We start from the raw sequence: 455,155 nt of genomic DNA, 5'->3' as shown, positions 1-455,155 counted from the left end.
TCTTGACTATTTAAAAATACTTTGGAACGAAACAAACACACATGTTTTGGACTTTGAATCTGTTTCAGGTAGTCATTTTTTGATTTAGTTTTACTTGAAATAAGGGCTTAAAGCAACAGCAGAGGTAGTAGTTGTAGGCATGCTATTGTTATTATCAGTGTGCCAGTAACATCTAGATGTTGATTTAATTATAAATCTGTACTCCCCTACCCATTAGTCTAGATAGATCATCCTCAGACCCTCTTAATTTAAACACGTTTGGATTTCCTTTTTCTAAATCTCTTAAAGTATTTTCTTGTTATAGAATGTGGGGTGCCTTCACTTGTAGGTCCTGATTTCTATAATAAATACCCAAAATGCATTTAAATGGATACATACAATGTGGAGGAATACAGAGGCTTGACATGGAAATATACACTTACCATATGTAGCACACACTTTGATTCCCTGATTTAGCTGTGGCATCCATTGCATGTGTTCTGTAATATATGAAAGATGCATCTCCCTGTTACAAGAGAGCTTCAGTTCCAGTGGGATAGCAGGCCAGCTGATCTGATGGACAGATGATGCGAGTAGGATCCCAGGTGATGGGCGTCTCTATTCAAGGAACAAAAGTGACGACGGTCAGCTAGAGAAGTGTGACATTTTAGACCTTAGTATACACTGAAACTCTTTGTTGGAGAGTCCTAGTATTTAGACTGCAAGCTGATTTTGGGCAATATTTTCAAAGCTAATTTTACTCTAGTCTGTAATAAACCCCTATTTTTTTTTTTTTTTTTGGAGAAGAAAAAAAATCTGCTGATTTTTTTTTTTTTAAAAACTAGAACCGAATAACTTCTATACTACTATGGATGGCCTTTCATATGCATTAAAGCTGTTTGCTTCTCGGTTTAATATGATTTACATGGTATTTCCTCCTCTGAAAAATGGGAATTCATTAAAGACTGCAGTGAGCGCTTTCAGAATATTTAGGTTTAGCCATTAAAGAAAATACTGACTTTATCCATCACTTTGTAAATGTTAACAATACTGATTAATTTACACAACTGGAGCACTAGCTGTGAGACTTTTTACTGTGAGAAATCGAGAATACACTGGTTTTGTTCACTTAAGAAAGGTTTACTTAAACAAAGTAGTTTCGTGAATCAATAAATCATGTAGAAAAACAACAGCATGAAATGACAAAAGGGATATATTATTACATTGCATAATTTCATAAGCAATTTTTAAAAAAAATGCAAAGTGCGATTGTATTTCTGTATCCCATCTTTTCAAAAGGACCCTCCTCGTTTTAAACATACTTTACTGTTTGCTATAATTTATCATGCTGATTTTTTCCTACATGACGATGACAGTGATTTATTCTGGTAAGATTATCACTGCTTTGATGAGCTGTGCATACATGAATTGCATCAGGCCTCAGGATGATGTCAAATGTATAAATCATTGCAGTTTGAGTATCAGAAGAAGCCAACTTATTTTTGTCTCAGTAATGCAGACAGATTTGAAGATGAAGCCAAGAAAGCAAGAGACGGTGGTGGTGAGCCTCTCCAAGTACTTTTACAGTAGAACTGTCCTCTCCTCCATATTGGTCTGCATCTTTCATAGTACCCACCCCCTTATGCTTTCCTTTATAAACTATCGCAACGTATCATAGTGCTTTCCTGAAACTGTGGGACAGTTAAATAACACAGTTATGTTTGCAAAATTATCAAAATATTGATTTTCAATTCCTAGGCTTCTGTACAGACACTATCACATCCTGTGGAAAAACAAAGTCTGTGATAACTTGTTGGATAATATCAGGGGGATTTTCAAGCAGTTATGCATGCATGTAGGGGTTGGCATGATCTAGGGAACTAACAGTGTGAATTTTGAATTGTAACCTGCAGTAAATCATGTTAAAAACCAAGCTGCTGAAGTAAAGAATGTAACAGTGCTATATAGAGAACAGAGTAACAGTGAGTGGCCAATGCAAAACGCTGCTGCAGTTGTTTGTTGAAATGACAGTTCCCAGTTAGCTGTGGAAAGGTGTGATGAAACCAAGGTCTCTGAGAGTTTCAATTGTTTTTCAGTACAGGGAAGGAACCTGCTGTGTTTTCCTGGAGTGATGACGCAGTTGTGGAAAAATCTACCAAATTCTTCAAATGAAAAGAAGATGTTTGAGGAGATGCACCTCTGCTGACAGTAAACAGCTCGCCTGGCTGTTAATATTATTATATTGTCTTAAAGCACTATAGCTAGGAAACAGTAATGGTTAATTATGCATTCTATTAATACTTTCAGTATTTATTTGACATACAATTAACCATTTGTTCATGTCCGCCACCCGTCTGCTCCAGCTCATCCAGAACTCCGCTGCTCGCCCTGTGTTCTCTCTGCCTCGCTTCTCCCACGCTACTCCACTGCTCGATCACTGCTTGCATCCCGTTTAAGACTCTTGTACTCGCCTACTGATGCCTTGACCAGACTGCACCCAGCTGCCTCCAGACCCTCATCTCTCCCTACACCCCCACTCGACCTCTCCGCTCTGCCTGCAGTAGAAGACTGGCTGTACCTCCTCTACGCTCCCCTGCTTCCAGAGCCCGCTCCTTCTCCACCCTCGTCCCACAGTCGTGGAACGACCTTCCTACGGATGTCAGGACTGCCCAGTACCTGACCACCTTCCGGCGCCTCCTCAAGACACACCTTTTCAGACAACACCTGTAAAACTCAACTCTTCCCTTCTGGAGAATATAGCACACTGCCTTTAATGCACTTTAACTTGCACTTATCTGCTCCCTATTTTACTGTATTTAATCCTGCACTTAATCCAATCTGTAGTATTTTGTATTTCACCTGCACTCTCATCTAACCCTGATGTAACTATCAACACTGTTATCTGCTCTTGAACTGCCCTGATATCAAATCATACTGTGTTTTGTATTTGCTCTTATTAGGACTGAAGTCATTGTATTTTGTATCTTGCTCTTAATTGTACTGAAATTCTTTTAATATGTGTTTTTTTGTATACAACTTTAAATTGCCCTGGCGTCTTTAGGCGTCTGCTAATGAATTATAAGAATAATGTTAATAAGCAGTCAACAGATTTGTATTCGGGATGCATGTGTGATTCCATGTTTCAACTGCTATTGCAATTTTCATCTCGTTCCATATGTATCTGAGCGTTTTTATTCAGACTTGTTTAGCAGTTTTTATTTTAATGGTTAAACCCAACGAAGCATGATTTAAAGTAAGAGTTATTAACCTAATAGATATCTTCATTAATGTTGAATAGCTATTGTAAATGAAGGATACTTTATTAAAATTGATCAAGATCAACAAATGTACCTGATTTCACCCTACTCTTTTCATTTCTTTTGTGCTGAAGATGGTTTCACATTTTATTAGATTTGCTTGCCAAGTTCACTGGACCAAACATAATGAGAAATCGCTATTATGAAGATTCTATATCTAAATATAGAATCTTCATAATAGAAATCACTGGATTTCTATTATGAAGATTCTATATTTAGATCTATCACATATTTATATATATATATATATATATATATATATATATATATTTATTTGTAACCGATTAGAAGGCAACGTTGAAATCTTGTACCAGCTGCTGTTTGAATTGAAAAGGAGGATTTTCAAGCAATTGTGCATCCTGGTAGGGCTTGACAAGAGCTGGGGATTACCTGCATGGCCATTCGGTGTCTTGGAATAAACTACATAATTCAATTAAGCTTGTTATATTTTAATTCTATAGAATTAAAATATTAAAAAAGCTTCAAAATAAAATGAACATCTGACCAAAATACAGAGAAAACACTGATTAATTAAATAAATGGCACATTGTTATAAAAATATATATATATTTTTTTTTTACTATACATCCAAAACAAACCCTACCACATTATTTTAATCATTTTAGTTACAGTAACTTGCATGTTCATTAAGCCTGATTTGATTCATTAAATAAAGCGTGACTTTCATAAAACTGTTTAAAATTGCAATTGATTTATTTGAAAACTGTCTAGTACAGATATACACATATTTCAATTTTGTTACTAAACATTCTATTAAAAATCTTTTAAACTAATTAGTTAAAGGAGTTAGGCAGCTAATGATTATTCCCACATTATGCCTTTTGGGTTTAGCTCCTCAAGGAGTACCATTTACTTGAACTGAACTGCTGTAAAAAAACTAATGGTCAATACAGTTGGTCAAAAAACAATATTAAATAAAAATTGGTGCATTTTAAATGTTTTTCTTTCTATAGTTCCGTAATCTTTTTACACCATTTAAGGTATGTTTTAGTGATTATCCGTCATTGAATTGCCAATGCAAGTAATCAACACAGCAATGTAGACACAAGGGAACAGCTTTTTGGATCATACTGAGTTTGTGACTGTATAAAGCCTCTTCCCCTGCCTTGGTGTTCCAGCCCCTTCCCCCCTCCCAATCAGAACCTGTCTCAGTGGCAGCCTCACACCTTCTTTGTGTATTGGTGTAGTCTGTCCTCAGCAAGGGAACCATTGTTTCTTGTGACAGAAAAAAGAATGTTAACATTTCAAAACCCGTACCCAATTACTCCGGCACACATATGTACCCTTCAAATAATTTTATTTAGCTTTTACCAAGAAATTCATAGTAAAGTGAGGATTTGTTCAGAGTGAATCAAGAATGAATTCCCGAAAATGAATTATGCTTGGCATATATAAGTATTTTAAATTAGAGTCTGATAAAAATAAATCAAGTAATAACTCATTATTCATGAGAGCAGTGTTGTGGTGTATCACTCAAAAAGACCCCTTCCTTTATTTGAACTTGGAAAGGGAACACAAAAATAAAGGAGCCTGTTTGACTGTTGCACCCTATCGGTATGTTTTATTCAAAAGCAACATTTTAAATGCAAATTAAAGTTTAATAAAGAAATAAAGCAAACCTGAATATATTGACTTCATTTCTTAATTCTGTTTACTAGGATAACATGCCTGAAAGCACTTTCCTGCTGTACACCATATACCATGTGCTCACACTTTGCTTTTACTATGGCAAATATGTACAGTGCCTTGCATAAGTATTCACCTCCTTTGCTGTGACACCCCTAAATAAGCTCTGGTGCAACCAATTGCCTTCAGAAGTCACATAATTAGTTGAATAGAGTCCACCTGTGTGCAATTGAAGTGTCACATGATCTCCTACACCTGTTTCTGGAAGGCCCCAGAGTTTGTTAGAGAGCATATCTAAACAAACAGCATCATGAAGACCAAGGAGCTATCAAAACAAGTCTGGGATAAAGTTCTGGAGAAGCACCAATCAGGGTTGGGATATAAAAAAATATCCCAAACTTTGAACATCCCCCGGAGCACCGTTAAATCCATTATTAAAAAATGGAACAAATATGGCACAACCGCGACTCTGCCTAGAGAAAGCCGTCCACCAAAACTCAGTGACCAGGTAAGGAGGGCATTAGTCAGAGAAGCAACCACAAGAGGCCAATGGTAACTCTGAAGGAGCTGGAGAGATCCACAGCTGAGATGGGAGAAACTGTCCATGGGACAACTATAACCCGGACGCTCCACAAAGCTGGGCTTTATGGAAGAGTGGCGAGAAGAAAGCCATTGCTGAAAAAATCTCATATCAAATCCCATTTGGATTTTGCCAAAAGGCATGTGGGAGACACAGCAAACATGTGGAAAAAGGTTCTCTGGTCTGATGAGACCAAAATTGAACTTTTTGGCTTTAGTGCAAAATGCTCTGTGTGGTGCAAAGCCAACACTGCTCATCACCCTGAGAACACCATCCCCATGGGGAAGCATGGTGGTGGCAGCATCGTGTTATGGGGATGCTTTTCATTGGCAGGGACTGGGAAACTGGTCAGGATTGAGGGCAAGATGGATGGAGCCAAATACAGGGAAATTGTAGAGGAAAACCTGTTTCAGTCTGCAAGAGACCTGCGACTGGGGCGGAGGTTCACCTTCTAGCAGGACAATGACCCTAAACACACAGCCAAAGCTACACTGGAGTGGTTTAAAAACAAGAACCTGAATGTCTTAGAATGGCCCAGTCAAAGCCCAGACCTCAATCCGATTGAGAATCTGTGGCAAGACTTGAAAATTGCTGTTCACCAACGGTCCCCATCCAACTTGACAGAGCTTGAGCAATTTTGCCAAGAAGAATGGGCAAAAATTGCAGGATCCAGATTTGCAAAGCTGGTAGAGACTTACCCAGAAAGACTCACAGCTGTAATTGCTGCCAAAGGTGCTTCTACCAAGTATTGACTCAGGGGGGTGAATACTTATGCAACCAACAAATGTCTTTTTTTTGTTTAATTAATTTTGTGTCACAATAAAAAATATTTTGCACCTTCAAAGTGTTAAGTATGTTGTGTAAATCAAATGGTAAAAATCCCAATTAAATCAATTTTAATTCCAGGTTGTAACACTACAAAATGTGGAATACTTATGCAAGGCACTGTATAAGGGTAATAGTGTGTTCAAATAAAATTAGATATATTTCAAAAATGCAATTCACATTTACTAAATATACAATTCTACGATTGGGAAATTAATGTTGTTAATGTGTAGAGTCTGCTTGCAAATACTTGTATTAAATATTATAACACAAGTGTAGGTACAGTGTTGCTGATGTTCCTGCAGTTTGAAGTGTATCGGATTATCTTTCAATACTCTACTCATCCCTGCTTTTTTGTGCAGCGCATGGGATGCTTCCACAGGATAAATTGTTAACTGGCTGTCAAGGGGATACGGCACAGGATTCAGAGCTCGGCTAGCACTTGGGTAGTCAAAATACACATAAACTGTCAGAACTCGAATTGGCAAAGCACTAACAGGAACACGTTAGCCCGGTTTTGAGAGCAGGTGTTGAACTTTCAGTTCCTAAAAGCCTTTAGCGACTCGACACCTTTGAGAATCAGTGGCCAGCTATGCTAACTACATTCCCTCCTCCTCTTTGTCTTTTTTTGTATCTAGCAAGTTTCAAACCGCATTAGAGAGCTGTCGGAATCGTTTTATTGGGTTACCCGCGGTTGCTAAAAAATGTAGCACATTGGAGGAAAAAATATAACAAGACAGTTTTGTAGGATTTCTGTAATCCCACAATACAGTTGTGGAAGATCCCCTTGTTTTTTATAGCTAGCTTGTTGTTGCCAGGCTAGTTGTTGGTCCATGCTAAATCTGGTTATTCATTCAGTTTCAGATTGGAGGTACAGATTTGATTACAACCAGGTAGCATCAGTTACTAAAGCCCCTTTCACAATGGCATGATCTACCCGGGTCAGAACCTACCCTGGCAGGACCTGGTGTCATGCGGGTCAGTACGCGATTTCACACTGCTTTTGATAAAGCAGGGTTGACCTGGGTGACAGACGCAAGTAAAAAAAATGTGTGTATCAATGCCCCGGAAGCAGCTTGTTACTGATGCTTCAATCCAAGCGTCTCTGGATTGAACCATTGGCCCCAAATGTTGATTTGAGCAAATGTTTCTACATCCCTGCTGCAATCTGACTCATGCTGCGTCTCAAGCAACAAAAATATGGCTAAACAGAATAAACAGAAACGTTCCTTGCAGGAGTGAAACCTTCACGCAGGCGTGGCTGTTTGTTATTGCGTCGGCTCACGAACGGTCGTCAAGCATTTTGTCTCGCTCAACCCGGGTCAAAGCGTGTCAACCCACATCCTGAGATGGGTCGCTGGGACCCAGGTTAACCCAAGGTACGTGGTTTAAGACTACGTGGGATTGTGACCCGGGTAGCCAGCACCCAGGTCCGGACCCGGGTAGGAGTGCCAATGTGAAAGGGGCTTAAGACTGTGGCACTCTACAGAGATGACATTTTTCTCAGGGTATTGACATGACAATATACTACAGTTCCAGATTAGTTATTTTCATCTTTCTGTATAAAGACCCTTGTTGAAGCAAAACATACATCACTTGCTACTCATCCCCCTGGGAGGCCTGGGTTCATATTGAGCAAAAGGAAAATTGCATTGGGGTTCTCAGCTTAGCAGTGCACACCACTGAACCAGCACACAAGTCACAATTATGCTTGAGAATGACCTGGGAGTGAATGGCAGGGTGTTCAAGTCAGGACTGAGGCTGAGCTGGGAAGGAAATCTCTTGAGATTCCTGTCAGCACCTTTAGACAGTGTTATCGCTCTCTCTTCATAAGCACTAAATTCAGCTAAAATTATAGTAAAATGAAATAAAAATACAACTTGTGCTCCATCGGTTTTAATAATAATATTTTTTACATAGTAGGGTTACATATTATCTCTGTTGGTGTTTCCTGTGAAACTAACCTTTATTATATCAGCTTTTAAGTGAGGATTGTTACATCACCACTGTGTTAGTAAAACACACCTGGTTTCTCTGGTTTGCATAGCAGTTAAAGAATGATTGGTAAACTCATCTTTCAAATCTATTTTCTGGCACAGGTACCCCTTTTATTGTGTTGTTATTAGACTTTAAGTCAGGGGTGTGCAGCTATTTCAAATACAGTGCTTTAGGTTAAAAGTGTCCATTGCTTCCTGTTGCTGTAGGTCAATTTTACTCCACTGGTCTAGCTGCAATCAGACCACATGACCTACAGCAAAGGAAGTGATTACGCTCCGGGAATCTTTTTTCAACTTAACATATCCTTATATCCTGGATTTAGGTAAAAAAAAAAAAAAAAAGAAGTTGACAATGTCATCAATAGCTTCCACTTTGGAAAATAAATATAGCGTGAAACTAAACCCCTTTTGAGTGATGGGCGTCAGAAGATAGTTGCTTGTTCCAGCGAAGGCTGGTTTATTTTCCATGCCTAGTGTGGGCGATGTTTCCTTTAGACCTCTATTTAGTTTTACTATCCCAGTTTTAGTTATAATATGTGCTGGGGTTTAAGGGATTTGCTGCATCAAAGGAAATGTATTAATAGCAACCAGATGATAAAGGTAGGGATGGAAAGACCTGGTGGAATAATGTTTGAATCACAGCCAATTTGTCAAAAGCATCCTGTAAATGTACTTGTTGGACTTTTGTAATGTTAATACCGCACCTTTCCTAGAACAACCTTGGGCTAGGGTTAAAATGTCACTTTTAACAAAGGCATATCAAACTTAATCAAAACTGTAAGCTACTTTTCCAATTTTCGTTTTGTATTTAAAGGAAGATGCCCTTTGTCTATGAAATTATATTTGTTTCTTTTGAGACTGTTTTCCAAAACCTTGGTTACAAGGAGTCAATTTTCTAGTATCTTGTTACCCTAAGCTCTACAGCAATGGCCAAAAGTATTGCACCACTCTATAGAATTAACTAATTTTGCTTCATAAAGTGGAATGAAACCCGCTGAATAATGTTACGTTAACATACTGAATTACATACCGCTTTGTAGTTATCCATATACTTAACGGAAAACTGACAAAAATTGAAAATTGTGACGTTTTGAAATCTAACGTGAAATACTGGTCTACTATTATGGCTTCTGGTAGACTTTTGCGATATCATTTTGTAGTTTCTTTGATTTGATGTTAAATAAAAGATAAATGTTTATATATATATATATATATATATATATATATATATATATATATATATATATATATATATATATTATTATTATATATATATATATATATATATATATATATATATATATATATATATATATATTATATTTATTATTATGTCTCAACCCTATAATTCTAGGTGATTCAAATCTTTTGACCTCAACAATGCTATTTATTTTTTTTGATTGCTGGGACTACAGGGGTATCAGTAGTTCACAGATTGACAGGGGGTGCTTTTGTTCTAGTTTAGATGTGTATTTTAATAGTGAAGTGGTCCAACACAGTTCTGTCTTCAGACTTCAGGATCAAGACTGAGGCAAGAGATGCACAGAAGAAAACAGGACTGGAACTCAGCAGCAAGCACTTACCAACATTGCAGAGACTGGATGAGAATGTTCTTTATAAACTTCTCTATGCACCTGCATTTAAAATGACACAAACACATGCAAACTACAAAAATATCTGTTTTATTGCACATGGAAATACTACCCCAGTCAGTCAACTCTGCAATCAATTCTAGCTGTCCACTCCGGCCAATTAAAAAATATCAAAGAGTTTGTAATGGGGTGCAAACAGGGAGAAAGCCTACACTTTACAGAAAGTTCTCTCCAGTTTACTGTGCCAAGCTGGGATCTGTCACCTGTATAGCATCAAAATCAATGACGGTAGCGGCTTACTGTTTGAACACATGGAGCCTGGCCCCAAACTTAAATGTTTTGTTTTGTTTTAGACACCCCTGGCGAAGGGTTAAGAATTGTGTAGACAAAGACCCTTAGAAAAACAAAACCTATGAAAATAATTCAACCATGCTACATCTGAAACACTTTTTGTTTTGTCGCAAGACGCAAAGAAGGAAAGTATTTCTGGTTTCAATGGGGAAAAAGATTATTTACACTAATAGTAGAATTTCATTTGAACCAAATACATCCATGAGAAGAAAACTGACTGTTTTCTTTTGGGGCAGCTGCTGGGTTGTACAGTATGTTTAAATCAATTTCTAGACAAGACGCGCCACAGGGGAAAAGACAAAACTATTCAAAATTTTCTAAGCCAATGTCAAATAAGTTCTACAAAGAAAACATTTTTTTTTTCCATCAAAGATAAATAAGTTGCGCTCTTTAAGAGATGTATGTTTTTATTAAATTATTCAGACATTTTACCCAAATGTATGAGTCTTGCTTGACATCCATCTTGTTGTTTCACCAAAACATATGAAAGTAATTTGTATAAAAAATGTTAGTTTTAGACAGTATTCCTTGATGTTGATAGTTTCTCCTGAGCAGATGGATTCATTCATCACAGTTTAATGCAAAGCAAATAAATAAATTAACACTATGTTTAAAATGTATAGCCAAGGTAATCACGGAGTGAAATTGAACACCATTACCTACATTCAAATGTATTTGTCGGCACCCTGTAATACCGTCTGACTATATATCTGACCCTGAATGAGAGGACCGCCTGCATGAAAGAAGAGAAACTTCATGTTATGTCTTTGTTATGGAGTACGATAACATAACACCAACTCTGCAAATATTTCCCAGAACAGGTCATTTTCTACTTCAAGAAGGTGTAATAAGAACAGATGATATCATCCTCTGACTGATCTTTGTATGAGACGAGCAGTTAGTTCAGTTATGGCCCCTGCCATAGCTTATGTTCAGCCATATTGTATATTGATTAAAGACCCCTTGTAAATTGGTCATTTGACAGTTTTCCAATGCTTTTCCCAAAGCTATATTAGGCATTTACCATAGTTTTTTTAATCTTTAATTTGATAGCTAAGGGTTGTCCAGAAAGCCTATGGGTATCTACTTGAGCTCACAGGACACCTGACCAATAGGGAGGGTTGTTGTCCAATGAAGAGAAATATTCATGATTTTTTGTATCCCTAACCCACTGTTACTGCATTAAAATCACAGTTTTTTTGTGATGCATTACTGTATGCATGGTTAAAAGCTCCTTAACTGCTTGTGGAAAATGAGTCTGGCTTTCAATCTTTTAGATGCATCCTCCCCTCCCAAAACACACTATTGTGTAAAATGTATATATATATATATATATATATATATATATATATATATATATATATATATATATATATATATATATATATAATTTTCAGTTGGTTTCCTTCACTTCAATATGAACCTCTACTGACACATGCTGCTTGACCACCTTGGCCTGTGCCTTGTTCAAAACCTGGTCCTGGATTTCTGGTCCCCATATGCTGAACAGAAGGATTTTAGTCTTTGTCTCTGCTAGGAGAGTATTTCACATCAAACCTGTTAAGGGTTAATTCCTAGTTTCTGGTAAGCAGCCAAAGCACCTGGTAATACAGAATTAAATACAAAACCCAGATGAAAGAAGGGATCAGGGAGACTGTAGATTTTAGCTCAGTTTCTGACAAAAAATGCTTTGATTTAACTGACGGTGAACCAGGAAAATGAAAAATGAGCTTTAAGGTTTGACAGAATAGATACATTAGCACAGCGCTGGATGCAACACGAACACACGCTGGGAGTTCTAAGTGCAAGCCAGCAGCCAAAAAAAAAATATATTTAAACAGTGTTGCTGTTTAAATATCCACAAATTGGTTTATTAATTTGCTTCATCCACCATTTATTGCAATAGAATACTGAAGTGATGATTTGAAGGTCAGAGTTCATTTAATTCTGTCGTTTCACGATTAGCATCGACTGCGCAGAATGTATGCACGCCCATGATCTGACACAATTAGAAAACACTTGAGTGAGAGCGAGATTAAGAGTCGACCCTAAAACAGATGTTGGGAGCCCTATTTTAGTGCTTTATGGAGCGGTGCCCAGTTCTTTACCTATCTTCACAACTATTTACATGGCTCTGATTCTCCAGCTGTGCTCTAATTCCCAGTCTTTTTGAGCAGGATTGTCAAACAATAGATGCAACCCTTTTGAGTGTAAAGACATTGAGTTCCTCTACAGAACCCCCAGGGGTGCAGATTTGGCACTATGGCGCTAGATTCTAGCGCCAGGGTACCTCATATAACTCCAGCAACATTACATTCAGGCGCCAGTAGACATGCTTAATTGTATTTATTTATGTATTTGTATTCCTTAGCAACTGTAGGTGATGATAGTTTCTCATTGGGTATGGACTACTCACATGACCCAAACACACTCAACCACATACACAGGAGACAAGGAGACTCGTTCATTAGTAATGTTAAAAGAAATGTTTCGAGCATGTGTCTGTGAATTTACTGCACATATCAAATGGTAAAAAGTTCCCAAAGGTCAAGGAAACAACCTAACTGAACTTTAGAAAGCCTTAAACTGCATACCTGAATTCGTTTTGTAACTTTAGCAGGGCCTTTTCTCATATTTTGGAAAAATGGAATGGAAACCACCAAGGAAAAGCACAACGGTCTTGAAAGCAGAATGGTAGAGTGGGCCAAATCATAGCAACCTTCAGCATTATTTTGGCCAGTCAGTGTATACCTGAGATGAACTGGTTCAACGTGCCCGGTCTGAAAGATGTGCATCCGTTGTTCTGAAGGGCTATGTGATCCTCCTCAATGATTATCGTTAATCCATTAACGAAAGGCTGGATATCTGCAGCACATGTTCTCCAAGTCCTGTCAATCGAGACAGTTCCTCTTGAACATAACAAAAAACTGAAACATCAGCCAACCCAGCGCCTACTGTCAGCCCTCAAATGCAGAGATGCAGTTTTTATATATTACAGAAATAACGGCAGCGGATTCATTTGCATAAATGAATGATTCATGTTAAGGCACCTCCCAGTCACCAGGTGACACATTTGTTCTTCATTTAACCCAGTACAAATAAACAGAATGTGTGTTTCTGCAATGGTGATTCCATGGGATTTTTTATATAATAAGATTGTAAATGCTTTTACAACATTAAATGTACCCATGTGTGACAGGGCACTCTTACCCTGCACAGATCATCTCTTGGCGTCCTCTAATCCAGGGTTTCCCAATCCTGGTCCTGGGGACCCACTGTGCCTTCTGCTTTTCATTCTCAGTTCTCAGTTACTTAATTGAACTAATAATGTGCTTAATTAGACCTTTTTAATTGTTCTGAGCTCCTAAAAAGTTGCCGAATTCAAGTTACTTATAACATTGTATAGTTAACTTGAAATCTCCAACTGTTTAAATGCTGAAAACAATTAAAAAGGTCTTATTAAGCTAATGAAGAGTTCAGTTGATGGTTCAATTAAGTAATTAAGAACTCAGTTGAAATCAAAATCAGAAGACACAGTTGGTCCTCAGGACCAGGATTGGGAAACCCTGCTCTAAAGAATACCGCTATGTGACTTGTGTGTAAATGATACAATGTTGGACTGTGTATAGTTTTTGTTTGTATTCATATTTCATATCCAGCAGATATAGTGTTAATTTGCTGTGTATCAACATTGTTCATCGTTTCACTAAGATTAGAATGGGAACAATCAATGAGCTGATTAGGCAGTGACAACAGGCTGGTTTAGTTGGCAGTAAAATGGCCAGGCCTTATCAAGTGCTTGATTACCTCATTGATCTAGTCCAGCTGTATATTAAGGGAAGCTCTCACTAGTGCAACACCGTGCTCTCCTCTCCCCAAGTCCTGTGAATGCTCTGAGTGGTTTGGTTGTTTATGAAAATGTATCCAGACATCCTGGTAAGAGGTGTATGATTTGGTTACCAGCTAGGCATCTTTTTTTCTTTTGTGTTTTTTTTAATTTTTTTTTAGCTCTTAATAAAAGTGTGTCAAAACTGCTAAACTACAGTGCTGGTGTCAAAGACATTTTCTATTTGTTTTTGCACTCACCACCCACTCTCAGACCCGTGATAACCCATTCTTCCACACCATGTTTTTAAAAATCCTCATTGCAGAAGATGTGTTCTGTAGGTTATTTAAATTCAGTGCAGATCTTCCATAAGCCATTACAGTTTAGCAGCATCTTGAACGTTTTGGTTTGTATTTTGAATTATTTAGAATTTGAATGTTGTGCCCATGGCTGACTCTTATTTACATAAATCCTCAACTTTTTAGATTTCAAAAGAAAATTCTTTAGTTCTCAATATTTCTTGGGACAGTGACCCTTTGATGTGACACACCAGGTTGTATGATATGTGTGTGTGTGTGTATCGTACGCATGTCACAACCTCGAAGCATATATAATGTTCTCTGAAGTGAAAGTGTATGGACTCATTACGTGAAGCATATGGGTCACAGATGTGGCCAGATGTTACATGACAATTCAGTTTAATGTACTAGACCTTGAGTTCAAACATTTATGAGCGCTTGTAAATTTAGTCTTCACATAGTTCTGTTTACATGTAGTGCCCTCTTTAGTCTGCTAGCCTCTGAAAGATGACTGCAGTTCCCCAGAAATGTTCTTCACAAGGGCAGCTCTTTCCTACATTTAAATCTAAAAAAGAACATTTAAGAACTGTTTGATCTGGGTCTTAAGATCCAAGTGATTCTGTCTCAACAGCATGACTAGGTAGCCCATTCTATCTCTTCCACACTCTCTGTGTGAAAAAGTGTCTTTCCTCTGTCCTAAGTTGATCTCCACTTAATTTCCTGGTCCTGGTTTCTGTGCTTAAAGTATTTAAGTATTTAAAGGTTTTAAAGACTTCAATCATGTTCCCCCTAATTATTCTTTATTCCAGGTTAAACACATTACATTCTTTCAGGCTATCTTTAGATGTTCCATTCTTGTTTGAGGGTTGTATATGTGTTTTAAATTAAAAGCTTATTAAATGTTTGGGTTTTTTTTGCCAGACCACACAGGAAAGTATTACTAGAGACAGTTGTGGTACAGTGCTAATGCTTTATACAGGAGTTTGAGCATTAAGGGAGAGATTAAAATACAAAGCACATCTATACTTACTGCCCAGTTCTATGCCAGTATTTATCAGACTTCATAACATACACACCATTGCATAAACAAGAGTCAAAGACCTGTGTTAACAGTCTATCAGCCTTTAATTAAGAAATCTAGTATATTCTAACAGGTGTGACCTATTGTAAAGTTTTATATTAAATGTTTTTAAGAGATGCTTTCACCATAGATTAAAGCTACAATATTTTGGTAGCAGGAGATAACTATGGCTTTTAAAATGTCCTCCACCATTTAACCTGGATTAAATCAAGTAAACGGCAGCTCATGACCCACTCGTCACCATCCGCAGCATATTCTGAGTGAGCGTTTCTACCGCTATTCCTTTTCCTATTCCTATTGCTATCCCTGGGATGCACATCTGCTGGCTGGATGCTTGAGCTCTCGTCTCTGTGCCATCCTCCTTGTGTTGTTTGAAGCGCTCTTGTGCTGAGTGGAAAATGAATGGTGAGCCATGAGTTCAGTTCATAATGTCCAGTAATCTGTCTGTGTGTGCTAACAGCTGGGTGCTATTATAACACATAGTTTCATCATCATTGAAGTTGATGTACACTAAGCTTCTTTAACCATTTATATCCTTTATACTCTTACAACTTTCATAACTAACAATTTTTCAAAAATGACTACAGGTTGTCTTAATTCTTGTGATTTTGGGGGTTTGGAATGCACTGGACTGTTGTGTTAAAATGAGTTACAGAGGGTGTTCCCACAGTGGCTTACCTGTTAAAGAAACGATCCTATGGTGAGTCATGCAGTTAGGGGAGCGCATGGAAGAGTCCTGGCTGTGTGAAGTTGGTTCTCTTCACTGGGGAATCCACAGGGAGTATTGCAATGGGTTAAGGAGTCACCACACCACCCTACAGCACCCCCTAGAGGTCAGCTGCCCTGTGAGCTCATGCCAACACCTGCTGGGGGCCAGTGGTTCATTGACATTTGCTTTTATAGGTTACATTTATAATGCCACTGCTCCTGTGGAAAGTGTTTTTTATCTTTTGCCTATTTTTGATGAGGGGACAATTATCTATTTAAGGACACCAATATTTAGTATCAAGGGCAATAAATGTCCCACCCCCAAACACCACAAACCAAACTCTGTTGTTGAATCCCTTTTGAGTCACTGTATCTTTAAAACAATCCTCCTACTCATAGACATCCAGGCTGATGACATGCATGCTGAATAACTCACCTTCTTAACTGTTATCAGGTTGAAGTTGGTTGAGTCCCTGCATTTAGGTATTCCTACAAAACAGTACAGCTCTTCCACTCCCTACTTTGTGCTGGCTCTGCCTGTTTGAAAAGGGAACCCCAGATGGGAATGTGAAATAATGTGAAGGGCCAAAATAATGAAAACAATACAGGACCTCATGGCGCTCAAGGCTTGAAAACAATACAGGACCTCATCGCGCTCAAGGCTTGAAAACAATACAGGACCTCATCGCGCTCAAGACTTGTTTTGGTGGAATCGGTCCAGCTTTCAACACTTTACTGCTCTCATTTCTCTTCTTCGGCTGGTTAGAGGTAAAATAATCAAAGTACATGCTGAGCTTTATAAAACCATTCTCCAGTGAAGGTGAAAGAGATGTGGACACATAACGAAGGCCCCTGAGTCTTTCCATAAGGATTGCATGTACCAGACATAAATTAGCCAACCTCTTTCTATCATCTAAACTGAAAAGAGGGCAATTAACCTCTTTAATGAGAGTCAGAAATATAGAAAGGAAAGGGGGAGGGCTTTGTTTCCAAAAAGTTTAACACCAGCAGATGGTGCTACAATGTCCAATTTTTTTTTTTTTTTTAAACAAACATCTCGGATTGACTTAAAACCATAGTCTGTCAGGGCAAGATGAATTGAGACACATAAGCTAATTGCTGTGGAAAGTTCAAGCAGGGGTGATGTAAGTCATGTTTGTTTTTAATGATTTACTTTATTTTTAGATTTTCCAATAGACTTCAACTTAGAACACCTCTTTTTTCTCCCAAGTGGCTTTATTTTGTTTTCAAATTTGGAGGCAGTTTATCCAGCCAAGCAGTTTACATTTACAATCATTGTCATGGCAACTGACTGAAGCAGAGTCTTTACATACTATCAGCTTGGAGATACAGTTGGCTTCTAGGCCTGGCCTCCTCAAACACCTCCTCTTCAGAACTGTGTCTCTGCTGTAATGTAATTCCTCTGCAGTTAGACTAGAGTTACAAGTCCAAATCTTTTTTAGACAGGTAAGAGCACTCCTCCCGATATGAGCCAATAAACGTCAAGACTTTATTTGAATTGGAAACTTTGTAACTCCTTCAAAAAGGCTATATAACACTGTAACAGGGCGAGGTGCCCTGTACATTGTTTTGTTTATTTATTTTTAGAACGGGGTACCCCTCCGCCCCTGTGTTATTTTGTATTTGTTTATTATAATTTTGTATTGTATTTTATATGATGGCGAGCGCCGAGGGATTTATTATTTATGTATTTAGGACGGCGTAGCCGAATGTTTGTTTATTATTTAGTAGCGTGGATGGGAAGCCCCATCCACACAGTATTTAAAAACTCGTGCAGAAGGTGGCCATCTCCCGAATTAATTAAGTGATTAATTTTGTTGATAATCGGGAGATGGTCACCTGAATATAAAAAGCCTGCAGCTCTCCAGCTCGAGGGGGGAGTTCAGAGGAGGAACGAGAGCGGAGAGAAAACGAAACAAAACGAAACTTAATAAGAGACAATAGACGTGTTTTATTTATATTTTGTGTTCGGGATTTGTTTTGTTAAAATATTTTATTTATTTTTGTTTTGCAAATAAAAACGGCAGCCAGCCGATTCTTTCTTTTGAACTGCAGTACTTGCCTGGTGTCAGTTTATTTTCCCTTCCTGTTTCTGCCGTGACGTCAGACCACTCGTCCACCCTGTCACAAACACCCTAATAAAAGTTTACCATGGTAAATTCGCACCTCATTTTTCAGTTTTCCCATGCTTACCAATTTTAATAAAGGGATTAAACTGTGAATAATCCTTCGTAACCACTTTGAAAACCCACATAACAGGAAACATTCCTAACTATAATGTTAAAAAATGGTATCATAGATCTCAACGCACAGACGTGCACTTGAAATGTTACTTTAAAGATACAGTACGTTTAGTTACGAAGTGTTATGAATAATTATATGCACGCTGGTTTTCAAAGTGATTATGACAGCTTATGCACTGTAATGAATTGGCATCTCAGCCCATAACATCGGAAAGGCAAGGGCTGGAAGCTAACTGGGAACTTCACAGTTCAAAGATGAACATCTTACCATTCAACTAAAGAGCAAGCTCTGTAGAGGCACATAGGTGTCCAGTATTGTTAACTCATCAGCCACTAGTTCCATTACATTCTCCCCCAGCCTAATCAAAGCTCATGCTTGAGAGCAAACACCAGCGTGCGTCCACCGAGGCTCACAGAGTGTCAATGTCAGAGGTTGTAACCGCGCCCACTCGCAATCTTGGAGAGACTTCCGAGAATTACATGTCTCACAAGCCAGCACACATGCTACAGCTTAGAATGCAAACAACAGGAAATTAAATTACCTTTTTCAACCACAGGGATCAGTACTTTCCATTAGGGCGCCACTGTAATGGCTTGGCATTGAGAGGCAAGTGCGTGTCCTTGTCGTACAGCATTAAGAAACCTTTATGAAGGTGGTAAGAATGCTCCATAGTGTCCAATTCAAATAAAGGATTATAGAATAAACTTACTGTGAACAATATGGTTACTCAGTCATGTGTGATATACACAGGGTATGCGTGTCTAACAATAACAGGCATGTCAATGGCCTCACGTCACTGATTAAGTTAGTTTGAAGGCTGACTGCAGTCAAATGTGATGACTGTATAACAGATATCACTGTGAAATTCAACACCAAAAGAATGCATCAGTGAGGAGGGTCGACAGGAGACAAGCACTGAGGCCGGGATTAGAAGACAACGTTGGGAATTGAGTGGAGACCTTAGAACACGGGGTAGGAGGCGCTATTGTTTTACATAGAGTGCTGAGTGTATGGAATGGGTTAACAAGAATGTTGCTGAGTCATTGTGTTCTCTTAAGAACTGCCTTGACAAAGCTCTGGTATCAAGCAGTGACTAGGAACTGAAAGAGTACTGATAGGCTGACTGGCCTCCTCTAGTTCCTAACTTTTGTTATGTTCTGTATCCTTCAAGAACAATTTAAACATCTTACTGACAGGCCAAAAAAGTGCTGTGCTGGTTGCCAGTAGTGATCCCACACCCTAATGACAGCAGAAGTGTAGTATGGCGAGAGTTTCTGTACTAAAATGGTTAATAACCAAGAATTTGAAAAAAACATTTCTTACTGTTCATTAGCTTAGCAGCTTTCCGGCAACCCTTTATCATTTCTATGTAAATCGTGGGGTCATACTTTATTTTAAGGGATACTACATTTATGGTTTTATCCTGTTTATGAACTAATAAAAAGGGCAGCTTAAACTGTTCAGCAAACATCTGACCAACACTGAAGACACTGACATGACATTGGTCATCGAATGTTACAAAGTTTGTTATAGTACTTTAGCACAACTGAGATCGGGTTTTATTTGATTGTACATTTTGACTAGTGTTTTAATAGGTTAATATATACTATCAGGATCCCATTAGCATGTGTATGGATTGGTGACCTTCCTGTAACTACACTTGTTAACTGCATATTTAAGGGATGCTTTATACAGTATCATCTATATTTTCATGATATTTAATATATCACTTGTTTAATATCCTGCTATGTGTGTATCTAGTATTCCCTATTGTTTCTTCTTAGAACACAGAAAAAAAATATTCCACTTTCAACCACTGGATCTGCTTCTGAAAAGACTGGATTTCTGAGGTGAGATGTGCAGCTGTAATCTCTGTCATTTTTGTCCCCTCTGTAACTGTAATTTTTATGGGGATTGTCCATTGTCTAACTCACTGATGCTGACAGATTTAATGCACCCCTGGTCATTTCTAAAGCCACTTCACTTCAGAGATTTGGCTTTTAGGAGGCTTTTCAGAAGGTGTCCCTTCTAGTAAAACTAAACAAAATGCACATAATAGGATGGTAAGGTGTAAAAATAAAATGTGGATGGTATAAATATGTTGTATTTGGCCAAAAACCCATCCCTGAAAAAAACACGACGAATGTGGCCAGACGCAAATTGATAAATTGATTGTCAATTAGTGTCTGGCCACATGCTCTATTAATCCAAGAGGATGTAGTTCCCTTTGCCCATGAGAAATAGGTACAGATCACCATCTTGAGTAACAGAGTTATCACTTGGCTCTCTAAATGTCTCTCTTCTCTCACCAGACCCTCAGAGAGACACCCCCATTCCCCCTGAGGAGTGCTGCTGACGTACTGTGATTAGGGAATCCACGTCATCCTGTGCTCTGTAACGTCAATTAGTGCCCTCTGTAACAGTTTACAGTGAGCAAAGCTACCGAAACCCCTCAGCCAAGATGGACGTGGTGTTGGGGATGTGTTGGAGGATGAGGTTCTAGATGGGGCTTAGCTCTTTTAGCCCTTAACGACCATCCCCCCACTGATAGTATTCTACACTTGCACATTTCATTCCCTTACAGTATCACTGAGTATTTATTAGTGTGGCTACAGTCAACAACAGAACATTAGCATTAATACACGATCGTACTGGTTTATATCCTCCATTTATACTGCATTACGTCAAATGTAAAGCCACGGGCACACCAAAGTTCAGAGACTGACTGGCAGATGCGTTGGGTTTAGAAATTTTCATAATACAGTGTTCTAATTTGGGGGCTGTTGATTTGAACAAACTCTGCATGCCCAGATTACTGTACGTGTTGAAATCTTTTAATTGATAATTTCTTCGCCTCAGATTGCAAAGGGCTTGATTCCTGTTGTAGAGCCGTATTTGTGCCGAACGGCATGTTTACATACCTCGCAGTTTCAGATACAATCTGGAGGACCCATGTTTACCGAATGTCATACTTCTACCTCATTTTAAAGTTATTCAAATTTCAACGCAACCTTACTATAGTGGCTCTACTGCCCCTCTGTTGTTCAGGCTGTGAATTGACTGGACATTGTTAACATGTATGAGGTTAATATTAGGTTAGCTGAGAGTTCAAACCTATTCTTCGGATGCAGGTACTGCTTTAGATTTCAGCTTCTTTGACAATGTCGGTATAGCCTATAGTATGTAATGTTACCCACTATTTTACGATAATAATGGGTTAGAACTTAATTCTACCTGTGGTGAAATGTGAACTAGAGTTTACAGTGTTGCAGGAATTTGATGCATATGGAGCCCAATGAATGAATGTCACTGTTGTTCCTGAACCGATCCTTGGTTTTTGCTTCAAGTGCTTCCAGTAATTGTGATATTAAGGTCAGAAATTGCCTAATTAGATCATCTTTTTTATGGGTAACTTAAGTGCAAGTGGAATATGGAAAATGGAAAAAAGAAGTGAAATGAAGAACCGCCTGCTAACCGCAAAGAAACGCAGCTTAATCCATGGAAGAGAAAAATGGGGCCCAAAGTCCTTTCCCCTTCTTGGTTGCAATTATGTTCTCTTTAATTCTGTGAACTCTTATAGAATAAGGCACTAGTGTCTAGCTGAATAAATATTTTGAATTTCCCAGTATTTCACAGTTCAGTAGTCTTTACCGTTTGGACTGCTCTGTGTTGCAATGTCTTTTACCAGACATGTTTAAAATGGTCAAGATGTTTGTTTATGTTTGTTTAAAATAACACCAATTAATTTCAATTGTGTTCCTTGTGTTTGTGCAGATTGTTTTATTTTTTAATCATTTCAAAACTGTATGCTCAAAAATCCTAAGCACCACATTCAAATTGATGATAACGTCAATGCTGTCTTTTTGAAAACGCCAAGCATAAAAAAAATAGATGATGAGGTTAATGAGAGATTAAACAGGCTTCCATCCCAATAAGCCAATACATGTACAGTATTGACACTAACAAGATCTGAAATAACAGTGGACATATTATACAGTAGTCAGCGTAACAGACTTTGTGGAAATACAATTAACAATTACATGTAGACATTTCAGCACTGTGGCAAGGCTTCTGAATGGGACAGATCTCCTTGTGTAAAGTGCTCCAGTGGGCTGGGTAAAGAACCGGGTTATACAAACCTGTCAGAATGTCCAACAAGCTTTAGAAAATGGCAACAAAAAACAAAGGGAAAGGATTTACAATAAGCCCCCAGACAGGTTGTCAAAAAGACAGGAACATACACTTAATCCGTGGAAAGAATTTCTACAGTTCTTAAGAGTTTCACCCCATGTTTCTTTTTCTTTTATGTCTACTTGTATACACTAACCTCCAACACATAATTGGTATAGATGACTAAATACATTGCAAGTAACCAGTAACCAGGATAAAATAAAGAACAAATGCCCCACCCAGTAATTCTTCGCTGGCAGTAAATGGAATATTGCTCATAACAATCTTTTGCATGTATTTGAAGTTGGGATCATCATCTACACCAAGCTATTTAAAAAGGGTCAAGTGGAGCATGAATTCACCTTATTCTTCTTGACAATCGACACAGGAACAGTACATATTAGAGCAGCACAAGCTTTTTAATGCCCTGCTGTAAAGCTTGATACTGTTCACAAGCAGCTCAATGACAGTCTATGGAGATTTAGTTTAATGAAACTAGTGTTGCGGGTGTGGGACCTCCCTGTGTAGGGGGAGTAGCACACAGCCAACCGAGGCCTATGGGAGTTAAACAAGCAGCTACCCCTCTTTGCCACTGCAGTATTTTAAACTATGTGGGGTCAGAACATTTCAGGAATTGTTTCCAGCACCCCTGACTCAGTTCTATTTACTTTTCTTACTGTATAGCACACAAAATGGACCAATATCACAAACTGTTTCCTCATTACATTACTCAGACAATAAAAATCTATTGATTGATTGATCCGCCGAATACATCACCTATTATTTACACTTTGTAAGGTATAATAAAAAAAACAAGACTTAAAAAAGCTAGAGAAATTATTTTAGACACCTTGCTTATGTATGCAGTCAGCGCTGCTTTATCGGAAGGCCTCGGGAAACGTAAAAATATCCCGAATAAGCGGCTGTCCCAATTAAACGAGAGGCAGTTGAGACAACCTTAGTCACACTTTATTTTTATTCTTAATGAAAAGAATGAAATTAGCATTGGGAAGAACCGTCTCCCAGAGTTGTATCCCATTTCAGCAGCAATCCTGATTATCAGTATCCCGATTAGGCGACACCGACGGTAATCTAGTTTAGAAAAGTAGGATATTATATGCAATAAATAAAGTAAAAAGTGCTACAGTACCTTGTTGTCTATATTATCAGAGAGTCAGTCAGCACTCATTTTGGCCTAAATATCTTCTTAGATGATATGTACAATTCAATCGGGGATCATGTATTTTTTGGCAGAAAGCAAACTTGCAAAGGTGCCTATTAAGTTAGGAAGCCTGTTTATTTGACAGCATTTTACAGAAAAAAAATAGGGAGCTCCCCCATACAAAATGACCTATTTAGCTCTTAACCTGTGGGATTTACAGCACAGTGCAGTATAGTATCGTGCATCATTAAAGGTGAAGGGGTTGAATTACTGTATCTTTTTATTGATTGGGAAAGGGACAGTTTAAACAGTTAAATTCCACTACCTGGTCCCAATTTGTTTGGATACTACAGGTTTTTGTAATCTTGGGGCAAAGGACAACATTTCCATGATGTCAACCTCATTTGCAATGTCAGTCCATTGATGAATCGACGGTGAATCTGGGGCAAGCCACGTCCTGTTAATAGCTTTTGCCACTAAAAATAATTTCTAAAATGTACTTGTCTTTTTTCCCTTATTAGATCAAAGGCAAATCTCACAGAAATAACAAGGACAATGAATAGGGATCTTCTTTAGAGCCTGATATGTGGACTGCCTGTATTGCTGTATAAAAGCCTTTTGAACCCACAATACACCCAAGTCCTTACAAAAGCAGGACAGATTATGCTTTGTATTTGTAATGTATTACTGGCTTTGGTTTCTTCTTGAGTTGAGTGAATCTTGCCATGCTGTCGGTTATTCATCTATAGCTTCAAAACCAGCACAAGTGGAAATTGTTTTGACTTGTGCCCTCATCGTTGGTATTTAGTATTATCATTAATGTTATTGCGTCTGTAGGTGTATTTAATCTGGCAAGTATGCTGTACTGTATGAATGGCTTTTATGCTTTAATATTTGCTAGAGGGTGGTATTCAATTATCCATTATTATTTAGATATAGATTAATGTTGTAGTGAAAGATAATACATAAACCCACATATAGCTTAAACTGTACAAAAGTATGCCTTACAGTTTACAGTATGGCAGCGGACCAGAAGAGACTTCTACAAACGGCCATTTCATGGTCATGGTCACCACATGTTAAACCCAACAGGTTGAGCACCATTTCTGGAGGAGCCATATGTTGGCAAATAGCTTTATTTAAGAAATAGAACCCAAAGAAAAGGCTTTAAAATATGGGTATGTATTAAAGAATAAGCAATGTAATTAACTACTTTCTATATTTGATTATTGCATTATGTCTGTCCACAACACAGATCTATAAGTACAAAGAAACATAGTAATCATTCACAGCATGTCCTCCTACTTCCATCACATTCTATCTGACATGCATACTGTATGTCTGTATAACAAGCTTGGTCATTATCACACTAACATAATGACAGAAAAAAAAAACACTGTATAAAACAAACACAGAATTCATGGGTTTTTACAGTTTATTATTTATTATTATTTATTTCTTAGCAGACGCCCTTATCCAGGGCGACTTACAATTGTTACAAAATATCACATTATTTTTTATATACAATTACCCACTTATACAGTTGGGTTTTTACTGGAGCAATCTAGGTAAAGTACCTTGCTCAAGGGTACAGCAGCACTGTCTCCTACCAGGGATTGAACCCACGACCCTCCGGTCAAGAGTCCAGAGCCCTAACCACTACTCCTGCCCAGTTTATGCATGCATATAAGCATATTTCAAATGTTTAGAATATCACAAAATGTATTCTTTACATGTATTAGATGTTTTCGTTGCTCTTTGAAATTGAAAATACATATACAATTTTTGTTGGATGGAAAAGAAAAAAAAGAGCTGCAACACCAATCAAAGTGACTCTTCAAAACTATCAATCACGCTGTGTCCGGCAGGTGCCTGTCTATATATGAAGTTTGTTGCTGTTTAATGACGGAATGCCGTAGTTACTCAGCTAAGAAGGGACGCATAGCGAACAATCAAACATGGCCGATGGCGGCTATCCAAAGGGGAATGGAACACAGCCGAGGGAGGCTGCAGAGGGGTTAACTGTACAGCTGAAGAAGTCTTACAATAAGGACCTGCATTAGTTTAGCAAACCCCTTCTTTGACATTATGATCTGGAGCTGTATACAAGCCATGGATAAGGCACTTTTTGCTTAGTAGTTTAATATTTTCTTTATTATAAATTGCCTGATTTTCTCCCCAATTCAGAGTCCAAATACAGTACATTCACTCAGGAACCCACTTTGATAAGTAATAGGGCATGGATGTGTCTTGAATTATTCATTACTTTATTTTCTTATATTTAATCCAAGCCACTGGAAGGTTTAGCGGTGAGCCATGGAATATTTTATTAGCCGGCTTGCTATCTGAGGCGTGATGTCATTCCAGGCAGCTGGCTGGTTCATGCCATACCTTTCTGTTTACTGGGATAAAAATTAGGCAACTTGTAAAAGAAAAGAAAAAGAAAAAAAACCTGGCTGCCAGATGTTTTTGAGTAATGAAGAAAGTGTAGGGTGAAGTAAGCATTTGACAAGAACACTTAGAAAGAGGAGATTAATCATGGGCTCCCCTTTCCATGACCAAAGCTATTGTGTCTTTGTAAAACGTGTCTGATTTCTTGAAATGGGCAACCAGAATTCACATGAAAAATGCATTTTTAGGTTTTAAGGGCTAATACATTACTTATGTTCAAGCTGCAGCGTCCCACAATCACGTTCAGAGTCTGTTTATTACTTAATGCAACTCCATAGTTTAGTGTTTAGCTAACTACTTTATCAAAAAAAAAAAAACTCTCTCAGGACGAAAGCAGACCCTGGTGACCGGCTTGGTTAGTTTGTTTACATTCACTAGAGGCTGTTGTAGTTGGAAGCAGTTGCAGGGCAGCGATAAGCAGAAAAATCCGATGCTTGGGACCCAAGCAGCTCAAAAGGGACACAGGGATCACAAAAACAATAGAACTTCTCTAGGCCGAGTATCAATCTTACCAGTGTGTGCCATCTGATTGATGCGTGTTACTACGGAGAGGTTTTTTTTATCTGAGTAGGTGTATTTATGTGTTTTGTAATTGTAAAGTATTGTAGAGACAGACCCTGGTGGGTATTTATTTTTTTTACTTTTCAGTTTGTAGTAAACAGATAATAATAATAAAAAAAACATGTTTGTATTATACTTAATGGGTTTTAATGTTTAAACAAACATTTAAATATAGCAGTGTATAACTGCAGTTATTACAGTGGCACAATGAGGGGGTCTATTGTTCATTGACCATGAAAAAGGTTAATGCTTGGGGTAAGCATTTTGCGTACTGAGACAGAATTGTAGTACAGTATTCCTTTGCTTGAAGCAAAATCCTATGCAGTGTTTAAAACAATATTGTTTTGGTGATAAAAAATGTTATCAATATGACTAAAGAAATTATTTGTATTTGTTGCCATGAAACCAGGCATGGAGATTAAGGTCATTTGTATGGGATAAGCTGTATCAGTGAGTTGGCGTCCTTCAGTGTTAGTTGATACTAAGGCAGCTTGTCACATTGTGGGCCTATCACTCACAGGCAGTATTATGTATCTGTAGGAATCCTGACCAGCCCACTCCTGTTATACTTTGTGTGTTTCTTGTACTTTACACTACCTAAATATCAACTGATCAACTCATAATGAAAACGGGATTGGAATGGCAACCGGCCTATTATATCCACTCCCAGTGGAGTTCTCCAGTCAGTCTCACCTCAGGTTGACTGCAGTATTTCATCATCTTCTGGAAGAGATCCAGGCAGCCATCACTGCATGTTTTCATAAGTTCAGATTTCTGAAAAGTGCAGTTTTTCAGAAAAAAAATCTAATTATTAGTTTTCTGAAAACAGCACTTTCCCCCCCTTAACATGATTTGGATCCAGTATCCAGTAAGAATTCTGGTAAGTGCCGATGCACACATTTTTTCATACTGTACTCTAGGCTTGCCAGTGTATACTAGAACCTTGCGTTTGCGATCCCCAGTGACTCAGAAACACACGTGGGGTTCAGAGCGAGTCATGTGATTGAGAGAGCTCACTGGTTGCAATCTTGGTCATGCTAAGTTGCCAATCTTGGCTGAAGAACCAGAGAAAGGGCTTCATTGGTCTTTGCTGGGCTGTGTCTCCAGGATTCAGTAATTTAACAGCAATCCCTGTTTAGAATCGGCAGGGGATTTGGTTTGACAGAGGGAAAAGAGGTTGCCTGTTGGTCTTCTGGAATTTAAAACACAATTTGAATTGAAGAATGATTATTATTATTATTATTATTATTATTATTAATAATAGTAAAAGTAGTATTATTTAATTATTAACCATGTATATACTGGATACCCCTACAGTTCAAGCTGGTTTCATGTCTTTGTGTCGTCCACCACATTCCCCAGGACTCGAGTCTTCTGGAGGGATCAGTAACAAGGTTATTTTCCTTTTTCTTTAAACTTAATTATTCAAAAAATGAACTTTGTTCTTGAGGGAAAAAATTGAGAAAAGTCCTGAGCCAATGTGACAAAGAGCTAACTGACCCAGTCGAGACATTATTTGGAACATCCATTGCAGTCTAAACTGTGGCGTTTATGACTGTATTTTGTCAGTTTCAGAAACTGTCAAATTCTTATCCTTTACACATATATTGATAACCTATTTCATTGTTAATAGTCAACATATAACATTGATCTTTACCACCAACAATTGTTTTCTGCAACGTGCCATTCTGGAGACAACTATGAGGAAAACCCAGATGGTCCCTAAAAAATTCCCAGAATCTATAGTAACATCTCATCTCAACAAACACACTTTGAGCCTCCTACCAGCTGATATTTACTGTAGCCATCAATCCTTCAGATTACGCAATATTCCTTGTGACTGTGAAATATAACATGTTAGACGCTGGATCATTATTTAAACAAATCAACTGAATATGTATTTTTTTTTATTTAGTACTTGTATATATATAGTTTCTTGTATAAATTGGGAAGAATAAATCTAAAAGGAATTGGGATTCACCAGCCCTAAAGTGACGTGACTACAAGGATTCATTCTTCTCACAGATACAGATATGAGAGAAATTGGAAATATGTGGGCAGACTCTGCAACATCAGGAAAGAAAAGTAATTAAAGGAGGGAAGTGTCTTTCACTCCTGCCCTGAGCTGTGGGGTGTGACTGGGTTGTAGCTGGGGTGCTCAACCCTGGACTAGGAAAACCTTAATGTTTACGCATCCCTTTAAGAAAATATCTGCCTGTGACTAATGAGCGTGGGTAATCCAAGACCTTGCAAGTTCAGATCGCTGGATTCCGATGAATAATGTCTGATCACTAAAACTGTTTTGAGAACAAAACTGTGTTTTTTAAATCCCAAGGTAATAGTAAAGACTTGAACTTGCTTGATTAAGAAGTAGTTTAGATCTGATTTGCAGTATCGTCTATAAGTATGGTCCCAGGCTAGATTAAATATAACACTTTGACATTTGTACTGTAATGTGATTGTAGCTGATAAGATAATTACATGAATCTTACCTATCGTCCCAAACCATTCCGTATATAGGTCTTAAAAGTGCAGATCTGAAAGAAACACATGTTACAGCAAACATGGATTTCAATTTTAAAACATGATATCTGTTACTAGTTTAAAGAAAGTGTGTGGTTTGCTTGCCTGATTCTCAGTCTGGTACTGTTTCACTTAGATCCTTTCACCTCGACCAGCACTCCAGGTGTCCTCCTGAGCTCGCTAGGTGCCTGGCCAGTAAGGTTCGCTGTAGTGCGATGAGGAGAGGGTTCTTTCCGGTTTTACCTCCCTAACCTGTGGGCGCGCCAGAGCCAAAGTGATGCTCTCTTCAGAATCCCCAGCGAAGACCGGTGACTTCACAGAGCCAGGATGTGAACCTGCACTCCCCTGACTGTATGACTCATCCAGCACACCACGCGTCTCTGCCTTTACCAGATGAGCCACTCGGGGACCCCTATAAATGACATTTGAGGTCATTCATAAATTGTTTTAAAAAATTCCAAGCAGTTTTAAAATATAGTGCACCAACAGCAAAGTGTAATGAAATGGTACAGCCAGCACCAGACACAAAGAAATAATTTATTTGATAAAGTGACTATTTTTACCTCAACTATTGAACTCACCAGAAAAACAAATCAGGTGAGCTAGTGAGGGGAGCAATTTATCGTGCTTTTAGTGTGCGTTTATTAGCACTGCAGAACCTGCTGCTGTTTTGCCATCCAAATTCATCTCAATAATCTGTAAGGAGCAGAGAGGAGCTAACTTGTTAATGGCCAGGAATGTAAATTATTATTTTAAGCATTCACAAACTGCATACACTACACGGTAGTCATTTAAAGTGGTTGTAGCTTACATAATCAAGTCTTAACAGTACTGGACTTCCATTAACTTAAAGTACATGGTGCTAAAAAAAATGTCCAGTAAATGTTACATGTTATATGTTGCCAGAATTTCGTAGTTCTCAGATTTCCTTATACGAAAAACACAGATATTATGGTGGTGAATTTTATTTTTTAATGGTAATTTATTTGAAGCTGTTAGTGAAGAATATTTATGGAACGCGCCTTGCTTCAATGCTACACTTCCGGTCAACTTCATTATGTTGCATGAAGAAACTAAGTTGACATTGACACACTCTGGTGAACCAGATGCATTTGGAGGTTAGACATGATTATGTGAAATATATTGAGGCCACAGAGGTGTGATGAATGAAACAAAAGGTCCCTGAGTGGCTCACCTGGTAAAAGCACAGCCGCGTGGTGTACAGTCAGGGGAACTCGGGAGAATTGCTGTGGTGGGGGAATGTAATTGCACATTCTAAATTGAGGAGAAAATCAGGGGTACAAATTGGGGACTCTAAATAAAACAAACAAACAAAGTGAATCTGATCAAGAAGAACACATTATTTAAGATAGACTATTTTTCACACCCATATCAAGTTGTTACCAGTCCATGGAATCCCTGCACATTTCCATGCATGACATCTTCATGCTCGACCTGCTAACAGGTTTACTTATTTCTGCAACAAAAGATTTCCTTTCATCACTTCTCTTCTTTTTTTCTGTCCCCTTTTTGTTTTTTAAAGGAGTCCAACAACAGTCAAACAGTTTTATGAAGGCTGAAAGTACTTCCTGGCATATGGATTAGCAATCATTAATAAGGGTGAAACCCCTGTGACTTACTCCCATTTTATTTATTTCTTCTGTTTTACTGTGTTTGCTTTTAAACGGCAGCCTCTCTCTTGCACTAGAGGAACCAATTAACAGCTAAAGGGGAGCTTTGCTGGGGGGTCTTTAAATATTCAGCAGGTTGAACCTCAAACTACATGCATGTGTTATTGCAGCTCTATAAATATTTCCTTGCATAATTCTATCCTAATATGAGATTAACGTTACAAATTCCTGCTTAAAATCAGTAGGTCAACAGCTGGTAATAGTGTTTTCCTAAACTGTTGTGAAAGGCTTGTATGGAGCAGACATGTAAGAATGTAAAGCCTGTGCTGGTTTGTGGTGCCAGACATGGGACATTCGTTGCCCATTTAACCCCTAATCACACCCTTTGATACCTAAGCATCACAGCATCCCTCTTCCAATATAAGCACATGATTTTAATGAGCAAGCCATCTCACAGGGACAGCGGTACCCCCAAATGTATCAGCCTGATGAACAGCTGGAGGCAGGGAAACTGTTTCTTATTAATATATGTGTTCCTTTTTTCACTCCCAAAATGTGTTATTGTAAAAAGCCATTCTTTGGGGTACAATAGACCATCATTGTCAATGTTTGACTGTTATGGGAAATGTGTATATCCATGTATGTGTTCATCTATCTGTCTTATCTATCTATCAATCCTGTGTTAGCTTTTGTCTTGTTGACACATTATCGACAGGCATTTAAAACTCTTTGTAACAGTAAGGCTACTTTCTAGTTCAGAGATATGTAGATTAAGTTTTTTTTTTTTTAAATGGACGTGATTGTTTTGACGTCATGACAAATTACTGACATATAGTTTATAATAATAATAATAATACTTCATAGCATTATTATTATTAACAACAAGAACAATAATAATGTAATTATTATGATGGGTTTTAAACAGTGATGAAAATATTTAGTGTCATACTGCTTTCCATTCAGCTATCCACTGTATGTCCATGCATGTCTTCAGAGTTGATGCGGTCTGCATCTTTGAAAAAAGTGATTTGGGCTTGGTCATGGTAATAGTGATAAATAATGGGACACACAAAGCTTTTATTCGAAATGATTTGAAAGTCCAATTAGTCTAATGTTCTTTATCAGGGTAGAAAGATGAAAAATGCACTTCAAACCCAAATGCACTTTTCTTCATACTCACCAGTCATGGATTTCTATCATTAAGCAAACGACACAGGCATCATTGAAGAAAAGATGTTACATAAATAAACAGCTCCTCACATTCCTGTATAAAATGCAAGCTGTAAAAGCAATTCTCCATGCAGATTAGAGCAGTCTCTTGCTCTGCTCCCTTCTTGGCGTCTGTTTAAAGGCAGGCCTCATGTTTACAGAACCCAAGCTTCAGGTTAATAACTCGCTGGTAGCTTTGATGATATTGCCAAGTTAATACAGAAAGAGGGTAAGAGCCAGATTCAGCTTGTGTTTTCTACTGGTTTCCAACTTTTTCTGCACTATTTTTATTAAATTCACCAGCATATTTTACCTGTGGGGTAAATCTTGTGAAACAGTAACAAATGATGATTAAGAACACAAAATGAGATAATGTGATGAATATATTATTAAAAATATATTATCCAGATTCACTATTCCTTTACAGTGGTTAATGCAAACAAAGTAATTCCACAAACCTTCTATAAAATGTCTACTGACTGTACAGGTATATCTGATTCTGCACCAGGTTACATATATCTCTGTGTGAAAGCCTTGTCTGGCACTAATCAACCAGCTGCTTGTCCTGTTGACATGTTTTGTAGCCAGTAACCTGCTTTGACCCAGAAGACACTACTGAGATGGCCTAGGAAGTTAAGCAATAACTTAAAAAAGACAAACAAACATTAGAAATTAAAATCCATGTTTGCTGTAACACGTGTTTCTTTCAAAACTTCATATTTTAGACCAACAGCGAATGTAAATATGTGTCCAGTAAGATTTATGGCATTATTTTCTTAGCCTCGACTTTAACCCTAAACCTTGGTAACAAGGACTGTGTCCACATTTCGTTACTTCAGTGTATCGTCTCAAGTACAGAAACAGAAACGTAATTTAAAATAGACGAGACAATAAACAACAAAACAAGACCAGGATTCAAGTTATGATTTAAAATAGGTTCTCGTAGTTTCTCAGTTACCTATCAACTGGGCCCAGATCTCCTCAACAGTGTATTTCTCACACACTCTTTGCTGTCCCAGGTAGCCACTGAACACTTAAAAACACTCAGGCCATTACATCTAAATAAAAAAAAGCGGACAAAAAGCTGATATTAACCTGTTTAATCTTTTCATATAGAATGTGCTGTTTGTGAGTAGCTCCTGCTTATAGGTGCCTAATGGGGACGTGAAGGAAACTGAATAGGAGAGGAATGGGGGGGTGGCGAACACTATCTCCCCCTAATGTCACGGATAATATTGAAGAAAACGGTGCCGAAAGGTGAGAGACTGGGGTCTACTTTGATGATACAGTAGCAGATTTTAGTACCGCAGTCAAAAGACTTTTGCTCATGTCACTGTAGTTTTATTGTATGTAGTAATATTAGATCTGGCACATTTTAAATAATTAAAATCACTCCTAAAGAACACAAGGTCTATAGTACTTATCTAATCTATATTATTACTGCTGGTGGGAATTTTTAAATGCTTTTACTCACATCACTAAAAAGATTAAAGGACTAAGATCTGGCCCTGTTATATAATTAAATTACATACTCAAATAAAAAGTGTTACAGGACTATGGGGTGCCATGTGTAAACTTAAATCTTGTATTGTTTCCCCAGATCTATAAATGTTGTGAAAATAAATATTTTTTTAAATGTGTACATTATTATTTGTTTATTTAGCAGACGCCTTTATCCAAGGCGACTTACAGAGACTAGGGTGTGTGAACTATGCATCAGCTGCAGAGTCACTCACAATTACGTCTCACCCGAAAGACGGAGCACAAGGAGGTTGAATGAGTTGCTCAGCGTCACACAATGAGTCAGTGGCTGAGGTGGGATTTGAACTGGGGATCTCCTGGTTATAAGCCACAAGCCACCACACAGCCTCCTATTCCAATATAATTTATAAATCTAGTTACAAGATTTACCATTTAGCTAAATATTTAACAATCAAATCTCAACTAGATTTACCATTTAGCTAAATATTTAACTGGCCAGCTAAATCTGGAGTTTGTATGCAAATGAGCTCTGCCCACTTTGTGCTTTCACACGATTTGATTGGCTCTTCTAATGCTGAAATTTGCAATTTGCATATTTTCCGATTATCATTACAATAGTCAATCAAATCGCGTAAATTATATCTGAATGTACACATTTTTTGGCGTTTTTTTTCCATGGCGTTCAATCAGCTCTCATGAATAATTAATTGCCGTTAATGCCACCCTGTTTACAGGATAGTGGGGCTCTTCCCTTATTATCTCCTTGAAATAAATTGGCATGCCTAATACCTCCAGTTCAGCTGCCTGTAATCACATAGGGGTTATATAGCTTGCATTAAAAAAATCTTTTGCTAAAAAACATTCATGTTCTAATATACGTTTCTTAAATGAGTTGCTTATAAAAAAAAAAAACTAAAAAAAACATTTTCAGGTTGTATTTCTGTTACTTTCAAGCAACAGCAAATGTGAAACGTATTACATGCCATGTATGAGTGTCTGTGACTAATCATTTGCTTTGAGAGAGTAAAGTGTTGTTATTTCTTTCCTTACATGTTGAGGCACAGAGAAAACGTATAAGATATCACCATTCAAACTATCCCTGATTTAAAGCGATTACAATTTCACACTGCACATGTTTAGTTGTACTGAATGTATAAGAGTGTGGTCAATACACATTTTTTAAAAAGCTGACTTCTCCTAATTTTAATGTCGCTCAATTGAGAATGTGCTCTAAAGTGTCTTCCACCTTTGTAGATTGCACAGATCAGATAAATAACACGGGAACGCCCCAAATGTGTTCACAAAACTCTTAAGTCATCTAATTGCCACACATGCGATTAATTTAAAAGTTAGAGAAAACAGCCACAAATGGTAAAATGCAGAGACTTTAGAAGTTGTTTAAGATGCCTAATTAAAGCAAAGTGATTTAACATTCACACAAGAGTGCCTATTGTTTCTGTATCATTGACAGGGGTTTGTTTGTGTGACTTTACAGGCAAGCATATATATTTTTTATAATAAACTTCTCTTCTACACCCCCCAGGTTGTTTGGATCTCAGACTGATCTCCCCCTCCCCTCCCCTACCCTCCCGTTGACATTTCTTACACAAAGAAATGTCAACAAGAACACATATACCCCCTAAAACAATGGTTTTCCCAGCGATGCTATAATTAAACACACAGTAAGTATTCAGGTAAGTAAACAGTATAGTTCAGTTCCACCGGAGGATTTCAAGATGTTCCACACTGTTTAGAAGGTAGATTCATTATGTCCAGAATACCATTATAGTATCACCTGACCTTCAATGGCCGCAGAGTGTCTCGTTCCTCAAAGGACAAAAAGCAATGTTCTCCAAAGTGGTCTACACCATAATACAAGCACTTTAATTTGTCTATGAAAGTCCAACTGGCTCCTTGCCAATACACTGCATCCAGATCCCACGCCCACCTCCAGGGGTGCTTCCTCCCTCCCTCCGTGACGTCGATCCAGGAGAAACAATCCGTCCTTAATACTCGCTCTCCCCTCCCCGTCTCACTGTGAGCAGGGCTAGTTCACACACCCCGCATTCGACCCCTCCCTACAAGAGCATTGGTCTTCCGACCCGGCCACTGATACTTAACTCTAGTAGGTGAGAGCCTCGTTTATTGGAATGTCTGCAGATAATATAGCCTTCTGGAACTGAGGGAGAGAGGGCAAGCCCTGGAGACAGACAGAACTACAATGCCTCAGCACTCATAATACAATAAAGATATCTTCCAGTCCAACAGTGTACTTATTCCATTCACAGTCCCTATGTACTGGAGTCGTGTGACAGTTAACAATAACTAGGACACTAGCATCCATCAAACGGGACGCTTACATCAACAACACGAGTTATACTCGCAGTCTGTGAAACAGTATTCTCTTAATCTCAACAATGCAAAGAGTACTTAACTGTCTTTTCTGTGACGCAGAGTCTTCACTGCATTTAGTTGTGCTGGTTTATTTCCTTCTGCTTCTCTTCCTTCCATGTCATGGCCACAGCCCAGTTCCACTGGGTCCCGTTATATAGGGGAACTAATCAAGTAGTGCTGATGACTTGCACCTGACTACAATTAAGATCCCAAATCACTTGTGGCCATTCCTGTGGTAAAATAATTAAAAGGATAAAAACACATAAAACTCCTTATTGGGGTCTCCCTTTGAGTATAATAAATAATTAAAACACACAGTGTAAAAAATACAATAATCAGTGCAACTAAAACAGTGTACAATAAAACCACCAGTGAATAAAACAATTCAAATGTTGGTCATTTGTGACATAAATGCATAGAATTCTTTCACTTGAACCCTTTCTAGTTATGGATGCACCGCACAAAATATAGAATTTACAGAGATAAACAACCTCCGACACAATGTAAAACATTTTTCTTTTTAAATCTGTATGTGGAAATGTACTTTATTAATTTGATTTAATTCCATTTGCCAGAGAACATTTTCGAATTAGCTTAAATTCACCATTTGTTATGTACCCTTATAGCAGAGACTTACCATACCAAGAGCTTCAACAGATAAGAGGAGAAGCAGCTATAATATTGCAAGTGCTCATAAGAGGTCAATTTAAAAATACATTAAAACCTGTATAATCCGGCATCACTTTGGAACTGAAAATTGAGCTGGGTTATATAGTTTACATAAAATCAAATAGGTATAAATGACAAACTGTTTGAACACTTTAAAAAACAGTTTTCTACTGTATGTATTTCAGTACATACAGTAGAAGTACTATACAGGTATACCCTGTAATGCAAGGACTGTGCTGTAGGGGTGCCATACCCACGGGTAATATACTTTATTATACTGTACATTTGGAAATAGTGCATTGCTTTTAGGCAGACTTACAAATCATGCCAGAATAGACAGGCTCCAGATTATGTGAGGGTATCACACCATTCATTCCAAAAGGGATTTGGTCGGGACCAAAAAATGATGCCGATTTATACAGAATGCAGTTCATAGTGGGGGCTGGATTAGACTTGTTCTACTGTTTGGTTTTAACTAAAAGGTGTTTTTCAGATCTCAGAAAAACAGGCTGGATTAAAGCCTGGAGTATCTGTGTCACAAGTGCTGTCATGTAGGTGCATTTCTCTAGATAAAGGTTTGCGTTACTGAACATGGAGGTATGCATTGTGAGATTCTTTGGCAGAGAGGCGCACCTGCAGAGATTGTACAGTTACCACTGAGGTGCCTCGGCTACAGATCGCCTGGATTATTTGTAATTTGAGTAGCCGCTGACCTGCTCAGTGTAAACTCAGCTCAGGTTAAGGGTTGTGGCTACTCTGGATTGAACCACACAAAACACTCTTTCTTCTGTGTTCCTTCCAGCTTTTCTCATGTTCTCTCATCTCCCCCGCTACTCTAATCGCTCTGGATCTCAGCTTCCCTCTGCTCCAGTGTGAGATGCTTTCTTTAAAATTGATGAATCGGTTTGTTTTCCTTGCCAGTTGTGTACATACGGCAGCAGGCATAGCAATTAGCACTCTTGTTTGCAATTGATGGCGGTGTTTCTCAAGCACAAGTTGTGGGAGTGAAAACGAGTGAGAGGGGAAAGAAACAGGCCTGCCAATATCTGCTTTACACATAAAGCATTACTCAAGAGACAATGCAGCTGGAGATTTTACACATTTTTGCTACAGAAATGAAATACAGTTTTTAAAAGCTATTTTTTAGTCAGTCACTTCAAGCACTTTTCAGAACACTTCTTTCGAAAATGCTGCCAATTTTAAGATAATTGTCTCTAAATATGAAATTCCACTTATTTTTACTGCCAAGAAGTTGATTTAGAGTGTGGCTCAAGCACAAGGGCAAGGGAGCTCTGTCTTATTCCCCTATTTGCACTGGAAAACTACACTGTTGTATTATTCCTCTTGCAGAGAAAGTCCTGAATCATCGGACCCATATTCAGAAAGTTTTATAACAGTTCAAGAGGTTGTTTTAAGATGGAGTTGGCTTCTTTCACAAGCTTTTAGAATAGTTGCTTTAAAGTGGCTTTTCCATTTTGTTTTAAATGTCAGTGGTGAAATAATTTAATAAAAAAAAAAAAAAAATGATATCTGGTACTTTTAAAGAAATTTCTGTATGCAAACCTTACTGTGAAAATTAATTTCACAGTATAAATTGTCCCAACCCCTTCAATGTCATCCTTCCTGTCATTAACCAAAGAGCTGTAGTAAAGCCAGTAAAGCTGAGGGAACACAAAGCCACTTTTTCAGGAACAGTGGCTTGAAACCTGGTTCCAGGAGACCTTGTTTCAATTTTGCTGTATTAAATCCCAAGCTTTGTGTTCCCTCAGCTTAACATGCTTTGAACCCAAAGACCCCACTGATGAGACAGAATGGGTCATACATGTTCTAATGTTCTTACAGTCTGACTTGGGTCACAGAAACAAGCCTTGTAAACCAACGCTACTAATCCAGAGCCAGTTATGCATTTGCTACTAATCCACAACAAATTAAAAATGTATGTGTATGTATATACTGTATATATACTGTATATATGAATCAGTCATTGGAAATCCTCATCATAGGAGGAAAAATAGATTGAACTATTGCCCTAACATCCTTACACCACCAGTCAATAGTCTCTGTTATGTGATTGGTTCACATCACTGTCAGTCCCGCCCCTTTTCAAAGGAACACTTCTCCCCTCTACGCTTCACTAGAGAAAATGGCTGAACACCGATTCTATGAGTTAACAGAAAATGAATTACAAAACATACTACAAAAGAAAGATGCTCCAAACACTAAAATGGTGATTAAAACGTCACTGTCACTGTTTCCTGACTTTCTGAAATTCAAACAAATTCAACTCGACGAAAACAAATATGATGGGCGGGATATAAATTAGATTATGCAGCTGTCAGCAAACCAGAGACGGAGAAAAACGTTGCTATCTATATGGTATGAACTTCAAAAACATTTTCTGTTATTTCTGTTATTTATTTTTTTACTTATGCTGTATCAGCTATATTTAAACAAAATATATAATCGTATTTACTAAACAACCTTGCCTCACTTATTTCTTGACTGATTCATATATTAAATATGTACTGCAGACTCCACCATAGTGGAAAATTAAATGCCCCTGGGGAAGACTGTTGCTACCTCCAGGGTGCGGTTTCGGGCATTATAGCCCCCTGTCAGTAACAATAGTGTTCCCTCGGGTCAATAATTTTCTTCTATAGCCCTCCTCTCCAGTCCATATTTACTTCAAACTATGGAAAACTCATTCTTTTGTTTGTGTATTTTGATCTTGCACTGAGCGACTGTTTCTGTACCCAGCTGCAGACACTACGTGTTGAGTGCTGCTAGTTGAAACAGGTTTCCACATGCTACATTTTCCTCTTTAGCTCCGAGTACAAAGGGAAAGTCTTCAAAGCTGTCACTGAAATGGCGCACACCACATTTTAAATGCGTATTGGATTTGTTATTCTGTTTATTTGTGGATTTGACTGAACTATTAGTGACAAAAGACTTCCTGTATTTTTTTGTTGGAAAATAAAAATGCTTGTCAACACTGCTGCTGGTTATTTATATATAAAAAAGATGGTATCAGTGACATGGAAAAGTTCTGTATGTGTTTTAAATCAGTCTCTTAAATTAAACAGGCATGTGTTTCATAGTGGATATTTTTTCGTGATCCTAACGCACCCGCATTTGAATTAATAAACCTGGTCTACAGAGGACCACTTTCTTCTGGATTTGTATTTTAACGTGATTGTAGTTTACAAATATATTTATTCACTATATACTGTAGGTCTCAAATGTGCAGTTCTGACAGAAACACATATTTTAGCAAACGTACAGTATTTTCATTTTTAAACATGACATCTGGTACTACACTAGATTAAATAAATCTCTGTTTGCAAGACATGCTTTCACATTGTCTTGCACTTCCTGGGTCATTTCACTTAGAGAGTGAAATTGTCCCCTCCCCTTCAGGGCCTTCTTTCCTGTCCGCAACCAAACAGCTGCTTCCTCCACTTATTGACATGCAGCCAGTATGATGCTTTCACCCCGAAGACAATGCTGTGGTGACCAAGGATGTAACGCAGTAACAGACTTCGTGGAAGGTAAGGCAAATGTTTTAAAATAAAAATCGCTTTTACATGTTTCTTTCAAAATGGCACATTTGAACCCTATATGGTGAATTAAAGTGCTTGACTGGTCAGATTTGTGAAATCATTTTGTAAGGTCCAACCATTTTAAAAGAAGATTTAGTACTCTCTAAATACATTTCATATTTAATTTGTTTATCATATGATATTATTTCAGAAAGTAGGCCAATATAAAAATGTTCAGTATGCTGCATTAATCATTTCTCACAATGGAAAATATAAGACCAACTCACTGTCATTTTTACCATAAAGGTCAAATATGCTGTTTTGAATTGAATACCCCCCGCAGGTGATGAAAAAGCCTGCGACGGGATGTAATGGAGGTGGTTGTGAAAACCACTTATCCAATTGTGATCAAACTTAGTATTAACATTATTAAGCATTGTGATCAGGTGCAGTGGTGCAGTAAATAAATCCAGTCCACACAATCCTTTTCTCCCAAAACAGTCTGTGGACTTTAATAATAATAAAAATAATAACAACAAACACAAAATAAGTCCACCCCTTTACCAGCGATGGTATTGGGGGGGGTACACGGCAGCTTTTCTAAAAATAAACAAAAAACGGGACTTTGTCCGTCCCCGCGTTCTCTGTGCGCGCAGTGCTCTCGCTCCAGAGAAGCGTGGTGCCGTGAGTGGTGCTGTGCTGTGCTGTGCTGTGCAGTGCAAGGACGTGCTCTTTATCAATCGCCGGTCCGCGGCTCACTCCTCCTCTGCAACACAAAACACACGTAATCCAAACTCATAAAAACAATACAGGCTCCGGCCGTTTGCATTTCATTCTCAGCGCAAGGGGAGGTTTTGACATAGCTGCTTCCCCTTTGTACCCAGCAAACTCCTCCCTGCAGCCAACGCGTCGCCATGATTTCTCCAATAGAGGGCTGCCCCGCAGCTGACTGCAATGGAATCGTCCTGAGTACTTGCAGCTACGCGCCCCTCCTAATATGGTCACCTTCCGGTTTCCACCTACCACCGAGGTGGCAGATCTAGGCGGCAGCTTACCTTCCCCCTTACACAGCGCCCTTTCTAATCGGGAGGGAGATTTGCAGCATCGATCCTTTCTCTCTCTATCACATATCTCACCCCTCAGAGTGATGCCGAAGGAACACTCGGCCAACACTACATTCCCCAATGGTCCCCCCTCCCTTGAAAAAAAATCTGCATTTTGATGCTCCTTACCCGCACGATGTTTCACTGTATAGTGGAAGGGTTGCAGCGCCAGATACCACCGAGTTATCCGAGCGTTATTGTCCTTCATCGTGTGTAACCACCTTAAAGGAGCATGATCAGTGACAAGAGAGAAAGAACGCCCCAACAAGTAATAGCGAAGAGCATGAGTAGCCCATTTGATGGCTAAACACTCCTTCTCAATGACAGAGTAGTTAATTTCCCTAGGAGCCATTTTTTTGCTCAAATAAATGATAGGGTGTTCCACTCCGTCAACTTGTTGGGACAGGACCGCCCCCAGACCAATGTGGGAGGCATCAGTCTGAAGGATGAACTCTTTGCTGAAATCTGGTGAAATCAGAGCGGGAGCTTGACAGAGTCGCTTCTTAATCATATCAAATGCTTCCTGACACTGCCCTGTCCATTTAACTAATTTTGGAGCAGCCTTTCGGGTGAGATCGACCAGGGGGTTGACTATGGTGGCATACTCGGGGATAAAACGGCGATAATAGCCGGCTAACCCCAGTAGTGATCTCACCTGTGACTTGGTTCTCGGGATCGCCGTCTCCACCAGCGCCTGGACTTTGGAGGCGATAGGCTTTACCCGGCCATTACCCATAATATAGCCAAGATACTGGGTCTCCTGTTTGCCAAATGCACACTTGCCCAGCTTGGCTGTTAGCCCAGCCCCCCTTAGAGACTGTAGGACGGCTGAAAGCCTAATAATATGCTCCTTCCAGGTGGAGCTAAAAATCACTACATCATCGATGTATGCGGCTGCGTACTGATGATGAGGAGCCAAGACCTGGTCCATCAGTCTCTGAAAGGTGGCGGGAGCTCCATGCAACCCGAAGGGCATGGTCCGGAAATGGAACAAGCCATCTGGGGTAGAGAAAGCAGTTTTCTCTTTTGAGCTCTGAGTGAGTGGAATCTGCCAGTACCCCTTCGTCAGATCCAAAGTCGAAATTAACCGCGCCTTACCCAGTCGGTCGAGGAGCTCGTCCACTCGGGGCATTGGATACGCATCAAACTTAGAGATGGCATTGACCTTCCGGAAATCCACACAGAACCGAGTGGAGCCGTCCTTTTTGCCCACCATCACGATAGGACTGCACCACTCGCTCCGGGAAGGCTCAATGACTCCAAGCCTGAGCATATCCTCCACCTCCTCGTGAACGGGACCCCTGCGACTCTCCGGGATCCGGTACGGTCTCTCTCGGACCCTGACACCTGGCGGAGTAATAATAGCATGAGAAATAACATTAGTCCTGCCGGGCAAATCAGAAAAAACATCACTAAACCTTTCCACCAACTGGAAGAGCTCACGTTCCTGATCCGGAAGTAACTGTTCTCCCATCGGAATGTTAGTTGCAGCTAATGGATTGACAGTGGGACCAAAATCCTCTTCTAAACTGTCACCAGCTATAAACAGGGCCTCCCTTTCATTCCAGGGTTTTAGCAAGTTAATGTGATAAATTTCTGTCTTATTTCGGCGATTGGGTTGTCTAATTTCATAATTCACATTACCAATTCCCCGTATCACCTCATATGGCCCCTGCCATTTAGCATACAACTTAGACTCTGATGAAGGAAGTAGCAGCAGTACTTTATCACCTGGCCGAAAAGTCCGAATTCTTGCTTGTTTGTTGTACTGCTGCTCTTGGCGATGCTGAGCTAGTTTTAGGTTTTCTTGTGCCAAACGACCAACCAATTCCAGGCGGTCTCTTAACAGGATTACGTATTTGACTATGTTTTTGGAAGTTTTTGTTTGCTCCTCCCACCCTTCTTTCACAAGATCCAGAATGCCCCGTGGTTGCCTCCCATACAGCAGCTCAAAGGGAGAGAACCCAGTCGAGCTCTGAGGCACCTCTCTCACTGCAAACATCAGGTAGGGGAGGAGTTTAGCCCAATGTTTCTGCTCTTGGGTGACAAACCGCTTCAGCATCTGTTTTAAAGTCTGATTAAAACGTTCCACCAAACCGTCCGTCTGCGGGTGATAAACAGAGGTTCGAATGGACTTAATTTGCAACAATTTATACAATTCTTTCAAACACTGTGACATGAAGTTCGTTCCGTGATCAGTGAGGATTTCTTTTGGAATCCCTACTCTCGTTATAATCTGTACTAACTCTCGAGCAACTGCTGCGGCACTAGTAGATCTCAATGGTACTGCCTCTGGATATCTGGTCGCGTAGTCCACCACTACCAAAATGTGCGTGTATCCAGAGTCAGACTGGCTCAAGGGACCCACTATGTCCATAGCAATGCGTTCAAAGGGAACTGAGATCAGGGGCAGTGGGACCAGCGGGGCCGGGCGAACCCGCCCCGGCGCTACTTGCTGGCATTCCGGACACCCCGCTACATATCGCGTCACCTCACTATAGACTCCCATCCAATAAAATCGAGCCAATATTCGTTCCCGAGTCTTATCGCTACCTAAATGGCCCGAACATGGGACATCGTGAGCCAACCGCATGATCTCACGTCGAAAAGACTGAGGAACGAGTAATTGTGTTACAATCTGGCTTGTGCTCGTGGCTTGGGATACCCTATACAGCAAATGCCCGACAATAATGTGGTGAGGATATGTAAGCGGCCGGTTATCCTCTACATCCTTCCCCTCGATAGACCGAACCTGCCCCCAGATGTGTGCCAGCGAAGGATCATTCTTTTGTTCCAACGCTAGGTCCACATCTCGGTCCCAGAACTTCGGGATATCGAGCGGAGCTACAGTAGCTTCAGCACTGGGGGCCCCAGTAACCTGCCCCCGCAGGTCACACTGAGTCCCAATCCCCTTTCCCTTACATTTAACAGACTCTGAAGTTTCCCCCACCAAACCCCAGCCTTGTCTTATTGACATTCCTTCCCATTTTTCGACCCTTCGCTCTTTTTTTGTTTTTTTCGGGCGAAATCGGGAATAGAACAAATCAGCTTGCAGCGGGAATATTTTCCCAATAGTTTCCCCCGCTGCTCCCATGGTCTTACCGGAGACTGGCGTTACCGTTTTATTAATCATTGTTTCAAAATATGGCCAGTCTCGACCTAAAATAACTGGATATGGCAACTTTGCAGCCACTGCCACGATTACGCGGCGGGAATGACATCCAATCGTCACATCTAATTTAGTGAGGGGGTAGTCCTTGTTATCCCCGTGAATACAGGAAATGACCACGACCCCGCGTGACCACCAAGGTACCCCCGCCAACAGAGCTTCTTCAATTAAAGTCTGCCCACATCCTGAGTCCACTAACGCGTGGGTACTCACATCACCAACCCGTACATCAACAATGCAAGGCCCCTCCCAATCATTACCCCTGGACTTACCTGGTGCTGTTGGTAGGTAATGGGAGGCCGCACCACATTCCATCGCCGCCGGACAATTCCGCGCAAGGTGGCCGACCTCATGGCACCGGTAACACGTGGGGTGAAAGGGCGCCCACGGAGCTTGCGTGTCCCGCTGCCGGTTCGGCAGTGGGGAGGGGTTCTCTGCTCTCACCCCGCTGGGGGTCGACCTCGCCCTCCATTGGGGTGGAGGAAGGCCACCCGTGGGGTGCCGATGAGAAGTAGCCCCGTGGGGGGAGGGGGTGAAGTGCTGTGGGGGTCCTGTCCTTGGAGTCGGTCCTGTCCGGGGTCGGTTGGAGGGAGGAGCGGGGGTAACGACCACAGGAGCTGATGCCAAGGCATCCTCATACCCCTCAGCCAATCGGACTGCTGCCTCTAGCGTGGTGGGTCGATGCCTGGTGACCCAGTTCTGGGTGTCCGGCCCCAGCACCTTCACGAACTGCTCTATGGCAATCAGCTCGGTGATCTTTTCTGCATCGTTGGTGCCGGGGCAGAGCCACCGGGTCACATGATCCACTAGTTGCTGGGCCACCACGCGGGGTCGCAGTCCTGGGGGGCGCTGGTACTCCCGGAACCGGCGGCGATGTGTCTCCTCTGTGATGTCCAGCCGCTGGAGAATGGCCTGCTTCACCTGGTCGTACACCAGGGCTTGCTCATGTGTCAAGGCTTGGTAGGCTGCCTGGGCCTCTCCGATCAAATTGGGGCCCAACTGGGTAGCCCACCACTCCCGAGGCCACTGAGCTGCTGTTGCCTGCCTTTCAAAGGCAACTAAGTAAGCCTCAGGGTCATCCTCCAGCGACATCTTCACTACCCTTACCCTTGGTAGGGGTACTGCTGGTTGAACCGCCGGTTCCCTCCCCCGATTGGCCTCCAGGAACAAGCCATGCATCCTTTCCATCATGGCCGTCAATGATTCCTGATGCCTCCGCTCCTGCGCCTCCAACAGCGCTGCCAATGCGGTTGGGTCCATTTATAATCCCACTTCTTGACACCAAGTGTGATCAGGTGCAGTGGTGCAGTAAATAAATCCAGTCCACACAATCCTTTTCTCCCAAAACAGTCTGTGGACTTTAATAATAATAAAAATAATAACAACAAACACAAAATAAGTCCACCCCTTTACCAGCGATGGTATTGGGGGGGGTACACGGCAGCTTTTCTAAAAATAAACAAAAAACGGGACTTTGTCCGTCCCCGCGTTCTCTGTGCGCGCAGTGCTCTCGCTCCAGAGAAGCGTGGTGCCGTGAGTGGTGCTGTGCTGTGCTGTGCTGTGCAGTGCAAGGACGTGCTCTTTATCAATCGCCGGTCCGCGGCTCACTCCTCCTCTGCAACACAAAACACACGTAATCCAAACTCATAAAAACAATACAGGCTCCGGCCGTTTGCATTTCATTCTCAGCGCAAGGGGAGGTTTTGACATAGCTGCTTCCCCTTTGTACCCAGCAAACTCCTCCCTGCAGCCAACGCGTCGCCATGATTTCTCCAATAGAGGGCTGCCCCGCAGCTGACTGCAATGGAATCGTCCTGAGTACTTGCAGCTACGAGCCCCTCCTAATATGGACACCTTCCGGTTTCCACCTACCACCGAGGTGGCAGATCTAGGCGGCAGCTTACCTTCCCCCTTACACAGCGCCCTTTCTAATCGGGAGGGAGATTTGCAGCATCGATCCTTTCTCTCTCTATCACAAGCATACATTATAGGGCAGCAGTGTGGAGTAGTGGTTAGGGCTCTGGACTCTTGACCGGAGGGTTGTGGGTTCAATCCCCAGTGGGGGACACTGCTGTTGTACCCTTGAGCAAGGTACTTTACCTAGATTGCTCCAGTAAAAACCCAACTGTAAAAATTGGTAATTGTATGTAAAATAATGTGATATCTGTATAATGTGAAATAATGTATAATGTGATATCTTGTAACAATTGTAAGTCGCCCTGGATAAGGACGTCTGCTAAGAAATAAATAATAATAATAATAATTATTGAGGGCATTTCATTCTTGGGAATGTATATGGGGTGTCTGTATGCCACACTGACATGTGTACATATACACTATCTTGAGAACACTAGAAGTTATTCCCCATACTGTAATTCAATCATTTCAATATAGCCTACTTCACCATGATACTAACACCTAGTCTGCTTACCTATTGGCATCTAGGCAGTAAATATCAATTTTCTATTCATTGTGATTTATTATTGTGGTCTATTCTATTCTTCATACCACTTGTTAGCTAAAAAAAATCAAATGAACAAGAAGGAAAACCACGTCATAAAACACAGACTAGGTCACCACAAATTTTTTTTTTTAATGTTATTTATTCTCCATTTACAGTAAAACTGTAAACTTTGGGTGTAAACTTTGATTTGTATAACTGGTATGCTTTCACGCTTGCTCCTTCTTCTCTTAGGCCTACTTCCATGAAACTCCTGCCCAGCAATGAAAACATTTAGTGGTTGCTAAGTTACAGTTAATCATACTGGCCTTCTACAAAAAAGCTACAAATTAAATTAATTTTAAAAACTCTCCTGCTCACCTGCAATGCCCTTCATCACACAGGTCCCAAGTACCTCCTCAACCTACTGACCCGCTATGTCCCTGCCCGCAAGCTGAGGTCCTCTGACTCTGGCCAGCTTGTTATCCCCAAGCATAAGTGCACCACACTTTGAGAACACTCATTTAGCTTCATGGCTCTGGCTCTCTGGAACTCTCTCCCAGCTTTGGTGCATGATGCTCCCACAGTCACTTGCTTTAAATCAACCCTCAAGACCCACCTGTTCTCTCTTGCTTTCTATACTCTTTAAGCCTGATATTTGCTATTAGCTGCTGCATTGCTGCTACTATTTCATGTATTATGGTGCTATCATGTATTATGCACTTTCCACTGTATTTAATGTATTATGCATTATCGCTGGCATCCCCCTGCTTCGCATGTCGTAGGGTATTTGCGCTGACGTCACTTATTAGATAAATATCATACCTAATAGCCTGGCATCAGCAATCCTACACGAACATCTTGGTCATTAACTTTGTGGTCATGCTGATAGCTCTAATTTTGAATTGCCAGCCTTGGAGGGGGATGTTTGGTACTGACATGCTAATTAATCATGCCACATATCAATGACCGGAAAGATTTCTGTTCATTGGATTTCATTCCACTTTGAATTATTGATAACTAAGACCGAAGAGGATAAAATAATATGCACATTCAGAAGGTATAGTGTTTAATATGGAGGACAATAAACCTGGGCAGGGAGGAAACACCAGCAGGTTTATACATAGTTAAAGTGGTATTTAGACCCTGGTATGACAGGGGGTAGACAAAATATAAGAAACAAATGCAATATGTAGTTGAAGTGACATGTATTCTAAAGGCTGCTACCCACCAGACATGATTTGGCAAGTGACACTGTGCAGCGATGGGACACAATGAATAGAACCTATACTTTTAATAAGTATCTTTCACACCACAGGCGACGCGACAGGACACACGGGAGCAGCACCAGGGCGGCACTGGAGCGGCACTGGAGTGACTAAATAATTAGCATCAACCAGGGCATTGAGCAATCAGAGGACAGAGGAAACAACAATACTTGCCATTGAAAAAATACCTTTATGACAAAGGTCATCACAATTATAAAGATACAGATTTGAAAGACAATATATGGGAGTCCATTTCGAAGGAACTGGATAAGCCTAGTGTGTATGATTTATTGCCATATGTTATTATTATTATTTATTTCTTAGCAGATGCCCTTATCCAGGGTGACTTACAATTGTTACAAGATATCACATTATTTTTACATACAATTACCCATTTATACAGTTGGGTTTTTACTGGAACAATCTAGGTAAAGTACCTTGCTCAAGGGTACCGCAGCAGTGTCCTCCACCTGGGATTGAACCCACAATCCTCTGGTCAAGAGTCCAAAGCCCTAACCACTACTCCACACTGCTGTGGAGTGTCAGAGAAGACACTTATAATATCCACATCATGTTGACGAATATGTCCCAGTCTTGATCATAGTTTTGTCAATAGCAATTTTTAACAGTTGTATAGATCTGGCAGTTTTCAAACCTGTCGCATCGCCTCTGTGTCATAACAGTTGGATAAAACACTACTACGACTACTAGTAATAATAACAATAACCAGCATGTCAGAGACATTTGTCACACCACAGCTGTAAATGCAGAACTGAGCCTTCAGTAATATGAGAATGTTTATTACTGTTACCCAGATCTACTGCATGCACAGACAGATAGACTGCCTGTTAATGATTCTGTGTTTGTGAGATTTCTGTAAACACTGAACACTCTCAACTCGGTATTTTGTTGTTTGTTAGGGATGGCACTTCCTTTCTGTAGTTATTTAATTTGTTCAGTATGTATATTATTGGTTACTATTTGAACTATGACAAGCACTTTAGAGCAAGGGTTTTCCGGGGGGGGGGGGGGGGGGGGCTACAGAATTACTATTTGAACTATGACAAGCACTTTAGAGCAAGGGTTCTCCTGGGGGGGCCAGAGAATTACTATTTGAACTATGACAAGCACTTTAGAGCAAGGGTTCTCCTGGGGGGGCCACAGAATTACTATTTGAACTATGACAATCACTTTAGAGCAAGGGTTCTCCTGGGGAGCCACAGACAGGGTTCCTGGGGCCATGAAACAGCCACATCACATTTTATTGATGTATTTATTTTGTATATTTACAGTGAATATTTTGTAGATAGTTGTGTTATGAAAGTCTACTAAAGAATAACTCATTTTACTAATGTTAAAAATCTATGTACAGGTATAGATATATTAATAAGGGCATATATCAGGGGGGTTGCGGCAGACCCAAGCCACTTCAAAAGGGGAAAGAAAAAACCCTGCTTTAGAGCATAGATAAGACCTGTATGATGCTATAATGTAACAACTTCTACTGCATATGTAACACTTTAAATATCACATTGTAAATAGGAGGCTGTGTGGTCCAGTGGTTAACAAAAAGGGCTTGTAACCAGAAGAGCCCTGGTTCTAATCCCACCTCAGCCACTGACTCATTGGGTGACCCTGAGCAAGTCACTTAACCTCCTTGTGCTGTCTTTCGGGTGAGATGTAGTTGTTAGTGACTCTGCAGCTGATGCATAGTTCACACACCCTAGTCTCTGTAAGTTGTCTTGGATAATAATACATAATTATTTATGTTTGAACCAAAAGACAGTACAATGTAAAGTATATTTAAAAAAATGCAGTATACTGTATTAGTAACCATATAATCAAGAAGTATGCCTTTAGCTTGTTTTGCATCACGGGCATTCATTATCCAAGATCTTTGCCATGATATAGAATAGCTGTGGAAATTAATGATACCTGTCAGCAACTCTACAACTACAAAGAACACAAGGCATTAAGCTTGTTGAAAGAGTCACAGCAATGCTGATAGGAATTGGAGGTATTGTATGAAGGACACAAGACAGTCTCCTGTAGACTACATTAAATATAGCACCGCAGAGCACAATGAAGTGTTATTCAGCCCTAATTATAGTCTGTTTTTTCCAGTCTCTTTTTATCCTGTTGTGTATCTGTTTGCGCTGCACAGTAACAGAACCATTTGTTTCTATTTTGAATTCCTAATCACTCATTTGACAGATTTGTATCAAAGGTCCCGCTGTTAACAGTGCAGAGTCTCTGTATCAACGCAGTCGAGAAAGCACTGGCCTCGAACCAGTACAGAGGGATCTCTCATGGAACTGAAAGGGAATTTTCCATGCATGGAATCGAATAATTAGCTGTGCAAATAATTGAAAAGTTCATTGATCTCTCTCCAAGGACCCTTTTCAGCAGAATGGAATTGGAAATTACCCCACAGAATATGTTTGTGTTGTACAAAAAAATGTTTTAATAAAATAGTTGAAACGCTTTTAGAGCATATTGGAATAACCTTTTAATACCAGCATATTACACTGAATCTTGAAAGATTTTTTTACTCCTAGGCAGTTTATTAGATAACTGGTGACAGCTGTTGTTTTACCCCTAATACAATGGATGAAAAATGTACAAAATGTAGCTTCTAAGTTGTTTGGTATTGCACTACAATATCAAGAGTCTACAAACTAACAATGTAGTTCAATTTTTACATACTGTATAAATCACAGTCGGTTGATTGCAGCGGCCACAGTGCTCTTACAGAGAATGTCAGTAACTCCTATTGGATCAGGTATTTCTCTGCTACTGTACTCTCAGGGGTTCAGGTCCAGTGTGGTTCAGAAAAGTGATTTGTTCGGCCCATTTACAGGACTTGAAAATCCTAATCATATGGACAGGTCCAAATGCATTGGATTGTGCTCATTGCTTTGGGTTCTAGGACCACTTTTGAAACATAGCACCCTGCATATTTAATGGAAGTAAATTCTCTTCCTGTGTAGCAGGTAAACTGGCCCCAAAACAGTTGGCTTAGAACTGTAGGACACATGAAAGTCAAACCAAAGGTCTGTGCAGGGGGGATACAGTCTGACAGTTTGAGAGACTCCCAGTTGTATCAGACCTAACATGTCAGACGTGGACCAATCACTTGTCACCCAGGAAGTGAATATGTTCCCATCAAACTTATTATGTGGTGGCAGGGTAACCAGGGTAACCAGGTCTTGTGAGAATGTTGTTATGCTAATCAGAGGTATCTGTTAAAGCTTTGGGATAGGATGTTTAAACTAGAATGACTTGCTTGACACCTATACATTTATCCAAATGGTGCATACAAACACATATGTTTTCACATACAGCAACTGCAGATTTTGGCAGAAGTCGGAGCCAAAAAGTGAAATAATAGCCTTCTCCTAAAGCTTGTATTATTTTTCTACGGGCTCAATTTAATGTGAGTGATGTCGCATATTTTCAGATTAAATGCAATTTAAGATCATTTTCATGTGAAACCTGACTCTTTTTTTCTTGACTTGCTTTGGAACTTGGGAACAATGTATTGTCTTTGAAGTCTGTTAAAACAGGAAATCAGTCATCTCTAAAGTATATCAGTATTGCAATGATCTTTGAGGTAACAAAAGACAGTTGATAAGGCAATACAGAGGACATTAATAATTTAGCTGGGAGGTGACTCAAAATGGTAATAATCCAGATTTAATCAATGCCACAGTGAACAGGACAGTATTATTTTGATGGAATCCAGTTAAAACTACAGAAACTGTACTCAAGTAGAGCTGTGGCCTACAGGCTGCAGACCCTAAAATAATACCTAAATACTAAACCAAAATCCTCTATGTACGTGGAGCTGCTCTTCAGTTCAGTACCTGCTACACAAAAAGCGAACGTGGTTTTAAACTGTTTGTAAAACATGTAAACGAATAAAAGCAACTTTTTACTGTTACCGTTAGAAGTCTCAGAACTTTCATCCACTAATCAAGAAGCTGAACCTTCAGATATGGAGATCTGGTTTTAAAAAAAAGTGAAACATAAGGCATGTGAAATGTTGAAAAGGTAAATAGATATGTAAATTAGAGATTTGAAATGCTTAACAATACAGGCAATGTTTAGCGGATACTAATTGCAATGCAACTCTGATCATTGGTCATTACCTTTGGTAGCTGACGTTGTCTGTATGGTGCTTTCCAATGTCCTGAAATCAGGGTTCTTGGTAAAACACTTACTCTAACAGTCATTAACCAGCTGACAGTCAGCAAAATCTATTGCAAGACAATTTGTCTCGAACTGCGCTCTCAACTCTACAAATAAGAGGAGGACTGTTGTGTTGATAACTGTGCAGATTTTTTCAACCTGATAAGCCACAGCCTTTCTACAGCAAACCCTTAAATGAAGCCCCTAGTGCTCTCCAATGTATTTTGCAGCAATGCTTTCATGTAATACAGGCCTGGCTTGTTAAGACTTGTCTACTTTTGAACGCAAAGATTTTTTTTTTTTTAATGCCAAGTAAGTTAAGGAGATAATTGCTATTAATTGGTGCTTGTTTGTAGAGAGTATTTCTATCAGGGATACTGAATGGTAAGAATTTAGATGTGGGGCATGTGTTGTATAACACAGCATGTCAAACTCAATTACAGAGTTTCAGAGTGTTATGATACTGAGACCTATTGAGATTCACACGCCATTATAATCAGGCTTTCAGCTCTGTTTTTTTTTTCCAGGGACTCACAAAATGCCGTAAAAAAAATCACTCACCTTTTTGAGTATATGTAGTTAACTGGAGAGTATTTTTCAACAGGTTTTGCCACTTTCAGTTTGTGAGTTGTTTCTGAGCAGCTGAGCTGACAACACACCGTGATTGAGTGGGGCAGAGATACTGGTATGCAAACTAATAGAAAGCAGCAGGTATGATTGACAGCCATTCCATTTGCTGTGATTTTCTTTAACCGCCCAGGGCCGTATTTGGTAAGCTGCTGTTCAGAAGCAATTCAATAAAATGATCACATTAGGCAGCAAAGCCCCTGCAAACCATTGCACAGTTAACAAGTTTCATTATGTTTTAATAAAGAACCTGAGACCCGTCTCAAAAACAAATCTGTTTCTCTAAAAGGTGAGAGATTTATTATGGTATTTTATGAAAAATAAAAAAAAGAGCAATCCTGATTATAACACATCACAATAACGGAAGGCTTTGTACCAAAAAAAGTTCTAAATGTTAATTTTCTTAATAAGAATAAACGATTTAAAGTGTTATATTTTTCATTGTGCTGTTTTGAAGTTCTGCAGTTGTTTTGTCTTATGAAGATTAACAGGTTGATCCAATCAGTGTAGGGGTTACTGTAGGCTAAACTGTTAGTGCTATTGAATGGTGATGAAAGGCTATATAATAAAGTACATTCTTTAATATATTGTGTTGTTGGAAAAAAAAAGCTTTTTAAAAATATTTATTCATATTGATTTCATTAATTGCACATGGAAACTTATATTAGGTTTTAATTGATGAAAACCAAAAGCAACATGGTGTTTACAGAACAGACAATTTGTTGAAAATATGCTGCAGAATTGACAGCAATCCTGTTTGCAATCTAAATTTCCATTTGATTCATATATCGCTGAGTATTTTTAGCTTTCTTTGTAAGTGTTTATGGAAAATTTAAATAGAGCCAAAATTAGCAAGCAGCTACGGATTAGCATTTCAAATTCTTTTGCATCAGAGGCAATTTAAGGTAGCTCAATTACATTTTCCTTTCAGTTATTGAATCTGTCCCACAGGATTTCTGCGTTTGTTAATTTGATGTAACAGCAGCAGGCACATAACATTAAAATGCCCCTCAATACTAAAGGGAATGTAGTTTCTAACATTTTTTTTTTTTTTTTGCTATCTGTTATCTTTTATGACATTTGCAATTGTTGTCTGAGTGCCTAAAATATTGACCTAGAAAAGTGCTTTGAACTTTTTTATGTAAAGCCTAGCAGCAGGTCAGAGCTGTCAAGTTTCCACTGAGGGGGGGGGGGGTTCAAACTAAATCAATAATCCGCAGGAACTGGGCTTTTGTTTTTCAAATGCAGTTCTCACCCATCATTTTCCGTATATAACATGCAGCTGTGTGTAACATGAATCTTTTTTTTTTTTTGTGTCATCCCTGTAATGAAACCTTTAAATAACAGGCAGGGATGAATAATGCGCATTAAGATGAGGGGATAGTCTGGTGGTAAAAGGTGTGGATTGTAAAGTATCTCTTTCTCATGGTGATGCAGTGGCTGCGGAGGCTGTGTATCAGGAAAGCAGTCTGCAGCAGCTCTCACTCGGGTGTCATTTACCCTGTTTTCAAAGGATAGTGTATTTTACAGCCGCAGCCCTTAACATTGCTGTCAATGCAAATGAGCAGAGTGTCCTTTGTATGTAGTTGAAAAACATAAAAGATCTTTACACATGGTGTGAAAGTAATGGCAACTGCCCAGTTTAGCACCAATAAAAGGACAGCATGGAAATCCAATGTATTCACTATAAACTCTCTGGCAAATGACACACACACACACACACACACGTTAACTTTAGGTTTATAATTTCTGTTTTTAACATTTTATGTTTATTTTTGACTGACTCATACATAAGAAAAACACTGTCTCATACCAATCCATGGCTTTTGAAAAGTAACATTGAAATGCAGGCCTACATAAGATATGGGTTTAATGCTATAATATAGCAAACATCTGTTCCATGAATAATTGCAAAATATACTTGTGGATTAAACACTGCGTGAATATGAGAAGGCCATCTGGTGTATCTTTAGCACAAAATAACCAAATGCTAGATCAATAAACGTCACCCCTGTGCTGGTTTTAATTCAGAATACTCAGATATTCACATTAGAGAGAGAGAGAGAGAGAGAGAGAGAGAGAGAGAGAGAGAGAGAACCACTTGTCAAGTTGAAGCAAGACTTTTTCAGCACAAGTTGTAGGATGTGTAATACTCTTGGGGTATATGAAGGCTATCTGTCACTTTGACTGGATTTTTGCATATATCTAAAGAAATGCTTGTTCAATAGTTATTACACTTGATAAGGAGATTCATTAGAAGAAGTTATATAATGCATCACAATCTGGAGGTGTAGGGGGCTTTCTCACTACCTCACTGTCTGTATGTCTTTATAAATCCAGCTAGAGAACCACTCACATGGATATTGATCAACATGTCCATGTTATTGATAGCTCTTATTTTGAATTTACAGCTGTACAGTGGGGTCAGAGTGTGTCCTCTGTGTCTAAGCTTTCAAATCTGTTTTCTGATCTAGATTGATCACTTTGAAAACTATATACGACAAACTGATGACTGTGCACATAAAAACAAGCACAGTAGTCTCTGGCTAAGAGAGCAACCCTCGGGAAGCAAGCAAAGTGTTCTCTAACACAGAGTTGACCACCAGGCACGATATGACAAGGCCAACCACGATATGAATCAAAAAGTACTAATAATTTATTACTTATGTCATGACACACGTACATCAACACATGACATGAACAGAATAAGTAAGAGAAAAGTAACAGGCAAGCATATGTTAATAAACTATAATAATAATAAACTAAGACAAGCTAACATTAATAAACTAAGTGAGAAACAATTTAAAAAAAAAAACACTACAAGAATTAATTTGAACACAATGATTACAGATTACTCTTGCAATGACAAGTCAGTTTTTAAAAAATTGAATAAACCATTTGAATTGAGTTTGATGATGTTAAGTTATCAGGTTACAAAATAGTACTGTATCACTTCTGAATTGGTTAGCAACTAATCGCTATCGGTGCCTGTGACAAGGATGACAGAGGTCTGAGGCTCAGAGACAGTTAAAAAGGGCAAAATAACGATATTTATTAAACAAAAATACAAAATAAACAGGCACAAGGGCCAAACAAAAAGGTTTTAACCACAAAATAATAAACATAAAACAAAACTTACAAATAACGCTTCCAGGCTGGGCATTGCCTTCACTGGTTTTCAAAAGCTAACAAAACACAGCCCACACAAAACCACAATTGCTTCTTCTCTTCTAGAACTCTCTCCCCCAACTGGGAGGCTGAGGCCTCCTTTTATGCCAGGTGGCTGAGTCCTTAATTGAATAATTAATTTGTTAATTGCTCCCACCTGAAGCAATCAATCTGGGCAGGGAGGTGAATTTAACTCCTTCCCTGCCAGTATTTCTAAGGGCAGAGCCCTGCTCTGCCACAGTGCCAAAAAGGTGTTCTTCAAGCAAAATTCCTGTTCACCCCAAGGTTGTTCCGTAAGCCGAAGTGTTCTTTTAGGAGGTCTTCCTATATGCGGAGACTACTGTATCACAAATTAGCGATGATAAGGAATATTACATTCTCAAAGCCATGGTAAATAGAACTCTACTCCCCCTGCTGTACTTGGGAAAACATGGCAGCTGTTAGATTTAAGGCACGGCACATAATGCCTTTATGGGTGTGACTATCTCATGTTAATCACACCACCATGAGTTGCCTTATTGCTTTTTTTAAATATATACACAATAGAATGTTCAGTGGTGTTCCCTCACAACAGCAACTCCCCCACTGAAGGTCAGTGGAATCATCCTCCACGCCAAACACCAAACCATTCGCCTCTTTACACCCATGTGCTTGACAGCTGGTGTCAGCGAGCTACCAGCCCCTGGAGGACAAAGGCCAGCCCTGCTGGTGTCTGCCTGATATTACAAGGCTCCTGGCCAGTCGGGGCCCATGTAGCATGGTAAGGTGATTCAGTGCCTCCCTGTCGCGCTGAGGCTCCAGAGCCATGGCTCAGCCTCCAGCCAACCTTTCATGCCTTTACCAGGTGAGCCACTCCTACATAAATATGTATAGAAATGTTTTGCAATTACTTTTTGCACAACATGACCAATGGCAATAAAAAAAGTTGAGGGGTCTTTGTCTTACTAATAAATAAGACTGGAAGGGCAGCATTTTAACAATTTTTCCATACATTCTGTTTTAAAAATAAGAGTATTTCAACTAAATCTAAATGTAAAGTTCTTGCATCGGAGACAATGATCTATTCAGGGATACCAAGATATTTAGTTAAGTTAAGTTACAACAAACTCCCCATCCGCAGTGGAGAAAGGGTTAAAAAGAACATTTCAGGGGATCATTCTACATGTGAGATGTCTTGCTCATTAAAATATTAAGAATCATTTTTTAAAGAGGAGACGGTCATCTATTCAGAGGTATTTAGTAAGTAAGGGGTCTGAGGGAGCAAAAATGGGCAATACAATCCTCACCCCTAGTCTTGCTGTAAATCATTTGTTGTTTTTATACTTTGTACCAGTACTGTGTGTATATAAACCAGGCTTCTCTCTCTGCAGTTCGTTGCCTTTTAAAAATGACTAGAGTTATCAAAACGTTTACGCGCTATTTTTAATAAATAAGAATATAAACAAAATGAAAACAAACACCTAGCTCTAATCGAGCAATAACTAAAACACACTGGAACCTAGACTATAAACTGGACAGCTAAACTGTTTACCAATGTAAAACTAAACAAACACACAATTACACACAGAACCAAAGGTTTTTACACTGCCTTTCTTTTTTAACTACGGCTGCACACACACGCACAGTCAGGCTTCTTCACACAGCAGCCTCCCTGTGCAGACTGGCTGCTTTCTTTAAATACCCTGCACCTGGCTCTAATTTATAATAATAGCCAGGTGCAGATGATAATTAAATAATAAATACTAATTAAACAAATAAATGAATAAACAAATACACGTTTCTGGCAGGGAGGATATTACATGTTATATATATATATATATATATATATATATATATATATATATATATATATATATATATATATATATATATAATTTAGAGTTCTTAGTTATTTTACTCCCCTTTTTAGAATGTCCAGTTATGTTTCCTCACTGCAGTAAACCCTACAACAGCTCAGGAGATGGTCAGGGGTGTACTCCAGCTTCCAGCTGCTGGAGGACAGAGGCCAGCCCTGCAGGCACACCGGGTACCTGGGCAAGTAAGGGCCACTGTAGTGCGGTGACTCAGGCCCTGACATTTTTGCCTCAGTACTTCCTTGATACATTAAGATACTCGTTAAAGAGGTCAAACTTGAGAAATGTCTTTCCAGCTGATTTATGATCCATAATGCGTGAATAAAAATGTTGTAAAAAAAAAATCTTGACTGTTTAAAAAAAAAAAGTTTTCCCCCTGATTTAATTCCCATGTCCAATTATGTTCCATCACAGTAGACATGCACACAATGGCTCAATAGAAGAGTGGATCATTGTGAACTCTGACCCCAAGACCATTGCCTTTTTACACAGCGACGCCGGTAACTTACCGACCCCTGGATGACAAAGGCCAGCCCTGTCCACGTGAGCTGACCAAGTGCCTGGCTAGCAGGGTCTGGTGTGGGATGGGGAGGGCAAACAGTCCTTGATGATTTCAACAAAATCTCTTTTAAACTAAATCTTTGGAAACTATTCAGAATGTTAACAGGACTAAAAAAGTATGTATTTGTATTCAATGTTCTAAGCGTGTAGTTGGACATTTACTTGCTCGATTAAACAGAAAACGGAACCCAATGTAAAATGTACCTCGTGCAGTTCACAATTCTGTACATGAAATATGAGTGATGAGTGTAAATATCCCAACAAGCTCACACAGCTAGATTTGATTTAAAACAGCAAGTAGTTCAGAAAAGCAGAAACCAACATAATCAATTATAGGCAAGACAGTTGGGCTGCGTGTGAAGTCAACACACTTTGAAGGAGTAACAGCAAAGTTCAGAATACCTTCCAGCACGGTGATACCTCCAATGAAGGCCTCTGAGCAGAGATAAATCAACGCCTGTCAAAGCCCCCAGGGGGAGTGATGTATTCCAAAAACCTGGCATTGTTAGGCTCCTCCATCACAGCTTCCAAATCTCATGGGATCAAAGCATTTGGATTGCATGACAAGAAAAAAAGAAAACCTAATTGGTATCCATCTGTGCAAACCTAATATCTGGTTTCCACTGGAGGTCTTGCAGGTTTTCCAAATTGTGCAGCATCCATGTGGAACAACCGTTGGCTATTTCTACCTTTTCCCACACAAGTAAACAAAACGGTTCCCATCTCAGGAATGTGCACACTGCAGGATTCAGCAACAGAAGAAATCAATACAGAGACTGCAGATATCATAACTGTAAATAGCTCCCTTGATCTTGGGTCTATTAATGAAACTATGGAGGATTGTAACTCCCAGATTCCATAAATCATACAGTACCTGGTTTGCACTTCCATTAGTCAAATAGGTCTCAAATGTGCTGTTTTAAAAGAAACACATGTTATAGCAAGTGTGTATTTCCCTTTAATAAGGTGATATCTGGTACTACACCAGGTCAGTTCTCAGTTTCCATGCTGGAGCAGCTCTTCCTGCCCCTAACTATCTTTTTTTCCTGTCACCACATTGTTTTGAATGTGCCTTCTCTAGTCACTCCCCTGCCACTCCACCTGTTTTTATTTCTCCCAACCTAGTCTCTAAAACCTGTGACTGACATGATCCCAACCCAATCATGTCTGCCTCCTAATTAGCCACTCCCATATTCAACTGACAGTGAGAGAAACACAATGCAACAACACTGGGTCCTAACTGAGGACCCTTACCCAATGAATCCATAGGAATGGAGTGCCGTAGTTTCGTTGCAAACAACATTTTGAAAGAACGAAAGAAAATGAATTACACATGTCATTATGTTCAGTGTGAAAAATGTTCAGCTCCTTAATTACTGTACTCAGCTGTACACTGTCTGACTACAAAAGCAGCATAAACCTGCCTGAAACGATAAGAGGGAGCGCTATGGTTTATTTTATTCATGTAGGAGGAAGAAACTATATCAATAACTTTACAGAAAACACATACATTGGCAGAAATCCTGCATGTGTTTTTTTTTAATGATCATTTTTGAGGTTATAATTATAAAGTGCATTAATATAGTTGTCTAAGTTGTTTTCCTTACAATCACCCAATTTTGTTGTATAATTGTTACATTCAAAATAACCCCAAGCACCAAACTGCAGCTATGAGTAAAGAAATTGCTCACCCGGGCTGGGGAACATTGCTGTGTCAGGATCGTTCGGAAGAGAACATTGTTGTATGTGCTATGACCCCTTGAAACCAGTCTGGGATCCCCTGGACTAGATTCGTCTGACATGTATCTGACAGCTCTAATGAGGCCACGTTGAGGCTATACACTTCTTAGTTTAAAAAAGTCACCAAGATGTGATGACTGCAACAGAAAATGATATACAACATGGATTTAAAGAACAAGATGAATACACTAGTTAAGAGAGCTCTGAGATTTTATTCCCAGGCCAATTTGCTCTTCAAGGTGTAATTTCTAAACTGTCACACAGTATTCTGAGTGTTCCCACCACTGCTGTAACCCTGTAGTTTTAGCTGTATCTCTGGGCTTATTCATACCGCCATCTAGTGGTTACCTGGGAAAACCACAGTCTCTCTAAACACACTCATTGGCGCCCCCCATCTGCTTTAGCCGTCCCCATTTTCTCAAAGCAGTCATTTCCCAAAGACTCTACATATGCTGACGGATAGTTACCGAGCCAACTGAAACTTTAAGAATGACAGCTGCTATAATAACAATTATCATTTTACGAGATATAATTTCCAACATCTGTTTTTAATTTGCATTCAGTGCTCACAGTCCAATCCCACAGACATATCTATGGTTATTACTGCGACTTGATGTAACTGATGAGAACTGATGCAGCTCCTATTAAAGGGTTAGTTGGAATTGAAGTTTTAAAAGCCACAGTGCTCCGGTCTCTCAAACCAAACTAGGGGCTGTAATGTACACGTTTCATTTTGAAAGTGGCAGTCTCTCTCTGGCTATTCATATGAAAAGATGTGGAATTCATTATGGTGCATATTTCATCTCTCTTTTGACACCCTTTACCTTCTCTAACTGGTGGCTGACCTCCCATTGTTAATGAAGAATCATAATGAGAGATGAAAGCGCAATGTGCTGGAATAGTCTTGGCTCGTCTTCACCTGCCCTGGGCTTGTCTTGACTGACTTGGATGTCTTTTCAGCATCAAGAGTGTGTGTCGCTGTGGACAGGGCTCTGTGACACCTCAAAGAGAGATGCTACCCATTACCAATTGCTAGCAGATTGCTCTTCTAAGTGATGTCATGTTCGCTGGAGGCACATGGGGAGGTACGCATTCACAAACCAAGGCAGTTCAAGCTACTTAGACATCTTTGTTTGCTACCGTTAGTTCTTATGGGATTAGGGAAGGGTTGTCGTAATTATTTGAATACAATGCGCACTTCGTATAACACGCATCCCACCTATTGTATAGCAAAAATATCATTATATATTATACAGAATACTATTACCTGAGTATACTAGGCATTTATCACACTGCATGCATACAACAAACAAGAAATATCCTACCATTTATAGAAGAGTGCATGCTATAGTGTATAAATTACTGTAATTTCTTTGATCTAGTGTAAACTTGGTGACAATCCACAAAACACAGTTCAGCACAATTTGACAGCATCTGCTTGAAGAAATCCCAGGACTGAATGACAGACAGTGGGTATTTTGATTGAGGTGTGCTGGGAAGAGAGGTTCTCATGCTTCCTACCAGCACTGCAGCCAGTGCCCCTCACCTTTCATGGGAACTAGCTTCAGAAGCACCGCATTTAAAAAAAACAATGGTATTGGAATGATTCAAACAAGGCAATATGCCAACAAACAAGAACATTCGTCTTTAAATAAAAAGATAAATACAAATCTTATTGATGTGTCAGGACTGAAGATTACTTTTAACTCCCAAGCACAGTTTCTACTGGTGCGTGTGTGCATTGTATTATTGTGGCTTCTGTGGTGTTTATGCGTGTATCCAAAGCAAGACTGTGAACACGCTCACACGCAGGCCCTGCCCGACTGGAAGGACTCTACCTGTCACTGAGTCAGGGCACAGCCTGGGGCTAGCTTGAGCTGGAACAGAGCTTGAAGAGGAAGACTTCTGTTTCTGCTCAGTCTTCTCAAAGGGGTAGGTGCACACGCTCCAAACAAATTGCAGTTGGCAGTCTACACTGAGCACAAAATATCCTTCACCCATGGCAGACAGGCACAGTGCATTGCTGCTGAAGCATGTCCTCATGAATGAAAAAAAGAGTGGCCTTTTCCTTTTGTTGTTAAAAAACTAAACAAAACCCAAGATGCTTAAAGTGGACATGTTTAACCTTTTCAGTGCCTTCACAAGAGCTCATTTAATGTGCACTCCCAGTTACATTTTGATTTGTTGGATAGTAATGTCGTGAGTTAAGTAATCAAGCTCTACAGCAGCAGTAATGCCAGAGCAGAGCATGGCTTATTTTATCTTTTTTTTTTTGCTTCAGAAACATTGGTGTGGTTTACATGCTTAGAAACTCCACATTCTCTCTCCAGTGTCGTAAGAATGTGACGTAGCACACTTACATCATGCACATCCCTCGTGCTATAGGAAATGCATGGTCAAAACATAGTATGACTGTAAAGGGGGGGTACAACGCCTTCTCACGCTTGTTGTTGCATGGAAACAAGTACGAAAGCCATACCATATGTTCAGGAGAGTTCAGCAGTGAAGAGATGGTTTGTGACGTCACCTCGCGTAACTTTCTACTGTAACTAAAAGCCGTACCAAGCAACTCTTTATAACTCAAATCTGCTGAAAGTAGCCCTGGCAAGATTCTTTGACCAAAAAAGGTTTGTCTCGTTTCACGAGAACGAAAACATGAAAAAGAAGAATAACTGTTTGTTCCATGAATTTATTCAAAAAGACAAATATGGGGCTTAATATCAGCTTGCTGCCATCTGCTGAGGAATGTGTTAAACTTGTATAGGTGTTACGGGTAAACTGTATCCACAAAAATAAAAAAAACTGTAACAACATTCTACTGGAGAAAGCCATGCAGCGTCCCTGTGGGATTCGGATTCAGAGAAAGCCTTGCAGCGTCCCTGTGGGATTCGGATTCAGAGAAAGCCTTGCAGCGTCCCTGTGGGATTCGGATTCAGAGAAAGCCTTGCAGCGTCCCTGTGGGATTCGGATTCAGAGAAAGCCTTACAGCGTCCCTGTGGGATTCGGATTCAGAGAAAGCATTGCAGCGTCCCTGTGGGATTCGGATTCAGGTATTTATTATTATCATTAGTGGGGCTTGCGAAGCAAGAGTCCCCACTTTAAATCTTCGACATACTTCTTCTTCTTCTTCTTCTTCTTCTTCTTCTTCTTCTTCTTCTTCTTCTTCTTCTTCTTATTCTTTGGCATGCTACTCTTCTTACACCATTTAAGCTAAAACTTTAAAATGTGTAGACCGGACTGGAATAGTGTGCTTGTATACAACTTTTTGATATATTTTATACTTTTTTGACTATTAAGCTTTTTGTCCTTTTTTGTCCTTTTTTGTCCATCTTCATTCACTTTAATGGGACTTTTCTCAACATTCTAAAGCTCCCCATTGTTTAAAAACTCCCAGACTTCCAACATTCTATTCTAAGCCAGTGAAGAGTCTTGGGAGATGGTACGACGGGGATCTAAAGGACATAGTTCGTGTGGGAGAAGTTAGACAACAAGCAGTGGAAGGGTTGAAGAGCATAGACAGCTGCGCTCTACCAGGTAAACTAAAACTCTGGTGCTTTCAGTTTGGTCTACTGCCGAGGTTGCTGTGGCCACTGACTGTGTACGAGGTTTCTTTGACAACAGTAGAGAAGCTGGAAGCTTTAATCAGTTCATACATCAGGAAATGGTTGGGAGTTCCACGCTGCCTCAGCAGAGTGGGACTTTATGGTAAAGGAATACTGCAGCTACCAGTCTCTGCTCTAACCGAGGAGTTTAAGTGCGCCAAGGTCAGACTGGAAATGACATTAGTAGAGTCATGCGATAAATGCGTAAGGGAGGCAGCACCTGTGTTGAAAACTGGAAGAAAGTGGGCGGCAAAGAAAGCTGTGGAAGATGCAAAGGCTGCCCTTCGAATTGGTGATATCATGGGGCAAGTTCAGCATGGAAGAGGGGGTCTTGGTTTCAGTTCAGCTCCTCCTACATGGCACAAGGCAGCCCCAGCTCAAAGGAGGAAGCTGGTAGTCAACGAGGTGCAAAAGCAGGAGGAGAGGATGAGGTGTATAAAGGCCATTTCCCAGGCCAAGCAGGGAGAATGGATGAAATGGGAGAGTGTGGAACAACGCAAGATTGGCTGGCAAGACCTATGGTCAATGGAACAGAGCAGGATCATCATCAGGTCAACATATGATGTTCTCCCATCACCACAGAACCTAAACCTCTGGGTAGGAGAGGATCCCTCATGTCCTTTGTGTTCATCACCTGCAACATTAAGGCACATTTTGACAGGATGTAAGGTGGCTCTTAGCCAAGGACGGTTTACTTGGCGCAATGACCAGGTGCTGCGATGTTTGGCCTTAGCATTGGAAGACAAGCGTAACATGACCAATAAGTTGTCACCTGTTCCATCAAAACATTACACACAAAAGACAACATTCCTCCGCCCAGGAGAGCAACCACCAAGAAAAGGTGTTAAAACCAATCCTCGCCCAGGACAACTGGAAGCTGCTAGAGACTGGAAAATGCTGGCAGATGTTGGTCAACGGCTTATTTTTCCACCTGAGATTGCCACCACTAACCTTTGACCAGATATTGTCTTGTGGTCTGGATCAGCACGCCTTGTTCACCTGGTAGAGTTAACAGTGCCATGGGAGGATGCTGTAGATGAGGCGTATGAGAGGAAGAAACTGCGGTATGCTCAACTAGCCACTGAAGCGGAACAGCGAGGATGGAGAGTTCGGGTTTACCCAGTGGAAGTGGGTTGTCGAGGATTTGTGGCACATTCTACAACCCGGTTTCTCAGAGACGTCGGATTCAGTGGCCAAGAGTTGCGTCGCACAGTGAAGAACTTATCTGAAGCAGCAGAGAGGAGCAGCAACTGGCTGTGGTTGAGATGGAAAGATTCTGGCTGGGGATCTCAAGCACAATAGAAAGAAAGAAACGCTGATGTATAGGTAAGTAAGCTGGACTGAGTTGAGTGGGGGACGGAGGGGGGTGATGCTGGGACGCCAGAATCACCGTCGAGCCCTCTTGAGGTGTCGTGGGCTAGTCGACGAAACACTGAGGATGGAAGGTGCCCACTTGAAAACCCCAGAGATGTACCCTACTTAGCTCAATCCAGACGGTTGTCATGCTGATGCGCTGGGGAGGCCGCACTTTGGTTGATCCCCGGAGCCAGCATCGCAGCCGTTGTGTGTGCTGATGCGCCAGGGAGGCAAAATAAGCTGATCCCTGGAGCCAGCATTACACTTCAGCCATTAACACCAGACAGAAGGATATCTACATCATCATATGGAAGGAAACGTAAATGGATGGAGACACATATGGATCACATTAGTTTACTGTAAAGCTACGTCTTAGTTGGTGCTTATCTTGGCGAGAGCCGAGTTCAAATCAGCATGAAGTTTTAACATCTACTCTCGTGTAATGGAAATCATTTACTGTAAACTTTTGACACAAATCAGCTACTTTGACCACGTTCCCAAAAAGTAAGACAAAAAGAACATATGGAATCTTCCTCTGCTTCTCTGTTATTCAAATATGAAATCAAAACAGAAATAACTTTTACCAATCAAGAGGTACACCTGTTTTAGTAACCGCACCAACTACATTTTCTCGAACTTTTTATAAACAACTGAAATTTTGACCACTTTCCCTAAAGCAAGCCCTACAACTTTACTTGTAAAGTTGCCATCTAGTTATTATTATTATTATTATTATTATTATTATTATTATTATTATTATTATTATTATTATTATTATAAGAACATTATTAATGGGAAATGTGGTAGGGTAGCTGTGGCAATGCGCCCCGCCCCTGTGTGCATTTATGTGTTGTATGTTACGTGTGTAAATGTTGGTGTATAGATTGGTACACGGGATATAAACGGGTCTGTGTTTCACGTGTATTTAAAGTGTAGATTTGTATTTAGGCACGAGGAGAGCACAAATCACTTCACGTGCTGGTTAAATGTAATATGTGAGCACGGGGTTGCACAGAATTAATTCACGTGCTGGGATTCAAGTGAATAATTAATTAGTAATTGAATCCCAGCACAACAGTATAAATAGGCACATTTTTAGTCAGTCAGGGTTGGGTGTTCGGTGAGTGGAGAACGGGTTAGGAGACGGAGGGTATTATAAAGTAAAAGTAAAGTAAAATCGTAAAGATAAGTGTTTTCACTCACCGTGTTTGTTCGTCTGTCCTGCACCGTCTGTTTAGTGGTTAGTCGTTTTGTATGTCTGTTTATTTTGGCGCAAGTGCCGTGTCCTGTTTTGTGTACCGTTTAAAACCTTTTTATTTGTTAATAAACGCTGAGTGCAGCCATTGCACTCAGCTCATCATCACCACCGTCTCTGTCTGTGTATTCCTGTCTGGTCTGACGCCACCCACTCTGGCCGTCTTTGTGACACGTGGTGTCAGAAGTGGGATAACAGCGCCTCCAGGGCTCAGGCCAGAGCGGGAACCGCAGTTTTTTTTTTGTGGAAAAGTAAATAAAAAAAAAAAAAAAAAAATATCTAGAAGTGATTTGTGCTCTCCTCGTGCCTAAATACAAATCTACACTTTAAATACACGTGAAACACAGACCCGTTTATATCCCGTGTACCAATCTATACACCAACATTTACACACGTAACATACAACACATAAATGCACACAGGGGCGGGGCGCATTGCCACAGTAGCCTGTTGTAGATTTATTGCCAGTATTTTGAAAATGTAGTCTTCTATCTAAATACTGTTTCTGGAACTGAATACACACAAAGCCGACACATCTATGAACAATTCTCCAGAAGCTATGGTTTCTGATATAGTATCTGAAATCGAAACAAATACAAATATGTCAGCTTCTTCTACATCCCGGACAAAAAATGGAAAATAACCACCAGAAATAAATGTACTTTAATATGCTGAACTGGTAGGCATTAGTTAGTTTGAAAACCCATTCAATCAGACATTACTCTGGTATCTGTATTGGGGGACAGATACAGTTGCATGTGTTAAAGTACATAATCTTCTACATAGTCACAGCAAATATTTGCCCAGCGATAACTTGGTTCAAACCTATTGCCACTTAAATAAAAGTCAGATCTTGTGAATATACACATAGCCTGGATATGACACCCACTATAACCACTGGTGCAAATTGATTAAAAGAGTAAATAACCCGGGGCTCCCGAGTGGCGCATCCAGTAAAACCACTTGCGTAGAGTGCAGGATGCGCCCTATAGTCTGGACGTCGCGAGTTCGAGTCCAGGCTATTCCTTTGCCGACCGAGGACGGGAGCTCACAGGGGCCGAGCGTCGCCCTGGGGGTTAGGTCGGCCAGGGGATCCTCGGCTCACCACGCACTAGCGACCCCTGTAGTCTGGCTGGGCGCCTGCGGGCTTGCCTGTAAGCTGCCCTGGAGCTGCGTTGTCCTCCAACGCTGTAGCTCTTGGGTGGCTGCATGGTGAGTCCGCAGTGTGAAAAAAAGCGGTCGGCTGACGGCACGCGCTTCGGAGGACAGTAAATAACCCAGTGTGTAAACAGTTTTGTGCATAGGTACTTTGATTTTAATTTAGTGAAATGCTTAGACTAGTGCTAATAAGCTTCTCAACTGCCAAGACAGTGGTGCACCTGTAAGCCTTCGGCTGGAGAAAATGAATAATGAACCAAAAAAGACCAGCTAAGTGCACGCTGTTTCTCTTCAAGGGCTGTTTCTAATTATAACCCTTTAACAAAAAAACAAGGTCTTTAATACCAGGCTTTAAACTGTAATGTAGGATGCTGTGTTTTATTACCAGGACTGTTAACAGTTATACGATCACTTGTTCTCGTCATTAAAACGGTGGCCCAGGCTCTCACAGCTTACAGAACCTCAGCAGCTCCACTCTTAATCAAAAGATTTTATAGAAATGATGTCTGCTATAATAAGAGACATTCTCCATGTGCTAATAGGGATAAATAATCAGACTTATATTATTTGATCAATCTGATGTTCTATCCAGAGAAGAAAGATATTTGCGCATATATTTGAGTGTATATATATATACACACAGTATGTTTATTAAACCTTGGTTTTAAAATCTGTCTTGTGATTCGTTAAAACACCATCACATGACAGATTATAGTTTGCACTATAGCCCCTGTTCTATTGTCTCTATGATTTGATTGATAATACCCACAATCTGCTTCTTGAATGCTGCCTGATTATGTTGTTTTCTATGCAAGAAAGCATACTGAAGACTTGTGGGTAACACTTCACATTAAGTGTCTCTGATGACTGTGCATTTACATAGTAGTTACTTAGTAAACACATTACACATAATTACAGTGTTATTAGGCATAGTTACAATGTACTTAATGTGTCATTTTTTTGCATGATATAACCCTAATCCTAACCTTAGCCCAAACCTTAGCTTTAACCCTAGCCTTAGCTCTAAACCTAAATCTAAACCTAATCCTAACTCTAATTCTGACCCTAACCCTAACCTTTTCTGATATATATTGAGCAACACAATTTACACGTTAAATACATTGTAACTATGCATAATAACATTGTAGTTATGTGGACGTACACATGTATTTACTATGTAACTACTATGTAAATACACAGTAATTAGAGACGCTGAATGTAAAGTGCCAGCGACTTTTGTTATGGCAACCATTCAGTTGAGACAGCCTACACCTCACAGGTCTGAACCATAGCGTGCTTCCCATGGAGATGTTGTTTCAAAGTGTTTATAGTTACCCGCAGTTAGACCTAGGAGATATGTGAATTGAAACTTGCATACAGCTGATGACACACAGAGCTGAAGTATCGGCTTTCATGAAAATGACTTTATCAGCCAAGGGTGTGAATTGAATGTTTCTGTTTCAACCCAAGCTGCCCAAGAGGTTTATCTGTAGCCATGTAATTAAAACCACCTTTCTGTTTTTTATTTTTTTTAATGATTTCATTTTATTTTTTTGGGGGGTGTCGAAACACTAAAAACAGATGTGTTGCGAATGTAAGTTTAAAAAGTGTTGTGATTGATTTAATGAAGTTGTGCATGTGTGGGACTGTTTTAGACTGCTCTTAAAGAAGTCCACTCTCAGGGTTTCAGCAGACTTGCTTTGTGCATTCTAAGCCATTCAGGTTCCGCTATTTCATTGACTTACAAATCTAATCTGTGTACTGCTGCACTAACATTTTATTATTTGTTTTGTATGTAGTAATGTTAATAAAGGGGCCAATAAATCCCTCCTCAGGGAAAACCCAGCTAACATAATATGAAGTTCAAATGTGGTGGTATTTCCCTTATAAAAATGCAATTTGTAATAAAGCATGGTAAAGCATTGGTATGCATTATAAATCGCAGAGAGGTAAGGTAAAGTAGATTTAAAAACATTGTAGTAAATGCATAGCATAACCATGGGAAAAGCTTTTATAAGGGTTAGACCCCAGTGAGTCCTGTTTGAATGATCTAATCATTTCGAGTCTTTAATTGTTACTTGTTTAATATATTATTATGAGCGTTATGTATATTCTGCTGTTTCTGCTTAGATCATTGTTCAGTAGGCTTACTAACTAATGTCCATTGTCAACCATTGGGGAGGCTGCTTCTGTGAGTCGGCATTGGAAATGACCTCAGTGTTAGAGGGGCTGCACAAAACCAGGAGAGCTCAGCATTGGAAATGACCTCAGTGTTAGAGGGGCTTCACAAAACAAGGAGAGCTCAGCATTGGAAATGACCTCAGTGTTAGAGGGGTTACACAAAACAAGAATAGCTCAGCATTGGAAATGACCTCAGTGTTAGAGGGGCTTCACAAAACAAGGAGAGCTCAGCATTGGAAATGACCTCAGTGTTAGAGGGGCTGCACAAAACCAGGAGAGCTCAGCATTGGAAATGACCTCAGTGTTAGAGGGGCTTCACAAAACAAGGAGAGCTCAGCATTGGAAATGACCTCAGTGTTAGAGGGGTTACACAAAACAAGGAGAGCTCAGCATTGGAAATGACCTCAGTGTTAGAGGGGTTACACAAAACAAGGAGAGCTCAGCATTGGAAATGACCTCAGTGTTAGAGGGGTTACACAAAACAAGGAGAGCTCAGCATTGGAAATGACCTCAGTGTTAGAGGGGTTACACAAAACAAGGAGAGCTCAGCATTGGAAATGACCTCAGTGTTAGAGGGGTTACACAAAACAAGGAGAGCTCAGCATTGGAAATGACCTCAGTGTTAGAGGGGCTTCACAAAACAAGGAGAGCTCAGCATTGGAAATGACCTCAGTGTTAGAGGGGTTACACAAAACAAGGAGAGCTCAGCATTGGAAATGACCTCAGTGTTAGAGGGGTTACACAAAACAAGGAGAGCTCAGCATTGGAAATGACCTCAGTGTTAGAGGGGTTGCACAAAACAAGGAGAGCTCAGCATGCCACCCCAATCAGCACTTGAATATTGCCATTTGTATGTCTGCTTCTATATTCATATCGTATCATATTTTTTGTTAGATATATGTATTTTTTTAAAATCTCAAATTTAAATATATTTAAATATATATACATATATAAAATCAGAACACTCACCCATAATTAAACAGGTATAGAAATCTATAAAAACAGATGATGCATACATTTCAAACAGTTCAGACATTCATATTTCCATGATGGTGTGCTGGGTGAGCCATACAGGTTTGGGTTGATGAAGCTATTTACTACAGGTTTGGGTTGATGAAGCCATTTACTACAGGTGTGGGTTGATGAAGCCATTTACTCTGAAATTATCATCAGCATATTTTACTGAAAGGAGAGACACACCCATTGAAGTTACAACCCTTGAACTAACCGATGCAGAAATTCAATTCCAGTGGTCTTAGGTAATATTAAATTGGTTATATTTAGCTTTCTATCATTTAATAGACGGCTTTTATAATAATTATTACTATCTATTTGTTAATACAGTTGCTACAAAACAGTAATAAGTGCTATGGCAACTCCTTTGACAACAGTGTTATGAAAACTTACAATCGTGTGCAAATTTATTAGAACACCTCAAGTCATTTATATACCTACCTGCATACAAACCTCTGGGTGTGGGAATTTCAATTTTTGGTCAGTAGTCAGTGATATAGAAACAATAGGCACTCGTGTGAAAATGTTAGACCACTTTGTGCTTTAATTAGGCATCTTAAACAACTTCTAAAAAGTCTCAAGCACTTTACCATTTGTGGCTATGTGTTCCTCTTCTCTCACTATTTTAAACCATGAACCATGAACTTAAACTTAAACCATTCATGTCATCAATTAATTTAGACAATCACTAACTTGCCTATTTTGAAAATGTCCCAAGAGTTTCAGTTATTCTGTAGGATAATGCACAGTTACACGGTGTAAAGTAGCCTGTGTAAAGGTGTTACATCATGTCCAATTCAAATAGCTTTCTATCAAGCATTATCAGAATTTAACCAAAGAGAGAGAGAGAGAGAGAGAGAGAGAGAGAGAGAGAGAGAGAGAGAGAGAGAGAGAGAGAGAGAGAGAGAGAGAGAGAGACAGACAGCGCTCTCTACTGAGCCACCACTGCATACACTACACATTGGAGCTAACCCACACACCCACACAGAAACCAGACCCAGCCTTGCTTCTGGAAGCTGGCGGCATCAGGCTCCAAGCAATCCTACACCATAATAGCAAAAAACTGCTATTTTAGTGATTTAAATTGATGTTATTAATGTCACTATAATAGCAATAATAAGAGAGCAAGGAACAGGTGTCCTAAACTACCTGCCACCCTTAAAATTAAAAGTGTCAGCGATGTCACTCATGCACTTCGATGAGTGCCAGTTCAAGTTCCTGCTCGGTAATGTTTTCATTAAATCAGAGAGTAAGAGGGAAAGAGAACGACCCCGCTCTGCAGTATACATGTTAATATCCTGCAGTAATTCACAACGCAGGTGTTTTCCCAATGAAAGATTTCACACAGCATTGTTAACACCACTGAAAACAATGTCAAGCCTTTAATACTAAGCAGGTCTGTATTGTACTGGCTTTAGTGCACACATCTTCACTTGTGGGTTTCTGTGCACAGTGTAATGCTGGAGTAGTTTTGAGCATAGCAAACAAACTAATCAGAAACAGAAACAGGTAAGAAGTTAAAGATTAGTAATAGGTAGATTATACAAAGTCTTTTTATTTTACAGATCCATTTTACCCTGTTTTCTCCCCAATGTGTCCAATTGCATTCTCTCATCACAGCAGCTCCACAATAGATCAGGAGAATTGATGGTCAGTAGGCATCCTCCTATCCCTCCTTTCCCACAAAGCTAATTGTCTTTTTACACTCCGCCAGTAGGGGCTGCTGTAGCCTGGTGAGGTTTTACATTTCCCCAACCCTTTTGAATGCCAGGGCCAATGCAATGCCTTGACTGGCAACTTGGCACAGCATGGATGCAAAACACTGCTCCCTTGACTGCATGACTTCCCCCACACACCATGTCCTCTTATCAGGTTTTAATAATATACACCACAGTCTATACTTACAATACGCAGAGAGAGGGCAACAATGCGCCACAAAATAATAACAGCAGTAATAATCAACAACAGATTCTCTACTGCTTCTTGCAGAGGATCTTAAAATAGCAACCAGCTCAGTCTTAGCTCTTCATAGGGTTTGCATGTTTAACATCACCAGGTATAGAATATAACAAAGTAATGAATACCAATTGTACATCTTGAACTGAATGACAGATAAAAAAGAATATGTATTTGCTGAAATAAATGACCCATGCGTCTCTCCTTTGTTCTCCCCTGCCGGGTCATATGTATGCAGGTGTGTCACACTTCCCACATTTTTGCATCGCTGGAGAACCACTCATCCACTTGTCATTAAACTTGGCAGTAACAGATTCTGGGGATATAGGGGGAGTCTTATTGAATGTTTGTTCATCAATCCGCCTGTATGTCGCACTTACACTTTATTCTGGACAATTGCTTATCAAATTATGATAAAACATTTCATTGCTAATTCTTACTCTATACTATTGTGTGAAACCGTGGTGGGGGATGCATGGTACTGAATTTTGAAAGAATATTCAAGCATGAAAAAAAAGATGCTTCTGTCTTGTAAATGTAGTGTAGCAGCGGTTTAAAGTCTCTCTCTCTGTGAGTTCCAGTCCAGCATGTGTGATTAGTAAGAGACTCTGGGGCCTGTCATAACTGAAGCCCCTTACCTGAGCTCCTCCAGCAGTGCTGGCAGCAGAGTTTCTGTCTCCATGCCAAGCCACAAGCATGTCTCCAAAGTGGACCCTGGCCAGGTTCAATGTTCTGAATAAAGCATGGCTGAAAGTTGGATGGAATCCTCGAAATGTCAATTGCATTGCAGTCCTAGAAATCAGGTCTCGCTTTCTCCCTGTCTGAGGTCACAGCTCTGCTCAAGCGCAAATCCTGTGATTTTCTGCAGCAGCATCTTTGCTCCCTTTACTGTTTGCCTCTCAGTACATGCTAGAGAGTCTTTTCCTTGAAGCCAAGAAATTAGTAATTTAGTAGAGTGCCCAGTGGCTCACCCAGTAAAAGCACCGCAGCTCAGTCATGCATGAGTGAATGATGATTTTGGTTTTGGGTCCACGGGGAGCGATGTAATCAGGATCCAGGAAAAAACAGCAGCAACTTTTCATCTATAGAACTGTTTAAACATTCAGGCACCTAGCCTATTATATATTCTCTCTGCGAGGGGCGCTGTTTCTGCCATGTGGGTGAGAGAAGGGCTTCAGACAATTGCTCACCTATCAACACATATTGGTGTGAAAAAAAGAAGATTTATGTACAACTCAGTGATTCCAAACCACAGACTGGTCACAGTCAACTACCCATGCTCACATACCACACATGTCGACATTCCCCTGGCTAGGATACTCATTTTCAACGATGCCCTGATGAATGCAATAATGGAGCCAGCAGGACACATTTATCTGCCCTAATGATGCATTGCTGGCACCCCTTTATCCCCCAGAATGGACATGTGAAAATTCCAGATGCTCATCATTCTGCAATTCAAATGTGCTCATCCTTAGATACTGGGGTATTGCTTTCAGTCCTGAGTTCTGAAGAGTGGGAAAGCTATCCCAGTGGCTGGGACCACGCATTCCTGATAGAGGAAATATTTAGTAAATCCTTCAGACAGCGCAGAGTGATTCATGGGTTCAGCTGAGACAGCCCTGGCATTGTATGTCTATGAAAGTGTCCACTCAGGACTGAGAACAGTCTAGGTGGATAACATAGTCTCTGTTCTATACAGTGAGATATTACAGCCCCCTCCTCCCTACAATGTTTGGCCTCATACAGATGCACTGTAGCTGTCACACACAACGGGGTCTATTTTGTATTTAAACAGCATTTGATCTCAACAACGATGCCCTAAAATGTATAAACCTGATTGTCTAAAGACTTTATTTCACTGTCTGCTTATTGCGTGTAGTCATTGAAAATAAATATATATATATATATTTAGCGTGCCAAATTATTCCCCCCCCCCCCCCCCCCCCGCTCTGCACTGGCCGGGCCTGTTTGTGCAGTTTGTAATAGTGAAGGTGTGAGATGCCTTCATCCCTTTCAAGTGCTGACTATGACCAAGTTTACTGCTGTATACCATATGTCTCTCAGAGTAGAGTGTGACTCAAAAAGCAATTTTAATGCAATCTGTACACTATTATAATTTTTTTTAATGAATCGTATTTGGAGACATGCAAGATTTTCTTACAAATGCTAATATGAAAAAAAAGATGTTGCTCATTGTGTTTTTTAAATACTTTTCTAAGAGGTCCCCCAGTCACCCAGTTCTGTTGAGAACTGGGGACTGTGCTAGTTGGCTGTATTGTACATTATATGATGTTCTGCATTCACTCTGATGCACATTTTGCCCATTGTATGCATTCTTACCAGCCTGTGCCACCCAACACTGTAACAGAACACCCCCCCTCCACCACCTCCCTTGGCTTGGAACAAAACATTGAAGGGAGTAAACCACATTGGTGTATCTCCACAAACATACTGTACTCTGATTCAACTGATCACATAACCTTTTGCCATTGATCACCTGATCATGTTTTGTCTGCAATTCCCTGTGCTGAATGAAGTTGTTCTGTGATTTCCAGCTTTGTTCTTGTTTTTTTTTTTTTTGATTTCTTCTTCAGACCCCCTTGGTGGAATTACAGTGTTATAATACATTGCCTATATCTAGGCAAGTCATTTGTGTGCATCTCCAGTAGTTTTAAAAATAATACCTTCCTGCGAGGACTAGTTTTCCTAGACAGTTGCAGCGCAAACAGTTTCTGCTCATGAGTTCACTAAAGGTTGTATTATATTTTTGCTGTTTTCCAGATTCGAACTGTTTTCCAAAGGTCTGAGTTTATTTTTCGTAAATGTACAGAAACAAAAGTTTTTGCCTTTTTCTGCACACCTTATTTAGGTTTTAATGCTGGCAAAAAAAAAAAAGTTATTCTGCAACATGTTTGTGCCCATTATTGTTAGGTTACTATGGTAATTTCAGTTCTTCAGATTCAGTTCCTTGCCTTGAGTTTGACATTTTCTTTGACAGAAAGAAAGCATGACCTCAACTTTCGGTATGTGCAAATCATAGCATACCTGAGTTCTTAAAAAAATACTGTTGGGAATGCTGAGCAGCCACGGGAAATCTGAAATGAATCAACGTCAAAAACATGTACCTGCCTTGTAATGTGCTAGTGTAGCTCTACTGGAAGATATCCTTAAGTAGTATTTACTTTATTTCAATAATTTTCAATAGTGTAGTAAACCCTGCCCAGCCCTTTATTAGGACCTGTACCTAATATTGTGTTGGGTCACCGTTTGCCCCGATTACAGACTTGACATGGCATAGTGATGAAAGGTGGCTCAAGGGATCCATTCAGTCGTTACCATTTCACATAATTAGTGCAGACAGGTAGGCAGAGAATCGTGATGACAAATGCATAGTTCAAGTTCATCCTTACATGATCAGTTAGATTGAGATCCGGAGATTGTGCTCCTCAAGCTATTCTGGATGGGTGCATTATGGTCTTGAAAGCAGCCATAACAAACGTGCAGCCCTGTTGGGTGAACTTGATCTGTAGCAATGCTTAATAAACAATGGCATTTGTTGGGCCTGCCAGAGTAATGAAGGGACCTGTGGTATACCTGGGGAACATGCCCCGCACTGTAACAAGGAGGACCCGTGCTATACCAGGGGAGCATGCTATGGTCTCTAACTACAGTAGGATAGAGATGGGTCAGGATGCCCTGCATTGAACGTTTCTGTCATCTCTTGGCGACCGCTTTCATTTTGCCATTGCTTGGTGCAGTCTATCAATGTGACTGTTCTTGCTGCTGTAGCACCTGCTCAATGTACAAATTACCAAATGTGAAACTATATGAAACCCATTCCATAATGACGGTTTTATAGTATAAAAAGGTATTTCAATAAGCCTTGAGCTGTCACTGTTTCAAGTTTTCTGTACGGTATTCGTCAGTTTTACAGCTACTTTCATTTTGGCTCCTGGTGAACAAATAAAGTTAATATTAGACATATGGTAGCTGCTGTGATAAAAGTATTCATTCTGATCTAAGCGTACAATGAATTACTTCAAAAAGGATTTTTTACTTTGCTTTCAAAAGTTATGGTATTCAGACTTCAGAATAACATTAGTTTTCAAAAGGGTGAAGAACTCACCCTAATGATGCAATGTAAATATGAATAGCTTCTTAAGTGTCGTTTTTGTTTTTGCACATTGAGCAATACAAACCATTATATAATCCCTGCTATTTTACCCAGATGTCCCAATTCTTATTTATTGCTATTTACATTTTCATTATTAAGAAATTGATGAGTTAATAGTGGCATAACATTCCAATTTTACTTATCTAATAGTGGCCATCTGGATTTACAACAGGTAGATAAACAACTTTTAAAAGTCATAGTATAATAGCGTTACCGGCATTGCTGTGGCGTGTTCCTCGGTAACAACGGAACTCTGTTCTTTCAAATAATACCCTCAACCCCTGGCCTCCGGCTTTAGTGACTCCATTATTACATCATACCACGCCACAGCAGTTATCCCTTAATTATTGCATGATTTATATTAAAGTATAACCTCATTGCAGGCCATATGTAATATGTAATAAACTGTTGTACCTTGTTAATAACGTGTGAATGTGTGAATGTCATGTCTCACCCACAGCAACTTGATTTATAACCTCCCCACTGAGGCGTTCTTGAGGCCACAGAGAGGTGATTCTTCAGTACAGGTGGTCTTCAATACAGGCCTGCCTGGTCAGCGCACATGTTTTTATATTGGTCGTAGCTGACAAGGAATTCTGAGGACCTGACGTCAGAGCGTTGCATACCTGAAGCCTTACTGTGACCAGCCTTACCACACATGTGGTGTTGGGAACACTATGCTGTTCCCTGTAGATATGTGGGATGTCTGACAGCCTGGGGATTACAGGTGATTTAGTCTAGAAGGGGTTTCAAAGATGAGCTGTTGGGGTATGTATTGAGCAGCTTCAGAAACAAAGGAAAGCTACAATGTACTCATTGAAAGGGGTCTGTTGTTCTAAAATGACATCTAAGGCTGGAATACTGGGGGCATTATGAGCACTTCGTGAAAACAACAATTCCCTACTTTGTTACTCCAGGAGACTGTATAAACATGATGTGAGCGCAGCTGTAACATGACCAGTAGAGGGCTCCAGTTACATTTACCGTTGCAATAATCCTTGCAGTCCACTGAGTTAAATACTTGAGAGCAGGGCTATGGCATCCGTGTAAAGCGTTTAGTCAGGAAGCAGTGCTTTTATAACAGGTGTCGTTACTCGTTAAGAAGGGTCGACTTCTCAGCTGTGCTTTATTGAGTAATAACAGAACAACTGACCTCCATACAAAACAATGGGAGAGCATTGTTCTGTTACCGTATAATATAATGTATATTATATAATAATATGAAATATTATAACATTCGTATGACATCTAAACTGTTAATAGAATAATTAGTAACATGTTTACAAATCGTATCTATATAATGACTTATAACACGACCAAAGGGTTATTTTTTTTAACTTTTAACAGTAACAGAGACACACTGAGAATTCAAATAAAAAAGTTGGGAAAGTGACAAAATGTTAAATATTATTAATACATCTTATGCATTTTTTGTAACATTCATTTTACTGATATTGTACCAGTTTGAAGGACGCTAAGCATCAGTGATATAACATTCAGTATATTAATGTTAAGTGTCATTGATATAACTTCAGTATATTAATGTTTGTTTCATGAGAAACTATTTTTAAACTTTGTTATCTAATCATGTAATTGATTCCACAGTTTACATGTATTTTTTACTGGAATACTTACCTTGAAGTAAATACAGATAATGTAAAAAGAGTATAAAATAAGAGCGATGTTACTTTATTTCTGTAGATATCTAGTGAATAGATGTCTGTACTGAATGCCCTTTACTGAATGCCGAATTATTTTACCTCTGATTTGCTCCCCAATTTGTAATGTCCAATTATTTTCTCCCCTCACCGCAATTCCCCACACAGCTCAGGAGAAGCGAAGGTTCAGAGGGCATCCTCTGATCCCATGACCAAGCCAGCTTCCTCTTTTACACCCAGGAACTCGAGAGTGGATGTCAGCGAGCTACCGGCTTTTGGAGGACAAAGGCCAGCCCTACAGGTGTCCATTCTGAAATCACTGGCCACCTGGCCAGCAGGTTTCACTGTAGTGCAATGAGGAGAAACAGTCCCTGGCGGTTTTGCTACCCTAACCCAAGGTGGCAACGGACCACGCTTGCATCAAAGCGAGCGAGCATAGATAGGCCGAATGGCCTTTTCTCGTTGTAGAATTTCTTATGTTCTTAGTGCACATGCTTGTATGAGTGTCACTAGATTGTGGAACTCCAGACACAACCCATCTACAAGGCTGTGATATTGTAGCGTTGAATTTCACTATGCAACATATCATGCTGTTGTATGTAATGCTGTATTTCAGCATCTTAGCCATGTCTTCTAATTCCACTCTTTATCAGACATTGGAGCCAAGCATGCCCAGACTCAGTGGAATGAGACCATATTTGGGCCTGTGCATAATTTAAATATAGTTGAAATGATTGTAAATGAGGACAGCTTTTAAAGAAACCAAGAACATGAATATCACTTTATTTAAATGTTTAGTTAAATACTTGTGAATAGGGGTCCAGTATACCTCGAATCCCTGTGACCTTTTAAACTGCGGGTTCAAAGAAATGTTGAGCAGCAGTATTTTTTACAATCTGGATACCACCTGGAAGAGGCTTGTCTTTCCAAATACAACACAGGTGTGAGGAATGTGACCGCCGTGGGTTTGGACAGCACAAGTCTGGCGGGAGCACAACATTTCTGGAGTGGAGCACATTTCATTCCAGCTGGGAAATGGAGCCAATTTATGAAAGTATTTGAAAAACCTAAATGTAAAAAAATAAAGCAAACTGATCCTCATGAACATCACTAAAATATATATAAAAATACAAATGTCATTGTGCAAATTGATACAATTTCATAAGGAGCTAACACTGTAGGAATGAAAATTAAAAAAAAATAAAAAAAAACAAGAGGAGCCTAAAGATTCTTGGCACAGTAAAAGGAGAACCAGTAATAATATTCATGTGAATTGTATTTATATTTCACATCTGCACATCCTAATCCTGGAGAAATCAGCGTGGTAAGAGGTGGTGTAATTATTTACAAGATTACAGTACTCACTGCTAAAAGGCCATATCAAAGTCTTGTAGGTTTCCATTTTTCCATCTCTTCCACTCTCTACCTGATTGTCTTGCTTTTAAGCCCATGTGCTTATCTCTCCCACAACATTTAAACACTTGCAGTGTATCAGTTTTTATACACAGTGCCACATTATTGCACTTAGATCTGGAAGTGCCGCTGCATGGTCAGAAACATGGCCTGGGGTCCAATATCAATCATTGTCAGTCTCGTAACACCACACACTAAAGTATTATTTAACCATTTTATTCCATTGATTGGCGTTTAGGTGCCAAATGCTATTTGCATGCTGCATTAAGTATGGCACTATTGGCCATCCGTTTGGCATTATTTTGAGATATGTGCGTATGCGTCACCATTTCATTGCATTTTGTCCGTGTGATTACTTACACTGTTATTAATGTATTCATCATCGTAGTTAAAATGTGAACTTTCAGTATTATAAATGAGATGTACTTTTAAAACATCAAACCACATCTCAAAATAATGCAAAATTCGGCATGACAATGTACTTAATACTTTTAGAGGTGTCATTACGCAGAGTAGCTGAAGATTCAATTACTTCCGGAATGGCTAGAGGAGAAAACTCAGAAGTCTGTGTGCAGTGAAGTATAGAAATATTTCAGTTTTGAGGTGGCTGATGATGGAATATATATATATGAGTGAGGGAATGTAATTGGACATTGTAAATTGGAGAGAAATTAGGGGGTAACATAATATTATTATTATTATTATTATTTATTTCTTAGCAGACGCCCTTATCCAGGGCGACTTACAATTGTTACAAGATATCACATTATACATTATTTCACATTATTTTTACATACAATTACCCATTTATAAAGTTGGGTTTTTACTGAAGCAATCTAGGTAAAGTACCTTGCTCAAGGGTACAACAGCAGCGTCCCCCACTGGGGATTGAACCCACAACCCTCCGGTCAGGAGTCCAGAGTCCTAACCACTACTCCACACCGCTGCCCAAAATATGAAGACACAAAAGAAGCATGGCCTGGTCTAAGCAAGATCACAGCTAGTAGATGCATCTAAACCCATGCATTGGATTAAGCACTCGGAATAACTGAACCCCTCATCAGATGAGTGAAAGGAAAGATAGAGTATGATGAATATTCTTTTGAAGTCAGGTACAGAGTAGGAGAAATCCCCATACTAACACAGTTCTACCCCAATACTAAATAAGGAAGCATCAGAAACAGTGCCTGTTTTCACATGCATTATTTTGACAGATGAAGCAGTTTTCTGAATTCGTGCTCGTCAGGGTTGTCTAGCGTCTGCTGAAGTTCAGGAGAATCTGATGAGCTACGGGAGTGCAAATCATTTTGAAAATGGGTGCTAAACTACTTAGAAAGAGAGCGTGCTGGTGCTAACTTGTCAAACCCCATCCCAATCTAGCCCCCTCTGTGGCTCTTCAGTACGTGTTTAATGTTATAATTGGGTACAAGTGCACTGCGAAGACATGTTTTGCGACAAGTTTCTGCAGTTCAACTTCCCACACGACACAAACCTTCTCTCCTGTGTATGATGATGAGCGTGAGTGGTTCCTGTGAGTAGTCCAGACCCAATGAGAAACTATCAACATCTATGGTTGCTATGGAACAATAATTTTAAAAACTAATAACACTATGTAACACAATTTTTGTTCCTGGGTAAAAGTGTTATTTCCTAATTGCTTATGCCTCAAAAGTATAGGAAATGGCTATTATTCCCCACAAACTTTGCTTTTGTGACCAGGACAGTGATATTTTGAAATTTACCTATTTCCAATGAGAAAACGGGCGAATTTGTGTCTTTTCGTTCACATAAAGACAGAAAAAAACAACATATGAATCCAAATTAACATGTATTTATACTAAAGTAATACAAAAATGTCTACAAAAGATTTAGAAGTGAGTAGTTTTTCGAGATTTACGATTATACTGTAAATCACTTTCACGAATCAGCCCCCAAATGTAGTCTCCCATCATGTTCTCGTTATACTGTCCTTCATTGACAGCTCATCCAGAAGCCTCAAAGCCGTGCTGCTCCATAATGGTAACAAGTACCCGTCTCTTCCCCTGGCTCACTCGGTGCATCTCAAAGAGGATTACAACAGCATCAAGACCTTGCTGGACGCCTTGAAGTATGATGAGTACGGCTGGTACCCCCGGAAGGTGCTGATGCCACCACTGCACATCAAATTGGGCCTTATGAAACAATTTGTCAGAGCTCTAGATAAGGAGTCGGCAGCCTTCAAGTACCTTCAAGACTTCTTCCCTAAGCTGTCTGAGGCAAAAGTCAAAGCCGGTGTCTTCGTCGGACCACAGATAAAGAAGATCCTGGAGTGCAATGAATTCCCCAAGAAGCTCACTAGTAAGGAGAAAGCGGCTTGGAACAGTTTTGTCGCAGTGGTTCGGGGCTTCCTGGGCAATCACAAGGCCGAAAACTATGTGGAGCTGGTTGAGACTCTGGTGAAGAACTACAGCACAATGGGCTGTAGGATGTCCCTCAAAGTCCATATCCTTGATGCTCATCTTGATAAATTCAAGGAGAACTTGGGAGCGTACTCGGAGGAGCAAGGCGAGTGCTTCCACCAGGATATACTGGACTTTGAACGCCGCTACCAAGGACAGTATAACGAGAACATGATGGGAGACTACATTTGGGGGCTGATTCGTGAAAGTGATTTACAGTATAATCGTAAATCTCGAAAAACTACTCACTTCTAAATCTTTTGTAGTCATTTTTGTATTACTTTAGTATAAATGTATGTTAATTTGGATTCATATGTTGTTTTTTTCTGACTTTATGTGAACGAAAAGACACAAATTCGCCCGTTTTCTCATTGGAAATAGGTACATTTCAAAATATCACTGTCCTGGTCACAAAAGCAAAGTCTGTGGGAAATAATAGCCATTTTCTATACTTTTGAGGCATAGGAAATAACACTTACTACCCAGGAACCAAAAAAAAATAAAAATTTGTTACACGGTGTAATTAAACATGTTTACTGGCGCTATAAGAGGTACCATGGTGGGAGAATCTAGCGCCAAATTTGCACCCTAGCTGGCTAGTCCCAGTGCCAGCTCCTGTGAATGTCTTTCTGTTTGTAAACCTCCTGTTACCGCCAAAGGGTGTGGATTAATTAGACTTGTGGATAATTTAATGTTATGTATGATTTTATCAGACAGAGGACAAATTACCTTATGCAGTCTCATTAGGTTTTGTGGTTTCTGGCTGCAGAATAAAGCATTTCTATTTTAAATGAACAGACACTTATATTAACTTATTTTGGTGATCTTTATTATTATTATTTTTAGCAATGGCCTCAAAATATTTCAGAATGAATAACTGATTAAAGGAATAATTAAAAAAGCCTAGATGTTGGAGTGTCCTAAATACAATTACAGCATCATGTAAGGATTAAGGTATTAAAGAGAGGCTTGAGAGCAGAAAGAGAGAAATACTACCCAGCTGCAACCTTCCAGGATGACATCATTATACCAGTGCATTACCCTGATGAAACCCCAAACAGAGCCATTAACAGACCACTACAACAGAAACACAATGCCTGGGTGTAGCAGCTCACAAGTGCTCCTGATACAGTTGCACACTAGCACTGCAATATGGAACCACAATACAATACTGCAATGGATTACCAGTAATGTGTACGGTTCATACCATTCTTTGCCTGTATGAAATTAGAAACCTCGGAGCATTCATCCACTAATCAGGTAACTCCATGGCAGGGCACTACCACATAGTAGACGCCCACGAAACATTCAGATGAAATCTCTAGCTTTAGAAAAAGTGAAACGGAAAGCAACATTGAAAAGGTGAATAAACCTCTAAAGCAGAGAATTAAAATGTTTAAAATTCTAATATAGGCACCATTTACCTGGTTCTAATTGCATTAAATCCCTGATTACCTGTAAAGTAGCTAGCCTACAGCTCTTATTTTTCAGACATGGTCAACTGCTAGCTTTAATATTGCTTTAATCTTCCCAGTGTGGTAACATTCTGCTGAAAGTTTACCACTGTAGCTTTGCAGTTTTACCATGTTTTACTCATGTGCCCAGAACAACAGTGTATTTTCCCGTAACTAAGTTGCTACAGTAGTTTTGTACCGTTTTAATTATTTTATGCCTATCAGAAAATGTGCCTTTGCTTTTGCACTTGCTTCAAAATAAGGTTTTGTGTGTTTAACGGCTTGGCCAAAAAAAACTACAGTACCAAATAACAATTGAACAAGTGTAGAAACTTGCAAGGAGAAAGTAGGTCCATGCCAAGCAACGAGTACAAACGGATATTTGTGACGAGTATGGCCATTTTTCTGTGTATAAGTAATTTGGATTAAAAATATATATATAAAAAAAAATGTATTGAATCAGCTTCTGGCAATAGGCCAGTGACAACTGGCAATCTCAAGAAAAAGGGACCACTAGCACAGCAGTCTTTGAGCTTTACTTCAGTCCTTTCACTTCAAATTCCTACATACATCCACTTTGAAAGAGGCTATACTTTCCAAAAACACACATTATTTAAAAATAATAATAATAAAAAAAAATGTATGTTAGGTTTATTTGTGTGCACACGTCTGTGAAACTGATTTTAAACAAAGTTTAAAGTATTGTATGCAGAAACTTTTGTGGATGCATAAAGTCACATGCCCCCCCCCCAAAATAATACAGGACACATACTGGATCACAGTGAGTGTATGGTTTACAGCGTCCATTCACTTAATAGAGTCAACCCTGTTGAAATGTGTGTCGGAGAAGAACGTCCACTTGGCTCTCCCTCTGCTTCTGTTAACAAGTGTTTGCTGGATCCAAGTGTGTGTTCAGCTGCTTGACAGGATGTTTGCGTAGGAAATGATCACTTCTGGTCCCAGCGCACCCTCTCCGTTCTCACTTTGGATACAGCTTGCTTCATCGCTGTAACCACAAAATGCATGCGTGCTCCACAAGGCTTTCCCAGAGTCCCTGGCGGTTTAGCATTTAATATATTTCACACAGACAGAGTGACAGTGAGGACAGGCATTGAAGCTGCGATTGGTTTAGTTAACCATCTGGTAATGCACAGTGGAAAGTCCTGCTTTGGTGTAGGCAGCAAGTTCATAACATTTTAATTGGCTTCTGACAGCCAACTGTGACACCAGTTGTTAAAGTTTTAATTCCATTAGATCAGCACGGGTCAAACATTCATGTGGTTTAAAGGTGATTGGAAGTAACACAGGAGCAGGGTTTTTTATTATTGTAATCGGTCGACTTCTCTATCAGTTCTGACAGGGTATTGTTTTAAGAACTTGAAATATATTAGCACCGGCAAGACACACCTCACTCATTTATTTTACATATCTTATCTAATTTATCCACTCTCCTCTGCCTTCTTCCTCTTAAATCATCTAGAAAAGCACACATTTCCACAGAAATGCAGTCGCTGTAATCCCTGCCTTGAATTTTCATAGCCAAGTGTGGTAAAGTGGCTGCTGATTAAAACCAGATGCAGAGGTGATGCAGGGCAGAAACAATCACACGTGAAAACTGTAATCCAATTTGGAAAATGTTCTTTTTATTTTAACAGAAATCCTGGTCTGACGACCAAACAATAATCCTCCAGGCAATACACCCCTGGAAAATAATAACGATTTGTAAACACAAACAAATAATAACACGTTATCCGCTCCCACAATACTACTAACACAAATCACCGGTCCGGGTGCGTGCAGTAGTGCTCAAGGTGGGTGATAACAAATGACAGTGACTGTGGTGTTGTTGTTCCGGGTAGTGCTGGCCCAAGGCGACAGCTCCGGAGACGTGTTAGCTGTCTAGTGAATTCACAAAACAAAAGACAATTACTAACAGTGCTACAAACAAACAAAACACTCACGAATATTTATTATTTATTTTTGGGAACTCTCCCGGTCCTTCCAGTTCCGTGCGTCTCTGAAACCAAGCGAAGGAAAAGATTTACAATTCTCCAGCCCCTTTTATGCGATTATGCATGACCCCTTGGTAAACAATTGCAGCTGATTCTATTGCCTGCAGCTGCTACCTCGTTTACCTTCCAGGTCAATACATTCTCGTACTGGAGTCTCGTCTTTTTCCAGGCTGATTGACTTCCCGACCCAGGGAATGAACTGTCAGGACAACCTGTCCAAAGCCTTTCCCTTTCGCTACTTTGTATCCTCACAGGTCGAGAGGGAGATTTACAACCAGAGCTCATTATATTTCCGTCACACCAAGTAAGAGTGTTTAGAGGAGAGGGTGTCTAGTTACCAGTTGAAACATTGACTCTGTGGTGGTTGAGACCACCACACTCATTCCCCTTGTGACCTGAGCTGGATTTGAACTCTGCCCTTCAGTGGTGAAAGACATGAGAAGCTTGTGGTTTAGCCAACAGCACCACCTACCACATAGTCTCTGTATTAAGGGATAATCATAACAGTGGATGAGACTGCTTAGACTGTTGCTACAGCAGTAATGTTTTCATATTTCCACATACCAGTAGTACTACAATGGGATGAACCAATGCATACTGGTAATTCATATTAGTACCAGACATATGTGCTAACATATTATGACCATTGCATAATACCTATTCCAAATCCATTGTGTTACCAATACTGGTATTGCTGTGGTCTGCTTTCTTCAGTTATGATTGCCATTACATGAGAGTAGGTGTTAAAACTTCATGCTGATATTATTATTATTATTATTATTTATTTCTTAGCCGACGCCCTTATCCAGGGCGACTTACAATTATTACAAGATATCACATTATTTTTACATACAATTACCCATTTATACAGTTGGGTTTTTACTGGAGCAATCTAGGTAAAGTACCTTGCTCAAGGGTACAACAGCAGTGTCCCTGTCACAAAGACGGCCGGAGTGGGTGGCGTCAGACCAGAATCAGGAATTCAAACAAAGACAGTGGTTGTGATGATGAGCTGAGTGCAATGGCTACACTCAGCGTTTATTAACAAAATAAAAGGTTTGAACAGACAAAAACAGGACACGGCACTGGTAGCCAAAAGAAACATATAAACAAAACGGACTAAACACTTAAACGGTGCACGGAGACAAACAAACACGGTGAGTACAAACAACTATTATATTTACGATCTTTTCTCTTATTTTAACTCTCCTTCTCCACACCCGTTCTCCACTCCCGAACACCTAACCCTGACTGACTAAAAATGTGCCTATTTATACTGTTGTGCTGGGATTCAATTACTAATTAATTATTCACTTGAATCCCAGCACGTGAATTAATTCTGTGCAACCCCGTGCTCACATATTACATTTAACCAGCACGTGAAGTGATTTGTGCTCTCCTCGTGCCTAAATACAAATCTACACTTTAAATACACGTGAAACACAGACCCGTTTATATCCTGTGTACCAATCTATACACCAACATTTACACACGCAACATACAACACATAACACAAATGCACACAGGGGCGGGGCGCTTTGCCACATATACCCCCCCTTGTGCGCAGCACACATGGCCTCAACGGCCACCTCCCCCCTTAAAAATCCAGCAGTCCAGGACAAAGTCTCGGGCTGGGAAGGGAGGCTTCAGTGGGCCCATGGCTGGCCATGCTGTCAGCACCCCTGCCGGTAGTGGCACGGCTGACAGCCTGTTGGTCCCGTCCTGCAGCGAAAAAGCTGCGGGGGCAGGTGGTCCCCCCGACCTCCCCCTTCTTCGTAGCCGGCAGCTCCCTCCTGTGGGGCTCCGGCCACAAGAACTCCTGCAGCGAAACTGCTGCTGGGGAAAGTGGTCTCCAGACCTCGTCCCCCTTCTTTGTAGCCGGTAGCTCCCTTTGGTGGGGCTCCGACCACAGTACTGCCGGCAGCGAAGAAGCTGCAGTGGGAGCAGGTCTCCGGACCTCCCCCACGATCTCCGGCAGCGAAACTGCTGCAGTGGGAGCAGGTCTCCGGACCTCCCCCACGATCTCCGGCAGCGAAACTGCTGCAGTGGGAGCAGGTCTCCGGACCTCCCCCACGATCTCCGGCAGCGAAACTGCTGCAGTGGGAGCAGGTCTCCTGACCTCCCCCACGATCTCCGGCAGCGAAACTGCTGCTGGGGTTGGTGGTCTCCAGACCTCCTCCCCCTTCTTCGTGGCCGACAGCTCCCCTTTCTGGGGCTCCGGCCACCGTACTCCCCGTGGTGGAGGTATGGGAAGCAGAGACAGCTCCTGCTGTTCTGCTTCTGGCAGTGGCAGAGGCAGAGGCAGCTCCTCTGCTCCTGGAAGTGGCAGAGGCAGCTCCTGCTCCTCTGCTCCTGGAAGTGGCAGAGGCAGCTCCTGCTCCTTTGCTCCTGCCGGTGTAGGTGGCGGAGGCAGAGGCAGCTCCGGCTGCTCTGCTCCTGGAAGTGGCAGAGGCAGCTCCGGCTGCTCTGCTCCTGCCGGTGAAGGTGGGAGCAGCGTGTAGTCTCCTGCCGATGGAGGTGGGAGCAGCGTGTAGTCTCCCCCTTTTTCAGGGGACTGGTGCTGCTCTGCCTCTCTTGCAGCGGACTGGTGCGGCTCTGCTTCTGAAGGGGAAACCAGCAGGCATTCTTCCTCTGCTGGTTGTGCTGGGGATTGAACCCACGACCCTCTGGTCAAGAGTCCAGAGCCCTAACCACTACTCCACACTGCTGGACTCTGTTAAATGAATGAGTTGTTAAAATGATGGCAGAATGTATCACTGTACCATTGGGGGGCCAGAGTCTTAACCCATGGGACACAGGAACTGCTGGAAAAGATCAGCATCATTATATAGAGATAAGGACTGAGGACCAGACTAGAGACCAACACATTGTCTGCTGTGCCGAAATACCAAAACCCCTTTAGACCTTTTTTTAATTTGTTTAATTTCTTTTTTACTTTTCAGCTCAAACACAGCTTGAATACACAATTTGAAGCCACCATTGCAAATGCAGAGAAGCTACTGATTCTGAATCCTAGAGTTTGATTTCCTTAGCAAGTAATAGCTGGAGCATGTCTGTTTGTATCTAGCTCACATAGTGACATGGAAGGCAGGTTTATAGGAGGAAGGTAACATCGTAGCACACTTACATGTACCACACTTTCTGCAGTTGGAGTCCTACTGTTTTTCGCATGTGGTCTGGCGCAGCTGTTTAGTATCTAAGCTTCATGTATTTTTGTGGTAGCAAGCCAATTTCTTATGGGTGGAACTGTAACATACAATATCTCTGCCATAGCACTAATTGGCATACTGTATGAGAGAGCGTGTGAAGAAAGAAAGAACACAGACTGAAGCAGTTCTGTTCTGAAGTTGGAACTCAGTTGTACACACTGTCGCTGGCCTCCAAAGCTCTCCATTCTGAGATCATCAGCATTTCTGAACTGGACGGTAATCTACACAAAATAAACCAAGACTATGATCCCTACTTGTAAATCTCTGTATTAAACAGTCCTGTGTTGTAATTAAATCTAATTATGCGAGAGAGAGAGAGAGAGAGAGAGAGAGAGAGAGAGAAAGAGAGAGAGAGAGAGAGAGAGAGAGAGAGAGAGAGAGAGAGAGAGAGAGACAGAGAGAGAGAGAGAGAGAGAGAGGCAGACAGAAGGCTTCTCATTCTCCATCACAGGCTCTGGTGACAATTTTATTTATGAACAAGACAGTAACACTAACAGTAGTGATACAGAGACTGATGGATTGAGTTGCCAGCATCTGTGCATTTTCCACAAAGTTAAATGTGAGATCTACAAAGTAAAAGTAGAACACATTAGCATTTACTGTGCTATAGCTGTGTATACTTTCACATAAGCAATTCTGCATCTGCTGAGTGTAGACACTGAGTTTAGCTCTTGTAATACCACAGGCTAGGAGTGCTGCTTCGGTTCAGACTTGACATAAATAAACAGTGAAAGTTACTGGCCTGAGCAGGTGGGTTTTTGGTCGTCAGTCCCATCAAGTCATCAGTACATTGTATCTTAACTGTTTGCTCTTGAACAATTCAACAAAGTTTCCAATGTCAAGAGCAACTGTGGGAAAATATTAAGTAACTGCGACTTTTGCTGATTTGTTTTTTTACCCAGATTTATAAGAAGCCCTTGTTATAATAGAGCAGTTGGGGTTTGCAATGAAATCCAGATGACGGCCAGGCTTTAAGGTTGCTTAAGTATAATCTGGTACTGGGTTGAGATCACACTCGCTATAAAATGCTACAAAAAAGAAAAGTGGGCAGTGGAGATTTGGAGAGTTGGAGAATGGAGGCTTGTATTATGACCCCCAGATGGGACATTCACGTCGTCAATGTGAAGTCTAAAACACAATGATAAAGCTTTTATTAGGTTGTATTCATTTGTTTGTGTATGTAGTATTGTGTTTGTTTATTTATTAAATAATTCATTTCTTTAAATTATTCAACCAGCCTAAAGCTCTAAAAATATTCCTATTAGTTTGTTGGATTTGGAAATTTGGCATCCACATTATTAAATCTATAGACAGCTTCTCTGGGACAGGTTTACTTGCTTTTGTTCCTGAGTGAAGTTTGTAGATTTTCCTTCTAAAAAGCCAAACCATTAATATAACATGACTAGTAATAAACACACACATAGGAGTGCTGATGTTAAAGCTGCTCTGTAATATAGTCGGTATTGCAACCTTGCTGTACAATATTAAAATGGTTTCCTGATTTCAATGTACCCGTTGACTTTAGTATCAAAATCAATGTATTTATTCCAAACGTTGTTTGAATTTACAATGCCTGGACACTTTATTAGGACCTGTTCCTGCTATCGGGTTGGAACCCCCTGATCACAGCCCTGACACATGTGGCGTAGGCTCCAAAAGGTGCTGGAAGGTGTCTTGAGGGAAGCTAATCCATTCAGTAATAAATCTTTCATGCAATTGGTTCACTGAGGTGGGCAGAGGATCAGGATGATGAATACATAGTTCAAGTTCAGTCCAAATATGTTCGATTGGATTGGGATTGTGGGTGTCATGAAAGATGCCTGAAGTCTCTGGCACGGTGGCTTGTGTGCATTATGGTCTTGAAAGTAGCCAACACCACCTGCATACAAGTGCAGGATTACTGATCTGCAACAATGCATAACCGAATTACACCATTCATTTAGCCTACCAGAGTAATCAAGACATCCAGGGTATTCCAGGAGAACATGCCCCACACCAGGGCCATGCCCAATCCGATCAGGCAGACAGGTCCTCATGAAATGGCCAGTGAATGGGTCAGTACTGTAAAGTTTAGTGAAAGAATTTCAACAGTGATGAGTTATGTGTTTTTATTTGAAAATAAAGACTTTTCAAGGAAGATCATCTTACAGATTACTTATTATATGGTATTATTTTCTGGAGCAAAATCTGGGGCCGACAGACAAGTGGGTATTTTTAAAAGGCAAACGATTTATACAACCTGAAGAGAACAAGAAAATAGGTGGGTATTTGATTAGCCTTTGGTTGCCAAGACATCCTTGTCTTGGCGACAACAACAAAAAATGATCCTAAACAGTTCTTCCAGGTTACATTTTTTTTAATGTATTTATATTGTTTCAATTCTGACCAATAGAAATTGCCACCCATTTTCTTGTAATAAATGTGTCTTACATAAAGTCAGGTTTGAAAAAATGGGAGGCTGTGTGGTCCAGTGGTTAAAGAAAAGGGCTTATAACCAGGAGGTCCCCGGTTCAAATCCCACCTCAGCCAATGACTCATTGTGTGACCCTGAGCAAGTCACTTAACCTCCTTGTGCTCTGTCTTTCGGGTGAGACGTAATTGTAAGTGACTCTGCAGCTGATGCATAGTTCACACACCCTAGTCTCTGTAAGTCGCCTTGGATAAAGGCGTCACCTAAATAAACAAATAAAAAAAGGCCTTTGCCATATATAGACTGTTAACACAAATGAACTTACTGAACTGTAAGTCACTTCTCTTTTCTTCATTAACTGTGAATATTGAAGCAGTCCATTGCTAGGTGTTAACAAACCAATTATATAAGCTGTGGTTATGGATGAAGTGCTGTTACCACAACAACATCATTCATGTGGGCTTTAGGAACGTTTAAAGTGTGTGTGTGATTATTTATAGTGATGTCATAGCCCAAAGAGTAAAGAAATCCAATATTTTCAGCTGGGCCAAGGCATGTAGATTTATACAACGGTATCATTAATTAAGTGAGAGGGAGTAAAGACAGTTTAGGCACAAATGTTGTTTTAAAGGGCCCGACATCATCCAGGGCACACTAAAAGAAAATGAGGAACTAGGCAGGGACTTGGCAACCCTGAATTAGGCCAAAACCAAAATTAGGCACTTTTATGTTTTGCAGATTTCAGAATCGCATTTAAAAAAAAAGCTTTTATATTCAATGTGATTGGCGTTGCACTTTATAATTCATTATAAATTATAATTAACTTAATAATTATAATTTATAATAAATTGAACTATAATTATAATTCAAATATATACTCCCCATTGTTTAGCTGCCATATAACAATGTGAGAAACGTCATCAGTGTGGCCATCTGTCTGCGGTTATTACATAGCCTTCTTATACAAACATATTGTTCTTATACAAACAAACCCAGTATAAACTAATTTGATATGAATCATATGCAAAGTTATCAGCAGTGTGGAGTTAGGGCTCTGGACTCTTGACTGGAGGGTCGTGGGTTCAATCCCTTGTGGGGGACACTGCTGCTGTACCCTTGAGCAAGGTACTTTACCTAGATTGCTCCAGTAAAAAACAAACTGTATAAATGGGGAATTGTATGTAAAAATAATGTGATATCTTGTAACAATTGTAAGTCTCCCTGGATAAGGGCGTCTGCTAAGAAATAAATAAATCATTATAAAAACATATTGTTCTTATACAAACAAACCCAGTATAAAACTAATTTGATGCAAAGTTTTAAATATGTGAGACACCGTACACAACATCTTAGGGACCTATTAAAAACCTGTTAATTGCAAGATGATTTTTTACGAACTTTTACTTTATTTTCAATTTATGTATTTTTTCAGTGCCAATCAATAACTATGTGAATTATGTAGACTTTTTTCTTTGCTGATCATAGCTGGGCATGAGGCTTGTTAAACTGTGTTTGCTTTTATTGCCTTGCATCATACGACAGAAATCACATGCAAGTGATAATAATTAAATCTCACTGTTGTTAATGATCATTTTAATTAACATTCAAACGTCTGTGGGAACATAGAAGTCAAAGCCAGTAAAGTACAAAAGCATTAGCAAGTGCATAATATAACATTCACTGAGGTTAATGGGTCAGTGGTTTATTTAGTTTACCAGAAAGTCCAGTAGCTAATACATACAATAGCAGCAGAATTCTATATATAGCAAAAAAAACAGACAATGTATTTTTTCCAAAACTGTTTCCTTCTACGGACCAGTAGTAGCATTGCATTCAATAGAAAAAAAACAATGTAGTTTAACAAAAAAAGGGAATAACTTTTCTGTCCTTTACTTCTTTTGGAGTTTTTTTTGTAGTGAGAGAAACAAACACTATGGACTTAACCAGTTCTTGTCGGCTGCAGACATCCTCATTTGAATTTCCTTCAGCCTCCTTCATTGTACACATTGTTGCTCTTAGACTTCTGTATTTGTAAACCGGCAATATGTAGCTTTGTATGCATTTCTCTCCCATGCAGTAGTTCAGCAGGCGATCTCTGTGTTGTGGCATGGCGAGTAGCTCTGTAGTTTTGCAGGAACGCTATAGTGAACATTTTCCAAGATTTACCTTCTAACTTAGCTGTGTGAAGACTCTCTTTCAGACTTCTATTGAAACGTTCGATCTCCCCGTTCGCTCGAGGATAATAAACTGAAGACTTTCTGTGTGTGATATTTGTCTCTTGTAGGAAAGTTTCAAATTCCGGTGAAGTGAATTGTGATCCGTTGTCAGATATGAGTTCCCTCGAGTTTCTTTCTCTGCTGAAGACAGTAGACAAGAATGTAATCACTGTAGCAGAAGTGATTTGTGAAGTAAAAGCAACTTCTGGCCATTTGCTGTAGTAGTCGATCAAAGTAATGGCAAACGACAGTCCAGTGGAGCACCTTCAAATGGTCCTACAATGTCGATAACCAGTTTATCCCACGCTGAATTAGGGAAGGGCACTGGTTGTAAAGGCAGCACATGTGTCACCGCTGTCTTGTCATGTAACTGGCAAGTAACACAGGATTTGATAGCTGCTTCGACTTGAGCATCCATCCCGGGCCACCAGTACAGGTCACGCAGTCTTTGTTTCGTCCTGACGATCCCCTGGTGGGTATCGTGCGCAAGGTGAATGAGTTTAGGTTGCAGTTCAGCTGGAACAATAAGACGGTGAGTACCGCGAATCACACATCCAGCTTGCAAAGACAGTTCAGTTTGAATTCTGAAGTATGGCAGTAAAGCAGAATCTAAACATTTGGCATTCTTTGGCCATCTGGTAGTCAACCACGCACACAGTTGTGTTTGTATTGGACAGGCAAAACAAGCCGCTTTAAACTGCTCCTCTGTAACTGCAGCAAGCGTACCTGTAGTAAGTGCAACGACTTCTACGTCATCCTCTGTCGGAACATCCGCTGCGGGTAAGGGCATGCGAGACAAGCAATCAGCTGTCACGTTTTCAGCTCCCGGTTTGTACTCGATATCATAAGTAAATGACAGTAGTCTCGCTGACCATCTGGCGATGCGCAAACCCGCTCGTCCTAGTCCTTTTGTTGTGAGCAGTGTTGTCAATGGACTGTGGTCCGAGCGTAGTGTAAACTTTCTTCCCCAAAGATAAGTTCTCCATTTCTCAGCTGCCCACACACAAGCAAATGCTTCTTTTTCGACGGTAGAATATTTGCACTCCGTTTCAGTAAGTGTACGTGAAGCAAATGCAACCGTCTTTTCAATGTTGTCAGTGTGGTATTGGGTAAGTACCGCTCCCAGTCCATAGTCTGAGGCATCAGTAGTTAAAACAGTAGGTAGTTCAAGGTTAAACAAGGTAAGTGCTGGGCTATTTACGATCAGGTTTTTCACAGTGTCGAAACTGTGTTGAGCAGCAGCTGACCAGGACAGGCTTGAGGTTCCCCGTAGCAGTGCTCTCAGAGGTTCCACTACTGAAGCATAGTTTGGTATAAACTTTGCATACCAGGAGGTAAGTCCCAAGAACGAACGTAGAGTGTGCTTGTCTTCAGGCGGGGGTGCCTGTGTAACAGCAATGACATGTTCTGGATCAGGTTTCAGTCCCATCCGTGAAATGACATGTCCCAGGAAAGACAGTTCTGTTTGTCTGAAGTGACATTTCGCAAAGTTCAGTTTCAGCCCTGCCTTGTTGATGCGATGAAGTACAGCCTGGAGGTGTTTATCGTGTGCTTCTGGGGTATCTCCGAACACAATGACGTCATCTAGATAGCATTGTACTCCGGGCTGGTTGTTTAGAATGGTTGACATCATTCTTTGAAAACAACTGGGTGCTGATGCAAGTCCGTATGGCACACGTTTAAAACGGAACAGTCCATCATGAGTAATAAATGCCGTGAGGTCCCTGCTGTCCTCGTGTAGCATCACTTGGTGGTACGCACTTAATAAATCCAATGTAGAAAACATCTTTGCTCCGTGAAGTTCGGCAAACACTTCTTCCATGTGTGGAGGTGGATGGCTGTCAATCACCACTGCTTTATTGGGCTCTCTTAAGTCCACGCATAAGCGAATACTTCCGGTCTTCTTCATCGTTACCACAATCGGTGAAGCCCATTCAGAGGATTCAATGTGTTCAATCACATCATTCTGTACCAGCTTTTTAAGTTCCTGTGAGACTGTATCTCTCACTGAGAACGGTAGGCGTCGCAATTTCTGCTGTATTGGTGTCACATTAGGCCGAATTTTTATTTTATGTATAAATCCCTTAGCACAGCCCAATGTGTCCTTTGTATTGTCGTTTGCAATTGCTGAAACTGGCGTCTGCGTGGCAGTAATACATGGTGTAGTTAAAATGCGACCTTCGATCACTTGCATTTTTAATGCTGCAAACAAGTCTCTACCTAGGATAGGCGAGCCGCTATGCACAATGTAGAATTCAGCAAATACGCAGCATTTGTCAAAAGTCACATTTGCGTGTAAGCAACCAAGCACAGGTATTTGGTTCCTCAAGTAACTAACAAGACGTAGTTTCGGTTCAGTAAGTGGTACATTTCTGAAGTATAGCAAGTAGGTAGATTCGGGCAGTATGGAGACTGCTGAGCCAGTGTCCATTAATTCAATAGCCTGTGGCTGTACTCCCGATGTAACAGAAACATTAACTGTACACATTATTTTATCAACGATGCATTCGTAATTATTATTGTCCACGCTCAAAACAGTAACGTCAGGCACAGACACTTCATGTACTTGTTTGTGCGAGCACTCCGACATACCTTAGCAAAATGTCCTTTCTTTCTGCAGTCGTTGCATTGAGCATGTTTTGCTGGGCATCCGGTGTAGTTTGCAGTGTGCTGTGGAGATCCACATCTGTAGCAGGATTGTTCGTGTTTGTTTTGAGTTCGTTGAGTGTATTTCTCATGTGCGTTGCTTTTGTAGTGCTTCTTGTAGTGTCTTGGTTTTTCCCGCGTCTGCACATGGTGTACGGCTTGCACAGCAGTTGCAGTACCTTGGCCCATAGTTTTGGCTTCTGCCACGGCTGACTCGATCTGGGAGGCTAACGTTATGGCCTTCTGTAAAGTCAGGTCTGATTCCAGCAGCAAGCGTTCCCTGATGCGAGTAGAAGTAGTTTTCTCCACAAGCTGATCTTGGATCATTTCATCCGCCATGTCCCCAAATTCACATCTTACAATTAACTCCCGTAAAGAAGCAATGTACTGTTCTGTTGATTCGCCCTGTTTCTGTCCACGCTGGCGAAATTTGTAGCGTTCTGCTACCACATTTTTTTTAGGCACGAAAAAATTATTTAATGCCGTAAGAGCAGTATCGTAATTATCATCCGCCAAAGGAAGGGTGTAGAATATACGCTGGCCTTCTGCACCGAGGCAGTGTATTAGTAGAGCACGTTTTCGGGCCTCCGAAAGGTCCCTATCAGCAATTGCCAGGACGTAGTTTTCGAATCCTTTAATCCATGCCGTAAAAGAAATCGTAAGCTCATCCGGACTTTGAAGAAAGGCAGTAGGTGGATTCAGGGTAAGAAGATCCATCTTCGTCGCCAATATGTTGTGTTGTAGACCATCAAGACACGTTGGTAAAGTATAACTGATTTATTCAACAAGTCGATAACACTTGCGGTACCAGCTCTTACTCTGTACTGTCTATATCTTTTCACTTTTTCCCTACATCCCCTGCTTATATCACTACAGCACAAGCCTAGTCACAGCGACATCTATTGACGCTTTTAAGGTAGAACACCACACACGTTTACCTTTATCTATTTTTCTAAAATTCCAACCCCCAAATGAAAAAGGAAAATGTCTAAAATTTAAAGAGGCATACTGTGCACATTTGAGACAGGACAGGTTTTTTAAATTGGCCCTAAAACTGAAATAAATGAATGCGTAAATTGAGCCTGATTCATACATTTAGTCTTGCAAACTGATGCCTCTGATGTAAGACTAGGGACGGATCTCTCCCAGAAGGTAGAGGGCGTTTGGCATTGACATTGGCAGGAAGCTGCTTGCGTGAGAGTCTCAAAGATCTCTGCTGTAATCGAATAAGAAATGCCTAGCAGCCATAAAAGAACACAATTAACTGAAAGCAAGCTTCTGTGCACCTCTCTTCCTGTGTGTGTGGGCCTGTCCGCCCGCCCGCATGCAGCTTTTGTAAAATGTCCCAAACAAACGTCGACCTCTCAAGGGCCCTAATTCTGCTGGGGTCCCTACGCTATAGTGTAATTTGCGTATAGGTTAATCCGGCCCTGGATTCTCTGATGTTCTTTGGGTCAGTGTTTTTCAACATGTTTGCATCCAGGGATCAGCTCAGTGTATTCCTAAAACCTACTGCACCACTTGTAAGACAAGGACTGCTACAATGTAAACCAGATGGTTATTTATTTATTTATTTATTTATTTATTTATTTTTATCCCAATGCAAAGTTTGCAAAAAAAATGTAGGTTAATTTAAGTGGGCATAAATTGTTTCTTATTGTCCTTTGCTGGGGAACCACACATTTTTGCATATATCTGGAGAACCGCGTATCCCTTTTTTCATGAAATTTGTTATTAACATTATAAAGTTATTGAGAATATCAGAAGCTGGGCATATATGGGGGTGTCTGTCCATCTGTCCATGCATCCGGCCATCTGTATGTCACACTTAAATGAAAAAAGTAGAGTTACAATTCTTCAAGCTCTTTAACTCAACCCGAGTGTGAATTGCGGCTCACCAGCAGCACTGTTGAAGCAGGAAGGGCCCGTCTTCAGAGTGCAGTACAACCATAAAAACCTCCCTGATGTCGCAAGTGTCTACCAAACTTATGCATATGGCAAGTGAGCCAACTGCTCTGAGCAATCGCGTGCTGCATTTACCTTGGAATAAAACAGAATCAAGGACCTAGGAAATTGAAACCAGGGTTATACTTGAGGGATGGAGTAGCCAGATGCCATTACAAGACAGAGCAGCCTAAACATACTCAATGCTGCCCAAACATCCAGCGTTTATTATTGCCAGTGTGGCAGCCGAGGCTTTTAACAATGGGTAAGTGTGTGTGTGACATGCGGTTTGGTATTTAAGACACCGGCGGTATGTGTAACATTTAAGGAAGGCAAACTCAAATCGTAAACTTATTACGGGTTCTCATAATTTCTCAAATTAGCTGACGGCGTGTGGTTACTTTGTAGTGGCAGTATATGGGCAATCATGCAATAATATTTGTCATCCGTGACTAAACATGTTACAAAGACCTGATCAGTATACTAATTACTTAACATCAATTTTCTTCTCAGCTCTGTAAAGTGCCTCGCCCTAATTCGAACCAGATGAGGTATATCATGTCATACTTGGAGGCAAACCAATCAAACGAGACAAAAGTGGGTGGGTACCCTTTTCCTTTTGTGTTTAAAGAAACTCTAGGAAAACATTTCTAAGGGGATATTCTAGTAAAACACACAAAGGGTTTGGAACAGATGTTGCGTGCATTGAGGGACCCACTAAGCTCTGGTTATAGTGCAGCAAATATAATTAAGGTTTGTTTCCATATATTCATGGTGTTTATGTATTGCTTGTACTTTGAAAGAACATGTTCCAGAAATGCATTTTAATTAGAGGTGTTCTGAACTTTTTATGGCTAGCTGGAACTGATGAAATATCCACTCTTGTGAGAGGTCAGCCAGCAAGCAAAGTCATGTTATGAAATCTTTTTGAACAGGTACAGAGAACATTCGAGCTGTGGATTATGACAGTTAAGGCTCTCGGGCAGGGTTGGCACTCACCCCAAGCCAGTAGATTCCTTGAGTACCAACAGCCCAATAAACCCTTCTGTCATCATTGCCAAAGCAGTATATACAGCATATTAGGATTCCAGTCAGAAATATGACCCATATTGGCTTGGGCTTACGAAGCATGTCACGTCAACCACATTGCAACGTTATGTCAGTGTGGCAATGTGCCCTGCCCTTGTGTGAGTTTATGTTGCGTGTGGTGTGTTAAATGTTGGTGTATTGTAGTTGGTACACGGGATATAAATGGGTGTGTGCAGCACGAGTATTTAAATTGTATAATTGTATTTAGGCACGAGGATGGCACAAATCACTTCACGTGCATTTAAAGTAATATGTAATATGTGAGCACGGGGTTGCACGTAATTAATTCACGTGCTGGGATTCAAGTAAATAATTAATTAGTAATTGAATCCCAGCACAACAGTATATATAGACACATTTTCATTCACTCGTGGTTGGGTGTTCGAGAGTGGAGAACGGGTGAAGAGAAGGAGGAAAGTAGTAAAGGAAAGGAAAGGAAAGTAAATTAAACTAAACTAAAATAACCATTTATTTTACTCACCATGTTTGTTTGTCTCCGTGCACCGTTTGTCTGTGTAGTCCGTTTTGTTTGTCTATTTATTTTGGCGTAAAGTGCCGTGTCCTGTGTTTTGTTTGTACAACCTTTTTATTTTCTGTTCTGTTTATTAAATGCTGAGGGCGATCACGCGCTCAGCTTCACCAAAACCCCAAGTGTCTGTGTATTGCTTTTCTGGTCTGACGTGTCACCCACTACGGCTGTCTTTGTGACAGTCAGGTTGAAGGTTAAAGTCACGTCAACCACATTGCAACGTTATGGCAGGTTAAAAGTTAAGGTCACGTCAACCACATTGCAACGTTATGGCAGGTTAAAGGTTAAGGTCACGTCAACCACATTGCAACGTTATGTCAGGTTAAAGGTTAAGGTCACATCAACCACATTGCAACGTTATGTCAGGTTAAAGGTTAAGGTCACGTCAACCACATTGCAACGTTATGGCAGGTTAAAGGTTAAGGTCACGTCAACCACATTGCAACGTTATGGCAGGTTAAAGGTTAAGTTTACCTTTGCTTCTTGTGGCGTTTTCTGGCTTGTCTGCTTTTACAGCATTGTTATATCTCTGTCTATCGGTATACGACGAATAAAACACAACAGAAACTTACAGAAATAGCGAACAGACTGCAACCGCACCCAGATCCCTGCCTCGTATTGACATTTTACACAGACATGACATAGTTGATGAGGTATTTCAGCTTGTGATCCTGACATACACCTCCACCAAGTATTGAGACAGAGGAAAATTGCAGTGGATGTTTTACCCCACTCACTACAGTATCATGGTATACTTGAATAGATCACTGATGCTTTACCCCACTCACTACAGTATCATGGTATACTTGAATAGATCATTGATGCTTTACCCCACTCACTACAGTATCATGGTATACTTGAATAGATCATTGATGCTTTACCCCACTCCCCACTCACTGCGGTATCATGAATACCTGAAGAGATCACTGATGTTTTACCCCACTCACTACAGTATCATGGTATATCTGAATAGATCACTGATATTTTACCCCACTCACTGCGGTATCATGAATACCTGAAGAGATCACTGATGTTTTACCCCACTCACTGCGGTATCATGAATACCTGAAGAGATCACTGATGTTTTACCCCACTCACTACAGTATCATGGTATACCTGAAGAGATCACTGATGTTTTACCCCACTCACTGCAGTATCATGAATACCTGAATAGATCAATGTTTTACCCCACTCACTGCAGTATCATGAATACCTGAATCGATCATTGATGTTTTACCCCACTCACTACAGTATCATGGTATACTTGAATAGATCACTGATGTTTTACCCCACTCACTGCGGTATCATGAATACCTGAAGAGATCACTGATGTTTTACCCCACTCACTACAGTATCATGGTATATCTGAATAGATCACTGATGTTTTACCCCACTTGCTGTGGTATCATGAATACCTGAATCGATCACTGATGTTTTACCCCACTCACTACAGTATCATGGTATATCTGAATAGATCACTGATGTTTTACCCCACTCACTGCAGTATCATGAATACCTGAATCGATCAATGTTTTACCCCACTCACTGCAGTATCATGAATACCTGAATCGATCATTGATGTTTTACCCCACTCACTACAGTATCATGGTATACTTGAATAGATCACTGATGTTTTACCCCACTCACTACAGTATCATGGTATACTTGAATAGATCACTGATGCTTTACCCCACTCACTGCGGTATCATGAATACCTGAATCGATCAATGTTTTACCCCACTCACTGCAGTATCATGAATACCTGAATCGATCAATGTTTTACCCCACTCACTGCAGTATCATGAATACCTGAATCGATCATTGATGTTTTACCCCACTCACTGCAGTATCATGGTATATCTGAATAGATCACTGATGTTTTACCCCACTCACTGCAGTATCATGAATACCTGAATCGATCATTGATGTTTTACCCCACTCACTGCAGTATCATGAATACCTGAATCGATCATTGATGTTTTACCCCACTCACTACAGTATCATGGTATACCTGAATAGATCATTGATGTTTTACCCCACTCACTGCAGTATCATGGTATATCTGAATAGATCACTGATGTTTTACCCCACTCACTGCAGTATCATGAATACCTGAATCGATCATTGATGTTTTACCCCACTCACTACAGTATCATGGTATACCTGAATAGATCATTGATGTTTTACCCCACTTGCTGTGGTATCATGAATACCTGAATAGATCAATGTCCCCCTCTGTGGCCTATGCAAAATATGTGAATGTGCAGAAGGTGGTACTGTACTATACAACCTTGCTTGTGTAAGAGATTGTTCATTCAACAGTGATGTTATTAGTGCTAACCAGATATTTCATTAGCAAGGGGAGAAATGGGCAAAAAAGCCCCTTTCCTCAGTAACTCTACATCTTTTCATCTGTACCTGTTAGTGTAGAAGCTAGGCAGCCTTGACTGAGCTGCAGTGTCTCACATTCATGTTAAATTTTACACCAATGCAGTCCATTTATGGACGCATACTAAAGGATGAAGCGGATGGTTTTTAAAATGTAAAAGGACCGTTTCTAGGCTTTTGAGATCATCTAACGTGGGATAAGGACTGCTCTGCTCGTAACCTAATTGACTGAGACGAACCTTGAGGGCTATAATCTTCATGCTGAGATGAACCTTGAGGGTTATAATCTTCATGCTGAGATATTGAGGGTTATAATCTTCATGCTGAGATGAACCTTGAGGGCTATAATCTTCATGCTGAGATGAACCTTGAGGGCTATAATCTTCATGCTGAGATGAACCTTGAGGGTTATAATCTTCATGCTGAGACGAACCTTGAGGGCTATAATCTTCATGCTGAGATGAACCTTGAGGGTTATAATCTTCATTAGCCTGCTGGGACACATAGACCCAAGCTTCAGCTAGAAGCCTGCTTGTCACTATGACACCATGTCATACGTGTTATGCTTCAGTCCTGCTGTTATTTATGACTGTATTTATGACTGTATTTTCTCAAAAATGTTTTCAACCACATTGAAGTTTTTTCATATGAATTTAGAACCTCTCTTTCCTTCCATTTATGCCCAAAACCATATTCTGACCCATACTTACTCTATTTACATCTTTTGCACCTACCTACGTATGTATATGAAGATTACATGGATAGATTTTTTTTCAGTCTAGCATTCTGTTTCCATGGCAACAGAGAATATAGCCAAACTCAAATGTTGTTAGAAAATGGTTGTACATTACAATAAAGATGCACGTATTTTTCTACAAAGCCATTCTGGGTAAACAGTGATTTGTTAACAATTAGTAATCTGCATACAAGTATAACATAGAAGCACTGAGCCAGTAATGTTGCTAGTGGAATTGGAAGGTTGTCAGATTGATTTCAATACCTTGTCAGCACTACATACTTTAAAAAGTAAGCAGCTCCCACTGTCACTGCGATTGCCTTTTTCCTTCCCTTACTATGCTGTGGTGTTTGCAGTCAATCGGAGTGGTTCTGGGTTCTGTGGCTCCAATGCTGAGCTGTTACCCTTTTTCTCTATATCAATCCTTACCTGTTTTTGAACTTGCTTTGCGCTTGGGGAATCCTCAGTGCTGGGACTGATCAGACACTTCCAGAAGACATATTGTAGATTGTAGGTGGTGGCAGTAGAAGGTCACGTTGTCACATGACCTGAATGGAATGAGCAAAGCTGTTCAGCTCAAAGTCAGGTAAAGGCTGGTTTAGAGAAAACTGGTAATAACTTAACATGAGGACAACATAACCCAAGCCACTCAGACTAATTGCATGATAAAGTAGCAAGGGGAATGTAAAACATACAAATACAAAATTAAAATGTCATATTAAGTCAGTCTTTGGTGGTGGGAAAAACATAATTACTGTCGGTGCTTACATCTCAATAAAGTTATGGATCTCACAATAAGGCTGATGTTTTGTACTTGTTTTTTAAGAGATGATGACTAAATGGAAAAAAATAGGGTTTAAAAAAAATGATTTCCCAAAGGAACTGAACCAACTGAAATGAAACATCTAACTTCCTTTGACTTTTATAGCTGGGTGTGAAGGAGACACAGGGAGGTATGGGCCTGCCAAGGGCTGCACAGTAAGTGTGTGAGTCAGTCAGTGGCTGAGTTGAGCTTGGGTTCAACCCAGAACCTCCTGAGTGTTATTATATGCCCATCTAAAACCTCAAATGGCCTCACGATTGTGTTATAACATGTTCCTGGTCCTGTAAAAAGAATTGCAGAAAAAGAACCTGCTTGACAATCTGTTTCGAAATCTCCAGCATCATATTTTCAAATACAGTTTTTGCACCAGGTTTCAAGCCCTGTAGATAATGCCCAACAGTTCAGTTTCACACAACAAAACAACTTCTCCAAGTCTTTTTATATTATTCTATAGGCTTCTGCACTATAAAATATCAATGGCGTGTCTATGGGCCTTTTTAGTTTTTAGAGAATGTCTAGTGTAAGAAATCCCTGGCATTGCATCAGGTAGATATGTTTACAGTAACATTTCTGTGTATAACAGACATACTGTACACTTTGTATAACACGCACACTGTGTATAAACAAGACAAATGTGCAGCCTTTGGTTATATTCCTTGCAAAAACACCATGGAACACTATACAGAAAACTATAACGCTTAATTCTAATTAATTAGTGCAGGTAAATAATAAACTACCAGAGTAATGTTACCCTGCATTAGCGTGTGTAAACAAACAAAGTCAAATTAAAATTAATGCAACTTTCTTTTTTGATTTGCCATGTGTCATGTATGTAAAGATGTGCTTTACACATGAGCAGATCAAAGAACTGTAGAGTCAACTCCAGCTTTAGTGTGTCTACACCTTCTATACCTTTGTGAACTTCCCAGCTAACAATTGAGCTGTGATGGGCGAGTTGAGTTAATCAGTGCTGCAGACGACAGGCAAAGTGTCATTTATTTTTCATTAAAGGGATACTCGTACAGTTAGGCTTCAAATCTCACTCTCTTACAGTAAGTCACGTACTGGTGATGCAAAAAGCCCTTGTGTGGAACAAATATATAGGACCTGCTTAAAGGTAACAGAGTTTAAAAAACAGTTTCTCTTGGATAAAATATTACTTTTAAATGAGACTGCATTTCTAAACCTCTCTAAATCAGTTAAAATAGTCATAAACTTCAAACTTGGCTCACATAGGCTTTAAAAACAAATTTCATAAATCTTATCTGTTTTGCACTGTTTGCTACATTACTCTCAAATAACTCTCAAACTGGAAATAGGCCTATATGTTACAGAAAATATGTGTTTTCTGTTTAAAACATGATTACTTGAACTATTTAAGGTTAAAGGAAGACCCCAGTTGCTATGCCTTATTTTCAGTCCAATCACTACACTTCCTGGGCCATTTCACTGCAGCGGTTTTCTGGGTCAAAGCATGTTCCTGGCTGAAAGCATATCAGTCATTAGCAGAAGCAGCTGGTTGGTTTATGAAAGGAAATAAGTTATTGTTTACTCTAACATGTGTTTCTTTGCCCAATTGAGACATTATTTTATTAGCTACATTTGCTTAACAAAACATTCCTAAAGCAGTCCTTAAACTTTTATGAATAGAGCCCATTATCACAATATTGCACAAATGGCATTACCTTGGGTTCTGGCTCATTACTGCTGTTAATGCCCTTTTGTGGCAGCTACTATATTTAATTATAAAACTTGCAAGCTGAATTGAAGCCACGAGTGCATGGGTATTCAATTCCATTCTCTGGCAGGCCAGATAAGGCAATGCCCAAACCTTGGGGGGTCACAGGGTGCCATGATGTGCGTAACGGTGGAGGGTTGTTTAAATGGTCATGAAAATCTGACTTTTCAATCACACTTTACAGACAGGACCAGAACATTGCAACATATGCGCTTCTAAAGTTTTTCATTTATTTCTATAATAAAACCAAAATGTTTCTCATTTAAAAACATACAGCAGCCCCTCTCAACTTCCCAGGCCCTTCTACAATAAACTGGAGACAAAAATCTGGTGTTTCTCAAGATTTATTTGTAATTTTATTATTGCTCTGACAACAGGTCAGTCTTAATAGGTTAATCAATCATATAAATTGATATAACTTTATACAATACCTAAGCTAAAATATACCGAGCATCAAAAGAAACATCATTATTATAACACATTTATTTTTGGAAAAAAAAAAGGTATATAAATGATGGACATTGACATAATATTTTTGGTTTCTTTTTAATCACTCGATCATTCATCCTTGACCATGACACGCTTGAGTGACTATGGCTGAGGCATATGCACTTAATCACTTAATTAGTGAGACAGTTGATTGGAAACTGGATATGGAGTGATTTCAGCTGTTTGTCATTTTTCAATCACATCTAGTGAATTTTATCCAAATATAAGTGATAAGTTTCTTTTGATGCTCAAATATAGGCGATACGTTTCTTTTGATGCTCAAATATAAATGATACGTTTCTTTTGTAATGAAGGACAGCTGACGCTCAACAGGCCAAAAGGAAGGCTCTCGCAGGCCGGATTGGGCCCGCGGGTCGCCAGCTGAAGAACCCTGCACTAGTGCCTGTCACTAGCGCAACACAATGGAAGTTTCTGTTGATCTGTGTTGTAATAGGAGCAGGTTCCATGAATTCTGCTCAGAGGAGTTTGATATGCTTAAGATGTAGTCGTTTTACCCTTCAATCCCTGGTTTTTCAGTTATGCATGGTGTCACAGATGCCTGCAGTAGTACTTTTGTTTCACAATGTTGATGGCTAGAGAAGTTCATTGCGCTAGTAGGAACATGCTGACCCACTAAGTTGTAAATCCCAGATTATATATTCCGCCAGTCTTCTGACAAATGATGTCATGATTTCATATAGAAACCGACATAATGCGAAAAGAACACATCTGTCAAACAACCATTTATCATCCGCGCTGTTAACTGGCAGACTTTTTTTTTTTAACTCCAAATGTGTCAATAGGTCTATGCTGGAAAGAATGATGTGAAGTGATGTAAGCTATAAAGAGAAATTAGGAATCTAATTGCAGAAAGCTCAGCCCGATCGACCCCCTTACCCTCCCAACAGGCTAAAAGGTTTGAGAGTGCTAGTGATTGCGTTTTTCCAGCCTCTTCCCACCTCCCCACCATAGCTGGTGAATTCCTGGTGTAAGTCCTGGTGTAGCTCTCTTAGCATTTCTCTTTATTCCATCTTTACTGCATCTTGGTCAACTGCAGCTAATCAGTGCAATAGATGAGATTCTAGTGTTTCAGTCATCACCCTGAATCAGAAGTTAAAGCACCCTTGTGGCCTCAAAAGGGCTTCACTCAGCAGGTACACCATTAACCTGTACCCCTGCAACACTCTGCCCCCAGTGGATATAAGAAACACAGCAGTAAGAAATAGCACATAGATGTGAATTTGCTGTTTCTTACATCCACTAGGGCTGTTGCAGGGGGTTATACCAGTGTAATGGACAGTGTTGTGTGTTACATTGTCGTTGCAGATCCTCTTCCCTGTCGATGAGATGGGGTTGAAAACTCTAAAAAACGCGAATGCAGACGAGCCCGGATCTTCTGCATTGTGGTTAAGATGCTCGCTTGCGGTGTGCGGGGTCACAAGTTTGTGCTCAGCCTCCACCCTGTTACAATAGGGTGCACCATATTGTATATTAAATATATACTGATAACCCATCAGCACCAGTCTTCTCCAATGAAAAATAGAGATGCTAAGAGCGTAATGCAATAGCTCAAATCCATTGTACTGTATTATCAATGCTGGTATTGCAGTGATCAGCAAGTGAATGGATTGCAAAAGGGGACCAATTTGAAAAATACTGCATTTGAAAAACAGTACCCGCAAACCACCCAGAGTGACGCTAACTATGATAAAAGAGGAAGCTGGCTGTTAATCTCCATTCAAACGTCAGGTTAGTGATGCATACTCTTTAATCAATACAATGCTACAATTACAAAGGACTCCAGGCTGTTTCCATCCTTAGGGACTCTCACGTAGAAGCTCAGTTAAGTAGCACTTACTTTGTTGTTTCATTGCTAGCACTCACTAGTGAAGGCAACCTCCCTGTAAGTACTGCAGGTAATTCACGTCAAGTGGAGCTTGTGTTCAAAGCCATTAAAGAGAATCATATTTTCCAAGAGGTATAAACTAATCCCCATATTGTCACATTAAGTGCGAATGATTGCAAATGTCAAATGTATCTATACCAAGTGAAGCGGCATGTATGCATTGTTTCCATTTTATGCTCTTAGTTCGCTTTTAATTCTGCCAACTATAATGTATTGATCTGTTCATCTATCTAGATATTTGTTTCAAGGCGACGCCCATTGCCTTTCTCTACATCTCCAGACTGAAGACTGGCATTACTTGTCAAACAGTGAAAGTCTGTTGTTGGGGATAGAGTGGGCCTTCATTTTAAGAAGAAAACATACCCTTTGATAGGTGAGAAAACGGCTTTCTAGCTTCATTCGAGTCAGTTAGAAGAAGCCAGGCGCTCTGTTTGAGCCGGGGTGGCCAGCTGCCTGAGTATCTGGGGAAACGGCTGCTGTAGATTGGTGTAAACCCAATCATAAGAACATAAGAAAAGTTTGGGCGTGAGAAAAGGGCATTTGGCCCATCAAAGCTCATCCTCCCCTTAGTATAGGCTTTCCGTAGTTCTAGGGGCGGGGCTCAGCTCGCTACACTAATGCTATTGGTTCCCTAAGCTTTATAGTCCAGTCTAACCTTCCACTACTTGCTCTGCAAGTCTTTCTCCTCCACCTTCCCACCACCTCCTTTGCAACTGTATCTCCCTTCTAGAGGTTGGTGGTCCTCCATCACTCGGCCTTGATGACCTCTGACAGACGTCGGAGGTCTCACCTCAAACCAGGGCAGCTCCTATCAGTCCAGAAGGCCAAATAGTCAATCATCCCACACTACACTTTACATCTTACAATGCTGAGCTTTGATCTTTGAACTGGGGGAGGCTAATTTAAAAGCACATGATCTAGTACCTATGTTCCCAGTTTTCTAGATCCAACTATGTCACCTGGTAGGCTAGTCCATGCATTTATAACTCTGTGTAAAAAAGTGCTTCCTACCATCTGTTCTAAACTTTTCTTTACTCAGCTTCCAGTATATGCCCTCTTGTTCTTCTCTCTCTGCTAAATTTGAAGTTGTGTCTTGGGTTAACTCTATCAATACCATTCATCTAGGCTGAAGAGATTGAATTCTTTTAACCTGTCTTTATAGCTCATGTCATTAAGTCCAATCAGCTGGTGGGCACGGCTCAGCAGTGACGTTAGGGTTTTTAAGTGTGGGAAGCAATTAACGATTGCATGCTATGATTTGATTATATCACTAAAAACAAATTGCTGAAGGGTTGAAATCAGCTCTGAATCATGCCCCCTATTTGCATTGCTACAGTATGATTATATGGATCATTAGGTCCCACAGAACTCAACAGAAGGGGTAGGCAGAGAGTGAAAACAACAACCCACATGGCTCCTTCTGACTGCCAATGAAAATTAGCTCATGGCTAAATCTGGGTGCACTGCATGACATGTCATAAATGTTAAAAACTGTACGTTGTCCCTGTCAAATAAATATATAAATAAATAATAAATAAATACATAAATCTCTTCACCCAGATCCACACCTCCAGATCGGTTCCTCTCAAAGGCACCGGTAGAAACCCTGTTGAACCCTGGCTTCCAGAATGTGTCTATGCTAACAATGGAGTCATGACAACAATCGTTGCAGGTATTTATTTTTGTGGAATTTCACATTTGCGAATAATATGATTTTAGTCATGGCTCCTATTTGCCTCATAAAGCAATTCCACTAGCATAACGCAGTATGCAAATATAACGTTCTCTCAACTATGGCTATACAGTATAAATATAAACAAATATTTGCTTTCTTGCTGCCTCATAGGCAAAGATACTGTTCATAATTTAAATGACAGCTCTTCTGTTTTATGCCGCTACACTACTATCGTTCAATGCAGATCAACTTTCAATACCACAGTGATGTTGGGCCATTATAGCTTAATTAAACTTTCTTGAGAAATCCACCTTTATTTTCAACCTCTAAAGAGTATTGTCCTTGTACCAGAATCTGTTTCAAAGAGCATGCCATCAAAAAGCCAATATCATGCAATGTCCTTGTAATATCTATACAGCAAGATTTGAGGATGTTTCAGGTTTGACAAAATTTTAGAACTCCAGCTGTGAGATTTTTATATTGAATATTTTGCAGCTGATTTAAATCTGAAATGATATCAAGTCTAAAGCAGATTTACTTAGGTTTGTATTGGCACTGTATTGTTTGGTGAGTGATCTCTGTGCAGCTACGTATATAAATCCTGAAGCAAACTTTTGATCCAACATTTTTTGTATATTGTTAACAAAGATGCTCCTGAGATGTTTCAATAACATTATTTTGTTCTGATATTACATCAGCAGTTTACAAGATTCTCACTTCTTTAATAATTCTGTCTGGAAACTTTAAAAGACCTTGTAAAATAAAGTTAGAGGACTTTAAAGAACTACCTCAAGTGGAAACTTCTTATGCAAATGTGGTCAGAGTTGGTGAAATCTGCCAGACATTAGAGGCAGCTGCTGTGCTAAGCCCTCCCCTCCCTGTGTGCTTTGGCAGGAGCAATATGCACAGGAGCAAGGAGTGGAGAGCCCTGCTTTGAAGTCTGCCTGCTGATGTGATATTATTCTTGGCCATGGAGGTAGTGGAAAATACATTGTAACAAGTTCTCATCACTGCTGAAGTGCAACGTTGTTCTGAAGGCTGGGCGGTTTTAGCATGACATTGGTGTGTCTCTCTCTCTATTTCGTGTTAAAAGGTTGTGACAGGCTGGCTGCAGGGAGGAACTCAGACCAGAGAGAGAAACACACAGACAGACGGTGATGATGAGTAATGCTGAGTGCAATGGTGGCACTCAGCGTTTATTAAACGAAAATAAAAGGTTTAAACAGACAGAACACAAAACAGGACACGGCACTTGAGCCAAAATAAACAGACAAACAAAACACACTAACATTAACAAACGGTGGATGCACAGACAAACGAACAAACACGGTGAGTGAAAACACTTACTATTTTATTATTTTTTTCGTTTATTTTAACTCCTCTCCACACCCGTTCTCCACTCACCGAACACCCAACCCCGAGTGAGTGAAACATGCACCTATATATACTGTTGTGCTGGGATTCAATTACTAATTAATTATTCACTTCAATCCCAGCACGTGAATTAATTATGTGCAACCTTGTGCTCACATATTATATACTTTAAATGCACGTGAAGTGATGTGCAATCCCGTGCCTAAATACAATTACATCTTAAATAACTCGTGCTGCACACACCCATTTATATCCCGTGCAGCCATCTCTATACACCAACATTTACACACAACACGTAACATACAACATATAACACACAAATGCACACAGGGGCGGAGCACATTGCCACAAAGGTGTATGGGGTGGATCTGTCTGACCCACGGAGGAATCTGTTTATAATCCAATAAACCTACTCAGTAGACAATCGCTATATCACCTACAGTCTTGAATATTTAAAAAACAGATTGGGTAAATGAAATCATTATTTTAAACCATTTTTACCACTATACACAAGAGTCATTTTACATATTCAACACATCATTTTACATCTACATCGGTGGCCTTGATGAGTTGTGATAAATCCAATTTCAGAATAAAGACCATCCATAACTTCAGAATACTGCAAAAGTACATAACTGAGTCAAGTAGACAAATATTTTGGCTAGTGCCTTCTTAAGAACTGTCTGTGATGGTATTTTTTATAACAGTTTGGAAGGAGTAGCCTCTCCCTGTGAGACCGTGTGTAACCAGCACCAATCACTATGAATCATATGTTAATGTTGGGTGATCGACAGTGTCATATGCAGCCTTATGAAAATTGACTGTCACGTTTTACTATTTATGATGGTTTTACCAGCCTTTCCAATGGTTAACCATGCTCTACCCCAGTTACCTGTTACCATGCTTGTCTGTGCTAACATGACTTCACTTTGCTCTCCTACACTTTCTCTATGGTAAACTACATTGAACTTTTATAAGGGCACCAAGGTCCATTTCAAACTTACCAGCAACTTACACATGTCTTAAAAGTACAGTGTTTCCCCTGAATAATAGCTGTACCTAGAGGATACATCACATGCATACAAACTCAACCTCCTGCCCAAGATGACTATGTTTACATTCTCTTCGTCATCGTTTTTACATCTGGGCAATACTCTGTCACTTGTAGCTGAACAAAGACCTTCCCATGTCTATCACTGAGAGATGTGCGAAGTTTTGATTTGATAATCTCCATCGATGAAAATGCACTCACACAGACATAAGTTGATCCAAAGCTGGTCAGTACTTATGTTGCAATTCTATCAGTTCTTTTTGGAAGTTAGCTTTTGTTAACTGCAAAACTTTCTGCTGCGTTTGATACGGCTTTGACATCAGCATAAAATGGATTCTCGACGAGTGAAAGTACTGGTAGCAGTGGTTTCATGTCAGAAAATGGAGAGGCGAACTCTGTCGATAACTCAGTAACATACTACACATATGGTTGTGCCAAAAACGATGCTGCGCCATGCAATGTTGTCATCTGTAATTGCAAAGTTGGGAAATGTGTGAAAAAAAAATCCCAGTTTTGCTTTGAATGAAGAAACGTCGCGCAGTAAGGTTGGTAGGGTTTTGCCCTTTCATTGTAGCTTGAGGGTAAGTGTATTCATATGATGGGTGATATCGGTAAGAAATGTCACTTGCAGCGTTAATGTTTCATCATTCAGGTATGACAGTAGATCAAATCGGCTCTTCCAAAAAATCTCTGATGGCAGGAAGCAGATCCATGAAACAAGCCAACACCTGACCAAGATTAAGACATCTTACTTCTGCATACAGCACCAAATCACTGTCACGAGTTACTAAAATACTTGTCAACTAAAAGTTTTAACTGACTGTGCTTGAGTGAGTGTGTAACAGTAAAGTTCACTACTTTAACCACAACCTCCATTGTGGCATTCAGAGATCCTTTCCTTAACTTGCAACACAGGTCTTCAGATATAGTTTCCACACGTCTTGCAACGGTTGAGTCTGACACCTGTAACTTGGAGATCTGTTTAATAAAGTCATCCTTATTTTTACTAGTTGCCACTCAATTTTAAATATGGGTGTTGGCAGCTGAGTGGCCTGGCACTACTGTAGACCATTATAGCACAATACATAACAATAGCTGCAAGTTTTACCACATTGGGCAACCTTTAATTACCTGAACTTGGCTGTATGTGATCACAGAATGACATAGAACAAAGTGTAATTAATTACACAGAAGACAACCTGGGGGTCTCCTGTATCCCCTGCCCACCTACCAGCCTCTGTAACAGGTTCAGAAGAAAGAGACACACACTCTATTAAGCCTACACTTTTCTTTTAGTTCAGATATTTTATTCAATACCAACTAAGCATATGTTAGAATATTCTGGGCTTCTGCCAAGGAAAAATCTGTAAAATAAACCATTTGCAGCCAAAATATGAGGAAGGTCGATGTGCTAATAAGAGTTAAGACTTGTTTTAAATCTTTATCGACTGCAGGCTTAAAATCCTTTTCTGACCTTTCGGAAAAACTGATTGACATCTTGTTTTCATTTTTTAAGTCTGTTCAACATTTGCTGAATGTGCTTAAGATTTGCTGAACTGTTAAAAACAATATGTGGTGAATTAAATGCATTCAACATTTTCAAATCTGACAAATGCTGGCAGTCGCCACAGTTTGGATAGCCTCTGTTGAATAGGGCCGACACTAAAAACAGATTTTACAAACCCGGTTTACTGTAACATGCAACTTACTTAAATACAGATGAACCTTGCTATACAGGCCACTCAAGGGACCAACAAAATGGGGCTCTAATAGGGGAGTGGCCTTATTACTGAAGGGACATATAATTCCTTGTAACAAACTAAAACATTAATACAATTTTTCTCTGATTTCATATCTATTCCCCACACGTTTTACTTTTACTGTGGGAAACATTTATGAGTAAAGATAATAAAAGGTAAGAAAATGCTTAGTCTGTACACCTGTAACTGGAGAGATAGAGAAATCCACTCTGACTAGCATGTGTCTTCATTTGAAGTGACAGTGGTTTAGGTTTAAACCTGTAAGACAATCCATGAGAAACAATTCTCAGTTTAAATGACATGTTCCCTCTTTAGCTCTCCCTTCCACCAGTGAATCACACATATTTAATGTATTTTAAAGAGTGTTTTCCCAAGTGCTTCTCTGCTGTGACATCAGCACTGTAATTTATTAGCGTCCCTGAATGAGGAACACTTCTGCAGGGCTGAGGTTCTGAGCCTCTTACGCACTGAGCTGCAAGTCCAGGCTCTGTTTTGAGGTCTGGTGTGATGTGCGGGTCCCTTGAGGAGTCCAACCAAACCCAACTGGAGCAAAGTTCTTTCCAGGCCAGCTGTGTTAGACCATATGACCTAAATTAGGGAAAGAAAAAAGTCTGAACGCCTTTTGAATTGACACTGCAGGCAGGGAGTTTTCAGTTTTTTTCAGTAAAATGTTAAACTCCAACAGTAAATTTGGTCACAAGATATTATCTTTTAAGTATTTATAATTGTTTTATTTTGTTCCACTGCTCCAGTTTCTCTAGAATTCTTTATTGATGCATAACATCTTTTGACTGCCACACAGATTAGTGCTCCTGCTGTGACACGGCTAAACACTTTTACACAGTTAATATAATGTAAGAGAAAACACTGCAGTGATAACATACTGTATAGACTCACAGGGAGTTCAAGCTACATTGTACGAGAAAGTTACCTGGCACATCTCTATTTTAAACCCATCTGCATTAATCAACTGTTAGCTACAACATCTTACACCATATTTCAACTACCATCAAGAACAAATGTCAAATGGCCAGATAGTGGAAGTGTGTTTTGGGAACAGCCTGCACTTATTGTTTTTGTAGACTGCTAACAATACATTATCCTAAACAGGGGTGATGTTGCCCCACACAATTACACGCCCTAATACAATATAAAACTTACACAGAAATACATACAATTTAGTCTGTTTCAATGTGAAAAAGATTCCCCTCAACAACCATTATTTACAGTACAGATACAGAAATTATAAACAAACATTGAAAAGGTAAACATGATCCAAACCATTTCATTTAAATACAAACCTTGAAAACAAAAAATGGAGAAATTTCAACTGGATTATGTCATTTTATAATAAAATGTCATTTTATTTAAAATATTTAGAAAAGTAGAAAAAGGAACTCACCTTTATATGGTACCACTCCCAGTGCCCCTTTTATTTTAGTAACCCAGGCTATGTAAATACATTAGCATTTGAAAAGACTTTTCTAAGTGAGACGTGTGTGTTTAATGTGGTTTACAACTCCGCGGGCCAGACACCTCAGGTGTTTTTTTGCACCCAATACCATTTAGTTTTATGCTTGCTGGCAGCCCTTGCAGCCTCCAGCAAAACATAAGGCATGTCAATTTGCAATGCACTGGCCCCCACTGCTTAGCACTGGTGAACCCCTGTAGACTGTTGACGTATTCCTGCTCTGAGGGCATAGAGCCAGGGCAAGCGTGCCACAGATGAGCTCATTGCCTGTCTGTCACTCTGTTTCTTCTGCTCCCTCAGATTATTTAAAACTGCTTTATTCCACACTGCCTTTTGACATTGTCTACATTGATTTGAGGAGTGCCATGATAAAAAATAAATTACCCTCTGGTACAGAAATTAATATAGTTCTTTGTTGCCAGGCATTTTCACAACAAACATTGTGCGTAAAAGGAATAATGAAATACATTTAATAAAAATAGAAAACACAAGTTCCATTTTTAATATTGGATATGTTCCTCAACAACTTGTTAAACCTTTTTCAAGATTAAGCCACTTTGTTTTATATTGTCTTTGATAGCGCCTGAAATTCTTAAGGGAAATGCATGGAAAAGTAATTTGTTAGACATAATACATAAACTAAACAGGTCCAAGCAGGTTCTCCTGTTTAAACTCAGAATAGAATAACAGCAACCACAGCATACAGAACTCTAATATACTTGACAAATGTTTTGACTAGAAGTCTTTCTCAATGTTTCAACTAGAAGTTTTGCTCAATGTCTTCAAATGTTTGTCAACAACACTTACAGCCCATTGAATTGAATGTGCAGGCATGGGCCGGACACAAACAAAAAAAGAGCAAACTCCGTAGTCGAGAGGTAAGCACATGTCTTATGCTGATGTCAGTATTATTAACTCACTATCTTCTATTACAGTAGTGTCTTTCACTCCTTTTATTAGGCCGTCTTTTTGAGTCATTTCCAAGATTACACAGGCCTCTCTTCTCCTGGTGAGAAGTGCTTTGTTGTCATAATATGTGGATAAAGATAATATTTACAGTGATCAAAAACAGCCTAATTTTCTGTTCGGGTGCACCAGGCCTCTTCTGATGTACAGTTAATCAGAAACACAGAATCATAAAGTACGTATTTTTAAAAAAAAGTCAATTTAACATGTGTATGTTATATTTTGAATTTAGCTGTAGAGATTACGTCTTTCACTCCTTTATTAGGCTGACCTTTTGAGTAATTTTCAAGATCATGCAGGCCTCTCCTCCTGAAGATATGTTGTCATAATATGTTGATGTAGATAATAGAGGCTTAACAGCTGATTGAAAAGCATTCTCAGGCCTAAATCTCTGTCCGGTTGCGCTAAGCCCCCTTTGTTGTCGATGATGTAGTGTAACACTGAGTTCTGCTATTTAACTCTTTCAACACTAAGTAACTTTACAGAAACACTGCCATAGGATAACTAATTAAGTATTGTCAGTGTCTTCCCTTATAAAAAATGTACCATGGTATTTTTGAAGTTTACTTAGTACGGTTTGCCATGTTCTTTATATGCTTTCCCTTACACCTTTAGGCTTACAATGCCTACCTATGTATTTACTATGGAAAACTTTTTTAAGGGTTACACTGACAATGTTTATAAAATTAGGTTTACATATTGAGGTATTAGATTAGTTTACAAGGCAGTGTTTATTTCAAAATAGGGTAGAACATCATTTAGACAAAGTAAGTAAAATTACAATAAATTGAAAAAATCTTACCTTCAATGTATTACCAGTCCTAGATCTGGCTTTATGTTAAAGGTGTTTTTTATTTGTACTGGTATTTAAAAGAAAAATCTAATTCAACTTTACCATATGTGTCTGCATCTTTCATATCATATCTAAGACATATGGCAATACATATTAGGTAGGGTTGGTTTGCTTGTATTATTTAGTTAGCTCTGTGTACTTTAGGGTTTTTTTTAAACAGATCAAATGAAATGAAATGCCTCATCACACAGCTAAGCAATTGTGAAGTCTGCATCTTAGTTTCCGCAATGTTTAACAGACTATACTAGAGCTGTCTGTGGATACAGGTGGAGTTATAAATACAGTTCAATGTATAAGGCTGGTCAAAACCCATGGCATGCATTCATGGAGGTGGAATATGCAATATCTGCTCAAAGACCAACTTTGCCAAGCACCAAAATGGACTGGCTGCTCATGGCCCTTACCTAATGCTCTTCAATCGGCAATTAAAGGAACTGAAATAGCAATCTCTAAGGGCCATCTATAAATTGAATGTAATTACTGTATTTATTGCCCTGTGCTGGGAATTCACAGGAGACGGGTGTACATTTGGCTGTAGGTGTGTTACACTTTACAATTTATAGCTAGGACCTGCAAGTCCAATTCTTTAGCACAAGTCCCCACAACTATTTAAATGAATTATTTGATGGAAAATTGTTGAATATGACTAAATGTAATTGGATATAAAAGATAACCTTGGGATCTATCAGTATAGTACAATTAACAGTAGCTGAATCATTTAGCCCTCTTACTATTTGTTAGTGCAAGCAACGTCATTACTGTTGTGCTGTTGTGTATATAGGTCTCAGCTTCTGGTACCTAATCATCTTCTTGTGCAGTAGGGAAGTCTTGCTCCACTGGCATAGCTACAATTTTACCACATGACCCACAGCACAGGATGTGATGATTAGGAACCAGGAAGCAGCAGTTTAAAGGTTTTAAAAGTGTGAAAAATCCTGACTTCAAACTGAAACAAGTGCAGAACCGAAACATTGTCAGCACAACAATAAAGGGAATCAATTTAAGCTGAGAAAATGGATTTTAAAGCCTTGACTACCCGCTCCTTTAAAGTGTTGGTACAGTGTGTATGTGATTTACCTTGGTAACTTTGTACACAGTCCCTCATCATTCAACACAAATAATATGAATCAGTGATCCTGGATTATTAATGGAAACTTGATAATGCAATACAAGTAGCTGTTATTTATTCTCCCCCGTGGAGGAGAGATTATTCATACTTCATATTTTCCGGTTGTTATTCTCCATCATGAAGCTACAGTTAAGTGAGACTCCATCATAATTAAACGTTCCATTTATGAAAGAATTACAAAATTGACAGCTTTTGTATCGCCTGTTCTTTGAACATAGGCTGCATGTATTCTCTTGTTAAACATAATTTTACGAATTATTGTCTGTCTAACAGGGGCAAACCGGGTCACACCTTTCCAAAGTAAACACAGGTAATTGTATCCCCCATAGCATTTAGTACAATGAGAACAGCACGGCGACAGCAAAAGCAGACTTAAGAGCTCATTAAAGTGTATTTGTGTCTGCGAAACCAGCTACAAAATGAATTCCTTTCCATGGAAACAAATAATGACTCTCCCAGCATTCCAGGATGATTCACTGATACAGTTTTGTAAAGGATATGTGGGGTGATTCATAAACAACGCACTGTCTGAAACTTTATTACATGATGTTCATGTTGTACATTTGATACTATTATGATATTACAATACAATAACAAGATTTTAAAAAAACAACATAAAAAAACGGAAAATAATTTTCTTTCCACAAATGCAGCCTCAAGGGTGTCTTGTCTGCCCAGTTTGACAGCTGGGAAGACAGCGGCACAGAGAGGTCAAGTTGTTTGTTAAAGGTCACATTGTGATTCAGTGACATTTATTAATTAATTTTCCAAATAACACAGGAGAATCTCACAGGTCAAACTCTTTTACTGCCTTCTGAATCTGATTATGAGGCAGTCTGGCGTTGTCCATATTCACTGTTTTGCTTGAGTTTTCACAGATATTTCAGCCAACCACAGAGATTCCTGGTACGTGTACAGCCCCTTACTGGAAACAAGGAGCACTGGCAATTATCCTCATTTAAAATGGATTGTGTGTCACTATAAATTTGTAACAAAACAAAACATTTCAGGTTTTGTACTAGAGAATCTGGAAGGTACTTAGCATTACTGTAGAATATAAAAACAACATTTCTCTGCAGTTCAAAACAGAATATATTTTTGTTCACTGTTGGAATTACAAATAAATAGGAGCCTATTTTAAAGCAAAGGCAAAGGCACATTTCCTGAGAGGTTCACTCAACTGTACTGTACTTTTAACTTCCCTCTCACTTTATTGTTAAATATATGACTTTAATGTTGTGTTTTCATTGTTGCAGCATTATCGTGAATTTGAAATATGATAACAATCCATTTTCCATTTTGATCTGCTGATTTTGCCACTTGGTTTGTAATCCTAAATCTGTTATTTCACAGGGATTGCACAGCAACAGTAAATAATAATTCTCTAAACCTATGTAGTTCATACAGATGTAAACATGTACTACTAATTATAAATGTGTAGCTTCAACAACTAATAAATTAAACACAGTCATTTTAATAATTTAAAAGAGAAAATGGTTAAACAGCTCAATAAAGAGTGAATTACTTAAATAAACTTAATAAGCCAGCCCTCAAACATATCAAAGTTTCACTATAAAAAATAAAATAAAAATACATAAATATATATATTTTTAAATTGTCTAATTGCTTGTAAATGAATCCAGTCTGTGGTTGACAGTGTTAGCAGTAATTGTGTGATCACAGGAACATCTTTTATAACACATTGTACCCAACTGTTAAGGCTATACTTTTTATACTCACTAATTTTGATCAGCTCATTTTCGCAGTTGGGATTGTACAGCTGTTCTGAGGCGAATTTGGTGAAGACGTTTGTGTTTACTTTTATTAAGTACACGACGTACGTGCCGTCTTATTATTCTTTTCCGGGGGTTGTGAGACCCTGTAAATAATAGGATTAAAATAACGTCGTTTATACAGGGCTAGTAATAATTATAAATAAATAATGAAACCGCTTGGATCGCTTTTTAATACCCCTGGAGTGGGCTTTCTTATTTTATTTGCTTGACTGCCAGACTAGTTCAGTCAGACAGAAAATGAAGGTCTGGGAATGTAATCACTTAAAAAAAGATATCCAAACAGCAGGAATGGTTGAGACTTGTTGATAGTAAGTATTTATTAATAATGTTATGTTCACAAGTCGGTTACTATTTTTCTAGTCACAATCAATTAACATCAATCCGACTGCCACCCTCAAGTAATATCCCTACTCACCACAAGGTAAACAAAGGAAAAAAATACTTATTTTTAACTACAAAACCTATTAACTACAAAACCTAAAAAAGCACATTCCATATCTTCATTGTAATATAGTCCCAATAACACACCACACAACTGAAATTAGCACAGAATTACAGACCGGATCTGCCAAAGAAATTGTCTAGGAATTTCCTCTGTCACTGTGTTTGTAGGACTGACTGCTGTCAGTTACATTTAATGTGCATCAAAAATGATAAAATTGATCTTGAAAAGGTGTTTACATGCCTGTGGCAATGTGCCCCGCCCCTGTGTGCATTTGTGTGTTATATGTTGTATGTTGCGTGCGTGTGTTAATGTTGGTGTATAGAGATTGGTACACGGGATATAAACGGGTCTGTGTTTCACGTGTATTTAAAAATGTAGATTTATATTTAGGCACGAGGAGGGCACAAATCACTTCACGTGCTGGTTAAATGTAATATGTGAGCACGGGGTTGCACAGAATTAATTCACGTGCTGGGATTCAAGTGAGTAATTAATTAGTAATTGAATCCCAGCACAACAGTATATATAGATGCACATTTCTGTCACTCAGGGTTGGGTGTTCGGTGAGTGGAGAACGGGATTGGAGACGGAGGTAGTTGTAAATTATAAAAGCGAATAGTTAAAGTGTTTTCACTCACCGTGTTTGTTCGTCTGTCCGTTTAAGTGTTTAGTACGTTTTGTTTGTCTCTTTATTTTGGCGTGAAATGCCGTGTCCTGTTTTGTGTAAACCTTTTATTTTCTGTTCTGTCTGTTAATTATTAAATGCTGAGCACGATCACGCGCTCAGCCTCACCAAAACCCCAAGTCTGTGTGTTACTTCCTGGCTCTGGTCTGACACCACCCACTCCGGCCGTCTTTGTGACAATGCCACATTAAAAAATATTATGTTGGGCTTTACTACTAGATAAAATTCAACTTTTAAAATAGCATTGCCTTTGCAAGTCAAGCATACTACTAAGATTGAATTAAAAATGCTCTTTCCTCAGACATCACTGTCACTCTCCTCTTATTAAATCGCATGCCACATGCTGCCAGTGTTCTGAATGCGTGTTAAGCATGTCATTGTCAATCTGCACATGTGCAGATTATTTGGCTTTCTCAAGTTCATATGCTGGTTATGATACAAGATTATCTTTACTACTATTGGCATTGAATGGAACGTTCATTTTCTAGAACTGTGATGTCATTGTACCATTATCTTACTAGATTTTTCTAGATTTTGGAAATGTGCTTTAAAACCGTGGACCGCCATTGTGGAATATTAAAAATTTGTCACTTTCCAGAAGAGTTTGAAAAGTCATCCTCTTACAGAGATGATAACTACACTTCTCTATCTTATGTAACCTTGTTGCAAATATGTAAGTAAGTTTGTTGCTAACAGTTAATAGACTAAAAAGTGCCCCTTATACAGTATGTAGCTACACATGTAATTTCTTTTTTAACTGTCCCCTTGCTGTTTTATGGTGTTTGTCATCATTTTGCACATTACTTATTGCAATTACTCAAATATTTCATTCTTATCTTTTGATAAGTCAGTGTTAAGGTGCTTTGACTCAGAGTTCAGGAGCTGCTTTTTATTGGTTCCAGTTGCCTGCCATGGACATATGCTAGATCAGCCAGAGTACATATCAGTGTATTGCCAGCATAACAAATTGAATCTTGATCCAACGTGGCAGATCACTAGTTGGTGCTGGCTCTTAGTTCTATAAAGACACAGTGCTTGGGGGGGCAACCGGAAATTGTGTCACGGGCCCGTTACAGCTGAGAGGAAAAATGAATGCCAGCATTCCTACCACGAGCAAAGCTATTATAGTTAATTACCCCTCGCGTTCCCAGAATGTGCGGTTGTTGTGCGCAAGCGATGACATTAAAATAAGCTCTCTCTCAGGGCCTCACTTAAAAGTTTGCCCTGGGCTTGAAAATGTGTGTGGGCAGCACTGTAAAGACACTTTGACTGCTCTAGCCTCAGTTAACTTACAAGTATTCATGGCGGGCAAGTAGAACTGATTAAAACAAAAACATATCTGTGCGTGTAATAGGGACCCCTTAGAATCATAAACAGGGGCCAGTTAAAAGAATGAAAATGAAATCTGAAGCAACTTTCTCTTTCAAATAAAGCTTGGTGGGTGCAGTCATTACAGCCACCTGAACTGACCTGTGGTTACTGGTCAGCAAACCCTGAAAACTGAATGGAACTGAGCGTCAAGCAGCCTCAAATGGACATTCCCTTGACCGGTTAATTCATTTTGCCCTCAATTAGTTCTTGGAACAAATTTCATCCCTGATAACATTCCTAAAGTAGGGAGTTCCTCCACATTACAGAAGCACTTTAAAGGACAGTGTGTCCAAGTGTCTTTCAGTTAATTTAATATGGACTCCTAAAGCATACTGTAATCCAAGACCAAGCTGCAAACCTATAGATGAAATAACACCCCTGGAATAGTCTTCATCGTGGAGGGAAATGTCATTGTGTGGAGGACAGTGCCCACTGCAGGTTTATCTTTAAAACTACAGGTGCCTGTAGCAACACAATATTAGACTAAATACATAGACTAAATACAGGCACATAGTGGCTGTATCTTTAGTGTCCCATAGTGTTTAAAATGTTTGGTTTTTGTACACAATTAAGATGGTTGTTAACATTTATTGTCGTTTCCATGGGTGATAATTATAACGAGAGCTTCATAAAGAAAATATATTTTCCTGCGATTCTTAAACTTGAATACAGTATGTAACAGCTACATGCTAACAGCAAGCAGATATCAATGGGAAAGGGAGCTGTCCCTACCACTAAAGCCAACTGAACTGTCAACAAGGTCCACTTTCAGATAAAGTAGAGTGCACAGAAGGGTCAGTCCAGCTCATGTGGACCTGTGGGGTTACTCAACCTCTTAATGTCCATGACCTATGCCAATTAATTTTTTTTGTTGTTGTTGGAAAGCCCTTGGAACATGTTTTAAAATGATGTCAAAGGTTGCTTAAAATAGCAATGTCTCACCATGTGTCTTCCGCATACACACAGCACTCACCCTGCACAGTTACCTCATCATATGTGGGTTATGTACCATCAGCCACACATTGACCATCCCTTTGTTGCTGCAGTCCAGTTTGGATGCATGCAAATTAGTTTCATGACATGATGAGTATATGGCCATATTTTCAAAGCATACGTTATTATCACAAAATGAAAAACAAACTTCAGAATGCTTAAAGTCATTGTAGCTAACACATTAGTTCCTTTCATTTTCTTAGGCATGCGCATCCATTATTATGTACAGTAAGTCTCAAATGTGCAGTTTTGAAAGAAACCCATGTTATAGCGAGCGTGTATTTTCATCTGAAACATGACCTTTGGTACTACACTAGATTAAAGGCACCTCTGTTTGCATGCCATCCCTTTTTACACTGTCTTGCATTTCCTGGGTCATTTCACCTAGAGCTTGAAATTGTCCATTTCCCTACATTGGCTTCTTTCCTGGCAACAGCTTTAGTGTTACATAGGAGGGAAACTGACTAAATAAACAAATAATAATAATAATAATAATAATAATAATAATAATAATAATAATAATAATAATAATTTATGTTTATCATTCTTTTTAATAAACAAAAATTACAAAATACCTGCCATAACTGCCTGTCATAATTTTTCAAATTACAATTTCACCAGCTGAAGAGACCTAATTGGACTTTAAAGCTGGTCATTAACTGTGTTTGTCCAATAAAAGGTATCAACATTTTTTTATTTATTTTTTCATCTCTGGACCAGTTCGGCTGATAGACCAATTTTCAGGTGGGGGTGATATTCTGCAACAACTCTGTTCTGCACAAAGACATCATTTTGAAACTGCTAATACAGACTTACTTGCATTGTGATTAAACTGTGATATACAAGAGGCCCTTCACCTCACAGTCGTTAGGGGCAGCACCGTCACCGTATGCGACTGTGCAGTCTCATCGACGTTTGCTCTTTCTAGATTGCCTTTGTTGTTGCCTTTATCAGTCCTGTCAGTCTGTCAAGTCAAACTCAGAGGATCCGATGTGAATTTGTTGTCGGCAGGCAGGCTCTCTAATCTAGCGCAGAGAGGATGCACTGTGGTGGCGCTGAAGATGGCCCTATCGAGAGGGTTGCGGTGCTGCCAGCGTATTTTCTCTTGGATCCCAGTGATTATTATTACTATGGTGATGTTGTGGTCCTATTATGCGTATGTTTTTGAACTCTGTCTGTGTAAGTATTTTTTCAAGCATGTACGTCACTGCTTTATTTTATTTGATTAACAGATGTGTAGAAAACCAGGAAGTGTTTGGAAAAAGATCAATAGTACAGCTAATTGCCAGCTACTGAAGTGGTCAGTGTTGCTAGCGTTCGGTACTGTACATGTACACCAGCTTGCCTGTAAGCATTTACTAATGTAAACGTCTTGCACTGTATGTAATTAGTATCAAAGATCCAGGTTTTATTAGGAAATGATTGTCATTTTATTTTTTTGTATTAATTGGATTATCACACGGCTGCATACGGTATTACTTCATTGTGTATTTATATGATAAGGTAGCAACATCAATTTTGTTAAAAAAAAAAAAAAAAAAAAAAAAAAAAAAAAACGTTGACAATGTTGGTTTTGTACGTACAGTACACAATGTTGTTGAAGCTGACACCCTGGGATCCTTCAAGAAGCTGCTTGATAAGATTCTGGCTTCAATAACCTACTAACAACCAAACGAGTAAGATGGGCTGAATGGCCACCTCTCGTTTGTAAACCTTCTTATGCTCTTATGTTCTTATGAGTCTATGAAAACACTTCGGGTTGCTGGTGTATTGTACTGGTTAGTTTAACAACAGGGTTGAGTAAAGGGAAATATTTTTACTTTATTGGCTGTAAGTGTATTAAACTGTTTTGTGTAGCTACAGGTAGCAGCGAAATCAACGACTTAGTGCCAGTAAAAATTCTACTCGTAATAACGTCTGCCAAAATGAAATAGTAATCTTTGGAATTAGAAATTGTTTTCACGTGTACACTAAATACAGTGCAAAACATAATCACCTAGTATTGGAGGCTGAGGGGGGCTGTTCCACCCTATAGGCTGATTATATACCTTAGGGAGAAATCATTGAATCAAATGTGGGTATGGTTTGACAGACTGTATAGAAAGAGCTCCTGCCAGTATTTTACTAACCACAGACCTCATGTAAGAAAGACTGGGCAGCTTTCCAAATAAGAAAAGTGCTTTAAAAAGTCAAGCGTTTTACTCCTTTCTGAATGCAGTTGTCGCCTATAAAAAGTTCTGTAATGTGGTACATCTTGTGCACTATTGAAATGTGGATTCTGCTGTGCACACCGGTTAATGTTGAAAACAAAGGGAATTTTCAAAAAGATGCGCATTGGGGCTGTGGTGAAGACTGGTGCAAAGTCAAGGCAGTGATCGTGTTTACCATGTAGAGAGTGAAAGACAGACGGATATGATCAGACCCTAAAAACACTGTCAGTAGTGTGTAGGAACGCCAGTCAGGCTGGCACCGATGCAAGAAGCCTGCCAGTGTTCTGAAAGGTTACGTCCGCACCCTCCTTCAGGGAAGTAGGGGGTCACAAATCGGCAGCAGTGTCTGTTCTACAGAAAGGTCTTTTGAGACGCTTCCTTGTGAAGCCTCAAAAAATTGTGTTGGGACAGGAAGCACCAGCCAACCGAGCACCTATTGTCAAAACTGCTTGCCTGTTGTTTCTGTAACTGACTTACAGGGAGATGCAGCTTTTTTTTAATATTATACACAATACTGCACACCCCAGGTGTGCTGTATGTGTTACATAACCAATAAATCAGTGGGGAAAGTGTGTGCTAGAGATGGCAGGTATTGCTACTTTTTCAATAATTGTAATAGTAAACCTGTATAGTACCACTTCTAAACAATTTTTTTTCTCTCTTTTTTTTTTTTTTTTTTTTTTTTTTTTTTACAGTTACTATCACCAACGGTTTTGAAAAAGGTAAGCAGTACATTACATTACAATTAATAGTAAAGCGACTCATTTTGAGTGTTCTGATTGGTGGATTTGTGTGACTGTACAGCAGATTTGGACAACTCCGGTCCTGCAGGATAGTTCCATTCCATGTATAACAGGTATCATTGATACAGGAGCTGATCAGAGGTTCAGTTGAATAATTAAGGACATGGTTGGAACAAAGACCTGGACTGGAAATACCAGTTGCCTACCCTGCTGTACAGGTTGGTTATAAAGCCATGTTGAAGTAAATGTATTAGTCCTGGAGCACATAAATATTGTGGGTAAGTTGCCACATGATGTGCCACACAACGTCTGCTGTAATATCATTTAAAGTTTTCCTGTTTTATTCACAGTGGCCTACCTTGCAGTTTTTCATGTCTGTTTTGTAATGTTTGCGTGGACATATTGGAAGTCTATTTTTACACCGCCTTCTCAGCCATCAAAACAGGTAACATAATATACTTGACAGTGTTGGTAGTTTTATTTATTTGATCATCCATAACTATTTAACACTCTGTGCTGAATTTAGAAATACTAAAAGAAACTAACATTCACTGACCAATGTTTCGAGTCTTTTTCAATGTCTTCAAATGTTGTGGTTTTGAGATTTACTATATATTATTTTTGGAGATAGATAGATGTGTGAATGGTTATTTATTTTTCAAGGTAATAGTTATAATAGATTATTTTATTAAGCTATGCATCTTTCAAATTATCATTGCAATGTACTTGCTAGGTAAAAGTTTATGTGCTGTATAGCTATCCTCTTACATTATTCTAATTTGTTAGGGCATATTTTTTTAGTCCAGTGAAATGCCAAAAAAATATATATTTTGAAAGTGTGTTAAATTAGACCTAAGTTTGAATTTTGAGCAAAGTTTTCACTCTTTTCTATTTATTTATTTATTTATTTATTTATTTGACACAAAGTATATTGCTGCAGTAGTTCTGTAGTAGTGTTTTTCTTTTTTCTTTTCAGAAAATCAGAGGCTTCAAACTAGGGCTGGGACTAAATCAAAACTTTGACAACCCGCTAATCACACTTAACAAAACTGTATTTAATAGTGTTTACTTTTTATGAGTAGAAGAAATAAGATACTTACAAAAAACAGAAAAAGTTATTAAATACAGTTTTGTTAAGTGCGATTAGCGGGTTGTCAAAGTTTTGATTTGTTCCCAGCCCAGGTCTTGTCTAGTTTTAATTTGTAATAAAAGCAGTACTGTATCAATGTTCTTGTCCAAATGAAATGAGATGAGAAGGATATGGTACCTATCTAAATGTAGCCCATGCACTGAAAATCCCCTCTGTATGTCAACACCCTCATATATGCTGTTTAAATGCAGATCAATTCCACGAGAGTAGCTGTTGTCAGCTCGAGGAACAGGAGCCCCAGTTACATCCGATTTGTTTCTTGTTCCAGTTTCATATGTCCTACTCTGACAAGGAGAGATATGAGAATGAGGAGCGGTCTGAAGTACAGAAGCAAATCCTGCTGGATATAGCCAAGAGGTTACCAGTCTACACCCGGGCAGCATCTGGAGGTCAGGAAGATACTCTCCATTCAGGATTATTGTGTAAACAGTAGTGCTATTTAAAACAGACCACACCTTTACAGAGTTCATTTGGTGTACTTGGTTTGCAGATGTGTCTGTGCTGAATAGAAATTTTAGGGCTGTATTTTATTTATTTATTTTTTTATCTGATGAATTTCAGCTTTTTTGCCTTTTAATAACCAAAGAGTTGAGTACCTGCTGATCCTCTGTATTGTGCCTCATTCCCTCATAATACAGCAGTACGTTACACTCAACCATACAATCCAGCGAGTTCAAACCCAGTGTAAAATCATCTGAGTTTTACAGTAGTAGCTTACCTTCAAGTTAACTTTCAAGTAAACACTTTATAGAACTTCATCTTTTCTGTGTGATTTGGTTTCCCATTTGGTATTTCCAGAAGAGTCGCATGGTTGTAGAATTAAGCAGGAATCTGCAGGATAAAAAAGGGTTAACTTACAGGGTGGTTCGTGCACTGTTAAAGGGATTGCAGCTAACAAAACAATTCTATAAATCTTACCCATTTTGCACTCCCATTAAATGTGCAGTTTTTAAAGAAACACATGTTATTGCAAACATGTAAATTCATTTTAAAACAGGCATACTACACTAGGTTAGGTTAAAAAAAAGTATTCAGTGTGCTTGCCTTGTCTTCCATGAAGTCTGTTACTGTTTTGCATCCTTGGTTACTTCTCCCGAGCAGTGTCTAGTGGGTCAAAGCATGTTGCTTGCTGAAAGCATGTCAGTCAATAGGGGAAACAGCTGATTGTTTATTCACAGGAGAGAAGCCAGTGAAGGGGAGGAGACATAAGGAGTGCAAGAGCGTCTAAAAACATGGCTTACAAACAGAGATTTCTTTAACCTAGTGTAGCGTTTTCTAAAACATGTTTTTTACTCAAAGTAGAAACCTATATAATGAATTGATGTGAAAATGTTATTTTGTTAGCTCCAATGAAGTTTAATCAAGTTTATTTGTATAGTAAAATATTTCTGTGCGACTGTTTACTGCAATATGTGCATCAGTGTTCAGGTTTATTTATGTTCTCTAAAAGTAGTTGTGCTGTAGTTGGAGCCTCTTCTATCAAGCCTTGTAGTTCTGTAATTGACTCCTACTCCCTATTTTCAGCTGTCAGGTTTTGCGATCGTTGTCAGGTGATTAAACCGGACCGCTGCCATCACTGTTCTCTCTGTGAAATGTAAGTCCCCTCATGTTTTGCAATATATTTATCATTTATGGCATTTGTGGGATTTGTTCTTTGTGGTTTACTGTTTTTACCTTTTAAATGCCATTGTTTGCTGTACTAATAATAACTTGGCATGCAAAACAGCAAAGATGTGTTCATTCAGAACTGTTGGGCTGAACAATAGCTTTCAATTGTATTAATTTAAATTGATATAGGGCTTTTCATGTATAAATCCGACTAGTTTGAGAGTTGAGACTACGTGTCTCATCTAAATGGATTGTAAGGTAAGTTCCTGCACCAGGAACCCTTTGTAGATGAGCTTTCCATTTAAAGTGATTGTCACTAGCAAAGTAAGTCTGTCCTGTTGTGCACTTTAATAAATGAAAATGTGCAGTTATGAAAGAAACACATGTCATAGCAAGCATTTTAAAATGTTAGGCCTCAAATGTGAAGTTTTAAAACAGAACATCTCGTACTATACAAGGTTAAAGAAAGTTCTCAGTTTGCTTGTCTTGCCTTCTAGGAAATGACTGCTGCAGTCGTACTGGTTGGTTACTTACAGGAAAGAAAGCCTGGATTGGTTGAAGTGGCCATCTGAAAGCAACTTGCAAACAGAGATGTATTTAACCTAGTGTTTTAAAACTTCACATTTGAGGGACTATATAGTGAATGGATGTGCATGTCTCTATTTTGTTAGCTACAGTCACTTTGACTGGATCTGGCTCCATGTTAATATTACTATACTTTTATTTCAACTGCAGGTGTGTGTTGAAAATGGATCATCACTGCCCTTGGTAGGTACACAATCACGCGATTATCTGAACTGTAGTGCTGGGATATAGTCAAACCTGCATTAATACCCATACAAATCAGCATCACAGTGGTGACATGAATTGTGACAGTTCACCCTACTTGGTAGCTGGTTCCAAACAATCAGATTGAAGGACAGAAAAAGCCTTGCATTCTTCCTGCTGTGTGTACGTGTTCGTGTTTTCTTCCTAGTAACTTTTAATTCATTTTACATTTCTGCCTTTTCGTAGGGTGAATAACTGCATTGGTTTTTCAAACTACAAGTTCTTTCTGCTGTTCCTGACGTATGCCATGGTGTACTGTGTGTTCATTGCCTCAACTGTTTTGCAGTACTTCATCAAGTTTTGGGCAGTAAGTCTCTCTCAAGCCTCCTTTCTAGATTTCACACTGTAGCTAACATAATAATTCCATAAACCTTACCCATGTGACCAGCACGGAATAAAGACCCACTGACTATTGCTATCTCTCTTTTAATGCAGAGACTGAAGATCTTTCTGTATTAAGACCATGTCAGTGCTTGATCTGTGCTTGCATTGCAAATCAGGGTTGAACAAAAAGACCTGGCACATGTAGTACATTATCTGTAGAGGAGCTTGCATATTTTTGTAAGTTTACCATCGCTGCAGCTTTTTCAACAGCTCAGAGCTCACAAACCATTTGAGGTACAGACTTCATATTGTCAGCGTGGAAACTCCAAAAATGTAACATTTTATTGTGCAAATATACCTCCAGGGCAGTCTCTCCAGATCCCCAGCTTGACAGCCACTGTTCTAGGGGAGTGGTTGTTTCTTAGCACTGATAATCAAGTACCTACCTCCTTGTTTATCAAACATTTTTATATGTACTTTTTCATCAGGGTGAGCTCCCAAATGGCCACGCCAAGTTCCATATCTTGTTCTTGCTCTTTGTGGCTCTCATGTTCTTTGTGAGTCTCATGTTCCTGTTTGGCTACCACTGTTGGCTCGTGGCTAAAAACAGATCCACGCTAGGTAAGGAGACACAGGCTTTTTTTTTTTTTTTTTTTGTAATATATGGATGTTACTGGCAATTCAAAAGCCAGTCCCAAAGAATGGCTTGATGTTCTCATTACAAGGCGGAACACAAATAGCACTGTCTTGTGACTGTGGCATCGGACTATAGCGTTATAAATGGGGAAACCCTCTGTAGGTAAAACTAAGTGTCACATATGAACGGAGAGACAAGCAGGGTGCCACTGTATAGTCAGAGGTTCCAATACTTTTAATAGCTTGTGTTAAAATGTTCCATTTCATACTTCGTCCTATTTGGATAAGTGATTCTCTAGGAATATGTACAAGTGTGACATGCATACTACAGCACGTCGATCAGATAGCCTCCATATACCCCCAAATTCTCACACACAAGTAACTTCAGCTCAAGAAGGATCTGAGGAAGTTTGCAGTTGGATAAGCAGTTCTTATGCTAAAATATAAGTGTGACATATAGATAGACTGTTGGACAGATATAATACCCAGATATTAGGATAAACTCAATAATTTGTGCTAAAGAAGTTTCATCACAATTTGGACAAGCTCTTCTCTAGCTACATGCAAAACTCTAATGTGTGACATATGCCTGCCTCCAATACAGCTCTGGCGCACAGCATCCGTAAGAGAGGATAATAAGGGAATTGCTAATCAGAAAGAAAATGAAGCTTTCCGCTAGAGTGTGGAGTTTGCAGTGTGCCATTTATCAAATGCATTCCACTCTCACTGCACAGTGCAAAGGCTTGTTGATGACTTGGGCATTGTGATTATGTTCTTTCTTTGGAGCTGTGCCACCGGAAGAGAAAGGTGATTAGGAGCGGGGGGATTCCTCTGCTTGACTACCTAATTAGATTGATGCTTGTGATATTTCAGTGGCTCGTGTGTAATAAATTATAGCCTGGGGTTCAAACGATGATCAGTCTGAACCTTTCATTCTAATTTGATTCTAGCGAGGATACTGCATATCCTCATTTTAATAACAGCAAGTATTTAAAATTAAATCATGCTTATTTCTGGTAATCTGAGTTAAAACCCCTGGTGGTAACACATTTTCTAATTATGTGCCTATTATGCCTGGGCCTGTGAGCTGCATTGAATCCTGTCTACAGCAGCTTTTCTCAAATGCAGCTACTAGGGTGATTTTGTGCGGCCACAGCAGCTCCCCAGCAACTCCTCTTTAAATCAGACAGCTTAATCAGCCCTGCAGTTCATAGCTGTTCTTGTTTTAGCTTGCATTCTGATTCCTCACACTCCTTCTGTTTCTGTTAGTTGCTACTGGCCAGCATTAACATCAGCATAATCAATGCATGCCGATTGGCTGAGCTTTCTTTCTGATCATATTTCGTTTTGGCATGCATCACAAAGCTGTGCTGGTTTCGTTTTGTGCCAGCTCATTGGTTGATCAACTGTCCGGGGATTGCCAATCACAGTGCTTGACCAAGTTGTCCTAGACACTGGCGTGAATAAGATGGACAAGAGAAGGCTTTAGTAAAGCAACATGAAAATAGTGGTATGGAATAATATTATTTTCTTTCGAGCTGGGACAAATACCTGAATATTTTGAACAAACATTGCTCCACATGTATTCGAAGGAAACTATCCATGTCTGTGTCTGCCATAAATGACATAGTTGATAGAAATTAGAAATATGCACCATAACGTATTTTGCCAAGCACCGATTTACCACCTTGCCAGAATTTGCGTGACAATTTCTAAAATGGCAAGTGGAAAAAAAAGCTCTGTCTGATGTGTGGGATTAATATATATATATATATATATATATACACACAGTATATATAATTTAAAACCAGCGGATCAACACAGCTATCCCTTGACCCCTTATTTACAAAGTTTTTGACCACAAGAAGTAAACAGTCCCGATTAGGACGTGAGCAACCCAAGCTGCCGAACAGCGATCTTTACCAGTAAAGTCAAAGTGCTGCTTCAGATTTGGGTAGCGAGACAGAATGGGGGGATATAGATGTTGTGATCCTATTTTCTGTTATGTGCAATGTAATAAACGAGAACCAAAGGGGAGTTTTGTTTTCGTTATACAACGCCCCCATTTATTTGAAGAATTTATCAAAGTTAAATTTGACATTTCACTTGGTTGTTAAGCTAAAAAAATAAATAAAAAGCTTCAGTAAACCTCAGTAATGCTGTTACTTTATGAAAATGTGGTCTTTTGCCACTTTGTTTAATGTGAAGAAAGACAAGGATTTTTTTGTACCGTTTGTCTAAAATACACTCAACCTATTTTTCTGAGATTTTTTTTTTTCTTTTTTTTTTTTTTTTTTTAATATCATTTTACATATAATGGCTTGACAATACCATGTTTACCGCGGCACTCATTTTCTTTGTGTTTTTTTCTCGATATTAATGTGCTTAAAGTTTATAATGTGTTGTCAAGGTCCAGTTTAAATTCTGATATGGGAGAGAGCAAGTCATTTTGGACTAGTCTGACGATTTCAATGCTGTGTGTTTATTTTATATTATTAACTATTATTTAACAAGGGTGATCTGGGGTGTATTTATAATAATTTGTTATGCACTTTTATGATTTAAAAGCATTGCCCACATTTGCTATATTTAGCTGGGTTGTACATCACTTGATTGGAACAGGAAAGTGAAAGTAGTGTTTGCATCCATTTGACTTTAATATGTTAGTAATGTACTTTAGCTTAGGTATTGTATTTATTTATCAATTTATATGATTGATTCTGGGCTCGTTATCTGCAGGCACAGACACTCAAGTTTGACCTGTTGTTGGAACAATAAAAATAACTAGCAAAATACTTGGTTTATGTCTCCAGTGTATCATTAAAAGGACCTGGGAATAAGATCCAGTGTAGAGTACGGAGGGGCTGCTGTATTTTTAATGAGAAACACTAGTCTCCTCCTGGGGCTGCAAATGACTGTGACTGAGTATACTGTTTGTCTGTGTATTAACTGAGTATAGTGTTTATGTCTGTGTATTAACTGGTTATCCATTTGTGATGACATTGCTATGGACATTCTCTTTGCATTTAGTGTATCAGTAGGGGGTGTATGGAGGCTGTCTGTGTTACATTATTGACAGTATTACAATTAGGAATATACAGTATACATCCACCTGTATATTTTGTTTCTGTTTCTACATATATCTGGAGAACCACATATCCAACTGTGATGAACCATGGTAAGGGAATTCTTTAGCACATGTTATTGACACGATCAGAATCTAGGGATGTCTATTTTCAACTGTACTTTTTTGAATTACCAATGAATGTTAACAGCAAAATTATTTTTTCTGTTGTGTTTCTTTTTTCACCTTTTTAGAAGCTTTTCAATACCCAACTTTCCATAACGGACCTGACAAAAATGGCTTCAATCTTGGGTTTTCGAAAAACCTGCAACAGGTGTTTGGGGAAGATAGAAAATATTGGTTTATACCAACGTTTACCAGGTATGACTCTGAGTGTGTGCTTAAACAATGCTGGTGTGTAGCACTGGAATTTACTAGATAACTTTCCTGATTAGTGGGTGGTAACATACATATAAACTATAAAAGGGTTTGTCAGTGTTTGTGTACTGTAAGCAAGCAATCACCTCCACCACTGAGCCTGTTAAAGCTGGTTAATAAAGGAAGAGATTCCTCTAAAAGAGGCTTCAACACAGTTTGGGCAATGTAATGAAATCTGAAAGGTGGGAACAATACTCAGTAAAGCTTGTGATTTAAATACTGGTTATACAACACATATCCCAACGGCACACAGTCCCTGAGCTCCACTGAACAGCTGATAACCAGAACTGGTGACATTCAGAGGTCTACCTGTCTCTCACATTTTAGTAAGTCACTGTCCTCATCACGTCCTTCAACGAAGTGCCAAGTAACAAAAGAAACACACAACAGATTGTGTGAATGATACGTTGTTGGCAACTTGTAGGTTGTAAGAATCGGCCCAGTGATATGTTTCTAATCCCCTGCATGTTTGTCTCGTTGCTCCAGCCTTGGCGATGGTCATTTCTTCCCCATGAGGTTTCTGAGCGAATCCCGAAATCCTCTGTTGGCCAGTGAAGAGCAGTGTGAGGATGGGGGATCGGATGAAGAAAACTACAGTAAGATCATCTCTCTGACACTGTAAAATGGGGGTGGGGAGAGTCATTACTTAAATAGAGAGCTTCATGTTTACCTGCTAATTAATATAATGCCTCTTCTCCACTGTATAAACGAGCCGCGTCAGGACCGTACCGAGCCCTCACAGTGCGGTTAAGGGCAGCCTGGGTTGTTTTTCCACTGCCGTGCTACTGACGTCACACGCAACGAAAGACAGTTATTAATTATGTTATTAATTAACTCAGTTTACCAAAAGATGCACAAACAAAACAAGCTGCGCGACCGCAAAGAGAGCCGTAGTTGTATGTGTGGTACAGCTGTACAGTATTTTGTTTGACTATTTTTGTAAATAAGTTCAAAGTTGTTTTATTTTCTGCAATTTTGTCTTTTATATTTATATAATAAAGGTCAAGGATGAGAAATTTGGCAGAGTTTTGTGTTTGAGTGTGTTGTTAAGTGAACCGTCCCTGTGGTTTATGTCCATTTGCTTCAAGTAGTCAGAAATTCAGACATAAACGTTCTCATTTCTGACGCATGATTCCAGATCTTCCTGAACACTTCTATCTGCCCACAGAGAAACTAGAGCCTGCACTTCCTCAGCGTCCCAAGGCTGTACTTTTCTCTCATCACACTGGCTGCCCGCCATGTTTGTTGTTTTTCTTTCTGGAGTGTACTGACTGATGCAACATAATGATGAAAATCATTAACCCTGCCCCTAGCTTAAAGAGTAAATATTTAGTTTTCACTACCCATTTACCTCAGAGCTGATTTGAAACACTGATCCAGTTGTGATGAAAGTATAAAAATGTAGTAGAATGAGAAGACTGCTTCTCAGTTACAATATCTAAAAATATAAAAGAAAACTGGGGGATGGATGACATTTTAAGCAGATGGAAGTAAGAGGCATGCCAGATGAAGCCTTTCAGTAGACCCACAAAGTGTAAATTTTATTTTAACGGACGCCTCTGCACCAGTGAACACATAGAGATGGGGCAGCCTGATTCGAGTTTAACAAGACCAGGCATCTGGCCAGCAGAGCTGTAAAGACCAGGGTGTCTGACTAATCAGAACAAAGTGGCATCAACTGGCACTGCGCCAAGAAGTGAAGTCACTGAGTGGGATCAATGGGGGATTGTCCTGAATGGGATCACCCTGGGGCAGTGCCAGTACATTCTGTATGAATAAGGAATCTGAAATCAGTGTTGTTACCTGGTCCCACTGCTTCAAGCAATAAATACTTGACTGGGCTGGATTTTAAAAGCCTTTTAATCCAAATTGCTATGGATACTAGTTAATAAATTATAAAATAAACTTAAATGAAATGTCTTGAGCTGTTTATTTCTTGTTTGGTAACTTTAATGGGTGTGTGTTTTCATTTCTGAAAAAATCATGCTTATGGAAATTCGAAACTTTCAGAATCTAATCCATTGGGCAAATAAACTGTATATTGACACGAAAGGCTTTGGTCAATTAAAACTCTCCATCACACAAAACCTTTTCAGTCCATCAATTATTAACTTGTCCTTTCTTCCGGGTTAATGTAGTTCATGTTTAAATCCTTTAATCAATTGTTAAGTTTCTTCCAAGTTTATTTAATTAATGGAGATGGTGTCTTCAGTTGTTGCTCGCTCTCTTCTCTCCTCCATCCTGATTGAGACAGCCTCACAGAAACAAAGACTGCACTTTCTCTTTTCGACCTTGAGCTTGTTTACAACTTACACACATGTTAGTATCTCATTGCTTCAATAAGAAAAATAATTGAGGCGCCCATTTAATTTAGGAACTCGAGTGAGTCACCCAGTTAAACAGAGGGCCTCAAGTTCTTCTCACCCGTTTCCATGGAGACAAGGACAGCCTATTACTTGCTTTTCATAAATTGCCCGGTTGAAGCACAGGGTTCGTTTTAGTTTTTTCCAAAATAGTCATTACTTACTATCCCTATGCATTTGTAAAGCCTTTAACTCATGAGGAATGTTTGTGTTATTCTGTGTTCTCCATAATAAGCACAGTCTCCCAGGTCTTCCTTCTACAACTCCAGTGAAAAATCAGTAGACGCTGGGGTAGACATGGGCTTTCTCTTTGAAACTGGAGGAGGTCTGCTTGGCTGGCTGGATGTTTTATTTGTATGGGACTCTCTTCAAAGTTTTCAGAAGTTGCTTCTGTATTTTAGTTCTGCGAAGAGGAGATCCGTCAGTCACCATAGAACTGGACACATAGCAAGCTGTGGGGTTTTCTGATTTCCTGCTACAGGTTAGTGATTCACCCAGCATCGGTCTAGAGATTGTAACTGCTGAAACTCTTCACTGTTTGTGTATAGAGTACAGCATATGTAGATGCTACTTTAGGTTCCTTAGTCCTTATATAATGCCCACAAATATGAAAATATTGCGACCATGATGTATGTTTTCGTATGTACCAATATCACACTTACTTACACGTGTACATATATCTGTAGCAGCACTTACACGTGTGTTCTGTGTTACCACTGCAGTAACTTCAGTACATTTTCACAGAACAACTTGAAATTTGGTACAAACTCAGATACAAGATTCAGAACCTTATTGTCATTCTCTGCTTGGTAAGTTTGATATGTGATCGCTTCATCACTCCAGTGGTCTGCAATCAAAATAAGTCCCAGTTCATCATCATTCCTGTGGTCTTATCTAACTACTTCAGCCTCTTTGTAATCTTTCACTCACATTTAGGGGCTAATGGAATGTAAATATGTTAAGAATGTTGTTTCTGTACAGGTGGCCTTCACTGTAGCTATGGTCCTAGCTTCAATAGATTCCCAGAATATAACCCTAAGCATCTACATGCGTTAACAGCAGCACGTTCTTAGTTTTGTCTTTTTTTTTTCAGGACTGCAGATTACTTAAGATGAGAGACCCCCCCCCCCCCCCCCCAAGGACCAAGAATCAAGTTACTGTTGTGTTTTATGGATAACCACATTCCGTTTTACTGGATTTGAAAACAGCAACGCTTCTTTTTTTAATATATATCAGATCTTGTTTTGTAATTAAACATTGATGATGGGAACATACCAGTTATTGCAGGGTAAGGGCTGTGTCCGACAGGAGCTGGGGATCTATCCCACTTTGAGAATTCCCGATATGCCTTTCAGGGACACAAAATGATTCCAATGTGTGACACAATACTGCTCAAGGTGATTTTAAATGAAACCAGGGAACATTTGTACAGTAGGCACTGGGTATCACACACTGGTTTGTTTACAGTGTATGCTTCACTTATTGAATGAATAGGGTTTTCTAAAAACAAACTCCCTCTAGTTTTGGTGAGTCCTTTTCTTTGTGTGCAGTGGGTTATTGGTGACACTGTTGCTGTTTTTTTTTTTTTTAGCTTGCAGTGTCTGTCTCAGTGCTGGTGACTTTTAGAACATACAAGGGACATTTTCTTGCATTCTGGTTAGAAATATGGATTCTTCTTCATTCCATTGTAAAATGAAATGTTTTTGTTAACAATGAGAAGGAGGATGGTGTGGTTGAGTCATAGGGGGCGTTGTTGAGCATTGTCTTAACTCTTAAGACACTGTTAGCTCCTGCCCAGTTCAATCTTTCCCCCCTGACTTATCTATGGGCTGGTCAAGTTATGAGACTGGTATTATTGACACTAATTTTAGAAATCCTAAAAGAAGACCAAGACGACTTGTTGAAATTGTCATGTTTTAAAGTTTCTTTTAGTATTTCTAAACTCAGCACTATTGATTATTTAACAGTTATGAATATGATGACAGAGTATCTTTGTATATCCTGATACCTTGTACTTGGTTATAAAATCTTAAAAAATGTGCAACGTTATTACTGCCCTTTGTGCTGTACTATAAAAAACAACTTGGCACAGGTATCAAATACCACAGTTACTTAGCTGTTGTGCTCTTCTTGTTTCTATTCATGCATATCCGTTTTTATTTCAGTATCCTGTCCCCCTGCAACACTGCCCCCAGTGGACATAAGATATATCACATTTGTTCTGTGTGGTATTTCTACGTGTCATTGTTATATCCACTAGGGGCAGGTGGAGCAGGTTAATGGGTACACTCTAAAGAGGCCTTTTAAAAATCTTGGTGATGTTCTTATGTACATCTGCATTAAAGTAAATAACCACGATATATTCAGCACAAAAAGAGGAGGCAGTGATAGTGTTGCTAGTGTAAGATTAGGAGATTTGACGTTACAGCTTTGCTAATCATTTGGTATTATGTTAAATGATTTTCAGTTCAGTACTAATGAAAGCTATGTTAAGAATCAATATAATTCTTACTGAATTTGATATGATGTATTTAAGGCACAGGACTCCGTATATTTATATGAACAGGACTGTGTTGTACTGATGTGTATGCAGTGAGGTGAGAAAGTTACACAACTTGTGTATCTATAGAATAGTTTCACCAGCTCTCGAATGTAAAGAATGTATTTTGCCGTTATTTTTTATATATTTAAGAAAGCTGTTAAGGTGTTGATAAAAATCAGCTGTGTCATTTTTCATTGTTTGGTTTTGTATGTAAATTATCATTATTACAAAAAATATATATATTTGGAGAGAAAAGCCTATTTCACTGAGCTCCCAATTCAAATTACTGTACAAGTTTAAAGCTGTTTTGTTAAATAGAAAGCAATGATCACATTCTGTAGCAAAGGCAACTAAAGTCATTAGCACTACTGGCAGGTGTCCTTGTAATTTAGAGTTTCCAAACAATTAAAAAAAAAAAAAAAAAAATAACTTAGAGGAGAGAGATTTATTTATTTCTGAATATACAGCAGGTATTCTCCTGCCTTGTTTTCATTGTTTACAGTATTGACTAATGTTGTTGCTCTTGAAGATGTTCTGATATCACGCAGTGGCTAAAGGACCAGTATTCTATGAACAAGTATTAGAAATTTTGCTTTCTACAAAAACCCTGCTTCTCATACTTGAAAGGTCTGATCCAAAAGAGTTGCTATCCCCTCCCCATTTTCTGATGGTTCTTTTTTATGAGTGCTTCTTTTTACATTTGCTTCAAGATGTTTTTATTTTAAGTCTGCGTTGACTATGAGTTCAGGTGCTCTTTCTCTAGTTGCCTGCCATAGACACATGTTAACACCAGCACCATCCAGTGCACAGCAATGTATTACCAGCAAAACCAAAGGAAACTTCATGCAAAGTGTTAGCTTACTAGATGGCACTGGATCTTGCTTCTGTAACCAGACTGGCTGATGTAGCCTATGTTGCATATATCTATGGCAGGCAGCTATGTCTGAAGATCTTGTGTGAGCGCACCTTATCACAGACATTTAAAAAATAAAAAACAGTATTTGAGTAATTGAACCACTCAGAATTATTGGGGAGGAAAAAACTAAGAAAATGAAATGTCAAACTGCTAAAGGCGTTATAACCAGGGATATATATATATATATATATATATATATATATATATATATATATATATATATATATATATATAACTGTTCTTAGCAGAATGTTAGATGGTTTGCTGTTTTATCTTTTTATTTGCTTGTTCACATCCTGTGCTACAAGAAATAGAAACTTACTGCACCCATGTGTCATACAGCCAGCTCAGATGGGGTCTATTACTTGAAGTGGAAGTGAACTAAGTCTAAATAAAAGATAAGTATTTGTTTCTGTCAATACACCATTAATGCAGTAAACAAGCACTTTAATGAATCACTGGTTCCTTGAATGCACTGCATATTTGTAATTGACCCAGAACAACACCATACAATGATATCAAGCAGGATTGTCCTTGTAATAAAAGCAGGATTTGACCATTCTAATATTGCATATACATTAGATGTTATAGTGGACAGTAAAGAAGTATCCAGTAATGTAGTAACTGCAGACAGGCAGTTTTAAATTGCTGCTGTCTACACTTGGCCATTCACACTGATCCTCCTTAGGATACTGTGTGCACAGACAGTTTTTAAAAATGACAAAGGTGAGCAAAGCACTGTGTTCAAGTTTGTTTGTATTTTGATGTTACCTGTGTGTTCTGCTCAGTTGTGTATGTGATTCTGTTTTTGTTTGTTTCTTCCTAAAGACAAGAAGTAAGGCCTTGTGAAACTGAAATTACAGAATATTGCATTATTATAATTAAAAAAACAAATAAAATAAAACTCATTACTTCCGGTTACCTACTGGAGTAGACTGTCTTACTGTTGATTTTTTTGTTTTTAAAAATGTTTTGAATGATATTTTCACATTTTATTAATGGTTAATTTATTTTCTGTTGTGGTATCATTTTCATTTTATTAATGGTTAATTTCTTTTCTGTTGTGGTATCATTTTCATTTTATTAATGGTTAATTTATTTTCTGTTGTGGTATCATTTTCATTTTATTAATGGTTAATTTCTATTCTGTTGTGGTATCATATTTTCTTCCTTTCCCTGTTGTTTTTTTTAATGCTTAGATTTTTTTTATTTTTTATTTTTTTACCAGGCTTACTAACTCAACGAAAAAGCAGAATTTCCGAATTAAGGTGGTTTAAAAAATGACCACTAGGAGTGTGCAGCGGTAATTTTCATCCTCTCTGAAACTGTTTTTATATATATACTTTCCATTTACAAATTCACAGTTGCAGGGGGACAAAAATGACCGTTGAACGCCCCTAGTGGTCATTTCTAACAACCACCTTATCAGAAATGATGCTTCTAGGAGTCTACAGAAATAGTGCCTGTGGTTGAATAAGGATTTTAGTAAGTAAGCCTGGTAAGTAATGATCTAAGCAGAAACAGCCATAGAAAATGATAGAGATCACATATATAGAGGACATCGATACATATTATTTACTGAGTAATTTGTTAGAAACACTTTGTTTCTTTTGAGTGGATATTTCAAAGCTGTCTGCAGCTCAACCAGTGCTTAAGTTGATATGGGTGTGCAAATTCAGTTATGTTACAGTGTGTGTTGCTTATAATCAAGTTTGGGTTTGCGTGCTCTCATTGTGGTGACTTTTAAAAAAATCTGAATTATTATTGTAATTATTAACCAGTGCCCCTGTTCCACTCTAGTAGATGCAAGAAGTACATGAAAAGTATATCATAGAAGAATGGTGTTTCTTTCATCCACTAGGGGCAGAGTTGCTGCATAACAGGCAATTGTTACAATCTAGTGTACCTGCTGTGCAGTTCAAACATGATTCTGAGTGAAACAGAAAATTATCCACAATGTAATTAACCACAATGTAAAAGAGCCAGGCTCGTCTGCAGTCCAGGTTATAGAGCTTTTAACATTGTTTCATCGACGGGACAGAATCCGTCATGGTAGTGCATCACACAGCACAGCCTGCTGTATAAGCAAGAAAAATACATTCGTTGATATAATTCAGGTTGCTCTTTTAAACACACTTTTTGGTACAAAACAAGAAAACAGCGTCCACGGTATATCAGTGTCTTTGAAGCAGTTGGTTGCTTAGCAGCCTATTTCTGTCATGTAAACTGTGTTACTTTCTCTTTTTTATGACTGTACAAGCTATATTTGTATCTATGTATAATGTGTACTTTTTCAGTTACTGTTACATGTAAAAAAAAAAAAAAAAAGCTTGTTTCTATTTGTATTGTGACGTGAGTTTTACAGGAGGAAACATTTTAAAATTTAAAGTTTTGCATTTTGTTTCACGTGTTATATAAAATGCTAAAGTGTCTTTTTCTTACTCAAGGAATAAGAAAAACAAACAATTAAAATGAAGCTTGTAAAAACTCTGTTTTCATGGCTCTTTTGGTTTATATTTGGCACTTTCAAACTAAGCTGCTGTTTGAGTTTCAGGATTCTTAAGCCCGGGTGTGTCTCCCCGAGATAACGCCGCTCAGTTCGGGACCTGATTGAGGGAGGCGATCTGGGACATTCATACGATTACGAAGTTTAACTTACGCAAATAACTGTTTGAATTTAGCAGCTGTTTATGGTATCTCCCCAGAGGGAGGGCCCAGCATTTTTGACAGCACGCTGGACACTGATTACAAGTGCTTCAATGATTATCCCCCTGCCAAGGGGATGCGCCCGTACGTACGTAAGGTCACACGTTTTTTTTTTTCCCATATATCTGAACCACTTATCCAGCAGTTGTCATGAAACGTATTATTATTTAGCTTACCTTATTGAGTCGAGCAGATTGTGAAGCTGTAGGGGTGGTCTGTCCCATTTCTTTGCTAATTCGTATTCTAATCTATACTGCTCTGTATGTTGTTGATATATATCGTCAACATTTTCATCATACTGATAACTCTCTAATGTGGCATTTAAAGTCTTGGCAGGGAATGTATGTTACTGACATATGCTTTTATTTTGTTAGGGTCACAGGGTATTTTCCGATTTCAAAATATTAGTTATTGTCCAGCCTGCTGAAGAGAACAGCTGGAAATCACCTGCAGTTTATCCAATTTTGTCATTTTTTTTTTTTTTTTCTTGTTAAAGATTTTAGGAGATCCTTTGGAGGCCTGGAATCAAACAGGGCTCAAATGTTGAAGCTGAATTGGCTTTGAGTTACTGTGCATCCTGTATGTAATGCAGACTCAATCAGCCAGAGTCATGCCAGCAACCTGCTGACCATGTGCTTGACCATAGCAACTTTTATTGTGGAGAAGAATATTCCATTACTTTTTTTCTGATTCAAGGCTGGCCATTGCTGCTTTGCTTGCTTATTACAACACCAGTATATATAGTTTGTCTACAGTGTGCAGGTCCCCCGTGGACCAGTTATTATGAAGCCTACAGTTTGCAATTCATTTTGGCTGAGGGTATGGTGTAATAAATACTGTTATTTAATAAAAGTATTACACACCAAACTGAGTCATCCACAGAGATGATGCAGTTCTCTATTCAATACTTGCCACAGATTTGTCCTTGCCAACAGTTGTCTTTACATTAGCCAGTATAATGTTTCTAATTGTTATTTCATTTGAAATACTGTGCTGGTACTGTGCATGCTGATGACTCCACAGTATGGTTGCTTTGATTTAGGGGGGAAGGCTTGATTAGCTTTATGTAACATGTTTTATGAGAGCAGAAACAATGGAGTGGAGTCTGGTTACTCATTAAGAACTCCCTGCTTATTGGTATGGCTCTTTTGCCAAAAAGGTTGGATAGCTGTGATGCAGGCAGGATTTCCTCACTGACTGGCAGTGATAAAGAGCAACATAATGGACTTGTTTTGAATCTGCAGAAGAAACACGCACTTCGTGGTTGTGATTTAAAAATAAAATTAAGTGACGATGTGAAACTGGCAAGGAAGTGTGTTGAATTCTAGTATAAAGGCACCTGGAGCTTTTCTTTAACAAACCCAGGAAAGACACATGTTCTTAAATATCTCATTGCCAGATACCTTCTTGGATTTCCACCAGACAAAACTGCCGTTTCAGCCAAGTTTAACTTGTACAAACAGCAGCGGTAATTGTCTAGTCACCCATATTTAAATCAACTGTCATGCCCCAAGTAACCACAATAACCCTTATCAGTTGTTTAGTTTAACTTTTCATTTCTAAGATAGTTTTCTCAACTTTAAAACATTATTAAAAGACAAAGCTTTGACCAGGGGGTCAATAAAAAAATTAAATAAATAAATAATAATAATAATTCAAAGTTAATTTTCATTTCTTAGGGCTACCTCTCATCATTTTAAGTTGAGGGCTTTTGTATGCAAGGCACGCAATGCTGAAAATGTTTGGAAAGCCCATTAAACCTGTAGGAATCTGAGTGAAAACTTTTTTTCTAACAGTTTTCTATGGCCTGCATTTTGGATGTCTCTATTTCAGACAAGCAACCTTAAGTGGATCTTGGTTGTAACTTGTCTGCTTACATTTTCCCGTGAGCATTTATGTGAACCGCAAAGGAAGGAATTGTATGTTTAGAATTGTACGTACCTGTTTGTGCACAAGACCCACACTTTTAACAGATTTAAGTGTAGTTTCCACTGCTGTAATGGGCAGTGACTTGTAATGAATTAAATACAGCGTGATATTCATGAAGCTTTTCCAAACTAACTTCTTTAACAACAGTCTATGGACTGTGTGGAGCAGCCATCTGCCAGCGTTTCAGAGGAGTCATAACCAAGGTTTTAAAAAACGAATTCTTACCACTCGTGCATTTTTCTTCAGATGGTTTTCCAAGAATGTATTATTACTGTGACTCTGATGAAGTTCATTTATCCACGCTGCAGGTAATCAGATCCCTCCTGCTGCCACCTGAAGTCCTAAGTGCAGCAAATGGCTTGAGAGCTCTAGCCTGGACCCTAATAACTGTGGCACAGGCAGTGAGTACACAGTGTGGAGGTGGCAGGTTTAAATGGTGATAACTGTAAATCAAACTTCCATTTGGCAATTACAAATGTACAACATAGCCGTGCTTGCCTTTACTCGTGAGCGCTGACTGCATGTCTGACTGCTGTGCTGCAGTGTGTTGTGCACAAAATAACATTGCAATGTCAGAGAAACCCAAAAAGATCCAGCGAAAAGACAGCAACAACATTTCTGTCGTTTCCTAAAACCTGTGTGGACGCCTGAACTGTGAGCAAACTAACTCCAAATGGGATTTTTAAATGTTTTCACTGTGACTGTGTGGATCCAATGCTTTTAAATGACCCATCTCACAACTGTAACTGACTGGTTTAATTTAGTTTAATCTCTCTCTGTCTCTCTCAATCAAATTTGTTTGGGCTACATATGCACATACAGGTGAACCGTCGACCTCTGGGAAGGAGTAGCAAGTGGCACTTGCACATAGCAGAGAGCAGGGATCATTAGGGGCAGTAAACACACTGAAAATGTGAGGGGCGTATCAAGATACCAGAAGTGCTCAGTTAACCAGGGAGCAGAATTCAGGTAAAGAAAATAAAGTCAACATAAGACTTCTTCCTACTGACTTACACTACAGAAGAATGCAGCTACATTCTGGCATGTATAGAGACAATAACACAAGGGGAGACAGGAGCATGCAGGACTCTTCACAATGACCCATATTGTCTGCAGACAGCAAGTTGGCACAGGATAAGAACTCAGTGCCAGCACTCAGTAGAAACACAGTAACCTGAGGCTGACAGAATAAATATTGAGGCTAGCTGGACCTGATAATACAAGGGTGTGTAGGAAGCTGTGAGTTGGCCTGCATGCAGTCAACAGCTGCCTGAAAAACTGGACTGGCAACCCTTCATGTTAGAGCTGAAGCAGTAGGCCTTGTAGCATACTGCTACTCAAACTGAATGTGACTTTCCTGACAGCTTTACCTTACTGGATGTGATGCAGTTTTATTTACTCAGTAGGGGAAAGGTATTGTAATGTGCAACTTGCCAATCAGCAGATGTTAATGCTTTTTTTGTTGCCAGGAGGCTTTTTTATTGGGATGACATGTGATCATGACCAGGGGGAATTCCAATAGATTAGACAAACAGATTAGAAATTAAAGCATGTCGCTTTTCATGTAGAGTAGGAGGTAAATTCTACTGTCAAAAGTCTGTGGGTTTGGTAGAAATGTAGGATAAGTTGCTACTGGAAAAGAAATCTCTGGGTTTTATCATAGTTCAGACAAAGGTGCAGAAGCCTATAATAAATGCATTTTAATAGCCGGTGTAAGATTTAGTTTTATATAAAAACATAATCATTAAATGACCTCTCCGAGTAGCTTTGTACACCAGGACTGGGATAGCACAATGAGATCTGGTCCCTTTGTAGTTCAAATGACCCTTTTGTTTTGCAAGTGTTGTTAACATGGGGTTTATCACATCCAACGAAAGACCGGTTCTCACAAGACAACTGGGGCTGGTGCCTACTTCTATCACATAGACAAGATAACAAACTGGTTTATATTATGGCATAGAGAGCGGTTGTCTCCTCGGGATGATGACCCTTGATTATGTATGAATTGCTTTGCTAATTAAAATACTGACTACGATCACAGGTACAAGTCTCAGAGACTTGGGCTGGGCGACTCCCAAGGGATCTATTGAAACCCATGTATTTCTGTACTCTTCACTCTTTCCTCAAGCTCACCTGACGACTCTGAAGGGTCCTGTAGGGTCAAACTGTAGGGTCAAACCTACAGTATTGTTTTGTTTGAAGATTTGTCTGTGCAGTTCGTATGTGGTTACGTTCTGTACAGTATATCATTGATTTTTCATCTGTTCCGGAATTAAACTGTTTCTATTGAAAATTACATGGAGCAGTGCGGCGTAGTGGTTAGGGCTCTGGACTCTTGACCGGAGGGTTGTGGGTTCAACCCCTGGTATGGGACACTGCTGCTGTACCCTTGAGCAAGGTACTTTACCTAAATTGCTCCAGTAAAAAACCCAACTGTATAAATGGGTAATTGTATGTAAAAATAATGTGATATCTTGTAACAATTGTAAGTTGCCCTGGATAAGGGCGTCTGCTAAGAAATAAAAATAATAATAATATTATTTTCGAGAAATAAGTTAACCTAGTCAATCTTATACCGGTGATATTCATGTCTGACATTTGCTGTACAGATCATAATGGCATGGTTAATTATTGTAAAGAGCTCTGTACAACTACGATTCTTATAAACCTCATTTGTTGGCTTGTACCCTTGTTATAACCGTAGTTTCCTGCTTTTATCTTGTCATGTCAAATAGCACATAAATAAATAAAACAACGCACAGAAAAACCCATAAGCAACATTTAAATAAAAAATATTTTTAATGTTTTTTTTTTTTTTTCTTTAACGTCAAGCAGCAGATTCTAAATGACTACCACAGAAATAAATAAAATTGTAGCACAGAGTGCTCAGCAATCCATGCAAGCACACCACTCCCTGTCAGATCGGTATGGAATGTGCTTTTTAAAAACACCTGGCTTTGTTCCAGAGGGAAAGACGGCAGATAAAGGCAGCGCAGTGCACATCCACAGATTGTTGCCAAAGCAGAGGTTCAAATAACGTTTCCAAAAAAAAACAAAAAAAAAAAACGTATACTATCAAAAACGCAGTTGAAATGGCGTCTGCATGTTTTTGAAGACTTTCTTTTTAGTCTGTTCCAAAGTATTTCTGTCCAAAATGCGTCGGGGCCACAGGGTGAACCTCAGTAGTCAGGATTGTGATGTCTGGAAATTCCTGGACAATTGATTTTGCACCTGAGTGAAAATAAAAGCAGCGTTACACAGCGAGAGGCAGGCCTCTGGCATCAGCGCAGATCTATCCAGACACTTCTTATTTTGTCATACTTCAATAACACATGCTTTAAAACAGACAATATCAACGGGATCTATGAAAACATCATTATTCCAGCATGTTAGTAACATATTGGGAATGTTTGTAACGAATCTGCAAAGCCATCATGTGATGGTGTGCATTAGGTTTTGTACCGTGCATTGTCTATAAGACTGTATAGACTACACCCCCACTCGACCTCTCCGCTCCGCCTGCACTAGAAGACTAGCTCTACCTCCGCTACGCTCCCCTGCCTCCAGAGCCCGCTCCTTCTCCACCCTTGCTCCGCAGTGGTGGAATGACCTTCCTACAGATGTCAGGACTGCCCAGTCCCTGACCACATTCCGGCGCCTCCTTAAGACTCACCTCTTCAAAGAGCACCTGTAGAACTCCTCTGTTTGTATCCTGGGACACTATCACCCTTCATGTAAATGTGCTTTATTTTGCTCTTATCTGCCCCCTATTGTACTGCATTTAATCCTGTACTTCAGAATACTGTAATCTGCCAAGTGTTTAACCTGTAGTACTTTGTATTTAATCACATCCTGATGTAACTATCACTATTTAATCATATCCTGATGTAACTATCACTATTATCTGCTGTATTATTTAATTGTGGTTTGTCACACTTGTACTTTGCTTGAACAAAAGTTATTGTATGTCTTGCTCTTATTGTATTACTTGTATTGTAACACTTGAAATGTATTTGCTTACGATTGTAAGTCACCCTGGATAAGGGCGTCTGCTAAGAAATAAATAATAATAAATAATAGTAATGTAATTTGATTTATTATTTTATTTTCTTTGCATGGCACTAAAAAAAAAAATAAAAAAAAAAACTCTAAATGAAATTTCAAAGACTGCATGGTTAGGAGACCATAGTGTCAATGAGAAGCAGCTTACCATGTGGAGTTGAGAAGAGACTAAGCAGTATGATGTGTTTGGGCTGAACCCCGTGCTCTATGAGAACTTTCACAGCCTCAATCACTGTATTCCCAGTGCCTGTGGAGGAAGCAAAAGAAACCTGGCACTCCAATATACACATGCTGCCCGCTTTACCCCACTACTCAGACCTCTTGCCTGTTAAATATCAATAAACAGATTTAGGATTAAATGACTGGTGTGGCTAATTACAGGGTTTGAGGCAGAGCTGTGGGGTTAGATTTCTGGCAATACACAATATGGATAAGGCCACTCTAAACTGCCAGTTTGCTGTAAACTGACTCATAATTTTGAAGTTAGGTTTGAGTAGATAGGAAGGTTTTTTGTTGCTGTTGGAAGGGAGGTTACTGCAAAGCAGTATGTAACTGGTTTATACTTAATCTAGATGAAAACTAGAAAACAAAGGGTACTAATGTTAATCAAGTGTTGAATGCAAATCTTGCTTTTACTGTTCAGCCATGGTCTTGGCATGTAAACCTTACTGTGTCCAATACATATAATGCCAATGTATTTATATATTGGTTCATTCTACCTTAAATTGACCAAGGGGAGTTGCTCTATCCCTTACGTGGATTCATTTTTTTGTTGCAGACCCTTGAAACAAGTAATAACTTCATCTGTCTAAGACATCCCCGCAAGGAGGTCTAAGTTCCAAATGGTCATTTTTAGCACCTTCTCACCATGTGAGGCAGGACTCGCACAGCTCTTCTTCTTTCAATACTCCTGTCAGTTTAGTTTATTTGGTCCATGTGAGCTGGAAAGACTGTACTGAATGGGTGTTATTTTCCAGAAACATACAGTATGTGTCGTTTTGTTATTTTGTGTTTAACACTGTCTGTCGTATGAGTGTTGAGTGTTTTAAACCTTGGCGAGCATGCCTTTGGTTCCTGGAATCAGATTGTTCACTGTCTAATTGCAGTGAATTTGCTTCGTGCTGGCCAGGCATACTCACTCAGTATGGGGTACATGAGGAGAACCTTCCTTCTGTAGATGTCCGGTGGGAACTTGGCGTAGAACACTTTGGCTTTCTGAGTCTCCTCGTCGCTCTGGATGAGGATCTTGCCGATGCGGATGGATCTGCAGCAGTCCCGCAGGCCCTGTTCCATCGCCTCTCCTGAGGGAAGCAGGTGCCAATCCGTCAGAGCCTTGCAGAACTCACACTGCAGCTTGCATTAAACTAACTGCCTACAATGAGCCATGCTTTGGCATATTTACAGACATTTGAAAAAGTACGTAAATGCATTCAAGATGTTCTCAATGCAAAAATGTTGGAAATCACTGAGTGATTCTTGAATGAAGGATAAGTGTGTTTTATAGTTAGTATGAATGCGTACTCTCCCTAACATATTTAATTTTTGTCTTTTAACAGAACAGTCCATCGTTCAATGATGATGCTGATGCTTTCAGGATCATCATATGTACTGTGATACATATCGTATCGGGACCAGCACATCACACACCAGTTTATTGTTACACCATGAAAGTGTCTCCCTTCAGAGCTCTGGACAGTTTCAGAAGTCACTGTCTACAACTGCTGGACAATAATGTTCAAGGGAACACACACACGCAATGTTGCTTACCGCTTCGCATGATGCTGACGCCACAGTTGCCCTTTTCAAACTTAACACCATCATACTTGTGCCCTGTGGGTAGAAAAGACATGACAGTGTAGCCAAGCTGGGCACTCAGTGTGACAAACAGTCAAATAACAGTTTGCTTGATAAAGCATTAAAGCCATCAGTGCAGGTAATTGATAAGTCCCACTTAACACAAGCCAGATTATAATACTGTCCTTACCAAGTTTCACCACAATTGGAAAAAGCAGTTCTACAGATGTATGATCCAATGCAAGTATAGGGCACCTCCGCTGCAGTACATACCAGTCACTGAGGATACACATCTACAGTAACGGGTACAACTACTACTTGCTGTACAGTCAAATAGTTCAGGTAAAAATAGTTTAATAGGTCGACTAGTCACCATTTAAAAAACTAGATAAATAGATAATGTATTTGATAATGTCTGGGGCTCTATTTGTAAACGTACTGTTTTGTCACTCTTTTAAACTGATTGGATTTTTTAAAAACTATTTATTAATGTTCTAAAATATCACGTATATGTTAATGGCTAACAACCTCCACTCCACTGAATAGATCAACTAGTTGCCACTTTAAAGTATATGAATAAATCCTGTATCTGATCGTACTGTTTTATAAAACTTGTGCACTACATTTTTAACTGCCTGGATTTTTAAAGAATTTTTTTTTTTTATGTTCTAAAATGTCATTTAAATGTTACCGGACTGCAAATGCAGCTCACAATCACGTGCCGTGCAATTACCGGTTTGTGAGGTTGACTGTCACTTTCCTATTTGACTAATCATCTAGTCGGTGACACCCCTAATCTAAAGTATAAATGAAACAGCACTGATATGAATCAGAGCCTCCGTCCAGCTCACCTGTAGGAGTGGTCACTGTGCACTCTGTGTACGGTAACTGATTGAGGCCTTCTTCCACAACCAGCCTGATCTGGGGAAGACAGGTCAACACCAAGGATGACAAGAAGACTTAACAAATGAGAATTTAAAAAAGGGCTGAGGATTCAGTATTCTGAAGTTGCATGCATATAAGGGTCACTCAGGGTAAGGGTGAACCCTGCCCGGACCTCCTCTGGGGGTATAGCAGATACACTGTTGGTAGAAGATGGTCTTTTCATGAGCACTGGGTAGGGCAAGAGGAGTGACATACAGGATCACAGTGTAAGTGTGGCAGGGCAGCAGCCCTGTCCTTGTAAATAATGTGTGTGTGGGGAATATTGGGTTGCCAAAATACATGTGAGACTGTGGCTGTAGCCTGAAGTAGGTAATTAATTAACTGATGATTAATTAGGCTCCAGCCACATGACATAAGGAAGGAGAAATCCTTCGTCTGGTAGAAGGGTTTTTGGGTGAGTTTGCATTGTGGTGCTGGTGATTTTAATGTATAGAGATAGCAGTATCAGTGCTCTGCTGTTTTGTTTAACCTTTTACTTTGGCCCTTGTGCCTTTTGATTATTGTTTTGTTAATTAAAAATGCACATTAGCGTTTAAACCAACTATTCCCTGTGTCTGAGTCTCCTTCCCTGCCGGTAACACCCGGGCCCACGGTGCCATCCCGTCGCAGTATGGGACAGGGTTAACTGAACATACTGGGCTTCATGTTTAAAGGTTCTTGGTTTAGAAGTACGTTGTTTCATTTAGGGCCAGCATCTCTTTATGTATGTGCAAATCAGTTGTCTACAGGAAGAGAGTGGAGCGACACATCTCGGTAGCAAAGACGCTGATTCTTTTAGCTTAAGACTCCAAAACAAGATTATTGATGATAACACGAAGAAATAATCAATACGCAATTATCCCAATAAGAGGCATATGGTTTTGTATTGTCAGGAAATGCCATACAAATTGCATGTTAGCAGCGCAGTTTATTTTATATTCAGCTTTCATAAAATGGGTCCTCCACATGTACACATAACCATGCAGCACCATCAAGAGCTCTCTACTTACCAAACGATCAGCACAAAATACAAAGTCTCCTCTGGTTGTTGTCCTGTGTATAAACAGAAACAAAAAATACAAATACTATTATTGTTGTATTGCTGTTATTCTTATCCTGTTAAAAAAAAAGGAGATTTCGGTGAATGTTGAAAAAATGTGATCAAAGAAAATGTCTTATAATGAAATCCCTTTAAGAATGTACGGTTTTGCTTTACCCATACATTTAATTCCTAACTATGAAACACACCATAGCAGCATACTACTACTAATAAAAGAAACCTGTTAGACGAACAGCTCCTCTATGGAGAAAGCACAGAATTCAGTCAAATGATTTACCCACATTGACCTCCTCAATTGTCCAGTACAGGTCCTGAATGGAATGCGGTTCCATTCCTCAATAATTCCAGAACTCTTACAGGTTGTGCACTACCATTCGTTACACAAGTCTCACATGTGCAGTTTTCAAAGAAACACTTCATAGTAAACCCAGAAGAAACTGCTGATATGAAATGACCCAGGAAGTGTAAACGAACCCCAATAAAAGCCATGTATACTTTAACCTAAATAGATGTCATGTTTTAAAAAGAAAATACATGTGGACGTTCAAGACCTATCTCATGGAAGTGCAAAACAAGTCAGATTTATGATTATTTTGTTACTTCATATTTCCTATTGGTCAGGCTCAGTCGTGGCCAATACGTGGATCACAAGAGTTGTTTGGTGGATCTTCAGGCAAATCTAAACAAACATCATCCTTATTCGTACTGTATAGCTACGAGTTTGTGGGTGGGTGGTTTCAATGGATCGCTTTGTGGTGCAAGTTTAAAAAAAACGTGGGCGTGCCTTCTAATAGTACCGAATCGGATTAAAATATCAAGTCAGTTTCAAAGGAGCGCGTCGCTAGAGAAAGGTGGGAACAGGAATATGCAGTTATATATAGAACTGAAAGACAAACCAGTTTGGTTATGTATGCTGGTAACGTAATGTACCATATCTCCACGAATCATGCTGGTTTTGTACATACATACCATAGGGGTCTGCTGAACAGGCTGTTCAAATCCCCAGCTTAAAACAGCTTATCACACAGCAAACAACACTAAACTGCCATGACTGAAACGGAAATGATCATGTTGGCTAGCTTTAAGGTCACTTGGCTGTTAGCTGAATTAGTGAAAGATTGCATTTTCCAATCCATGTAGATTTTTACAGCTGATGATGTAAGCATGAAGCAATCATGCAGCGAGTTTGAAATGTACAGCTCAGTCGTAACACAATGATGTGCAGGGTATGTAGAAACTCTGTCCAGTTCTGTAGATTGGAAAGCTTTCGCGTAACCGAAAGGAAGCTTCTGTAAGCAAAAATAATGTCCATTTTTGGTTACACATACGTGTGTGACTGCGTTTACAATAATGACATAAAGTCGGAAAAGTCAAAGGCTTTCTTATTAAAATCTTGAGGCTGAGCTTTGCTGTGTTGAAACCTCTTAAGCCTGAGGGAGAAAAACAAACGTCAAAAGCAAAGCATGTGAAAGTTCACTAGATGGCATACACAAGAGGCTTCCCTGAGGTTCCTTCTCTGTTCAATTTTCATTTCTGCTTTTGTTATACCTTCAGATTTTGTTTTTGAAGAATGCAAAAACAGGACACATCAGTCTACTTGACTACTTCTTTAAATGTAACTGTTATGGATTAATTTTGTCAAAATATACACCAGCTGTCAGGTCTTCCGTTTCCCCCCAGATAAAAAATTCTAGTAAGTTTCCATTTTATTTTAATGAGTAGTTCTGATCCTTGAATGAAGTTGAAAATGATGATGTGTTTCCATTCCATTTTGTTAATAATTTGTTGTCATTGCTACCTTAACGTACTGGCCACCACTGCCATAAAGCCAGATAATAATTGGTCAAAATGACTCACTTTATTGTACTCTTGTTCAACACATTGCTGGTGGATCCATCACAGAACTTGGTGTATTGGTCACCACTGGTCTGGCTTATCTCAATTCAATGGAAATTGCACAATTTCAAGTTATTCTGAGCAAGCTACCTCTTACCAGAGGAGCGAAAACATCACATTTGGAGATTAAAAATTAGAAAACAAGATCAAGGTTAAAAATGAGGGTTATAGGATGTTGCTTTTGTGTTTTAAAAGCCAAATTAGTTGCTGCCTTGGATATGGTTGGGAAGCTTTGCTGTAACTAAACCATGCCCAGTCATAGATGCCATTCCAAATGCCCCCTTCAAACATCCCTAAAGGTCAAAGGGAGGACCCTCTTCCACTCAAAAAAACAAACCATGCCTTGTACACGATGGTGATATACCTTGTATTCCCTATATTGTACAAGCAGAGTTAAAACACAACTTTGCTTTAATTCCTGCTACAAGTGTTTTCCTTCTGTGCTCTCGGTCTCATGGTCAAGACCATTGAATTGAGCCTGTCCTACAGCACAGGAAGGTAACTGAGAAGGAGCAAGAACTTTTAATCAAGAGTGCTATTGAAAAAATAATAATTTGAGGTTTTGTATTATAATTTTTAGCCCATCAATTCATTATCATCCCAAGACTGATGGTCTGTTTTTTCAATAAAGATAATTTATATTACACTCCCCTTCCAAATTCAATGACATATGGTATTTCTAATACTAATATTGAAGTCCTGATTCTGCACAACGTGGCACTGCAATTCAACTAGGATAACAACAAAGTCTCGACAGCTTCGTCCACACGCACCCTGGTATTTGTGTCACACTTCTAATCGCAGTACACTGCAGTGTGACTCACCTTCTGCAGTTCCCTACGCTTAGCCTCCAGCTATTCCAGGAGAAGGCTAAAGAGGTCGTTGTGAGGCGTGTCTGTGGTGTGTTTATTCTGCTATCTGACGCAGACCTGTTTAAACAGTGCCAGATTGTTTTCTTCAGCCATGGTTCGGTTGCCTGATTGAGATCTAGTTCAGATCCAGTCAGCTGTTTATCCAGAGGGGGTGATATACCCTTGCTGCAGCACTTCTTTATAGTTAATTTGTGATGGAAACCCAATACACAGAAAAACACTACATTAGTGCCCGGGAGAGTCAATGGTACTGTACTGGGAGCTGCAGCCCTTCAGTTTTGTGACTACACCACAATCCTGACTACAGGTGCAACGATACTCTGAGGTCACAATACAATTTGTATCACGATACATGGCATGGTCTTGATGGGGTACTTGTATGAAATCAAGTGATCATTTAATCATGGATCATTTAATCGTGCACTGCACCACCTCAAGTGCTTCTGTACATGTTAAGAAACAAGTCTTTTCAGTGTGGGCCACATTGAAAGTAAATGTTTATCCAGGCATGTACAAATGATTTCAGCTTGTCTGGATAAAAGCACTTTTGACATAATTCCAGCTGCAAGGCTGTTCATAAAACTCCTTAAAAAGATCGACCTCCTTCAGCTGTGTTAATGTAGTATTCAGTTCTTGCAAGCATGTGACAAAGCGCTGCAGAGCTATCAAAACTCAAACCAGCCCTACCCTTGTAATCTATTGCATGTGGTAAACCACATCTAGTTTAAAACAAATGTATGAGTATGGAACAAAGAATAACCACAGGAGTTAAGCATGGCTAAGATAAACATGCTCCCTTAACTCGTCCTTCCTGTCACTTTGTGTGCTACTGTATAAGTCACAACGGCAGACTATATCTCCCCCTTTCACACTGGCATGCTCTACCCAGGTCAGGTCCCGGTTTCAAGCGGGTCGGCTTCGCGATTTCACACTGCTTTTGATAAAGCAGGGTTGACCTGGGTGACAGACGCAAGTAAAAAATGTGTGTATCAATGCCCCGGAAGCAGCTTGTTACTGACACTTCCATCCAAGCTTCTCTGGATTGAAACATCTGCCCAAATGTTGATTAGAGCAAATGTTTCTTCATCCCTGCTGCAATTTGGCTCATAGTGCGTCTCAAGCAACAAAAATATGGCTAAACAGAACAGAAACATTGCTTGTGGAAGTGAAACCTTAACGCAGGCACAGCTGTTTGGTATTTAGTTGGCTCATGAACGGCCGTCATGCATTTTTGTATCGAGGAAAGAGAAGTTGCAGGCTTCTTCTTTTCGAGTCCAGATAAGTACAGTTTATTGAAGATAAAAGTTCTGAGTTGCAAAGTTGCAACCAGATATCTTAAAGGTTACATGGTGACAACAGTTTGCAGGTATCCTCTTTCCAAGCACGGATCACAGCAATACCAAGAACATTTCAGTATTCTCAGTTTAAATGCAGTCTCTCAATGACATCATGATGTTTACTTAAACCAATCAGAAAGAGACACAAATCTCTTATCACTTGGTTAATTGTCCATTTGTCTCAATGCATCTGGTTCAATCCAGTTTCTCTTTGAAGTATTTATAACCCTCATAAAATCAACTGTAATGTCCTAAGAAAACCTGTTTTATATAATTTGTAAAGATGTTTAACAATATGTTGGTACCTCTAACACAAAAACAATGATCCAACCTAAATGGCAAATGCCTTACGTTAGAACTGGACAACAAAGGAGAGGCCAAAACCTATTTCAAAATGTCTTGGATGTCAGCCTTGTCCTAGCAAGGACAAAGTGACCAGAAAGATCTTTATCAACTTACTGTCTAACTAGGAATTTAACCAGAATCCGACTTAATGTTTAACCCATTCTGCGAGTTGTATTCCAAGACTGAAAATTCATTTACATCTAAATAAAATGTTCCAACAAACCGGGTAAAACCCAGGTACGTGGTTTCACACTACACAGGATTGTGACCTGGGTAGCCAGAACCCGGGTAGGAGTGCCAGCGTGAAAGAGGCCTTTGTAAAGGTTAAATGAACTGGATACAGTACAAGTTACAAGTTACTGATTTGTTTGGTTTACACTAAAATAGTATTTACTAACTATTCCCTTGAAGATTACAAATGCAACTTTCTAAAATACCAGTATGTGTTAATCGTTAATTAAGGCATGCCAACGCTGCAGTATTCTGTGATCATGTTGTTTTACACTGTGATTCCTGGGGTTTGTTTACTCATTCTTCTCTGCATTCTACTTTAAACCAGCTGATTTACTTTGTTTACTATACATCTAAAGGCGTTGGCTGTGCAGGAACACAGGCTTCTCCAGCACTGAACTATACAAAGACACACATGCAGCAGTAGGATACGAGTAAGTATGGTCCACAGAGCCACTATAGTTCAGGGAACCACAACACAACTACAAACAAAGCAGGACACCATTATTTGTTTAACCAAAAGAGTAATTTTGACATACTGACAATATAACAGAAAACCCATTGTTCCACAACATGAGCTTATAAGGCATCACAATTTAGACTTCTTAAATAGCGGTATGTCAAAACTATTTTTAAAACCGCAAGGGCATCTGCAGCTTAAGAGGGTGGCGATAGTTAAGGTGCCCATATGGCTCCGTGTTTAGGAGACAGTTTGGGATAGTTCAGGCTTTTCAACTCACAACACAGTATATGAAAAACATTCAGGATTTATTGATACCGTTTCCCTTGACGTAACTTGTTTTTTCTATTATAAATATTTCAATATTTGTGTTCATGATGACGATTAACTTTACAGATAAAATTACCGATCTTAACAAATAAATAAATAAATAAATAAATAAATAAATAAATAAATAAATAAACGCAAGCACAATAAGGTACGTACTTATCCCTGATGATGGTCTGAAGCTCTCGGATTTGGTCGTTCAGCGGCAGCAGTTTCAGCTGTGGGCCGATCTGTTGTACAGTACTTATGATGTCAGTTTCGCTCCTTTTGTCTTCTTCGCGTGGGTCACTGCTTGCTGGTATCGTGGGGCTGCTGTTCGCAAACCGAACCTGCTTGGTGCTGCCCGTCGCAGCATGCTCTGGTTGGCTGGGGTTAGCATTATTCAAGTGTTGGTTGTGGCAAGGCATTGCTTTCTTCTTAGCACCGAAGTTGCTTTGTAAAGCGCTTTCCATATAACAGAACCGCTCCCCTTGTTTGGTATCTAACGGTACGCCACTAGTCTTATCTTTTAAAAAGGTAAACAAATAAATCAACGTGTTACCAGTTCCATGGATCCCCTCTGCCGCTCAGAGAGTGCGTGGGATAGCTCTAGGACAGGACATTGAACAGGATGTTTGCTCACTTCTGGTTGAGTGGGTGGGCGCCGCTCATCGCAGAGTGGCTGCATTTTACAGTCAATCATTTGTCAGCAGAACCCGGTCGATTATTTAACGTCAGAATTAAAGGGGAAAGAAACTGTTTGTTTTAATTAAACTTTTTGTTCTTTCTAACAACGTGGGCTTGCTTCGACTTTTATACCACGCTACTGTTTGCACATTACAAGTAAATATGTGCTCGATACATTTGTTAAAAAAAAAAGGTTTTCTATGTATTCTAGCAACTAGTTTCATGACGTGTATAATAAAACATAACGTATATGGATAACGTATAACGGTTTCTAACACTACATCGGTACAGTACACAAGGTCAGCAGTTTTATAAAGAGTTAATAATAACCTGGGCAGCTTCATTTGTACTATTGTATTTTCATAATCACTTGAGTTCAAAATGTCATTGTCCCATGTTCCCATGTTGGCTCTAACGCCCATATCAATGCATTCTGTGCACACACTGTTGGAGCCAAAATGGCGGCTAGCGCAAAAGTATAATACATTCCCACAATGCTTTACTCCTTCTCCTGCTGCCTTTTAAAGATGTCGCCGCTGCTACTTCCCCTGCAATGTGGATATCACTTCCAAAGAAGAAAACTAGCCGTGTTATTACAGCAGGCCAGCTGCTATCATCTCCTGAGGCACAACAATGACCAGAAAAGTAGAACATATTACAAGCAAAACACATTCCAGGTAACTAATACCCATACAGCATTACTAATGGACTTGGCGGTTTGAGTGCAGTCACAAGGGTAGTCGGTGACAAGTTTGTGAATTCAGAAACACTGCTGTGTTGTTGTTTTTTTTTTTTTTTTTTGGTTCGACAGCTATGTTACTTAACAAACAGGTCTCGTAATTGTAGTAAACAACGTATTGTGATTTTTTTAAATGTTAGATAAGAAGTAAAAGGAAGACATTCAGATGTCATTGTCAGACAAACTCAACTCTTATTTAAAAAAATAATTTTCTTTAGCAAGATTTAAACGCGTATCTATACTATATGAATGCATACACTATTGTCAAAATATGTACGGAACTGCTGTAGATTTTGCTGTGTTACTTTAATTAAATACTTCCCGTATTTAAGTTAGCAAACTCTTTTACGAGAGAGAGTTTCTGTAACTAAACATTATCCATGACATTGTAAACAAACGGGCATGGCATTGGGGGTAAACTAAGGAATAGGTCAGCCTACTAGGAATTTTTGCACAGTATATTATAAACCATAATGACTGAACTATGCATGCTTGTACAGTATGCCGGGTAAAACTATACTAGATACTACATAGGAGGCTTGGTGGCTCCAGGTTCAACCCCAGCCACTGACTCGCTGTTTGTGACTGACCATGGTTAAACCCTGGCGTAGCTTACGTAACTGGGTGTGTGAAGGCAACAATTGAGGGATATTTCTGGCATGTACTCCGAGAAATACCATTCATTCTTTAGTGACTGGTTTCACAGACCCCGATTAACACTTGTTTTACACTACATTACTTAAGGTTACATTAGGTCCAAGATTAATGTTAATCAGGGCGTGTGAAACCAGCTTTAATTGTATTTATAGTACATTAAGTCACACAAGTGAAAAATGTGTGAAGTTTGCAGTTTTAGAAAATGAACAGCAAACTGCTAATATTACATAACTGGCAAGGAACTTCTGAGGAACCCAGTGTTGGAGCTCTGAAATTAGCTTTATTATTCTTTATAAGAAATTAGAGTTATGTGAATTGTTTTAACATCAACCATTCATTTTCTTTTTTGATTAAAAAAATTAAATAAAAATGGTGTTTTAAATGCTTTGTGAATATGACCAAGAGGGTGCATATTTTGTAATGCTAAATGTTGTCAGTACTATAATAATGGACAAGGTAGAGATGCAAAGATTTTCAGTTCTGTAGTAAATGTGGACTGGTTCTTTCTTTCACTTTTTGTATTGTCTCTTCACTTTTTAAAGTGACTGTCAATCATTTACCCAGGTTTTGTACGTTTCAATCATATTATTCATTTGTATTTTTTTTTTTTTTAGGTTCTAAAGGTTTTTAAATATTCAGTAACAAACCACACATCTGGTGTTATTGTCACCTACTGCATATAGGCTACATAGTGAAGTGAATGGGAAAGAGTTGCATAGCAGTTTAAGCCATTCCCTGTACACTGTTTACCTGAATCTGAATTGCTGTAGATTGAACTGCAGTGCAGAGGGGTCTTATTTGTAGGTCATGTGATCTACTTTTTTCATAATACTGAAGGCTCTAATGTTGTATTTGGGTAATTCATATGAAATCAATCACCAAAAACCTCGACCTCCTTTGATTTGGATACAAATTTCCATGCATGTTTGCCTTTGGGAGAAGTGCTTCCAGTGTAAACTTCATCCCATTTGTGAGATACAGGTCATCAAAGTTTGACCTGACATGGACACCCACCCTTACCTTTTACATAGTCATAACTTCTTCCATAATTGACATAGAAAGCTGGTGTTGGTGTCGTTTTTAACACTAGAAACACCAAGCTGGTCAATTTGACCATTTTGGGTTTTAAAATTTAAATTACTGTGCGTTCCGGAATGTAATGCGTATGACCGTTCGTGACTTTTCCGAAATATATGTATTAGATGTACTGACGCCGTTTGAGCCACATATTCGCAAGAAATTGATAATTATAAGCATGTTTACTTAGAAGCGCCAAAACTGGTCATTTTAACAGGTTATTTCAATACATATTTATTTATCAAATATAGCCTATAACCCTGCCTGTCCTTTTCAATACAAGCACCTGTCCTTTTCAATACAACCAGTCCCATGATCAACCCCAATTTGGAATGCCCAATTTTTTTTTTTTTTCCGGTTCACCGCTGCAAACCCCCCGGTGACTCGGGAAACCAGAGGCTGAAACACGCGTCCTCCGAAACGTGTTCCTGCCAATCCGTCATTTTTCGCACTGCAGATCCACATCGAAACCACCAAACCTATAGTGCCGGAGGACAACACAGATCTGAATGGCTCCACTGCAGACCCGCAGGCACCCTATCAGCCACAGGGGTCACTGGTGCGTGGTGAACCGTGGTTTGCCCTGCTGACCTAAGCCTTCCCTACCTGGCGGTGCTCGGCCAATTGTGAGCCGCCCCCTGGGAACCCCCGGTCACGGTCGGCAATGACATAGCCTGGATTTGATGCTATAGGGCTCATCCTGCACTCCACGTGGAGCACCTTTACTGGATGTGCCACTCAGGAGCCCACAACAAATAAAATGTTTATACAGTTTTGTATGTACAGAGACCGGTTACAAAATAGTTACTAGTGAAATGTTTATTTATGTTTTATTTAAGTTTTTATTATTTTGTACTGTTCCTTTTGAAAATTTTTTTTTGTTTTCCATTTAAATATAGTGCTAACAATACAGGGCTTTTAATATGAGTAATGCACTGTACTATTAACATATTAATGTATTGGGTTCTCGAGTTCTCAAGAGGTGTTTTTTATGTTCTCTTCTTTCCAAGAGGGACACATCTCTTGAATGGATATCTGGACTAGCATATTGTATATCTTTGTATTTCAAACAGGGGAAAAAAAATACTAGGATCGAAGCACGTCTGCGAAATAGGCGCAGCTGGTTTTCTAAGTACATTGGTGGTGTTCTCGTAGCTGTGACCCCTGCAGATTGAGGTACTGTAGTTCTGTGCAGCTGAGCGTTCAAGGGGCCCAGCTGCGTGATGTCACCAAGTTGCTCAAGCAGCTGGCTGCGAAGACCTTGCAGCTGCAAACCAAGATATTCCCTAAATTAGGGCTGTATTTTTTTCACTGTAAAAATGTACTTATTTCATGGAATTTCTCTTGACCCAAAAATAGGTATTTTGCGATATAAACATAATATTTATTCTTTTTCATTGAAGACATTTTGAAGATATCGTGCAGTTTTATGCAATGTGTTCATTTACCTGAAGGAAACTGGCTGCCAGATTCCTAAATGCAGTGTAACAGGTAGTGCGTCAATAAGGCAAACATTTGCTGTATTTATTTTTAAGTGATAAATATGTCCATTTGCACTATTCTTTCAGAAATAGGAAATTTCAAGGGGACCTATATATTACAGGGCAATGGGTACATTTTACCGTAAATCGGTAAATTGCATTATGTTAGTATTAAACATTATGTTAATATTAAACATCTGCAAATTTATTCTAGGTGCAAGTAGTGTTTAATTTATGTAATTAGTTTTGTATAAGTATTGTACACAAATGTTATAATTGCAAGTTTTAATGTGTCTTGGGGTTCTTTGTCTAATGGGGTTCTAATCGCATTGATCTTTTCTGTGATTGAAAATGCAAGAACTTCATTGCTGGTTTATGTCTACATCTGCAATAGTCTACACTGACGCAAGGGGCAGCAAGTCGTTCTTCTGGCAGGTGCAGATGACGTTGGGCAGACTGCAGCTGAAGCAGCCAGCACAGCTAGAAAAAATAGGGGCAATGCCCTTCTCCTAATTGGCCAGGAATAAATGATATATATATATATATATATATATGAAGTACTTTGAACCCCTTTTAAATGACAGTTTAACTGGACGTTTGCTGTAGTTTTAATGTTCTATAGTGAACATAAAATTTTTTAAAAAAACCCCCTCTCCTTACAGGTTTCAGATCTCTTTCCCTGTTCCAAATAGATGCACATGATATTTTGATCCACAGATGTAGCTCTCATTATTATTATTATTATTATTATTATTATTATTATTATTATTATTATTATTTATTTCTTAGCAGACACCCTTGTCCAGGGCGACTTACAGTCGTAAACAAAAATACTTTTCAAGAATCACAGTACAAGTAATACAATTAAAAGCAAGATAAATACAATGACTTTGGTTCTAGCAAGTACAAGTATGACAAAATACGATTCAGTAACGGAGCAGATAACAGTGTCAGTGATAGTTACATCAGGATATAATTAAATACAAAATACTACAGATTAAATAACACTTGACAGATTACAGTACTGTAAAGTACAGGATTAAATGCAGTAAAATAGGGGGCAGATAAAAGCAAGTAAAGCGCATTTAAGGAAGAGTGTCCATAGGAGAAAAAGAGGAGTTCTACAGGTGCTGTCTGAAGAGGTGAGTCTTGAGGAGGCGTCGGAAGGTTGTCAGGGACTGGGCAGTCCTGACATCTGTAGGAAGGTCATTCCACCACTGCTGGGCGAGGGTGGAGAAGGAGCGGGCTCTGGAGGCCGGGGAGCGTAGAGGAGGTAGAGCCAGTCTTCTAGTGCAGGAGGAGCGGAGAGGTCGAGTGGGGGTGTAGGGAGAGATGAGGGTCTGGAGGTAGCTGGGTGCAGTCTGGTCAAGGCATCTGTAGGCTAGTACAAGAGCCTTGAACTGGATGCGAGCAGTGATCGGGAGCCAGTGGAGTGAGCGGAGCAGTGGAGTTGTGTGGGAGAAGCGAGGCAGAGAGAACACCAGGCGAGCAGCGGAGTTCTGGATGAGCTGGAGCGGACGGGTGGCGGACGCAGGAAGGCCAGCCAGGAGGGAGTTGTAGTAGTCTAGGCGGGAGAGTACCAGGTCCTGGACCAGGAGCTGGGTGGCGTAGCTGGTGAGGAAGGGTCGGATTCTTTGTATGTTGCTCAGGAAGAATCGGCAAGTGTGGAGATGTGCTGAGAATAAGAGAGGCAGGGGTCCAGGGTGACTCCAAGGTTCTTAGCTGAGGAGGAGGGAGAGAGTGTGGTAGATTTCAGAGGAACGGAGATAGAGAGATCAGAGGAGGGGGAGGAGGGAAAGAACAGGAGGTCAGATTTAGAGAGGTTGAGTTTGAGGTGATGTGAATGCATCCAGGAGGAGATAGCAGACAGACAAGTAGAGATACGGGAGGGGATGGTGGAGTCAAAGGTGGGGAAGGAGAGGAAAATCTGAGCATCATCAGCATAGAAATGGTATGAGAAACCATAGGATGCGATGAGGGGGCCCAGGGAGCGGGTGTAGAGAGAGAACAGAAGAGGACCCAAAACTGACCCTTGGGGGACTCCTGTTGAGAGAGGGGGAGGAGTGGAGGTTGCTCCACGCCGGGTTACCTGGTAAGTGCGGTAGGAGAGGTAGGAGGAGAACCAGGCCAGAGCAATGCCAGAGATTCCCAGGTCAGCGAGAGAGGATAGTAGAATAGCGATCGACAGTGTCAAAGGCAGCAGAGAGGTCGAGGAGAATTAAGACAGAGGAGAGAGAGGCAGGACGGGCAGAGTTTAGTGAGTTGGTGACAGATAGGACGGCGGTTTCAGTGGAGTGAGCAGCGCGGAAGCCAGATTGGAGAGGGTCGAGCAGAGAGTGGTTGGACAGGAAAGCATAGAGCTGGCGGTGTACAGACCGCTCGGGGGTTTTGGAGAGGAAGGGTAGGAGGGAGACAGGACAATAGCTCTGAAGTGAGGTGGGGTCAAGGGTAGGTTTTTTGAGGAGGGAAGTGATAGAGGCTTGTTTAAAGGCAGAGGGAAAGAGACCAGAAAGGAGAGAGGTGTTGAGAAGGGAGGAGATGAAGGGAAGTAGAGCAGGAGCAGCAGATTGAAAGAGGTGAGTGGGGAGGAGGTCCAGGGCACACGTGGTGGGTTTGTGACCCTGGAGCAGGGAGGAGAGGTCAGAGTCTGAGAGGGGAGAGAAGGTGGAGAAGGAGGGTGAGTTAGTAGGAGATGCAGTGGGTAAAGGGGTTGGAGCAGGAGGGGGTGCGGGGAGGGACAGGTGTTAAAGAGTTTGCGGATATCTGAGATTTTAGAAGAGAAGAAAGGCAAAGTCATCAGAGGAGATAGAGGAGGGAGGAGCAGGGGGGGAGGGTTTAGGAGGGAGGAGAAGGTAGAGAATAGTTTACGTGGCCCTGGAGAAGGTGAGGTCCAGTTGACGGCCAGCTTTGTGGGTAGGGGGGGATGGAGAGAGACAGAAGTCGAAGGAGTGAAGGAGAGGGATTGTCCCTCAAATAATACCCCACATGGCCCCTTACCCCTTTCACCCCTAGTCCTGAGGGGCTGTATCCCTGGGACCATTGGTAGTAAAGATATCCATTTCTCTGTTTCTCATGTACACTAATGGTTGATACTCCAGAATTCACATCCAGGAGGCTCAAGCCTCATGTTTTCACACTTGACATGGAATAACTCAAATGTGTGTTCTTAAAGTTTATCATTCAGGAAGTTAAACTTTCATCACCTCTGTCCAGTCAGTGATGTCATTCTAAGAGAGGTTCATTGAAAATACATGAATGGGTCTAAGTACAAAACATGCATGAATGGGTCTAATTATGCTCATGTGTGCCTAATTAAGCTCACAATAAACTCAAACTGTTTATTCGGTGGAAGTCTTAATACCTTGAATGAATATATATAAATAAATATATAAATAATGTCAGACAAAGGTATAATTAAACTCTCCATCCGGCCAAATTAACAATAATAATAATAATAATAATATTTATTTCTTAGCAGACGCCCTTATCCAGGGCGACTTACAATTGTTACAAGATATCACATTATACATTATTTCACATTATACAGATGTCACATTATTTTACATACAATTACCCATTTATACAGTTGGATTTTTACTGGAGCAATCTAGGTAAAGTACCTTGCTCAAGGGTACAGCAGCAGTGTCCCCCACTGGGGATTGAACCCACAAACCTCTGGTCAAGTGTCCAGAGCCCTAACCACTACTCCACACTGCTGCCCACACTGCTAACAAGCAGAAACACTGTTCTGTTCAGTAAAATGTGTTTTATTTATTTCAGACAGAATGTGTTCTCATCTTGGCACATTGCATAGATTGGCCTATTATGTGTTTTTATCTTTAAGGAAGCTATAATAAAGGAGAGTTTCACGCAGGTCATTGTGATTTCAATCCAAGTTAAACCACAGAAACCACTCTGTCTCTCAGCAGGTGTTGTGAAGAAGGAATGATACTTAATATGGCGTATTTTCTGCCAGTGTCAGAATAATAAGCTGTAACTAACTGATACATTTTCTTGTAGGTTCCACAGTCGTGTTTAAGGCAGGCTGCATGGCAAAATGCTGGAAGTGACAATTGCAAACAGTTGTTAGATGCTGCAAAGGTAAGTTGGTGGCCAAGTTTTGCTCAACAAATTTTGGGAAATGCTCTTCACATTCTTGTATGCTTTTTAGGGAAATTATAATTGAAGCTATCCATGAAAGTATCTGTTATCTTGGGATTGATTCAGAGAGCATTAAGTAGTCAGTGAATGTATTGCAGTTCCATGCTATTGACAGAAATGAAATTCTTCATGAACATGCTCCCTTGCCTCATTGGTAACAGCATTCATACTGTAGAACTAAAGTTTCACGTTTCAAAGTATCAGAACTCTCCGAGCAGTATGAAAAGCAGTGTACCTAGTCGGAGGAAGTCAAAAATTACAAACACTTTTTTCTTGGTTTGAAAACCGTTGCACAGATGGCTACACCATTTGGTGTGTAAGAGCAGTGTCCAGTCAGCTTGCTCCAGGCAACCTGACCCAGCTATAAATTACTACCGGCTGCAGAACTGTGCCATGTGTGCATTATCAATGCAGTATAATTGACTTTCTTTGAGTTGCATTGCTTCATGATGAAGAAGAATGGGCATACTGTAATACTCCCTTTGCACAGCACTTCACCATGTGTTTCTCCCTAAAATCAGGGCCTGCAGGGGTGGCAGATAGTAGACAAGCGGACATGCTGGCACGGGAACGCGGGTGGGCGTCTCCACTCGGATCCAAAAAACGTGGTAAGAACATAAAACACACCCAGTGCTGGCTTGTTTCCTGGTTTACGTAAACGGCTGCTTACGAAGTATTGTTATCGTTTGACACTTTTCAATATGCAAGTCATTTTAATGAGTAGACAATCTTGTAAGAGAAATTGTATCCCAAAATTGTATCCATTTTTTAGGGATAGCGACATGAACAGGCTCTATTGCCCATCAACCACACCCTTGATTATAAAATGTATTGTATCCCTGAATAGACAACTGTCCCCTCTCCAACAGTAAATGGTGGCACCTCAAATATCTAATTTTATTCCCTCAAATGGGGTTTCTGCAATTATGGCGTTCACCACACAGTTCCCAGAATTGAAAACTTGCCCTACCGGTTCTCATTTTACATTTTTATACCGAATGCTACCAAATGAAATCTGAATATTTTCACCAGGCTCAAAATTATAAGCATTTCCACACAGGATAACATAATGAGGGAGCACTGTGGTGCGAGGAGGGTCGTAACATGCATCTAATGCCGTTATTGCTGCCTTTTGTTTTAATGTTTTTTGTTTTAAAGATCATTTTAGTTTCTCTCTCTTCCTGAAAAGATTTAGTTTAGGAGTTTGTTTTCTAATCAGAAAAGAAACGTAGACCTCCTTTTAGAGTTAAATAAAATAATTTCAAGCCCAAAACATTTTCTGCAATACTTCTTGTTTTCGTTCTTCGTGAAATCTGTGAAAAAGTAATGAGCTATTATCCAGCCACCACAGGCATGCTGTGTTTAGCAATGCAGTATTTTAATTAAAGTTTATTAATGTCAGTGAATTGATTCGTAAAACAGAAATTTACATACATTGGGGAGGTGCACACACTTCTGCAGGCCACCAGGTGGTGCCATGTGTTTAACTTGGAATGCATTTAAAGTTGTTTAACTTGGATTAGTGAGCTTCTTGACCACTGACATCCACCTATAAAAAACAGCTGCACAGAAAAACAACTCCAGATAAGGTAAGCTATTGAACACTGCAAAATGCCTCTAAAGTTGAAATATAGAGAGGACTATTAGCTCTTTCAGCACTGCTGTACTTTATAGTCTAGGAAAAATGACTGCTTTTGTAGTGTGGGACAAATAAAACCACTTGAAACATTAGACCAATAAACTTATCTTGTCTTAGTTTATGTATATTCATGCCTATAGCAATTAATTTGTATCTCTTTCTATAAAGTTACTAAGGGGTTAATTTCATCAACTTATACCCTGCCTTAAGTCAAGTCACATCTGGATATTTATTTAGACATTTTACAGACATTTTAATTGGGAGTCCACCTGGATTGCATTAACCATTTTTGTAGTAATCCTAGTATAAGCACGGATAGGTGGCTGATACAATCTAGAGTGATTTCCCCATTACATTAAAAAGCAATAAAATCCGTCTTTGTGGGATAGAGGGTGATCAGTTCGACCCCTTAGTGCTGAAAGAGTAGAAGGCAGGAGCTGGTTGTGACAATGGCTGCCTGCCATTCACTTGTTGGAGCAGGTGACCCAGTGTTTGTCATGAATTCTTAAACTATCAAGCTGTTTTGTTCTGGTTCGGTATGAAGGAGGTATTCATTAACTGCGATGACTTGGGGGGGGGGGGGGGGGGGGGGAAACTGTGCAAGTGAAGCTGCCAACATTATCAAACACGATATTTTTAAGATCAAAATATTTCAATTAAGCACTGTACTGTACAGTGATGATGCAAGGCGTTTTGTGTGCTTGTAAAGTTTTGCCTGATTTTTAACTGTTAAACATACAGTATAAGAATCTTTTAGCTGCAGTTTGATGCAGCATGTCTATCACAGGCACTTACAAATCTAATGTTATTTGCTTTGGAAATCTGGATGAACATTAGCAGGTAATTCAGGCTCCAATTTACACTGACAAACAGGACTTTGTGTGCAAAATGGTGCAAAATTGATGAAATAGCTTAACCTGTAATCCCAGCTGTAATACGCAATCATTTGTCTGCCTGGGATCCAGTCCAAATCGTAATTTATAGTTTTTTTTACAAATCACACATTCTCTCCTAAATCTTAATGAAGCTTGTGCTCAAGCCTGGTGTCTGGCACTCCATGGGGACAGGACCTGCCATTTACCTGGTCTATTCATTTTTACTTTGATCAAGACTTCCAATGAAATATGGAAATTATCCTTTCTCTTCAACAGTCTGTTCTGTTACCTCTGTTTCTTCTACCTGCTGGCACATTTTACTAAGAAGACCCAAAAAGAGGCAATTCTTAACAGGGAAAGTCTGTCTAATGTATGTAATGTGCTTTGTAATTCTCTGTTTGTATCCCTTAAAAAAACATTATATTTGTGTTGATATTCTATATTCTGAATAATGTATCCAGCCATGCAAACATAATATTAAGGGTATATTTACTATTCTTTTATCGTTTTATAGACAGGCTATTTCCCCTAACATGATATGTAAACACAGTATTTTGAGCAAACAAACTGTGTTTTCACATCTCCGGACATTATGCAAATCAAGGGGTCTTGGGGTGCTTATTAATTCAATATTTGCCCTCTGCTGCTCTTTCACCAGCTCGTTCTTCAAAACCATTTGAGACACATTTCATATTTGTAATGTTCTAGAAACCTTGTCCTTTCAGATATTGGTGCAAATTTATTACACAGTTGAAATGCTTACTTTTTATAGATAAAGACTAGCACGGTATCTCGTGTGTTTGTGGGATCCCAGATTTATTCAATTTTAATTGCTAGTAAAATTATTAGATATTGTATATGATGCTCTTGATAGAAAGCGATTCCAAAGAGGCAGTTAATCACTCTGATAATACAGTAACTGGTAATTCATAACTACCCTTCACTTTCATAACCACCTTGCATTGCTACTGTTCCTACTATCCATGGCAGGGGATATGCTTTTGTGGCTGCTACTGTGATCTGTTCTTTTCTCTTCTTTGCTCAGCTCTTTTTTTTTTTTTTTTTTTTTTAATCAGTCCCACGAACACGGATGCTTTATTGTTTAAGACTTGCATGTCTTAATGATTTCACTTACAGGGTCATAATGCATGATTACACCATTTCAAAACCTCTGCTGCAAAGTAACATGGTGACATTCTACGCACAATTAAACTGGTAAGGACAGCCTTGTCCTTGGTGTGTAATTTGGTGCAGTTGCTGAAATGCTTTACTACTGCTTGTATAGAAGCACCACACCTTAATACTAACCATCCTCATGCACACAAAAAGACAGGTCTATCAAACCCATTACAAGAAAGTTATTTTTCAAATGTGTAAATACTGTATTAAAATAACATTACATCTTGGCAGTTGTGAAACATCTTGAAACTTTTGTGTTGTGTCTTTAATTTATTTATTTTTTTGAGTGACAAGAACAGGTCACTGTGCATTCAGCATGGTTGGTGGGTAGTTATTCAACAGCAGTTAATGTAATACTTAGATATCCAGCAATGAACTGCCAAGACACATCAGGAACATTAGCTTTTAATGTTAGTTTTCTTGATTTTTACAGTTAATATTTGAGTAGAAAAGTTAGTTTTATTGCTTAGTGGAACCTCTGGAGGCCTAGGTTAAAATCCCAATCTTGTGCTGAATAGTGGTCTGATGTCTACTTCGGACAATTGACTGTACCTGCTTGAGAGGAGGCTGTGAAGGGGGTTAGCTCTCACGGTGCCTGCTGGCACAGTACGCAACTGTAGATTGTGCCATTGTCTCATCTGTTAGGGACACTGATGTTGGTGCCACAGGTCAGACATTGATTCAGGTGTTGGGGTTGTTGTGAATCTGAAATCTATTCAGAGGCCATCTTTTGGACTCGCTCACAGTAAAGAGAATTTACACAAGCTGTTTGCAGCGCAGTCCCCACAGCAGGTGGCAGCTGACAGTGAAGAGGTGAGCAGCTACCCCTGTAACAGGCTGTCTGTCTTGACAGGCTGCTGTTACTGAAATGGGAGTCACCAGCAGCTCCATAGACACCGATGTTATTTTGAAGCTTGTCTGAATTTTCTCTCTTCATTGGATTTGTTAACATCCAAAGCCAAGGTCAAACACACCCCAATTAAATTTCCCATCTTGGCACTAATCTGCCTGAAACTTTATATATGTTTATCTATTTTTTTTCCACCATCATTTATAGGATTGTCTTACTCTTGTTGGGTACCATAATTCTTCAATGTAATTTTAGGATTATTTCTGTGAGCTGTACACACTGAGTTTTTTTTCATATTAGATGTGCAGTATAATCTGTCACAGCTGGGTTGGAATTCACAGCAGAGAAATGAAGCACTCACTAATTGATCTAGCCAATTACTTCTGTCTGTAATGGATAGTTGCACAAGCACATTTGGTGAATAACTATGGAATCTAACTTTACGTAAATAGGAAACATCATAGTAATAATAACATATCTAAATTACAGTAAAACGTTATATCCTCCAGAGCATTAACTTGAAATTTTTAATCTTCGAAAGGAGAGAATTCCATGTTAATGTTCCAAAGAAAGAACTTTGTTGGTTTTAATTTTGTAAAATTAACAAAGAAAGTAGACTGGTAAATGCTTTGAAAATAAGTCTGTGTTCTAGTCTGAAAAGATGGTACATTTGAAGAGCAACTTCGTATGGGTATGAAATATTAGAGGCATCTAAACTGGGAAATATCAGTCTGGACTGTGGGGCGTGCCCACTAGGAGTTGGTGAACTATACCAGTCTTTCTTCCCCAACCCATGGGAGAGCAAAGGTCAAGATCAGCTCTCCACAACCAGGATTCAAACCAGTATGTTCCTGATCGCATGACTCGCCCTGCACTAGATACTGGAACTGCCTTTACTGGAGTTCCTTTTAATGTACGGTAATCCGTGTTGGTTACACTTGGGTCTTTCTTTTGTAAGTAATGCCTTGTTTCACTTTTTCTTCCCCATTTAACAGTTGAAGGAGGTGCATGCTGGCAAGATTCTAGCAGCAATGTTGTCATATGTTTGGCCAAAGGACAGGCCGGACCTCCGTGCTCGAGTTGCCATCTCACTGGTGCTTCTTGCAAGTGCAAAGGTCAGTATTGGGTGTGGTTACAGGGATGGGGTCTGTCTTCTACTGTATAGCAGAGCTTTTTTTATGGGACACATTTAGAAATGTCATTACGGTAAAGACCAAATGCTTCTAGATATTGGCTTAAGATTTGTTACCCAACTGCATTCTATGATTTGCTAGGTTAAGTTAACTTATGGGTATTGTGCAATAAAAATTTACAGTCACCCTTTTGTGGCAGTCATTTTAGAAAATTAAAACCTAATATCTAAGAAACCTTTTAAGGTGCTGGCTTCATAATTGCAGGCTAAATGTGTTGGTGTCCTTGGCAGTATGAGTTGGTCTATAAAGCTTGTTTTGCTGTAAATAAATGGTGTCAGTGTTCAGGTTTGATCATGAACAAGACAATATATTCAATTCAGTTCAATTCTATTCACTTAACTAGGGTGGAGATTCACCACCTATTCAAAATAAGTGGCATTGCAGATCCATTAAGCAGTCAAAGGCAATGCAATAATGCTGGTATATAGGGTATACACTGCACAATTTAACTTCAGAATATCTTTATTCCTGAATAGATAATCATCTCTACATAAATAATGCAGTAAAGTATAAAACTGAAGGACGCATTTTGTACGAGGTGAATGAGTTGTTTGAAAAAGCGACTGCGTATCCAGAGAACAGTTTATTACCAATTATTACTGCTTATCCAACTCCATTTTTGAGAGTATAAGAATCAGGGTATATAAGGAGACTTGTGTGTGCGTGCGTCAATGTGTCAAAATAAGAAGTCGTCTTTGTTAGCGCTCCTTTTATTAACTCTGATGTTGGAATCTGTTGTTGCTGCATGTGAATAAAGTTGTCTTGCCTGATTAGTAGATGTTTGGTATTAGCCCCATCTCCTATGCCCTTTATTTGCCCTGATATTTGAGACAGGTTTTCACTGGTGCTTGATTTACATAATGCCACCCTGTGACTGCATTCATGACTGCACAGTTACCGAGTAATTCGATCTTCCGGCCTTTTGGAGTGAACCTCATTATTCAGCCCAGCGTGCTGCCCCTGTTTTACACATGGAAATTATCCTGTCGTGGTAAAACTCTGCGGTGGCCTTGTTAATTTCATTTTAATGTCCCTGTTAAATGTAGTTTTAAAGAAACTAATTTATTGATTCTTCAGAAAAATGATGCCTCTTCAGGAAGAGTGACATCCAATATTGGTAATTTCCAGGAGTTTAATTGCTAAATGAATGTGTTTAGAAAATGAACAATGTCAGAGCCGCGGTTCCCATCAACACAATGCTAACTGTAAGCTCTGCACATAATGTTGGCAACAAACAGATAAATCCCTGCATTGAAAACCATGAGATTGGGTATTTTATAGCAGTCATAACCAAGCCTTTAAACATTGGCATAGCAGCACAGGCCCTTTGCAGTTGATTTTTTCCTATTTGACTTGGGTGAAACCAACTTTTCCTGTAAACTATAAGATCACTTCCTGTGTTACAAATAATAGTACCTTTGCCTTACACTTGCATATAAGATACTATGTGGGGCCCTTCTGCCTTGAACACGGGAAAGGTGAATAGGAAGAGGAAGCCAAAAACCTTAGTGCTGTAGCAGGAAAAATTGACTTCTTATTTAAAGTTCTTGAAACTATAAGATTCTAGAGATATGCTGGGGGGGGGGGGGGGTCTCCTGTTTGTCCATCTGTATGTCACGCTTACATTTTCATAAATCTCTTGACAATTTGTTATTAACATTATCTATCCTAAATTATTGAGACTCGGATTCTGGGGAGATGGGGTGTGTGTCTGTCCGTTCATCCATCCGTCTGTATGGCATACTTGCATTCTTGCATACAGTGTCTCCCTTTTCAAATTGTGATTTTAAACATTTAATGACTGAATCTTATTCTGTACATACTGTTGATGCATGTCATGGTCATCAACTTTCTCATCATAATGACTCTTTGGGGGATGCATGTGACTGACGGTGGTTTTAAAAACAAACACATGCATTTCCTATATTGAGATCACTGCTGCAGAATGCTGCACATAAATACAATGGATTGTATTGGGCCCTGGCGCTGCAATAAGATACATGTAACTGTCTATTGTAGGGTGACCAACTGTCCTGCAAATCGTGGGACAGTCCTGCATTTGGACCCTTTGTCCCGCGTCCTGCAACATCTACAGTGTCCCGCAAAATACCCACAAAATGTGCTGCAATTGTTACAGACATGCCTGCTCCTGCTTCTGTCAGAGTGCATAGGCGATTTTAAATTCTAAAATGACCGAGAGCGACTTTAAAGTTGATACCAGGCCGTTCTTTTCTGTTGCTTCAGATGCCTCAAACCATGGCAATACAACACTGTTTTCTCTCGCACTTCGATTTTGGACACCCGAATGTGGTGTACAAAAAAAATTGCTGGACTTTTATGATGATCACGAAGAGACAGCTGATGCCATATTCACTCCGATTACTGCAAGGCTGCACGAACATGGCCTGAGTTTAGACAAGGTTTCTGCCTACACAGCCGACAATGCTAGTGTAAATTATGGGAAACATAACTCTGTTTTCCAAAAGCTCAGAGATCAGAATAGTGGCATCATAAAAGCGAACTGTGTGGCACACATAATACACAACTGTGCGCGCCATGCTGCTGACAAGCTGAGACTGGATATTGAGAGCACAATAATGAAAATTTACAGCCACTTCTCATCAACCGCCAAACGCGTCCACCAACTAAAAAGCATTTTTGATTTTGTGACGGAAGAGTACAAGACACTGTACAATAATGTGGCTGAGTTTGTTTCCTGCTGTTAAGAGATTACACGATTGCTGGCCAGCTGTTAAGAGTTACTTTTTGTCACTTGGGGAAGATCAATGCCCGAGATCACTGTAGAAATACTTCGAAAACGACAAGGATGGCAAGGGAATACCGTGTGAACTTGAAATCTACCTGACATTCCTACAGCATACACTGAAGATGTTCCATGAGTGTGTTCTCCTTGTTGAGGGAAATGAGGTGACAGCCTGTGAACTATATGAACTGCTGTCCAACCTCAGACTGAAAATTCAGCAAAGAAAAACTGATTATTCTTTTTAGATTTGAGACCAACTCTCTCCTGAAGAAATTCCCTGCTTCACAGGCTGCCTCGATCAAAGAAGTCTTTTTAGTGTTTTACCAACATGCTTTCATGTACCTGACAAAATGGTTTGATTTCTCTGATGAGAATCACTTGAAGCCTATCACTGAAGAAAGAGTTCAACTTTTCTGAGCTCTGTGAAGCAGTGGAAGCCCTTCAGATATCTACCAAACTCGACATGGATGCTCTGTATGATTCTTTTGTGTTTGTGGTGTTCTGCCATGTCTGAAAGAATTCACAACCTCAACAGATCCCTTTGGGAAAGGAATGGTGTACTTTTATTAAGGAGCACGAAAATGCCAAACATGACAGTACCTGGTCTCATTTGTTTTGAGCATTCCTGTCACCAACGCCTGCTTCGAGACAGTTTTCACTAATGACAGTTGCATGGACTGACCAGCGGAACCGCAGCAGTGTGGACCTCATCAAGAGTGAGATTCAGGTCAAAGAGAACTATGAGCCAGCAGTTTTACTCCTATGTACTAAAGGAGAAGGCTGTACTGGAAGCACTATTTTGCTAGGGGTTGAAAATGTGGTGCGCTCTTGGTTGTGTTAAAGTAAGGGATTTTTTTTTTTTTTTTTTAATTTCGCAGTGTCCCGCAATGTCGACAGGAATATTCATATTTATGATCCAGAATACCAAGCTTAACCTTTTCAGTGCCATTGGCAAGAGGTCTCATCAGAAATATGTTGTTAAGAGCAGTGTGGTGCCTTTTGATGTTTGTGGTAAAATCTCGTGAAATCTAGTTGTAACCAACAGAGTCTAATGTGATATCAATGTGCAAGGTACCTGCAGTGACTCATTGAGTGCTGGATTCTAAATGAACTGAGAGAACCTTGCTGATTGTTATTCCCTTAATGATTGTTTTCTATGTAAATGTCTAGCAGTTATTTACAAAATGATGACAAGTAAAACAATGAGTTTTATGCATTGGTGTCAGGAATATGGCTTTTATTATAAATATATCTATTTTCTTGGCAATTGCTGTTTGAGGGCTTTCATTGCCTTAGGTGTTCTCTGTTAACCCTTTAAGGACCAAGCATTTTTCTCTGGGATGCTCCCCCAGGACCAGGGCTTTTTTGGCTGTAGTTGACTCTCTTCCTATAAAAAGTATTAAAGTATCTGCTTATATTTCTTGATATTTATAAATGTTGTAAAAGCATATATATTAAACATGAGACAGAATAAATGTTATAATATAACTAAGTCAAATACATCAGATTTACAGTGTTTTTCCATTTTTTTCTTAGCTGTAGACAAGTTCTTGTCATGTTTTGTTTCTGCGTGCTTGCTGCAAATGTCTCTGCCCTTTAAAAATTAAATGCCTGTCTCAGTGACGTCACACAAAAAAAAAGCAAGCAGGCAGTGAAATTCAGTTCCTTCTTCTATTCAATGATATGTGTTAACAAGAGCTGTACTGTAAAGTATGGTGGCCCAGCAAGTCAAAGAAACGAAGTGTGTTTGTCATGTTTACCCGATCACGAGCCCAGAATGACACTTCAGTATGATTGTGTGTACACAGTCATGGTCCTTGATCAAATACATTAAAGGGTTCTACAGGTAAGGACCATCTAAGAAACACATTTTCTCCTCCATGGCATATGAAATTGTTTACTGTAGGACTGTAGGAGTTTCTAGTTAACCAGAAGCATTTTTCAATATGAATTTAACAGATTTTTACAGGACAGCCCATTGGGCTCTTGTATGAATGGCCCTATACAGCTGTTTTTGTGTATTTTATTGCATTGTATTGTACAGTGCACCATCTTTTTATTTTTCTATTTTGCATCAAACAATGTGAAATATTGAAGCGCCCTTGTACAGTTTACAGTCAACATGGCCCAACTGTAAAGTAACCAAATTAATGAATGATCAGATATCATGATATTTTGAGGGAGCACTGCATTGTATTTTATTGCGTTGTATTTCTGCTGTCATAATCAGTGTGTTGAATGCTTCTATTATTTACAACCCTGCATGCATTTCTGTGTGAACAGATTGGTATTGAAGCTTCCATTGGAGTCTTATGTGCTGAATTGTGTGTGTGTGTGTGTGTGTGTGTGTCCTTGAATGCATAGATTAGCTAGGCGTTCATTGAACTAGGCCAATTGCATTGTCCTGGGTTCTGCTAGCCAGGTTATAGACATGGCTGACTCATCCTCTGGGAATTTGTTTGGAGTTTAAGTCTCCAGTCTTATGCTGGGTTTTGTCCAATACATAATGTAAAGCGATAATACATTCTAGAAAGAAAGTATGATTACTCGCCTGTAGTTGGTCCTTTCTACGTTATTCTATTGTAAAAGGTATTCCTATTGGTTCACTTGGTGTCACTACAGCTTAAATTGGACTGTCAAAGTAGAGTGTACATGAGATGCATGCTGCAGCTTTAACTAATAGTAAGACTAATATTCCTGGGTGTCTGTTTGCTGCATTCTTGTATTGTTTAGCCCTCTGGGCAAAACTGGATCTGGTTGCCTCTCCAGTTAGTTTAGACATTTCAGTTGCAAGCTTCTCTCTTTGATACCTTCTTTCCATCTGATTTTAGTCTTAACTAAACAGCAATGAAGATAAATAAAAACATTATAAAAACATAAACGAAGGAATAAGGGGATCTCATAAAAAATGCCTATAGAAGTAATATTGTATGATTTATACTCAGTAGATTTAACTTCTTTTAGTTGAAAAAACATTACCAGATTGCAAAATGATACTGAATTGGGAGTTTATTGGAGGAAAAAAGTTAATGTTTTAATTTGGATTTATCTGCTGAAAACTTGAATACAAAATAATCTGTTAACCCTGAGGACTTTTAGATAGTTTAGCAGGTTGCCCACTCCCCAGTGCTAGCTTTTATCTTTTTAAGTCAATGTATTTCTGGTAGAGCATTCACATTTACAGTGGCCGTTCAGATATTTTTGTATTTTGATCCTGATGTCTGCAGGATTAAGATAAACATTGACATGCTAGCAGTGAGCCAACACAGATAAACAACATCGTTTTATCACAAAATCTTAATGCTGCCATCCCATCAAGCTGTGCGAAAATGAGCAAAACCTGATTTCTAAGAACTTAGGCACAACTCCTGCTTTATTGATCTGAACCAGACTGCATCTCTCTCTGGATATATGCTGTATATTTTATATACTGTACGCTGTGAGTAACACTAACCTGGACTGCAAGAAAAAATACTTAGTAAAGTGGAACCTGTTTACAGTGTTTGAAGTTCTTTGATTGCTGCTGATCTGCGTTGCCTCCCTTGCTGTAGCATGGTGGTCTTGTACACCTTCAGCTCCCAGTTTTATTTGAACAGTGAGATATAGATATACATTTTTGAGAAGTACTGCAGCTATTTTTTAATGTCTCCCAGACACAGAGTCTGCAGTATTCAGAGATGGATGCTGTCTCTTAGAGCTTTGACCCTTTATCTCAATACTCCCTAGAGCATGCAGTGATTTTGTGCTCTCAAGCAGGCTAGCAGACAAAGCTCCTTGTTCCATCTTAATAATGCCCTGTATTCTTGGAGGACCAATCTTCATCCTGGATCATGCATGTGGGTTTATTGCTGGATTTAGCAAGGGTGTCCCATGTCAGTATTCTCACCCGTCCAAAGATATTCTTATTTAATATAATGTTCAGCAAAATAGCGTTCAGTATTATAAAAAGAATATTTAATAAGCTGCTTTTTTTCGAGCTACAGTAACATTAAAAAAAAATCAAATGTTAATTTTAAAACAGGAATATTCATATTTATGGTCCACAATACCAAGCTTAATCTTTTCAGTGCCATTGGCAAGAGGTCTCATCAGAAATATGTTAAGAGCAGTGTGGTCCCTTTTGATGTTTGTGGTAAAATCTTGTGAAATCTAGTTGTAACCAACAGAGTCTAATGTGATATCAATGTGCAAGGTACCTGCAGTGACTCATTGAGTGCTGGATTCTAAATGAACTGAGAGAACCTTGCTGATTTGTTATTCCCTTAATGATTGTCTTGTATGTAAATGTCTAGCAGTTATTTACAAAATGATGACAAGTAAAACAATTGGGTATATATATATATATATATATATATATATATATAATGTAATTTTTTTTATTTATTTATTTTTATTTTTTCTTGTCTGTTGCTGTTTAAGGGCTTTCATTGCCTTGGGTGTTCTCTGTTAACCCTTCAAGGACCAAGCATTTTTCAGTGGGATGCTCCCCCAGGACCAGGGCTTTTTTGGCTGTAGTTGACTCTCTTCCTATAAAAATTATTTGTTTACAGTAGCATCTTGGAATTGGTGTCCTTTTTTCAGAGCGCTTTGGGGAACATTATAAAGTACTTCAGAAACCATGCAAAGTTTTCACTTTTTTTTTAATCCTTGATTTTTTTATTAACAATTGGATGTATGATTTGTAAAATGCTTTGCCAATTCTAAATTAACAGTACGTACTGTATAGATTCTCCTTGTTTATTCTGCCATATCACAGAAATCTTGCTATAATAACTGCATTTGTATTCACAGGAGGAGGAGGTGGTATACTGGGAGTAGACTGTGTGTGTTTCTCCTTGACTGTCAATTTTAACGTTTTGATTTTGCTTTCCAGATGTCCTCTTTGTTTCACAAAGTTTCATTTCTGCAATATCACCATTCCTGTGTAATTTTGAATTCATTTTCCTTTGTCTTGTATCCATTCCCGCAAACATGTGTACAGTATGTTTTATACAGTGTAGTGATAAATATAATTTCTTCACTCCATGATTTTTTTTTTTTCTTCTTCAGTTGAATATTCTGATATTTCACGATTTAATTAGCGTATCAAAATTGTAGAATTGACATGTATATACACTTTGAACATGTCAACAGTCATTTTTTACTTCATACATTTCTGGCAGATGCAAGTAAGCAAGTCTGATTTGGAAAACAGCTGTTATAATTCAAGAATATTCAAATGGCTCAGGCTTAGTGTTACTGTTCCCTTTCCCAAATCCATAATCAAGGCATTACATACTTTAGTAAACCCATGCAGTGTGTTTTAAAATATTGAATTTCATTTTTTGGGTGGGGTAAATTTGCTCGTAATGTTTGGCTGCAAGGAAGACGCGTCGTGATCTCAATGAGTGAATGAATGCATGTAAAGGAGCCAGTACAAAGACAGGCTAGCCTAGGTAATGAAAGACTCTATTATTAATGTAACACAATACCTCAATGCTTTTCATATGCAAGCCCACAGGCTACAAGGAAATGCTGCACTACCAAGCACCAGATTTCTTTTTCATTGTATTAGTGTTGCAACATAAATAGCTGTGTTGGTATACATATACATTCTTTAGAAATAAATCACAGCATGAATGTACAGTATATGTATTGATAAAATGGCTTGGATAAATTAAACGCTGTGATTGGCTGAACAAAATCACATGACCATGCATTAGGAATTGTCTTATGCGTGGCTTGGATTATTTTCATATGCATATACCATAGGTATACATGTATAATATAGGGATGTACATTTATGAATGTTTAAATGCTGTGCAGGTGTCGGCGTTTAAACCATATCTACATACATGCACTCTCTTTATATTACATTCTGATGTATACTGACAACCCTGGTTAGTATTTTCTAAGCAAAGAAATCCTATACAAAGACTTAACTACAAAGTAAAAAAAAAAAAAAAAACACCCACACACCAAATTATAGAGAAATTAGGGCTTAAATTTGATTTAAAAAATATTTGATTGGTTAATTTATGGGCATTAGTTGATTAATCGGTAGATAAATCCATGCACATTTTTAATAAAGGTAATTATCTTATAGCGGCTGTCCTGCATAGTAATACTAAAAAAATCAATAGAATAAAAAAAGAATAAGCCCAATGGGAATTTGGTCTTTTTTTTTTTTTTTTTAAAGCATTTTTATTATTATTTTTAATTTAGTAAATGTAGCACATTTTCACAGAACAGCTGTTCTTTCGGGCCACTGTCAGTCACATACCTGAAAACACAAGACAGCTGAGCTGCGTTTCCATCATCAGTTGTTTCATCTACCACAAGTACAACTACGTACTTGGCTTTGTGTGCTTTCTGGTTTTACTGGCAGAACCCGAGACACCGAAGAGATGAAGTTGTTCTGAATCTTGTTAGAGGTACCCGAGAATACTGTGACTATTGACAAGTGATTGCTTAACATGCTGTCGTATTCAGCAATCAGAGAAAGTAATTCCACATAATTACCTCTGTTTGAGGAATTGGTGCTTTCATCGTGCCCTCTGAATGCCAGTTCTTGCTTGCCAAGGTAAACGGAGTCGATCAAGCATTTAAGAACCTCACGATTTTTTCTTACTTGCTCATTGTGATGCATTGTATCCCTACGCTTCTGCTCACCCAGTTGAACATCAATCCAGGTTTGTCCAAAAGTTTTGAGTGTTACAGCGGCGTGCAAGTGACTTTGGGAATGCTCATGTTGTTGTGCTGACTTCGTTAGACATCCTAGATTGCTGTAGCCAGTGCTGTTGCATATCACCTGTACTGAACAAAAGACAGTTCCAGCTGTATAATTATTTGAATGGACAGCTACCGGTAAGCCACAGATACCTTTCATACTTAGAATTTTGTAAGTGGTGAGTATATCCCTTCCCTTCCCTTCCCGTGCCAGTTCGGGTATTTGTGGTGTATACCTCCCTTTTTTTAAAACAATCTTTCTTTTTTCTGAGAGAGGTTTTTCTGAGAAAGTTCTTCTTGAAAATTGATTCGTAACCAAATCGGACTACAATGTCTCCATTGTCTGACCATTTTTTTAAATTTGTAAAAAACAATTTGAAATATTCCTTCGAAGTTCTCAATATAATTCTCAATAACGGTCTCTATAATAAGCAATATTGTGTGAAATTCCATATTTGTGCCGCTTCTGCTCACTAATGATTGGACAGATGCAAAACAAGGGCAGATCTTTGACTTTCCCATTGGTTAAGCACCCGAGACCTTCAACTGAAAGGGACAATACATTCAACGGTGTATGTCCCTCCTCTGCTCACTCATGATTGGACACCTGCAGAACAAGGGGCAGATCTTTGACTCTCCCATTGGTTAAACCTACTCAAGACCTTTAACCAAGTCAGAATACCTTCAACTGTATGTCCTGCCTCTGCTCACTCATGATTGGACTGCTGCAAAGAAAATGCAGATCTTCTATTAGTTGATTTTATATTATATAAAAAAAATACAATTCTGCATGATTTAAATTGTTAAAACAATTAATCTGCAATTAACTCTAACAGGTTAATCGGACTGGTTAATCAACTAATCGGAATAGACCATATATATATATATATAATTTATTTATTTTAAATAATTGTCTATGGTATATACATTGTGGTGGGTAATTGTTAAATGAATTGTTTGACATTCTGCATAACAACTCCTCTGTATAGATAAACATCTAATACTCCTGTTCTGTTCGTATTCATACAGCAACAGTTCAGCATTATTGAGACCTGTTTCTCCGAGTCGTCTTTCATCTGACAAATGTTTAAAAAAAAACAAAAAAAAAAAACAAAGAGACAATGACATTCACACCCATTGCACACAAAACTATTAAACCAAAACCGTATGTAAAAGACATCCTTTATTACAGTTAGACTGCTGAAGCAAACCCTAAGGTTAAGTGAGTTTAAATGAAATGGACCATTATTTCTTTGAGTTTATTGGAAAAGATGTAATGCCTTCACCAATAAACATGCAACGCTCCATTATATAAAAACAGGGGGGGGGGGGGGGGGTCTTTGGTTTTAAACCTCCCGAAGATGAAGCAAAACCTCTGAGCAATAAGATCAAGCTGGCTTGCAGACATTTGATATTTACAGAACTGTCTGAAATTCTGTTTACTATGTAAAATTGGGAAGTAATATTTCAAACTAATTGTGCTGTATTTGCCACTGACCTCTTTCCCAAAGGCCTAAACCCTCAGTTACATATACATTCCACAAATATCCAACCCCCAAACATCATACTGGCACACTCATTTAAACACCACTTACATGGGTACAGTTCAAAATTGGTGACAGATATCCAAGTATAGAATGTATTATAGATTGCTGGGGATTTTTCAGCCAATTGATGTGCATGTTTTGCCTGTTGTTTCCATGACAAATCACAGTGAAACCCAATTAATGACATCAACCATACCATATTGAGCTTTTACCTTGCTTTATTCTTAACTAGCTGAAGTACTCGCCGCTGCCTGGAGAAATTCAATATTTCAGTATTTGATGCATGACAATTTGGGGAACAGTAGCCTTATGTTTTCCTATAAGTTATTGATCATGGGTGTCGCACAATGCTCTCTGACCCCCTTCGCTTTTTTTAACTTTTTTTTTGTTTTGTTTTGGTTTTTGTCATTTTAAATTATTTTTAAATTTGTGTTCTTTTTATTTATTTTTTGGTTTTGTGGGTTTCTTTAATTTGAGATACATGGCTACTGTAGTGATCCAGCAATGGGGTTACTAAATAAAGTACCCCGGGGGTCAAAATTTTGCATCCAAACACAGCCCTCGACCTTCCCCTGGATGAAAGAGGAGGCCATGCAAAGTGTGGTTGCACTGGCTCCTGCAGGGTCCAAATGCATAAAGGAACAGATAGACAGACAAACTTTCTTCTTTATATATTAAGATATTTGAATGGTTGTCATCTGATTTAAATAAATAAAAACAGGGCTGAGTAGTGCTGGGACAAATATCCGAATATTCGAACAAATATTTTTTGACATGTATTCGGATACAAAAATCAGATGTTCGTATTTGCTACAAATGACAAAAATAGCTTGCACTTATTTACCGTCTCACCAGAATTTGCATGACAGTTGTAAAAAATGGCAAATTTAAAAAGAGCTCAGTCTGATATGTGGATCCATTTCCACGTTTGTTTTATTTGAAGTATTTAAAGTTAAATTTTAGTTTTTTGTTTGCTTGTTCAGCTACAAAAAGGCACAAGTACACCTCATGTTATTACTTTATGAAAACGTGTCTATAGCCACTGTTTACTGTGAAGAAACGGCAAGGAATGAAAAAAATAAATAAAATCAGCTTTTATGCACTGTCAGCTTTTTATGCACTGTTTATTTCGGGAATAAACAAAACGTTTAACTTGAGCTGCTATTTGGCATCCTTTGTTTTGTAGTTAATATTCACTGGGGTAAAGTAAGTCCTACACAACTTATTCTTTACCCCTGGGATATTTTTCTATTTTAACGTGTTGCATATTAACATCTTGCTGTAAAATAAAGGCACACATCCTGCCCCTGCTGCAATGCTGTCTCTGCCTGCGTTCAGAGCAATATAATGGCTTTTATTACTTTTTGGATATTCGCTCATAATTTAAATATTCGGTTGGATATGCTTTCATTTTTCAAAAAGTAATAAAAGCCATTATACAAAAAATATATAATACATATAATCAATATAAAAATCACTACACAACATTTCCAGAAAGTTGAGCACTGTTTAAGCGAGGCATTTCAGAGTGACAAGGTTGCCTTATTTCTGTTTCATGAGATTTCTGACGTGCTGTAAGCAGCACAACAGTTTTTTGACCTAGATGGCTTTCCATAGAGATCACTATGCGTGCGCGCGCATAATCTGTTTACTTTTTGCTGTCTAAAACTTTTAAACAGAGTCTCAAGAGCTGCTGTGTTGATCCTGTGATTTTTAATTTTTTTTTTATATATGTTAAATCTCACATCACATGAGCTCTTTTTCGTTTACCATTTTTTTTTAAACTGTCGAGCAGCTTCTGGTGAGGCGGTAAATAAGTGCAAGATATTTTTGGCATTTCTATCGAATACGATATTTTTTGTATCCTAATGTAAAAAAATATCCGGTCGAATATTCGGCTGTTTGTCCCAGCACTAAAAGCAGTATATAAAAGATGTGTATGACTGCAACCGTTTGGGTAAAGCTTTCTCCCTCGGCCTGCTAACTTAATCTACTTCATGCCTACACTGAAAGTCTTACAACCTTATATTATGACATAGTCGGTTCAGCTGTGTAAAAGTTAAACTTTTACACAGAAGATTAGCCTTCTGCATTAAGGATGTCTAACTAATAAAAATAGAATTAAGAGATGATAACTTCTGCAGAAAGTCCAACGTAATAACGTCTTTAATGCAAAAGTATTTCTTTAAACTTAATTAGTTAGACCAACTGATTTCACAGTATGCACACAGCCTATCTGTAGGGTTCATCATGTGTGTTGTTCCCTATCCACTTGTTTTGTGTTCAAAATGAAAGAAATGAACTCTTCTAATGCTGCATTCTGGTGCATTTTTGTAAGCCCCCTGTGTGCTCAGGAATCAGCTGCTGTATTAACAGTGTACAAATTCAATTAATATGACTTTTTCTTTTTTTTTAATGCATTTGCATGAAATTAATTACTACTGCAGTTGATTTACAGGTATTAGTTTCTTAATTCCTCCTACAAGGAATTAACCATTTTAAGCGTCACTTTCTTGCTGCAGTTATTTAATTGACTCTAATTAATTTTAATTAGCGCAGTATGTCATCTCAACTGTCAGTATCATTTAAAATATTTTCTCCAAGCCAGAAGTGAATTGTTTAGATCAGTTCGATGTGGCAGAGGTAGAGCTGTGCTGTTTAAAGTGTTTACACGCATTTAACCATTTCAAAAGTATGTGTTTAATACACTAGGGTGTTTACAGTGTAATGTGATTTATTCAAAGTCTTTTTTCATATACACACAAATGTGCACAGATCTAGTCTCGTATACATTAATGATGTGGTGCACACAACAGTAACAGCACTTATGTAGATTTTGGAAATTACGGTAAACACATTTACATTTACTTTAATAAAAAGCACAAAGTGGTTCTGGAATTTTGGCAAATCAGTAATATTACCGATCCTCTTAACTATATTTTCCAGCTAACTGTCAATCATTTTTGGTACCTGTGCATATCTGTGCTCTTGACTCCTCAGATGTATCCTTTTACATAGTTTGGGTATAAGGCTTGATGTATTGATGACTTGAACAGTACTCATGGAATGAAAACGTTTTGTTTTATAGATGATGAATATAGTGGTTCCCTTCATGTTTAAATATGCAGTAGACGGTCTCAACCAGATGTCAGGAAACATGCTGAATCTGGATGACGCATCAAATACAGTTGCAACCATGGCAACGGCTGTTCTGATTGGCTGTAAGTACAATTCTGTTATCTCTTGGCAGGTGTTGACTTTTTCTGGAAGGTTACCTCGTATTCTTTAGCAGGTGACCTTTTTGAGAGAGTTAATTTGAATACAGCTCTTTAACTTCTTTTTGTTCATGGTTACAAATCGCGCTGCCGCTGTCTCTGAGATTTGACTGGTGTATTCTAATCGCAGACCACCTTTCCAGAAAACATTCATTTTGTGTGGAAACAGTATCAACTTTAAATGATAGATGGGAAGCCAACCCTATCTGCAGTGACTGCAACTACTGTAAAGCTGACCCTGTGTACATCTATGTGGCACCCACATTGGAACTAGCAGTTTCAGTTTCAACTAAGAAAAAAAAAAGTTCAATTGTGTAAAAAGCAAAAAAGAAGTTAGTAGCTAATTAACAAATTAATTCCTGCACATAATCTACACATAATGTCAGACAATTTGAATGGCACTCCTAACATTACATTAAGGATACCTATCGCTAGTAGAAAAATAAAAACAAGTCTATCGTCTATAGATGTTTATACAGTAAGGCATGATTCGAGAGTGTCCTTGTTGGCAAATGGTACAGGGGGTTATAATGCAGTAAAAGAAGTAGAAACACATGTATTTTTACAGAATTAAACCTATAACATACCTATATTGAATATTATATGAAGCAGTGGATATTGAAACTTGGTGTCACTGTATGTGTTTTATATTGTCTCAAACACAAAAGGAATGCACTGAAAAGGTTTTTTTGATCTTCAGTTGTCTCTCGATGCCACACTCCTGTACTTTTTCAGGGAAAAAACAAAACCCTTTGACTTGTCTGATTTATAGATGTGTAGCAGGGGATCTCAGCTGCAGCACCGTGTTTATTATTCTGAAATCAGTAGCCCTTTAATTTGGTGAAGCCACTGTGATTCTTTCTATTCTAACGTGTCTACAGTATGCCTCCTAACGCAGCCCTTGGGTGTCTTGGCGAGCGGAGGAGTCTTTTGTATGATGCCGATTTGCTCTTTTTTTGTATTTGTCATCTGTTGTAGGGGATGTATACTGTAGGTGTGTTTAAACCACAAATTAACAATGTAAGCATTGAAGTCAAAATAACTCGCTGGTAACATTTACACCACCTTCTTTTGGAAAGTCGTGTTGGTCTGACTACTGTAATTTGGTAGTCCTGATTTTATTTGACGTAATCCTGCTATAAAATGTTATTAAACATTTCCACGGGGCCTGTGCTTTTTGTGTTTTATAGTACAACTCAGTTGTTTCGTTTTCTTCTGAGTTTAATGTTATGGATTATATAAAACATTAGTAATTTGTTTATGTATTTATTTTTACTGTTGGAGTTGTGTACTGTTAACAGTTTCGATTGGTCTTTCTCAAAAAAATGATGCCCTCTGTAAAGGACATGGCCTAGCTGAATTTCTATGTGCTTTTAAAATGAAAACAAGATGCAAGCTCAGCTTACAATAATTAATGTCCGCTGCAAAGGCAGCAGTGTAGAGTAGTGGTTAGGGCTCTGGACTCTTGACCGGAGGGTTGTGGGTTCAATCCCTGGTGAGGGGACACTGCGGTTGTACCCTTGAGCAAGGTACTTTACCTAAATTGCTCCAGTAAAAACCCAACTGTATAAATGGGTAATTGTATGTGAAATAATGTATAATGTGATATCTTGTAACAATTGTAAGTCGCCCTGGATAAGGGCGTCTGCTAAGAAATAAATAATAATAAATAATAATAATAATAATTTGCCTGATAACTAGCAGTTGTCAAAGAGGTGGATACCATTGCATGCAGTATTGGTTGAGTTTTTCTGATGCAGCTCAGAATATTGAAAATGCAATGATCTCAAAATGTATAATAGTTACTAAACAAAACAAATTGTACTGCTTGGGGTTTCGCTGCAGTCTGACACGCTTTTTAATGAGGCTGCTTAAGCCCTTGACTAAAATACTCTACCTGAAATAAATTGGCAGAAAGGTTAAGCTTTTAACACAAATAATGAAACATAAATACATTTTTTTTCCCCCCTTCAAATTACAATCTCATCTCGCCACCTACGCTGAACGTCATCTAAGCTGATTGGTTTTCTTGACTGCATTAACATCCTGCAAAGCAATCAAAAGACTAAAAAGAATGGTTCATGTTATTGTGTTCGTATACCGTTCAAAAATACTGCTGGGTTACATTACCGCCAATGCTGCAGATTGCAATTCTTCAAGAATATCAAAACATACTTCTTCACAAATGTTATTTCTCGTCTATAGTTTGTTGAACAGAATTCATTCCTGAATATATATCTGTTTTTTAATCTGCATGGTTATGCACTGTTGTATTTTTTTCAGATGTATTCTCTTTTCTTGCTTTTCCTTTGTAACAACCTTCTCCTTTTTAAAAATAATACAAAAAAAGAGACCCGAGTTTCAGCTTATATTGTATTCTTAAAGGCAGCTATATTGCTTTATCAGTCAACCCCTACTCCCTTTGAAATGACTACAACAAAGGAAGAGCTGTCCCTTGGTAATAATAACGCATAAAGCTGCATAATAAAGATCCATCAATGCAGTCATTTTCATAGGCTTCTTTGTAGTGCTGTCTGAAGTCATAATTGAGAATTAATTTGCTGCGTATTAACCCCTGACTCTGTTGTCACTATGGCTAAAAGAAACTGGGTTGTCTTTCTTGGGCACGGTTTATTCAAGGCACTTACAGGGCGATGTAATGATAGGAAATAGATTTAAATAAAAATATGCGACACCCCAACACCATACAAGGGTAGTTCTTGTTTGGTGGTCTCAATTATTCTGCACAGTTTTCAGTCTGTGCTTGAGAGGCCCAAGACTGAATGGTAGGCAGGGGCTGTTCAGGTCAGGAGAGAGGGGCACTTGTATGCAGAGCTGTCCTGACACAAGGCGGCACAGTGACTGACTGAAGCCAGCGCCATTGCCCCTCCCCTTTCAGAAGCACTAAATTGACAAGCTGAAATGTCTTACAACCGAAAAACAAACACCAGTGTGTAAATGCATTCACTGCAATTGCTAACTGAATGCATTTACACGTCAGTTTGCTTGAAAGTATTGCCGGTAATAAACACTCCGATGTAGCAACTTATTTTCAAGTGGACATGAGGCAAAGTGCTTGGTTTCAACAATCAACCTTGTACACAGTGCTCACTCAAAATAGAAAAGTACAATGCAAAATACTCGTCAATAACAGTGGCAGATGCAATGTACATCAGATCAACTTAAATCTCATCTTGCAGATTTAACACCCGCGGGTAAAGTATCCCATAAACTGCAGGACTAGAATTGCATGAATACGAATATGAAGACGTGACGTGTTGCCTTACATGCCAAGTTACTCGCTTCCTCTCTTTCAGACGGAGTTTCACGTGCTTGTGCGTCTCTTTTCAATGAACTACGGAATGCCGTGTTTGGAAAGGTAGCTCAGAGCTCCATCAGGAGAATAGCCAAGAATGTCTTTCTGCACCTTCATAACCTGGATTTGGGATTCCACCTCAGCCGGCAGACGGGAGGACTGTCCAAAGCCATTGATCGGGGCACCAGAGGCATCAGTTTCGTGCTGAGCGCTTTAGTCTTCAACTTGGGGCCCACTCTGTTTGAAGTTGTACTCGTCAGTGGGATTTTAGTAAGTAATTAAATATGCTTGCAAATGTTCTTGGAGGAAGCTCATTCATATTAATCTGGTCCCAGCAGCACATAAAACATACATAGGGGGAAAAAGTCGTCTTATCTACAACTTCTTTTTTCTTCAAAATGTATCTCAGCACTTTCAGGTTTCTGTCTGATGCCAGGGTAATGCAAGGCTAATAGTGTCTCTCTGAAAGCTTTTGACATAAGAATTTATTCTAGGTCGTGGGGGGGGAATGCTGGGGAAATTGTTTAGTGAAGTAAAGGTGCCTTTCTAGTCATGAAAGGTGGTTAGAGAATATTGTTTTATAAACATATTGCCATTCTGAAGAAAATTGATACAGTTGTTTCTCTGAATTGGTGAATAGAATTTGATAACAGTGGGTCTTGTCTCGAACATGTATTTTAATGTGTTCTCTAGTGAATTCAGAGATGCATAAAGCTGCATCTTATTTGTGTAACTGCTGCTCAACTGGCCATTACTTGAATGATGTGTTAATTTGTTTCACCAAAGTGGAATAAATTCAAGGAAATTGTGGCCCTGTTTGTGTTGAGCTGTAGTGTGAGCGCAGAATTCCACTGCATTAACTGCGATTGCAATGCATCTTTATGTTTTGTTATTTTTTAAATTGGCAGATATCATTGGTAAGCTTGAACAGGAATGGTATTTCCAGGTTCTTTGACAATAAATCTGTTATTTAGAGTTCAGTGATTCCTCTCTTTTTAATGAGCTCAGATTTCATCACCAAAATCTAAGGAGAAAACAGTTGAATGGCTCCCTCTGTGCTTTTATATTCCATTAGAAACAGTACATTTAATAGAGAATTGTTCAGTGTATTAACTGTTCTGGCATTTAAACTGTGTTATACATTGCCTGCGATAAGGAGCCCGAAGGGTAGTTGGTTTCTTTTTCTCATACTCTTTCAGATTGGTTCCTGTTGCTAAATGTGTTTCACTCTAGTTTTTATCTATTTTTCACCATTTATAGAGTGTTGAGATTACATTTTTCTGTCTGAATTTAGTTTGGATGAAATAATCTGGTTTTCCCTGTAAGTGTTGATCCTAAACTTTATCCAGCACTAAAATGATGCAACATGTGAAAAGTACATTTTTTTGGCATTGCTTTCATTCCTGGATTTAAAAGCTAGCACAGTCACATAAGAGCTTTCTCAAAACCTACAGGAAGCCTTTCCTTCAGCAGGTTTCTTGTCAAGAGGCTTTAATTGGTAGTTACCCAGCTGGCAAATGTACAGCATACTAAGGTTTTAGTTTGACCTTGAGAGGAGTTTTAACCCTTTAACATTGCTCCAGTGTGCTTTCATTCACTACATTATCAAGCAGCTCTGTTAAATCTGTGTGTTTATGAATGCCTTTTGCTCTCTGGATTTGTACATGTGAGTGGGGTCAGTATTTGTCTATCCACAACTTCTCTACCATTGAAAATAGTAATAAAAAATGTTTTTAATAGTAAATTCATTTGAAACGGAAAATCTGTACACTGTTGACCAACAGTGACCAAGGTAAAAATCCAGTAAATTGGTGCAGTGCTGGGTATTAAACAAGATGTTATTGTTTGAGAAGGTAAATCCTTTATGTGTGATTTTGTATAACATTCTTAATGTCCTCTCCCCCTTTTCTTTCTTTCTCAATGTAGTATTTTAAATGTGGGGGTCAGTATGCATTAGTCACCCTGGGCACACTCTCAGCTTATGCAGCGTTCACAGTGGCAGTTACACAGTGGAGGTACAGTACTTAAATACAGTTGAATAACAATTAAAAGTGATTGTGTGAAAGTCTCAAGTAGTTCTCATGATGGTTTTCCCCCTTTTTTTAGGACTCGGTTCAGAATAGAAATGAACAAAGCCGATAATGAGGCAGGAAATGCTGCCATCGACTCGCTACTCAATTATGAGACTGTGAAGGTGAGATTGTGTGTGTATACTACTGTGTGTTTCTCTGTTGCATCTGTTGTAACATGAGCTCGGAAAAGTACGTTGGTCAGCAGGCAGTTTATGTTGGACCTGATTTTAAGTGTGATTGGAACTCAGATTGACAGATACCATGTAGCGCCATGTGGCAGGATGGCTTGCAGTGGTGAGGTGTGGTGACGTCACGGACCAGGAAGTAACTGAACCAAAACAATGAATGGGCTGGTGAAACTGAACGCAACGGCGTTCCGCTGAATTTTATTAACTAAATAAACAAAACAAAAGATTTAAACAAAACAGAAACCAAAGGGCACGAGGGCCAAACGAATAAACAAATACTGTTTCGCAGTCGTTTTTAAATGTCGTTATTTCTCCTCGCTCGCTCTCTCCGCTCCCCATACTCTCCTCTGTACACTCCACCCTGCAGCACGGACAGCTGCAGGTTCTTATACTCTGGCCGAGGGGTTAACTAGCTGTTAATTATCTTATTACCCCTCGGCCACAGTCTGCACGCGTTTGGTAAGGATGCGCGACTGTCACCTAGTTAAATAATCAGTAGCTAATCAGCCACGCATCCTCACAGGGTTTTTAAATTATAAATATAAAAAACTAACAAAAGACGCAGTGCTTTTATCCGCGCCGCAAACAAATACAAATAATAATAAATAGGGGAGGGACACTGCCACACGCCAGTTTCTGATTCTCTCAATAACAGCTAAATGATGTACAAACCATGCTTTACAATCGGATAAGCACTTCTCTAGATTTGTGTTAAATTTAAAATAAATAAAAGTGACATACATAGGACAGAGAGGCATACAGGTCTATATACCCCCAGATATACCCCCCCAAAACAGTGCTAAGAATGTCATCACAATTAAATAAGCAGTTTTCTACAGTATATAAATTACATTTATGAAGAAAAAAATAACAAAGGAAATATTATATTTATTGCTAGCATTTGGTATACAAGAATGTAACATTTAAACATTTCTTCTGGAAACCTAAATCTAAACCACTTCAAAAAAATACCTGGGTTAATGAAGTTCTCACTTGTTGAGAGAGAGAGAGAGAGAAATAGCCAGCCGCATCAACAGTGCCGTTTTAAGGGATTAAGGTAACATCTATAAATTATAATGAAAATAGAGCTGTGATTTCCTTTAATAAAAAGTGCCATTTTGATCAGTGGTAGTCATATCCTAAACTTTGCACATCTCCAATAATATGGTACTATTTTATTATTATTATTATTATTATTATTATTATTATTATTATTATTATTATTATTTATTTCTTAGCAGACGCCCTTATCCAGGGCGACTTACAATCGTAAGCAAATACATTGCATTGCTATAAAGCATTACAGAGAATCATTGTATATTTTACCTGACCTTTTTTTTTAATAAAACAAACAACCCTGATTGTTTATTCTGATGTTCTTTTGTAATACAGACTACTGGCACTACCCTCCCAGTGCAGTCCAGAGCTTTTAACACAAGCACATTTAGTAACTGTCTGTTGGAAGATCATGATTATATTTTTTTCATATATATTTAAGTATAGAATATATGTTTGGTACTGGGGTTTAGTGCGTTTTCTTGTGGCTTCCTAAGTGTAACTGTAAATTTTGTATTGTCCTACATTTTGTGTGTACACACACACACACACTGCTGTGCAAAAGTCTTAGACATGTTGCATTTGTCTACTCTGATGCATTATGAGCATCAATACTTCACTCAATGCCTCCACTAGTGTTTTCTACCATTATAACAACCTTGACTTGCATAAAGAAGGAAAAACATTGAGTGAAATAGCTCACATCACTCGAATTTCAAGGTGTGGTAGCCGAAGCATAATCATCAAGTACAGAGAAACATCATCTGTAATTGACAAACCCAGAACTGGAAGATCCAAAAAGCTGTCTAACAAGGATGAGCAATACTTGAAGATAATATCCTTGAGGAATAGAAAGAAGACAAGCGTTGAACTGACAACAGAACTGGCAGAAGGCACAGATGTTGTTGTCCATCAAATCAACAGTATGAAGGTCACACTTGAAATTAGGACTTAAAGGATGTGTTGCAGTAAGAATACCTCTGTTAAGAAAGGGGAACAAGAACTAAAATGATAAAATATGCAGAAGAACAAAGAAATTGGACTATGGAACAATGGTCAAAGGTGCTTTGGACTGTTGATTAATGGACAATTTGTAATCCTAATTTAAATCTTTATCAGATTAATATCCTTGTGGTTAGAATTTTGACCAGCCCTGTGGAGGGTAGTTTTTGAGCCCCATAAATCATAGCTGTAAAAAACAAGTTTTTTTGAGAAGCCCACATCTCCCTTGTATTCCAAATCCCGAGAATTAAATACCTCTATCACTATATTCCCTGTGTGCCTGCAGGCTTGGAAAGGCATTAAGACTTAAGCTATCTTTTCTATACAGGTTTAACTGTGTTTTTTAATTAATTCTGGCAATATGTTTGTTTTGTCTCCCTAGTATTTTAACAATGAGAAATATGAAGCAGAGAAATATGATGGGTATCTGAAAGTCTATGAAGCATACTCGCTGAAGACCACCTCGACGCTCGCGATGCTGAACTTCGGGCAGAATGTTATCTTCAGCGTTGGCCTCACCGGTATCATGGTGCTTGCAAGCCAGGGGATCATGTCAGGTTAGAAAACTAAAGAGCCTCTTTTCAGTGCAGAAGAAACGTAACTGTGGGATTGCCCTCTGCCCTCTTCCTATGAGAAGGGCTCTATGTTTCAGTGCCTAGGTAGCACAGTCTTTTCATGTGTATTTATTAGGCGCTTGTGGGGGAAATAAAAATCCAATAATGAAAATGTAGGCCGCCTTTTAACCCTCTTATCGAGTCGGTCAGATCTGCTGTCTTTCCCATTGTGACTGAAATGTACTTAACAGGGAGATGCAGCTTGTATATATAACATAATATATTCAGGCTATCATTTGTATAACAAATGAATCGCGTGAGAAGCAGCCTGTTTAAAATGTGTGTTCTACAATTGGTATTGTATGGTATTGTGTTCCGCCCCTGAACTTGTAACTTGGATTTTGGGGATGAAGAACACTTTTCGCTATGCATTCACATCTGCTGTTTGTCTGTGTGTGTGTGTGTGTGTGTGTGTGTGTGTGTTCAGGGAACCTGACGGTGGGAGACTTGGTGATGGTCAATGGGCTACTCTTCCAGCTGTCTCTCCCCCTGAACTTCCTGGGCACTGTCTACAGAGAGACCAGGCAGGCCCTCATTGACATGAACACCTTGTTCCTGCTACTCAACACTGACACCAAAATTAAGGTAAGGGGTTAAACACACACACACACACACACACACACACACACACACACACACAAACACACACTGAGACCGTTCATCTACTTTTTAGTGTTCTTGATAAAGTCCAATTCATTCCAGTCATTTAGATAATTTATTGCATGTGTTATGCAATGCATTTATCATAGTTTTATCATGGTTTGCCTTATTACATTTTTTAAATGCTTTACCATACTCTTGGCTTTTACATAGCTTACCAATGCTTTATCGTGCTTTCACTGTGCTTTTTATTACATTTTGCTATGCATTTAATAAGGAAAACTAGTTCGCTTTTTTTTCTTGTCACTAATTTAATGAACTGTCTTGTGGCCATATCTCTAAAAGAGGTTGTAGTCGCTTCACACTTTACAATAATATAATCACATCTTGGATCGGTTGATCGAGTTTCTGGATCAATGCTGTTATTCATTGTCCTTCAAGACACAGAGTGCCATTTTTTTAAGGGAATGATGTATTTGTAATTGTTCAGTTTACTTGTGATTGATTGTTTATAACCAGGTAGCAATAATGGTTATAGCAAAAGTTAACAGTTAGTTTAGGGCCGTATTTTCAATTAATTTACTGGAGACCTTTAATTAAATTACATTTTTAAAAGGAGAAATTCCATGTTACCAGGACCTATACAACTCTGTTTTTCAATACAATTAAGTTTGGTATTAATTCAACTTTACTAGAAGCCAACAACAAATTAATTTCAAGAATATGTTGGTAAAGTATAGAAGCAGGTGAAGTCAACACCAGGCTACTAGAAACAGCACTGCAATATGGAAAGTGACACCTCCTCATTTCATTAATCTACAAGAACAACACACCTTTGTACCCTTTTTGTCCTTGTTTGGTGAAGCTCCAGTCAGGGTAATGTGCTCATGTTTGAGTAGTTGAACGCTTTCCCTCTCTCATTTCTCTCATGCAGGATAAGGACCTGGCCCCTCCTTTGATGATAACTCCCCAGGACGCCACCATCAAGTTTGAAGACGTGTATTTTGAGTATCAGGAAGGCCAGAAAGTCCTGAATGGCGTGTCATTTGAAGTGCCAGCGGGGAAGAAGGTGGCCCTCGTGGGCGGCAGTGGGTCAGGGTGTGTATCAACCTGGGTTTTTAGTTCGGCTTCTTGCAGTATTGTTCATAATAAGACTTGTTCTTATACTTTCATAATGATTCCCATGAATGTTGTTACAAAGCCTGTTACGTATATGAATATACTGTAGCTTCTTGTTACGATTGACTACACTGAAGGTATTAAAATTACTTCTCCAGAATATGAAACGGTTCTCTTTTAATTTAAAAAAAAAAAAAAAAAAGTACTGTATTGCGTTATATTTTATGTGTTGTGTTGCTGTTCTGTTTACCGTAACCCAATATGACTTCTCATCTTAACATGGTGTATTTTACTTGCATAAGCCCATATATCCTTCAGCCTGTGCAATTTTGCTGAGGCCGGGTATGCTTTTGTTTTTGTTTACACATTTCTAGGTGATGCTTTTCTGTCCACGTTTCAAATGGGAAATGCAACACACTGCATTGGACAATCGTTAGTGTCAGTGTCATTTTTTCAGTGTATTAAGTTCAAACTTCAACTGACTAAATAAAAACTTGGACACAAGGTGAAGAGGGGATAAGATTGCGGAAAGTCTGTGCTCTGTGTCACAGGCTCCCTGTTAAACTGCCAGTTACTGGAGAAGAGTTAATTTCTGGGTTGATGGAGACAATTTTCTAAGCCTCTTACTACAGTTACGAGAACTGTTCTATACGTAGAGTAAGTGGTCTAATCATCCAGGGTGATGGGAGGATTGCTCAGCCAAGCTGGAACTGTGACAGCTCCTTGTTGTTCAGTGGGCTACAAGGACATTTGAAAAGTCCTTTTGATTCAGCTTTTCAAAACAGAGGCACTCTCCTGCCCCCAGGGACCACACTCCATTAAAATGTCATCAATTCCTGTACTTATATAGCACCCTACAAACAGTACGGTACTCAAGTTTGTAAAATTCTGAAAATTCATGACGTGATTAAATGTTAAATACATAATTTAAAATAAGAGGGTTTTTTTTTTTTATTCCTAAACAAAATTAATTGCCGGGTTTTTTTTTTACATGAAATAAAGAATGAAATCACATCTTATCACAAGGCGAGGCACCTGCGATGTTGACACACTAACTGTCTTTGCCACAGCATCCAGAGAAACCACAGGAGACTCCTCCTTCAAGAGTTCAACATGGTTTACGCAATTTACACATGTCACAGCATAATAACGTACTCTCTGCACTGCGCTACGCGACCTGTCTTGCTCTGAAAAGCGAGCTCCGTTCATCATTTGAAAATACTGTATTCCAATTAAACTGAGTGACATCCCAATTAAACTGCATAAATAGCATTGGGAAGAACCGTCTCCCAGAGTTGTATCCCATTAAGCATAAATCTCAATTTATCAGTATCCCGATTTAGCGGCATTGACTGTACAAGACGGTGCTCACAATTCAATAGTATCTTCAGCGGGACAGGTGTAGTGACATCAGTGTACTTGGCTTGTCTTCAGTTGATATGCTTTGGGTGGGCAGAGATGTACAACCAGTGCTTCCAAACAGTGCGGACCAGCCCTGGCAGCATCCCCAGACAGCTTGATGCTGGCTGCCAGGGAACTAGTCGTTTACCTGCCAGCTTGTGATCAGGGCCATTGGGGTCTGTTTCCATGAAAAACGGAGTTTAACCAGAACATGAAATGCAATGTTAATTACTTGCATTCGATTTCACTGTTTGCAAGCAATTATGATACCAATAAAATAATTTCTACTGTATGATGTGAGGCGCTTAGTGTACATTTCCCTCTGTTCCTGGGTACGTAACAGTAGAGCGGACAGACACTACTGAAAGCGAAAACCTTGGTATTGACAATAAGTGCTTCTGATTTCCATTTTGGGATTGGAGCTTAAAAGAACCACATCTGAAAGTGGAGGTCACAAAGAAAGCAGATAGCAATCAGAAGGCTGGTTATGCAAGCTCAGAAAGATGGGTCTGGTCCATTAAAGTGTTTCACAAGCATGCAGAATAATATTGTGTTTGATAATCTGGAAGAAGACAGGAGTAATCTGTGGATGAATCTCAGCACAATGATCGGGGGGGGGGGGGGGTCAATGACTTAAACGGTTTCCATTCTTCTTTTTTTTTTTTTTTTTTTTGCATTATGAATCAAAAGGAGACATTTGTACAGTTTTCAACGTAAAAGCATTTTCAGATTAATGTCTAGCAGAGGCACTTGTGTGTTTATTAAATGTGGTATTTATTCTTTCCCCTCTGATTTTAGGAAGAGCACAATAGTAAGATTGCTGTTCCGTTTTTATGAACCCCAGAGAGGAAACATCTACATTGCTGGTCAGAATATCAGAGAAGCCAGTTTGGACAGCCTAAGGAAAGCGCTTGGGGTTGTACCGCAGGTAAGGTCACAAACCTGCACGTTTGTGGAGTAACCTCTGTTGCATCCGCCACAGTGACGGAGTAAAATGGCTTTGTGTATAGCTGGTCGCAAAGGGGAAATATATTTAGTTCTAATAATGTCTACTGGTATTTCTACTTGGATATTTGTATTTGGCTGTCTGTCAATACTTGTGTAATTTGTACTGTTCTCTTGAGAACCACTTATTCAATTGTACTGAAACACGGTTACAGCATTCTTTAATATATGTTTATGAAAGTATCTTAATCTGTACAAATGCCAGTTGCCTATTTATTTTAATATCTTTTATGAAGTAAATCTCCAACATAATGAGACATCATCCAGTTTTTTTCAGTTAAGGCCTAATGTTAGGAGCTCAAAAGCACATGGCAATCTTCCTGCATGGCTTTATTCTTAATAGTAGGTGCTTCTGGGATCCGATGCTGCATGTAATCACAGGTGCACAGTCTGGAATTCAGCGGTTTATTGTGGCTTTGCAAGTAGCCCTCTTGATAAGGTCTTGTGTTTGGAACCTTGAACTGTTCCTTGAGCGATTCAGAATTGCAAATTGAGTTATCCCAGATACAACACCAACTACTGTTGAATCCCTGACTGAAAGAGGTTATCGTGTATGTGAAGATAAAAACATATGGAGGAATGAAGGGTGTGTTTTCTAAGTTGTTAATAAATGCCTGACCGATCAACAAATGTATTTTTGATTTAATATTTTATAAAAATGAGTGATGTTTTAAAAAAAAATGTTTTCATCACCTTGTTTTTCTTCACTTTGTTTTTCTTTTGCAGGATGCTGTTTTATTCCACAACACAATCTTCTATAACCTTCAGTACGGGAACATTAATGCATCACCTGAGGAAGTGCATCATGTGGCAAAACTAGCAGGAATCCATGATGCCATCCTGCGAATGCCCAATGGTTACAACACGCAAGTCGGGGAGAGAGGACTGAAACTGTCAGGTCTGTAGCGTTTCCTTCATGGATGGTTTATCCTGGGCGGCATCTGTTCAACATCTAATGGTCTCAAATGGGAAATGGAGAAAAGCATACACTGCTGAGCATTTATTGAAAAAAATGTCTGCAGGACCAACAAAACACAAAGCTATGATTTTAGCAGATGCTTTTATCCAAAGTGACTTAAGAGACTAGGGGGTGAACTATGCATCAACAACTGCTGCTGCAGAGTCACTTAAAATAGGACCTCGGGTGGGGCTCCCGAGTGGTGCGTCCAGTAAAGGCGCTCCTGCGTGGAATGCAGGATGTGCCCTATAGCCTGGAGATCGCAGGTTCGAATCCAGGCTATGTCATTGCCGACCGTAACCAGGAGTTCCTAGGGGTAATCATTAGCTTCCTGAGGAATTCAAAGAAGCTTTTACAATGTCAGCATTTCTAACAAGCAGCACCAGCTTGGACAGATCGGAAATGCTGATCAGACCCCCGTGTTTTTCGACATGCCAAGCAATACCACAGTTCACAAATTGGGAGAAAAACAGGTGTGATTAATCTCCATATGCGTATGTTATGTCCTGTTAGTTGGTATTGTGCATACCATTCTGACTGTTGTGTTTGCAATGCAGTCAGTGCTGTTGTGATTGCTGGGTTACATGTTGCCTGATGTTGTGGAGTGCTTGCTGTTGCTGAGATGCATGATGCCATAAGAGACGCCATCGTAAGTACTATACAGTACGCAGCACAATACATGAGTTCCGTGGTTAATCAGTAACAACACTGTTTGGTGTCAGTTTTGTACGATACAACAGCATAATTGAGGCTGTATCTTTGTAAATGCATATTTATTTGAGGTTTTATTTTTTCCTCAAATTAAGGGTGGCAAATTCTAAGGAATACAGTAGATTTCACAGTAACCTACTGATTTAATGGCCTTGAATTTTCACAATTTTTGTTTTTTTATTACTGTTTTTTGATGTTCCAGTTTTCAGAAAAACAGAATAAAACAAAATCATGAATATATCTGTATATACATTTACAAAACAATCAATGAATCAAATACAAAAAATGAAATTCCAGATTCTCTCAGTTTGAACAATCTCTCCCCCCACCCCCCACCCCCAACTTTCAGCTGAAAGTAACATTTTCACCATTAATTTCTATTTTTTAATGATCATGTGCAAATAATGCCTGAGGGGAAATATCACGTGAATAGAAAAAGCTGCCTAGAAGTAGTTGCTCTGTGCATTGATTCAGACAATTGCTTGTATCATCCATGATGAAGGTTCAGATGACAAAGACGTGCGGTTCAGAGGTTTCAAATCAGATGATCTAAACTCTGCAGTCTGATTTGATGTACGCTTTCCTGTTGTTACTCTACAAACTATATTTTGGATTATTTGTATTTGTTTAAGACACTACAAGAGCTTGTAACTCGAGCTTTTTTGTATTGAACGTTTTAATGCGATAGTGCTACTTTGGATGCTACATTAATGTATTATTTTGTGTTGTGTTTTCACACTGGACAGTCAAATTTCTTACTTACAGCGATTTATCTAAATTTATTTTAGTGGACTGAATTTCACGTGTTTATATATTTTTTAAATGTAGTGACTTATTCTAGCGTTTTTCACCTACAAATGTGTTTTTTCATGATGTGCTTTTGCACTGCACACTGTAGCTTGTAAAGTGTAATGTTTGTTTTGTGAAAATATTTGAAAACAGTGGACATACAGCAGCCACTCAATAAATATGTTCACTGCACTTCTTGATTCTTTAGCGTGACTGTGTGCTGTGCTCTGCCTTTTGAATTTTAAACATGACTAATTGTAAACGTAATATTTCTACAGAATGTTAATAACACCTGTAATTTCGCCCCTGCCTGAGTCGCACACACTTTTGCCTTAACAACAGCTTTACACCCCCTGGGCGTTGACTCGGCAGAGTCCGGTGATTGATTGTGTTATTAAAAGATAGTTTTGCTAGGCCAAGTTTACTGAACCTTTTGTTCTCATGCATTGTATTTAAATAGTTTTTATTGAATTCATTAATGTATAACAATAACAATCAATAACCGAAGAAAAATAAGCGTGTCTTGGAGGAACTAAAAAAAAGAAAACGGAAAGGACAAAAGGGAAACAGAGAAAGAGTAAGAGAAACAGAGGATAAAGAGTAAGAGACTGATACAGAAGGAGAATGAGAGAGGAGGGCCATAAGTGGTCAGCTTGCAGTTTATGAAAAAGTAGATCGGTGAGATGAAACGTCAGGGAGATATACAAGAGATAGGCATGCCAGGTTGTGTAACATTTTCCAGTAGATCCACAGAGTGTATATATTATTTTGTCAAGCATGAGGTGTTGCATGAGGTCCCTTAGCCAGTGAATATGTGAGGGTGGGGCAGCTTGGTTCCAGACAAATAGAATCAGGGGCCTAGCCAGCAAGGCAGAGAGTCCGACTGCAGCTTTGTCAAAGGGATGTCACTGGGTGTTACACCAACTAATGCAATCGGAGGGTTGAGATTGATAAGTAGCTGTAGGGTCCGGGAGAGAGTCTCAAAGACAGATGTCCAGAAGGGGGCCAACTCAGGTCAGGACCAAAACACATGAGTGAGGGTGGCAGGAGCCTGCTTGCAACTGTCACAAGTTGGATCCAAATCTGGGTACATCCTGGCCGACCTGACCTTGGAGAGGTGAATGCGATGTAAAACTTTGAATTGTATCAGCCCATGGCGTGCACAGACAGATGAGGAGTGCACTCAGCTGAGAGCAGATTCCCTATCGTCATCCGAGAGACTGAATCCCACAAAATGTTTAGGTTAGACAGTGAAGGGCAGTGTAAGTAAACAATTTGTTATAAATCTTAGATATCACACCTCTATACAGGGATCAGATTGGAATAGAGAGTCAAGAGTAGATTCAGGTGGAAACGCAGGGAATCGTGCCACCCTTTTTCATCTGAAAAAGTGAGCTCGGGTAAATATAATTTTTTGGGAGAGATTTTTGAAAGAGGCAAAACTGTTGTCAATAAATAGGTCTTTTAGCGATTTATCACTGTTTCTATGCCATATACGAGAAGATGAATCTTTCACTGAGGGAGGGAATAAGTGATTTCTATCTACGGGCAGAATAATAAAATTGCTTATAGGCCAGCGTGTTGTCTGAATTGTGCCCAGATTTGAAGTGACTGCTGAACTATAGGATTAGTACTGAAATTCGATTTGGCTAGAGGAAGAGGAGAGCATAGCTCAGTGAAGCCTGCTTGTTGTGTGGTAGGAGATCAAATTATGTCTGTAAGGTAAATCAAAACCAGTTTTAAGTCTGAAGTTGTATAACTGTTGTTAGCAAGCCAAAATAGGATTTGTCTGATGGAATTATTGTAAGGAATTAGTTGGTAGAATGTGAAACACAAATAACCATTTGTTTCAGTTTTAAGTCTAGTTCCCTTGTGTGCGCAGAGCAGATTTGAGTTTAGCAAGATGGCCCCAGGCCTGCACTAGTAAACCCACTCAGACTAGAGGCAGTAATAACATCTTCACAACCTAAGTAGCCAGGCTTAGGTCTAAATCTTTGTTCTGATAATGCAGAAAAGTGCATTGGCGTTGGAATTAATTTTGTGTGAAAAGAATGAGAAATTTTAGGAGGGGCACTGGAGGCAAACTAAAGTGTGGTATTGGGGCATTTTTATAGGAGTAATAATAGTTTAAGTCATTTTTCCTGCATATTATTACCATTTAACAACATTTTCACTGGCCTTTCTTTTAATTGTGTTGAAATGAAATGACCTTTCTTTTTATTTATTTTGTTTAAATATACTCAAATTCTGTTCTGAAAGATACAATTCATATGACACATGGGGGCCCAGTGTTAAGCAAGTGAAAATATATATGAATTAGTGGTTGGAAATTCTGGCCTGTGATTGGTTAAAACCGCATATAGGACAAAAATAGATTGAACTATTGCCCTGACATACATACACCACCGGGCAATAGTCATGTGATTGGTTTTTCAAAGGAACACCTTTCATCTCCACTCTGCATGGAGTGCAGGATGCGCCCTATAGCCTGGACGTCGCCGGTTCGAGTCCGGGCTATTCCACTGCCAACCGTGGACGGGAGCTCCCAGGGGGCAGTGCACAATTGGCCGAGCGCCGCCTGGTCGGGTGGCTTAGGTCGGCCAGGGTGTCCTCGGCTCACCGAGCACCAGCGACCCGTGTAGACTGGCCGGGCGCCTGTGGGCTTGTCTGTAAGCTGCCCTGAGCTGCGTTGTCCTCCGACGCTGTAGCTCTGGGCTGGCTGCATGGCGGGCCTGCAGAGTGAAAAGAAGCGGTAGGTTGACGGCACACGCTAGACGGAGAGCTGTATTATTTATTTATGTACGCTGTATTAGCTGTATTTAAACAAAATATATAAAGTCAAATTTACTATCCAACCTTGCCTCACTTATTTTCTTGACTGATTCATATATTAATCTGTGGCTTCGGGCATTATAGCCCTCCTGTGTATGCGAAACAGTCGCCAATGTTTGATTTCTGTGTGAAACTGTAAATTGTTTATTGTTTTTGTTCACTGAGTTAATTCTGTATAATGTACATTTGTTAACGTTTGCTATTTAAGCCGTCAAATTAGACAGTACAAGCCAATAACTCAAAGTATAGTCAACAGTTTGTGCACAGTTTGTCGTTGGTTTGGTTTGTTTTCTAAAAATAACACTGTAGTTATTTTATTGAACGAACACTAATTTTTCATTCTCACTCATTATGAACTGACACTGTCTTTTTATTTTTTAATAGTTTTTATCCCTTCGGTACCGGTAATAAGTGTCAAGTTACGAGTAAAGCGTGGTGTTGAATTAAAAATGAGGCAGGATGCATATATTTTATATGGAGAAAATTTGGGACCAAGATTGTCTCTCTAATTAATATATATATTATAATGTGTGTATGTATAAAACATTTGTAATGAAATAAACTACCTAGAAGCAATTTAGTTTGCAAAGGAAAAGGAATGTGTATATGAGTGTTCTCTGTAGATTTTATTCCTCTCTAAAAAAATATTGTCTTTGCACATCCAAATATGGCCCTTTGTCTTAACCTGTCAGGCCTCTCCAGTACATATAGATGATGTACAGTGTTTAAGATATTTTTAGCTTTCTTAAATCAAATAGACTTTTTTAGATCAGTAACTGGCTACCGCAAGAAAAGCGTGTTTCCTCTGCTACTTAAATCTACAGTACAGGGGGTCAATAGGCCAGTCTTAGCTGTTGAATAATTGCAGCTGTGGTGTTAATGAGCAAACAGTAGTTTAGGCCGACTACTTTTTACTGTGTGTTTCTATCAGTTTGAATTGCTATCAGTTTGAATAGCTATTATCCACTGCAGGGGAAGCGTATCCCCTGAGACGGATGAAAAGTGATGTTATACTTTTTACATACAACTGCATTTTGACCTATGATTGTTTGGAATCGCATGAATTTGATGATCTTTCACATAGTTATTTGACATAGGGGTGAGATAGAGGACTTGAATGCTCAAAATAAAATAATTATTTAAGTACTATGATAAATACTAATTACTTAGAAGCAGTTGATTCAATTTATTTGCAAAGCAATTCCCGGAATATGGTGGCTGCAAGGGGTGTAGTTCAGAGTTCAGAATGTCAGGAACCCACCCTCCCCCCTCGCTAAACACTGCAGCGGATATGTATAGGACTGAGATCCTTGTTAAAAATGGTGTATTCATTCAGTACTGTTACTGATTACTTCTTTCAGGAGGAGAAAAGCAGAGAGTAGCCATTGCCAGAGCCATCCTGAAAAACCCCCCTATCCTGTTGTATGATGAAGCCACATCTTCTCTGGACTCCATCACTGAAGAGGTACCAATCACACACAGACTACTACTCTTTTTAATTTATTATACATACTCGTAGAATCTGTAAGCTATGTTGCAATTAGTGTCCAGAACTACCGATTACTAATAATAACGCAACTTAATAATACTACTTCTTCCACGGTCCAAATGCATTCTGTATTGAGAGCCTCTAGAAATGTAACTTTATTCTCCTGAGTATCATGCATTACATGTTTATTTTGGTTTGCTTAAACACTGGGATAGAAACATCATGGTTCTGTCCATAGAGCACACTTCATTTCTGAATACAGTCAAACATTAAGGGTGGTGCAGAGAACACAGAGAGCCTTGTTGATAGTGATCTGTTGAGAAGCTATATGTACCGCTGTGAAAAATCCAGGTCATCCCACATTTTGATGACGATTCAAAGACAGATGTCAGTACTTGTGATTGACATTACTTTACCAAATGGTATTGTATATTTAAATATTGACTAAGAAATATGTACAATTTTGGCAAAAAAAAGGTAATTTGCAAGGTAGTGATGCTTTTTATTGGAGAAAATAGATTGAAATGACTGTATTTATTTTAATGTCACCTTGTTGAATTCTTTGGTGGTTCTTACTGCATTTACACTCTCACAATTTAAACTAAATAAATAAATAAATAAATACATTTGAAGCTACTGACTCTTTGACTGCATGTGTTCACAGATTATAATTGCTCTATTGAACTTTTTCAGAATATACTAAATTCTATGAAAGAGATGGTAAAAGATCGCACCTCCATCTTCATCGCTCACAGGCTGTCTACTATTGTAGATGCAGATGAAATTATTGTCCTGAATCAGGTAAATAATAATAATAATAATAATAATAATCTGTATTTTTACTGTGCTTTCCAGTGGTAGGGATGCGTGAGGGTGAGGGTGTAAAGCTATTGCAATTGGTACCAAACTGCAAAGCAAACTGAACTCCAAGGGCCCTCATTAAAATAATGAATCTACTAAACCTGTCAGTACCCTTGATGATATCCACGCATTAGTCTTTGAAATGTGTTTTTGTTAAACGACAGCCTTTGTAATTATAATAGGCAGTGGATATTATTTGATCATGCAGAAATCACAAGCAACAGCTGTATTTAAAAAAAAACAAAACTGAAAGATCTGTCTATCTAAAGCTATATGTGCTTGTATACGTTATTTATCTTCAAACGGTTTCTATCTAATTTATCATACAACTGTTTGCCCATCTAAGTACATAATTAGCTGTCTTGACATGTTGGGATACATTTCTATTTTTGGCACCACATTTATTTTCTATTGTAAAATGTTCTCTTGAATTATCCTGGGTGTATTTCTATTGGGGATCATTATGAAGGAAAGCAGGGGGCATTACAAAACAATTAAATGTGTTGCTCTGTGACAGCCTGCCTCCCACTCACAATCTGCATTGAATATTACATTTGTTACAAACAGCTATTCTTTTAAAACGCTGAAAAAACTGAATGATTTGGTTTCCTTGCAAACACTGAACAATAAGCCTTGGGAGAGCATCTAGCTGTACTACCTGTGTACAGGTAGAGACAATCTGTGTGGTGCTTTTCAATTACATTTCCTATAGTCTATAGACATTGGGGATTTGGATGCTGGCAACCCTCCCAAACACTAGTAACAGACTGTAGCATCACACACAGAGCTCAATGTTGGTTTCCATTTCCCTCACAATTACAGTATACATAATCACTTCCTGCAAGATGCATTTTATTAAATCAGACTGCACTTCATATACGATCTACATTATGCATTATGGAGTTTTTGTTTGCATGTTGCAAAATAAAGATGCTATTCAAGGAATCCGATAGATTCTCCAGTACTGTCGTGATTCTAAAGGAGCACACAGATAAGACGTGGACAGAGTACAGCAAGCAGCAGTTGCAGCTGGAGTATATAACCAAAAGACCATATCTGAGGCAAGCAGAGTATTGTACGATTCCAATTTCCAGTCCATCTGTCTGTGTGGAGTCCAGAAGGTTTATGTGTAGGCAGCTCATGAAACTAGCAATTATCTGGCATTGTAGTTATTGCAAGGTTGAGGGGCAAACAAAAGGATTTCAGGAAAAGAAACAAAGGCCCCATTTCCTGAAAGCAATAGTTTGCATTTTGCATTCCTCCCGATACAGTGCAGTATATGCAGAGTTCTAGTATTTGCAGCACAGGGAGAGAAGATGCTTATCCCTTTAGATCCGACAGCGCCTGGGGGTGCAGTCTTGTAGATTCCTTGAACGCCCACCAGAGCCCCTATCCTTTTGTATGACAGCAGTGCTGTGCATGTTGGTTCTTATAAGTAATCACTAGAAGACAGGCAAAGGATTTCTCAATGCAATGTAAACTAATGTTTAAGATACAGAAACTGCTGTTTGCTGTAACCCGGCTTGATTAGATTGTTATATATATATATATATATATATATATACAAGCATACACCCCGTTCATGCCCGAGGTGCACACACACACACATATAAACACGCATGCGTTGGTCTGCCCCACTGAAACAAAAGCCCACTTCTGTTGGTACATATTTTGTTGAAATGTAAGACAAGTTTAAATTACACAGCAGGCTTGTTTATTTAGTTTACAGTATTTATTTTTTTTTTTTAATAGAAGAAAACTAGCAACACTTGGCTACCATTATTTAACATTAATGCGAGGAATAAATTAGCTAAATATTTCCATCATAATGTCTCATGGTCTTTTTTTTTTCTTGTATATTTATTATTATTTTTTATTTTTTTGGTGACAGGAAAGGCTAGGGAAATGGGGTTGGAGGTGTATCACATTTTGAAAAGATTTTGCTAGGCATGTCACTGTCAAAGTAAATACATTTTAAAACATTGTTCTGTCTTTGTAATATATTATATTGCATACATCTCTAGTACACGCTAATTTGGTTTACATTACTAGTTTCTGTATTTTATTCATGCATTTTAGTCACACGCAATGACAGCTCACTTATCTGCGGATTTCGCACATCCGTGGACCTATGTCCCCCCTAAGTAAGTAAGTGTGTGTGTGTGTGTGTGTATATATATATATATATATATATATATATATATATATATATATATATATATATATATATATATATATATATATATATATATATATATATAATATAAAATAAATAAATAAATAAAATTATATAATGTGTGTTATTTTTTTTAAGCATTTTTTCTCTGCCCAACAAAGGTTTGCAGGTAGCATTTTCTGTTTAGAGTGCCTGATAAGGTTGTGTAATTAGGTTATTGAAAACTGCTGTGAGAAACTGTCTGTACTGGTCATTTTATTGTAATTTTTATTTACTAAAAAAATATATACTGTTTATTTGGGAATGGGTGATGGGTAAGACTGGTGGTCAACATATTATTTATATATATATATATATATATATATATATATATATATATATATATATATATATATATATATATATATATATATATATATATATATATATATATATATACACACATACATACATACATACATTTTTTTTTTTTTTATGGCCAGATGTTATATTATAGAGTAGCCATCTCCTCCCCTTTTGGTGGCGTCTCCTAATGACCTTAGTGTTGAACGGAGTGTCCCTTTCAGAGGAAATATTTAATCTGTCATTCCCCTGTCCCACAGCTTCATTAAAGCAGAATAACACAGCATGTGATGAACAACAAAAGAAGAATGAAGATAATGTTCGAAATGAAAAGTTCAACTGCATTGTGTGAGAGCAGTGACCATGTTATTGGAAGCTAATACAAAAAATAAAAAAGGCTACGATACAGACGCTTAATAGCTGTCGTATGTATTATTCTGCAGCTCACGCATCACATCGGGTTCTGATCTTACTGATGCTAATTTTATATGCCCATTTTGCTCTGAACAGAATGAGCCCAGCAGCATCTGTGTTGCTGAGTTTTGAAGAATTTTTATCGCTGTTGACAACCTTCTCTCAAGCTGAATCTATAGAACCCGTAGGCACGCCATGGATTGAAGCCCACCCCCAACCGCTGTGATACAATATCTCAGTGTAGACGTTTTTGTCTTAGCTGAGTAACCACATTAGATAAAGCCTAGACCTCCCAGCCAGAAATCCCATTTCTATTTTTTTTGTTTGTTTGTTTTGTTTGTTTAACCTTTTGTTATTAAGATAGTGGCCTTATAATAACCTCATAAAATGCACCACATCTGATAAACTGCACAGACTTGCATATACATTTACAAAGTAGCAAAGGCTTTCAACAGCTGTTTGGATTAAAAACTGACCTTGACATTCCACTCTGGTCATAATGAACGCTGAATGCTGTTCACCTTGTTGGATCTACAAAATGGTTTTCAAACAAATTCTGAAAAAATCTTTATTGATTTAAAAAAAAAAAAAAAAAAAAAATCAACAAATGTTTTTTGGCACAGTGATTTTTAGTACATTTCACGGGCAAGTTATGGAAAAAAGAATCCATGGAAAGGTCATCAAATAATGTAGCTTTAGCTACATCAACATACACAAGCTTTTAAATAGTATGCCAAAAACAATAATATAAAGACTATTGCTTTTGACTGCTGACCTGTTTAAATGTTACTTTAGAGTACAAAACTTAGTTCAGGTCCTTTCACACCAACATAACATTTATTTATTTTTTTTTTTTTTTTAAGAAAGCTGTACGATGCAGACTTTCACACCGGCTGCGTAGCGAAACAGACGGTGTCTGAAATAACCTGTATTCCTATTTCTATCTGTGCGCGTCTGGCGTAAATGTACATATATATACAAAATCAGCATGTCAAATAATTGTTTTATTACTGTGTTCAAAATGAAACTGTATATATTTTTTTCTTCAACAATAACAATACGTTTAAATTGGTTGTTTCTGAGTAGCCTACAGAGCACTGCCCCTTTTAAAAATAAAAACAAACAAAAATACAGAGTTAAAGTCAAATCACACAGGCAGGAGGCACCGTGTCCAAGAAGCGGGGCATCACAAAGATCAGAAAAATAGACTACAAAACAGATCAACCTCTTGTTTTAATCTAGATTGCGAAAAAATGCTGCGTGCATACACAACCAAACAATTTACACATACTCGCAGATTTGTACTTTAAGTGCATGACATGCTTTATTTCCTTTTAAAAGTGCAGTGCCTAACCAAATGTGTTTTTACATCCATTTCCAAGATTTCACAGACTTTTGTTCAAATTCTCGATTTCCGTGATCTCTGTGACAAAACTTAACTATAAGTAAATTCACCCGTACTACACTTTCAGCACCTGTCTCAGAAACCATTTAATATGTAGGCTCCATATGTGCTGGCATATAAAAACATGAAAGCATTACTTGAGTGCTCATGAAAGGTAAGTGATGTTGGAACTGGCTAGTTTAGCAAGGTGCTGGCAGGCTCCATGACAGCTTCCACTTGCAGCTCCCCAAGAGAGGGAGAGAGAGTACTCCAATCCTAACCTGAACACTCCTGTCTGTCATTCAGTCCTGGTCACTTCTCAAGCAGAGACAATTGTGATGCTTTTATGGGGGCATGAGCTTGATTTCAACCCAGGCATCCAGAGTTGAAAGGCATGACAACATATCCAACTAGCCTCTCGAAACCTATTAAAATAACTGCCATGTGATTTATTATTTTTTGTTTCCTGGATGAGAGAGTAACCAAATGCTCTGAGGTGATGGCTTCAGACGTGGTGCTGTGTGTTAATGTCTGATCTCTTGGTTTCCCCACGGTTTTAGGGTAAAGTAGCGGAGCGGGGCTCTCACTACGAACTCCTGAGCAACCCAAACAGCATGTACTCAGACCTGTGGAACACGCAGAACAGCAAGATCCTGAACAGCAATGGCAAGCCGGACGAGAAGAGCGAGAGGCTGACCATGAAAGAGGAGGAGAGGAAGAAACTGCAGGAGGAGATCCTCAACAGTGTGAAGGGCTGTGGGAACTGCTCCTGCTAAAGAGGGGCCGGCTGTACAGTGGATATTAGTTTGCTTCAGTGTTTTGCACTGGTACTCAGGTGTGAGCTGTTTATAGAACACATTGACCTTCTCTCTTCCTGTGTTATAATTGTATTTGGCTGTCCTTGGCAGCAGCACATTGGTTTGAATCCATGTTCATAAGCCAAATTTGTGTTCACATCAAGCGAGACTGTCCTCCCAAGTGCTATATATATATAATATCAAAAAACGCTGTTTGTAATTATCAGAATTATGAGGAAACACTTTTTAAAATGAATGAATGGATACTTTATTTTTTATCAACAAGAAGGTTTCATAATGACTTTATTCTAGGAAGCCCCACTTGTCTGGGAGTACAAAAATGTTTTACAAATGCAAATTTGTTGGTTTACAAATGTGATCAAGTGTGTTTATAGTATAGTGTACGTCAGCGTTGCAGTATTTTATTGAAACTAAAGATGATTTTGAATTTCCAAGAAAATCTATTTGTCTTGGATATACTTGGGAGGGAGGGGGGGCGGGGACTGCTACATTTTTCAGTGACACCTTACATGTTTTGTGGGTTGGAGTCTGGCTAGGGTCACAAGTGAGTTTGCTGGTCTCGGCTTCGCCCCCAGTGGAAATTAGTCTGCATCACAAACCCTCCACTCACTTTTAATACCAGTCAGTCTCCTCTTGACCGATTACAGATGGTTCAGGTCAGGATTAAGGTGCATTGATGGAGTGAAACTCTCAAGGTCACTAAAATCTTTGTTTGCCCATTTTGAACAACGCTGAGGTGCTTCCATCACATGAGGAACTGATCTGTACACTACTGGTTACGCACAGGGATGATCTTTACCCTGGTACAACTTGGTGTAGCATTTCTAAAATATAGTAGCCCAAAGAAGATGTAATGTATGTTTATGCAAGTATCTGGTTTAAAAATAATAATACGCAAAACAGGAGGAGAACCTGTAGCACTCAAATTGCACCCAAAAAGGGATGTTTATTCTTAAAAGCACATTTTCTATTTCTATTGCTTCTAAAAAGGAATCAGTGTGTGCAGTGAAGTGTCAAAGTCCTGCATAGCCTGCTGCATCCTTGTGATACAAGCAAGCTGGGATCCTTGAGGTTAAGTGTAAGCTAGCCTGGCTATAAAGACGACCCGCTGGGCTGCAGGAGGATGTTTTGCTTCATGGACAAGTGACCTTTACAGTCAGGATGCTTCACAATAAAATACACCATCTCTGCGATGCCCAGGTATTAAAGTGAACTGCAGAATGAGAAAGCCTTTTATGCAGATGTCATATTATTGCTTCTTCCAGCAAGATTACTTCTGGTCTAATAAATGAAGCGCCTTAAAATGTTTCCAGTGCTTTTCCCAATGACATCAGTTCTACAGATGTCATTGGGATAACATCTACCTGTGTTAGACCTCTTGTTGTATTTTGTTCTTGTTAGTAATGTTATGTTAGTGCTGCTTGTTGCAGATTATCACTGGAAAAGAAATCTGGAATTCTGTTTTTTAGTTTTAACATTTGGGTTTTTAATTTATTTATATTTATTTTTTCCTGAACTAACATTTGCCATAGTTTGAGCCACAGAATGTGATTCCAGGTTTTACACAGTATCTAAGGTGTTCAAGTTATTATGCTGTTTTAATCCTGACTGATTTTTCATTAAATGGGGGTGGTTGATTGCCCATTGAGGGCCTTTGTGTTGTAAATATTGTGTACAATGACCATTTTCCTGAGGAATCTGGGGTGGTCAGCTCACAGGTTTTACCTGTAATGCACAGATACTGTGTTTGAGCATATTTTAAATTAGCACACATAAGCTCCGAGAGGCCTTTTCATATGCTTTTGTTTATTTTTTGTGGTTGTAGATATACACATGCCAGTAATAGTTTACATATAGCCACACCCACCAGATTGTGATCATTACAGGAAATAAAATAAATATTTTAGTGCACAGTATGCTGCTTTTGAGCCTTATTGACCTAGTAGGTTATGAATGTATTAAGCATTGCCAGTGTTTTTTCTTTTTTTTTTTTTTTTTTTTTTTAATTTTGGAGCTCCTAAATTCACAGAAGCAATAAAGGTGAAGATGCTTATATTTGCATATATCTACAGTATAGCAAATTCCTTCTTTTCCTAGATAGAATAAAGTCCCCAACTCTCACCTTTTATATATGCAGCCATTTTCTGTTTTTTTTTTTTTTACAAAGCTAAGGTTAAAGCTAAATACATAGGTCCACAGTAGGGGAGGGGGGGGGGGGGGGGGCTAGTTTGCCTTTTTTTAAATTTAAATTGGAGATTTACATTGACAATGATAAACTATATAAAATAAGTGGTACGCAAATATAAGGGGTTTACAGTATCTTACAGGTGTGTGTATATGTGTGTGTGTATATATATATATATATAAATAAATATTTTATTTTTTTCTCCAGTAAAATAAATTCCAGTGGAAAACCTTATTTAGTAATTAATGTAGTATTAGCTCATTTTTATCAAGGCTAGATGCCTGTGGAATAGTAGTAGTATTCTTGCTCGGGTCTGCCAGAAGGGCTGATCGTGATTAAATGTAAGAATAGCCATGGTTACACCCCAGTAGCTAAGGCTAACAACACATTGACTGTCTTGTCACAGTATGATGAGGGTCATTTGAGATGCTTGTTGATGAAAAGGTAATTCCAGGCAGAACCTGATTGAATGGGCCATTTTTATAGAGCATTGTCAATTCATTGAAAGCTATGAAAGGTATTACTGCCTAGTTTGCTGTGTGGAGGGTGGGGTGTTTTTTTTCCAGTATTGTCAGTTCTTCAGTTTCAGTGTGGGGCGAGTTGGAGGGAGCGTAAGTTGTTGTGTGACAGATCTAGCACTAGATTTTGCTCCTGTGGATAATTTTTTGCTGATCTAGCATGAGCAGTACAAGATGGGATGGATAACGTTAGGGAAGATTGTGTTGCTGCATGAATGTAATCAATATAATACTTTGCTTGGCTTTTTGGGGGCAGGTGATTTCATTTATAAAGCAGCTCAAATGATGTCAAAAAGACTATCAGATGGGGATGAATATAGGCGCTCAAAGAGCAGGTGCTTGTGTATCCAAGGCTGCACACATTACTGCTGGCTGAGCCTTACAAGGGATAGCTGGCCATTGGGGAATAGACTTTTGATGCAGATATTCTGAGTGTGTAACATGCATGGCTTAGCTGCCTTGGTGTAGACCAGGGTGGTCCAATGAACTGCGCTGAGTGTAAGCATTCTCTACTGAAACAGGGCTGCACAACCCGAGGTCTACAAGACCCCCAGGTCAACCTGCAGCCCCCTTGTAGCCCCCCAGTAATGCAAGGAGGAGATGTTTCTTTACCTCTTCAAAATGACACCTCAAAAAGGAGTATGGCATTCAAAATCATTCTTTTCCTTTTTTTGTTAAGAAGAAAAAGTTGATTAGCGAGGTCGGAGAAACTGCTAATGACCTGAATGCAGATGATTTAACTGTATTTTGTCTTTTGATGGCATAAATAAGTTTAAAAAAAAAGGCAATCTAATTAAATAAAGTAGCAAATTCATTATCAAAACATTGCATTAATGCAATTGCTGTCTTGGCTATTCCATTTGTTGTCTTCCTTGCTCAAATTAAAATCGGTACAACTATGCTTTAATGGGTAAAATAGACTATAGTGTAGAATAAGAATTACTAAGTTTCATGACAATTTGAGCAATTATCCAGATATGAAAGAATCTAAGTGCGAAACACAGATGGATGGATGAACGGACATATAACCCCAGAATCTGTCATTCTTAGTAACTTCAACTAATAGCAATGTTAATACCGGGTTTCATGACATTTGGCTAAACGGTTCTCTGTATAGATACAAGTATGACGTACAGATGAATGGATTAAAGGACAGATAGACTCCCTCTGTAGATCTGTGTGTGTGTGTTTTTTTTTTTTAATATTCCCATAGCAGCTAGATCTGTTTATTATTGCAAACACACCTCAGATCTGTCTGAAGGCTGGTATTTCAGCACCCTGGTCTAAGTGCTCAATCAATTTGAAAGGCCGGATTGTTTAATGTTAAGTGTGGGTGAATGATGACTTGGCTCGCCTACAAAACCTCAAACCACAACGAGACGCAAGCTGGCATTCACTCTGCATTCCGGACGGAAGACTTCCTGCAATAAAATGAACACCTGTTGAAAAATTGGTAAGCTACCTCTGTCCTTAACACATTGACTAGATATGATCGGCATGAAACATACTGGGTGAGGAGTCACTTGGCTACTTTGAGCTGTGGGAAAGCCATGCAGAGCAACACGACTTAACAGGCGGAGTGTCACTCCCTAATGTAGCTGACACCCAGAAGTGTCAGTGATTTAACTGCTTAATATGGGCACCGTTTGCCTTGTGAATGGGTTTCTGCCATTGACATTAAAAACGACAGAATCATACATATTCATTTTGACTCGCAATACCTTTTGACAGATGGCATCCTTCGAGTAAGTGAGCATTGCAAAGTAGGCAACTGGCTTTATTATCACCCTGTATAAGACACATATCAACAGCCAAGCCTGTTGTGTAGGCTGCTGGTGTGGATATGCCAACGCGTGAATCCGCATGTTGAACTTTTATTGCTGGCACTTTTAGGAACCCTTGAATCACTTTTAATGCAACACGCAAGTGCAGAGCTTTCTATATGCTGACAACCTCTGATTTGTATCTGATTATGGAAAATTAGTTTTGTGTATGAAAACCTTTATTTGTGAACAGTTAACTAGACCACCAAACCTTTAAAAAAAAATAATAATTGTACCACTCTAGCTTAGAGTTTTAACTGTTGCTTCCTAGTACCCTCCAGCCTCAATCTGATGGAATGTGGTTGTAAAGCCAGGTCATGGAGCTGACTCATCACGTGATGAGGATACTAAGCTTTAAAAAAAAAAAAAAAAAAAAAAAAATTGAAAGCTACAGCGTGGTGTTTTTAGTGTAAACAATTAGAAATGACGAATGGTTGCTGCAAGTGAAGTGGCAGTCCTAGAATCTAATTGTTGCCCTTAGTTTCCAAGTTTCATTGTGCAACACGGCTCGAACCTGCGACCTCACACACCGCAAACGAGTTTCTTAAGCCAGGCTTCTCTGCATTCGTGGTTATAGAGCTTTCAACCTCAGCAACATAGGTGAGAATCCGTAACGGAAGTGTATCGCACTATACTCTTGCGGTGTGTGTGATCACTGGTTTCGCCATGTTACATCAGTGCTGTGACCCGGATCTCCTAGACTGACTGATGTTACTGATTCTGTCCCCTGCTGGTGAGATGAGGTAAAAACTATAACCACAAATGTGAAAGAGCTTGGTTGTTTTGCATAGTGGTTAGGATGCTCGCTTGTGGTTTGCGTGGTCGCCGATTCGTGCCCAGCCTACTCCCTGTTATGCTAGCACTTTGATAAATAATGTCTCATTTACCTTTGAATCTCAGCTTCAATTCTTGCTGTGCTTTGTGCTAGAATTGACTTGGCATTATGGTATGATGTTGGGAATTTATTTTTTAATAACATTTTGTGTTACTATGGAGATCATTTAGCCCTGGTTCACAGTATCCAGCCAACTGTAAAATTGGCCTTGTGCAACTACTAGTTTAGAATGTACATACGCAAGATAAAGTACAATTGATGTTTATTATAATGACACCTTTTTATTTTGATGTTTTCAATTACCTGCGCTATTATAAAGTGTCATTTAATGCAGAACAATGTCTTTGATCAAGCTTTTGATTGTGTGGAAGGGAACTCTGCTGTTATGAGCAGCTTTCTGCTGCAGGACTGACAGAATGGGGCATCTGTGCTAAACAGCGGGGAATCGCTGAACTTTATAATCTCTTGCGCAGTGTAATTTTGAAATGAATTCAATTAGTCTATCAGAATTAATAAGGAGGTGCAGATAATAAGGAGGTGCATGGTCCATTCAAATCCTGCAGCGCTGTTACTGTTTTCTGTGAGGTTGCACAGTTCCATGTTCTAACACGGACATTCCAATTAAAACTCTTATGGGTTTAGTGTTTATTTTAAAAAGGTTGTTCACATAATGTTGTCAATATGAGCTCTGTAATCTGTAAAATGTTGTTGGTTTACAAAAAACACCATTCTAATTCCTCAGCTATAATATAATTAATATGTCATTTAAGGCACCCTGACTAGAGAATACCTGTTTGGCACACAGAAGAATACAGAGTTTGTAGTATATGGGATTCCCGCTCACTCGCCTAATAAACACAATGATTGATTTATATAGTCAAAAGTGTAGAATCCAAATCAAAGGAGGTTATGATGAGGCTGTACAGTGCACTGGTGAGATTGCACTTAGAGTACTGTGTTCAATTTAAATAAGATCACCCAAACTAAACCCAGGGCTTAAAGGAATGAGCTGTGAGTTGAGGGAATGTAATCTATTTAGCAGAGAAGTCTTTTACTGATGTCTTTTAAAATATGAAAAGGAGCTGACAAAGTTAATCTAGCCAATACTTTAAGCACAGCGCATAAACCAGGACCAGAGGACACAGTTCAAAATGAAGTGGAGAGACTTAGGACAAGAGGGTAAGATCACTCTTCTTTACACACAGTGGTGAGGGGATGGAATGGGTTACTCTTCTTGATGCTGAAACACTGGGATTTTAAAAAGACCTGTCTGACAAAGTTTTGAGATCAACCTGCTACTAGGAACTGGACGAGCATTGATGGGCCAAATAGCCTCTCGTTTGTACATGTTCTAATGTTTTTAAATGTTGAAAGATATTGCATCAAATAACTTTAATGTTCAAAGCTGTGTGGAGTGTTTTTTTTTTTTTTTTTTTTCTTTTTAACCGGAACTCATTTTGGAATCTGTCTTGCATTCATTCAAATCCAACAACAGAATGACCAGGCAAATCGTATTCTTCCAAAGCAGATCCAAGGAAAGTAAATCTATAAATTCTGTTGTCTAATTTAAGTTTAAACATACTTTCTTTTCCAAATGTTGTACATGGTATATAAACACAATACCTCATTAAAGTAATTCTAGCTAATAGTCCCGTATTTCTCCATGCTATATTATATTGGTCTCAAATGTGCAGTTTTGTAAGAAACGCATTTTAACATACGTGAATTTACATTTGAAAACATCTGGTACTACATTAGGTTAAAGAAATCTATGTTTCCAAGCCATGCTTTCAGACTATCTTGCACTTCCTGGGTCATTTTACCCCCAGGGTGAAATTGCCCCTCCCCTTCACTGGCTTCTTCCCTATCAATACCTAGTCGGCTGCTTCCCCTATTGACTGACATGTTTTCAACCAGCATCATGCTTTGACATAGAAGGCACTACGGGGGTGAAAAGACCAATGAAGTAAAGCAGTTACAGACTTCCTGAAAGACAAGGCAAGCAAACTGAGAACACAGTGTAGTACCAAGTGTTAAAACTGCAGTTTTGAGCCCTGTGTAGCTAATGGCAGTGTAGCGTGTGTGAGATGTACAGAACTGTTTTGTTAGCTACAATTACTTTAACAAGTGCTGTTTTTTTTTCTTTCTGGGGCCCGTGGGTTATTCATCCTTCTTTATTCATTACAGTGCTCCATAAACATTCATGCTCTATACATTAGATCCGGGTAATGTTCTAGTAGTTCCAGAACAGAGAACTCTATATTTACAATTCAATGATGCATTACTGCATTATAATTTGTATTAATCCAGTTCAGATTACCTAGCGTCACCTGCTATAGTGCCCACATCCAGCCCAGATTTGAGGATCTTTGGTATATGATGCGGAAAATCACTTTCATTTTGGCTGTTACTCTTGAATTTCATCCAAATACCGTACAGACACAAGTCCATCTGGTTAAGGTTATAGCACAAGCTGTTTAAACAAGTCTCCTATCTGTGGAAAGCAGATCTGTGGAGAAGCAGCATTTTCATTAATCCATTCTTTCCAATGAAATCCAAAAACCGCTAGGTATGTTAAAAAGAAGTGCAGAAATCTGAAGGTCTGTTTTGTGCTGCATGTGGTTTCTTCTCGGATTATGATGTATTTAATTAATCAATATATGTCGAGCAAAGATAGCTTAGCAAAAACACTCATTTACAGCTAGTCCCTGTAGCACAGTAATACGGATACTAAACTGTTACAAAAACTAAAAAACCTTTTTTTACTGAAAAGTGCTTTCAGCCCGTATCCAAGTCTAAACATAAAATGCTTGAATAATGTGGATGCTGTATACAAAAATTCAATAAAAGTGGTACAAATAATTATAAATACACACAAAACCCATGAGTTACATTGTGTCCAAATCTACTGATTACCATTAATAATGCTATTCTATTAAAAAGTGACCAAATCTATAGACTAATAAACTGTGATTTAAGTTATTCTATGAACATACATGCATGCACATACGCAGTATAGCAAAATGTGGCAACGCATCACATTTTATGTAAAAAAATAACTTTGTTACTTTGAGTTACATTTTTTAAAAAAAGACAATGGCTAATGCATGAATCAGAAAGTGCTCCAACAGTTCAAGTCAAACCTCACATGTCACATGAACGGGCTTTTTATATCATCTTACTAGAGAATGGATGGATCTTAAAGCTGGATCTTAAAAGAATATTTCGTGCTGCAGACTGACCAAACCGAAAAAATAAATATCTCTGAAAATGTAAACTGTGCCTGAAAAGTAACTATCTGTAACTATTTTTTTAAAGTAGTAAGTTACTGTAACTGGTTACAATTTTATTCAAGTAACTGTAGCGGCTCCTACGTGCCATTTTAAGTAGTCTTGAGAGTCTGATAAATACTGCCTGTCCTAATGAAGTCAATAACAAAGCAGCAGATTGATTACCAGGTAAGTGAATCATTACCATTACAAAGGTCAAGCATCGATTTTCTCATAAAAACAAAAACCATATGAAATTGATCTGCTCTGTGCATGATTAATTTAGGAGGGGGGGTGGAGGTCTGTTTTAAATAATGTTAACAGCAGATGATCCTAAAACTGCCTCCTACTAACTATTAATCCTGTTGGTTTTGTCGTCCAGGGGTGGTTTATAGTATTGATTGACATATACAATAACACATACAGTACAACGCACGTCTGCAGTCATTTTAAAGAGTAAGTAGTTTATATTTTAGGGTGTCATTCTGAGTTGTTCTGGGTTTTGTTGCAAATGAGTCATAACCATTTCTCTCTAACGCTTACCTGACGTTGAGCTTTGCTGGCTGGTGCTGAACAGCCTTCCTCGCAGTAAACCTGGCATTTATGATTCTCCAGACAAGCTCAAAGGAAGCTCAAAGCCAGGTAAAGGCATATTCACAGAACAGAACACAATAACTCAATATGGGAGCAACAGAACCCAGGACCACTGAGAATGATCACAAACACCATCCAATGAAAGGGGAATGGAAGCAAATAGCCATTTGAGAGAAATTCCCTTTCCACACCTCTAATGCTGCTTGCCACCACTTCTACTGCTGTCTCCTTTAAATTACAGACATGTTCTCAGATACTTCTGCTGTGGGACTTCTTGCTTATTATTTAGCCTGTATTTTGAAGAGTGTGCGATTATTCTGGGATACCAAGGTATTTAATAAGCAAGGGGTCCGATTGGGTTTTGTGGCCAATAATTACCCACCACAGTTATTTAACATCTCTAGTAAATAGATAACATTTTGGGGGTACTGATGCAAAGTGGCTGCCAACATTTGTTCCACTATTTAATAATACATGTCTATCATTTGCTAGGATTTCTCTGACACCCACATCAGTTACTGAACCCTTCCATGCCTCTGAATAATGCTGTTTTCTTGTGATGGTTCACAAGCCTACCTATTTTGCTTTCTGAACCTTGTCTAAATCACATTTTATCTAAACTTAGAATTAAGAAAAGCTTTTTAGAACCTTTATCTAAGAGGTGGTTGAATATTTTTTTAGGAAGAATAAGATGCCTACTTATGTCCAGCTGCTTATCTCCTAGACATAAATGATATGCTGTTTAGAGTTAATAAAATAAACTGTTATTCTTCTCACCAAGGTCGGGGATCTAATCCGGGTACATTAGTTCTCTATCGTATTAAATGTGTAACACGTTGGAACTTGATTCTACTGTATATGACACTATTGTTGTGTTTATCTGAAATGACTGAAGGTGTCAGTCATAATATTTGCTAGACATCCTTATCTCCAATCAGATACCACTGCATGTATTTATTTATTTTTGTATAGGGAGGAAAAAACAAAACCGTTCGCCCTGCTCTACACCATAACTAACTGGTTTACAGCTGCATCTTTAGCACAGTGTTCGCGCGTTCTCGTTCATTCTGAAAGGCATCTGCTCTGCGAAGCGCGTCCACGTGTGTACCCTGTGGGCGCGCTCTTTATGACAGAGCAGAGAGAGAGAGGGAGGGGGGGAGCGCGCGAGCACCAGGAGGGGGGCCCAGCTGCAAATTTTTAAAAAAAAAAAAATCGATGTAACAATGGCAGCATCAAGCACCTTGTGCTAGATGGTGGAGAAAAGAATAAAAGCAGCAGCATAAAATACAAATTCGAGCTAAAAAAAAAATACGCTAGTTTAACACGAAGCAATTGCATGCACAGATGAAATGGTACAACTCCTTGTTTGTTTCATGGAACAACAAGAATGCTGTAAAATAAAATGGAGCTGTAGTACTGGGGGGAAAAAAAGCCCGTCTCCATCACTGAGAGGCGCGTCCACCTGCTGATATTGGAGGGTTCTAGGCAGAAACCATGGAGAAGCGGCTGCACTGAGGGGAGAGACATACGGTATTCCCTAATACTAGGAGGTGGGCAATCCGGGTGACAGAAAAAGGACGCAGTTTAGGTGCGTTCGGAGGTAAGTCAGATTTGATGCCTTCTGTTTAAAGAATATGCTTTTATTAAAATAGTATAAATGCAGAAACAATGCGCTATGTGCCCACCACTGCATTCCGGAAAAAGGGGCCTTTTTATTTTGTATAACTCTGCTGGCAATGTAATGGCACACGCTTATCTGTGGTACAGATAAGTTTGCCAGCATTTAACCAAAAGGAACTCGCTGTGGGAACTGCATCATCATTTTGAAAATGTAAATATTAAAAGTGGTTCATTGCAATTGGTGACAGCACATTTGTTGTCAGGTAAACAGCATTAAATAAACAAGTCTGTCTTTAAACTGCCTTCTCATAACCGAATAAGATGCCGTTTATTACATTTTGATGCAGGCGCGATATTTATTTAAAGGTACAAATAATTTAAACACAATAAACATTTAGTTATGTATTTTTATTTATTTATTCGTGTATTACTTTGTATAATAAGACACCAATATGCACATCAAAATGAGTGCAAGTGTACATGTTTTTTTTTTATTCATCTATATTTTTAACTACAGCACTGTGTGTCCGTCAGTATTATTATGTAGTATATATGGTAAATACAAAATCAACTCGTATCAAAGTGCAATTCTTTCATTAGGTCCAATGAGCAAATGTTATATCTCATAATGGCAGTGAGCGAGAGCAAATATCCTTTTATGGGTGTTTGTGAACCCTTTTAATTGCAGCTGCTGAGCATCCTATAGGTGCACTGCGAACTGTGGCTAGTTATATAGTAACACTGTGGCAGTAATGTCGGTAATTGGATGCAGAGACTGTAGAAGGAAAACGTTCGGTTTGGCAGCTGTGTCAAAGATGCAGTACAATGCAGGGTTGATACTGCTGGAAATATAAAGACGGTGGGAAATGTTTGCATTGTAGATCGTGTTAACAAAGATGTAACAGATGCATTTGCTTAATCAAATAATTTCAAATACAAAATTATTATTATTTTTTTTTTTAAACAAGCGTGTTGTATTGTTCCAAATACTATGTTACAAATGTCTGCAAAACTTGAGACACTTGAATTTAAGACGTGTGTTTATTACTTGTTTATTTAAAATAAAGTTTCTAGTGAGCTATACAGTTGGCTTTTTTTAACGCGTTGTTTTTAGCGTTTTATTTCACACTTTCTAAAGTTAATGGTCCCACTGGGTGCTGAAATGTACCTAGCACCCCCTTGGTTTGTTTTTGGCTGTGACCAGATTAATAATTAAAAAAAAAAAAAAAAAAAAAAAAATCCGTGTGACAGTTGAATGTCTATTTTGCCAAGCTCACACCAATGGTATTGTATGTTGAGTTTCTAAAATCACATTAAACAAAACACTATTGCCTGGTTTCACCAGACCCTGATTAGCAGTAATCTTGGGCTACATCGTTATTTTAAAGGTAAAGCAGTACACGATTAATGCTAATCCGTATATGAGTGTATGGAAGATTTTAAACAGCAGCAGGTTTAAAAGGGTTATTTTGTTCAATATCTGAAGCCTGTAGGCTACTTTCTCCAGGTTGGTTTGTTTGCTCATTAATCATGGAACCGTAACATATTATTTTATAATTGTATTAATCCTATCCTGTAGTCGTGAAAAAAGTGGTTTTCAAAAAAATATATATATCATTGGACCCCTTTTTATTGGTATAAACACATTTTACATCTTTTTTTTATATACTATAATTCGGGATACATATTTTTGCATGCTAAATGAAGCATAGTATTAAAACAAACGAATAATCAAACTATATTTCCAACACAAAGAAAGTGGGACACAAATAACTGAAGAGTGCTAATAGAAGTTCAGAGACAGGATTCGAAAGCCTAGGGTGGCTCTCTTTTGAACAGGTTCCTACAGTTGTTTCTTATGGTGAATGGGAAGGGGGGGCAGATACAGCAACCTCATTTTGAGGGATTTTTTTAGGGATCTCCCTGCAGGCTTTGGACACAATTCCAAATCCGTATCATATAGACATGTATAGGCTGGTGGGTAACGTATATGGCAAGTTCTTAAGGTAGGGTCCTCGGATTGAATGAAAATGAAACTTCTAATAGAGGAAGGAACACGCCACAGGCATTTTTTGTTGGCAGAGAGGAAGAGCTGTTCCAAATGACAAGCTGAATCCATTGCTGCTTTCACTGGTGTTTTTTTTTTCTTTTGTCGCATAAGGAATGTAAAATTGTAGTATGACTGGAACACATTTTAGAGGCATTTTCTTTGCTTTTTTATGCAGTGAAGTATTGACTGATAGATGGATCTTTAACATTTGCAGATAACTTCCTAACCTTTTTACTGTGTCACATTTAACTAGACACAAATTGCTGACAGGGGTTGCTCCTCATTTAATGTATTTTTACCACAGCAATTTGGCAGCACATCTCTTAATTGGTCTGAATCGTAGCACCCCTAGCAAGACTGCAGTATTATGGACGTGATTGCTGCTGCTGTACCTGTAGTAGTATAACTTGCATTGCAGCCAGAATCCCTTTTTGCTATATTACTACTTTGCGATACAAAGCTGCAATATACTGCTGTGTAGTTTATTGGAGTGACACTGAGGTATATTATTTGCTTGGGGAATTACATTAAAATGTGTTGCACTAAAAGCGCTATTAAAGTAAACTGGACTACGTTTGTACCCTTATGATCTACAGTAGTTACATTAAATACATTACATAAAAATGAATGTTTTTAACCAAAAGTAATTGCGTTCTCTGTCCTTGGGGAGTAATCCATTTTTCGACAGCCGTTGCGGTATTTGTTGCTGGCAGTGCCTGCTTTTCTTAGACCTTTTTCCCCTCCTCCTGTACGCCACCACTGAACCCAGTCTGCGACTCGCCCCATCTCTTGCAGACTGGCATTGTTGAGTTACCAGCTCTTATTATTTTGTGTGTGTGTGTGTGTGTGGGGTGGGGTGGGGTGGCAGGGGGCTCTATAGGAAGCAGGTCATTGACGCAGAGCTACACGCATCTGTTTAGGGGACCTGGCGGCCATTTTGAGAGCCGTGCAGTGTTAGGCAAATAGTCTGCCTCTGTGGCAACTTATGTCATACAGCCTGGTATCAAAACGAGTGTGTTTGTGACACAATACAAGTGGTCTAGCCCTTCTTAAAACACTTTAGGCTCTGCTCGCTCTCTTGTGGCCACTCTCTTGGTTTCTGTCTTAAGCAATTTGCCCCCAGACAGAATCTTAAAAGGTTTGCTCAAGGTATCTCCATGTGTCTACCCCTTGCAATTCTATGCCTTGCAGTAGCTATGCCTACTCCACCCCCCAGTTTAACACAGATTGGCAGGTTTCTGCAAGTGCTGCGGGTGTATGTTAAGTGTGGTAAAACTACAGGACAGATCATTTATCTCTCTAAATGTCCATGCCTTTTGCTATCTTTGCTGTTTAAAATGCAATTAAGGTGGTGCGCTACAGTACCACCACATTGAATTAAGTAAACACAACAAGGGATCCTCTTGATTACGTTTTCCACCTTCCTATCACAAAAGAATATAAAATAAGAAAGGTGTTAGCCATGCTAAACTCTGAGGATAATGGCTTTTTATGAACCAAAAAACATCACATTCTGTGCCCTTTTTTCACACATTAAACAAATGCTTCTACAAATTGTACAAACCAAGTAGACCCAGAGACAGATTAATGTATGAAAATAAAAAATGGAATGAGCAGAGAAATGAAACTACTGCAGGCCTCCAGTGTTTCTGCAGTGTCACTGTTTGGGGCTGGAGGTTCCAGCAGTGACAGGGTATAGTAGAGTGGAACGGGACAAAGGGCTGCTCTAGAATTGCTTACTGAATTACTCCCTCCCTGATCACTTTCCCTAAAGCTGCAGTGCATTCTCCTTCAGACTGGCATTTACACTTTTAAAACCACCTGTACAGTCGGGCCAGCAAAAATGTTAGTTGCAATTTGCATGACTACATATAGCTGTACCTTTTCCCACCAATTACTCATTTCACAGTAGGTGGAAAGGGCTTGTCACTATTTCCATTGCAAACCTATGGTAGCCTGGAGGTATCAAAATACATGTAAATCCTCCAGGTGCAGCCAGCAATGGATACTCTGTGTCGGTCCTTTAAGGGTGAAGTGGCTGAGAGGCTCGGGGACAAATAGTTCCTGACCATAAATAAGGATAGATATCTGACACAAAAACCGTTCTCTGTGTGTGTGTATATGTGTGTACAAAAACAGCCAAGTTGGAAATAGGGATATCTAAGAAATAAAAAAAGGGTTCGATTAGAAAAACAGGGTTATCTTAATAAAGATTTGTTTTAAAACAAAGCAATTGGGACTTAATTGGCCCCCATGTTTAATACGTTCTCATGTTTGATACATGCTCGGTCCTTTAAATGGATATTAGGATTTTTATTACAATCTCAGTACTCTTCTATAGAGCTGACTGAATGGGAATCTAAATCCCAGCACCAATAAAAGGGTAATTATTTACCCCCTTTATTTATTTGTGTATGTATGTAATTTATTTATTTATTTATTTATTTATGTATTTATTTGTTTTAATCACTTATGTATTTTGAAAACAATTATATTGTTTTAAAACTGACTAACAACATATTATGGGTTTATGATGTAAAATGAGAAAATCATTTGTATTGTTTACATATCTGCCCCAAATCATACCCACCCCCCAAGCGCACACACACACAGAGCCCCCAGAGCCCCACCCTACCCTCTGTATTTTTTATAAGCACCCCTCCCTGTGTGTGATTTATAAATGAATATCCCCATTGGCTTCAGTTACCAGCTTTCGAAGACAAAGTAAACCCTTTCTATTGAGTCTTGCTTTATTTTTTTAATGTTGTTAAAGCATTGCTGTCCAACACAGCTGTGCATTACCTTTACCTAGCTGACCTTGATGACAGGTGTCACATAACAAAGCACAGGGGCAGTTATCTGCAGGTCATGACCGCTGTGCAGGATATTAATGCCACTATAACCCAAACACATGCTTTCTGTGTATGAGGCCATGTGTTCAGGTTTTATTTGGGTCCGGATCGCTTAGGCTGCGTGAAATGCATGTTGCAGTTTTAAAGTGAGTTTCAAGACCTGTTTAGAGGATCTGCAGTATCTGCAGGATAATGCCCGCTCTATTAGGAGCCTGATTGGCTGAGGTGAAGTTTATGATTGGCTGAGATGATCGGTGAGGTTTATGATTGGCTGAGACGATCGATGAGGTTTATGATTGGCTGAGACGATCGATGAGGTTTATGATTGGCTGAGACAATCAATGTGGTTTGTATTTTGTTTTCATTGTAGAGCGCTCTTAAGAAGTTATGTTGAAGGTGGTTTTGCAAACGCAAATTAGTAATTGTTGTATCGGCCTCACGTTCTGTGTGTTCCACTATCTTCTTTGCCTGTGTTCTGAATTGTGTCATCAAATTTACAGTTCATCCACAACTTCAATAATATCTCAGTGCTAGTTGCTAGTAAACTAACATTTTGGCTAATGCCTGTGCCTGCCCTTTCTACGATTTGTTCATTATTCACTTTTTATGGTTTTTTCCTATTTCAGTATATCAAGTATTTTACCTTTTATGTTTCTTATTGGACTTTTTTTTTTTTTTACCATGGGGTTTAATTGTTTCTACAGTATTTTTTATATTTACATTGTTTTCCTCTTCCAACTAGAAAGGTATACAACATGGCCAGTTAAGCCAGTGTTTGCTAACAAATGGTAGTGCTCACAGAGCTATTGTCAGCTGTTTTGTTGGAGTGTTTTGGGTAAACAGTTTGGCATATCTGTAACTTAATTTTTTTTGTTCCCCCACCATTATGAATCTGTATAACAATGTTCTAATCAGTTCAACAAGGCTTTCTGAGGTTATCACACGTTTTGAATAAAAACAAGCGTACAAGCGGGACCCCTGAAGTCCTACACAGGGGCTTGGTTATTTAGGAAATGAAACCCTTTAACCGGATTCAAACGCCCCCTCGTTGTTGGGTTTAGAGGGATCCCAGGAGTGTTCATGTGGTCTTGTCAATAGCAATCTCCGTACCGTTGTGCCGCAGAGCCATGGCCTTTGCCCTTTAATCACCCTGTATTGAATAGGGATTACACCTTGTTCTTTGTGGTATATTGAGAGAGAAATGTTCTGAATGCCTAAAGCCTTTTCCTGAAAGCTAGCTTTTCACTGCTGTCAAATTTCACAATCTCAAGAAGTCTGGTCCTTCTGTCTTTTGCCGTCCACAAAGGTTTTCTGGCAACTCTCTTCCCCCATATGGCTCATGGGGTTGTTTTGTGGCAGCTACTTTTACCAGTTAAAGAACTGTGGCGGCTATAAGGCAGTTTTAATCTATTAGAGTTCCTGATAATTACAATAATTTGTGTGGCATTAGCGCTTATCAGGAGCTGAGGTAAAGTATTATTCATAATGGTCAAGCTAAGGACATGAAGATGACTTTCTGTAGAACACTGTGAAGGAGTGCTGTCATTGTTATTGGGATTTGAGCAGCCAGATTCTAACTGGTAAGAGGGGGGGATAAACCAGCTTGTTGTTTTTTTTGGCATGTAATAACACGCAATAGACCAAATACAGTCTAACACCTTTAATATACAAAGGGACTGAGCATTAATAGTGACAAAAACTGTAATTGACTTCATTAATAATCTGGCATACCACAGAAGAAGTGTTGATGCAACGATTATTTCTGTTCTGCTGTGTTCTGTAACTCAAGTATATTACTAGGCACTGTGTTGATTACAATACTTTTCATGAATACAATTTATTTTCAATTTACAGGCTATTATTAATAAGTGTACAATATGTAATAATTAAACCAAAGAATGCTGTACACAGGCACTTTGCAGTGTTCTGCATGCCATATTATGCTGCCTTACTTTATATTTAGAATATTTCAATACTATACTGCAACTTACTTAACCCCTTCAGTCCTGAGTGATTTTTGTCAAATTTTAGAAGGAACTCCTTTATTCACGGTATAGGAGAACAGGAGAAAAGCATCATTTTATTTTACATATATTTCTACACTACCTCAGACTGGGACCTGGGAGTCCCATGAGGTTCCAATGTGATTTCCAATGGCATATGTTAAAATACAGCGCTAAGGTTTAATATAAACCTTCCAATAGTATGCTTTTGAAAAGTGATAAGTGGAGTGGAAAGATGATTCATGATTCAATGCTGTGATAATAAGTGGGGGTGACATTACCAGGAGTGATATTAAGCGGGGTTGATGTATATGATGTACTGTCCTGTTGGGTGACTTCAACATCCATCTCTCCAACCCCAGCCACTCTGCTGGATTTCTCCCTCTCCTTCACTCCTTCGACTTCTGTCTCTCTCCGTCCCCTCCTACCCACAAAGCTGGCCGTCAACTGGACCTCACCTTCTCCAGGGCCTGCTGCCCCTCCAACCTCTCTGTCACCCCCCTGGACCTCTCTGATCACTATTTCATCTCTTTTTCTCTGTCTCTCCCCCCTCTCCCTGCTCCTCCTACCCCCACTGTCACCTCTCGCCGTAACCTCCGCTCTCTCTCCCCCTCTGTCCTTGCCTCCACTGCTCTCTCTCACCTCCCTCCTATCGACTCCTTTTCACAACTCTCCGTAGACTCTGCTACCTCCACCCTCTTCTCCTCACTCACCTCCTCCCTCGACTCCCTCTGTCCCCTCACCTCCCGACCTGCTCGCCCCTCCCCTCCCCATCCCTGGCTCTCCTCTGTGCTCCGCTTGGCAAGAATCACACTGCGATCTGCTGAAAAGAAATGGAAGAGAACCAAACTCCTTGCTGCCCTAGACCTTTACCGCACTCTCCTCTCCTCCTTCTCCTCTACTCTCTCCTCTGCTAAATGTGCTTATTTCCAATCTGTAATCGAAGCCTCCACTAACAACCCACGTAAACTATTCTCTACCTTCTCCTCCCTCCTAAACCCTCCCCCCCTCCTCCTCCCTCCTCTATCTCCCCTGACGACTTTGCCTCCTTCTTCTCTTCTAAAATCTCAGATATCCGCAAACTCTTTAACACCTCTCCCTCCCCCGCACCCCCTCCTGCTCCAACCCCTACACCCACTACATCCCCTACTAACTCGCCCTCCCTCTCCACCTTCTTGCCCCTCTCAGACTCTGACCTCTCCTCCCTGCTCCAGGGTCACAAACCCACCACGTGTGCCTTGGACCCCCTCCCCACTCACCTCTTTCAAGCTGCTGCTCCTGCTCTTCTCCCCTTCATCTCCTCCCTCCTCAACACCTCTCTACTTTCTGGCATCTTTCCCTCTGCCTTCAAAAAAGCCTCTATCACTCCCCTCCTCAAAAAACCTACCCTCGACCCCACCTCCCTCCAGAGCTACCATCCTGTCTCCCTCCTACCCTTCCTCTCCAAAACCCTCGAGCGGACTGTACACCGCCAGCTCTCTGCTTTCCTGTCCAACCACTCTCTGCTTGACCCTCTCCAATCTGGCTTCCGCTCTGCTCACTCCACTGAAACCGCCCTCCTGTCTGTCACCAACTCACTTAAGTGTGCCCGAGCTGCCTCTCTCTCCTCTGTCCTAATTCTCCTCGACCTCTCTGCTGCCTTTGACACTGTTGATCACGCTATTCTACTATCATCTCTTGCTGACCTGGGGATCTCTGGCACTGCTCTGGTCTGGTTCTCCTCCTACCTCTCCAACCGCACTTACCAGGTAACCTGGCGTGGGGCAACCTCCACACCTCACCCTCTCTTAACTGGAGTCCCCCAAGGGTCAGTCTTGGGTCCTCTCCTGTTCTCTCTCTACACCCGCTCCCTGGGCCCCCTCATCGCATCCTATGGTTTCTCATACCATTTCTATGCTGATGATGCTCAGATTTTCCTCTCCTTCCCCACCTCTGACTCCACCATCTCCTCCCGTATCTCTACCTGTCTGTCTGCTATTTCCTCCTGGATGCACTCGCATCACCTCAAACTCAACCTCTCTAAATCTGACCTCCTTTTCTTTCCCTCCTCCTCCCCCTCCTCTGATCTCTCTATCTATGTTCCTCTGGGATCTACCACACTCTCTCCCTCTTCCTCCGCTAAGAACCTTGGAGTCACCCTGGACCCCTGCCTCTCTTATTCCCAGCACATCTCCACTCTGGCACGCACTTGCCGATTCTTCCTGAGCAACATCCGAAGAATCCGACCCTTCCTCACCAACTATGCTACCCAGCTCCTGGTCCAGGCCCTGGTAATCTCCCGCCTAGACTACTGCAACTCCCTCCTGGCTGGCCTCCCTGCGCCCGCCACCCGTCCGCTCCAGCTCATCCAGAACTCTGCTGCCTGCCTGGTGTTCTCTCTGCCTCGCTTCGCCCACGCTACTCCACTACTCCGCTCACTCCACTGGCTCCCGACCACCGCTCGCATCCAGTTCAAGACTCTTGTACTAGCCTACAGATGCCTTGACCAGACTGCACCCAGCTACCTCCAGACCCTCATCTCTCCCTACACCCCCACTCGATCTCTCCGCTCCGCCTGCACTAGAAGACTGGCTCTACCTCCGCTACGCTCCCCTGCCTCCCGAGCCCGCTCCTTCTCCACCCTTGCTCCGCAGTGGTGGAACAACCTTCCTACAGATGTCCGGACTGCCCAGTCCCTGACCACATTCCGGCGCCTCCTTAAGACTCACCTCTTCAAACAGCACCTGTAGAACTCCTCTGTTGTGTCCTGGGACACTATCACCCTTCATTTAAATATGCTTTATTTTGCTCTTATCTGCCCCCTATTTTACTACATTTAATCCTGTACTTCAGAATATTGTAATCTGCCAAGTGTTTATCCTGTAGTATTTTGTACTTAATCATATCCTGATGTAACTATCACTATTTAATCATATCCTGATGTAACTTTCACTATTATCTGCTGTATTATTGAATTGTGGTTTGTCACACTTGGAAAAAATTATTGTATTTCTTGCTCTTATTGTATGACTTGTATTGTAACACTTGAATGTATTTGTATTTGCTTGCGATTGTAAGTCTCCCTGGATAAGGGCGTCTGCTAAGAAATAAATAATAATAATAATAATATGCAGAGGGGTGTTGACATGTGAGTGCACCCAGTAGGTAACAGCACCAGTTGGATGGGATCAGGACCAGCTATTGGATCTGGTTTACAGTACCGGGTGTCAGATCAGCGCACAGATCAGCTTTTCAGACACTCATTTTATTGGATCTGCTGAGGAAAATGTACATCATAAACTTTGGATGTGCCCAAACATTCCCAGAAGGCAAAAACCTGCTGATCCGCATTCAGCATTGATCTGTCTGCAGAAACCTTGCAACGGTCCTCTATATTGAGCTGTTAGATAAGCAAGCCCTTAGTCACCCAGTAAAACATTAATTTCCCAGTTAATTACTTTGAGTTAGAGAGGAGAGAATTCGACTTATGAAGGATTTTCAAACTCGGGTGAGGTTTATGATACACAGATTTAACACACACTTTGAGTTCCTGGATGTTGTTTTTAATGACAGATGATGGTCATAATAATAATAATAATAATAATACAAATAATAATAATACAAGTTTAAGGAATTGCAATAAACTCAATAACAAGTCATGCCATCATCATTTGCCACTCTGAGCTCTGCATTCACAAGAGGATGTTCATTTCTGTGTCCAGAAGCACACAGGTCTGCAGATTTTCGGAGCCCCAGGTTTAAACTCAATTTCATAACGGTATCAACAAATTATCTAAGAAATCAAGACCCCTATAGCAAATTGATACGGATATCCGCTTTGATTTTATAGAACGACTTTCCAGGTTAAATTCTGAGTACATTCATCTGATATCCACATGATCACGTTGCTGTCGTCCTGTAAGGTTATATAGTGGCTTACACTTACGTTGCCAGTTGTAAACTGTACAGCTCAGCTGAGCTCTGTGTACTGGCTAAATCTGGCAATGCTATGTAACCCGATAAAACTACAGCAGCCAGACATTCAAAAGTTTGTATTGTGTGTGTGTGTTGTTTTTTGTTTGTTTTTTTTAATATCCTAACAGCTATGGTGTCTAATAGTACCTGCCTGGGTTTAATTAATTCTGCAGGTCACCCCCAGTGTTCAACGGTCCAGTGTTTGATTTCCTTCTCCCAGCTGTGAAATGTACCACTAGCTGTGTAAACAGTCTGTCCCTCACACGACTAATTAATTAGAACAGAATAGCATGAGAACATTTACAAACAAGAGGAGGCCATTCTGCCCATCTAAGCTCATGTGGCTCCTAGTAGCTGGTTAATCTCAGAACTTTGTCAAGTTGAGTCTTAAAGGATCCAAGTGATTCTGCCTTAATAACATGGCTAGGTAGTCCCCTCCATACCATCACCACTCTGTGTGAAGAAGTGTCTCCTTATCTCTATCTCCACTTCATTTCCAACTGTGTTCTCTGGTCCAGGTTTCTATACTGTGCTGCATTTATTATGCAGATGGCATCCCTGATACACAAGCCATGTTGTATATAAAAGCATCTCTCCCTTTTGTGCAGCAAGTCAGTTTCAACCATGACGGGCAAAACAGCAGCTCTTATTCAACTGGTTTTTAGTGTTTATTTGTATCTAAAACATTTAACCTGGGGTTGACAAGAGTCAGAAGCAACCATTGGCTTGTTACAGTATCACACTCTACAAAACATGTTCAGTTTGAGCGCAGCAGGGATGCTTGGTTGGCAGGTGCTTACTCGTCTAAGACTGCACACATTCCTCAGGATTCACAAGCAGCATGACAATGTGAGTCACCCACAGACTTTGATTCATATTCCCAGAATGTAGTGGAGGCAAAAATCATTGAGAAAAAAAAATGCACTGGAGGGTTTCAATTGAACATTTTAGGACGGTTACATACTGTACCTACTGTATGGCACTCGGGTTACACATTTAGTGCATTTCCATAAAATACAGCCAGAATTGTTTATCATTTAGATGACCATTATGGTGATGACGGACTGTAGTATTGGAGCCCACTCTTTCTAACTGACACTGTAGTCCTGTCAGTGGAGACAAACAAGTACCTCCTGGGTTTCAGAAAGAAATATCACAGTAAGACCATTTGCAACCAAAACAAGCAATATTGCAGCAATCAATAGCATGTATTGATTAAAGAAAAAGTAGAGCAGGGAAAGGCCAGTGAAGTGTTGTGTTTGGCAGCGAGATAGGGAGATGCAATAGGCTTAGCTAAACATCTGCGTGTTGCAGATAGCATGTGCCTACCAGAAACATTGCATTATTGATTTGGAATTTAGAAGGACCTGATCCTGTAAAAAATAGGTTTATTAAATGCATGGCTTGAGCTTATTCATTCCTCATTGCCCTTAGCAGCAGAGAGAAGTGACCCATGTTCTATAGTCTTGAATGGTCAAAGTGTGTGGGGTCCTCTGTTTATCCAAATGCTGAGAGATGTGGTATCATGAGTTATGCGTACATATGTAATCAGACTAAATACATAGCCTTGTATAATTTGTTATATATAATACTGTGGCATTCTGTTTGCAGCCTTTTTTTTTCTCGACTCTTGTCGGCTGTCTCAGGAAACTAAAATTGTTAATTGCTTAATTTATAGGTCTCATGGTGTGTGTTTTCATGATGCTGATCACTATAACATAGTGTTTACAGCTTTGGTAAGGGGAGAATGTAGGTAAAATAGTTAATTCTAATGTTTGGTTGCAACAGGCCATATCAGAAACATACAATTGGAGAAAAAGTCTGATTTCAAAAATGAAAATGAATTGTACACAATGCATGGGCCTGAAAAGTCTGTGTACCCATTATTTTGATGAGACATGTTGTCACACTTTTAGCACCCCTACAGTGTAGTGTATCTGGTGTATATACTGCTTAGGGTCCTCATTCAAAAAATGGGGATGGTTATCGGTGAGCATGTCCATCAGTCCGTCTGTCTGTCACACTACACTGGGTGAACACAATAACTACCTTGAATTTGTACCAGTCTTCACCAAACCTACCCTCATATATATAAAAAATATATATATATATATATATATATATATATATATATATATATAATATAATGTATGTTGGATTGTATATTGTCTATAATTGGGTTATACTGTCAGTTTTATATGAATATTTGTATCCTGTATCTGCACTCTTTCACTCATTCATGATTTAATAGATTGTAGTCAGTGTTTATGTATTTGAGAATAACCCAGATTACTTAGTAACATTTTGAGACTGGTAGTCTTTTTTTATTATTATTACAGAGCCCTGTGTGATGTTTGATGGCCACACTATTGTTTAGTGCTCATTTTGTCCTTTTTATGGTGCATTTTCTCTGTCGTGGTGCAATAATAATAATAATAATATACAATACAGTTAACTATACAGTGTGATACATTTCATTGAGAAACAATAATATATAGTATTATAAATAACAATATAATCATAGTCAGTGCAATTCATATAAACATTCATGGTTGTATGCTGGATTGTTTAAAATGTATTATTTTATAGAAGGTAGATGTGTGTTTGTCACATTCATGGTGAAGTCTTTAGAGCCAAACTTATCCATCATATGAAGTATGCTACACTGACGAGTTGCAATGCAGTAGGGATATGTATTTATGTATTTGTTCTGCATACAGCTGGTGTGCATACACATTTAAACAGCACATGTCTTGAATCGATTGTTGTATATAATTTATATTAAATTCCCTTGAAGTCCATGTTTATGAATATAATGCATCTTCATTTAAACTTATACATGGATAGAATCTATAAATTATGACTTATGTTAAGTAGTTAAATGAAATGTATCTTCAAACTTATTTTATTATACTTTGCACTTATTATGAGGACCCTCTCTGTATGTGCCTCTACTGTTTGTTATGAGGACCCTCTCTGTATGTGCCGCTACTGTTTGTTTTGATTGGATATGCAATGTTGCCTTTAACGTACCTGCTAGAGAAATTCAGTGCAGTAAATCTTTGTTCATAAAGGTAGAAGGGAAATACTGTCCGTTATCCCACACAAATGATTACAATCACTGGAGTCTCTTTTTTTCTCCTTTTCAAGAGCATACATGCAAAAATCAATAGGAGAGAGTTAACTGTAAAGATGTATCTTTCTGACCTGCATTCAGATTTCCATTAGGAAACAAAGCACTACGTACTAGAATACTCTCCAAACTGCTTTAAATAAACTCACAATGTGGGCAACAGCCTTCTGTTGTACTTTAGTTGCCACCTGTCTTGTTGTAATTAGGACAGTCCAGATAAGGCCAATTGTGGGTTGTTTTCCACACTGGAGAATGCACAGATTCCTAATGTAAAGAGGAAAGAAAATGGGAAAACAAACGCATTAAAAGGAAAATTAATTTAAAAAGAAATGTGAACATGAAGAGGGAATTGTGCCGGAGGGGCTTCGCTTTGCATCTCAAAGAAGGAAAGCCACGACATCGAGGGACTGACCTGAAAAGACTTAAAGGAAACGCAGCAAGCCTGTTATGTAACCCTTCTCCTGTTGTGCTTGTCGCTTCTCAAACCTCACCCATTTAATTCATTCTCACATTTAGCAAAGAAAATTATCATTTAGTTACATGTAACATGTCACAGATTGCGGCAGTGTGGTAACGGGCACGTGGGTTTTATTTGAATCTTAAGCAAGGTTTCATACTTGGAGATATTAATTACATTTTTCATAAAGGAGGGAGCAGTGATTGCCTTTCAAGCAGAAACCTAGCAGACGGATTCCAAAGGGACCTGGCTTCTCCCTCTCCTATTAAATTCAATTAGTGTTCTGAATGTGTGATAGCTTTCAAACATCCTACGGAGCATAGGATACTCACAATTATACATTACGCAGCTCTGTAATGTTTTCTTTGCTGTATCTATTTTTTTTATATGCGACTCCGATAGATTGTGTAGGTTCCAGTCCTACTGATTAGTTGTGCATTACACAACTGTGAACGAATAACACATGATCAAAATGAGTGCCCCTGAATGCTTTTCTCTTGTGATCTGCAGTATGTAGACAGCATATTCAAATCACATTCAACTGAACACCTCTCAAGATATAGCCTCCATTGGCAGTCATCTCATTAGTGAGAGACTTATCTCAACGAATATCAAGTGTCACATACAGAACGGACCTACATTCATGTTATATTGAATAATTTGCCAAGTTTAATGAAATTCAGGGAAGTGGTTCATATGATGTAGCCCAACCAATCAAACTCATTAGTAGGTCACCATGACCTAGACTCTCATGCTGTCCACCTGTGCGAATAAACATCCACTCCAACATTAAGGTGTTCTGTAGATCGCAGGTACCAAAACATTCTTGGCTCAAGGTCCCTGTCACAAAGACGGCCGGAGTGGGTGGCGTCAGACCAGAAACAGGAACACAATAAACAGAGAGATGTGGTTTGGTATAAGCTGGGCGCGTGATCGCGCTCAGCATTTAATAAACAGAAAATAAAAGGTTTGAAACACAAAAACACAGGACACGGCACTATAGCCAAAATAAACAGACAGACAAAACGGATTAACACTAAACAAACGGTGCACGGAGAGACAAACAAACACGGTGAGTACAAACAAAACACTTCTCTTTACTTTTGCGATCTTAATTACTCCTCTCTCTCTCTCTCACCCGTTTTCCTCTTCCGAACACCCAACCACCAGTGAGTGAAAATGTGTCTCTATATATACTGTTGTGCTGGGATTCAATTACTAATTAATTATTCACTTGAATCCCAGCACGTGAATTAATTCTGTGCAACCCCGTGCTCGCATATTATATTTTAAATGCACGTGCGTGATGTGCAATCCCGTGCCTAAATACAAATCTACACTTTTTAAATATACGTGAAACACAGACCCGTTTATATCCCGTGTACCAATCTATACACCAACATTAACACACGCACGCATACATACATATGCACACAGGGACGGGGCACATTGCCACATATACCCCCCCTTGTGCGCAGCACACATGGCCTCAACGGCCACCTCCCCCCTTAAAAACCCAGCAGTCCAGAACAAAGTCTCGGGCTGGGAAGGGAGGCTTCAGTGGGCCCTTGGCTGGCAATGCTGTCAGCACCCCTGCCGGTAGTGGCACGGCTGACAGCCTGTTGGTCCCGTCCTGCAGCGAAAAAGCTGCGGGGACAGGTGGTCCCCCGACCTCCCCCTTCTTCGTAGCCGGCAGCTCCCTCCTGTGGGGCTCCGGCCACAAGAACTCCTGCAGCGAAACTGCTGCTGGGGAAAGTGGTCTCCAGACCTCCTCCCCCTTCTTCGTGGCCGGCAGCTCCCCTTTCTGGGGCTCCGGCCACCGTACTCCCTGCGGAGGTACGGGCAGCAGAGGCAGCTCCTGCTCCTCTGCTCCGGGCGGTGGTGGAGGCAGAGGCAGCTCCAGCTCCTCTGCTCCTGGCGGTGGTGGAGGCAGAGGCAGCTCCAGCTCCTCTGCTCCTGGCGGTGGTGGAGGCAGAGGCAGCTCCTGCTCCTCTGCTCCTTGCCGTGGTGGTGGCGGAGGCAGAGGCAGCTCCTGCTCCTCTGCTCCTTGCGGTGGTGGTGGCGGAGGCAGAGGCAGCTCCTGCTCCTCTGCTCCTGGAGGTGGTGGTGGTGGAGGCAGAGGCAGCTCCTGCTCCTCTGCTCCTTGCGGTGGTGGTGGCGGAGGCAGAGGCAGCTCCTGCTCCTCTGCTCCTTGCGGTGGTGGTGGCGGAGGCAGAGGCAGCTCCTGCTCCTCTGCTCCTTGCGGTGGTGGTGGCGGAGGCAGAGGCAGCTCCTGCTCCTCTGCTCCTGGAGGTGGTGGAGGCAGAGGCAGCTCCTGCTCCTCTGCTCCTGGAGGTGGTGGAGGTAGAGGCAGCTCCAGCTCCTCTGCTCCTGGCGGTGCTGGCTCCCTCTGCTGTGGCGGCTGGGCATGTGCACGCCGTGCTGCCTTCAGCAGCATAGCGAGAGGCTGCTGGGGGACACCAGCATCCTGCCCTTCTCCCCCCCAAAAATTTTCAGGGGGTTGAGCCTGTAACTCCTCCCCTTCTGGCTCTTGGGGCTGAACCAGCAGGCATTTTCCCTCTGCTGGTGGCTTGGGTCCCAGGGCTGTGGAAGCCCCGACTTGCCTCCCTTTGGGCTGTGGACGCCCCGACTCCTCCCTGTTGGGCTGTGGACGCCCAGACTCCTCCCTGTTGGGCTGTGGACGCCCCGACTCCTCCCTGTTGGGCTGTGGACGCCCCGACTCCTCCCTGTTGGGCTGTGGACGCCCCGACTCCTCCCTGTTGGGCTGTGGACGCCCCGACTCCTCCCTGTTGGGCTGTGGACGCCCCGACTCCTCCCTGTTGGGCTGTGGACGCCCCGACTCCTCCCTGTTGGGCTGTGGACGCCCCGACTCCTCCCTGTTGGGCTGTGGACGTTCGGGCTCCCCCCACTCAGGCGTAGGACGTTCGGGCTCCTCCCACTCAGGCGTAGGACGTTCGGGCTCCTCCCACTCAGGCGTAGGACGTTCGGGCTCCTCCCACTCAGGCGTAGGACGTTCGGGCTCCTCCCACTCAGGCGTAGGACTTTCGGGCTCCTCCCACTCAGGCGTAGGACTTTCGGGCTCCTCCCACTCAGGCGTAGGACATTCGGGCTCCTTCCGCTTGGGCTCCTCCCATTTGGGCTGTGGATGCTCAGGCTCCTCCCATTTGGGCTGTGGAGGCAAAACCAGCAGGCATTCACCCTCTGCTGGTGGAGATGGGGACAGCAGGTACTCACCCTCTGCTGGTGGAGATGGGGACAGCAGGTACTCACCCTCTGCTGGTGGAGATGGGGACAGCAGGTACTCCTCTGCTGGTGGTCCTGCTACCTGGGCTGCTGTTCCATTTATGGTTGCCTCCAGGTAGCTGAGGACAAACTCCACACCTTCCTCTAAGGTGTTTGGGGTGTGTTCCTCCTGATAGGCCTCCCATCTCTCACTGTCCATCATCCACAGGGCCCGGACGACTATGGGCAGAGACTGGGCCTCCAGCCCAGCATTCTCCAGGACCCAGCCCCGCAGTTTGATGGCGTCTTCTGCCATTATATATATATTTTTTTTTTTTTTTTTTTTTTTTTTTTTTTAAACAAAACCCCTCCTGGTCTGACGCTTGGAGGCGCGGCTATCCCACCGCTGCCACCACGTGTCACAAAGACGGCCGGAGTGGGTGGCGTCAGACCAGAAACAGGAACACAATAAACAGAGAGATGTGGTTTGGTATAAGCTGGGCGCGTGATCGCGCTCAGCATTTAATAAACAGAAAATAAAAGGTTTGAAACACAAAAACACAGGACACGGCACTATAGCCAAAATAAACAGACAGACAAAACGGATTAACACTAAACAAACGGTGCACGGAGAGACAAACAAACACGGTGAGTACAAACAAAACACTTCTCTTTACTTTTGCGATCTTAATTACTCCTCTCTCTCTCTCTCACCCGTTCTCCTCTTCCGAACACCCAACCACCAGTGAGTGAAAATGTGTCTCTATATATACTGTTGTGCTGGGATTCAATTACTAATTAATTATTCACTTGAATCCCAGCACGTGAATTAATTCTGTGCAACCCCGTGCTCGCATATTATATTTTAAATGCACGTGCGTGATGTGCAATCCCGTGCCTAAATACAAATCTACACTTTTTAAATATACGTGAAACACAGACCCGTTTATATCCCGTGTACCAATCTATACACCAACATTAACACACGCACGCATACATACATATGCACACAGGGACGGGGCACATTGCCACAGTCCCCCATAGCATTAGGCTCCCTGACTGAGGACCCATACCCAATGAATACACACAAATGTGAACAGTCGTCCTCTTAAAAATCATTCTTTTGTTGTATAACAGCATTGGAAATGAAGTTTTTAAATGTACAGAAGAGTTGGCATCTTAGTTAGAGTTACAGTGAGAGTGTAACGTTCCAAGCACCTACAGTGGAGCAGCATTCATGAAAATGAATGGATTCCTTGGGCTTGGGAGCATTGCTTTGTCAGGTGATGGGGTCATTTAGGAGGTAATATTTCTGTAGTGTTGCCCCCCTCCGATTTGCTGCAGATTATGTAAAAATGTAAGTGTGGTAAGTTTGTAGGTGTATTAAGGGCCTATTTCCACGATAGAACCCCCCCTAGGAATAGTACTACAATAGTGCGAGTGCTTCAGGAATTCAGATAAGGACATGTCTTTTTGTATTGCTCTATTTAAATTACATTAAAAAAAGGGTTTGCAGTTAAAATGGAGAAAACAATTTGAACGAACCGAGATGAGATGCACTCATCTGTATAATTCTTTTTGATTGTGTTCCTGGAGTGTTTTGAATTAGATGTGGTTGTGGGTGTTGGCTGCTGAGTGTTCTGGTTTCCAGCAGTGACAGAAAGCCACAGCATGTTTAACAGGGGCTTGCTTTTTGGATTCAAAATATGTCTTTGGCATAGTTGGCACAGGGGAAGTTTCCAGTTAAAAAGCCAGTATCACACCTATATAAGTACAGTACTTGTGAGTTGTACATTTCTGTAGTTTACCGGTCCTCTCTCTTCACTTGTAATACCTGTGCCTTTCAGTACTGTTTCAGAAATGTAACTCTTATCTCTTCCTGATACCTGGTGGCTGTGTTTACATCAGGCTGCCATCCGAGATGTAGCATCCTCATTCTTTTCCACTCAGGTAGGAGAAGGTGCACCTGTCAATTCTCACTCGAGTGACACAGCCATAGAGATCTTCTCTCCCCCGGAGCGGACTGCACTGACTGTTTTCAGCTGCCTGATGTCTGCTGCAGCTGCCAGAATGACTTGATACTCCCCTTGCTCCAGTGTGCACTATCGCAGGTGTAAGAACAGAACCGCTATTCTGCTTGTGCCCTTGCATAATGCATTCAAAACCCCTTTAGCTAAGTTTAACAGATTAAAAAAAATAAATGTTTGTTTAACCAATAGACCCTTACTGTTATTGCTGTTGCTTTTATTTTAACATTACTGTAACATAATGCTGATCACTCTAAATATGTTTGCATTCATTAAGTACAACTTACACCAGACATATTCCACATTTGACACAAAGAGGAGTTAACAATATAATCACAATACATTTTAGGCGATCGCTAGCCCAAATGTGTCATTCTCCTCCACTAACAAAGTGGCAGTTTGGAATTTTTTTTCCTGGTTTCTTTTCTTGAGATCAGCAGTTGAACTTGATCCCTGCAGCAGCTCTTTGGCTATCGTGGTTTCTTTTGAAAGCTGCAGGATCTGTGGTGAGACGCCACACAGCTGACGCCCTTATCCAGGGCGACTTACAATTGTACAAGATATCACATTATTTTTACATACAATTACCCATTTATACAGTTTGGTTTTTACTGGAGCAATCTAGGTAAAGTACCTTGCTTAAGGGTACAGCAGCAGTATCCCCCACCTGGGATTGAACCCACAACCCTCCGGTCAAGAGTCCAGAGCCCTAACCACTACTACACACTGCTGCCCCTGTAATGCCATCTTATTAGAAAACAATCCAATCCTGTATGCCAGACATGCATTTCATCCTACTGCCTTTAGAGGTGAGGAGGGTCTTTTGAGTTTATTGGTCTCAACCTCTCTGTGCTTGAATGAGGACCAGAATTGAATGGCCAGGTCAGGATTGGATTGTACTGGCGGAGCACTGAGAGTAGTTTCAGATGATGGGGCTGAAGAAATTAAGCAAAGATAATTAAAAAAAAAAAAAAAAAAACTATATCAAATCCTTTCCTACTTTTATAGTAAATTAAATTTTGGTTAGGTTGCTAAACTTCAGATCTGCAGTTTGAGTATGCACAGTACTGTACAGTATAGAAGCACAATGTTCTTTTAATTACCTTTAATCAACTCATTTTTAAAGGATTAAATGAAGGAGACGTGAAATAAATAGAGGGTACTCTGTGAGTGTTCAGTCCAGCGAGTCCCTATAGTACAATGTGTGCAAAAGAAAGTGTGTTTAAGCCTACATTAAACAACTCAATTCAGAGGGTTCCTTTTCTTAGTGTAATGCGGCGTCGTGTGGAATGGTGCAGTTGACCCAGTCATTGTGTGGTTGGGTCTGAATGGATAAAAGCAAGATAGGTTCCAAAATGGAATCTGGTTTGAAAAAAAATAAAATAAATAATGCAGAAAAGATGTTCAACTCTCAAGTTGTTGTATAAATTAAGTCACTAGCATTTGCATCCATATTGGACATGGTCTAATAAAAGTAGCTTCAGTTTGCTTATTTTGTATTAATTAATTTATTTTCCTGTCTTAAAAACAAGCTTGTATTCAACCACAAAGAACAGAAAGCTTGTTCACTGATGGCCTGCTAAAGAAAATAATATCTCTGTGTAGAATGGACAGACTATTGTCCTCACTATGTCACTGCTGAACATGATATAGTGTTTTCATTTACAGTGACATAGGAAAATAACAGCCCATCCTAATATATTCAAGATGATTTCTACTCATCCACACAGCTTTAAAAAACAACCATGTTCATTGGTGTATTGTGAGGCCTTTCAAGATTTAAGCACTTGAACACCATTCATTTTAATGAGTGTTACAGTGTACTGACAAATAATGGGTGCACACAGCAGCACAAATGAAAAATGTATTTCAAAAACTGAACTGTCCATTCTGAGGACATGAGTTGTGCAAGCATTGGACGTGGTAGTGTGGTTTGTGCACTCACAGAAATGTTGAATGCCTCTGTTGGAAAACATGGAACAAGTATTGAATAGCAGTTTGCTACGCATGAGGAATGACGGCTGTATTCATGTTATTTTTCTGAAAAGTGATTTAACATTGGATAGAAAAAACTGTTAGTTCCAAAAATGCAAGCACTGCTGTGATAGATGAAAGCTGCAATATGGTAGAGAAGTTAAGATTCTTTTGTGTGAAAGCAAATGGCTGGCCGGCAGCACACGGCTGTACAATCAAGTCCTTTGATCTCCAGCCCTGACATGAAAGAAGTTTGCCCTTCGGGAGTCCACTGGGGTATAAAACTAGTTGAACAGGTTTTTGCTTAGAAAATACAGCTGGTTTATGACGGGGTCATAAAGCTAGTTTTCAAGGGGACCGAAGGAGCCAGGCTCTAAGACTTCAGAGAGATCCAAAGAGATAGTGCCACTGGGATCAAAGGGTCTTAGGCAAATCGGAGAGATAGGAACAAGGAAGGTGACAAAAACCAGATGTATGGACCTTTGTGGCACCAGGGTCTGAAGACTGCACTGAGTTCAGAGATCTTCACACTAGATCACACACACACACACACACACACACACTCACACTGAATGAAATATATGGTAACAGGATAATGAGTTGTACCTTTTCTATTGGTTAAGTGTCAGAGAAAGAGGAGGAGAGAGACACCTATGCAGAAGGGTATTTAATGTCATGCAACAATTGTAAGAACGAGTATTCTGTTCGTCCTGTACCTGGGACCAGGCTCCCTGCATATTTCAATAAACCTAACAACTGACTGAAGAAAAGGACTCTGTGCAGTTTCTTGAATCTACTTACTCATCATCCTCTTTTTTTAAGTTACATCAGCCCCTCTTAATCAAACCTTGCACTCACTTCAAAAATAAACTCGTCTTTCATTCGTTCCCATTAACATGCTGAAGGAAATTGAAGATAACAGCTCTAACAGGGGTCCTTCTGATAATAAACTATACGATGTTTGGGTCAGCACCACAAGCAATAATTCTGTATGCTTTCTGCAAAAATTCTGTCGACGTGTATTTTTTCTGCAGAGGGCGGTCCTGTTCTGTTTGTACTGTGCCAATTAAAATGTACTGCGTTTAGACAGATCAGTGTGCATGCTGTTCCTTAGAGTTTAGAGTATAAAAGTTTAGCTGTGTCTTGATATTATTAACTGGATAATCCTATTCAAAGATAAACAAAGGCCTTTAAAGAGAAAGCTGTTTCAAAACTGCATGGGTACCTGACATTTTCTAGTCTTGGCAGTCTGACATTTGCAGAAACCCATGTTTTTGAAATTACCCATTTTGGATTTGTTATTTAATGACTGGATAATATTTTGGGTACCACTGCACAGATTTTTACTTTAATTTTATTTACATGTATTTGAGGATTGTGAGCGAGTGGTGTAAGTAGGGTAATACCAGCAGTTCTGCATTATTCATCCCTCCTGTAGTAGTTGGAACGCAATGCATTTTGGTTTCTCTGATGTCAGAGTGGGAATTGCAGCTTTCCAGACAAAGAGGGTTAATATGGCAGTTCATTAGTGTGCTGCTGAGCGCCCGCATCAGCCTGATCTGTTTGTTTTTAACCAACATTTTATTAAGAGCCCATTGATGAGTAAGAGAGAGAGCGAGACACCCCTCCCCCGCACATAGTGTCGCTGTCCCTTTGGGAAATGTGTGCTACTACTGACATCTTTGTTCCTGTTTTGTGAATTTTATTCAATTAATTGTAGCTTTCCAGCACTGTTGTCCTTTACCTTCTCGTCCTAACAGTCTGCTAAGCTACTTTCTAATCTCTGTTACCTACAGAAATCCAAAGCCTTTTGCCTGTGTTTGTGCCTGGTGAGCAGCAGGGCTGCTTGGTGCAGTGGGTGTGGCGGCCGGTGCTGCAGGAGGCAGAGCACTCAGGAAACACAAAATATAATTGTTGCACTGCGCTATACGGGATGTAATTAATATTTAGCTTCTCTACATGGGGTCTGGGCAGCAGCCAGTTGGAGGTAAGGAGGATCACACAACACGAAATCGCACTGTTGTTCGGGTTTAGAAACAAGCCCAGGATTGCAGATTCCATACATTTCCCTTTTGAAAAATCCAGAAACAAAAGACTAATGCGACTTCCTTTAGCAGGCAGTAATACAATAAGCTTTAATTAATGAGGTTTTCTGGGAGTCTTAACTGATGCTGTTATAGTATGCAGACTGGCTGCGTATTATGAAAAGAATTGCTCATAGGGGACTCGGTTTCAGAGTGGGTTAATGAAGTAGTGGAGGGGCATGGAGATGGAACTGCTCCTTCACCCCAGCAGAGGGGGGCTCCTGGGCAGGCTTGAGGCAGTATGGAGAAGTGGACATTGGTTTCCAGTGTGACCAATCCAGCGTTGAGAGAGAGAGCGAGAGCGAGAGAGCAGGGTACGGCAGGTTATAAGCATGCTTGCCATTAGTAACATTGTGTTTCTAATTAAGCTATATGCCCATTTCAGAGTTAGGACCAGCAGTATCGTGCAGTTTGCGACCATTGAAAAATCAACGTGGAATACATTTTGACTGATTAAACCAAATGAAGAAATCAAGAGGAAGGTATGTGTAGTGCATGAATGTGCTGCGTGCTGTGTAACATAGATTTGTATTAAAAAAAAAAAAAACCACCCTGAAGCTAATTTGACAAGAAAGAGAACTGATTCAGTTTGGATCTGACAACTGGGATTATGAGGTCGCTGTTGACACCCCATTTAGGAAATGGTGCCACATTTGTAAAGCAACCCTGTTAATAAGGTCATTGTGCGCTTGGTTCAGAGATTCAATCAGGAGATTCAATCTGACGTTCAGTCAGATTCCCTGCCAAAAGTTAGAGGTAACCTTTTAGCAAAACAGTACAGTCATTGTTGTATTATTATTTTTTTCTAATTTAGTCGTTGGGGGTAGTCTTTGCAGCCCCTGCACTGACTTCGTGAAACGGCGGCAGACGCATGCGTCCTCTCAAACGCGTTCCTGCCAAGCCGTCTTTTTTTTGCACTGCAGATCCACAGCGAAGCCATCAGACCTATAGTGCCAGAGGACAACACAGATTTGAATGGCTCCACCGCAGACCTGCAGGCACCCTGCCAGCCACAGGAGTTGCTGGTGTGTGGTGAACCCTGCCGAGCCCTCCCTACCCGGGTGGTACTCGGCCAATTGTGCGCCGTCCCCTGGGAACTCCTGGTCATGGTCGGCAAATGACATAGCCTGGATACAAACCAGTGATCTCTAGGCTATAGGGGCATCCTGCACGTCACGTGGAGTGCCTTTACTGTATTTATTGATATTTGTTGTGTTTATTTTTAGATTGTTGTATTCTGAGTTCTTATTTAAACCTGTTTTTGTTTTTATTTTTATTTTTATATAGCTTCATAGATTGATACCTGAAAAGGTATGTACTGGTAATATGCACATTGTATCCCTTGCTAAGGATACTAATAACGCATTTTAAAAACAAGTGACCCTGGTCTTGAAGCTTATATTCCCTTTGGTGTGAAATTGCTATTATTATTATGTATGCAAGAAAATGTGGATTCACAAGATATACCCTTAACATCACCACCATTGCATATTTATTAATACAGGTCCATTCCTTTATTTTTTTCTCCATACAGCTGCTGTTTGAAATCCAAACAGTAATGTGACTCCCTTTAGCAGGCCGTAATACAACATGCTTTAATTAATGAGGTTTTCCGGGTTCTTTGAATGATGTTTGGGCTTTTAACTGATGGACTATGCCGTGGAGACTGGTAGAATTACTCTTTATTATAAGATATGCAGGCAAATAGAGGACGCCAAGATATAGCCTTTATTAGCATCACCATTAACTAGACTGTAAAAGCCTCAAGGCTTTGTGGTACAGAATATATGATTCAACACAATTCAATAAACCGTTTTCAATGAATAATGCAAAAAAAAAAAGACATACATACATGAAACCATAAAAACATTTTGGACACTTAATTATGTTTGTACCATCATGCAGAACTGCTGTCAGCCCTTCAGCAAATTACTAGAGCATGCTCCTAAGAAACCTTTGAAATGTTTAATGCTGAAAGAAAAATAACCTACAAGCTGTCCTGTTTTAAGATGAGATATTTCTATGATGTACATGGACTACCAAACTGTGCTTCACTGTTTCATGTTCTTTCAGAATCTCGAATCAAGGGTAATATGATTCCAGGGTGTGCGGCAATAGCTGGCAACTGTAAGCAAAAAAAATAATAATAATAAACACAACTTTATATGAGTGCCAGGTAGCACCAGTGCAAAGCAGGACTGCACTTCCATGCCAAGTTATTACGCAGCATTCTGACTTTAATAGAAGCGTTTTATGAGGTTGGTCAAATTGAGGTAGATGATCTTTGCAGCTAATGCCTTCATCTGTGTTCAGCTGCTGGCTGATGATGGCACCACCCACTCAGAACATTTGTATGCGTCACTTGGGTTCTTGGATTCATTTTCTGTTTATTTCAGGGTGGATGTTTGCTTGTGTTGTGAACACTTTTAATTAATCCGAGCATGTTAACAGATGCATTATGTGTGGTTTGTAAAAGATCATAAGACGTTCTGTCCTAAAAACAAGTGCTACACCAGGCTGTGTGGTTTGACAGACCCCAGGTATCACTAATATCGGGCTTCATCCCTAAGGTAACGTTAGGTAGTCCATGATCTAGTGCTGATTTGGATCGGTGGAAACAGCGATAGTCCTACAGTGTAGCATTTTAATTTATTTTAATGGTAAGACCGTTTTAAAAAGGTTTACATTGAACATAATCGATAAAATGGTCCTAGCTTTTGTTTTTTTCCAGCTAACAAAATCATTTTCTGCAGGTCACAGACATAATTGGTTGACATGACCTTAATCTGAAGGTTGCAGTAAGCTTCAGAACTACACACTTTTTCTTTTCTTCTTTTTTTTCTCTGCACTTAGCTCTGCATTAGCCAAATACCGTTATTAATATGCATAGGCACCCAACATGACTTTGTTGATTTTATTTGCCTTTATTAAGTCACTGATGTGAGTGTGTTGTCAAGGACAAAGAGGCACGATTCAAGGGCCTTCCCTTTCTGTGAAGAAGCAAATAAAAGGAACCAAACAGCGTGTTGAGGGACATCGCAAATAAGAGGAATCGATCAAGAGGTCACTGCTTTCTACAAGATTTCTCCAAGAATATATCATTTTAATTTGTGCTTCCAATAGAAAACAATCATTCTAAAGTTAAAAGTCTATATAAATAAAGCCAATGCATCATTAAATCGATTATTGATTGCCATGGCTTTTATTTCGCAATTCATTTATCAATTAATCAACCTGGTGCCCAATTTGAAGCCTCACATAGCCAGCCAGCCACCCAGAAACACATGCTGTCCTAGTGCATTGACCAAAGCTTTTCCATTTGTATTTTGTTTTGTGATGAGAAATAATAGAATCGGATTAATAAGTAAACAAACTGATGTCTTCTTGCTTTTAAATAATGAAGTGTTCTCAATGCATGCATGTTACTATATGTAATATATGTCCGATATTCCATGCAGAAGTTGGTTGCTGATGACACCTCTAGCAACACCCCCTATGGGCCCCCTTCTTGCTGCAGCAGGTAGGAGCAGGATGGCGGTTTCATTCATGGCAGACTAGCCAGTAAGCTATAAAATAGCGAGGGGGCTTTAATTGCACAGAAGGATGAAAAAAGGTAGATTATATTTTACTGTAAAATTGAACATTGTTGTGGGAGGCTGCAGCTTTACATCTGTACACTAGTGGACCTTCATTTAGGCTCTCCCTCGTTATGATGCAACCCTTCATAGTGTGGAGTCAACAGCCTTTGGCTTACATTTTCCCCATACAGTACATACTACCATTTCACATTTTCCTTAAGGCAGAACCTATAGCTATGACTCCTGACTTCAGGGAAGAGAACTGTATTCCCTAATCAGATCTGGTCTGTGATTTCTTCAGTTATATTGAATATATTAGAACGGTGAGTATACATTAACCATCTCATCTGCAACTGTTTTATTTAGCTTGCCAGCTTAGGGTATTCTGGTGTATGGGTGGACAGATGATGGAACTGGAGATACCTGGGAAAGCGTTCAGTGCAATTGTTATTGCAACCCTTTATCAGGTTGATGTTTTTACAGTAGAGATGCTGAATATTTAAAAGAATAAACACAATACAGATTTATACTGTTGTACATGATTAATTAATAAAAAACATGAACTTGCTGGTTTAAAGGAGTGAACATTTTGCGGCTGCTTATTCAGAGTGCCTATGGGAGTTTGCTAGCTGGTAAATTCAGGTCACCTCTTTTGTTCAAGTCTGTTATTCAATTGTTCATACAATGATGTTGCAGTAAGTTACCCAACAAGTTACTCAATTTTGACTTTTTTTTTTTTTTTTAATAACCCTACGGAAAGGAGTGTTGCTGCTTTTCTGTGTAGGAGTAAGCCAGCCAAGCTAAAGAGGCTAGCAGCAATTATTAGGTTTTGATCTTTGGTGTCCAATAGAGCCAGGTGAGATGGCTGTTACTGCTCTGGTGTGTTTATAGACCAAACTGTGTCAACTGCCAACCCCATTACATGCCCCGTGCTCTTCACAGTTTATTACTGGGATTCATGAAAAAATGATTTACACCACGATTAGACCTTGGCTAATGTGTGAAAGGTATATGTAATCCTTTCTAAGGACCCACCATGTAATATTGAGTACAGCCCACTGTCAACGATGTAGCCAGAGGATTGAGGCTGTTTATTCAACCGATCATGCTCAATTGAATTGAGATCCAAGTATTTCACTCGCCCAGGAAGATGAATGGACAGTATGTAGGGGTTCAGGGATTTTAAAAAATAGGGTGTTACATGATTTCACATGGAAAGGCTGCTTTTAAAAAGTTGCCTGACAGATCCCTCGAGTGTTTTTCTTTATACAACTGTGCCTCGATAATTTTGCATGGTAATTCTGCAGTTTCTCATAGCTATATTACCATAGTTTACCCTTGTTTACCATGCTTTCACTATACTTTACAATGGTAAACTATTGTACTTACTTTTACAATGGTTCTTGTAACCACTTTAAATTAAGGATATGTTTTTAACCAACAATAAGAATCTTTTTGAAAAAATAAAAATGGAAATGTATTAAATAAGTAAAATTAGAAGGTTTTGGTGGTGTTTCCTCTGAGAACAGCATGATAAAATAGAACAGGTTTTGAAGATTGGAACCCATAATAATATGCTGTCAAAGATCCTGGCAGAGTTTTCTGATGAGATTCAAAGTTGCGGAGGGTATTGTAGGTAAAAGTAAATGTTAGATACAGACACAGTGGCAGCCATGTGGATGCTCCCAGTAGACAATTTCATTGTGACAATAAAAGACTGTCCATTAATGATTGTTTAAAGTCAATATCGTGTATCGACAGCTCCAGCCTTGCCTGCTGTTTTGTAGAAGGTTGCGATGGTCAGGTCTGCCGTAGACCTGCGAATCTTTCAGGGCCTAGACAGCGAGTTTCCTGGCGAGACGCATCTTGAGAAGACATTAAATAGCAATATACATTTTGCTTGATAATATTCAGTCGTGCCATCCGCAGGATTGCCATGCCGCTGTTGTACTGTAACTGTACAGCTGTCGTGTATCACAGCAGTGGTGACTGTTTACAACATTTTCAATCAGGTCATTCCAGCTCAAGGGGACCGGAATATTGTTTTTGATCTCTTACATCACTCTTACGTGAAAAGCCCTTGAAACATGCTTTGAAATGATTGGAGTTTAATTTGTGTAGGTCATCAACCAAATGGAGAAAAAATAGGCATTTTTACCACCTTCAGACCCTTTTATTATTTGTTTATTTAGCAGACGCCTTTATCCAAGGCGACTTACAGAGACTAGGGTGTTTGAACTATGCATCAGCTGCAGAGTCACTTACAACTACGTCTCATCTGAAAGACGGAGCACAAGGAGGTTAAGTGACTTGCTCAGGATCACACAATGAGTCAGTGGCTGAGGTGGGATTTGAACCGGGGACCTCTTGGTTACAAGCCTGTTTCTTTAACCAGTGGACCACACAGCCTCCTCCTTTACACCACTCTTTTTTTGCATGCACATAACACTTGTCAAATGGCATCTTTTTCTCAATCACAAACGGGTAAAACACGTCCCACCTGAGCTGAAATGACCCTGTATTTTTTATTGTTCCAAAATGAATCTCCATTCCTGTTCTACACAGTCTGTCAATGGTATTTATTTGTTTCTGTAATGCAGCAATACCTTCAGCACAGCTTGCCTCATCACCCAAATATAATTAAGCAAATGCACCTTCAATACGCTCAGAAACAAAAATACCTTGAATGCAACCTGCGCGTAACTCGGCAACTAAATAGTTAATAAACAAATGAAATAAAATTAGACTTGGTAGACAGCCTTTCCAAGTACCAGTATTAGAATGTGTAAGGCGATTCCAATTTCTTATACGGGATTTCAATGTGTTGTACATTTGTAAACATATCCCTGTTTCTCCAAGGACAATCCCATCATTTATTATGGCATGCTAATTCAGGAGCTTTAGAAAATGCGGAATGAGAATGAATTATTTAATATTACTGAAAATGTATTTATTTAACTACTGAGTACATTGTATGGAGATGATGTATGCTTATTATGGATCGCGGGCTTTGAATATTGAATGATTGATTGATTGGGATGGCCCTGAAGTAGTTCCAGCTGCCGAAAGCTTCCTCTCTCTTTTGAAGTAGACTTCTTGTAACTCCGTTCAAAACGGACTTGTGCCTGTTGTACTTGAAGCCCCACTTCTCCATCTCTAGTACAAAGCATTACTATTGACTCTCCGTTCATCAATACATTTGTATCAGTTCAATAGTAATATTTCTGGTAATAAGCTTTAGTAACCCTCCCCCTTCCAATTGTGGTCCTTTTATTGAAGACAGCATGCCTCCCTATTCAATTAATAACTCAAACAATCAGTTGATCAATTTATAATGCGATTGTGGGATTTTGTTTCTCTTGGTATCGATTGCACCTACTAAGTGTCTACAAATGCAAGAACATTTCTGCTGTTGGTTTCTTTTCTAAACAGGAGGCAGCTAATGTCGGAATGTGCTGCTTGCAGCCCATGCTGTTTTTGATAATGGCAGTGCAAGAGGGAGTTTGAATGCCCTGTGTCCACACTGAACTGCTTTTGTCTCGCTGCTTGTGAGCTCCACAAAAATGGGGGTCTTTCTTAAAGCTGCAGGCTACAGGTCCTTAAATCAATCCCTTTAAATTGGTAAATATGTAGGATTTACATCCACATACAAAAATAAAAGAGCCAACAAAATCAATTTCAAATTAAATGAAATCGAAACAAAGCGTCAGTATTTTCGTGCTTATTGAAGATAAAAATCAAGAGACAATTAGACAGGCAGCTGTACATAACAAGGGTGTAAATCCATAGAGGAGTGACATTTTGAACAAAATAAAGCAGTTGAATGCAATTATTATTATTATTATTATCACCTGTTATTCTGTTAAGCATTTTAGTAGTGTAGTTGGTCAAAGGAATGACAACCTTATATTGTACAGTTTTTTTTTGTTGTTTTTTTTTTAAATTTAGTCATTTCCAATGATTTTTACCCCAGTTTTCTCCCCAATTTGGAGTCTGCAATTGTGTTATTATTAATCCCGGTTCACTGCTGCAACCCCCTGGCGACTCGTCATTTTTTGCACTGCAGATCCACAGCGAAGCCATCAGACCTATAGTGCCGGAGGACAACACAGATCTGAATGGCTCCATCACAGACCCGCAGGTGCCCTATCAGCCACAGGGGTCGCTGGTGTACGGGGAGCCGTGGATTGCCCTGCCGACCTAAGCCCTCCCTACCCGGGCGGCACTCAGCCAATTGTGCGCCGCCCCCTGGGAACCCCCGGTCATGGTCGGCAATGACATAGCCTGGATTTGAACCTGCGATCTCCAGGCTATAGGGCACATCCTGCACCCCACGCGGAGCGCCTTTACTGGATGCGCCACTCGGGAAACCCCGTATGTACAGTTTTTATGTATTTGTAAAAATGTTTGATAACAAAATGTAAAAAATAAATAAAGATAACCTTTGCAATTAGTCCAGAAAGCCCCATATAAGAGGTATACGCTGGCTGGATACAGGGATGGACATGCAGTACTTTCTATTTGTGTTATTTTAAATTGAATTTTCAGGGTCTATTTCTATTTCACATACTTTTTAGAATGAAAAACTGTTTTGTAAGTACTGGGTCAAGCAGCAGCAACCAGTCTTTGAATGAGTGTAAGAGGACTACAAATTATAATTCATTTGTGAAACAGTAACACTATCATTTATTTTGTAGAAATTGTGCTAATTCTTTGGAAAAGGGCAGTACATACTGCAGCATCACATGTTTGATACAATTATTTATATATATCCTCTCAGTCAACCAGAGTGCACAAATGATCCTTACTGGGTTCTGCTGTACCTGATTTATGAAATCCTTACTGGGTTCTGCTGTACCTGATTTATGAAATCCTTACTGGGTTCTGCTGTACCTGGGTTATGAAATCCTTACTGCGTTCTGCTGTACCTGGATTATGAAATCCTTACTGGGTTCTGCTGTACCTGATTTATGAAATCCTTACTGCGTTCTGCTGTACCTGGGTTATGAAATTCTTACTGCGTTCTGCTGTACCTGGGTTATGAAATTCTTACTGTGTTCTGCTGTACCTGGGTTATGAAATCCCTATGGACATCCACCCATCTGTACGTCGCACTTAAATTTTTGTATTAATCTGCAGAATCGCTTTTCCAATTGTCATGAAACTTGGTATTAACATTATTTAGCGTACATTATTGAGAGTATCAGATTCTGGCTGTGTTCATCCATCCATCTGTATGCCACACTAACATTTTTGAATATATCTGGAGAGTAGTTTATCAAATTGTGATGAAACATTTCATTGCTAATTCACATTCAATACTATTCTGTACATACTGTTGATCTATGTCATGGCCATCAGCATTTTCATTATACAGTTAGCTGTTATTGTGAATGTACAGCTGTTGTTGATTGAGGCAGTGCTGACATTTTCAGTACATTATTATTGAAAAAAGGGAGTATACCACAACAGGTAGATGATCAACTATTTGTAAAATACTGTTTTCTATTTAAAATACATTACTGGCAACCTATTTTCTATTTGTATTTTAAATAGATTTGAGGACCACTATTTTCAAGTTACAGTATATAGTTTCCTTGATTAGTTTGCCCATCTCTGGTTGGACATATGTTGGTTCTACAAAATCTGAAATACCGAATTCTTTCTCGTCGCTGTCCTGTGGTTAAATTCAGTTTGCTTCCTCCAAAGAAAGATTGTTTAGCAGACTTTTCGCAGTTTAGATTTGTTTATGCATTCCGCAACATCTATAGCTTTAATATAATTGCATTGCTTTGAGTACTGTAGAATAGTGGTCAATGGAGCCCTATTTTTATACATGCCAATTATTGCTGTTGAAAATGCCCCTGTCTTGTTTAGATTGGTCGACGCAGCTTAGCATTCTAGGGGAGGCTGGCTAGATTAATGGCCGGTTTTGTTTAAGCAGTATGAGCAGACGTGTTGCCTGAGTAATCATTGATTCAGCTCCATTTTAAACAATGTTACATAGGCTTATTGCACTTAGTTAACCATCAGTAAAGTGCCACAGAAATAAAAATGTAACTGGGATTGCGAGGGAGGGGAGGGGGTGCTGTAAATTGCCTGTACTGTGCCAGAGATGCGATTCCTGTGATTGATTAATTGACAGAGCGGCATGTGTCGCAGCACACAGAGGAAATTAAAGCTGGTTGTGTTTTGAGAGAAATCAATTTTTCAAACTACTGAACTTGCTCCCTTGTACAAAAAAAATATTTACAATTTTTACAAGTGGCTTCTGAAAACCATTTATGGGATTCTCTTTTTTTCATTCGCAGTGTGTTTTTTTTTATGGTTAGAGATGGAAATGTGTATACAATTCTTAACATGTGGGACTAAGGTTAAAAGCAGTCCACTGAGACTCATTAGGGGCGTTAGGCAGCAGGAGATTAAGGGAGTTGTTTGTGTGAAGGAGTGAGCGCTTGGCCTCTGTCTGTCTGCATCATTAAAGATGCGGCAGTGATCCGGATACTGGGGATAGCTTTCAGATTTATATAGGAGGGCAGCAGCTATTGTGAGTCTGTACGCTACTGCTCCAGCTCTACGCAGCCACAAAACTGCTCAGAGAAAGTATATCTGTTCATAAACTGAATAGCCTCCAACTGTGGCTTATTAGAGTCTTCAAACGTTGTGACATTTTCTTAGTTGCTTGTGCTCCCTTGCCGATGACGTTTGCAATCATTCTAATTGTGCTTTATAAATGTGTTGCCTCTTGTCCACTGTATAACCGAGCCTTGCCGAGCCAGTCCAGTCCAGCCTGGAGCAGCTCAGGAGGAGCCTGGTTGTGTTTCCACAGCAGAGTCCGAGCCATGCCACTGACGTCACTCGTAAATGAACGACTCGAGTCGCATGTAGATGATGCAGTATTAAGAGGCGCTGTATTTGAGTTGAGAATGGCGGATCCAGATGGCATAGTTGTGTTTTTTTTCCTTTTCGTTCTTCATAGATTACTGAATACAACAGGAATGCTCCGACACACAGCACGGCATGTTAGTTTTCCTCGAGTGTACTGACGGACGCCATGTAATGACGAACATCATTAAACCTGCCCCTGGCCCTGCTCGGCTCCGAACCGGATTCAGATGTGTTGTGAGGCCAGAGTTTCTTGGTTTTGTTCTTGCTCGGCTTGACAAATAGCCAGTGGAAAACCACCCACACCGCGAGGGCCTGGGGCCTGGGGCCCTCGCGGCTCGGATGTGCCAGTGGTAAATGGGTATGGGTTAATGTGACAGTGCATTCAGCAGTTGCTCTTCACTTCATTTGTAGCTGCATGCTTCCAGTTTCAGTGTCTCAGGCCATTCTCGTGATCAGTTAGTTAATGAATGATGATTCCTGGGTGAATACGATGTCTCCCACTCTAAGTATGGAGCAGCAGGAGGTGATGATTGTCACCTGGAAGCTCCGCTGTTGCTCAGGGAAGGCAATCGAAAATGTAAACAGGGATCTCAGTTCAGATTTACCTTTTTTTTTATACTGATTATCACTGTTTCAGTACCACTGCACTTGAAGGACTGAGGTCTGAGTGGGATAAAACAGGCTGCAAATGCCCCATCCCAAATCATTCTGCATGTATTCATCTTTTTCCTGCCCACGTCGAAAGACACCTCACAGCTGTAACCCACTTACCAATCTGGAGGACTCAAGATCAACAGACCACCTCCGTTCCTGCTGTCAAGCCAATCGCCTCTTCACCTGCGCAACCTAACAAATGTTAGCAAGCTAGTGAATCCTGAAGGCAAGAAATCCTCCACCTGGCCAGTAGGGGTCGCTGAATCAGCAGTGCTTTTACCAGATCAACAACTGGTGCCCCTGCATTCATTCAATGGTGATAGTGTGCCTTTAAATTCTCAGCAGGATATTCTAGTGTCTTTGTTTGTGGATCTGAATCCAGCACAGACTGGGTGTTATTAGGTCCTTTTAATATCGAAAACAACAAAACTGTGCTGGGAATGAGCCAGCAGGCACAGAGTGACAGTTTTACATTACTCCATGGTTTTTTTTTTCCATTTGTTCTGAAACCCTTTTTTTTTTTTTTTTTTTCATTTTCTGTTTCACCCAGAGAAGGCAATTTGAATCTAATTTACTGATCTGCATTAAAGCACATTACCCAGATAGTGCTAATCAATTCCATTGAAATTGAATTGCATGCCACTCTCCTCCTGTTACAAATGGAAGCCTGCGATGAAGCTTTTCCTGTTCCAATCAGAACACATAGACCTGAAGCATGTCAGGGAATACTAGATCCTTTTCATTGAAATTAAGAAAAAATTATATAAATTATGATTTTCATATATCTTATTTTAAAATTATTAAAGAAAGCAGTCCAGTATGCTTTTACAAAGCTGTCGCAGTAAAAGTATTTTTTTTATATATATAAATTTAGTCATTGCCAATTATTTTTATTATTTTCTCCCCAATTTGGAAATGGCCAATTATTCTTTAGGCTCAGCTCACCACTACCACCCCTACGCTGACTCGGGAGGGCGAAGACGAACACATGCTGTCCCCCGAAGCGTGTGCCATCAGCCGACCGCTTTTTTTCACACTGCGGACTCATCATGCAGCCACCCAAGAGCTACAGCGTCGGAGGACAACGCAGCTCTCAGGCAGCTTACAGGCAAGCCCGCAGGCGCCCGGCCAGACTACAGGGATCGCTGGTGCGCGGTGAGCCGAGGACACCCTGGCCGACCTAGCCCTCCCTCCCCCCGGGCGACGCTCAGCCAATTGGACTCGACATCCAGACTATAGGGCACATCCTGCACTCCACGTGGAGCACCTTTACTTGATGCGCCACTCGGGAGCCCCACAGTAAAAGTATTTATAAAAGAAGATGGAAGTATAATACAATTCTGTAATGAGATAAAAGTAGTCTATATTTTTTATTTAAATTGTATTTGTTTGTGTGTGTGGGTACAAGGTCAGATTTGTACCCAAGTTACATCCGCTGTGTTTAGATAATCAAAATAGAGCCCTTTTATAGAATAAACTAGGCCCCTTGTTTTATAAATATATAAACCATCCATTGCGATAATACTGGTATGCACTGATTTTGTAAATAGGAACCTTTTGAGTGCCACAGTAAAGAGAAGGCTACTTACCTGCTGTGTAAATGATTGAACGTGGCATTGTCAATGAAAATCTTTCAGGATTTAACAACCAAAAAACCTTTCAAAATACCAAAATACTCTAAAAGAAAACACTTCAATAGAGTCAAGAAAAAAAGCAAGTGTAAAAGAGCAGCCTAGGAAGCGTTTACAGCGACAACTGCATGTTTTAAACCTGCTGCTGTCTTACTGAATCACTTGCCTGATTTCAGTGATCAACAAGATCAGACCAGGACTTGATACAAGGTGACCTGAAAAAAGGCCTTTGGAGCCACTTTGATCATTACACACACAGTCTTTGTTTTCCTCCAGCGTGCAAGTCACACATTAGAGTGTTACTGTGGCAATGCGCCCCGCCCCTGTGTGCATTTGTGTGTTCTGTGTTGTATGTTGCGTGCGTGTGTTAATGTTGGTGTATAGAGATTGGTACACGGGATATAAACGGGTCTGTGTTTCACGTGTATTTAAAAAGTGTAGATTTGTATTTAGGCACGAGGAGAGCACAAATCACTTCACGTGCTGGTTAAATGTAATATGCGAGCACGGGGTTGCACAGAATTAATTCACGTGCTGGGATTCAAGTGAATAATTAATTAGTAATTGAATCCCAGCACAACAGTATATATAGATGCACGTTTCTTTCACTCAGGGTTAGGTGTTCGGTGAGTGGAGAACGGGATTGGAGACGGAGGTAAAGAGAATAATAATAATAATAATAATAATAATAATAATAATAATAATTATAGGTAAATCTGCTCACCGTGTTTTGTCTGTGTAGTCCGTTTTGTTTGTCTTTTTATTTTGGCGTGTAGTGCCGTGTCCCGTGTTTTTGTGTTTAAAACCTTTTATTTTCTGTTTATTAAATGCTGAGCGCGATCACGCGCCCAGCTTATACCAAACCACATCTCTCTGTTTATTTATTTCCTGCATCTGGTCTGACGCCACCCACTCCGGCCGTCTTTGTGACAGTTACATGTACACGTAAAACCTGAACCTGGTATCGGGCTGGGTCTTGATCAGCCTTGGCACCACGTGGCATACATAGACTCCACAAGGTGTCGGAAGAGGTCTTGAGGGGTGTTAATCCATTCAGTCATTAATATTTCACATTATTGGTGTGGAGAGGTAGGATGATGAATTTATCAAGTTCATCCCAATTGAGATTAAAGTTTGAGGATTATGCTGGACATGGAAGATGCCAGAAGCTCCATCATGCTCCTCAAACCATTCTTGCACAATTCTGGGTAGGTTATCATCTTGAAAGCAGCCATCACTGTCTCGGTACAAGTGCAGCATTGCTGGGGGTGCTTGATCCGCAACAATGCTTAAGTAAACTATATCATTTGTTTCAGAGCAATCTAGGGGCCTGGGGTATAACAGGAGCACATGCCCCACACCAAAGTGATGCCAAACCCAATCATGTAGACATGTTTTAATGAAATGGCCAGGCAGTGTATCTAGAGAACCCATTTTTAAATGTGATGAAACAGGGTTAGGACATTCTTCAGCTATTGAGAGTATGAAAATGTGGGGGTATATTGGTTCGCATGTCCACCTGTTTGTGCATACAATGATTTTTTTCTTTATACTAATAGTATAATTATGCTCAGAGCCATGGCTATGTATGTTATTATTATATAAGGCATGACGAGGGGAAACAAAGTGATGGGACAAGATGTGTCTTCATGGGCACTCAGAAGGCTGAATGATGATTCCTATGAAATGAGTCGAATGTAATTCATTTATACAGAGCCTGACTCTCTATCCTCAACAAGGTGAGACTGCGCTCTGCGGCACCTCCCTGAACAAGTCAGAGTCAAAAAGGTAGCAGCAGCCCTGCAGAAAATGTCTGCATCACCGCGTTTGTGTAAAACTGAAACACATCATGACGCTGTTTGAAAAGACTCTGTCTGTACGCTACGAGAGGGGATTGGCAGGGGTTGCGGGGGGAGGGGGGGGGTCTTTGATTTGAGGAATCTTTTTGAGGAAGTTTAGTCTGTAGTCTCTTGCAGAGGACAGCAGTGGAACTTTAATGAGCACTTGAGATTTTAAAACATAACAGTGAAAATGGAGGTGATGTACGCGAGGTGAGCACGGTACCAGCTTTAAAGGATATATTAAACATGCGTTGTGGCTGGGAAGCGTTTGGAGGATGTGTGGACTATGGAATGTGGGTTACTGATGCTGTACAAACAAACTCACCCTTTTGTTTTTAAAGAATTACACAAGATTCGTTTTCTCAAAAAACTGCATCTTCTACAAGATATTTTGACATATTGAAAGTATCCTTTTTTTTCTTTTGTGTGGTAGAACAATATATTCTAGATTTCATTCCTCCCCAACCCCCACCTTCCAAAGCAAACAAAAAAATGGAAGCATATGTTTTTTTTTATTCTTTAAGTTCATAAAATAATAAGCGCATCCTTTTAAAGACAGAACAATCCAGCTTAATATCCTGCTTAAGCTGCTGAACTTCATCTGTAATACAGTAGTCAATGCTGGTCCCTGCAATACGAAAAGGACAAGTGCAAAGACAGTGAAGAGCAACCAGACTAACCCTGGGGCTTAAAGGAAAGAGCTGTGAAGACAGCTTGAGGAAACTGAAGAAAGCAGAATTAGGGGTGTGCTTGATTGAAGTCTTTAACATCTTAAAAGAAGTAGACCAAGTAAACACTAGCCAATATTTTAAGTGCAGTACAGAAACCAGGAGCAGAGGACAACCAGAGGTTGGAAAGGGGTGTTTAACAGGTTTCCAAAGGTAACATGCAGTTGTCTGTCAAAGCACTGCCTTTTTTGGTTCAATTTGTAATTTGTGGAGGAAAAAAAACCCTCAAAGTGCCCTTGGAGTATGGAGTATTATATAGAGCAGATGCATTGTTGTTCTGAACAGTTCTGTGTTTATACTGTTACAATTGTTTTATTCCTTTCAGAAAATTATCCCAGTGTTCATATCTTCCATTTATAGTCATGTTTTTTCATTTGCACATACAGCATCTTATCTGATTTTGCCCTCACCTCCAACCCAAAACAACAAGTAGAAAAACACAATTTTACTGTATACCACTATTTTAATGAAACTTGGCATACTTCTAATTTGACATTTAATTGCCCAAATGGCCAAGTTGACCCCAGTTGTGTCTTGTTTATCTCATTTTTATGTAACAGATTCATTGAGGGAATCTTTTTTATGACTTTATTTGGCTGTTCCATTTATTTATTTGTTTTAGATAGCCCAGTACATGTGACATGTTTGGGTCAGGTTGATATTAAACTCTGAAAGTACATGACAAATGGATATTCATCGTCTTTTACCACGTAGTTATTGCGGAGGCACAGCTGCTATGCTAAATATAGCCGGTGTTTTCTTCTAGTTACGCATGATACAAATAAATGAAGCAAGGTCTGTATATAATCAATTTTAGTGTAATCTCTGTCCACGCAGGCTCCTTCAGTTGGGTGCTTTGAATGATAAAAACAGGGCTTGTTTGCTAAAAAGGAAGCTGCCATTTCATTTGCCGTGCGAAGCAGCATTCTGTAATTTCAAACAAGTGCGTGGGGAGTGTAAATTCCTTAGAGAAAATCACCTGGCACCCTGCCGGCATGGTCAGATGTTTGCATCAAGAAGCGCAGTGTACAGTGTGCGATTCCTGAGTTGGACACAATTATGTGTTCAAATAATTGGCTTAGGGAGCACTGCAGTGCCATGACACTAGATATGTCTAGGTAATGCTATTAATCAAGGTCAAAAAATGCATTGTGGCAGATGGTAATTGCAACACTTTTTTATTTTTTTTTTCGCACCGCAAAACCCAGCATGAGCCTTTTTAAAAACATACAGACCTGTGATTTCTAAATACGTGGTTATACTTTGGCATTATGAAAATACAGTACGTTGTATGCACAGAGCAAGACCCTCCAAAGTACTGTCATTATTATTTTTCCATTTTCTCAAATGTGCCCGGCTTAAGTGGAGGCAGCTGCTTGTGTGCAGAAAGGAGCAGAGGGAGGGGGTGGGGGCTGCATGGCAATTAGCTGCTGTTTCGTCTGAGTGCTGCAGTAGGGCCACTCCTACCATCGGAGACATTTAGTAAATAGACGACAGCCAACGCAGGGATGTCGTTGCCGTTCATTAAATCACATTTATAATTGGGGCAAATGACCCAAGTTCTTTATTTCCCAGCTATTTATTAATTAATGCAGAAGCTTACTAAATCCTCTTCATTATTAAATGATAATACATGCATTCTTAATTGGGTCTTGCACCCCCCCCCCCTTTTTTTTGTTTTGTTTTTAATTTAATTCATATGTAAACAAGATAAAGCTGTCTTGCAATATTGAAAGAATCCCTACAAAATCAGTCTGAATATGAATATATGTTCGGAGACCCAAGTGTATTTCTGGCTCTCCATCTCCACCTCCACTGCAATTAAATTCCAGGGCCCGGGTGACAACCCAGGTGTCGCAATAGAGTAGTAATGGAGCTTGACCTTTTAAGTTGGCTTCCAATGCTGCAGTCCTATTTTTTTATTTTTTGTTAAAGAAAGCCAGTCCTGTTTCGTCCTTTGTACCCTGCACTGGCAAATGGCTGTATGGTATAGCTGCAATGATGTCAGGGCCACAGAAGGCAGTTGGCTTGTCAATCGTGGTATTGCAGCTGCATTAAGGAATAGAAGCTTTGAAGGAGGTGAGACAGAGAATAATGAAAATGAGTCGTAAGAGAGCACTTTGCAGACACACTGTATTACATTTCCCATCTCTCCTTTCCTGCTGCTTGTGTTAGGCCTTCATTAGAATACCGGGGGCTCAGCTTCAATGAAAGATTCCAGTGTATCAGTCTAGCATGCTGATCGCCAGGAGTCCATCTATTCTGGTGATTATTCCCCTGCCCCATTCCTGCTACTTTTGTAATGAAAAGAAGAATCTTTTTGGAAAAGCTTAAGCATCAAGCCATAATTGGCCATCTATCAGTTTATGTGCAGAGCAGCTAACAGTTATAATTGCATCTTTCTTTGTAGTTTATAATGAATCATCACTTTAGGTTACTGCTTGAGAAAGCCACAATACATCTTTATGGAGAGCTGGTTAAAATGAATATTAAAATATTCTAAGCAAGGCAGATGCTGGTACAGTGTTTTTTTTTTTTTATATATATATACAATTTCACCTTTACACAACTGAATTAGGGATGCTAGTCAGTGATAACCGGTTTGGTTTTTTCTTAACTCTTTTTCAGCTGGTTTTGATATCCAATCGGTTTTCATTTAACTCTTTTTCAGCTGGTTTTGATATCCAATCAGTTTTCTGTTAACTCTTTCAGCTGGTTTTGATATCTAATTGGTTTTCTGTTAACTCTTTTTCAGCTGGTTTTGATATCCAATCGGTTTTTTTATGCTTCTCCTGTTTCACAATGTTTCGGGACCTTAACTGATATTTTAATTTCTCTCAAGACTTTTGCATTTGGCTGTTTTTCAGTTTAGCATCAATATTTAATGCTGTATTAGGTTTATCAGAGTAACTTAATAGACCTTTTTTTTTTTTAACTCAAAAACCTCCAGCTTCCACTTTTCACTTCTTGAGATGCATTTTTTTTAGCAACAAGTTTAAGTTAGGGTAGGCAGGCTAAATTTTTGCTGTGAAAACAGTGCTGGACAGCTGAGCACCCAGAGTAAGCATGGTGCCACAGTTACATCTGAACACCCAGATAAGCATGGTGCCACAGTTACATCTGAACACCCAGATAAGCATGATGCCACAGTTACATCTGAACACCCAGATAAGCATGATGCCACAGTTTTATATATGAACACCCAGAGTAAGCATGATGCCACAGTTACATCTGAACACCCAGAGTAAGCATGATGCCACCGTTACATCTGAACACCCAGAGTAAGCATGATGCCACAGTTACATCTGAACACCCAGAGTAAGCATGATGCCACAGTTATTTCTCCTGAGGGCTGTCAGAATCAATCAGATAAATCTTGTCTTTTTGATTTAATGTTACCATATAAAATGATTAATATGAACTGTCTATATATGCAGCAAAGTGTGCAATGAGCCCACTAAAATGCTGCTGGCTTAGTGGTGAAACTAAACTGGTTTCTATTTGGTTTTCTCTTTTGTCAGGGTTGTTCAATTGGGAATTTTATACAAATGACGGTTTCAGTTTTGGAAAATCATAACTGTTGCATCCCAAAACTGAATTAACAAACAGAGGGATAGGGTTAGGTTGTATTTCAGTGCAGTGCTGCGTCGCCCCTTTCTTAATAAAAGACAGGAATAAATAACCCAGGTAATCTTTGCTTTAGTTTGTTTTCACTAAAGTCTGGTAGTATTATGTAAGAACCAAAGGTGCAATACTACTTGAAATATCTTAAAATGTTGCGTGTGTGTGTTTTTTTTAATTCACCTTTTTGTGGTTAGTGCAAGACTGTGACCTGTCACCTCTGTTATCCCAATCTGCTGTCCGGTATCATAGAGAAGCTGGCTCTGTAAAATATCACACATTTATCAAGGGAACCGCTTATCCAATTGTAACGGAACTTGGTAGTAACATTATTTAGCTTAAGTTATTGCGAGTATCAGATTGTGGGAATATATGGAGCTGTCTGTCTGTACATTCATCCATCCGTCCGTATGTCACATCTACATTTTTGCCTATATCTGGAGAATCAAATTGTGATTACCCTCTATGTTTCTGTGTACAGACTCTTTTTTTTTTTTTTTTACAACATTCAGTTTATCGTCTCCAAAATAGCAGCAAAAATGTTCCATACTATATTGGTTTTTATAATTGAAATCTTTCCATTGCTGGTAGTTAGTGACTAGGCCTTGTGTCATTAACTGAAACCATTAGCACCAGGAATGGACTGGTTTCATCATTATGCATTACATTCTAATACAGAATAATAATAATAAAATGTGAGCAATCCTTAATAATTCTGCTAACTAATGCAAACACAGAGTTCCACGCATTATTTTTTAAGCTTTCCTTTTTAGGTTTATTATTATTATTATTATTATTATTCTTTCTGAACATACAGTAATTGTTGAACTGAGTGTGGATTGCTATACAGGGAGGGACGTCCATGCAGTGCTACATAGAAGGGTCTGTGATCTCTGCTCCTCGTTCAGTTACAGCAGAAGGTAGTGCATGAATAGACACAATAGCTGTACAGTGCTGTGGAATATTGGAATCGCTCCTGTTCTGCTGGGTTACCAGGCCTGGGCTACAGACTGCATGGCTCAGTGATCGCTGCCACGGTTTGAAGCTCAAAGAAGCAGTTGGACTTTCCCAGGGATAAAATGGCGATCCTGATCAAGAGGCTTTTGTGAGAGTGTTTTCATGTGGGATGCCACACCTCGGCTATTGGTGTTTGTGTGTGTGTTATTTTTTATTGAAGCAAAGAAACGTGCAGATTGGCTTGCGTTGGGAGTAAAGCAGAGCAGCTGGTGCAGTTTCAGTGGGATCCAAGCAGCATTTGCACTGGAGAGGGTAAGCAAACAAGAGGAAAATGGACATTCTGTGTTTCCACTCTGTAGAGTACCCTGCACCGTAGTGGTATAAGGTACTGCATCCTTGTTTGTTTGTTTGTTTGTTTTACAAAATTGAACCTAACCATACCAGGGGTGGGCTGTTACTCGTTACTCTGAATTGATTTTTCAGCAGGTATTCAATAAATCCATTCATTTATGTGTTGATTTCAAAACAAGAAAAGCTGTCCTCACTCACCTTTACAATCGAGTATCAATCAATGGCAGTTCACTTCCACATAGAGTGTTTTAAAAGCCGATTGAAAGATTATTGTTCTATCATCCTGAGCGCAAACTGTTTGTGTTACTTTACTATAATATACAATATTAAAGGCTTAATTCTAATATGTAATTGAGCAATATAGCACAACAGGATGTGTGTTGTGGGATATCGCCAGCCTCAGCAGGATTGTGAAACATGAGGCAAAGCTACGTACCCTCCCGAGAAGTAGGGATGTCCTGAGTTATCGCCACGGCTGTGACATCGCAGTGAAATGGGGGGTGATCCTTGCCATCGTATAATCCATGTGTGTCCCTGCTCTGCTGTAAGATGCAGCAATGCTAGTGAGCTACTGTTTGTTGCGTAAGAAATTCTGAGCGATGTGTGTGAATGTCTTTTTGAAATGAGCTCATTGGCTTTTTGTAATTCATCTTTTTCAAAAGCTGGTAAAGCTGCTTATTGGTTTTGAGTTGGAGAATGGTCTGCAGTAAAATTGTATTGCTCCGTCATGGATGGATTAGAAACCCTGACTGTTGAATATAATTAGGGCTGTGACACATAGGGGACGTGTTGCATTCCTGTTTTCTTGAAAGAACAAGTAGCTTGAAATTACATTTTCTTTTTTCACTTTGTTTTGTTGCCATGATATGGCTGTGTTGAGGTGCTTTGAGTTCAGGATCTGCCCTTCAGTTCTAGTTGCCTGAATAAGACACATGTAATCTAGGCTAGATCAGCCAAAATGTCTTTAAATAGTAAGTGCCAGCACAGTCTTATGCACTGCAGTGTATTACCAGAAAAAAAATAAAAGGCAACCTGATCCAGAGTGGCACAGCCATTGATGGCACTGGCTCCTACTTCTGTAAAGACAATTGGGCTGATCTAAGCTTTGTTACATACTGCATATCTACAGCAGGCAAACTGAAGAGCAGCTCCTGAACTCGGATGAAAACACAGTATCTGAGTAAGTGCAGTAAGAACCTCTAAGAACGATTGAAAAATACATCTAAGGAAATGGAAGCTGAACCGAGACCGAGTGTAAAACTGATCTGTGCTTGGTGAGCAGCGAGGCAGTGACTGGGCAGCGTCCCTTTTAGGGGGACAGGTTCCTGGTAATACGAATGTTACTTGCAGTACAGTATGTGGATTGCTGTATTGATGCACATTGACAGAGCTACTGTAAATATCAGGGATTTAAACCCTTTTGAGTTCCAATATTATTATATGAACATCTCTTTATGTCTGAGCTCTAGTCTTGGTCTGCTAAGATGAAATAAAAGCTAACAATGTAGTTCCTGTCCTTTTGAATATTTGAATTGATTGTATATTTCAAATGCAGCATCATCCCTGATCCCTGTTCTGTAGCTCACATGTTCTTATTGCAGCTAGACTAGTGGAGCACATTTTGAAGTGCAACACATGCATTGATTTGATAGCAGCAAGCTTTCATATTGTTATTTGCATAATCTATAAAATACAACCGAAGAACCACACTATCTTAAGGAGGATCAGTGATAATATTAATGTTAATGAGATTAAAGGGTAAGCCTAAACCTAATAGTTTTTAAATGATTTATTGATTTTAAATGTTTTACCAGGATAATCCCTTCAAGACACAGTAATGTCATCTCGTTGACACCAAGGTCTTGGGAATTATGGTGGTGACAGTATTGAACATTTCTACTGTTGTCAACATACTGCATAAATAAATAATAAACCTTTTCAAACAAAATCAAATGATTGCAGAGTGCATTTTAAAAAGGTTTTTTTAAGCACTCTAATTAACATTCGAACCTGTTTTCCATGACAATGGTAAAAATAGCTGACCTTGTCAGTGAAAATCTGAGCCCTTTGGCGTGAATTAAAGTGGGCATGAACTGAATTTAAGAACAAATTAGCATTTCATGCTGCACAGCACACAGGGAAACAATGGATCACAGGAGTGTCAGAGGGTTTCAAAAACAAATAGATTTCAATCAGAGATGTGGCCAGGGTAAAGGCCTTACTATGGTGGCTCACTGAGGACATTATAAAAAAAATAAGAAATTATCTTTGAATCTTCACATTTCATTGCAAAGACACTGAGCTAATGAACTGATCTTGAAAAACAAGGCCCTATATTCTTGAAAAGGAACCCCCCCCCCCCCTCTGATATTTACCATCCAAAGTTTGGAAAACTAGGATTTTAGTTTTTACTGTTTTTTTTTTTGTTTGTTTTTGTTATAAAACCATGAAAAATTAAATTACAGTTCTGTCTACAGAATGAAAGACACGGACACAGTTAGAGGCAAGCATGGATTTAAAAGCAGCGTATTAACAGATGAAACAGAAGTGTAAAGGTTTTTCATAGAGCATACGTTGGAGTGCAGTGTCCCCAGCCTCACAGAGAGCTCTTGAGCACTCCGAGCCCTGTGCTGTGAAAGAATCTCCCCAGAGCAGCCTTGGCACAAGCCACAGCACTCTGATAAGGGGGGAGGGTTTGCACTGGCGTGGCAGCAGGGAAACCATTTGGCTACAGTTAATGGCGGATTATAGAAGTCTAGAAGTCAATTAAATCATGCACTTTTTATATCATGGAGAGTAAAATACAGAAGCACACAATGATAGTGGTTTTATAGGTTGTATACCAACATATAGACTTCATCCATATAACTAACACTCGATCATACATGCTAATGTAATTAGCAGTTGTAACGAGTCAAACTAATGTCTGTTTTTTATAAGCTGTATAGGCTGAATATGTACTGTTTGTATTTACACTGTACTCTAAAAGTTCCAGAATTGGTTATTGCAGAAGGACTGGTGGTGGGGCATTTGTTTTCTCCTGCTCGGATCCCTTACTGAATATCTCGTTAACTCTAAACCCTTTTTTCCCCTGGCTGCCGCTGTTATCAGAGAAATGACTTTGTCAGAGATCTCAAGTTGTGAAAGTTATAATGTGTGAGCTTATAAGAACACTAATGTAAGAGTTCCCTATTTGATGTATAGCACCCAAGTATTATACATTTCTGGCAATGTACATCTAGGTAGCAATAAGATATTTTGTCATACATAATAATAATACATAATTGACCTCAATTGTCTGAATGGCTTGTATCTTTAAAAAAAAAAAAAAAAAAATTGATACATCAACAATCAAAGTTAATGGTAGATGCAGCTACAAACTGCTATAATACCACTGATCTACATTCACTTTAACACTACAGTATAATCATAACATTACAGATAGTACAGGATTGTGTTGATCATTTTTCTGTGTGGGAGGCATTGCCATTGTGGTACAGAAGACGGTCGCTTTTCTGAACCTTGTCTTTTGATTGTATGATTTCTGATTCCACTCTCGTATTTCTGCACGAACAAAAGGTAATGTTGGTTTTGTTAATGCGATACAATGGAGTTCTATTAAAGACATGAAACCAATTTCAACAGTAGGGGTTACCGGGATAAAAAAAAAAAAAAAGTGTCACCAGATAGTATATTAGCCTCCTCTACGAATGTATGATTTAATGAGAGCCATTTCAGAACCTCAGAGGCACCCCAATATGTTGAGTGACTGGGGTGGGGGCATTTAAGGTTTTGAGGAATGGTGCTGCATATGGTGCCCATATTAATTCTTGTAGCCCATCAATAAGTGCCTCTACCCTAGGTGCTTTATTGCTCAGCTGTAAATGTTTGTCTCTTCAACATGAGCACTGCAAAGCTGCTGAGAGACTGGATTTACAAAGATTCTTATCCTGTACATTTTAAACTAAAGCTACTCCACCTAAAAAAAAATATTTGTAGGAGTCTACAGTATATTTACATTGTCTAAAGTGCGGCGGATCCTAATACAGCTGCCCTAAAATTCATTAACACGCTTTAACACAGATCTTTCCAGTGCAGGAGCATCGACGAATTACAAGACAAAATTAGGACAGAATGGGCAAACATCACACCCTACATTCTGGACAATGGCCTAGCTAATTGGAATCAAAGAATTACCACATGCCGGGCCAATGCAGAGCTCAATCCAAATGTATGTTTATGAATCACCCTGTATAATGACAATATTTACAAAGATGCTTTAAACCAGTGCTAGAACAAGATATATTTGAATTTACCTTTAGCCTTACATTTTTTCTAATTGATTTTAAAATTAATGTACCAGTAATTTAATTTAATTTCACTTAGCTTTATTTATTTACTTCCACTGCATAATCGAATTATAAAAGGCAAGGCAATCATTGTAATTTCAAAGAAAAGTTTCAGTGTGAAAAGTGTTGTAATTGTTGTAAAACCCTGCCTACCTGGGCACTGTAAAGACTGTGTTGCACTTCATTGAGCCTGTAGTGTGTTGTCTGCTCTTTTTTCCCTACGTGCCCTTCATTTATGCGGTGGAACAACGCAGGGATTCTTAGTAAATGTAGCTTAGCCTGCCAGCAGGGCATGACATTGTGCAACTCTGATGGGTCTTGTTGTATAATTAATGACCCTAGCAGTGCCGCTTCTTTCTTTGTCAGAAAACAGGGCATTAATGACTTTTAGTTGGAGGTTGGAATTAGTCTTCGAGCAAGATCAATAAACTGCAGCAAGCAAGCAGTCTTCCTCTTAATCAATTCATCCTTTAAAAAAAAAAAAAAAAAAAAAAGATAGCTTGCAGACCAAATGCATACTTTAAATTGGGAGAATTATCATAGCATTTCTTTTATTCAAAATTTAAAAACTTTCATTTTCCTGTTGAAATTCCACACAATTTCCTAAGATTTTATTTTTAAATGCATCGTTTTTCCCCTCTTGTGTTTTATTTGCATTGTAGTTTGAGTCTGAGTCGGGGTCAAGAATTCCAATAATCCATACATTAGATGCAGTTTTAATTAGTTGATTAGCGAGCTCTTCTGCGGGCGATGGCTACACAATATTGAACAAGTTCCCATTGGCAAGCAACTGAACTATTGAGATCCTTTCATAGAACATTTCAATTTCAATACCATCGGTATTTAATCTTAAAGGAGAGCTAACCAAGTTCCATTACCTTTTTAGTAGCATTGTTACAATATCACAATACCACATTATCCTTTTGTTGAAGGTATTTTGGCTCTTTGCTTGTATTTTATACTTTTATTTGGAATATGCAAATATCTCAAAGACAATTCTATAGGTTAAAAGCCTACTTCCTGGTGCCAAACCACTTCCGAGACATGCGCTTGCACGGCAAGGAGACCTGGTTTGCTCAAGCTCTGCCAAGGGGGAGACTACAATCTGCCAAATGGTGTGTCTCAAGCTGCCAACTAGGCAACTGGCAGCTAACATGAGCATGTGATGACTAGCAGAGAAGGAAGGGGAGCCTGTGGCTATACCAGCTTTGCTTGTCCCAATAGGAAGTTGCCTACTAGGAATAGGGGACCTACATTACGAGAGAATGAAACCTGCTCAGAAATGCAGCATTTACCCCAGCTGTCGTGTCTGATTTGTCATCATTCATCTAAGAAACAGAAACACCAGGGCATCATGAAGAACACAGCATTAGTCCTCAACAGCTGTCTATGCTGGGCTGTACCCTACCATAGCAGATTCTCTTTCCGTTCTTCAATGTACATGGTGGTTAACGATGTAGTGGACAGGTTAGGCACAGCAGCACTGGTTACTGTCAGGCCTGGTGCAGGTAGGCTCATGATATCATCCCCTGAGAGCAGACCTAACCTAACCCTAACCCTAACCCTGTCCTGAACACCACTGCTTATCAGTCCTCTAATGCCAATCATGGTGAATTCCATTGAATTGTGTTTTTTTTTTTTTATCTTTGCTATTGACTTTAGAAGGTAATAAAGAAAAAATCAGTTTACTTTGGATTGGCTTTTGAGGAAGCCAAATAGCATCCCATGTGAAATTAAAATACACACTTTATAAAACAGTGATCCACAAACAATTAGTCAGGTTTGCTAGCAGTCACACTGCCGGTCAGACCAGTTGTCAACTGCAAGGTCATTGTTTTAAAGTAACCATTTATTGCCATGTTTTACTCCAGACAGTACTTGGCACTTGTTTACTGGCTCATGTCTTTCTGCAGAACTGCTTGTCCAAATTCATTTGTTACAAAAATATATTCCTCATACTGAGAGGATCACAGGGACAATAAGGGGAACTGTATAGTCTAAATGTGATTGTAGGCATTTTGTTACATGATGTGTTGTTGCACATATTGTGTATATAGGAATATACAGGTAGTGGACAAAAAAATGGAAACACCTGGGTAATTGAGGGACACCAAGTATATTGAAAGCAAGGGCTTCCACACAGGTGTGGCTCATACGTTAATTAAGCAAATAACATCCCAGCATGCTTAGGGTCATGTGTAAAAATGCTGGACAGGCCTGGTTGCCTATAATTATGGCTAGCATGGCTGCAAGAGGAGACCTCAGTGACTGTGAAAGAGGGGTGATTGTTGGGGCGCGTTTGGCAGGAGCTTCAGTGACCAAGACAGCTCAACTTGCTGATGTTTCACAAGCAACGGTGTCTAAAGGTGATGTCGGCATAGAACTCCAAGGGAAAGACATCATCAGCAAAAGGCAACAGTGGGCGGAAGTGCATACTCCAGGATTGTGATATCTGTGCATTAATTCGAAGTGCAAGGCAAAACAGGCGAGCAACTGCAGATCAATTGACTGCAAATTTCAACCTGGGGCGCGAGCAGACAGTTTCATCAAAAATGGTCCGCCGAGAACTCCACAGAGCGGGATACCATAGTGGCCCAACTCCCTATTAAGTGACTTTACATTGTTGTTTCTATTTTTTTTGTCCACTACCTGTATATCATTCTTGAATACCTTGTTCATAAAGTTACATCTTTCTTGTTTTTAGAAGCTGCAGACTAGCAAGTTTACTAAAATAATTTTAGAACAGCCCACTTGACAATAATATTGGAAATACACAATTTCCTAAAATTGGTACATAACTAAATGGATGGATACAATAGAAACTCACCGAACACCTTGGGAATGGAGGCTGCTCCTAAATCTGAAAAATCAGTTTAAAAAAAAAAAAAAAAAAAAATCAGTTTTCATTAGTTTTAATAAATGTGTTCACCTGCTATCTAGACCCGTGATCTGGTGACTAACACAAGGATACAGCACAGTAATGCAATACTCATATTGTTATGGTTCTAAAGTCTTTAAAACGGGTACTATAAATGGAAAAAAACATTGACATTGTAACTGTAGCAATTTAAACGCCCAGGAAAACATGGGTTAATGTAGTGCTTGTTTTTAAACAAAATGCTCAGTCATGCAGCCTCCTTTGACTTGGAAAAAAAGTGCTTTGGTTAAAACTAAAATGTTCTAGTAACATTGTCCGTACTTGCTTTAAAATCTGCCTCACCTTTGTCTGGATACATTTGTTGGTCCAGTAATTTTGCCTTCATGACCAGCACGCCACTTATAGGGGTGCCTATCTGGTTGCATTGCACGCGTGGTTGAGTGATTGGCATAGTTCTGACTAAAAGTGTGCTGTTCGGTAGACCGGTCAGTTTGTAAGTTTGGTGTTCCTAATTCTGAGGTTCTGCTGTATATAAAATGCACAGTAACTTTTAAAACACATTCCTAAATGTCTAAAAGTTATTTCTGAGACCCATTTTACAACAAGGGACATTTTTCTGAAAGGAACAAAACAACGTCAACGTCTAAAAACTGTCAAGGAGCTACTCCGATCAACTGTTTAACTGCTTCTGTCTGCAACAAATGTCCTGCCATTAAAATCAATTTCTGTTTTCTCTTGCACTCGCTGCTAAATTGGGCGCAGTATTCGTACTGTTAATTTGCTGTCAGTTCTGTTGGGACTTTGTCAGACAGATGTGTGTTCTTTGTTCTAAGTGGACATTTCATTGAGATTGATTTGTTCGTTTGTGTTTAGAAAACATTTTTGCCTCAAATGATGTTACTTGCACTGTAACATCCAGAACTTCCAACAACCAATCATTGACGTTAAACTATAAAAATTAAAGTCCAGTAGATTGGTGCAACAGCCACTGTCTTCATCAGTGTTATCAGAGGTTTTGTGTGGTGTTTTAATACAGTGGGGTAACTGGGTGGTGAATTGTCATAAGAATAAAAACATGACAATACGAACAGAACACTATCATACTATACAAATGTTAGTAAATATCTAATTTGAAACAGGTTTCTGTGTTGTGTGGAGGGTCAAATGCTGATGCTCTCATCCAATCATCATTCAGTATTTTGGGCAGCCCTTTTTCTTAATTAGATGGCATTTACTTGATCCTGATTGGTTGGCACATCCAGCCTCCCATATTGCCCATTGTAAAGTAACAAAGGGAAGGTAAAGGATTACACAAAGGTAATGGGCTCATAATCAAACCGCTGCCATGAATTGAAATCCTGGAGTTCCTTTGTTAAAGTACCCTTGTAGCTCTTTCATTTGTGCTCTAATCCACTCGGCTGTGCTGGATACAAAAGCAACGCACTTTGACCTCTCCGCTCGTTGTTCATTAAAGAACCATTTTAAACCCTATCAACCCTTCATACTTGGCAGCTAGTTCAGATTTCATGCTCTGGCATAACCCACTTTCAGACCCACAGCTGGCCATTGAATTCACGCTTTTCTCAGTGGCTCATGTCATATCAGCATCTGACTTTGGGAACATAATTGTGATATTGAAGGGAACAGAGAAGGTGGCAGCAGCAGCAGGGGAGGGAATGATAATCTCGGGGTGAGACCGAGTCTTACTGGCCATCCAGAAGGAAAGCGCCTCACTATCACAGGCTGAAATTAAACAAGGTCTGTAGTTATGAGAGTTCCCATTGCTGATAAGAAAGCACAAGGAGACATCAGGGTTTAACTGCTGCTGTACCAAAGAAAATGAACAAATTGAATTTTCTTTTTTTTTATTTATTTTTTTTTTTACACACATCTACTAGTGCTGCAGTGAATAGTACAAATCATTTGATTAATTGTCATTTGAGGGGTGGAAACTGGTTTGGGTTTTCAGAAAACAAGGATTGGTTATCTCACGAATACCCAATTGTGGATTATCTTATCACAGGGCACTCCTGAATTGTGAGGTCATCACTATTTTCATCCTACTGTAATAAGAAACGATGGCGTTATTCAGTGGGCTTCAATTGTGTAATGCTGTATTTTTTATCCTTGGTTATTTAGGTACCATTTGGTCCATGGCGGTTACTGAACGCACACCAATTATTATTATTATTATTATTATTATTTATTTTAGCAGACGCCCTTTTCCAGGGCGACTTACAGTCGTAAACAAAAATACATTTCAAGAATCACAGTACAAGTAATAATACAATTAAGAGCAGATAAAAATACAATGACTTTGGTTCTAGCAAGTACAAGTATATGACAAAATATGATAACTGTAGTTAGTACTTCATTTACGTAAGGTACTTTAGAAACAAACCCCACTGAACAGAGTGGATATTACCCAATACAGTAGCAGCTGTATACAGTTTAGCAATAATCACTTTTCTATACAGTTCCTAATTAGTATTCAGAAGAAAGCACTAACTAACGTTTGTTTACTTGACTGTTTCTTAGAATATGACCATATAAATGTCTCTCACATCACTGATTCATTTGTTAATCAAGACAACAGATCTGATGGACTTCGATAGAAGGCAGATGGAAGATGGGAGGGGTGCTTCCATATCAAAGGAAGCAAATTACAGCACTGATGTTTCAGCAATGACTAAGAGCCATTCTGGAGAACAGGCTTCATTTTGGATTTCCTGCAGACTCATCATATCTAATGAGAGGCAGCCTGGCTGACAGTTGTGGCCCCATCCTGTTGACAATGGTATGACAGGTGTTGAAACTGGCTGGGAGCTGATATTTTCCTCCTTGAGCGAAAAGAACAGTTCCGCTGGTGGTCAGAAAATCTCTTAATCCTGACGTGGGTCTTGGTTTGAACAGCAGCTGTGTTGTTAGGGCACTCTGCTGGGCAAGAGTTGTAGGGGTCTGTGTAACAATCGATACTGCTGGAGGGTGTGACTAATCTCGGTGTAGTGGTGCTTTGGGGGGAAAAAAACAATTGATGCACTGAAAATTGAGCTTTTCCTTTATGAATACATGCCCCACAATCCTGTTTACACTAAAATACAGTCACAAGATGTGAGAAATCAGACATTCCCTGTTAAGGATTTGAACAGTATATCTTGTGTGTAAATGTAATCCCATGTATCAGAACACACAACATGGTTCTAAAGTTATAAAACAACACTTTTTAAAAATTTCATAGTACAATCTTTGTTGTTTTGTGATTTATTATAAGTTAATGCGTTGTGTGTAGAGTGTCTTATTTTAGCAGTAATCATGGCATGACATCTCTCATAATATTTAGTGACACCCTACAGAGTTTAATCTTTCGACGCACTTAATAAGAAACCCTTGTTGACAGTCCTGTTAGTTTACATTCTGCAAATGTATTTTTAGCTTTATAGTAGTAACAAGAAATGTTAGCGTGGTTTACTCAGAAGAATAAAACAGAAATGGAAACATTTTTCCCCACAAGTACTGTTTTTGGTTATGCTGAGATCATTATACATGAAACACAAATAGAGCTGATATTTTTTGCACGGGCTTATGAGGTTGCAACCTTTTCTTATACAATTACAGGAGAGGGGGTGATGGTCTACCCACCTCTGTGTAAAACAATCAGTTTCAGGTACACGCTGAGTTTCTTCTGCGGAAAGAAAAGGGATGATGGGATCTTTAAATCGAGATTCCTTGTTGATATTTGAATCACCTTGGGAAGCTTTTCATATCATCCTAGAAGTGGCCAAGATTATAGTAAATGAAATAGTGTGCAGTGGATTAACAGGTTATTTCCCTGGAGTGCAGATACAGGAATGCATGCCACTCAGTGGTAATCCTCTGTCTACTCAGAGTCTCTCAGTGAAACATTCATAACCAGTGTGCAAATGGCGAACTTCGGAGTTTCAAAAAAAAGAAATGGAGACTACAAAGAACATGCAGAACTGTGCATCTATAACTGTACTGCTATGCCTTTTATGATGATAGGATTTGGAAATGCTGGAATTTAATTAGTAGTTTATTTTATGTTTTGTTTTTTTTACTGCCCCCTTCCATTATGATGTGCAATTATTCTGAATGCTTCTTCCAATTCCTCAAATATTCTTTTTATTTATAAGTCTGTTAAGGTTCTTTGACTGTGAGTTCAGGAGCTGCTCTTCAGTTGACTTTATATTAGTAAACGCCAGCACCATCTAGTGCACAGCTAGTGTATTGCCAGAAAAGCAAAAGGGTCACTTGAGCCAAAGAGCAGATCACTAGATAAAAGTGGCTGATCTAGCCTCAGTACCATGTAGCTATGGAGAGCACCTGGAATTGAAGAGCAGCTCTTGAAGCATGTGTGTAAGTAGAATAAGAAGCACACAGCATGAGTGCAAGCATCATAATTAAAAGCGAGAGACAAATGAAACTAAAATATCTGACTTCGAAATGTTGAAGCTTCTTGCAGTTTAAAGCAGCTAAAGAGTTTACAGTAGTGCACATGACCGCCATTGCTGTCTGCTGTGGTGGATGTATTCCTGCAATGTCTTTTACAAACCGTTTTATTCCGAGACGTCAGCCGAGCAGAGCACGCAAGCTTTGTTGCAGGAGGGAGCATGATCTGGATGCACAGCGAGAAAAGCGGTTTCTCCCAAGTAAAAGTTGAGAAATGTATTTTGCCCAGGTGAATTAAATGTGTGAATAAAAATGATCAAAACAATCAGTTACATTTAAAATATATCTATTTTTGAGATACAGCAAAGGTAAAATAAAGGTTCTATAACAAACTTTAGCAACTGCTTTTGACAGATCACGATTAGCACTATTCTGGGTTTGTGAAACCAGCCATAAACATCTTAATAATAATCCCAGATACCAAACCGATCTCATCTTTTACAAATATTGTAAATGCAAAGGGTGAAGCAGTACATGGTTTTCTACGGGCTTGCACACAGCAGGTACTGCACAGGGCGCCCCCTGTGGAGTTTTGCCAGAGGCAATCTCACTCCAGCAACCACCCAGCAGCAAGAGCTCTCCCGGGGGTACAGAGCTTGCACAAAGCTTGCTCTTAGAATAGAACAAGAGCAATCTCACAGCTCAAACTAAACAGATATTCTAATGCAGGAAGTGTACACAGAGTGACACTGTTTGGGTGTGGGTTTTTTTGGTGACTTTTTCTTCAGCATCCTGGGGTTCTATTCAGTTGGTCTAATTGGTGGGAAATTTAAATCCCGCCGTTGTTTAGATCACTAAAAAAGGGATGTTTGGGTGTAAATGAAGGTTATGAACAAACAACATCTCTAGCTGTGCATGGGTGTCCCTAAGAGGCTCTATTTTAAATATTTTAACAGCCACTATATTTAGATCTGCTGCCATTTAGATTGTATAGACCCTCTTCATTACAAAATACTTATTCCCTTGATACATGAATTATACAATACGTCACACATGGGCAAATGTACTGTCAATCAATGTAAATTCCAAATTTGGCTGTAAATCTGTATGTTTTAGAAGACAGGGTGTTCTGGAGCACAATTAAAGAGGCTGATTGCCGAGCAGTGTGGGCTAATCCAGATAATAGTGCGAGTTTAATTAGGCACGCCACACATCTTTAAAGGGTAAGTAGCGGGGTTCCGAAAAATATAGCGTTATACGTCCCCATGTGTTGCTACAACTGTTTAAATAACGTACCTGTAATTTTTCTTTTCATTGTTAACATCCTGTCAGTTTTTTTTACGCTTATAACTTTAAAGTCTGTTTCAAAGCTCTTTTCAAAATGTCCACTCTATGTTCAGTGGGGTTTGAGATCTGTCCTCTAAATCCCTGCAGGAAGAGGAATAAAAAAAAAAAAAAAAAACATGCTCTGACTTTTCTGTTCTGTACCACATCATGGATTGTTATTGCTGTGTTAGCTGTTTGACAATGTGGGCAATAATCCTTACACTGTCAGTGCACTAGAGCGGACATTTTGAAAAGAGCTTTGAAACAGACTTTAAAGTTATAAGTGTACAAAGTTATCAGGATGTTAATGAAAAGAAAAAAATGACAGGGATGTTATTTAAACAGTTGTAACAACACGTTGAGACATGTACTGCTATATTTTTTGAGCCCTGCTACTTACTCTTTGATAAAACTCACAGGAAAACCTGACTACAGGTACTGTACAATAATGATTTCCTCCGGAAGACAAGCAGTGGTGCTGCCTTTTCTTCATGCGATTTAAACCCCATTGCAGCATACCTCAGAGGAGTTAGAATGGAGACGTCAATGTGGCCAAAGAGGACCCAAGACCAGCCAGGCAGAACATCCCACAAAGACTGGTTGATTTCTGTGCTAAAGTATATGCATGCTAAAGTGCAAGGTAGTCAATACGGGATGTTTATGATTCCCTGTTGTGTAGCAGTGACAGAACAGAAATATCATGTGTATTACACCCATACCGTAGAGTGTAAGTGGGGGACACAGTAAAATCAATTGTACTGCATCCTGGTGTGTGTACAGAATGCACTGTCTGAATGGTGTGGTGTAAAGGCGTGTTCTACTGCTCCATTAAGAGAGCCTGGTGCTTTTACAGCAGCAGGAACTCCTTCGTTTTGGAGCCCCATGGACCACGTTCGTGTCCCAGACATGGGGAGATTTATTACACAACATGGGTGTACACTTCAAAGTAAATGCCCATTAACTACATGTACTGTAGTTACCATTTACTGACATTTTGGACATGCACTTTGCACACAGTTCTGTGATTGTGAGGACAGAACTCAATACATTAACAACATGTATTTAGTAAAGTTATTTTTAGGATCATATCATTTGCATAATGTAAGAAAACGTAACGGTGTACTTAACGAACTTGTATTTTGAATTGTATCACAATGTAATCATATAATATTTTTTGAACTTTTTTGAAAACCTAGAAAAGAAGCTAAAAACCTGTGCTGCTAACATGCATTATCAACCCCTCACCTCCCCACCCCTAATGCTCAAGTATACAACACATGACCAGGTAGAGGATTTTGTTAATTGAAAACTATTGTTTGTCATGTTAGAGTTAAGTAACCTGGGGCTGCCTGCTTCTTCTGTGCAGTGAAGCCTGAATCTCAGCAACAGCTCTGCCATTCAAAAGCAATACAAGTCGCCTTTGAATTCAGGAAGAGCGCTTGAAAACAGTGGAAAACAATTACTCACTTTAATAATCCAAAAGCTTTTTATCTCCCTCGGCGAATAATTATTAAAGAGGGAACGTCTTTCTTCTCATTTGGCGCTGAAGGTTTGTGGAAGAGACCCCCTTAGAATGATACATTGGATAAGAATGACAAGGGAACCAATGCCATGCTAAAACAAGTGGGATTCATCTTCAGACCATATTAGTGCAAAGTCTGCTAAAGAGAGAGCAGCCCCTGCTGTTACAGATAGAGTGGCTGGTTCCCACCCAGCTTGTTACGCTGGCATATTGGGACTCTTTCATAAGCTCTGACATTTGTTCATGCTTTAAAATTAGTAAACAACTATATTGTTTTTCTGATTTCCTGGACACGTCCTTGAATGAAAAAACGAACAATGTTGACGTCTCTGTGATTGGGTTCTGTAATAAGATGAATATCACACCCAGGGTAATATAGGATTCATACCAGCTTGGCAACAGGAGTTGCTCCATCTACACATTAGCTTTGGAGCTAGTGGGAAGAACAAGATCCCAGAGGCAAGGATGCAAGAGTCGAGCCCTTAATATCAGACAGACATTCACTTTGTATAGAAGACTCTTGTACATTCAGAATGTCATTTTATATCTACAGCTCTGACACAATGTTTTGCATCACCCTATAGAATTAACACATTTTGCTTCATGAAGTCAAATGAAACCTGCTGAATAATGTTACGTTAACATATTGAATTGCATACCGCTTTGTAGTTTTCCATATACTTGACGAAAAACTGACAGAAATTGACAAGTGTGACATTTCAAAATCTAACATGAAACACTGTACTACTATTATGGCTTCCAGTAGACTTTTGTAATATGATTTTGTAGTTTCTTTGATTACATTGTAACAGTCACCCTACACAGTTGATAGGCAACTGTACTGTCCTCCCTTAGGAGATACTACTGGCCCAATAATTAAAACTAAATAAGTCAGTAAGGGTGACTGACAGTAAAACAGGGTCGTCACAATGCGTCCATTTAACTACACAACCACTGGTTTATTCCAAGGAACACAAAGCTTGACAAAAAAATAAGACTAAACAATTACAGTAGAAAACAACTCAATTAGGGACAGAGTGATAAGGAAGAGAATATAGTGTAAACAAACCCAGGAAAACAGATTATAAATGAAGATACACAGCAGAGCTTAAGAATATAACCACAACAATTTAACAATTACTGACACGGAGGATGATTAATATACAGAATGAATAAACAACGCAACACAAAATATAAATCAACAAAATAGTAATGAAGTCCCAAAAAGTAACAAAAGAATAAAAACAACAATGATGACACAGTCAACGGAAAGAGCTCACCAAACCGGTATGGAAGTCCAGTTAATTACTTGGGATGATTATGAACGATGATGTAGAGGTCTTCAGGAGATGAAAAACATTGAGAGCGATGAAATGGATGTTTGATGAAAACTGAGGTTGCAAACAGTCCAGAACAGATGCACAAAAACATACAACCACACACTCCAGCAAAAAACACAAAAGAAACTACCCCACCTAATTAAGCAAAAACGGTAACTAGACAATAAACCAAAGCAGCAGACAAAAAGAAAAACAAAGGCTAAAGAATAATATCTAGCTAACAGTATAAAGATTAGGTTTCAAAAGGTAGACAGACTCTCTAACCAAGGTGCTAGCTACAGGAAAAAAAACACACTCCCAACCCCCCACAATCAGAGAAATAAGAGACAGGTGAAGATTGACTGTGTGAGAGGATTGGTGGATGAAATTTTGAATGGACCAATGGGGTGAAAGAAAGAAAGAAAGAAATGGATACTGGGAAATGTAGTTTTTATAGGTTGGCCTGGCCAGGCTACTGCCTTTACTTAAAGAGACAGGTGAGTGAAAATTACACCCACATATGTAGCAACAGTGCTACAACATGGTGTTAAATAAAATATCTAAATTATGTTCATATAGTTTTTTGTTTTTTTTCATGTCTCGATCCTAAAATTCTGAATTGTGATAAAGCTTGTAATTGACGTTCACTAGCGCAAGCTCTTGAGAATATTACAATCCAGGTCATACCAACCTATTTTTCCATTAGTTCTGTCCTGCGATTTATTAGGCTAACGAAGGCTACATCTTGGGAGCCTGTGTTACGTAGAATGTCAGGTATTGTTTTCTTAAATTGAATACATGATTCATGTGTGGCAAATGCACATTTTGTGTTCCAGGATTGTGTGTCTGAAACAACTTATTACCCAACCATGTTGTACCGTTAAACAAAACTAGATTATAAAACTTTTTTTTTTCATCCAGTATTGATAGCAATACATTTCCATTGTGTAATGGTTCATGCCATTGGAATATCAACACATTCCTATAACCCTTGTGCTACCATTGCCCTTTAGCACACAATCATTGCATTACAATTTTAGTGAAGGTCATTTGGTTAGGGCTATGTCTTTGTCTACATTGTTAGTTTTATGTATGTAGACCATTATACCGTATGCAGCCTTCATTCTCAAATGAATTTCTACACCCAGAGTGCCCAGTAAGAATAAATCTGCTCACAGATCGCTGTTCTTCACATTTGCACTCACTTATCAAGCTTTCCTTTTTGGAACTAGCTGTCCCTAGAGCATGCATTGTGCATCTGTGTTGCTAGTTTGTGCCAACTGAAATCTGAAATGCGTCCCAACTGGCTTATGAAAGTAACAGACCACAGTACCCCAGGTACCATAGCTACCTTAAAACCTTAAAGTGCCATTGGCAAGGGCTCGTCATTTTGGTTATGAGGTAGACCTAATGATACTGGCAGCAGGAATGGAGCATGCTTTAGTAAATGTTGACACACAAGTGCACAATTAAAACCAATTGTTAATGTACTGTAGATCATTTTTTGCCCCCTTATTTGTAGTTTGTTCAGCACAGAAAATACATAAAAGTCTGCTACTCAAAACCTGATCTGTAATTGGCAGTAATTTGTTTCTAATTCATTAGCATTTACCAGGAAAAGCCAAAAGTGTCCAGAAGAAATTTGGACATGTCCAGATTATTTATCTGCCATAGATGGTTATAGTGGCATACAGTATTGGGACACTGATTAAGATCAATGGCACTATATTAATTCTGCACTGCAAAAAGACTGTTATTGTGGAATTAGCCATTGATAAGACAACACTGGTTACATTTTTCATTTTTTCACATATCAGTGATTCCATTGCAGTACTGTGGCCAGTATGAATAAAGCATTAGCACAACAGTAAATACATAGGGCTTTAGTGTACTTACTGGCATGCTAAAGCTTTAAAAAAAAACGGCCCCATATCAGTGTTTTCCAATTAGATTGTCTTGTTTTTGCTGGTGGGCTGGTTTCTGCAGGGTAATACACTGATACAATACGAATGGACCTCGTACAGTATTAAAGGATACTGAAGTTATTATTTTATAGTTTCCTAGAAACTGAAAGAGAAAGTTGCTCATTGGCACGTCTTACTGTAGTGATTGTAGCATCTTGGAAATCAAAATGACTGGAAAGCTGGTACATGGTGAAAACCTGGTAAATATCCCACTGAACTGAGTAGCTGTCACGGTTGTCAGGGGATCAGTAATCGCAACAGAACAACACTCCACAAAACACATTTCCTGGCCACAGAACACAGCAATAATGTCTGTCGCTTATATCAACATGTTGGGAGGAGGTTGTTCACTGTTCTTTTGCCCATGAGGCATCTTTTGCATGGAACATTATTAGTATTTCATTTCTGTAGTGCACACAGAATTGTGTACATTTCTTTATTGTTTTTTTCACCAATGAACTCTGCCAGGTAACAGGAAGCTTTCAAGTGTTGTCGTCGTTTTCAAAACCGATTGGCTGGTAGGATGGGACCAGCAAATCAGATGCTAGTTAACAACGAGCGGGAAAAGAAGAGCACGCCCACTGCTTGTCTTTGACAGAAATACTGTAAATAGCAAGGCCTGGCGTTCGGTGCAGTTTCGTTGATAAACTTAAATAATGTTATTAACTATGCACGTTACAAAAATGTAATTATTTAATCGATTGTCCAGTATTTATATCAATGTATATAATGAGGATTGGAAATGAAAAATCGATTTTTGATTTAATCGTAGCAGCCCTACTTTGTAGTAAATTGTTTTTACAATGCAGCCTCCAAAGCCAACATTTTCACATGCGGTGCATTATGAGATACGTTCTATTACAGTAATATATCCCTGTAGTGTATTTAGGTATACTACAAACATGGCAAGTTTTTCCAGTGAATATAATTCAAGCAGTGTTTGTGCTGAGAAAAAAAAAATAAAATTATATTTCCAAACAATCCGTATTGGAGAAAAAGGAATTTAGTTTCAGTATAATGTACTCTTTGAATTTGTTAAGCTCACAAAATCATGTAGCTGATTTGTATTTGTAACAAGCTGTGTGTTTCTAAACACTTATTTTTGCCCTTAGATGTGTTAGTGACACATTTTGAAGAACACCTGTGTTTGATACATTTTTATGGGCTGCCTGTACTGCTGTCAAGCAATTTAAATGAAGGGTCAAATCTGCAGTGAAATGAATGGCAGTCTGCCTGTTACTCCCGTCAGATGTACATTTGTCAGAAGATATCTAAGAAGCAGGTATTTAGTGGGGTGTCTATGCTTGTCAGTTTATAATGTTCTCTCGGATGGTAATTAAGCACAAATGAAGGCAGATGGTGAAAAATAAATGGATCTCTTTTCTTCAACTGTCCTTATAGAAAAACTAGTTTGTGATTCAAAAGCTTGATTAATTGTGAAATGTCATACTGTCTAATGAGCATTTAATTACATAGAATTATTATTGTTGTTGTTGGTATTATTACTGGTAAGGTTTGTGGTAAAATATATTTGTTTTATAAGTCTATTCTGTTTTCTTTATTATTTTTTTTCTTCTAAAATTGGTGTAAAATTTTAACACAATACAATAACTGTCAGAACCATTACATCATTTCCAATTGTTCAGGCTACATATTGGTTGTTCAATGTGTGCTTGTGTGTGCATGGGCAATGCGTATTCAAAAAATTAAACATACCCGCACACAGCACCTGCTGATAACCTACAATTTGAGGACATGTACAATGTGTTTTAGGCCTAGAGTTCATATCATACACATTATAATATAATAATAGAACTCAATCTAATATCCTTAGAAAGATTGCAGGGAAAATGTGTGTGTGCGTGTTTACTACCTTAAAAGTGAGAGCTGAAACACTGGGGAGTTGTATTGGCGTGTTATCTGTTTATCTGTTGCCGTGTGGATTCTGTTATTGGCTGCTCTTACCCTGTGGGTTCTGGTTATTTGACTAGAATGTGGTGTTATTTACTTGTTTTTCTACATTGTTTACCTGCTGTTCCGTACAGCTTGCGCCTGGGTGTGCACTACCTCATTGCTGAAGATACAGACGCAAATTGATTCCTGTTACCAGTGTGCCCAAGCCACTCCGCTAACTCCCAGCTGGAGCAATGCCAGGGCCTGCTAGGACTGAAGCCAGTTTTTTTGTTATTCTTTTGTATTATTATTTATTCTTTACAGAAGGATTTTACCCTGGGGAACACAATGGAGTGGTTTGGTATGTCCATTCATTAAAACCATGGTGGATTCTGACTGGGTGATGGCGCAGAGAGGCTGTCAAGAGAGCAGAGCTTGTGCTTCAGGTCATTAGTGTGCGTGTGTGTGTGCGTGTGTGTGTGCGTGTGTGTGTGTGTGTGTGTGTGACAGGGAGGCTGAGGCAGCAAGGAGGAACATGGAGTACCTGTGAGACACTTAAGGGAAGCACAGTATCCCCCGGCCCTATTAAATATTTATATCTACAATGCTACTATCAATGAAAAATGCATTTTTTCTTTATTAACTGCAGTGCTCTCAGATGGGAATAGTGTGTTTAGCATTCTCTTGTCGAACGTTTTCCTCTTTATTTTTCTCAAGCTATGCCTAAGGTAATTATATATATATCTCCTGTATGCAGGTAACCAGGTCTTTGCTGTGAGACACACTCTGGCCACTTTATTAGGTGTACCTAATAATGAGTTGGGCCACCATTTGCTCTGATCACAACCTTGACACAGTATGACATAGACTCCACAATGCTGGAAGGTGCCTCAAGGGATGGTAAACTATTGAGTCATTAATATTTCACTTGACAAGCCTCTATAAATGTATTTTCCCTCTGTCCGGCTTACTGAGTGGGCATACTCAGCTTGTATCTTACACACCTCCTTATACTGTATGTTTTATATCATACAGTTAAATAAGAGTGATTAACGAGGGCAGGTATTTTTAATCCTTTGGATACAAAGCTTCTGGTGCAAGTCATCTAATGAAAAGAAATTTCAGATATCGTGGTCTCCAATATATATATATATATATATATATATATATAGAATGCCATAGTTACTCAGCTAAGAAGGGACACATAGCACACAATCGAACATGGGGACTATAGAGGCTACACAAAGGGGAATGGAACACAGCCGAGGGAGGCTGCAGAGGGGTTAACTGTATATTTCACCCCTTGATGTGCTTCCTGTTTCCAGGTCTGTATTATCGGGAAGGGGTTTAATCAAAGAGGAGGTTTTTGTTTTAGGACAGTATGAAGAGCAGATGATTCAAATTGACCTCTGTTTCTTTTGGTATTGTAGTGTATTCTCAGGCACACTTTAGGTGTGTGGAACCCGTACCACGTAGTGAGATGACACAGTGTGCCATTAAAGTCAGGGTCAGCTACCATTATCACAGTTCTGTACGGCTTTACTATTCAAACAGACCAGGATAATTAGCAACTGCCTGCTTTTACTTAGGCTGTCCTGATCTAAAATGGTAAATCTTAATAAAAAATAAAAATAAAATAATATGACCTGACCTTTTTAATATAAAGGCCTTAATAAAAATAAAAAAATAGTAATATTCAACCAAAACATCTTGCATTGATCTTTATTTTTATAGATACATTTCATCAAGTACAATATTTGTATAGCTCTTTATGTGAAATGTTAAATCAAGAGCTTCACACCCTTGGATTAAGCAGTACAACAGTAAATTTGATTAACAGCCCACATTTATACAGAAGCACAGTATAATCCAGTTAATGTGATCTGCAAATTACTATATGAAAGTTTATGTATATCTGTTTATATCTCAATAAGGTTTTGACTCTCCATTCCTTTCTTGGTAGTCATCATCATTAATCCCATTGTCTTAATGGACATCACTATTCAAAACATCAAGGGCCAGGTTAGCATATATAATTAGTTATGCAGGGTATTTGAAAATGCAGCTCATTGAACACAAAGAGCTTAGTTACATTAAAATGCATTTGTAAAAGAAGGGCCAGTTATGCAATACATTTTAAAAAGGTGTAGCCTTGCTTTACATTATTTAATCTTTTATTCTGAGGTCATTCCGCAGTGTACAGTATGTCTGTTTGTAAATTATGTCCAGAACAGTCTACTGCTGTAACGTCTAAAATAAATAAAAGTGTGTTAGGAGTCCTAATTATAACACGAAAGAACACGGTCAAAACATGTGTTTGATTGTATTACTAAATTAGACAAATTATCCAGGATTATGCAAAAGAAAAAAAAAATGCAATATTTGATGTGACAAAAAATACAACATATTCAGCCATGTCTGCAAAAACCCAATCCGAGATATTATACAGAAACAAAATGCAAGAGATGATGAAAGTGCAGTCACCACATAATCCTGGAGGGAATTGCTGTAATTGCAGGAGTTAAATGTGGTACAGTATTATCAAAGGAGGCTATTGTCTCCAAGTACACAACTTTTGAATACATGGAAAAAAAGACTTCTAGTCAAAACAGTTGTCATTGAATGATATATATATATATTTTTGTATTTCTGTATATTCACCCTGTAGCTATAGCTATTATATATGTTTTGTAGCTTCTTTTTTTCTCAAAGTCGTGGATAAAAATCTGTTGTGTTGCTTCTGCCAATTCGGTCAGTCAGCGTGGCAGCAGGCTGCTGTTGCTAGTGTGCTTATCCAAACTGCATCGTACTTGGAATCTCCGTGAAAGCGAACGATTTTGCATGGGTTTTGCTAGGTGGTATTATATAGGCGGTAACCCAGCTCAGTGATGTGAAATACACACAGGGATATATTAGATTAGATTTATGCAAATTACTGTATACCCTGAGTGTTTTAAATTGTAGATGAAAAAACTTATAAAAATCGTAGCTCGTTTCTTCTGCTTGCAGTTCACAGCAATACCTGTTTGGCTTTTAGCAATAGTGCTCCCAGCTGAAATGTGCGTCACAGTTCTAATGCCAGAGTCACTGAAGAAGGAGCAACACTCCTGGGATTAGGCTGTTGCCTGCAGCTCCTCCACAACCCCCGTGATGCCTCTCCATGTTAACAACAACAACAACGGAGCAACCTGTACAGGATTCATCTATTGGGGTGGGTATTGCAATTTACATGAACAAGACACGCAGAATAGCAAAGCTAATTAAAGATAGGCAGTACTGTGAGAGAACCTTTCTGGGCTGTAGTTTAAGAACTATGTTTCCTCCGTTAGCCTCCCTCTGTTTAGAAATACTAAATAAAAAAATTTAAAAACTCAATAAATTCAATGACAAACATTTCGACTAGAAGTCTTTCTGCACACTCTCTCCATTTCCAGTGTCCAAATAACACAGTCATAGCTGGTAACTCACAGTGAATGAGTACATCCTGTTATTGCCATCAGCCCTGCCTGGCACTGTACAGGGCTGTTAGGAAAGAGCAAGCAAAGCACTCTGTTTCATTGGCAAGGTGCTAGATAGATATATCAGGCTTATTGTAAGCTGAGAGATTGACTGAGGTATTTGCATACTCCACAGCCCCCATGAAAATGAGATGCAAGCCTCAGTGGGTTCTCAGCAAATCAAATAATGAAGAAGATGATATTAAAACACACACAAAACTCTGTTTGAGGCTTCGCCGTCCTTTCATTATGAGTAGAGTTGTATGTGAATTAAATGCAGTTTTAAATAAACAAGAGAGAAGTAAAGTTTTAATTGTACAGTACAGTTCATATCAGCTTTAATATTCACTGTAGAGCATTAAAGCATTTTCTTCAAATAAACTTGGTACTTCGTGTTACTTTCTTGTAGCGCCTACATCTCATATCCCAGAAACCATTTGAGATACAGACTTCATATTTATAGGGTTTTTCTGAACCCTAATATATTCACATTGTGCTCATGGGACTTTTTGGTTTCTGGATGATGGAGACCAGTAGGGTCTAAATGCCACAGACAGATACAGCAAAGAGAGTTGCATGCACTGTTATGTGTTTTGATTTTTATAACTTTGGGAAGCAAAGCAGGATCTTAATATCCCCTGCAGGGGCTGTATAGGCAGGAGAGCTACAGAACGGCTTGCCTAACTGTGATGGCATTTATAGTGTTTAATGTATACAGGACGAGGTTAGCTAAGATGTGGTGTATATTTTTTATCATGGCTCTAAAGGGGGGACTAACCACTGTGCATTTTCTACACTAGCACAGTATACAGCGATGACCAAAGGTTTGCATCACCCTATAGAACTAACACATTTTGATTCACAGTCGAATGAAACCTGCTGAATAATGTTACGTTAACATATTGAATTGCATAACGCTTTGTAGTTTCCCATATACTTAACGAAAAATTGACAAAAATTGAAAAATGTGACATTTTATAATGTAACATGAAATACTGTACTACTGTTATGGCTTCCAGTAGACTTTTGTGATGTCATTTGTAGTTGTTTTGATTACATGATGTTAAATAAAAGATATAAACTATGTTAATATATTTTTTTTATTTAAATGATGTCTCAATCCTACAATTCTAGGTGTTGCAAAACTTTTGGCCATAGCTGTACAGCCTGCACAGTGACTGTCCAGTAAGTGTTTGGTTTCTTTTAGTGCAGAAGTCATCTTCTGGGGAAGGTAGAACGCCATGTCCAAACAGTGTGTGATGGTATGAAGTGGACTAATGGATTCTGATGCACTTTGATGTGATGAAGTGTCTTTGTGAAGGGAGGAGACAGGAGAGGCTGAACTTTACCCCCTTGGTTATTAAAGCGCAGTTTCCTTTGCTTTATCGCAACCTGTGTCATTTTTTGAAAGACAAGTAAATGCAGCATCTTATTTATTTCCAGATAACTGCTTGTGTTAAGACACAGGGGCAGCTTTTCAAAGCCTTTCACTCAAAAGAGTAGATCACTGAATTTTTTCAAAAGGCAAAAAAACAAAACAAAAAAAAAACCTTTCAATCTGTAAAATGAGAAACAGCCAGATTTGGTTAAAGTGCTTTTAAATTAAATGCCTGCTGTGTTTATTTCTATTTTTGGAACATTAACAAGTGTTTTTCTCCTTTTGAAAAAATTGAATAATTTATTTTTTGGAGTAAAGGGCTTTGAAAACCTGCCCTATACTATTCTAAATCCACATGGCATTGTATGTTTCTTTGAAATAGTTTGATTTATGCAAAGCATTGCTGTGTATGGGCTGAATGAAACTGGGACATGTCGTTCTGCTGTTCTGGGTTTCAATGCGTACAGCAGTGCTGCTGGGCCCAGTTTAGTTTCTAACCCCTAGCAGCTAATTAGGCACCTGTTCATACCAATATCACTGACAGGGGTTGTGATGTGTATCCCTCTCCCTTGGGAACTAGTGCTTCAATAAGGTCCTAGATCGCTGTCAAATGATTTCAGTCCGTTTAGAGATGAAATTCAGTGAGAGAGAAAAGCTAACCGATTTGATCCTTTTGTCATGTATACTTACTACTTTCAATGATTTCTGTGTTCCAGGAGAAGAAAACAGAAAGACACTAATGAGAAAAGAATAGGAACAGCATACCTGGGGTTTATTTTGAGCTCAGGGGAGCGTTGTGTATGTTACTCAAATGAATTTACTGAAATGCGGTAAAAAATTGCAGTGATTTAAATACGAATGTCATCTAGTCATTGAATTATATGTGCTGCTACGTATGTGTTGTACATATTAGGGTTCTGCCAGTTAACTGTAATTGCACATTAGGCTTGTATGTTTTTGTTACAATGTGCTAGGGGCAGAATTAAAGTGAATGGAAAAGGAACTAGAGTATGAAAATGTGATAATGCATTTCTGCCAGAGAGATTTGAATTGAAATAGTAATAGTCATTACATTTAAACCACTTGTACTTTACCTATCTGATCATTTATATTGCCTTTCTTCAGAATCCTGATCTAGAAATATTTTCAGCTTCTCTCTCTACTTTCTGGCGTGGGAGTGTGTTAGGAATGGAAACTGACAGGCGTTACGCCTCCCCGAACAAAGGCTAGTGCTGTGGTACTTTTATATTACGGGTTGGTTGAACGGGCTGCCATTTAGTCTTTGGACTATCAAAGCAACGACTTCCAATTCAACAAAGTTCTTTTTATTAAACTTGGGAGCTCTTGATAAAAAGGTCACAAAGCCAATGTGCATGCTGTAACAGGGGGAAGTGTTAAGTGTGTGGCTCGTCACTGAATAATAATGAATCGGACACATTGGGAGTTGGCACACCGCACAGGCGCGCAGATTTAATTCAACACAAGTGCAGCAATGGTAGCCCCAGTGTGAGATTTAATAAACACAAGAAAACAAAACAAAGCTAAAAATAAAAGTTTGCCACACAAGGCTGAGCGCTAGCCTCATTAAAAGAGACGTCCCGCTCCAGGATCCTTCTACACTACAAAACTCTGTCTGTATTGTTTGGGAACAACATCCCCAAAACCAACCTACTGCTGTTGCTTCCGAAGTCCCGGCCTCCCAGCGAATGTGGGTCTTTACGACAGTCCTGGCTGAGCAGAGCCATTACAGGCTTGCAGTTCCGTAGCAGTTAATCCTGCGGAGCGGACACTCTCCTCCTCGATGTCAACAAAGTGCCCCTCTGTGCAGCATGGCAGTGCAGTCACATCGAGCTGTGGTGCAGACGCCTTTTGAACTGCGCGCAGCCTCCACGGACACGCCCCCCAGCCAATCCAGAGCTCCCAATCAGCTCAGCGTCAGGCAAGCCTACCTGCTCAATTGGTTGCCTAGCAACACATCCCAACAGCACACATACACGCAAGAACCAGCGACAGGGTTATCCCTGTCACACATACAGAATTGTTTTTTTTAAAACAGTATTTAATAAACATTTCACAGTTTTTTTCTTTTAGCATGTTAATTTTAGCAAAAGTTATTAATTTCATCCTCCAGTGCACATTGCCCTAAAACATGTTACATCTCCAAATTGTGTACATTAAATTTATGAGAAAGGATATACCTTGAAGTAATAAATGTAAAATAAACAGTGTATTTTTTGTTTCTAGAAACCCAAACATCATATTTAGCTTTTAAATAATATGTTTCTAAAACGGAACGTGTCAAAAACCAACATTTGTACACAAAAAACAGAATAATCATCTCTATCAGCAAGCCACATAACATGTTTCATAAAATGATCTAAACAGCAAAAATAGTACCGTATATGAAAAGTGTCAAGCCATATTTACTAAATTTTATTGCATGTTAAATACATCAGTTCTAAGTCAAAATCATGCTGTTTGGAACAAGTTTACCACTGATCTTTGGTTTAGATTCCTATCTTTGTATTTTCTATAGCCTCTGCATTTTCAGTTTCTGAGGGAAAATGCAAAAGGCATCAGCATCATTTTACAAACGTATTTTTTAAATGGAAGTTTGTAAAGCAGTTACGAGGCTTGATGCCAGTAACAATGCACAGCTGCACATGGCATTTTTCAAACCGGACTGTGTGAGAAGAAAAGTGATGAATTCCCAGCTGGCCGTGACCGAGAGTTCCTAGGGGGCGGCGCACAATTGGCTGAGCGCTGCCCGGGTAGGGAGGGCTTAGGTCGGCAGGGGAATCCACGGCTCACCGCGCATCAGCGACCCCTGTGGCCGATAGGGCGCCTGTGGCTCTGCAGCGGAGCCGCCAGATCTGTGTTGTCCTCCGGCACTATAGGTCTGGTAGCATTGCTGTGGATCTGCAGTGCGAAAAATGACGGCTTGGAAGGAGCACGTTTCGGAGGACGCGTGTTTCAGCCTCCGTTTCCTGAGTCGGCGGGGGGGTTGCGAGCGGTGAGCAGGGGATACAGATAATAATTGGGCATGCTAAATTGGGGTGAAAAAACCGGGGTAAAAATAATTGGCGACGACTAAATCAACAAAATAAAAAAAAATAAAAAAAGTGATGAATTCCATCAAAACATTTGTCACTGATTGGTCGTGGCACTACAGGCTTTTACGGTGATCAAAAAAAAAAAATATTCCAGGGGTGAGTCATGCTTGAAAGCTTCCGTTTTCCACCTGTGAAAGTGTAAATTTGTCAAACACTCAAACATAACCTTTATAAAATACTAAAATACATTTTAAACTTACAAAGATTTGTTACTTTTATTATTATAACTTCCTGAAGTGATGTGTGTGTGCCTAGTCAACATTTAATAACACTTACACAGGGGACATAAATAAGACTACTATTGCACAGCAGTTTCACCTATTCCAGGTTTTACTACGAGCGTGATTAGCCAGTGTATAGGTAACAAGCTTAGGTATGCCTTATTAAACTCCTAGTAAAACCTTAATGGATCAAACTGCTGTGCAATGGGAGTCTTACTGTATTTCCATCCCTGCTTACATTTCCACTAAAAATAATATCATAATCATATATTAAAGAAGTACGAAGTAGATGCAGTATTAGCCTTATTCATCTATAGTTTTTGGAAGGACTATCCCTTTTAGCTTTATTCCGTTCTTCACTGCTGCTATTCTCAGATACAGTAAGTACCCTTTTTTTTGGCTGAGCTGGCTTCAGGTATAATCTGGGTCAAGATCACGTTCCTCCTTGATGGGCGAGCCAGCATCTGATATCTTTCCATCAGGTGGCAAAAGTGTTATGGGGGCCTGCCATAAAAAAAAGCCTTGTAGAAATACACTACAAAACATACTGTGCATTACAGTCACACAAGCTCAACATTTCCATTCTATTTAAAAGAGAATAAAAGTTACGGTAATTTATGGCCTACTGGTCGTCTATGCGCTGTGTATCCCTGGAGATATGTAAAGTGAACATGCATATTTTTTTATTGAATTTAACATGGCCCTGTCTACTGACTGCCTAAATGTAGAATATACCAGTTATTTCGCTTTAATCATGTGAAAATAAATCATATGGCCTGGAAGCAGCCATTGAAAACTGAGCATCAGATGCTAGAAATTTTGCACAGATACTAATGGGAATGTATTTCGTGGGATACAATGTCCAGTTTGTGTTCAGGCAGTGACATTTCGAGTTAAAATACCTATGGAAACCACTGATTGGCCTCAGTATTGGATTTCAGAAGTCCATTCAGAGTGTTCCCTTATAAAAGTTTCCCATAGTAAAAGCCTGGTAAGCATACTGTAGGTAAACATTGTAAAGCGTAAGAGGTGTGGGAAAGCATATTAAAAAAATATGACAAACTATGATCTTAAAGAAGTGCTAAGCAAGGCTGTAAGAAACGTTTTCTTACCTCTTACTACTATCACAGGTCCCCATTTTCTTCTGTTGAAGATCTTCTGGTTCATTGTTTGTATGTTATAGTTCGATTTGTAATATGTAGCCAACAATGAAAAGTTGTTACTGCTTCCTAGCAGCTAATCCCTTTATGTGTTGTACGGTCGTTCAGAATCAAATGTGACCTACAGCAAAGGTACCAGGAAGCAGCTGTAAGTCTTTGATGTGGTTTTTGAAATACTTTCATATTCCTGAATTCATGTGAAAACAGGTGAAGACCAGTAATGATGTTTCTAAATGTAATATGAAAGCATTGGTTAGCTCTCCTTTGAAGAAGCGGGTGGACTTGCATGGTCGCCTCACTGGATTTCACAGTAAGGATCCGACTTACTCTGCACGCTCAGTAAATGGCAAGTATATTCTCTGCTGGATGCCGAAGAATATTCTTTTTCCCAACAGTTGAAGATCATTGGTGAGAAGCAACAGTGCTGTATTTTTTTTTTTTTTTTTTTTTGAAGGGTACACAGCTATTCACCCTGTCTCAAGGTCTTCAGGAGGCACTGATTGATTTTTTTTGATGCATTTGTCAAGCAGGGCACTATTATTCCTATAGCCATTGAATTAGATTTCATTCTTCACAATTCAATCCTATGGTTCGATTTGCAGGCATTCATTGCAGCTTATAAAGATAAAAAAAGAAAATTATCATAACTAGAATCAGGCTGATTTTGTGAACAAAAACAAAGCATCCCCAGGGGCATGATAATTGCATCTCTTGTGCAAATGGGCCCAGAACCCCAGTAATCAAAGATGGTAGCTGTGTACCAATGGGAAGGACATTATCTTAGATACATTTAAAATGTGCTGCCCTTCAACCATAGACTGGTTTTAAATATCGACCCTACCCTGCACAAATAGGTTTATCTAATTTTCTAGTCATTTTATTCAGTTGAAGTAGACCAAACCTTAAACCTTATGGCTGATTGCCAAAGCATTTTACTCAAAAGTGTACATTACTGCATTTATTCAAAAGGTAAAAATAAAACACCTTTTCATTTACAAAATAAGAAATAAACTGACTTAAATTAGATACCTGTTGTGTTTCGTTGTAGTTTTGTAACTTTAACAGGTGTTTCTATATTTGAAAAAAAGAGATAGTAAAAGGCTTGGATAATCAAAACTGTTACTAAGGGTTTCATTTTATAATTGTGTTAATCCCATAAGGGGGGGGGGGGGAGAATATAAAATCTATCCTACCCAAACTTAGAAACCTGAGTTCCAGTAAACCAACTTTTATGATAAGTGAGGCCAGATCGGCTTTTGTTGTTGTTGTTATTGTTGTTGGAACATCTCCCGGGAGAGCTGGAAAGCATCCCTGTCTCGCCCTGACTCGAATCACTTCTCCCTTTCTGAACCATACAAACGAGATGATTTTTGTGCTGCTGCAGCGAAGGCAGCGTGTGAGATGCTAATTAGGGGGTCTTGTCTTCTACCCCATCCGAAATGCTTCTGCACAAAGAGTTAGTGTCCCTACAGAATGACCAGAGTATCCAGGATATCGTGAGACTGATGAATAGCCCAGGTGCATCGGCTAAAAAAAAAAGAAAACATGGCAAAATAATGAATAAATCAATGACAGAGTCTTTTAAAAAACAGAAACTTTCTTTAATCTCGTTTCCGCACTCCGATCGAGTGATGGCTTTTTAAACTCTGATTTGATGGTATGTACATCAAGTGATGTGTTTGTAAGCACTGCTTTGAGTAACTTCATCGTTCCAATGACTACAAGGCTCTGTCAGTTGATTTGTCATTGAATTGATTAGGTGTCTTTTAGTATTTCTAAATGTAAGTGCTGCTGGCTGGGTTTCTCTTATGAACAAGACTATTGTGTATGCTAAATTAGCCTACATATTTAAATGCTGTGCTTCGACTTACCTGCATGGAAACCTTATTATGCTTATTTACCCAAAGTGATATTACATTTGGTGGATGTGTGAGTGTTTAGAAATTGCAGTGGATGAATCTCACTATATTGCTTTATTTGGAGTTATATACAGCAGTGGAATATATGGTACAAAATACAGACATACCTGAAAGAATTGTATTGAGAGATTTTTGTATCCCTTCTTTTTGTATTTTGTCATCAAAGACATTGAGAAATACTTGTAGTCGAGGCGTTTGACAGACTGCATTAAGTTTGACGTTGTGGAGTGTTTTAATAGTTATGGATGATATCTACCATTCTACAGAGTGTATGCATATCGAGTTTATCACGCAACAATGCTGAACGCACATGCAAGTTAAACACAGGATTCTAAATATGCTCCGCTGCAGAGAGGATCCATGTAGTTTCACAGGCAGAGGAAACATCCCTCCCAGAATGTTTGTGTATCTGCTGCTTCACGGCTGGAAGTTAATAAATGAAAATGACATGCCTGAATCATACTCCCCCAGTAGATCTTGTTCATTCATCATTCGTCTCTTTCTGCTACACTAGGCTTAATCTTCCATGTTGGCAGCACTGACTCCTCCACTGCTACAGGCTGTGCGGACTCTAATTAAACAATTATTTCAGAGTTTCCATCGTACCTATCAGCTGCAGAGCTATGCCAGTGACTGACTGTGTTATGGGTGGTTGTTGTGTTTTCAGAATTCTGGGTTTTAACGCTGTGGTAAATTCAAGGGGTGAAACCCAAGGTTTTAAAATCAGTTTTTTTTTGTTTTTTTTTAACAGACTGGATCGTTATATATACAGTACAATGCTGTAGACAAAACTGCTGCTTCTTTTCCGGTTTCTTAGCACTCATTTTGCTGTGTAGCTATGGCCAAAAGTTTTGCATCACCCAATAGAATTAACATAAATAACAAAGAAAAAGAAAGAAAGAAAGCAAGATTGACAACAGGTGCTGGTACAGTATCAATATGGTTCAGTGCGTGCCTGCCGCATCATTGCAGCAGAAACACTGAAGCGGAATGCTGTGGTACCAGCCTGCCTGCTGTATACTTCAGAGTCACTTGTTTCATATCTGGCAGGTGTGGGGGATGCTAAATCGTCTCAGATGCAAAATAAGATAATTCCATCAATTAGACTGTGCTTCCAGTCACGGGTTATCTGTTAATTAGCAACTGAGGCAAATTATTGTAGCTGCCTTGAGCTGTATGATTTATATTGTGGCCTGCACAGCTCACACTTAGCCACGCTACCACAAAGTAACACAGCACGCTCGCTTGCAGAAAGCAAAGACATTGCTCTGCACACGTTGGCCGTGTTGTCATGAACACAAGCTATTACTTTTGTAGCCACTTCAAACCTGTTTATCTGATTGATCGCTTCTGCTAAATTCACAGCTGTGTGTCTCGTGTCATTTTCCGAGTTTTGCTTAATGTAATGGCAGGTGACTGTTAAAAATGCTTCTTGTGCCATGCTTGTCATTGGTAGTAATGGACACTGAATTCTCCTGACTTAAATCCTGTCTAAGCTTTTCCTTTGCACGTTCGTGATCCAGTGTAATGAATTTGGAGATTGTCTTTCGACAGGGCATTTTCAGAGCCCGGAGCAAGATTCGAAATCAGATTTCTAAACGCAGCTCCCTTTACTATACTAACAGGTCTGATATCTTGTGTGACAACATCCACTATCAGGCCTCTTATTTCTTTTGCTCTGATGCTTTTTGGATTAATTTTCTTTCCAAAATAAGCTGTCACTGAAGGGGATGCTTTCCTTTTGTTTTTTACCTGTGTTCCCGCTGTCGTATTTTGTCGGGTGCTGTCTTACTAAATGATCCCGCAGGTTGGTGTTATTGCCACAGAAGCTCATTAAAACTCCACAAAAAGCACATTTTACCTTTCCATTTTGTTCTTTTGTAAAAAAAAACTTCCAAACATCTGACGGCATTATTTTAAATGAAATTAAATCGACAATTTAACTAGAAAAATCTGATCCTGAAATGCGGCCTACCTCTAATCTGTTCTCTGGGGTTTTTTTTAATTTATTTTTTTGTCACGCTTACTCTGAAAACGTACGTGCTGCGTAGTGGACGGGGTGGTTTTTTTTATTATTATTATTTAAAGGAACCAAAGGAAAGGCGAGGAATAAGAGTGTAGGTTTACATTTTGCCGGTCCTAATAAAAAATGGTCCTATTAAACTGATAGATGCGTTTTTTTTTTTGTTTTGTTTTTTCAACCATCGGTGGTTATTCCAACGATTCGATGCATCAATGCATCGATGCATTGTCCCAGCCCTAGAAATAAGACTCCTATTGCTATTGTATAGCAGTTTCACGCATTCCAGGTTTTACAACAAGCTTGATTAGCCCCAGTGTGAACAAGTTCAGGTTTGTCTTATTAAACTTATACTACTAAAACCAAGAATGGATCAAACTGCTATGCGATGTGAGTCTGATTTCTTTAGTGTAGCTGCAAAGCAGTGTCAGTGCCCAGGTACATACAGTACTCATACCATTGCTGGTTGTGCCCACACTCACAATCAAAAGTAATAGGCTCCAGTCACGGTAAGGCACAGACCTGTTCTGAATTATAATCCTTTGCTCTAAAGGTTAAAATATGTGTCACATTTATTGGCCAGGAGTTTAAGACTTTTGACCCCTAACCCCAACCCTGACACATTGCAATTAGAATGTTTTACTACTGCAAGCAGCTTCTTGCAGAGGGAGAGAAGAGCACTCAGTGGAACAGGTTTTACAGAATGTGGTTTGGACAGAGGAGACCGAAACGCTGTTCACATTGTCCAGTTTAGTGTGCAACAAACTTTACAATTGAATCACAGTAAAAAAAAGTCTGTATGGACACCCTCAATTTGACTTTATCAAGCGCTCGAGAGCTGGCAGTTAATTATCTTATAAACCGAACAGGGGAATGTGGCCATGCTGCACATTCTGCCCTTCATCACACACTAGTAAGTTTGTGTTTTAAATTAATGTTAACATATATATATATATATATATATATATATATTATATCGGTAATAATAATAATAATTCCATGTACAACGCTGGGGTATATGGAGTGTTGACATAACCATTTTTCTGCAGTATTGTTATGTTTATTGAGCTTCAATGAATGTAATGTAAACAATGCTAAAGTACTGTTCCAAGAAGTTATTCCACCACATACTGTAAATGGAGGTCACAGTGTCCTTAACCCTGATTGGCTAAGCTGCTGAAGGCTGTACTCTCGGCGCGGGCATTTGTTCTGTACGTATGTGATGCTGACTTGTAGTCTTTCATGGTGCTGATAGCTGTGATGTGTCATTGATATCCTTGACAAGCAGTGCTTCAATGACTGTTTGAATAATTCCATTAATCACAGTTCTTGTATTTGAGTAGTCGTGGCTCCCTCCCTCTTGAAAAAGCAAGATTAGACTTAACATTTCAATGGGACATGTTATCAGTGCATGTGTGCTGAATTATTGGTACCTTTATGCATAGGGTTACTGGACACACTGTGTTCCGGTTTATACAGTATAAGATTTCAATTTTTATTATGGAGCCATTGTCCTCCTTAGGATTTTAAAAAGTAACAAATAATAAAGATACTATGATTGTGCAAAATCTAATGCTAACTGTGTAAAATTCCAGAAACAACAGTTTTATTAGCTGATATGAAGAGAGTAGTTTAAAGTGGTGGGGGTGAAATCTCATTTTTGCATATGTCTGTAGAATCTATTAACCAATTGTCATGAAACTTGATATTAACATAATTTGGCTTAAGAGAATATCAGATATTAGATGCTGGGGATATATGGAGGTGTCTGTCTGTTTGTCTGATCTATCCATCTGTATGTCACATTTACATTTTTGCATATACCGGTATATGTTACGGTAAAAGTCAGAATTTGGCAAAACAATCTTGAATGAGCTTACAGTAATGACAACTGAGCAGTGTAAACTAGTTCAACATGGTACTGAACAGTATTGTGATCCACTTACGTAGAACAACCATCATTCTGGTAAATTTGCGTATAAAACAATTCACAGTGGTGCTGAAGGATATTGTACTCTGAATACGCAGTAGTTTGATGAAAAATAACATAGTGTTAAATGCAAATTTAAATCATTTAGGACCTTAGTTTTTTCAACAGAAAATCACACAAATGGTTATGACACAAAACGTCACAAAGACAGGCAGTGAATAGATATATTTACTTATTGCAGCGCAGAATAGGTAAATGTGGCACTTGGAGTTACACAGGACTCCTGAAGCCTTACAATGCGCGAAAGCGAGACATTCGGTCTTTAGTCAAAGGTACTTGGTTATCCTGAAGAGTTACTGATAAATGTCCGAAGGAAAGCGTTATCATGTTTGTTGGAAAACATGGAACAAGTATTGAATAGCAGTTTGCTACGCATGAGGAATGACGGCTGTATTCATGTTATTTTTCTGAAAAGTGATTTAACATTGGATAGAAAAAACTGTTAGTTCCAAAAATGCAAGCACTGCTGTAATAGATGAAGGCTGGCTATATACTCTGGGTATATAGATACTTGCACTGCATTGACTCCAAGCAAGCAAGAAATAATAGCAGCTTCATTGAGCAATGGATGGTAGCAGAGAGCTGAGAAAAACACCAACGTATATTTAACTATATTTAAACAACCGCACATTAGAAGTAAATTGAAGGCAATATGGTAGAGAAGTTACCCTGAAGTTATGACAACTGAAAATGATTCTTTTGTGTCAAAGCAAATGACTGGCCAGCAGCACAAGGCTGTACAAACAAGTCCTTTGACCTCCAGCCCTGACATGAAAGACGTTTGCCCTTCGGGGAGTCCACTGTGGGGTATAAAACTAATTAAACAGGTTTTTGCTTAGAATATACAGCTGGTTTATGAGGGGGTCATAAAGCTAGTCTTCAGGGGGATCTGGAAGGAGCCAGACACTTCAAAGGGGCTGATAAGAGATTTGTAGATTTATATAAACTAATCAAGAGAAACTTGTTTTTTCCTGATTGGAGTGCACATGGTACATAGTGACCGGAATAATGCATTGTCCCTTTGCCATTGGTTGAGTGTTATAGGAAGAGGAGGAGAGAGACACCTATGCAGAAGGGTATTTAATGTCATGTAAAAGATGTAACAACTGGTAATCGGTTCTATACTTTGGTTTCCCTGCATGTATGAAATAAACGTAACACTGATTAAGAAATGGCGTCTGTGCGGTTTCTTAAGAAACATCGATACTCACGTTTTAAGTTACATCAATGTTTATTTTGTAAAGAAATTCGGTCATTAGCCAAAGGCACTTGGTTACTCTTGAGATTTAAAGTCGATATTTACCAGCAAATCTTATAATTTCCCAATAGTCAGAATGTATATTGTAGAGAATAACTTATCAAAATGCTGACAAATGTCATTGCTAAGTGTTACTCTGTACTATTCTGTACATACGGTTGATGTATGTCATGATCATACACAATGTCCTCACACTGGTAGCTGTGATTGTTCACAGCCGTGGCGGGGGGTGTATGTTACTGACCTACTTGTTCCTAAGGTAATTGTGTGTCTACTTGAGTCTTGGCAGCACATGCTTGTTGCTGTTTATTTGGCGTTGTTCCGTCATCCTGGAACACTGTGCTGGAACCCATTTTGTACTCCAGATTAGCTTGTAATTGTATTTTCATACTTGGTTAAATCACACGTAAGCACAACCCTGTGAAAGGATTGATAGGAGCTGTAAAGCGCACAAGCCTGGAAAACGTTTTGGAACATAACTGTAACTGCTGCAATAAATTAGAAATGGTTTCATTTTCATCGTTTCTGACTCCCTGCCCTTGAGGTCATTTATATGCATGAGAATAACTAGGAATGGTGTATTTAAAAGGATATTCTCACATTATGTTATTAACCCATGCTGGTGTGAAAGCATTCTTACCTGTACAGTTCCTTCATTTATTTCCAGTGGGAGGCACCTCCTGTCTTGGATTGCTCTTGCTAGTCCAGGTTTATCGTAATGAATAAGTAGTTTAGGGATTGAATTGGTTTGCTTTAATAATTAAAGACGACTGGATTTGCCAATGTTGCCTACCCAAGCTATACTGTATTGGAACAGACAAGTCTCACTGATCTTAAACCATCAGCCAGTGTGATGATTATTAAATTCAGGACGGTGTTGAGGTTAGATGGAATTATGAAGAGCGACAAGATCTGAAATTGATCATATTTAAAGCCTGAGGTTAATCTTACTGTATTTTTAATTTTTCACCATGTCTCTGACAATTGAAAGTTTACTTAATAGTTTATTTAAGACTTGGGGTTCATGAATAAACTATGAATCCATTTATTTCACGTCTCTGCCATCATTGAGACAGCAGTTTGATGGTAAAGGGGAGTGAGTCCAAGTCTTTTAACAATCGTATTAAAGAAAACTGGGGTTTATTCATCTAAGCATTACAAAAAAGAACAAACTTGTCATTTTACATACTTGCACATACTGCACTGTTGGAGAAGTTGGCTTTAACAAGGGGTAGATGGACTACTGTTTGGACAGTCGTCGTAAAAATAGGCCAATAGGTCTGGTCTGGTGCTCTATTTGTGAATGTACTGTTTTGTAACACTTTGCTGTTTGTGCACTATATTGTAAAACTTCTTGGGATTTATTAATGTTCAAAAATATAATTTCTGTATTAAGAGACTGCAACCAGAACTGCACATCCACCCATCTGAAACCGCACACTTCACAATCACTTCACACTGTTCGGTGCAAACTCTAGTTTTAACAAACTCCCGTTTTAATGATTTAACCAGCAACGGCTTTTAGATCCACCACCATTTGTAGAAATTCACTAGACCTCATTGCCAACAATGAGGCCATGCAAAATGCATGGTTTTTAAACAAGAACCCACATTTGCAGTGATGGTGAGCATTTGTATTAGTTTGGACAGAATGTCCAATGCCTGAAAACTGTTCCTGGTGCTGAATCATCCTTCACAACGTGTGTGTGTTTGTTCTTTGACTGTTCTCTTCACATTGATGCATAGAAAACAGAAGCTTCCATACAAATAAGACCAATGATGTAATAGCAGGGGTGGGGGGTGAAATCGACTCAATGATATACTACTTGATATTAAAGAGAGTTTGTATTGAGCATGTCCAATATTTCATTTCTTATGGGGTGAATCATATAGGCTATAACTTGCCTCGCCTGTCTGTGTTTTTGCAGGTTGGATAGAGGTAATGATGCATGGAAGGAGAGACAGAACCAGGCAAAATTAATGGATGTTCTACACGATAACAGCTCCTCTGCACAGGAACGAAGCCCGGCTCAGGTTAATGGGGAAAATGAAGATGGTAAGAAACCCTTAACATCAGCACTATATGAAAACTGAAAATGCTTAAAAACTGACATCATGATTACTTGCTGCTGTGTGCGCTGTTTGTGTTTTAGCTTTCAACCAGACTTACGTAACTATATCAAACATCTCCAAATCTCTGAAGGTCTCTTTAGGGTTGTAATAGCAATATCATGAAGCATCACAGCTTGACGTCTCCAAAAGCCCCATAAATAAAATATCTACTACATGCATCACTGTGTTACAGATATGCATCACACTTCAAATGCATATCAAATGCAGTGCAGACATGAAGACCCTCAATACCCAGACAGCCTATCCACACAAAGACACACAGGTTTTGAAATTAAGACTGGCATTATTGGGATCAACTACTGTTTAGGTTATTATTATTTTATTATTATTATTTATTTCTTAGCAGACGCCCTTATCCAGGACGACTTACAATTGTTACAAGATATCACATTATACATTATTTCACATTATACAGATATCACATTATTTTACATACAATTACCCATTTATACAGTTGGGTTTTTACTGGAGCAATCTAGGTAAAGTACCTTGCTCAAGGGTACAACAGCAGTGTCCCCCACTGGGGATTGAACCCACAACCCTCTGGTCAAGAGTCCAGAACCCTAACCACTACTCCACACTGCTGCTATTAAAATAGCTTGAATGACTGTTTCATTTGTGTAATATTTAAAGGGTTTGAGTATGATTTTATTGTCATTTCAAGATGGAAAATATCCATTATCTTGTAATAATTTGGTGTCTAAATTACTTGCCCCGCTTCTTACGGATAAAGAGAATTACTATACTGGCCATTCATTACCTATATATTTGATTTATTAGATCAGTTCACGTTCCCGATTTTCTTCTGCAGATCTTAACCACTGCTTGTTACAAAAATACATGGACAGAAAAAAGGATTCTCGCAACGTCTATTTTTAAACTAATAGTTTTTTTACTTATGTGGAGGTGTCTGTGCATATGTAGGTATGTGCACGAGTAACATGTGAGTGTCATTTTTTATAGTCTGGTGATATGTATAAGAGGGAGCCTAACATTTGTATAAGTATATGCTGTGGATTTAGATCACAGTGATCTTCATTGTCATGATACTGATAGCTCTAATTCTGTAGCTAGGAATACATATGTTTCTGATAGACACACAGGCATCTAGTATCTTTAAGTGATGCCTGAAATAAATAAAAGCGAGATCATTTGCTGGTGTTTATTTTTTCACCCCTGTAGTGTTATATTTCAGCTGTCTGTAATTTGTAAGAATACAATATTTGAACTGCTTGTTTGGTCACACGTTACATGCAGTGTCTCTAATTACTGTGTATTTACATAGTAGTTACATAGTACATGCATGTGTACTTACATATAATTACAATGCTATTATGCATAGTTACAATGCACATAATCTGTAAATTGTTTTTGCACGATGTATGCAAGTACACAATTGTATCAGAAAAGGGTTAGGGTTAGGTTTAGGGTTAGTGTTAGTGGGGTGAGAGTTAGGTTAGGATTAGTGTTGGTGGGGTGAGGGTTAGGTTTAGGGTTAGTGTTAGTGGGGTGAGAGTTAGGTTAGGATTAGTGTTGGTGGGGTGAGGGTTAGGTTTAGGGTTAGTGTTAGTGGGATGAGGGTTAGGTTTTTGGGTTAGTGGGGTGAGGGTTAGGTTTAGGGTTAGTGTTAGTGGGGTGAAGGTTTGGTTTTTGGGTTAGTGGGATGAGGGTTAGGTTTAGAGTTAGGTTTGGAGTTAGGGTTAGGGTTAGAGTTATGTCATGCAAAAATGTACACATTAAGTACATTGTAACTATGAATAATAAGATTGTAATTGTGTGTAAGTATGTATTTACTAAGTAACTACTATGTAAACACACAGTAATTAGAGACACTTAATGTAAAGTGTTACTGATTGTCCTAACACTAAAACACAGACTATTCACCCAATTAACAACAGACAAAATCCAGACTATTCAAACATAATACATTATGAATTTACAGAGAAAAAGAATAACATTGAGTTATCTGTGGATATGATAGTTATAACAGAGAAACATTTGCCATCTTAAAAGTGGAACCTTTAAAGAGTGTGTGGCTTCAAACATCATCGCTTTTTTACAATCTCTTTACTGTTTTCTGGTGTTTGTAGTCATTGTGAGCGGCTCTGTGTCCTGTTGCTCCAATACTTATTCTATTTTCTCTAAATCTTCCTTTTACTTTGCTTTGATGAGCTTGAGCTAGAAATCCAGAGTGCTGATACTGAACAGCCTCATTCATTCCTTTCAAACCATGTGACAATATGACCATTCAATGCACAGTTGAAAGGGCACCTTGTCCTGATTTGAATTGGAATGAGGAAGGTTGTTAGTCCCGGCACTTGTGATTCTCCAGACAAGCTCAAAGATAGGTTAAGGCACATTTAGAGAAAAATGGTAATAACTCCCATGTTGGAGCAGCCGAACCCAGGACCACTCAGAATGATTGCAGGTGCCATAGAACAGTGAGGGGCATGGAGAAACAGAATGAAACTGACATTCAAAGCTACTTCACATTCACAACTATGCAACATTTAACAATTAAAAAGATAACACTGTATGACGGATTCCTGCTTAGCATCACTAGTACTAAATGAAATTCACATGCAATGCAATAGTAAATATACACAGTAACAAAAAGAAAAGCTGCATTGACTGCCATTAGGGATTCTGGAAATTAATCTGCACTAAATAATTCAAAAGCCTTTTTGTTTGATTTCTGAATATTATTCTATGATTTAGAATGCCTGGCAGTTCGTTTTCTGTTTTCTGAAGAATGACTCCACACTGTGAGAATCTGTGTTATTTATAGCCAAAGAACCATGAGCTCCCAGTGGACTGATTTTATTAACCACTGCCAGCGTGGTCTGTGTTTTGTGGGCATGTGCTTGGCTTCCGTCAGATGAAGATCTTTTCTAGCTAGATCTCTATTTGATAGGTTTATAGGGATTAAATGCAGCCCTACATTCCTGTTCATAGTGGTGCAATGGCAGGGATGTATTGCTTTTCTGGTGGGATACCAAGCTTATAAATTCAAGCTTGTCCATTCTAGAAATGTGAGTCAAATCCCTGTGAACATATTTGAAGCCCTTGCAAATGATTATAGCCAGTGGGTAGTTTTTTTGCGGTTTTGACAGGGCTTGTTTTATTCCACAATTATGAAGGTAACTCTACACATTTATGAATCAATCCAAGAAGCCGTTCTCAATAATGATGATAAAGACGTTTCATTTCAGAAGACAAAGGCTCTGGTTTCAGAGACCTTGATTAGTACTAGTCTTGGACTACCTTACCTAAATTAGGTAGTCCAAGACTAATGCTAACTGGGTCCTGTAAAACTAGCCCCAGAGTTTTCACTTTAGCTTCCCCCAGTCCGACTGCCCAGTATGGGGAAAGTAAAGAGAATTTGACCCATATCTAGGAATTGCTATGAGCAAAATGTTCTGTCTCTTTATCGCTAGTGTTACTACTTGTTTGGCTTTCTGAAATATTTCTATCAATGCCTTTCGTGACGTATCAAACAAAATCAATACAATAACAATTATCGTTTTGCGTAGTTCAGGCATCCTCATTAAAGTGGTTGTAGCTAACCAAATACTTGTCATGAATTTTATCATGCACCTCTATTCACTGTATAGGTTCATTATATACCTCGATATAAATACTGGATAATCGATTCAATAATTACATTTTTGTAACGCGCATAGTTAATAACATTATTTAAGTTTATCAACGAAACTGCACCGAACGTCCTGCCTTGCTTATTTACATTATTTCTGCCAGACAAGCAGTGGGCGTGCCCTTCTTTTCCTGCTCGTGTTAACCAGCATCTGATTTGCTGGTTCCATCCTACCAGCCAATCGGTTTTGAAAATGCTTTGTAAGTACGCCCCTCTGTGTGTTCGATGTCAACAAAACAAAAAAAAAAAGTTTGAATCCAGAGCAGGACGACAGACTTGTATTCCTACCAAACAACTTGTAAATAAATTGTGCACATTGAAGACTGACTGTGTATAGTTTGCACTTCTTTGGAGTGTTAAAATGAACTGTTGTAAATTAATATTTAACAACATCCGCATTGTGTGTTTCACAGATAGTGAAGGTTAGGTGGTACAGTATTAACATGCAATGCGTGATGCTGCAGCTGTCACTGAATAAAAAGTCGTTTTTCATAAACTTGTGTCTAGTTTATATAGATTACATTCCAAAGTACGGTAATCTGTTCGGAATAAATATTTTAGTAACACTCCTGTAGTGTGTTAAACTTTAGGCTTGTTGCGAATGTTGTAATTACCCCTGGCATTCAATTGTTGTGCACAAGCTTTTACTTATAACAGCAATGATATTAAAATAATCACATCGGGGGGGAGAGGAATGGAGCGACAATGTATGTGAACGGTACAATCATCAATATTTATTCAAACGATTCGATTTTGTGTGCCTAGTTAATCGATTGCTATTTGGAGGCTTAACTGACAGCCCTAATAGGTTTGAAATGTGCAGTTTCATTTTTTTTATTTAAAACATGGCATCCGGTTCTACACTAGGTATAAAAGTTCTCAGACCACAAAAGTGCCGCAGTATCTGAAGCAAGGCCTGCAAGATTTCTTTACGCCAGCAAAGTACCAGATATTTTAAAATTAAAATAAATGTTTGATAAAACATTTCAAAACTGGACTTTTGAGACATATAATGGAAGTTATTAAATTACATTGAAGGAGAGCAGTCAGTGCGAGACCACTAGCAGCCAGACACAGACTTATATTCTCATCTGCATGCTAACTGTGTCTGCAAAGCCCTGTTACAATGAAAGAGCAAACAGCTGAGCAAAAAAAAAAAATCAAAATGTTTTAAGCTAATTTTGAAACAAAATAATAATAGAGGTCGTTATGTAAATAGCTACCATTAATCGGGTATGCAAGCTGTGTCTAAAAATCACATCATGCCTCATATCTTTGTTAGCAGCACTGTGCATAAAAACAAATTCTAAAGGTCATTCTGATGCTGTAAAAGAAAATAATGTTCACACTGTGATCTGGCATTTCAATTCAGACATTTCTTTTGACTTTCCTACTCGGGTTATTACATTTAAATCCCTATGGTTAAAAACAATAATAAATTGCATTATTTTGCAGACATATTTATATATTGTGTTTACAGCATATTTACGTAAAAGGATTTTCTTGGTATACTGTGCTTCCCTTTGCGTGGCATTAGATATCAGCTAAGTACTATAATTCAATGTCTCTTGCTCGAGGTCTTTGTTTCTCATATTGCAACATTGAGGTGGAATTTTCCCCTTTATAAAATTGACTGTAGGAAACGCTCTGACAGCCTGGTCCTGCTGCTTCATGCTGGATATAAGCAGTTCCAAATACTAAACCATTGCTGACAGCTTTGCTGCTGCTGTAGATGTTTTGTTTTCAAATTTCTGTATACTTGCGTTAACTGCAGCTGAATAGTTATCCAGGCAAAATAAATGTGAAGCTATCTGTAAAGCAGCTGTGTTTGTTGCTGTTCCTCATGTTGTATTAATTATACATGTTCTTGAGCTGACAGAAAGCTGAGGGTGTATTATATAGTGGATCCCTCTTTGTTGAATTTCACTTCATACCATACCCTATTACTATATCTAAAAAGGGTTGTTTTTTTCTTGCATGCAATAGACATTCAAAAAGGTAATAATAACAGCAACACCTACAAAAAAGGCTTCAATTGCTGCTGGGTTCAGGAATTGTGTTTATATATATATATATATATGTTTTTTTTTCTTTTTCTCTAGGATCACATGACCAGAGGGATGATGTGAAGCCGTGTGCTGCTGCATATACTGCAGTTACATTTTCATCCTCGGCTCCGGCAACGAGTAACAGCACACAGAAAGAAAACCAAGTGTGTCAGCGGGTTGTGCCTCCCTTGACTTCAAAGGAGCCCTGTATCCTGAGCCCTCCGTCCCCTCTGAGGCTCACAGAGGTACCTGAACACACTTCAGATGACTCTTCCACGCATGCCACCTCCCTCACATCCTGCGTTACCAAGGGGGTGAGCCCTTGGTCCCTGCCAGAGGATTGTGACCGAACTCCGTTCACCATCATGGAGCCAGGTGGCATATCGGCTCTGACTGGCGACTGTTTGATGCCACAGAGCCGAACCTGCCTGGGTTGCTTTATTGAATCAAAAGACAGTGTTGACGCTGAGCCAGGAATCAGCCTAAAAATGGGGGATATAAACAGGGATTATGATACCTGCTCCATCTCAGATATAGGGATTCATTGCATGAGCACAGGAGAGAGTGCAAGATATGGGGATCAACTGCTTTCTGATCAGCTCCTAAGCTTCCCCCTGCATAAATCAAGGACTGCAGACAAAAGAGACGTGGAGAAATCTGACAGTGATTCAGAAGACCCGACTCCAAAAAATGATTACGAGGGATTACTGTTAGACAAATGCAATGGGGATGAGGCTCTGCTATCAAATCCCAATCAGGATTGGGGCTATTTTGAGTCCTTTATTAGTGAAAGTAAAATCGAACTGCTTGACCTATGCTCCAAAAATGAGCTCTCTGTAAACCTTTTTTCCGAGGAGGATGTGGACAATTACATGTTCGATGATGACGACTCCACCCTCAGCAGTGACGTGTGCTCTTTAAAGATCCGCTACGAATCCTTCCAGGATAACATGAGGGAAAAGACCACCGCCCTGCAAGAGGAGACCCAGTTTAACTTCTTCCCCAGTGTCCTTGTCAACTGCACGAAAAAGGAAAATGGCCCAGTCAAGAAGAACACAGACTCTCAGTTTAAAGCTGATGAGATCAGCCTTTGGGGTAGCGAAGACAAAGCTGATACAAACAAAAGCTGTAACCCTGGTGGCACAGTGCCGTACTTACCCGCTAAAAGAAACCATTTCTTTGACTCCAACAATTCTGCTGAAGATTCAGGGGAATACAGCGACGATGACAGTTCATGCACGGGATCTTCTTACGACACTTTCAGGGAAGCTAAGGAGTGCAATAGGTATTTATCCAGAGAGAACTCCAGTTCATCCAGTCAGCTAAACTACGGATTAAGAGCCAAACGAAAAGTGAGATACAGTGACGACTACCTGTATGACGTGGATTCTATTGAGAGCGAAAAGAATGCAGAGAAAAAAGAGCTGCAGCCATACGGCCCTAAAGAGGAAGATGATGACGACTGGTGCCCAAAGAAGAGGCGAAAATCATCTCGGAAAGAGCCTCCAGTTATCATTAAGTATATAATCATCAACCGCTTCAAAGGAGAGAAGCACATGCTGGTAAAACTAGGCAAAATCGATCCCACTAACACAACAGTTAGCTTAAACGATGACCTACTGAACAAATATGAAAAAATGGCTCCCTTAAAAGACTATTGGGAAAAACAGCAGATCAGCAGGAACGATCTGGCTATCAGAGATAAACAGCATTTTCATAGGAATGGCTCAGATCCATCGTTTAGGCCTAGCCCCCCGAAAAGAAAATATAAGATTGCAAACAGACATAGGATTCAAAGAATTCAAACTGTGGAGCAATCACCAAACAAGCAGGGCTCTTCTTCTGATCACAAGCAGGAAAGCCACACTACAGATGATGCAGCCCTTCCGGGCATGCCATTAACAATAGCAACCCCCAACTGTGCAAACAGATTAGACTCGAATGACATAACACACACTGGCTCAGAAAAGAGCAGATCACAAGAAAGCGAAGATAAGGGAATTGAAACAAAAATTGTCCGAATAAAAAAATTCAAAAGTGAAGCCAGATTGAGGAGCAAAAGAATGAAAGCCATGCAAGAGGATAGCAAAAGCATAACAAACCTAACAGCGATTTGCCCTGTTTTAGAAAACCAGGACTCTGTAGGCATGAAGGATGTTACTATTCACTGTGCTGCTAGCAGTCCTCATTTATCTGAAAGCCACAGTACTGATGCTGCTGCTGAAAAACCTACTTTTTTACCAGCCACCACCTGCTCGTCTGACAAGCCTGTACCATCTGCTAACATTGCTACAAGTGTACCAGTTGTCCCTGGAGGCTATCTGCAGACGTTGTTAGATGCATCTGATTCATCAAGTAATACCGGGATCTCTTACTTCTCCCAACATCCCTCTGGGCAGCATCCTGTCAGTGTTTCCCATGCGGAAAAGCAGTTCACTTCTCTGCAACTCGCACAGAGTTGTGTGCTCTCTCCACCCTCCGAGTCAGAGCTTCAACAGTCGCCCCACCACCTGGAGATTGAGCACAACTTTCCTCCCATGTGGCACACCGAGACCAGCAACAGCCAGCCTTCATTTACATCCAATATCCCAGAAACTGCTCTGCTGTCAAGCAATTTCGGGGTGTCTGCTCAAATGACAGACGACATGTCTGGATATGGCCAGCTAAACCTGAACAGCAACAGACTGCCGTATCAGAAGAATTATTTGCATGAGCACCCCTTGCAGGCTGACACTGATTATCAGGCATGCCAGGTACCGTGTGGAGAGGGACATTTTCAGTTTCAGCGAGGCACACTAAATACAGACGATGGCAGACTCGTCAGTTTTGATTCAGTTGGTTCATTGTCGGCTACTTCTAGCAATTATAGCTCTTTAAGTTTAAAGTCCTGCGATAAGGACAGTGAAGATGACATGAATGATAACTTCTTAGCCCACTGCAGTCCCAAATTGGTGATCCAGCAAAGCATTGATGAAATTATCCCCCTGAAGGAGTCAACAGACTTGCTGGACATTTCAAACTTCACTCCTGATAAGTTCAGACATTCATCCCTGTCGGAGATGTCGCCGCCTGACACGCCAAATTTGTCTCCTCAAGTTACAGGGCCAGAAATGAAGTCCATGGAGAAGGCTAAAGACTTCCAGGATTCCACTGAAGTCATTCTGGGCAGCTCTCAGGACGTGAAATGGAACTGTAATGTCCTTCAACAGCAGGAACATCACAACAGCCCATTCATGGTTAACAGTCATAGATTTCAGTTCCACATGTTCAATGATGATGATACGGTTGGTCTGGTTGAGAAATCCCCCTGCCTGGAAACTTTTGACAAGCAACGAGGTGAAATCAGCACTAGCAGCACAAAAACTTCAAAAGCAAAAAAGAAATCCACCCCGAAGCAGACTGGGACTGATCAGAAGAGCGCAAAGAAAACCAGAAGCCCAAAAGGCAGCAAAACATCAGAGAAAAGTAAAACTCCTCGACAAGGGTCCAGATCAAAGAAAGGGAAAAATGGCACAGAGGAAAAGAATGCTAAAGCCCAGGCGGGGGATTGCAAGGCGGCACTGAACGATCCCATCACAATTCACAGCCCTGGCAACTTAAGGCTTTCTAATGACTGGTCATTAGGTAAAGACATCAACATGAGCTGGTCTGATCCTAGCATAGCACAGAATGCGAATCTCCTTGACGATGATCAACGAGAGTTTGAAGAGCCCTCAAACATCCTGTCCAACATCGCTTCTGGAATGGCTGAGGTCCAGCGGTTCATGATGGCCTCTATCGAGCCATTGTGGAGCCCTGCAGCAAGTGTTTGCCAGCCCCCGGAAGCCAACAGCCTCAAACTGAAAACCCTCAAAATCCTTGCCAGCACCCCAGCAGAGTCCAAAAGGAAAGGCGCCAGCAGCAGCGATTCCCCTGGGGTGATAAAGAGCCGGAAGTTATCCACCAAGAGCACAGGCAGCAAAACCCAAGTGAAATTAAATGTTTCCAGCCCCCCACTGCCCAGCATTGCACTGGATTGTAACGGAGGTACGTTGCCAAGGTGTGTCTTTGATAAAAGCATTGCTAATCTAAGTACTTCAGGCAATAACGGCCCGCCACATAAAAAGATGTATCGTCATAAAACAAGCGCAAAATTTCCAAGGGATGAAAACAGTAAGGGAAAACGAACAGAACGCGACCAGAATAAGGACTTATCAGTGATGGCCTCTTTAGAAAAACTGAGGTAATATTCCGTAACTGTGGCTGCAATGCACAACCCCCCTGCCCCACTGTCCTTTCTCACTTTCCTTCTACCTGCTAAGCCCTATGTCCCCTCATTTTCCCTGTTGACTCAAATGCAAGGGTTGCATGGCAAAGACATTCCCCCTTTGTTTCCAGAGAGAGAAATGAATAACTTGCATGAATTGTATTGTTCTTTTACAAACTACCTATTGAGTAATTGTTTTCAGCTTGGCTGGGTTTGTACAACCACCATGGCTGCAATTTTCTGCTATGTTGCTGCTTTTTTTTTTTTTTTTTTTTTGAAAAGCCTTGAAAAAAAATGACACAACCTTTTTTGAGCCTTTTTTTGTGAAATAATATTATTAAACTTGTCACCTGCTGCCCCCTTCCACAAATATCTATATAAATATCTATATCTATATCTATATATATATATATATATATATATATATATATATATATATATATATATATATATATATATATATATATATAAAACTATATACAATGTTTTTTACTGAAAAAACATAAGCACTCTGTCTTTTGTATGCAGAGATTGGACAGCTTCTCTAGCACCAGTCTGCATTTCACAGCCTGACTCTGCAATACCCTGTAGAAATCATATCACCCAATGTTGACAAGCTTAAAATCGTCCTAAGAGTGTGGAATAAATTGTCTGATTTTTCTGCAGGGAACCAGACTACAGTTTTCTTAAAGCAGAAAGGGGCCTTTTTGTTTTACATGTGTTTTTGAAGAAGATACTATTTGATTTTGGAATGGCATTATTTACGTTCTGTCTTTTCTGTGAAAACTGCAATGCGGGCCTTTTAAATGAAAACAGTGCCCCTGAGCAGAATTTCTTTACATGCCTGGAATATGTTGAATATAAAGTTTAAATATGCTCTTAAGTTCTTTCAAAAGTGAAGTTTTGTTAAACGCTGTTGTACAGAAACATATGCACTACTTGCAAAAAAGAAAAACCTGTGCCAAACAATGAACCAGTGACTGACTGAACAGACAATTTTATATATCGACGTGAGCATTTTTCATGTTTTGATTTGGGACACGTGAAGGGAAGCAAACATTCCAGCAATGTTTTTTCTTTGTTTTGTTTTTTTTTGAGGAAAACCCCCCGTTGAAAAGCACCTGCAGCTGACAGTGGTACAACAACTCACATTTTACCAAAACCTAAGGACTTTGATCTTGTCAATTTTGCCAAATTTAACTTACCTCAACATCACCCGGCATTGTGAATCTCAAACAAGAAACCATACTGGGGGCTGACGAATCTAGTTGTGTGCGCAGAAGGAGGTAACCCGTTGCATTAATCCCATGCAGTTTTATTGGATTCTCAAAGAAATCGTAAAGGCATCAGATGGTAAGTCAATATAATTATTACAACAAGAGTAATGTCTCGTGAATGGTACTGTTGCTTCTAATTGAGTTTTCTTTTTTGAAGATCATCAATTCTCAACAGGCTGCCATGTTGCGTGAATGCTTGCATTGCTCCCCCATGTTTTTTTTTTTATTTCGGGTCTTAAGAAGTCATGTGATGGTATGCCCTTTGAACTTTGCTGGCTCCACCTGCTGCATGGTTATACCGGTGTTATAGAAACAGGTGGAGTCTGCAAAGTTACACAGGAAGTATATATGAAGAGGAAAACGTGCTCATGTAACAGACAGTTACAGTTTCTGAGACTGTGACCTCAGAACCTTTGCATCGTGGTTAAGATGCTCGCTTGCTGTGCTCGTGGTCACAGGTTTGCACCCAGCCCTGTTACATTCACATGAAACGTACAGTGTTATGGGAGTGTAAACAGGCTTCACCTGAGTCAAAGTGAAAATGAAGGCTGGAAATCAAAAGGTTCAGCAACAATGATGGACTTGTGTTGTTAAGCTAATGAGCCACTAGAAAATTGTTATGACACTTTTTTTTATACAAACTATTATATTTAAAGTGAGTGTAGATAACACAGTAGCTCCATACATTTTCCCTGCCTTGCACATCCATTGACTTTATAGGTATTTTCATTTTAAAACTTGAAGGGACATATTTTCAAAGCGTTACCTCCAGTCTTGTACTCCTATTGTTTGAAAGGAGAAGAAATTATGTATAATGTTACAAAATTAGCTACAAACACCTTGAGGGTGCTTAAGAGAACTTGAAATATATTACTTAGTTGCTTGGTTCTAGTTTTGTAAAAATGAAAAGACATTTTAAAAAGCAGATGTTAATTAAAGTAAACTGTGAAAATATGGTCTGCTATCTGGTAATACACAAGGTTAAATAAATATCTGTTTGCAAGCCATATCATGTCTTGCACTTCTTATGTCATTTCACCTAGAGAGTGAATCTGTACCCACCCCTTTAGGGCTTTCTTTCCTGTCAGTAACCAACCAGCTACTTCACTTATGACTGACAGTAATATGCTTTGAACCCCAAAGACACTGCTGGGATGAAATGGCCGAGAAAGTAAAGCAGTAACAGACTTCCTGGAAGGCAAGACAAGCAAACTGAGAACTTTCTTTAACTTAGTATAGTACCAGATGGCATCTTTTGAAATGAAAATACAGGTCTGCTATAAAATGTGTTTATTTCAAGACTGCAACCTGTATTACAAGTCTATGACAGGTAAGATTTATTATGTTATTTTGCTAGTTACAACGACTTTGAAGTATGTTTCCTTTCAATTTGGATTTTTAAAGGTCTTTATATTACTGTGTTGTAATGCCAAAATATAGCGTTGACTATCCCTAGCCCTGTAACAGGATAATACAGACGTGCTCAAATTTGTTGGTACCCCTCCACAAAAAACGAAGAATGCACAATTTTCTCTGAAATAACTTGAAACTGACAAAAGTAATTGGCATCCACCATTGTTTATTCCATATTTAATAGAAATCAGACTTTGCTTTTGATTTTTTATTCAACATAATATTGTAAATAATAAAACAAATGAAAATGGCATGGACAAAAATGATGGGACCGCTAACCTAATATTTTGTTGCACAACCTTTAGAGGCAATCACTGCAATCAAACGTTTTCTGTAGCTCTCAATGAGACTTCTGCACCTGTTAACAGGTAGTTTGGCCCACTCTTCCTGAGCAAACTGCTCCAGCTGTCTCAGGTTTGATGGGTGCCTTCTCCAGACTGCAAGTTTCAGCTCTTTCCATAGATGTTCGATAGGATTCAGATCAGGACTCATAGAAGGCCACTTCAGAATAGTCCAATGTTTTGTTCTTATCCATTCTTGGGTGCTTTTAGCTGTGTGTTTTGGGTCATTATCCTGTTGGAGGACCCATGACCTGCGACTGAGACAGAGCTTTCTGACACTGGGCAGTACGTTTCGCTCCAGAATGCCTTGATAGTCTTGAGATTTCATTGTGCCCTGCACAGATTCAAGGCACCCTGTGCCAGGCGCAGCAAAGCAGCCCCAAAACATAACCGAGCCTCCTCCATGTTTCACTGTAGGTATGGTGTTCTTTTCTTTGAAAGCTTCATTTTTTCGTCTGTGAACATAGAGCTGATGTGACTTGCCAAAAAGCTCCAGTTTTGACTCATCTGTCCAAAGGACATTCTCCCAGAAGGATTGTGGCTTGTCAATATGCATTTTAGCAAATTCCAGTCTGGCTTTTTTATGTTTTTCTTTCAAAAGTGGAGTCCTCCTGGGTCTTCTTCCATGGAGCCCACTTTCGCTCAAAAAGCGACGGATGGTGCGATCAGAAACTGACGTTCCTTCACCTTGGAGTTCAGCTTGTATCTCTTTGGCAGTTATCCTTGGTTCTTTTTCTACCATTCGCACTATCCTTCTGTTCACTCTGGGGTCGATTTTCCTCTTGCGGCCGCGCCCAGGGAGGTTGGCTACAGTTCCAGGGACCTTAAATTTCTTAATAATATTTGCAACTGTTGTCACAGGAACATCAAGCTGCTTGGAGATGGTCTTGTAGCCTTTACCATTACCATGCTTGTCTATTATTTTCTTTCTGATCTCCTCAGACAACTCTCTCCTTTGCTTTCTCTGGTCCATGTTCAGTGTGGTGCACACAATGATACCAAACAGCACAGTGACTACTTTTATCCATTTAAATAGGCTGAATGACTGATTACAAGATTGGAGACATGTGTGATACTAATTAAAGAAACTAATTAGTTTGAAATATCATTATAATTCAATTATTTATTATCTTTTCTAAGGGGTACCAACAAATGTGTCCAGGCCATTTTAGAATATCTTTGTAGAATAAGCAATAATTCATCTCTTTTCACAGCTTCTTTGCTTTATTCTATAACATACCAAAGGCATGCGAGTATACATGATAAAATAGCTTTTAATTTCATCACTTTTCAGGAGGAATGAAGCATTATTTCAATGAGCTGTAAGGGTACCAACAAATTTGAGCACGTCTGTATAAGCCTGTTATCTCCACTCTGAAACCTGATTTGGGAAGGAACAAGCTTTTTCTGTTGTGAATTGTTAGATTAGTGGATGCGATCATGTATCGGAGGCCTAGGGATTACTGTATGTCTTTCTGTATAGCAGGTAATCAGAACTGCTTTGATATGACAATTTAGTCATGGCTGCAGAGTAAAAAAAAAAAAAAAAAAAGAAGAAATTTGGAGCTGGGAGCCTGGAATGACAATGAAAAGAACACGGTACACATTTAGCTTGCAGGGATTTGCAGTTTGCAGGAATATTGGTCATACTTGTGTTTTTAAAGCATGTAAATCTAATTAAATCTCACATAACAAATCTTACCTGTAGGGCATTGCCTCTTGCTATGCAGGCCTTGCAATGTTGATGTATTGTTCAGCTGTGAAGGCCTCTCCACAGGTTCATGACTGTGTAATTTGTGTTATTACATTTATACAGTATTGTATAAGTATTTTCTATAAACTAATAAAAATTGCTCTTTGGTTGTCAGGCTGTTGGAATTTTATGAGGTTCAATACGTTTTAAACTATGGAAGCACACAAATATATTATGAATACATGAAATATTTTATATACAAGCTGATAAGAACTCCGTGAGAGATGAGAGCAGCCTTTCTGATCTTCAGTACCCCTATACTGGATTTATTTCATATATATATATATATATATATATATATATATATATATATATATATATATATATATATATATATATATATGTATGTAGTTTATTTAGAAAAATTAAACAGTAGGGATGTGCAGTGATTAAAGAAAAGGGCTTGATTGAAGGGTGCTCCCTAGTGGCGCATCCAGTAAAGGCGCTCCACATGGAGTACAGGATGCTCCCTATAGCCTGGAGATCGCTAGTTCGTATCCAGGCTATGTCATTTGCCGACCGTGACCAGGAGTTCCCAGGGGGCGGCGCACAATTGGCCGAGTGCCACCCGGGTGAGGAGGGCTCAGGTCGGCAGGGTAATCCTCGGTTCACCGCACACCAGCAACCCCTGTGGCCAGCAGGGTGCCTGCGGGTCTGCTGTGGAGCCATTCAGATCTGTGTTGTCCTCCGGCACTATAGGTCTGATGGCTTCACTGTGGATCTGCAGTGCGAAAAATGACAGCTTGGCAGGGACACGTTTGAGAGGACTTGTGTGTCAGCCGCCGTTTCGCCAGTCGGCGCTGGGGTTGCAGTGGTAGACTGGGATCAATACATACAATTGGTGATTCCAAATTGAGAAAAAATTGGCTAAAAAATCCATTGGTGGGGCTCCCGAGTGGCGCATCCAGTGAAAGCACTTGCTAGAGTGCAGGATGCGCTTTATAGCCTGGACGTCGCCGATTCGAGTCCAGGCTATTCCACAGCCGACCGTGGACGGGAGCTCCCAGGGGGCGGCGCTCAATTGGCCGAGCGTCGTCCAGGGGGAGGGAGGGCTAAGTCGGCCAGGGTGTCCTCGATTCACCGCGCACAAGCGACCCCTGTAGTCTGGACGTGCGCCTGCGGGCTTGCCTGTAAGCTGCCCAGAACTGCATTGTCCTCCAACGCTGTAGCTCTGAGGCGGCTGCACGGTGAGTCTGCGGAGTGTAAAGAAGTGAGCGACTGACGGCACATGCTTCGGAGGTCAGCGTGTGTTCATCTTCCCCCCTCAGCGCAGGGGTGGTAACGGTGAGCTGAGCCTAAAACTAATTGGGCATTTCAATTTGGGGAGAAAACAATAAAAACTAATTTGCAACGACTAAATTTAAAAAAAAAAAAAAACATTGGTGACTACTAAATTTTTTTTAAAAAGAAAATACTAGGGTGTTTGTCAAGTTTAATCAGAGGTATCTTGCCCAAAATTACAATCCCACAATTCACTGCAGAGATGTTGCCCACATTGGGAGATTGATGCGTTTCTATGGAAAATCAGAAAGTGAAATCAAAACGATTCATATATATATATATATATATTGTAACACAGCAGGGAGGGGGTTAATCCTCCCTGCATGAAGAAAAACATGTGAGAATGCACATTTGTTTGATTGTTGGTTAATTGGTTTGTTGTTAATGATCCCCTGCACCTGGTAGTTATTGTTAAATTAGGACCAGGTGCAGGGTATTTAAGAGAGGCAGCTAGTCTGCTCATGGCTGCTGAGTAGAAGGAGGCAGATGGTGTGCTCTGTCTCCGAGCAGTCATACAAAAGTTAAGTTCCGTGTCAAACCTGTGTGGTTTTAATTTGTTGGGTTTTTGTTTGGTGGGGAAACGGCTTAGCCGTCCTATTTATAGACAGGGTGTTCCTGAGTCTTAGTTAGCGCTCCAAAGGAGCTAGGTGTTTGTTTTGTTTTGTATTTTGTTTATTGTGTGTATTATTAAAAGTGCGCGGAAGCGCTGAACCCCCAATTTTCTGTGTCTGGGTCAATCTGTAAAGGGGCAACGAACCTAAGTGGGGGCAATATATCACAATATATGAATCGTTTTGATTTCACTTTCTGATTTTCTATATATACAGCTCTGGAAAAAATTAAGAGACCACTGCAAAATTATCAGTTTCTCTGGTTTTACTATTTATAGGTATGTGTTTGGGTAAAATGAACATTTTTGTTTTATTCTATAAACTACTGACAACATTTCTCCCAAATTCCAAATAAAAATATTGTCATTTAGAGCATTTATTTGCAGAAAATGACAACTGGTCAAAATAACAAAAAAGATGCAGTGTTGTCAGACCTTGAATAATGCAAAGAAAATAAGTTCATATTCATTTTTAAACAACACAATACTAATGTTTTAACTTAGGAAGAGTTCAGAAATCAATATTTGGTGGAATAACCATGATTTTCAAGCACAGCTTTCATGCGTCTTGGCATGCTCTCCACCAGTCTTTCACATTGATGTTGGGTGACTTTATGCCACTCCTGGCGCATAAATTCAAGCAGCTCGGCTTTGTTTGATGGCTTGTGACCATCCATCTTCCTCTTGATCACATTCCAGAGGTTTTCAATGGGGTTCAGGTCTGGAGATTGGGCTGGCCATGACAGGGTCTTGATCTGGTGGTCCTCCATCCACACCTTGACTGACCTGGCTGTGTGGCATGGAGCATTGTCCTGCTGGAAAAACCAATCCTCAGAGTTGGGGAACATTGTCAGAGCAGAAGGAAGCAAGTTTTCTTCCAGGACAACCTTGTACTTGGCTTGATTCATGCCAAAGCTGCCCGATTCCAGCCTTGCTGAAGCACCTCCAGATCATCACCGATCCTCCACCACATTTCACAGTGGGTGCGAGACACTGTGGCTTGTAGGCCTCTCCGGACGCAAAAAGTTTTCTTCCAGGACAACCTTGTATTTGGCTTGATTCATGCGTCCTTCACAAAGACAAATCTGCCCGATTCCAGCCTTGCTGAAGCACCCCCAGATGAGTCCAATTTTCAGCTTTGCCCAACACCTGGTCGTCTAATGGTTAGACGGAAACCTGGAGAGGCCTACAAGCCACAGTGTCTCGCACCCACTGTGAAATGTGGTGGAGGATCGGTGATGATCTGGAGGTGCTTCAGCAAGGCTGGAATCGGGCAGCTTTGGCATGAATCAAGCCAAGTACAAGGTTGTCCTGGAAGAAAACTTGCTTCCTTCTGCTCTGACAATGTTCCCCAACTCTGAGGATTGGTTTTTCCAGCAGGACAATGCTCCATGCCACACAGCCAGGTCAGTCAAGGTGTGGATGGAGGACCACCAGATCAAGACCCTGTCATGGCCAGCCCAATCTCCAGACCTGAACCCCATTGAAAACCTCTGGAATGTGATCAAGAGGAAGATGGATGGTCACAAGCCATCAAACAAAGCCGAGCTGCTTGAATTTTTGCGCCAGGAGTGGCATAAAGTCACCCAACATCAGTGTGAAAGACTGGTGGAGAGCATGCCAAGACGCATGAAAGCTGTGCTTGAAAATCAGGGTTATTCCACCAAATATTGATTTCTGAACTCTTCCTAAGTTAAAACATTAGTATTGTGTAGTTTAAAAATGAATATGAACTTATTTTCTTTGCACTATTCAAGGTCTGACAACACTGCATCTTTTTTGTTATTTTGACCAGTTGTCATTTTCTGCAAATAAATGCTCTAAATGACAATATTTTTATCTGGAATTTGGGAGAAATGTTGTCAGCAGTTTATAGAATAAAACAAAAATGTTCATTTTACCCAAACATACCTATAAATAGTAAAACCAGAGAAACTGATAATTTTGCAGTGGTCTCTTAATTTTTTCCAGAGCTATATATATATATCAAACGATATATATGAGTTGTTGTTTTGATGACGATGTTGAATCACACTGATTGTGTAGTGTAGACAAGAATAACTAGTGAAGCTTTGTTTTGTGCTCTGTAATTGATACATTTTTAAAGATATTTTATTCCTTATTAATGCCTAAAAACTTCAAACATGTTAAAGGGAACTACCCTGCTTTTCCGAGTATCTGCTGTATATACTATCACATACTTCAAGGTGCTTAATATTATTGCAAGGTGGTTCTACTAGTGTGCAGTATTTACTATGATCACTGCAGTTCAATGCAGGATTTACAGCAAGTAAAGGCTCCGGTCGTAGTAAAATGTACATTATACAGAATATAATCTGGGGTTATTTGTATGTTTCATATTGAAAATGTCATCTCACTTACACAAGGTTTTAGGTATGTGTGAAACAGAGTTTCTGCTTTGTAGCCAGCTGTTAATGGAGCAGCTGCCATCTCACAGTTTCAGGGAAGGCAGCAGGCATGTGCACACTACAGGTTTCACACACCTAGGGGAGGGAATTCAAATGCTTTCTCACTGAAACAATAGCAAATAAACTAACATTAGAGGCAATTACTGATAGCAATGTAATAAATACCTGAGGCTCCAAGTAGGGAACCAGGATGATTAATCGATCAATAAAGGTTGATTTGAGGCTGGCAAAATAAAAGCCACGGTGATCAATAATCAGTGAATCATTGCATCTGTGGTTTCAGTTGCGTCATGTGGTAAAGGACAGGATCATTGCCAGGGAAATAATAATAATACAAACTCTTACAGCCTTTTACAGAATAAAATAAAGGAAAGATACTCAGATGCTGTATATCTGTATTGTACTGTGTTTTATTTTGTAAACCTGGAAGGCTGGATCAGCCTCTAAGCTCTTGAAACAGCAGAGCTGAGAGGGTCCTTGGTGGAGAGTTCAGTCATTGTGGGTCGGAAGAAGATAACCCTAACAAACCCTGATCATTTTGCTTTTTCTCTTTCCAGCTTGCTTAAACTGAAACCGGGGGGGTAAATCGAGATGTGTGATGCAGCATTGATCTACCTGCAGCACAGACTGTGGGTGGCCTTTTTGACTCCTGCCTACTGAGAACTGAATGTACTATTCCAATGTGAATTGTTATTTTTAAAAAAAACATAATAAACAGAGGTACCACTGTTGAGCTGCTGCTAATTAATGGTGCTAAAGAAAACCACTTCTCCGGAGGAAAAAAAAAACACAGCTTGTGCCCTTTTTAAGAATGTACGAGAAGTGATTGTTTGATGTACTTTGGTTTTGACATTCATTGGAAATACATTTTGCCTTTTTTCTTCTTTTCTTTAAAAAATAAGCTTTATAAATATCTTGTTCCTAGAGGGATTCTTAATTAAGGAACTCTTAAATGACATCTTGCAAAATCTTGTATATTTTTCAGTGTGCCAATTTGTAAGATATTTTGTAAGTGTATATTTTTCTTAGAAAGTGCTGTGAAGTTTTTGTGTGTGTGCGTGTGGGTACCCTTTTTTGCGCCTCAGGGTGTTTATAAAAGGTTGCATAATGACAAGTTTCTGGTTTTAAAAACCAAAATACAGAGAGGAAAAAAATCAACTGAAAATCTTTTTGTCTGGAATTTTGTAATAAGACCAATCTTGTGAGAGTGTAGTGCTATGGTGTAAAAAAAAAATATACAAAAAAAAAGATACAACACAAATTTGTGAACTCTTTGCTGTTTTATAGGTTTTCATGTAAATTATTCTAGTATTATTTTGTTTTGTTGTAATTGTTGCAAAGGTTTTAAATATTTGTGATTAAGCCTGTGCAGTGAAAATGTAATATTGTTAACTTGCTGAGTTTTGTAATAATGTTTATGGAATAAATATAAAAATAAAAAGGAGCTTTTGAAGGCTACTTTCAAACAGGCTGAAATATTTTCTTCATTACTTTGTTGTAAAAATTGTTCTGTAGTGTTCTAAAAAAAAAAGGAAGAATGCAGCATTTATGATGATTAAACTGTATTTTAAACCACTGAGTTTAAAATGTGACTGTTTCATCTGTTTAAATAGTATAATACATTTTCAGCACCAAAGTTGTCTTTGCCTTTTTAAAAGTTCTTCTGTTTTGTGTCTTCAAAGCGTTCTAATAATTTTCCAGCTACACATTTGAAGACACTCTGCTACGCTGTTTTATGAAGCTATTCGATCACAAACGAGTCTGCATATCCTGAAGCCTAGCCGACTATCGATTAGGGTTGCCCCCTGCGAGACCGCCAACCCCCTCCCTCCACCAACAACATCCTAGTGCCGACTATAGCAATTATTACTGAAATGTTTGAGAGAATCGTTTTACATAAACAACAGCTTCCTAATCAGGTCCACATGTGATGTTCTTTCCCTCATCGCAGAACACGCTGTTGTGTGTGTGCTTATGCTCATATATCACAGTGGAAGAATAAGCATTCTGTTGATGCAGCTTTTCCAGAGATGTACTGTGTCGATTAGTTTTCTTCTCACATCATAGTATTACTATCCCTCTTCTGTCGCTCAGCTGCAATTATCAAGTAACAGAAGAGGCTGGTTGGAGTTTTATACTAAATGCCTCACCTAAGATGTCTTTTATAATGGATGACTGCTTGTGTCATTTCTCTCTCTTTCTGTCTGTGTCTGTCTATTTCATAGAGCCTCCTTCCTCCCCCCCACCATCCATACCCTCCTTGTAGTAGCCCAGCCATGCTTGTAAAACACTGCCTCAAGGCAATTTCTAGGCATATGAGGATTCATCTTGAAGGTAAGCAGTTCTGGCAAGCTAAGTTGACCTGTGAAGAGCTAGGGTCATGTTTTGTGTATAAATGTAAATTGAGGAGACAGGTTGTGCTTTGCTGTTGTTAAAAAAAAGCATCGGATTCTTCAAGATGCTGGCTGCCTCTTCCAGAAAGTGCAGCAGAAGCTCAGGACATGACATGAAAAGTGGGAATTTTGCTGAGAATCCCGATTGGCATGCGCTGTCGCTTTCCTTCAGACTGGGCTGCAGATCCATTGCAGTGTGGTTATGGAGTCTCTTACAAGCTGCAATGGTGAAGGCAGCAGGCGACATTGAAATCGTCAGCAGTCTGACCTTTTGGGTCTGACCCTTTCACAAAGCTTTAACACATGAGTGATTTACACAAGGATTGTTCTTCAAAGCCTTTCTATCAATAAAATACAAGATTAACATAGGGCTATTATTATGTTTCTTCAAAGACACAAAGGTCTGTTTTTACCAATACCTTTATTCTCCCAACAAACAAATCCAACTTTGTCTGTTTTTTTCTTGCATTTTCATTTTCCTGTTCTCTTAAAAAAGGTTTTTTAAAATTCTTCTAGTATGATCCTTGTTGTTTCAGAACTCCCATCACAGCTTGGTTGAATTTCCGTGTCTTTATTTTGTGTGTCATATAGGCCATATAGGAATTCATTGTGACGTACAAAGGCGTGTATCACAGGAATATATTTTTGCAAATCCCTTCCTATGAACATGAAGAATACAAGAATATACAGACGTGCTCAAATTTGTTGGTACCCCTCCACAAAAAATGAAGAATGCACAATTTTCTCTGAAATAACTTGAAACTGACAAAAGTAATTGGCATCCACCATTGTTTATTCCATATTTAATAGAAATCAGACTTTGGTTTTGATTTTTTATTCAACATAATATTGTAAACAATAAAACAAATGAAAATGGCATGGACAAAAATGATGGGACCGCTAACCTAATATTTTGTTGCACAACCTTTAGAGGCAATCACTGCAATCAAACGTTTTCTGTAGCTCTCAATGAGACTTCGGCACCTGGTAACAGGTAGTTTGGCCCACTCTTCCTGAGCAAACTGCTCCAGCTGTCTCAGGTTTGATGGGTGCCTTCTCCAGACTGCAAGTTTCAGCTCTTTCCATAGATGTTCGATAGGATTCAGATCAGGACTCATAGAAGGCCACTTCAGAATAGTCCAATGTTTTGTTCTTATCCATTCTTGGGTGCTTTAAGCTGTGTGTTTTGGGTCATTATCCTGTTGGAGGACCCATGACCTGCGACTGAGACAGAGCTTTCTGACACTGGGCAGTACGTTTCGCTCCAGAATGCCTTGATAGTCTTGAGATTTCATTGTGCCCTGCACAGATTCAAGGCACCCTGTGCCAGGCGCAGCAAAGCAGCCCCAAAACATAACCGAGCCTCCTCCATGTTTCACTGTAGGTATGGTGTTCTTTTCTTTGAAAGCTTCATTTTTTTGTCTGTGAACATAGAGCTGATGTGACTTGCCAAAATGTTCCAGTTTTGACTCATCTGTCCAAAGGACATTCTCCCAGAAGGATTGTGGCTTGTCAATATGCATTTTAGCAAATTCCAGTCTGGCTTTTTTATGTTTTTCTTTCAAAAGTGCAGTCCTCCTGGGTCTTCTTCCATGGAGCCCACTTTCGCTCAAAAAGCGACGGATGGTGCGATCAGAAACTGACGTACCTTCACCTTGGAGTTCAGCTTGTATCTCTTTGGCAGTTATCCTTGGTTCTTTTTCTACCATTCGCACTATCCTTCTGTTCAATCTGGGGTCGATTTTCCTCTTGCGGCCGCGCCCAGGGAGGTTGGCTACAGTTCCTTGGACCTTAAACTTCTTAATAATATTTGCAACTGTTGTCACAGGAACATCAAGCTGCTTGGAGATGGTCTTGTAGCCTTTACCATTACCATGCTTGTCTATTATTTTCTTTCTGATCTCCTCAGACAACTCTCTCCTTTGCTTTCTCTGGTCCATGTTCAGTGTGGTGCACACAATGATACCAAACAGCACAGTGACTACTTTTCTCCATTTAAATAGGCTGAATGACTGATTACAAGATTGGAGACATGTGTGATACTAATTAAAGAAACTAATTAGTTTGAAATATCACTATAATCCAATTATTTATTATCTTTTCTAAGGGGTACCAACAAATGTGTCCAGGCCATTTTAGAATATCTTTGTAGAATAAGCAATAATTCATCTCTTTTCACAGCTTCTTTGCTTTATTCTATGACATACCAAAGGTATGCAAGTATACATGATAAAATAGCTTTTAATTTCATCACTTTTCAGGAGGAATGAAGCATTATTTCAATGAGCTGTAAGGGTACCAACAAATTTGAGCACGTCTGTATATGTTGCAATAAAGCATTCTATTACCACGGTAACATATACTGTCGTTCAATATTAATGAAACTGTTCTAGACTGTTATTAGTCCAGATTGGCTATTAAGCTATTAGTCTTATGAATATTTGGGCTGTAACTTGCAATACTGTTTATTCTAAATCTGGATTCCAAAGGGTTATTCCATCCAAGTACCCTGTAAATGTCATTCTATGTGTTATTCAGTCTGCATAAGGAGAAGTCACAGTGATTGAAGGCCAGTCTGAAAGACGTGATATAAAGTGCTCTGATTTCTTTAAATCACTGCCAGCAGCGAGTTTGTCAAGTTTGCAGTTGATACAAAGGTTCCAGGTAAAGCTACTGCAGTGTCGTGACATATAATCACTTCCTGTGTAGGACACATGGCCTAATTGCAGCTACTGTATACTTGGGAAAGGCACAGGATGTAATTAGGCAGCAGATGTTAATATATTCTGTTACCGTGGTAATAGAATGCATTATAGCAACAAATATAGCCTTGTATTCTTTCATGTTCATACATCAGTACATGAAAAAATACATTCCTTAAATAAACAGTACGTCTTCCTACATCATAACATTTTCCTGAAGTGTTATTTTGAAACAAACAGCATCCTCAGTGCTAGCAATACAATCCCCTTGACAAAAATACAAACAAGGGAACTCAAACAACAAGCTTCATGCCAATAACAGGATTTCTAAGATGTGTTTTTAGGAGTGGGAAGTGGGGAAAAAAATGTATAAAACATATAAAATAGCACAAGGGTAAATAAATATTATCATTTACAATAATATATGCCTGATATGTGAAAATATATTCTGCCCCACGTGTTATTTTATTTGTAACATAACAACAAAAGAAAAGTGGAACAAATGATAATGTTGCTGGTACTAATAAGTGATAAAAAAAATCAGATTTTCAAACTCTGATATTCACTGCACGTGAATTCTTATCCTTTTAAGAAACTAGGAGTAAAATACTGACAATAACCCAAAACAGCACAGGCTTATTGGGCTGAACTGTTGTTCTGTTCATTCCTGCCGTTCTGAATGCAGAGCAGTAGGAGCCTATTCTTTTTACCATGCCATTCCTGTCCTGTCCTGGTTTAGATATCCCATCGTTATTCAAAGCAGCTCCGCTCTGCACATAAATACAAACTGACAACCTGTGCTGAATTTGTTCTAAGGAATATTGATATGGTTGTGACCAGAGGCTATGGCAAGGTGAGGACTGGATATCTCTGTGGAAATCTACCTTGCCTGGTTGTTCTGTTCAATCACAGAGACTGTCACTATACTGTTAATCTCTGGACTCCTTGTTGCACTAATATTTCAGGGATTGAACCAGAGGATATTTTGGCACTGATATATTACTGAGGGGGGGAAAATATTCCCATGTGCTATTAGTAGGTGTTATCATATGTGTATATTTGTATTATTATAGTGTCAGTATATTATTGCTGTGTCACCTTGTGCTTCACTGTCCCAAACCTCTCTTTGTTCCTTAGCTGGATTCAAGTAACATTTTCTTCTTTTGGAAAAATATTTGTTCAGCCTAAAGGTGATACCTAAACTGGAGAAAGAACTCAAAACACTCCTTTATCACAACAAAATCTATGATACGATTAGGTTTCCTCCCTAAAGTAAATCAATGCAGAAACTTCAGCATTTATTCTCTATCTCTTCTACAGTGGCTGACGCAGTCATTTTCCCCATCTGTCACATACGAGAGAAATACAAGCTCAGAATGTCCAGCCTTGTCAAAGAGTGCAGTCAGAATGCTAGAACTGCTTACTACAGTGTGATGAAAACAAAGAACTGCTCCAGTAATGGACCTGCAATTTGTCTGTGTAGGAAATAGGCACTATATAGGTATGCATTTTATTCATTTTTAACTACAGCCTTCGCCCAAGAGGTCACATGCAGAGGCATTGAAAGAGACTCATATAAAAAGCAGCCACTGGTTCCTGAGAAGCACAGACAAAGTGTGGAGGTGTTGCAATGACTTGTGGGAGTTGGAGTTCTTGTAAAAAGGAATTCATTTCTGCCATTTATTTCCTTTATAAGAACTCACAGCAACTCCTCCACATTTTTGTTCTTCTTGTCGGTAACCAATTGCTGCTTCTATTATGTTTCAATGTCTCTTACCTATATGAAATCAAAGTTCATGGCACCCCTACCTTGATTTAACTGTTTTCCCATGGTTATACTATGCATTTACTATAGTTTACCTTTGCATAGTTTCCTTGTTTTTTAATATGCTTTACCATACCTCTCTGGGCTTTACAATGCTTTCACTGTTATTTATTACACTTTGCTATGTGGTTACTATGGTCATCTGTAAAAGGGCATAGCTATACTTTATAATGGCTATAGCACCACCCTAATTTTGATTTATTCCAGACCCCTATGTTTCTTTTATTTGAATTCAGTAGGAGGGCTGAGATGCAAATGTGGATGTACACGATTGAAATATCTACAAGAGCACTCAGTCCAATTACTCTTCATTTATTTCTACGAAAAAATGGCCATAAAATAATCATACATTTTATTATAACGTGATCTATAGTAGTGACAGAGTAGCTGTGTAAGCGTTGTGTAAGCAGGGGTTCCCAAACTGGGGGCCGGGAGGTGGGTTCAGGGGATCGCAGCACATACAACTCTGACAAAGCAATGTTCCCCAGACCGGGGGATCAATTCATTTACACATCGCTGCAGTTAAGTGCTTGGCGTTTGACTGTAACATTAACGTTGGCTCGTGCCCATGCTAGCAGTATGTACCATTATACAACAAAGAGGTGACTGGAAGGAGAACAACATAGGTAATTATATGAATGCAGTTTTTAAATTAAAAAAAAAATAATGAATGCAGGGTCTCTGCCAATGTATGGTTTTACAGTAGAAGTTCTTGTTGTATTCTGTTCTGCCTACATAAATAAAATAAACCACGCCGCTCCCGCTTATCTTTACAGGCAGGTATATGTTGTGTTTGCAGTCACCTGAGTACGGTTATTATGGAGCGTTTTCTTAAACGTCACTGAGCATAATGGAAGGTGAAGCACTTCTATCAGCACAAGCGAACAACCTCTCTGCATGTAAGCTGCCAGATATCTGTAGGGTCAGCGGAAACATAAGGTTGTGGTATTATTTGCACTCTGACAGTGGGGTTCCATGAGTACTGTGGTGTGTGTGGCCCCTTCAGTAATAACAGTGTGCTTTCACTGAACTCACTGCTCTTCAGATTCTGTGCCTATTGGTCTCAATTGCAGCACAATCATCCAATCAATGCTAAACAATAGGGGTCTGTTAGCTGGCTCACTGGTGTGAGTCTTATTTTGTGGATTAACCCGGAATGATTCACTCAATACAACAATTAATCCATTGAAATAGTAATACTTTAATTAAACATCAAAATCAGCAAGCAATATGAAAAAGACATTGTTTGCGCATAACATTCACAGAGACAACAGAGTGTGCAGCCTTCATTCCTTCCTCTGGTCTGACACAGACCTCTAAACAAGCCTTTTTATACAGTACTTATGTTTGCATCTTTCATAGCATCTCTTCTTTGCTTCACCCAATAGCCCACATTGTTTTGGTTGCAGCATTCCGTTTGCTTCAAATCTTTATCGCTTAAGCTAGCAAAACAATTGTGGTTTTCACCAGTATTAGACATTGTAGCCTTGAAGGTGCATTGACTCACTAAACCTCAGTATATTCTCTAATACAGCTTTATTCAGCTTATACAATATGTAATCAAGCAGCGATGCTAGCAACCACTGCAAAAAACACTTCAATACAAAGTCTATCTCCTTCTCAAACCTTTCACAGACTTGCCTTTGTCTTGTGGATGGTCACAGAAACTCTTGTTTTAACCCTATCCTTGTACCTATCCACACTCAAGACCCTGAGAGACTTCAGGGAAGTGTTTTAACGAGAGGTTATATCGAGGGTCTTATGTACATGCTAATTGGACACAATAATGCAGACATAGTTTTCTTTTTGAAATTAGGTTTAAAAAAAGAGAGAGAACTTTGATCGTTGACATTTTCAAATGCCAGATTTGAGCATAGTTAAGAAATCACACTTTATTTTCACTACACTCAAATCTGCCAGTCTGTGAATCATAAGGGACACCCAGGTTGCAGGACTTTGCACAATTTCAAAGACTGTGCTTTTAGATTCCCTGTTTTTACTCAATTCTGTGCTGCATACAAAAATAAGACATTGAATCATTCCATTGGAACCCCATTACCCTGTACTAGCAGCAGTGTATCACCCTGAAGAAACCCTGACCGGACCATGACAAGAGAAATCGCGTTGATGTTACATGAATTCTGCTCCCCTGGTACGCTCCCCTTGCCTTTTCAGTTTGTGCTAACGCCTGTACAGCCCCTCGCTGCTGTGACTAACTTGCTTCTCCTTCCCAGAAATAAATGTGTGCCTAATACAATCAATACCCCAAAACCGGGACTGACCACCAGTGAAATTCAAGAGTGATGCTAAACTGGACAGCTTGTCACATATGGTATAATAGCCCAGTTGGAATTATTGGATCCCATATAATTTGGTGCGTGATATTGAAGTTATGACCTAATTGGATAAAACACGTTGGTTTTGTCACCATTCAAGCGTCCACACAGGTTTTAGGAAAGAAATCTTCACACTGACCATTCCATGGAGTCATTCCAACACGCCGGGTACCTGCATGGTGATCGTTAGAATGAATAAAGGCGAGTTCGCATTCCAGATATTCTATTAGATTCGATCAATCAATCAATCATATAGCACCTTTTTGTGATAAATCTCCTCAAAGAGCTTTACAGATAAATAACAAAAAATGAATAATATACAAAACTATTTTGAGAAACAGTAAAAGCTAAATTAATTGCAGATGGTGTACATACTTACATGTTGTGCATTTAGATTTGATCTTACACAGCCTGAATTATTATTATTATTTATTTCTTAGCAGACGCCCTTATCCAGGGCGACTTACAATTGTTACAAGATATCACATTATACATTATTTCACATTATACAGATATCACATTATTTTACATAAAATTACCCATTTATACAGTTGGGTTTTTACTAGAGCAATCTAGGTAAAGTACCTTGCTCAAGGGTACAACAGCAGTGTCCCCCACTGGGGATTGAACCCACAACCCTCCGGTCAAGAGTCCAGAGCCCTAACCACTACTCCACACTACTCCGTACTGCTGAATGAGGCATCCTCTTTAAAAGACCACATCATTTTCAGTAATGGCAGCACAGTGGATTGAGAATAAATATGCCCAGTGGTCCTGATACAGTAGCACACTGTCTGGTATAGGATACAGCGTTGGATTACCAGTGTGTATTGTGTTTGACTGAAATATGAACATGTTACCATTGTTTGACTATCAATAGTTAATTAGTAGGTACACTATGCTGCCAATGCTCTGTAGTACAGAACCATTCCGTTATTATTGAGCTAGCCATGCTTTCTTACTCTCGCCAGGGGACTCCCTTTCACAGCACCTCCCCCTGTTCATGCCTTTCACTGTGTCAATGGCAATACCCATTACTGGTAAATCACATGCGTTGCTGTGTGAAAGTCACAACATGGAAGGTTTGTTTTCTCACCCAAGGAATCAAGAAAACACAGTGGTGACCTAGAATATTGTGATAACTATGCTGGAAGTCTCTTTCTTTAGGATAGTTGTGAAGTGAATTTATACATTAAAAACCAAGAGGGGAGCATGACATATCTCAGTGGAACAGGAAGTGCTGAGTGGTGCACTGCTGTTACAGATTCTGTCCCCTGTCAGTGAGATGAGAAGAGGCTGGAAGCTTGCCTGTGATGTGCGAGATCGCTGCTTCACTCCCAGCCTCTGCCCGGCTGCATTCACTCAGCTTTATTAAGGGTCATAATGTCATTTTCTATTTGATCCGCAGTCCAGAAAAAATAGAGGTTTAAGAGCATAATGAACTATAACCTGCCCTTATATAAGTTTACCAGTGTTTTTGCATGTTACCTTGCTTTTCACATAGTTTACCCTGGTCTAGTTTTAATGTGCTTTACTGAACCTTGCTGGTTTTTACAATTCTATGGAAGGTTTTTATAAGGTGAGTTCCCCCTATTCAGTGTAAATAATGCCTGAATGAAATACGTTTTTTATAAACTCAAAATGAAAGCATTAATATTTTCAGTGGCACCATAAATGTAATTATTTATAGTTTTCAATACAATCTATAAATGGCTAGGAAAATGAAAATGATTTTAACTACAATGTATTGCAATGGCATACCTAATTCATAATGATCATAATGAATGAAAACAAACCGGACAACCAATAAGTCCTGGTCTGTCGAAGCATTGTGCACAGAAGGGATTAACAATGAAAGAACATATGATGATTGTGGGGCACTACAGTTCTGAACTTTAAATGGCATATCCAAGTAATCATGTTAGATCTCAGCTACATATCTCAGCCTGGTGCCTGCTTGCACCCGTGCAGTTTACAGGGATGCAATATCCTGTGTTTCCCAGTCATGCGTTTATAAGCCATGACTGTGGAGTAACTGTAGGCAATGATAGCTACAGTCTATTGCTAACTGGGAAGACTACGGATAGAACAACATGATCTGACTCATTTCCAGGTAGATGTGCTGTGAACACCCAAGTCGTGAGGAAACTAGCATTTTTTTCAAAAGGCAGCTAATGTGTTTCAATGATGTCGGCTTGTAGCTGATATCAGACAAACGTGTATATAAGTTTACCACAGTATTTTTGCAGTTTTGCCATGCTTTTCCCATGGTTATCTGATGCATTCACCACCGTTTACCATGGTTTGCCATGTTTTTAATGAGCTTTAAGCTCTCTGTGCTGTATTGTGCTTACGTACGCTTTACCATACATTCAATATGCTTAACTATACTTGGCTATGCTTTTACCATGGTAAACTTTAATAAGCACTAGAGCATTATCTATTTAGTTTATTTAAAGTTAATGAGCGGTGCATGACAATGCCTTTGGCTACTTTGGATACCAGAGCAAAGCCGATTTGGAGTATTTGCTTTGAGAATTTAGCTCATTGGAGTTGTATTTGAAATATTTGCATATCCTGAATGCCATAAATCCAATATCAAGTAGTATTGTGTGGGAGATCTTTTGGTTCTTTGCAAATCTGCATTATAGTCAATTTCCCACTCCACGCAGAACCATTCGCTATATAGATCGCAAATGTGTACTTCGGAAAGAAACCTGTGTTTTAACACACATGTATTTTCATTTTACATTGTATCAAATTTGGCACTACACAGGCCTTGCTTTCTGATTGCCTTGCACTTTTGTGGTCATTTCATCTGTGGAAATGTCCCTTTTAGGGCCTTTCCTGTGAGTAACCAACCAGCTGCTTCCCCTAATGACTGACATGCTTTGCAACCAGTAAGATGCTTTGTCCCTGAAGACACTACTCAGGTGAAATGACCTAGGAAGTCCAAGTGTAACAGATTCCATGGAACGAACTTTCTAGTTTAGCACCAGACGTTTTCAGATTCAAATACACGCTTGTTATTAAATGTGTTTCTTTCAACGCTGCTCTTTTGAGACCTGTGTAGCCAATGGGAGTGCACGACAGGTAAGATTTATGGAATCACTTGATAGCTACAATCCCTTTAAATAAAGAACACCTGTCACTTCCTGTGTGTTTTCTTTCAGGGGGTTGAGGAAACTTGGTGATTGAGGCTGCAACGTGGTTGCATTCTTTCAGTATAACTGCACACCATGTCCTGTTCAAAATGACCATTCAGAGTCCATTAGTAAGTATCCACCAAAACCTCACTTCCTGCTGCTGGATATTCTCAAATACTGTGTGTCTGATTGTCATACACGGTTCAGAATGAAGACAGATGGCTGACACAATTCACACAGGCAGAATCCGTGTGCAAAAGAAACGCAGATAGCTCCCTTTCCGAACAACACAGGAGTTGGAGCAGCTGAAGAGAAAAAGCAATTACTGGGAAATTCAAAACACATTCATTATGCATAAACATGCACTTTATTTATACAACTAACTATACAGTCCCCCTGTAACACAATGAACGTCTATATGCCTATGTATTTTCATAGAAAAGCTTTATTGCCAGTCCGATTCGTATGCCCAACTTAACTCTTTTACTACTGAAAATGGCAACAAAAGGTATCCTGTAATAAAAATGTAAAATTAAACTAAATGACTTATTTCAAATAATTGTGCATAGTTTTAAAAGCTTTGTATAGAATGTAAAATGTTAAAGTGATTATATTTCAAAAGAATTCCAGAAATCTTACCCGTGTACTACAGGTTTCAGATGTGCAGTTTTGAAAGAAACAAGTGTTATAGCAAACATGGATTTTGCTTTAAAACATCATATCTGTTACTACACAGGGTTAACGAAAGTTCTCAATTTACATTGTTTCACTTCCGCGGTCATTTCACTTCAGCAGTGTCTTCTGGGTCCAAGCACGTTACTGGCAGAAAACATATCAGTCAAGGAAAGCAGCTCGTTTTTAATGACAGGAAAGAAGGCATTAAAGGGGTAAGGACTATTTAATGTATCTTGTGAAATGACCAAGGATGTGCAAAAATGACCTGAAAATGACTTGCAAACAGAGATTTCCTTAAAATGTCGTATTGTGTTGCTGTGACCAAAATGTGTGCTTATTATAACATGCTTCTTTTAACACATTTGAGACCAATGTGGCGATGGAAGTGCACATCAGGTAAGGTTTATGAAATGACCCCAGAACTCTTTACAAATCGAAATATCGTGGGCCAGTTCGTTCTGGCAGATCCCCTCATATGTACAGTAGCACACAAACAGACAGACAAACAGTGTTCACAATGGGGATTGTTATATAGCTAAAAGGTTGATTTGATCAATCTATATCCTGTCTAGATAAGCCACAGCTGGATTTGTTAGAGCATTTTGGAGAAAACCACATGCCTTGCAAGCCAGAAAACACACTGTAGCTTTTAATAAAGCATTAAGTTACCTGTTCCAACCACGGGGGTCAGGATTCTTCCCCAAAGGGTGGCACTATATTGGCTTGACATTTCAGCCCATTGAGTTAAATAGAAAGGCAAGGTCTGGAATCTCACGGTTCAAAGATGAACTGAAGAGCAAGCCTAGGGGTAAGTATGTTTCTTATACTGATGTCAGCATTAAAAAAAACATTTTAAATCTAGTTTTTAAAAAGTTCTAATTAGCCGTAATAATGGAGTCAGTTTTCTTACCTCTCATTAACAATAGCTGCTTCATCACCGGGCCTCTTTTCCTGTGTTGAATATATTGCAAACCGTCCCTTCCTGGTATCTAATTACTTCCTGTGTGGTACAGGAAGTCACATTGTCTGATTGCAGCTACACCGTTGGAGTGAAACTGAGCTACAGCAATTTTGATTTTTATAGCATTTTCTTTAAAATATCTGCATATAACTGAAAAGAACCAAAAGATCTTGAACAGGAGAAAGGGGGATCGTATTGCTGGTGTTAGCAGAGCAGTGGCTCTGGTCTCTGAGTACAGCGCAGCAGCTGTTTGGTTTAATTATTGTATTTAATCTTAATGTATTTGTTTTTGTTCTACTTCAAGCTAGTTCTGCAGTGGAAACTATCGATGGCACTCTGGTAGCTTTTAACACTGAACTGAGATTTCCTGCAGATAGCTATATTTGAAGAAACATTATTCAGACAACTTGACATTATTTCACTAAGAGGGCAGCAACTTTTAAGGAGCGTGTTGCCCAACTACATGTTTTACCTTTACAGTCTTCTTATTTTGTTTGACACAGTTGCAAGTGAGGTTGGAAATTGTATATACATATTTGAAAATAACATGGGACAGCATTATAATACTAGTGCTTTTCCATACATAAACTACAACCCAACTACAGCATAACCAGCAATAGCAACAACAATAGATTTTGCAACATATTGTACTGTGATCTGTCTCTCAGAAAGTCTTCCAGCAGCCTCTGCAAGTAATAAACATGAATACAGGATTCTCCCATGATTCCTAACACTAGGAAATCCTGCAGACAAAGCATGGGACAAGCAAAAAAAATAAAGAATCCTCGTATGAAGCCAAAGGGCATCTGGCTCATCAAGACTCATCCCTTGCTACCACACCATTCTCCCCTTCTGGGTATTTAAAAGCGAATGTTATCAAAAGGAAGTAGGTGGGTTTTTTTGACAATCATGAATTTGAGACACACATACATTAGCACAAAGGGACATATTAAAATTACAGTATGGGAATGTGTTCTGGGGTAAGCCATGGCTGGATATTCTTTAGAGCATTTTACTGCAATGGAGCATCACTCTGGATTGCATCATTATCTGTCCTTGGTTGTCCTGGAATTATCCAGAAAAATGTGTGGTTGAGTTCAAACCCTCAATTTCTAAAACTGAACAATTACAAAAGTTCCATGCAGGTAACAGTGCTAGAAATAACATTCAGGGTTCCTTATTCCTAGCTTTACATTGGTCCTTAATTCACATGAGCTGTTTAAATGTTGTCTCCCTTGAAAACAATGTCTTTTATTTTGTTTTTGAAATTTTGCACCATTTCCAAAGATTGTGTTTAAATGTTAAAATGTAAATCACCCATGTTTACCTTTTGAATGGTCTTTGTTGGTGCTGTGAATAAAGTTTGGAAGAAAAAAATTAGTCTTCACCGCCCACCCATTTTTGATTGGCTTATTTATTGTAGAAACCATAGCAACACGCTCCCATTAATATAGCCATAGGTGATATAGGTGATAACGTCAACAACAAGAGTTTTTCTTAAGATTCCCAAGTATAAAGATGATTGTATATAGTTTTATAACAAAGCTACCAGGCAAACTGAAGTGAGGAAATGAAAGGTAAAATTATTTTAGCAATGTAATAATGACTGTAGACTGTACTATTAAATGTCCAGAGATAAATTAAAAATAAGTCATGAAAATGTTCTCTTGGGTTCATTAAGAACATATAGGAAAGTTCCATGGACAGCATACATCATTTTATTCATTTTGAAAATGATTTTGTGAAGTAGGGCAAACTTTAAAGTAGTTACCTATTTCCTAAAAGTGTTTGGTTCTATTTGAGGATGTTTTAATAGATCTGAGCTGCAAATCTACCTCCTGGCCAGGGAGGGCGCTAAGTAAGGTTGGTGGTACGCCTTCACAGGGATGGGCCGACTCGATGGTAGGACAGAACCAGAAGTCAGCCATCTTGGTGGAAGGGTGTAGTTGTGAGACTGCTAAACAAATCTATTGTGATTAGCTGTGGGCTGTACGGCGATTGGCTAGAGTGGCACCGTGCGTTTTTTTTTTTTTTAAATAGTCTTGCATACCAGCACATGCGCTTATCTCTCATATAAACACACTCTGGGTACTTAAGAGCATGCTCCAGTGTGCGTGGTTATACTGTATATAAAGATACAGAGTTGAGTTGAAAGGTCACGTTATCACGTGATTTGAATGGAATGAGAACGGCTGTTCTGTCCCGGCAATTAGGATTCTTCAGACAAGCTCAGATAAAGACAGAAAATGATAGTCCTGCAACTCAGTATGGGAGCATCAGAACTCGGAGCTACTCAGAGTGATTGCAAGCCTCATAAAATAGCAAGAAGAATGTAAAACAAGCTATTAAAATGACATTTGAAGCTGCTCACAGTAACGTGGCGCTAAATCATTGAATGAAGTAATGATGGAAAACAGTGTTGTCTATTGAAGGAATGTATAGGAAAGTTTCATGGACTGCATATATCCTTTTATTTATAAAATCAGACTTTAATAGATGTGCAACTTCAGAGCAGCTTAAACCTGAAGAAAATGTTGTACAGGAACTTGCAATCACAGCAACACCGGAGATGAAGAATCTCTTTTACAAAAGAGGCAATCTTTCTGAGGAGTCCTGTCTGTTACTCCATAATGCGATTTCAAATTGTATCTAGAAATGTGTAATGTTACATACTGTAGCAATGCTTCTTTTTTATTCCATGTCAATGTGCTTCAGGGACATTAGGGCTGATTTTTAAAGTCTTTAATTCTTCTTTTTTTTTTTTTTTTAAAACCTTTCAAGTTAAAAACTGAAGAATAAATCAGCTTCATTAATTGCTGTGTAACTTTACCAGCTGTTATCCTTCTGTTTACATATTTAATTGTATTTATTATTGGGCGTGAAAGACTATGAAAGTAAGTTCCCTGTGTAAGTCCCCTAATAGTTTTGAAAAAAATAAATACAAACATAGATAATCACTTTACATAAAGTCAATTAAAAGCCATAATAATAATAATAATAATAATAATAATAATAATAATAATAATAATAATAATACATATTGTAAACAAAAGTCTTTAATTAAATTGTCCTTGTTTTTTATTTTAAAGTTACAGTTTTAAAAATGTATTTTACCAGGAAGTCACTGGAGATGAAGAATCTCTTTTACAAAAGAAACATGAAAACAAAGGCAGCTAATAATAATAGATATTATCAACATCACATACACAAGTTGTATTCTTTATTTCTACATTTGAGAATGATTCGCCTAACCGTGCAGTCCCGCGCATGGACACTAGGTGCTGCTCTAGTACCCTCGCCTGTCGTTAACCGCCTGCGTTGTGAATTCTGCCCACACCCTGCAGTTATTTTTGCTGCACTGAAGGGACTTTCTTCCTTTTCTTTTCTCCTACCACTGAGCTCAGTGGTTTCCGTTTCCTGTGGGAGACAGAAAGTTCGTGCGTAACCAATAATAACATTTATGGTTAACTAATGTTAGCATTATTTTTTCGCTATGTTCAGAGCTTTTTTTTATTTGCATAACTAATATATATATATATATATATATATATATATATATATATATATATATATATATATATATAATTACAGTATATATATATATATATATATATATATATATATATATATATATATATATATATATATATATATAAAATCCTACAATAACCATTTTATTCCATATATATATAGAGGTCTGTAATAATAGCATTTTTATTTTATGATTAAATGCATCAGTTTTGCTATCTTGGTTGCAGAATGAACTCAGTGGTTCTTGGTTCTACATCAGCTAATATATCGGTGGCTAGCTGCAGTACGTTGATTTGGTCTCGTTAAGAATTTTACACGGGATTTCATTGCACATGCATGTAGGATAAATTAGTGTACAGTGCGATATATTTCCAATTAGTATTTGTCAAGTACCTTGTTTCCAAAAAGCTAGTATTTGGGGAATTCGCATTTAGTCGTGTATTGTTGTACCGTTTATGAATGTCAGAACCTGTAATTAAAATGCTGTAATTATAAAACGCAGGTGGTGGTCTTTCCTCCGGGCAATGGGGGGCGCTGTCTATACACTATGAGTGGACTCTCTCGCGAGGCTTGCTATCCCTGGTGTGTTTCCGCCTTATCTCCGCTCCCGCTTCCGGTGTGTTTAGGAATAATGGAGACGCTGGCAGTTTAAGACGAAGGGAGACAGAGGCGAACCCGAAAAAAATACAAACAAGTTCTCACGTTTTAATACAAATAACGGCGACAGATTGAAACAGGTAAATTGCGTATTTAGCGAATCAACGGCTGTTGCGGAATTTTACCCATAATTGTGTTAGTGAGAATGAAACGATGACGGTGTTTAAAATAGAAACTCCTTGTTTATTTTCTGTTGTGCAGTGTACGGTGCTGTGCCTTTCCTTTGGTATTCACGTCTAAAAATATATACATTATAATGTGAGGTTTTCTGCACCACCTAATACTTGGTGTAAAGGATTACTGGGTAGCTGTAAAATTATGTTTTGTTTAGATTAAAACCGTATTTTTTTTAAAAGATCGAGGTTGGCCCTGTTAAAATATTTGAGTTATTACTGTCTGATGAGAATATACTTTGAGTGAGACTATCTATACGCATTGTTAGTTTTCTGAAGCTGTAGAATTATTCTAAATTATTGGTTTAGCAGTGCTGAGATGAAGGCCAGGATTGAAGTGAAATGGTTGTTTTTGACCTAGTTGCCTGGTTCACATTCATGGTGCCATTTTGTTTTTTTTTCTTCTTCCAGCTTGCCTGTACTTGAGATATAAAGTGATTACTGTTTTTTGTTCACCAGCAAGTCAAACACGGGCTTGCTATTTCAGCACATGCGTACCTGCTACATTATACTGTACATTTATATTCCACATCTTGTAAATGGAAAGCGAAGAAGACAGCGGCAATGCTACCTTGGTTAATGAAAATGAGATTTTCCAGTGTCATCAAGCGACTCAATAAAACGAGCATAAAGTATACTACATGTCTATCTCAGAAATAGTTTGTCATTCGTACGTGATTAGAAACAGAGATGGTCAGTCTGTTAGGAGACAAGGTAACGATTGATTTTCCAGCGAGGCATTGCTGTACATTGATTGGCACATCAATTGCCGTTGTTGACAAATAGAACAGAGACGGTATCTAGAGTTGATGATGATGCGAGATGAATTACATTAACTTTTATAAAATAACGTAGCATGTTTGGGGTTCAATTAAGCGAGAGTATATTTTGTTTTTCAGTGTCAAATTTGAATTAAAAATAGTGCTTCTGGTTTTACAATGACTTTTTGTTGAATAATGTCACCAATGGAAGTAAGAAGTTAAGCAGAGTGGCTGATTTAAGCTCATTTAGACGTGTAGCAGTAGTACTCAACACATTGACAAATGTTAAAACTTGTCAAATGTTTAGTATTGCACGTTCTGGAGTATTTTATAATCACGGAAGAAATGGACCATACTGTGCTTGGCTTGTTTCTATAGCAGTGAGTAGAAACAGTCGTGTGGGAATGTATTATAACTTTTTTTAAAACAAATGTTATCTTACCTATTTGCTGCCCTGTGTGTTCTCATTTACTGAAGAAACCAGACACCGTTTTCGTGAACACTTGTCAATACTGGAATTCATGTCTTGTGCTGAAGCAATCTTTAGCACAGAGTGTAGATGCTTCTCATTCAGGTGAGATCTTTGAGCAGATTCATTAATCTGTGGGAATGTGGTTGGAAGGAACAGGTAAAACAGCTCAGCCGAGACAGAATCAAACTTAGCCTTCTGTGCGCTATTGCACTGCAATTCAAGTTCCATCTGAATGTCTTTTGGTGCAGTTTCCACAGCTATGCCAAATGAATATGAAAAAAGCTGAAACGCCGCTCAAGTAGCACACGCAACACGTTTAGTTTTGCAGCAAACGCACTACCAGGAAAAGTTAAATCTGCCGTAGCTTGGCACGTTGGAAAATGAGGTTTCCTTGCAGCATGTGTTTTTCCTACAAACTTAACTTTAGCTCAAACGCCTTTACACCGTCGTACATTTCAGTTATGACTTGTTTCCAGCCTTGCAGTTTCATGTTTAAATTGTTGAGCTGTTCGGTTATATCGCAGAAAACCCCCAAATCACACAACCACTTTGCATCTGAAAGCTCTCGAATTTCTTTCCCTTTATTGTGCATGAAAAGTTATATTTCCTGATGCAATTCAAAGAACCTTGTAAGTACTGCACTGCGGCTAAGCCAGCCAACTTCGGTGTGGCACGGCAAATCACCATGTTGAACATTAAGCTCGGAATTGCTGGTGATTCAAACTTTACCCTGATGAAACTTACTGTTTTCACAACCGTGACTATTATGTGATCCATTTTCAGCACCTTCCCACACAGCGCTTCCTGGTGTAGAATACAGTGGTAAGTGTTGCTGGACAATTCACCTCCTGTAGTTTTTTTGCACACCAAAGCAACAAGCCCCCTTTTTTTTATCACACATGGCAGGTGCTCCATCTTGTTGTCAAGCCAACTAATTTCTGCCACTGTAATTTCATGTTGTGCACACACTTCATAAACTGTTGAAATATATTGTTTGCTGTGGTAGTGCCGTGCATAGCTGCAACATCCAACAGCTCTTTGGTAATGATGAAGTCTTTATCAACACCCGAATAAAAATTGATAACTGAGCGGTATCAGTAATATCTGTTCTCCCGTCAACAGCAAGAGAAAAGGCTACGAAATCGCTTGATTTTTCAGTAAGCTGATCTTGAAGATCGGTTGCCAGGTCATCCTCTCTTTCAGCCACGGTATTTCTTGAAAGACTGACATTAGAAAACACATGCTTTTTCTCAGGGCAGACTATTTCTGTGACTAAGCATGCAGTGTTTTACAATAGCACCCTCAGAAAAAGGCTGTGACGACTTTGCGATTAACTCTGACACAAGGTAACTTGCCTTTACTGCCACATCGCTCACTTTTAATTCGGCCACCTTTTCTTGCCTTTGCTTTCCTTCAAACTTGCTGTATTTTTCTTTGTTTGGTTTCATAGTGGCGCCTTAAATTGAATTCTTTCATCTGCAATACTTCCCTTACGTACAAAGCAAATGGGTTTGTCTTGCTGTTCTACAAATACATATTCAAACTCCTGAAACGATCTGGCTTCCTTATTGAATTTTCTTGGATATTTTGAGAGTTTGAGATTTTTGTTTTTTTTGTTACTGGTATTACTGTTTTTGACAGTCAGTACAGTGTCTAATGGAAAACACGCCTTCAGCACCAAGTGCGAGATATGATTGGCTGTCTCCCACTGTCTTCTTTGGCTCTGAGCTTCCTGCTACTTTTCTAATGGCTGATGGGATTTGGAGTTCTTGCGTGTAATAACCCAATAGATGCAAACTGGGCCCGGCCAAATTACACTGTAATGAATGAACTATGCGGGGGGCCGGATAAAGTACCTCCGAGGCCTTGAGTTTGACACCCCTGCTTTTAACTTATTCGTTGAAAATGAGAGTGTGGTTAGGAAGGGCTGCAGAATAGTTGCGCACACGCACACAATGTGTGCCGAAGGATTTGATCGAGACCTGAAGGTTTTTTGAGTGCCGACAGGAACATTCTCTGTAGCTATATTTTGCACAGCTTATCGAATCTTTTCATCGATTTCATAGTGATTGCAAACTTATGTTTGGGTGACTAGATTTCCAATTAACATGAACCCATATCCTGTTTGAAGAAGTAATTGTTTGTATTTGATGTTTTACATATTTGTATTGCAGAGGCAGGACTCCCCCTACGACGATGGAGAACTCGGACAGCGCAGATCAAGGAGGCAGCGAGCAGTCTGAAGCACAGCGACAGAGACAGCTGGATCGGCTGGATCGAGAGGAGGCTTTCTACCACTTCGTGAATAACCTGAGCGAGGAAGACTACCGGCTCATGAGAGACAACAACTTGCTCGGCACTCCTGGTAAGAAGCAGATTAACTCCCCCAAGGTGCAACCGTTTGTGTGTCTATTTAAAAATGGTGTCCTCAGATGTGTTCAAATAACACAGCTTTTTGTTGATATTTCTTATAGATTGAATTTCTGTGAGAAATATTCTTGAACTATTGAGAATTCAGTAGAAACCTTGTGGGGCTGCAGGCATTACATGTTCATTACAACTGCTGCATATTTAATCGTACATTTGTTCAATTTTATAGAGCATGGTATTGTGGCATTTTATCTGACAATATATTTCTACACCAAACTGGTGCTCCCATAGATATAAAAATATAACTCAGGGGGGCTGCAGTTGACATAAGATGTATGTTTCTCAACATCCTACAAGTTATATTCTACTTTTTTAGTAAATAAACTTAAATGAATTTTGAATAGTAAAAGTCTATACAGGTAATATATTAACAGTGGTGTTTAGAGTAACGATTAGAACTTGTGGTCATTTATTTGAACAGTTTTGAAGTGCTTCTTTTGTGTTATCTGAGTTGTTACCAACATTCCAACTATGTTACAAGTTCTTCTGTAGTGCTATTTACTCTGCTTGTCAAGTTCTTGGTGGGGAAAAAAACATCATGGGAAAGTGTATTTGCATTTTTAAGCATCACTCTAATGCTGGCCTCATAATTAAATCATTGGGCATGATTCTTGCAACGAGGAAACCAGAAATAATCATGGAACAAGCTACCACTGTCCCAAACAGTCTCTCTAGTGTCTATTCTATTGTGAATGGGAGGCTGTGGGACACAGGATTTACAAAGTGTCCACAGCTTTACCTTCAGAGGAAACAACGTAAATTACAAGAGACACACCTATTTTCTTTTTTTATCATTTAGGTGAAATTACTGAAGAAGAGTTACTGGGTCGCCTGCAGCAAATTAAGGATAGACCAGAGCAACAGAACAGCGGTGAAAGCAGAAATGAAGAAAATAGGGGTTTGTCCTTTCATTTGCCGATAGTGTAGTTTTGCTTTTGGTGCCGAAATGCATTAATTCTTGTAAATGTAAATGATCCATCTGGGTTTAAACTGCAGTCAACTTTTTTGGGTTTGGAAAGTGCCTATGCATGTGGCAGCCTAGCTGGTAAAAGCATAGCTTCCATTTCACTTTTTAATTTAGGAGACACCTGTGAATTAATGTGTGATTTTCAGATACTATAATGTACAATAATCAGATACTATAATATATATGTATTTTTTTATTTTTATTGTACTTCTATAAAAAGCATAGCATTTAGGGCACTGACATGAAGTATACTATGTAGACAAGACAGACTCTGTGAAGAACAACCTTATTTTTCTTTGTAAAACAATTGTAATAGATTCCTCTCCAATTGACACTGATTTTTGTTTAAATGTAACAGAAGATGGTCCTGAAGCCCCAGAAGATGGTTCGAACGGAGACTCCATTCTAGACTGGTTGAACTCTGTGAGACAAACTGGAAACACAACGAGAAGTGGCCACAGAGGGAACCAGTCGTGGAGGGCAGTGAGCCAAACGAACCCAAACAGTGGAGACTTTAGATTCAGCTTGGAAATCAACATCAACCGGAACTTAGCAGAGCAACAGGCCAGAGCCGAGGGGGAACAGCTGGCGAGGGAAGATGGTGAACAGCCTGAGACGATGGAGGGGGAGCTGCCCATGGACACCACTCCTGAGCCAGAGGCGCCTGCTACCGTCAGGCAGCCGGAGCCTGAATCGGTGCTGGAGCCCGAACCGCAGCCGGAGCCTGAATCGCAGCCGGAGCCTGAATCGGTGCCGGAGCCTGAATCGGTGCCGGAGCCTGAATCTGTGCCGGAGCCTGAATCTGTGCCGGAGCCTGAATCGGTGCCGGAGCCTGTATTGGTGCCGGAGCCTGTATTGGTGCCGGAGCCTGTATTGGTGCCGGAGCCTGTATTGGTGCCGGAGCCTGTATTGGTGCCGGAGCCTGTATTGGTGCCGGAGCCTGTATTGGTGCCGGTGCCGGAGCCTGAAATGGAGCTCGAGCCTCCCAGGCCCGAGACTCCTCCAGCAGTTTTACCTCCACAGCCCCAGAGTCCCGAAGTTGAGGAGCCCACTCGGAGGGGACAGCGAAGGGCCAGGAGTCGAAGCCCGGAATTGAGGAGAACTAGAGCTCGAAACGAGAGGAGCCGCTCGCCATTGAACCTCGGAGGGGAGGTTCTGCGCCGGGCTCGCCGCAGCACACCATTGCAAACGCCACCTTCTCCAGTTGAACCTCAGATTGAAGGAAGCTCCAGAACCAGACAGCATGTGTTATCAAGGCAGAGCACTGTGGAATACGATGTTCAGATGGAGAATGCAGCTGCAGGAGCAGACACAGACTCTGCTCCTGTTCCTGTTCCTGTTCCTGCTTCTGCTCCAGCAGAATCTGTAGAAGCCTCTCGAGAACCGGAGAACCCCTCGGAGACAGCTTCTAGCAGCGAGGCCAGTGCGGCCGGGAGGAGACCCCCCACCATCATGCTGGACCTTCAGGTGCGGAGAGTCCGTCCTGGAGAGTACCGGCAGAGGGACAGTATAGCCAGCCGCACCAGGTCCCGCTCGCAGACCCCCAACAACACCTACACTTACGAGAGCGAGCGAGGGGGATTCCGGCGCACTTTCTCCCATTCCGAGAGGGCAGGCGTGCGGACTTATGTCAGTACCATCCGGATTCCGATCCGCAGAATATCGGATGCAGGGCTTAGTGAGGCAACATCCATGGCCCTGCAGACTATGATCAGGCAGATAATGACTGGCTTTGGGGAGCTGAGCTATTTCATGGATAGCGACAGCGACTCAGACTCCAACAGAGGTCAAAACCCTGTGTCGGAGCCCCCGGAGTCACAAACCCCCAGCAACAGCAGCAACAGCTCAGTCCCAGAGACCCCAGAGCCACAAACCACGGAAGAACACAGGGACACCGCCACTGAAATCAGCTCACCTACCGTGGCCGGAAGGGAGAGCCGTGGAGCCCGGGGTCCCATCAGTTTAGAGGAACCCGGGTCATTGCCATTCCTCCGATTGGCACACTTTTTCCTTTTGAATGATGACGACGATGACCAACCCAGGGGTCTCACCAAAGAACAAATTGACAACCTCTCCACCAGGAATTATGGGGAGAATGATGCGTTAAAGACTTGCAGCGTGTGCATAATGGAATACATAGAAGGAAACAAGCTGCGCAAGCTTCCCTGCTCCCATGAGTATCATGTCCACTGCATTGACCGCTGGCTGTCAGAAAACTCAACGTGTCCCATCTGCCGCAGGGCAGTCTTGGTCGCAAGCAACCGAGAGAGTGTGGTCTAATAAAAGGCAACATATTAGATTATTTTTCTTATTTTCTGTTTGTGCAATAGTTAGCTGTAGTGAAAAATAAAAAACAAAAGAAGAAAAACCTGTAAATTTGTTCTTAAACGGTAGTGGCAGGAGTTTCCATCTGCATAAACAAATGTATTCCCTTTAATTCTTAATAGAAAAAAAATAAACATGTAAAGCTTTTTCTAGAGGTTCTGTAAGTTTTCAATGCACTGTTATTATTATTATTGTTATTATACTATGGATTGAAACATTTACCGTGCTTGGAAATATGTGAGGGTGGGGAGGTGGGGCGTTGGCGAAGGTAACTTATCTGCCCTAGCCCTTTCACTTTCACCCTAATTAATAGATTGCAGTGGCCTAACTTATTTGCCTTTACACATATAAAGATATAACCTAGCTTTTTTTTTTTTTTTTGAACTTGCATTCCTGGTATTGGGAGCACAAGAAGGTTATTTGTCAGGAGTAACTAGCTTCTTCGTATAATGGAATATGTGGTTTATTCCATGTTCTATGAATATAGGATCAGCTGTTCTGGTGATTTTATTGCACACTGTGAACAGGTGTGCTGTAGCCATTCTAACAGGTTGTTTCATCTGGCAAGCGAATGCCTCAAACTACCCTTTATATGCTTCATATCATTTAGTTAAAGTAAATTGGTCAGAATGCACCTATAAGGCTTGAAACTCAGGGTAGCCCTGCGTCCAGTACTTGGTTTCAGAACTACCTTTAATAAACATTATGTAAATTATTAGGAGTTTGAAGTTAATAAATTGTTCCTCCCTTATAGCTGCATGAACAAACCTTATTAGTAAACCTGCAGTTTACCATGCAGTGACGGATGTGATCAATTCAGAGCAGATTTACCAAGGGCCTGATTGTGCAATCTCCTGGAACCTGCTCATTTCATAATATACCTAAAGAAGTCATGTTTTAAAACCCAGGACTGGGTGCAGTGCTAGTGTGAGGTTCAAGCCCTTCACCTAGATGCTCTGATTTTTAAAGAGCTGTGTAATACTTTTTCCCCAGTCACACCATATTTTTAAACATTTGTCAGCGTTTGTGCTGAGAAGTGAATGCATTTCACTGAGTTGTAAAATGCATTTGTATATGTTGCAAATAACCAGACTGTTTTACCCTTTGGAAATGTGGTTTCTTTGCATGGTAAATAGTATGTTATTCAGATAATTTGTCCTGTTTTATATATTAAAAAGTAAAACAAAAAATCGTATTTAACATGTTTTGTACAAGTAGTAGTGACAGATTTGGGGAATCTTAATATGAAGTAGTTTGTATTAAAATCCAGAAGTCTATAATATGTAGTAACAATTGGTAAAAGTGTTTGATTGAACTACATTTAAATCAGAAATATATTTGGCTATCCCCATTCATATTTACATTCAAATTACCTTTGCCTTGCCCCATTAGTAATTTTAAGGACATTTAGGTTATTGCTAATTTTTATTTTTTTATTTTACTTTTTTGCATTCATCACAATACTGTGTGTCATATTTGGGGCTCTGTTTGCAGGTACAATTAAAAAAAATAAATAAAAAAATTGTATTAACTTAGCTGCCCTAAGTCCTAAAACAAATTAAATAATTTGGCACTATTGAAACGGCTTGGGAGTGAATTCCTCATATCTGTATAATCATCACAAGTCAAAACTTTTTGGCTATCATTCTTTTATCTTACTCATTTCTAACTTCTATTACTACAGTGTTTCATTCCACTACCAGAGTGTCAGTTATATTTTCAATCAATCTTCTGATTAATGACCTAGTACAAGCAGGATTGAGTGCAAAGATTGATTGCATTTGGCAAAATTTAGGAGTACATACTCTAGATAGCAATTATTTTACCTTTTCTGTTTATTACACATACATTGTTTAACCATTCAGTAAGAGTTCCAGTTTTGACAGCACTTTTTTTGAAAACCGTCTTTACCCCATAATTTGCTATCCTGTTTTAATGTGATTTCAGTGGTACTGCTATATGTAACATCTTTAAGAACGTTTTGCCTTAAGTGAATCATCATCCAAATTTATTTATTTGTTCCATCTAATATTCGTGCTTGGAGGTCTAAAAATGATACACAATTGTCTTATGCTCCAACAATAACTGTGTTGGTTGCTGGAGATAGTAATAGAATGCTGTTTTCACAGTCTGGTGGTATAACCAAAATATGGGTTGTTCAGGTTTTTGATTTTATATATCGAACCTGAATAAGAGAATACATATTTCTATTGCATTTTGAAGGGTACAAGAGGGCACCAGGGGTTGTATTTCTTCTGAACTTGTCGCCACAACTGCAATGGCAAAATAACCTTACGTTTAAATATCCACCAAATGCAGTTTTATTTTAAACTGAAAAATATAACCAAGCGCACAAAAGGAATTAGTTTACTATGAAGACACAATATTCTTTAAAGGAGTTAAAGCAAATAATTTATTAAATGCTGTGTTATTTGCTATGTGGATTTCAAATTCTTGGTTATATAAGAATCACACGTCTATCAGCAATGTTTTATAGTAACTATAAATTATTTAAAAATAAATGATTTTACAACCAAGAATTTGAATGGAGCCATATCACTGAATTTAAGGTTAAAAACAATAGCCTTTTAGTCCTTTTTAACTTTCAAGTTTGTGAAAAGATATACTTTGAAAGTGAAAGTTAATTCAAATAGTTCCAGTTGAACTGCTTATTTTATTAAACTTGGTAGTTTGATCATGAATTGATCATTTATGTTTATAGCTGTGCATCATTATTGGTGCATGTAGAAATTTTACACTAAGTAGGACTTGCGTCTGTTGGTTAAATCTGCTTAGAAAAGCTAGCATAATAGAGCTGACTGATGCAAATGTAGAATGAAACAGTGTTAATGTTTTTTAAAACCCCTTAGAATATTGTCTCCCATTAGGAGACTTATTGGTAGCTTTTCCCTTTTTTTAAGGGAAATTGGCACTTTATTTGGAACATTCTCTCCTAAGGCAAAGTGTGTGTTTTAAAGATATGCTGCAAAAAGTAATATGAAAAGTTCAGATCTTGGTCTTATTTTAGCAGTTTACACCGAATATACCAAGCAGTGGTTTAAGCTCTGTAGTTTATGTTTGAAATATTACTGATCTCCAGTAATGCAGATTGACCAGCTGGTGGTGCTGCTGCTGTCAGATAAAGATGCTTCCATACAGTAACACCATCCATGGTATTGTAACATTGGAGGTCTTGCCAGTTTACATAATATAATATTACAATTGTGCAATACAATGCTTGTGAGGTGTCAGGTGATGTATTTGATCACTTGCTTGTAACTGCTATTAAAGATGATATCTGAAATGTATGGATTTCATTAGTTCAAGTGAAATCCAACCCACTTTCATTGTTGATAACACCTAGAATGTAAGAGGCTTTAAAAAGTCTTGAGGATGAGGTTGTTTCTTTCATTGAATAAATCTCTCCAGAATGAATGTGCTGCTGCTTCTCTGCTCTGTACAGGATTTGATTAAAATGTGTTCATTTTTCAATTTTTTTTTTCTAACTAGAAAATGTGGTACATCATAATTCTGCTTAATTGTTCATTCTGGGAAGTTGTGTTTGATTTTATATATACTATGTACAGTAGATATAAAAATCACTTTGCAAGCTGGCGAGTGTGGTTATTTGTAAATAATAAACATGCATGAAAAGCAGATCTGTGCAACAAAACTGGCTTTACATTGTTTTTAATTGTTTAAAACTTAATGGACTTCAAAATTTGCATTTGTGTATGATGGGTCATGGTTATAAAGTATTACTACATTTCCATGTTCTGTGGTGTAGTATAATAATTATTACATCATCTATTTTGGATAATGCCGTTTCCTTCAAGAATTCCAGAGTTGACTTAGCTATATGCTTTGGGTCGTTGTCTTGTTGGAAGATACCAGTCAGCCTACGAGCAGTACTGTGTAGAATGTTTTGATACATGACTGTATTCATTCAATCTTCAATCACATGAATGTCTGCAGTCCCTAAACTGCTAAAACACTCCCATATCATGATTGAACCACCTCCATGTTTAACTGTAGGCACAAGGTATCCTTCATTAAAGGCTTCCCTTTTTTTTTTCTCCAAATATATTGTGGTCCATTTATGGGGAAAAGTTATGGACCAGAGAATTTTGTTGAAAGCTTCAGATTCCTTTTCATATTTCTTGGCAAATTTTAGAACATTTGTTTGATGAATTTTCTTCTGTGTTCAGGTGGCTTTTGTACAGTTCTTCAAAATCTTTCTTTAAGTCTTATACCTGTAATTTTCTTTGGGTGTCCACTTCTTTTAAGCATTTCAGTTGAATTTGTTCTGTGGTAGTACTTGTTTATTGCTCTAATTTTGGTATTCCATATTTCTTTTGATATTGTTCTGTAGCCATTTCCTTTGTTGCAGTTTACTACGAGTGCTTTGCTCAAATGTGAATCCAACTCCTTTATCTTGACCATCACCTGCCGTGTTGCTAAAATTTTCAATAGATTTTGGAAATGATTACCCCTTTTCTGGCTATTGACTTTAGTGTGTCACACTCATAATATTTAGAGAACATGAGAGCTTCCCTTCATAACTCTGTTGAGAGTGCACCTCAGTCCTGACCTGAACATCCCTCCCATTCACTTTGTATCCTTTGTCTGACACATGCTGAATTACAGTAGTTTATAAAGGACTGTTGGGTGCTAATTTGAGACCACTGGTGATCCCCATGCTTCCAAACGTGTAAGCCATGAAAGTAAATTCCTTCTGTTCACACTGCTTAATAAACATGGTATAATAAAAGCAGAGGGTATATTTGCAGAAAATAAGTTGTCTATTGTTACATTTTTATTTGTGCTGTGTGTTGAATCCTATATAGGCTGACTTGTGCAATTTTGCTCATTTTAAGTAGTTTTTTCCAGTTTGCATCCTTCTTTTAATAGTTGCATGGTACATCTTCGAAGGGAATTTGCACGTAAACTATGAGACGAGATGTTGGAGGCGGTTGTGCTTTCATTGATCAGGATACTGAACATGTCACTCGAATTGGCAGTGTGGAGTAGTGGTTAGGTCTTGGGACTCTTAACTAGAGGGTCGTGGGTTCAATCCCAGGTGGGGGACACTACTGCTGTACCCTTGAGCAAGGTACTTTACCTAGATTGCTCCAGTAAAAACCCAACCGTATAAATGGGTAATTGTATGTAAAAAATAATATAATTGTATGTAAAAATAATGTGATATCTTGTAACAATTGTAAGTCGCCCTGGATAAGGGTGTCTGCTAAGAAATAAATAATAATTCTCACATCTCATAATGCTAAACATCATACTGAAGGTTGAAGTGGTTTAAAGCTGGCACTAACTTTTTAAAAAGTTACAAAGTAGAAAAATGAGCAAAATTGCACAAGTACATTTACATAGGATTTGATACATTTAATAAACCAGTGGGTAATTCCAATAAAGGTGAAACATCCATAGTAAATTTTATTTGTGAAAATTCCTCTTACAGATCCTTTAACCCCAGTGCAAGGATATAATACACTTAAAAGTAGAGCTCTGATGTTTGATGAAGGTTTAGTTTTTTTAAAACACGTCAGTAAATAGTTAATAAACTAAAAAAAAAAGTGCCCATTAAAATAAAATGACAAAAATGATCTTGTATTCCAGTTACCCGCCACTCATTCCTAATCACCCTGCCTACTGCAGATGACTTCCACAACTTCAATCATGCTGCCTAGAAACCTGCAGTACTAACAGATCAGAGTCCTTAAAAACAATGTAATAGAATATAAACACAATCAAAATCAAGCTAATTAAGTGTTTAAAAAAAATGAAAGAAAAAAAGTGATGCTTAAAATGTTTAGGCACTAAGGTCTTAAAATGACAAGTGGTTATATGATGGAGAAACAACTCATCAGAAAACATGAAACATTGGATCTTACATATGGCCCAATTACTGCTAAATTCAAAGGATTACTGTATATACCAACAACAAAAATGTTCTGAAAGTATACCCATCTTCTGCTGCTTTGGTTTTTACACCATAGGGTACAATATAGTTTCCTGAAAAAAGTCTTAGATTGCAGGAATTCAATGTTGCCCAGTGGTCTGTGCTGTACAGAGCCCTCTTTGAAGGAAATAACTGAACTTTATGTCATTCACCTGTGCCTAGTTTCAGTGAAGCAGGATGGGGCAGTGGATGTTAAGCGTCATTGCCGTGTGCAAGACATGGTTGAGAAAGTATAAAAGCATGGGGAACCAGCATGGACCTTGAAGACGTTTCATATCTTCAGTTACTGTAACCAAACTGGTAAGCCAACAAAGTCTGTAGCAGTCTTTATTCATAGTGTAATTATATATTTACAAACACAAAATGTACATCATTTTGATAATGTGTTAGTGACATGGTGCCCCTTAAAATACAGTGTAGTGTTTAAGAATCACTTATGTAGTGTACGGTTTTGAATTTATCTTTTTAGTTTTGAGAGAACATTTTTGTGAAAAGGAGTTGTAAAACACGAGTTACCATGAGTAAAGCCAAACAAGTATTTAACAGTGGCAAAGCTGGTCACCATATAAAATGTAGTATGTATATGATTGGAAGTAATGTTCTTTCTGGCACTGGGGCTGACAAACTGTCCAGCAGCTAGAGTGGCTTACTCCTGTTCACCACAGGGTGGCGCAGTGTCTGTGTTAAAGCTGCAACTATACAGGGTGTTCTGTTGAGGGCAGATTGAATAAAAACACATGCAATAGCAGGACAAGGGGATTGAGTTAAACGCTGTGAGATTTGCAAAGCAGTGGTTTGAAGGGTGTTACTAGCCTATCAGAAAACAGAAGGGAAGTCATGCTTAATGCACAAAAAAAAGTTTTGCCCTGAGCAACACGAACATTGAACTACTCAGCATCATTATGTACAGAATCTTTGTGGGGATTTAAAATTAAAAGTAAATACACACCCAGGGTTAATGTCATGTGAACCTTACAAAGTCAATCGTTACAATCACTTGTGGAGCTCAGTAATTGTATTTTTGTACCTACTTTCAGAAAGAGTTAAAGAATTTTAGGAGGATAAATCATGGCAGGTTTGCCTAAAGAATAAATTAACTAGGCCAAAACCCAGCAACTGATGACTGTTAGGGTTAGAGTATTGGATTTTTAATAGAAAGCAGCAGCTGGTCTTTTTAAGAAAAAAAGAAAACATGACTATCTAAATATGGAGCATGCCTTGTAAATATTACCTGTAGTTTCTCATAACTGTTTACTACATGCTGCCATCATGTAGCCTTCTAGTCACGCTGCTACAGACATGGTTGGCTTACCAGCTTGTTTACAGTAACAAAGGTAGTTTTAGCTGCAGGTACACAAGCTTCCTCCCGCACTGAAGCGCTCTGGTTACTCTGTGAACAAAACCACCATCTTCCTGCTACAGCCTGCCACGACTGGAGGGTCTGTATGCAACAGCCATAGAAAAAATGGCAGCTGGTGAGTTCATGGGCAGTAAATGTCTCACCCCTAGTTGTTCTGTATTCCTAGAAAATAGATAGCATTTTGGGGGGTGACTGCACTTGTGAGATTGTCTTCTCATTGAAATGTTTTGCTTATATTTAAAGATATGCTGGTCTGTTCTGTGATAGCGAGATGCGTAGTAAGTGAGTGTGCATATCTATCCTTATCGTGTAGGGTCTGTCGCCTTTAATTGAAGGAGTGCTCTTTCAAGGAAAATCTGGCAGCTACCTTTATTACTGTCAAAAATAAAGATAGAATTTAGATAATCTGTCCCATTTGAAAATTCAGAAGGGTTTGAGCATCAGTGTTGTTGGGAAGCAGCACTGTCTTAAAAGGTATTGTAACAAAGCTTTTAAAATTATCCATCTTAAAATATCAGTCAGTCCTTGCTTAGTTTGAATAAGGTTTATTAATTTACCTTGAACAGTTGTAAAGGTACAACGCAGCTGAAAACCAAAGAAACCAAATCAAACTGTATGTAGTACATATTAGACCGATAGTGAAGCCCTTTCCTCTACATCAGTCTGCATGCTTCCTGTGCTGGACAGAGGCCAATGCAAGTTCCCTCAATCCCATACTCGGCCAAGCACAGCAAGGATATGACTCACCGTATACACCTCAAGGCTGCAGCTTTACCAGGTGAGTCAACCATATGAACCACTTATTTTTATATTAAAAAAGGGCATAGCTTTTTATTCCTGTTAAATGTGTTGTATTTGAAAGAATATGGTGTTGGATTCCTCTCATGTTCTTTCACCGCATCAGTATCTCATGAGAATTGAAGGTCTGTCTTCTGATCCCACCAGCAAGCCTCTTTACACCCAGGAGCTCAGGGAGTCAATATTAAAAATGGTGTTTTTTTTTTTTTCTTTCTTAGTTGTAGCATACAAGGTGTATCACTGCACCCTGCAGTATCTGCCATATAGAAGACGCGAGAGGCCCTGTGACGGGTAGCTCTAGTTAGATCAGGCATCCTTTAGATCACTTGAACAGACCCTGTCGTGTTCTTGTGCCTGCTCCACTCTGTTTGAATTCAGAATGGCTGCTCTTTGATTCTGTTTAGGTAAGTAATACACCATTCTGTGTCAGGTTCATCCGTCTTGGTGCATGTCCTGATCTGTAGATTGCCCCATCCCTCCCCCGAGCAAATAACTTCAGAACAACAGCACCAGTTATCATTGGAAACATCACTTGCATTCTGATCAAAGTGATTGAATATGAACTGTTAGCTCCCTGCTGATTTGGACTAAAGATGTGTAGCATGCATCACAAGTGAAAGAACATGATGTCCAGTCAACAGAAATATCTTACCAAGGGGCTACTGACAAGAACATCGGGGAAGGGGTGGTTACATTGGGGGATTGCCTTTTCTGTTAAAACAACCTGGGGGATTGTGGCATGGTGGTTGAGTGGATGTCTTACCATAGGGGGATGACAATTTCTTTTTTATTAAAATCATTTGTAATTACATGTACATCTGGGCAGAGGTTTAAATGCAGTTTTAGTGATCCAGCACTATTAAATGGACAACAAAGTCATACATCTAGATTAGAGCTGAATGTGAAAGCTAATCCTTTAATCTGTTATTGTTGCTGTGTACAGTGTATTATCTGGCATCAAAGGGACAAACAATTGATTCCTGGGCCAAAGGAAGATATGGTTTAAAGACAGTAGGATCTGGCAATGCTTCAGTCCAGTTTTGTGTCTTTTTTTTTCACCATTAAGCAACAGTGACTTTTAACCTATCATTTTGTGTATATGTGTGTATAAACGGTCGTTGTACATCCAGGCACCCTTTTTGAATGGTCATTCTTGCTATTACTTTTCCATCGAGAGCGAAGTAAGACCCTGTAACCTCTTGAACCCCTTTTTGGAAATAGAATTTCAAGTAGGAGAGTAGAATGCAATGCTCATACTGAGAAATAATTCACAAGACTCATTTGCCCCCCTTTCAACACGAATGAGACTAATGCCAAATGGCAACGTAATCTTTGATTTATACACATTAATGTCCAGAAACACAGTAGCAAAGTTATTTCCGAACTCCAAATTTATGCAATTGTGCCGTTTGTGAATGGAAAGAATGCTTCCTGCTCGGAGTTGTGCTTGAATCACTTTGGTGAATAATGAGGCAGTGAATGAGACAGCACTCTTTGTGCAGCCCTGCATGTTGTAAGCAATCACTAAACAGGATTCCAGCCTCAAAGGAAGCTTCTAAAGAACAATTCTACCACTGGCTGTTAGCCTACTGGCTCACTCATTTGCATTTGTTACCAGCTACTGTTACGACATGAATTGTAAATGTGTGTATGTGGGTCAGGCATAGTTTTTTTTTTTTAATTTAAAGCCCTTTTTTTTTTTTTTCAAGAAAATGTTTTTGTAGACCACCTTGTAACAGTATGTCCCATAATCATGTTCAGTTTGACATGAAGTTGGTGTCTGTTTACTACATAGTTTAGCCTTCTGTGACTATTCAAGTCAATCATTTGCAGGTGTATCCAGAGTGCCTAAAACTCTGCATAGCTTTACGTTACAAGGTAACCAATACAGGTCAAAAATACATTGAGCTACTGTATGGTAAAGGATATTAGTCCATCTTTCTGAGCAGGCACACATAGAGGGGGCGCTCTATCCCAGACAATGTTGCCTCCCTAACCCGTGGGAGCAACAGTGCCGATGCGATGACTCTTCTGGAATCCCAACGCAGAACACTGACTTCACACAGCCAGGATGCAGTCTAGCACACCGCTAGACTGTATGACCCCCCCCCCCCCCCCCCCAAAAGGAGATGATGTTTCACAGTGATTCTGAAGACATGCTGTTGTTTAAATGAATGTACAGCATACAGTACATAAACAGACTGTACAGACTTATTGTGACATACATTCGTTCTTCATTAACTTGATACACATGCAAAGGTTCATGAAATGAAATTGAGGTGTCCAACCGATTAATCAAAAAGTCCCATTAAAAAAGAAAAGGAAAATGTACATATTGATTTACTCTATCTGGTTTATTTAGCACTGGTGTTTGTGAATGGACCGATAATCATACAGACACTGTCTGGTACACAACATTTTTGCCACTGCTTCAATGCTTAGCTTCCCATGGGAAATACTTTCCAATCCATATTTTCATAAGTGAATGTGACATCCAGTACTCCCAGTAGCATTGCATGCTGTAGTGTGATCTGTGTGACAGCAACCTGTGGAGGCAACTGCTGGTTACAGAGGTCACTGCCTGGAATCTACTGTGCCCATAGGATTTAAGTTACATTACCTTTTTATAGATTCATAAAACAGATACAAGACAAAAAGAAAGTAATCTAGTCTTATACCACTATTGAGAAATTCTGCCATTAAACATGCAGTCTTACCTGTGGTGGCCATGGCACTGTGCCTCTATCTCCACAAGTAAGACTCTATCCAATCCCTAAATGGCAGCTTCTCTGTTGTCGGTACGCTACTTTATTTTTACTGTACACCTCCTCACTGTTTTCTGCTTCTCTGTATTGATCTGCCCCTTCCACAAAGAGAGACAGCCCGTGGTATAAAAAGGTACGGAATATTTGTTGTGTACAGAGAATGATCCCACTCGTGATCTGGAGAGCTAATAACCTCCCAAGATGCAGTTTCCAGGAATCTCCTAGCAAGGGATTGTTGTGCATTCCATTGTGGGATAATTCTTGGTACACAGTGAAAGTTCAGGGCATTACTGTGCTTCCATCTCCATGCTGGCCAGTAAAACAGATGTAGGGTCTCTTTTACGGGAAGCCGCAGGTAGATCGTAATTCAATTTTTAATTCCCATTGCAACCAGTTAGTAGTCATTATTCTTTGACACACTCTTCTTTTTTCTTAGTCTGTTTTTCGCTTGCTGGCTTTTTAAAATGAATCTGTTCTTTCCCAAAGTTTAACTACATGGCCCCTTACACCCCCTATAGCTCTTTTTGGACGAATCAGTTGCCTGTTAACTGCCAGTCACAATGCTTTTCACATGCAAACAATGATAAATATATGTGGATGAGGTAAGGTGTTAGCAACAGCACAAGAAAACTGAAGGTCAACGGGTGTCCTCCGATCCTGCAACCTTGCCAGTCCCGTTTACACACAGGAACTCGAGAGCCGATGTTGCAGAGCTACCAGCCTCTGGAGGACAAATGCCAGCCCTGCAGGTGTCTGCTTGAGCTCACCAGGCACCTGGACAGAAAGGGCTACTGAAATGCTATTTTTAAAGTAAACTTTTATAATGTGTGGCTTTAGCCTAATATAGTCCTAGTTTTCATTGTTATGTGAACAACACTTACTGTACTGCACCAAAATTAAATCTTACAACTAAAAACAATATTTTTTTTTTTAAATTGGCATTTCAGCCTGTGTAAGGAACTGGCTTTTTATGAGTTTGCACAGTACTTGTGTTTTGTGTGTTTTGTTTTAACGTCTATAGTCTGCTGTGATTAATTATTATTATGTATTATTATTCTTGGACTGGAAAGCGCTTTGAGATGTGTTGCATGAATTGCGCTATATAAAATAAAGATGATTATTATTATTATTATTATTGTGGCACACCAGGGGGCAGAGCATTCTAGTAATAGTGTTGAGTTCTTTCTGGATGGTTCGTATCAGAACTGCATGGGATGACAGGTTCGTTTACACAGGCTATGCATTGTTGTTTATCACCTGGGAAACTGATCCAAGATGTACAGTATCCTTTTTAGAGTTCCTACATTGCAGCAGCTGCACAAATATGCAGACAAAGCCGTGCCTGTAAATGTTAAAGTAGAACTACGTTAATAAAAAGCTGGCTGTGTAGAACTGTTCATTAAACCGGCTTGGAGCTTTAAAGTTAACTAACAAGTATGGAGGTAACACACTCCCTGTGGCCAGTGCCAGAATTTACTTGCAGGCACAAAGTGAGGCGCAGTATACTGAAAGGATTGTTTGTCCGTTCGTCTGTCCTTCACACGCAGTAGCGCACAAAGTAAATCATGATCACTGTCACGCAGGTGGACCAAGTCAAATACAAGGATTGTGAGAAAGCTTTAACCTCTAGGCATGCAATTATTCTGAGAAGAACCATTCTTATTTCAATACAAATGTGCACAATGACATAGTTTGGATTATTAAGTGCTTATTGATTCTCACAGAAATGTGTTAAACATAAGTATGTCATGACAGTCATTAGTATGGTCAACCACTTCTTTTGGTGTACCATATACAGCCCTAGTTCTCTCTGTCAGTGTTGTGTGTGTTTCCTTTTCAGTGTGCCCCTCCTAGTTAAACCATACTGTTGAACCATACTGTCACAACGAAAGAAAGAAAAGAACCAAACAATATCCCAATGACTCCCACCTCCCGCTGGCAATGCGGGTTAGTACTGGAGAAATCTGCTGTGGCATGATATGCAATATATATATTCCTGTTACATAAACCTCCCCCAGCCCCCCTATTTTTAGAGACTCAGTCGGTAATTCATTTTTGTAGGTCATGAAAACATGTGATGTAATACCAGTGGAGAGTTTGATCCCAGTAGCTGTGTGCAAAGCAGCGTGCTTTCAAGTAGCAGCAAGTCGAGGAATTAAAGAGCTTTGGAATCAAGAGGTTTCATTAAGAAATTCCAAAGATTACAGAACAAAACCGTTCTGCTGGATTAGAGAAATACTGGACTGCTTGGTTACTCTTCTTTTAACCTTCCTGGCATTTCTCGTGCGGTAGCCACTGCAGTCTGAAAACGATTACGCAGATGGATCAGTCGGATGTGACGTTACTGGGCCGGTGTGGTGACCCTCTGCCTTCCAGGACATGGCCTGTCCCTCACAGAGCTGGCTTCCTGGTTTCTCTGGACTAGTCTGCTGATTGTTGAAGCAGAACATCTCATTCTCCGGGCAACTTCTCTCACAGACAGGCCGCCATCAATCATGCTCATTAAAATGTTTTGCATTAAACAACGGTGAAAAAAATGATGTGTTCAGTCATTCTAAGATATTTGATTAGCAAGCGAAATGAGTGGGATTAAACAGAAAAATGTCCCACCACCACCAACCAGCTGTTCTTTGGTAGCCATGAATATTGTTAATACTTTTACAAGAAACTTAAGTCAAGCCAACGTTTTGGCTAGTGCTGTTTTCAGTGTCCTGAATAATAACTGTATGTGGTGGTATACTTATATCAGCGAGATCTTTGTGTAAACTGCATCTATCATTATAAATAGGAGGCTGTGTGTTCCAGTGGTTAAAGAAAAGGGCTTGTAACCAGGAGGTCCCCGGTTCAAATCCCATCTCAGCCACTGACTCATTGTGTGACCCTGAGCAAGTCACTTAACCTCCTTGTGCTCAGTCTTTCGGGTGAGACGTAATTGTAAGTGACTCTGCAGCTGATGCATAGTTCACACACCCTAGTCTCTGTAAGTTGCCTTGGATAAAGGCGTCTGCTAAATAAACAAATAATAATAATAATAGTCTGTTAATGGAGGGTAATTGGGAGTGGGGTGTGAAAGGGAGGTAACTGTGGAGGAAGAAATTGTAATGACAGTAAAAGAAAAATAGATTAGGCAGGGGTGGCTCAGCTGGTAAGAGCACAACTGCATGGTATGCAGGGTGAGTTGTACAGTCAGGGGCGCAAGTTCATGGCCTGGCTGTGCAAAGTCAGCAGTTTTCGCTGGGGCTCTGACACTCCTGTGGGTTAGGGAGACTGTTTCTGCTAATTGCGCTGCAGCAGACCCGACTGGCCAAGCACCTGGTGAGCTCAAAGGCACACAGCAGGGCTGGCGTTTGTCCTCCAGTGGCCAGTAGTTTTCTAACATCCATTCTCAAGAGTGTAAAAGAGGTAATTGGCTTGGTCATGGGATCAGAGGATGCCCACTGCACCTTAAGTTCTCCAGAGCTATGTGGGGAACATAATTGGACAGTCTAGATTGGGGAGAAAATTAGGGTTCAATAATTGGGCACTCTAAATTTACATTTAAAAGAAAAAAGTTAGGAAAGATTCTTTCACTAAAGTGGTGTGACTTTGTCAATTCTGTAGGAATAAATACACGTCCATATTTTATAAATTTGAGTCTTTCATCCAGGCGTGTTCTGTACTTACATGTACTATTCCAGTATGTTTTGTAAACCTCAATGTACTTTGAAAACTGCCCCGCTGGAAATGAGATCTGAATGGAAAGTCTTCTCATCCTAAGCGTGTCCAGCTCACCCTGAGTCTGGAATGGTCTGGGAAAGATAACATATAGCAGGGATGCTCTTCTCAAGGTCACTACACAGATGCAGTTCAATTCCACAGTAAAGTAGGTCAGTTGCCTGGATTCAGGATTAGGCAGCAATCTACTGCCTTGCTGAACCTTTACAAAGAACCTCGAGTCTCTGCTAGCTGTAGCATCTGTTTATCTATGGAGTGAAGATTGTAATGTCAGACTGCTTGCCTGCATGCCTGCTTGTGATGCACAGTATAGTCCTAACACAGCCTCAGGCTTCCACTTAAACAGATAGGCTGGCTCTTACATGGCTATTGCCACTCACAGAGAGTATCTTCAAAACCTTTTTACAGAGCTATTAACTAATAAAAGCACTACTTATCCATCTCAGGTCAGTTCATTTTATCCCTGCAATTAGAGTGAATTTTAAACTTGAAATATTTTGCTCAGCATATCAGCCAACTCAAGTTCTTTTATCTTGAGTTTTATTAAATTCTGTTTGAGTGTTTATATTCATCTTTGTTTAGATGGGTCCCTTATTATTAATATGTTTTCTCTTTGTATTGTACTCCCGCTTTCCCCATGGTTATATTATGCATTTACCATATGTTTATCAATATGTTTTACAATGCTTTCACTATGCTTTATTACACAGTGCTATGCTTTTACTAGGGTAGAGTCCAGTCTAAGTGTGCTCCTGCTACTGCATTAAAACCTAGTGTGAAAATGTAGTAAGACTGCGGGGCCTATGGTATCTTTTCACACTTTTTGTGGTCTATTGTGAAATTGTGAAATATTAATATTTGAACATAAAGCTCACATTACTGTGTGTAAAAATGATCCCCCAAACTCTATTTTGGGATGGGGTACAGGTTTTCCCAAAAAGCAAGCAATGAATGTACTCATCCTGCACATCTATATAAAAACACATTACAGGTACCCATCCCATGAATGTAAAGCTAAGCAAAAAAAAATTTGAGGCAACAACTAAGTGTCCCAAAAGGTGAGGCCAAGCTCCAAAAGTAAAAAATGCTGTGATGCATGAAGAATGTAGGTGATCCTAACAATCGTTGCACCTTTTGATTAGAAAAATGTGTGAGGAATGGGGTGCAGTAGAAACAATTAGCAAAAGGTTATTATTAGTGATGGATTGGTTGAAAGGGTTAGCAGCTCCAGGTGTGAATTTACAGAAAGATGTGCATGACACCTTCAAGTACTAATATATCAAGCACATAATATGAACAACAGAAGCCTTTTTAAAACTTCCTTCAATGTCACCGCCGTTGACGGTGCACATTAGTTCGTTTCAGTATCTACTGGTATCCATGTATACAACCTTTTTTGTTCTTTACTAACAATCATGATCCTGGATTCTGTTTGTAAAAGAACACTGGGTTCCTAAAGGTAGGGCGAGTCGTACAGTCAGGGGAGCCCAGGTTTGCATCCTGGCTGTGTGAAGTTGCTGGTCTTCACTGGAGATTCCACAGAGGGGCGTCGCATTGGCTCTGTCACGCCTGCAGGTAGGGAGGCAAAACCGGCAGGGACTGTTTCTCCTCATCGCGCTACAGGTGAGCCTACTTAAACAAAACTGAAACTGTTTTCAGGTTTGCCACTGTATATTAACCACAATGTCTTTATAGCGAATGCAATGCAATGGACACAAGAAGAGGATCGTTCTTTTTTATACATTTATTGTTTTCATAGAAAAAAGTTACATACATCCACAGACTATTCAAACTGACAAAGAATTACACAAATCTAGCAGCATCACATTTCATGTTTACAGTGATTGTAAAATATCAGTCTAGTCTTCAACAGTATATAGTGCCGTTTGGGAGCATGTTTGACTTTAATGATTTCACCCAACTGCTAAGTTTACAACAGCTTTGGCAACGGGGGTTACTGGGTCAAAGGAGGATGTGGGAAAGGGTGCACATTTAAAAAATAGAAATCATATACTGTATATTAAGGCTTTGATCAATAACATTTTAAAGTGCTCCTGTTCAAAAATAATCCCTCATCTCACAGTTAATGGTTTGGTCTGTGTATTTATGAAAGAAAATGCTTTCCTACTCCTAATCCTCCTGCAGATCTACAGGGATTACAGTGGGTTATGAGATGCTGCTCTTCAGTGTTGGTTGTCTGCCGTAGACATTTGCAGTTTAGTCTAGCAGTATCTTTAAATAGTTTGATTTTCATGAATCTGTTCTAGTTTGCAGTTTTTGACATACTGCCATCTTAACCTCTGCGCTTTGTGAACATCTTTAGATGAGCAATGTGATGTTATCTCACATGGAAATGCAGTGAATTTAGAGCCCCAGTTAGATACACTATCCTGCTGCTGGAAACAAAACAACCGGTTAAATCAATTCCTTCAGCTCCAGGTCTTACAAAGTAAGAAAAAACGAATACAACAAGCACACCTAATTAAAAAACTAGGGGCTTTAATTGTGCCATTTTCCTAATCGATTAATCAGTACAGGTGAACGATTCATTAATCAATCATTAAAGTGAAGTAGAACAACAATTCTTAAAACATGAAGTCAAATAAGAAGTTCATTATATCAGAATTAAGGACTAAAATACTGGTTAACTATTTCAGTAAAGGCAGTTGCCTCTGCATATACTATGATGAGAAATTTGAATACATTCAGTCAGATTAAAGGTTAAAGATCCTAGAAATCTATTTTAATTACCCTGTGCCATTAATCAAATAATCTTAAAAGTGATTAAAAACCCAAGATAAACTCCTGAAGATCTCAAGTTAACAAATCAGGTTAAAAAACCAACAAACATACAAACACAGAGTCATCAGTAGTTCTGCAGTAACATTATTCTGTTGCTGGTGATGTGAGTTTTCAGAGTAGTAGTTCTGGCGATTGTCTTGGCAGTTAGTAAAAGTCTTCTCAAAAACTGGTTTTGGAAACTTGCATAAAAGATAATGATGAAGACATGGTTATATATTGCAGGTGATAACATAGACCTCCCTCTCGGACAGAAACGCGTGTTCCCAAAACACAAATATATAGACAAACGATACAAGTTTTTTTAGCACACTTGCTGCTTGACGCATCAGTGCATGGATGGATGACAAAGGTGATTGAGGCGTGTGTTGCAGGTAATAATTCAAGTATGTGCATACATGCATAGGTTGTGTGTATGTACAGGTTAGACTTGTATGCACGGGATGACATCTGTAAACATTATAAATCGGGGCTCCCGAGTGGCGCATCCAGTAAAGGCGCTCCTCGCAGGATGTGCCCTATAGCCTGGAGATCGCTGGTTCGAATCCAGGCTATGTCACAGCTGACCGTGACCGAGAGTTCCTAGGGGGCGGCGCACAATTGGCTGAGCGCTGCCCGGGTAGGGAGGGCTTAGGTCGGCAGGGGAATCCACGGCTCACCGCGCATCAGCGACCCCTGTGGCCGATAGGGCGCCTGTGGCTCTGCAGCGGAGCCGCCAGATCTGTGTTGTCCTCCGGCACTATAGGTCTGGTAGCATTGCTGTGGATCTGCAGTGCGAAAAATGACGGCTTGGAAGGAGCACGTTTCGGAGGACGCGTGTTTCAGCCTCCGTTTCCTGAGTCGGCGGGGGGGTTGCGAGCGGTGAGCCGGGGATACAGATAATAATTGGGCATGCTAAAATTGGGGTGAAAACCGGGGTAAAAATAATTGGCGACGACTAAATTTATTTAAAAAAAAAAATAAAAAAAATTATAAATCACCCAATCATAGTGAAGTATTTCACTTTCTTTACAGCCTCATATGAGGACATGCGCATTATTAAAACACCAAAGCACTGAATTAGTGTTCAATGAATCTCCAGTTTCTAGTGCAGCCGATCATTTCACTGATTAACCACTTATTGTTGCATAAGTGATTTCTGAACCACTTAGTATTTTTGTCAGTATAATTAAATATACTATCTTGTTAAATATTCTGTTTTCATAATGCAAGTTAACTAAAAACACATAAAATCTACTTTGGCACAAAAAAGGACACATTTCTAGAACATTGTGGTACATCACAATGTCCCAGACGAGACTCTATATCGACAAAGCCCTACAAAGACGTGGAGATGAGTTCATACACAAGCACTAGAGAAGGACTGGCTCAATTGGTCAATGTAACAAATGGCGTCATCTGAACAGTGAGGTTTATGATATCAATGGCACTTCACAGTGATCTGTGGTGAAATCAGTTGGCTGGGTTCTCTAATGAGTTTGTAGTAATAATAGTAGAATATGAATGTAACAGTGTATGAGATACACCCCAGCAATGCTACACTACTCACCAAACCTGGGATTGTACAATGATGAGTGCCAAGGCTGCTGCCACATTCACTATGGCCCCAGTCTTGAAGTGCAGCTTGGTACTGTCAGAAATATCACAGTGATCTTAACAAATGTATTCTTCTTGTTTAGATTCACTTTGTATCACATTCACTTTGTATCACGGCCTCAATAGAGCTCATGTCTAACCTCCAACTATATCTGGTAACCATTAACCTGTCCCTAGCATCACTCTTCCCCAGTGCAGTTTTAAAAAAAAAAGTGGCCAGTACGTGGTGACTAAACAAGAATATATTAGCTTAGATATCTTGGATATTTAATACCTCATCAAGCTTCTTAAAGTACAGAAACAGATACAGAAACACTTTTTTTTTTTTGATAAAAAAATACCCATCCAGTTGTTGTGCATTGGTACCAACTTGATAATATTTGGGGTACCACTGCACTTGCGGGACAGTTTCCTCATTATAATTGGAGCAGTCAGCTATATGTTGTGGGGTCCTGAGATATTTAGTGAGCAAGGGGTTGCTTTGCTGAGAAAACGGATTACTTCAAATCTGAGGCAACCTATTGTAACACTGGGCAAATGGTATTGGTGCATACAGAATGCACAATTAGTAAAAACTGTAACACTTCACACAATGTACATTAAAAAAAAAATTAAAAATTAAAAAAGCAATACAACCGTTGTATTGAAATAATATCAAAGATTCCAACAGATGATCGATGAGTGATGAGAAGACTGATAACTGACTGACTGATCTTTTCTTTAGAATTAAAAAGTTTGCATCGGCATACGAGTACTCCAGATCAATGTCACATTTAAATGATGTGCTGGAGATTTCTTAAAGAATGCATTGTGAGCAGGGTGATTAGGAGTAGTACTGAGGCATTAGACTTAAATCTCAATAACAGCCGCATATTTAATTGGATATAATGGGTCAATTCTACTAGTATTGAGAATACAACAGGCCACTGTTTACTCACTGTTGGTAATATAGTTTAGATTGATGGATACACCCTTGTAACATAAAAGTATCACCTGCAGGATATTAGCTTTAGTTGAGAAATGGAAAAAGGTGCATTACAGAATTACAGCCGTTTATAGAAGAGAGCCACCCGTAGATGATCTGCACAGTAATCCAGTGAGATTCCCTTCTAGGGTGAAGACAGGCATTATTCAAGCAGAACATTGCCATTCACACATGCCTGCAAACTCTCCTGGCTTTCTGTCTCATTAGGTGTGCTGCATGCACACAATGCTACATTAATAGCAGCCGTTGGTCGTGAATAGTTTTCTTGCAAGACCTTGAATCCCAATCATATCATGTCCCGTGTTCAAACTCTTTTTAAAAAGACAAAAAAAAAAAAACACTCCTTGCTTACTGTTCAGCATTCCTGAGTCCATACTTGGCAGCGGTGCCTTTTCAATTTAAACAGAGAAACTTTATCCTGCTCTGCTTTCCCTGTGCAAAACACAATGCTGTATGACCATAGTGCTGGTGGATAGAATCCTTTCCAAAACAGAAGTCAATGGCAGGAGTCAAGGCAAAACAAAACTGGTGGGCAACCAATATCGTCTTTCACATGACTTACAAAATAATGCCTCTTTACAATATAACTGATTACATGCATTCGTCTGCAGGGGGATTAGAAAGCCAATTGGGGAGGTATTATTCACAGAGCTCTGAAATATGGTAGGTACAGTGGAGTTGCCACATGATGCACTCCACATTGTGACAGTTTCTACTGTGACCCGTAAGGGGTGCTGTTTCCCATCAATTACAGGTTTACATCCATACTGTTCATTGGGATTTCCATGTGCTTCAATTACATCATGTATTCTGAGCAGGATGCTGGAAACAATGAATTGCAGCATAACTGCAAACGCTCTTGTATAACAAACCCATAAGAGGATGTGTCATGTTTCTGTGCTCTGTAACATATACTTTTGCTGTTTAGTCCCTGTGTAACTTTGTAACTACCCATAACACCTTTTGGTTAGACAGGACAAGTGAATTAGACCAAATGGTGTAAAAAAAATCTGCAACATTTTCCTGTTCTCGTTATTGGGGGGAAAAGATTTCTGACCCTTTATGAAATCCATTAGCTTGGTGTTCAAATTTGCTCTACTCCATTTCGTGCCCCCTATATATTCAGAATAAGGTGAAGTCATGTGAATTAGGAGATTACAGGACTCATTTTACCCTGGAGCCCCCAGTGGTTGAAGTGGGTGTTGCAACCAGGACACAATTCTTTTAAAACGATTTTAAAACAATGCAGGTCTACTTCGTGCTGCCCTCGAGAATTCCATTGGGGTGAAGAGTAATAGTGTAAAACTGGTTATGAGAAATACAGGGGCAGCCTTGTAAACTTAGAGGTGTAAAAGCACAGGCACTGCTGGGGAACAATAGGAAAAAACAACAACCACAAAGGAAATGTTGGAACCTGTGTGCAGAGTTTAGAAAGAGGTAGCAGCAGTTTCACCGAATCCGAAACAAAGGGGGGTTGAATGAACTGGCCCATGTTCTGGTGTGCTGTCCCATTTGCCATTCTGTTTTTAAAAGGGTACCTTCGTTTGTCGCAAACCTCTAGACGTGTGTCTCGACATCTGTGAATCCCGGCAGGAGATCCCCGTTCACAGCGTTGTTCTCTGAAGGAAGCATCTTATCGTTGCAGTGATCCTCCTGCTGCTGGCAGCGCTGGTTCCAACGATGGATAAGAGGGACGAAGAACAGAACCGTGCCACCAATAATTGGGGGCACACCAGCCAGGTAAAAAGCTACGTAGTAGTTGCCAAAATAACCATGAAGAATCCCTGCAGATTGAAACAAACAAGAACTGTTACTGGCCAGCTTTTGAGCGCTGACCGACCCTGTGTGGTGTTTAAAGTACACAGAGCTATCTAAACAATTCCACAAAATCTTACCCACAATGTATTGCCATCATTTCGTACAGCTATGACCAAAAGTTTTGCAGCACCCTATAGAATTAACAAATTTTGCTTCACAAAGTCAAAGGCATGGATGTCTGCCAATTTTCTTCAGCTCAACACTAGCAAATCTGAACTCTTTCTAGTAGGATATAAAACTCAACTTAAGAATCTCAATATAACTGGCCTGAACTTCGGAAACTGCCTGCTGCTGCCTTCCCCCACAGTACAAAGCCTTGGTGTACTTCTTGACAGCAGCCTCTCCTTTGATGCCCACATCTCTTCCGTGGTCAAATCTTCCTTCTACCATCTTCGAAACATCTCCAAAGTCCCTACCTTTCTCTCCCGGATGCGGAGATACTCTGTCATGCATTTGTCTCTTCTCGACTCGATTACTACAACTCTCTCTATGGTGGTCTCCCAGCACGCACCATAAACCGACTGCAGCTAGTTCAGAATGCCTTACCAGATGTAAAAAGCGTGAACACATCACCCCGCGTCTTGCCCAGCTGCACTGGCTACCTGTAAAGTTCAGGATTATTTTCAAAACTCTCCTGCTCACCTACAATGCCCTTCTTCACACAGGTCCCGAGTACCTCCTCAACCTGCTGACCCGTTCTGTCCCTGCCCGCAAGCTGAGGTCCTCTGACTCTGGCCTGATTGTTATCCCCAAGCATAAGTGCACCACACTTGGGGAACGCTCGTTTAGCTTCATGGCTCCGACTCTTTGGAACTCTCTCCCAGTTTTGGTGCGTGATGCTCCCACCATCACTTGCTTTAAATCAACTCTAAAGACCCACTTGTTCTCTCTTGCTTTCCATGCTCTTTAAGCCTGATATCTGCTATTAGCTGCTGCGTTGTTACTACTGTATCATGTATTATGCATTTTTCACTGTATTTCATGTATTATGCACTTTCCACTGTATTGTATTATGCATTGTTTTTTACTGTATCATGTATTATGCTTTTCTCTGTATATAAAGTATTATGGATTTTCTTGTTACTGCATCTTGTAAAGTGCTTTGTGATGGTGGTCCACTATGAAAGGCGCTATATAAAATAAAGATTGATGAAACCTGCTGAATAATGTTACGTTAACATTATTATTATTATTTATTTCTTAGCAGACGCCCTTATCCAGGGCGACTTACAATTGTTACAAGATATCACATTATTTTTACATACAATTACCCATTTATACAGTTGGGTTTTTACTGGAGCAATCTAGGTAAAGTACCTTGCTCAAGGGTACAACAGCAGTGTCCCCCACTGGGGATTGAACCCACAACCCTCTGGTCAAGAGTCCAGAGCCCTAACCGCTACTCCACACTGCTGTCACATATTGAATTAAATACCGTTTTGTAGTTTCCTATATACTTAACGAAAAACTGAAATTGAAAAATGTGACATTTTGAAACTGAACATGAAATACTGTACTATGGCTTCCGGTAGATATTTGCGATACCATTTTGTAGTTTTTTGATTACATGATGTTAAATAAAATATCTAAATTATGTTCCTATAGTTTTTTTTGTCTTAATCCTAAAATTCTAGGTGATGCAAACCTTTTAACCATAGTTGTAAGCCCCACTCCTATGTGAAAGACACACACATTATGGTAAAGGTGAATTAGATTTTCCCGAGACAGGGTGGGGGTTGTAGTGATGAGCTGAGCTAAACAAAAATAATTGGACACTATTAAATTGGGAAGAAAACTACAAAAAAACTAATTGGCGACTACTAAATTAAAAAAAAAAAAAAAGTATTATCTCAGTGGCAGTATTTAGATCACGTTTCAGATCAATTGAATGTATCCCATTTTTTCAATACACTAATTTTATATGTCCCCAAAGATGGTTCTAGTTATTTTAACTTTTAACCTTTAAATGCTTTAATGCATTGACCTAAGGTACCTCAAGCTCTCACAGGAGTTATTTGCTGTCTAATTCAAACTGATTTCCACAAAAATGTTGAATGATTTAGTGCTAGGCCAATTTTTTATCAAGCTAAATAAGTCTATAGCGGTTTAAACAGTAAATCTTCCTTTGATTTTTTACAAGGTTCATAATTTGTAATATCTTGATACATTGTGCACCAAATACTGTATATTACATTTAAATAAATACAAAATTAAATGAGAAAGGTAACAATAAATACTAAATCACTGAAAATGCAAAGGGTTAGAATGAATGCATTAAACGTAGATTTCCAGTCTTAAAGATGCTCTTTTTTCCTTTGCCCAGTGATCTTTCTACTAACCTGCTATGGGCGGCCCGGCTATCATGGGGATTGCCATGAGCCCCAGCAGGTAGCCGATGGCCTGGGAGGCCTGCATGGGCCCGACCAGCTCGAAGGCGATGGGGGCCATGATGGTGATAAAGCAGCCGTCACACAGCCCCAGGAAGATGCAGACCACGACGACGCCCTCAAACACACAGCACTGCGGGATCATCATGGACATGAGTCCCAGCAGCAGGAACGAGGCCACCTGGCAAGCAGTTCACTTCATGTTAATAGGCCCATTTCACCCTGCCAGGGTGGCAGGGGTACCTAAACATTTTATTTACCCCATGCGCAGACAGGCAACAGGACAAGAAACTTCGCTCCTCAAACTGTATGACTCACCCTGCACAGGTGAGCCACTTGGGGACCTCTTGATAAGGTTTTTTTTAACTATAAAATGTATTAAACATTCAAAATATTACCACTGAAAGCCTAATTTAAAGCGTTCATTTAAAAATAGCGTTTCTCTCTGTTAAACATTCTCATTTCGTCATGTCAGCTAAAGAGTCAATGACTGTTGTAAAATCATTATTTTTGGTTGGAAAGCCCTTCATACGCACCTTAAAATGATACTAACATTATTGAGGTCATCACTCTCAATACCCATTGTGTGAAATATTAATGAGTGAATGGATTAACAGCCTTGGAGACACCTTTCAGCACTTTGTGGAGTCTATGCCACGTTGTATCAAGGCTGTGATCAAGGAAAACGGTAGCCCAGTCCGGTATTAGGTGCAGATCCTAAAAAAAGTGCCCAGGCAGTGTATATCAAGTATGTCATTTGCTTCTTATCTTCTACAAAAATCTCAGTTTAAATGATATTCTACACCTATCAGGCATATTTCAAATGGACACCTTCACTCATTTGTCATGTTTAACAGCATTAAGACAAATGTTTGAATGAACTGTGGTTGCACTTTACCTGCATGTAAATCTTCTTCACTCCCGGTATGAGGTCTCCTATTTTCCCAAAAACCAAACGGCCAACCCCTGACGATGCCCCGATGCAGACCAAGAGAATCCATTCTTTCTCAGTTTCTTTAAATTCTTCCTTCACGTAGTTCACCTAAAAGCAGAAAAATAACTATTATTCTGTGGCAGTCATTACCAGCAGCTTTTACATATCAAGGGCACATTTTATTGTGTGGCTCTGCAGTTAAATCTTTGCTTTACTGATTCAGAATCGGCTGTATTAAGTCAAAAACTCAGCGAGAGCTGTACACTGGCTTTGTTGTTTATTCATAGTTTGTGGCAGCTGAGGTAATAGAACAGAGTCTGAAAGGATTGTAAAACATGTATTATACAATTACCTTTCCTAAATACTACTGTATTGAGACCTGTATAGTGCTCTCAAGTATCTTCGTTTTCAGTGTTTTTTGACAAAATACCATACTTCAGCACCCACCTTTTACAGTAATATATTTATTATGAGACGACTTGGGTACTTTATTGAAACATCATTTAAAACTGTTAAATGTGCAACAGGGTAGCTATAAAGACAATATTATTACATGTACAGTATTTGTTGTTTCTGACCGGCTGAAACACAGCCTGACTTGACTGCAGCAGGGTGGGACCTAAGACAAGCTGGGTGTCAATCATGTCTAACACCCGCCTCGTCGAATCAGAAAGACATGTAGGAACCCCGCTCGTTCCTCATTGGAAGATTCTGAGGGGAGGAAGAGAAAATTAAAACAGTTCTGTATTTGTAATTCTGAAGTTTGAACTTTTTTAGATTCTACATGAAAGATAAATATATCTCCCTTATCTCATGAAGTGGTGAAACCTTTAACAGATTTCTCTGTTTCAATGAAGAACCTGAGTCAGGTCAAAACAAATGCTTTACTGCAACCGGTGTTTACGGTATTGTGTCCTCTCTGCACAGATACTGAAGAACCACAATCCCTCACAGAATAATTACAGTGCTCCATGAATGTCCTCTGTTGGTGAAATGTTTTTTTTTAATTTATCGCCAATATTGTGATCAAGGGGCTTTGGTATAACAGGTTAAAATAAGTTACTTATTAAAAAAACACATTTTTCGCAGTCTAAACTCACCAAATGAATGTATGGCACAAAATATCCCAGTACCGCTGTGGCCACTCCGAACGCCCACACTCTGTATGTGGTCACGCGGAAAACCCTCAGGTTAAAGAACTTGCGCATTTGTGGCAGGCCCCTCTGCCACCTACTCCCCCCTTCTCCCTCAGCGTGGGGTGAGCTGTGTGCGGTGGGAAGCAGGGGCTGGAAGGTCAACGCTAGGAAGGCCTGGACCAGCATGAAGGCGCTGAGGATCTGGAAGGTGTAGCTGAGACCCAGCGGCCCCACCACCTTCAGCAGCAGCGGCAGGGCCATGGAGAAAACGCTGCTGCCGGCCGTCACCATGCCGTTGGCCAGCCCCAGTCGCCTGCGGAAGTAATGTCCCAGGATGACCAGAGTGGGCTGGAAAGCGAAGGAGGAGCCACAGCCAAACAGGATCCCGTAGGTGAAGTAGCGCATTCCCAGAGAACTGTCCGGGGAGGGAGAGAAATGAATGATTAAATATTGTTCAACATATTGGGGTTTATTACAATTATCAAAACAGTGATAAATCAGAACACTGACCCTCGTTATCTCTATACTAACGCTGCATGTGTTATATAGTAATACAATACACTATACTAATCTATACCATTCATCTTATCCACTTTCCCTTTCGATTGGCCCCCGATCATTGAAAGTCTGATATGAACTATAAAAAAATTAAATAAAATGATAGCCCTCTTGGTCTCAGCTGCAGGAACATTTATTTTTGGACAAGAGTATTTAAAATAAAAATAAAAATCATTACAATAAAGTTGGTCAGCGCTATTACATTTTAGAGCCAGGCTTATATCCAAGTTAATATGCAGTACAGCAACAGGTAGAGCATGACACTTGAATTCATACAGAAATAAATAAAATAGAAAGATACAAAAATAGAAGTCTAGACATACAATAAAACACAATTCTGTCTTCCCTCTTCACTTTCATTGCATTTATTTAGTTTTGCTCAGAAACAGCTGATTATACAATAGGCCTGCAGGTACATTTTGTACTGAAACCCATGAAGTTCGAGTGGCACTATGAGTTCGGGTGGCACAAAGGGTAAACATTTCTGTCACAGGGAATGCTTTGTTTTTGTTTAGTTTCGATATTTTAGCGTTGATAATATTCTCAGAAGTGTGTCTGTACTCCTATCAGAAATACATACAGAAATCCCAGGCTTCTCTAAATACTCTTTGGTAACTATTTCTATTATTTATTTTATTTCTTAGCAGACGCCCTATTCTAAACAAATAACAAATGTGAGAAACTGGAAAAAAATATACACAGATACGAAAGTGAGCCATACTGAAAAAACATTATTATACAACATGCCTAATGGCACTGAAACATGACACACATGAGGATACACCTGCTGCATTGATTTATACAATGGACCAATGTTTTTATATACAACACTCACTAAATATCACTCCTGTTAATGTCACCCTGCCAACTAGTTTCAAATAGTTGAAATAAATTCTGAATTTATTCTGGTGGGTCTTTCAAGATGGGGGTAGGGGGGTTTGTGTTTTTTTTCAAGTCCATTGCAGGACTTTGTTCCATCCAGTTCTATCCTTAATAAATTGGGTGGGTCATGTGAGTTGTCCAGACCCAATGAGAAACTATCATCATCTATGGTTGCTAAGGAATAATAATAAAAAAAAAAACTGGTGCCAGAATGTAATATTGCTGGTGCTATATGCGTACCCTGAATCTAGCACCAAAGTGCCACATGTGCACCCCTGATAAATGCCCTAATATTACTGTTTGTATTTATTTATTGGTATTTGATACCAATTCCAGACATGTAGAACCAAGGTAGCTGGGTGACTGTGACATCACGACTGCGGCGGTCACCAATGGAACTGACCAGGCAGACTGGACCTGCAATTGAATGGGCGTCGGGGGCCACAGTTGCTTACTCTAGCACTGGATGTACAGTGATAAGAGTTCCAGGAATGCAGGTTTGCTTCTTACTTTGTGACGGAGGTGGTGAGAAGCCCGATGAAAGCCACGAACGCCCCGCCCACGGCGGTCTTCCTGCAGCCAAAGTGGTCTGTGAACATGCTGACGATGGGAGAGCAGAAGAAGATCATCCCCATGGCCAGAGCACCCACCCAGGCTGGAGGAGAAAGGACACAGACAGTCAGCCCTACACAGGAGACGCACTGCTACAGCCATACTAAACAACATGGGCTCCAATCACCAAGGACCTACAGCACAGAGCCACATACTGGCACTCTTTACATTACTAGGGTACCAAGGCTAGTTTATTGAGCGTAGTTCTGTCTGTGATTGAGGTTTATTGATGTGAAATTATGACTGGTGGGAGCTAGTCCACCAACTTCATTTTACTTGATTTGAGCCGGTTTAATAATTAGATTTGCCTTCTTTAGAAATTTGATACCAGGAGTAAAAACTCTTTTTTTTCCTTTTGCCTTCAAATGCCAGAGATATAATTGTAATATTACCTGCAAATATTCCTGTCATTTCGAACTCAATTCTGTTATATGATTAGTTGAGCAATAAGTTTCTAAAATACACTGCTGTGCAAAAGTCTTAGACATGTTGCATTTTTCTACTCTGATGCATTATGAGCATCAACAATTTACTCAAAGCCTCCACTAGTGTTTTCTACTATTATAACAACCTTGACTTGCATAAAAAAGGAAAAACATTGAGTGAAATAGCTTGCATCACTTGATTTTCAAGGTGTGGTATCCGAAGCATAATCAACAAGTACAGAGAAACATCATCTGTAATTGACAAACCCAGGACTGGAAGCTGTCTAACAAGGATGAGCAATACTTGAAGATAATATCCTTAAGGAATAGAAAGAAGACAAGCGTTGAATTGGCTACAGAACTGGCAGAAGGCACAGGTGTCGTTCACAATAACTATTCACAATAACTAAGCGTGCGATCACTACACTCTGATAACAGGATTGTGAAAGAAGTGAATGGTAATCTTATGGTTTCAACGCATGTTTAGGTAGTGTGGACAGGAAGAAAAATGTTGTCTTTATTGAGACTAAATGCATTGCTTAAAGAACAAATAAAAAAAAAATGTTTTAATGTATCCTTAAAAAAGCTAAACAAGATAAATTTGATTGGTTTTGGTGCTCAACCTTTCAGGACACTCTGTACTGCCTTCAAATGTGGCCTGACTTCTCTCAACTGGCTATGAGGGGAGACAGTTCGACTGCCAACCCCCCTGGCAAGTCCGAAAATTAGATAAAGATTGAGGGGTGGGATGGTGGGGTGTGGGGGCATTGATTGAAGGTTGACATGGCAGTCCAACAATGAAAAAGTCCACCATAGTCCAATCTCTGCTTGACTGTTGGACATGGTTCAAGGATTTCCCTGCCAATTACCTGGTCATATGTATTTTCAGGGGTATTTATAGAAACCTCATATCGCTTTACATTCACAGCCAATGGTGATGTTACACCAGAGTCAAACCAAGGTTGCAAGGCACGAAAGGCCAGTGGATTAGCCCGCTGTGCCACCAAGCCCCCACTTTTTTCTTTTTAATTGGACTTTCCTTTGGCAAAGCACTCTTTTCATTTCTTCACTTTCAGAAGTGCTTCAATTTAAACATCTCCTCTGTACCTCTCGCTTGTAAAAGCTGCTTCTCACGATGCTGTATTCCAAAGTAAAGGGTTTTGTTTATCGTCATTTATTATACATCTTGCTTAATGAAGATGTCTTCAGTTCAAAATGATAATGCTGCCTGCCAACATTTTGTACCGCTCTGACACAGAATAGAATGGTGTGATTTGAATGGATTTATCTGTCTTTTGTTTGTTTGTTTAAAATATTCTTTACAGATTGAAAGGAGCTGGCTGATGGAGATCGGATCTTGAGTTTTTGAGTTTTGCGCCCATTTTTTTTTTTTTTAATAACATGGTAGAACACGATGTTGTTGACTTCTCGGAGGTTGTGCTACACTAATACAATTTTAAAATAGAGTATAGATATATCAGAGAACTGTGTTTAAAAGTGGGAGGAATGAAACGGTAGTAAAACAAATTATCAATCAATTCTGTAGATTTTTCCTTCATGTACAGGGTTACTAATGTGAAACCTCCATGTATATAAGTTTATTTATAGTTTTGACTGCCGGTTCCTGTTCTTAGAAGCGCTGATGATGAAATGTATTAATGAATTGGAAAGCCTCAAACATGGCTGCATCATCACAGAATCAGTTCTATTCTTTCGTAAAGTGCTTTGGTGTGGTGTGCAAGGTGCTATATCAATGAAATTAGATTGATTACTAAACAGCACTGTATGTATACGGTATTGTACATATATTTTTGAAGCTTTTCAAAAAGCACAACCATTTGTATTTACTTTAGCAGCTATTTAAAAACTTTAAAATTAATAAAACAGAGACAAGGCCTTTCTAGAGTTGACGATCAGCATACCGAACAAATCACTGATCTGAACCGGGTCTGGACTAGACTGGATCAGACTGGTTCAGGAACGCAGCACTGTATAAAAAACAAAAACAGCTTGAAACTTATTTCAAGGGGGAGCAGTTTAATTATTGTAGGTTCCTGTTAGTTTTATTCAGGTCAAACATAATGTAGTCCTTTGCATTATCTTCAGATTTCAGCAATTAATCTCTCAATAAAGAAATATATTTCATTTCAGGCCATTCTGACTCATAGAAACCACCTGCGTATTTGTGCTTCTTGACATTTAAACATTTAATTCAGGATTTTATTTTGCCGCAGGCTTATGGAAAACTACATAGTATGTTAGTAAAGATAATTGAGAGGGAGAGAGAGAGAGAGAGAGAGAGAGAGAGAGAGAGAGAGATAAAACGGCTGGCAGAAATGCTGTTCTCTGATTGGTCAACCACACGTTCCACCCATTTAAAAATTTCACAACATCACCACGGCTGGAGCCTAATTACAAAATACTGACAATGAAATATGCTATATCGTTAACAGGAAATTGAGAAATACAGGGACTCCAGACACTAGCCCTTTATAATAAAGCATGTGTTACAACATTAATCTGCAACATTAACATTCAATGAAAAGAAAATATCCTAACACTGAAACAAACAAACAAGACACGAGGAATGATTTATGAGGACTTTAATAATCGCCTCTAACCTGTACTTTCACTACAAATACATTATCACAATATAGCATACGGTGTTGTACAAGACGATATTCACTCCACGATTTGTCCTTTTGTATTTCAACTTGCTTTATTTTTGCCATGTTAAGTTATGTTGTTTAAGTGTTTGTAGCTTATGAAATAATTCCAGAAATCTTACAATTCCATTTTGCTACATACAGTAAGTGTGAAATGTGCAGTTGTGACAGAAGCCGACGCAATTTAATTTTACAGTCATTCATGGTATCTGGTACTACACTGTGAAAGCTCTTGGTCTCCATGCCAGTGGTTGTAAAGATGAAGAAATATATATACGCAGTATGTAACGTTACCAAATTCCAAATTCTAAAAAATGGTTAACATAAACAGGTATTTTTTATAGGACCGCACTAATGATCAACAGAGAGAATCAAGTTTTTTTTTTTTTAAACAAAAACAGATGGGAGTAACTTTATTCTAATTCTATAAAGTATCATCTTTTTCTGGCTGCCTTTCTTATGTGGCAGATCCGTTTTTCTTTTTAATTTGAAACTATCTTTGTAATCTATTCTGAACAGCTACAGTAGTTGCCCTTATAAAAGGTTGAATGCAGTAAAACCTAGTTAAAGCATAGGGTGATTCCAGCTAAAGTGGGACCGCTTTCCGGGGACAAGTTTCCTGTATTTGAAGTTGATGATATGTGACGGAGAAAAGGATTTTAGGGCAGGTGTCACGTGCATGCAAAAGAAGAGCTGTGGAACTGATTCCCTACATGGAGATATAATCTACCTACAAAAAAATAACACTAGAGCATCCCCTTTGGTCAATCCATACAAATACAAGGTAAAACTTGCAAGAAACTAAATCCTGTAGATGCCTTCAACAGTGTACTGATTCAACCCTTCGGTCAGCTTGTGTAGCAGAGCACTATAAAAGCACTGTGAAATCCTGGTGAAGAGCACAGGCAGGCCTACTAAAGAGTAGTAAGAAAGTGACCAGAGTGGTTAGGTGTGTAGGGTGAGTCATACAGTCAGGGGGGGTTCTCGCCCTGGCTGTGCAAAGTTACTGAGTTTCGCTGGAGGCTCCACAGTGTTTTTAAACGGCAAGCCCATGAGTGGCATGGAATAAGCTCAAGCATGAGGTACAATACTTAAAATCACATGTACTTATCTTCCGTATCTTTAGCATTGTCCCTTTCATTTTTCACATGCTCTACTATTAAACTTGAATTAAACTACTGGTTTGTTTAGTTCTCGTTTTGTAAAGAATGGGTTGTTTTCTCTGTAAGAATCATTTAACAGACGGCAGTAAAATGATTTGCCCATACAGGGCAAGACAGAGGGGCCTTTTCTGCAGCACAAGATATATCCTAAAACTACAGTTTTGCGGAACAAAATCTGATTCACGTGAATAAAATACAGATGAAAACAAAAACTCAGTTTATAGTCAAAAGGCCTGCTTTATTATGCCTTTGTTTCTCTTTTTTTTAAAGCAGTAACAGCAAATTTCTGAAGACGTGACTAATGCAGGCGATCGAAAGAGATTTTAAACTTCTTATTGTAAAGTGGCTTTCATTAGCACATTGTCCTTATAAATCTGACACGACAGCAGATATCGGAAGATTACAAAAAAAAAAAAAAGTGTGCGCCGCCCCCTGGGAACCCCTGGTCACGGTCGGCAATGACATGCCTGGATTCGAACCTGCGATCTCCAGGCTATACAGCGCATCTTGCACGCCACGCGGAGCGCCTTTACTGGATGCGCCACTTGGGAGCCCCGTATGTAATGTACAGTCTTTTATTTTCCATCATTTCTACTCACTGTGCCCCCTGTGCTACATCAGTTACATTGTGCACTGAACTTGACTGTATGTTAAACAAATATTTGGAGTACATCAACCTTGCTTTAGAGCATTTTATCTCTCTTGAGTTCAAAGAGTATTTACATTTTTTGACCTGTTTTCATAGCAATAGGTTTGCCTCATTATTTACGTTTTCATTGATTTATGGCAAAGAACAAACTGGAAATGTCTGTGCAGTATGATTATGTATGGAACTGTGTGTGACCAAAATACCATAAAAAAACTTGGGGTTCTTTGAAACGTTATGAAACATGTTAATTGTGAAACAACTTTTGCAAAGGTTTTGCCACCTAATGGGCTTCATGTAATCTTTGTTTCTGATCATATCTATTGATAGATTTCAAAGTTTGTCTTCAGTCAGAGAATATAACATTTGTCTGAAAATAGTGGTTTGGATGCGAGATCCAGAATTGAAAAGACAAAAAAAACTTAAATGTACCAAATATCTTCAATGAGCTTGAAGCGCGCATGTGACATTTTCTTTATTGTTTTTCTTTAAGCGTTATTGTATTCACTGAAAGCAGAAAACTTTGTTAAATTGAACAACATTTATCCTGCTTAGACACAAAGAAAAGTCTGCAGTCGCTTTGGCACATGGCAAGAATTTCCAAGGTTGGCCAGGTTTGGAAAAAAGCACTGAAAAGCTCTTTTGATTTTGGCGGCTAGCTGTGGGCAGCTGAAGCCTGTAGCGCCAGGCAGTGGAAACAAGGCAATACTCTGACCATGATTTCCATAGCAAAAGCATACTAATATGTAATAAAGCACAGTGAATGAGGTATGTGTGGTAAAGAGGTATGTGTGGTAAAGAGTTTTTAATGGCAAACTATGTTAAAGGCATAGTATACCATAGGAAATGTATGATAAAACTGCAAAATATCTGTGTTGGAAAACATGGAACAAGTATTGAATAGCAGTTTGCTACGCATGAGGAATGACGGCTGTATTCATGTTATTTTTCTGAAAAGTGATTTAACATTGGATAGAAAAAACTGTTAGTTCCAAAAATGCAAGCACTGCTGTGATAGATGAAAGCTGCAATATGGTAGAGAAGTTAAGATTCTTTTGTGTCAAAGCAAATGGCTGGCCAGCAGCACACGGCTGTACAAACAAGTCCTTTGATCTCCAGCCCTGACATGAAAGAAGCTTGCCCTTCGGGGAGTCCACTGGGGTATAAAACTAGTTAACAGGTTTTTGCTTAGAAAATACAGCTGGTTTATGACGGGGTCATAAAGCTAGTTTTCAAGGGGACCGAAGGAGCCAGGCTCTAAGACTTCAGAGAGATCCAAAGAGATAGTGCCACTGGGATCAAAGGGTCTTAGGCAAATCAGAGAGATAGGAACAAGGAAGATGACAAAAACCAGATGTATGGACCTTTGTGGCACCAGGGTCTGAAGACTGCACTGAGTTCAGAGATCTTCACACTAGATCACACACACACACACACACACACACACACTCACACACACACACACACTCACACTGAATGAAATATATGGTAATAGGATAATGAGTTGTACCTTTTCTATTGGTTAAGTGTCAGAGAAAGAGGAGGAGAGAGACACCTATGCAGAAGGGTATTTAATGTCATGCAACAATTGTAAAAACGAGTATTCTGTTTGTCCTGTACCTGGGACCAGGCTCCCTGCATATTTCAATAAACCTAACAACTGACTGAAGAAAAGGACTCTGTGCAGTTTCTTGAATCTACTTACTCATCATCCTCTTTTTTAAGTTACATCAATCTGTGCACATTTACTGTGGTGTAATTACAGAGAATGGATAAATACTGTGTTCTAATTGAAAAGCTGTGTTGCAATATACCATATCATGTTACTGCATGCTCAGGAAAATGCAGGAGGTTAGACTCATATCAGAAGCCAGCGGCTTGCATAAAACAGTACCCGACTGAGGTGAATTGAGCGCTAGACAATGTTACGTTTTCTTTCAAATGAAACTCCACTCAAACATATTTAAACAAATCAACATGTTCCTATAAGAGTGCAAAAGCCAATGCAGTGCTTACTGTGGGCCCTCAACCAAGATCAGCAACTTAGTGTGCCCAGGATTCAACCCTGATCACATGACAAGCGGGGATGTAAGGTAAGCCCAGGATTCACCCCTGATCACATGACAACCGGGGTTGTAAGGTAAGCCCAGGATTCAACCCTGATCACATGACAAGCAGGGATGTAAGGTAAGCCCAGGATTCGACCCTGATCACATGACAACAGGGGATGTAAGGTAAGCCCAGGATTCAACCCTGATCACATGACAAGCGGGGATGTAAGGTAAGCCCAGGATTCAACCCTGATCACATGACAAGCGGGGATGTAAGGTAAGCCCAGGATTCGACCCTGATCACATGACAACCGGGGATGTAAGGTAAGGGGAATGGATCTCTGATAAATTAATGTACAGTGTACATAGGTATTGTTAACGGTTTTTGAAATATGATTAAAACTGATTTGGCAGCCACGGAATGTCAAAGGTCAAAGTTAAGGGGTCAGTTTGAGTTTCTTGTAGAGTTCCCATAATACTACAAATATGAAGCTGGCTTGGAGAGACTTGTCCTCCTCCCCCAATGGTTATGAGCAGCTGAAGAAATGTGTGGTAGTGGCAGTTTTACAAAAACATCTAATTGCTTAACGTGACCCACTGGGATGAAAGGCACAATAATGTTCTCCTTCAGCTGCTGCCACACGTGTCACTCAGTGAAAGTTTAACCAATCTGTGGTCACTCTCCTCAAATAACCTGGCTGCGATTGCACTCAGGGTTCCAAGTCAGTGCTCTTTAGAAATGTGCCTTTCACTATTCAAATCTGTTGGGATTTCCAGAACAGGTTAGCCTATAACATGTAGTTATTTAGCACGTACTGTTATGTAAAGAAATTTCAAACCAATCTGAAATGCCCAATCCAAATGCCGCCTCAGTGCGGACACCCACTTACCAATCAGGAGGGTCAAAGTTCAATGTTCTCCTGTCTAGCCAATCACCTGTTTAAACCCGGGGAACTTAAACAGCTGCCAAGTTTCTGAACTCTAAAGGGCAGGGTTCAGTCTGCTTGTCCATAAAGTGGGCTGCTAGAGATTTTCCTTTTTAGTAAACTGTTTTCACCACTAAGAAATATTGTTCATCAAGTGTAAATGTAAATGTTGCTCAAAAGACAAATATGCAGCTTTTTTGTTTAACATACATATTGGGGCACAGTTTTAGGGGAATGGAACCTCTGATAGAATGATGTTAGGGGAATGGAACCTCTGATAGAATGATGTTAGGGGAATGGAACTTCTGATAGAATGATGTTAGGGGAATGGAACCTCTGATAGAATGATGTTAGGGGAATGGAACCTCTGATAGAATGATGTTAGGGGAATGGAACCTCTGATAGAATGATGTTAGGGGAATGGAACCTCTGATAGAATGATTTGTCTGCATGAAGTGAAACGGCTATAAAGCAGAAGCAGCATAAATGTATAGTTCACGGTTATATAAAATGGTGGCAGGTTAAAACAATCGTGGCCACACAGCTGTTTTTATTGGAAGGCAATCACTGAGGCATATGAAATTTGAATCCAGTAGTCTTGATCACTGATGCGACCACAGATGTTTTTTTATCTCTCTTGAGGTCTTGAGTATTTACATTTTGTGACCTGACTAAATTCCAACACAAAGCTTGGCCCTCATTATTTATTTTTTTCATTGATTTCTGCGCAGGTCAAAGACCAAACTGGAAGTGTCTGTGCATCAACTGTTTAACTTCAACTGGAACTCGATTGAAATGTCGCCTCACTGCAGACACCCACTTACCAATCAGGAGGGCTGGAGGTCGATGCTCCTCCTGCCTGTCAAGCCTCTTTCCACCCAGTAAACCTGAACAGCATACGCCGCCAAGCTACTGAACTCTGACAGGCGTTCACTGGGGAAGTGCACTAATGTGGGTTGTTAACGATTTTCCTTTTCAATTACATCGTTTTACTGCTAGTAACAGCTATTATTCATCAAGTGTAAATGTACATTTTCCACTGCTACTCGAAAAAAATAAAGCCTCCACCGGGTGATAGTGTAAGGAGAATTGTATTTTATCATAAAGGAAAAAAGTTTACAGCCATTTTCCACTATATAAATCAAACAGAAAAAAATTCATATGTCGTGTGTAAAAAGGGGGCTCCCGAGTGGCACATCCGGTAAAGGCGCTCCGCGTGGAGTGCAGGATGCACCCTATAACCTGGATGTCGCCAGTTCGAGTCCAGGCTATTCCACTGCCGACCGTGGACGGGAGTCCCCAAGGGGCGGCACACAATTGGCCGAGCACCGCCGGGGGGGGGGGGAGGCTTAGGTTGGCCAGGGTGTCCTCGGCTCACCCCTGTAGTCTGGCCAGGCGCCTGCGGGCTTGCCTGTAAGCTGCCCAGAGCTGCAGTGTGAAAAGAAGCGGTCGGCTGACGGCACACGCTTCGTCTTTGCCCCTCCCAAGTCAGCGCGGTAGCGGTGAGCTGACCCTAAAAATATGTATCTATTCTAAATTGGGAGAAAATGATAAAAAAACAATTGGCGACTGCTAAATTTGAATAAAAAAATAATAAAATAAAGAGTGTCTATATAAGGATCTTGTGTAGTTTGAGCATTCACTTTTTAACTGCACTGTACAGGTATGCAGGATGAGAGTTCTTCACAATAATTTTGACAAATTCTTAACAGTTTATTTGGCAGACGCCTTTATCCAAGGCAACTTACAGAGACTAGGGTGTGTGAACTATGCATCAGCTGCAGAGTCACTTACAACTATGTCTCACCCGAAAGACGGAGCACAAGGAGGTTAAGTGACTTGCTCAGGGTCACACAATGAGTCAGTGGCTGAGGTGGGATTTGAACCGGGGACCTCCTGGTTACAAGCCCTTTTCTTTAACCACCGGACCACACAGCCACACAGTTCTTAACATATTTTTAACTGAAAACTTACACTGTACCTACTGTATCAACTATGCTGTTAGTTTAAAATGTGAGACAATTGTTTTTTACCTCTTAGAAAATTTGTCTCGCCTTTGCTTCAAAATATAATGTTCATTATCCAAACCAATCAGAGGGCAGAACACAGTAGGTCACATGACCTGTATTGACAGGCCAGCTAGAACTCATGCTAAAGAATGTCCAAATTCCAAATTTCATAATAATTGGATAAGCTGTTCTCTAGATGTACATCTGTTTTTTTTTTATTTTTTTATTTCCATTTGCATCCCGAGAGGCATGATAAGGGTTAATATGCCCTGCAAGTCTCAGGCTGAGAGATAACTTTAACTGCTTGGGGAGTGATATTTTATTTGGTCCCTGAAAGATTTTCTTCCACTTTTAAGTGTTGATCACTTAATAGTAGGTAACGTGATGTCTGGGTAAAAGAAGTAAAAGAAGTGAAAAATTCAGTTGCTGTTTTAGGGCATCTTGTACCCATGGTCCTCAACTGACGATGTATTGTTACATGCAGTTGGTTCTGTATTATTAGAGGTGCAACTGCCTGTAGTGAAAGCCATAGAACCAGGCCTGCTTCCAACTTGGGAATGTGAAAGTAAATAGCTTGCATGTTTGTCAATACCAGCCAACCTTCCCTGAAATTTTCAGTCAGTTCGGAGTAATTCAATTATTCCGTGTTTCCTTTTGTGTGCCAAATGTTTCTCTGAAGCTGTATTATTTTCGGAACGCTCTTTTGATATGTCTGAAAGAAACCAAAGTGTGTCACAAGTGTAGCACAGGTCATATTGCCTTCATAAACATACAGACCGGGTAATGTACTTAAAAAATTCAGAGATACTCTGACTAGTCTTCTGACAAAAGGCTTCCTGGATTCATTTATTCGGGAATAAACAAGAACACTAGCAGGGTAACCCTTCACACCTTTGCTTCAAAGACCTCTTGGCAAATCTGACAACTATCCAGACTCCCTGACTCCTCAAAAAGTTCTGGAAAGGCTAGTAGAACCAGAGTAAATGTTTTGTTTATGGGAAATTAGGAAATAGTCCCCACTGTAATTGCAAGCAATTTACAGCAAAGTGATTCTGAGAGAATCTCTTATATTTAATTCTAAGTTGCTTTGATTAATTACTCGAATGTTATTGTCTTTTGTTTTGTCAGGTTGTACGAACAAATGATTATTGCTGAAACAAACTGAATAGTCTCAATTGCAAGCTTGCTTAATTATATCTATCTATCTATCTATCTATCTATCTATATATCTATATATATATATATATATCTATATATATATATATATATATAGATATATATATATATATATCAACCTCAGGCTCGGACTTGAATCAAGGGTCTACTATTTTTTATAGCATATAAATACATCTTATTTTCAGACGATGACATTAAAACACTGGCCAATCGGTATTAAGTTTTTTTATTTATTTATTTATTTTTTTTAAATTTAGTCGTCGCCAATTATTTTTACCCCGGTTTTCACCCCAATTTAGCATGCCCAATTATTATCTGTATCCCCGGCTCACCGCTCGCAACCCCCCCGCCGACTCGGGAAACGGAGGCTGGAACACGCGTCCTCCGAAACGTGCTCCTTCCAAGCCGTCATTTTTCGCACTGCAGATCCACAGCAACGCCACCAGACCTATAGTGCCGGAGGACAACACAGATCTGGCGGCTCCGCTGCAGAGCCACAGGCGCCCTATCGGCCACAGGGGTCGCTGATGCGCGGTGAGCCGTGGATTCCCCTGCCGACCTAAGCCCTCCCTACCCGGGCAGCGCTCAGCCAATTGTGCGCCGCCCCCTAGGAACTCTCGGACACGGTCAGCTGTGACATAGCCTGGATTCGAACCTGCGATCTCCAGGCTATAGGGCACATCCTGCGAGGAGCGCCTTTACTGGATGCGCCACTCGGGAGCCCTCGGAATTAAGTTTTGACTGTCAGCTGGCATTAGGGAGTTTAGCCCAGTGCCTACATTTTAAATAAAAACTGAAAACATCTTTAGTTTAGCCTTTTGTACATGTAAAGCACAGTGAGATGGCCATTTCTGTAATATGCAGTATATATAAATCAAAGATCATCTAAAGCTGAAAAGCATCAGCACCACTGCTATCAAGATGCTTCCTGTAGACAACCGATTTGTCTATAAAAAGATGCTGGGGGAGAGGGGGTGTTAGGTTCCATGTAAGTAAACTGGACACTGGAAAATTACTTTCATTGGGTGCCACCTGTCTATTGTGGGAGAGGACAGATGTATGGCTATATTCTGTGTGTGAGAGAGGACTACTAACTCTTTAATGAGAGTTCATACATGATCATTTTTAGCCAGTAATGAAAACATGAAATTATCCTCCAACCATATTATCTCAGGCATGGGTTTAGATGTTAAAGCCCTTCTTATCATAAAGAAGAACAACCGTCCCTTTGTTCTGATCAGAAGTCAAATCATTCTGCATCTGGACTGGTGGCAGTGTCCGATACCCTATGGGTAAATTCACTGGAAGAGCGAAACAACCCACGCACACACACACTGCTCTGTTAGATTATTCCTGAACTCAATTAGGTGGCTCCAACACTAAAGCCTATCCTAATCCATGGTTGGATTAGTAGTAGTATTTAAAGATATACCGATAAGAGCACATTTAATAAGGAGAGTGCCTCCGAAGAAGCACCTGTCTATTGTACTTCAAAGGTCAACGATTATGTGTCAACTTGACGTTACACACACATTGAAATATACAGGTAATGCATGCATTAGTGTTCATGAAAAGTAGTTTTTATTTATTAATGTATTAAATATAAAAATCACAGACGTGTATTTTTTGTTGTTTTAAATGGCATATTGTAATACATAATGCATCTTAAAAAGATTTCTAGACTCAAACCAAAGAAAAGGCATCTTTTAAAAAAACTAAAAGAGGACTGTATAGGAAAAGCAGCATAAAAACAACGGCATTACACAAAACATATATGCAACCTGCTTTTTAAAAATATGATTCTTACCCACTAAATCAGGCCTTCCCAAGCCTGGTCCTGGGGACCCCATGTGTCTTCAGGTTTTCATTCCAACTGAGCTTTCAATTACTTAACTAGATTAATTAAACTAATAATTTGCTTAATTAGACCGCTTTAATTGTTCTCAGCTCCTAAAAAGTTGCAGAGTTCAAGTTACATATAAAATGGTATAGGTAACTTGACATCTACAACTGTTTAATAGCTGAAAACAAGTAAAATGGTTGGAAAGCCCTGCTCTAAATGAAAGGACCCACCCATACCTACTAAAAAGTGGAATGCAGAAGGAAATACTCAAAGCCTGTCCTATAACATCACTACATTTTCAGTCACGCCATTGAGTGAAGTATTTCCCATTTTTTATTGGCTTGACTTTGCTATTTATTGGAATAAGATAAAATGTCTAAAACAGTTGTGTAAATATCAAACTGTATTTTACTTATTAAAAAACAAACTTGAGGCCTCAAAGTTTGGGCCCAATAGGTGAATAAGATCCACACCACTAATATTTGTTTATGAAATTATTTATTAAAATGTTTAAAATATCCAATCGGCAAATATCTAATTTAGCTCATCTGCTGTAGAAATCTATTCAGCAGTTTGTGGCGAGATTGTCATCAAAAACAGATATTAATTGGGTCTCTTTCAGTTTCACATTTCCTCTGGACCATGAATCCTGTAATCCTGTTCCAATACCAACCAGGAACCAGACATCCGAAATCACATAAATATATCACCTTTTTGTATAACTGGCTTTTATACGCTGGTGAAACATTACCTATTTGTATGTTGTTTTTATTAATAGCCATTTCTAAATTAATATATCTCTTTCCAATATTTCTCTGACAGTATAATTAATTCACAGTCCTCCCTTCTGCTTTCTGCAATCTTACAATTTAATACCTTCCTGTGGACTCTCATTAGGTCACTTCCTAAATCAATACAGCAGTACTTGGAATTAAAGGGGTCACTTGGTATGGGTGTGAAATACCAGAGTTACCTTGACTAATGCGTTCTTCTTCTCGTTCAGATACACTTTGTGTATCATTTTCTGTTTCAGACATCACATCCTGGTGTAAAAAAAGTATAGCTAGTACACAATAGCGCATCAATTAACCTGTCCCCATGCAACACTCTCCCCCCCTAGATGTAGGAAATGCATAAAATGCAACATGTAAAACAACCATAATCTTCTTTGATAAAGCTTTGAATTGGCTTAGAAATTAGGTGCAATTTGGAACAGTGTGATGATTGTTTTTGAATGAATGGTAGATTCTAAGATTAAAATGTAGAAAAAAAACACAAAAATGTTATTTACCGTTGGAACTCTCAGCAGGTCTGCAGTTTCGAGTGGATTTATCTTTTCTCTACCTGTATATAAGTGTGCAGCACTGCAACAGTAACTCCTGAGTTTTTGTGAATAGGATTGAAATTACAACAGAGCAGTGACAAAGTACAAATCCAACACAAGATTTTGTTTTATACAACAATCATATTTCTGTCCCCCAGATAAAATCAATTAATTGTGCTGCTTCAGTGGTCGGCATTCACATCCACCTAATAACACTTTCTCTTAGAAAAGAAAAAGTCATTCTTAAAAGGAATGACCTAATTCGCTAGCCTGTCAAGCTGGAAACGACTCACCACAGCATCACAGGACTGCTCATTGTTGCTTTCGGTACAGACTTAAAGCAAACATCTCACAAAAGCACATTTCTGTGGAAATATGTAATCATACGTAATTCCCTAAAAGTGGTCTAATTTAAAACACAGATGTATCCATGGGGCGATTTGCACATGCAGTCTAATTGCACAATTTCTATGACTCCTATGTCTGGATTTACTTGAAGTATTTTTCCCAGGGCAAAATGTGCATCTGCTCAGAATTGTTTATAATGAAGACCAGCATACTGTCATGAGCAGATAGACAAGGTCTATCTTAATAATCTAAACAGATTTTAATACAGACGCTCTAACATGGAACTCAGTCCACAAATACGAAAGAAAAAAAACAAACCTGTTTATTCATGCATGAATTTGAAGGAAGCTTCACTGCTCTTAGCTTCGTAGTTACTATCCGAAATGGAGCTACATTTACAAAAACCATGTGCATGCATATTGTCTGTCCGACATTTGAATGTGACTAAAATTACCGTACTATTCATTTCAATGGGTAATGCAGCATCATAGGGTGGGCAGTCATTCATCATGCTGAAGTGGTAAAGACCTGTTCACTGCTGAGGATACTACACCATTGTACTGTGTACTAATAATCACACTTATCTTAAATCCTGTTTCTACTCCTAGTAATTGCGACTTTCTCCCACATTTTTATTTTTTTTTATTTTTATTTAGTAGTCACCAATTGATTTTACCCAATTTTTCTCCCAATTTGAAATGGCCAATTATATTTAGGATCAGCTCTCCGCTACCACCCCAGCGCTGACTCGGGAATGGCGAAGACGAACACATGCTGTCCTCCGAAACGTGTGCCGTCAGCCGACCGCTTCTTTTCATTCTGCAGGCCCGAAATGCAGCCAACCCAGAGCTACAGCGTCGGAGGACAACACAGCTCTGGGCAGCTTACAGGCAAGCCCGCAGGCGCCCAGCCAGTCTACAGGTTCACTTCAATACATAATCAAGGCTAAACAAATGATCAATAATGTCATGATAACCCTTTTTTTTCTAGCTGAAGTAGTATAGCGGCCTTACGGCAAACCTTGATCAGTCAAAATCACATTTGGGATTGAGACATCATTTTTAAAAATAAACTATATGATCATAATTTAGATATTTTATTTCACATCATGTAATCAAAGAAACCAGTTGTGCAAGAGCACAGGTCAAACCATGCAAAGGGTGTAATTTGAGGACCCTGCGGCTCATAGACAAGTTGTTCTGAATAGACTTGTGAAGAATGCCGTTGGTCTGCTTCTCATTCTTATAACGAGCATTGTTGGAGCTTTCAGAAACTGACCTGTTTGTATAAACGTGAAAAAAAAAACATGAAAGAAACTGAGGTCTCAGGGGTTCAAACAGTTTAAAAGAGATGTCTTTGATATATCTGCCAAAAACAAAAACTTTGAAGGAAAAGGGTTTGCCTTATAAATATCCGCTGAGTTGAAGCCACTACCAAGATGTAGTCTTTAACTGGTCAGATGCTTGTACAGTGAAAAAGTCAACATAACTATTACAGTGAAAAAGTCAACATAACTATTACCACAAAATGATCCTTTTACAATCACTGGCGCTACTTCTAAATGAGGGAGCGGGGGGTGATATAAGCATTGCACTTTCCACTAAAGCCCATTGGTGAGGCATTGTGCACTGAAGCCTGTGCAACACGGATATTGCTCACCCCTCCCCCCTCATATTACTTTTGGAATAGTTAGTAAAGATAGAAATAATGATCCAAGCAGAAACAGCAATAAAGAATTATACAGAACTAAAAGAGGAGCACAGATTTATTATGAATGCTCTTTGCAATAATACGTTTAATCGAGATAAAGAATGACAAGCTGTACCCTTTACTCACCTCATTAAAATGAATTAGTCACAGGAAAAATTCATTTTTAAAAGGGCATGCCCAGCTTGGCTGACAGATCCACAGTGACAGGCATAGCGAGGGTTCACACACTGCTGGCCCCTGGGTATGTGAGATGCATGGGATTGGGCAGCTCAGAGACCAGGAGAGGAAGCTACGCCAAGGACTTTTCAAAAACACGCAAACACGCGCACACACACACACACACACACACACACACACACACACACACACTGCTACCCTGAACACAGGCACACACGCTCACTCTTGAAAACAGGATGGGATACATCTTTCACATCTAAACCAGGGCACGGAGCCAATGTGTAAACTAGCACCCCTGCCACACCCTATGCCACAAGCACATTGTGTTAAACAAACAGAAAGTGGTGCTTACCTTTAATACTCATCATGGTCCTGTGAGTATTGCATTTGTCATTCTTAAAGAGTGTTACGGCTCTTCATCACAGTTATCCTAACTCATGTATTCTTTTTCTTGTATGGATTCACTGTGCATAGCATTTTACACTCATCCTGGTGAGTTTTATAGGTTAAGAAACACGCCTGTGGCTGCTATAGAGCTTTATATGTCAACTCTATACACCCGAGTGTAACCATTAACATGTCCCCCCTGCAACACCTTGCCCCTAGGGAAATACCTTATAGAACAAATGTGGAATTTCTTCGATTCACTGAGTGATGCACAGGGAAAGGTTAATGGTTACACTCTGGTGTACCAGCTGTCTTTGGAGTCATGTGGTTATTACCTCTCTTCCTTGCATTACCAGGTGTACAGATAGTTGATATTTTTAAGGTTGAGGTTAGGCTAAAGAAGTATCTTTTTGATCAGGCATTTTCTTTAATGCAGTACTGTAGAAACTACTTAAAGTGTCCTTATACATTAAAAAAAAAAAACGAAACATTCTAAATGTTTGCCATTTACTCGCTTCAAAAGAAGTACCAATGGAGTACCAATCACTGTTTTGCCTATGACTGATGTGGTTTTAATGGCAACTTACTTTCTTCATGCAACTTTAGGAAGGTGACCAGCAGATATGAAGTATCTGAGTATTTGATAAATATTCTTCTCCAACAGGATATTGTATAGGGTGCTGTATGATACAAGCTGATATCCACTCTTTAGAGGTCACAGTGACTACCCATGAGTGGGCTTACTATCTGCTCTGACCGAGTGGGTGAAAATCAGCTTGCATCACACACAGCATGCTATACAATCTTTTTATAATATATTGTTAAATAAGAATAATTCAACAGTAATTAAACAGTATTGCTCATTTAATATAATTTCCTTCTAACACAATCTGATACAAAGACATCTGAGATGACTGCATCAATCTCTTTTAACTGGAATGATATTGAATTCCCCAGCAAGGCCTGCTATTTTGGTTATGTGTAAGCAAGCCTGTAACTCCTGCCTCAAACCTAATTATCTGGTAGAATGATATGTACATCACAAGTGTGGAGCGGATAAACCAGTCTGTGTACAGAGCACAGGTGGCTCCAGGAAATGACATTCACTTGAAAGCATATATATAAGCCCTGTTCTTAGCGCGCTGCAGGTAATAATACCCTTTGTGGATAAAATAAATATTACTGAGCCTTGTCTTTTATTAAGAGAGCACAACACAGATCTCATGTACTCTATAACAGACTACCTAAAATAAGGCATGGAAACAAATGGCACTCTTTATTTTTTAATGCTGTACAGATCCTTTCAAAACTGTGACGCATACAGTATATAGCGAAAGTGGACAACAGTTCATCTTTATGGAATTATTTAATGAGCTATCATTTTTCAAAAGGGAGAGCAAAAAAAACACAATGACCTGCATCCACTGTATGCAGAGTTAAAAAGTATAATTGTAAAAAGATCCAAAATGTTTTGATATTCTGATTTTAAGGTTCATTTTATTATTATTATTATTATTATTATTATTTCTTAGCAGACGCCCTTATCCAGAGTGACTTACAGTCATAAACAAAAATACATTTCAATTTTGAAAATGATTTCACATGAATGTCCAAACTATTGTTAGTACTCAAGTAGCTATTATAAACTCTAGGATATTTTCATAAAAATAAGATACTGTTTGTAAAAGCAAGATAATTATTTGGCGTGTAATAATTGGAAGATTTATTAAAAAGAAACCCTGTATGCGTTTATGAATTCAAGGCAGAGCAAACCTGTTTTTATAAAATTCTAAAGTCAAATAAAATAAAACCTAACAATGAAAAGCCCTTTTCATTCAGCACTGAGAAGCCTGTGCCTGTGCAGTGCTTTCAGTCCTATATCACAATACATACCTGTGTCGCACACCTTACATTATATAAGGGAGTATCACTATTCAATCCGCTCACAAAGAGAGGTTACTAATACAATTAGACAAATGACTTAACGCTGAGTGTACAGTATGTCAGTTTCTTTTGTGTTCGCCTCTTTTGTACAAGTAAAACGTTGTTAAAAAAACAAGGAAGGATACAAACCTACATCTCTGACATGGACGTTGCTTCAAATGCATTTTATGGACCTGTTTTTTTTATTTGATCTCCTGTCCCTTTCCCTTTGCTTGTGTGTTTGCAATCATTCTGAGTGGTTCTTACTGCAGGGACAGGGCTTTGCGTTCAGGGGCTGCTCCCCTCTTCTAGCTGCCTGCCAGAGACATGTGTCACAGAGTGGAGCAGCTGAAATGTCTTTATACAGGTAGACGGCAGCACCTTCTTGTGCACTGCTAACAGAAGCAACGTGATCCTAAGTGGAAGATCGCTAAACGACGCTGGACCTTACTTCTACAAACCGTACAGCTGTCAACAGCCACCCCAAACAGGTGTGAGCATCACAAAGTCTTTAGATCCACAGTACATAAATACATTCTTCAAGCAAATGTCATGCAAAATTTAATCAAATGTGGGTGAGCAGCGTTAAAGATATTCTGCAGCCTTCATTAGCCCAGTCAAATAGAGAGCCGGACTAGATACCTTGAAAAGTAATACAGTTTCATCAGATCTGGATGAGCAGCTGTCAAGATATAGCCTAAATGTATGTGCAGAAACAGACGGATGGATGGACGGACACCTCCCCAAGACTAGGAACATTTATATGCAATAATATTTAATATTTAAAAAACAAAAAATCATTCCACACCAGCATAGAAATTTATTGAGAAAAGACCACTATCAGCAATCATTTTCCCCCTGATATTCTCATAGTTCATTTTAATGTCATTTCAGCCTTATCCTGTTAGATCCACAGAATTGTTAATAATGAACAATCTTTAATCTTTGCTACACAGCCTGGGCCAGAGGGATTATACAGGTCGCCTAGGCAACGCTCTATACACATGGCCAAGCACCAATCAATGCTACTGGTTATTGTAGGAGCGTCACACATACTGTGTAATCTTTAGGAATCACAAAAGAAAAAAACATCCATAGAAAAGAAGTCCTATTACACCTGCACTACAATGTCCAACAATCATGTTCAGTTTTATAGTAAAGTAATTGTAGTTAACAAATGAATTCCATACATCTACCTGCACTTCCATAGCTGCATAGGTCTCAAAAGTGCAGTTTTGAAAGAAACACATGTTACAGCAAACGCTGTAAAACATGATGGACTGTATTTTTTATTGTTTTTTTAAGATGAAAATTGTTCCAAACTGGGAATCAGACAACTTGAAAGTGCTTAAGATACCTCCAGTGATTTTACTTTGATGTTTTATAAAGCCAAAAAACACTATAAAGAAGAATTGTCCTTCACTTTCTTTAATAGGTCATTGATTAACAGGTCTATTTAACACTCAACAGATTGTTTTAGTGTAATTTGGAACAAATGTTACTTTTCTTTTCCTGATAATTCCAAATTAAAGAATATTTGAATATCCACTGAAATTTTGAAAGAATATTCAAACATGAAAAACTCATGTTTGACCCAGCACTATTTTTAAATGTGTATACATGGAATACTTTACATTAAAGTCAATGGAAAATGCAAAATCACACAGGACTATGCAAGAATGTGACGACATTCTTAATGCATTTAGATTTTTTTTTTCATTTGAGGTGTGACAGTAGTTTGTTTCTAAACGGTTAAAATGTTATTATCTTGAAAGTCTGTGTTAAGGTGCTTTTACCTTGAGGAGCTGCTCTTTTGTTCTAGTTGCCTGCCATAGATATAGTCAACCTAGGTTAGATCAGACTATAGAAGTAAAAGACAGCGCCATCTAGTGATTTCCCTCTTTGAAGGTTTTTCTGTACTGGCGCTTACTAATATAAAGACACTGTTGCTAGTCTAGCGTACAGTGCATATAACTATGGCAGGCAGACTTATAAACAAAATAAAAAACACAACAATTGAGTAATTTCAATAAGAACTACGAAGGTAATTACACCATAAAAATGAAGTGGAACTACTATGAAAATGTAATTTCAAGCTACTGACACTTTACAACATGCTAATTCATTCAGGAATCTCTTCTGAGATGTAAAGAATATTTTCTATACCCTATATTCCTAATTCTTTGACCTACATCACGCACAGCAGGGGTCCTGTCATAATTATTTTCAAACATGAACTAGCCCACTTCTGAGGCCTAACTTGAGCGTTGCATTAACATTTCACAAAGGTCTTGTAACTAAGAAGATGCGTCACTAGCATGCCTTTCTCTACTAAAGCTTGTTTTAATATGCAAGGCAGTTTCCTGGCAGTTCAGACGACAAGGATAGCATAACAAGCAGAACAAGTGAGGGAGAAATACAAAAGTGAAAGGTAAACATGACTTACAACCTTAAAATGTTTGCAACTTTTACAACATTTTGAAACAGTAATGTATTTTTATTTGATGAACATCTACATTTACTTCCTGTGTTACAGGTAATAGGAACCTGCCTGGCCTCATTTAGGTTCCTACCTGTAGCATGGAACTCAAGTGCAAGGCTCACTTTAACTTGAAGAGGAAAGATAGACAGTGAAGGGGACTTGTGATAATGTTGCTATTCAAATACAAGGTTGTTCCACCTTTAATTGGCCCATTATGGGCCACTATATGACAAGTGGAAACAATCCACTGTTTATTTTTATTGAGATTCCAAATCATCCTGAGATAACAGAACACAGTACAGTTAAACACACGTCGCAAAGCCTCCCACTCACAGCACAGCTCAGCCTGACGATCAATGAATAATCCAGTCAGAGCCCACAACTGACTGTCTAATATGAAGAGACCTGCAACGTAAATGCTTTATGAATACAGCTTTGTGTCCCTTTCGATCCATGCAGGGCCATTACTTTTTGTATTGCTGATCAGCACTCTCCACAGCGTCAGATGAATGCCTGCATTCTATCACTGTCATCCACCAAGGAAAACAACTGAACACACCATCACATTTCTAACTTGACAGAATGTTATATTGATAAGTTTTAAAAGAATCAACGGATATCCAAAACGTGTGTCACAAACTTCAAATGTTACTGGCATTAGTAACATTCACTTTGGTCCAATTGGCATGGAATGACTCACACTTTACCCCTGGAGCTATAATGAAGCACGTCCATTCACTACTCGCACCAAATAGCACACCCATGCCTGCGCAGGCACGCTGCTACAATTGGTCACCAATATAAACTGCAATCAAATGTCAGCCAGGGCACTGAGTCCATATTCTCTCATTCAGAGCAAATAATTGCTTACAGGTCATGCCAGCATGATTAAGCCACTCAGGACCTTGATCTATTTAAAGTTGTATCAATATGCAAACTTATGCCACATTTACATCTTCCACTGGGACTGCCTTCAAAGCAAACTGAAATCAAACTGGATGATTTCCATTAGCAGCAGATGGACAGCAAATCGATTTAGATTGGGACTTTCTATTTGTCAGCCCCTGTTAGGACTGCAGGCTGGCTGAACTCCATCTACAGGTGATCTTTGACTTGTCTGGTTGCAGATCGTAAACCTGGTGCGGAATGGCCCTCCAAGATGTGATTGGACAGCCCTGACATAACCAAAGGGGTCTATGTATTAATGGAAACAATGGCAGATCTAAATAGTGCCACTGTTTAAATCACGGGGTGGCGATCCCGGTCCTGGCAGGCTATTCCGCTCCAGGTTTAACAGGTAAAATGGGATAATGAACTCCTTCAGGGTGAGGGCGAAGAGTGAAGATCTAAATTATATTTTGCACAGTAATTTTAAAGTGTCCCCATGGTTATACTCTGCATTTACCATGGTTTGCCATGTTTTTTTTTTAATTTTCTTACCATATTTCTCTGTGCTTTCCAATGCTTACCTATGCTTCATTACACTTTGCTATACTTTTACTATGGTTAGCTTTTATAAGATGAAGACGATAACAGCCTTGATTCTACACCAAACTTCTCCAGACTTGTATCTTTTATCGTATTCCTGGACTCCTATTGTTAAATCGTTTAACTGAAGGTTTATGCAGATATATTAAAGTGAGAAACTCACTTTGGTAGGTGGTGTGAGGCTGGACAGGGCTACATTACAGGCAGTTTCCTGTCATTGCGCATGAGAGAACTACCTGTACAAATTCTCAAGACAATGCATGCTTTTAACATTTTTTTGAATGACTTGACAAGTATTTCATAGTATTGCTAGAATACTCCATGGGCAAGATACTTTACAGATACTTTGTTGACTACACTGTGAAGGCAAGAATTTCAATACTACTATAGATACAGTATGGGTATGCTTATAAAACCTGAATGTTCAATTAACCGTGTCACCTCAATATATGCTACCTATCAGATGTTCCTACTTTGCGTACTGCGCATGCCCAGACTATTTTCACCCTGCACTGCTCGTGCCCAGATTTTATTTTCTTTAAGACCGAGGACGCTAATCAAAAATTGCTACCTATTTTTTTTTTTTGGATGAGAAAGTACGGTTTTGTAAAGTTTTGATTGCACCTGTACCACAATTTCACAGCGTACCACTTTCAATGTGGCAGCGTACCACTTTCTAACTTTACACGGGTCAAGTTTTGGTACGTAGGGCCTACTACATTGTGACGATGTACCACTTTTAACACTACACCGGTAGCAAATTTTGACAAAGTAGCAAACACTGAAGTAACACCGGTACCTAAATATTAATAATTATAATAAAAATAATAATTATGATATAAAAAGTTTGCACTCCTTTTAAAGGTTAAAACTTTAAACATATGAAATATAGGAATTTGCCAGACTACGATGCACCAGCATCCGTTTCAACAAGCGTCACAAACTCACCTGCTTTAAACTGCAGGGTCTTGTCGTTTGGGTTTTGAATGTCTTCCACTAGCATCACATGCAAAATGCCGAAAGAGTTTTGTATGCCAAATATCGACCCATTGCACCACGTTGCAGCGAAGACAACGAGCCAGCCGAACCCTCCCTCCGGTGGCTCGAACCGAGCCATGGGTCCTCCAGGTGGAGGTTCGTGTTCCGAGAGTGTGGCGGTTGAGATTATTTCAGGGGAACTTGTCTCAATTAGCTGCGCAGTCATTCCCCCTATCGTGGATACGTCTTTTTTATTTCCCCCCGTCCCCTGGACATTATATTTTTCTGTGTCAAGTTGCTGACCCTGTATAATCTCAGGCCGCTCCACATCGCCTCGGTGTTGTTGTTGTTGTTGCCGTCCGCCGTCAACGTGTTCGTTCTCATCTTTATTTTGCGTCTCAGGTGGCTCGGCTTCTCCTACTCTACTTTTGTCCATCTTTTTATTTTCACTTTCGTTAGCGTTACTGGGGTCTGCCACACTTCCCGGTGCATTGCTGTCACTCTCACCAGTACTCATGCTTCATATGCTCGTGAATCCGCGACGTTGTCTTAAGTTGCAAAATAAAATGTTAAGAAAAAAATAATAATCAGTGGATAACCATAAGCAACTTTTTACACACATGAGCTGAGAATACAGAGTTGTCGCCACTGTTACGATAGTTCCGTACTACTACTAAATCCGTCAATATGAAAACTGGAGCATGGATAGTGTGCAAAAATGGAGAAATGCAGCTCTGTCTGTGCCGTCTCATTGAAGAACAGATAGGTGTTATTACATTTCTGTCTTGCAGAGCTCGTGCATTTGAAAACATTCGCTGATTCTTTTTTTATATTATTGTTTGATAAAACCCCGCCTTTCAATCATGTTAATTATTAAATTGCACTCTGGTATCAACATCCCCAGTACAGACAAAGCTGAGACATAACTCCTCCTCTCTTTTCCCCCACTGTTTTTTAGATATTTAATACACATTCAGCTCCTCGCTCCTCGGACGTGCTAGTGGTAGGACACTTGCGTGTCATAACACGAAGATCCCGAGTCACAATCCTCGATGCAGACGCAGGGTTTTAAATTCAAATTCAAAGGGCAATTTCAGTACCAACAGCACCAGAAGAATTAGTGAGACAATCCCTAAACGCCACCCCGTTGTAGTTCGGAGCCGTGCACTAGCTAGGACTGAATGAATTACGTTTACAGTTGATGGGATGTGTATGATCTATGCTAATTCAAAGCTACAAGTGATTTATTTTAAACCCACCCAGGGATCATATGATAAAACTTTTTTTTTCGTGGAGGCTTGGTGGTCCTTAAAGAAAGGGGCTTGTCACCAGGAGGTGCCAGGTTCAATCCCAGTCACGGAGCAAGTCCCTTAACCTCCCTGTGCTCCTTCCTTCAGATGAGATGTAAAACTCAGCAGCTGTGATGCATAGTTCAGTCCCTAGTCTTATTTTTTAAAGCCTCTTTACCTTTGCATCATGTTTGCAATCATGCTGATTGGTTCTTCTTATTACAATTACTCAAATACTGTCATTATTTTTTCTGTGTTAAGGTCATTTGACCTGAGTTCCAGGTCTGCTCTATTATGTAGTTGCCTGCCATAAATATATGTAACATAGGCTAGATCATCATAGAGGTCCAGCACCATCTAGCGAGCTACCACTTTGGATCAAGTCTCCATTTGTTATTCTGGCAATACACTAGCTGTGCACCAGGTGGCGCTGGTGCTAATATAAAGACTGTTTGATCTTTCCTACATTGCATATGCCTATGGCAGGCAACTGCAGAAGAGCAGCTCCTGGACTCATAGTCAAAGCACATAGTCTAACACGGACTTTTAAATATAATTATAGTTACGCTACTGCTCCTACGTACCATATTGCTTGTCCATCTTAGAAAACATGATGGAATCTAATATGTACAGACCAACATGGGACAGGCTAATATCATGTACCTTCAGAGACAAAGTGAAGGAAATGTGATCAGAATTAAAAGTTCAACTACCCAATGATTAGGGGAGAAGTGAAAATGGTTTCTGAAGTTAATACACCCTTAACCTAAATTTATCTTAACAAGATAAGCACAAGTCTAAGCAGTCCCAATATACACATAAACTTCGCCAAAAAAACACAGAAACCTCCGATATAACGCAGCTTTATCTGGCTTCAATGAACAGCCAGCACAGAACTGAGTCTGCAAGCTGTTTAAATTGTTCTGCAGGAATACACGACCATTCTTCAGAGATTGCCACCTCTAATTCATTCAGTTCAGGGTGGACATTTTCAGTCTATACACCTGTTATCCAAAATGTCCGGACACGGCTTATGCGTGGATCACGATTTTAAGCAGAATCGTTGATAGCATAACACAGTGCTTGGCATGTATCATATTGTTGAAGGAGTATTGCCCTCTAGTGGTATTAACTGGAATGTTTTTTTTTTTTTTTGCGACAAGCACAAGTGCACAATTTAACGCAGTGTAATGCATTGGAATTCATAGTTATTTACGGTCATTATTTAAAAGTTTGTCATAACATATGATTTGTATGTTTGTTCTTAATTCAAGTTGTAAATTATATAATTCTAAAGGAATGCATGTTGCTGTTTTCTTTTTCTTTTATTGATTCGAAATGTAATTTTAATAATTTAGGTCAGATTAATCATTGGCCAACATGTTGAGAGTAAATGGTTGTGCATGTCATGGAACGACTTGAAAATTATTTGGTTAGGCAGAACCACTATTTAAAACTATTTAAAGTACTATATTGTCTTATGAAGCGCTATCTTTTTAACTCCTGTTTTTTTCTTTTTTGGTTTATTTCTCGTAGTTTTTAAAGGTTTTGTTAAACTAAAAACAATGTGGTGGTTGCGGGTGCTCAAGTAAAAAAATATATTGCTAAATTGGGGCGGCATTAAAAAAAAATATTGCTAACCCCTGCTTTGCTGAGCAGCAGCAGTGAGAGGGGACACTGTATGTATGTGTGCAGTCTGAGTTTCACATTAAAGGCTGGTTGATACTACCGACTGCGATCAAATTTTTGGTCTCAGTCAGTGGTGTCTCCGACGGTCGGAATGACATCACACTGAATGAAATTAAATTAAATTCACAAACTGAATGAAATTAAATTAACCTTTGCTAAAATGAATATTGGTGCTTACATAGGCTACCATGCGCAGCAACCACTCGTATAATAATAACAGTAATAATGAATACAATGCATTTTATCTGTAGTATTGTTATTCTTTTTATATGTTTGAGTCACTAATAAGTTAACGTCGCTATTTATTTTCTGTATGCAATTACTGTCCCCATCAAATCAGTAACGTTGCTCAGCTGTTCAATACGTCTGATCGGAGGCAGTATAGAGAACAGCTGATCAGTTTTACTCGTTTGCAGGTCATTCAAATATATATGAGCCTATTTACACAAACACTTTGCTCATGAGACCGGCAATTTTAAAATCCCGTCTCAAAGTGTCGCGGGATTGTGGAGCCTGTTGTCAACCCTAGTCGACACCGGCAATAACGCAGACTGGGTGAAAGTATGACCGACAGCTACGACCACTTTGCTGCGTCATAGTCTGCGAACTCGGGGGTGCTTCGGTCCTTCTGGCGCACTCGTAGAAGCGTCTGCAGCTGACATACGGCTTTTGTTGGCGAGAGAAGTATAAACCAACCTTTAGGCAATAAAAAACAATTCAATTCAGCATGTTCTCCGGTACAAGACACCTGTTCTACTTCAGGGTTTCAGCTACCCAAATCCCTCTGTCTTGCTGCAGATTTGCCACCAAACTCTTAAAAGTGTCTTCCAGTATATCTTGAATTTTGCCACATACTGTATATCAGTCATTTTATTATACAACTCCTTTATTTAATTAATGACATCTAGGTCTTATCCAAAACAAAACTATCAATTACCATTTCTTATTCTATACATGCTGTTGAAATCCATCAAGGACATTAATTTGCAGCAGTGACAGTGGATGTATGTTACATGACTTTCTTCTATAATTGCTGTAATAATGACAGATTATCCACTGGCGCTATTTTAAAGTAAGTACTATTACAAAACAAATTAGTTGCAGTAAGGAAACGTTATTAGCCAGAGTAGTTCCTGGCTAGTTTATTATCGTTGCAATGATTGTATTTCACTCTGACACTATGCATCACTTAAACAGGCCATTTGTTACATACCTAACCCCACTTCTCCGCTATGACTGCCCTTGAGGGTGCCTTGAGCCAAGGAGAAAGATGTGGTACCTGGGTTTGATGAGCTGTTTTAAAAAGGGATAGGAGTGGTGGATTACCCCTCAAGTCTATATACTTGTGCTATAAATCAACATTGCTAGTTAGACATGGAATTACAGGCAAGGCAGCACATCTGATAAGGGGCATTAATTGCAAGGGTGGTGCCTCCACCCTACTGGTTTAGATTAGCTGGGCTAGGAGTATAACAGCACAGAAATGGAAGTGTACATACAATTATGTAAAATGACATGTTTCAAAACAAACAGCACATTTTATTCTCTATGAACAGGGAGACAATAGAATGCAGTCTCAATTAAAGACATGCATGCCAGTTAGCATGAATCTGTCAACAACCATGTGAGCTATAATTAAGCAAAGTTTTAAATAAACTGATTGCATTGAAGTGCAGCACACAGGTTGCATTCACCTGAAAGCAACATGAGCAAATCAGTAAAAGAATAATAAACAGTCACTTTTTATTCTTTGAAAGAAACGGACATTGTAGCAGTAGTTCAGGGCTATTTACCAGGTGCATAAAAATTATTATTTATTTATTTATTTATTTATTTATTTATTTATTTATTTCTCAGCAGACACCCTTATCCAGGGCGACTTACAATTGTTACAAAATATCACAGTACAAAGTATCACATTACAAAATATCACAGTGTAAAATATCACATTATGAAAACTATTTGCTTATATGAGTAAAGTCCAGTATGAGCACGTAGTAAGTACAATGAATGGATGAGAATGATTTCAATAAGAGCAATTACAAAAAACATGAATACGGATACCTATAAGAGTAAAGTCAAATACAAGATACAAGAAGTAGTTATAATTAAGAGCAGTAGTATACAGCAAGGTCTGGAGCAGTTCAGTGCAAGTACAAGCTGATGCAAGTACTGGTACAATTGGGTGCCATATAGTCTAGTATAGTCGAGAGTTGTGAGGTTTACAGATGCTGTCTGAACAGGTGTGTCTTGAGGAGGCACCAGAAGGTTGTCTGGGACTGAGCAATCCTGATATCCATGGGTAGGTCGTTCCACCACTGAGGGGCAAGGGTGGAGAAGGAGTGGGCTCTGGAAGCAAGGGAGCGGAGGAGGGGTACAGCTAATCTGCCGGTGGGGAGGAGTGGAGGGGGCGAGAGGGGGTGTAGGGAGAAATGATAGTCTGGAGATAGGAGGGAGCAGAAAAGTCAAGACAGCGATAGGTGAGTACAAGTTTTGAATTGGATGCAAGCAGCAATAGGGAGCCAGTGAAGAGAGCGGAGCAGCGGTGTAGCATGGGAGAAATAAGGAAGGGAAAAGACAAGGCGAGCAGCAGAGTTTTGGATGAGCTGGAGCGGACGGATAGCAGAGGCAGGAAGGCCGGCCAGGAGGGAGTTGCAGTAGTCGAGGCAGGACAGTACCAGGGCCTGAACTAGGAGCTGTGTGGAGTAGTCGGTGAGGAAGGGGCGAATTCTGTGTATGTTGCTGAGGAAGAAGTGACAGGAGCGTGCCAGAGCAGAGATGTGCTGAGAGTAAGAGAGGGAGGGGTTGAGGATGCACTCGAAAAGCGCTGACTGCGATGCACTGCCAGTAGTGCCAACCCATGAGTCGATTTTCCGTTGAGCGTGTATTCGATTATCTGTTCTCTCAATGGGAGTGTCCCGCCAATCTTCAAACTCGCACACCCAACACAGTTTTCCATCACTATTTATATCCCAGCCCTGCAAACTATCCCCACACTTTACCACTGCATTTTATACGGAGGGGACAATCACAGCCCCCCATTCCAAACCAGGGTTCCGCAAACAAACAGTCCCGTGGGGAAACGAGCACAAGTCACGGAGTCAGCGCTACAGTTTGCAAATATTCCTTCCAGAAGCGACACATGTGTAGCCATAGGAGTGTGTGTGATTAGCTATCCTAGTTTCGAAACATTACACATCTCTTAAAGAAGAGCTTCTCCAAATTCCATACTTTGGGGACCATTTTTTAAAAACAACTGAAATCCCCCAACTGAAAACTGAGGAAAGGACAGATCACAAACAAGAAGGATAAACTGTAGCATATTTGCTCGAAATAGTGGCACTTATTTTCTTTATCATCTCTTTACCTGGGTTATTTGATGGTAGGTGCTAATTGGCCACTATGAAACCATCAGTGCAGCACCACTTGGGTTTATATATATAGGTTTCACATTTGATCACAATGCCATTAGAGCAAGAGCTAGGGGTCATTTAATTAGTGGAACTGACCAAGTGTCTTCTTATTATTTCTGATTGGAGTACCCCTTTGTAGTGTTTGAATCAGCTAGTCTTAAGGTTCCCAGGTGGCAGAACATGGTGTCAGAGGCAAAAGACTTTGAGGGCTCAGTGAGTGGAATCGGTTGGTACAGCCCCTAGTCGCGGACAGTCGCGACCGTCACTATATCAACAAGCATATACGGCAATATACTCTATCGCTGGCAACTAGAATTGAAGAACAGATTCTGAACAGGCAAAAAAACAAAACACAGCATTCAAGTAATTGCAATACGAATCACACCAAATGATTTCATGCATCATAAAACATGTAATAGAGCAGTAAAAAATATGATATGAAGTAACCCTATGACAGATGATAGCTGTTAAATTGCCATGTGAAATGTACCCTGTACCCTGACAGTGTTACCAATGTCTATCCCTCTTGTGAATGTGCCTTGTTGAAGTGTCAGGCAAGCAAATCCACAGCCAATCGGTTGCCAGATCTACCTCAAGTGAGCTTCTTTTTCAAGCAGGGATGAATGGAGGTTTTCTTTCTGGTTCAATGAGCCTCTATTGAAACTCCTGTCTTAACTTTCCTTTGCACGACACAGAGACGGAAGCAACAGGGTTTTGTCGGACAGGGTTATGTTCCCACAGTGGCGATAAAACAGAAACACTATAGGCACAGAAATATGAAGCGCAACTTTCAGAAAACTTTTCAAGCAACTAGAGGAAGTTCTCCAGCAATTTCTCCCACGTGAAGAGTTTAAGCAACATGAAAACAACTTGGATTTCAGCAGTGTTTCCTGCCAACTTCATGAAAGGGTTTCATTTATTTATCAAATTAAATTGAAAGTTGTTTTACCCTATTACTGCCACATGTAAACCTGGTAAATGGAAAGCCATTTAACTGCTGCTAGAACAGGTAAACTTAAGCAGCCATGACTCCTTTTTTATATTAAAAATACTTTATAAATGAACATTTATAAACATTTATAAACATTCTACAGATTAAGGGATGCTGCTTCCTGGTACCTGTAGCACAGGAAGTGATTAGGTACCAGGAAGTCAGTTTAAACTAAATTATCACACTAGTTTCAAAGCAGTTTAAAAATGGGGGAAAATCGCCAAAAGAGTTTCCTCACAATGAAAGGAAAACCAGTGCATATACATTGGTAGATTACACTTCTTTTAAATGTGTGTAGTGTCTTCGGAAGTGAGCTCTGATGATGTCAAAACTTGTCTGCTTGTCAACAAATGTTTAGCATAATAAACTGTTGACACAATACTGGTATTGCATTGTTAAGGGGGTGGAAAGCAACATGTGTAAAGGTAATTGTGCATTTTGATTTGGCCATGTGTATTCTGGATGGGACATATATTCTGTGAGTTTCATCCATTCTTAATGTAACCCCTGTTTTCTGAAAGGAGATAAAAATAATATTAATGTTACAAAATGAATTACAAAACACAGAGAGTGCTTAAGAGAACTTGAAATATATGACCTAGTTGTTTGATTCTGGTTTTTCTATTAGCAAGCGTTTTACCAGTTTAAAAGGCGTGAACGTTTTGAAAATATGAAAATATATTTCATAGCAACATAAGACGTCTCTCATGGTTGTGCTTTCCTGGACATTTGCTATCTTCGTCGGGAGTCGCTTCATTTTATTTAGTAATTTGGCAAACAGTCAGCAATGACTACAGTTCAAATTGTTTACTGGGGGAACTACAGTTTTATTTCCTTTAGTACTGTTAATTTGGTGCGTTTTGTCTTGAAATGTATCATTTCATTCACTCGGCCACCAAAGAAGTGTCCCAAGAATGTATATATTTTTAGTTAAATGTGAATAATGCAGATCGTGTACACTACTGTCGCCGAAACCAGAGTCAAAAATCCAGGTTAGTATCTCACACACACACACACACACCATAATCGAATAACCACCTACTGGAGTAAGGCGCTACCCATTTCTTCAGAGACAGCATTGCTGGTCCTCAGGGAGTCTTTAAAACCTATACTACACATTGTGTTCCCTGCTTGCCTCCCGTGCACAGTCTGAGCTGGTATACGACGAGAGCGACCCGCATGCGCTTTGAGCTCACTGCAGAGAGCCAGGTTAAGCTATCCTCCCATTGAACACACACATGCAGTAGAGCGCACCGAGCAGCAACTGCATCCATTCCCTGAGCAGTCTGACCATGAAAAGAATGGGGAGCGACCTCTTCCAACAGTCGGATCTGTAATGCTTTGCTATTAAATAAATCACTGCAGGTAAGGCAACTGCTGTAATCCCATTGTTTTTGCATTTGAATACCCTATAATATTGTAAGATGTTACTCGCGTCACAACGGGGAAATCAAGCCAAGTGATATGTTTGCTTAAAAAAAAACAAAAACAAAAAAAACATGATGTATTTATTGCTGCAGCGTCTGTGCTCCTGCTTTTGTGGTTCGCGAGGGATGTTTTTTTTTTATTATTATTTTGAATAGGCACGTTTCGATTTGATATTATGATGAAAATGATGCGCTCAGATTATGCCCATCCAGGTCGTACTGTGTATGTGCAGTAAGGTGCCTCCTCTGTCCGATACAACATTACATGAGCTCATCATAACTGTGACGGGAAAAAACAGCGCTATGAATATGACATTAGCAGCTGGTTATATTGTAGGCATGTAGACTTTATTTAATCAGCTTGTTTGATAAATAAAAGTGCCATTTGAATGCTGCAAGATTAATTAAAAAAATAAAACCTATACAGGCTGTGCAATACTAAACGAATTATACATGCGTGTTTTGTACTAGTATTAATTGTAAGAGACAACACGCCCACTCTCTTCGGGCAATATTCGCTCATACACTAACTAACTCGGAACTACTGTCCTGGAATGTTCTTTTTTTTCTCTGTGTTGGGGGGTCTTGTAAATATACCAGGATGGTGTTGAAAAAACAGAATTACATTTATGAAGGACAGTATTATTCTAAAATAAATAACATTATTTCAGTTTATGTACTGTAAATTATATGAGCAATTAAAAAAAAAATCACCGTTTCTAATTGTTTGGCAAAATAACTATTAATGTACTGGATACATCTTTCCCAAGACAATAAGTGCAGGGTGGAGTCCACTAGTAAATTTGACAATGTGAACGTTTTCTTCTTGTGTATGTCACTACTCTGCAGTGCTTATATTAATAGTCTGTAGGCTGCTGATTAAGTTTGATCCACACACAAGCTTTCTAGGAGGCAATGTGGTCCAGTGGTTAAAGTCCAGGGCTTGTAACCAGAAAGTCACTGGTTCAAATCCCACCTCTGTCACTGACTGACTCACTGTGTGACCCTAAGCAAGTCACTTGTGCTCCAACCTGCGGATGAGATGTTAAATCAATGTCCTATTGTAAGTGACTCTGCATATAATGCACAGCTCACAGCCTACCTCTGTAAAGTGCTTTGTCCACTATGAAAGACGCTATATAAAAAAATATATATATGAAGATATATTGTAGTTGTACACTGTAATTGACTTGTGTTATTGTTTTCTGGGACCCCTTGAAATGATGCCATCTCAATGGGTAAATCTCCTGGTTAGATAAATAAGAACATAAGAACATAAGAACATAAGAAAGTTTACAAACGAGAGGAGGCCATTCAGCCCATCTTGCTCGTTTGGTTGTTAGTAGCTTATTGATCCCAGAATCTCATCAAGCAGCTTCTTGAAGGATCCTGATGTAACTATCACTATTTAATCATATCCTGATGTAACTTTCACTATTATCTGCTGTATTATTGAATTGTGGTTTGTCACACTTGATAATTATTGTATTTCTTGTTCTTATTGTATGACTTATATTGTAACACTTGAATGTATTTGTATTTGCTTGCGATTGTAAGTCGCCCTGGATAAGGGCGTCTGCTAAGAAATAAATAATAATAATAATAATAATAATCCCAGGGTGTCAGCTTCAACAACATTACTGGGGAGTTGGTTCCAGACCCTCACAATTCTCTGTGTAAAAAAATGCATCCTATTTTCTGTTCTGAATGCCCCTTTATCTAATCTCCATTTATGACCCCTGGTCCTTTTTTCTTTTTTCAAGTCAAAGAAGTCCCCCGGGTTGACATTGTCTATACCTTTTAGGATTTTGAATGTTTGAATCAGATCGCCGCATAGTCTTCTTTGTTCAAGACTGAATAGATTCAATTCTTTTAGCCTGTCTGCATACGACATGCCTTTTAAACCTGGGATAATTCTGGTTGCTCTTCTTTGCACTCTTTCTAGAGCAGCAATATCCTTTTTGTAACGAGGTGACCAGAACTGAACACAATATTCTAGGTGAGGTCTTACTAATGCATTGTAGAGTTTTAACATTACTTCCCTTGATTTAAATTCAACACTTCTCACAATATATCCAAAGATCTTGTTAGCCTTTTTTATAGCTTCCCCACATTGTCTAGATGAAGACATTTCTGAGTCAACATAAACTCCTAGGTCTTTTTCATAGTTCCCTTCTTCAATTTCACTATCTCCCATATGATATTTATAATGCACATTTTTATTGCCCGCATGCAATACTTTACACTTTTCTCTATTAAATTTCATTTGCCATGTGTCTGCCCAATTTTGAATGCTGTCTAGATCATTTTGAATGACCTTTGCTGCTTCAACAGTGTCTGCCACTCCTCCTATTTTTGTGTTGTCTGCAAATTTAACGAGTTTGCTTACTATATCAGAGTCTAAATCATTAATGTAGATTAGGAATAGCAGAGGACCTAATACTGATCCCTGTGGTACACCACTGGTTACCTCACTCCATTTCGAGGTTTCTCCTCTAATCAGTACTTTCTGTTTTCTACCTGTTAACCACTCCCTAATCCATGTGCATGCATTTCCTTGAATCCCTACTGCGTTCAGTTTGAGAATTAATCTTTTATGCGGGACTTTGTCAAAAGCTTTCTGGAAATCTAAATAAACCATGTCGTATGCTTTGCAGTTATCCATTTTCAATGTTGCATCCTCAAAAAAGTCAAGTAGGTTAGTTAGACATGATCTCCCTTTCCTAAAACCATGCTGGCTGTCTCCCAGGATATTGTTACCATATAGGTAATTTTCCATTTTGGATCTTATTATAGTTTCCATAAGTTTACATATAATAGAAGTCAGGCTTATTGGTCTGTAGTTACCTGGTTCGGTTTTGTCTCCCTTTTTGTGGATCGGTATTACATTTGCTATTTTCCAGTCTGTTGGTACAACCCCTGTGTCAAGAGACTGTTGCATGATCTTGGTTAGCGGTTTGTAAATAACTTCTTTCATTTTTTGAGTACTATTGGGAGGATCTCATCCGGCCCAGGGGATTTGTTTATTTTAAGAGCTCCTAGGCCCTTTAACACTTCTGCCTCTGTTATGCTAAAGTTATTTAAAACTGGATAGGAACAGGTCGACATGTGGGGCATGTTGTCCGTGTCCTCCTTTGTAAAAACCTGTGAAAAGTAATCATTTAATATATTTGCTATTTTTTTTTCTTCATCTATGATTTTGCCATTTGTGTCTCTTAGACATTTAACCTCCTCTTTGAAAGTTCTCTTGCTGCTATAATATTGGAAAAACATTTTGGAATTGGTTTTAGCCCCCTTAGCAATATTGATTTCTATCTCTCTCTTGGCCTTTCTAACTTCCTTTTTGACTTGTGTTTGCAGTTCCAAGTACTCTTTCTGTGTGCTTTGTTTTTGGTCCCTTTTAAATGCTCTGTAAAGTGCCTTTTTTCGCTGAATATTTTTTTTAATTGATCTATTAAACCATTTTGGCCATTTTGTTTTAGATTTAGATTTGTCTACTTTTGGGATGTAATTGTTTTGTGCCTCTAGTACTACATTTTTAAAAAACAGCCACCCTTTTTCTGTGGATGTTTTCTCTATTTTACTCCAATCTACTTCTATTAGTCTCTGTTTCATACCTTCGTAGTTTGCTTTTCTAAAATTGTAAACCTTAGCTTTAGTCATTACTATTGGGGTTTTAAAAAATATTTCAAATGAGACCATGTTGTGGTCTGAGTTTGCCAATGGCTCTCTGACCTCTGTTTTAGTTATTCTGTCTTCATTATTTGAAAAGACTAAGTCAAGGCATGCCTCCCCTCTAGTCGGTGCCTTGACAAATTGCGTTAGGAAGCAGTCATTTGTCATTTCCACAAATTTCAATTTCGTCCGTCGTGCCCCCCATTGGGTTTTCCCATTTTATACAGGGGAAGTTGAAATCCCCCATTAGTATGGCTTCTCCTTTTCTACACGCATTTCGAATGTCATTGTACAACAGATTATTTTGCTCAGCATCTGAATTTGGCGGTCTATAGCATGCTCCTATTATTATGCCCTTTGAATTTGTGTCCATTATTCTGACCCATATTGATTCTGCATTGTTTTCTTTGTCCTGATTTAACACCTGGGCTTCAAGGCTATTTCTTATGTATAGCGCTACCCCTCCGCCTCTTCTGTCCTGCCTGTCTTTCCTATACAGTGTGTACCCACTAATATTATATTCGTCTCCATCACTCTCAGACAACCAAGTTTCTGTAACACCTATCACATCGTAGTTGCTTGTTAGTGCAGTAGCTTCAAGTTCTAACATTTTGTTTCTGAGACTTCTAGCATTAAGATAAATACATTTAATAGTGGTCTTACCTGAGTTGTTGCCCTTGTTTTGATGTAGTCTCCCTTCTGTTTTTTTGTTTTCTCCCCCCTTCCTTTCTAGTTTAAATATAAATATTTACTGTCAAAAACAAAAGAAACTCACCAGGAACATGTTGCAATTCCCTATTAACTTTCCATTCAGTATCTCCGTTACAAAAATACAGATTCCCTGCAATTGCACCAGTAAGGCCTACAGGGTGAGATAACGCATCAAGTTTGAGGTAGTGCATATTTTCAAGGTTATAAAACCCTTGCATGCAAAATGTGTTGGAGACCTTGCCATTCCATTTACCGAATATGAGTGTAATATTGAAATCAAAATGCAGAAACAGTGAAACCAGGTATATTTCTAAATTTTAAGGAGGCAGTATTAAGCAACAATTAAACAAGACTATAAGATTATCCAGTCAGAAATACAGGTAGGGTTCAAATTAGCTCACAACCTCCTGATCACATTTCTGTTTATATGTACAGTATGACCTTGCATATATGTTCCAGTATATCACACCATTTTCATAAAATAAACCTATATAGAATATGCTGAGCCAAATTTGTTCATATATATGTTGCAGTATATTGTCATACAAATGTTGAGAGATCAACTTTTTCATATTTGGTGTTGCTGAGTGAATATTTTCCAGATCTAATTTTGAAATCCTTCCATTATGACAGAATGACCTGGTGAATTGCACTGTTCTCTCAATTCAGTTGTTTAATTAAGCAGTATGGCACGACAGGGTCTGTGATGTTGTAGGATATCGGGTGAGTTGTGATCAAGTGCCTTCAAACTGCCCGAGAAGTGACACTATCCCTCAACGACACTCACCCTGGAGTGCCACACTGCGATTATACAATCGCTATGAGGTCATTTGAAATGAAAAACAAATAGGTTTAAAAAGAACCGTGGCAATGTGCTGAGGTATCGTCACAGCTACGACATCACAATGCCTGTTGAAATAAATAGAAGCACCATCCTTGCCATTGCATGATTTGAGTTTAAACGAACTTTCTTTTCCATATATCCTTGTTCTATAAACAGAATATTCCACGAGTGTTCATAGTACTGTGGTTATTTCACTCATTTTCATGGTGCATCCTTGATATATGTTCCAAAAACATGTCACATGGGCATTTAAACTTGAATGCAGATTTGCAGATTGCTTCCTGCTACATAATTATATCCTGTGCTGTAGGTCAGGAGTCAGACCATGTGACCAGCAGCACAGGAAGTGGTTAGCAGTTTAACATTTGAATTTATACCTTTGCAATTGATAATGTCAGTACATTATAATAAAAGATAAGTGAATGGGTTTTTAGTTGTATCCCTCCCTTTGGGCTACTTGGTTTATGTCTATATAGAGCATGTTTTAATCCCACACAGGATACTGGTCCCTGGCTGGATATAGCAGCGGCTCCCCTACATATATCATTCTTTAAAAGAGCCCCTGGAGAATTGGCCATTGCCATAGCCTCCTCCTCGTGACATTCAGACATTTATATATAGCAAGAGAACCATGTATGTAATTGTGATGAAACTTGCCAAGGACATTTTTAGCAAGTTTATTGAGGATATCTGCCAATATATGAAGGGACCCATCCCCCTGTCTGTACGTACATAATATACTGTACATTACATTTTTTCATGTACAGCAGTGTGCAAATTTATTGGAACAACTCAAGAGTTGTCATTTATATCCTTTATATACCTACCTGCACGAAAACCTCTGGGTGTGAGAATTTCAATTTTAGGTCAGTAATCAGTGATATAGAAACAATAGGCACTTGTGTGAAAATGTTACACCACTTTGTGTAATTAGGCCTCTTAAAAGTCTCATGCATTTTACCATGTATTGCCATGTGTTCCTTTTCTCTTAGTATTTTAAATGAATTGCATGTGTGGCCTATTAAAGTCATGAATTAAATTAGACAATCACTAATTTGCCTATTTTGACAATTGTCCAATATTTTCAGTTCCAGTGGTTTGATCTTATATGCACAACAAATCAAACCAACAGAAGCAATGGGGTGTTGTAATAAACGTGCACACTGCTGTACGTCCTGTGGATGAGGGTCATGGTAAAATGCTTTTTCATGACACATGATTGGTCCTGTACTTCAAGCTGGGATGCTCATCTTCAAAGTGTTTGGAGAGGGCCACGATGATTTAGTTCTGATTTCATTCAGATGTATTCTAGAGGCAATTCATGTTACACTAGTAGATATAAAGTCTGCATCCCCACATTGTATTGCAAGCAATTTAGCTTTCCTTCTTGCAGTTGCTTTTTTAATATTTTTTTTAGCATTTTATGTATTTACAGTTTATGTACAGTAAAGTACGTATGTTTTAAAAGATTGTAAAAGAAAATAACATTAACATTCTCGAGGCACATAGAGAACTTCAAAATAATTCAGCAATACCATTCCTCCTGTACTCGACTGTGTTTAGATGACGCAGGGTGCTGCATAACAAGGTAGGGAACTGTTTGGATGAGGAAATGTATTTATGGATACGTAGAAACCCTTAATGTGCTTATTGACGGGTCTGAAAGATTAGGCAGTAAACACTTTAATGATTTACCGGTGACAAAGGGCTGGAAAGTCCATTAGGAATTGAGAATTGCAATGCAACTGGTGTGTGTCAGGGTGTTAATTGTTAAGGGTTTATTAGGCTCAGAAAATTCAGTCGTCTAAAGCTAGCAGAGCACCCTCAGGTCTGTCTTTAAAAAAAAAAAAAAAAAAAATTATATTACGAATTGTGGCAAAGTGGCTGCTGATTAGAAACAGGTGCAGAGGTGATGCAGTGCAGAAATAATCACAGAGAAGGAAATTGTAATCCGTTTGGAAAAGGGGTTCTTTTATTTATAAACTCCCGGTCTGGCGACCAAACAATAAACCTCCGACAATACACACCAATGTGTAAAGCACGGAAGAAAACAATAATAAATGGATTGCAGTCCAAATAATAATACACGTTATCCGCCCCACAATAATACAGTACACGGTCCCCAGTCCGGGTGCATGCAGTAGTGCTCGTGGTGGGTGATAACAATTAAACAGTGACTGTGGTGTAGTGTTGTTCCGGGTAGTGCTGGCCCAAGGCGACAGCTCCGGAGACGTGTTAGCCGTCTAGTGAATTCACAAAAACAAAAAACAATTACTAACAACAACAAAACAAACAAAACACTCACAAACTCTTTTTAGTTTTTAAAGGGGTTTCTCCCGGTCCTTCCAGTTCCTTGTTTTCTGAACCAAGCGAAGGAAAAGATTTGCGATTCTCCATCCCCTTTATGCTATCACACATGACCCCTTGGTAAACAAGTGCAGCTGTCTCTACTATCTGCAGATGCTACGTCGTTTCCCTTCCGGGTCAATACGTTCCTGCAACGGAGTCTCGCCTTCCTCCAGACTGACCGACTTCCCGGCCCGAGGAAAGAACTGTCAGGCCAGCCCGTCCAAAGACTTCTCCTTTCGCTGCTTAGCGCCCTCACAGGTCGGGAGGGAGATTTACAACCAAAACTCTGTCACACAAATACAATTCAATTCAAACTGTTAATGATTGCATCACTATAAGCAGTGTAAACTGCTTTGAAAACGTGATGTTTGTTTACAGTGTATAATATACTTGTCCAAATTGGGTGCTCCAGCTGCTACCTCAGGTGGGCTTTACAAACGGTTTATTGCGTCTGTGTGGGATTGGTTAAGAATAAGTTTCCCATAGTATAATCATAGCACAGTGTAATAAAGCCCAATGAAAGCATGATTAAGCTTAGGGAAGCATTGTGAAGTCCAGAGAGGTATGGTAAAGCATATTGCCATGCATAGCATAACCATGGAAAAACTACAAAATTACCGTGCAGATTTAGCATGGTAAAGTTTCACAAGGGGCTGCACTACACATTTCCACAATGGCTGTCGCTCTCAGGAAATCGGGTATTTTTTTACAATCACAAACACTGGAATAAACTGGTGCTCTATTCTTTAGAGACCTGAGGAATAACCCTGGATTACAACCTAGCTGTGGTTATGCAGGGATTCACCCTACGGATAAGGGGTTGATGAAATACACGTTGATTCCCTGCTGCTGTAAAATGTTTTTAAAAAATCCAGCTGTGACTTGATTGATCTGCCCCTGAGAAGACACATGGCTGTGAATGACAGTCATTGTTTGTTGATTATTTTTGTGTTAGCCACCCAGAACCATCACGCTTCTTGTTTATCCTACTCGAAAAGGGCAGATCTTTTTTTAAGTTTCAGAGGTTATGCTGAGGATATCAGTGGAGTCTACTTTAATGATCTAAACAATGGTGGAACTAAATGCCGCCACCATAAAACTGCGGTACCTTTTTTTTTTTTTCTTGCAGACTTTATTTCACAGTATTTTATTGTATGCAGGAATGCTATTAAGTGGTCAATAAAACACCCAGGCTGAAATACCATTAGGATTAGTATAGTGTTTAATTGAATAAAAACGATACAAAAAGTCAGTGTCAAACATATAGATTAGAAGGCTTTTTCAATGTCTTCAAATGTTAGAATGGTATTAAGTTTCTTTTTTGTATTTCTAAATGCAGCACTATTGGGTGTGTATCAGTCATGGATAATGAATGGCTGGTTTCACAAACCCTGATTATCACTAATCTTGGACTAGCTAACGTTAGATAGAGTTTAAGAATGGTGGTATTAAGACCTGCCACTGTTTAGATCAATAAATAGACTGTAGATTGAAGCCCCACTCATGGTGCAAGCCAGTGTGGCATGTTTTTCTTCTCAGAATGTTTTGACAAGGCATTCCTCAGCCTGGTTAGCAAGAAGAACAGCAGGATACCTTGTGTAGCATGAAGGGCATGAAGCCAGCGGAGTGAGTGACAGCTGCACTGCCCAAGGAGAAGCGCAGGCAAGGCATGGACACGAGGGAGGGGAAGCTGAGAGGGGGGGTCAGGCCTTGGGTACAGTACAGGCAGAAATAATTGGGAGAGATGTAAGGAGGGGCTTATAGTTCATAGCATTTTGGGTAACAGATCTGAATTCATATTTTTGACATCACTTGTGGGGTTTTGTCAATAGGATGCAAGGCCACATAGTGAATGTGACATGTTGTGCCACATATAGGTATTTCCCTTCTAGAAGTTTCCCATAGTAAAAGCCTAGCAAAGTGTAATACAGCAAAGTGAAAGCATGGTAAAGCATAGGCAATCAGTGTAAAGCCCAGAGGGGTATGGTAAAGCATAATAAAAAACAAACCAGGGTAAGCTAACACTTATAAAAGTTCCCCTTAGTAACAGCAAAGTGTAATAAACAACAGTGAAAGCATAGGGAAGCATTGTACAGAGAGGTATGGTAAAGCATATTTAAAAACAGGGTTCCAACCCTTGTAAAAGCTTCCCAACAGTAAAAGCAGAGCAAAGTGTAATAAATAATGTTTGCAATCTAATCACGGATGATAAAGAGATACAATGTTACTGCGTTTGTAGTTTGATACAACAACCAAAAAGTCACATTAAAAAAGCATAGTAAGTGCCAGTAACTTACCATCTGGTTGAATTGGTGTCGGAAGACAGCCACTGAAAAGATCCCCACCTGTCTGTAGAGACGTCTTAGAGTAGGCAGTCCCTTCAGTGCATTGTCAGTTCTCTTTCTCCTCTGGTGTTTGCTTTTGTGGACTTCCTCTAAAATCTGTGTGGGATGGAAACAGTTGTAAAAGTATTTAATGCAGTCTCCATTGTGTTTAATGCAAGATTCACATGTTTTTATTCAAATGTAATTCAGCCATTCTGGAATATCAGCAATGCAAGGAGGGGTGTACATACTGCTGCTGTTTAACTGTAAGAATACAGGATTATATATTTAGGGACAGTAGATTGTTAAAGTAGACCCTGATATAAGGGTACAGAGTGAGGCCATGTATTCACTGCACTGTCAAAATACACAAGTCCACTGAAACATAGTAAGCGGGTCTAGTATGAAACTATCAGTGAGTCATGAGTTTATGATCTCCAGCACTGAGATGCCCCCATTATCTAGTCATCCTTTTTTAAATGGTCACTGTTCAATGATATTTAATAACTGCGTCATCAGCTCCCGCAACCCATTCACCCATTCCGAAAACGAATGCAGATTGTCAGCAGGGTTGGCTTTATGACTAGGAGAGAAACAGATGGCTTGTAAACATTCCTCTCACACCACACACTGTTCTGCATCAATCCTGTCCATGTGTCCCTGATGTGCACTTACCACAGCCTTTAGGAGTTCTGGTAAGCTGTTGTTTTATAGACAAATATTGTATTCACCTATACATTCACTCTTCAGGTTCTGAGTGCTTCCACTGCAACTTAAGTTTCCACGCAGCTCAACTGTATTACCGTAATACCTGCAACCTGCAATAGCCGCCAAACAGAAACACTACTCAATAATCTGCATGTTAATTTAGCTGATTTTATCCTTTACCCAGAAAACATAGTGGCTTGAGCACCTTATTGTCTCTACTAATTAATACAGTAGCCAGTAATATGTTGAGCAACTGGTCCAGCAGCAATCTGAATTGACTGTACTGTAAAGTTACTTTCTGATGCCTCTAATATACCCTGCCAGTGTTGCCCCTGGCGTTGATTTATACAATAAAAACACACTGAAGTGATATCCCCGGGTGTATGTTAGGATGCTGGTTTTAGGATTTGTTTAGATCATTAAAACAGACCCCCTTTCTCAAACACCTAGCCCATTACACAAACATAACAAGCTGGGCAGAATCATTTTCTTTCATCTGGTATTGTGGGCACTGAAGTATCCTGTTTACTGGCTAATATGAAGTATTTCCTAATGAGTCCGTCTCCGGAGTCTGACAAAGGGGCACTAATGCTTGAGAGGGTACATCGCAGCAAAGCCACATCCTCGCCATCGCCACAGAAAAGACACAATCAATTCAATTGTAAAAGAGCATGACTTGTCAGCTGGTATCTAATCTAACCGCTCTTCAAAAAAAATACTTTTTTGTGCCAGGCTACCTACTCACAGTGGAGTATGTACAGCAAGTTCACTAGGGAATAAACAAGTTGAGAAAAGGTTTTAGTCCCAGAGTACTAAACGTAGTTAGATTTGGCATGGTACACTAAATTTGGATTTTAAAATATCTTTCTGTTACTGCTTATGAGGCCAATCAGAGTGCTCTTTTCACCTTCCGTATTCTACGACACATCACAAAGAAACCCTATTCATCACCCGTGCACTTTCTGTTTTTACCGTGCTGTATTCTTCAAAGCAGCACGCTTGACGTCACCTGCTTCAAAAAAATCATACCTGAGGGACCTCTCAGAATTCCATTCAACTGCAGAGTCCGTTCCAAACGGTGACATCACAATTGCCCGCGTACCTCAGCCACTTCACGGTATTCTCTTTTCAATTAAATTGACAAAGGACTAAATAAAGGTTGGTAATGATTAGAAAAAAATACATAGCTGGATGTTGAACTTGTATTAATAATAAAGCAGTATATAATTGTTGTGTATGGGTTATTTTGACACTCATAGAGCTTAAATGGACCTCAACTTTCAACTTCTGTCTGTTCACTTTGTTGTTCCACCATACACAGACGTCCCCTGCCCTGTAACCCTAAATTAGGGCATGAGAGCAAACTGTAGTCACAAAGTTTACAAATTCATATAATGAATGTGTAAAAGGAAATATTTTATTTTTGTGGGGTCAAATGTGATCTAACTACTGTGGAGTTCAACATTTAGATCCCACATACACCAACATAACACCAACTGCACATATGAACATTGTCTGAAATGTGAATCAGGAACACCTTGATTTCAAGGGTTAACACAGACGTGTACAGAGCCACAGTGTGATGTTCCCTAGCAACGCAAAACCCTGGTTCAAAACACACACCTCAAGATGGCAGCCACACACGTTATACAACAGCAGCTTTTTCAATTTTCTCATGTGGCAGGAAGTGCAACGACGTTGCCATGGCAACCAACCATTGTTTACAGAAATGTAAATACTGTACTTGACAGCCTCCCTAAATTTCAAATCCTGAAGTGTAATAGTTTCTTTCACCCACTTGCTTTGTAATGTCACAGGGATTTGGTACTCGGTTCTGTTGTTACAGTATGCAGAAATGCAATAATTATCACTATTTACTCAAGTTTGTTTCAGCTAATATTAGTATAGAGACACACCTTCAATCATGCAGTTATCCTGCTATATGAGTAATTATACCCATGCAGTTATATACAGACGTGCTCAAATTTGTTGGTACCCTTACAGCTCATTGAAATAATGCTTTATTCCTCCTGAAAAGTGATGAAATTAAAAGCTATTTTATCATGTATACTTGCATGCCTTTGGTATGTCATAGAATAAAGCAAAGAAGCTGTGAAAAGAGATGAATTATTGCTTATTCTACAAAGATATTCTAAAATGGCCTGGACACATTTGTTGGTACCCCTTAGAAAAGACAATAAATAATTGGATTATAGTGATATTTCAAACTAATTAGTTTCTTTAATTAGTATCACACATGTCTCCAATCTTGTAATCAGTCATTCAGCCTATTTAAATGGATAAAAGTAGTCACTGTGCTGTTTGGTATCATTGTGTGCACCACACTGAACATGGACCAGAGAAAGCAAAGGAGAGAGTTGTCTGAGGAGATCAGAAAGAAAATAATAGATAAGCATGGTAAAGGTAAAGGCTACAAGACCATCTCCAAGCAGCTTGATGTTCCTGTGACAACAGTTACAAATATTATTAAGAAGTTTAAGGTCCATGGAACTGTAGCCAACCTCCCTGGGTGCGGCCGCAAGAGGAAAATCGACCCCAGATTGAACAGAAGGATAGTGCGAATGGTAAAAAAAGAACCAAGGATAACTGCCAAAGAGATACAAGCTGAACTCCGAGGTGAAGGTACGTCAGTTTCTGATTGCACCATCCGTCGCTTTTTGAGCGAAAGTGGGCTCCATGGAAGAAGACTCAGGAGGACTCCACTTTTGAAAGAAAAACATAAAAAAGCCAGACTGGAATTTGCTAAAATGCATATTGACAAGCAACAATCCTTCTGGGAGAATGTCCTTTGGACAGATGAGTCAAAACTGGAGCTTTTTGGCAAGTCACATCAGCTCTATGTTCACAGACGAAAAAATGAAGCTTTCAAAGAAAAGAACACCATACCTACAGTGAAACATGGAGGAGGCTCGGTTATGTTTTGGGGCTGCTTTGCTGTGCCTGGCACAGGGTGCCTTGAATCTGTGCAGGGCACAATGAAATCTCAAGACTATCAAGGCATTCTGGAGCGAAACGTACTGCCCAGTGTCAGAAAGCTCTGTCTCAGTCGCAGGTCATGGGTCCTCCAACAGGATAATGACCCAAAACACACAGCTAAAAGCACCCAAGAATGGATAAGAACAAAACATTGGACTATTCTGAAGTGGCCTTCTATGAGTCCTGATCTGAATCCTATTGAACATCTATGGAAAGAGCTGAAACTTGCAATCTGGAGAAGGCACCCATCCAACCTGAGACAGCTGGAGCAGTTTGCTCAGGAAGAGTGGGTCAAACTACCTGTTAACAGGTGCAGAAGTCTCATTGAGAGCTACAGAAAACGTTTGATTGCAGTGATTGCCTCTAAAGGTTGTGCAACAAAATATTAGGTTAAGGGTCCCATCATTTTTGTCCATGCCATTTTCATTTGTTTTATTATTTACAATATTATGTTAAATAAAAAATCAAAAGCAAAGTCTGATTTCTATTAAATATGGAATAAACAATGGTGGATGCCAATTGCTTTTGTCAGTTTCAAGTTATTTCAGAGAAAATTGTGCATTCTTCGTTTTTTGTGGAGGGGTACCAACAAATTTGAGCACGTCTGTATATAAAGTTGTCACAATTTAATTAGATGCATCTTATGTGTCACGGATAGAAGGAACCACCCAAATATCCAAAGCATTGCATTTATGAAATAATCAAGCCTCACCAGGTAACTTGCAAACACTTACCCTTCAGCTTTGTGTCTGCTACTGCTGGCCATATTTAAATGTCTAAGCTCAAACTTGACCTTTTTTATTTTCCTGTTCTGCAGTTTTTAAAATGGAAATACATGTCTGCTAAAACACGTGTTTCTTTAAAAGATGTCCATTTGAAACCGTCATAGTGAATGGATGTGCTTTCAAGTTTAAATGCTAAACATGTCTCCGTTCAGGAAATGAAACAGAAGCAAACAGCCCTGGTATCTGCAGACCAGACAGACGGTGTAGAGGAGGTTTTGAGGACATTGCAAATACTGTAGTGATGTTTTCAGACAGCTGTTAATCATCATATGGAAAGACTTAAACACGCTTTTTAACTTCAAGCTTGTTTGTGTTTCTGATTATGCTGATGGGGGGGATTCAAATAGATGTGAATCTGGAAATGATAGCCCTGGAGGGAGAGCTGCCCTATTTTTTTCAGATGGGAAGTGGAACAGTAGAATACAAGCGGTCGTTGCAACCGTGCATGGAAGAATCCTTCCTTTAGCTCCTCTATTGTCACAGTGGGTAGCAGAGCATGTGAGTCTTCTTGTGTGTTGCTATAGTCACCATCACAGAATGTAAACAGCTTGTAGAAAGAATAGCCCAATCTCCGAGTGTGTGGCTGCAGTGATTCTGAATTCTTCCCAGTCTGCAAGAGTGCACAACCACTTTCTATTGTCTCTTAATACGTTTACCAGATCTGTCTGCTCAGAAATGATTTAACGTTTCACTGCCATCTTGTATCAATAATAGCTACTTCATGTTTACAAACCATAAGATTATAGATGTCATTTCAGTGCTTGTTTTTTGTTTTATATATATATATATATATATATATATATATATATCTCAATCATCATCATCATCATCATCATCGTCATCATCATCATCATCATCATCATCATCATCATCCTTTTTCAATCCACTGCTGGATGAAGGCCTCCCAAGATTCTTCTATAGAAGCCTGTCTGCTGCATCCCTCATCCACGTTGCTCCGGCGTGTTTCCTAATTTCATCTTGCCATCTTCCTGAAGGTCTTCTTTTTGGTTGCTTTATATCTCTTGGGAGCCAGTCTAGTATCCAGCGATGGTCTGTTCTTCTTGCTACATGTCCGGCCCACTGCCATTTCAGTTTTTTTGCTCTTTTTTTTTTTTTTTTTTTTTTTTTTTTTTTTTTTTAAATTTAGTCGTCGACAATTATTTTTACCCCGGTTTTCACCCAATTTAGCATGCCCAATTATTATCTGTATCCCCGGCTCACCGCTCGCAACCCCCCAGCCGACTCAGGAAACGGAGGCTGAAACACGCGTCCTCCGAAACGTGCTCCTTCCAAGCCGTCATTTTTCGCACTGCAGATCCACAGCAACGCTACCAGACCTATAGTGCCGGAGGACAACACAGATCTGGCGGCTCCACTGCAGAGCCACAGGCGCCCTATCGGCCACAGGGGTCGCTGATGCGCGGTGAGCCGTGGATTCCCCTGCCGACCTAAGCCCTCCCTACCCGGGCAGCGCTCAGCCAATTGTGCGCCGCCCCCTAGGAACTCTCGGTCACGGTCAGCTGTGACATAGCCTGGATTCGAACCAGCGATCTCCAGGCTATAGGGCACATCCTGCGAGGAGCGCCTTTACTGGATGCGCCACTCGGGAGCCCCTAGTTTTTTTGCTCTTATAATAACATTGCATACTTTTTTTGTGCTCTTATCCATTCCTTCCTTTTCCTGTCTCTTCTTGTTATTCCCAGCATGTATCTTTCCATACTACGTTGAGTCGTTTGAGTAATTTAGTTTATTTCAAATGTTGGGGATAATATTAATTTTTTTACATTTAAAAAGAAATGTCAACAGAAAAAAGGCTTTATAGACTAGATGCACCATGAACTTTACTGTCATGCTGTAGTTACTAGGGTATTGTTAGTAGGCACAGGGCTTGTTTTTTGCGGTGTTAGGTGCTGTGTAGATTAGTGGTTGTGTGGGAATGTGTAAGTATTTGTTGGGAACATCTGTACAATATTGTTGTAGTTCAAATACTGGTCACTGGTCATTTCAACAGCCTCTAAAGAAGGACACATTTATGCTGATTAAGTTACGTTTGCAGATCTTTGCATAGAAACAGGACAAAGCAGTAAATGAAAGCTGTTGGGATCTGCAGTCTGCTTGCATGCTGTGCAACATTGCAACTGATTGTGAGGCAGGTCTGTCCAGGGAGCCCCTCCCTGGCCTTGGTGTCTTTGTATTTTGATCCACTTCGAATTCTCTCAATTTGTATTTGAAGCTCTGTAAACAGGCTCTTTTTTGTCTCTTTCGCTTCTCTGGGAATGTTTGAGAATGCATGCTTCTTCTCTGATGTATGCTTCAAATATTTTTCCTAAAGCCGCTCTTGGAGAAACAAAATGAGAATCAAATGAGACATATTTCAAGAATTACGCAGATTAAACATTTAAGCCATCTGTGTAGACGTCATGTCATTCACATTTTCCATGGGAAAGTGGACTTCATTTGGTATTTATAGTCATCTTTGTCTTTTTCTTTTGTATTTGTTTGGACTGATTTTCACGTTTAACCCTTTACATCCAGATGCACAATTAGACATTTTTCATAAACCAGTAAAAGAGGAATACATTTGAGCAACTCCTGAAACAAACAAAGCACAAAAGAAAAATAATCAGAATGCTAAAATTGGACCCGCTTTATGCCATTTTGAATATATCCGCCATAATTTACATAACACTGCATATAAATATGTTTCTTAAGATATTCATATCTACATAATAAACAGTACCTTGAACCCATATGCTGTTTCTCTCCGTTGAGATCAAATACTTTAAGATAAAAAAACTGCTCAATGTTATTATGTGGATATGAACGTCCTTCCAGCTATATTCCAGTATGCTATGAAGTATATAATTAAAATGAATGAAGTGGGTAGATTTGTCTTTCTCTCTTGTATCTTGTTTGATACACATGGGTACAGTTGCTTTGAAGTATTTCTCTTTTACTGCTCTGAAGTACTGTACGTCTCATTTGTTTTTCCTTTTGTTTCTCCAACAGTGGATTTAGGAGAAACATTTGAGACATATTTAAATGAGAGGAAAACAGAATAATCAAGCATTTCTCCGAGAAGTCAAAGAGACGTGAAAGAGTACTTTTTTTTCCGTTTGTTAAACATGTGAAATAAACTCCTTCCTTTCTGAGATCACTGTCCACTGGAGAAATACAAGGTGAGCGAGAAGGTGAGAAACTGACACTCCAGAACTACTGAAGCACTGAGACAGAGAGTGGAATATTCAAACAAACACTGATTGAAATGAATTCAGTGTCAAAAAGGACCGTGCTCATATCCGTTCAGACACAGCAGTGTGAACATTTATTACAACACCCCATTGCTCCTGTTGTTTTGATTTGCGGTGCATACGAAATCAAACCACTGGAACTGAAAATCTGGGAAAATAGGCAAATTAGTGTCTGATTTAATTGATGACTTTAATAGGCCACACGTGCAATTCATTTAAAATAGAAAGAGAAAAGGAACACATAGTCACACATGTTAAAATGCATGTGAAAAATCTTTAATTAAACAGTAAGGTAACCAAAAATCCTAGGTGTTAAGGATAAAAAGCTGAATGGAATTTATCAAGGGAGTTTTTTTCACTGTAGCCAGTGAGATTCAGAGCTTGCTACTGCGATTCAGAGGATGCCACACTGCATTAGGGTAATGCATTGTGGCAAAGGACTGCTTCATCACATTGTATTAGTGTGATGGGCAGTGCTTTAACAGCAGTGCCTGAGCAGATATGTGCTCACTGATTGTGTGCTGCTACACTGCCATAGAAACATTTAAAATGGGGATTGCTATAATTGTGTTCATACAATTTGCCGTATTATTTGCTGTAAGCATTTTTTTAATTTGCTATAAAATGTTGCTCTGTTTTTCTCAAATAGTATAAGTAAACATATTATTGTTGACAGACAGATATTTATAAAGCCATTTGCGTATTTGAATTAGTCATTTACACTGAAGTTAATAAGGATTCTAATAAGGATATAATTCATTTCTCAGGTTCTCAGTAATAATGGTTCACTGTGTTATACTAACAGATGTCCATGTGAAGCTGCTGAACCTATAGGAGTACTATTATTATTTATTATTTGTTTATTCAGCAGACGCCTTTATCCAAGGCGACTTACAGAGACTAGGGTGTGTGAACTATGCATCAGATGCAGAGTCACTTACAACTACATCTCACCCGAAGGACGGAGCAAAAGGAGGTTAAGTGACTTGTTCAGGGTCACACAGTGAGTCAGTGGCTGAGGTGGGATTTGAAACGGGGACATCCTGGTTACAAGCCAATTTCTTTTACCACTGGACCACACAGAGCTTTTCATAAACCCGGAAATATTTCTGTCAGAATTGGTCAAATCTAAAAAATAAAAGGCTTTGGTTATAGTATTGCATTATAATTATTTAAGCTTACGTTTCAATTGCAAAATCTGCAAAGAGGAAAACTTATTTTCAGCAAAGCACTTGCACAATTATGCAGTAGTTTTTTTTAAAATAGTTTTTCAGCATTTACTGTATATGGAAGAAAGACACATGTTTAAAACAGTTTATTACCAAAGAAGTCATTGAAATCAGTTAAATACATGTAGATCTGTTCTTGCCCTGTCTTTTGCAGTAATTTTTAATGCCTCTGTCACTTTAGTTTTCATGGTTGATGGCAATCTTACAAACCTCCGCATTTCTGACACAAAATCCAGACACCCCACTGACACTGAAGCATCACTCATACACAACTCTGTTGCTGCAGCATTATCTAGGGCATATTCTCAATTATAGAATAGAACTGGAACAAATTCGTGCTACAGCTTCTATTGCAGTTTTCTGTAGTCTTCTGTAATAAATTATACACACTGTGTATATTTCTGTGTTTTTTTTGGAGAGACTACTTATTTAAATCCAGTGCATCAAGCAGCAACCGAAGTCAAAAAGTAAAACCGCGCATATCAGGACTTTATGATCACCAGCCCATTTAATTAGGAAAACAGTCTGCTTGAGTATTTTTTTCATAGAATGGAGTTCAATTCCTATGAGCTCCTTATCTATAGATTGAGCTGACCTTCAGTTAGGAACGCAGGCTGTCTGTCTAAAATGCCACTATGGAGAGACGTTGCCCTTTTCATGTAAGAAAAGGCTGCACAAAATGTCCAAAAACACCTCCATCTAGAAAGAGATTGACAACAACCAGGGAAGGAAAACAAAGTGACTTAGTAACCGAAGAAGGCACTAGCTGGAACAAGTCTACTTAACTGTAGTCAAATTGTCTACTTGACTTCGTCTTCACACCAGAAAAATGTTAAACTTGTACTGTGTTGAACAAAAAAAAAAGCATATTTTTTGAAAGGAGTAAAAATGATGTTCATGTTATCAAATGATAAACACCTTGAGAGTGCTTAAGAGAACTTAGACTATGTTACTTTGTTGTTTGGTTCTAGTTATCAGGTGTTTTAAAAAAAAAAAATAGGAGTTAATTAAAGACTGTAGTAATTCATTTGAAAATATGGCCCAATCATTGTTCTTGTGTTGAACCTAAGTGATCTGAACACAGCCATTATTAGATAGGAAGACTAGCAACCAAACTGCAATAGACACACTCCTCTTAAGCAATGCAGCCCCTAGCAAGAGCACAGAGCTAGTATGGTCTTTGTATATTATAGTACATATCCCTGAGAGGTTGCAGCCCGTGTGTTTTATGCCTTTTTAAGCATGCATCACTGTTTTAACTGCAAGATTCAATTTGGAAGAGTGTCTTTTGGGTCAGTGCCTTTAAGGTTTGGAAAAAAAAAAAAAAAAAAAAAAAAAAAAAATCTAATCACATCAACAAAAAACATGACTGGCGCTCAGACTGTAAGCCTCTGTATGATGGATCAAATTCATACAGTTCATTGCAATTTTAAATGGTATACACTATGTTTCAATAAAAAGTAGAGTTTTGTATGAATGGTCATATCTGTTCATTTATTTTATGTAATTATTTCAAATTTTGCATGCATTCAATGCCCCACATTCAATAAATGATAAACAGTGAGGTTCTTATACCAGCAAGAGAGACAGTGGTTTCCTGAAGCACTCCTTAAGTCCTCTTGTAGCTGTTATATGACAAGTGCATTGGCCTTTTTAATGCTCCTCGGTTTTAATAGAAGAGTGTGCTGAGTCCCTTCGGAATCAGTCATTCAGCAGCAGGCTGTAATCAGTGTGCTGTGTCGTGAATGGAATCCTTTGTGATGTTTGTTACTAAGCTGTACTGTGTTGTCTTATCACTGGACAGTGAATGGCATAGAGATTCCACTTGTAGTACAGTGAGTACAGTGTGCATGTATGAGTTCTCATCATCTCTCTCTCTCTCTTTCTCCAGGACACTGTGTAGTCGGGGCTGCGTGGCACGATGCCTCTTGTGAAGAGGAATATCGAACCGCGTCACCTGTGCAGGGGGGCGCTGCCAAATGGGGTCACTAGTGAGCTGGAGTGTGTCACTAACAGCACTCTGGCTGCCATCATCAAGCAACTGGGCAGCCTCAGTAAGTACATACAACTCCTTGTAATTGTACTGTGCATTACTAACATACTGTAAGCATTAGCAACTTTCACATATATTACTATATTGCTATAGCGTCTGCTGTTCAAAGTATAGAGGAAAATATTTTCTGCATCGCTGTAGTAAATCAATATGAACTAGAGGTAGCACCGGATAGTCAGTTAGTTAACTAGTTATATAAAAGTGACAGTCAACCTCTGGTAACTGGTAGTCAACTAATCTCACGTCACATGATTGAGATGCATGCAGTTTTCAATGGAGTTGAGTTTAAAAGTCATTGACATATAAATGACAATTTAGAACATTGATAAATTCAAAGCAGTTTAATATAGTACACAAACAGTGGTTAAAGTCCAGGGCATGTAACCAGAAGGTCACCGGTTCAAATCCCACCTCTGCCACTGACGGTCACCGGTTCAAATCCCACCTCTGCCACTGACTGACTCACTATGTGACCCTGAGCAAGTCATTTAACCTCCTTGTGCTCCATCCTGCGGATGAGATGTTAAATCAATGTCCTATTGTAAGTGACTCTACATATAATGCATAGTTCACAGCCTACCTCTGTAAAACGCTTTGTGATGGTGGTCCACTATGAAAGGTGCTTTATAAAAATAAAGATATTATACTATTATTATTATATAAAAACAAGTTAACAAGTTAAGTGGTAACTAGTCGACCTACTCCTAGTAGGAATATTGAAAAACTAAAATTGATTCTGTCCTATGGCATTATAATCCATTAAACATTTCTTGTACTATTAACAAACTGGAAAGCCATCAAGGTCTGCTTTCTAATGAAATAGGCTGCAGGGCAGGGTATGGAAGAATATAGTAAACATCGTCCAGGATTCATAGCTCAGTACCTGATTGAATGGCAATGTGGGGCTTTGAATGACTTCAGCTCTGGAATGAAAAATGTCCAGTGGGGTTTTCTGAAGCGTGCCAGACCATATGAAACAATGTCTTTGTCTGTGTGTGTTTGATGCAGGTAGACATGCTGAAGATATATTTGGGGAGCTTTTCAATGAAGCAAACAGCTTCTGCATGAGGATGAATAATCTTCAGGACAGGGTCGACCTCCTGGCTGTTAAAGTCACTCAGCTTGACTCCACCGTGGAAGAAGGTAGGTCAACAATTAGCAGCTAAGACAAAGGCTGCTGTGGCTGGTAAGAGGGTCTGTGAAGCATACTGGAGCTCTCTGGAGGGGTAGAGTTTGTGAAGTGTGGTGAAGCTCTCTGGAGGTGAGGGGAGTTATTACATTAGGCCATAGAAAAGGCTGTTAATTTCCCAAATTATTCAAGACAAGCTCAAAGCAAGCCAGGTAAAGTCAGATTTAGAGAAAAAATGAGCATACCGCAGCATGGAAGCAACCAGCCGGAATGATTGAAACACCATAGACCAGTAAGGGAGATGTCATGTGAAGCTGCATACTCGTTAAATCGAGCCTTATTAACATTATTACTCTCTTAACTTCTTCTACGCAGTTGTATTTTTTATTTACGTTCATGTGCACATATTTCACCTTGTGCCAATGGTCTGAGTGCACCTAGACCACTGGGTGGAGTTTGAATTGTAACACATGTGGGTTAACCCTTGTTCCGTTGGGTGGGTAAACCCTTGTTCCATTATTTTGACAATAGTACTGCTTAAGGTTTACAAACATTGCACATTTTGGATTGACATCAAAAATAACAGCTCTAAATGAAAGCTATAAAGCATTGTTTCGTGTTCTAAATATAAAGGGGAATTACTGTATCACAGTAATACCATGTATTTATATATCACCTGCCCCAGCAGGGAAATACGAACTCATATGTGAAAGGGGCGTGTCTGGAGGGCAATGCATCTTAGAGACGCACACAAAGAAACAGCTACAAATGCACATAACCATTAGGGATTGCACAGGGCTTTTATGCAATTGTCTTTCAGTCAGTGTGTGACTGTAGTGCAACAGAAAGACCAGCAAGAGATTCAAACTGGCAATGTTTAGGAGGCAGCCTTAACCAATAGTGACAACCCTTTTCCTAATGGACATAAACATTCTCAATCTGAATATAATACAGTGCTCCTTCCACAATTCCCTAATTTGGTTTATTTACAATTCATCCATGTTGACTGTCAGACTGTTTTACTGCATTAGGGCCCATCACTAATGCACTGTTTTCAATATTTTACATTATTTCCAGTCAAAGAGTGAAAAGAAGAGGGCGCACTATACTGTACTGAGCTTACTCATTATTGACACAGCACTGTCGACACGTTCGGGGGTGGATAAGCTGATTGGTTAATGTAGGCTTTCTTGCAGAATGCTGCTGATTGTTCATTTTGCAGGTGTCTTGTTTGCCACACCCCTTGCTGCAGTCTTCAGCTCATTTCTATGTAAAGTGTGTACAGTTCTGAGCTTAGGCAATAAGACATCTAGTTTTCAAATACATAAACCGAAACAGCAAGCAGAAAATATATTGCCTGTTCTGAAATCATTTTTTGAGAAGAATAAAATCAAGTGCTGTTTATATTTTGTATTTATTGGTATTATTAGTATCTCCACAGCTTTACACAGCACATAGAAGGGGCTGTAGCACACAACATCATTTCATAAACCTTATTTGTCAGACCATTCCACTGGCTATGAGAATCTCAAACAGGCAGGTTTGGAAGAAGCACATGTTACAGCTAACGTGTATTTTCATTTTAAAACATGATACCTGACACTTCGTTAAAGAAAGTACTCAGTTTGCTTGTCCTATTTGCAGGAAGTATGTAACTTTTTCACTTCCTGGGTCATTTCACTTCAGCAGTGGCTTCAGGGTCAAAGCATGTTACAGGCTGAAAGAAGCAGCTCGGTTAATGACAGGAAAGAAGTCTTCCAAGTGAAATGACAAAAGAAGCGCATTGCAATTGGAGATTTCTTAACCCTAGTTAAGAGATATTGTATTAGAAGGAAAATCCATGTTTGCTCCAACATGCCTCTCTTTCGGTACTGCACAGGTAAGGCTTATGGACTTGTTTTGTTTGCTACAACCACTTTCGAAATCTGTGTTGAGCTATAGGTGAAGCTTAAGAGAAGCATTTCAAAATATTAACACTTAACCATTCTCAGAGAGAGAGGGACAGAGAGAGTGAGAGAGAAGCTAGGATGACAAGTAGACTTCTTCATTACATATTGTATTATTATTTGTTTATTTAGCAGACGCCTTTATCCAAGGCGACTTACAGAGACTAGTGTGTGTGAACTATGCATCAGCTGCAGAGTCACTTACAATTACATCTCACCTGAAAGACGGAGCACAAGGAAGTTAAGTGACTTGCTCAGGGTCACACAATGAGTCAGTGGCTGAGGTGGGATTTGAACCGGGGACCTCCTGGTTACAAACCCTTTTCTTTAACCACTGGACCACACAGCCTCCCCCTGTACACCCAGGGGACCGTGATTAGGTAGCTACAATTGGAGCGTTTGTGTAATATTCTGATATCTTGCAAAGTCGTTGTAACACCCTTCTTAAAACGGTGTGTGTTTAGTTCATACTACATGATGCGTGACATCCAAAATATTAGTATAGCTCCACCTTTATTACCACAAACTGACACTCTAAAGTTTGTTGTAAACCAACATTGTGCTAAAAAAAAAATAAGGGTCTAGTGTTTTTTTCCCCTGGAATACTAGTGCTACCATCCTATATTTTCATTGTATTACTTGTATTGTAACACTTGAAATGTATTTGCTTACGATTGTAAGTCCCTCTTGATAAGGGCGTCTGCTAATAAATAATAATAATAATAATAATAATAATAATAATAATAATAATAATTGTAAACGCATGTGTGATGTCATTATACCTGCAACACACACAACTTGTCAACAGGTGTTAACCTGATAGAACTTCATGCAGGCAAACATCACCTATGTGACCCAATGCAATAGGAATTGATTATTTGCAAATGGGAGCCCCGGAGCATAGCAGCGTTTAATAAAGCTTTCAAAGGGATGCAAAGCAATCAAATCAGGCCCATTGTGTCTCAGAGGGACTTGAACCTGTAGAAGCAAAATGAGTTCTATTGAAGAAGAACCCTGGAGTGCTGTTGATTCTACCACGAATAGAATTAGAATGAGTGCCGACACTTTACATACAAAGAGGATAACAGACTCCCATCAAAGCACTGATCACAACGAACTTGAGAGGGAGAGACACTGTGAATGTAGACGAAGGCTGGAGACTTGAACAACACTGAGCCCTGTGTGTCATGGCGTTTGCTGTCAATTTGTTCATTTTCATTTTGTAATGGCTGCATTTTCATATTCTTTATGCAAGCGATGAACTGTCTATATAACTGTCTTTCAGAGCTTATTGCGTACACATACAGTGGCAGTTCAATAATGAAAATGAATGCAATTATAATCAAATTAAGTGACTTTCATTCCTTCCCAAATAGCTACAGTATATTGCAGTACTTGTAACAAAGGCTCAATAAATCTGACCCAAATGTGAAAAGAAATGGAAATATCTTGATAAAAAGGAAAGCACTATGATACATCGGGGGGATTTTTCAAACATCAGTGTTATATCTAGTATGCCGTTTTCAATGGCAAGATTTAATTATTTACTCAGGTTTTTATTTGTATAATTCAAATAAAATCTACAGTAGAGGTCAGTTATCATATAATGTACTTATCCAGAGTTCAGATAGGCTACGATTGCATTGATAATTTCTTGGTAGTAACATTGCACTGGCTGCAAATAATGGAATATCATTTTAGCAATAGAATACACGTTCTATTAGGTTACAAATGGTTAAAACAAGTGAATAAATTCATTCATCATTCATAACCACATGTATAGAAAAGGCTAAAATATTTTCATAACTACAAATATTGAGTTATCTAATTAGTCTTACTGACCTACTAATATATCATCTGGAGTATTGGGTCTCTGAAATGATTAAACACAGTGGATTGTATCAAAATGTGTCATGACAGGAGCCAGGGAAATGTGCACATGCGTTCCAGATGTAGGATGCATCACAAATCACCTGCTCGTTTAGTGACTGGAACCCCTTCCTGTTCACATGCGCATGGTGCTGTGGTGATTTGAGTGCAACGTGTGCAATCAATGACTCCCATTACTCTGGGAAATCCAGCAATGTCATAAAACTCCCTTTTAATATTTTGTAGCTGCTCCTGATTAAGTGGGATACTGATATAATCGTTAACCCTCTTTATCAAGCCACCCGTGACCCTTTGAAATGACCCAGAGACATAAAAGGACAATGCTGCCAAGCCAACACCTTCATATGTGGGGTACGGCACGGCCCCTTTTCATAGACAATTGAAGGTACTCACACAGAGTCTGACAGAACAGAGGTCGACAATGGCTACCCTATCCAGATGCAATCGAGTTTTTTAGATCGTCATAAATCTAAGAAATTAGCCCTGGTCCTGTCTCTGTATTGTCCACTGTCAATGATCCATACAATATAATTTTAACTGAGAATGAAATATTAAAAAAAACATTCTATTCGCTCCTGAGTGGCGCATCCGGTAAAGGCGCTGTAGAATGCATCCTATAGCTTGGAGATCGCTGGTTCGAATCCAAACTATGCCACTGCCGACCGTGGATGGGAGTTCCCAGGGGGAGGCGGCACACAATTGGCCAAACACTGCCCGTGCGGGGAGGGGTTAGGTCGGCTAGGGAGTCCTTGGCTCACTGCACACCAGCGACCCCTGCAGTCTGCAGGCCAGCCTGTACTGGAGTTCTGGATATGGCTGCACGGCGGGTTTGCAGAGTGAAAAAAAGCGGATGGCTGATGGCACTAGTTTCAGAGGACGTGAGTGCTCGTCTTCGTCTCCCCGAGTTAGTTTAGGGATTGCAGCGGTGAGCCAGGTTGAATAATAATTGGACATTCCAAATTGGAAAAAAAATAATTGTTAAACAAAAACATTCTATAACCTGACTAGCCTTTTATGTCACAGGTTATGCCACTTCAGAAAAACAACTTGTGTGTTAACAGATAGCTTTACCCAGTCAGTTGTATAAAATCTACAATAATTCACTACCTGACAGATTATAGGTACCCACAGTGGTCTATGTGCAGCATACACAGCAAGTATAACCTGTAACACAGGAAGTGAGTTTATTTTGTTATAGCTACATAAAATTGCATTAGCTGTGTCAACTATACACATTTTGTGCCTGTAACAGGGCGAGCAGCCCTGTATATTGTTTGTTTATTTATTTTTAGATCGGGGTCTCCCCCTCCGCCCCTGTGCAGTGTATTTTGTATTTGTTTTGTTTTATGATTTGTTTTATTATATTTAAATGTATGACGGCGAGCGCCGCAGGAATAATTATTTATGTAAAGATGACGGCGTACCGCCGTGTTATTGTTTTGTTTATTTTTAAAACGTGTCCTGGCAGAGGCGAGATCGGTGCTCGTCCTCTGCCAGGAGTAATAATTAAAACTCGTGCAGAAGGTGGCCAACTCCTGAATTAATTAGGTGATTTAATTTGTTGCTAATCGGGAGATGGTCACCTGTTATAAAAAGCCTGCAGCTCGCTAACTCGGGGTGGGTGTTAAAGAGGAGAGAGCGAGTAGAGAGACGGAGAGCGAGAGAAATTTATTTAAAAACCGAAACTAAATTATAACATACAGGAACAGTGACAGCGACTGCCCAGCCTGACCTGAGGTTTATTTATTATTTATTGTTGATTTTGTGTTCGTGATTTGTTTTTGTTTAACCTTTTATTTTGCTCGGTGAGCAAGTGTTTTCTGTTTGAATATTTTATTTATTTTTGTTTGCTTTAAATAAACCGGCGCCCGCGCCACTGCACCGTACCTTTTGTTTTTGTTGTGCCGCCTTCTGGTCTGATGTCACCACTCGTCCATTCCTGTCACAGTGCCCCATTAAATATTTAGGCTATAATTGTATTTCATGTATTTTATCGATCTTCAATATTGGTCAAATGTTTTGTTTGTTTTTTTTAAGAATTGAAGTCCCTTGTTATTTCATGATTGAGTAATTCACATATTCGGTTAATTCACAGTTAGCGCTTGTCTGCAGTAATTTGTCATGTTCTGCACTTTACTGAACGAGGGCCCTTCACTAATTTACTGTACTCAATGTTTTACTGTTTTGTGGTGTGCGAGTCGGATAGTGTAATAAAGAGGGGGCATCGTGCTGTTTCTCTTGTGTCGTGTCACTGCCCTTCTTTACACAGCATTCTCTCAGATAGTGTAATAAAGAGGGGGCGCTGTGCTGTTTCTCTTGTGTCGTGTCACTGCCGTTCTTTATTTTTACAGCATTCTCTCAGATAGTGTAATAAAGAGGGGGCGCTGTGCTGTTTCTCTTGTGTCGTGTCACTGCCGTTCTTTATTTATACAGCATTCTCTCAGATAGTGTAATAAAGAGGGGGCGCTGTGCTGTTTCTCTTGTGTGGTGTCACTGCCCTTCTTTATTTACACAGCATTCTCTTAGATAGTGTAATAAAGAGGGGGCGCTGTGCTGTTTCTCTTGTGTCGTGTCACTGCCCTTCTTTATTTACACAGCATTCTCTTAGATAGTGTAATAAAGAGGGGGCGCTGTGCTGTTTTTCTTGTGTCGTGTCACTGCCCTTCTTCATTTACACAGCATTCTCTTAGATAGTGTAATAAAGAGGGGGCGCTGTGCTGTTTCTCTTGTGTCGTGTCACTGCCCTTCTTTATTTACACAGCATTCTCTTTCCTTTCCAGTTTCACTTCAGGACATCAACATGAGGAAAGCGTTTAAGAGTTCCACAGTCCAGGACCAGCAGGTGGTCTCGCGGGCCTCTATTCCCAACCCGGTGATGGAGATATACCAGCGTTGTGACAAGCCTCCTCCACTCAATATCCTCAGCCCATACAGGTGAGCATGGACACACTGTATTAGATTTCTTAGGAGTGTGATAAAATAGGACCCATTTTCCATCCCTACTGTGTGTATCAGCAGAAATAAACCCTTAACTGCCAACCGCTTTGAAAAAGCACATTTTACACAGACTTGTTTTGATTATAATTGTTAAAGTTAATCAGTGTCACTATCTCCTGTCAGATCAAGCCACTTGCTTCCATGAAGGATGGGGGTTTCCAATGTAAGAAAAGCAAGGCCACTCAGTGAATGAAAGGCTATGGATTAAAACCCTTTCAGAGTGCCACCACCTAGCCTATTACATAAAAGCAAACATTTGATCTACGGTTTACTGTAATGGATCTCCTCCTAGCGGCTGTTGAGTTAATAATACTGACATCAGCATAACACACGTACTTGCCTCTCAATGACAGAGCTTGCTGGTTAGTCAAATGGTAAGACTTTCGGTTATCGGTTCGCATTCAGCCCTTGACTCCATTCAATTAAATGTACTGAGATGTCGATTCATTACACTGCAAATGTAGTCAAAACTGAAATGTCTCCATTGGAATGCATTATTCAATATTTGATGCAGGGACCCTTCCTTTAGGATCTGATTGGCACAAAGACCCGGAATTGGTTCTTTACCAAACCAACAATATTCCCTAGACTAGGCTTCTAATACAGTGGCCATTCCCTGCACATGCCTGCCTGGAGTGTAAGTGACACTGATGGAGTCTCACACTTGTGTTGTGCAGAGATGACAAGAAAGACGGCCTGAAGTTTTACACAGATCCTTCATACTTCTTCAACCTGTGGAAGGAGAAGATGCTGCAGGCCACAGAAGACAAGAGGAAGGAAAAACGGAGACAGAAGGTAAATATATTTATACCACAAGCGTGGGTATATGTAGCGTGGGATATGTGGGATAACATCAGTGGGATAACATAAGTGGAATAACATGCTTACTGGGATTAGTTTCGAATGTGTTTTTGATTACATTCGAATCCGGTGGTGTGTGATGCTGAAATTCAGGATGGAGCTTGGCCTCGGTACTTCAAACAATACTGCCACAGATCGTTTTATAGAATCTTTTTACAACTTTAAAGTGTCTGAAATCATTTCAGATTTTATTGTTGTTTTGATTTGGACTCCAATTTCCTTGAGAACGAGTTTAGTCATGATCTGCCTGCCTGATTTATCCAAACAGACTGTAGCCCCTTCATTAACACCAGTAACGTTAGGAAACAACAGGGCGGCTGCAAACTGACAGACTGAGCTCAAGGGTCTATCTAAAAAGACGGCTGCATTAGAGGCCATAAACATGGTTCGAAATTAATCCGCGTCGAAGAATAGTCTGTTGAAAATGAAGTAAAGATTTGCCAGGTAAAATAATCCTGAATTAATTGATTTAATATAAAAAAAATGAACACATTTTATTCTGTTTATTTAAAAAATATGTTTGTGGTATAAACAGAATATCGAAAGATTGTTCGTGGTAGACGGTTTTAATTTGTAGTAGGAGAATGACATTACATAAACAGCTCGCCCCTGTCAAGACTTGTGGTTTCCTGGGACATCCTCCTGCGACGAAGAAAAAGCGTATTCCAATCACTCAGTATCCTTTATATATACCAGGGAGCTGGGGCCAGCTTTGGAGTCTACTATGGAAGGGAATTGGAATGAGTGTGCATGGGCTGTACCTCACCAGGCGGTATGCTGGCACAGTAAGTCAGTGCTTAATAGTAGGTGAGGTATGTTATGGTTTCTGTATGGTTATCACACCTTTCTCAGTGTTCAATCAGGGAGATTTTAGGGATGTATACAGTGGTGGAGCTTAATAATGCCACCCTGAACAGCACAGTCTGAATGTTAGGAGGGAGATATTAGTACTGAGCCTAAAAATAGTGCTTTAAAATGTATTTTCATACCTCATACTAGCATTAGCTATGCATGCTTTTATTACTTAAATTGGGTGTATGCAAATATTATTCTATAGAGTTACAAGATGCTGCTGCTTCCTGATGCTAAATCACTTCCTGTGCAAAGGTGTCACATCATTTACCTACATCACAGGAAGTGAGTAGGTAACAAGAAGCAGCATTTTAATTTTTTAAAAATCTATAGGTATGATAGGATAGGGCTGCTAATATAACTTCAGTTCATCTAAGGGCAATGGTTAATTGCTATAGAGATTTGCCTATTACCCAACTGGTGACACCCAGCCAAAGGGCTTTAAACACAACACACTGAGGCACTGTCATGCAATGCTCATTACAACATATTAAACAAATAAATAAAATAGATACTGCCCTAGTCCTTATAAAAGTTTACCATGGTAAAAGCATAGCAACGTGTAGTAAAGCATACTGAATGTATGGTAAAGCGTAGGTAAGCAAGGTAAAAGACAGAGAGCTCAAAACATATTAAAAACATGGTAAACTGTGGTAAATGCATAGTAAAATCATGGAAAAACACAGGGAAATGGCTAAATTACTAAATATTTTTAATAGGGGGAAGTGCTGTGCGAAGAAGGGACATGCATTGATGGGCTTAAATTCATCTAGTTTCCAGTCTCTCTTTAGATTTCATGTATATGTATTAGGCACTTCAGAGGGAAGCTTCCTGAATCACAATGCAGGCATCCACAGCGACGACGCCTGTCTAGATTAGTGCATGCAGACCTGGAGCTCCAGAGCCTCAAAGGGACTGTCGGTCTGTCAGGCAACTGCTGAGAAGGTGCTTGTGTCTGATAGTTCTGCCACAAGCTCACTTGACTGAAGTCACTGGAAAAGCATCCGTTGGTTACTGTGCAGATGCCTCTGGGTGTTTTACTAGAATTGAAACCCCCAGATAAGTTCTAGTTTGGCTCTACTTCTCAGGAACCAATCACAGCTTATCCTGTGGCGTCCGAAGTGCAGAGTTGAAATTCTTTCAAAGAGAGATCAATACATTTTGTATATATTATTGTAACACACAAATTCAGTAAGATTTACTGGAAATGTTTTGTAGTTCTTTGACCTTCAAGTTGAGCCTCTCAAGGACAAGGGTCTATAAGATGGTCATTTTGCCTACTAGTGATGGCCAAAAATAAAATATTTTCGATGGAAATGATTTAATGGAACTACCATAGTGTATATTTGTAGAAATGAACTTGTCTATCGGCCCATTTCTATCTATATAGAATCCTATGTTGGCCCGTTTGTGCAATATTGTTTATTTTGAGAGAATTTTTCCTACATTGCATCCATTTATTAATATGAACGCCATCTTAAAACAATAACGTATTTTAACATTTAGCTTATATCCTTATCCTAAATAACACCCTGAAGACTGTAGTTGTTTAAAGATGACGTTCACAAAAAAAATGGATGCAGAGAAAGAAAAACTTGCAAAATTGCTCCAGTGGGTCAACATAGGATTCAATATACATGGAAAAAAACAATTCAACAAATATACCCTACAGTAGTTGAATTAAAGATATTTCATTTTTGGACGTAACTTACCCGTCTTATACAAAAGTATCCTTTTGTTACACTGCGTTTTTTTTTTTTTTTATGAAAATGATGCAGATTCCTTTTAATAAAGAAGGGCCAGCGCTATCCAATCTAGCTCTGGCTAACAAGCTGGTGATGCTGCTACAGTCGCTGTGCTCCTATGCTGTCTTGTAGTGGGCAGTTCCACAGAGTTTCTAACCAAGTAGGCTTTCCCTCTCCTCCAGACAGGCAGCCAGCCCACCGCAGAGCCAGTTAGGCCCAAATCCAGGCTGATCCAACTGCAGCCTGGCAGCCAGCCCACAGCCACCCCGTCCAGAAGCACCCTATACAGCCCAGTAAGACCTTTGATTTGAACTCGTCACCTGTGTTTACTACTGTTCACAAATATAGAGCGAGGGTAAACCCTGAGCTTCACAGTGCTAGTGCAGTGAAACATTGCCCATTGACACCTGGCAGAATTAGAATATATCCTGCTTAGCTTCTGCTGAAAGATGAACTCCCTCAGGGAAAGTTTTATTAAGGACTGTTTTGTTTAATTCAATTCAATTTGCAGTTCATGAAACCGCTTTTCAACTGTTTGAGAGAGTTAGGCGTTTAAGTGCTGTTCAATCTAGGACAGGGGTGGCCAGTGCTGGTCCTGGAGAGCCACAATCCTGCAGGTTTTCTGGGTCTCTTTAAATCATCAAAGACCTAGGAAACATGTTAGTGTTGACCAATTAAGAAAACAATTGGTTCAATTAAGTAACTGAGAACTCGGGTGGAACGAAAACCAGAAGACCCTGCAGCACTCCAGGACCAGGGTTGGCTACACCTGATCTAGGAGACTCTTTATAGGCTCTCTTTATAAAAACAGTCCTTAGAAAAACAGTCCTTACAATGTTGTGAACAGGGCCTTTGTCAATAAAGAATACCATTGCTTTTTTATTCTTGTTGTAATTTAGTGATATACCTCACTATCTTAATCATGCACCAAATCATGTATTGGTTGATATGGTCACATTATTGTTTTTTTCCCCAATTATTTCCAATTAATATTCTTATTTCACGAGGAAATTACGTATATGGCTTTTCTTTAGGGGTAACTCTCGTGCATCGTAAGTCCATGTTAGGGTATACCTATGTAAAATGATTATCGTATGCATTTTTGCAGAGACTTGCAGTGTATTTTTTTTACTTCAAAAGTAAAACAATAAGTGGTTATTACCATATTACTTTATGAACTGGAATTGTACAAAAAGGTATTAAATACACAAGTAAATGCAGGCAATAATCAGATCTGTGGCAGTCATCTGAAGCAAAAGAATCAGATCACTGATGTGTTGTTCCTCGATCTTCCTGTAGTGCAGACAACACATTCTACATGAAGAGAACAGTGAGATGGCTTCATTTAAAAAGAAGAGTCTGCGACAGAGAAAGAAGTACTTATTAGTCACAATTAATGGGAGTTAACACATGATTTAAAATAATCACCATTAACCGTGATCATTTTTAGTATATGATAATAAGGGGAAGCTGTCATTCTCGTCCAACCCCACTAGAAGCCAGACATGCAGCTATTAATAATGTAGCAGTGGAAGGGCTTGACTACAAGCTTGGTTATAGATGAAGAAGCTAAACTGACTTGAAAAAGGGTCTGGTTTATTTTTTATTGATGCTTAAAACACTTTACAACAGGAAATATGTACCTCAAAACTCTCCATAGCATTGCCGTTATCCCTTAAATCTATCATTGAGATGCGCACATCACGGGATACAGCTATGGTAAAGCAATGTGGTTCTGTAAGCCTTCCAATGGGATTGAGCTCAGCTCTGTCCACATTCTCTACAGGCTGGCTTGGAAGCTGATTTAACATGTTCTTGTTTCTTATAGGAGCAGAAGCAGGTGGAGGACCCGAGCCGAGAAGTGAGGAAGGTGCGCAAGGCGAGAAACCGTCGCGATGTGTGGAACCTGATGGCGTACGACAAGGAGTTCCGGCCCGATAACAGGTTCTCCCCCTCTCCGTACCACGCTGTGTCTTCTGAGGGCTTGCTCTCTCCAGACAACAGGTGCACTACTCAAATTAGAAAGGGACACATCTTGATTTCATTGGGTCACTCCTGGTGGTGGCGGTGGTGTTTATGTGCTAGAAATCAGGTTTGAAATCTATAAAATGGACTGATGTGTCACAGGGAGTCCACATCCTTTAGAGATTTTTTTTTTTTAAGTGAAGCTATAAATCATTAATTAATTCAAGGTTTTTAGATATGCCATTTCATGAATACTTGTCAGTAACCCACATATCCCCATCACAGCTGTGAATACAAAATTAGAGCTATCAGTATCATGTAAAAAGCAGATCAGCATGACCAACTTTATATATAGAACAGCATATCATAAGTTCACAGTGGGAGTGTGACATACATACATGGACCTACAAATGTATTTTGACTCCTTTCAGAGCTTTGTAAAAAGACAGCCCTACTCTAACCAATTAAGTTGTCTTATATGGGTATAGTTTTTTTTTTTTACATTTCATTGCACACGGCATTGTGGTAGCTGTAGTAATATGTCCCAGAGCCTGTGCTGTTTTGAGCAGCTCCAGAACTACAGATCCCAGGGTGCCCTGTTCTTACATTGGGTTTCCACACTCATGACATGAACATCCATTCCTCCAATCTCTTGCACATCCAGAAAGCCAGCACAGACACCACACAGGTATATTGTCGATCAGGAAATAGAAACACGGAGACTGTTTCACAAGCCAAATTCCACTTTCACCAGCAGAAAATGACAGCTTACATGTCCCCTTGTACAGGTCTGCGGCCTCTGATGCAGAGCACTCCTACCCTGCTAGTCCGAACCACCCCTCCCAGCAGGTGAGTGCGTCCAGCTCCTACTCCACCGGCGACAGCAAGGAGCTGCTGGCGGCCCCAGTGCAGACCCAGTCACTGGACCGTGCATACAGGGGCCCGGCCACCACAGCAGGCAGGCAGAGCTCTCTTGGCAGGGTGCAGCAGCCCCACGTGCCCCTGCCCCCCGACCCAGCACTCAACGGACCGCGGCCTCCCACAGCCAAGGACTACAGGTACCGGAGAGCTGTGCCTTATTGATTGATTGATTTCTTTCTTTGTTTCTTTGTTTATTGATTTATTTCTTTGTTTTCACATTATTGTGAATCCAGTGCTCCCGAAAGGCAGGTGCACACCCCTCCTGATTTGAACCCCCTCTTTCTGCCATTCATCTTGTGTGCCTCTCAAGCACTGACTATCACTTGTGTCGGATTGTGTGGTGATGTGGATTATACTGATGTCTGCTGGAATATACTCCAAGAACTGCAGAGAATCAAATCCCTGTAATATCACTCCTGTCAATTACACCCTGTCTGTTAGCCACACATTGAAATGCCCTGGACAAAATACAAGCTCCTGATAATATCACTTTGGTTATTGTCACACTTAACTGATTTCCACTCCTAATATCACTTATCTAAAAATCCTAAGAATAGACGGTTCACATGTAAGTAAGTTACAAAGCAAAACAGGCATGTCTGTTGTATCAGTGCTTGTGTGTTGTAATGATTATTTTGCTAGGTTGTTGTTGCCAGGTGAACATCTGACAGAGTCAAGTCTGCTTGTTTTCAACACTTTTCCACAGTCCCTTTTGAAGTAATAGGGGTTGACTGTATATACAGGTATATACCTGATCAGTTTACCCGTCTGCAAGACTGCAGTGTTGAAAGTGATAAACTGGATATATTCTGACCCAACCCTTGCTTTTGCAGCACATTGAATTCGAAATGTGAGGCAACAAAAATAGACATCGCTACTTTAAAAAGCAGGCCTCAAAAATCCATCGGAATTCAAGCCTGATAAACAAATGAATTAAACTCCACAGTGATTGCGGTGTCAATATTGATTACCTAATGCATTAAGAAACTAATGTAAGCATTAGGGAGCAATGCGAGGAGCAAGGCTCTGATCCAGGGCATGTGTATGGGTTCACTCAGTACTCCTTTGTACAGGGCATGGGAGATGGGGAAGACTGAATATACCACATAAGAAAGTTTTGAGAGTGCAGACACATACACAGAGCACATTTATTATAGCAGTCAAATGCTTCAGCCCATACATAGCCTGCAGTAGTTCCAGTTCCATTCTATAACATACATGTCACACAGTCAGGTACTTCTATTATTAGCTCTCTGCCCTCCTCGCACTGAGAGATATTCCACAGAGTACAACCCAGTAGGTGCCACAAATGAACTATATACGTTACTTAAAGGTACAGAAATTAAATTTGGTCCTTTTTTCAAGCCACCTAAATTCAGCCTTCAAAAGTCTTATAATACAGAACACACATACTAGGATATTAAACAGGTAAGAAAATAAATATTCAGAAAAAAAGTAGATCATTACCCTTTAAGTATATAATCTGTATTTCTTTTTTTTGTTTTGTTTTTTTAGTGCCAAGCAGATCCCGGAATACTTTGTGCCCCCAGCTCCTCCTCCCCCTCCCCCTGTCATTCCCTCAGCGCAGACCGCTTTCGACAGTCCAGCTGCCCCCCCTGCCCCTCTGCCCCCGAGTACTGTCACTGCGGTGTCTCGACCGTACTCCCCCTCCCCCCCTCCGGCCCCCCCTATCTCTTTCCCTCCTCCCCCGCCTCAGCCCCCTTCTGGTGGCCCTCCTGTGGCCCCTCCTCCTCCCCCTCCGGGCCCCCCCACACCCCCCCCCTCCACTGCCCACACCGCCTCGCCCTCGGCAGCGCAGGACTCACGGAAGTCTCAGATTCCACTCGTCCCCATGAGCGACGCGCGCAGCGACCTCCTCGCAGCCATTCGCAGAGGTGGGGAGCTCGCTTGCTGTGTTACATTACAAATGCAATCTGCTTTTCCCAACACATCTTTGTTTGCATATTTTGCACTTTGGTTTCACTGTTTAATAAAAAGGATGAATGTATTATATGCTGTAAGGTTATAGGATAAATATCAGCACAAGTAGAAGTGAACTGGCCCAAGGGTGGAAGCCAAGATGTGTTTACACACTACAAGTTGGTATAACACATACACCTATAACTCAGTTAAATACTGCTTTATTATCAATACAGTACATCCTCGCTATAACGAACCTGTTGGGGTCCAAACCTGTTGTTCGTTATGTTGAGGGGTTCCTTATAGTGAAAGGACAATCAAAATGAACGATAAACTGTTGGAGTAATAGTAGAATTGCATGCACCTGTTTGTCTCATGTATTCTGTCTTTGCTTTATCCTATTCGCTAAAGAATTAAAACGCAGTACAAAAAGCAAAAATCCCGAATTAAAGCTGAACTTTTATTCAAAATCAATCTGATATGAATCGTTTCAAAGTGCACCAAATCTTAATCCAGCATGTAAGAATCCCAAACTGAGCTTGTATTCCAAATCAACCCGACATGGAAACTTAATCAGACCCTCAAGTTTTATTTATTTATTTTAAATAATTTTTGCTTTGCCGCATGGTTCCTGAACAATCCAAAAAACAGTGCTTTTTGACAACCTATATTCATGCCTGTGTTACTCCTTTTTTCAAACGATCAATATAGTTTCCAGCTTTGTTGCAACATGAAATGATTTTGGTTTTGGAGGCATAGTTACACAGCGCGTGCTTTTTATTAAACAAAAGAGTTGAATTCACTGCAGAGGTGGCATCCTGTGCGTACAGACCAGGATGTTTACAGTGTGTGTTTATATTATCTTTTTTTTGGGGGGGGGTCCAGGGGCCAGGTTCGTTATAGCTGAAGGTTCATTATAATGAAGAGCGTTATAGCAAGGGTGTACTGTATACTGTTTCGGTTCAAAATCCAAGTATAATTTACATTTTCATTGAAAAGAGAGCAAAGGCTAATTAAGAGAACCACTTTTGTAAGTTGCTGAGACACGTACCCAGGTTCCCAGGTATGATTTTATCAAGCAGTCAGCCGTACCGATGTTGAGAATAAAGCATGGTAGAAAGGTATGGTGGACCTTGAGGATGGATTTCATTATGATGCGTTACAGCATACAGCAAGAGAAACTGGCACTCTAATGAAAGTCTCCAGGGGCCGGTGGCTCACTGCATGCACTGTAGAGCTGGGTTATTAGTTAACTGGGGAATGAATCTGAACAGATTTCCTTGCAGAAGTTTGTAGAAACTAGGAAAATCTGAACCTTATAAAGGTTTACCAGAATTTGAAGTGTTTTTTTTTTTAATAAGCCTTACCATACCTCCCTGGGCATTATAATGCTTATCTTTGCTTTATCATTCTTTCAGTATGCTTTGTTATGCTTTTACTATGGGACACTTTTGTAAAGTATATTCTAGTGGCATATTCCGTGCTCTGGGACTTATATACCAAGTGACATCCACCCTGTGTAACATTTTCAGTTTTAATGAACAAAACGTTCTCCACCCTCCAGGTATTCAGCTTCGAAAAGTTCAAGAGCAGAGGGAGCAGGAGGCGAAGAAGGAGCCGGTGGCGAACGATGTGGCCACCATCTTGTCACGCCGCATCGCGGTGGAGTACAGCGAATCAGACGACGACTCGGAGCTGGATGAGAATGAGTGGTCTGATTGAGACAGCAGGGACCAGGGCTTCAAACCAGGCCTCGGGGCTGCCACTGCCCTAGTCAGCAACCTTCTGAGAACTGTCAGTTCAAATGCAGTTTTCAAATACATATGTAAGGCGTTGCGGGGTGTCATTGTGGGAGCGTTTGTCAGAGCATATACAAAATGACAATAACGACAAGACCAGAATGCTAAATTCTTAACGGCAGATCAACTTCTTTTTTGCCAGAAAGACAATCAATGCTAAATTGCACCGACTCAAGTACACTGAAGAAGCCGAAACATTTGCCTACCTGACTTAGCTTCTTGTAGTTTTACCTTGAGAATTTTGATTGACTGTTTTCAAATCATGGATGATTGCTTTCAGAAGCGCGGAAGGTTTGTGTTTCAGCCACTTGCAATCGAGAAACCTGAATGCCTGAGTTGAAGCCCTGTGGGATGATAAGTCTGAATATATGCTAGGCAGGCATGAGACCTTTCTGATTTTACTTTCTTGTATACCGAGGTGTATTATAAAGTCAAATAAGCTCATGCAGTCTTGTCCCCACACAGATCTAGCCGTGGATACATACCAGGTCAGCTGGTCACTCGCTCACCACAAAATAAACCGAGCTGCTGAACAGCCAAGCGGAACAAAGAACAGGGTAACTTAGTACAATCAATGAAGCATTTATTCCTGCAAGCTTATCTGTGTATAACTATAGTCATACAAATAGCCCAGTGCTGTACGTAACGGCTGATGTTGAATTACTGTAATAGTAAGCATTTGTTCAAGGTAATAATGAATAATTAAAAGGAGACTGTTTTTAATGTACAGTGCGCACCAAACTGTGTCATGTAAGTGCATGATTTCGTAGTGGACTGATGGTTGGATTAACATTGTGAAGCTAGCACAGAAATGAACTGTTACATGGAAAAAAACACACATGCTGTCTGTTCTTTTAATTTAGAGCTTTCTTAAGGGAAATCTGCAGTTTTATTAAGGAATAAACTCCTGTGTTTGTAGGACTACTGATAATAACCAAGGCTTTCAAATAAATGTTCATACTTTATATTAGTATGATCTACCTTATCACTTCCCCCTTCCATTGTGTTGACGAGATTTTTTTTTTATTTTTATCATACATTTCTGTTTCCTGGTAATCACAGCTATGTAGTTATTTCAATTTTAATGACATAGACTAAAACCCGCTGGTGTTTCCTGGTACCTAATCACTTCCTGTTCTGTGGGTCACATGATCTCATTACAGGATTCTATTGGCACAGCTGGATTCTGAAACCGAGAAAATTATTAGAATTTAATATTGTTCAAAACGTTTACAGTTATATCAGCAGTAAATATCTGACATTTATTTTGTGCTTTTGAATTGAACTTAAGAAATTCTTATTGAATAAATAAATATCCACCAAACTGATTTTTATTTTAAAAACTACAAGGATAAAACAGATCATACAAGGAAGTACGTGTAACTAATACATTCCTTGGAAGAAACAAGTACACAGTGTTACCCACCCATACTCATTGTATATATATATATATTATAAATGTCTATTTTTCATGAAAAGAAAGTTATTTTGCCTGCACCCACTTCTCATAACCTGTTATTACATGCTCTTCCTGTATTAGTCTGCTTCATCTTTACTGCGCAGTAACATTTCACACGAATACACCACATAAGCACTGGACATAATCACCAACATCAGTGTTATGAAAAGTGTACAGAACATTCCACTGCTGGTTAAAGAATAAAATATGTTTGAATATAAAACAAATTTGAGCAATCTGTCCTACTACACATGGGGGGAAAAAACCCCAAAGTTGTTGTATTTGCTTGTATCTTTTGATGCATTTGCAGTAGCAGATGAAAAGCTGCAGTATTGTGTATTCAGAGGTGCCGTATCCCTTTCATCTGTAAACGTTATGTTAAATTCAGAAGCCTTTGAATTGGTGAGATTTTGAAGGAACCCTTACAAAAACAATCCTTAAAGAGTCCTACATAATGTTTAGATTGTGTTATTATACAGTAAAAGAGTGCTTTAAGGTCAGTGAAACGGCCGCCTCACCTTGACTGGCCTGTATAGCGAGTTTTGGTGTTTGACTCTTTCTGTAGTAATCATGGGAATTCTATAGGGCAAAGGACAGGATTCCTGTTACAATTACCATAGATTATTCAGTAAATAAAGTCCTAAAGAGGAGTAGTGTAAACATGTGCAGCATATTCCTGGTTTCTGAGAAATCATGGGAAATCGTACCCGTTCAACTCTTTTGCATAGAAGCAGGTGCAGCCAACAAAGTTGAAAGGTCACAGTGTCACGTGACTTCAAGAACCAGGAACCAAATTATTGGCTTGCAAATAAAATGGGGTTTATAGTATCAGGATCTTGAAAGGGTTTATTTTGTAAGGGAAACAGGAATTTGAAAAGGCTACTGACGAGTTAGTTGGCTTGTTTCTTGTGAGTTTTCCCCCTACTGTTTTAGTTGAGAATTCACAATATATCCCTTGCATTTCAGGTGAATTCAGGAGAGTTTTCCAAAAGCATTACACACAGTTGCCTCTGATTACTATTTCACTACCGTACAGCACAGCATGCCACTAGCAGCCATCACATTTACACAGGGTGCTTATGAAGTCACTTGTGGGCTAAACTGCAATAGAGGTGAACGGCTGTTAGTTACCACATAAGAAGATAAGAAAAGTTGCAAAAGAGTGGAAGCCATTCAGCCCATAAGTGCACATCCGGTTCCTATTAAAGGAATGATAGCAGAACTTTGTCTAGCCAGCTTTTAAAGCAATTGTAGCTCACAAAATAGTTCCATGAAATGTCTCGCATCCATTCATCTAATGTGCAGTTTTGAAAGAAAGCCATGTTTTAGTAAACATCTATTTTCATTTTAAAACATGCTATCTGGTTGAAGGTTAGAGGTTAAAGAAATCTCAGTTTTACAAGCCATGCTTTTAGATTGTCTTGCACGTTCTGTGACTTTTTGCTTAGAGGGTGAAATTCTCCCCACCCCTTTACTGGCTTCTTTTCTAGCCAATAAGAAATCAGCTGCTTCCCCTATTGACTGACATGCTTTCAGTAACATGACCCAGAAGACACTGCTGTGGTGGAATGATCCACAAGAGGAAGCAGATTACCCAAGAATAAGGTATACAAAAGAGCTTCCAAATATCATGTTTAAACATGCTAGAATATGTGTTTCTTTCAAAACTGCACATTTGAGATCTGTGTAGTTAGTGATAGTGCAAAATGCTGGATTAGTACACTTTTGACTATATAACCAAGCATTCTGATTCTCTTTTTAATTGCTTCCCCACACTGCCTGGTTGCTGACAGCGACAAGTCTACTTGTATATACTGCAGCAGCAAGTTAATGCAACTTAGTGTTCATTAGCACCCCCTATGGGTTACAATTGTGGTGTGTAAATCCTACCTGCCAAATCTTATTCCTCAGTAAATACACTTCATCCAGCACTGCTGTTCAGACCCAATAACCACCCTGCATGTTAAATGATGTGGCTGTGGGGCTTTTCAAGGTGAAGGTTGCTAGAGTTTTCTGTATTGAACGTTCTTATCTGATGTGCTGTTGAAACGGTTCTTTCTTGAGGCTGAAGAAAAGGGACACAGCAGCTTTCAGGTATACTGTAAGTTCTAATGAATATGTATGTATGGCCTGCAGTTTATAATAACTCAATATATGTCTTGTTAAAGGAACTGTTGTATACATTTTTGGTAAAACTGCTTGTAAGTATTTTTGGTTATCTATATAAAGTGGTATAATGTATATGTGTGTCTGTGTGTGTGTGTGTATATATATATATATATATATATATATATATATATATATATATATATACACCATGTGGAACATAAATGTGGGCAGATATGCATGTAGAAATAGATAATAAAATACTTTTATGGAAATATTATTTGTGAGATACTTTTTCCTAACTCACAGTTGCACGGCGCTAGTCGTCATTTCTAAAACCACCTCACTTGAGAAATTCAGCTTTGAGGAGTCTTTTCAGAAGCAGCCCCTGTGGTTGATATTAGTTCACACCCCTGGAATAAAGATCTAAGCAGAAACAGCAGTAAAGAATGCTAGAGAACTCACACAACAGGGTAAGAAATTCAATATTAAGAAAATGTAGACAGTATGCCTTTAAACCACTTAATGCACAGTATGTGTTTTCCATCCCCTTGCCGTGTGTGCTCACCAGCAGCAACACTGCACTCGGAATGCCCTTCTGATGGACCGGTATATACTGTAATCATCCCACCTATAACAATATTTCAGAGTATTCAATATATTTCCTTATCTGTTGCAATAATACGAACTTTGTCACATACTGCTAGAGATACCCCAGCATTGATTTAACCCCATGGTCATGTTTTATTTTACCCCCAAAATGTGTTTCTGCAATTGTGAGCCCCAAGACTGGCGCACGTTCTTGGCTAGTTCTTGGACTAACTAGCCACTCGCAGCCTGGTAGCACAGAAGTTTACCACAGTATTTCTGCAATGCTTTTCCCATGGTATACTAAGCATTTACCATAGGTTGATATGTATTTTTTGTATACAACTGTAAGTCGCCCTGGGTAAGGGCGTCTGCTAAGAAATAAATAATAATAATAATAGGTTACCATGGTTTGCAATGCTTAACCATGCTTTCACAATGCTTTATTACACTTCGGTATGCTTTTACTATGGGACATTTTTATAAGGGAAACAAGAAACAGAATTATTTTTTAAAAATCTTTAAAAACAAACTATTTAAGGCTTTTTGAAACAGTTTTCTAATTTGTCATAAACATTCGTTTTTTAGGATTTGATTCTTATTTTTTAGCAAACGCTTTAAAATCTGACGCCACAAAAGTGAAGCATCTGTCAATCAATCAGACCCAAGTCCTTCACATTAAAGTAACGCTGGCCACCTCCATTCTATATTTCGTTTCTGTCCTGTTCAGTTCTCTATTATGAGTGTTCTCCGTCGTTGTCTAATGTTGTTTCAGCTCATTGTCATTATTTCAACCACTGGAAAACTACTGAACTAGGGCTGTGCAGCTCCGATATGTGTCACCATGGAAACTGTTAATGGCTGCTTAGCATTTATTAACTCACAGTTGCAGGGGGGAAGACTTATAGTGACACACTCATTGACCATCACTGGTTAGCAAGTCTTGTGAAGCAGCATGACCTGTGTTAAACCAGCAGGCTGGAGCACAACTATTCTTTGCTGGAAGTCGATTCAGGTACTAACATTGAAACGGGACTGTTATTTGAAATGGCTTTTAAAGCAGTGTAAAATCACATCACTTTTGTCTCCTGTTCAGCACATTAAAGCAGGTCTCAAGTTACTCATACAG

At 39.4% G+C, this 455,155-nt stretch overlaps 7 protein-coding genes and 2 long non-coding RNA genes across 14 annotated transcripts; 6 read left to right on the top strand and 3 right to left on the bottom strand.

Moving 5' to 3' along the window:
* Positions 1–19,326: 19,326 nt before the first annotated feature.
* LOC131701682 (uncharacterized) lies at positions 19,327–20,877 on the top strand. The gene is made up of 3 exons (XR_009308946.1): positions 19,327–19,439; positions 20,252–20,317; positions 20,780–20,877. It is a non-coding gene; the product is annotated as an uncharacterized LOC131701682 (long non-coding RNA).
* Positions 20,878–112,885: 92,008 nt separating this feature from the next.
* LOC131701665 (uncharacterized) lies at positions 112,886–128,911 on the bottom strand. Its single transcript, XR_009308942.1, has 3 exons — positions 128,766–128,911; positions 128,566–128,678; positions 112,886–114,623 (listed from the first exon to the last, which is right to left on the bottom strand). It is a non-coding gene; the product is annotated as an uncharacterized LOC131701665 (long non-coding RNA).
* LOC117412570 (palmitoyltransferase ZDHHC15B) lies at positions 124,709–141,506 on the top strand. The gene is made up of 12 exons (XM_034021047.3): positions 124,709–124,923; positions 126,650–126,676; positions 127,048–127,142; positions 128,116–128,236; positions 129,372–129,441; positions 130,191–130,223; positions 130,470–130,590; positions 131,096–131,228; positions 134,562–134,688; positions 135,232–135,341; positions 137,510–137,589; positions 138,202–141,506. The coding sequence occupies exons 1-11, from the start codon at positions 124,806–124,808 to the stop codon at positions 137,554–137,556; spliced, it is 1,002 nt and encodes a 333-aa protein (XP_033876938.2). The 5' UTR covers positions 124,709–124,805; the 3' UTR covers positions 137,557–137,589; positions 138,202–141,506.
* A 6,475-nt stretch (positions 141,507–147,981) lies between these two features.
* Positions 147,982–159,160, bottom strand: LOC131701700 (uracil phosphoribosyltransferase homolog). The gene is made up of 7 exons (XM_059001189.1): positions 158,669–159,160; positions 152,992–153,034; positions 151,909–151,978; positions 151,031–151,093; positions 150,403–150,564; positions 149,412–149,510; positions 147,982–148,432 (listed from the first exon to the last, which is right to left on the bottom strand). Exons 1-7 carry the CDS (start codon positions 158,959–158,961, stop codon positions 148,326–148,328), a joined length of 837 nt encoding a protein of 278 aa, XP_058857172.1. The 5' UTR covers positions 158,962–159,160; the 3' UTR covers positions 147,982–148,325.
* Positions 159,161–159,666: 506 nt separating this feature from the next.
* Positions 159,667–214,378, top strand: LOC117430792 (iron-sulfur clusters transporter ABCB7, mitochondrial). Its single transcript, XM_059000850.1, has 16 exons — positions 159,667–159,852; positions 167,150–167,230; positions 167,812–167,898; positions 172,829–172,948; positions 187,134–187,266; positions 190,638–190,906; positions 192,563–192,651; positions 192,743–192,830; positions 195,337–195,511; positions 195,996–196,153; positions 197,103–197,266; positions 199,487–199,616; positions 200,420–200,591; positions 206,345–206,448; positions 207,166–207,273; positions 212,210–214,378. Exons 1-16 carry the CDS (start codon positions 159,670–159,672, stop codon positions 212,423–212,425), a joined length of 2,277 nt encoding a protein of 758 aa, XP_058856833.1. The 5' UTR covers positions 159,667–159,669; the 3' UTR covers positions 212,426–214,378.
* Positions 214,379–222,334: 7,956 nt separating this feature from the next.
* LOC131701645 (neurite extension and migration factor-like) lies at positions 222,335–326,295 on the top strand. Its single transcript, XM_059000721.1, has 5 exons — positions 222,335–223,291; positions 305,459–305,586; positions 311,421–315,588; positions 316,279–316,965; positions 325,274–326,295. The coding sequence occupies exons 2-4, from the start codon at positions 305,511–305,513 to the stop codon at positions 316,481–316,483; spliced, it is 4,449 nt and encodes a 1,482-aa protein (XP_058856704.1). The 5' UTR covers positions 222,335–223,291; positions 305,459–305,510; the 3' UTR covers positions 316,484–316,965; positions 325,274–326,295.
* Positions 326,296–342,135: 15,840 nt separating this feature from the next.
* LOC117430744 (E3 ubiquitin-protein ligase RLIM) lies at positions 342,136–353,743 on the top strand. Of its 2 annotated transcripts, none has more exons than XM_059000825.1 (4): positions 342,136–342,191; positions 346,523–346,713; positions 347,578–347,676; positions 348,104–353,743. In XM_059000825.1, exons 2-4 carry the CDS (start codon positions 346,545–346,547, stop codon positions 350,023–350,025), a joined length of 2,190 nt encoding a protein of 729 aa, XP_058856808.1. In that variant the 5' UTR covers positions 342,136–342,191; positions 346,523–346,544; the 3' UTR covers positions 350,026–353,743. The 2 variants fall into 2 exon arrangements, with proteins under 2 accessions (XP_058856808.1, XP_058856807.1); XM_059000824.1 differs by lacking the exon at positions 342,136–342,191 and adding an exon at positions 342,820–343,022.
* A 12,670-nt stretch (positions 353,744–366,413) lies between these two features.
* Positions 366,414–403,048, bottom strand: LOC117430796 (monocarboxylate transporter 8). Its single transcript, XM_034051277.3, has 6 exons — positions 402,084–403,048; positions 378,290–378,434; positions 376,304–376,754; positions 375,168–375,311; positions 374,222–374,450; positions 366,414–371,848 (listed from the first exon to the last, which is right to left on the bottom strand). Exons 1-6 carry the CDS (start codon positions 402,628–402,630, stop codon positions 371,622–371,624), a joined length of 1,743 nt encoding a protein of 580 aa, XP_033907168.3. The 5' UTR covers positions 402,631–403,048; the 3' UTR covers positions 366,414–371,621.
* A 7,563-nt stretch (positions 403,049–410,611) lies between these two features.
* Positions 410,612–453,713, top strand: LOC117430258 (actin-binding protein WASF3-like). Of its 5 annotated transcripts, none has more exons than XM_059001098.1 (10): positions 410,613–410,860; positions 431,687–431,849; positions 432,857–432,991; positions 439,594–439,747; positions 440,488–440,605; positions 443,451–443,561; positions 445,097–445,272; positions 446,022–446,291; positions 447,670–448,049; positions 449,639–453,713. In XM_059001098.1, exons 2-10 carry the CDS (start codon positions 431,717–431,719, stop codon positions 449,794–449,796), a joined length of 1,635 nt encoding a protein of 544 aa, XP_058857081.1. In that variant the 5' UTR covers positions 410,613–410,860; positions 431,687–431,716; the 3' UTR covers positions 449,797–453,713. The 5 variants fall into 5 exon arrangements, with proteins under 5 accessions (XP_058857085.1, XP_058857084.1, XP_058857081.1 ...); XM_059001100.1 differs by having other exon boundaries at positions 410,614–410,860; positions 445,097–445,212; XM_059001102.1 differs by lacking the exon at positions 443,451–443,561 and having other exon boundaries at positions 410,612–410,860; positions 445,097–445,212.
* The last annotated feature ends 1,442 nt before the right edge of the window (positions 453,714–455,155 follow it).

This window comes from Acipenser ruthenus, chromosome 26 (genome assembly GCF_902713425.1).
Source record: "Acipenser ruthenus chromosome 26, fAciRut3.2 maternal haplotype, whole genome shotgun sequence".
NCBI classification, from domain to species: Eukaryota; Metazoa; Chordata; class Actinopteri; order Acipenseriformes; family Acipenseridae; genus Acipenser; species Acipenser ruthenus.
This window is presented reverse-complemented; position numbering and strand designations above follow the sequence as displayed.

Coding starts and splice junctions, on each gene's coding strand:
- LOC117412570 (XM_034021047.3), top strand. CDS start 124,806: ATGGCCCTATCGAGAGGGTTGCGGTGCTGCCAGCGTATTTTCTCTTGG. Junction 126,677..127,047: donor CACCAACGGTTTTGAAAAAG/GTAAGCAGTACA, acceptor TTTTATTCACAG/TGGCCTACCTTGCAGTTTTT. Junction 131,229..134,561: donor TAAAAACAGATCCACGCTAG/GTAAGGAGACAC, acceptor TCACCTTTTTAG/AAGCTTTTCAATACCCAACT.
- LOC131701700 (XM_059001189.1), bottom strand. CDS start 158,961: ATGGAAAGCGCTTTACAAAGCAACTTCGGTGCTAAGAAGAAAGCAATG. Junction 150,565..151,030: donor CGTCAGCATCATGCGAAGCG/GTAAGCAACATT, acceptor TGCTTCCCTCAG/GAGAGGCGATGGAACAGGGC. Junction 149,511..150,402: donor CCTCATGTACCCCATACTGA/GTGAGTATGCCT, acceptor CTTCCTCCACAG/GCACTGGGAATACAGTGATT.
- LOC117430792 (XM_059000850.1), top strand. CDS start 159,670: ATGCTTTACTCCTTCTCCTGCTGCCTTTTAAAGATGTCGCCGCTGCTA. Junction 187,267..190,637: donor AACGGCTGTTCTGATTGGCT/GTAAGTACAATT, acceptor CCTCTCTTTCAG/ACGGAGTTTCACGTGCTTGT. Junction 195,512..195,995: donor AAGCCAGGGGATCATGTCAG/GTTAGAAAACTA, acceptor GTGTGTGTTCAG/GGAACCTGACGGTGGGAGAC.
- LOC131701645 (XM_059000721.1), top strand. CDS start 305,511: ATGGATGTTCTACACGATAACAGCTCCTCTGCACAGGAACGAAGCCCG. Junction 305,587..311,420: donor TAATGGGGAAAATGAAGATG/GTAAGAAACCCT, acceptor CTTTTTCTCTAG/GATCACATGACCAGAGGGAT. Junction 315,589..316,278: donor GCCTCTTTAGAAAAACTGAG/GTAATATTCCGT, acceptor ATTTTTCTGCAG/GGAACCAGACTACAGTTTTC.
- LOC117430744 (XM_059000825.1), top strand. CDS start 346,545: ATGGAGAACTCGGACAGCGCAGATCAAGGAGGCAGCGAGCAGTCTGAA. Junction 346,714..347,577: donor CAACTTGCTCGGCACTCCTG/GTAAGAAGCAGA, acceptor TTTATCATTTAG/GTGAAATTACTGAAGAAGAG. Junction 347,677..348,103: donor CAGAAATGAAGAAAATAGGG/GTTTGTCCTTTC, acceptor TAAATGTAACAG/AAGATGGTCCTGAAGCCCCA.
- LOC117430796 (XM_034051277.3), bottom strand. CDS start 402,630: ATGAGTACTGGTGAGAGTGACAGCAATGCACCGGGAAGTGTGGCAGAC. Junction 376,755..378,289: donor CTCACCACCTCCGTCACAAA/GTAAGAAGCAAA, acceptor CTCCCCGGACAG/TTCTCTGGGAATGCGCTACT. Junction 371,849..374,221: donor AGCCGGGCCGCCCATAGCAG/GTTAGTAGAAAG, acceptor TTCAATCTGCAG/GGATTCTTCATGGTTATTTT.
- LOC117430258 (XM_059001098.1), top strand. CDS start 431,717: ATGCCTCTTGTGAAGAGGAATATCGAACCGCGTCACCTGTGCAGGGGG. Junction 432,992..439,593: donor TGACTCCACCGTGGAAGAAG/GTAGGTCAACAA, acceptor TTTCCTTTCCAG/TTTCACTTCAGGACATCAAC. Junction 446,292..447,669: donor CCCACAGCCAAGGACTACAG/GTACCGGAGAGC, acceptor TTGTTTTTTTAG/TGCCAAGCAGATCCCGGAAT.